This window comes from Balaenoptera musculus, chromosome 10 (assembly GCF_009873245.2).
Source record: "Balaenoptera musculus isolate JJ_BM4_2016_0621 chromosome 10, mBalMus1.pri.v3, whole genome shotgun sequence".
In the NCBI taxonomy this organism is placed as follows: Eukaryota; Metazoa; Chordata; class Mammalia; order Artiodactyla; family Balaenopteridae; genus Balaenoptera; species Balaenoptera musculus.
This window is the reverse complement of record NC_045794.1, coordinates 85,986,562-86,563,277: the sequence shown is the minus strand read 5'-3', so window position 1 is coordinate 86,563,277 and position 576,716 is coordinate 85,986,562. Positions and strand designations below refer to the sequence as shown.

The following is a 576,716-nucleotide window of genomic DNA, read 5'->3' as shown; positions in this document are numbered from 1 at the left end:
GGCCGAGGAGCGGCGGGACGCGGGCCAGGCCGCCCCCTGCTCGCCGTCGCCGCAGAGCTCCGGGCCCGAGGCCGAGGAGGGGGCGCCGGGGCACCGTCGGGCCCCGCTCTCGGCGGCGTCCCGGCCGGCTCCATTTTGTGCGGAGAGCCGGCCGGGGGGCGGGGGGACGCAGCCAGGACCTCCGGCCCCGATCCTGACCCCTGGGCCTGGCCGCCGCGCGGGGGTCCCCGGGGAGCGCCCCCCTTCCGCCCGCCGGTCCGCGGGGGCACGGCGGGGCCGGGCCGCTTTGTCTGCCCCGGCACCCCGGGCGCCGCGCGGCGGGCGGGCGTTGGGCGCGGGCCCGGGCCGGGCGAGTCGGGGGGATGCGCGCCAGGGGCGTCCGCGCCGCGCGGGCGGGACTGACAGGTCGGCCGGGCGGGCGGTGGGGCCGGGGCCAGCCCGCGCACCTTCGTGGGGAGGAAGCGAGGTCCCCGGGAGGAAGGAATGGATTTGGTTTCCCCGCAGTCTGGTTTACGCGTAAAGAATGCAGCCATCTGGCGGCTTGCGGTCCCTGGACTTGCCTCGAAGGTGGGAAGGAAGCCTTCCGGATTGGACTAAGGTTTTAATCTTGGGTGGGAGGCGGGGAGGATATGCCAGGCTTTAGGAGTAGTAGTCTCCGAGAACAAAGAATTAGGGGACCCACAAGTCGTAATCTCGACCGAAGTACTCTAATGAGATGATTTCATCAAGGTTAGGTAGCGTATGACCTTTAAAAAAATAGTATCCCACTAACCTGCATGGACTCCACGGTTCGTGCCACGAATCACTGGGATGGTTTCGGCTTTCTTATATGGAAACTAATCAGCAATATAAAGTGATGAGGTAAACTGATCAATGTAAGTGGCATTAACAAATAGGGATTTTATTTGTAAAGTATTGAAAGTTTAACCCAAAGACCTTAAAAGGCAATTATTCCTTCCTCACACTGCTGCTGTAGTTTTTAATTTAAGGATTATATTGATGCAAAACTCTGGTTTTGATGCCAAAGAATGGAGGGTGGAGGAAGGAAGGGTCTACTGCTTTTCTTGGATACAAATATGCATTTCTTTAAACATTAAACAGATGTATGCATTCCCTTGAGCTTTCATATATATCACAACCTGCCTTTAAGAAAATATATACCATATGAGGTGATAGTGTTTTTCTTTGATATACCGAATCTAAATATATACCGACTCACCTATTTGGGTGAGTGATTGTGGTGAGGTGTGGCACCCCTTCCCCCAGCAAAAATACATAAATATATACAGCTTCTATATTTTAAGGATTCTGAGGATTTTTTTACCCCCCCAGAGACACCCTTTAAAAAATAACACTTATAGCTTACAAGGAAGGAATTTTCCGGGCAGCTTTGGGCTAGGAAGAGGACGATATTTGGAAAGAAATTAGAAATTCCTTTTAAGATTATAACACAGTGGACAATGTCAGTCAGTCTTTGCTGCCTGTACCCTTGTAATGGCATTTTAAAATTCAATTAAGTGGTTATAATTTTTTCTGCCATTTACTAGATTTCATGCTTGAATGCATATCAGTATTTTTTTCTCCTTTTAAAAATTAACACTAAAAGGGTATGTTTTTGTCCCCCTACTCTCCATTTAATCGTTTCACTCGAGAAAAGGAAAAGCAAATGAGAAAGGGAGATTGTAACATTGTAATTGATGCTAGTTTATTCAGCTATTTATGCCTTAAGGTGAGAAGGAAGTTCTGTTGAGATGCAATTTGAGTCCAAAATGGTGGTGCCTTAAAATGATAAATAAATGTCTTAATTGATTGTGGTGTTGTTCTCTGGGCAACATGTATCTTCTTCCCGCTATAATCTGAGATATTTAAAAGCATTATACTCAGAGGTAAATTTGTCTCGCCTTTTGAGCTTTTGGACTCTAAATCGCACTCTAAAACAATAAGAAAACCATCACCAAAAAATTACGTTGATAAATGGAGTGTTTGTGTCTGGGTGTCGATATTTTAAATAGTTTAGATATGTTACATGATTTTTGGTCTCTTGCATATTACATAATTTGGTGTGTTGTGATGAATATTTATGATGAACATGACTAAATATAGGGTTATGTTGGAAAAGCAATACCTCCCCCCGATGGCATTAACTTTTTTGTAAGTTCTCCAAAATATATCTTCCAATTTAACAAACATTTAATGGGTGCTTGCTTTTTGCACCATTTTTTAGCCATGCACTCCATTAAATAAGAATAGTAGGTAAAATTATATATGCCTTTTTAAATTTTACCAGGAAGAAAGCCTATAGGCTATACTTTCTTACTACTAATAGATGTTTATCTTCTAGGTTGGAATTGGGCAGAGATTAGACACCTTTTTAGGCAGGTGTTCTTGAGTACCACTGACAACACGGTTCTCAGAGTATTTCATGACAGTAAGTATGTTTTATCATTTTGGTTGTTAATTTGATTTGAACTGTAATTAGCTGGAAACAAAATTGTAACTGATTTATATTGGAGATTCCTGATAGAATGAATGCCTTTCAAGGCCAGACAGTACCTCTCCTCATTCCTGTTGCTTTTTTCTTTTTAGGGACTTGCATATATTAAGTGTTTCCTCTGGGTCCTTAAGAGTTGTCCAGGCTACAGGGTAAAAAGCTGTCCCAGCTCTCAAGAGGCTATCTGTTTAGCTGGCAGGGCTTTAGTCAAATTGAATACTTAGAGGCAAGTTATGTGTGGAACAGAAATGCTGGTTCTAAGGGTAGCACAAGTGAAAAGAGAGGCACGGTGGGCTTGGTAGTTGGGAATGTCATGGAGGGAGCCTGCAGGGTTCGAACTGAGCGTTGAAGGATGAGTGGGGTTGGATAGGTGCAGGCTGTCACCAGAAGCAGAAGCCTGAAGGTAGGGGTGAGTGACTTATGTTTAGTGGCTGGGCAGTAGATCTGCATGGTCCAGGTGGGGATTTCACAGGATAATCTAGTGAAGAGATACCACGTGACCTGTCTGGATACTTAATCTTGAATCTGATACTACATCTGTAACATCAGGCACAGTCACAACTTCCTTGAGACATGATTGCCTCACTCCTAAAACAAAAGAACAAAAACAAAAGAACAAAAGAACCTGGTGATCCCTAAATAAGGTTTTTTTAAAAAATCAGCCCTGAAGATAGAGTTGGAAACCAGTTTAGTTAGGTTAAATAGGGGAACCACTCATGTAAAGCCATGAAATGGTTTGGATTTGATGCGGAAGACTTTTAGAACCATTATAGGTTCAAGAGCTATAGAAGCAATGTTTCAGTGAGATTAGTCTTAAAACTATATGTACCCAGGTAGGTTGGATAGTAATCCAGTGGAAATAGAAAAGGAAGGGCATATCCAGAAAACATTTAAACAGATTAGGTAGATCTTGGAGGAGATAGAAGAACCTAAGATGACACTGGTATAATTAGCCTGGAAGAGTAGAGAGATGGCATTATTAACAATGGAATTGCAACAGTTCAAAAGGAGTTCTTATCCATTGCCTCCTTGCTGGGGATGGGGGAGGTGAATTTCATTTTCCAGTATCTTAAGTTTGCAGTGGTGGGATATCAGACATATTCTACAGGCCTGGCTTGCTTGGGTGGCAGTCATGATATAGTTGTAGATGTAGGACTTATGAGCATAAAAATGATATTTAATGAGTTTATTAAGAAAGTAAGGGAAGAAAGAGAAAACGATTGTTGGTTAAAACTAACAAGTAGGATGTGGGAAGGAAAGAATATTGCTTTGGAAATCAAGGGAGAAGAGAATTCCAAGCATAAATGTGGGGTCTGCAGTGGCCAGCACCACAAAGAACAGTCAAGTAGGTTGAAGGCAAGATCTCTGCCAGCTTTTGAGAGCAGTTTCAGTATCATGTTGGGATGGAAAAGCACATGTCACAGAGTTTCAGTAGGAATGAAGAGGTGTGTAAGGACTGTCAGGGTGAGGATGAGCCAGACAGAGTGTGGAGCATAATTAAGGTTGTATGTGTCTATAGGTACTTCGGTGTGTTTAATGAGGGAGACTAAGCATGTTTAAGGAAGAATGAAGAAGCTGGTACTAGAGATGAGGAATCTTCGTATTATTCCTTATCCTCAAAGAGATAAAAAGGAATTGATCCACAGAACAGGTGAAAGGGGTCATGTAAGAGAGGAAACTTTTTATGCCTGGGAAGAATATGAGAACTGTATTTGAAGGGACAGTAATAATACTAGGGTGCATTTGCTGAGTTCTTACTGTGTATCATGCACTTTGCTAAGTGCTTTTTATACAATACCTTCACTTCTCATAGCAATTTCATTTTGAAAATGGGGAAGTTAATATTGTCCTTGCTTGAGAAGCATCTTTGAAGGTTTTTAATATACAATCAGTAGACTCAGAATTTAGAGGACAAATTAAAGACGTAGGCTTAAGGACTATTTGAAAAACTATCAGGAACAAATACTGTAAAGTACTTCGCATCTGAGACTCTGGACTTGGGTCTCATTTAGGGTGCCACCTTGGGCAAGTCATTAGCCTCACATAACCTCAATTTTCTCACCTGCCTCATGGGGTCATGAACATTGCATAAGGTATTTAGAAAGTGCTCAAAAATGTTAAACATATTAAAGAGGGCACTACTTATCACATTTGTGCAACAGATTATTAGTATAGTTAAGATACCGCTACATCAAAAAATTATAGAATAAAATTTACTAGCTTAGCTGACCATTTGTTTCACATAATATTTTAGAGAACAATATTATCAGTTAAACTAAATACTTAGAATAGTCAATAAAATTAATTTAATGGGATTTAACTACTCTTTGTCCATATTTCTCAGTTCCCTTGGATCTAATGATTGATCATTTTACCCATTCTCGTCATTATCCTACATGCTCTTTCCTCTTTGTTGTCTGGATGGAATCTAACACTTTAGGGTCTCTGTTCTTACCAGGCTTGTAAGTATCACAGCTGGACATATTGATTCCACTAAACATTTCTGGTCACCAACTTCAGCTAGGCTCTTTGCATCCTCCCAGCACTCCTGTTCCCTTCCTTTTGCATTCTCTGGGGAAAGCCATCTGTCTCCCCAGCTGTAAGAATCCCAGCATTATCCTTGGTTCTTCCTCCAGCTCTTATTCAGTCAGCCACCAAGTCTGTTGATTTTACCAACGAAAAAGCTCTGTAGCCTCTGCTTCTGCTGTCCAGTGCTGCTGTCCTGTTGATACTGGGAATGTTCACCATCTTTCCTGAACTCATGCCCTGAATGCAGCATTGTAGTCCTTACTGGACTTCTGCCCCCATTCTTGCTCCCCTCCAGTTCACTTTCTACACTGGACTGTAGCCAGAGCGATGTTTTTAAAGAGAAATCTGATTTGCATTCTTCTGCTAAAACTCTTCTTTGATTTACTCTTGTCCACGAGATACTGCTTGATCCAGCCTCTACTTAGCTCATTCCAGTCCTCCAGTACTATTTCTCAGTTTCCTTTGCCTGGAACATTGTTGTCCCATCTTTCTTTGACTGATTGCCGTTCATCTTTCAGTCTCAGTTTAAACGTCATTTTCTTAAGACGGCCTTCCTTGACTCTTTAGACTAGTGAGGTTCCTTATGGAATAAACTCCCAAAGCATATAACAAAACATCTTTATTTTCCTTAGCACTGTGCACTAGCAATTAGTTAATTATTTGTAATTATTTAATAACTATATATTACATTTACTGAGTACTTTTATTGTACTATGGTAGGTCTTTACATGGTAAGTACTATTCTCGTCCCACTTGCCAGTAAGTAGCAGGGAATTCAAACCAGGTGACCTGATTCCAGAGCCTGTGCCTTGGAAATACTAGTAGGCTACGCTCCCCACCCCGTCCCCCTGACCCCAGTTTACGTAACATTTGTCTTCTCTGCAAGACGAGGACAGAGACCTTGTCTTTGTTGTTGACCTATGATGTTGTCGGCACATAGCAGAGACTTGATAAATACAGGGTGCTTACTCGGTAAATATTTGTTCACTGGCTTACAATCTACAATCTATTTTGTAAATTTTCATAGGAAGTTTTAGACCTAGAAAAAGCCTTTGGGATGTATCTAGCAAGTTACCCCCCTCATTTCTTATATGTATATATAGGAGGATAGCTAGCATATTGTAAGCATCAGAGATGAGGCTAGCTTGTTAAATGGAAGATTCTAAGAGCCTTGGGGATTCCAAGATGGGGACACTGAGCTTTGGCTTACAGAACAGGGTAAATCAGAAAGATTTCAGGAGGATGGGTGAACACTGGGATTAAAGTATGGGGCAGGATTTTAATGGTAGAAAGACAGAAGAGAGGAAGACAGGAGTGGTGAAATGACAGAAAAGCTAAAACTTGCAGAACCAAAGACACATACAGCTAAGCAGATGACATGTGGCTTATCTTCAAAGGAGGGAGGGTGAGATCTGACATCTGAGTACGCTATGTGCCAGACTCTGTCCTTAGCAGGTTTCTAGTCTTTATTTAATTCCAACAACTCTATGAAATACTTTCAGAAGTAATTTTTAGAAGACTGAGGTTTAGAGGCTAACGTTCTTAATCCAGGTGATAAACTTGCTGCTAATTCCAGTGCATGACAAGATAATGTAAGTTAAACTTTTTGCCTTTAATACTTTTTTTACATTATATTTATAAATTAATTAATCTCTCAGATCATGGTTATTACAACAAGGTCTTGCTCATCAGCTAATTTAAAAAGACTCAGGCTATCCTGTGGACATTGATTTAGCAAAGGATTTCTGTAACTGCCTCCACCTCCCCCTTCCCAAAAAAACAAACTGTATTTGTTTCTTAGTTTTAGGCTTTTAACCACTTTGGTCCTGTCTCCTGCACCTTGATCTCCCCTAGGGCATTGTAAAAACCAATCCATTCACAGCTATCCTAATTGACCTCTCTTTCATGGCTAATAAATCCATCATCATATCTATTAAAGACTACTCTCCTAGTATCTTTATAGCATTTTAGGATCAAAATAGCATTTTATATTTGGAAAATGCTTCATACATATATTAGCTGTTTAAGATGTGGAAGGTGAAATTATTATTTCCATTTTATATAGAAATACATTTAACCGGTAGGGATGTTTGTTTTCAGGGATCAATAAGAGAGTCTAAATCGGAGCTCACTGACTGTTGTTTACCTCCTCTTAGAGGGCACTAAGAAGCATCATAAATAGGTACCCTGTACTTTCACAAATTATTAAAAGTAAGTGAATTCTATTCTCTACCCCCTTAAAACAGCTATATAAATTATGGAAATGTATCTGTATTTACAATTAAATTAGATACCACAGTCAACAGATTCATCAAAGAAATGCCATGTTATTGAAGACTTGGAAACTAGCCTGGTATTTTAGTATTAGGTAAAAATCCAACAGAGATGGAAAGGAAGAGGTGTTACATAAGGACTCAAATATCGCAGTTAATAACATTGTTTGTGCTGGGTCCTGGGCCTTGATAAACATTTAGGATCAACTGTCTCTTCTTGATTTGGCCTGAAAGCATATGTAAATTACACTTAATTTTTGCTATGCTTTTTATTCAGATAATGCATTCAAAATTTTTCCATACACAGTTTTCCATCCAGTCCCTTATTGTTTTGAATAGTATTATTTGCAAAGCAGAAAGACTTCCAGGATTTGCCATGTTGGAATGGAGACAGTTCAGGGCTTATGGGGCCCCCCCACCCCGCCCAGATTTTCCCTCTTAGAAATCGTTTACCTCTGAGTAAAATTAAGCAGGGTTTTATTTTTATTTTGGCCGTGCCGCGTGGCTTCAGGGAATCTCAGTTCCCTAACCCACAGCAGTGAAAGCGTGAAATCCTAACCACTAGACCACCAGGGAATTCCCAGGGTTCTTTTAAAATAGTCATTTTAACTCTCATCTTTGTCTGTGGTTATCATTTATCTATTTTTATATGCAGATCTCCAAGCTCCCTGACCCCTCCTTTTCTTTTTTCCATAACGAGTCAAAAGTCTGAGGGTGGGGGGAGAGAAAATTAACCTTTGACTAGACTTAGGGGCGATGAGCTTGTTCAGAATGGGGGTGCACTTTCGGGTTGTGTGGGCACAGGACTGTGCAGGGAGCCCATGTGCTTCTTGTACCAAACAGCAGTTTAAACCAGGATATTGTCTCTTGTGGAACTTCTGTGAGATGGCAAAGAGAGTTTGCAGCGAGAGCAAAAAAGTTCGTGTAGGAATATCTGGCTTTAGCAGGAGAGCTGAAGAGGCTGGATATAGGTGACTAACTACTAAGCTGATTTTGGCTTTGCTTGTCATTACAGAGATAAATTAGGTTGTAAGTCAGGGTTGCCTATACTATATTTGATGATGATGCAATTGAAAAGAAAGATGTGTGTGTTTTAAATTCATTTCCTTGTTTTGTTTCCCCGTTGGTCTTAGGCTTATTGCTTAATAGAGGGTGAATAGGGGAATCTTGAATCATTGGCAAATTATCAAAAGGTTTCCAAATCAAGAAATATGTTTTCTTTTAGTAAGCTTAAGGCTATGAAAAATGTAACTGACTCATCCTATGACAGTTTATGAGCACTGAATCTATTATGTAGTTTTTAGACAAGTTTTATTGAAGATTATTGAAAGCTTTTTTTCCTCATAGATGGATGGTGACAGTTCCACCACAGATGCTTCTCAACTAGGAATTTCTGCAGACTATATTGGAGGAAGTCATTATGTTATACAGCCTCATGATGGTAAGAAAGCCACAATTAGAAACAAATTCACAAGTAGGAACAAATTAGAAAGTGGAAATTTTATTCATGTGATGTTCTAGGTTACTTTTGTCTTTACAGGAAAAGTAGCACTCTTGTGTCACAGTTTAGTGATAGTCTAAAAAGGTATACTTTGCTATTTTTATTAGAAATAGTCTTCAAAAGAATGACGGGTTTTAGAAAAGAATTCTATAAAAGTATGCCTTTTTAAAGCTGGTACAGTTTCTTTAATGATGTGTTATTGATTTCCTACTTAAGTATTAAATATGGCGAATTCTTACTCAATTGATAAACTGAGTAGTTCTTTAGAGGGTGGTTGCTAGCTATTATATTTCTAGTACTTATGAACAGACTTAGTTTTGGTTTTTATTCAATATTAAGTTTTAACTATGTAGTAGAATGGCAGTATTATGTTGGCCTATCAGAAATAATTTGCTTTTGTGGCATTCTGATGTGTAAGATTAAAAAACACTAAGATATATTTTTGTAGAAGGCAGTTGGGGGTAGGTGATTATTTACTTCATCCTAAAACAGATATTCAAACAAGTTAATTTTGATAACATCATTTTAAACATGTAAAAATGTAAACTGAATCAACTTAAGTACCTTTCTTATTTAATACATATATTAATAAAAAAGTGGGAAGTTTACTTACAGGATACTGCATTTAATCATAAAAGGATATTATTTGTACTATGAAAGCTTCAGTTATATCTAAAATTTTACTTTCTGTAAGAACATTGGATTACTGCTATAGCTTTGTTCAAAAACTGTTACTACATTAGTGGTAATCCAATTGGGTTAGTAATATTCAAGTCCAGTTTTTCCATTCTGTATAAACTTGGCTTTGGATAAACACACACCCTTTTAATCTTGTTATATGCATGGAGCCATAGATCACAGTCTCTTCTATTTTATAGCTAAGTTATGTAACAGATATTTATGAGCACCTCCTCTGTTGGAGGTGCTGTACCAAGTCCTAGGAGGGACACAAAGCTGATCCCTGGACTCAGGTAGCAAAAATCTAAGAGGGGGAATGAGAAATAAGGATTATAAAATGTGTTAAGAGAAGAGACACAAAGTAGCACTTGTTTGTGATATTTTGTGAAAGGAGAGATCACTTCTGAAGGTGCTGTGGAGATGTATTTGAGCTTTTTGGAGAATGGGTAGGTAGGATTTAGTAGGCAGAGTTGAGGATAAGAGTATTCTAGGCAGTGGGTTTGAAATTAATGAGGAGGTTCAGTTATGGCCCTGAGAAAATTGTGAAAAGAACTACTATCCTAATCCCTAAAAACGATTAGGAAATGAACCAGAATGTTTCTTATCTTAGATTGTTTTAGGTAGTCTTCTCTATCTTGAAGGAAAAATTATGAGAAGCTATAAACCTGTTATTTTTACTTAGATACTGAGGACAGCATGAATGATCATGAAGACACAAACGGTTCAAAAGAAAGTTTTAGAGAACAAGATATATATCTTCCAATTGCAAATGTTGCAAGGATAATGAAAAATGCCATACCTCAAACGGGAAAGGTAATGCTGAGGAGAAATTTAACTGGGTTTTGTTTTTCAGGGGTGGGGCGGGGGGAATGTAAAACTACATGAACACATATTTCATGAATATAGTTAGCTGTTGATTTCAGTCATTCAGCCTTTCAGCAAAACACATATTTCAGTTGTACACACTTGGTTACTGAGCGGTGTTCCAATTTCAGCTCTCTCATGTCCCTCAGTGCTCCCGCTCCCCCACTTGCTGGAAGCAGATAAAACAGAATTAAGAATCGTTGTAAAAATAGGTGCATTGTCAGAACTGTCAGGTTTTGGGCATATGAAGTTGTAACTTCCATATTGTTGCAGCAAAATTGGATCATGTTGGGCTGATGGATGTAGTAAGGATTTTCCCCCCAAATCTATATGTTTGGAAACTTTCTCTATAATTATAAATATTAACATACATTTAATTCAACTGGCATGATTTTTTAAAGTAGTTTTGTCTTGTGAGAGAAATAACTGTATAAACAGTTACTTACAACAGCTTTTAAAAACTCATTGGCACTCTACTTATCACTTGGTCTGAACTGAAGTCCACACTTTGTATATTGTTTTGTATTGCATAATAAGCTTTCTCTCGTTTTATTGTAGCTTAGAAAATACTTATGAGAGTAATAAAGCTTACAAAGAAATACATTATTAAAATATATCACTAAGCCTAGAAGTTCCAATTTGAGTGGTCCTCCTTATGTTTTAAGGGGAAAAAAGCACAACTGCTGATAATTGCTTACTAGGCTAGGCCTGCGCTGCCTGGTGCTGTGGCCACTAGCCACATGTGGTTATTGAGCACTTGAAATGTTGGCCGAATGAATTGAGATGTGCTGTAAATGTAAAACATACCCCAGATTTTGAAGGCTTAGTATAAAAAAAAGGCTAAAGAGATCTCAATTTTTAAAATGTTTAATTGAAATATAGTTGATTTTCAGTATTTAAAATATCTCAATTTTTAAATGGATTCTGTGTTTAAATGATAATATTTTAGATTTACTAGGTTAAGCAAAATATATTGAAACTAATTTCACTTTTTTTTTTTTTTTTTTTAGCATAGCTGCTGGAACATCTAAAGTTATGTATCCAGCTCAGGTTATATTATCTTGTTTGACTGCATTTATGCAGTAACTCTTGTTACTTTTCACCAGGATGTAAAATAGGCATGGAGGTGAAAGACAGTATGTTTCAGCAAGGATTTTTGTCATTCCTGTCAGAAGTGGCTTTGGAATTGCATGATTTAATCTATTAGAGTTTCACTTTCAAACCCTAGACCACTAAGTGAAGAGTTGTTTTTATAATGAGATGGCAGGTGTGTGCTTCTTTTGGTAGGCTTTTTCATAAACTCAAAACGTATTCCGGACACTTTGTACCTTTATTAATAAAAATGTCACCAGATGTCATTATTTCACTCCCTTGTAAGCCTTACAGTGAATTTAGTGTTTAGTTTGTTTTTAAAAACTTTCTGGTGTCCTCATTGGTGGAAATGCCAGGGCAGAGAAGCGGTACCTAAGTCTAGCCCACAGTACACTCCAGACATAACAGGATTGATTTTCTTGGGGCACTTGGTTAGTAAGAGTTTTCATCTTTATGGGGTGGTAGGGTCATCCAGTAGTTGCTTTTATACCTAAATTCTGTTTTCTGTGAACAGTTGTCAAGGCTTCTCTCATTTGTATTTGAGTTTTCAGTCTCGCTCAATGAGGGTTGGAATTTTGATAGCATACGTTACGTCACTGTTAGCAGCGTATATTTTGAAGATTAAAGGTTAACAGTCATAAACTGAAATTTATATTCTTCTGAAAAGCCTTTTATTTTTGCAGGTTGTTAGGAAAGTGGTGGTTATATTCCCTGCAGATTTACCTATGACTTTTCTCTTCAGATTGCAAAAGATGCCAAAGAATGTGTTCAAGAATGTGTAAGTGAGTTCATCAGCTTTATAACATCTGAAGCAAGTGAACGATGCCATCAAGAGAAACGGAAGACAATCAATGGAGAAGATATTCTCTTTGCCATGTCTACCTTAGGCTTCGACAGTTATGTAGAACCTCTGAAATTATACCTTCAGAAGTTCAGAGAGGTAAGTAAAGTGTCTCCCATTATGTTTTTAAGAAAATAAGATACACTATTCAATTTTAACTTTTTAAATGTATTAATCATTTTTCAGAAGTATGTAATCACTTATATTACTGAACTTAAATAGGAAGTCCTTTCTTTTTTCCTTTGTCTATTACTAATGACAGCATAGTTGTGTAATGATTCAGAGCATGGACTCTGGATTTAGACCACCTGGATGCTGAACTCTGTGACCCTGGGCAGACTATTTAAGTACTTTAGGCCTTGGTTTCCTGGTCTGTAAAGTGAGGCTAATAATAATAGTACCCACCTCACAGAGTTACTGAGAGGACTAAGTAAAATAATCCATGTACAGCCCTTGGCTTGGCACATACAGAGTGCTCGATAATGTTAGCACATGCTGTTTTTGTTACTAATTTAAAAGAGGTAGCATCTCAAAGCTTGGGGCCTTTTAGATAAGAAAAAGGGAATTATAACTATATCCTTTTCTTATTATTGATTGAATTCTTCTACATTTCCTATTTGGTTTTTCTTTGCATGTGGTATGAATTTTGTGAAAATGAATTGAGATCAGCATATTTATTTCTACACTCCAACTTGGGTGTCAGATCCACATTGCATTCAGAATACTTTCTTAATGTCTCTAGTGTTAGAATCCCATTAAATTAGTGATATCTGCACAGAATGGCTAAAGTAGGAAGAGAATGTGTAAATTCTTTACAAAACTTTTCCAAATCTTCAGCATCATTAGAACCTGAGAGCGGACAGAAACTTAGAGGTCTTTGATCCAAACTGTAATTTTGATTTAGAAATTTTAAACTCCAAACTGGCTGCTATAGTGCTGGCTGAGAGCTGCATGTATAGTTAAATGATAACTTGGATCACTTGTAGTAGATCTGCAAGCTGGGTATTTACAGTTTTTGCAGACTACTTCATCTGTAAATAGACTTCTCTTTTCCTTTTGATGTAGTGTGGAATAACTTTATTTTTACTGATAAATATTTTATATTTTCTAGGTCATTACTAACACTGTCTTGTGATGACTACTGCATATATAACAGCATTTTGAAGGACCTTTCCATATGTTATTAACCAGAAGCATTAATAAATACTCTGTATTTTGTAATAATTGAAGCTCCTAATTTTAGGAAATAAGTAAGCATTCTCATTTAGGAAACAGGTGGTTGTTGTCGTTTTGAATACAGTGATTGCTTGTTTGATTTCCCTTCCTCAGGCTATGAAAGGAGAGAAAGGAATTGGTGGAGCAGTCACAGCTACAGATGGACTAAGTGAAGAGCTTACAGAGGAGGCATTTAGTAAGCAGTGTTATGATACATTTGTGCAGCTACATTCGTTCTTACGAGTCATGTAGATTATTGGCAGTGATTAATTCTATATGTCTAGAGTAGAACTTTTGGAATATTAGCACTGAGTGTCTTGACATAGCACTAATTTGAATAGTTCTTACTAGTTCATGCCCTTATATTTGAAGTCAGTGAGGGATAAGCGTATAAATTTTAATTCTGCAGAGATTATAATCTTTCACCAATAGTTCTAATGGATTTCCATAGTCCCTAGTTTTTGGTTTAAGATTCACATGAGAGGAGTACTGAGAATTGTTGTTTATAATATAAAATCTTATGATTTAAATAAATTTGAACTGAAGGTTTCTTAAAAATTGAGTGCCATATTGGTGAAATAAAAGGTCTATGGTGATGTTTCTCATATAAAATTTATGTGTACATATATTTCTCATATTTAAAATATATGCTGCTTAGTTATGTAAGTGTTGCTCCCAACCAGGCCTCACAGTGTAGGTCTACTTATGAGTCAGAAACTCCATCCAGTCTTTTATGCCCATGGGCAATTAGCGAAAGTACACTTCAGAAAATTGGAAAATGCTATAGGAAAAAAATGTGCGTTCTTAAGGAACTTTTTTTTTTTTTTTGGTGGTTATTTTAATTAATTAATTAATTAATTTTTGGCTGTGTTGGGTCTTCGTTTCTGTGTGAGGGCTTTCTCTAGTTGCGGCAAGCGGGGGCCACTCTTCATCGCGGTGCGCGGGCCTCTCACTATCGCGGCCTCTCTTGTTGCGGAGCACAGGCTCCAGACGCGCAGGCTCAGTAGTTGTGGCTCACGGGCCTAGTTGCTCTGCGGCACGTGGGATCTTCCCAGACCAGGGCTCGAACCCGTGTCCCCTGCATTAGCAGGCAGATTCTCAACCACTGCGCCACCAGGGAAGCCCAGGGAACTTTTTTTAAATGGAAAAATCACACAACCTTAAGGTTCAGGTCAAGAAAGCAGATGCGGTTCTTTTCCTGCTTTAACTTTTTTTTTCTGTCTTTTAGCTAACCAGTTACCAGCTGGCTTAATAACTGCAGATGGTCAGCAACAAAATGTTATGGTTTACACAACATCATATCAACAGGTACAGTACCTTCTTTCTATTAATATTTTAAATAATTTTAAAAATTATATTCATTGTTTTTTTTTTTAATCACAGGTAGTTAACGTCAACACATTATTATTAAGAATCTGATAAAGAAGGTTGTTAAAAATTGTTTTCTCAGAATATGTAACTGTGTATAGTATTCTCTGATGGTTACAGATATGTACACAGATGTTCATACAGTTCACCCGTCATATCCACGGGTTCCACACCCATGGATTCAACCAACCATGGATCATGTTTCCGATCTGTGGTTTGTGGTTGGTTGAATCCGCAGATGGAATTTGCGGATGCAGAACCCATGGACACTGAAGGCCGATTAAAGGACTTGAGCATCTGTGCATTTTGGCTTCCACAGGGCATTTTGGAACCAATCCTCCATGGATATTGAGGGGATGAATGTATTTGCATAGATTTCTATAAAGATACACAAGAAATTATTAAAGTAGCTCCTTAGGTAGAGAGAATGGAGATTTGGGGTGGGAACTAGACTTATTTTTCATTGCCTGTTGTTTTTACTCTTTGAATGTTTATAATATACAGGAAACTATTTTTTCTTTAATTCTGCTCAATTTAAATTTTCAAATCTTAGATTTCTGGTGTTCAACAAATTCAGTTTTCATGATCCGAAGAAATGATGGACTGGAGAGTGTAGAGAACTGAGTCTGTATGATTCCGGAACAGAGACATTAGAAGGAGCTGACTGGTGAAAAGATGTCTCTTTGTATATTAAATAGCTGTAATGTAGCTTCCCAATGCTTGACTAATTGAGGTGTTAATTCTGACTTGAGAATCTTTTTCATGAATGATTTTAAAGAAAAATTTGGATTTTAAAGGTATTAAAATATTTTTGTTTTGTACGAGAGTTTGTTGCTCTGTATGACTCCTGTATGCATTGTATATTGCAGTTTATTACTGTCAGAGATTTGTAGACAGTTTCTTATTTTCATATTGAATCATGTTACTTTTGTAATAATTCAAGTAAGCAGCTGGGTTAATTCATGATGTTTGCCCTTTTAATAAAAAATAAGGGTAGAGTTCATTTTGAATGCAAGTTGCCTTTATTATAAATTTGAGTTTGTCTTGGTTATATAATACTTTGCATGATAACCTAGCTAGATTTTTAGCATTTGCCATATTTATTAACTTTTTTGTAAAACATTCATAGCTTAAGCAGCACCATTTTTAAAAAAAATGTAGTTGAGAAATTAAGTGTGAATGCAGAAGCAAATATTGTCTGCCCTATTCAACTTGGTGCCCGTTAACAGTGTTTACACTGTTCATTGTGCCTGTTAAGATAGTTTTAGTTTATTGGAGCTTCTGTTAAGACTAGATTTGTCTTTGAGTTACATTATTATGAGTGTTGGAATTCATTAATTTTAATGTAGTCCTAGTGCTCTTGAAATGGTGCCCCTTTCATTTTGTATATGATTTTTCCAAAGGCATATCTTCAAATACTATATAGTATCCTCTTCCAGAAGAGGAATTTCATAGTCTGATGGTAAATGTCCTCATTTTACCTTTTTAATTGAAATGTCAAGTTTCCTATTATGCTATGGGAACCAAGAAATGTCAGACATCATTGTGTGTATACAGAGCTTTTTTGCATGGATGAGTGAATGAAGTGAAGAACAGAGTTAGTGCTGTGAATGGTGCGAAAGAGAAATCTCCAGCTTCTAGCGTGCTGTCTTGATCTTTGCAATAAACTAAATTTAGATAATGTAACTTTGTATAATTTACTAGTATTGTACTTGGGTTGTTGCCTTTTTAAAGTGAGGATTTGTATTTTCTCACCTATTCTTTTTGGTGATAATTGAGTCATTTTTTTTTTTTTTTTAATCAACAATTGCTCTTGTATAGTTTGCCTAAAAGGCACTTTGAGTGAATGTCATCTTGGAAGGACACTCACTCAAATTTATAAGGGAGAAGCAATTTCCTAGATACAGGCTGGACAGAAACATTTACTTTGCCAGAAGGAGCTTTTGTGGGCACAACTGGGATAATCTGAAGTTAATAACTCCCTCACTGCCTTCCCATTTAAAAAATAATCTTCATTACAGAAAATTCAAATGGGCAAAAAAGGGTGGTTAAGCAAAACCAACCATCATCCTACTATGTTAAAAACAACCAATGTTAATATTTTGGTAAATATGATTTGTCCTTTTACTTTGCTAAATATGTATATTTTTATAAAAATGGGCTCATACTTGCATACTGTTTTGTAACATGCTTTTTTCACTTAATATATTGTGAACATCTTTCCCAGGTCATTACATAGTCTTCTACTTTTATTTCTTTATTATTCTGTTGTATGGCTGAAACATAATTTATTTAATCTTCTATTGGACATTTTGACTATATACATCTTTTCACAGTTATAAACAACACTTCATTGAATCTTGTGTACATCCATGACTGTTTTCTTCAAATAAATTCTATTAGTAGAATTGTTGGTTTAACAGATATGCAAAATTTTAAGGCTTTTGATACATATATAATTGTATTTTTGAAATATCTTACATTTGATCCAGGCGGTATGTCATTATATAACTGATAAAAGCACTTGATCTTTGGTTATCAGGTTATTTCTCTAAAGTTTAAAGATTGAGCTATGTTTAAGAAACAAGATTAAAAAATTAGACAACTTTAAAATGTATATCAGTATATACCAAAATGAAATTCTAAATTTAATAATTTGCTATTAGTACTAAAACTTCAGAGTAGGTAAAATTAGGTCAATTTTGGATTATACGGGCTTCATACTCTGAAAGAACACTGGCAATCTGCACGTGTCAGGTCCATAATCCCCTTTTATGCATGTGAGAAGTAGTGCTGTCTTCTTACCTGGCTATGATGCATGTAACTGAATGTCATGTTTTCTTCCCCCCTGGAACTTCTTAAGTATGTAAGCTCCTGCATTAACCTAAAAGTTAGTTTTTAAAATAATTTTGTATGTGTTGCTTTATGAGTATCTAAGAGAGAAATGGGCTTCAGTGATTAAGTCATAGAAGAAGGGACTTAAGTTAGCTTCTATCTATCTATCTATCCCCTCACTACCTCATTATAAACGGAGATGCTTTAAGTCCAGAGAAAATTTTTTTAAATGCTACCTTCCTAGTGTCATATGCTTGAGTATGATGATGTTTTAAGCTATTTGTATATCTTTTCCTCTTATAGTACACTATCTATGCAGTATTTTCCTTTCTTCAAAAACATGCCTTCTTGCATATCAATTAGGCCTGAAAAATGAAAAAAAAAAAAAAAGTTTCTACCATTTACCAAGAATGAAATCTTGCAGTGCAAGATTTTTGGAACATATATTTTCTCTTAGGGAAACTTTTATCAGCAGTCCAAAATAAGACAATATTTCTTGCTTTATGTGATAAAATACACTTCTGAGTCACTCAAGTAAAAGTGATACTGGATGAGATCTATACTGAAAGCTAGTCTACTTTATTAAAAAAAATTTTTTTTAATTTATTATTTTTTTGGCCACGCCATGCGGCTTGTGGGATCTTAGTTTCCCACCCAGGGATTGAACCTGGGCTCCTGGCAGTGAGAGCGCTGAGTTCTAACCACTGGACTGCCAGGGAATTCCCAAAGCCAGTCTATTTTAAATGCATATTTTTGGTATCCCTGAATTAGACAATTTATTAGTTTATGTAATAATTTATATATATATATTGACATTAAACTCACATTAAGTCATATAGTGTGCTCATGAGTAAAAAACAGAACAACCGTACTAACTTTGTTTTCAAAGAGTTGTACTATACTGTCTAAAAAATACTCAGTTTTAATTGATGGTTTCTTTTAGAGCTAGATACGTTACTTTGCTTAATTTCACCAAGTTTAGCTTCCTCTTGCTCGTTCTGCTCCAGCCACCCTGGTCCCTTGGCTCCTTGTGCCGTGTTCTTTGTTTCTTCCCACCCCCCTGCCATGGCTTTAAACAAACACATATACTTCCTTCTGCCTGGGTAAGGCCAACTCATCCTTCAGGTCTCAGCTTAAACTTCATCAGAAAAGCCTTTAAAACTTTTGTAAAAACTCTGTACTAATCATCAAATACGGAAAATAGCACCACCCCAAATCGGTTTGTAATAGCCGATATGCTGGCTGCTATTGCCCCATGGATATTTCTTTCAAGACTATGCTGCTTTTTGTACCTGATTTTAAGGATTTTAAAACCATAAGGCAGAATCCTTTCAAACCATAGGCCACAGATGGCATTGGGATGGATTCATATCTCTGGCTTCTGGGCATCACATTTTGAGATACAAGCTTGCCTAGAAATACAGTTACAGCTTTCCCTGACCTTACCCCAGAGACAATTTCCTTTTGCACTGCATATTAAATAGATACCTGTGCAAGGCAATGTATTGTAAGAACTCCTTTGCCAAGTTTAGTGCGACCGAGCGTGCCAAATAAAGTCAGTAATATATGTGCTGGCTCTGTCTGTAGAGGCCTAATGGCCATGTATGCCTTTTAGGGGCGGAAGGTACAAGTTGATAGGTAATTCCTCCATCTTCCACAAAAATACATAAGATTAAAAACTTCTGACACAACAGCATACATTTTTGCCTCTTTTGAAAAGGCGTAATTTAGGTCTTTCTTGATTGTCCTCTAAGTACAAACAGTAACGGTTTTGTGTCTTACTTTTGCACCTCTTTTCCAGGGCTCAGTTTGAGTACATCTGAATGAAAGATAGTTCTGAACCTTAAACACTGGGTAATTGGTTGAAAACAAGTTGCTAGGCAAAGACAAGTCATAACAGACAGTGCCTTTCAGCTAGGACAGGTATGCCAAGAAGGCCCACTCATGCATATATAATGCCCAACATTAGGTTTACAAGAAACCAAAATCAAATCCTTTTTTTCAGACCAAAGCAATCACTAGTCAAAGAACACAAGTAATATTTGGGCTAATAGCCATTTAAGGAAATGGCAGAGCCATTCCTTACTGTGGAGGAAGAATGTAACTTTAAAAAAATGGTTTTCTATACATTTCCAACCTTGCAAGTAGCAGTCCCCACACCATAAAAGTGCTGTCTTGTAGGATATAGTACAAAGGAAAGAACGAGGCATCCTACAATTCTGTACAGACTACAAACTATTATGTTTCCTACTCACATCAGGGCAAAGTAACATGAATTTTAATTTAGACTTTATTTCTGAGAGTAAGGCAGTCTAGATACCTTCAGTAACTCCTGTTTTAAAAAACCAAATGCTGAACAAAATGTAAGAAACAATGTAAAGTTGTATTAAATAATTATCTTTTTAAATGTACCACTGAGTTGACATGAAAGTATAAGGCATCTGCAAAACGCCAAAAATGAAGTGGAAACAGGACACCTGTGAGGTAAGCCAGCACCAAAGCCTGCTTTTGCCATGAGAGTTCTGTTAAACTCTGGAGACCAGGAGCTACCAGTAGTGGGGGAACTGCACATAAAGCCCGAGGCTCACTTAGGCTGGAGTCTAGCTGGGCCACCACCGAGAAGTGGGCAGCAAGGAACCTTGCCTGTTTCAATTTTGGTTCTGGGTGGAGGGGGATAAATCACCACCACCGTTGAATTCATAATCACTGGTGAGCCCTCAAGGTTTGTGATCTGAAATCAGAGAACCTTCAAGCTCATAATTTAAAGTGGTCTCAGGTTAGTGGCCCCTGGGTGTTTGGCAGAACAAACAAATTATCTTAAGGATCTCAATTTCAGTCCATACTTCAAGTAATTCCTTTTTTCCCAAGGAAAATAAGTTTCAGATATCACAAAACAAGGGGAAATGGCACCGTAAATGAAAAACAACACGATTTATACAGCAGTAGACTCACCCACAAAGAATACTGGTATCAACACAAGAAAAATTACTGATGTATAAAGGAATAGAAGCATGGAAAATATGAATAAGGAGCAAAAGATTACACAGGAAAATAAGTACATTTATAAACCAAATAGAACTCATAAGAAAAAAATATAATAATTGAAAAAAACCCCAACAAATAGAGGAAGGGAAAAAAGAATAAGAAAATGAAAAATGAAAGATAAGGGAGGAGTGGACAAAAATTTAAAAAGATGATATGATAAGAAATCATAAAAATAGAAATCATAGAAATAAATCCAAATTATACTTGTAATCATAATAGATGTACCAAACCATCCGTATGTTTTCTGTGGCTGTATCTGTTAAGTGTGTATCAAAATGTGAGGCCAAAGAAAGATCTAAGATTCAGATAAACACTAACCAAAACATTGCTGTAGTAAGGACAACAAAAAGATGAAAGTAACAGCATTCACAGACAGTCACTACATAATTATAAAAAATTCAATTTTCACCAGGGAGATAGAAAAATTCTAAATTGGTATGCATCTAATAATAAAGCCCAAAGAAAAAGAAAGCAAAGAAAAAGAAAGCAAACACAACTTAAAGAGAAATTGAGAAATCTGCTTATCATAATGAGATCTTGAGACTCTTCAGCAAATAAGAAATTAAGTATAAGGTAAATCAGTAAGGAGAAGATCTGCACAGCACAACTAACAAGTTTGACCTAATGGACACTACACTCAACAACTGAGGAATATACACTCTTACCCAGTAAACATGGGGCATGTATAAAAACCACAAGATAAATCATAAAGCTAGTCTCAAATTTCAGAAAATCTTATAGCTCATATTCTCTGGAAAAATGACATAAGAAATAAATATTAACAACTATAACCCACCCCTAGCATTTGGAAATACACTTTGAAAATGACTAATGGGTTAAAAAGTCAAACCTCTGGAAGGATTAATGATGAAAAAAAATGAGAAGGCACAAATGAACTAACAGGAATGAAAAAGAGTCATAACTACATATGCTGTGGAAACTAAAATGATATAAAGCTAATAAGGACAACAATATCAAAAAGTTAAACTAAGATGAAATGGAGAAATCCCTAGAAGAATTTATTAAATTTAACAAAATTTAGGATTTAAATTTAGGATTTAATAAATCCTAATGATGCTAAAACCCTCAAAGAAATGAATCAATAGTTTAAAGTCTTCTCTTAATGACCACATGGCTTTAAAGACTAGTTCCAATCTTAAACTCTTCCAGACAGTTGAAAAACTCATTTAATAAGACTAGAATAACCTTGATACCAAAACCAGACAATGACAGGACATAATAGGAGAATTAGAAGCTGATTTCACTCACAAACGTAGAGGCAAAAATCCTAAAGAAAATATTCGCAAATTGAGTCCAGCAATGTATTAAAACACACACACCATGATCAAACTGGGTTTATCCTAGGAATTAAAGATTGGTTCAATATTAAAACGTCAACTATCATAATTTAATACATTAACATTAAAAGAAAAACCAATTTAACCATTTTAATGGATGAGAAAAAAGCATTCAGTAAAATTCAACATTCATTCATATAAAACTATTAGCAAACTAGAAATAGAAGAGAATCTCCTTAACGTGATGAAGGCCATTTGTGGGGGAAAAAAAATACTCAGCTGAAATGTTGAAAGCACTCCCTTTAAATTGGGGCTGAGACAAGGAGGTTCACTATCAGTTCTTTTCAACGTTGTACTACAGGTCCTAGCAAGTACAGAAATGTAAGAAGACATTTTTTAAAAGGTAGAAGGATCAGAAAGGAAGAAAACTGCCACCATTTCAGATGATGTGATTATATAAAAAACTCAGAAAGACATCTAGATACATTATTAGAACTAATAAAAATTTAGCATGGTTGCTGGATCCAAAATCAACACATAGCAACAATATATCTATAATCAGCAACATCCACTTAGAATAGAAAGTGTAATTTTAAGAAATTTACCACAGCATTAAAAAATATGTAAAACTCCCAGAAAGAAAACTAATATAAGACATGAAGGCCTTTATGGAGAAAAATTGTTAAAAGTTTATTGACAGATATTAAAAGAAAACCAAATGGAGAAATACACAATGTTTTTGGATGGAAGACTCATTACTGAAAAGATATCAATTTTCTCCAAGCTAATCAATAAATTCAATACAATCACAAAAGATAATACACAAACTGGGAGAAAATACATACAACATGTTTAACTGACAAAGGACTGGCATCCAGAATATATAAAGAAATCATATGAATCAATGAAAAAAAAGACACACACCCAATAGAAAAATGGGCAAAAAAGACATGAATAGGTATTTCACAGAAGAGGAAACACATTCATGTACAAAAAAACACTCAGTTTCATTAGTAATCAGGGAAATGCAAATTAAACCGACAGTAAGATACTATACAATCGCCATCCAATTGGCAAATATAAAAGATAGTCAAGATTAAGTGTTTGCTAAGATATAAGTGTTTGCAATGACACTCAACCACTGCCAGTGGGAGCTTAACTGGTACAAATGCTGTAGAAAACAGTTCAGTATGACTAAGTAAAACCTGCTTCTTAGAGCATCAGTTCTCAAATTTTTGGTCCAGAACCTCTTTACATCCTTAAAAGTTATTGAGGACCTCAAAGAGCTGTTGTTCATGTGGGTTATAGTTATCAAAATTTACCATATTAGAAATTAAAACAGGCATTTTCAAAACAAAACTATATAGGCACACACTTGATAAGCTGTCAGAGTGATGATGTCATCATATATCTGGAAAACATTTAAAAGTGAAAAATGAGAGTGAAGAGGACAAATAATGTCTTAGTATTCTTATGAAAATGCTTTTGTCCTCACAGACTCCCCTGAAGGGGTCTCAGGGACCTCAAGAGTCCCTGGACCATACTTTGAAAACAACTGCCCTAGAGAACTCTTGCACATGTGCACCAGGAGACATGTACGAGAATTCACTCATTCCTCAAATACTTATTAAGCATCTACCATGTGCCAGCATTGTTCTAGACATTGTGAATGTGTTAAACAGACAAAATCAGACAAAAAAGACAAAATCCCTGCCCACACGGAGCTTACATTGTAACTGGCAGAATGCTCACTAGCAGCATCATTCAGAATAGCCAAAAACTGAAAACAATCCACATCTCCATGAACAGAGGAATAGATAAATAAATTGTGGTATAGTCATACAATGGAATACTATACAGTAGTGAAAAACAGATGAAATACACTTACATGCATAAACATGGATAAGAATTTCGAAAACAGTGTCAGAAAAAAGTCACAGGAGAATACATACAGCATGATACCATTTACATAAAAGTTCAAAAACAGGTAAATCTAAATAATATATTATTAGGGATACAAAATATAGATGGCAGGGCCATAAATAAAAACATGGGAATTACTGCCAAAAAATCCAGAATAATGTTTACCTCATGTGGTATGTGGGGAAGGAAGACAGAGTGGGGGTAATTCTACACATCTGAGGGTATTCTAGTTCTTAAGCTGAAGATTGAGTACATGTGTGATCATTTTATTTATTCTCAACAAACATTGTAAAAGAAAAAGGATATAAGGTTACGTGATATAACTTCATCAACAAAGAGAGGGAACATCCGATTATTTCAGCCACTGTTCTGCATTGCATATCAGGCAATTATTGTAACTGGTGGGGAAGAAGTACATAATAATATGAAAAAAGGAATGAATATGGGCTATTCTTCACAGAAGTTAACTAGGTTCCCAGAGAGTTAGAATCTAACGAGATGGCAGTATTATAGCACTGCTCTGCCAAGTTGGTTCAGCCACTGGCATGATTCTGGTTAGTTGGTTATGTTGTTCATTGGGTATATAATTATTTGTATAAAGCGGAGAATGAAATGATAGGTGATACAAATCACAAAATAAACCGAGACACTGCCTCTTTATTGAATTCTGTTGACTTTCAGAAGTACAAATTCCCTTTGGCACATTCTCCTAATAGTGCATTTATGTGTTAAGCAATCCAAAAATACAGAAAGTGCATGGTGGCTATTGACTGTTTCCCCACATTGGTCAATAACAGGTGCCCAGGTTGGTCACAAGTGTCATAATAATTTTTCAATCATATCTTTGCCAGGGTCATCACCAACAGTGCCATTTTGCAAATTAAACAAGGCACAGTTAAGGTACGTTTTCACCTGATTCAGGGGATTAGCTATACAATTTGGTATACAATTTAGAAATTTGAAAAAAAAAAGATCTTGAAACATTGGATCCATCCCTCGTACCCAACAAGGCAGGCTAAAGTTATTATCTTGGGTTAGGGAGGTGGTGCAAGAGGCAGACTAGGCCCGGCAGCAAATGGCTGGCAATACATTCTCAGGAAATGGAGAGCAGACAGTGTATCCTTCAGGTCCAATCTCTTCAACTAGGTTCCAAACATTCAGAAAATTCCAGACATCGTTGTGCTATTTTAAAAATCCTAGGCTGCTTGTTACAAAAGACCCAAAATCTTACCCATATGTAAGCTGGAATGGACAATGTCACCAGAAGGTGCTAAAGTGCAACTGGCAGCAGGATGATTTCGGATCAAGCAGTTGGCTGGACCTCCAGAGCCCTGCCCCCTCTCTTACATGCTACGACGACGCCTTCAGTGGCACACCCACAGCTTTGTTAAATAGGATGTAATTATTATACCTGCAGCTTTGTCCTCCTTCTCCAATAAGAAACAGAGAAATAGGGAGGGAGCTTTCCTCAAGCTCGTAGGGAACTTCCAGTCCATCTTTTCAGAGGAGGAATGGATAATCCTTTTGGTCAGAGGTGGGCATTTCTTGGACCGTGACTTACTAGCGGACAGAGTTACTCTATGCTCAAAAACAAACACTAGATGCTACCTTATATAGATATAGAAATAGAAGATACAGAGATCTATTTTGAATAAGGAGGCTGGTATAGCTTTTTCCTTCATCATTCGGTTTATAGAATTGTTTCTCCCCAGAATGTTGTAGTTCATGTTTTTCCAGGCATGATTTCTAAAAAGTCTTTTTCTGAGTTACAGAAATATATAAGTATAAGGACTCCCAGTTATAACTGGGAAACTTGGAAAGAAGGTGTGCCAATGTCATCTTGTTTTCCAGTAGTGTAAGAATCCTTTGTCCTGTAAGCTTAGAGGTGACAACAGTGACCTGACAGACTCCAGTGAGGTTCTAACGCTGGTGCTCTGTGTCCTCCAGCAACTCCCTGTGCTTACATATTAAATATGTAGGTAGCTTCTTCTAAAGTTAGACAATTGTCCATGGCTTTCCTATACGGAAATCAGAGAGACTGACTTTGGAAATATTTTTAGCTCATTTTCCTGATCATCCAATGTTAAAAATCATTATCCAGCAATGCCCACCGGTCTCACTAAATTCTCAGATCTTTTTAGATCAAAGAATTCCTCTTGAGATCTATATACACCCATATTAAATCCCTTTTAGCCTAATAAATATGTGACATATCTCTTACTTATCCCAGAACTTCTCTTAGGAACCTAAGTAACAGCAGGGTAGGGTAAGACAAAGGTGGAGCTTGTATTTCCTCCAGAGGCTTATTAAATCTGCTAAAATCTCTTTCCCTTTCAAAGCCTCCCTCTCACTTTGACCCAATTTGAGAAGGGGAGTGAGAGTATGGAGAGAGATGTACAGGTGCAATTTTCTTTAATCATTTGTTAAAATATTTAAGTAGCAGCTAAATGGCTGATATGGAAGAGTGATAAAGACCCAGTCTCTGACCGTCTGGCAGAGGGAGAGGAATAACAACGCTAACGAGTAAGGGCGCAAGAGCTTTTAGGCTGCTATGACAGAAGATTGAACAAAGGACAGTAGGGGCATAAGAAAAAGGGGTCAAATCTACCTAGAAATGAAGTATGTCAGGAAAGGCTTCAGCAGGTTGGCGACCTTTACCTAAATCTTGAAAATATGAATGGAGACAGGTGGGAGTGGAAAAGGGGACTGCAGACAGAAGGAGGTGCACAAAAAGACAGAGAGCACAGTCCCACAGAAACTAAAAAAACGTCAAAGTGTCAAGGGAGTGGTTAAAGTTTCAAATGACAAGATTAAGTACAATGAAAGAATTCAATGGATTTGGGAAATGAGACGTTATCCCTGACCTCTGCTAGAGCCATTTTGATGGAGTAGCAGGACAGAAGACCGGCTGCTATGAATTAAAATGAAAAGCATAAAGAAAAAAAAAATTAAGACTAAAAAAGACCAAAGAAAGGTGACAACAAGTTTAGTCTGTTTCTTGGAGCCATCTGCCTTTTTACTTTCAAGCATACTAGTTTAGTTACAATAAAGGTTAGATAGGCTTTACATTTCTATCAGAAAATGACTCCCAAACACAATCCACTCAATAAACAAGTTTTTAGACACAGTTCATTCTTTATGAGCCTGCCTATATCATTTTAAGTGAATGATATAACATCAGCATTTCTACAGATTTACTCTGCCACCACTAATTTTTCTTCCATGTAGTTCAAAATAAATAACACCTGTAATTGCTTATAGTAGAAAAGGTGCTTTATTTTACATGTCATTGGTACACAATACATAAAACCGCCTAAAATTAGTCTTGGAAAACATAACTGTCAGTTATACCTTAAATGGTCAAGGACCAAGTCTATTTTGAACCTACTTCATTTATGATCAGATGACTACAGTAATTTTAAATACTAATAATCTCTTCATATCCAATGTTACAAGTTATTTTTATGCTACAAGTGCTGCAATTTTTAAAAATAAAAATATCCCCAGTTATAGTAGACCATGTGTCTAACTGGAACAAATCTTTGCTAGTCTACAAGGCTTTGAAGTAATGGATCAACAGTTTCACCTTCCTACAGATGATTATATTTATGCAATTGGGTTATAGGGCAGGGGGCCCTCATACATGCAATCGGATTATTCCTGTTTTTTTTTTTTAATGCAGATAAAAGTGGGTTTATAATACCCTATTTCTAGTTAAGTTGCCAAACAGTTTACTAAACTAAAATGAAGCCAATACAATACTTTAGAAAACATAATTCTAAGAGCATGCAACAGCAAAATCTTTTTACTACCTATGTGAACCAAATCTGCAGAGTCCAGGAAGAGGACTATGGCACAAACACTTGTACGTCTGAATTGCTTATCCAGCTGGGAGGAGTAAAGAAAGTAATTTAACTCAGGGTAAATCCTCTTATGAAAGATACCTGCATGTTATAACCCACTGCTACACAAAGGGATCTTCACTTAGAAAATGTGCAAATCATAGAAGCTAAATGCACTTCTCTTGTTATTTATCCCAATCCATTCTATTCATAAACACATAGCTCAATGATCTCATATTAACTATTAATGTCAAAGCCACAGAGATTTCCCAATGGCGTCTTTCAGTCACCAATCATTTATCAAAGAGGTAAATATGATTACTACTTAATGTACAAATGTGAAAAAATGGTAAGAAACTGGGCTGATTCTCAAAGTAAAAACATTTGTTATTTTAACAAATCCCTTGGTATAGAAAGACTGCCTTTCTCTCTAGAAAATAAGACATATTTTAGAACCACAGGTTCATATTCACCTCCTAGTCTAGAAAAGAAGAGATATTTAAACAAAGTAAACTAAACAAAATACTAAGTAGGTATAAATGTACACACTCAAACAAATATTCTATTCTTTGCTTAAAGTCAACTTATTCCTTGTCATTAAGAGAAGTGCTTCAAGATGCAAATTGTTAATTAATGCAGAGAATAAAGGGTTAAAAGCCAGACCTTTTCCTAATAAAGCAAATAGATCATTAAAATGATTGGGCTTGAAACACATACTTACTATAACTTTCCATTCTTATTCTTTTTGTAACTAAACGCACACATATACACAACAAACCCTAGCATTTAATATGTGCAAAATTGCTTACCATTTATTTTAACTTTGGTTAAGTACTTCTTTAGCCTATATCAGACATATTATGGAAGCTACACAAATGATTACAAACATAATAATGAGGTAAGTTAAAATTCTACTAGTGCAAAAAGCAAGCATATGCCAAAAGCAAAGCATATGAGTTAAACAAATGCAGAATGAAGCTCTCACCAAGGGAGGTGCTGGGATAACAAACCAGAGAAGCTCCTTGTAAACACTGTTTGTAAAGTACACATTTAAAGATTAAGGATTCATATAGCCACAAAAAAGGTATTCTAACAACACCACAGTAGTGCATTTATTTTACCTTTAGAGTTTGGAAATCACTCATTATGTGTCTAACAGTTTGCATATTTTCTTCAAGAGAAAAAAATTAGTGAGACACATTAATTACAAATACTGTAGTATAAAAATCCCAGTTCTTTACAAAAATTATATATTAAAATATTCTATACACTTTTAAATTAGTAACTGGAACATACATATATATCAATTCTGCACAATTAAATCCATCTTTGCTTGGAGTATTATACATGAAGTTTGAGGACATAGCTACTCAGTCAACCTAAACTGGCATAAGGTTACATGGTATAAAACGACAGACCTGTGCCCCTGCAGTTACTGCAGCTCTTAGTCTGAAATATCTTTTCTGCAATTATTGCTCTGTATATTCATTCCAGATTCGAATAGGCAGTGGAACCATGAAATGTCTAAAAGGTTTAAAACAAGTTACCTGTAGCAGAGTATCCATAATGCCTATATGCATCTTTAAGGTTGTAATGGAACCTGAGTAAGCTGTCTAATGCTTATATTTCAGTTGTAAAAAAGTTTATACAATTTCAAGGTAAAAACAATGCAAAAATAAAACATTTAGAGCATTTACAAAAATCTTACAAATGTTTAAAACACTATTTCAAAACTCATGTCCAGTTAAGGTGCTTCTTTCTTTCTTCAATAAGAAGGACATACTTTAACTTTGAATTTTAAACTATGAACATTTTAATTTCAGCAAAAGCAAAATTAGATCCATTGAGACAGATGTTGAAATGTTTAGGGATATACTTTACTTCTGATGAACATACAGAATTTTACTGCTGAAAGGGACCTTAAAGGTAAACTCTTTTAACTCCCTCATCTATTAATCAGGAAATTGAGGGCCAGATAAGTTAAGTGCTTTGGCCAAAAATATACTCCAATATATCAACCTGGTATGAATTAAGAAAATCCATTATTCTTTTTGTATGTTGCCATGATTCTTGGAAAATGATGAAAATTCAAAAGCAGAGTTTCTGAACTTGCCTCTTTCTTTTTTTAATTTCTTAAGCTCTGTGCTAACTGTAGATAAAGAAATGAATCAAATGGCTACTAAAATCAGTATTACAAATATTATCCAGTAGAAGATAGTTGTTAGAGGACCACTGCTCATATAGAATAAAGTTAGAGGGAGTACTCAAAGACAGGGCCTTTACAATGTAGAGAACATTTACTATATAAGACAGCACAGTGTACAACAGCCAGTTACTAGAATCATCTCAATAACTCTAGGATGACTGAGTTACATGGCCTTTATAAAAGATATTGGAGTAATAAAGCCTTCTAGCTTTTATCTTAATTTTACTATTTTCCTTTATAAAAGAACTATAACTTTAGGGAAGAATTCATATACTAGTTTTCAGAGAGGGTTTGCTTCTTTTCTACTTTTATTTGGATCTAGAATTGAGCAAATACATTTTAAGAACAACTTACAAACTCAAATTCATAACTGCTAGAAATACAGTCAGAGAATACTCTTTTAAATGACAAATCTCCAAAACCAGTTACTAATAAATAATCATCACAATAGCTTCAGTTAAAAAAAAAAATCAATTTAAAGGTGCTTTTTTATTGTTACCTTGAAGCCATCGAACTTGTGTAGCTGGTCCATATCCCTTTTCATTCTTTGCTGATATCCTGAACACAATGGCAGGCCTGGATGTATAATCAATATGTGCATTTGCAAGTTGCCCAGCAGTTACTATACATGATGTCTTTAGACCACAATAAATCCTCATAAACACAAGCTGACTTGGATTATCTTGTATTTGTGCTGTGCGGATAGCCAAGTAGGCTGAATATTCCAAAATATTTCCAGAAGGTGAAGTTGGAGGTTCCCAGGAAAGATGGATACCCTCAACATTCTTGAAGAGAGGGGGAAAAACAAAAACAAAAACAGGTAAAAGTTCTGAAGTTTTCTCTAATCTCACTTATTATGTTGAGTCTATCTTTTGAACACAAGATGCTTTTCACTAAAGTAACTGCATTAGATGTTAGAACTTTTACTGTTGATTTTTAAAAACTAATCTTAATTGGATCTACAGTGTTTACTTCATGCCCTTTTAAAAAACATAACTAGGCTTAAAAGTCCGCCTGTACTACCCCAAGAAAGGGATTTTTCTTATCTGAAAGCAGACCTTATCTTCTCTAAATAGGGGTAGGACCTTAGGATAAAATATAGTCCAATTAAATGTGTTCTATTAACACTCTCCAGCACAAAACTTTTTCGTTCCATAATAACAAGAACAAAGCTAATATTAAGAAGCATACACAGATTTCCCTGACTTTGTAAAATTTGGATGCTGTAATTCTGCTTTAAATTTTGGTCCTTAAAAATATCATGAATGATTAGAGAAAAATATTTAAAAAATTTTTAATCTACCCCTTTTAGATACCTCTCATTTCATCAGACACTAACAAGAATCTCTAAACTGATAGTTTTACTTCATTTACAAAGTTTCAGTAATTTAAATCATTAAGTCTTGACCTGATGTCTCACCTTTGAAATTCTGACTGCAGAAGGAGCTCCAGGAAAACCGGGAATACAAGTTTTAAATTCACTGATTTTGCTGAAAGGGCCTATTCCGCAACCATTGATGGCAGCAACCCTGAATCTGTATCCTGTGCCTGGAACAAGATCTTGTTTCTTAAGTAAACTGTAGTCAGGTACATCTGCATTTCCTATCTAAAATGTAATATATGCAAAAGTCAAAGAAAAGATGCAATTAATTATTTTTTCATTAAATAACAAAACTTTTAAAGAATGAATTATGTTTTAGGGTTGTAGTTCACATTATCTATTTTCCTCTTTCATACATGGAATGAACCCCCCCTCCCCCAAAACAAAAGTAACTAAGCCCATAAATTGGTGATTCTCATCCAGAGGAAAAGTGCCTTTCCAGTTGAGAATCACTGGTTATAAAAAGAAATATAAGGGTTATTCTGCACATGAAGAGTATGGAGATAGAAAAAAACTGACCACTATAAACAAGGTAACAACTATCTCCATGTAAACTTAACGTGGAGTAGAAATCTCAGAAAATTTACTGTCAAACAGTCTAGCCAGGAACAATACCCTTTGGACATAGGCAAGCAAACTTGATAGAAAAGGAATGACTAGCATGTAGTACAGAGCGTTTTAATAATTAATATTCAGCAGATGCTGAAAAAATGTTAAATTAAATAATTGGACTGCATACTCTGGGTAAGAAGATCATAACATCTACAACTTTCAAACAATTTTTACATATTCTCCCTAACTCTCACTATACCACCAATGTACCATCCCATTTTTTTAAGGGAGTTAGGTCATCTCCATTTCACAGATGAGGAAACTGAGTCTCAGCAAGGTTAAACAAGTGACTTGTCCAACGTCACACTGTCAAGTGCTGGAACTAATGATTCAAATTCAAGTTTACTGGCTCTAAATTTTATGTTCTTTTCTTTCTTTTGGGAAAAACAGATAGCTACTAGGCCCTTAGATAAGGATATTTCCATGTATATGAAATCAAACTACAGCCAGAAATTTTGTTAGGCATAATACCAACAAATTATTAACTAGGATATCTATTTTTGTCAAGAATTGGAAGAATTCAATATGTAAAAGTGAGACACCAGAAGTAATATTAGAGAAACTAAAATATAATGATAAATGATATAGTTCCCATTAGTAAGATCTTTGGGAGATTCAAACTGAATATGTATTTCTTTGGCAATTCCCTCTCTGAAATTCCCCATTGCAGAAAAAAATTAGTTCAATATGCTTTGGAGCTGTTATCTATTTCATAATTCTTAGAGGGTTAATGTCTCATCTATATATATGAGGTCCTCTTTAAGGGACTTCAGAATTAAGGGAAAGTTAGATTGTATTCAATAGCGTAGGGGTTTTTAAATTTTTTAAACTGTGAAATTAGGAATAACAAAAGTTCTAAGTAAAAAAATGTTCTTTAAACATTCTTTAAACACACCAGGTAACACAATTAGAGATATTTCAAAAAATCTTTATCTGTACTGGCCAGACCATATCATTTATGACTCAAAATCCAGCCCAGTGATTGTATGAGATTTTTTAAAATAACCTGCTTGTGATATATTCCATAAAAGGAGTCTTAAAAAAGAATACAAGATAGCTATATACAGAACTCTCAATTATAGATTGTAAACAGATCCCAATTTCACTCATTCGAATGTCCTGAATCAGGATTATTTTTTAAAATCTCATTCTTGAGGCTTATAACTAACAGTGTAGAAAGTATGTCAATAGCTACCTTTGAGATGCTTTGCTTCCCTTTTGGCAGCAAATAAAACTGGCTCACCAAAGCTGTATTATTTTTAAAAATTCCTACATCACACCACTGTCGTTCTCCTGCTTTCATTGTGGCCACTGGATTTGAAGGAGTCTCTTTCTAATTTCAGAGAAAGAAAAATTTATGAAGACTCTTACTGAACATACAAGAAATTTCAAGATTTAATAAATCCATGCAGTGATCTACAAGTAGGTATATGGGTAAACACCACAATTAATAGCTCATAAGTAAATAAACTCTTAACAGATTAGGTCAACTGACAGTGAAACAGGGTTGCCAATTCAAACATAGGGAGTGACAGGCATTCTCCAAGTCAGTAGCTCTGTGCTATCAACCTAGCTGGAGTTAGCATGCTTTCCAATCAGTGATACGTTAAAATGCCAGCTGTTTTATAAAACATTGTCATTTCAGAGACTCTCTCAGAAAATGTAATAATCCCTTTAATGTGACACTACAACTTGCTCCAAAAGGAGCAAATAAGGAAAAATTCATTCCAAGCTGGCTTATTTCTAGATTCAAAAACAACTAGCAGAAATTCAGTGACCTTTGCACTTGAAATACCTGTGATTCTCCAAACCTAAAAGGAGAAAAAATGTTCAAAACTAAAATGCAATTTGAATATAATTTATTATATACTAAAGAGGAACAGATTAAACAGTTTTACATTTTTACCTTGCTTTAAGACTAATAAACTTCCTCTACCTTAAGCTACTTTTAGTAATAAGTGAATTATACTTATCCCTGGAACTAACCTTTTTAAGCCATCTTCTTTATAAATGAGACACTGTTTCCAGAAGCTCAAAACAAATGTGCACTTCAGTTATTTATTTCTGTCTTGAATATATAACAGCAGAGGTACATGCTTATAATTCACATTACTTGTTACTTAGGCTATCACACATGACAAAGTGAGCTAACTAGAAGAGTCTTTAAGGTTTTTAGAAAAGGAATAGCTTTAAACTTGTTTTCATTTTAAAGTTGTAAAAACTCTCTTCAACAACTTTTATAAAACAACTGGCTCCAACTGAAATAACAGATACCACTCTGGCTGATGCATTGCAAAACAGATTTAAGAGATAAAAATTCATTTTAATAATTCTTCTCTGAGAAGAGTGTAAGAACACTGGGACTTAACATTCTGGAAAGGTGAAAGCTGATGAAGGTAAATACACAATCAAAAGCCATAAAATCATGACTGAAAGAAAACTAAAACTATAGACTAATCTTGAAGATTCTAAAAGGTGAATTTTAGGTCAAATAAAAACTCTTGCTCATAGCAATAAAGTTAAAATGACTGAGAATTTAAAAATAAATTTAAAGATATACACAAACACATGTATTCATCTAAGTGAAACAATCTTAGTATACTATTTGTGAGGCACATTCCTAGCATTTATTTATTTATTTATTTATTTTATTTTAAATGGACATTTTCTTTTTTTTTTAAATTTATTTATTTAATTTATTTATTTTTGGATGCGGTGGGTCTTCGTTGCTGCGCACAGGCTTTCTCTAGTTGTGGCGGGGGCTACTCTTCGTTGCGGTGTGCGGGCTTCTCATCGCGGTGGCTTCTCTTGTTGTGTAGCACGGGCTCTAGGCACGCGGGCTTCAGTAGTTGTGGCTCGCGGGCTCTAGAGCGCAGGGTCAGTAGTTGTGGCGCACGCGCTTAGTTGCTCTGTGGCATGTGGGATCTTCCCAGACCAGGGCTCAAACCCGTGTCCCCTGCATTGGCAGGCGGATTCTTAACCACTGCGCCACCAGGGAAGCCCACATTCCTAGCATTTAAATTTGGTACCAGGCAGACTTATTCTGGCCTTCCACCAAAAAACCCAATGTCAGAGACTGTTGGGATACCCTACAGGTATGCCTGACTCAGTATTGCAATATTCTGTTGTTCTCCTATTAAGTGGCTAGCAAGAAAGCCATTCAAGTTTTATGTTTTATAACACGTCCTTTTACTCTTTAAACCATTAATGTAATTTCAATATATACACATATGTATGTATACACCCATATTTCTGATTATGAAAGTAACATTTTATTACAGAAAAATCCTGAAAGCATAAAGAAGAAAGTGAAAATTATCTCTGGCCCCACAACCTGAAGAAAGTCATCTAGCATCGTAGTGCAGACATGTGAGGACTCACGTGAGAGTGTGAATGTACGCACTGTGTGTGTTTTTTTTTTTTTTTTTAAATTTAATTAATTAATTTATTTATGGCTGCATTGGGTCTTCGTTTCTGTGCGAGGGCTTTCTCTTGTTGCGGCAAGTGGGGGCCACTCTTCATCGCGGTGCGCGGGCCTCTCACTATCGCGGCCTCTCTTGTTGTGGAGCACAGGCTCCAGACGCGCAGGCTCAGTAGTTGTGGCTCACGGGCCTAGTTGCTCCGCGGCATGTGGGATCTTCCCAGACCAGGGCTCGAACCCGTGTCCCCTGCATTGGCAGGCAGATTCTCAACCACTGCGCCACCAGGGAAGCCCCACTGTGTGTGTTTTTAATAAAATTGGGAATGCAGTATACATATTATTTTTTGTCCACAGTTTTCCACTTAACATTATACTGTGAACAGTTTTCTCTTTAACCCTTCATTTTTCAATCTATGTCAAATAATTACTAGAGGATGCCCAAGAGTCTTTTCCTGAATTTATGTTGAAGGTGCTCAGCATTTAAAGCATATTTAACCATCTGTAAACATATATCATCTCCAGGTAATATACTTACAGAAAATGGCATCACTGCAGCATGTGCCTCTACACGGCTGATCTTAGTTGCAGGTAATGCACATGTTTCATCAACTAAAAATTAAACAATTCATCAGATAAGACTTACATAATCACTTATCAAACAGATATATTAAAATATAATTTATAAATATACAAAAAATCACAATAATTGGAAATATGGACCCTCTAACTTGAACTAATTCACAAAGTTCATTTTTCAAGGATTTGATGACTAGCTGGAACTTCAGAGAATGTTCACCAAACGTGAAACGCAATTCCTATTGCAAAAGAATAAAATAAGAATTTACAAAATCAGAAATCAATCAGGCTGGGAGAATTGTTACTCCATAGCCTAGAACTAATCTTTTCTAAGGAAAAAAAAATTTTGCTGAATAAGTTTATGGTAGGAAAGATACATTCTGATTGTATTACAGTGTGTGCTAATTTAACTATTTTATGTCAGGTAGCAGAGAATATATTATATAATGATTTTAACTGAAATGCCTCATCTTTTTATATTTGATTCAATCCAAGATGAAATGCAATTCCCATCTAAAACAAATACGTTTGATGAATTTATATACAAAAATGGTTCAAAATACAGTATGTGAAACACATTTCAAACCTTCAGATTTGGTACTGAATGTTGTTAGTGAAGTTTCATCTTTAACAACTGCCCCATTTGTACTGGATGATTCAGTTTTAATGGTCTGCTGGGTTACCATAGTTTGTGCGTTGGAAACAGTACTGGATACAGAAGTTTCAGGGATTACTGTTCTTAAGTCCAGGCAACTACTTAGAACACCTATATTTGCTGAAGTGTGAGGACCTAAAATTAAAGGGAAAAGATTAATTATTAACATAACACGTGCAAATAACTGCTGTATCTTGTAGTTCTTGTCACCCAATTCTTGGCATTTTCAATTTTAAAATCATAAACGTGAGCACTACGAAAGTCAGTCATATGACTTAACCATTAGGCATAAAATATCTAGAAAAATAAAGTGCATTATATCCATAACAGATTGCCAACTTCTCAGCTCCTTCTTCCATTCTAAACACTGAATCATTGTTCTTGAACTCTACTCAGTCATAGATCAAATGGCCTTTCCTCCCATTTTGGGAAAAGAACAAGAGGTGATCAGGCATGAATGCCACCAATTTTCTGCCTTCTCTTGTCCTAAACTAGAAATGTATTTATGATTGTGCCCAGCCCCTCGGTCCTTTCTTCCATTTCAGATGATGACTTCTCTCCTAAGGAAGTTTAGTCTATTCTCTTGTGCTCTTGGTCCCATTCCTTTCGCATATTTTGGGACCCTCTTTTATCAATCATTCCTTTCTTTTTGGGGTTTTCAAATTCTTCTTCAGTAGTTTTGGGCCTCAGTCTATAAACATTATAAACAAGTATTCTCCAGTTACCATCTCCCCTCGCTAATTTCCTTTAGAGCAGTCTCTAATTCCTTGACCTCCCCAAATTTGATCCAGCACACAACTCTAATGAAATGGCTCTGACAAATGTCAAGGGATACTTATCTACTTTCATTTACTTGACTTCTCTGCAATGTAAACAATCCTGACCACATACTCTTTTTTGAAACTGTTTCTGTCTATGACTTGTATTCACTCATACATACATCATAAATGCATAGTCATAAACAGTGATGTCCACTACGCAGGTAAAAAATATGATACCAATCTTTTTTCCTAACCTTCTTGGAATGCCTTTTCAATCTCTTTAGCTGGCTTCTCTTCTTCAAATGACTCTTTAAATGCAGGTGTTTCTAAGCCTTTTCTTTTCTCCCCTTGTATATTTTCCTGGTGTTTTAGCTACCATTCACGAATTATACATCTCTCAAATACATGTCCCAGGTGCAGTGCCAGGTCCTGAGAATCCATCAGTAAACAAGTCAGACAAGGTCCCTGCTCTTGTGGAGCTTACATTTTAGATACTCTTAATTTCTAAATTTATACTTCCAGCCAAGAACTGCCTCGTAGACTCCAGACCTAAGTATCCAACTACCTATTAGAAATCTTTACCAATATGTTCCTCAAGTGCCTCAAAAACAGTAAGTTCAAGGTTGAACCTATCTTATCCCCAAATCTGTTCTTGCTCCTGTATTTCCTATCTTGATGAAGAGTATCATCAACAACTGAATGTCCAACCCAGAAAACTGGGAGTCATGTTCGACTCATTTTTATTTCTCATATCTAACCAGTTTCCAAGTCTAATAGGTGCTACTTTCTAAAGGTCTCTGAACTGATGTATTCTCTCCTCTCCATCCCACCTACTGCTTTAGTCTCTATGCATCTCTTGAAGTCCTAAAAGAACGTCCTAACGAGTCTCCCAACCATTTCGTATTATAACTCTTCCTGATGGTGAGGCTAGAATGTCCTTTCCAAAATAAAAAACAAAAACTAATCGCAGGGCTTCCCTGGTGGCGCAGTGGTTTAGAAACCGCCTGCCAATGCAAGGGACACGGGTTCGAGCTCTGGTCTGGGAAGATCCCACATGCCATGGAGCAACTAAGCCCGTGCACCACAACTACTGAGCCTGTGCTCTAGAGCCCGCGAGCCACAACTACTGAGCCTGCGTGGCACAACTACTGAAGCCTGTGTGCCTAGAGCCCATGCCCTGCAACAAGAGAAGCCACCACAATGAGAAGCCCGCGCACTGCAATGAAAAGTAGCTCCCGCTCGCCGCAACTAGAGAATGCCCACGTGCAGCAACGAAGACCCAATGCAGTCAAAAATAAATTAATTAAATTAATTAATTTAAAAAACCCAACTAATCGTGTCATTCTTTCACTTTTGAAACTTACAAAAAAAAAAACAAAAAAGAAAGAAACATATCAGCTACTCCAACCTACAGAGAAAAAGCCCAATCTCCTCTTGTTAACCTGAAATTGGGTAACCATTCATTCACACATTTGAATATCTACTATGTGCCAGATACTGTCGTTGTACAACCACTCGTTTCTCCATTTGACTAATATTAATTTTATCCAAACTGCCTTACAAGTAGGATTCAGAGTACATTAAGACTCTCAAATCTCAAAGCTCATATTTGTTTTCAAGAGTATAAACTTCTTTATATGATAGACATAGACAATCACTATAAAAAAGAAATTTAAACTGACGTCCAAGACCAAGCTTTTATAAATTTGACCAAATGATTCCCTTACATCAGAAAATCAACAAAAGTGCTCTCCTCTTCCACAAATAATAAAATTAGAAAAACTATAGGAAATTATTTTCCTTGAATATTTTTATCTACCATGGACTCATAAAGAAAAATAGAAATAAAAAGAATATTCATCTTGTTATTCACTGAAGAGGATTAGCTTTTTATTAACGGTCATAAGTTTTTCAAATTAAAAATAAAACCACATATTCCTATGTCAGGGATATATCAGGATGAGATTTATAAAGTAATTTTAGACAATGAAATCAGAGGCAACACTTAATATATCTCAAATGGTATCAGAATATTCAAATTAAATACTTTAAAATATAAGGATCACCAAATTACAAGCTGTACCATGAATTCAACAGGCTAATCAACAGTTTCATAAATGAACTACCTTTCTGAGGATAATCCAGTTACTTGGTAAACAAATATTTATTTATTTATTAAGTGACTACTATTTACCAGGCATGAATCTGGGTGCTGGAGAACTTTATGTGAACAAGATAGGCAAAATCCTGGCCCAAAGTAAATTACTGCAGATAGTTATAAGTGCTAGGACAACAGGGTAATGGAACAGTGATACTGAACACACTGGCCAATCTCAAATGGTACACAAGAGCTTGCCTCATTTAAATTCTGTAGTTAATAACTAATCTTTACTATTCAGGTAAGTTCTTGCTTAGTATCTTGACATCATTCTAATTAGGGTCAATATGGTAGGTATATATTATATTTTGAAAATGGATCCAAACCATATAACATTTACTTTTTCAAAGACTCTAAAATTTTCTACCATTATTATAAAAAGCTTAAGCTTTATTTAGAATGCCATCTTTATACCTTCATTTTTCCTTAGCATATCCACCACACAACTGTTATGATTAGAAGCGTTAGTTGCCAAAGATGAATGTAAAGTGGCATTAGAATCAGTTGATGCTTTGAGTTCTGGTTTGTTTTTCAGTGAAGTTCCTTTCATAGCTGTATGTTCAGATTTTGCACTGTTCATTGTATCACTGATCTACAAGAAATAAAATAATTTATTGTAGCAAGTAATGTTCAATTAAATAGAAATACATGTAAAAAACAAGCAAAATAATTTACAACTTAAATGTTTTGAAAATAAATTTTCCAAAATACAAAACAGTTTAAATTATATTCTTAATTTGTACAGGATTATTCTTTAAATTTTATAATAGTTTAAGAAAACAATTTCTTTCCACTTAATATTCATTCTCAAAAGACCAGTTCTGAAGGGAAAAGGAACAGTACATTTTGAGGGGAAAAAAAAAATCTACATTTTTACAAGCAGTAGTTAGTATTCAAGTAAATACATATGTAACATAGGTGACAACACCCAAGATACTGAATTTAACATTCAAATTTTCTTAACAAGATCAGACAAGTACACTAAAGATTTTATGACTCCTAAGAGAAAAATCTCAGTTATATGAAACCTTCAAGCATATGAATTATTCTATATGACTGAGTTTTCCATATAGGCTTCAAGATTTAATACATACATGTCAATATTCTTCACCATTAAACATTCTAGATAGGAATCTTCCTAATTACATTTCTGTTTGTCTTCTTAAAGACACTATAACAAACACATTTAAACCTTTTGATAATTCAAATCATCAATGTGAACATCAGTTATTATATAGCAATAATTATAGGTCTACTGAACCATAAAAGTGATCTGGCTTCATTCAAATACCCCAATATCATTGCCTCTTTTTCGTTACATGTTTTTTGTTACTTTTCTGTCTCCACCTTTAATGTCAATTATAAGTATATTATCAATTATAATTTCTCATAGCTCTAAGGATACTTGTCCATAATATGCCCTCTACTTCCCTTCTAATTGATGGTGATTGTGCTACTGTTAATAAATGATGACGATGACAGCCACAGCCATTAAGGAGCATTATACTATGTGATAGGCCTTGTGCTACATAGTTATAAAGTCTGTATCTCATTTAATCTTCATAAGAATGCTATAAATTGGATAATATCGCCCCTGGCTTACAAATGGAAAAAAATGAGACTCAGAGATCTTAAATAACACACCTAGGGTCAGGCAGCCAGCAAGTAGCAGAGCTAGAATTTGACCCTAAGTTTATTTCACTACCAAGTCTCCATGTTATACTATCTGGGAAGCACAGTAAAGCGAAGTGCAAAAAATGAGGTATGCCTTTATAAAGCAGAAAAAGCTAAAGCTAAGAGCCTGTAGGTGGAAAGTAACTGAGAGGTGAATCGTTTTTGCTGAAGAGCCCAGAAAGCCTTGGAAATTGGGGGCATCAGGTTCGTTGGAGGCTGAAGTGCAGAGTGCAGAACACCAGAGGACCATCATATGGAAGACTATATAAAAAGTGTCTGTAGCCCCAGCTCTGCTCTTCCAGCATACAAAGGCAGACAGATTCCTCACCTCCATTTGAACTGAAGAAGGGAGATAGGTAGAAAGATTAAAATGGGAGGCTCTGGACCGTGGTACAGAGTCTCTCTGGTGAGGATGGAGGAGGGGCACCGATACTGAAAATGGAGATTAAGTGAAAGTCTGCATACTGAACAGAGAGACACTGCCCTCTCTGCATTAAGCTCCCAGAATACTGATAGCCAGGCTTAGAGCCCTTAAGCAAGAGGTTGGAGAAGTCTCAGGGGAAACCCACTGGTCCACAAGAAAAGATACTGATATTTGTGGATCCTCACTCAAAAACCCTCATAAAGGTCTACTAATCAAGCATGCCCATATACATAGAGCTGCTATGGTCTGAATGTCTGTGTCCGCCACAAATTTATATGTTGAAAGCTAACCCCCAAGGTGATGGTATTAGGAAGTAGCTTTGGACTGTGATTAGTGCCTTATAAAAGTGGCCCAAGAGTTTTGCTGGTTTTTTTTTAAACAGACTGTGTTAGATTGTTTTCACAAAAACTTGAACAATTCACAAGTGGATCAGCAGTGCATGAGCACCCCCTTTTCCTGATGGTGAACGCCAACACTGTGTGGCTGACGGAGTCATGGTGCTCCAGCTGGGTGTCAGGCCTGAGCCTCTGAGGTGGGGGAGACGAGTTCAGGACACTGGACCACCAGAGACTTCCTGGCCCCATGTAATATCAAACAGCAAGAGATCTCACAGAGATCTCCGTCTCAACGCTAAGACCCAGCTCCACTCAATGACCGGCAAGCTCCAGTGGTGGACACCCCATGCCAAACAACTAGCAAGACAGGAACACAACCCCACCCATTAGCAGAGAGGCTGCCTAATATACTAAGTTCACAGACACCCCAAAACACACCACCGGATGCAGTCCTGCCCAGCAGAAAGACAAGATCCAGCCTCATCCACCAGAACACAGGCACCAGGTCCCCTCCACCAGGAAGCCTACACAACCCACTGAACCAACCTTAGCCACTGGAGGCACACACCAAAAACAATGGGAACTACAAACCTGTAGCCTGCGAAAAGGAGACCCCAAACACAGTAAGTTAAGCAAAATGAGAAGACAGAGAAATACGCAGCAGATGAAGGAGCAAGATAAAAACCCACCTGACCAAACAAATGAAGAGGAAATAGGCCATCTACCTGAAAAAGAATTCAGAGTAATGATAATAAAGATGATCCAAAATCTTGGAAGCAGAATGGAGAAAATACAAGAAACGTTTAACAAGGACCTAGAAGAACTAAAGAGCAAACAAACAATGATGAACAACACAATAAGTGAAATTAAAAATTCCCTAGAAGGAATCAATAGCAGAATAACTGAGGCAGAAGAACGGATAAGTGACCTGGAAGATAAAATAGTGGAAATAACTACTGCAGAGCAGAATAAAGAAAAAAGAATGAAAAGAATTGAGGACAGTCTCAGAGACCTCTGGGACAACATTAAACGCACCAACATTCGAATTATAGGGGTCCCAGAAGAAGAAGAGAAAAAGAAAGGGACTGAGAAAATATTTGAAGAGATTATAGTTGAAAACTTCCCTAATAAGAGAAAGGAAATAGTCAATCAAGTACAAGAAGTGCAGAGAGTCCCATACAGGATAAATCCAAGGAGAAACACGCCAAGATACCTATTAATCAAACTATCAAAAATTAAATACAAAGAAAAAAGATTAAAAGCAGAAAGGGAAAAACAACAAATAACATACAAGGGAATCCCCATAAGGTTAACAGCTGATATTTCAGCAGAAACTCTGCAAGCCAGAAGGGAGTGGCAGGACATATTTCAAGTGATGAAAGGGAAAAACCTACAACCAAGATTACTCTACCCAGCAAGGATCTCATTCAGATTTGACGGAGAAATTAAAACCTTTACAGACAAGCAAAAGCTAAAAGAATTCAGCACCAGCAAACCAGCTTTACAGCAAATGCTAAAGGTACTTCTCTAGGCAGGAAACACAAGAGGAGGAAAAGACCTACAATAACAAACCCCAAAAAATTAAGAAAATGGGAATAGGAACATACATATCGATAATTACCTTAAACGTAAATGGATTAAATGCTCCAACCAAAAGACACAGGCTCGCTGAATGGATAAAAAAACAAGACCCGTATACGTGCTGTCTACAAGAGACCCACTTCAGACCTACGGACACATACAGACTGAAAGTGAGGGGATGGAAAAAAGATATTCCATGCAAATGGAAATCAAAAGAAAGCTGGAGTAGCAATACTCATATCAGATAAAATAGACTTTAAAATAAAGACTATTACAAGAGACAAAGAAGGACACTACATAATGATCAAGGGATCAATCCAAGAAGAAGATATAATAATTGTAAATATTTATGCACCCAACATAGGAGCACCTCAATACACGAGGCAAGTGCTAACAGCCATAAAAGGGGAAATCGACAGTAACACAATCATAGTAGGGGACTTTAACACCCCACTTTCACCAATGGACAGATCAACCAAAATGAAAATAAATAAGGAAACACAAGCTTTAAATGATACATTAAACAAGATGGACTTAACTGATATTTATAGGATATTCCATCCAGAAACAACAGAATAAACTTTCTTCTCAAGTGCTCATGGAACATTCTCCAGGATAGATCATATCTTGGGTCACAAATCAAGCCTTGGTAAATTTAAGAAAATTGAAATCATATCAAGTATCTTTTCTGACCACAACACTATGAGACTAGATATCAATTACAGGAAAAAAAAAACTGTAAAAAATACAAACACATGGAGGCTAAACAATACACGACTAAATAACCGAGAGATCACTGGAGAACTTAAAGAGGAAATCAAAATATACCTAGAAACAAATGACAATGAAAACACGACGACCCAAAACCTATGGGATGCAGCAAAAGCAGTTCTAAGAGGGAAGTTTATAGCAATACAATCCTACTTCAAGAAACAAGAAAAATCTCAAATAAACAATGTAACCTTACACCTAAAGCAATTAGAGAAAGAAGAACAAAAAAAACCCCAAAGTTAGCAGAAGGAAAGAAATCATAAAGATCAGATCAGAAACAAATGAAAAAGAAATGAAGGAAATGATAGCAAAGATCAATAAAACTAAAAGCTGGGTCTTTGAGAAGATAAACAAAATTGATAAACCATTAGCCAAAATCATCAAGAAAAAAAGGAAGACTCAAATCAACAGAATTAGAAATGAAAAAGGAGAAGTAACAACTGACACTGCAGAAAACAAAGGATGATGAGAGATTACTACAAGCAACTATATGCGAATAAAATGGACAACCTGGAAGAAATGGACAAATTCTTAGAAGAGCACAACCTTCCGAGACTGAACCAGGAAGAAATAGAAAATATAAACAGACCAATCACAAGCACTGAAATTGAAACTGTGATTAAAAATCTTCCAACAAACAAAAAGCCAGTACCAGATGGATTCACAGGCGAATTCTATCAAACATTTACAGAAGAGCTAACACTTATCCTTCTCAAACTCTTCCAAAATATAGCAGAGGGAGGAACACTCCCAAACTCATTCTACGAGGCCACCACCACCCTGATACCAAAACCAGACAAAGATGTTACAAAATAATAAAACTACAGGCCAATATCACTGACGAACATAGATGCAAAAATCCTCAACAAAATACTAGCAAACAGAATCCAACAGCACATTAAAAGGATCATACACCATGATCAGGTGGGGTTTATCCCAGGAATGCAAGGATTCTTCAATATACGCAAATCAATCAACGTGATACACCATACTAACAAACTGAAAGATAAAAACCATATGATAATCTCAGTTGATACAGAAAAAGATTTCGACAAAATTCAACACCCAGTTATGATAAAAACTCTCCGGGAAGTATGCATAGAGGGAACTTACCTCAACATAATAAAGGCCATATGTGACAAACCCACAGCCAACATCATTCTCAATGGTGAAAAACTGAAACCATTTCCACTGAGATAAGGAAGAAGACAAGGTTGTCCACTCTCACCACTACTATTCAATATAGTTTTGGAAGTTTTAGCCACAGCAATCGGAGACGAAAAAGAAATAAAAGGAATCCAAATCGGAAAAGAAGAAGTAAAACTGTCACTGTTTGCAGATGACATGATACTATACATAGAGAATCCTAAAGATGCTACCAGAAAACTACTAGAGCTAATCAATGAATTTGGTAAAGTAGCAGGATACAAACTTAATGCACAGAAATCTCTTGCATTCCTATACCCTAATGATGAAAAATCTGAAAGAGAAATTAAGGAAACACTCCCATTTACCATTGCAACAAAAAGAATAAAATACCTAGGAATAAACCTACCTAAAGAGACAAAAGACCTGTATGCAGACAACTATAAGACACTGATGAAAGAAATCAAAGATGATACAAACAGATGGAAAGATATACCATGTTCTTGGATTGGAAGAATCAACACTATGAAAATGACTATACTACCCAAAGCAATCTACAGATTCAGTGCAATCCCTATCAAACTACCAATGGCATTTTTCACAGAACTAGAACCAAAAGTTTCACAATTTGTATAGAAACACAAAAAACTCCGAATAGCCAAGGCAATCTTGAAAAAGAGAAACAGAGCTGGAGGAATCAGGCTCCCTGCCTTTAGACTATACTACAAAGCTACAGTAATCAAGACAGTATGGTACTGGCACAAAAACAGAAATATAGATCAATGGAACAGGATAGAAAGCCCAGAGATAAACCCATGCACATATGGTCACCTTATCTTTGATAAAGAAGGCAAGAATATACAATGGAGAAAAGACAGCCTCTTCAATAAGTGGTGCTGGAAAAACTGGACAGCTACATGTAAAAGAATGAAATTAGAATACTCCCTAACACCATACACAAAAATAAACTCAAAATGGATTCAAGACCTAAATGTAAGACCGGACACTATAAAACTCTTAGAGGAAAACATAGGAAGAACACTCTTTGACATAAATCACAGCAAGATCCTTTTTGACCCACCTCCTAGAGAAATGGAAACAAAAACAAAAATAAACAAATGGGACCTAATGAAACTTAAAATCTTTTGCACAGCAAAGGAAACCATAAATAAGACGGAAAGATAACCCTCAGAATGGGAGATAATATTTGCCAACTAAGCAACTGACAAAGGATTAATCTCCAAAATATACAAGCAGCTCATGTAGCTCAATATCAAAAAAACAAACAACCCAATCCAAAAATGGGCAGAAGACCTAGACAGACATTTCTCCAAAGAAAATATACAGATTGCCAACAAACACATGAAAGGATGCTCAACATCACTAATCATTAGAGCAATGCAAATCAAAACTACAATGAGGTATCACCTCACACCGGTCAGAATGGCCATCATCAAAAAATATACAAACAATAAATGCTGGAGAGGGTGTGGAGAAAAGGGAACCCTCTTGCACTGTTGGTGGTAATATAAATTGATACAGCCACTATGGAGAACAGTATGGAGGTTCCTTAAAAAACTAAAAATAGAACTACCATATGACCCAGCAATCCCACTACTGGGCATATACCCTGAGAAAACTATAATTCAAAAACAGTCAAAATGTTCATTGCAGCACTATTTACAACAGCCAGGACATGGAAGCAACCTAAGTGTCCATCGACAGATGAATGGATAAAGAATAGGTGGCACATATATACAATGGGATATTACTCAGCCATAAAAAGAAACAAAATTGAGTTATTTGTAGTGAGGTGGATGGAGTTAGAGTCTGTCATACAGAGTGAAGTAAGTCAGAAAGAGAAAAACAAATATTGTATGCTAACACATAAATACGGAATCTAAAAAAAAAAAAGGTTCTGAGGAATCTAGGGGCAGGACTGGAATAAAGACGCAGACATAGAGAATGGACTTGAGGACACGGGGAGGGGGAAGGGTAAGCTGAGACGAAGTGAGAGAGTGGAATTGACATATATACACTACCAAATGTAAAACAGATAGCTAGTGGGAAGCAGCCGCATAGCACAGGGAGATCAGCTCGGTGCTTTGTGACAACCTAGAGGGGTGGGATAGGGACAGTGGGAGGGAGACACAAGAGGGAGGGGATATGGGGATATATGTATATCTATAGCTGATTCACTTTGTTATACAGCAGCAACTAACACAACAATGTAAAGCAATTATACTCCAATAAAGTATAATTAAAAAAAAAAAAATTGGCCCAAGAAAGATCCATTCTCCCTTCCACCATGTGAGGATACAATGAGAAGTCAGCAGTCTGCAACCCTAAATAGGCTCCTCACCAGAACTCTACCATGCAGGCACCCTGATCTCAGACTTCCAGCCTCCAGAAATGCAGGAAATAAATTTCTATTGTTTATAAGCCACCTAGGCTATGGTGTTTTGTTATAGCAGGCCAAATGGGCTAAGATATCTTCCAAGCTCATTTTTAATGCCTCACTTAAACATGAAAGGATAGCCAAGCATCACCAGACATTTGATAACAGCCTCTAACGTGGAAGTCCAAGACCAAAACAAATTTTTTTAAAAGGAGCTTGAAAAAAAGAAATAATGCTGAGAGCAGAATATAACTCTATTTTTTTTAAAAAAGCATAATTCTTGAAGAGATAAGGGAAAATATTACATTCATGAAGCAAAAATAAAATGTCATAAAAGAAATAAAGAATAAGAGCAGGCTTTTAGAGATTAAATATGTGGTTGAATATATTTAAAAATTGCATAGAAGATTTATAATATAAATGAAGAAACTTTTCAGAAAGCAGAACAGAGGAAAGATAGAAAATAGAAAATAAAAAGTAAAATCAGAGGATTAGTTCAGGAGGACCATCATTCAATTAATAGGAGTTTCCAAAGAAGAGAAAGAGAATGTGGAAGGAGGAAATAATCAGTAATGAAAGCCATGAGTTTCCAGTTTCCATGACACGGCCCATTGACTGCACAGCACAGTGAATGAAGCAAAGACACACACTCTAAGGTACATCACTATTGAAATTTCAGAGAACTGGGGATTAAAACAAAAAAATTAGGTCACATATAAACGATCAGGAATCCAAGTGGCAACAGACTTCTTAACAGCAACACTGAATGCTAAAAGACAGTAGGAGAATGCCTTTCCATTTCTAAGGAAAACATTTCCAATATAGAATTCTATAACACAGCCAAGCTACCAATCAAATATGAACAGATAAAGGCATTTTCACATACGTAAGATCTCAAAAAGTTTACCTTTCATAAACCCTTTCTCAGGAAACTACTGGAGAACACCAAGAAAGAGAATGAAATGAGACCAAGAAACATGGACTCTAACACAGAAAAGAGGTAAAAGAAACTTCCAATATGAAACAAATGGAAGTTCTAATCTGACAGCTGAGTAGCAGACTTAGAGAAGAATTAGTACAGACTAGAGCATCAAGACAGAGGCCCGGGCTTCCCTGGTGGCGCAGTGGTTAAGAATCTGCCTGCCAATGCAGGAGACACAGGTTCAAGCCCTGGTCCGGGAAGATCCCACATGCCGCGGAGCAACTAAGCCCATGCGCCACAACTACTGAGCCTGCGCTCTAGAGCCCACAAGCCACAACTACTGAGCCCACGCGCCGCATCTACTGAAGCCCGTGCGCTCTAGAGCCCGTGCTCTGCAACAAGAGAAGCCACCACAGCGAGAAGCCCGCGCACCGCAACGAAGAGTAGCCCCCACTCGCTGCAACTAGAAAAAGCCCACACACAGCAACAAAGACCCAACACAGCCAAAACTAATAACTAAATAAATATTTAAAAAAAAAAGACAGACGCCCTGGGATGAATGGTTCTGGGGGCAGGGGGTGGTGAAGAAAGAAAAAAGAGACTACCTTATATGTTTGAATATTTTGAGAGGAGTTTTATTATTTTATTGGAGAATCTGAGTATTAATTAATGATAGGCAAGAAGAAAACTAAGCAAATGAAAAAGTGAGGCAGTTAACAATGCCAAGAAAAACAAAAAATTACATGAAGAAGGAACAATGCTCACAGCACACTACATGGCTCGCCTATGAATATGTAATAATCACAATGTAAATATCAAATAATGATTCAACTAAAAATACTTAAAGGATGTGGGAAGAGGAAGGGGAGGAAATGGCAATATTTTAAGACATCATAAAATCTTCATCTTCCATTACTGAAGACAATTGACCTAAAACTAGAAAGTCAAGAAGTGGCAGCACAAGGATTTTATTTAAAAGCACAAAGGTAGATACCAGAAGAGAGCTAAAATATTTGAAAGTAGTTGTTTCTAGAGGCAGGATCAAGAGCAAGTAGGAGCAGAGCAGGAAACTATTGTTCTTCATTATAAACCTTGTAGTACCACCTAAATTTAAAAAAAAACCAACAAAAGCCAAACATATATATATACACACACATATATATACATATATGTGTGTGTATATATATATATATATGTGTATGTGTGTGTTTGTGTGTTTGTATTAGCCTCTGATACTATGTGTAATGAGACTTCAGTCTCTTGGCCAGGGGTTCTTAATTCAGGCTACTGTCACAATGATATACGGAGCTTTCCTTAAAAACAGAGTTACCTGGGCATCATTTTAAGATTCTGCTTCACTAGATCTGGGGAAAGGCATGGGAATCTGTGCTTGTTTGTTTTTTAATCTCAGAGGTGATTGTGATGTGCAGCCATGGTGGAGAACCCCTGTCCTAGGGTAATATGCTAAAAATATTAATAAAAATTGGGACTGTAACCATAAACATTCATTTACTGTTATAAATTTTTTCAACTTACACTGTTAGGAATGATGCTATTACTGCCTTGTCTGTGTGGGTCCATCCTGACTCCTGTAGGAATGGGAAAGTTCAGACTGATATGCTCTAAATTAGCTTCAAGAAAATACATTACAATCAAATATTTTTAAAAGTTACATATTAAAGGTTTAAAAAGTAGTATATTTATCAAAGTTTACCTGTTTTCTTAATAGTCTGCTTAATATTTAACTGAAATCCTTTTTGGAAGAACATGTAAAATTAAATTTGCTTTTACTTTCCAAGTGCCTGTTAGTTAAAAATACTTTTGAAAGAAGCTGAAATATTTAAGAAAACTAATTAAAACCATCTCCTGAAGTCAAGTAGCATGTCAGATTAAGAAAGTACATCAAAATGAACTACAGAAAAAACATTCTACCCTACATGTCTATGTATTCTACTACATCATAATGGTAATACAGTCAAGTTTCAGAGTTGAAACATAACGTATCTGATTTACCAGGCAGGAAACATCATAGCATAAAATTTCTTAAACCAGGTCTAATCACAGGCTTTTCTACACTATCTTTTTTTCGCGAAACATATGAGCATACACGCTTTAAGTGTGAAAATTATGTTACCTTGCATATTTGGTGTTGCTGAAGAATCTGATGACACAGCTTGGTACGGCAAGTCTGTATTCAACTGCAAAAGATAGCCTTCAACTGTAGGCACTTCATCCCATTTGACATGAAAAGAGTTGGTAGTGGCTTTGATCAGTTGTACTTGTGATGGTGCCGGTGGTTTCTCTAAAGAACAATATTCGTATTATGTATTAAAGTTTCAAATGTATCAATAGTTTGCCTATATAGCTTGTGGACCTGGAGTTCTGAAAACATCAGCAATGAATATTTCATCTGTTTACTAAGAGGAAAAAATTTACTCAGATAAACATAGCTATAGTAGGTCAAATGAAAATAATTTGGAGTTCTGATTTTATTTATTTATCTAATTCCTTATATGAATAAATCTATAAACAAAATAATTTAGTTCCAAGCTGAGTCATCAAATTAAAAAAAAAAATTTAATCCTAGAAGTGGGGGGAAAAACCAAGTACTTTATAGTTACAGCTATGCTATTTTAGCTTCTTTGTAAGTTTTTAATTTTATGACCCAATTTTGAGCCAACAGCATACATGTTAGAAATACTGCTAATGTTAGCAAAAATTATTTGGACATGATATCTTGGAAAAACTTCTTTGAAGTAACTTCTTTGAAGTTAATACCTTCTTATCAAAACTTGTACTAACCAGGGCTTCCCTGGTGGCGCAGTGGTTAGGAATTCGCCTGCCAATGCAGGGAACACGGGTTCGAGCCCTGGCCTGGGAAGATTCCACATGCCGCAGAGCAACTAAGCCCGTGCGCCACAACTACTGAGCCTGTGCTCTAGAGCTCACGTGCCACAACTACTGAACCCGCGTGCCACAACTACTGAAGCCCGCACGCCTAGAGCCCATGCTCCACAACAAGAGAAGCCACCGCACCACAACGAAGAGTAGCCCCCGCTCGCCCCAACCAGAGAAAGCCTGCGCACAGCAACAAAAACCCAATGCAGCCAAAAAGAAAAAAAATTAAAAAACAAACAAACAAACAAAAAACTTGTACTAACCAAAACAGGTAATTATTTTGGCATAAAATACTACCAACATTTCTAAAACAATAACAATCATAGACTATTAGAACTGGAAAAAAGGACCTAAGATTATTTCTATAATATCCCTGTCTTCTTTTTGTTTACCTATCAAATTAGGGAACTCACAAATCCCAAGGCAGTACACTCCATCTCTGGACAGTTATATAAGAAAATGTATTTTTCTAGTGAGTTGAAATCTATACACTATAATTTAATGTTTATAGAACAAGTCTAATATCTATCTCTTTGTATCTTTTAGAGTAGGGGTCAGCAAACTATGGCTCATGGGCCAGATCCAGTCTGTGCCTATTTTTGTAAATAAAGTTTCACTGAAATATAGCTATGCTCATTTGTTTAGGTATTGTCTATGACTCCTTTTATGCTACAACGGTAGAGGTGAGTAGGTGTAACAGAGACCTTATGGCCCACAATGCTTAAAATATTTACTCTCTGGGTCTTTACAAAAACAGTCTAATGACCCTGTTTTAGAGGATAATTAAGCCTAGTTCCTCCAACTATTCCCATGTAAATTCCTCCACGATCCTATTCACAATCCAGTTTATTTATGTCTTTCAAAGTAAGGCAACCCATACCTGAACAAAAGCAGAGAATAAGAAGACAAGTCCAGGAGGTAAACCACCCACATAACAGAAGTTACATGAAGAAAAATAGAGAAAGCAGAAGGGTGTAAATCAGTGAAATAAACTGAGAATTCCCACAACTGAAGAACATGAATTTCCAGACTGAAAGGGCCCACTGAGTACTCAACACAAGGGATTAAAAATAGACACACAACAAGACACATCATCATAAAATTTAAGAACAGTAGGGACAAAGAAAAAATCCTAAAAGCTATCAGGGGAAAGGTCACATTTAAAAGGACCAAAAATCAGAAGTGGTTTAGATTCTCAACAAAAACACTTGAAGTTTGAATATAATATAACAACTTTCAAAAAAATTTTTTCCCAGCTTTCAAAATTCTGAAGGATAATGACTTCCAATATAGAATTCTATTTCCGCTCAAACTGCCAATTCAGTGGGAAGGAAGACTGAACTTATTTTTAAACAATGCAAGATCTCAAAATAAATTTATCACCTATGCACCTTTTCCTGGGATGTGTTCTACAAAAATGAGGATGTAAACTAACAAAGGGAAAAATATGAGATCCAGGAAAAAGGGAATCCGGCACAGGTGAGAGGCAAAAGATACCCCCAGAAAGATGATGAAGGGAGACTCCAAGATGATAGGTGTGCTCAGTTTGTGGAAGGCAATCATCCCAAATTGGAGGAGGAGAAATTTCTTCAAGATGAGGAAATTTGATAGAATATCTGATGCATCTAACCATAATGAGAGAAGATTTAAACAAATGAGAGCATAGATTGAATTAGTGGTAAATACATACAAATCTAAAACAAACAAAGTGACCATTACTAATCGATGGCAAACAAAAAATATTCACAGTATTCTACATAGTTCACCTGTGAATAGCATTTATATGGTTATAATGTAAACACTGAACACTCATCTAACAAAATTATGGTGTAATCAATCATACTCAGAGAGTAGGGGTTAGGGAAGGTGCATAGGAGAGAGGGGAGGAGTGGTGGGAAGAAGAGAGAAATCCTTAACTTCCACGGTAGAAAGTGAGCATATTATGCCTAAACTGAAAAAAAATTAAAGTAACATATTCACGCTATATGGAGAATTGATAGTAAATACCATAAGAACTGTTTAACAGAGCTGAAAGCACATGCTTGTGAAGCAAGGAAAATGGGAGGAAAGTGTGAGCAAAAGACTGCTATTTTTCATAAAAAACCGTTACGGAAGTATATTAATCTTTATATGAACTCAAATGCACAAAACTTAACTAAAAGTGAAGAAAGGCAAGATGAAGAACTCTATCCCCCTCCCTTGCCCAAACTGAGGCCAAGTTATCACAAGGAAAAGCAAAATCTAAATTTTGCCTTTATGATAGTGGCCATGATTACTTTTAGATAGATATACCTGTCCACAGCCTTTTATGGAAAGGTTTATGGAAAAACTGGCCATTCAGAGACAATGATTTTTAATCTTTTAAAAGTCACAGATCTCTTAAAGAATCTGGTTAAAGTGACGTATTTGCTACTGAGAAAAATTTATATGTGCACATTTTTCTTCTAATCGCAGAGACTGATTAGAAGCTTATCCTTGGACTTCAGCTCATAATTCCCAATTTCAAAGATGAATCAGTAAGTTCAATTTTCTATATTTTTTCCTACTTGCTAGTATGTACTTCTTGCATAGAAAGCATTTAGTCTCCAACTTAATGTTCCATTTATTACTTTTTCAAGTATCTTAATTTTAAAATTAAACTTTCTACATTATAAAAGCAATGCATGCTACTGTAGAAAATACAGATAAGAGAGAAAACCTTTTAAAAAAATGTATAATCTCACCTCTTAGATAATACTTTGGTACACAGTATATCCTTCCAGATTTTTCTGTTTATACACTTAAAAGAAAAACTGGAATCATAGGTATGTTTTTTTTTTTTTTTAAACTTTTATTTATTATGTTTATTTTTGGCTGTGTTGGGTCTTCGTTTCTGTGTGAGGGCTTTCTCCAGTTGCGGCGAGTGGGGGCCATTCTTCATCGCGGTGCGCGGGCCTGTCACTATCGCGGCCTCTCTTGTTGCGGAGCAGAGGCTCCAGACGCTCAGGCTCAGTAGTTGTGGCTCACGGGCCCAGTTGCTCCGCGGCATGTGGGATCTTCCCAGACCAGGGCTCGAACCCGTGTCCCCTGCATTGGCAGGCAGATTCTCAACCACTGCGCCACCAGGGAAGCCCCATAGGTATGTTTTATAATCTGCTTTTCTCATAAAACAACACATACTACGTCTTCAGATCTGATTTCTCTACTGGCTTCCAGACTTCTTTATTCCCTCAATTGCCTACTTGATCTCCTTATTTCAAACTTAGCAGGGTTTAAATGGAACTTTTCATTTTCTCCACAAGCCTGTTTTCTCCGCAATTTTCCCATCTCAGTAAATGGAAATACCACCAAATTATTCAAGCTAAAAACTTCATCCTTCTTTCCTCTCTTTCTGTCATCTGCCATACCCAATTCATCAGTCGGTTCTGTCAACAAGAACTCCAAAATACGTCCTGAATTTATCCATTTCTCCCCATCTCCACTGTCACCACTAGAGTTGAAGACTTCTTTGACCACTGCAAAAGCCTCCTTTTGTCTCGGTGTACTTTTGCCCCCTTCAATTTAGTTTCCACACAAGTGCAGTGACCATTCCAAGATGTACACATCTCTCCTTCAAACTAATAAATAACCTACCATGTATTTTTAAAGATTTAATCTCTACCATGGTGTTCCAGGTCCTACATGATCTGTCCCATGATCACCACTCTAATCTCCATTCCTATACTCTCTTTAACTCAGCTCAAATCTGTTGCCAAACACGCTAAGTATTCCCATCTCAGGGCCCTCATACTTGCTTTTCATTCTTCCTGCAGTGTCCCCACTCCCCCACGCCCCACCCCCAAACAGGCTTTTTACATGGGTAGCACCTTCTCATCATTTGGACTACATCTCGAATGCCATGTCACCCTTTCCTGGCTACCCATTCTGAAGTAGTCACCCCACCCCACCTCATTCCTAGTACCTCTCATCACTATCTCATTGTTCTATCTTACTGTGTTCACATGCTTACACAAAACTAAACTTATTTTGTTACTTTGTTTGACTATTGCCCATCATCCTCCTGCCCTCACGCTCTCTTAGAATGTAAGTTCTTTGACAGTAGGGATATTATCAGTCTTATTCAATACTGTACTCTCAGCATTTGGAAAAATTCCTGTACACAGCTGTCAACCAATAAATATTTATTGAAAAATGGACGTGAGTTCCATATTAAAAAATGTTTTTGGTGTTATAAAACTTTAAAAAAAAATCTTTTTATCTTGGAATAATTTCAGATTTATAGAAGAATTGCAGAGTTCCCATATACCCTTTACTCAGTATCCCCTAATGCTAATACATTTGTTAAAACTAAGAAATTAACATTGGAGTAACACTATGTATTAACTAAACTACGGACTATTCAGATTTCACCAGTTTTTCAATTAATGGCTTTTGTTCTAGGATTTAATCTAGGGTATCACCTTACATTTAGTCATCACATCTCCTTAGTCTCCTCCAATCTGTGACAATTTCTCAGTCTTTCCTTGCTTTTCATCACTTTGAAACTTTTGAAGAGTACTGTTCACATATTCTGCAAAATATCTAGAATGTTCCTCAATTTGGGTTTGTCTGATATGTTCTCATATTTAGAATGGTGTTATGCATTTTGGGGAAAAGTACCACAGAGGTGAAGTTTCTTCTTATCACATGATATGGGAGGCGGGGGTAAATGATATCAACATGACTTAATCACTAGTGATACTGACCTTGATTACTTAAGATGATGTTTGCCAGGTTTCTACAGTGCAAAGCTACTAGTTTTCCCTTTCCGTACTCTATTCTTTGGAAGGGAGTCACTAAATCTATTCTAAACTCAAGGAGAGGGAAATTAAGAAATTCCCCTATAATGGGAAGGATCTACATATATCATTTCTTCCATTCATTTTCAATTACTGGGTTGGCCAAAAAGTTCATTTGGGCTTTTCATAAGCACTTATGGAAAATCCGAATGAACTTTTTGGCCAACCCAACATGAAAGAGAAGAGGAGAGGCAGTGGCTTTGCAGTAAGTCTCAAAAGACAGACATCATTTGATTATTTATTTATCTAAAGGAAAAACTGTATTTGTTAAATACTCTTACCTACCAGTATCAAGATACCAAAGATCCTTGCAGCAAACTTGACTATTCAGTGCTTTTTTGTAGCCATCTCTTCCACTCCAAAAATACAATCGAGTGCCAATTGCAACAGCACAGTGTCCAGCTCTTGGTCTTGGTCTTGCATTTTTTTTGTCTTCTTGAGAATCTGATACTAGGGTGGTCCATTCTGCTGTATCTAAAGACAGAAATATCCATGACTAATCTACTTTTCTTAAAGGACAAAATAACAAAAGTTATTTTATTAATAAACTTTATTTTAATAACTCTTAAAAGACTCACCAAGATTTAAGTAAGAAAATGAACTGGTACATCTCCATTCACAATCATGAGGTGAAGTCTCAATATTTTCCCCCTTATGTGGAACCCATCCACCAAAGATGTACATCCTGAACAACAAAAAAAGAAAACATAAAGTAGCTGGTTTTTTTCCTAAAGCTTTAATTTTATTTTTTAGATTTAAAATGCTAAGAATAGACGAATTTCTTTCTTCTTGACTCAAAGTTTCAGGACTAATAAATCACTTATCACTGTCAAGGTAATGGAAATACGACAGTGAATAAAGTGGTCTTCTTTCAAGAGTTTATAATTTTATGAAGCAATACAGAATCAAAATTATTTCTCTCTGGCAAGTTATTTAAAGTGGGAAATATTTCAATTATAATACATTTGAAAATCAATATTGTATGCAATATACTAAGGGTTACCTCAGCCAGAAGGATACTCAAATGATCTATGACATCCAAAGTTAAATTTAGAATTGTATGTGTATAGTAACCAAAGAGAATTAAGTTTCATATAACTTTGGTCACTGATATCATCAAATAAAAAACATTAGACTATGTTCCTCAGGGCCCTAAGGGTTCCCGAGACATGCCCGATGGCTGCTGAAGAAGAAAGGCTCATCAGGAAGAGCTTAGGCCACGTAGCCTCATGTCAACCAGAGAAGCTCTATTTTTTTAAAATCTATTTTATATAGTAGAGTTCCAATGGAAAAACCACATGTTATAAAAAGGTTCTGCTGTTTAAAAAAATGAATATCTTATTAGATGTTGTTTATGGCTATTTTTTAAGAAGAACTAATGAGGTTCTAAATTACAACTAGTTGTTTCCTAAAACATTACTTTTAAGGTAAAGTCCCTACACAGGTAAATACTTACTTAAATTCTATTTAAACAATATTCCTAATTCTGGCCCAATGTTGCACAAACAAGGGAACTTGTTGATAGTAACAGCTAACCTTTATGGAGTGCTCTCTATGTATCAGGCACTGTTTGAAGCATTTTACATGTATTAATTCACTCAATCCTCATGACAGCCTTGTGAAGGAGGTTTTACTATTATCCACATTTTATACTTGAGGAAACTGAGGTACAGATAAAGTTTCCTTGCCCCAGAACAGATAGGACAAGTATCAAAGCTCAGACCTGAACTCGGGCAATCTGGTTACAGAGTCCACATTCTATCCATTAACACCATCCAAAGTATAATCATTGAGCACAGACACTGAATACACACCTGGGTACAAATCAATATGTGAAAAATATGTAAAATATGTAAAAAGAAACAGTGAGTTAGGTGTGTCAAATCTGTTGATGGAGGACAGATCAGTTTGACAACACTCTACCTTACACTTATGTAATACCTACTCTGTGCATATTGTAAGGAATGTGAAGAAGTAAAAGAGGCAGCATGACAAGAAAATGGTAAGTATTTTGGCCCTTATGGGCATATTACTTTATGCCCAGTAAAGTAAATACTTACTTTATGCACAGTAAGTATTTTAGCTCCTGTGGGCATATTACTTTATCTTCACTAAGCACAATCAAACATTATTAAATCACTTTCAAGAAACTAGCAGCATCACTCTTCTTTGTACCTATCTTTCTTAAGTTTGTTAAAAAGAAAAAAAAAAAAAGAAAGACTAAAAAACAGAAAAACACCATACTTATTTCCTATAACACTGGCTGTATGAAGGCTTCGTGGAAGTGGCACTGTCCCTTTAGTTTCTGGTTTTGACCATGACATAGTTTCTAAAAGTAAAAAGAAGTATATTAGCAACTTAATCTAATAATAGCAAATTATTTCAACTTACAGAATTTTAAAAAAAAGGACTTACAAAAATGAAGCAAAAGAGTTTCAAAACCATTACTTGAATTTCATCTTAAAATAAACATTTCCAGCTGACATAAATTGCCAATGACAGAAATCTATTTACACTTGAATGTTAGTATTTGTAATGGAGAGGTGTATTTAGGGTGCTACCAATTTTGAATTAAAACCAGATAAAGGATTTTAACATTTTAAGTAAGAGCATATTGTGTAGAAGACACTCAGAAGTGGGAGCGCACATACCCTCCAAATATTCATTCCTACGATCCCTTAAAATAGCTATGCAAGGAGGTTTTTCACTGACCAGCAGTAACATTACTAGTGCCACATTTCCTGTAGACAGAGTAACCACATAAATTCAATCATCCTCAACTGGGACATCTCACAGAGTGAAAGGGGTACTATTGATAATTACGTGGGACAATAAGCATAAACCAGGACCATCCAAGGCAAACCAGAATATATGGTGACCTGACTTATAGGGAGCCCAGGAGAGTTACTGTCATAAATCAAATATTAATTTGTTCAACTTGACTGATCAGCAATCACTCATATCAAGTACAACTCAATGAAAAATATTTTTCAAAGCAATTTTTATATTTGTCTTTATCAATCATAATGAATTCCTGAGCCTGCATGAACTTAAGCTTACCTAAGTCAAGTTGCCATAGGTCATCAAGGCGAGCACCACACATTCCACCAAAAACATACATTTTAGGACTTCCAGAATCTCTTCTGCAATATATAACAGCTGTGTGGGATTCTCTTGGAGAAGGCACAATCCCTTTAGTCACTGGAATGCTCCAACCCACAACACCAGAACCATGCTGTAGCTCCAACTCATAGAAATCATTTAAATATCTAGGATATAATGAATGAAATTAAAACATTAACATGATATACACTTTTTATTTGCTTTTTGTTTCTATTTATAAAAATAATATATGCTTATTCATATAATACAGAAAGCCATTAGAAGAGCAGAAACCCCATAACTCATTCATTCAACATGCATTTATCAAACACTACTGTGTACCAGCCACTCCTGTGGGATCAGTAGTGAACAGAAGAGATTAAAAAAATTCCTGCCATCATTTAGCCAGCACTCTTGTCCATGACAATACCGTGAAGGTTTCAAAACATAGCTGCAAATTCCCTGACACTCTTCCCATGAGGAGGTAGGGTCTATGTCTCCTCCCTTTGGTGCTAGGCAGGTTGTGACTGCTTCGGCTAATAGAGTGTGGTGAAATGACACTATGTGACTTCTGGGGCTCAGTCACAGAAGGCCAATGCAGCTTCACTATAGAACACTTGCACTTGGAATCCTGAACCTCCATGAAAGTCCAACTGTCACAAAACCACCATCTGGAGAGGACACAAGTAGGCATGCAGGATGACAGTCCCAGTTGAGTTCATCCTTCAGCCATCTCAGCTGAGGCATCAGACATGGCAGTGACCACTGAAGCCTTCCCATCTGAGGGCCTAGTCATCACTGCTGTGTCCTGTATGAATTCCCAATATACAGAATCCACGAGGACAATAAAATGGTTGCTATTTTGCATCACTAACATTTGGGGCAGTTTATTACATGGTACTAGATAACCAGAACAATCACTATTGACAATAATTAGTAAATACCCCTTCAGACCTCTCTCTCTATGGATACCCACATATGTATAAGCAAGATATACTACAAATGTTGCTTTGCAACTTTTTTTCTTTTTAAATTTTCACTCTATAATGTCATAGCAATGTCCTACATAGCTTTTTTACTCTAGAAATTGGCATGAAACTTCTCATCTACGACATGGATGTTTTCAATGTTTTGAGCAAAGTGACATTTGTAAGAATCTATCTCTCAATAAATTGAGTAATCAAATTATTACTCAAATATGAGGGCAAAATTAAACATTTTAGAACATATAAAACTGCAAAGTTTAGCCATATAATTGTTTTGTGAAAAAACGATGCTAGATCATCCAGGAAAAATAAAAAGAAATCCAAGAAAGAATACACTGAATAAAAGAAATGGTTGTGCAAAGAAACTAGTAATTTATAATTAAATTTAAATTGATGTTGATAACCGTGGCTGTGAGGTCTAAATAATCACTGGGAAAGACTGACCAAAAAATTAATTTCTTAACATTACTGTAGTCTGGAATAAGATTCACGACTCTATGAAACATATGTAAAAAGGGAGTAAGCAAAAAAAGGCTAAAGAAAAAGACAGTAATCTATTTCCAAAGAGGACAAGGCATCTTCAGTTTAAATGTGTGTGATGATTTCCAAGCAACTAAGGGAAGCACAGAATTAGCATGTATAATTTTCAAATCATTAGAAGGAAAGAAAGAATCAAAGAAAAACAATAAATCAAGAAAAAGGAAGGAGAAGGAAAAAAAGCAAAGCATAGTCTACGGAAATAAGATGGCTAGGGAAAAAAAACAACTATAAACAATGTCAAAAGAGAAGAGAAAAACTGAAAAAATTTAGTAAACATCACAGAATTTTCTTAATATAAAGAGCTCCTAAGAAATCAAGATAATGACCAATCACACAACAGACATAGGTAAAAGGATATAAACAGGTAGTTCACAAAACAGGAAATAAAAATTATATAAATATATAAACACACATACACATACACAAATATTCAACCTCATCACAATTTTTACAAACCTAGCAAAGGCAGGGAAAGGGGTGTGGAGAAGCAACAACAAGCAGAGTAGATGGAAGACATAAAATTACAAGGGCAGGAAAAAACTTCCTTATTTTAAGACAAAGTCTCTTGGAGATAGGGAGTATGCAGGGGAAACAAAAGAACCCCAAATCCAACTATAAGCTATTAATAGCAGGATGATATTAAAACTATTTAACAACTGATATGGCATAGAGTTAAACAGATCAGAACGAATCCCAGCCAGTATGCTATACCAGTGCATACTAGTTAATTGTTAGTCCTATTTACATAAGTCTATAACAAAATAATACACACAGGTTGAAATTATATACGTAAGGAGCAAAACACAAATTCACAATCACACTGGGAGATTTTAACATGTCATTCAGAAGTTATGACCTACACCCACAGGATAAAAAAGCTTTGAATAATAATTTAAAACACTGATTTAATAAAGAACCTTTTAGTCAAACAGTCAAGAACTTACAATCTTTATGAACAACTATGGAATAATTACAAAAAATGACTGTGAAATAGACCACAAAAACAATCACTAAAAAGGAGAAATCCTATAGACCACATTTTTTTTTTGACCTCAATATAATAAAACTAGATATTAGCAACAATAACAAAACTTTCCATTTTGAAATTTTTCTTTTTTTTTCTTTTTTTTGGCCACACCACTCGGCTTGTGGGAACTTAGTTCCCCAACCAGGGATTGAACCCAAGTCCATGGCAGTGAAAGCCCAAGTCTTAACCACTGGACCACCAGAGAATTCCTCCATTTGGAAAATTTTAAAAATTATGCTCAACATCCATTTTTTGGTTAAAAAGAAAGAAAAAATGAATTAGCAAACTATAGATTTAAGAAAACTTCCTTATATATATGGAATCTAAAAAATACAACAAACTAGTAAATGTAACAAAAAAGAACCAGACTCACAGATATAGAGAACAAAGTAGTGGTTAGCAGTGGAGAGAGGGAAGGGGGGAGGGGCAACATAGGGGTAGGGAATTAAGAGGTACAAACTATTAGGTATAAAATAAGCTACAAGCACATACTGCACAACACAGAGAATATAGCCAACATTTTATAATTATAAATGGAGTATAACCTTAAAAAATTGTGAATCACTATACTGTACACCTGTTAGTTATGTAATATTATACAACTATACTTCATATATATATAACTTTTTTTAAAAAATTTCCTTAATCTGATCAAAGGCATAAACTAGAGACCTACAGCAAACATCACAATTAAAGATAGAAAGGTTGGGCTTCCCTGGTGGCACAGTGGTTGAGAATCTGCCTGCCAATGCAGGGGACATGGGTTCGAGCCCTGGTCTGGGAAGATCCCACATGCCGCAGAGCAGCTGGGCCCGTGAGCCACAACTGCTGAGCTTGCACATCTGGAGCCTGTGCTTCGCAACAAGAGAGGCCATGATAGTGAGAGGCCCGCGCACCGCGATGAAGAGTGGCCCCCGCTTGCCACAGCTAGAGAAAGCCCTCGCACAGAAACGAAGACCCAACACAGCCATAGATAAATAAATGGATAAATAAAAATTAAAAAAAAAAGATAGAAAGGTAAATATATTAATGAAACAGAAGAGAGTCTAGAACAAGAGCTCACAAACTTTTTCTGTAAAGAGCTAGATAGTAAATATTTTAAGCTTTGTAGGCCATAAATTCTGTCACAACTACTCAACTCTACCCTTTTAATATGAAAGCAGCCAGAGACAATATGTAAATGAATGGACATACTTGTGTTCCAATGAAACTTTACTAGCAAAAACAGGCAGCAGGCCAAATTTTGTCTACAGAGAGTAGTTTGTAACCCCTGGTCTAGAGAGTCTAGAAAAAGACCCAATTCTACGAGAACTAAGATATGACAGAGATGGGAGTTCAACACACTGTGGGGGGGGGGATTGGCTTATTTAATAAATGGTGGTGGGAGAACTGAAAATTCATTCAGAAGAAAAAGTAAAAAGCCTCATACTAGTCACAGAAATATATTCCAAATGCATTAATATTTTAAACACAAAAACAAAGCTGTGAATGTACTAGAAGAAAATATAGAAAAATTATTTTTATAGTTTTGGGACAGGAGATTCTTCCTAATAAGTAGGATACAAACCAGAAAGCCATTAAAAAGTATACTGTCATACTTGATAAAACAAAAAGGAAAACCCTTAAAAAAGCGGGGGGAGCAAAGAGAAGACTTGGGAAAAAATATTTGGAACATATAAAACGAATTACATAGAGAACTCCTAAGAATCACTAATAAAAAGAAAAACGAAAATCCATGAAAATATGATTAGAAATAATAAATGAATTCAGCAAGGTCACAGGATATAAGATCAATATACAAAGACCAAATGTATTTCTATATGCTAGCAATGAACAATCCAAAAATGAAATTAAGAAACCAAATCTATTCACAATGTCATCAAAAAGGATAAAAAGTTAGAAATAAATTTAACAAAATAAAAGCAAGATTTGTACATTGAAACCCTCAAAATACTGCTGACTGACAATAAAGAAGATCTAAATAAATGTAGAGACATTCCATGTTCATAGATTGGAAGACTCAATACTAATAAGATAGCAACTGTCCACAAATTGATCTATATAGTCAACACAATCCCTATCAAAATCCCAGAAGACCTTTTTGCAGAAATTGGCAAGTTGATCCTAAAATTTATACAGAAATATAAAGGATTCAGAATAGCTAAAACATTCTTGAAAAAAGAGTAATAAAATTTGAGAACTTTTATCTTCCTATTTCAAAACTTACTACAAAGCTACAGTAATCCAAACAGTGTGGTACTGGCATAAGGCCAGTGGAACAGAATTGAGAGTCCATAAATAAACCCTTACATTTATGGTCAACTGATTTTCAACAAAGATGCCAAAACAATACAGTAGGAAAAGGATAGTCTTTTCAACAAAAGGTGTTGGGAAAACTGGATATCTACATGTAAAAGAATGAATTTAGACAATTACTTTACCCAGGCATAAAAATTACCTCAAAATGAATCACAGATATAAATGTAAGAGCTAAAACTACAGAACTTTTAGAAGAAAATAGAGGAACAAATCTTCATAACCTTGAGACAGGCAAAGAGTTCTTAAAAAGGATGCTAAAAGTATGATCCATAAAAGAAAAAATGGATAAATTGAATTTATCAAAATTAAAATCTTTGTGCTTCAAAAGATACCATTAAGAAAATAAAAACTACAGATTGGAAGAAAATATTTGCAAATCACATATTTGATTTTTTTAAAAACAAACCTGCATGCAGAATATATAAAGAACACTTATAATTCAATAATAAGAATACAAGCAACTAAATTTTATTTTTAGGTTTATTTTATTGAAGTATAGTTGATTTACAATGTTACGTTAATTTCTGCTGTACAGCAAAGTGATTCAGTTATACATATAAATATATACATTCTTTTTCATATTCTTTTCCATTATGGTTTATCACAGGATATGGAATATAGTTCCCTGTGCTATACAGTAGAACCTTCTTGTTTATCCATTCTCTATATAATAGTTTGCATCTGCTAATCTCAAACTCCCAATCCATCCCTCCCCCACACCCCTGCCCTTGGCAACCATAAGTCTGTTCTCTATGTCTGTGAGTCTCTTTCTGTTTCATAGATAAGTTCATTTGTGTCATATTTTAGATTCCACATATAAGTGATCTCATGTGGTATTTGTCTTTCTCTTTCTGACTTACTTCACTTAGTATGATAATCTCTAAGTCCATCCATGTTGCTGCAAATGGCATTATTTCATTCTTTTTTTTATGGCTATGTAGTATTCCATTGTATATGTGTACCACATCTTCTTTATCCATTCATCTGTCTTTGGACATTTAGGTTGTTTCCATGTCTTGGCTACTGTGAATAGTGTGGCTATGAACACAGGCATGCATGTATCTTTTTGAATTATAGCTTTTTCCAGATATATGCCCAGGAATGGGACTGCTGGACCATATGACAACTCTATTTTTAGTTTTTTGTGAAACCTCCATACTGTTTTCCATAGTGGCTACACCAATTTACATTCCCACCAACAGTGTAGGAGGGTTCCCTTTTTCCCACACCCTCTCCAGCATTTGTTATTTGTAGACTTTTTAATGATGGCCATTCTGACTGGTGTGAGGTGGTACCTGATTGCAGTTTTGATTTGCATTTCTCTAATAATTAGCAATGTTCAGCATCTTTTTTTGTGCCTGTTGGTCAAGTGTATCTAACAAATGAACAGAGATTTGAATAGAAATTTCATCAAAGAAGATATATGAATGGATAAAAAGCTTATGAAAAGAAGCTCAACATCATTGGTCATTAGGGAAATGCAAATTAAAACCATAATAAGATACCACCTTATACCCACTAGGTTGGCTACAAAAAAAAAAGACAGACAATAACAAGTGTTAGCAAGGATGTGGAAAATTTGGAACACTTATACATTGCTGGTGGGAAGGTAAGATGGTAGTCACTTTGGAAAACAGTTTGGTAGTACTTAAGAAGTTAAATATAAATTTCCCACATGACTCAGCAATTCTATTACTAGGTATCTAATCAAGAGTAATGAACACATGTCCATAGAAAGACCTGTATGCAAATGATCATAACAGCATTATTCATAAAAGCCAAAAACTGGAAACAATCCAAATGTCTACCAACTGATGAACAGATAAACAAAATGTGATATATCAATACAATGGAGTATTATTCAGCAATAAAAAGGAAGAAATATTTGATACATGCTACAACATGGTTGAACCTTAAGAACATTACGCTAAGTGAAAGAAGATAAATGCACAAAAGCACTTTCATATGAAATGTTCAGAAAAGGCTAATCTACGGAGACAGAAAGTAGACTGGTAGTTGCCTGGGGATTGGTATGGGAATGGGGACTGAATGCAAATGAATAAGAAGTTTCTTTTGGAGTGATGGAAATGTTCTAGAACTGGATTGTGGTGATGGTTACATAACACTGTAAATTACTAAAAATCATTGAATTGTACATATAAAAAGGATGAATTTTATGGTATATAATATATACTTCAACTTTTAAAAATAGAAAAATAAACAAGGACCTGAACAGACAATTTCAAAAAAGGAATTGTAAATATCCAATAAGCATTGTTAATCAAGCTCATTCCTAGTTTAAAAATAAATCAAGATAAACCCATGAAATGTATTTCACCAATTATGTTGGCAAAAACTAAGAAGAGTGAGATGATTCAGTATTGCTGAGGGTATAAGGCACTCTCGTACACAGTTATTAGGAGTATAAAATAGTTCCATCTCTTTGGAGGTTGATTCAGGGGTACCTAAACAAACTTAAATGTACCCTTTGACCAACACCGTCCCCCCCCAATTCCATTTATAAGTATCAATCCTACAAAAATATTTATACATGTGCAAAAACTGTAATAGCAAAATAATGGAAATATGTAAATGTCCATCTGTAGGGGAATGGTTAAATAATTTGCATAATTCAGACTACTTTTCAGCCTTTAAAAAATAGGTCAATCCATATCTACTGCCATGTAAAGATATATTGTTAAAAGTAAAAAACAAACAAAAAACCCAAACAAGTAAACACCCAAAGTCATAAAGCAAGAAGAAAGATCTCACTTGCATAAAAAAAATACATGTCTGCATAGAATCAGATTAACGTTCCCAAATCCCCTCTCCCAGAAAGCAGAACATGTATCCTTGCATCATCGACTCAGGTCTTGGCCTTAGGGCTTGCTCTGACCAATGGAATGTCAACAGAAATGAATGTGCTAGCTTTAATCAAGGTTTTAAAAAGCATCACGTGTATCTAGTTATTCCCTCAAGCAGCATAAACTTGAGAAGCTTACCCTTGACACAACAAAAGCTAATACAATGTGTTACATGAAAAAGGTCCCAAAAGATACACATCAAACTGAATTATGTGTGCTTGCCTATGTTGGGGAACAGTAATGCTATGAGAAAGAACTTTGTATACTTTCTAGTTTCTTGAATTTTACAAGTCTGTATCTAAAAAAAATTTGTTTAATGGAAATGAAAAAAAGACATGTGCTAAAAGTAAAAGTATCTGGATTAGTGTGGTGGGATAAATTCTTTTCCTTTTCTCCAGTTTCCAATTTTTCCATGTAGTTTTAGTATATGTTATTTTTTAAAGTCTGGAGGAAAAAAAAAAAGCTAAGACTCTATTATCAGTCTAATGTAGGTAAAAAGACACATTATAATGGTGATGACAACTGCTGATATTGCTGATGGCAACTTGAAAGTCCTTTGAAAATTATGCCAATAATCTTATTTAGCAATCACAATGACACTGAAAGGTAGGTATTTAATCACTCCCATTTCACAGTGAAGGAAAACAGGCTTAGATTACTTCCACTAAAGGACACATACACGGTAAGCAGTGAATCAGAAAACAGCCTTTTGGATTTTAAACCTCCAAATCCTGAATGCTATAATGACAATGTGATCAAAACATTATGCAAAAAGAAAAGAGGCAGTGATTAATTCTGTTTGGAAAAAGGAGGAGAGAATTGGTTCTGAAAGTACTTGCTTGTGTGAACCACTCTTAACAGCTTCCTATGAGAAAAATGGAAATGACAGCCTTCATTTTATATTCAGATTTTTGTCACTAACTCTCAGAGAAATATAATTTGAAAATATCCATTTATTACTTTCCATTATCACTTATGACAACCAGAATTCATTATGGCTCAACATATACAAATATATTGCCACAAGCAGTTATATTAATATCAATTTAATAAGATGATTTCTGATCGGAAAAGGCACAGTTTTGAAAATAGATATACTCCAGGGACTAAGGAAAACACAAAATGGACACAAATTTGTTCCTGTTAGGTTTAATTGAAAATGGCTAAGCTTCATCACTTTTGATAATTAAAGATGGAAGAAATTAAATGTTCTTAATCTAAATCGTAAAATAAACATTTGGTCTGAAAAAGTGTTGGCATACCTGGGAACATTATTGTTTGAATCTTCACTTTCATTTGCCAGGCCACCAAACAAATAGCATTTGTTACCATATAAAGAGAAGCTATGTCCCAGCCGAGGACAAGGAGGTAAACCAGAAGAAGGGGGATACGGTTTCACTTTTTTCCATAACCAACGACTTGCCTAAAAAAGAGCATAAATACTCTCAGACAAAATCAGGAAAGTGCTCCTATATTGTCAATAGTGTAACATCATACCAATACATTTTAATCTGAATCCAGTAAGAACGCTTCAATAAGCTACTTTTGGGACAAATGACAAGTTAACCCGATAACTTCAGGAATTAAAATGAGTGTTCCAATAGAAATTCAGTCTAGTCTTCCATATTCACAGCTTTCCACAATGGCAAACTAAGCTTATAATAATAAACACTAGCAGTTATAAAATATTTTCCAAATGAAAAATTCAACATTATTTATAGCTTTAAGATTAAATGTAATTTATGTACTCTCACTTTTTGAAATCAGGTAATCCATGGATGGTATATATTTTAACCTTTAAATAAACATAAAGCTCATTAAAAAAAATTTTTTTTTTCTTGGCTGCCGCATGCCATGCGGCATCTTAGTTCCCCAACCAGGGATCGAACCTGTGCCCCCTGCAGTGGAAGTGCAGAGTCTTAACCACTGGACCACCAGGGAAGTCCAATATAAAGATCATTTAACAAACCAAACTCCAAAACTTATTCTCTAGCCATGGATGCTTTCTTTATCTAAAACTATTTTTGAAAAATTTTTAAATGAACTGCTTGTAAATAGGCATAATCCACCTACATCTGCCAACCACCAGATACCCTTATGATCACAGCCCTGGGAATATACAGTTCAGGGATAAAAGTCAGTTAGGGCTGTCACAGAGGGCTCTGGGTCTGGTTTATTAGAGAGTAAAATCTAGAAAGGCTATTTGAAACTGTTACCCCTTTTGTATGTACTGCCAGAAAAGGGGAAAAAAGTGATTATTAGCGTGAGGGTAACAATTTCTATAACTAAGGCAGAAGTTTTCAAAAACTTATGGTCTGGAGACCAGCAGGAGCAGGTGGGAACTTAGTAGGAATGCAAATTCTCTGTAGAGAATACTGATTCAGAAACTCTGAGGGCGGGGCCCAGCAATCCGTGTTTTCACAAACCCTCCAGGTGCTTCTGCTGCAGGCTAAAGTTAAAGAAGGACTGCACTAAGATACAAAAGCTCAAACATATAACTTGTACAACTGAGGCTAAGTAACAGGTATCTTAATGTTACAAATGTTGCACTGGGTATCGGAAAAAGACTTACATTAGAAACTTTGGCTTTGGGACTTCCCTGGTGGTCCAGTGGGTAAGACTCCGTGCTCCCAATGCAGGGGACACGGGTGTGATCCCTGGTCAGGGAACTAAGATCCCACATACCGCATGCCACAAGGCGCCGGCAAAAAAAAAAAAAAAAAAAAAAAAGGAAACTTTGGCTTTTTAGTAAAGTGGAAATGTTTTCTTTGAAGCTCTGAAATGTGAAGCTCACACTATTTTAAGCATGTTAATGAAACATTTTGCAATCTTTCAAAGAATTATGAGCAATATCATTAAAATTTCAGGTTGGGATAATAAATTTGAAATACACTTACTTGTAACTCATATAACTCATTGCTGTATCTTCCGTATTCAACCATTCCCCCAAATACTAATATTCTGGTACCATCACAGACAAATCCATGGGCAGCACAGCCTGGAGGGATGTCTCCTCTAACAGCTGGCAGGAACCACTGATTTGTAACTAGTTGCCGAAATAAAATTAAAACCAATTATAATAAACAGTTATCACAAACTATGAGTATGTACTTTTATATGAATCATTTATATCAGTGGTTCTTAATTGGGAATGATTTTGCCCCCCCAGGGACAAACAAAAAAATTACAGTTGTCAGAACTGCAGGAGGAAGGTGTTACTGGCAACTAGTGGGTAGAAGGCTGGGGATATAGGGCAGCCCCTAAAACAAACAAAATTATCCGGTTCAAATGTCAATAGTGCTGCTGTTGAAAACCCTGATCTATATCACTTAATTTCTCAACAAAAACCCTACTTGGGGAGCATCATCCTCTCCATTTTACAAGTTAAAAATCTGACACTTAGGTTCAGTTACTTTAGCGCTGATCCTTGAGCAACTGGCACAGCAAAATTCAAACCAGGTCTAACTTATTCCACAGCCAAGGTTTTTACAGTCTACCTAATTGTCGACTAACTTTTTAACTTTTTTTATGCTGGGGTGCCAGGAGGAGGAGAAGGTGAAAAAATAAAGTTTCCCCTACTCCACCATTTTATTAATTTCTAAATGACCACTACGATTAAGTTGTTTGGTCAAAGAAAAGTTATTGATCACGACATAGACCTCAAACTCATTAATTAGCCCTACACCAAGAAAACAGCTTCCTTAGGACAGCTGGCGCATTTACAAGTGGGAAAAATGAAATTCCAACCTCCTTTCTGTTCCACGGAGGTACTCAAAGTCAGGGCCTCCGCGGCCGGGGGCATTTCTGATGTGCAGCGGCGCTCAAGCCGACAGTCCTCCCCGAGCGCCGAACGGCTGAGCTTGGGCACACAGACAGGCACCGGTATCACCCACGAGCCACTTCCCCGCCAGTGAAGAGGGCTACCAACGGGGTAAGAATCTTGACTGCCAACTGCCAGGTACGGGGCTGTATTTGGGGTGAAAGTACCAGAAGGCCTCTCGTTTTCCCTCCTCATCTCCCCTATATTCCCTTCCTCCTAAGGAAGACAGGCAGGCAAAGACGGGAAAGGCCCGGAGGAGCTCTGGTTTGGAGGTGGGTTTTGACAGGGAGGGATCTCGGGGCCCCGGAGTGGGCGAGACTTCGGGAAGAGGCCCAGGCGGGTGGAAACAGTCTCTCTCGCCTACGTCCGCCAGCAGGGCTGGGGCGGGGGGGTCCGGGACCGCCTGCCCGAGGGCCGGCGCGCCCCGCTCGGGGGCCGGTTCCGCCCCGCGAACCCCGGGGAAACGGAGCTACGGACCGGGACGCTGCGGGATTGGGGCCTCCCGGCCGAGACTCGCTCCCCGCCGCCCGCCGGAGGAGGTAGTGACCCGGCGGTGACAGCTGTCAGGGCCGCGGCCGCCGCCTCGTCTCCCCTCCCCCTCCGCGGCTCCCACAGGCGGGGCCGAAGAACCGCCGCCGCGCCTACCCGTGTTGTAGACGTGCAGCTCGTCGGCGATGCCCTCGTTGCCCCCTCCAAAGATGATCATCAGCTCCCGGATGGCCACCGCTCGGTGTCCGTGCCGGGCGCGGGGGACCGGCCCCGTAAAGGAGGAAACCCGCCTCCAGTTGAGGAGGCTGGGAGCCGCCATCTTCCCAACCCCCGCCCCTCTGTCCACAATGCACCGCGCCTGCTCCGGCGCCGCTGCTCCGGGAGGAGAGGTGGGACCCGCCTCCAGCTGTGCACGCGGGAGGGGGGGAACCTCACGGAGGAGGGTGGTGGTCACGTGACCGCGGGCGTCCAGGGTAAGGATGGAGGGCTGAGGGGAGCAGAGGGGGTCCTGGTAAGGGCGCCCCGCCCCCGCCCCCGGGTGACGTGGCTGGTGTTGGCACCCTGGACAAGGGATTTTAGGGTGGAAGGAAATTTCCTACCGACCAGTCTCCCCTCCCCATCCAGAGCCTCCAGTTTTTTATTTGCGGGAGAAGATAACAGCGTTTTCCTTTACGGCCACTTTGAGCATCTAGGATGTGCGGGCGAGTCAGACCCTTTAAAACAGGGGTCCCCAACCCCCAGGCCGCAGACCGCAACCTGTCCGGGCCTGTTAGGAAAGGGGCCACACAGCAGGGGGTGAGCGAAGCTTCCTCTTCGCCTGAACTATTCCCGCCCCCCATTCCGTGGAAAAATTGGCTTCCACGAAGCCCGTCCCTGGTGCCAAAAAGGTTGGGGACAGATGCTTTAAACAATGACAACACAGCAAGAGAAAAGCTCTCGTAGAGGTTTTGAAGTGCCGGGAGCGCGGGGAGAGGAGAGGGAAGTCCATCTCCGCCGAGGGCGTGACTGCGCGCAGAGCGCGGGGGCGTAGTGGATGCCCGCGAAGGCGGGGGGAGGGAGGGAGTGTGGACCATGGTGGAGAGGCCGCGAGCGCTGCGTGCCACCCGCGGCTAGGAACACCGGAGGGAAGGTCGGAGCTAAGCCTGCAAAGGCAAATTAGGCAGATCAGATTTGGAGGGTGACATGCCAAGAAGTTTAGGAACGGTGAGCCGCGAAAGTTGTTTTGTTTTGTTTAAGCAGGTGGGAGGTTATAGATTTATCTTTTATTACTATCTAACATTTGAGGGTGTTTCATTGACAAGCATTGTCCTCCTTGCCTTATATGAATTAACTTGTGATTCTCCTAACAATCCAGTGAAGTGGGTACTGTTATTTCCCTTTCGTGGATGGGGAAATGAGGCACAGAAAAGTAAAGTAATTTTCTCATGGGCACACAGCAGAAAAGAATTAGGGCCAGTATTCAAATGCAGAACTTCTGATTCCAGAGCCCCAACCCCTAACCACTATACCATACTTACTGTGAATACAGTCATAAGCAACCCTGTCCGGGCTGCTTTGTGATCTGGTCCTACACAGAATCACACTCAAAGAGATACAAGTCCAGCAGCAGAGGTGGGGGGGCGGGAAATGAAAGCAATTTAAATCCCTACCTCACACTCTCAAGAAGGTATCAAAGAGGGAATACACATAATGTAGGCCAAATTTCCTAAAATTTCATTTCCCTCATCTTACTATTTTCAATTTCTCTCGTATGCCTAGCTCATCTCTCCTCCCCCAATTCCCTCAAACCTAACCATGCCTCTCCCACCTTCTCATTCATCTAAACTTCCTTTTGAGAGGTAATTCTCTCCCTTTTAAAAAGGAATTCTTAGTATTCTTTCCAGCTCCTGCTTTTCAAGTTCTTCCTGTCACTGATTAATTCCCCAATTTCATAATATGGTCAAAGAGAATTTGGAATCGGAATAGGAAGGTGGCTGGAAACAAAGAAAGAAAGCTATGAATATTTATGTACTGATATTTTTCTTGGTCACATACATAACATGGGCTCTTAAATGTTTCAGTTATAAAGTTTTTATGTATCTGAAACAATACTGGAAAAGTTGGGGTAGAGCCATGAGTTTTTCATAAAACTTTAAATACTTCATTTAAAGAATTTTTTCTTATTCTGAGAGTTTAATGGTAAAATGTCCTAACTTTTATGACTGATGCTGTAAGTGGATGGTAGTTTTTTTTGTTTTGTTTTGGTTTTTTAATGTCCTTATAGCAAAAGACTAAGGGTAAAATTAAAAGTTGCAAACCCAATGTTGATATTCAAATTAAAAAAAATCAAAACTGGTATATGATATTTGAAAGTCTGAAAATCTCTGAACTAAGGGAGAGATGAAGGCAAAATGTTAAGACAAAGGAGATTACAAGTGATAACTGGTTGCTTAGATAAGGAACTTCAGGACAGTGGTGGAGGTCTGTATTAGTTTCCTAAGACTGCTGTAACAAAGTACCACAAACCAGGTGGATTAAAACAACAGAAATTTGTTGTCTCACAGTTCTAGAGTCTAGAAATCCAAAATCAGGGACATATCCCTCTGAAACCTGTAGGGAAGAATACTTCCTTGCCTCTTTCTGGCTTCTGGTCGGTGGCCGTCAATCCTAGGCCTTCCTTGGCTTGTAGCAGCATCACTCCAACCTCTGCCTCCATCATCATATGGTGTTGTCCCTGTGTGTCTGTGTTTCTTCTCTTCTTATAAGTTCACCAGTCATATCAGATTAGGGCCCACCTAATGGCCTCACCTTAACTTGTTTACATCTGCAAAGGCCTTATGTTCAAATAAGTTCACAATCACAGGTTAGAACTTAAACATATCTTTATTGGGGGGACACAGTTCAATACATGACAGGATGCTTAATCCAATGGGAAAGATATTTTACCAGAGCACCTTTGACTCAACGCTGCTTAAGTGAGGAGTCTAGAATAGGTCCCCAATTCTCAAGAAAGCTACCTTCAATCTTTGAAACTTTAAGAATGGAAGTTACCACCTAGGAGGTGAGTGTAGAAAGGGAAGAGAAGAGTGAGGCAGAATAGCGCCCTGAAGAAACCAGCTTTTAAGAGGTAAAGACAGCAGGAGGCTCTCATGAATGAAATGGGGAACGAATAGCCAGAGAAGTCAAAAGGGAACTGGGTGAGGGCGATGTCAAAGAAGCCACAGGCTAAGGGGCTTTCACAGAGCGGAAGTGGTTATCAAAGCCAAGAGCCATAGAGAGGTCAGATAAGAAAAAGATGAAGAAGCAACGTCTGCAAACTAAGAGGTTATTAATGGCCTAGATTAAAATACTCAGTGGAGTGGGAGGAGGGAAGCCACAGAAGATCGAAGAATGAATAACAAGTGAGGACGCACAGATAGCATGTATAGTCTACTTTTTACAGAGACTTGCCCCCAAAAGGAAAGAAAAAAACAGTGGCTGGAGGGGAGAAATGGCTGTGTACAGAGCAAACTCTTCTTATTCTTTTCCAAGGATGAGACTTGAACATGATTGTGGGCTCAGAAGAAGGATCCAGTTGAAAAGGTAAGACTGAAGGAGCAATAGAGATGTCTTAGTCGGTTTAGGCTGCTGTAACACAATACTAGAGGCTGGGTGATTTATAAACACCCAAAATTTACTTCTCGCAGTTCTGGAGACTGAAAGTCCAAGATCAGGGTGCCAGCATGGTCAGATTCTGCTGAAGACACTCTTGCAGGTTTCAGACTGTTGACTTCTCACTGTATCCTTACCTGGTGAAAGGGATGAAGGAGCTCTCTGGGGTCTCTTATAAGGGCGTTAATCCCATTCATGAGGGCTCCACTCTTATGACCTAAGCACCAAAATACCAAAGACCCTACCTCCTAACACCATCACCTTGGGGGTGAGGATTTCAACATATGAATTTGGAGGGGGACACAAACATTTAAATCATAGCAAAAGAATATGTCATTTGGAAATGCTTTTTGTTACAAGTAGCAGAATATCCGACACAGTGTGGCTAAATGATAAGGCACTTAATTATCTTGCACAAGAGATCTGGGGTAGGTAGGTCTAGGGTTAATTCAGCAGTTCAATGGTGTTACGGTTCCAGGTAGCAGCTCTGAATTTCTCTTGACTTTTCCTTTATGGTCAAAAGAAGGTCGTTGTACCTTTGGACATTGTGTCCCCATACAACCATGCCCAAAGGCATGAAGCAGGAGGACAGCCAGGATGGGGAAATAGAGCTTTCGTTTTACAGGGAGGAAAAGCATCTTGCCCAGAAGCCACCCAGCATACTTGCTCTTAGGTTTCACTGGCCAGAACTGGGGCATTTGCTATATTAAGATTACGTTAGCTACAGGGACAGAAATAGGCTTTAAAAGTTTATGTTTCTCCCATGTAAATGAACTTTGGAAATGGCAATCCAAAGCCAGCATGGTGGCTCTATTTCACCACATCTTCAGGAATTTGTAGACTTTGTGGATTGGAATTCCTCCTTCCAACTCATGATCCAAGATGGCTGCTCCAGCTCTAGCTATTGCATCTACACTCCAGCCAGCAGGAAACAGTAGGGGAAAGGAATGTTCCCGTCTCCAGAACACATTCTGGAATTGTACATGTTATTTCTGCTTACATCCCATATGCCAGTATTTAGTCACAAGGCCACAGCTCGTTGAAGGAAGTTTGTGAAATGTAGTTTTTATTTAGAATGGCCAAGTGCTCAGGTAATAGTCAAGGTTCTATCACAGAGAAAGAAGAGAAGAGCAGACTGTGGGGGTCTTCTTGCAGGAGGGTGGCTATAGGAGTCTAAGAAAGTGTTTTTGTTTGTTTGTTTTTAGCCTCAATAATGAGAAGCAGGCAAGGGAGAAGAAAGTTGGAAATGAGAATTGGTGAGTTAACCAAGTAGGCCTGTCTCAGGGCAGGTTGAAACTTGATTGAGCAAGATCCTAGAGGATCAAGAAAAGATGGATTCAGAAGTACATGTAGATTTACACATGTACTAGGGTTGAATATATGTCTATCTCATAGATTATGTAATTGTTTATATTCTATAAAAATATATTAGAAAACAGAAAGCTCTATTGGACAGCGCTGCTCTAGCCTTTTGAAGTTACGTTAGAGAAGATGCCTTCATCTGTCACCACTTTCTCTCCTTCACTCCCGCTCCCCCATATCAAACACCATCATTTACCTGGAATCTCAGCACAGAGGATAGAGGTTAAGATCACGGGATTTAGAATTCAATAGGCATAGCTGTTTACTAGCTATGTGGTCTTGGTCAAATTACTTATTTTCTTTGAGCTTCAGATGCTTTGTCTATAAAATGGGGATTGTAATAGCATCTATTTCTTAAGGTTATTTTGAAGATCAACTGAGATAATATATGCAAAGTACAGGCTGTCCTTGCTTTGCATGAGAGTGCAGTTCTGTGAAAATGGCCATGGAAGCTGAAACCCTGCAAAACGATCTTAATTACTAATGGGAAAAATTACAATTGTTTTGTTCATGATCTTTAAATATTTTTGTTAAAATATTTAAAGTTCTCTTACTGTTGGTTTTAAGTGTCTAAAGAAATGAAAAAAATAGTAGACTTAATATTTATTTGTTCTACTGTAATTTAAAACATTGGACATATTGAAGATGAAAATTAAATATTTAGGGTTTGTTTTGGTTTTGGTTTTGGTATAAAACTTACCAAGAGCAGCTGAGCAGTGCTTACCTTCTTGCCATATAACTTACTGTAAGGAGCGAGCATCTTTTCTGTGCCTTGGAAAATGGTCATACTCCTTTCTAAGTCTGGATCAACTTCCCATATTTTATCCTTTGCACTTTTAACATCATAAAATACCTTTGAGAGTTCCTGTAATGTGAATTTTTTGCCCATGTCATTTCCTCTGGAACATCTCCATCCCTCTCATCACAACCCCTTTCCTTATTTATGTTCGTAAAATCACCCTTACTAGATTTTTCTGGCTGCATAGCTAGAGTTGAATAGCGACAGTATCATCCCACGGCCAACTAATTTCTTCTCTACCTTCATTTACCTTTGATTTGAATGTCACTCCCACTATTATAATTTTTTGTTTCTTTGCTAACTTTTCTCTTTGTTGGCCAATTCTATTATCCATTTTTGTAGATGCCACATGGGTTTATCACTGGGAATTAATGAAGCAACACAACTACACGCTTTGCTGTCTGTACATAAGCCGAATAACAGCTATCCAGTGACCAATCACTGACAGACTGTCAAAGAAGTGACATGATTGGTCATTCATCATTGATGTGGCTCTGTTATCAGCGTAGTAATTTTGTGGACTGAAAAGCTAGCAGCAAAGTTAGTAATTATCCAGTTACTCAGTTGATATACTGTGGTAACAGATTTGAACTGTGTTGTAGGGGGACTGATGTTATTAAACTACACTGTGGTGACTGAAATTTGTGCTGATGCCACGCAGAGCAAGGACAGTGCTGTGCTTATGAAATGCCTAGCACGTGGTTAGCATTTAGTAAGTAATAGATTGTTTAACTTCTATCATTTTCATTATATTACTACTGTTTCTGCTCCTCCTGAGCTACGGGCCACTGAGGAGTCAGCCCGAGAGGGAGGGGCTGGTGCTGGGAGGTGGCAGACAGTGCAGTGTTTTCAGCCAAGAGTGTAAAATGGCCGTGTCCACGGGATACCTTAATCTCAGTTGAGGACTCAGGCCAAGGGCTTATTGGCAGCAGTCTGAGAAGGGGTTTTGAGGAGTGCCAGCAGGTAGGCAGAGCTCAACAGCAGAGAGCCTAGGCAGGCGCTGTTCCTGAGATGAAGGAAGCAGATGGTGTCTGAGAGATCTGCTCCCAGATCACAGGGCTCCAGCCATGGCTAGAGCTGCGGCCAAGGCCTGGAGAGGGCAGCTGGCCAGAACAAGGCAGGACCCCAGGCCAGGTAGAGCCTACACCAATTACCAGAGGAAGGAGCTGGCACATAAGCCAGGGAGGAAAAGCAGTCTTCTCACGTGGGAGAAAGGGACCCCGTGTGCAAAGAGTCAGGTGCAGGAGCGATTGCTGCAGCTCAGGGGGTAGCAGGCAAGAGCCAGAGCAGCTAAGCTCTGGACAAGGAGATGACCCATCACTGAGCCCCACCAGCCAAAGAGAGGGAATTGAGGCCCCCATAGTTGTATTTCCTGCCCCATGTGGATGATCCCGGAGCCCAGCCCTGGGAGACCGAGGCAATAAATAGAGGCTTGTCAGCCTGACCCAATGCAGTGATTCACTGCTGCTGCACAATGCTGCTTCCTTTCCTTCCAGTCACATTTATCAGCCTTAATAGAGTTTATCTTACCTACTTATCTACAAAGTAATACACTCAGCCAAGGCAGGCCCATTGGGTAAGCAATGATGAACATTTGGCTTTCAACTAATAAGAAATAAACATGGAATAATAATGACTCAGATATATGTTGTGTTGACTAATGACAGCACAAATCGAAAAGGCATATAGATCACATAGGACTGTGTTCAGGCAGATAACTGAAACCTGACCGAAGTGACTTAACCGCATCCAGGTTTATTTTCCTCACACAGTTAGATGCTCCGTAAGTAGTCAGCTCAGGCTGCTGTGGTGACTCCCGGTGCCATCGGGACTGAGGCGGCTCCTGCGTTCTTGCTCCGCCCTCCTCACTTAACATGTGCAGGGCTGCTAAGTCACCCAACGCCAGGGCACGGATAGTTTCCATTTGCTTATGAAGATCTATTCTCCACTCTTCTTTAACTTGTTCAGTGCCGTGAGGCTGACCTAAATGTATTACATCACCTGACGTCTCCAGGTCTCTGACTTCCAGTTGGGTTTGGCCAATGGGAGGCGCCACCCACAGGAGATTGTAAGGTTGGGGTAATGTACCTCCTAGTCCCTTTCGTGGGGGTGCACAGAGGTTGCTCCTCTTGGGCAGCCCTTCCCTGCAGCTGCTTTCTCCCACTCCTGGTAACCACTCCCTTCTCTTGCCTGCAGGACTTCGGATGGTAATGGTTCCCTGCATTGCCAACCCCAGGCATCAATTCTTAACCATGTTTCCCTAACACTGACTACACCTTTTCAAATAGTGCCTGTTTTCAGAGTCTTCACCATTAGCTCATTGGGGTGGGCCATCTGTGTCCTGCCGGGACCCTGACTGACTTGCCACGGCGGTCTCGGCGGTCTCTGCGCGCAGCCCGTGGGACCATATGCAGCAGCACGGGGTGGGCCTTTCATCCACAGGGCTGCGAGATGGCGACTGCACCTCCAGGCACCAAGGTTGGGTTTCAGACAGGAGGAAAGGGCAAAAGGCACCAAACAGCTCTTTGCCAGGAAAACAATAGCTTTCTAGGAAGTCATAGACAGCCAACTTCTGCTCACATGCCGCTCTAGCTTCAGGACCTCTGAGGAGGTGAGTATTTTTAACTGAACAGTTGCCACCTCAAATGACAGAGTGTTTCTATTTGAAGGGAAGAAGCAGAGAGGTTATTAAGTACTACCAGGCTACCAGTGTTTGAAACTCATTTGGACTTTTTGGAAAAAGTTACCGGTTGCTTACTGTTACAATTTCTTTCTCTTGTTTATACCTTGGGGTGTCTTCATGCAACAACAATAATAATAACTTCCATGTACTGAGCCCTTACTGAGTGCATTACATGCATGATGTCTTTTAACCCTCACAAAAAGCTTCCTCACCTTACAGGTGAGGAAACTGAAGGTGAGATTTTCAGGAATGTGTAAGTATAACATCTGAGCTAACACCTAGGTCTGTCTGTCTGTCTCCAGAGCCCAAGCTGGTAGCCACTACACTTAGGGTGCCCCTTATATCCTAGATCTCTTTCTATTCTCATTTCTTCCCCAGGGGAGAATCTGTGCATCCAATGTGGAAATATAGGTCATAGACAGTAAGCCTCTTGCAGCTCAGCACATGGCCCAGCAGAAATAAAGGAGGGGCTTCTCTGGTGGTGCAGTGGTTAAGAATCCGCCTGCCAATGCAGGGGACACGGGTTTGAGCCCTGGTCTGGGAAGATCCCACATGCCTCGGAGCAACTAAGCCCACAAGGCACAACTGCTGAGCCCGCATGCTGCAACTACTGAAGCCCGCGAACCTAGAGCCCGTGCTCTGAAACAAGAGAAGCCACCGAAATGAGAAGCCCACACCGCAATGAAAGTAGCCCCTGCTCGCCACAACTGGAGAACGCCCACTCGCAGCAACGAAGACCCAACGCAGCCAAAAAAAAAAAAAAAAAAAAGACTAGTGCCACTGAGGAACTGAATTTTATTTATTTATTTTTAAACAAACATAATTTCTTTTTTTGTTATTTTATTTTATTTTTATTTTATTTATTTTTTATTTTTGGTTGCACCAGGTCTCAGTTGTGGCAGGCAGGCTCCTTAGTTGTGGTTCACTGGCTCCTTTAGTTGCGGCTCGTGTGCTCCTTAGTTGCGGCTGGTGGGCTCCTTAGTTGTAGCATGTGAACTCTTAGTTGTGGCATGCATGTGGGATCTAGTTCCCTGACCAGGGATCGAACCCACGTCCTCTGCATTGGAAGGCAGATTCTTAACCACTGTGCCACCAGGGAAGTCCCGAGGAACCGAATCTTTAATTCTACTTAGTTTTAATCAATTTAAATTGAAAAACTGATTCACGATTCAGTTATTGGAAAATTCTGAAGTATGTTTGGAGCAACCTGAATATGTGAATCTATTTTTTAAACTGTAAATTTTATCAAATCTAAATACATATCAATTGTTTCTGATGAAATTTAGTTTGGGAATTGAGATGTGTTGCAGGTGTAAAATACACACCAGATTTCAAAGGCTTCATACAAAAGAAAAAGTCTTGTTAATAAGTTTTATACCAATTACATGTTGAAATAATATTTTTGTATATATTATGTTAAGTAAAATTTATCATTAAAATTAATTTTACCTCTTTGTTCTGTTCTTAAAGTGACTACTAGAAAGTTTTCAATGACAATGTGGCTTGCATTATATTTCTATTGGGCAATACCACTTTAGAAGGTGGCAGTGAGCAGGGGCAGACTCATTTCTTTATAGGAATGAGGGAGAGAGGCCATTGCTAAATAAATTCCATGGTCCCAGGCAAAGTGCTGGCACCATTTCCTGGATTTCTGAGAATCAATGGCAGGAACACAGAACAGCACAGAGCTGGGTGGGGTTGATTCACTGCCTGATTCCTTTCCATGTTCAGTCACAAAACACACCATCTTGAAATTTCTGTCACTATCATTGCCTTGGTCGAAGGGAGACCACAGTTTTTATCTGGGCTTTGATTTGGGGACAACAGCATTTTAATGACTAGGGCATTTTAGGAGAAGCTAGTGGCCAGGAAAGATATTCTTAAAATCAGTATGAACTTAATTTTTTCACTTCTGCCCTCTCAAAGTTTACCTTAGACCCAATGTGTGGTGGAAATTCACCTTCCAAGCGTCTGCTTTTTTCCAGTTTGGAATGTTTTCCTCCAGAGCAGCCTTGTTTTTGAAATGATTTGCGGGCTGCCGGAGGAGGCTGGGAGAGGAAGTCTGACCCGCCAAGCCCATCTGGAAGTGGTTTCAGGGGCCGCATCACTCGGCCAGCACAACGCCTAGATTGCCAGCTGCCTGGAACAGGGGTGGAAGAAACCCGAGCTGCTCCAGAGTCTGCGCAAGCAGGGGAGGTGCAGTGGGGGAGGAAGACTGTCTTGGAAACGGAATATTGGCCTTGAGGCTCTCCAGCCCTTTGAGATTTCCAATGGGATTGTAGGAGCAGCTGAAGCAGTGTGAAGGGCAGCACCCCAGGGCCAGCCACGATTTGAATGCTCTGCCCTGCAGCTCTTCTGGACGGAGGAGCCCTGCCCTCACCGCTCACCAGGTAAACAGAAATTTACAGCAGGGTGACAGCCTTTCTATTTCACCCTGGCCCGCTGGCAGCTGTCCTTTATTTTGCTGTAGATGCAAGAAAGTAAATCAGAGGTGGACTGTCCCACGCAAACCACCTTCAGGCACTCCAGCTGATGTTTGTAGCATGCTAGCAGAATCTTCTTCTTCTTCTTCTTCTTTTTTTTTTTTTTTGCCATCGCTGCAAATCCAAAATATTCAATGTGCAAGTTTTTCACATCCTGGACTGCTTTTCCAGACCTGGGTTTATCTCCGTCCCCCTACCCCCAAATAGTGTGATTTACTTACTATTTTCATCATATTTTAAGTGTGGAAATCATCTGTTAGCTAGGACTGGATAAATGCTAGCATTTAATGCTGGTATGTTTCTGAGCCACAAAAGATTTAATTGAGCTGTGATTCATGTTTTCAAAATCTGTCCTAGGAAGCTATTCTGAGGGCCCCAATCCCCCCAAAAGAACTGGCAGTTGTATGAAATCTAAATGAGGCTTATTGTAAATATGGTAGTCATAACGGTCGGGTTGAAAATGCTTTTTAACTTTCAAAAAAATGTCTTCTTTTGTTCACTTTATGAGCAAGCATAATACATTGGCTAAGCCTGATATATAACTTATGACATAAGTTAAGAAGGGATAGTTAAAACAAGAGTAAGAAGATAGGAAGAAAATATGATATCCAAACATCTGAATGTGCTGTGGAAAAAAGTCAGTCCTCTAGCTGTTTGGCCCGTGCAGCCAAATATCCAAAGTGACATTGGTTTGTTTTGTCTTTTCCTCTGAATGTTTTGGTGTTGCATTTGTATACGGTATCCTTTGCGTGCTGCGTAATGGAATTCCAGGCTTCCATCTAACTCAGAAGTAGAGCAGTGCAGGGCAGTGGTGGGAACATGGGCTCTGGGGTCCGACTCACAGAGGTGAGTCTATGCGCTGCCACTTATAAGCTTTATAAGCTTTGACTCTGGGTGACTCCATCTCCTCATCTGTAAAATGGGAATTAAGCAACATCATGTGTCTAAAGGACATAATGCAGGATCTGCAGAGTAGTGAGGCTTCAGGGGAGGTCAGCTTCTCTGGTGGTGCTGATGATGACAGTGGTGATGGTGAAAGTGACCACGCATCCTGCACTGGGCCGCAGCCCTGCTTTTGACACATTGTTCCCTCCCAAAGTCCAGTCGTCCAGGTGCTCTTCACATCCGTCCAAGTGGTCTCTCCAGGGTTCTGCTTCCTTCCTTCTTCTCTTCAAACACCTCTCCTTTTTTTCCACTCTGGCTCTCTTTAGTTCTCCTGCTTCTTCCCTTGCTGAGAGAAAGACACGCTCAGCAAGCCACAGCCCTCACCATTTTCATTCCTAGTTCCCAGGGGGCATGATTCTAAAGATTTCTTTTATTTCAGCGTCTGCCAAAGAATGTTCCAAAGAAGATAGTCCCGTGGGGAAAATACGTTCTGTGAACCATATCCCCCTCTCAGCACTCTCAAGGCATGATGGCATTTTAAAGGTCCTGAGAAGTCCCGCAGAGCAGGGGTCTCCAACCCTCGGGGCACAGACTGGTACCGCTCCGCGGCTGTTAGGAACCAGCAGCACAGCAGGAGGTGAGCAGCGGCGAGCTTGAGCAAAGCTTCATCTGCCGCTCCCCATCGCTCTCATTACCGCCTGAACCGTCCCCCCCGCGGCCTCCCCCCACTGTCTGTGGAAAAATTGTCTTCCACGAAAGCGGTCTCTGGTGCCAAAAAGGTTGGGGACCACTGCTGCAGAAGAGAAATCTGCTTAAGTTTGTTTTTTAACACTGTGATTCCCAGTTGACACAGAGCCATTTTATCACATCACATAGATTAACATAGGCACTCTGCAATATCCTATTCTTTTTTTTTTTTATAAATTTATTTATTTATTTATTTATTTACTTATTTTTGGCTGTGTTGGGTCTTCGTTTCTGTGCGAGGGCTTTCTCTAGTTGCGGCAAGCGGGGGCCACTCTTCATCGCAGTGCGCAGGCCTCTCACTATCGCGGCCTCTCTTGTTGCGGAGCACAGGCTCCAGACGCGCAGGCTCAGTAGTTGTGGCTCACGGGCCCAGTTGCTCCGCGGCATGTGGGATCTTCCCAGACCAGGGCTCGAACCCGTGTCCCCTGCATTGGCAGGCAGATTCTCAACCACTGCGCCACCAGGGAAGCCCTCCTATTCTTTTTTAAAATTTATTTATTTTTTATTTTTTGGCCATGCCATGTGGCATGTGGGATCTTAGTTCCCTGACCAGGGATCAAACCCGCACCCCCTGCAGTAGAAGCGGTGTCTTAACCACTGGACCGCCAGGGAAGTCCCTGCAATATCCTATCCTGACCACATGTGTTTTCACCCTGGTTCCTCTCATGGACATCCTACTTCATACCTTTCCTGGCGAACACCCAAGGGGACATCTTGTTCTCCCTTCCCTGGTTAAGGACAGATGATTGATCACGCATGCCATATTGATATGTAGAAAGTCTGGCCTAAGGTGGGCAGCAGGGATCAGCAAACGTTCCCTGCAAAGGGCCAGATAGGTGACTTTGCAGGCCAGATGGTCTCCATCATGACGACTCAGTTATGTGGAAGTAGTGTGGAAATGGCCGTGGAAAAAACATCAAACAGCAACATCAAAGAATAAGCCTGGCTATGTTCCCACAAAACTTTATTTTTAAAAAATGGTGATGGGCAGGATCTGGCTGTAGTTTGTCGGCACCTGGTCTAAAGCCATGTTGTGAAAGAATGCCTCAATTCATCACAGGAGAAAGCAGGATGGGTCGTCCGCAAACTGAAGACATCCCCACCCTGCTTATTTTGGTGGATCAGGAGTAAGCCTTTCATGCTCCAGCAAAAAGTAAAAAGGCCAGAGGTGTTTAGTTGGAGGCCAAATTCCTAAGTCCTGGTTTTGTCCTTCTTTCTCTTTTCTTCAAGTAAACGCATGCTCCTGTCCTGTTCATCACTCTGTAGTCTGCCTGGTTTAAGTTGAAGTGCTCTATTAAATGTATTTTATGCACATGTGAACTTCAGGGTCAAGTCTTAGAGAATACCGTGAAATCACAGAGCTTCTTGGCAGGTCTCTTAACCTCCCTGAACTTCAGTTTCCTCATCAGTAAACTGAGAAAAATAACCTTATAGGGTTGTTGTGGGAATCAAATTAATTAATATACATATAAAGGTCTTAGAACAATGCCTGGCTAATAGAAATTACTATGTAAGTGTCTCCTATTATCATTGTAATAACTTATTTAATTTAACCTGCAAAACAATCCCATTTTACAGACTGGGTTTTGTAAATTGCCCAAGATTACACAGTAAGAAATGAGGCAGAACCAGGATTCAAAGTCAGCTCTGTCTAATGACAAAACCCATGATATTTCCACTCAGGTACATGCCCTGCCAGATTTAAGTCATTCAAAAATACATTTTAGGAGCCCCTCTTTTATATTCCTTTTTGATTCCCAGGTCCTTTCCTATTACCTCCTTACCTGAACCCATGGCAGACATGATTAATCAATCACAGTGCCCTTCCTTCCTTCCTTCCTTCTTTCCTTCTTTCTTTCACTGAGTCTTGTGATGGCTTTAGACTCCTCAATTTGTCAATCCTGAAAGCTCCTACCAACTGATTAGAGTTGGCATGTGAAATAAAACTTATGGGCTCTGATTTTTGGAATACTTTTCTGGAGTCCCTCCCACTTTTGCCTTTTCTTCCAAGGCAGAGCTAATCCCCTTAGCCACTGCCAGGTCTTAAGACATTCTTTCCAGGTTTGACCACAGGCCCAAACTCTTTGACATTTGGTAAAACAACTCCCCATGCAAGATCATCTGGGACCTGTTTTTAAACCTCACAGACATTTCTCTGGTCCAGGTCAATTCCCTAAGCTCTCCTTTTTCTTCCTAGTCACAGGCCCTAGGACCTTTCCTCTTTGAAGCTCCAACCATCCAGGGCCTTACCTAGGGATTTCCTCTTTCCAACACTGTGAGATGACTCCCCAGCTGCATCTTTCTTGCTGTACTGAAGACAGGCCTATGGGCTCTTAATGCTGAAGGCACGATTATTTGTTACTACAGGGAAACTACAACACAGAAGTCACTCAGCTTAGGAAAGCTTACAGAGGCTCAGGGGACATGGTTCTGGGGCTCCTTGTTGTGATGGTAAGAGAAAGGCCAATAAGAAGACCCGAGCCCTCTGCTTTTATTTATTTATTTTTAAAATAAATTTATTTGTTTGTTTGTTTATTTATTTATTTTTGGCTGTGTTGGGTCTTCGTTGCTGAGTGCAGGCTTTCTCTAGTTGCGGCGAGCGGGGGCTACTCTTTGTTGCGGTGCGTGGGCTTCTCGTTGTCGTGGCTTCTCTTGTTGCGGAGCATGGGCTCTAGATGCACGGGCTTCAGTAGTTGTGGCACGTGGGCTCAGTAGTTGTGGCTCACGGGGTCTAGAGCACAGGATGAGTAGTTGTGGCGCATGGGCTTAGTTGCTCCGCAGCATGTGGGATCTTCCCGAACCAGGGCTCGAACCCGTGTCCCTTGCATTGGCAGGTGGATTCTTAACCACTGCGCCACCAGGGAAGCCCCTGCTTTTATTCTTGTAGTGGGACCATCAACCTGGCTTTACCCTCCTTCTGGCTTTTTCCTTAGTGAGGATATGCAGACCCTTTTCTTCCTGTGATTGAAGAACAGAACGACAAGAGCCCTTTCTTCCTCTCTCCTATTTCTCACTCATTCATTCCACACACATTTCTTGAGGCACACAGAGGTAGGTCGGCCACACTCCCTGTCCTCTGTCATCTCATGGTCTAGTGGAGGAGACAGGCACACCCATGATATTAGAACACAGTGTTCTGAGTGCAGGGATAGGCATAGGAATGGAGGTTAGGGGAGCACCCAGGCAGGGTAATCAGGTAAGGCTTCCTGAAGGAGGAGGAGGAGTCATTAAAGCACAAGTAGCAATTTACTGGGGAAAGAGGAGGGGAAAGGGCATTCCAGGCAGAGGGGACTGAATGAACCAAAGTTCAGCGACAAGAAAAACATAGAGGGCTTCCCTGGTGGCACGGTGGTTAAGAATCCACCTGCCAGTGCAGGGGACACGGGTTCAATCCTTGGTCTGGGAAGATCCTACATGCCGCGGAGCAACTAAGCCCGTGCGCCACAACTACTGAGCCCACGTGCCACAACTACTGAAGCCTGCACGCCCAGAGCCCATGCTCTGCAACAAGAGAAGCCACCGCAGTGAGAAGCCCGAGCACCACAACAAAGAGTAGCCCCCTCTCGCCACAACCAGAGAAAAACCTGCGTGCAGCAACAAAGACCCAATGCAACCAAAAATAAATAAATAAATGTATTTTAAAAAAAGAGAAGCATAGACCTGGGTGTGAAGGACAGTGGAGGGCTGGAGACTAACTTTCAACCAGTTCAGCTTAGACGGAAGGCATGGCACAGAGGACCTAGGGGAATCTTAAGCTGCAATCTTAACCTTTTGGTACTGGATTTCCAGTGAAGGGCTTTAGGGAGGAAAGGAACACTCAGAGTAGTGGGGGTTTTTTGTTTGTTTGTTTTTTTGATTGAAGTGTAATTGATTTACAATGTTAGTTTCCAGTGTACAGCAAAGTGATTCAGTTATATATATGAGTATGTGTGTGTGTGTGTTTGTATACACTTTTTATACACTGTATATATTCACTTTTTCAGATTCTTTTCCATTATGGTTTATTATAAGATAGTGAATATAGTTCCCTGTGCTATACAGTAGGTCCTTGTTGTTTATTTTACATTATAGTAGTATGTATGTGTTAATCCCAAACTCCTAATTTATCCCTCTTCCCCCAACCTCTTTCCCCTTTGGTAACCATAAGTTTATTTTCTATGTCTGTGAGTCTGTTTCTGTTTTGTAAATAAGCTCATTTGTACCATATTTTAGATTCCACATATAAGTGGTATCATATGCTATTTGTCTTTCTCTTTCTGACTTCACTTAGTATGATAATCTCTAGGTCCATCCATGTTGCTGCAAATGGCATTATTTCATTCTTTTTTATGGCTGAGTAGTATTCCATTGTGTGTGTGTGTGTGTGTGTGTGTGTGTGTGTACCACATCTTCTTTATCCAGTCGTCTATCAATGGACATTTAGGTTGCTTCCATGTCTTAGCTATTGTAGGTAGTGCTGCTATGAACATTGGGGTGCATGTATCTTTTCCAATTAGTTTTCTCTGGGTCTATGCCCATGATTGGGACTGCTGGATCATATAGTAACTCTTTAGTCAGTAGGATTCTACAAGACAACTGGCTTGTCTTCTTCCAAAAAAAGTTCATGAAAAATAAAAAGGCAGTGTGGTGAGGTGGGACTGATCAAGAGTAAAAGAAACTAAAGATATGACAACCAAACTATAAAAAACAATATTGGAATAATGGGGACATTTTGAATATGGACTGCTTATCCAGTGATGTTAAATTAATGTTATTTTTCTTAGGTGTGGTAATGGCATTGTGATTATATAGGAGGATGTCCTTGTCCTTAAGAGATGCACACTGAAGTATTTAGGGCTGAAGAGTCATGTGTATATATATATATACATACATATGTATATACAGAGGGAGGGAAGAAGAGAGAGAGAGAAAGGAAATATGGCAACGTGTTAGCAATTGGTGAATCTGGTGTAGGGTATATGAAAATTCATTCTTTCAACTTTTTGGTAGACTTGAAATGTTTCAAGTGATAAAAAGAAAAGGAAAAATCGAACAAAAAAATAAGGGTACTCAGGACTTCCCTGGCAGTCCAGTGGTTAAGACTCTGCGTGTTTCCACTGCAGGGGGCACGGGTTCCATCCGTGGTCAGGGAACTAAGATCCGCCATGCGGCGTGGCCAAAAAAAAAAAGTTACTCAACCTGCATGTATATTTCAAATTAATTATTAAACAACAAAAATAGTCACTGTGACAGCTGTACCAGTGATGGATTGGGAAAGGGGAGGGAGCAGAAATCCTAGAGGCAGGAAGTCCAGGAGGGAAGTTACTGCAGAGTTAATCAGTGAGATGAGGCAGGGTAGAAAGGAGATGGATTAAGAAACACTTAGGAGGTGAAACTGTAGGAATCAGGCGTTGGTTGGATGAGGGGTTGGGAGGGAGCGGTGGAAGAGGACTCTCAGAGAACACTGAGGAGGAGCTTCTGTGGGGCAGGTGCTGATTTCAGTTGTGGACAGATGAGGTTTGAGGTGCTGCGCAGCTTCCTGGAGGAGAGGGTCACGTGTTCTATAAATCTTTTATATTACAAAAGTATTTATATTATAAAAATATTTATATAAGTCTGTAAATATTTTTGAGGGTTCATGTCTCCAGGAACTCATGCTGGGCATATGGCAATGAACAAAACAGACAAAATGCCCTGCCTTCAAGGAGCTTATAGCCTATCACCGGGAGGGCAGACAATAAACCAGTGATGAAATGGGCAGTATGTTGGATGGTGGTCATTGCTGAGGAGAAGTGACATATGTGTTGCTGAGGTTAGGGGGTTTTGACTGAGTCTGGGGGACGCGAAGGAGCCAGCCACATGGATATCTGGCAGGAGTGTTCCAGGTGAAGGGAATAGCATTCCCGGTGGAGGGAACGAGTGTAAAAGGCTCTGAGGCAGGAGAATGCCTGGCAAGGAGGCCAGTGTGATCGGGTGAGATCTTGTAAGACACTGTACAGACTTTGGCTTTTACTCTGAGAGAAATAGCGAGGGCTTGGAGAATTTTAAACAGAAAACAACACAACCAACTAAAAGGAGACACAGGCAGAATCATCCAGTCAAAGGATGGTGGTGATCAGGCCAGGGAGAAGGCAGTACTGGTGGTGAAGATCATGGATATATTTTGAAGGTGGAACTGACAGGATTTGTGGTCAGTCCATCTGTGGGGAATGAGAAACAGAAGGGTCAAGGATAACACCAAGCTTATTTTCGCTGGAGCAATTAGAAGAATGGAGTTGCCGTTGTGCAGTTGGGGGAGATGATGGGAGATGTGTGTTTTGGGCAAATGTCAGGAGTTCGAATTTGGACATGAGGATGCCTTCAAGTGGAGCCACGCAGTGGACACTTGGCTTTAGGAGTCTGGAGTCCACGTGAGAGATCTGGGCTGGAGACAGTAATTTGGGAGTTGTAGGCATATAAATGGTATTTCAAGCTAGGTGAGTCCACCATTTAGAGGTTCCGGAGATGGGGGAACAGCCAAAGAGGCTGAGGATGAGCGGTCCCCAAAGGTGGTGGGAAAGCAGGTGAGTGTGGGGTCCCGTAGGCTACGTACAGGACGTGTGTAGAGGAGGAGAGAGCAGGCAGGTGGCCTACACCTCCCGTGCACCTGGGCCTCACCCGCATGGTAATGAGTCCTGTGCTGCACTTGCTCGCAGGCAGGAACCATGGTAACCCAGAATATGCTCTCCCAGGCTCTGCCCCAGACACTCATTTCCCTTGGCCCCAGATCTCTGCTTCTTATTCTATGTCTTCTTAAGATGTCTTGCAGCTGTTTCCTCCAGCGCTCGTCCCTGACTTCCCCCCATCACTCTTCTACCCCTTTACAGCTCTGATCCCTCTGCTAAATCCATACCATCAGCTCCTCTCTAGAAGCCGCAAACATCTCTTGTGCACCTACTTAATCTATTAGAATGCTTTTGACTGCAAGCCCCGGAAATACCAGTTTACAGCAGCTTAAACAGAACGTGCCACCGTCAGAGATGAGATGAAATTGTGAAGAGGGAGAGAAGTATGCCAATCAGGCATACCGAATCTTTATACAATTTCATATGTTTTTTAAAAAGTAAATGAAACAGGGAATTCCCTGGCAATCCAGTGGTTAGGATTCCATGCTTCCACTGCAAGGGGCCGGGGTTCTATCCCTGGTCAGGGAACTAAGATCCTGCAAGCTGTGAGGCACGACCAAAAAAAAACAAAATAAAAAGTAAATGAAACAGGCTTTCTCTTGGAGGTACACGCTTCTCAGGGACTCCTTTCTGCCTTGTATTCTAAAAGCACCTTAGAAGGTTTCCTACAAGAATCTGCTTCAGGAATTTCCCTCCTTGGCTCACTACTGCTGTGCCTTGCAATTAGATGTGCATATCAGTTTCCTGAATCCTCTTATTTTATCTTTTTTAAAAAATTTTATTTATTTATTTTTGGCTGCGTTGTGTTTTCGATGCTGTGCGCGGGCTTTCTCTAGTTGCAGTGAGCGGGGGCTACTCTTCATTGCGGTGCGTGGGCTTCTCACTGCGGTTGTTTCTCCTGTTGCGGAGCACGGGCTCCAGGTGCACAGGCTTCAGCAGTTGTGGCCCACGGGCTCTACAGCGCAGGCTCAGTAGTTGCGGCGCACGGGCTTAGTTGCTCCGCGGCATGTAGGATCTTCCTGGACCAGGGCTCGAACACGTGTCCCCTGCATTGGCAGGCGGATTCTCAACCACTGCGCCACTAGGGAAGCCCCTCTTATTTTATCTTAAAGAGATTTTAGAGTTGCAACTTGCTGGACAGGGGAAGGATGAGCCCCCTTGCCAGATGAGTCAGCACTTACTCTTTGGCATGAGCTCAGTAGTTAGAGTAACGGAGCACTCAAGGGAGAGCAGACCAACCTCGCCTGGGAGCTGTGAAATTTCATCAACACACAGTGACATCTGTTACCTGGTGCCCACCTCACCTGCCTCTGGGGTAGCCAGAATAGCTTTTCATGAGTTTCAGAACCTTGTGGTTAAAGAGCATCAGATTTGAAGTCAGACAGCCCTAATTTCAAATCCCTGTTCTACTATTTACCAGCTGTGTGATTTTGAGCAAGTTACTGACCCTCTCTGAGCCACAATTTCCTCATTTGAAAAATGGAATTAGTAATATATCCATCCCGTTCTGGCCACAAGGAATGTATTTGTAAGGATTCGTTTGCAAGAAATTGAACCTCATTTCAAAGAAGTTTAAGGAAAATAGGGGAATTGATTGGCTTGGCTGACTGGGATATACAGGGAGGAGCTGGCCTCAGGGATTTGGAGCCCAGAGCCTTCTGGCCTCCCCCTCATTCTCTCCTGTGATACCAGATGGTCTCTGGAAGGGAACAGACATGTGGCCAAAGACCATTCTAGGCTGACATTACCTCAAAAAGTTAGCCGAATGTATATCATCCAGAATAGTAAATGGATAAAAGGTACCTGAAACCAATCTCAGAAGAATCGTAAGTAGCATGCTTTTTGACTCAATTCTTTCCCAAGTGCAAGAGGGGAAAAGGAGAAGGGCCGTTGCAAATGCACTCAGAGCTCCTGGGTATACAGTCTATATCCCGGGAAAATGAAAGGGACATTGTAGCCAGTTGTTTACAGTGAGTTAAAGGCTTGAATGAAATCCCTGTTGAAGAGTTTCCCTAGATCACGGCCAGCAAGTTCTCACAACACTTTGGTTCATAAAGAAACCCTGGGGTACTATGCTGTCCTGCCTTCTCCGTCATGTTGCTGATTTCTAAAGGCTACTGTTCCCTGTTTGCTGACGGCTGCCTCCAGTCAAACATCAAGTTCAGAAGTTCTTTTGAAGGACCGTAATTGAGAAGGATCAATTTAATTTTAAAATAAATTTTGAGTTTTCAAGACAAATTGTTATTTATGGTAAATTAGCTCGTTTGTTTGTTTGTTTGTTTTTTAAGATAAAGGAAGTCAGGATAAATTCCACTTGATCATGGTGTCTGATCCTTTTAATGTGTTGTTGGATTCTGTTTGCTAGTATTTTGTTGAGGATTTTTGCATCTATATTCATCAGTGATATTGGTCTGTAATTTTCTTTTTTTGTAGTATCCTTGTCTGGTTTTGGTATCAGGGTGATGGTGGCCTCGTAGAATGAGTTTGGGAGTGTTCCTTCCTCTGCAGTTTCTTGGAAGAGTTTAAGAAGGATGGGTGTTAGCTCTTCTCTAAATGTTTGATAGAATTCACCTGCGAAGCCCTCTGGTCCTGGACTTTTGTTTGTTGGAAGATTTTTAATCACAGTTTCAATTTCATTACTTGTAATTGGTCTATTCATATTTTCTATTTCTTCCTGGTTCAGTCTTGGAAGGTTATACCTTTCAAAGAATTTGCCCATTTCTTCCAGGTTGTCCATTCTGTTGGCATAGAGTTGCTTGTAGTAGTCTCTTAGGATGCTTTGTATTTCTGCGGTGTCTGTTGTAACTTCTCCTTTTTCATTTCTAATTTTATAGATTTGAGTCCTCTCCCTCTTTTTCTTGATAAGTCTGGCTAATGGTTTATCAATTTTGTTTATCTTCTCAAAGAACCAGCTTTTAGTTGTATTGATCTTTGCTATTGTTTTCTTTGTTTCTATTTCATTTATTTCTGCTCTGATCTTTATGATTGCTTCCCTTCTACTAACTTTAGGTGTTGTTTGTTCTTCTTTCTCTAGTTCCTCTAGGTGTAAGGTTACATTGTTTATTTGAGATTTTTCTTGTCTCTTGAGGTAGGCTCGTTTTACTATAAACTTCCCTTTAGAACTGCTTTTGTTGCATTCCACAGGTTTTGTATCTTCATGTTTTTGTTGTAATTTGTCTCTAGGTATTTTTTGATTTCCTCAGGGATCTCTTGGTTATTTAGTAATGTATTATTTAGCCTCCATATGTTTGTGTTTTTTACGGTATTTTCCCCTGTAATTGATTTCTAATCTCATAGTGTTGCGGTCAGAAAAGATGCTTGATATGATTTCAATTTTCTTAAATTTACTGAGGCTTGATTTGTGACCCAAGATGTGATCTATCCTGGAGAATGTTCCGTGCGCACTTGAGAAGAAAGTGTAATCTGCTGTTTTTGGATGGAATGTCCTAGAAATATCAATTAAATCTATCTGGTCTATTGTGTCATTTAAAGCTTCTGTTTCCTTATTTATTTTCATTTTGGATGATCTGTCCATTGGTGTAAGTGAGGTGTTAAAGTCCCCCACTATTTTTGTGTTACTGTCGATTTTCTCATTTATAGCTGTTAGCAGTGGCCTTATGTATTGAGGTGCTCCTATGTTGGGTGCATATATATTTATAATTGTTATCTCTTCTTCTTGGATTGATCCCTTGATCATTATGTAGTGTCCTTCCTTGTCACTTGTAACATTCTTTATTTTAAAGTCTATTTTATCTGATATGAGTATTGGTACTCCAGCTTTCTTTTGATTTCCATTTGCATGGAATATCTTTTTCCATCCCCTCACTGTCAGTCTGTATGTGTCCCTAGGTCTGAAGTAGGTCTCTTGTAGACAGCATATATATGGGTCTTGTTTTTGTATGCATTCAGCCAGCCTGTGTCTTTTGGTTGGAGCATTTAATCCATTCACATTTAAGGTTATTATCGATATGTATATTCCTATTACCATTTTCTTAATCGTTATGGGTTTGTTTTTGTAGGTCCTTTTCTTCTCTTGTGTTTCCCACTTAGAGAAGTTCTTTTAGCATTTGTTGTAGAGCTGGTTTGGTGGTGCTGAATTCTCCTAGCTTTTGCTTGTCTGTAAAGCTTTTGATTTCTCCATTGAATCTGAATGCGATCCTTGCTGGGTAGAATAATCTTGGTGGTAGGTTTTTCCCTTTCATCACTTTAAATATATCATGCCACTCCCTTCTGGCTTGTAGAGTTTCTGCTGAGAAATCAGCTGTTAACCTTATGGGAGTTCCCTTGTATGTTATTTGTCATTTTTCCCTTGCTGCTTTCAATAATTTTTCTTTGCCTTTAATTTTTGTCAATTTGATTACTATGTGTCTCGGCATGTTTCTCCTTGGGTTTATCCTGCCTGGGACTCTCTGTGCTTCCTGGACTTGGGTGGCTATTTCCTTTCCCATGTTAGGGAAGTTTTCTACTATAAACTCTTCAAATATTTTCTCGGGTCCTTTCTCTCTCTCTTCTCCTTCTGGGACCCCTATAATGCAAATGTTGTTACGTTTCATGTTGTCCCCGAGGTCTCTTAGGCTGTCTTCATTTCTTTTCATTCTTTTTTCTTTATTCTGTTCCGTGGCAGTGAATTCCACCATTCTGTCTTCCAGGTCACTTATCAGTTCTTCTGCCTCAGTTATTCTGCTGTTGACTCCTTCTAGTGTATTTTTCATTTCAGTTATTTTGTTGTTCATCTCTTTTTGTTTGTTCTTTAATTCTTCTAGGTGTTTGTCCTTTAATTCTTCTAGGTCTTTGCTAAACAGTTCTTGCATCTTCTCGATCTTTGCCTCCATTCTTTTTCCAAGGTCCTGGATCATCTTCACTATCATTATTCTGAACTCTTTTTCTGGAAGGTTGCCTATCTCCAGTTCATTTAGTTGCTTTTCTGGGGTTTTATCTTGTTCCTTCATCTGGTACATAACCCTCTGCCTTTTCATCTTGTTTATCTTTCTGTGAATGTGGTTTTTGTTCCATCTGCTGGAGGATTGTCGTTATTCTTGCTTCTGCTGTCTGCCCTCTGGTGGATGAGGCTATCTAAGAGGCTTGTGCAAGCTTCCTGATGGGAGGGATTGGTGGTGGGTAGAGCTGGGTGTTGCTCTGGTGAGCAGAGCTCAGTAAAACTTCAGTCCGCTTGTCTGCTGATGGGTGGGGCTGGGTTCCCTCCTTGTTGGTTGTTTGGCCTGAGGCGACCCAACATTGGAGCCTACCCGGGCTCTTTGGTGGGGCTAATGGCGGACTGTGGGAGGGCTCACGCCAAGGAGTACTTCCCAGAACTTCTGCTGCCAGTGTCCTTGTCCTCACGGTGGGACAGAGCCACCCCCTGCCTCTGCAGGAGACCCTCCAACACTAGCAGGTAGGTCTGATTCAGTCTCCCCCAGGGTCACCGCTCCTTCCCCTGGGTCCCGATGTACACACTACTTTGTGTGTGCCCTCCAAGAGTAGAGTCTCTGTTTCCCCCAGTCCTGTCGAAGTCCTGCACTCAAATCCCACTAGCCTTCAAAGTCTGATTCTCTAGGAATTCCCCCTCCCGTTGCCGGACCCCCAGGTTGGGAAGCCTGGTGTGGGGCTCAGAACCTTCACTCCAGTGGGTGGACTTCTGGGGTATAAGTGTTCTCCAGTTTGTGAGTCACCCACCCAGCAGTTATGGGATTTGATTGTATTGTGATTGCGCCCCTCCTACCATCTCATTGTGGCTTCTCCTTTGTCTTTGGATGTGGGGTATCTTTTTTGGTGAGTTCCAGTATCTTCCTGTCGATGATTGTTCAGCAGTTAGTTGTGATGCACGTGCTCTCGCAAGAGGGAGTGAGTGCACGTCCTTCTACTCCGCCATCTTGAACCAATCTCCTAAGATGAATTTTATAATCTAAAATTCTTTTCTAACGGTTAAACTTCATTTTTTTTCATCAAACTTGCCCTGCTATCCTCTGCTTCTCTTAATGCCTACTGCTTCTTCTAATGAATATATAAGGTATTATGATAAGCATATTGATAAATTGTGAACTGGGACATCCAGGAAGCAGAGTTATAACAGGCATATTTTGAGAACAGAGAGTCTGTTAGCTCTCTTGGATTTTCAGAGCACAAATAAAATACTCCAGAATATTGTGAAAAGATAGGATTTGCATTTGGGGAAATGTTTGGTTGAAATTTTTCATGATGTATCAGCCCTTTTCTTGTCTCCTTAGGCCTGGTGCTATTTTGAGAACGTTGAATCTTTATTTGATGATATAACTTACTTTTTAGCCACTGATTGCTATCCAAATCTAGAAAGTGTAGGAGAGAATCGGAAACCTTCTTTGGGACACACGTCATCCTCTAGATTCAAACTCCTTGATAAATCTCAAGCCTCCCTTTGAATACCCTAAAATTAGAATGAAATATTAAAAAAAAAAATCAGTTCAGTGGAAAGGATAGTCTTCTCAACAAATGATCCCAGAACAACTGGATATTTATATGCTAAAATATGAGCTTTAACCTATACCTCGTGCCATATAAAAAATTAACTCAAATTGAAATGTAAAATATTAAACTACAAAATTCTCAGAAGAAAACATAAGAGAAACTCATCCTGACCTTCCTTGGGTTAGGCCAAAAATTGTTAGATATGACACTGAAAGCATGATCTGTAGAAGCAAAAAATTGATGAATTTGACATCATCAAAACTGGAAACTTTTCCTGTGCAAAGGAAAGTTTTAACTTTTCATTGTTAAAAGAATGAAAAGACAAGCCACCTACTGGGAGAAAGTATTTGCAAATCACATATCTAACAAAAGACCTGTATCCAGAATATGTAAAGCTCTCAAAACTTAAAAATCAGAAAGCAATGATCCAATTAAAAAATTGGCAAAAGATTTAAACAGACACTTCCCCATTGCATTAGTCAGGGTTCTCCAGAGAAATAGAACCAATCAGATGTATATGTATGTAGAAGAAGACTTATTATAAGGAATTGGCTCATGTGATTATGGAAACCAACAAGACTCAAGATCTGCAGGCTGAGTCAGCAAGCTGGAGACTAAAGAGAGCCAAAAGTGTAGCTCCAGTCTGAGTCTGCAGGTCTGAGAACCAGGAAAACTGCTGGTGTAGATCCAGTCTGATGGCTGGCAGGCTGAAGACCCAGGAAGAGCATGAGTTTCAGTTCGAGTCTGAAGGTAGGAAAAAGTCAGTGTCCCACTTCAAAGGCAGTCAAACCAGAGAAATTATCTTACTCAGGGGAAGGTCAGCTTTTTTGTTCTGTTTAGAACTTCAACTAGTTGGATGAGGCCCACCCACATTAGAGAGGGCAATCTGCATTCCTTACACTACTGCTTTAACATTAATCTCATCCAAAAACATCCTTGCAGGAACACCCAGAATAGTATTTGACCAAATATTATGGCCCCGTCAAGTTGATACATAAAATTAACCATCACAACGATATACAGATGGCAAATAAACACATTAAAAGATCCTCAACATCAGTAGTTATTAGGGAAGTGCAAATTAAAACCACCATGAAATACACATATTAGAACAGCTAAAATAAAATACCAAGTGCTGACAAGAATGCTGAGCAACTGGACTTCTCTTCCATTCCTGGTAGGAATGCAAAATGATACAGCCACTCTGGAAAACAGATGGGCAAATTTCTTATAAACACACATCTACCAAATGACCCAGCAACCCCACTTCTAGGTCTTTACCACAGAGAAGTAAAAACTTAAAATCATGCAAAAACCTCTAAACATGTGTTTACAGATGCTTTATTCATAATCAGAAAACACTGGAAAGAACTCAGATGTCCTTCAATGGGTGAATGGATAAATAAACTGTGACACATCCTTGCAATGGAACGCTATTCAGCAATAAAAAGGAACACATTATTGATTCATGCAACGGCAAGTATCAATCCCAGATACATCATGCTAAGCAAAAGAAGAGAGTCTTTAAAGATTGTATACCGTGTGAATCCATTTACATGACATTCTAGAAATGACAAAACTATAGGCACAGAGAATACGTCAGTGGTTGCCGGGAGTTAGGTGTCAGGTTGGGTTTGCCTGCAAAACGGCAGCACAAGAGAATTTTTTGGAGGTGTTGGAATTGTCCTTTTTCTCATTTGTTGTGATTATCACAGGAATTTATGCATGTGTTAAAATTCATGGAACAATACAACCAGAAAAGTGAATTCTACTATATGTAAAAATTTAAACATCTAAAAATCAACAAGTCAAGGAACTCCCCTGGTGGCCCAGTGGTTAAGACTCTGCACTTCCACTGCAGGGAGCATGGGTTTGATCCCTGGTCGAGGAACTAGGATCCCACATGCTGCACGGCCACACACACACACAAAAAATCAAGTCAAATTTTGAAGCTGACCTGTTAATATGCAATTAATCAATTACATGTGTCACAGGAAGGAAGTCTATTAAAAAAAAAATCAGGTATACTGAATATTTGTTATACATCACCATTTGTGTCTCCCTGAGTGAGGCACTCTTTCTAATTATGGAAGTTCACAATAGGAAATTTGTGGAAATCCAGGACACTATAAAGAAATTACCTTGTCAACATGTCTCAAATGTCTTGGCAGAAAAATAGTTCTCATAAGGCCAATTCTTTATTCTCTAAAGTAGTTGCCTCTTCTGTTAAAAGAAGTTGTTCCTGGGACTTCCCTGGTGTCCAGTGGTTAAGACTACAAAAAGCCACAGCACAAACCTGGCAAATCTTCCCAAAGCAGCAGCTTTTCTAGATGGTAAAACATTAAAAACATGACTTTTCTATGACATATTAACCCAGATGTCAGTTGAATCAACCTACCTCAGGGATTCTGTAACCTTTAACCTGGGATGCACAGACCCTCAAAGTGTCCATGGATACATTTCATTTTCTCATGCACTTAGATGAGAAAAAATTTGAGCATTTCCTTCAATTGTGAATATAGGAAACAAACCACAGAAGTAACTGTAGTACCTGTGACTTCGTCATCAGTATAAATCAGATACTTTCATGTTACATTACAGTTGTTACAAATATCTCACATTTTTAAAAGCTCATTACTATTTAAAGTTACAGTAAGTGTTATACCTGCTAATAGCCCTTGTTATTTAATAAAGAAGCATGTTTAATGCTATAGGTATCTATAGGTATCACAAATTTGTTTTTTCCCCCAATATTCTGATAATTTTCTTTTCTTTAAAATTTTGTAATTGGTTTTCTTTATAATACAATATATCTTTTAAGCTTTTAAAAACATTATTCTGGGAAGAGGTCTATGGGATTCACCAGACTTCCAAGATATTTATGTCAAAAAAAGGTTAAGATTCCTACCATCTGCCATAGATTTGGAGATTCGAATGCAGTTAACTCACAATTAACTCACCTTTCCTCCATCCAATATTCCCTCCAAACTTTGTACCAATTCTTGATGACTTCCATTCTCATGTCCGGTGCCCACAGAACTTTCTAGCTCAGTTGTTTCTCTCCCCTGTCCTCCATGTCCAAAATAAAGAATATTGCCCCGTTCCCTTGATTTCCCTCAAACACAGCAACATGTGTCTTTAGATCCAGAGGGAAAAGCAGTGTAGAGGTAGGGTGGGGATTAGAAGATGCAGAGCATGGCAGAGACTGTGGACTGCATATCGGAAATTCCAGTTCTTTGAAAGTCCCTAGGGCCCACCTGCACAGGGAAAGAAATTCTCTTGGGCGACTTGGCAGCTCCTGTCCTGTGATCTTTCTCCTCCTTACACGCTGTTCTTCTTGGGCTGCTGCCAAACCTGGGGATTCCAGCTCATCATTTACTCGACCCAATTAGCTTTCTCCTGACCTCACACCTATCCATTACATGTGTGTATAGAAGACCTTGATTTCATAACGAAGAGTTTTCTCCCTGAGAGGAGCTCTTCCGACAATGAAGGGACTATATTTTTCCCCTATATTTATGTACAGTTTACATGAACTTGAAGGTAAAACAAGAGACTTGTAAGATATTTTGAACTCACTGGGGATGACTTTGGAGTGTCCACCCTCCTTTATCATCAGAATTTCTGTGGGAATGTTTGAAAAACATTGCTTTAGGGCTTTAAGGAAGACAAAGGCTGATGGAGGGGGTTACATGCATTTAAAAGAAAATCCAGGGATTTCTCTGGTGGCACAGTGGTTAAGAATCCGCCTGCCAGTGCAGGGGACACAGGTTCGATCCCTTGTCCGGGAAGATCCCACATGCTGCCAAGCAGCTAAGCCCGTGTGCCACAACTACTGAGCCTGCGCTCTAGAGCCTGCGCGCCACAACTACTGAGCCACGTGCCACAACTACTGAAGCCTGTGTGCTCTAGAGCCCGTGAGCCACAACTACTGAGCCCATGAGCCACAACTACTGAAGCCTGCACACCTAGAGCCCGTGCTCCACAAGAGAAGCCACCGCAATGAGAAGCCCGCACACCGCACAAAGAGTAGCCCCCGCTCGCTGCAACTAGAGAAAGCCCGCGTGCAGCAACGAAGATGCAACACAGCCAAAAAATAAAATCCATATTCCTTTACAGACCCCACAGTTTGTCTCCAGCCTCTTCTAGCCAGTCTCTCCCTTAGTCCACTCTGTTCCAGCCACATTGAACCTCTTGCGGTACTTAGAATCATCAGCCCCAGGGCCTTTGCACTTGCTGTTCCCTTTGCCTGGGATGCTCTTCTGCATTCGCTCCACTGGCTCCTGCCCTTTCTTCTGATCAAACGTCATCTCCTCAGTGAGGTGTTTCCTGATTTCTCACCAAGATGCCTCCCGGTCTCTATTCATCTTTATCCCAGCACTTCTGTTTTTTACTTCGTATCACTTACCATAATCTAATTATTTTACTTGTTACATTTTAATATCTGTTTTCTCTACTGAAAACAGCTCCATGATGATAGGAGCTGGGACTGATTTGTGCATTGCTGCATCCCCAGTACATAGCACAGTGCTGGGCTTTTAGTAGGATCTCAATAAATATTTACTGAATGATTGAATGGAGTGTAAAATGTGCCCTTCTCAGGATGGTTCTGTTTTCACAAGGGATTCCTGAAGATGTAGAAGCTTCCTTATCAAAGGAATGAAGTTATGATAGCAGGAAAAAAAGGCACAGGATTGATATTTTACATCAAGGAAAACTTCTTATGTGACATTTCTTCCAGTTAGTGCCATCTGATCTGCTAACCCAGAGAGCTGACAGGGCAGTTTTTGGAGAAGGTAAAAGATTATGCTTTGGGAGTCCTTTGTACATTTTGTACAGCCAGAGAAATCAATTTGAAGAGGTGAGCGCTAAATTCAAGAAATATTTAGTTCAAAATTCTAGATTCAGAACAGTTAAGAATGATTGCAAAATTTTCCACATAGCAACGGTCAAAGATGTAGTCCTTAATAATTGTATTATGACTTTTGGGTTGATTGTCTTTTAAAAATAATTTTTATTCTTTAATCCACAGGTCACAGTTTTTATCCACATGAACACACATGGCTTTGTTACGAAAAAGTAAGATTACAAACTTTTAAAAATTATGATTAAAAATAGATATTTTGGAGGACTGTTTTGATGCTGAATCTTATTCTTTTTCTTTTCTTTTTTTTTAATCTTCTTTGGTTTTCATGGATAGTTTTCCCACAGACAGTTGTTGGCATCATCATATGAGGATGATTTCCGTAGAAAGTTGTTGGGTGTTTTGTTCAGAGGTGGATTTTTCATGAGAGGGGTCAGATGTTTCCGTAAAAGTTGCAAATATTATTTATTTTCTCATTTTAAATAAGTATTCATGTTCCTGCCTAATTTAGCATTTGTAATTTCATATTCTTATTCTTAAAGATTCACTTCAAATTATGTAATCTTCAGACCCCATCAAAACCTGGACTTGCCTCTGATTTTATATCCAGTTGTTTGTGAATCTAGGGGGAAAATAATTACCTAATTGTGTTAGTTACCCTCAGAATAGAGTTGCCCAATGTAGCAGATGAAAAGACAAGGTATCCAGTTAGATTTGAATTTTTAATAAACTATGAATAAATTTTTAGTATAAGTATATCCCCAATATTGCATGGGACATACTTATACTAAAAAAGGGTCAGATGGTAGTAGACATTAGGCTGCTTCCTCAAAGTGGCTGTGGGAAGCGAATGTTAATCAGTTGTATCGGTAAACTATAGAACTTTGTCCCTTGTCTTCTGTTTCTCTATAGTTTTGTTTTAAACTGAGAATAGTATCTGGTTGTCTCTGGCTGAATCTGATAACCCAGAAAGGCAGAGAGGAGATGGATGTCAGCAAGGCAGAACCATTGAGCCTTAGGACATAGCTCTGGAAGGCATCCGTGGAGATTGTCCAACTCCTTCCTTTTACAAATGTGAAGACAAAGGCCTAGGGGCCAGAAAATAGATCAGTATGAGGCCAATAAGTATAAATATCTTGACACACAAAAATAGTAAATAATAATACAAAACAATTTTAAAGTCTTTATTGGGCCTACATTGCCTTTGGTAACTCTCAAAACACCCCTGCAAGGTAATGGTTATTATTACAATCCCCATTTAGCAGATGAGCAGACTGAGGCTCAGAGAGGTTAAGTAACCTGTCCAAGGCCACACAGCTAGTAGGTGGTAAAATGAGATTTGAGTCTGACTTCAAATCCCAGCCCTTTCCCCTTCTACCAATGTTTGCCAAACTGCAGGCATTTGTGTCCCGCATATGACAGTGTACCACTTTCTCAACTTTTCATCATCTGCGTTCCTTCTGTTCTGTGCATGACTTACTATTTTCTTTAAATTGACTCATTTAAAAAATTATAAGTGTATTTTGTCATAGAAAGTGTATATCCTTACTATAAGTAGAGTAACAGTTATGTCTCAAAAGAAGGTGATTGTACAAATATATATGGTTAGAGTAATGTTGTTCAATTCTGGGTAGCTTTTGTTACCTGCCTGCATATGAAATTAGGACTGATTTCTCACTGTGACTTAATGTTACTTAATGCTATGAACACAAGCCTCCTAAATCATCCCATGTACAACCAGTGGCGTAGGGCTCCATACTTAGGAAAACACTGTCCGACACCATTCCAGTTCTCAGGAGATCCTAAGGGCAAGCATCACTGTTCTGGAAAGGATGGCCCTGGAGGCTTAGACTGGGAAGAGGTATTGGGATCTTCTAACCTCTTACTCAGGGCAAGAGTTTTCTGTGCATCATCCTTGACCAGTGGTAGAATTAACTGAGAAGCAGCTGTTATAATGACCAAGAACATGTATTCATAATAAGCACTGGCTCATCATAAGTCTTATATAAATGTTGGCTATTATTTGAAACGAAGTATTCCTGCACAGAAAGTGGCTCCAAAGGCAGCATCGTGCAGTCATCAAGGTTATAGCCTCTGCCATCAGACTGCCTGGGTTTAGCCCTGGCTGTCCTTAAACTACATCTGTGTGTCCTTGAGTATCAGCGGTATCACAGATTATCTTTTTTTTTTTTTTTTTTAAGATATTCGCCATGTATTTCTTCTTTAGGTCTTTTTCTTTTTTTTAATTTTTATTTGTATATTTATTTTTGGCTGTGTTGGGTCTTTGTTTCTGTGCGAGGGCTTTCTCTAGTTGCAGCAAGCGGGGGCCACTCTTCATCGCGGTGCGCAGGCCTCTCACTATCGCGGCCTCTCGTTGCGGAGCACAGGCTCCAGACGCGCAGGCTCAGTAGTTGTGGCTCACGGGCCCAGTTGCTCCGTGGCATGTGGGATCTTCCCAGACCAGGGCTCGAACCCGTGTCCCCTGCATTGGCAGGCAGATTCTCAACCACTGCGCCACCAGGGAAGCCCTATCACAGATTAACTCTTGACTCCACGTGCTACCTGCTTAGAGAAAGGTTACAGGCCTCCAGTCCTATGTATGTCAGGGAGAGCGTCTGTTCCCACTGGCTATTCTAAACTTATTCCACAATTTCAGTTTGATAGGTTATACGTGAACATGTTTCTGTTTTTATTTCAGTTAACCAGGTGTTGCTGTTCCTTCTGATTGTGACCATCTGTGGGATTCTGTATAAGAAAGTTCACAGGGGGACTGTGCTCAGGAACGAGACAGGTATGCAAAGTGCCATAAGCCAGTCACAAAGAGTCAGATACTCTGTGATTCCACCAACACGAGGTACTTAGAGTAGCCACATTCATAGAGACAGAAAGCCTAGTGATGACTGCCGGGGGTCGGGTGGGGGGAGGGGAAAGGGGAGTTATTGTTTAATGGGTATAGAGTTTCAGTTTTACAAAATGAAAAGCGTTAGGGGGATGGATGACAGTGATGATTGTACAGCAGTGTGAATGTATTTAATACCACCGAACTGTACACTTGAAAATGGTTAAGATGGTAAATTTTATGTTGCGTATTTTACCACAAAGAAAAAATATATTAAAAAAAAGAAGACTGGAGCAGGCAAGCAGGTATGTGGTCCATCAGGATGAGATACCTAAGAACACAGTATGAGTCCCTCCAATAGCTGGGTTCAGAGAGAAACAAAAATTCAGTCAGCTTCCAAGTACCTGCTTGTAGAATATCCACCCAAGGCCAAATTTTCAGTTGTGTTCTAGAATGATCAGTGCTCTTCAAACTTAGCACATATCAGAATCACACAGAGGGCTTGTTCAAACGCCGTCCTGGCCCCAGGTTTTGAATCAGTAGTTTGGGGGTGGGGCTGAGAATTTGCATTTCTGATGAACTCCCAGTTGACGCTGAGGCTGTTGGTTTTCGGACCTCGCTCTGAGTGGCCTGCTCTGCAATCCATCCTTTTGGAGTCTCTCAATAATTTCGCTTATGAGCAAAATCGCTGCGTTGACCATATGTCCTCCTCCAGCTGCACTGGGGAGCTCGGTTTCCCTCTTCAGGGGTGAATTGCATGGGATGGAACCTCACTTCTCCAAACATACAAAGGCAACACACACAAAAATTAGGTAGCACCAGTAGTGTTTTATTTTTCATTAGTTTACTGTTTTATATCAGCGAAATGAATATACTCATTTATGGAAAATACAAAAGAAAAATATTACCTGTAGTTGTATCAGCCAAAGACAAATACAATTAATATTTTGGTGCATTATGTACATTCATATTCACACTTCTTTTCTAAGTCAGAGGCTTAGGCACTGGACACACTACAAGGAACAAAATAACGTCCCTGCTCTCACAAAGCTGACTTTTTCAATATAAAAAAATTCATAAGGACTTCCCTGGAGGCACAGTGGTTAAGAATCCACCTGCCAATGCAGGGGACACGGGTTCGAGCCCTGGTCCAGGAAGATCCCACATGCTGTGGAGCAACTAAGCCTGTGTGCCACAACTACGGAGCCCGCGTGCCTAGAGCCCATGCTCCGCAACAAGAGAAGCCACCTCAATGAGAAGCCCGCCACCACAAGGAAGAGTAGCCCCCACTCGCCACAACTAGAGAGAAAGTCTGCGTGCAGCAGCGAAGACCCAACACAGCCAAAAATTAATTAATTATTTAAAAATTCATAAAAAATTAAAAATATGTATAATCAGGTCTAAATGAACATTAGGAGCCTCTGGAAAGCAAATGATTTCCATACAGAGATATGTATGCAGATGTTTATAGGGCATTATTGATAGTAGCCCCAAACTGGAAGCAATCCGCATGTGAATCAAGTAGTGACTATATAAAATGTATTATATCCATGTAATGGAGTACTTTTCAACAGTAAAAAGGAACAAACTACTAATACATGATACAATATGAATAAGCCTCACACACATACTAAATGAAAGAAGCTAGACCAAAAACACCACATGTTGTATGATTCCATTTAAAGGAAATTTCTAGGAAAGGCAAATCTATGGAGACAGAAAACAGGTCAGTGGTTGCCTGGGGCTGGGAGTGGGAGTGGCTTGACTGCAACCCAGCTGAAGGGAAATTTTCTGGTGATGAAGATGTTCTAAAATGGGATTTTAGAACATTCTAAATGTTCTAAAATGGGATAAATTTACTAAATATCATTGAACTATGTACTTACAGTAGGTAAATTTAAAGAAATCTACATTAGTCTGCCTGGGCTGCCATAACGAAATACCACAGACTGGGTAGCTTAAACAACAGACATTAATTTTCTCACAGTTCTGGAGGCTGGAAGTCCAAGATCAAGGTGCCGGCAGGGCTGGTTTGTCCTGCAGAGGAATGCCTTCTCTCTGTGTCCTCACGTGGCCTGGTGTCTTTTCCTCTTCTTATAAGGACGCTAGCCATATGGAATTAAGGGTGGGCCTCATTTAACCTAACTGCCTCTTTAAAGGCCCTATCTCCAAATACAGTCACATTCTGAGGTACTGGGGGTTAGAGCTTCAACATATGAATTTTAGGGGTACGCAATTCAGTCCATAGCAGTATGTAACTAATGACTCAATAAATTGCTTTGAGAAAGGTCGAGAGAGAGGGAAAGAGAGAGAGAAGGTCATACAAGGTCAAATGTTGTCTGAACTTTGAGCTTGTTACTCCTCACATTTTACTTCCTGCCCATAAACCAACACATTCAGTCGGCTGATCCCATTGCAAATTCCTTTCTCCATGGAAAGAAATGAGTTGCTTTTATAATAGCTGTTAAAAGAACTGTTAGGAAATGCACATCCTGATTAATTGGCTATATATTTATATACGATAAAGTGTTTTCACCACATGAATGGATCCAATAGCACATTTTTATCCCACACAGTGTTAAAATTAAAAAAAAGAGAATCAGTGTTATGAAATACCACTCAAAAGAACATAGTTGGCATGGAAAGATGGATGTCTGTGGTATGTAAGTGGAAAAAGCAGGTTATAGAAGACTATGAAAAGTTTGATTTCATTTTGGTTTTAAAATAATACATCATATTTCATGTAATATTTATATAATATGTAGTATATGTGCTTTTGTATGTACATTAAGAAGGGTTTGAGAGGCACATACCACACTGGTAACCTTTGGAATGTGGGCTGAGAGGTCTGCAGACAACAATCACCATTTACTGGATACTCTTCTGTTTGACTGGAATTTTTCAAGAAGTGCATGTTAATATTTTATAGACTTTATTTTTTAGAGCAGTTTCAGTTTCACAGCAAAACTGAGCAGAAGGTACAGAGATTTCCCTCAAACCCCTTTCCACCCCCCCACACGCACACGTGAACACACACGCATGCACGCACACACGCTCACGTGCACACACACACACGCGTGCACACGCGCTCACACACACATGCACACACACGCACGCACACACACACATGCACACACACACACACAGCCTCCCCCACTATTAACATCCCGTACCAGAGTGGTACGTGTGTTACAATCCGTGGACCTATGTTAACACATCATTTTCATTAGTGTCCATAGTTAATTTTTTTTTTTTTTGGCTGTGCTGCGCAGCATGCAGGATCTTAGTTCCCTGACCAGGGATCAAACCCGTGCCCCCTGCAGTGGGAGCAGGGAGTTCTAACCACTGGACCACCAGGGAATTTCCACCAGTGTCCATAGTTTACATTTGGGTTCACCCCTGGTGTTGTACATTTTATGGGTTTTGAGAAATTTATAAGGACATTTATCTATCATTATAGAATACAGAATAGTTTCAGTGCCCTAAAAATCCTCTGTACCTCACCTATTCCATATTAATCTTCACAATTTTTAAAACATTAATTCAAAGAACTAGTGTCATAACATGAAGTCCAGAGGCCCTGGGAAGTCATGTACTGAAGAAAAACATGGTACCATTCTATGTAATCTCCTGATAATGACATTCCATGGAATCTCCTGACAATTTCCTTGCAATCAGCATGCTGGTGATTCACTCTTGGCCCATTTGGGGTGCAGCAAGTTTATATGTTTGGCTAAAACAGTTCTAATTTGAAATGGGATTCAGAGATTTGGCACTGGGAGAGCAGACATTTCACCTCTTCTAGAAATGGGCATTGTTTGATAAGAGTTACTTGTGAGAAGGGACTAAAGCAATATAATAAATTTCTAGTCCATATGCCATTATTATGAGATTTTTATGGGCACCAAATGGCTTCTCATAACCAAACCTTTTAATGGTCTGGCTCAGGCAGCATTTGGTGTAACAGATCCAAGTAGTACAATGGCTGATTCCCAAAGATCTGCTAGGATGAGGCATTGGTGAAGAATTACAGTTGAAAAATCTTCCCACCCTTCCTCCAATGCGCCTTCATCTATCATTCTGTCCAGGGAGGACTTCTAGGCAGAGAGCAGTATTTTTGGCTTAGGTTACCTCCCAGGTTCTCTGACTGGCAGAGGCTCTTAAGCAGTATGGTGGTGTGATGTGTCTGCAGCAGAGCTGTAAACTCAGTGTTTGACCTTCTCTTAGGGTGCTCTTCTTTGATGGGGACGTGTTCCTCCAACCTCATTCTGCCCAGAGCCTGATGAAGGCCTCTCTCTGAGCCTGACAGCCAGGTACTGCCCCAGATTTTCAACCCTTCCCTCTTTCTTTGCCCCTAAGAGTCACCCATGAATTATTCCTCTAGGGCCCTGTTCTCTAAGGCCAATGCATCATATCTGTTTAGTTGATTTCAGCAGACTTTCATTAAGTGCTTGCTAGGTGCCAGACTCAGTGGGGATAACACAGTGAGCTTACAGTCTAGTATAGGAGACATACACATAATAGATTCTTCCCATGCAGTGTGGTAAGTGCTCAAATAGAGGTTTCTAATAAATTCACCCAGCCAGCCAACCAGCCAACCATCCAAAATGTATTGAGAATCTACCATGTTCCAGGCACTGAGCTAGCTGCAGAGGAGACAGAGGTGAACAAGATACTGTCCCAGCCTTCACAGAGCTCCTAGTGTTACAGAAGAGAAAGGAAAGACATGCTACCAAATAAATTGCAGTGCAGCTGGTAAATCCACCCACAAGCAAGGACAGAGTGAGCATGGGTGAGGGCTGAACTAATTTGTGTTAGTGAGCTGTTAAAGGCTTCCTGGGGGCTCCAATGTCTATATTGCATTTGGAATGAATATGTAATAGTTAGACATGCAGGAGGGGATGAAAATAATATTCCAGACATCAGAAACAGCCTGTGAAAAGGCACTGAGATAAGGGACAACATGGTGTCAGTATTCAGGGAACCGCTAGTATTTTTGCAATGCTGGAATAGAAGTAGACAAGGCTAGAGCAGTGAACAGGGACTGGATCCATGTGTGCCAGGAATGGAATGTGGCTCTATCCTATAGCAACCATGGGAGAACTATAAGCAATGAAGAAACATCATTGCTTAAAGTTCTCCCATGGTGTCAAATTTTCATTTAGGCAGATCACTTAGATGCCTGCAGGTACCATATGATTAGGCAACATACCACATGGTTAGGGGACCTCCCCAAGATGACAGTTTAGTCCAAAAGGAACAATCCCTTAAGAAATTTTTTTTTTCTCTTTATAAAAGCAACCTGTAATTACTTTGGAGAGTTTGGAAAATACAAGAAACACAAATAAGGAAATTAAAATTACTCACAATTCTATAAATAGACACAGATCCATTTGCAAATATGCATGTGTCAAATTGGGATCAAATACTGGAGAGAATTTTGTGTTCTCTCCCCCCCACCCTTAACATTGTATTATGAGCATTATCTCATGCCAGCAAATATACTTTGAAAAATTATTGTAGTGGTGGAAATTTCACTTGCGGAGGAAGGTGGTGGAAGAGATGTAGGAGATAAAGAGGGAGGCCTTTCAATATTTCTTAAATTATACAAAGCAGAGTACCTGGTGGTTAGTTTCATACATGTTTGTTGGATTAAATATCAGCTAAAACTACCCTGGGGCTGAATAATAGAGATTTTGCAAAAAGACATCTGTAAAGAAAGAGAGAGCTTTAAGTAAAAATCAGATATCTGTTTAATAGTGAATACTCTACATACTGGTAATTATTATTCTTCATACCTAAAAGTTGTGTTGTGGTACCAAAATATGATGTTATGACATTAGTATTTTATATCATAGCCAAGGATCAGAAGAATAATCAATTATTCATCTTATGCATTAGTCATACTTTTTCATTTATCTCCTTTTTTTGCCATCAACTTTTGACTCCCTCAACAAGAGGGTGGATAACAGGAAGCAAGATCACAAGCAGTATACTTTATAGCAATGTAGGCAAGGTAAATATTCCAATTCAGACAAGAGTTGAAGAGTGTTGAATCAAATGAGGCTTTTCAGTTCTTCACATATTTTTCAACTGTGTGTATGTGTTAGGCTATCTGATTGGCTTCTTTAAGAGAGCTCCAAAATAATAGTGACTTAAGCAAAATAGAAGTTTATTTTCTCTCTCAAGTGAAAGTCTGATGTGTCAGTTCCATAATCATCCAGATCAGGATCCTTTCTATTTTATAGTTTCGGTGTCCTCAAGAGGCAGTTTCCATCTCATGGTCCAAGATGGCTGCTTTAACTCCTATCATCATATCAACATTCCAGGCAATGGGAAAGGGGAAAAGAAAAGGGGAGGGTAAGCATATTCCTTTTAAAGGCAAACTCAGGTGTTGCACATTTACTGGCACTAACATCCCATTGGTCAGCACTTGATCACATGGAGCTAGCTGCAAGGGAGTCTGGAAAAATATTCTTAGTGGTTGGCTAAGTGCCAGCTAAAGTTCCAATGTTGTATTTCTTTTTTTTTTTTTTAATAATTCTTTATTTTATTTATTTATTTTTGGCTGTGTTGGGTCTTCGTTTCTGTGCGAGGGCTTTCTCCAGCTGTGGCAAGCAGGGGCCACTCTTCATCGCGGTGCGCGGGCCTCTCATTATCGCGGCCTCTCTTGCTGCGGAGCACAGTCTCCAGACACGCAGGCTCAGTAGTTGTGGCTCACGGGCCTAGTTGCTCCGCGGCATGTGGGATCTTCCCAGACCAGGGCTCGAACCCGTGTCCCCTGCATTGGCAGGTGGGTTCTTAACCACTGCACCACCAGGGAAGCCCCCAATGTTGTATTTCTAAGAGAAGAAGGAGAGACTGAATATTGGAGAATAATCGGCAATCTCTTCCCCACTACGCTATCTTCCCCCTGGAGTGTGGAAGACAAGTCAGACTGTGACATTCCTTCATGTTCCAAGGCTCTGATTTTGGTGTTTCCAGATGATGACTCTGAGACTCCTGAGGATATGGAAGATGAGATTCCGGTGGTGATTTGTGCAGCAGCAGGGAGGATGGGCGCGGCCATGGCTGCCATCAACAGCATCTACAGCAACACTGATGCCAACATTTTGTTCTATGTAGTTGGACTCCGGAACACTCTGTCCAGAATACGGTAATCCGTGTACTATAGACTTTGGAGTTTTCTACTTTCTTTTAATTGTCCTTGTCTTTCTATACATGGATTCCCTTCTTTCTTTGGTTTGATAAATGTCCTTCAGATTAATGAGGGGATGACCTGAGGTTTACTTGATGGCCTGACAAACGTGTTCCTAGCTAAGGAAATTTTAGCAAAGCCTCATTAATCCGGTAGGGCAATGCATCATTCTGCAGAAGTGAACTATCTAATGAATGAAGGAAACCCAATCCTTTAGCAGTTTATATGAGTCTTTCTTTCTAAAAGTTTCTCTTTTCTCTGCTTTCTTAACCTGAGAGACTATTAATATAATATAATAATTTAATATGGCTCAGAATCATCACTAATTATAATTTTTAAACTGCAAAGCGGTCTCTTTCCTATCACACACCATACTAAAACATAAATTGGAGTTGGATTTAAAAGAAATAAACAGGAAATAAAATTCTAAATGTATTACTAAAATGCGGGATAATTGTATAATTTTGGTATGGAGAGTGACTCCTTGAGCCCAAGGGAAAAACACTGACAGATTTGACTGCTAATATTTAAAAAGTTTTAACTGGTGAAAAACACTAAGTGAAACTGATCACACAACAGATTAGGCAAGATATTTTCAACATGTATTATAGACAATGGATTACTATCCAAAATGTATAAAGAATTCTTACCAAAAAAATTCAAAAAGATGAGCATATAGTAGAAAAATGAGCACAGAATACAGACAATTCATAGAAAAAAAAAACTATAAATGGCCAGCAAACATGAAAAAGCATTCCATGTTACTAATAGGGAAACGCAAATTAAAACAATGGCGTGGAATTGTCCACTCAGCAGGATGGTAAAAACTAAATAGGACAACACCATCCTGTTCAGGAAAATGGACATGCTTATTCCTTGTTTACACAATGTACACTTCATAAATTGGTAAAGCAATTTTGGGAGGGCAATATGGCAATATCTAATAAAATGGTATATGCATATATAGTTTGACTCACCGTTCCATTTCAACAGCTGGGAATCTGTGCTGCGGAAATTCTAGTACGTATGACCAAAATATATGTACAACAGTGTTAATTTCGGCATTATGTGAAGTAGTGAAAATACTGTGAAGTGCTTAAATGTCCATCAGTGGAAGAATATTTAAATGAACTATAGAATATGATCCAGCTATTAATAAAGAAAGAAGGCATAGAATATCTCCAAGACATATTACTAAGTGGAAAATATAAGTTGCAGTACACCTCATATAGTATGACCCACTTTATGAATGTCTTAACCTGTTTGAGCTGCTGTCACCGAATGCACAGACTGGATGGCTTGGCTTAAAAACAAGAGAAATTTACTTCTCAAGTTCTGGAGGCTGGGAAGCCCAAATTCTAGGTGCCAGCAGATTCCATGTCTGGTAAGGGCTCATTTCGTGCTTCATAGCAGACTGTCTTCTCGCTGTGTTCTCACGTGGCAGCAGGAGTAAGGGAGTTCACTGGGATGAACGTCTTTTATAACGGGCACTAGTCCCATTCACGAGGGCTTCATCCTCATGACCTAATCACCTCCTACAATCCACACCTCCAAATACCATCACACTGGGGATTAGGTTTCAACATACAAATCTGTGGGGGACACAACATTCAATCTATAGCAATGAAATCAAAACCCCCAAACTGTAAATTTGTACACGTACATATATGTATTTCTGTAAAGAAAAAGACCCAGAAAGATCCCCAGCTGTTAACAGTGACTATTTCTAAGGAGGATGGAGGAAGTGGAGAGAGCAGAGATGAAGGGAAGTTCAAGGTATTTCAAGTTCTGTGAGACTGAGAACACATAAGGGGAGAGAGTGGAGAGGAGGAGGAAGAGAAAGTGGGGAGCAAGGACAGAAGACTGAGGTAAATCTTCTCAATGCAAAGGTAATGCAAAGGTAAATTCAAATCATCCTTGGAGTCAAAACAGCAGAGTAAACACGATTCAGTCAAAGTAGCAGGTTCAGAAGGCCGGGCTTCCTTACAGAGCTGTTAACCCATGGCAAAGAGAGCACCGTCAACCACAGATGCTGCTTTATAAGAAAGAAGGAACACTTTTTGTTCTTCTAGTTTCCTGTGGAGATTATGTGGATCTGGGGAGATATTTGGTTATTACTGTTTTGCTTCATTTCCTTTGCAGAAAGTTACGTGAATGAGAAAAAAAAAAAAAAAGATTCAAAGCTAAACCAGATGGGGAAAAAATCAGAAGGATTTATAGACTAGACTCTACTAAGGTTGCACATATTTTATTTTTAACTTTCTATGGAGGCAAGAGATTGAGGCAATAGGCAAATTGAGGAAAGTTTGGAGGTGTGTGCTCGAGGTTGTTTTTTGTTTTTGTTTTTGTCATCCCTTTAGAAAATGGATCGAACATTCTAAACTGAGAGAAATAAACTTTAAGATCGTGGAATTCAACCCTATGGTCCTCAAAGGAAAGATCAGACCAGACTCCGCGAGGCCTGAACTGCTCCAGCCTGTGAGTAGGGATCGCACATGTCGGGGATGGTTCTCGGTGAGACCTCGTTCGGTGCGGAGCGCCAGCCACTGGGAAGCACACAGAATGTTTTTGAAGCCTAGCAGTTTTAGATGTCCACCAAACTCTGCTTATTTATAATTCAAAAGCCACCTACTGCAGAAAGGATGTAAGATGGTTTACATAAACCATAATGAAGCTATGAAAGAAGAAACGAAGCGTAAGAAAATGCAGGATGCATTTATGTGTGTAAATACGCCTGTGGGGTGGGGGAGGGCCCGAGTTGTGAGGCCTAGAAAAATTATTCCCAGCCCAGAGGCAGTTGTGTGTACCGTGCCGGGACCTTACACTTAGCTCAGAGTATCCCAGCAGCTGAGGAAAAACGGTAACAAGGTGGATTATATACTTCAGAGTATTGACTAATACTTTCAGGAGACACCAACTTTCTTCCTGACATTGGGAATCTTAAGGTGTTTTACTGCAAGAGTTCTTACAAAAGGGACCCTCTTCTGCATAAAGAGTGGTGTTTTTGATGGCAGGTGTACAGAAAATGCAGCCCCCTTCTACATGTGATTATTGTTCAAATCCATCCTTGAAAATTAACTAAATTCGAAGCCCTCTGATGATAAGATCTTTTCCCAATTCCAGATATTTATTATCAAGAGTGCTAGCTGAGTTGGGACTTTGCATTATACAGTATTGTAGCTATTAAAACATTAAGACCCCCATCCTCAGCCCATGCTTCTCTGGCTTTTTTCTGGTTCAAGGAGCTAAGAGGGTGAACCTGTGTGTGTGATGTGATGATGTGTGAGATGAGCTCCACATGCGCACGCACATGTGCGTGTATGTATGAGTGCACGTATATGTGTGTGTGCGCACACGCACACGTGCGTTTATGTGTGCACTTGTGCACGCGCATGCACATGTGAGTTTATGTATGTGTGCACGTATGTGTGTGCGCGCACACGTGCTGCATGTGTGTGCATGCACGTGTGTGTGTGTGCGTGTGTGTGTGTATGCGCATGTGTGTTTAAGGCTGTTTTAGTTGACAGTAGTCAAATTACTGAGTGTAGAGGAAGGCAGGCAGTTTGTGGCCAGAAAGATTGACAGCCTCTGTGACTCCCGCTGCATCAGTTCACAGAGATGAAAGTGGGGACAGTCTCAGCAGTGGGGGGTTTGGATCTAGAAGAACTGCTGACCAGCGCTGGTTTCAGTCCCAGGGCCGAGGTAAACTGGGCACCAGGAAGCTCGGGCGAGGCCTCTTTGCAGCCTCTGTTTTATTCTGCTCCAGACCTGGAGCTGAGCAGAGGCCATGGTCAAAGCTGACCACCCCCAGCACCCCTATTAGTCACTGGGCCTTCTGTCTCTTCCCCACCATCACTGCTTTTGTTGTTTTAACAGCTGAACTTTGTTCGATTTTATCTCCCTCTGCTTATCCATCAACACGAGAAAGTCATCTATTTGGATGATGACGTAATCGTACAAGGTATGCTCACCGATGCCAAGAACACTCGGAAACAGAGCAGCTGATAAGTAGAATGACTGTCTCTCTTCATTTTTGAAATATCTAGCGGCTCAGTGATTTTGATTGCTTATTAAATTTGTGAGTATAGTGTTGTTAATCAGGGAATACTTTGAAAACAGGGGTTGATACTTTCCTGGGACAATCCAGTTGACTTTCTGAGAGCCACTCTCTGATTGTCAAAGTCTGTAGTAAGTAGCTTGTAAAAGCCTGTAATAGGTGGCCTTTCCTTTTCCTGCACGCCTAAAATGTAGGGGGATAAAGCCTCACTAACAGCATTCTTAGAAGCGAGCTAAGTTTTAGTGTTAAATGTCACCTTCTCTCTCTCCCACGTGCAAAATAAGACGAACATTGGTGTGGTACATACACAGCAACAGAAATAAAGAAATCTGACCAGTGTTGATCTGAGCTTATTATCAAGTGGCTTTTTAAATTGATATGACCTATCCTTATCAAGAAAATTGCCAAGCCACTTGAAACCATGGATCACATACTTTTCCCCCACAGCAAAATCAGGGATTGTTTAAGCTCGAAGGCTCTATCTAGCCCTAGAATGAGTGCTATACTATTGTTAACTCCTGGTGTTTGTGAATCCAGGGGACATCCAAGAGCTGTACGACACCACCTTGGCCCTGGGCCACGCGGCAGCTTTCTCAGATGACTGCGATTTGCCCTCCTCCCAGGACATACACAGACTTGTGGGGCTGCAGGTGGGCACATGGCTCGGGAATCCTCCCTTTGCCCCTTCTCCTCCCTGCACTTCAGAACGAGTGTCATCCTCACCTTGGAGAAGACTGGGGGACTGCTGGGAGGCGAACAGCCCGGGGCCTGGGCTTCCCATTCACATCCCAGCTCTGCTCCCACCGACTCCGGGGCAAGTTACTCACCCCTGCAAGTCCCGCTTTCCTTACCTGAAACATGGCAACAATAACATCTATTTGGTTGTGTTTTTGTGAGTTGTGATGAAATAACATGATGTCAAAGTGTCCAGTAAATGCTCCAGAAACGATGGTTGTTATCTAAGTCACTCGCAACCACATTCTATGGCAGAGATGGTGTTTTCTGTAAAAGAGACTCACTGAACCTTTGGTTCTGTTTTCAGAGTTTTGATCATTATTCCCCGCCCCACTCCTTTCAGTAGAGGAAAATACTGATTTTGTTCCAAGGTAAAGAGCTCCTTACCCTGGTAGAAATGAAGACAGTCGAACCCAGATGTAACACGGAAAGCAAAAGAATGGCTTTACAATACAAGATGCTATTACGAATCGAATGCTGTTCTTCAAAAAAAGTTCCAGGAAATAATTTTATATGTGTGACATTTAAGCTGTGACACACTTTAAGGCCTAGGCCCTGGGGCCAGACCTGCCTGTCAAAATCTTGGCTCCATCACTTAGTAGCTTTGTGACCTTGGGCAAGTTACTTAAACAGTGGTTTTCTCCCTCATTTCTTAAATAGAGGTAATAACAGTATCAATACTTCTCTGGTAGGGTTATTGGGAGAGTTAAATTAGTTAATACATGTAAAGCTATTGTATGCAACTAATGAGGTAATGTGCGTGAAGTTCTTAGAACAGTGCCTGCACATAGAAAAGTGCTCGAATAGTTCCATTACATCCATGTTGTCTTTGAGCATCCCATGAGGTGGGTGAAATAGTGTGTCCTTCCTCATTTTACATTCACTCAAAACTAGCTATTGAGTGCTTGCTATGTGTCCGACACTGTTTTAGGTGCTAGTAACACAGCAAATAAAACTAAAATTCCGCCTTTGGGTAGCTTGCATTCTAGTGGGAAGAGGCGGTCAGCAAGCAAGTAAAATATTGAACAGAGGATCAGGGTGGAGGTGGGGTTGGATTTTAAGTTGGGTGATCAGGGAAGGCTCCACTGAGATGTTGTTGCTGAGCCTACACCTGAAAGAACTGAGGCAACTATCTTAATAGATATTTAGGGGAAAAACATTTCAGAAGAGGTAACAGCAAATGCAAAGGTCCTGAGGCAGGGGTGTGTTTGGTGTATTAAAGTAACAAGGAGGTCAGAGTGGCAGAGGGGTCAAGGGGGAGAATAATAGAAGTTGGAGAGGTAATGGGGGCGGGGTAGATGGTGGAGGGCATGGCAGGCATTTTAGGGAGTCTGGGTTTTACTCTGAATGAGAGGGGAAGCCACTGGAGGGGCTTTGAGCAGATAAGTAACACTGAGACAGAGTGGGGTTGAAAAGGGTGGAAGCAGGACACAGGTTGGGAGGAGCTGGCAGAAATCCAGTGAGTGGTAATTATGGTTCGGACCAGGAAGGTAGTAGAGACAGTAAGAAGTGGTTGGCTTCTGGGGACTTTCCTGGTGGTCCCGTGGTTAGGACTGCACGCTCTCACTGTTGAGGGCCCAGGTTCGATCCCTTGTCGGGGAACTAAGATCCCACAAACCACGTGGCGCGGTCAAAAAGGAAAAAAAGTGGTTGGCTTCTGAATATATTTTGGAAGATGGGACGGACAGGATTTGCTGAGATCTGGATGAAAAGTGAGTGAGGAGGAGGAGTCTAGGATGACCTAATGACCTTAGGTGTTCTGTCGAACTGGAAGGATGGAGTGGACACTGAGGTAGGGCAGGTTGTAGGGAAGCAGGTTTGGGATAGGATTGGGATCAGTTTTGGGATGTAAGGAGAGCTGCCTCACTAAGCACCCACAAGGACAAATAGAGTTGGCAGATGTAGTGGAGCTGGAAATCCAGAGGAGAGGTCCGGGCTGTCTACACGGAGAGGTTTAGAGCCATGAGACAAGATGAGGCTGTCTAGGGAGTTGATGCTGCAGAAAGGAGCAGATGCTGGACGTGAGACTAGGGGCACTCAGTTTTTAGAGGTTGGGGAAACAAGAGAAAACTGGGAAAGGACTCCAGGAAGTGGCCAGTGACACAGGAGGAAGCGCAGGTGCTGCATGATGGTCTCAAGAAAGTGGTTATTTTCCAGAAACAAAAGATTCCTTGGTCAAAAGCGCACATATCCTCTTCCTTTATAGAACACGTACATGGGCTATCTGGACTACCGGAAGAAGACGATAAAAGACCTTGGCATCAGCCCCAGCACTTGCTCTTTCAATCCTGGTGTGATTGTTGCCAACATGACGGAATGGAAGCACCAGCGTATCACCAAACAGTTGGAGAAATGGATGCAAAAAAATGTGGAGTATGTGTGGCCCTCTACCAGTTTTTCCATGCTTGGGGGTAAAATTATTCCATTAATTTTCTATGCATAGCTCAGGGGTTAGAAACATTTCAGACATCTGAGGTCAGATTTTCTTACAGAGGCACTGTTGAGAAAAAAGGGAGCAGTGGATGAAAAATCCGTTCTCAAACGATGTGTCATAGGAGGTGAGATCCTGTGCAATCCCTTATTATACAAACATTTTCTAATAAATTGTTTAGTAATGTGATTTTTAAACCTTCTCCCAGAATTCTAGTGAACCTTTTTGACTGCAAATCATTTATCTTAGTCGAGTTTCTCCTTCTTACATAGATTTATTTTTAAGAATTATTTTATAAAGTCAACTTTTTAAAAAATAACACTTAACAACATTTAATGACACGGCCTTAAAATTTATAATGCATGCATTGACAGAATTCCAAAAACTAATTTATAAATTCACAATACCAATTGGAAATTTTAACATACTGCTCTCAGTAAATGATAAAGACTAAAAATTAGAAAGCTTATAGAAGAGTTGAACAAGACAATTTACAAGCTTCATCTTTATACATATTGATAATATAAGACATTTTAAATATCAAAGAACTCATATAAACTACCTTTTTATTGTAAATTAATTAAATGCAATATCATTAGCAAAAGAAATATGATGGGGAAAACATTATAGGCCATGTTTGAAATTCATAGACAGAAGATAGTATTCCAGAAGAGCAGGTTCAGGAAGATATTTCAACATTTTAAGGAAGGGAGAGAACAGGTATTATACCTGTATGGGTTAGGAGGTAAGCCTACAGCCAACCAGTCAAAGGCCCTGTGAGTCTGGTTCCTGGAGACATCAGAGCAATTGATCCTTGTACTGATCCCACTGTACTGAGCTCAGGAACATACCTGGACTAAACTCATGTTGGCCTGTAGGGGTTGAGGGAGATGCCTGAATGTACTGTACTGAATTGCTCTCAGTAATAATATTATATATTATATAACAATAAGTTTGATGATCTCAGGCATATATTCCAACTAGCCTATGCTCAGACTTCCTCTGGCCTGTTAAGATTGAGAATGCTGGGTTTCCTGAACAGTGATATTACCCTCATTCACTTAGACATTATAATCCATAACTGCAGGATCTTAGGGTGTGGAAATTTGCCCTTCCATCTGTCCTGGAAAATGTGCTGTGTATCCTGACATCGCTAACTTCCTTAAGGATCCTTTAGAAAAATGAATCCAGCTTGATTTCCTAAAGCAATGTCTGTGTTTGGTCTTTCGTCAGTTTAAGCCCCCAATGAAATTTATCAAGTCCTGTTTGTAAAGTCAACTTTTTAAAGACTGAATTTTTTAGATCAACTCTAGAATTTTTTTTTAATTAATTTATTTTTGGCTGCATTGGGTCTTCGTTGCTGCGCGCGGGCTTTTTCTCTAGTTGCGGCGAGTGGGGGCCACTCTTCGTTGCGGTGCACAGGCTTCTCATTGTGGTGGCTTCTCTTGTTGCGGAGCACGGGCTCTAGGCGCGCAGGCTTCAGTAGTTGTGGCACGCAGGCTCAGTAGTTGTGGCTCGCGGGCTCTAGAGTGCCGGCTCAGTAGTTGTGGCGCACGGGCTTAAGTTGCTCCGCGGCATGTGGAATCTTCCGGGACCAGGGCTCGAACCCATGTCCCCTGCATTGGCAGGCGGATTCTTAACCACTGCGCCACCAGGGAAGTCCTAGATCAACTTTAAAATATGCATAATACATTGACTGACTTAAAGCTAAAAAAAGTAAAGTAAAATAAAGATTGAATTTTTAAATCATTTTTCATCATTGAAGTATTAAGAGAGAAAATAAAAATAACACAACCACTATTATCATGGCATTGTATATCCTGTCCATCTTTTTTATCTGGATATTTTTAATATTATCATAACCTTGAATTTGTGAGTAAAGTCATTCTAAATAATGTAGGATCAGAATTTGGGATCTTCGAAGTTTGCCATAAAAAGGCCTGAGAAGTAAAATGGCAAAATATTAACACTCTGTGGATCAGGGTAAAGTATATGGGAGTTCATGGTATTCGTCTTACAATTTTGTGTAGGTTTAACAATTTTCAGAATAAAAAGTTGGAGAAAAATGAAAGACCATAGACTTATTATATAGTGAGGGACTGTCTTACACCTTTTAAAATGATTAGATTCTACTTCATCTGAGTCTGTGGGACTCCAGGACAAATGTTGCTTTTCTATTCTGTTTCTTAGGGAAAATCTCTACAGCAGCTCCCTGGGAGGAGGGGTGGCCACCTCCCCAATGCTGATTGTGTTTCACGGGAAATACTCCACCATCAACCCCCTGTGGCACATAAGGCACCTGGGTAAGTATTTCAGAAGAACACCAGTGTGCATTTTATAGACCCAGTGAGCACCAAGGTGAAGAGCGTGTGCTATTGCACCAGCTTCCTCAGTTCAAATCCTCCAGGTGACCTTGGAGGTGACCTTGGACACGTTACTTAAGCCTCAGATTCTGCAAATGCAGGTGATAAAAATGACCTGAGAGGTGTGTTTCTAGGAATTCAGGAAAAGCAATTAGACTCATGCTTAGCATATAGTATGTGCTTGCTAAACATGAACTATTGTTACGATGGAACTTTCACTGTCAGAACTTTTTCACATGCCTTTATTGCCCTCTTGCAGTAGCCCATAGTGGACAAAACCAAATGAATAAGCATAACAGCTTATGATGAATTTAGATAGCCAGCAATTTCTCTTTTAAAAAGAAGTTGTTTAATGACTGTGCACTACGTGAGTCCCTCAAGTCTTTTATTCACTCTTCACTACAGGAGTACAGGCTCTGGGGTATGGACTGGAGTCCCAACTCTGCTCTTTTCTATGACCCTGGGCAAGTTACGCAAGCTCTCTGTGCCACAGTTTCTTCACTTGTAAAAGGAAGCTAAAGGAACCTTATGTTTTTACAAGGAACAAATTACCTAATATGTGTAAACTGCTTAGAACAGAGCCTGGCACAGAAGACATTCACATTCATTCAAACATATGGCCACAACCCATTAGCCAAAAACACTGGGCCAGATCTGTTTAGAAATGTAGAAAGGTTTTGAATTTTTAAAAGGTAATGTTGTGCACGTACTTACATTATGCAGTACCCTGAGAGGGTTATAGATTTTGCTGCCAAAGAAGTTATTAAAAATCTTTTTGTTTTCAGACATTTGGGGATTGATTATTTTAGAACTGGAGACAATGGATTGTGGACTTATATTTACCAGGTGCCCATACACTGCCAAGCCCTGGGCTAGGCTCCAGGGATAGACGTGAACATTACTTCTCTCAGAACAATCCTGCAAGGTGATATGTCCCCTACTCTCCCTTGTAAAAGGAAGGACAGACAAAACTGTGGAAGTTGGGTTACTGTCTCCTCTGAATGATGCTGTATAGATTTGCTTCTGCCTCACCAGAATCTCCCGATTTTTCTGAGCATCCATATGCATACAAGGGTGACACGGGGACATTAAGGACACTAATATTCTGTCTGATTCGCTTTATAGTAATGTTGGGTTCACTGTTAGGTCAAACATCAACATTTCCATGTGATGAGTGTGTAGAAAATCCCATCAAAGTGGCATATCTATGAAAATGTTGTGTAGGAACAGCTATGCAGAGCTTAGATCGGTAGGGTTAGAGCAGTTTCTGATCTTGGAACAGAGACTCAGAATTACATTTTATGAACCATCTAACTTATTGACAAGTAGGAAGGGGCAGAATCTTCCCAAGGGAGAGATGTCATTTTTCCTTGTAGAACAGAGCCTACATCTCTGCTGAACGTTTTGGAATCAGGGATGGTCTGCAAAGTAAAGCTACACAGAAATCATTTGAAAAATGATTCCGTTTCAGAGTTTTGTTGAAAGCAGAAAGCAGTGTAACACTAATGGGTATTAAGTTTGGGTCTAAACAGGTAGGCTTAAGATTTTTAAAATTTATGAAATTTATTTAGCTAAGAGCAAAACTGCAAGCCCCTACAGAGTCCTTCAGTCGTGGGGCTGAGAGACAATGTCCTACTTCCTGGAGACTTCCCACGTGAAGGCTCTGCTCCCCAGATGAGCATTTCCTTGTATAGATTCTTTGGAAGTTGATAATTATTCCAATTATGCTACTATAGCCCAAACACCTAGCTCCTCTTCTGCAACTCCCTGCACAGCTATGTTTATGAATAATGAAAGAAAGGTTTGGAGGGGGGTGTTTCCCTCTTACATCATATGTTAAAACGAGAATAATAATATTCTAGCTATTCATCCTCTCTTGACTCAATGGACTTTCAGTTTTTTTTTTTAAAATACCACATTCTCTTTCCTAGAAAGAAAATGTAACATGATAGGGATATTTAAAAAATTTATATTCACAAGATCTTAATGTACTTCTGGAAGAGATATTCTAAAAATATTCTGATCAATAACAATATCAAAGTAAATGCGTAGTCCCTAAGCGATTACTTATGAGGAGAGTAATATTCAAATGGAGGCAGCTGTTTGTTAAAAAGTAGATCTCATTCTCAGTCACATTTTATAGGGTAAACACAAGACTGTTTAAAAGAAAATGCTGCCATATTAAGGACGGAAAATGCAGAGAAACAAGAACTATAAACTCTGGGTGGGAGTGAAATTAATACAAAATCTTTGGGGAACAATTTGACAATCTCTTATCAAAATTTATAAGGCACAGACCCTTCAATCTAGCAGTTCCATATACAAGATTTTATCCTACAGATATTGTCTATACAAGATATGCATAGAAGACTGTTCATTGTAGCATTGTTTATGCTTGTGAAGGGATAGAAACAGCCTAAATGTCCTTAATAAGAAACTCACTCAACAGTCATATATCCATTCTATGCAGTCATTAAAAATGATTCAGTGAAGTCACATGTGCTGCTGTGCAAAGTTTTCCAAGACAGTAATTTTAAAAGGCAAGGTACAAAAAATACACACACACACACTGGTATACAGGTAGAACATTACTGGAAGAATTTCACGAGAAACTCTTTAACAGTGGTTATTTTGGAAAATTAGGGTAGGTGGTAAATTCTTCATTGCATACCCATTGATTTGTCTGATTTTTTTTTATGATGAACTTGTATTGAATTTTTAATATAAAATTTTAATTTCCTAACAAACCTATTACTTTCCTCTAAACACAATGAAGGCTGGAATCCAGATACCAGATATTCGGAGCATTTTCTGCAGGAAGCAAAACTACTCCACTGGAATGGAAGACATAAACCTTGGGACTTCCCTAGTGTTCACAACGACTTATGGGAGAGCTGGTTTGTTCCTGACCCTGCAGGGATATTTAAACTCCATCATCCTAACAGCTGATATAACACGACATTTTAAATATTTCCTGTATAAATAATGTGGAATTGTCCATTTGTAGCCTACCATACCACTGTTCTTTATGAACAGTACCTTTGATACAAATGATCCACAAAAACAAAAAACCCTACTGTGTACAAATAGTACCTTGAATCATATAGGTATTGATTTACTTCCTTAAGTACAAGTGGCAATTATAGAAGATAATGTGAGTGAAACATACTATTGGGAAGAAATAAACCCAGATAGATTTCAGCAATCAATTTGCTTAACTCTGAATGAAAATTATAGCCACAAATTTAAAAAATTTCTAAATGTATTTTTCACATGTAGATATTTTTTAACAGGTTGCCAGTCTTGTCTTGGGTAGAACAGTATATTACATTTAAAACATGAAATGTCTGAAAAAATAAAATATTCATAGATTTTTAATGATTTTCATTATATATTATTCTACATGTTAAATATAGTAGAAGACAAACTGATCTCAGGTGAACATGGGGAAAGAATACCAGTAAGTCTTGCTAAAGAAAACAATGCAACTTAAGGATAATCATCTTCAATATTTTTTATTGTAAAAATCATCAGATTTTCAAATGAATTTTAAAACTTTTTAAATATTATTTAATGAAAAAGTCTCATATTGTTGTGTATAGGGTATATCAACATTTACTGTTCATCTGTCATATTTAATGAAAAACACCATTATTGTATGCTTGAAAAAAATCTTCAAACCCATTCTCTCGTGCGTGTCCATCATAATTTAAAAGGTATTTTCTCCACTCCAAAAAAAAATCCATGTAAGGCTGTAATTGTTAAAAACCAAAGTAATACCTAGTTACATGCTTTACAGAGTCCCAGGAAAAAATAATTAAATTGTTCCTAATCCCTGATGCAAGGCACTTCAAAGCACCTGCACAAAACATCCATGTAAACAGCAGTACAGTACGTGATTTAAATAACACGAATGACTTTTACACAGCTTTACCTAGACTAAAGGAAAAATAAAATCCATCATAGCTACAGCTAAAAAAGCATGTTAAGATTCACAACAATAATTTGTATCTCTTATTACAAAAAAAACAGGCTATATAACCTTTTAGAAAAAAAAACAAAACCTCATAAATATTTTCATATCAAGAAACAGCATGCTTCCTGGGTAGGTATAAAATCAGAATATTCAGAAGTGATCAGGAGTAAATGCAACTGGCATTTCTGAATACCCAGCTTTGATATCCACCAGGCCTAGTAGTCTGGACTATTTGTAGCACCATGGAAAATGCATTAGAAAATCACAAAGGTACATTACTTCAAAGTAACCTGGCCATGAGGTTCACTTAGTCCACAGTAACAAATAGCAATGATGAAGAGAAAGAATTTTTAAAAATTACTGGCTTATTCGATTTACCTAGCAAGAAAAATCCTGTATTATTTATTTTAGTACATCTCATGTACATAAAGCACCAGTTTAAATAAGATTATCAAACACCTCCAGCATCTTGTTACTCGATCTGAAAGTTCATTTCTCATCATTTCCATGTTACATGCTTAAAGCCAAGGAGGATAAAATTTGAATGGTGATAGATACTGAGAGAGAAATTCAGTTCCTTCCCTATCAAATGTATGTCTCTCAAGTAAAACACAGATGAAGTAGCAAAATTTAAAAGGTCTTCTGCACTCTCTGGAACTTACCGTCCCAGCAGAATAGTTTCTGCCTACTAGAGGACCAGCACGTGGGGGTGAGAGGGCCAAAGCCAGGGCTCATGGCCCTGAAAGGTAAGGCCGGGTTAGCCTTGCTGCTGCAAGGCCATACTCTCCGTTTCTACTACCAAGCAACTCTCACAGACGCTCACCACTGGTAAAGCAAGGAGGTCTGAGTGTGAATACAACTCAGGAAGCCCATCAAACACCACTAAAAACTACCAAATGAGACTCCGCTGAGGGTTAACCTCACAGATGAAAATCAGCACATTTGCCTCTTTACCAGCGGGAATCTCATCATCAGCACGCCCTTCTTACGCACGAAAGGGATAACGGGCGTCTAAGTTTACGCACAGTTAATAATCAAGTGTAAATATGCAGACTCTTTCATTTTTAAATTACAGGTTAAAAGTGACTCCCAAAAGAAAATCAATTTCTTCATAAATGAAAGATAGTTTATAAAAAGCTGGAATGATGATTAATTCCAATACAAAAACTCATACACAAAAAACTCCACTTTCTCCTGCCAAAGTACTTAGGTCCGTAAGTAGTTCTACTGTACCATGATTAATTACATCACCAGAGTAAAATATGAATAAAATACTTCAGTTAACAAACCACTTTGAGGTGGTGTCAAGAGGGCCACTTCTTGACAACTGCATTAAAACTGCAGCATTTAAGCAGGGCTGAGAAACACCATTCTTAAGCATGGTTTCCTTCTTCCTGTTCTTGCATCCCACAGTGATTATTAAAGGAAGGAATCTGGTCTGTAAATGACTGGGTCATCCACTGCCCATTGGGAATGTCACTGAAAGTTGATCCTCCACTGTCAGCCACTGGCGGGGGGGAAGGGAGGAAGAATGTTAGTTTATTCTATTTAAAAGCTTTAAATGATCTAATTAGGCGATTTTAACAGTCCAGTAAAGGAGAGCTGTTATTAAAATAGTTAAGCAAGCTTCTTGAATACAATTGTAAATTTCTATTCTATTTTAAGATACGGACTGATAAATCCTCATTTGTTATTCAAGGAGGGAAATGCACTTAGGATGACTTAGAGTCAGTGACTTAAAGAAAATGAGCTGTAAAAGCTTGTGAAGTTAAACGCCAAATAACCATCGAATTTTCACTCTAAGTCACTAAATAGATTTTTGTATTTCCGTTCCCATTCTTCAGTAATTTACTCTCTCGAAAAAAACTTTTTTCCCCAATCCTGGCAAAACCGAGTCTTTGAAAGAAACAAACAGACAGAGGGGACATACTCAGCCCATCTGAAGAGAAGCTGCAGGGTTCACTACTGCACGGATTTTCACTATAAGCGCCACCGTACGCTGCTTCATAACCCGGATCATACTTTTCTTCCTTCACAGCCATCTTCTTTGCATCCTCTGTGAGAAGGGTAAAAGGGATTTAAAACTGATTTTGTATAACAATTTTGAAGAGAGCTTTATTCAGAAATTATCGTGAACAAATCTTTTTCTTGAATTTCACATCTGAGACACAACTTCCGCTTTGAACTCTTTGTAACATAAACCAAATTAACTCATAAAAGCTGTCAAAACCTATTAGATTTAATTTTAGGTGAGCTACACTGCTTCTTGGCTCCTCAACATCTGTAGGAGCCCCCAGATGAGACGGGAAGTCCTCGGTAAAAGGATTTTAATAGTGACTAACACCTGTTATCAGAGCACTCTGGCTGCCAATATAATTGTTTTCTTTTCTCCTGCTTAATTTAAAATTCACAACATACTTTCTATAATGTAGATATACATGAAATGAGCAACAGGAGTGATAATGGTAACATACCTTGGGCTAGCCGCAGGTCAAATGTATATTGCACTTCTTGAACTTCTGTGTTTCGCTCAATGCCTTTCAACTGATCTCTTAAGTCTTTCAGCTTAATGTAGTAATGAACTTTGTCCTGGGCCCGAGGAAACTGAGCACATCTTGCACTGGATGATGGCATAACATAGCAGAGCTAGAATCATAACATTTTGTAGTTATAGAAATCTTACAAGTCTATTGAATCCACTCATCTTGAGATTAGAAAATCTTTCTTTCGGTTAATAACTTGATACTTATCATATAAATATATGCAAAATCAATAAAAGTAGCTGTGTTTGAGTTCAAATTTGTAATATTTACTTAGTACAAAGTCAATAAATCAAAAACAATGAGGCTTCCTGCCTCCCCCAGTGTTCGTACAAAACGACATATAAGCATACAATGAAAAGTCTTTCCTCCAAATTCTGTTTCTATCCACCTAGTTCTCTTTTCCAAGGGCAATCAATTGCTAGTTCCAGAGGTTTTCCATGAATACACAATCAAATAAACGTATCTGATATATGTACTCTCCCTCACCCCTTTTAAAAACACACAAATGGGGCTTCCCTGGTGGCGCAGTGGTTAAGAATCTGCCTGCCAATGCAGGGGAACCGGGTTCGAGCCCTGGTGTGGGAAGATCCCACATGCCACGGAGCAACTAAGCCCGTGAGCCACAACCACTGAGCCTGCGCATCTGGAGCCTGTGCTCCGCAACGGGAGAGGCCGCGACAGTGAGAGGCCCGCGCACTGCGATGAAGAGTGGCCCCCGCTCGCCGCAACTGGAGAAAGCCCTCACACAGAAACGAAGACCCAACACAGCCAAAAATAAATTAATTAATTAATTAATTAAAAAAAAAAACACACACAAATGGTAACATGCTCTATTCCCTATCCTGCACCCTGCTTTTTTTACTCAACAATGTATCTCAAAGATAATTCTGTATCAGGTATCTATATCAGAGTAAAACAAGCTTCCTTTTTTATAGCTGTGTAGTAGTTTCATAATTTAACCAGAGCCCACCTGTGGGCATTTAGGTTGTTTCCAATCTTTTAATATTATAAGCTGTAGTGAAAAACCTTGTATATATTTTATTTTGAATATGTGTGAGTCTATCTGTTGGATAAATTCCTAGAAGTGGAATGGCTAGGAAGAAAGATATTTGCATTTATCATTTTGGATGATGATGACAAATTGTCCTTCACAGAGCATAATGTATATCAGGATATATATATATCTTATATAAAAGAGTGAGGCTGCTGAATTATGGACTTTCCAGTTGCAATTTTTTACAATTTTTAAATTGGCCTCTATACCATATATTACAGAAAAAAAACCAAACCGTATTGACTTATTTTGTTTTGTTTATGCAGCATTTAGAAAATCCTGATTCAGAAAGATATGTAGGTGCAAACGCTACCAGGTTTTGTAATAGCACATTTTCCAAGCTCAAGATAGTCTTCGATTAAAGTGATCCAGAAACGTGAAAAAGTAGATTTTTTCAAAGCTGGATCACTAATATCATCAATAACTCTGAATACTTCATGAGAAAGAATAAATTTTATAAGATAAATGCACTCACAGATCATTGTAAGAGCTAAAACTACCTATCTTGATATGATTCAGGTTCACTTATTATTGCACTACTCTGATCACACATCCAAGAGACATACCTGAGCCTCATCTGGCATTTAAGGGACAATAATGCAGTACTTTATAGGAAGTAGTGAACTCATTTGTACAATTTTACCCAAGTAGACAAGGGTAGGCTGCAATTTAAAGAATGACCAGTGCTACAACCTACTTGATCAATCACATATTTATTAGTTAAAAACAGAAGAAATTTAAAAAGAAGTTAAAATATATATTGGTGGCAGAAACTTTATTCTGAGGTCTCCACAAAAACTTGTCAGCACGTTGGCTTCTTGTCATTTAAAATGCTGTCTGTAACACAGAGGTCTGTGCATGTGTATTTTTATTTTAGAAGTTGTAAACAAAACTTAAAACTATATTTAAGAAGCAAACTTTGAATCAAATGTCTGCAGAAACTCCACAGAAATTATAGAGTTTGAAACCCAATGTGTTAATTTCATGATGCCTTTATGTATAAAGACAATAGCACCAAATGCCAGTCAGGTTGGCTAGATGCCTGTCTGCAACGGGGCTGTTCTGTTTATATGGCTTTAACATGAGACTGGGCCAGGATATATAAACGGGGGGTGATTAGCAGTTTCACTAATCGGGATCATGTCTATATTTACATGTTTGTTTCACAACTGAATAAGGGCTAACCCACTTGAATTTGACAACAATATGCCATTAAATATATTTTGAATGAGCTTGTGAGCCAGCTCCTCTCGATATTTTAGCCAAATAACATAACTAACATAATGTCATAAAGACATTTATCTGACAAATGTTTCTTTTTCTAATAAAACTATAACAGTATCTGAATTAATTTGCAACTATTATTTCAAGTTGATATGTAGATATTATTCCACAAAATACAGTGGTTTTTTTTCACAGCATAAATTAAAGATGGACAGAACAAATAAAAAGGGGAAACTAGCTAGAGAAAATTCATATTTAGTTGATTTACAAATGCAGTTTTAAGGACTTACAGTTTCTGTGTCTGGGATCTTATGCGGTTGAAGTCCAAATTCTAAGTTCTTAACTTTTATTCCAAAAACTTCCTTACTAAAAATGTCATAAATACCTAAAATGAAATACAAGCATATTTACATTGCCCATAACGTTAGCCAAGAAAAAAGATAAAATTTAAAAGTAAATCTTACATTTTCCATTAAACACTGCTATTCGTGGCTGATATTTCTGTAATTTCTGCACTAGAATACGTCCTCCTTCACGAAATTCTTTACTAAAATCGAATTAAAAAGTAGTCAAAATATAAATATGGCAATATTTATAATACGCTAAATTCAGATAGCTTTCTATAAAAGATCAAATCATATAACGGTTAAGCTCAGCTTAAACTAGATACATAGGATCCTCCTAGAGTACATGAGGCACCCAGCATGACCAAGGTTCCAACCGATAAAACCGAATGTTATGCAATCACCTGGAAAGATCCTTGCTGCCTGGTGTTGTCCTTTCCACCATATTGGTAAATCCAATACCATATTTTCCTGGTAAAGTGTGATCATCCATGTGATTCAGTTGGACCTCACTCAGCCCTGACATAAACAGACACTTCCCTGTGAAAAAGAGAGTTCAGTTTATTTCTGTAGAAGGTCAAAGGTTTTTCTGCCCCATGTATTGATGTGGGTCTACTCTTGAAATTAAAAAAAAAAAAAAGATTTCAGATATTTAAAAAATTATAACATAGGTCAAATACCATACCAAGCAATTACTATGGGCTGGGTACTGTGCTAAGTCCTTCACATGGATTACCTCATTTAATTGTCGTAACTGAAATATTACTATTGTTTATCTCCTTTTTACAGGGGGTCAAAGTAAATGCTTGTTGAGTACACAGCTAGTCAGTGTAGTAAACTTCGACACTGTTTGTTTAGCTTTCTAATAACTGGAAGTACCACCACCTGCCCCTGGAAAACCCTAAACAGATAAACATACACCAATGGACTCAGGGCATGTAAGCATCTTGACAGTGGAGAAAATGAAAAGTTCAAACTTCTCTAGAAATTTTGTTTTCAAATAATGGAGACAACATGTTATTAGTTCCAAAAATACATTACTGTCATTTGTACTAAAGGTTTTTAATGCTGTTTACTTAATCAGCTAGTGTTTCCTGATTGTCTACTGCACGCCTTGTCTATTAGGCAGTGTTATAATAAGATGATTTATATATAGGACAATACAACAGGAGTTATACTTGGTTTTAAAGCTCACTCTACAAGTATGAAGGTCTTCAATACTATTTCTGCTAGATACAAAGCATCTGTGGAGAATGTCTCCAATCAGAGTCTCTCTTAACTATTACAGCTTGATTGCCAATGCATTTCATTTCTCCTAGAAAATAAGATGAGCAGAAATCTGGAAAGGTAAGTATTCTGTCTGTACTGGTACAACGATGTACTATTGTTACTATTCTGTAGATAACAGAATAGTAACAAAAAAGAAAAATCATTTTAAAAAAAGGTGTTAAAACTCACTGAAAACAACTCAAACCAAAGAGAAAGTACTCCTTTTTCATGCCCCTCCACTCTTATACACCAAAATGTTAACAGCGTCAGATCATTTCAAACCTTTTATTTTTGTGTAAAAACACATAGAAAAGATGTATTATATTTACTCAACCATAGTTTCTTTTTAAAAAACACAATTTGGTTTAAAAAAACAAGACCCAAACTATTAACAAGAATATCTAGTTTAAAAGTAAAATATTAAAAAAGGTAACCACAGGGACTTCCCTGGTGGTCCAGTGGCTAAGACTCCATGCTCCCAATGCAGGGGGCCTGGGTTCGATCCCTGGTCAGGGAACCAAATCCCACATGCTGCAACTAAGAGTTCGCATGCCACAACGAAGATCCCGCATGCGACAACAAAGACCCCGTGTGCTACAACTAAGACCTGATGCAGCCAAATAAATAAATATTTTTAAAAATAAAAAAAAAAATAAAAAAGGTAACCACTTACAAAAATGGTTTCCAGGTCCAGGGTAATGATGCCCTTTGTAAGCAGCCATTAGTCCTGGGTTTATGCCAATCTACAAAACAAAATGTTTGTACATTTTAGTCTTGAAAAGTAGGCTTAAGTCTTAGGGCTTCCATGGAGGAGTGGTGGATAAAACTGAATTGATTAAAATAAAAAGCTAATCTAGCATCAGAAGCTATTGCTCTATCAAGTACCAACTCTTGACCTGAACAAAGTATTCCATTTTGAGGAAAGAGATTTCCTTTATATAAAAAGTTTTGGTGTTGTTTTTAAAAACCAGTTTGACTCTCTCATATCCCCAGCAGCCTCACCCCCAACTGGGCTGGAAAGAGAGAGGAGCTGGAGCAATCAATCAACCTGAGCCCAGGTCCAGCCACAAGTCTGCTTCTCAACTCCCAACAAGCAGCTGACTTCACATTGTCTACACAGTTGTTTCCATGCTGATGTTTCTTACAGTTACTGACAAAAATCAAAGTTCAAAATCAGTGTTATCAATTAGGGAGAACCCACAGGCGTCATGCAACCTAAGTGAGTCACGCGGATTATTTTACGTAATTGCAATCCCTATGCCAAAGGAGCCACCTTCATCCTATCATCACCCCTGCTTCACCAATGGGGAAATTGGTGTCTAGGAAGGTTCAGGCTTGTCCGTGGTCATACCCATGTGGCAGGATGTGAAAGCAGACAGCTCTGCCCCGGAGCCCACCCTCTTAAACCAACCCATACAATACAACCTTAAGAAGGTGACTCCATTTACTACCAAGAGGATCTTAGAAATGGTTCTTTTCAGCAAAATGCTATTTGCAAGGATATGGTTAAGTAAAGTTAATCCACCAATGCTATTTATAAAACCAAAGGAGAACAAATATCCTTACAATCACAATGTCCAGATTGAAGGTCAAAATGTCCGGTAGAGTCTTGGTCAAAAGTTCAGCTTCTGAAACACCATTGAACCGGTCTACTTTTCTTTTCACTTTAAATGTGTCTGTAATTTTTTCTTGCTTTTCTTTTGATTTTGTGGACTTGCCAGATTTTTTGGCTTCAGCGGGTTTTTTGGGTTCCACTGGTGTTTTTGGTTCTGTTTTTCTGGGTTTTCTTTTCCTTCCTTTTGGAGTCTCTGAAACACAATGATTTCCAAGACGTAGATGCAGAAAACCTTAACTTACAAGCTTTATGCAGCTTTCCCAGAAAAGTCACCCCATCAACATCCTTTCCACTTTTCTCTTTTATTTCCCAACATCACTCTCCTCTGCAATACCTCCCCCTTCCTTCTGGGTCTATGTGGCCTCAACCCCACCCTCCTTCCTCTGCTAGCTGTTCTTGGGATGGAACGTCCTTTATAATCATAGATTGATTTTCCACACAATATTACTTGGCATCTTGGGCTCCCCAGGGACGCAATGTATCTATGTACCATTTTATAAGAATTCTAAATGTAAATACATAAATAGTTAAGTCAACAAATGAAAGAATAAATAGATAGAAAAACAGGGAGGAAGGGAAACATTTTAATTCAGTTCCCCCATAATTTCCAGCAGAACTCAAATGGCTTGTGGGCTTGTTTTAGGGACTGAGCGTATATTCTGTTCCCCACACAGCTGAAGAGGTGAACTGAGACATGCTGGGGATGAACTCTCTGTGCTGGCAGTACTTGTCAAAAGGTAAGACTAGGGCTCTGATCTCAGGACCTCAAGCAGAGTTTCTCAATCTTGGCCCTACTGACATTTGAGGCTGAATGATTTTGGGCTGTGAGGGCCTGTCCTGTACATTCAAGTATGTTTAACAGCAACTGGGGCCTCTACCCACTAGGTGCCAGTAGCACCCTGCCAGTCATGGCAATCAAAAGTATCTCCAGACAATGCCAAATGTTCCTTGGGGGAAAATTACCTGCGGACAAGCACCAGCGACATAAAATTACCCAAAGGAAGTCTTGATTTTGTCATCCGTAACTCTTTAACGTGGCACTTCATTTCTCGGGCCCCTATCCTTTTCCGCTACTATTTGGCGTTTCCTCAACTGAGCCTCCCATCCGTCCTCTCTTCTCCTCACACTGCTTCAGCCACTCCCTATGCCCAGGGGTCCACCTCCATCGGCTGGTGGCTGGAGAAGTCCTAGTGCTCCCTGCCCGGAGAGACAGAAGAGTCGAGGGCAGGGTGGATCTCCAATGCAGTGCAGTTAGATGTGCTCCGGCAACCATAAACTGAAACTCTGAGCACATTCCTTACACCGTACTGCTACACTGCAGAAAATCGTTACCCTCTCTCCACCATCCACCCCCAAATCTGTTCTCCTCTCTTCTAATCCCCTGTCTTGGTGAATGGTACCTCTTTCGTCCAAGTGCCAGACTCCTCTTTCTCCCTCACTTCCCGCAGGAAATCCATGAACCACGGCCTTGCCTCCAAGTTCTGCCCTGCTCTCTACCATATTATCATATATATTATTATTATTAGATACATATTTGATATATCTCTATTATAGTCTATCCTCTATGATATTAAAATATCAATCTATTTAAGTCCCCCTCTAATTCCATTCTCTCAACAGCTTCCTATCGCCTACAGAATAGAACACACATTCTTTAGGTTAAACAAGAAGCCTCGACTGCCCCCTAATCCAGCCTCATCTCTCACCATTTCTTTGCTATACTCCAGACTCCAATAACACAGAATCACGGTTTTTCAACTGTGTCATGCTTCTTCACGTCTGTGTTTCGGTGCACACTGCTCCCTTGGCCTGGAATTTTCCCCAACCCATTTGTCATGTGCTTCACGTGCTACTCCCTCACCGCTGAATTTCAGAGCTCTGGGAAGCTGCCTCTGAGCCTCAGTCCAAGTTAGGTGCCAGCCCCGCGGCATCCTGTGCCCCTCTGCATCACTTAGCGTACCGAGGAGTTCCATGTTGACTAGATTAGGAGATATTTGAGGGCAGGATTCATGTTCTTTTATTCCCCAAAACCTATCATAGTGCCTGGCACTTATTAAGTACTTAAAAAAGTGGATTAAATTTTTTAACACAAAAACAGAGTTAAAATTCATCATTAAACCCTTTCTTAAATATGTTGGCTAATGCAGTAGCTCATTTTCCAAAGTATCCTGGTGAAAACTACCTTGTGTGGGTTCCTGAGCAGGAGCTGGGGCTGGAACTTCTTCTGGCATTTCTTGTTCATTCATAACTGCCATAGGAACTTCAGTCATCATTTGTTGGAATGGAAATGTATAAAAAGCTTGCGCTTGCTGAAGGGAATAGCTGAAAGAACAATTAAGGATAAGATAAGAAGACAAAATTACCCAAATGGAAGATTAAATGGTCAGCTCCAAAAAACCGTCAGGATCCAAATATTTGTAACCAGATTATAGTATTTATTTAGAGTTGACAACAGGAGCAAAGAGGGGAAAAAGATCTCTTCCCATATGTACACATTTACCCATCCTTTACTGGGTGCCTACTAACCATCTATAATTAACTCTCACACTGTTTTAATGACAAAATGTGTCATCAGTAAAACTTACCAGTCCTGTCAGGTAAGCATGTACTTCCCTGAAATGAGATCATGGGAATTTTCTAGTAGACAGTTGAACCGCCCACCAGCCCATACAGGGTTGAAATACCCACAAAAATAATTTGTATTCCAACCTTCAGTATTTAATCCTCTTGTCACAAAGGTCCCCTGCAATTTAATCTTTTTTTTTTCAGTTTTATTGAGATATAGTTGACATGTAACATTGTATAAGTTTAAGGTGTACAACAGTGTTGACCTGACACACATATACTGCAAAATGATTACCACCAGAGCCTTAGCTAACACTTCCACCGGGGCATATAATTACCATTTCTTTCTTGTGGTGAGAACATTTCAGATCTGCTCTCTCAGAAACTTTCAAGTATATCCTTCAGCATTATTCGTTAAAATCACCATGCTGTACATTAGATCCCCAGAACGTGTTAATCTTATAACTTGAGGTTTGTGCCCTTTGACCAACATCTCCCCATTCCTTAAGAACTTAAGGTTCTCTTTTGATTTACTTGCCTGTTTACTTATGTATTCACTGGATCTGTTTTTTTTAACGGTTGCTGGGGGTTTTTTTGCCACTAAATGAGGACTAGAAATGGATATTTCCATAAATATCTGTGAATTTATGGAAAAGACTACTCTAAACCTCTCTTCTGAACATGATTTAAACTCTGTTCAAAGTGTTCTGTTCAATGTAAGGAACACAGGCCTTCACAGAAAACAAATGCTAAAAAATATGTCTGGTGACTATAAACCACTACCCCAAGCTGTTGCTATCAGCACAAAGCTAGGGAAGGAAACCCACATTTTATGAAACCTGAGTTACAGCTGATGCCAAAAAAATGCCATTAAATATGCAGAAGGAAGAAAAACACTAGGAAATAAAATGGATAAGTACCATTTACCATTTGGAGAGAAAAGCCATGTTTTCTGTGGCAAGCTTAATAGTTTCTTTTTCTGTGATGTGTGGACAAAGAAAACAGGGTGCTCAGAAAGCTGAGGTTAAAAAGGCAAACTAGCACATGGTACATGCATGAAATTTACAATGTGTAAATCATACCTTAATAACTTGGTTCTTAAAAAAAGAAGGCAAACTAAAACATTCCCCAGGATAAACTTAAACGGCCCAGGCAGACACAGGGTTACAAACTACCTGTGGGTGGCTAGGCTAGAACACTGGATGCTCAAAGAAAAACAGGGGCCCAATCTCAGTGGACAAAACAATGGTGAAGCATGTTAGCTTCAAGCTATCTTTAAGGGTAAGATGGTAAAGAAAAGATGAAGAATTAGTGAGAAAGGTATTAAACTATATATCTTAAGAGTTTTATTTCTTTAAATACATTGTTTTCAAATTATATGAAAAAATAAAGACAATACAATGATTTAGTAAACTATAGTATATTAACATGAGTCTACTATGCAGCTACTAAGAATTAAATTAATTGATATGTAAAAGCACAGAAAATGTTTAATATATAATAAAGTGGAAAAGAATACAAAATAATATTGTGAGCTAAGGCTGCTCATGGAGAAAGTATGTAGACAAGGACTAGAAGTTAAGTTGTAAAATTGAAAAGAAGCAAAAAGGGCTTAAACCTTGCCTGGCACAAAGTCAAATGTTCTCTTTTTTCACACTTTTCTTTAATAATATTCATAGCACTTCTGGATAAACTGTCCAAATACTGGCTGTGTTTATGACTGAGATATGCTAACGAGGAGCTGGATATGTAGCTAGGTTAGTCGAGAGATCTCATGTGGCTACCCTTGGAAATTCCAGTAAAACGCACTGTAACTTCGGACTGTGGCCAGTGACGGTTTCCTGAGATCTAATAGCCCCTTTCAGCTAGAATACATAAAAGAAAACTCACGTGATCACAATTAGTGAGTGTCGCACTGTCAGGAAGGCAACGTCTCACTCTCCCCCATGTCTATTGTTACGGCTCTCAGAGTTTCACATATCTGTCCCATTTTGAGCACTTCAAAAAATCCACTCTTAAAAATATAAAAACAAGGGAAACACCATTCCCATTACAAAAGGATTCTGAACTTAAAAAAATGAATTTCCAAAATGTGGCTCCTTTAGCATATTTAGGGGTCATTAAATTCTGACTTTCAGAAACTGAAAACCAACATTTCAGAATTCAGCTGGCCGAAGAAAAAGTGAAAAATACGGAAGAGAAAATGTGGTCTTATTTTAAGAGATATGCATCAATTTTTTTAAAAAAATCCAGAAACTTGGCTATAATATGGATGCGTCCCTTAATCTTTCTGAAATTATCCCTGGCACTTTACAGTAAGTTTAATTAGAAAAGAAATAGAGAAAGCTATGAAAAATAGAATGTATAAATTCTGAGGTAATGTACTATTTTTGAGCATTCAATTTAGCTTGATGATCTTAACAGCTTCCTAACAGCCGGAACAAAACGAAAGAGGGTGGACTACAACATTTTTACTACTTGGAGAAGACAGCATTACATCTGTACCAAACCCTTTATGAACTTGAATGCCAGGAAACTAGAGTTCTGGATAATTTAATTTTCTATTATCTAATAATGGTTAAATTTGGAAGCAGCATGAACCTGTTTCAACCTTAATGTGAAAATATTTCCTAAATACATTTGTTATATTTATATAGGATAACTGCCACTTCATAATTCAGAATTCTGCAATGTTTACGAACAATAATTTTCTCTGTATTAGAGACAGCAACAGAGGAGCACTTAGCATCCTCTCAGGACCTCCGTTCCCTCCCCATGAAAATGAGGGGTGAGATTCCGTGATGTCCACATATACGGAGAAAGTGTAGGAAATAAGACCAAACCTGTCCAGACTCAGAACGGACCCCAAAGCATTTTAATTTTCTATAATTCCCTGATATCAAACTTACGAGCATGATAAATGATTTTATTTCCCCGTGTTGACTTTTCTCCCCTATCATATGTGTTTGTCCCAACACACAAATGTTCTAGACACCTCTCCCCTTTTCCTGCAGTTAACCCTTTCCTCTCTCCTAGCCTCCATTTACAACCCCTTCACCTGAACAACAGTGCTCAAAGGACTGGTTTTTTACCACTGTCTGAAAGTGATTAAGTGTGTATTTTCCAAAGGTCTTTCTCAAAACACACACGGGCATGCATGTGCGCACGAGTGCACACGCACACACACACACACACACACACAGAGTTGACTAAGGAGTCCAGTTAATTCAGATTTTGCTGCATTTCAAAAAACTAACGGGGCAGTGGGATGAATTGGGAGAGTGGGATTGACATATATACACAACTATGCATAAAATAGATAACTAATGAGAACCTCCTGTATAGCACAGGGAACTCTACTCAGTGCTCTGTGGTGACCTAAATGGGAAGCAAATCTAAAAAAGAAAGGATATATGTATACATATAACTGATTCACTTTGCTGTACAGCAGAAACTAACACAACACTGTAAAGCAACTATACTCCAATAAAAATTAAAACAAACAAAAAACCCAAAAAACTAACTCTTTAAGGTTTCTCTAAGATGAATGACTCCAACTTCTTTAACCTTCAGTTATTTTCTACTATTTTAAAGATGTAAGTTGCTTTTTTTCTAAATATATTTGTCTTAGTTTGTTCAGGTTGCTATACAAAACACCATAGACTGAGTGGCTTATAAACAACAAATATTTATTTCTCACAGTTTTGGAGGTTGGAAAGTCCAAGTTCAAAGTGCTGGCAGATTTAGTGACTGGTGAGGGCCTGCTTTATGGTTCATTTTAGGTTGACTTCTTGCTGTGTCCTCACACGGGGGAAAGGGTGAGGGATCTCTCTGGAATCTCTTTTACAAGGCCACTAATTCCAATTAGGAGGGCTCTGCCATCATGACCTAATCACCTCCCAAAGGCCCCACCTCCAAATAACCTAACCATATGTTAGGTTTCAACATATGAATTCTGGAAGGACACAAACATTCACTCTATAGCAACATTTTATTACCTTCATTTAAACAAGCATACACAACACTGAATACTTACAAAATAACGATCAATGCTAAATAATCCAAATGCTCAACTAAAAGTGACTAGTTACATAAATTATGATGGAATACATTATAACTATTTAAAGCCTACGTTCAATATTGCTAAGTGGAAGTGCGTGTATTCACCATGCATTACTGGGTACTTACTGTGCAGGGTCTACTAGAAACTGTAAACACAAAAAACTGAGAATGAGCCAGAACCCCAACTCATTTAACTACTGTGCATCTAGCATAATTTCAAGTTTCCTCACTATCTGGTCATTTTTCTAGGACTTAGGATAAAACAAAATAAAAATACTCTATAGCCTCATCATCCTGAAACTGAGCAGGGCTATCAACTTCCTCATTCTGGAGACATATTACAAAATCATTGCATTAGCTTTACTGGCACCCACATTATACTGTTGATTCATACTGAATTTACCATCAATGAAAACTGCCCTTTGTCACCGCTCCCTCATCTCACACCTGTAGCACTGTTCTTTCCATACTTAAGCACAGGATTGTGCCTCTTTTTGTAACAGATGATTCACATTCCAGCCAGTTGGGAGCGACCTGGATTCTGACTCAATCTATCAATTCCACAAACCCCTCACAGAGTTGGGTCACTCAAATATTTTATCAGCATGCCATCAGCACCTTGAAGCTGTTAAACACTGAAAAGTTGGGGTAGGACTACATGGCATATCAGTATAGACCTCTCTTCAGCCTGGCCTTGACTCTCAGTAGTAAAGCAGTTTTGATTTCACCTAAGAGGACTGCCACCAGTCTATCCTTATCTTGCCCACAAAACGTACAGATGTCAGGGAGGCTGACTTTGAAGCTACACTGCGTGGGTTCAAATTTCAGCTCTGCCATTTACTAGTTCTGTAGGCAGGTTCCTTAACCTCTTTATGTCCCAGCTTCCACATCTGTAAAATGGGGACAGAAGCACCTAATTTATTGATTATGAGAATAAAATTAGTTAACACATGTAAAACGCTTAAAACAGTGCCTGGTATGTAACACATTTGTTATAACAAAAACAAAGACAACAGGGGATGATTAAATATTCTAGATACCCCTGTCATCCACCTTCTGATGCTGTCTAGCCTAGTATCATTATCAAAAAGGGAATGAACCTAGCCTGGTAGGTCTTGCTTTATTCTGAACTTATACTGTAGCTTAGTGGTCACTAGTTCCTTTAAATATGTTCAATAACCACTGAGAAGTAAAAATTTTATTTAGGATCAAAGTCAATAAATTCCACGACAGACTCCACCTGTGGAAAATAAAAGGGATCCATGTGTTTATTTTCAGACTTTAGGCCCCTCTCCTGTTGTCTACAAGTTATTAAAGAATACTGTAATCTGGCCTCTCACTTGAAATACAACTCATCTAGGTCAGGAAACATGATTTCTGTTAGAGCAGCTAAAAGTTCTCTTAAATGACCTCATTGATCTTGAGCTTTAAACCTAACAATCATTCTGCCATTTTCCATCTACAATCATTTTTCTTAACATGAAATGAAAAATCAAAATCAGAACTAAGTGCTTATATTTTCTGTCATCTACTAACAACATGCCAGTGAACAAGGCAGAAAACCCAAATCTTTCTTGTCCTTATTGTCCACACTAACTCAAAAAAGTTCTTGGTCTCTTTAACATTTCTAGAAAGCCCAATCTCATCTGAGGGTTAATCTTAACTGTCTGTAGTCTCAGTGGTCTGTGTCACACGTTTCCAGTCATTTTTGACTTGGCATCCTACTTCCCATCTCTGGTAAATGTCCTTTTCATGCTTGAGCTCATTAGAAACATACTGGTCCTCTTTTTCCTTTTTTCCTCTCTGGTTAGACTGTAGGTACTTGTTTAGACTCTTGAACTATTCTCTCTTTTTTAAAAAAGAGGTCTATATCTGTGGAATTTTTTTCTTTGAATTTTTTGAAATTAATCTTCCAAAGTAAATAGTAAATTCACTATACCCAAAGTTCCATGCCATTCCTTGATTAGCACAAAGTCAAGGATGACAGAGAACCACTTTCTCAGAATTACCTGGGGCCTGAGTCATTTCAGAATGCCCAAGGATAAATTCCTGAGAGTACTAACACAGAATTCTCCATATTTCCCAAGGCGAAAGCTTTGCAAATCAAAATAAAAAATGATCTATAACCCAATGGATTAAGTTAAGACCAAATATAAGTCAGACAGTTTTGAGCTAAACATTGTACCAAAGAGACCTATTACTTTGCTGTAAGACACTGAGTAAGGTCTGACGATGTGAACAACCAGCCCTCCCCAAATCTGTATTCCGGAACAGGCATGAGGGCCAACCGGACTCTGCCATTTTATTTAAGGTATTGAGCGTCCAGATTTTGGTGTTCGCGTGGGGCCTGGAACAAATCTCCCGCGGATACAGAGAGATGACTGTAATTTACTTCATGGAAGGTGTTACCCAGGTTTCAATTCTGATCCGAAGATCACAAAGATGAGAGTGATTTCCACAAGTTTTGGTGAATTCTTTTATTTCTAAAGTTCTTCACGGAAAGAAATGGAGTTGTTTATTTCGGGATTTGATTCATAATGTCAAGATGAAGTCTGCACTTCATCTACATATATCTCCTTCCCTAAACTCTAAGACAATCTATGTTGGTTACTTAAGCACACCCCTTCCACATAACGCCGACTCACAGCATGTCAGAACTGGATTTCACAGACGCCCTATTTTACAGATATGAACAGACTCAGAGAAGTTTAGTGTCTTGCCCAAGTTCAGGGCCCAATGGCCAGAAAGTCAGGATAATTTTTCATTAGGTCTAACAGTATTGTACTCCAATGTAAACCTTTTTTTTTTTTTTCCTTTTTAAATACTCTGTTACCATATTTAGTTCATTTGGCTTTCCGTCTGAGGTTCCTATTTCGAGATCCCTGCTTTTGCAAAACTCTCCACGCCTCTTACACTCCCCAAAGGACATATTACAAGTAAATTCTTAAGAGTCCCGAAGACCACTAGAACACAATTTCAGACGACTTCTTAGGAGTGTTATTCCTAGTCCCAGAATTCAAGAGCTCTAGTGCGGCAATGTTATCTACCCTGTGCCCCTGACGTCCACCTTTGAGGAAGGAAGACAGTAAATCTACAACTCTGAGATGCAAATTCCTGGAGTGATACGTGTGATACTACATCCTTACAGCTCTGCACGGTAATGGAGGGTGAAGGGAAATGTAGCCAAGAAAGGTAACCGGAACCAAATACTAACCGGAGACTGCTGGCTGCTTATTATCGCATTTTAATGCTGGCTAGCTGCCGGGAAGGACTGGAGATCGGGCCCCAGATGCAAGCGGCGCCAAGTCTGAGGGACCTATGCAAGGGGCGGCCCGAGCAGGCCGCCAGTGCGCACGCGCGGCCCCGGCCTTTGTACTGGGGCCGTGGCCTTAAAGACCCCCTGCGTGCGTGCGTGCGCGCGCGCGCCCGCGGCCTGCCCCGCGGCGAAGGGCGCGGGGGGAGGGGCGGCGCCCCGCCCCGGCCTTACCTGCCTGCGTTCTCCGCTTCCATTCCCTGCTGCCGATCGCGCGCGCAGCTACTCCTGCCCGGCAAGCGAGCGACCGGACTCTGTAGTACCGCGGCCCAAGCACGTACTGTGGTACGGTAATAACCAGACACTTAGATTCGATTGCTGGCAGAACTGGGACAGCGGCTGGCACTCAAGCTCCTCCCCCAAGTTTCTAGTCCCCCTCCCCCCAGGCCAGACCCACCCGCCGTCCGGCGCTTCCGTCTGCCCGGAGCCAAATCACACGCCCTGTGCTTGTCACGTGATGCAGGGCAGTCCAATCACGTTCTCTCCCCTCTCGTTGGTTCTTCTGCTCGCCACTTGGCCTTCCGGGAAACGTGGAGGATAAAAAGGCAGGGAGGGGGAATGCTCTGGGGTTGTAAGTTTTTGCTACCCGGCTTTTCGGTGGTGGGCTGGTGGCGGTGCGTGCGAGTTGGGGAAGTCCTCTCTGTGGGCGCTGTGTAGGTGGGGCCGTTATGCTTATCACAATTATCCAGGCCTTTCCACCTGGATAATTTTATTCCAATTAAAAAGCGATTTGCATTAATTACCAAGTAATTACTGTGATGTAGGACAAAGCAGAGACTTTGGTATCAGAAAACTGGGCCTCAGTTTCCTAATCTGTAAAATGAGGGTGATTGTAAAACGGCTTTGTAAAATGTGGAACTTTACGTAAACCGTTCTCTGCTTTACTTTTAATATGTAAAAATATAAAAGTTTAAAGTCTGTGAGAGTAGTTGGCACTCAAGCATCACCTCGTCCTTAACAACCTTCCAGACTAACCCCTTTTATTCTCACTGGTTGTTAAAGCTGGGTTTTGTTTCATTAGTTCTCAAGTTAATCGCTGGTTTTTGTACACGGACATCATTAAATAACTCTTAATGGAAATAGGCTTTTCTGTTTCTTTAGTTAGCCTGATGGGACACATGGCTGCCGTATTAGTTAGCTTTCCATATTTTATACTGTGAGTCCAAAATCTCAGTGGTTTACAGCGACAAAGGTTTATTTCTCACTCATTAATACACGAGCTGGGAAATGGCTGAGGCTCTGTGCCACTTGTGTCTTCTTCATTCTAGGATCCAAGAAAGGGCTTTCATGAGTAAATACAGAAATATTGATTTGTATTATATGAATTGCTTAAGTGAAACATAACATTTTTAAACTTTTCAGAACGTCTACGAATACTCTGCTTACTAGTAAGTAGGTGTCACTCAGAACCTGACTCATGGTCGGTATTCAGTGATTATTTGTTGAGTGAATGAATTAACAACAGCCCAACCTCTCTTTCTCTCTGGTTTTGCTAACCACTCAGGACCACAATACAGAAAAGGTTTTTTTTTTTTAATTTTTAATTTTAATTTTTATTTTTTTAATGCTATTCTTATCTGCTTACATTCTTTATGTATGTATGTATGTATGGCTGTGTTGGGTCTTCGTTTCTGTGCGAGGGCTTTCTCTAGTTGTGGCAAGCGGGGGCCACTCTTCATCGCGGTGTGCGGGCCTCTCACTATCCCGGCCTCTCTTGTTGCGGAGCACAGGCTCCAGACGCGCAGGCTCAGTAATTGTGGCTCACGGGCCGAGTTGCTCCGCGGCATGTGGGATCTTCCCAGACCAGGGCTCGAACCCGCGTCCCCTGCATTGGCAGGCAGATTCTCAACCACTGCGCCACCAGGGAAGCCCCAGACAAGTTTTAAAGCAACATCTTTGAGGTTCTCCTGTATTTTTTTTTTTTTTTTTTTTTTTTTTTTGCCACGTCACGGCTTGCAGGATCTTAGTTTCCCAACCAGAGATGGAACCCGTGCCCCTTGCAGTGGAAGTGCAGGGGTCCTAACCACTGGACTGCCAGGTAATTCCCTGTCCTGTATGTATTTTTAAATGCATGAATTAGGCGAGCATATTGTGAAAATTAAGTAGAAGTGAAGCTTACTAGTGGGAAGCTCAAGAAGTAGGAAGCTAGAGTCGTGGGTAGGAAATCGCCTCTGATGCTGGCAGGCAGGGCCAGCTTTATGGTTGTGTGATCTGTGTAGTCGAATAGGGCCCTACTCTTATAAGGGCCCCATAGTTAGTTAATTTAATGTTCTGCTACTGCCATCTTGAAATTCTTAAATAATTATTTAATGAGGGGTCTGCATTTTTACTTTGAACTGCGGTCTGCAAATTATGTAGTTGGTCCTGTTGACAGGTGTTAAAGAGGAAGATTAAATAATGTGCCAGTGTCTCTGTTGAATATGGGGGCCTTGGAGGCCAACAGCTCATAGCAACAAGGAGAATGGATGACAGCAGTTATATTTATAACAATAACAATGGTGATAATAATGATGGTAATACAGCAGCTTACATTTACTGACTATGTACCATGCACTGTTGTAAGTGCTTTGCATATATTCTTTTAATTCTCAGGAGAAACCTATGAACTGATGCCACAGCTCAAGTTTGAAGGCTATCAGGCTGGAGAACTGGGAAAAGCCAATGCTCCAGTTCAAATCAGAAGACCATCTGCTTGAGAATTCCTTCTTGTTCAGGGAGCTCTTTTGTTCTGTTCAAGCCATCAACTGATTGGATGAGGCCCACCCACGTTATGGAGGGCAATCTGCTTTACTCAAAGTCCACTGATTTAAATGTTAATCTCATCCAAAAACACCCTCATAGCAACATCCAGAATAATGTTTGACCATATATCTGGGCAACATGGTCCACCTAAGTTGACACATAAAATTAACCATCAGAGGTAGCAACTATTATTATCTATATTTTGCAGACAAAAAAGTGACAGCGAGGTGAAATAACTTGTGCAAGTTCACACAACTACTAAGTGGCAGAGTCAAGAGTATTGCCAGGGCAACCTGGCTCCAGAGTCCACCCTCTCACAGCTATATGTGAGCCTTAGCAGGGCATGAGGAGGAAGGAGGGCTTCAGACAGAAGGCTATTCAAGGCCCAAATTGCTGGTCATCATATGTTTATAGCATTAAATGCCTGTGTTAGCAAAGAAGAAATGTCTCAAATCAATGACCTCAGCTTCTGGACTTCCCTGGTGGCTCAATGGTTAAGAATCCGCCTGCCAATGCAAGGGACACGGGTTTGAGCCCTGGTCCGGGAAGATCCCATATGCTGTGGAACAACTAAGCCCGTGTGCCACAACTACTGAGCCTGTGCTCTAGAGACCGCAAGCCACAACTACTGAAGCCTGCATGCCTAGAGCCCGTGCTCCGCAACGAGAAGCCACTGCAATGAGAAGCCCATGCACCGCAATGAAGAGTAGCCCCCGCTCACCGCAACTAGAGAAAGCCTGCACTCAAAAACGAAGACCCAATGCGGCCAAAAATAATTAATTAATTAATTAATTAATTTTAAAAAGTGACCTCAGTTTCCATCTTAAGAAACTAGAGAATGAAGAGCAAATTCAACTCAAAGTAAACAAAAGAGGGATTTCCCTGGTGGTCCAGTGGTAAAGAATCCACCTTACAATGCAGGGGACGTGGGTTTGATCCCTGGTCAGGGAACTAGGATCCCACGTGCCACGGGGCAACTTGGCCCACGCGCCACAACTACTGAGCTTGCCTGCCTCAACTAGAGAGCCTGCGTGCTGCAAACTACAGAGCACACATGCTCTGGAACCCACAGGACACAACTACATAGCCCACGCACCTTGGAGCCTGTGCGCCACAACTAGAGAAGAGAAAACCTGCATGCCACGACTAGAGAGAAGCCCGCGCGCCACAATGAAAGATCCTTCATACCTCAACACAGATCCCACGTGCCGCAACTAAGACCCGATGCAGCCAAAAAAATAAATACTAAAATAAATAAATAAATAATATGTAAATCTTTTAAAAAAAGTAAACAAAAGAAAAAATATAGAGTGTAAAATCAGCAAAATCGAGAATAGAAAAACAATAAGAGAGAATCAATGACACCAAAAGTTGTACTTTGAGAAGATCAATAAAACTGATAAACTGCTAGCCAGATTTAACAGGATAAAAAAGGAGAGAAGACACAAATTAACAATGTAATAATGAAATAAGTGACATAACTATACATTCTACGTGTATTAAGAAACAATAAGGGACTATGTTGAACAACTCTATTTCTATAAATTCAGCAACTTTGATGAAATGCACAAATTCCTTAAAGACACAAACTACTGAAGACCAGTCAGGATAAATAGATAACCTGAACAGCCCCATATCTATTAAAGAAATTGAATTTGTAGTTAAAAACCTTCCCACAAAGAAAACTACAGGCCCAAATTGTTTAACTGGTGAATTCCAGCAGACATTTTTTTTTTAATTAATTAATTAATTTGTTTTTGGCTGTGTTGGGTCTTTGTTTCTGTGCGAGGGCTTTCTCTAGTTGTGGCAAGCAGGGGCCCCTCTTCATCGCGGTGCGCGGGCCTCTCACTATCACGGCCTCTCTTGTTGTGGAGCACAGGCTCCAGACGTGCAGGCTCAGTAGTTGTGGCTCACGGGCCCAGTTGCTCCAGCGGCATGTGGGATCTTCCCAGACCAGGGCTCGAACCCATGTCCCCTGCATTGGCAGGCAGATTCTCAACCACTGCGCCACCAGGGAAGCCCCCCCCAGCAGACATTTAAGGAAGAAATAATACCAATTCTGCCAAACTCTTCCAGAATTTGAAAAGGAGGGAATATTTTCTAACTTATTTCATGAGACCAACATTACCCTGTCACCAAAAGTGGACAAAGATGCCACAGGAAAAGAGACTACAAACCAATATCTATCATGAACATAGATGCAAAAGTTTTGAACAAAATTTAGCAAATCAAATCCAACAATATACAACAAGGATAATACATCACACTAAGTGAATTATCCAAGTACAGTCATCCCTTGGTATCCACGGATAATTGGTTCCAGGACCCCCCTGTGGGTACCAAAAATCCATGGGTGCTCAAGTCCCTTATATAAAATGTCATAGTATTTGCATATAACCTATGTACATTCTCCTATATACTTTAAATCATCTCTAGATTACTTAAAATTACCTAATATAATGTAAATGCTATGTAAATAGTTGTAAATACAATGTAAATACTATATAAATAGCTGCCATAGTGCAGCAAATTCAAGTTTTGCTTTCTGGAACTCTCTGGATTTTGTTAATATTTTCAATCAGAGGTTGGTTGAATTCCTGCTTGTGGAACCCACAGATATGGAGGAGCGACTCTAATATAAGGTTGACTTAATGTTTGAAAAAAAATATTCTATATAATTTATCACATTAACAAATTTTTCAAAAGCCCTTATGACCACCTTAATAGATATAGATAAGGATTTGACAAAATTCAACATCCATTTCTGATAAAAAAAAAAAAAACTTTAAGCAAGCTAGAACAGAAGGGAACTTCCTCAACTTGATAAATGACATCTATTAAAAACTTACTGTATTTATTAAGAGTTCATTTTATGGTTTAATGTAAAGAAGCCTATGAAACCTACAAAAAAGGTACTAGAATAAGTGAGTTTAACGAAGTTGCAGGAGAAAAGATCAATATAGGACAATCAACTGTATTCTATATATTATCAACAAGCCATCAGAAAAAACACCATTTACAATAGCATCAAAAAATACGAAATACTTAGGGATAAATCTGATAAAGGATGTTTCCTGAAAATTACAAAAATACTGCTGAGAGAAATTAAGTAAGACCTAAATAAGTGGAGAGATACATTGTGTTCATAGGTCAGAAGACTAAATATTGTCAAGATGATCACAGATTGAATATTATGGCAATCAAAATCCTAGTAGGCTTTTTTGTAGGAATTGACAAGACGATTCTAAAAGTCATATGGAAATGCAAAGATCTAGAATAGACGAAACAACTCTTTAAAAAGTAAGAACAGTATGATATCACTTATATGTGGAATCTAAAAAAATAAAACAAACTAGTGAATATAACAAAAAAAAAAAAGAGAAAGAAAGAACAAAGAACAAAAAGGAGGACTAACAGTACCTGATTTTTAATATAACTCTACAGTAATCAAGACAGTGTGGTATCATGATAGACAACAATATATCAAAGGAAAATAATAGAGTCCAGAAATAGACACATACATACATAGACAACTGGTCAGCAGATTTTCCACAAAGGTATGCTTTCAGTGGAGAAAGCACAGTCTTTTCAACAAATGGTGCTAGAATAATTGGATAGGCATATGCAAACGAAACAAGACTGGGGTGCACACCTCACACCATACAAAAAGTTTAGCTCAAAATGGATCACAGACTTACCTGGAGAAAACCATAATTCAAAAATATACGTGCACTCCAGATTGGAACTAAGATGGCAGAGTAGAAGGACGTGCTCTCACTCCCTCTTGTGAGAACACCAGAATGACAACTAGCTGCTGGACAATCATCGACAGGAAGACACTAGAACTCACCAAAATGATACCCCACATCCAAAGACAAAGGAGAAGCCACAATGAGATGGTAGGAGGGGCACAATCACAGTAAAATCAAATCCCATAACTGCTGGGTGGGTGACGCACAGACTGGAGAACACTTATACCACAGAAGTCCACCCACTGGAGTGAAGATTCTGACCCCCATGTCAGGCTTCTCAACCTGGGGGTCCGGCAACGGGAGGAGGAATTCCTAGAGAATCAGACTTTGAAGGCTACTGGGATTTGATTGCAGGACTTCGACAGAACTGGGGGAAACAGAGACTCAACTCTTGGAGGGCACACACAAAGTAGTGTGTGCATCGGGACCCAGGGGAAGGAGCAGTGACCCCGGGGGAGACTGAACCAGACCTACCTGCTGCTGTTGGAGGGTCTCCTGCAGAGGCAGGGGCTGGCTGTGGCTCACCGTGGGGACAAGGACACTGGCAGCAGAAGTTCTGGGAAGTACTCCTTGGCGTGAGCCCTCCCAGAGTCCGCCATTAGCCCAACCAAAGAGCCCAGGTAGGCTCCAGTGTTGGGTCGGCTCAGGCCAAACAACCAACAGGGAGGGAACCCAGACCCACCCATCAGCAGTCAAGTGGATTAAAGTTTTACTGAGCTCCTCCCACCAGAGCAACAGCCAGCTCTACCCACCACCAGTCCCTCCCATCAGGAAACTTGCATAAGCCTCTTAGATAGCCTCATCCACCAGAGGGCAGACAGCAGAAGCAAGAATAACTACAATCCTGCAGCCTGTGGAACAAAAACCACATTCACAGAAAGATAGACAAGATGAAAAGGCAGAGGGCTATGTACCCCATGAAGGAACAAGATAAAACCCCAGAAAAGCAACTAAATGAACTGGAGATAGGCAACCTTCCAGAAAAAGAATTCAGAATAATGATAGTGAAGATGATCCAGAACCTTGGAAAAAGAATGGAGGCACAGATCGAGAAGATGCAAGAAATGTTTAACAAAGACCTAGAAGAATTAAAGAACAAACAAACAGAGATGAACAATACAATAACTGAAATGAAAACTACACTAGAAGGAATCAATAGCAGAATAACTGAGGCAGAAGAACGGATAAGTGACCTGGAAGATAGAATGGTGGAATTCACTGCTGTGGAACAAAATAAAGAAAAAATAATGAAAAGAAATGAAGACAGCATAAGAGACCTCTGGGACAACGTTCAACGCAACAACATTCGCATTATAGGGGTCCCAGAAGGAGAAGAGAGAGAGAAAGGACCAGAGAAAATATTTGAAGAGAGTATAGTCAAAAACTTCCCTAACATGGGAAAGGAAATAGCCACCCAACTCCAGGAAGCGCAGAGAGTCCCATACAGGATAAAGCCAAGGAGAAACATGCCAAGACACATAGTAATCAAACTGGCAAAAATTAAAGACAAAGAAAAATTATTGAAAGAAGCAAGGGAAAAACGACAAATAACATACAAGGGAACTCCCATAAGGTTAACAGCTGATTTCTCAGCAGAAACTCTACAAGCCAGAAGGGAGTGGCATGATATACTTAAAGTGATGAAAGGGAAGAACCTACAACCAAGATTACTCTACCCGGCAAGGATCTCATTTAGATTTGATGGAGAAATCAAAAGCTTTGCAGACAAGCAAAAGCTAAGAGAATTCAGCACCACCAAACCAGCTCTACAACAAATGCTAAAGGAACTTCTCTAAGTGGGAAACACAAGAGAAGAAAAGGACCTACAAAAACAAACCCAAAACAATTAAGAAAATGGTCATAGGAACATACATACCGATAATTACCTTAAACGTGACTGTATTAAATGCTCCAACCAAAAGACACAGGCTTGCTGAATGGATACAAAAACAAGACCCATATATATGCTGTCTACAAGAAACCCACTTCAGACCTAGGGACACATACAGACTGACAGTGAGGGGATGGAAAAAGATATTCTATGCAAATGGAAATCAAAAGAAAGCTGGAGTAGCAATACTCATATCAGATAAAATAGACTTTAAAATAAAGAATGTTACAAGAGACAAGGAAGGACACTACATAATGATCAAGGGATCCATCCAAGAAGAAGATATAATAATTATAAATATATATGCACCCAACATAGGAGCACCCCAATACATAAGGCAACTGCTAACAGCTATAAAAGAGGAAATTGACAGTAATGTAATAATAGTGAGGGACTTTTAACACCTCACTTACACCAATGGACAGATCATCCAAAATGAAAATAAATAAGGAAACAGAAGCTTTAAATGACACAATAGACCAGATAGATTTAACTGATATTTATAGGACATTCTATCCAAAAACAGCAGATTACACTTTCTTCTCAAGTGCGCACGGAACATTCTCCAGGATAGATCACATCTTGGGTCACAAATCAAGCCTCAGTAAATTTAAGAAAATTGAAATCATATCAAGCATCTTTTCTGACCACAATCCTATGAGATTAGAAATGAATTACAGGGAAAAAAACATAAAAAACACAAACACATGGAGGCTAAACACTACGTTACTAAATAACCAAGAGATCACTGAAAAAATCAAAGAGGAAATCAAAAAATACCTAGAGACAAATGACAATGAAAACACGACGATCCAAAACCTATGGGATGCAGCAAAAGCAGTTCTAAGAGGGAAGTTTATAGCTATATAAGCCTACCTCAAGAAAGAAGAAAAATCTCAAATAAACAATCTAACCTTACACCTAAAGGAACTAGAGAAGAAGAACAAACAAAACCCAAAGTTAGCAGAAGGAAAGAAATCATAAAGATCAGAGCAGAAATAAATGAAATAGAAACAAAGAAAACAATAGCAAAGATCAATACAACTAAAAGCTGGTTCTTTGAGAAGATAAACAAAATTGATAAACCATTAGCCAGACTCATCAAGAAAAACAGGGAGAGGACTGAAATCAATAAAATTAGAAATGAAAAAGGAGAAGTTACAACAGACACCACAGAAATACAAAGCATCCTAAGAGACTACTACAAGCAACTCTATACCAATAAAATGGACAACCTGGAAGAAATGGACAAATTCTTAGAAAGGTATAACCTTCCAAGACTGAACCAGGAAGAAATAGAAAATATGAACAGACCAATCTCAAGTAATGAAATTGAAACTGTGATTAAAAATCTCCCAACAAACAAAAGTCCAGGACCAGATGGCTTCACAGGTGAATTCTATGAAACATTTAGAGAAGAGCTAACACCCATCCTTCTCAAACTCCTCCAAAAAATTGCAGACGAAGGAACACTCCCAAACTCATTCTATGAGGCCACTATCACCCTGATACCAAAACCAGACAGATACTACAAAAAAAGAAAATTACAGACCAATACCACTGATGAATATAGATGCAAAAATCCTCAACAAAATACTAGCAAACAGAATTGAACAACACATTAAAAGGATCATACACCACGATCAAGTGGGATTTATCCCAGGGATGCAAGGATTCTTCAATATACACAAATCAATCAATGTGATATACCATATTAACAAGTTGAAGAATAAAAACTATATGCTCATCTCAATAGATGCAGAAAAAGCTTTTGACAAAATTCAACACCCATTTATGATAAAAACTCTCCAGAAAGTGGGCACAGAGGGAACCTACCTTATCATAATAAAGGCCATATACAACAAACCCACAGCAAACATCATTCTCAATGGTGAAAAACTGAAAGCATTTCTTTTAAGATCAGGAACAAGAGAAGGTTGTGCTCTCTTGCCACTATTATTCAACATAGTTTTGGAAGTCCTAGCCACGGCAATCAGAGAAAAAAAGAAATAAAAGGAATACAAATTGGAAAAGAAGTAAAACTGTCACTGTTTGCAGATGACATGATACTATACATAGAGAATCCTAAAGATGCCACCAGAAAACTACTAGAGCTAATCAATGAATTTGGTAAAGTTGCAGGATACAAAATTAATGCACAGAAATCTCTTGCATTCCTATAGAGTAATGATGAAAAATCTGAAAGAGAAATTAAGGAAACACTCCCATTTACCACTCAACAAAAAGAATAAAATACCTAGGAATAAACCTACCGAGGGAGACAAAAGACCTGTATGCAGAAAACTATAAGACACTGATGAAACAAATTAAAGATGATACCAACAGATGGAGAGATATACCATGTTCTTGGATTGGAAGAATCAATATTGTGAAAATGACTATAGTACCCAAAGCAATCTACAGATTCAATGCAATCCCTATGAAATTACCAATAGCATTTTTTACAGAACTAGAGCAAAAAATCTTAAAATTTGTAGAGACACAAAAGACCCCGAATAGCCAAAGCAGTCTTGAGGGAAAAAAACGGAGCTGGAGGAGTCAGACTCCCTGACTTCAGACTATACTATAAAACTACAGTAATCAAGACAATATGGTACTGGCACAAAAACAGAAACATAGATCAATGGAACAGGATAGAAAGCCCAGAGATAAACCCATGCACCTATGGTCAACTAATCTATGGCAAAGGAGGCAAGGATATACAATGGAGAAAAGACAGTATCTTCAATAAGTGGTGCTCGGAAAACTGGACAGCTACATGTAAAAGAATGAAATTAGAACACTCCCTAACACCATACACAAAAATAAACTCAAAATGGATTAGAGACCTAAATGTAAGACTGGACACTATAAAACTCTTAGAGGAGAACACAGGAAGAACACTCTGTGACATAAATCACAGCAAGATCTTTTTTGGTCCACCTCCTAGAGTAATGGAAATAAAAACAAAAATAAACAAATGGGACCTAATGAAACTTTAAAGCTTTTGCAAAGCAAAGAAAACTACAAACAAGACGAAAAGACAACCCTCAGAGTGGGAAGAAATATTTGCAAAAGAATCAACGGACAAATGATTAATCTCCAAAATATATAAACAGCTCATGCAGCTCAATATTAAAAAAACAAACAACCCAATCCAAAAATGGGCAGAAGACCTAAATAGACATTTCTCCAAAGAAGACATACAAATGGCCAAGAAGCACACAAAAAGCTGCTCAACATCACTAATTATTAGAGAAATGCAAATCAAAACTACAGTGAGGTATCACCTCACACCAGTAAGAATGGGCATCATCAGAAAATCTACAAACAACAAATGCTGGAGAGGGTGTGGAGAAAAGGGAACCCTCTTGCACTGTTGGTGGGAATGTAAGTTGATACAGCCACTATGGAGAACAGTATGGAGGTTCCTTAAAAAACTAAAAATAGAATTACCATATGATCTAGCAATCCCACTACTGGGCATATACCCAGAGAAAACCATAATTCAAAAAGACACAGGCACCCCAGTGTTCATTGCAGCACTATTTATAACAGCCAGGTCATGGAAGCAACCTAAATGCCCATCGACAGACGAATGGATAAAGAAGTTGTGGTACATATATACAATGGAATATTACTCAGCCATAAAAAGGAACGAAACTGAGTCATTTGTTGAGACGTGGATGGATCTAGAGACTGTCATACAGAGTGAAGTAAGTTAGAAAGAGAAAAACAAATATCATATATTAATGCATATATGTGGAACCTAAAAAAATGTTACAGATGAACCGGTTTGCAGGGCAGAAATTGAGACACAGATGTAGAGGACAAACGTATGGACACCACAGGGGGAAAGTGGCGGGGAGGTGGGGATGGTGTTGTGATGAATTGGGCGGTTGGGTTTAACATGTATACACTGATGTGTATAAAATTCATGACTAATAAGAACCTGCTGTATAAAAAAATAAAATTCAAAAATTCAAAAAAAAAATACATACATGCACTCCAGTTTTCATTGCAGCACTATTTACAATCGCCAGGACACGGAAGTAACCTAAATGTCCACCAACAGAAGAATGGGTAAAGAAAATGTGGTACATATATACAATGGAATATTACCCAGCCATAAAAAGGAATGAAACTGTGCAATTTGCAGAGACATGGATGGACCTAGAGACTGTCATACAGAGTGAAGTAAGTCAGCAAGAGAAAAACAAATATTGTATAACATCACTTATATGTGGAATCTAGAAAATTATACAGATGAACTTATTTGCAAAGCAGAAATAGAAATACAGACGTAGAGAATGGACGTATGGATACCAGGGGAGGAAGAGGGTCTGGGATGAATTGGGAGACTGGGATTGACATATATACACTACTATGTATAAAACAGATAACTAATGAGAACCTGCTGTATAGCACAGGGAACTCTACTCAGTGCTCTGTGGTGACCTAAATGTGAAGGCAATCCTAAAAAGAGGGGATATATGTATACATATAGCTGACTCACTTTGCTGTACACCAGAAACTAACAACATTTTAAAGCAGCTATACTACAATAAAAATTAATTAAAAAAATGGATCACAGACTTCACTGTAAAACCTAAATCTCTAAAACTTCTGGGAGAAAATACAAGAGAAAATCTGTGACCCTGGGTTAGATTTCTTAGATATAACACCTAAGCATGACCCATTAAAGAGAAAAGTGAAAATGGGACTTCATAAAAATTAAAAACTTCTGCTCTTCAAAAGATTAAGAAAACGAAAAGACAAGGTATAGACTGGGAGAAAATATTTGTAGATCAAATCTATCCGATAATGGACTTGTATCCATAATATATAAAGAAGATTCAAAACTCATAATAAAAAAAAACCCAATTAAAAAATGTGCAGAGGGCTTGAACTGATACTTCCCTCAAAGAAAATATAAGCACATGATTCTCAACATGATTATTCATGAGATACCATTACCCACGTATTAGAATTGCTAAAATTAAAAAGACTGATCAAAGTGTTGGAGAGGATGTGGAGAAACTAGAAGTCCCATATACTGTTGGTGGGAACCTACAATTGTACAAGTACTTTGGAAAACAGTTTGGCAATTTCTTTAAAAGTTAGATATATACCTACCATAGCTGCAGCCATTCTACTCCTAGGAATGTACCCAATAGAAATGGAAGCATATATTCATAGACCTGTATACATGTCTTTCTGGCACTCTTCACTGTTCATAGCAGTTTTATTCGTATTAGCCCAAAACTGGAAACAACCAAAATGTCAACCAAAGGCGAATGGATAAGCCAGTTGTGGTATAACTATACTCAGCAACAGAAAGGAGTGAACTATTGATACATGCAACAATGTGGATGAATCTCAAAATAATTGTGCTGCATGAAATAAGCCAGACCAAAAATAGTACATACTGTATGAGTCCATTTCTTTAACATTCTGGAAATGCAAACTAACCTATAGTGACAGAAAACAAGATCAGGTTGCCTAGGAAATGAGGCTGTGTGGGAGAAATTAGAAAGAGGAGCAAAGAAACTTCTAGAGGTGGTGGATGTTTTCATAATCTTGATTGTAGTAATGGTTTCACAGGTGTACAAATATGTCAAACCTCATCCAATTGTATGCTTTAAATACGTGCAGTTTACTGAACGTCAAACATACTGCCATAAAGTGGTTTTAAAAATGTGAATGTATCATGATACATGTTATGTACACAAGATTGATTTTTCAGAATTTGTCTTGCATTAACCTTTTGCTTAACAAAAAGTAATCCATAATCAAAGCACAATCTTTTTTTTTAAGTTGAAGTATAGTTGATTTACAATGTTGTGTTAGTTTCAGGTGTACAGCAAAGTGATTCAGATATATACATACATATAAATATATATAAGAATATATTCTTTTTTAGAATCTTTTCCATTATAGGTTATTACAAGATATTGAATATAGTTCCCTGTGCTATACAATAGGTCCTTGTTGTTTATTTTTTATATAGTAGGGTGTATCTTTTAATCCCAAACTCCCAATTTATCCCTCCCTCCCGCCCCTTTCCCCTTTGGTAACCATAAATTTGTCTTTGTCTGCAAAGCACAACCTTAAAAAGGCATGGATTAAATAATGTCGATTTCATTCTTCCATTTTCCAGTGGCACCATAACACAAGGTCATAGCTGTCTGGGTGTGGCTCTGTTTCAGGTATCAAAGGACGTGCGGGGCACAACTACAGAGAATGCTTTTAACTTAACTCACTATAGAGTGACCTCACCTAAGCACACGTGGCTCAGTGTGCGAATCTCCACCTGCTCCTAAAAGGTGGTAAACGTGAGCAACCTCCTTTGTGGGTGCGAAAGCACAAATGATTCAAGAATCCAGCCAGAGACGACGTCAAGACTCGACATCTGCCAGGAAAATTCAACTATAGAGAGAATGATGAGGGCGCCGAAAGCCTGGGGCCGGGAAAGGTATTGGTTTGAAAAGAAGAAAAAGACAAGACACTTGCTCTGGCCGAAAGCCCCACTTCCGTCCGGGTCACGTGCCCACGCCGGCAGTGAAACGGCTTTCCGGTCCGGCGCGGCCCTCATCCCCTGCACTTTCGGTCCGATCCGCGGCCGCCCGCTCCGTCTCCGGAGCGCCCTTTCACCGTCCCCTGATCCGCTTCCGAGTGCCAGTGCAGCTCAAGGTACAGTCTCCCCCGGGGCGCACCCCTAGGCTGGGCAGTGCGGTCTGTAGTGCCTCTTCTCCCAGGGGTTGCTGAGCCCCGCGGGAAACCTTCGGGTGCGACCTGCCGCTCGCTCCGCCAGAGCTGCCTTTGAATTCCAAAGGCCCGGCCCCCCGCAACTAAGAACCCGCGGCCGTCTGGTCTTCCGCCTCCAGGGGGCGGTCGTGCGCTCGGCGCCCTCGTTTCATGGTTGAGGACCCAAGGGTTCTGACTCCGCCCCTGCGCTGCAGTGGGCCTCGTTTACCCCCACGGCTTAGTGGGGACCTGGGAACGTTCTAACATCGCCCGCTTTCCCTCCCCCTTAAGCCCGCCGACCATGCCCGCGGGCGTGTCCTGGACGTCCTACCTGAAAATGTTCGCCGCCAGCCTCCTGGCCATGTGCGCCGGCGCGGAGGTGGTGCACCGGTACTACCGGCCGGACCTGGTGAGTGCAGGAGGGTCTCCGCGCCTCGCTCCTGGACCACTTCATTTTCACAGCAGCAAAAGTGATCTTGAAATTAGGAGCACGTCTGCCCGGGACCTAAAACCTTGTGGTGGCATCTCATTGCCGTTAGAGCAATACATGGCCTGCTCTTAACACAGTCTTGAAGTTTTACACGGTCTGGCACCTGTCTGCCACTGGCCTTATCTTCTACTGTTTCTTCTTTGTTCCCTCTGTTGCAGCCACACCGACTTCCTTGCTGTTTCTCAAACTCGTCAAGCCTGTCCCAACCTCAAGGTCATGCTGCTTCTCTTCTTGGAATGCTTTTCTCCCAGATATTGGCTTGGTTTACTTCTTGAAAACTTCAAGTCTGTGCTCAAATATCTCCTCTAGCAATGAGGGTTCTTTGTACAGCCCCCAAAGGATTCCTCCTCTGCCATTCTGTCTCAGTCCTTCGTTTCTGATAGAGCACTTGTCACGATTTGCAATTATTTTATTCCTTTGTCTTTTTACTTGTTCTTTGTTTCCTCCACTAGAATGTAATCTCCAGGAAGGGACTGTGCCTGTCTGGTTCGCTCTTGTATCTCAGTCACCTAGAAAAGGCCGTAGAATGTATTGATAGTAGATGCTTAATAAATATTTGTTGAATGAGGAAGGAGTGAATATAGGCATTCAAAGGAGGGAGGAATTTTAATTAATTTTAATAAGCATTCCCGGAAGTACAACTGAGAATTAGAGGTACTTTTGAGGAGTTATGGTCTTGGGGAGGTGGAGGCAAGGAAGTACAGTGCAAATAATTACAAGAGTGTGCTCCGTGTTATGCTGTGGGCGTGAATAGAGTGTTTGGAGCACAGCGCAGGGAGCAGTCGTTTCTGCCTGGACTCTGGACAGGTAACACAGAACCAACCGTTCGTTCGTTTCTAATTTCAGTGAATTAGCACTACAGTTTTGGAGGTGTTTATTCTGGTTTTCGGAAGAGGAAACTGAGGTTCAGCAGAGTGAAGGTGATTTCCCGAAGTCGCATAGCTTAATGACGATTTGAAGCCCAAGCTTTCTGTTCAGTGTTTCTCTTTTTTGAACCTGTTAATGAAATAATACAACACCCTTGGAGTTTTCCAATTGAATTCAAGCATGTAGAGTAAAAAGTGAAAATCCCCCCGCTGATAACCCCCTTTATCCAATCTGCTCCCCAAGGTAACTACCATTTGTTGGTTGGTATATCCTTCCAGAGTTTTTACTGTTGTTGAATACACACACACACACACACACATACATAGAGTGTATGGGGTGTTTTTCCCCATGTAAATAGAAATTCATATACACGTTTCTCTGCGGCTTGCTTGTTTTGGTTAATGTCTGTATGAATAGATTTGCTTATAGCCTTTTTTCTTTCTGGCCACTGAATAGTATTTCATACTATAGATATTCTGTATATTATTTACTCAATTCCCTATTTACGTTTAGCTGGTATCTAGTTTTTGTACAAACAATGCTGCAGTAGCTCTTTCTTACCACTTTAGACTGCTTCTCTTGAATTCTACGGAGGCATCAAGGATACTTAGTGGGGACAGAAAGGGGTTAGAACCTTCCACAGAAATGCAGTTTGGTCTCTAGCTTGTGCAGGAGTAGACATCAGACAGGCTTTACAAAGGGAGGAATGCCTGTGATTTGACCCTGGGAAATTTGCCCTTTCGTTCACCCATATCATAAGCCAGAATGTGCAAGGGTTGTTGCCAGCAGCTACCTGGACCTTGGGATGTGGCAGCGTGAAACCAGAATCTCTAGAAGGGGCATACTGAAGTGTCTCAGGCCATCTCATCCTGATTGGGTGGTGACATTGGCAGTGGGGCACCTCTGTAGGGACTTGTAGGCCAGGGCTGGCTGTGTGTAGGAGGCTTTTGGCTTTACTAACATTTAAGGAATTTATGTTCTTTACCTATGTCTGTTGGTATTGTTCCAGTAATTACAGTCACTATTGTAACTACCACCAGCCTTTGCAGGAGTCTTTCAGTCTCTGCAGCTAGAGGTCTGGGTGGATTCTAGAGCAGAGGAGACCAGAAGGGCTGCCTAGGGCTTGTGCTCAGTGCTGTCTTAAGGGAGAAGCTTTAAGGGCACCTTTTCCTCGTCGTCCAGCCCAGCTCGTCTCATCAAAATAGAAGAGGAGGCAAAGACTCAGGGCGGATGCTCCGTCCTGGAATAGAGTGCTTTCTGCTCGAGCTTCCCTTTTGCATTTCCTTTTACTCTTGCATTACTTGTACTTGTTCTGTTTTTCTTAATTTATAATCTGTTTACTATTGGAGGCATAGCAGGTCAAAAGACACAATCTCTGGACTCATTTTACAGCATTCATTTTTGGTTGTCTCCAGACACACCCATACACACACAAACTGCTATTTAGAACCTCTGCTGACGTTGCTAACTTTTGATGCCAAAATCACTTTACTCTTAAAAATTGGATGTAAATAAGAAGTGGTACCTTTTTTTTAATCAAAGTTGAATTGTCATTTTAGCCAAAAAGTGGAAACAATCCAAATACATATCCATCAGCTGGTGAGTGGATAAATCGATGGTATTTATATCCTTTTATTTTTATGTTTTTTTATTTTTTGGCCGCACCGCGTGGCATGCGGGATCTTAGTTCCCTGACCAGGGGTCAAACCCGTGCCCCCTGCAGTGTAAGTGTGGAGTCTTAACCCCTGGACCTCCAGGGAATTCCCCAGTATATCCTTGTAGTGGAATATTATTTGCTCCTAAAAGGGCATGAAGTATTGATATATGTGACAACACCGATGAACCTTGGAAACATGCTAAGTGAAAGAAACTAGTCACAAAAGACCACATGTTGTCTGATACCACTTATATGAAATGTCCAGAAGAGGCAAGTCTGTAGAGATGGGGCAGTGGCTTGCTGGTGGTGGTGGTGGTGTGTGGAAATGGGAGCCACTGCTAATGGGTTTGAGTTGCATTTTGGGGTGATGAAAATGTTCTAAAATTTATTATAGCGACGGATGTGCAACTTTGTGAATATACCAAAAGCCATTGAATATTTATTTATTTATTTATTTTAAATTTTATTTATTTTTATTTATTTATGGCTGTGTTGGGTCTTCATTTCTTGCGAGGGCTTTCTCTAGTTGCGGCAAGCGGGGGCCACTCTTCATCGCGGTGCGTGGGCCTCTCACTATCGCGGCCTCTCTTGTTGCGGAGCACAGGCTCCAGACGCGCAGGCTCAGTAGTTGTGGCTCACGGGCCCAGTTGCTGTGCGGCATGTGGGATCTTCCCAGACCAGGGCTTGAACCCGTGTCCCCTGCATTGGCAGGCAGATTCTCAACCACTGCGCCACCAGGGAAGCCCAACCATTGAATATTTAAATAGGTGAATAGTATGGTGTGTGAATTATATCTCACTAAAGCTGTTAAATAAAGCAAAATCACCTTTTTTAAAAAAAAAAAACTTTATTTATTTATTTGGCTGCGCTGGGTCTTAGTTGTGGCACGCGGGATCAGTTGCGGCATGTGAACGCTTAGTTGCGGCATGCGGGAGCCAGTTCCCTGACCAGGGGTCGAACCCGGGCCCCCTACATTGGGAGCGTGGAGTCTTAACCACTGGACCAGCAGGGAAGTCCCCAAAATCACCTTTCTTGAAGGCAGTTTTGTATTTTTTTATCTACTGCTTTATGCTTTGTGCATAATGGACACTTACTGTTTTTGAATAAATGAATTAATTCCTAATATCTGTTTTCTGTGCCAGGCACATGGTAGAGAGGTCAGTAAGTAGTGCAGGAATGAATTTCCCAGTGTGGAAAGCCTTGTTCAAATTCGTGATCTGTCAATCGATAACTGATGCAAACTTTCCCTCTGTGAGTCCTTTAGTACTTAAGACGTAGCCCAGATGATAGAGTCATGTAAATAGAGGGCTAGAAAGTGACATAGATCAACTGCAGGTTCTCATAATAAAGATTTATCATTGAGTAGCTGGGGGCTTTTTGTTCTTTTTTACTTTTTACTTTCTTTGATGTTTTTCAGGTTACATTTAATTACAGTCTTAGAAAGCATTGGTATCTATATATTTTGTTTGTTTTTATTTTTGTTTTTTATAGACAATACCTGAAATTCCACCAAAGCCTGGAGAACTCAAAACAGAGCTTTTGGGACTGAAGGAGAGACAACATGAACCTCAAAATTCATCTCTGCCAAGAACTCTGTGAATAATATTATGAGAATTAAATATGTATTTTTAGAATTTACTGAGTCAAACTACTTGCGTTTAAGCACTAATACAATGCTAACTGCAAGACGAAGTGCTCAGCAGATGTTAACTGATGCATTGAGATTTAGTTATGGTTTGACTAGTGTTTCTTGAAAACTGCCAAAGCTTATATCATCAGCTCCTCTAATGTGGTTTGATAGATACCTAGTCTTAAATATCATGTGAGAGAACATATTTGCAGTGTCTCCTACCCTTATAATTCTGGTTTATTTCTCTGAATTAGCTTGACTATAACGGCAAATGGGAATTACAAATTATAGTAAAAGTGACACTGACCATGAATGCTTAGGGTGAGAAGTTAATATTTCTCTAAATATTGGAAAGTACTATTTGTACTAAACTGAATTCAGTTGAAATATTTAAAGTTTGAAATTCTTTTAGAGTTGTATACATAACAAAGTTATAAACAATTGTGACTTGGACAGTCACAAGTTCTCTACCCCCAAATTTGAGAAACCACTTGGCATTTAATTTCTCTTATAAAATACTAAAATAACTGATAAACATAAATGAGTATTGCTATGGGTTGAATTGTATCCCCCCAAAAGATGTTGAAGTCCTAACTCCCAGTACCTGTGAGTGTGTATTTGGAAATAGGGTCTTTGCAATTGTAATGAAGTAAAGATGAGGTCATTAGGGTGGACCCTAATCCAATGGGAATGGTGTCTTTTTATAAGAAGAGGAAAACGCCGTGTAAAGACAGACACAGGGAGAATGCCAGGTGATAACAGAGGCAAAGATTGGAGTGATGCAGCCACAAGCCAGGGGACACCTCCAGAAGCTGGAAGAGACAGGGCAGGATTCTAGCCAGAGTCTGTGAGCATGGCTCTGCTGACACCTGGATTTCAGACTTTTGGCCCCTAGAACTGTGAGAGAATAAATTTCTGTTGTTTTAAGCCATCCACTTAGTGTTTCTTTGTTATGGCAGCCCTGGGAAACTAATACCAACGTGTTAGCCCTTCTCTGAGTCTATGAAAGCAGTTCGAAAGTAATTTATAGAGCAGTCAGCTCTGTGTTCAGGGCTATTTTTCCAAAAGAAGTTTTTAAAAATTCTGAATTTCTAATGACAATGTCTAAGCTTATTCTTAGCCAGTTACCAGATTGCTACATGATAGAGATCTTTGGAGTCAATGTTGAAAGCTTAAATTCCTAAGTGCAAACAAAATGCTTTTGTTTCTCTCCATAGTCAATGCCCTTTTAGTTTAACAGTATAAAGCAACTAAATGAAATGGTTTATTTCCAGACTCATATACCAGATTTTTCTTTTCCGCTCTGTGTCATTTGGTACTTTATCATATGTTCCCAGCACAAAGAGAATCTTCGATTCTGTCAGTGACAGATGAGCAGTACCCTACCCTAGGAAAACAAGGGCCGGGATTCTGAGGCAGAAGATGGGCTTTTTTTTTTTTTAATAAATTTATTTATTCATTCATTCATTTATTTATCTATTCATTTATGGCTGCGTTGGGTCTTCTTTGCTGCACGCGGGCTTTCTCTAGTTGCGGCGAGTGGGGGCTGCTCTTCGTTGCGGTGCGCGGGCTTCTCGTTGCAGTGGCTTCTCTTTGTTGCAGAGCACGGGCTCTAGGCACTCGGGCTTCAGTAGTTGTGGCTCACGGGCTCCAGAGCACAGGCTCAGTAGTTGTGGTGCACGGGCTTAGTTGCTCCACGGCATGTGAGACCTTCCTGTACCAGGGATTGAACCCATGTCCCCTGCATTGGCAGGCGGACTCCCAACCACTGTGCCACCAGGGAAGTCCCCAGAAGATGGACTTTTTAGTTGAGACTGATTGCTGTTTGCTGATACTTTATTTACTGTGCCCTTGTGCACGAGACTTCCCTTCTCTGTATCAAATTTCACAGCATCATTAACTGAATACATTTTTCTTGAAAAAAAATTGTATACTTTACAAATGGTGAAGCTTGCCACAGCTGCCATTGCAAGGGCTTTATATCAAACTGGAAGAAGTCTGTTTTTTTTTTTAGTTAAAGGGATGTAAAACTGTTTTCCTAAATATTAATTCGGTCATTCTAGTCGAGGTGCCTAACTTCCGCAAGTAGTTGGAATTCCCAAAGGCTTCAGGGAAGGATACTTGATTTAGTATCAATCAACAAGAAAGAGTCATGATTTGAACCCAAATCTCCTACAATGGCTCCATGAAGGTGAAAAATTAATTGTATAGCTATTAAAATTCAAATGTACCAAAAATTAAAATGCCATCATTTCAGTAAGTGCTGATTCTAAGTAACTTTAACCAAGGTATATATTATATATATTTTTTCCTTTTTTAAGCTGACCCCGTTGTGAAAAATGGACATTATGGTGGGTGTAGAAATGTGGCCTCCAGATTCCCAGGAAAAGGCTTGTCACCCCAGCGCTGAATGCTTGTCCGCGAGCTCCCTTCACTTGCCAGCTCCTGCGGGGACGGCCTCAGCCAGCACCACTGGGCTCAAAGCTGCACAGCACAGAGGGGCCGGCGACCGTGAGGGACCCCGTTCAGCTCACTTCCCCGCACGGTTGACTGAGGCTGGTTTTGGACTTGCCTTGCTGCTCAACTTCTCCTTCTGTTCAGTCTCCTTTCCTCTCCTTCCACAGGTGCTCATTCCAAGGGCACTCCTTCGTAAATATTCTGCACACTGAACTCCATCTCGGTGCTTCCTGGAGAACCAAATCTGTGACAAAAACCAAGTATTAAAAGTAGAACTAGATCAGTCCTTAATAAAGCTGTGAGGGAACAGTTCAAGGCAGCTCAGTTGTAACCCGTCAGATGATTTAGACCAGTTAAACGGTTGTAGTGCAAGGTGTATATGGCATAGCTGCAGAGCTGCCTGTTTCTACCAAAACCTCAGGGAGAACGATGCTTTTTATGCTTCCTGATGGAAACAATGGAAATTTAGAATTTGTAATTGGAAGATTCTGAGGAGCAGAAGTTTCAGATGTCACAAATTTAATGCGACCTAATGGCCTTAATTTTTATGTCATAACAACCTTCACTAAAAGTAGTAATTTATAGTGGCCAAAAAATTGGAAACAAATACAACTAATAGCTCATATAACATTGTGTCAGGAAAGGAAGCTATACCTTAACTGATAGCCTGTTTCTCTATGACTGAGCTCCCATTTTCTTAAAAGGGAAAAGAAGCAGGGCAGATTTTTAAAAAGATGATTGTAGGGTATCTAGTAATTTCAAAGTGATTATTGAAAACTAAAAAAAGAGCTTGATGGGGAGGGGTAGGAAGCATATAATGATTAGAATTACGAGAAGCCTAGAAAGTGTCCTAGATCATCAGGAAAATTGTGAAGTGCTTAACAACTTTATTGTACATAAAATTAGGTTCCACAGAATTTTCTCACACACCATGATATCTGAATATGCAAATGAGTAACATTTTCTCTCCCTAGCCAGTTAAAAAAAATACTATTTCAGATGGCTGTATTTAGAGAAACCGTTTCTCCCATAACACATTTTAAAACAAATTAAACAGCTCGATGAGGATCTTCACTCAATATCTGTAGGTATACTTGTGGTAGGATTATAGGTGATTTTAAAAAGATAGGCTTTTTATTTTGGAATAAATTTAGATTTACAGGAAAACTGCCAAGATAGCACAGTTCCTGTATCCCACTGCCTGTTTCCATGAATGCCCTCATCTTTCATGACCATGGTACACATCACACATGCCAGAGCTAAGGCACAAATGACCTATGTCCCAGACTCTGGATTTCACCAGCTTTCACCCAGGTTACTACATTGCATTTAGTTGCCATGTCTCCTTAGTTTCCTCCAGTCTGTGACTGTTTTTGGGTTTTTTTTTAACATCTTTATTGGAGTATAATTGCTTTATAATGGTGTGTTAGTTTCTGCTTTATAACAAAGTGAATCTGCTATACATATACATATATCCCCACATCTCCTCCCTCTTACCCTCCCTTTCTTTGGTTTTGACGTTAAAAAATTTTGAAGAGTACTGTTCACATATTCTAGGTTAGGTTAAGGTTAGGAAGTTTTGGAAAGAATACCAGAGGTGAGGTACCCTCCTCATCACATCAGGGGGTACATGACATCCCTGGTGATATGAACCTTGATCACTTGGTTATTAAGGCAGCACTTGCCAAGTTTCTCTATATAAAGTTACTGTTTTCTCCTTTCCATACTCCAGAAGACAGTCATTAAATCCAGCCCACACTGAAAAAGAAAAGGATTAAGCTCCACTTCCTAGAAAGGGGCGCTTCTACATGTATTATTTGGAATTCTTCTGTAAGGAAGAGTATGTCTTCTTTCTATGGATGATTTTTAAAGATAATTTTAAAAAACCACTTTTCTTTAGTAAATATGAATTATTTTTGAAAGGAGGAAAACCCAAGACACATGATCTAAAAAATATTTTTCTTTTATTTTGTATCTATATGAGATGATAGATGTTCACTACTTATTGTGGTGATCACTTCCTGATGTACGTAAGTCATTGTGCTGTACACCTTAAACTTATACAGTGCTGTATGTCAATTATATCACAAAAAAACTAGAAGGAAAAAAAAATCAATGAATTATGAAAAGACAGGCAAGACACTGAATGTTTGGGATCTTTTTTATTTTTATACACATGACAAGATTTTACACCAATAGTCAGTTAAATAGTACAAATTTACATTCATGAGGAATGTTAAAAAAAAATTCAACTAAAAAACCCACTTCTTCCTGTGACCCAAAATCCCAACATTTTACAGTGCAGGGGAGAAGGGGGCTGGGGGGGAGCATCCAAAACAAGTCTCTCCCAAAAGAAATGACTTAAATTTCACATTCCCTCTCCACACAGGATCCAAATGGTGACAGTGTAATTTATAGTTCATCTTTTTCAGCTGTAGATTTCTGTGAAAACAGAAAAATCAGAAGACATTAAAAACCAGCACAACAAACCTTAGCTCACAGAAGGTTCATGTATGGAAAAAACAATTGAAATGGACCCAGCCTATCCATTAACTTGAGCTGTAGGCTAGAACCTCACCTTGCTAATCTGCAAAATAACTTAGAACCCAACAACAAGATCAACAGTCCCTGAACACAAACAATCAAAAATTTAAAATAGCCTAATGTTACTATAGTTAAGGCAGAAGCAAGTGGCAAAGAACACAGAAGCACCGTGGGCTAAGGAACAATCTGCTTAATAACATCTCAAGAATGGATGGCTAACCTAAGGGAATAAAGGAAGTGGGAAGATCAAAGTACAAACTTTAAATAAAGAAAAAAGGGATTTGCTCCAGCTTTTGGATTTGATAATTAGATGACTATTTATTTCTTGACTTCTCTAACAGTCCTAACTTTGCAAGAACTAAAATTGCAAGTCCTATTCTTGGTTTGTTTTACCTTTGCTGTTTCTTGTTCTTCCTCATCCATTCCTGCATCCACTTCTTCGTCATCGTCTTGCTCTGTGTCTTCTGCAGTATCCTCTGTTGTTTCTTCAGGTTCTTCTTCTGGTTCTTCTTCCACCTAAGGGGAACATTTATGAGCCTATTAATGCAGTGAACACCTTGGATCTATTTTCACTTTGCTCATTTAAATGTATAAGATCATAATTAACCTCACTCTGGTTTATCCAGAACTGTAGAGTCAATCCTCTAATTAGAGTTAACAGTCAAGCTAACAAAGGGAGACAGACAAAAAAACGATGTAAAAGGGGGAGTTTCTCATTAATTTCTAGCATTGTGCGTGACACTGGGGATTCAAACATTCAATAAATTACTTCAAACCTTTGCATCAGGGTCAATGTTTAAGCTGAGGCGAAGCATTCTTTCTATTCTATCTCCATATGCTTTAGTGTCTGGTAAAAGATATCCTGACCGCAGTGTTGCTGTTTCAAACAAAACCACAGCAAGATCTGAAACTGTTTTGTCATCTTCATCTTCCTGAAATGGAAGAAGTCACACTTGATTAATATTAAAGGGTCCAAAGCAGTCAAATTAAAAGACAAAGGAGTATGGCTATGATATTGCTCACCTTAACTCGCCGAAGCATGTCTCTGATCAGTGGGTGTCTGGGGTTAATTTCAAATGTTTTCTTCTGGCTGGCATAGTAACTGTTAGAGTAAAAAAACAAACATATCGAATTTTAGGGTCCATGCATTTCCCTTACTCTATTACTAAGTTACATAATTACAGAGAACAACTTTTTGAAAAATCAACATGCTTATATATTGTTACATCATGCTTTAAATGTGTGTGGTTAGATGAAAGAGTACAATAATGAACTCATTTACTAATGAATCCCAAGTGCCTTTGCTGAGTGGATGAACTGATTTAATGTCCTGTTCATCCCCTCTTAACGTATTCACTATCTTAATTGCATCTGTGTCTCCCCAGAGTTCTGGAACAGAACAGCCTCTGGGTGCTGCTCAAGTAACACCTTCTCCACGATGCCTCAACCTATATGGTTCTAAGAAAAACTGCTTCTTTTCTCTGAAGTCAGCTGCAATGCCTTCGGAGTATACCTTCATCGTCGTTAGCATCCTACCATCCCGTGGCTGTTCTCCCTCCTACAGCTGCATGCCGAGGACAGGGAGAAGCCCCTCTCCCTACATCCTGGTATAACCTATCGTACACGCGGGACTTAGAGGATTATGATTTGTCATCCTGACTAGTCTGAATGTCACATTTTATAAATATTACACATTGGTGAGTCACGTTAATTATGAATTATAGATATATTTTTAAATGGAGTTTGGGGATTGTGACAATGGAAACTATACTTAGGAGAAGAATCCTTAAGCTAGGCCTGGGGAAAAAAAGTATGATGATTAGATAGCTAATAAGAAGATATTCCAGGTAGAAGAGAATAAAAGCAAGGAAGAAGTCATTTTCAAAGCTATTGTTGTGACATTAAAATAAAAACTTGAAATACATAGTTCTCGAAAATAAAGGGCACCAAAGATCCAGTGCACCTCCAGTACTTGGCCCTTGAGTTCAAATACTCGTTAACTTGTGCACCCTCTACCCTTTATTTTGTGGAGCATACTTGTTGGGGGTGAAAGGGGTGATTAAAAGGATTTAACTCCTTTAAGAAATATAAGTGTCATTAACTTCATCTGTAACTATTATCTAAAAATGTAAAAGTCCAGATACCAGGCCAAGCATATAATCTAAGGCCGAAAGACATTATGTGTAACAGATTAAGAAAATTTCCATCTGTAGATAAAATACTATAAAATAAATCACAACTTCAAGACCTTTTCTTTAGCAATCTAATGTAGCAATCTAATCCCTTTGTAAACTTATCTAATATACAATAGACAGTGGTGGACACTTAAAACACCTCAGTTCTTTGTAGAGAAGCTGCCATTATCTTCTAAAGGACGGCTGGACAAGAGCTAACGCCTCGGCAGGACTTCCCTGAGGATGCTTACTTTGTAGAGATGTCCTTGCCGGTCTGGTACGCTTGGGCTTTCATGATTCTCTCCATGTTACCAGACCATCCGTACTGGCTGGCCACGAGAGCACACGGGGACTCTGTCAGGCGCTGAGAGACCACAGCCTTTTCAATCTTAGGATAAGGAAACCAAAAGTTAGAGATATATAAATATCAACAGTTAAGGTCGTTAAGTAATTGCATTTCAACTCCTTAAGGGCTCATCGCTTAAGATCATAAACGGAGGCAGATCAGAAAAGTACCTCTCATTCAGATTTTTAGGAAACTGTCATTTAATAATCTGAATTTTTCAGTCATAAATAAATACTTAAACATCAACTTTTAAAAACATTTAAAACTTAAGTTTAACCGGTAAAAATTTAAGCTATTACAAAAGCAGTATTAAATTATGGAAAACTTTCAATTACAAAGGGAAAAAAAATACCCCCCCACAGGATAACACTTACCTTTCAATTCTTTGTAGCTCATAAATTTTAAGCTCAACCTCCCAATAATTTAACTACAATATTAAATGTTGTTCTGTACAACTTTTAATGGTTACAAAAGTACCAGCTGCAAAGTTTAATTTGCTGACAAAACACATTTTTTAAAATGTAGATGCTAGAATTTTCACAATTTCTAATTTCTAGAATACCTTGTCCTTGAGGGCTTTATCTTTCATCCAATTGAGCAGAGGCTCAAATTCTTTCTCAATTGCTTCACGACTCTCCTTACTTTTCTCACTCTCATCAAACTTCACTCCTTCCTTGGCAACATTCTGGAACCTCTTCCCGTCGAACTCAGGAAGAGCCTGAATGCAGTATTCGTCCACAGGTTCTGTGAGATAAATCACTTCATATCCCTTTTTCAGAAGTCGCTCAACAAATGGAGAAGATTCAGCCTACAAAATTAAGAAAGTACCAAAAATTTCCAAGTCTGGCCTTGGTATATTTGTTCATCCTAGTAGCTATATTTATGTAGTACCAGCAACCCCATTTTACAGGTGGAGAATTAAGAGGTGCAGAGAATATAAATGACTTTCTTCCTATCAGTGACTGACAGGCCTCAAACCTACTTCAGTTTATAATTATAAGTAAGTTTTCCTTTTTTTTCTTTTTTCCCTCAAGAGTTGGCTATAAATCCCCAGCTACATACCAGGACCAGTTCAAGTTCACCTCACCTCTTTTCTGCTGGACCCAGCCATGAAGTAGATTTTGTCTTGCTTCTCCTTCATTCTTTCCACATACTGGTCTAGACTAGTAATGTCACTTGGATGATGAGAAGACTGGAATCTAAGCAGTTTAGCAAGACGTGTTCGATTTGAGTGGTCTTCTATCACACCAAGCTTGATGTTGGTACCAAATTCTTTCCAAAAAGTATCATTGTATTTCTCATCAGCAATCTTCTTGATCATGTCCAGGGTTTTACGGACAAGTTTCTTTCTAATCACCTAAACAAAATCAAAGAATAACTTTACAGAAGCTCATCGCAAACTTTTGAGAACCTACAACACGTAAGGTAGCAGGGGAGTACTGGTGAAAGATACAGATGCTGGTATTTATCAAGGGGCGGGGAATGGTGAGTACTCCTATGTCAGATGGAGCAGAAACTAAGTTGTCACTGGAAACAGTCACAAGATTGTTTTAATGTTTATATTCTAACTTTAAGACCAGGTGGTGGGCATATATGGGTATTCACTGCTCTTTCAACTTTTCTGTATGTCTGAAAATTTTTTATTATAAAACGTTGGGGGGAAAACAATCAGATTCTCAGGATTTGATCATTCCAGAGTAAAATTAAGTTCTTTATCTGAAAAGCCAAGGACTAGTCTCAAAACCTGGGAACTCCACTAACGGAGTCTTGTTCTCTGAAGCCCAACCAAAGAGCAAGGCGGCCGGTCTCTTCCCAGAGACACTCACCTTAAGCAGTTTATGTTGCTGAAGAGTCTCACGGGAAACATTCAAGGGGAGATCATCTGAGTCCACCTTCAGGTGGCAAAAGAAAGTTCAGTTAGCAATAAAAACACTGGAAAAAAATAAAACCAACCAACCCAAAGAAAACGCCACTTCCAGACCCCCGCTCTAATCCCCTCTTCCCCCATTAACCTCCAGATACTTACAACACCCTTGACAAAATTCAGGTATTTGGGCATCATATCATGGAAGTCGTCTGTGATGAATACTCGGCGCACATACAGCTAAGCAGAAACCAAAAAAAAGGTCACTTTCTGGAAATCATACTTTCAAATTTTAAACTCAGTTTATACCATTTAAAAACCCACCTTAATGTAATCGCTCTTCTTAGATCCATATTCATCAAACAGACCACGTGGTGCAGATGTGGGTACAAATAAAATTGACTTGAAGGTAACTTCCCCTTCAGCAGTAAAGTGGATATATGCCATGGGGTCATCGCTTTCCTAGAAAGTTGGTATCTTAGTCATTCAAAAGGCACAGGAAAAAGGCAGCGCAAACGCTAAGCAATTTATTATGTCATACACATTCAGTTTAACATTTAACTAACAAAAAAGTACCCTTACCAAAAAAGTGGAGGTGGGGGGCAAGGAGGGAAGAAGAAACAATTAAGATTGCACTTCCAACTGGCTGGACATGGTTGTTCTGATGATGACTGTCAATAATATTACTCTATCGCCTAAACCTGGGGAAGGATGGATGAGTCTAGGTTCCACACATGTAAGAGAACAGGACAGGAAAACTACCGCCCTGCCTAAATGACAAAATAATATACAACATTTCATGAGTGTACTGTTCAACCAAAAAAGTACTCAGGAACAGGATTCTTCCATGAAATTTGGAACAGCAGTGGATAAAAAGAGGTATGTAAATAGCTATAAAGCATAAGGACAGAAATTTCCTGCAGTATACATTACCGTACCCACATATGGCTACTGAGCACTTGAAATGTAGCTAGTCCACACTGACATGTGCTGGTTAAAACACACACCAGACTTTGACAACATGGTACAAACACACACCTCACAAAAAAACCAACCAAACAAAAAAACCAAAAAAGGAAACAACTCAATATTTTATACTGATCACCTGTTGAAATAACACTGTTGGGTATGTTGGGTTAAATAAAATATATTATTAAAAGTTAACTTCACCTGTTTCAACTTTTTAAAAAATGTAGCCTCTAAAAGACTTAAAATCACACATTGCTCACGTATTTCTTATATAGCTGCTTGAGCTGAAAGTACCTTTACATATGCACTAGGACTTTCAAGTTCACGGGAATGAAAGTAGAGGCAGAACCAAGGGAAAGTTTTTGGAAGTAAAGCCGAAAGGATGGTTGGATGTTAAGGTAAGGAAAACAAAGGTTAAGTAACGAATCAGCAGATGGAATAGAGCACAGAACAAATACAATCACAGAACGTTAAGTTTCCTTTAGCCGTGCTAAGTCCACTAAACTGTTCTCTTTTGTGCAAGATGTTTGAGGAAACGTTAACTTGAAACAATTTTAGTCAATGCTAGTTTTGGATTCTAAGAGTTACAAGAAATGATCAGTAAAAGAAAACAAAACATTGGCAAGGAAACAGATTTAGTAATTATTCCTAGGCATATTATGACCTCAAAAGAGATGTTTGATGTTGTAAACAAGCTCTTCAATATTATGTTAGAAGTCATTCAATAACATGGTGTTAGGTCTTACAGGTTCTGTAGTAGAAATCAAGCATGTACCTCGTAGGCAGTTCTATATCTTTTTTTGTAGCACAGACCACTTGGCAATTTGGTGAAGCCTACAGATTCCTTCTCAGAGTAAAATTTTTTTAATGCATAACATAAAATACACAGGATTAAAAAAGGAAACCAGTTGTGTTGAAATAGTTATAAAACTATTTTTAAACATATTTTTGATTTAGTAATGTTTCACTATCACATTATTCTAAAATAACGCTCACCTTTGAGAATGATTTGTAGAAAGCTTTGTATTCATCATCCTCCACTTCTTTCGATGGTCTCTGCCATATCGGTTTGATGTCATTCATGAGTTCCCAATCCCAGACAGTTTTTTCAACCTGAAGTTACAGTATTTGATTAGTCTCTCCTAGCAGATATACCAGTGGTATCAATAGTTATACTATAGTAACCACAGCTTTAGAACATTTCAAAAAAGTATTACTATAGGAAGCACCAAAGGGTACCTATATTGTAGTATGGTTCTTGCCAACTGGATCAAAAAAAAATTTTAGAAAGTACTTCTGTCAACACTTAAGACTGTTATTTAATACAACAAAGACAAATGGTTATTCATTATAATTGATAACAATCCAAATAAGGTTTTTTCAGTTATTTTTAACAAGCTAAAATGTTATTTCTTGAAAATACCTGTTTTGAGTTTAGAAGGATGTACATCTTATGTATTTCTATTTCATGACTTATAGAAATCCAACATCTTACAGTAAGTATTTCTCAAAATCCACCACCATTACTTCCATCTACTCTACTACCTAAGCAGACCAGAGAAATAATTTTATAGTTGATATCTACATGACAAAAGAAGATGCAAAAAAGCTTTTTAAGATTTTAAAATTCAAAACATATCATAAGCCATCAGTCCTGGGCAATATATGGAAGTCAGAGAACTTCATAAAAATGATCTGCATTTGCTACTTAAAATTTTCTAGAGAGAGAGAGTGATAGAGTGTGTGCGCACACACACACACACACGCACGCACACACAGAGTTTGGTTTTAAAAGCTGGGCCTACGGACTCACTCCTTGAAAAAAGAAGACCATTAAGAACTGAAGCTTACCTCAAATCGGTCTGTGCATATTTGGGTTTCTGTGTTTTTTCTTTTTTCTTTTTTTTCCCTGCACCTGTGTTTTTTCTAACATAAACTAAACAATATTTTTTACCTTAGTTCTCCCCTCTCCCTGGTTTTATCAAGATATAATTGATACACATCACTGCATGAGTTTTAGGCATACAGCATAAAGGTTGAATTACACATATTGTGAAATGATCACCACAATAAGTTAACATCCATCATCTCATATAGATGAGAATAAAAGAATAAACAACAATTTTAAAAAATGGACCAAAGAAAGAAAAGTTTCTCCTTATAATGAGAACTCTCAGGATGTACTCTCTTACCTTTCCTATACACCATAGAGCAGCGCTAGCTCTACTTGTCATGCTGTACGTGACATCCCTAGTACTTATTTACCTTATAACTGCAAGTTTGTACCTTTTGCACCTTCTTCCAACACCCCCCCACCCCGGCAACAACAAATCTGATCTCTTTTTCTCTGAGTTTGGGACTTTATAACCTAAACAATATTTTAAGTAGGAAGATAAACCAGACTTACTTTTTTAGTTTTTGGTTTCTTTTCTTCTTCTTCTTCTTCTACTGCAGCTTCATCATCAGATTCTTCTTTTTCTTCTTTTGTTGCTTCTTCTTCTTCCATGGGTTCCTCAACAGTTTCAGTCTGTTGAAGTCAAAAGTAGAATTTCAGTTGAACTCATTTGTTTAATAATTCTGATTTCATCTATAGGATATGAAACAAAATTACAGCTGAAAATATCTATCTTCAGTAAGAAAACACTGAGAGTATCCCGTATTGAAAGAACCATATTTAACGTTCATTCTTTCAGTGTTAAATATTCAAATATGTGCCAAGGTAATACACATACATTGTGTTCCTACAGATTTACCTTGCTGCTCCATACATAAATAGGAAAGTTTATGAACTGTGAATATTTTTTCACGAGACTTTTAATTGTATCCAATTCAAGGTAATCAGATGCTTCTTCTTTTAAAACAAGGCTGCAAAGAAAATAAGACGTTTAGAGACAGACATGATGGTTTCAAAGATCTGATCATAAATTTGTCTAAATACTCATATGACTATAATAGCCAGCAATTCTGTGTATAACCAACCATGTCCCCATTATCCATGTTAAGAACTCTCATCACTGATAAAGGTTTGTGAGCTAAATATGCCAAATATGGGTATGGTAAAGGAAGAACTTTCTTTCACTCCCTCAGGTGGAAAATATTTTTAGTTCCAAGTAAAAAAATGAAAATGTTCTCAACCTTCTCAATGTGCTGGATGTTTTTCATTTGAAGAACAGAAATCTTAAGTTAGCTGAAGGTGGGAAATCACTGCAATATTCTGGAGAAAAGTAGAATCATATGCACACTCTGATAGCTACTCTAGAATCAAGTGATTATTGTAGTTAACCCCTAATAAAAACATGTTCCTTAAAAAGAGCTAGAAAATTAATCTGAACTATTGTTTACATTTGCACTAGACAAGAAAACAGTAACCACCTGTTAAATGTGACTATTTACATAAAAGTTAAAATCAGTTCTTTAGTTATACTGCCACATTCCAATAGTCACATGTAGCTAGTGGCTACCATATTGGACAGAGCAGTGATAAAACACTTCTACCACAGAAAGTTCTACTGGACAGCACTGGCTTAGATAATTACAATACCAAAAATTGTAGCACTGCTTCCTCTTCTTCCTTACCACCCCTTCTGCAAACACCTGCTCCATCCACCAAAAATAATAATCACAACGTACTCTCAAACACAGCACGTAGTTGTGATGTTTGCGCTCCCAATAAATATGGGCAATGTTGTATCCATGGTTCTCTGCCTGCCTCAGAAAGCTTATAGTTTAGTAGCACCTGCCAACAAGTAGACAGCACATGATGACACAGCCTAGTGAGGGGACTACATCTCTGGTCTTGGAGCATACACATTAGTGATCCGAGCTTAGTGGAGAGTTGCATCAGTTTTGGATGCAAACTGAAGCTGATGGTTAGACATCTTAGTTAGAGGTATTTAAGAGGCAATTAGACATATGAGCCCAGGGCCCCGTAGAGAGATCTAGACCAGGGGTTGGCAAACTCTGGCTGGCACTCTTAAGAAATTTTATCGGGATACAACCTCATCCTATATTGTCTATGGCTGCTTTCAAACTAGAATAGGAGAGTTGTGACATGTGACAGATCCTATAGTCCACGAGCTTAAAATATTTACTAGCTGATCCTTTAAGAAAAAGTTTGCTGACTCCTGATCTGGACTAAGAATACAGATGAGAGAACCCTGAGGAGGAGCTGGAACCTGGATCCAAGACAGTGGTTCAGACTGCATGAGGGACACGGGATAACGTGAAAGGGCTGAAACTGAACTTTTGAAGAAAGAGAATATCAACATTTAGGCAAAGGAAAGTTTAAAAAGATGAAGCTAGGTACTGAATGGATTGTTTTAAGGTATGAGCAGTAGAATGCAAATTCTGTAGAAAACACAAGAGAAAAACTACAAAAAAAAAAAGAACCTATTGCTGGGAGCCATACCAACTAAAATAACCCTGAATCCACTGGATTTAGCAACAAGGACTACTGGTGACTTATTTCAATGGAAGGATGGTGGATAAAGTCAAAACACAGTGGGCTGAGCTGTGAACAGAAGGTGAAGTAGCAACAAAGGCAAGTATGTTTTTTCGAGAAGCTCAACAGTAGATGGGGGAGAAAAAGAGAGTGCATGCCTGACCGTAGCATGGGGCATGGCACCACCTGCCTGCCTCTGCTCCTTCTCCCAGAGACTTCAGTACGTTTACACTTTGATGGGAAAGAGGAAGGTGTTCAGGAAAGGCTGACTTTAAAAGACATGGTAGGAATCAGTTTATGCTTAGTCTCTGAGGAGGTGGCGTGAGAGACAACAGATGAGAAGCAGAGACTAGCTTTGGGGAGAAATATAGAATACTCCCTCATGGTAGTAGGAGGGACAGAAGCAATTTTTACAGCATTTACAGGATGCTAATTTCATGATCTCATTTAATCCTCACTAAATCTCTCATAAGGGTACAGTGGTGGTTAATTTAGGGGTACAGACAGGAGTAGGGAGGAAACTGAATTGTCTGATGGTTTCTACTTTATTAGTCAAACATAAGATGAAGTCATATGTATGCAGGGCAAGATCCTAACCTTGTCACTTCCTTGCCTTTGCTCTCCTTTTCCCTTTGGCCATTCTAGACTTTCAGTTCCTCAAATGGGCCTCTTGCCTCTGGAACTTCCAACATGCTGTGCTTGCTGCCTAGAACATCTGAACCTAATTTATTACCATTTCAGAAAGACCTTCTGATAAGGGAGGTATCCCTTAACTTCCTTTCTGGTATTTGCCACTCTGAAATTATCTCATGTTTTTTCTTCCTTAGTCGAATGAGCCACGTGAAAGCAGGGACAGCAACTGTCTTATTCGCCACTGTAGCCCTAAACCCTAGCAGGTAACAGGCACTCAAATGAATATCTGTTGAGTGAATGGTTGGGAAGGAGGGCTTAAAGAAAAGAGGTAATTTTGCCAAGGAAAGGAGAACCTGTTGTAAAATTTCATTTACTGACCAACCATCCATGCTACCGTATGAAACCATCCTGACGCCCCTTATTCATTCATACCAATACCTGCCAGCCATGCGTTAGGCTCTGGGAATGGAGCATCAACAAAATGTTTGCTCCCGTGGAGCTTCCATCTAGATGTCTCACCTGTCTCTTAGCAACCTAAGACATTAGCACCTCTTGGGACATCATTTTCTATCTCTTTCTAGTTAAAAGATGTGATTTACCTGTATTCTCCTACCACCTAACAGAGAGGGCCCTGGGGTATAACTGTTAGGGATGCCTCCTAAAGAGATCAGGAGGTGTGAGAGGCAGGAGAAGGTACATTTAGAACAGTAAATTAGTAAAAATACTAAAATGCAGTTGTCTAGTTTCATGAAAGGAAAATCTCTGACAATGAAGATAGGAAATGTCTACTGGGATGAAGAAAATTGGTCGAAATGATAGATGTATGCTTGTTTCCTACTTGAATATTAAAAATCCTTAATGTTGAGAAAATTTTAAACTGAATTAAGAAAAAATATCAAGGCTGGAGGCACATTTTCACTTGGCAGAACTGGTCAAGTCAACTGACCTCTAAATTGGAATTTCTTTATCTCTAAGATGGAGAAAAAAACCAAAAGGCAGAAAGCTGCCCTGTCGCCTGTCTGCGTCACACTTCACAGTGCTGCAAGCACCAGGAGATACTGGGCATAAGATCTGTCTCATCGACACCAGCAATAGGTACTGGCTTAAAATGAATTCCATATCAAATTCAATAACTAGTAACTATCCTCGAATGAGACAGTTTCTTCCAAAGAACCTTCATAACTCTCTTCAAGTCCTTTATCTGCTCCTGTGCTCTCCAACCCGCCCCCAACCCTGGCTACTGTCTTGGAATGTTTTCAACCGTTACCCAGGTTACCCCAAGAGTCTCCTCTCATCCAGTCCTGCCATCCTCCACACCACCTTCAGAAAACTTTAAAGAAGTTCATCAGAAATTCCATCAGTAACTGCCACCACCTGAAAGGAATTCCTTGAATCTTGTACACACGCTGTGCCACCGCCATTACCCATGATGCTCCACAGACTGACACCACTTCTCTAAGTCCCGCTTACCTGGAAAACCTGGACAAGCCACTTGTCTGGGAGGCCCCCGATCCGCCTTCTCCCGGAAGAGCTAACCCTTCCTCCTTCAAGCCCTCCATAGACAGCGGCCACCATAACTCTGAGTCTGGCCCTTAGCAAGGCCTCAAAATACTTCAAGTGGTGAAAACTGTTCAAGTTCCTCATTTTTAGAGGCAAAGAAATTAAGGCCCAGAATAAGCCGTTTGCTCAGAGCCAGAACTGGAGAATCAAGATCCTCGTTACGACTATTAATTCTCATTAGGAATTAGTAATACTCACGTAATTGTCGTTCCCCGTCCTAGAGTGTTTCCTCTGGGGTCAGCAATTACAGAAAATTCATTGGAGTCGGACTCCCAGATGTGCTGGGTGTCGTTGTTGTGTTTCGACGTGACAATAACTTTATCTGCTACGAGGAAGGCAGAATAGAAACCGACACCAAACTGGCCAATCAGTTCTGAAGTTGACTGGCCATCTTCTTGTGCCTCAGTCATTTTGTTTAAAAACTCGCTCGTCCCAGATTTGGCTATGGTACCAAGGTTTTTAACCAACTCTTCCCGGGTCATTCCTACACCAGTGTCTGTGACATGGAGCAGGTTCTTCTCCTTGTCACACTAAAACCAAGACAAGAACAATACAGTTATACTTGCTCAATACTCATGATATAAAAAGGAAATACTGAGCTATATATTGAGAAACTACCAGCTTTGGACCACATCAATTCCAATACAGAAAACAAAACTGAGCTATTTTCCTCCATATAGTATTTTATGGCCTTTTCAAAAAGCGTACATCTTAAGCACAAGCATCTTTATAGAGAGTAATTTTAAGTTCAGTGTATTTGATAAAGTATCCATATAAAGAGGGCAAGGACTGGTCTAAATGTCAAAGGGCATAGATAGACCTAAACGAAGCAAGCTATTTATGAAAAAAAAAAATTCAAGAAAGATAAAATTTTATGTTTCACCTATTTCTTTGATAGAAAATAAAAGGATTCAAAACTTGAATGACTTCTGTCTTTGGAATCTGTGGTGACCAATGTTCTTCACTAAACATTCCCAGCTCTCTGCCTTCCAGAAATACAGCAGGAATATACTTCCTCCACTTAAGGTTGGATAAGGCCATGCGACTAGCTCTGGGCAATGAGTTGCAAGTGGGAGTCAGGAGTGTGGCTTTCAGGCTGGAGCCTTTAATTGATGCGAGACCCTCCAAGCTTTCTCTGCACCGTGGCAACCAGCTACACTTCAGATGGCGGCTGCTCAATCAGCCTGTGTCATAGAGACGATGCAAAGCAAAGGCCACATGCAGCCCGCGATTGATGATTTAAGCCAGGGCTTGGCAAACTTTTTCTGGAAAAGGGCCAGAGAGTATTTTAGGCTTTGTGGGCCATACGGTCTCTGTCAAAAGCAGTCACAGATAATACACAAACGGGCATGGCTGTGTTCCAAAAACATTATTTATAAAAACAGGACTTCCCTGGTGGCGCAGTGGTTAAGAATCCGCCTGCCAATGCAGGGGACACGGGTTCGAGCCCTGGTCCAGGAAGCTCCCACGTGCCACGGAGCAACTAAGCCCGTGCTCCACAACTACTGAGCCTGCGCTCTAGAGCCCATGAGCCACAACTACTGAGCCCTCGCTCCACAACTACTGAAGCCCGCGCACCTAGAGCCCGTGCTCCGCAACAAGAGAAGCCAACGCAAGAAGAAGCCCGTGCACCGCAACGAAGAGTAGCCCCTGCTCGCTGCAACTAGAGAAAGCCCGTGCGCAGCAACAAAGACCCAACGCAGCCAAAGAAAAAAATAAAATAAAATATAATGTTAAAAAATAAAAAATAAAAACAGGCAGCAGGTCAGATTTGACCCACAGGCCATATTTGGCTGACCCCTGATTTAAGTCCCTGACACTTGGGAATTAATTGTTATTGCTCCTAACCTAGCCTATCTTGACTGATATGGATTCTCTATCTCTAAGAATTCTTTCTAGTTAAAAAGAAAATTGTTCTAAGCTTACCTTAATTTTAACCGTTAATTCCTCATTTCCAGCAAGAGCATTTTCATCAGTCAGTGATATTAGTCTTATCTTATCTAAAGCATCAGAAGCATTCGAAATCAGTTCTCTCAGGAAAATCTAAATGGAAGCCAGATTTAATACACTTAGATTAGCCTCAAGGTACACGAGACATTAAATTTAATGTCAAACTCATTTTATTTCTACTCTGTACTCTGAAAAAGCACTCTTTAAGGACTAGACTTCTATGGTACAGAGGTGGCTTTACTCTCCTGGTAAAAGGAGGTACAGCTCTTTACACAAAGGCCTGTGGCAGCTATAAGGAACACCTGAACCGGTGAGAGTAGTTAATACTCTATTTTCCTTCTTAATGACCTTTATGTATGCAATACTCGAGGCTTAGTTTGTTATAACTGAACTTAAGACTCACAACTATTTAGCAGGCCATGAACACAATTGGAGGAGAAAGGGAAAAAAAAGAAGGGAAAATGTTCAGCAACCCTCCCCCAAACACAAATAGGTATCTAGTAGTGATTCTTGTACATACTGGGTTTTTAAACTTTGCCAACTACTTGCTTGGAATTGCTATGTCAGCACATTCACTATGAAAGTTAACAAGTTAGCTACCATACAGAAACAAAACAACATTATCATAACCACACGTTGCTTACCTCTTTATTTTTATACAATGAATTGATGATAAGTTTCATCATTCTGTTAACTTCGGCTTGGAAGGCAAACTTTTCTGATTTCTCTCTAAGTTCTCTTATTTGGGATGCATTTAATCCATCCAACTGAATAGCTTCTTCCTCTCTAAGGAAATAAATTTGATCAACTAATAATGCATTACTTAATTCCCTCCAAAAATATAGGATCTGTGATGACAGCACAGTGATCTCTTAAGGTTGTCTTAACGGTTAAAAGGCTAAAATGCAAACCTTTATATTACTAGTCTACCATCTCATTATTATTTTATCACAGTAGTACATTACCTTTAACAGCAAGTTGGAAATACTCTGTGTTTAACATTGTCAGAAAAATAAACCCAACTTCCCTCTCCTAAAAAGCAAAGTCACACTCATTTATGTTCCCTCACAGGGAACCCTCTGCCTGGGAAACTTTGGCTTCTAAGGGTCTACAAAAGTTTAAGTCCTAAGAAGCCGAATCAAAACATTGCTCAACTGACAGAATTCCTTTTTAAAATTACTAAGTGTACACACTGAGTATAAAACCAAAGGAAAAGCCTTTTCTAAGGTCTTAGGAAGGCTACAGTGCTAGCATTCTGAAACAGTTATCAAAATAGTTTTCAAGGGAATTCATCTCATTTTGACCAGGCATTCTTAGTGGCAAAGTTAGAAGATAACTATGTATGCACACACTTGCTACCCCTAACGCTTTCTCTAGTTAAATTCAGAGTATTAAACTTCATCTGGATCTTTTGAGAAGAGATACAAAAAAGCTACTGTATTCCAAGTTCCCAAGGGGTTATCTGTGTAGTTTCAGAAGAACACAAACCTCTGTACTACTTCATCATCTGTCCTTGAGCCTTCTCTACTTTTACCCAGATCTTCTTCCACTGTCCCATCCACATCCACTTCATCGTCAGCCTGGACAGACCCTGAAGGCAGATTTAACACCAGAGAACTCTTAAACATCGTTGCTTCATGTACTTCTCAGAAGAAACAAGATCAAACAGGGCCAGCGTAGTAGTTGCAAAATCCACTTGGCAAATACGGGAAGGGGTGATGGAAGAATGGATCCACTGGTTTAAATATCCAATGTAAACCCACGTAAGCGTATTTCTTATGTAAGTTCAGATACTGAGGTCTCCCAGGAGATTCTGAAATACGGAGGCAGCCATCACTTCTAAAGGGTGGCCCTGCGATCCTTTATAAATACTGTTTAGCAGATTCGATTCCAGGGCCCTTCTACATTCACACGTGTTGCCCGCAGGCCGAGACAAGGCCTCCAAACTGACCATGCCAAAACTTAGGCCTTCAATATCACAAGTCAGAACACGAAAAGGATTTGTGCAACCTCTAGCGAGGGGAACTGAAGGGCCCAGGGCCTGAGAAAGCGAAGAGACGTTAAGAGATTTTAAGATGTTAAGGAGCTCGAGCAAAAGTGAGTCAAACACGCTGACACTGCCGGTTCGCTGCCCCCGGGCCTCACGCTCCACAGCCCAGCGGCTAAGAAAGGAAACTCGCGTTGGCGAGGCGTCGAAGCCTGGGGGCGGGGGGGGTCCTCAAACTCTGACGGCCAAAAGTTGCGGCATCTGACAAAAGTCCTCCAGAAAGGGCACACACAATGCTCCCGGGGTGGGTGGGTGGGCGGGTAGGGGGGCACGAGCCCGAGAGAGGCCCCACCGCGAGGAGGCTGAGCCCTCTAGAAGCGGATACTAGGAGATGTGTAAGGGATTGAAAGGACTCCGTTCTCCTTTTGTCTTTCCAGAGGAAAGAGAAAGTAAACGAAATCCCCTGAGCCTCTTTCGAGGAAAAGCAATGGACACCCCATAGACCAAGCACAGACCCGGTAATCCCCCTCCCGGGCTCAACGCCCCCAGAACCTTCAAGAAGAGGCCGCGCCTGAGGAGGGGGGGGCGTCCAGGGGTGCCCGCTCCTCCAACATCACTCACCGAAGGTCAGCAGGACGCAGCAGAGGCCCAGCACCCACAGGGCCCTCATGGCGCACGGCCGGTGAGTCTCAAGTCCCCTTGGATCGCAGGAGCCGCCTCCGCCTCCCGCCACGCCAGGCTCCGATCCTCACACCTCAAGCCTTGCAATCCGCCTACTAACCCCAAGCAGCTCGGGCCGCTTTTCACCCCCACTTCTCGCGGGCGGGGGACGGGAAACACGAATCCACCAATCGTGCCGTACCACGCACCACCTGTACCCAATGGGGACTCGTGGGGGGGACCGCAGTCCACCAATCGGAGCTGTCCAGGTGCGGTGTCCAATGCCCGAAGCGTGGCTCCTTCCGATTGGTCAATCCTGGCTCCTTTTCTCCAATCAACTGGTTCCGCGGGCCCCTCTTACGCGGGACCGCCCCTTTGCCTGGGTTGCTCTGGTCTCTAAGGGAAACCATCCAATGAACGTCAGCACAGAACACATCCCTCCTTGCGGAGAGGTCACGCGGAACCACTTCCGGATCCTAGAGCGCGCTTACTCCGTGACCAGGGGAAGCGGTAGCCATGGCAACGCGTTCTTCACCTTTCCCCTGTCCATGCGTGGGGTCACGTTGGGAATGATTCCAGTGCGACTTTTCGCAGTCAGCTTTCTATCTGGCAGTGCTTCTCGGAAAAGAGACACACGTGAGAAGTTGAAAATCCCCCGGCGCACTTTTCGATGGGGTTGGTGAGGAACTACAGTTCCCGGCATGCAACGTACTAGGGGGAAACACTGTAGTGCATGCTGGGAATCGTAGTCTTTGGTCAGCTGCGTAGTTTGGCCCTTTCTTCTGCCTTTTTCCCAGCGCGTCTTTGCGGGAACTCTGCGCTGCGTGTTTTAGAATTTACATCTCGTTCCCATTGCCGTAGAAATTTGTACGTATTCCAGACTCTCTAGTGTACACAGCCTTCAGAACCTAGAAAGCCGCCAGGCCTTGGCCGAGGCCGCCCAGCGTTCTGGGGGTCGGCCTGAGTCCGGCCCAGCCTCCGGTTCGTGAACGCGCCTTCGCGAATCTGGCTTCTCGTGCGTCACGTGGGCAGCCGGAGCCTCTGGTACGTCTGCACCTTTCACAGCCGGAATCCCAGGCCTTCTGATTCGATTTACAGAAGAGGGTAGCGGGGCTTTTTTTTTTCCCCTTCCCTTGAGGGAAATCGCGAGCAACTTTGATGCCTTGACTCCCTCAGGAGAGTTCAAAGGCGGTGAACCGGTGGTCCCAGAGTCCCTGCTGTAAGTCAGGTGAAGAGCATGGTATTAAAGTCCAGTCTAGCACAAAAAAGAAAAAAAAAGCACTCTCAGTTTGACGGGGGCAGGAGGATACACCTGCAGATCTTTGAAAGCAAAACCTGTGGGACTGCAAATGAGAGAGAGAGTACAGCTTTGTAACTTCATAGAAATACAGAAAGAGATAAAACACCAGGTGTCTTTCGTGTGAGGGAAGTCCCTCACCCAAAGCTTGGGCCTTTGGAAATATTTTCTATGGTTCTTTAGCCTTTACAGACCCCCCAACCCGACCCGCACCCCGTTTCCACAAAAACACTGCCTTCCTTACTGCTTCCTACAGGTTAATTGAACTTTGAATTTGTTTTCAGATAATCATCCGAATTCCTGAAGACAAGCTTTTCAGTGACAGTCTATCGTATATATTTATAACTTCCCCTATTGAGGTTCGCCAGTCTTAATTCTGTGGTCAGCACTTACACGTTGTGGTGGTGCCTTATTTACATCTGCCCAAATTACCTGAATTTGTTATTAGTAAGAAAAGGGTAGCTTACAAAGCTTTTGTTTTGCTTCTGTGCTTGCTTTTTTTTTTTTTTAAAGAGTTACTAGGGTGTGAATTACATTCAGAAATCTCAGATAATTGCATTTTTGTGTTTTAACTCTTGTTTATTTTTTCTTTTTAGAAAAAGATGAGTTCCTTCACTATTCTGCATTTCACAACATTTCTTCCCCTTTTTCTCTAGCTCTGAACAAGTAAGCAACCAGTTCTGAAACTGCAAATTCCATATTAACTGGTCAGTGGTGGGTAGTTTGTGCTGCACCTGAAGGGAACTGAGAATGAGGCAGGCCCTCCAGAATAGATGCATTGCTTGTGGGTAGATGTTACTGCAGATAACGGTGGGAATGTATGAGGCAGGCGGAACACGAGACAATAGACTGGCAGAAGAATATGGCTGGTTGTTGTCAGGCTCAGCTCTGCCCCTTTAAGACACGATCCCTGGCTATGCACCCTGTGAAGGTAATGGGCAGCGTACCCCGTTCCCAGCCTTGCTGTTTCTCCCCTGTAGTCTCCACCTCTTCTGCCTTTTGACCTATGATTGATCCTCATGTCCCATCTTGGCTAGTTCCTCCAGAACTTACACTCCAGATTGTTTTTAAGCTCCTGACCTTTGGATCTGATTCCCTCGCTTCCTAATTTTAGTTTTTTCCTTTTGACATTATATGCCCATGACTACTACAGGGAATAGCTACCTTTGTTTTTGTTATTGTTGTTGTTGTTAAGCTTTTTCTTGAGCACAGCTAACCCCACTAGACAGCACCCTCCTTTGCAGTTGAACTTGGGAGAAAACACCAGCGAGGCAAAGGGGTGCCGTTAGGAACAGTGGATAGCTCAACTGGTAGACAGGTGTAGTCCAGCAGCGAGGAGTCAGGGAGGAGGCAGACTGGGAGATCGAGGCAGGAAAGCAGTTGGCATCGGAGAGCATTGAGGAATGAGGCTGAGCCCCAAGGTCAGTTTTTTGGTTGGTCAGTTGGTTCATTCATTCTTTCATTTATTAATTCAGCAAGTGTTGAGGACCTGGTATGTGCTAGGTATTATGCAAGGTGCTGGCAATAGAGGGGTGAGCAATATTGATATGGTGTCTGTGCAGAGCTTGAACAAATATTAACAGTGGAGTTGCAGCATAAGTGCATGTATCTTATTTAAACCAAAGCAAAGATATAAAAGAATGACTGCAAAAGAATGTGAGGGAGCTTTTTGGGGTGATGGAAATGCTCTTGATCTTGATTTTGGTGGTGGTTAAAACTCATCAAACTGTATACTTCGAAAAGAGTGAATTTTGTCATGTAAATTATACCTCAATCCAAGAAACCCTAATAGCAGCCATTGATTTAAACAACAAAACACTGAAACCATTTCAGTAGGAAGGAGGAAACAGACAGAGATGCCCGCTATTGTCAGTATTGTCCCACACTGTTTAGGAGGGTCTAAGAAAATTAACTGAAATTAATTTTAGAAAAGTTGAGGTTTTTTTATTTTGAAATCCCTTCTCACTGGTGAAATGATTGCCTATCCAGAAACTCAAAAGACTCTAGCTAGGGGAAAACATTAACTGACTATAAGAAATATGTAAACATCAATAGAATTGCTCTAATCTTGTAAAAAACACAGAAATGGAAATTTTAAAAATTTCATTCACATTAGAGACCCAAACCATAAAATACTTAGGAATAAACTTGACAAGAAAGACATAGCTCCAACATGAAGAAAACCATAAAATCTTATTGAAGAGTATAAAACAAATGGAGAAGTTGGGTCTGGTGCCATACCCTATAGGGTATTATTTACTGCTATGTAACAAATTACCCCAAAACTGTGTAGTTTAGAACAGTAATCATGTATTATCTCACAAAGTATCTGTAGTGGGGAATCTAGGAGTACTTAGCTGGGTGGTCCTGGTTCAGGATCTCTCACGAAGCTGTAGTCAGGATGTCAGCGTGGGCTGCTGTCATCTAAGGCTTGGCTGGGTCTAGAGGATCTGCTCCCATGATGACTCACTCATAGGTAATGGCAGGAGGTCTCAGTTCCTCACCACACGGACTTCTCCATTGGGCTACTTGGGTGTGCTCACAGTATGGTGGCTGGCTTTCCCCAGAGTGAGTGATCCAAGTCAGAAAACAAGGCAGGAGCCATGATAACTCATGACCAACGTCGGAAATCACATACTATCATTTCTGCAATAACCCTACTCGGTGAGAAAAGGGGATTACACAAGGAGGTTAATACCAGGAGTCAGAGATCACTGGGACCATTTTAGAAGCTGCCTGCTCCCATACCCTACCTGCAAGGGAAGCTGAGAAAGGTTTTAGCTGGCATCTTCCGCTTCATTTGTGAGGAGTGGGCTCATGAAATGGGGGAGAAGAACCAGAAGTGGGGATTTCCCCCCAAATAGGAAGGGGATTCAGGTGTTGCAGTCAAAAAGAATGCTAAATGTTCACTAGGTGTTTGAATAGACAAACAGAACAGTGCAGCAAAAGAGAGAATCCAGAGATAGATTGTTTCAATGTAATACATGATAAAAGTGATATTTCAGTTTAGAGGAGAAAGGATAGTTTGTTTCACAAATGATGCTGGCCTTGACTGGTTATCCATCTAAAAAATAAAGTTGACACCTATCTTACATCATATAAAAAAAGAAATCCAGTTTAGGAGAAAATAAGAAAGCCTGTGAGTGCACACTAAGAATGGGGGAGACCTACTTAATCAAGATTGAGCATCCAGAAAATACAACAGAAAGCCTACAGTGTTTACCAGGCTCCTCGCTGGTGGGCCCGGAACTCCAATTTTTGTCCTGCTAGCACTATCACCGTGGGGCTGCTGAGTGTTGCGTAGCGTATCAGCCTTGTGCTGCTTTCTAAGAATATTAGCTCTGCATGGTGTAAGAATCGGCAAGCATTTTGAGGGGAAAAGCAACAGAGAATGTAGGGTTCACTTCTTAACCCTTCCTTTCTGGAATCTTGTCTTCTCAAATCCTGGTTGCCTGAGTAGCTGTCTGATGCCTTTAAATAAATCCTCAAGTATCTTATCCAGCTTCTCTGTTCTGGCAGGAAGGTTGCTCTGCTTTGAATTGTCCTTCATGGTAGAATGTGGAAGTAGACGTAGGTCTGTATAGGAGATGTAGATGTTCTTGGTCCTATTTTAATATTGGGGTTCAAATATTGGATTTCAAAAATCCCAATATTTCAGCTAAGACGTTAAACAACCATAATTATTTCCTCATGTTAACCTTTCGGTAGTTTTTCATCAAGTAATTAATATGGTGTTTAATGTTTCCAAAATGTGGAACTTGTATTATTTTAGACTAGAGAACAGTAAATGTGTTTCTAAATATTTAACGTAATTGTAACTACAGTTTACATTAGTTTACATTATGTCTTCTTTTTGACTAGTTTTAACCACAAATGTGGATTATTTGTGATCTCCCTAGGCCCTGCCCCAACTCACACCACGTTACCCTGCCTGAGAATTGACTATGGGTTTATAAAATGGTTACCTGCATTTGCTAATAAAATCTGTGGGTGCCGTGACTCTTAACATGCAATCAGAGAGTTTAAATTAAATTCACCTGTGGTCTTGTAGTTTACATTTTATTTTTTATTACTTAAAAATGAACATCTCCCTAGTCTCTGCCTTAGAAAAACAGATCAATTAAAAAATATATGTCTGGGACTTCCCTGGTGGTGCAGTGGTGAAGACTCTGAGCTCCCAATGCAGGGGGCCTGGGTTCGATCCCTGGTCAGGGAACTAGAGCCCACATGCATGCCACAACTAAGAGTTCGAATGCCTCAACTAAGGAGCCCATGAACCACAACTAAGGAGCCCGCCTACTGCAACTAAGAGCCAGTGCAACCAAATAAATAAATAAATATTAAAAAAAATATATATATATATGTCCAATTGTCCTCTGTCAACTTTGGACACCAGCAGAGCACAAGAGGAGTTGAATTTCAAATAAGAGATTTGTTAAATTTTAAATTGTAATAAATTTGATATTTTACATGATCCAATCAGCCATGTTGATGATAAGTTACATTAGGGACTTAATAGGAGTTTTAGAGCTGGAAGAAGTCTTAGAAATCATGTAGTTCCACAACTCACCCTCTCGGTTTTGAATTATAAAAGTAAGATATTTTCGTGGTTTAAAAAAACTCCAATTGGTACAGAAAAGTGTAAGATCAAAGGTAGAAGTTCCAGGTTCTCCCCACCCCATTGTTCCCATTCTCTAGAGGTCACTACTGATAGAAGTTCCTTATGCATCCTTCCAGAAATTGTGTGTGTGTGTGGGTGGGTGTGTATGTGTGCACGCATGTGTGTTTGTGAATGTACATATGTGTGTAATAAAATTAAAAATGAAATTCTTAATTTTTAAAAAGATGAACAATACACATTAGCTTATTCCATTTAATAGATCTTGGATGTCTCATTTTTTAAAATCTACTTCCCTATTTGATAGGCACTTGTTTTGTTTCCAGTTTGTTGCTCTTACAGTCAATGCTGCAGAGAATGCTTTAATCTGCACAGGTTCTTTATTTGTGAAAGTTTATCTGGAGGATAAGCTTTTAGTTTTGGAGTAGTTAGGTCAAAGAGTATGTGCCTTCAAAATGCTATGGATATTTACCAATTCCTCTGGGGGGCGGAAAAAAGCTGTACCAATTTATGTTCCCATCTCAAGGCTCCTCCCTTTCTTTTTAAAAAAAGCTAAAGAAATTTGAGGTCCAGAGAAAAGAAATGCGGTCTCAGAGTTAACTATTGGTAGAACAAAGTGGAACTCATATTTTAAACATTTCTTACATTGCTCTAGGTACCACGTACTTCTTGGCTACTTGAAAAAGTTTGAAAGGCTTTTTAAAGAAATTTTATTTTTTTATGTGTATTATGAAAAAATTTGGAAATTAAAAAATTTAAAAAAAGATTGAGGAAGAAAATTAAAATAACCCATATGCCTTAACTAGATACATCACTATTAGCATCTTGGTGTCTTCATTAATGTTTAATATATACATTTTTAAATTAAAATTGGAATCACACAATAATAGTTTTGTAACTGTCTTTAACTTGCCAATATATGGTAAACATTTTTCCATGTAAATATTTTTACAAGATATCTTTTAATGGGTGTACACTATTTCATGTCATGACTGTGCCGTAATTATCGATTTATTATTGTTAGCCCTTTAGTTTGCCAATCTTTAAACCATTATAAATATTGCTGCACTGAAAATTCTTAGATGTAAACCCTTATAGACAAATAGAACAAATTCTTAAAATTGAAATGCTTGGTAAAGGTATGTGACTTGTGTTTCAAAGGGTTGTGGTACTGACAAATTACACTCTAGGAGAGTTGTACCAATTTACATTCCCACTGATTTACATTTTAAGCATAAAAATCTTTAAAAAAAAAAAAAGAGAAGAAAAGCGAAGTAAAAGTACAGCCTGGCGTTGTCAGAGTAAAATTACTAAAGTTAGATGCTGTGGTCATTGGGGGCGGGCTTGGGGGTGGGGTATTTGAATATAGAAATTCCGAAGCCTTAAAATATTGAGAGAAATCTCTGAAAAAAAGCCAGAGGAACTTTTGACCAGTTAGTAGATATTCTTATAACTTCTAGTTCTCAAGTGCAGTGATAAATAGAGTGATACGATTGAGGCTACTTTATGGTAAAATTTGAAGTCAAACATTTGCAATAGAGGTAATGTTAATACTGACAACAGCAGTAGGAATAGCAAACATTGACTGAGGACTTCATATGTACCTTGCAGATTCTAAAATGTAAACTAAGCTGTGATAACTTGCTTAAGAAATCTGTTGAGAAGTCTGTCTCTTTCCCCTCCCTCCCTCCTTACCTCTCTCCCACTTCCTCCCTCCCTTCCTCCCTCCCTTCCTTCCTTCCTCTTTCAAGAGCAGGGGACTTAGTGAAGAGACAGTGAAGCAGGTCCCAGAATGGAAGGAAAAGCTAGACACCAGGCCTCAGGATCGACAGGACCCAGGGTAGCAATGGGCGTCCCAGTGGCATGGACACTCTCTAGGGTACTGCAACAGGATGCCTCAGCCCTTACTAGGGAATGTTCTTTCTTAAAGTGTCCACCTTAGCAGTGTTAAAAGAAAACAAAATTTTATTTTAAAAAATGTTTATTAGGTGCTTATTATGCAAAGTCTCATTTAATCCTGCCACATGGGTGTGGTCATTGTTTCCCGATTTACAGCTGCAGGAACTAGTGTCAGAGTGAGATCTTGGGGCAGGTTTTATATGGCTCCAAAGCCCATGCTCAACCTCTGTATCCCCGACAATGTGGGAGATGCCACTTTGATACCACTTGCTGCTATCAGGTGGGCCAGGGACAAATATTAAGTAACTCTGATTCTCTGGCACAGACGTTGGACCCTTTCAATTTTTTTTCGGTGTTTCTGATTATACCAAGAGAAAGTCAGTTTGGTCCAAGTTTGTCTTAAATGCCTCTCTAATAAGTACATGTTAATCTACTTTCTCCATAAAAAGAGAAGTGTATCTAAATAGAATTTATTCAACACTGTTTGCTTTTTAATGCATTTATTTTTATGGATACTATCTATTTGTGACATGTAATAAGGGTTTTGCACTTACGGTAATAATGAAAAGTTTCTAGTTAAATTTTTTGACTTACATTGTTTTAAAGAAAAATAAAAAGTCATGTCCTACTTTTCTTTGTCTTCTTTCCACTCCAAAATAACTCCTTCTTCTATTAGGTCTCCTCTGTTCCTCTCCCCTCTCCCCCCACCATTAATCCCCTATTTCTGCAAAAACTGGGAGGGTTCTTTATCAGCAGTTATGGAGCAAGTTGTGGAATTATTGTTTTTTCATTTAAAATTTTAATTATAAAATAATATAGCTATAGTTATTAGGATTAGAGAAACGGATTTGCCTTAATCTTACCATCCTAACACAGCTACTATATCATTTTTCTTTCCTGTTTTTACCTCATGTGCATTTGTTCTAATAATGATACTTAACATTCATTGACTATTCATTATAGGCACTGTTGTTAGCATTTTGTAATCCAATAACTTGTTTAATCTTCTTAAGAATGTTATGATATAGATTCTGTAATCCCTGTTCTGCAGATGAGGAAACTGAAGCATGGTGAATTTAAGACACTTACTGTAAGGACTTGAATCCTGGGAACTGGTCTTCTGAACTTGGACCTTTCACTTCTGCACTGTGCTGTTTCCCATATTTAGCTGTGTTTTATTAGCACTGTTATTATTATGGCCTATACTTATTTTTTCTCCTTTTCACCTAACCCTTACTTATAAACCTTTTTCTCTTGCTATATAGTTCTCAGATTTTTAAAGAATCAACTATATTTTGGTCTAATTTATATAAAATAAATTGCACCCATTTTAAGTGATCAGTTGGTAAGTTCTGATGAATGCCTACACCTAACTACCATTATAATTATGATAGAAAACATTCCTGTTGCCCTAAAGAGTTCCCTTGTGACCCTTCCCAGTCATTTCCTCCCCATGCTCCACAAGGCAACTAATGATCTGCTTTCTGTCACCATTTTTTTTTTTTGCCTTCCACTTCAACCCATGAGTTGTTTAGAAATAATATTTAATTTCCAAAATTTGTGAATTTTTCAGGTATCTTTCTGTTATCAGTTTCAAATATTCCATTGGGGTTAGAGAACATATTTTATATAATTTCAGTTCTTTCAGATGTGTTGAGTTTTGGTTTATGGCCTAGAATTCAGGTTGGCAAACTTATTGTTTAAAGGGCCAGATAGAAAATATTTTAGGCTTTGTGGGCCCTTTGATCTCTGTCATAACTACTCAACTCCGCTGTTGTAATATGAAATACTTAATATGAATGGAAGTGGCTGTGTTCCAATAAAATGTTCTTTATAAAAACAGGCAACAGGTGGGCCTTAGCCTTTAGGCTGTAGTTTGCTGACCTTTGGCCTAGAACCTGGTCTATTTTGGTGCTTGTTCTATGCGCACGTGAGAAGAATCTGTATTCTCCTGTTGTTGGGTGGAATGTTCAAAAAAATCAAGTTGCCTGATAGTGTTTTTCAGATCTTCTGTATCTTTGCTGATTATGTCTACTTAAACTACCGATTACTTGAGAGGAGTGTTGAAATCTCTAACTGTATTAAGGGTGTATCTATTTCTCCTTTCATTTTACCAGTCTTGCTTTGTGTATTTTTTTTTAGTAAGTGATTGTTAAGTTTTTAAAAAAAATATCTATTTATTTATTTGGTTGCACCAGGTCTTAGTTACAGCAGGCAGGCTCCTTAGTTGCGGCTCTTGGGTTCCTTAGTTGCAGCTCACCGGCTCCTTAGTTGCGGCACACAGCCTCTTAGCTGTGGCATGTGAACTCTTAGTTGCAGCATGCATGTGGGATCTAGCTCCCTGACCAGGGATCGAACCTGGGTCCCTTGCATTGGGAGCACAGAGTCTTAACCACTGTGCCACCAGGGAAGCTCCTGCTTTGTATATTTTGAAGCTCTCTTGTTAGGTGCCTACACACTTAGGATTATTATGTCTTCTTGGTAGACTGACTACTTTATCATTATGTAATGTCACTTTCTATTCCCAGTAACACTTGTTCTGAAGTCTACTTTTTCTGATAATAATATAGCTCCTCTAGTTTACTTCTCTCTGGGATCACACACTTCTGTACTGCCTGATGTATGTCTGAAAACAGCTAATTCATATATTTTGTCCAGTTTTCTAATTTTTTGAAGAGGATAGGTAAGTCTAGTCCCTGTTATTTTATCATGGCTGGAAGCAGAAGTCTGTAACTGTCTTTTTAATATATGTACCACTTGCCATCAGTGGCTATACTTTTATCCTCTTAGTTATGTCCTTTGCGGAGACCATTTAGTTTTCTTTCTTTCTTTTACTATTTTTTCTATCATAAACAATGAACATCTAGTGACTATAGTTTCTCACTATTTTGATTATTTCCTTGGAGTGATTCCCAGAAAGTAGAATCATTGAGTCAAAAATTAAAAACACTTTAATATATTTTTTGTTTTATTTTATTTTATTTTAATATATTTAAGTATTTTTATTTTGATGTATTTATTTCAATGAATGTATTTATTTTTTTATTTTTGGCTGTGTTGGGTCTTCGTTGCTGCATGCGTGGGCTTTCTCTAGTCGCGGCGAGTGGGAGCTACTCTTCATTGCGGTGTGAGGGCTTCTCATTGCGGTGGCTTCTCTTGTTGCTGAGCACGGGCTCTAGGCGTGTGGGCTTCAGTAGTTGTGGCCCACGGGTTCAGTAGTTGCGGCTCGCAAGCTCTAGAGCGCGGGCTCAGTAGTTGTGGCATATGGGCTTAGTTGCTCCGTGGCATGTGGGATCTTCCCGGACTAGGGATCGAACCTGTGTCCCCTGCATTGGCAGGTGGATTCTTAACCACTGCGCCACCAGGGAAGTCTCTAAGTATTTTTAAAATGTAGTTATTATCTATTCTTTTGTGACTTCTTCTACAGCTTATAAGTTTTGGAAGTCCTTTCCAGGTTTGATAAATATTTAATTATGTTTTCTTTTCATTTAAAACTTATATTAAATTCTTTCATTCAACAATTATTTACCTGTCACCTACTCTGAGCCAGACCTTATACTAGGTGTTGGGGACCTGGTAGAGACCAAGATAGAAATTACTACCTCTGATCATTTGGGAATAGGAAAACGTGGATATTTTCAAGGTCTGATAATCTAATTCTAGCCTCCTACATGGCAGGTGAAAAGTCTATTAATAAAGTGTCCGTGATGCCCATTCTGTCATCTTTTAGATTTTGTTTGTGTGAGATTAAATTAAATTAATTTTTTCAAATTGTCGCCTATTTATTACAGTATCATTATTGCATAGGTGTTTCGTACCCATTGATTTATGGTATCTTCAAGACCTAGAGTCTTATCTCTATTATATGGAGGCAGTATAATGTATGTGTCCTGGAGTCAGGCTGACCTGTTTTTAGATCCTAGCTCTTCACTTACTAGCCAGGTCCCTTTGGACACGTTGCTTATCCTGTCTGAACTTTTGTTTCTTCATCAGTAAAGTAGGGTGGTAATATTATCTATCGTAGGATTATTGTGACAATTAAATGCAAAAGGGTTAACACTTTTTTATTTTTTAAATTTTTATTTATTTTTTATTTATTTTTATTTTTGGCTGTGTGGGTCTTCGTTTCTGTGCGAGGGCTTTCTCTAGTTGCGGCAAGCGTGGGCCACTCTTCATCACGGTGCGCGGGCCTCTCACTATCGCGGCCTATCTCTTGTTGTGGAGCACAGGCTCCAGACGCCCAGGCTCAGTAGTTGTGGCTCACGGACCTAGTTGTTCCGCGGCATGTGGGATCTTCCCAGACCAGAGCTCCAACCCGTGTCCCCGGCATTGGCAGGTGGATTCTTAACCACTGTGCCACCAGGGAAGCCCTTAACACTTTTTTTAAAAGGTAATGTATTATTATATTCTAGTCAGGTGGTCTTGATGGAAAATTGCCCTATACATGATAACACGGTATGTTTCTCTATAGGTGAAAGCAACAAACAACCAATAAAGCAACATTTGGTGTGGAAATAAGTTGCATCAAGAAAAAGCTCGTAAAGCTAAGTAGTTTTCATTGAATATTTTGCTTCTGAGCAAGGTGCAAGCATATCTACATCATTGCTGGAGGGCGTGTGTTTTTCCATTAGGTCAGTGGAATTGAATTCCCAGTGCATGTAGGTGAATGGAGTGTCGTATAAGTCTGCACAACTTAAGATAAAAATGATCACAGGGGCTTCCCTGGTGGTGCAGTGGTTGAGAATCTGCCTGCCAATGCAGGGGACACGGGTTCGAGCCCTGGTCTGGGAAGATCCCACATGCCACGGGGCAACTGGGCCCGTGAGCCACAATTACTGAGCCTGCGCGTCTGGAGCCTGTGCTCCGCAACAAGAGAGACCGCGATGGTGAGAGGCCCGCGCACCGCGATGAAGAGTGGTCCCCACTTGCCGCAACTAGAGAAAGCCCTCGCACAGAAACGAAGACTCAACACAGCCATAAATAAATAAATAAATAAATAAAAAATAAATAAAAAAAAAGAACGTGAATTTCTAAAAAAAAAAAAAAAAAGATCACAGTACTCCATCAGATTCTTAGATCCAGACTTCTTTGCCTCTCAGATGCCAGGTGCATTACTGGTCTTGGCCCTTATTATATTTTGATTTGTTCCTCTTGTCTTGACCTCAACTTCATACCTATTTTCATTCTTGCTTCTGGTCCGAGTCATGGGTCTTGGCTTATTCTGTTGCTGGATACGCTAGGCTCCTTTTCTGCATTTGCCTTCCTTTTCACACTCTTAGCAAGTCCCCTTGCATAGTTTTCAGATTCACAGGGTGGCAGAAGGAGCAGGTGGCCAATGGAACACTGGGAAGGTGGAATGGGGGGCTGAGGAAAAGAGGGAGAGCCTTGTATCCAGTGCCCACTCATCACCCGTGGTTCTCAGCTCTTCCGCAAAAGCTTTGGGGAAACAGAGGAGCCGTGGACTTCCTGTAATCCTAAAAAAGAATGTGTTTTTTCACTCCTAACTTAAACTAGATTGTGTCTCAACTCTGATCTGTCCATTGGTTGGCATCACTCACCTTCAAATATCTATAAGAAAGAAGGCATTTTGGGGAAAGATTTCAATCTGTTTATAGGGAACATAATTAGGGGGAAGCCACAGAAGCAGTGGAGGTCAGTGGCTGCACCAGGATGAAAATTGTTTTGTTTTAAGTGTGATGTCATCTCTGAGCAAAGTGAAATGAGCCAGGAGGCAAATGAGAATGTAGACAGGTCTGCCCAATTCCTTTTAAAGCCCCGGAAACCCATTCAGCCTTACATCTGCTCGACTCTGGCTGATTTTCAGGAAGAGAGAGACTATTTGGCAAACTACATCTTCCCTCAGCTGAGCGAATTCTGCAATTCCCGGGGCGCGTGTTTCAAAGCTGTGGACCTGACGTTGTCAGCGTTGAAGGCCCAGGCGTCCTTACCCTCCAGTCTATTTAGACAACATTTTTGTCTCCACTAGCAACATCTGAAGCTCTGTCTGGACTGCGTGAACAGCTGCTTTCCCTTTTTTATCTGCTTGCTGGGTCAGACATACGGGGACTTTCTCCCTGACTACTCACCTGTCATGTTCTCCAAGGCAACTGACTTGTCAAGTTTATCCATAGTGGAACAGAATCTCTATGTTGCTGCAAAAAACTGTTATCCTTGGGTCCTGGAGAATCCCAACCGCAGTCCGATGGAGTTAGAGATCGTCCAAGCAGCCTTTCTGAATGAGTCTCAATTTCTGTATTTTTACTTTAGGACGGGAACCATGCTGCTGAAGCCTGTGGACGAGGAAAAGGAGGAGATGCTGTCCGCAGGCTTTCTGATCAACGATGAGGAAAAATCAAAGGCTGGAAAGCTTAAGGCCAAGGTTATTAGCAAAGGGCTACCTGTCAGGTTGTACAGAGATCTCCATGAGTTGGGTGAGCCTGGTTCTCAAGGACTGGTTGGTTGTGGTAGAAAAACTACCCAGCCGCGTTAATGATGGAAAATACAGGTTAGTGAGTATGGAGAGAGCTAAGTCTGTTGTCGTAAGTCCATGTGTTTTGTATGTCTTCCCTGTGAAAGGAATTTTTAAATGGTTGAAATTATTCCTTAAACATTTAAAATTATTACCATATTCCTGTAACGTGCATTTCTTATTTGAAGATTTTTGAAACTGAGAGCAAATAGTGGGTCATGGAAGAGGATTTAGGAAGTCAAGGAGCTCGGAGAAGACCTAAGATATCTGGCAGTTAACATGTAGATACAGAGCAGAGGTTCTCAACCAGGGCTGATTTTGCCCCCAGGGGACTTTTGGCTACATCTTTGGTGTCACATTTTTGGTGTCACAGTTGGGGGTGTACTATTGGCATCTAACAGCTGGAGGTCAGGGTCACTGCTAAACATCCTACAGTGCACAGGACTGCCCCTCATGATAAAGAATTTTCCAACCCAGAATGTCAATAATGCCAAGGTTGAGAAATCCTGATCTAAAGAGGAGAGAACTTTTATTAATTGTCAAGTGCTTTTTGCATGTTATCACATTTAATCTTCAAGGTTTAGCCCTGCAAGGTAGGTGCTATAATTCCTGTTTTACAGATGAACAAATGAAAGCTGCTGTGTAGCAGTTAAGTGACTTACCTAATGTCACTTCACCAGTGAGGGATCATTCTAGGATTTGAACCCAAGTCCTTTTGACTCCAAAATCCATGCTCGTTTGCCTTCACACTTACTACTCAGAGAGTAAGTGATCCATGCACCAGTAGCCTCAGGCATCACCTAGGAACTCACTAGAAATGCATTCTGGGTCTATTGAATTAGAATTTGCATTTTAATAAAGATGACCAGGTGAGTTGCAGGCACATTAAAGTTTGAGAAGCACTGCCTGGCATCCTGTTGCCTCTGAATGAAATGATTACATTTATTCTGAAAATAGTGTCTCACGGACACGTACAGATTAAAAAGGGAGGAACAACATCAGAGCAGGGCAGAGATTCTTCACCTAGACGGACTTCGGGAGGGATCTGTGATGCCCTAAATTTATATGAAAAATAGAATGTTTATATGCCGATGTGTGTTTTGGGCAGTAGGAAGTTGGCCTGTGTCTTTGATCAGATTCTCAAAAGGTTTAATGACCCAAAAAAGATTGTGAGTTACTGTTGTAAGGGCCCAATTAATGTGGGAGTGCAGAATGCAGGTGGTGCATTCTCAAATGCTTTCAGGGACCAGGCAGGCATAGTCCTTCTAATATGATGGGGGGCAGATGGATGTGTAGTCAACTGAATGGGAGGGCGTTGACCCACCTAAAGTCATTCACATCCATTGTTGGGGGTGGGGCATGAAATCCCACCTGTGCTGGTCAAACAAAACTCTGCCTACAAGCCAAATTATTTTGGGGTCCTAGAAAAGAATATTGTATCAGTCGTTACTCTTTGGGTTGAAAGTGACTCGGACTGGCTCCAACAGAGAGGGAATTTTAGTTTATATAACTTTAAAGCCCAGGATTAGGTCTGTGTTCAGCTCAGGCTTCATCCACTGGCTCAAATGAGGTTACCAGGCCCTGGTTTCTCACTATGTCTCTGCATGGCTCTGCTGTCCTGATGTTGCCTCAACTACGTGGCTCCTCCATAATGGAGGGAAGATGGCTCTAGCAGCTCCAGGCTCAAGTCCAGCAGGAATGGCTCAGTGTCCTAGGATTAAGTCTTTCTGTCTCTGATTAGCCAGACTTGGCCTATATGTTTGTATCGGACTCAGTCACTGGTGCCAAGAGAATGTGATGCTCTGATTGGCTGAACTTGGGTCATATGCCACGTCTGGAGCTGGAGGGAGTCAGACCCACTACAATAACATGAAATGAGAGTTGAGACAAGGTGGGACCCCAAATGATAATCTGGGGCTGTTACTGGAATTAGGGTAGGGTGAATAGAAGTTGGGCAGCCCCAAAATATCCTGAATATTTACTACGAGCTTGGAGTTTTAGAATGTCCAACAACAGAAATGCTCTCAGATCCAAGATTTTTTAGTTCCTAGCTCTGTGACTTTGAGAAAATGATGTAATATTGGTAAGCCTTGGTTTCTTCTCTTTACTGAGTTAGCATTAACGACCTTGAACTCTCAAGGTAATGTGTATAATAATGTGTGTAAAGCACCTGAAAACAGTACCTGACACATATTAGGCTAATGAGAATGAATCATAAAAAATGAGTCCTGGAAGAATATAGCATATATTTGGCTAAGGCCTGAAGTATGGTTAATAGTGATATTCTTTGACTAGTCTCAATCTGAACTGCATTCATTAATATTTACTAACATGTTCAAGAATCAAGCCTTTCTGTGTATTTGGGTTAGAGAGAGATTATTTCTCCATAGTGTTCTCCTTAGTCTTTGATTTTGGTTATTATTGAAATATTAGCTTGTTTTAGACTTTAGTTTTGAATGTGTAATATATGGACTACATGTCTGCAGTAGAAGGTACAGAATGGATGGATTATTACAAAATCTTCAGAAAAAAGGCTAAATTATTTTTCTTTTGGATCTTCGATACCCTTTAATCACCCAGATAGTTCCAAAATCTCACAGCTTAGGTAGGGGTAGCAGTAGGCCATGTGGGTAGCTGATAGTTATCATAAGACAATACAGAGCTATCAGTTCATACTCTTGGCCTTCAGAAGCACTCTGAGGTCCTTGGAGGTGCCTGAGACTAGTGGGTGAGGTTCAAGGTGAGCTAAAGAGATCCATTAGACTGTGGGATCATTTCCAATTCTGTCTAAGATCTTGAAATTTGAAGCTGACCTTGGCCAAACTGTTGGTCCTCTAGGTTATTCTGGCCCTAACCTGAACCACAGGGCAGCCCAGTTAACTATGGGGGTATAAGATAGCTTGAGACCTTACCAGGTTAAACTACCTGATGTTCATTTTCCTGCCTCACCGCATGTAAAAAAAAAAAAACCCACCCAAACTCTGGGAGATGTAGGTGTCTCCAGAGACAGGAGGACATTTTGGCAGTCCAGAACACCTTGACTTTAATTAGGCAATGAGTTTAGAAACACAGTGCCTTGAAACTAGAAGGAGTCTCAGAAATCCAGTTGTCCCGCCCTGCCACTTATTTTACCTGGGAATTTAAGGGACTTGCCCAGTGGCAGAGTTGCAACTGTACCCATGGTTGTCATTGGGCATCTTATCTTAAAAATACACCCCACTCCCCCAACCATTGCCATGGATAGAAACATACACATATGCCACGAGATTGAATTAGGTAACTTCATATTTAGCTAACAATCTAAAAATACAAGAGGATATATGTAGCAAATCCAATTTTTTTTTTTTTTGCCTTGGTTATTCTGAGGTCATGAAATAACTTGGAATCCTACATAGGATTTCATGTACAAATAGCATTAAGATTAAATTGCTTGCCTATAGCTTCCTTTCATTAGAATGTAGGATGGGCTATGAAATTTGGTGCCTACATAGAAAGAAGGTGGTATAGACACAGAAGGGGAGATACTTTCCTGGGAATTCATAATAACCATGTGTAATGGAAAATGCAAAACTATAAATCTAAGGTATTAAAACATATCTTTTTGTGTCTAAAGACTTCAAGCACAACTTTGAACCTTTCTATCATGAAGAGTTCACTGAGAAGTGCAAGGAAGTGTTTGTTATTTCCAAGGAGTCCAACAGAACCTTTGAAATCTTGGAAAGATTTGCCTTAAAGGTTGTGGAATTTGATTTTAATAATGCCGCAGCAGGCTCCAGCTTATCTGTTCTCAGGTAAGATGTCAAGAAACCCCAAGCAAAGCAGCCTGACTTTAGTGAATATGATCCCCCAAATTTGGAATTTCTTCCCTCACTTCCAAGTCCATCCATGCCTGCAAGAGAGGCTCCCTAAAAGTCACCCCCAGGTTAGAATCTCCTTATCAGATATCACTCTGCAACTGCCACATTACTTCCCTTCAGTCTCCTTAAGAAGATTATAAATGCTGGAGGGCAGAGAGCTTGCCTTCTTTTTTAATCCCATAGATCAAAGTTGGTCTCTCATTCCTGTCAGTGATGGAATGATTTTAAGGAGAAGAAACTGGATTAGGAAATATGAATAATGCATCTGTACAGTATTGTATAATTTACAGAGAGCTTCCACATACATCATCAGCTCATTATTAATTACATTAAGATATTCAGCCAGTACTTGTTAATTGCCACCTATGGGCCATAGCATTATTTGCGTTTGTGAGAATCGAGTTATCTTACCCAAAGTTTGCACTCCTTCACTGTTTTATCCAGTGTCCTCTGATTAAAACCCCCATATCTTTTCCCACTCCGGGTGCTGACATGCTCTGTTCGCCAGCCACAGGCATGAAGAGACGGGGGCGTGAGGAAAGAATTGGGTTTTTCTGTGGTGTCCTTTCCAGTCTCAACCCTAGAAATAGGGAGGTTCTTGGGATCATTTTATTTTCTTCCATCCTCATCCTCCAGTTCTTATTCCAGATCTCATTTATTCTGTGAGAGTTTGGGGATTTGAAATAAACCACAGTGGCTAGGATGGCTCAAGGTTGTGCGCTACCATGTCTGCCCCGGTCTCAGCACCCACTATGATGTGCAGAGCTACCAACATCTTGTGGTTCTGGGAACCCATGCCAAGAGGAAGACAATTTAATTGGTTAAAACAACATGGCGCTCAGTCAAGGATTTTGAAACTACTAGAGTATGAAATATATGTCATCTGTTGAAAATCTTAGGTTTGAATAGGCAAGTCCATAGAGACAGAAAGTAGGTTAGTGTCTATCAGGGGATGAGAGTAGAGGGGAACTGGGACATGACCCCTAATGGGTCTGGAGTTTCTTTCTGGGGTCCTGAAAATGGTCTGGAATTAGATAGTGATAGTGATATTTACTGTATACTAAGTATACTAAAACCGACTGTATACTTTAAAATGGTGGATTTTTTTGGTATGTGAATTATATCTCACTTAGGTTATAATTTTAAGTATTTCAGAGTGGATGAGACATTTAATAAATTTTATTGCAATTACACAACTCCGGTTGTGCCCAATCAAAACACAACAATTAAATAAGTCCTTGGAGATTAGCTGTGTGGAAGCAGGACTTTGCCATTTGGAAACAATGCTTTGTATTGTAAGTTCCTGAATAGTGTGTGCAGCTAAGAGAAAAAGGTGTTCTTTTGGAGTTTCAAAGCATTTTCTTAATAACCAACCATCTAGAGCAATAGCGTTCTTTTTTTTCTCTTTTGAAGGGAGCCACAGTTTGCTTTGCAATGTTTTCATTTTCTATTTGTTCTTGAGAAGAAATCATTAAGACCCTAGCTTATTTATGGGGGTATATTATATTTGTATTTTTCCTTCATTGGTTTTTACCTGCTAAGTGCCCAAACATGTTCTAGACACAGGGGATACAGTAATGAACAAAAGACAAACATCCTTGCCTCCATGGAGCTTGTATTGTGGAGACATGCAACAGACATGATACCTATGGAAAATATGTAGTAGGCTAGATGCCTGTAAGTGCTATGGAGCAAAATGAAACCGTGAAAGGGAATAGGCCATCTGGTAGGAGAGAAGGTGGCATTTGGGTAACTGCTAGAAGCAGGTGAGGGAGCAGGCTTTGCCAATATGAGTTGGAAGAGTATTCCAGACAGAGGGAACAGCAAACACAGAGGTCCTGAGGCTGGAGGAACGGCAGGGAGGCCAGGCAGCTGGAAGGAAGTCAGAGCTGTAGGGAGGGTGATGGGGTGAGGTTGGAGACGTAAGGGATGAGAGGAGGGTCTTGTCTGTTCTCATGCATCATTGTAAGGACTTAGACTTTTACTTCTTTTGAGCAGGGCAATGACCTATATGACATTTGATAAGTTCACTCTGGTGGCTTGGCTGAGGAGAGGCTGAAAGAGGGCAAAGGTGAAAGTGGGGCATCAAATCCAATCCAATCCTGCCATTCAAATTTGATGGGGAAATGACTAAAGCAATAAGGCATTGATTCCTAACTCATAGTCATGGAGATGGAATTCTTATGGAGTAACTACTGTTTAATGATCCTGCTATAGGTTTTCTATTTCAATAGGTTTTCAGACTGATCCTCTTGCTTTGCTGAACCTGAGTGTCAGGTTTATTTATTTTATTTCATTCACTCCATCAACAATTTATGATCAGGTACTGTGCCAGTCACTAACTATCCAGTAGTGAGTTAGGTAAGCCTGGTAAGTGCCCACTTGGAACTTACATCAATGAAAAATCACTAGACACATATTTATTAAATTACGTGAGGAACAGGGCTGGAGTCTTTATGCAGTGATACTCATGGACCTGGGACTCCTCTGCATTTCCAGAAGCTTTTCACTGAAAAAATTTAAGCAACAGGACAAGTTGTATTGTGCTCACGCCAGTTCAGAGAAATCGTATTTATTCATTACTACAAGCCAAAACACCCCCATAGAGCAACGGGCTACTTCTCAGTGAGTAACTAACAATTATGGTCATTTTGTTGAATTCCTAATGTCATGGTCATCAGGATTATAGGAATCTTTGGCATGTGAGTGTTTCAATTTTTTATTCTCTCCTGGTTGGGTAGTCTCCTGTCCTGGGCCTTTGGGCAGGTTGGGCCCTTGATGTAACCCCAGGTTCATATTGGACAACCCTAGAGTCTGTGGTAGGTGGAAGAGCCTTCTGAGGTTACCATCTTTGCACCCTCCTAATTTTACATAGGACAGGGCTGAAGCCCAGAGGATGAATGGCTTATTTGGAGCCAACTGAGGTCACAGTTGAGAGACTAGAATTTCCTATCTCTTAGAGACAAACGTACGCAGGAATATTTTCCCTTCCTCCCTTCCTCATTCCCTCCCTCCCTCCCTCCCTCCTTCTCTCCCTCCCTCTCTTTATTTGTAATTATTCTTGACTACATTTTCTGTCTTTATTTTTCAGAATAAATTCTCTTCCAACTTACAAGTCTATTTTGCTCTTGTCTGGAGAACATGGTCGTGGGAAGTCCAGTCTGATTGCCAACTGGGTGAACTATTTCAGAAAGAAACATCCAAATGTGTTGCTGACCCCTCATTTTGTGGGCAGCACCTGTGAAAGCAGTGACATCATGTTGGTGATATATTACTTCATCACAGAATTATAGTACAAAAGCTATGGTAATGGAATCAAACTTTGAAATTCATTCAGAAATATTTTAAATTATTCTGTCTTCTGCCCATGTGGCTGTTTTTCTCTTGTTCCAATCTAAATCCTGTATAGTCTTGCCTACATATCTACCCACCTCTTCCACTCACAGAATTAAATTTCTTCCCTCCCTCCCTCCCTCCCTCCCTCCCTTCCTTCCTTCCTTCCTTCCCCAGATATTAATTGAGTACCTTATGTGCCAGTGGGGATACAACAGTGAACAAAATGGACAGAAGTCCTTACCCTCATGGAGTTTTCCTGTTACTGGAGAGGGGAGGAAGACAAAGAGTTAACTAAATAGAAAATACAGAATGTTTGATGATGGTACGTTCTATGAAGAACAATCAGAGAAAGAAAGCAGGCAGTGTGTGTGTATAAGAACTGTTAGGATTTTAATTATTTATTTATTTATTTATGGCTGTGTTGGGTCTTCGTTTCTGTGTGAGGGCTTTCTCTAGTTGCGGCAAGCGGGGGCCACTCTTAATCGCGGTGCGCGGGCCTCTCACTATCGCGGCCTCTCTTGTTGCGGAGCACAGGTTCCAGGCGCGCAGGCTCAGTAGTTGTGGCTCACGGGCCTAGTTGCTCCGCGGCATGTGGGATCTTCCCAGACCAGGGCTCGAACCCGTGTCCCCTGCATTGGCAGGCAGACTCTCAACCACTGCGCCACCAGGGAAGCCCTGTTAGGATTTTAAAAGTGTCGTCTGGGAAAGCCTCACTGAGAAAAGGGCATTTGAATAAATACCTGAAGGAGGACTTAAATAAACTAGATGGATGGTGAGGGCTGTTCACTGAAGTGGGACAACGTTGATGGGGTAGCAGGTTTCGAGGGGAATCAAGAGTTCTGCTTTGGACATGAGATATTGAAGGTACAAGGTATATACGGGGAGAAAGAACAATCATGTGGGATCTACCTCTGTTCTAGGAGCAGCTGGGGAGCCTGACCACTTCTATTAGCTGTGTGATCTTGGGCAAGTTATTTTAACTCTCTCTGGCTCAATTTTCCCATTTGTAAAATGTGGATAATAAGAAAAAGAACGTCTTATAGGTAGTTGAGGGGATGAACTGTGATACGGTATGAGAAACAAAAGACACAGCACAGTGCTTAGCATATAGAAAGCACCAATAAATATTAGATATTGGGGCTTCCCTGGTGGCGCAGTGGTTGGGAATCTGCCTGCCAGTGCAGGGGACGCGGGTTCGGGCCCTGGTCTGGGAGGATCGCACATGCCGCGGAGCGGCTGGGCCCGTGAGCCGCAACTACTGAGCCTGCGCGTCTGGAACCTGTGCTCCGCAGCAGGAGAGGCCACAATAGTGGGAGGCCCACGCACCGTGATGAGGAGTGGCCCCCGCTTGCCGCAACTGGAGAAAGCCCTAGCACAGAAACGAAGACCCAACACAGCCATAAATAAAATAAATAAATAAAATTTAAAAGAAAATGCTCCCTATTTCACTTACAAAATTAATTTAAAAAATATTAGATATTATTATTATTATTAGGTGACTGCTGTGTATTTACATGTTTGTATGTGTCTGACTCTGCCTGCTTTGGAGAATTCATCCCTTCTCAGCCGGGACTTGTACCCATGTGCGCCTCTGGGTGCTGAGTGAGCGTGTGAGGCCCCTGGTGAGTTTTGATGGACGTATATCATTTCTGTACGAAGGGACAGATATTTGAGCTTCTTTCTGTGTGTGTGTGGAGGGGCATTGTGAGTAAATAAAGTGAACACGTGGGCGTGAGTTCTCAGTGGTTGCATTTCTCAGGGTGTGTCAAGTGGGTAAAATCAAAATCAGTAGCAGCAGGTATGCCTGGTTCTAAAAGAAAGCTACTAACCCCGCTCAGGCACATCCCAAAGGCGTTCAGTCTGGCCAAGCTGATGATATCAGCTCAACTGCACACGCCCAATTATGATTTTATTTCCAAAGTGAATTGTTATTTTAATGAGTGTCTTTTTAGGCACTGAAAGCTCCTAATCAAAACAGCTGCTATCTTCCAAACAAACAGACCTTTAAGCTGATAAAGCTAAATAAAATCAGGAACAGCCTGTGAGAACTTGACAGCGAGGCAACACCTTCCCTTGTTAACCGGAAAGGCTGTGGTTCTGAACTTCAATTCTGGCTCCGCTACTTACTAGCTGTGTGATCTTGGGCAGTTTACTTCAGCAATCTGTGCCTCAATTTCTCATCTCTAAAATGGGGATGGGATTAATAGTACCTACATAAAGCTGTGTGAGGATTAACAGATAATACATGTAAAGAACTTAAGCGGGTCCCTGGCACATAGTTGCCATTATTATTGTTGTTATTATTCCTCAGTGAGCCAGGGAAAGAGGCAGGGAGTGGGGGGCTGCTGAGAGAAACAAGAAGCTCCTTTTCATTATCTAGACTAAGGAGAGCAAGGATGGAAAGCAGAGTTTGCAGCTCTTGCTACACGGCAGCCCAGGAGGAAGCCGGGGCAAGCGGGGCCGGCTGGCTGCAGCATCATTTAGCATCACTGCCTCGGCTACGAAGCTGGCTTTCACCCGGGGGAGGTAGACGTGGGCAGGGGAGGAGGAGCGGCTGCTGAGAGCACAGCTGGGCCTGGGAGGTCACGAGCAGATTCAGCTTCTTTGCAGAGAGCATTTTCCCATGCCCGCCTCAGCTGTCCACAGCTGCAGCTCCTGCGTGGGCTGTGAGCCTGGGCCCCTCCCTAGTGGGGATGCTAAAACGCCCTTGGGTGAAGCTGTCATTTCTGCTCCCCGTCCACCCCCTTGCTGGCCAGGATAAAGGGATCTAGCAGAGGAGAACTGCCCGCCCACCCGTAGCCAGCTCTCCCAACCCAAGTGCCCTTGCCTGCCCTGCAGCTGACATCCCCGCTGTGACAGGCTTCACAGAAGGTCAAAGTAGAGCCACCGCTTTTCCTACTTACATGTTTCCTCGCCCTGTTACTCCGGACCCTGGTGGCAGCCCTGACTAACAAGGAGTTCCATTTATTAAAGGCTTTCCGAGTGCCAGGTGCTGTGGCTAAGGGCTTCATCAGCATCTCTTTCTTTTTTTTTTTCCCCAAGAGGTCTTTTTTTTAAAAATTTATTTATTTTTGGCTGCGTTGGGTCTTCGTTGCCGCACGTGGGCTTTCTCTAGTTTTGTTGAGCGGGGGCTACTCTTCGTTGTGGTGCGAGGGCTTCTCATTGCGGTGGCTTCTCTTGTTGCGGAGCGCAGGCTCTAGGCGCGCGGGCTTCAGTAGTTGTAGCACGTGGGCTCAGTAGTTGTGGCTCGTGGGCTTAGCTGCTCCACGGCATGTGGGATCTTCCTGGACCAGGGCTCGAACCCGTGTCCCCTGCATTGGCAGGCAGATTCTTAACCACTGCACCACCAGGGAAGCCCCCAAGAGGTCTTTCTTGATATAATAGTACAGTTACGCTTCTGTGAAATACAGTTACCCTCTCCACTTGTACACAATAGATTAAAAATGCTTGCTACATACAGTGCATAGACAGTTCAATAATTAGAACCAACTCAACTGTGTTTGAAATAAAATAGCTTATTTAGTCATTTAAAGTAAAATAACTATGCATATGAGAATAAAGATATGTAAATGTTAGGATCTACAAGGCTGTAAAAATAAAATCATTATTCTGCATTATACAAAACAGTGCAAGAAAAATTCTAAATAAGCTTTTGGAGCACAAATTATAAATTTTCCATTTTAACTTATCATGCAGACATAGCATTTCAAGCCATGTTATAGTCTATAGCCAGGTTCTTAATTTTTAAGAGGAAAAAATGCTAGTCAGTAAATTTTACTGTATGATTAAGTGTCACATACCATAAAATATTGACATCTCATTTAATGCTCTCAGTAAGCCCTTGACAGCATTATCGTCCCAGATAAAGAGATGGGATGGATGGCTGGGTCACACAGCTACACGTGGGCAGAGCAGGGAGTTCAAACTCCGTTCTTTGTTGTGTTCAAAGCCCCGACTCCTCATTACTGCACTGTCTTGCCCCTTTGAGCCAACAGAGGGACATTTCTCTCTTTTGGATGACTTCCATCGGGGTCCTCTGCCAGCATCGATTATCAGGAGAGTCTGCAGAGAGATCATTGATGTGGAACGGGTGGAAATACTAGCAGGAATCCTTGGCAGCCCTTGCCAAACCCTTGTGCCCTGGACTCGGCTGACTTCTCCAGCCTTTTGCTCCACGGGGATGGTTTCCTTGGAGGAGACAGTCATGTCCATCCCTCTGAGTCTGCCCACTCGGTTCCCTTCTCCTGGAATGCCCTCCCCTTTCCTCAGGTCAGGGAAATCCTTCTCATCTCTTACAGCCCTATTTAAAGTCACCCTCTCTAGAAGGGGGGCTGATGGGTGCCTCTCTCCCTCACCCCTAACTTTGACCAGGTGGCAAAGATAGCCCCAGTCCCAGTGTATTCTAGTTTACGTGGATGTCTCCCTGCAAATACTGTCAGCTTGCCTTTCTGGGCCCTCGGGTGACTCACACCTGGTCCTGTCATTCTACGTTTTATTGTCTCCCTCTATAGTCCTGTGCATTCAGGGACCATGTCTATTTTATTGGCCATTGTCATACTCAGTGCCTGGCACAGAGCCTGATGCGTAGAAGGTTCTCAATAAATCCATATTGAATAATGAGAGACAATAGGACAACATTGCCCGAAAGAGAAAAAGTTAGTCAATCACTAAGCCACTTTGTTACTAAGTAGTATGGAATTGCATCAATCAACTTTTTTTTCTTTCCTCATTAATTTAGCTATCCCAACTGGGTGTTTAAACAGTTAAGCTGTTACCATTTAAATTAGGCAACAGGCGGTTGTCATTTAGTAGAGACAGTTTTTGTTCTGCCAGAATAAAGAGAAATGTTTAGGATCATTTTCCAATACTAGTGATGCTGACTTACTTTGTCTTCAACATCATTTTGAGGAGAAATCATTCTAACCACCCAAAATGTGATTTTAAAAACACAAATGTTTTCCTTCGTCTACAAGGATAGAAATCCACAAGAATCATCCTTGAATACTTTTTTCGTAGAATTTTTTTTTTTGGCTGATTATTGTTAGTGATATTAAATTTTATGATTGTCAAGCTGTGTATATTTTTTGAGGCTCATTCACCTCCGTTTTGTTACTTAACCTCTACACCAGTTTTGTGAGACAGACAGTCCACACCTCCTACCTGTGATTGCGCAAGAAATGTTGACCCACACAGCTTGGAAACTCAAATGGAGTCGTCTTTACATAATTCCTTGTTGTTTGAAGAAAAGCTATTAGAAAAGTAAGTGTTTTAAAGGCTCCTGATGATCTGTGTATCCAAGTCCCTTCACCTCTAGGCCAAGGTGTCCTCATGTGCGACATGAGGGGTTTAGATGAGACTAGAAGATCTGCAAGAACCCCTTTTGTTCTAAAATTCTGTCATCGAAGGCCTGACATCTCACCATTGCCCATATTTTAAATGTTTTTTTAAACTCAAAGGATGAAGCATCAAGATTAATTTTTCTCTTCCCATTCTTGAAAAATATTTTTAATTGTGTGACACAGGCTGAAACTCTGCCTTTTTTGATGCCTTCTCCTTTATATCTCACATTCGTATATGACTTCCAAGTCATTGATTTTATGGTCATTTTCTGATATAAAAATATCTTTAAAAATCAATAATCCACTTATAAAATAAGTCCTGGGGATGTCATGTACAGCATGGTGACTATAGTTAACGATACTGTATTGCATTTTTGAAAGTTGCTAAAGAGTAAATCTCGAAAGTTCTCATCACCAGAAAAAATGTTTATAACTATGTATGGTGACGGATGGTAGCTAGACTTATTGTGGTGATCTTTTCCCAGTGAATACAAATATTGAATCATTATGCTGTGCACCAGAAACTAATATAATGATACATGTCAATTATACCTCAATAAAAATATCAGTGCAACTCTCTACTATAATACAAAGGACAAAGAGAAAGTAATTTATTATAAAATAATATGTATTTCAACATGTAAATGCGCAGACATGATTCCAACAGAAGACACGGTGGAGTAGGCTGGTGCCTGCCTCTGTGTGGGAAACGACCCTGAAAGCAATAGCTACGGTCGAGACTGACGTGGGTGTGCTGTATTCAAGGCACAAACATCATGAGCAATATTCTCTCAGGGTTGTGATTTTCTGCAATGGTGAACAAATCTTGGTATCATTTCAGACAAAACAACATACAAGCTTCTATCAGTCTCACATGGTAGTTACGTGCTTAGAAAATTCAGTGTGTTTTAAACCCACGCGAAAAGCACTTTGCATTTATGTGTAAAATAGAGCTGTTTCTAGGTTAGTGATTATAAAGTCCCTCTCCACACACACACCATGTGACTGTCTGACAGAACGTTTGAAAGTCAGACCCCGGGACAGAGCTTCACTGTGTGTGACTGGCTGTGTTGTGGGATGTCTAGAGTCCCTGAACGCCGCTGGTGAGTACCACTGCTCTAAGCCACTTCCTGGTTTCTGAATGTTCATGGGATTTCCTACCTCCAGGCCTTCATCTCTGCCTTGTCTTGCTTGAGATGCCCTTGCCCTCAACTCTACCTGTGTATTCTCTGAGGCTCATTCCCAATGTCTTCTGCATGAAGATTTTCTTTATTGTGATGGGTCTGCATCAAACTCCAGTAGCCTTCAGACTCATATTCTGCCTTAAACTGTGTGTACAGACCCCATTTCCACTTCCTTTAGCTTTTGACTTTATATTATAGATCATTTTATCTCATCTATCTCCTAGGCATCTAGCACAGAACCTTGTACATAATAGGCAGCCAATAAATATTTGTTAAACCTAATTACTCTCAATGACTCTAACAGCATCTTCATACATCTGAGAAACTTAATCCATTCCAGCTTCTTTGCATAGCTTGATTTTCTAGATCCTAACATGCCTAAATTTCTTCGAAAGATATTGCTTTTGAAAATTAAAAGCAAGGCGGAAGTTGTATGTAATAAAGTGCTCTTAGAATATTAGATAGTTGATTATAATTTTGGGTTGCTACTACTATGTCACTTAATCACAGTCTGCAAGTTGGTCCTCTCAAATTACTTCCTTTATTCTTTGCTGCTTCATAACTTAATTCTCCCTGGGAATTTCCAGAATCCAAGCTCTGGAGTCCGTTACTATGGGCTGAGAAATTTAGGACTGGTTGTGTTAGGTTTAAAAATGGGCCAGGACCCAAGAGACTAGGTGGTGGGTGGGAGGTGTTGTGTGTGTGCACTGCTGGACCACCCAGGGTGATGGCCGTGACCCCTAAGCAGGTACCTGATGTTAAGGATCTGCTGAAGCTTCACAGGTCACATAGCCCGACTTCTCTTTCTTCCCATCCAACTCTTTGTGATGATCAACATTTGCATTTTGGAAAGTGATAGTAGTGCTTTGGATCATACAAAATATTTTTTTATATAAAATCCTGAAAATATATAGGAGACATCTGGTGGTAAATATCATTACCTGTTTTGGGCTGAATATTTTGAGGCTGCTAATCACACATATGAGTATATGTGTCAGCTGTGCAGCTGTGAGTAGCACTCATTGTTCCCAACCCCTTCTGCCGCCTCATCCCATTAACATGTTTTAGCAATGATGGAAACATTTTCAGCTGATTTGAGCACATTTCTGTGCTGTAGGTACCCAGCTTGAGACTGATATTCTCAATGAAGATGCAAATATCTTGGTCTTTTCACTTCTTGTAGAAGTGTTCATTGCTTCCATCAGTGTAAAGCCATGTATACTTGTACTAGATGGAATCGAAGAATTGGTTGGCATTTATGGGATTTCAGGAGAGAAGGTAATCTCTTTTTAAAATAATACCTATTTTATTACTATTAAATGAAAAGAAAACCCCTTAATTTAGCATGTACATAGCACCCTTCCATGGCATTGCCTATCTATAGGTACAGCCAGCACTGCTGCTAGTTACTGCTGAATATTTTATGGAACAAATACTTATATAACACTTACAATGGGCCAGGTACCATTCTAGGAACTTTAGCGATACTAACATTTAATTCTCACAACAACCCTGTGATAGAGAAATTGTGATCATCATCCCTGTTTACACAGAGGGGACTGGACTTGGAGATATTAGATGACTTGTTGAAGGTCCTAAGATGATGGTGGACTTGGAATTCAGGCGTGGGCAGCCTTGTTCTAGAAACTGTGGCCTTTACTCCTGCACGGTTCTGCCCCTCTATTTTATACTTTGATCAGACATTTATTGGGCCCCTACTATGTTCTTTAGGTTGTATATTTTGATCTGCCTTGTCTACACTGATTTTGCACATACCAAATCCCATTGATGGGTTGCTATCTTTAGTTTTTCTTCTGTTTGAAGTGATATTGGATCAATGGAACCTCTTATGCTTCTTACCATCAGTCATTACTTTGTGAAGCATTTTCTCTAAAACTTCTACATGCATAATTATAAATTATGTAAGTCATGTATGTTTCTCATAGGAAATATGGTAAAGAAGAAGAAAATAGAAAATTAAATATACTCACAGCCTCACCATTGTTAAGCCTTCTTTTTCCTGTGGATATCTTCATGTAAATGAAATTACACACCATATTATGTTGTAATCTGTTTTTTAATTCAATACGTGGCGACCACCATACATCCAACCAGTAATTATTGACCGTTTAGTATGGGAAAAGCACCGTAAGCAGACAGACATGGTCCCTGCAAAGAAATGGAGCTTTCATTCTCGCAGGGAATGGCAGATACTAATATTATCATCACACAAGTAAGTATAAAATTACAATTGTGATGAGTGCTGCCAAGGATCAGTATGTAGTAGCGTGAGGGCCTCTAATGAAGGCACTTGACCTTTGGAGAAGGCTTCCTGGAAGAGGGGCCACAGGCGGAGCTCTGCAGGAGGAGGAGGGACTGTCCAGGCAGTTCCCCGAGCCATCAGTGCAGTGGTGAGGGCCCTTGGTTTGAATCCCAGCTCTGCCGCTTCCCATCAGAATGAATTAGATGAGACATTTAGGCCCTCTGTGCTTCAGTTTCCTCCTCTGCCTTTCTAGAGGGTTGTTAGGAGGACTGAATGAGTTAATGAGTTAAAATTATACCCGGGATTTAAGTTATAGAGGGATGACTGAGTGATGGCATGGAAAAACAAACCAATGGTGTTGAAAAAAGAATGTATTATTTACATTTCTGGAGAGGAGACATGCCTCGCCTCACAGGGCCCCGGGGGAAGTATCAGGGTGGTCAGGAGGCAGAAGACAGGAGCTGGGGGAAAGCTGAGGCCAAAGCCTTTTTTTGGGTTTTCATGGGAAAGGCAAGGTAGGGCAGAGAAACAGTCTAGGATTGGCTAGTTTGGATAATCCCAGTGGGCTTTGGGGCTTAGGGGCTTTCCCTAGTTGTCTGGTATCTGGCCATGGGATGATTTAGGGCAGGGGAAATATTGGCTTGATGAGCGAGAGTTAGATAAGGTGGGTCGGAGCATAGCTGTGGGTTGGCTGGTCTGCACATAGAAGGCATGTTCCAAACAAGCTGTCCACCACTCCCGGGAATTGGCTGGCCTTGGGAGGAGCAATCTCTCCCTGGATCTGTAAGCCCCCCCCCCAAAAGATATCAAAATAACATAAGATACAGAAAATGTAAAAACGTACCTAATGCAGTTGGTACCTGATGACACATTCAACACAGTGCCTGGCTCAGAGTAAGTAGTCAGGATATGATAGTTGCTATTATTAGGCAAAGAGGGGTGGGAAAGCCTGTTAAAGGAATCTGGAAAGATCTTATTAGGTGTTTCTTTTATTCCAAAATAAAACCATTTAATTTATGATAGTATTGCTGCCCAAAGCAACAATTCTTCAGCATAAAAGTGTCTTCTTTTTCAATTGAATAGTTCAATTTGAACTTTCTTGGTTTTACTCTGTTCATCACTGTAGGTCGTTCTTCAGAACTCTGTGATTTTGTTAAAGTACTTGCTTGTCGGAACTTCTTTTTAGAGTCCGCATTTGTACTATCAAATTCGTAATAGATAGGTGAGTCAGTCAGTATGGTTCTATGGAGTGTGAATTGATGTTGTCTTACCACCATACTGCTTGCTATCCAAGGTACTGTTAATAATTGTAACCCTAACACTTACCCTATATGCCACCTACTCTAAGTTTATTTAAAAAAATTTTTTTGAATTGAAATATAGTTGATTTACAATGTGTTAGTTTCAGGTGTACAGCAAAGTGATTCAGTTATACATATATCTATATGTGTGTGTGTGTGTGTGTGTATATATATATATATATATATATATATATATTCCTTTTTACATTCTCTTCCATTATAGGTTATTACAAGATATTAAGTATAGTTCCCTGTGCTATACAGTAGGTCCTTGTTGGTTATCTATCTTATATATAGGAATATATATCTGTTAATCCCAAGCTCCTAATTTATCCCTCCCCCCATTTCCCCTTTGGTAACCATAAGTTTGTTTTCTATGTCTGTGAGTCTATTTCTGTTTTGTAAATAAGTTCATTTGTATCATTTTTTTAGATTCCACATATAAGTGATATCATGTGATGTTTGTCTTTCTCTGTCTGACTTACTTCACTTAGTATGATAGGTCCATCCATGTTGCTGCAAATAGCATTATTTCATTCTTTTTTATGGCTGAGTAATATTCCATTGTATATGTGTACCATGTCTTCTTTATCCATTCATCTGTTGATGTGCACTTAGGTTGCATCCATGTCTTGGCTATTGTAAATAGTGCTGCTGTGAACATTGGGGTGCATGTATCTTTTTGAATTATGGTTTTCCCCAGATATATGCCCAGGAGTGGATTGCTGGATCATATGGCAGCTCTATTTTTAGTTTTTAAAGGAACCTCCATACTGTTCTCCATAGTGGCTGCACTAATTTACATTCCCACCAACAGCATAGGAGGGTTCCTTTTTCTCCACCACCTACTCTAAGTTTAAAAACCATCAGCAAAGTAGTTTTAAAGTCGTGACATTTTCAACTGTCTTTGACTCTTTCCATCAGGCAAAAGACCTTTCCTGGCTGCCAGGCTCGCCGTCTCGTCATTGCAGGTTTATCATGAGCACTGTCTCCTCCAGCCTGTCCTACAAGTCGCTGTATGCCCGCCCAGACGCGAGGACAGTGGAGCTCATCAGCACAGAAGATGAAGAAGTGAAACTACATATCTTTAGACAGTATCTCCCCCTTCCCAGCAAAGACCCCTCCTGACAGAGCAGACACAGCTTGAGGAAAAAACCAAACCTGAGTCCTTTAAAACTCATAGTGCTGGCAAATGAACTGAAAGAATGCAGAATCTACTGAAATGAGTTTCAGTGTCTGGAGGAGTACTTGGGGGTGGTCCCCATTCAGGAGCTCTGGGAATTGATTCTGAAACACTGGACTGAAGACTATAGTTGGACTTTGAAACAAAAAAAGGCAAATTCAGACACTGCGGCTTCAGGAGAAGATAGGCATTAGCCAGTATTAACAACCTGGTACGATTCCACAGGGAGAAAGATTCCACCTGGGGAGGAGGGTCTAGGGAGAGGATTGTCAGAGAAAGTACAGGATGCCCAGTTAAATCTGAATTTCAGATAAACAACCAATAACCTTTTAGTATAAGTGAATCCCAGACATTGCATGGGAAATATTTACACTAAAAATTGTTTGAATTACAGATAAGTAACAAATAATCTTGGGTATAAGTATATGCCCAATATTCCATGGGATATACTTATGCCAAAAATTGATTTATTGTTTACCTGAAATTTGAATTTAGCTGGAGGCTCTGTATTTTTATTTGCTCAATCTGGCAGCCCTATCTAGGGAGCTGTGTGTATTGATTGTAAGCAGAAATGTATTAAGTACAAATTTCAGTCACATTTCTCAGGGGTCTAAGGAATGAGCCTTTATTATTTCTGTACTTCAATTTAATCTCTCTTTTGAGCCTACAGTCCCACTGATGGCAGAAACTAGGTTAATTCAGGTTAATCTCATCAGTTTAGTTTGTTTTCAGTCAATTCAGGATTTTTTTCAGTCAAGTGAGGCTTTGTGACCTTGCTGTGTCCCTGTTGGGTTGTGCTTAGATCTGAGGGCCTTGGTGCTGGGTGTCCTTGGTTGTCATCTGTTCCTGCCATCTTCCACCAAGGTGGTCGTGGCTCCACATGGTCCACAGACACCGACGTGCCCCCGTTTTTGGCATTCTCGGGGATTCCTGTGGTCCCATCTGTTCTTGGGTTGTTCCATCTGTGCTGCCATCTGCTGCCATGTTCCCTCATCCTCACACGCACCCCTCAGCTCCCTTCTGCACTCTTCTTGAGCCTACAGTCTTGTAGGTACTCAACATTCCCAACAGAGAATGTCACCACTCACTGCACCACTTGGAGACCCAGGCCCTATAGGTCTCCCCCATTGTCCCCACAGCCATTTCTCCTCTCTGGTTCTTCCTGGTGGCATTGGGAAATCTGCAAAGCTGCTGCCTTCCAGGCTTCCGATGGGAAGCAGAGCTCAGGTCCTCCCTACTATTGGGTCTCAGAAGCATCCAGAAGCCAATCTCTCCCTGCTGCAAGCTACCTTGGGTTCAGGGGAGGGCACAGGCCCCTTCTCAGAAACCCACTTAAGCAACTTCATTGCTTTCTCTCTCTCTCTGTGTGTGTCTCTGTCTGTTTTTTTAACACCTTTCTGAGTTCAGCAAAAGCTCTTTTTTTCCTGTGTGGGAAAAAAAAATCTTTAGATCTTCCTGTAATTGTCTGAGTCTGTTGTTTGTGGTTAAAAAAAAAAATTATTCCAGGAGTTGGCCAGGAATCTGTCTTTTGATATTCACCAATCAGGGTTTCGAGAGCCCAAGCTTGTTCTCATGAGCCATTGGCTCTACTATGAGCTTCAGAAGTCTCTTGAAACGTGAGTTTTTCTCTCTTCATTTCTGCTGTAACAACCTTCTTCTAAGTGAATTAGAATGCAGCAGTGATAAGGAGGTAGGCCTGCGGAGAGAGAAGCAGAAGATGCTGGGAATGAAAGACACGTGATTTGGTGCTGCAGCATATCGTCCTGTCCCACTGTTTTGCTCTAGAGTTTGCATTTCTGCAAAGAAAGTTAACTTCAAGTTTACTGTGCCCTCCTCCACCTGCAAGGAAGTGGAAACAAGGTCTCTGTGCCCAGGGAAGAATCCTTCAGGGAGAACCACCGACGGCTGTGCCCTTGGCTATCCCCACGCCTCCAGGACTGGGCAGGAAAGCCCGGTCCTCCTCTCCAGGGACTGCTCCTTCTCCAGGTGACTTTCTTCCTCCCCGTGCTGCCCACTGACACCCACTCAGGCCCAGGGAGCTCAGCCACAGGTACGGGAAGAGCTTGGTTAAACCGGGGTAAACCTCGCAGGAAGCTCGTGCAGCTGGGTCTGAACAGCTGCCTCTGCTGAAAGATCGCAGGTATTTGGGGCTCATTCCCCAATCCTAGCATAGGAAATCAATTTTGAATGGTAGACCTTGCTGTCATTTCTCTCCATGGTCTTAAGGATCTCTTTAGAGTTGGTTGATCCAGTGGGAAATCCAGCTGCAGTGGAAAAAATCTGAGAGTCAGGTGAGTAATGAGTGGCTGGCTCATGTGTGTGTGAATGTGTGGCAGGACAGCAATCCTACAGAAAACCCTCTCACACCCATACGTGCAAATCTGATGTTGGAAATCTTAATAAAGACTGCTCAGCAGAAATGCTAAGTGTCATAACTGGCAAGCCTGCCAATTTGTAACTGTAGCTGACACAGATGGAGTTGTGACAATGTAGGTGATAACTGTCTACTTAAAAAAACTGCACAACATGAGAGTTGTGAGTTAGGTTTTATTTGGGGCAAAATGAGGACTATAGCCCAGGAGACAGTATTTTAGATAGCTCTGAGAAACTGCTCTGAAGAGGTAGGGGGGAAGGTCAGTATATATGTGATTTTGGTGAGGGGGGAGTACATGTAATCAAGCACATATTTTTTTCAGAAGATTTCTGCTAGTCTCATGAAGGTTACTGCTAGTCATGAGGACCAGACATCACCGTGAAGGATTTTAGTGCTTTTCTAGATATGAGGAGATACAAGAATTGGGCTCATAAAATTGGCTCCTGAAAATTTCTGACTATCTGAAGACCTGTTCTGCCAATTTTTCCTAGAGCACTGAGTGCCTCATTTCTGCTCTCCACCCTGAACTCCTTTCAGGGGGTGTTGGAAGTCAGCAGCTGAAGCAGTTTATGATTTAATTCTTGTAGAGGTAGATGGCAAGTGCCAGTGGCAAGTGCCAATTTGTAGTAGACAGGGCCCCATCATGGTCATAAATTCGACCATGCTTTGAGAGGCATTTCATGACCAATTTCGTCCCACTGTGCTAGGAAGGTTCATTCCTAGGTCTGGCAAAGATTTCTCTAATAGGCCACTAAATGTGCTATGACTGGACTAGGTCTTTTAACAGTAAATAAGGACTCTGGACCACCTGTCTTACTAATCTGTTATGGTGCAGGAAAATTCCCTCTTGTTGTATCTTCCGATTTCTAGAGTTACACTGTTACAATCATTGATCTCATATAAAACTATATATATTGGAGGCTCAGTCACACATTTGGTAATGTAAGAAACAACAATCTTGTAAAACAGGCAAAATACAAATAATATAGCTAGCAGTATTATTAAAGTCATAAGTAAGAATTAAGCCAAGAACTTCCATTAGGTGCAGCCCAGTATATCCTCAGGTCACCTGACTTAGTCTATTCTGTACCAATCCTTATCTTTCAGGGAAATGATATATTGGCACTGTCCATAAGGCTCCCAGCCCAATTTCCTAGTGTTACTAGCCTGGTTATCCTTAGTATAATTTAATTGTTCCCAAGATAAAGGGGGGGCCTTAGAACTTAAATGACCATAGCCGGGTGTTAACCACATAAATCCATCCCATAATTGTGGGTGGTTTTATTCGTTGGCTGAAATTTTACTTGTTGCTCTGCTTGAGTTTGAGTAACTTTAGGGGAAAATTCATTTTTATGGCCAGGGTCAGAACAGGTATTATTAATTGGGTAGGTGAGGGGATCCCATCTAGCAATATCAAGAGTAGCCTGAACAGGACTGAACTTTCTTTCTTCTAAAATAAATGTCCTGGGACTTCTCTGGTGGTCCAGTGGTTAAGAATCCGCCTGCCAGTGCAGGGGACACGGGTTCAATCCCTGGTCCAGGAAGATCCCACATGCCGCAGAGCAACTAAGCCTGTGAGCCACAACTACTGAGCCCACATGCCTAGAGCCCATGCTCTGCAACAAGAGAAGCCACCGCAATGAGAAACACGCGCACTGCAACGAAGAGTAGCCCCCGCTCACCACAGCTAGAGAAAGCCCGCGTGCAGCAGCGAAGACCCTACACAGCCAAAAATAAATAAATAAAATAAAATAAAGTAAAATAAATGTCCTGGGACTTCCCTGGTGGTCCAGTGGTAAAGAATCCGCCTTCCAATGCAGAGGGGCAGGGATTCGATCCCTGGTCGGGGAACTAAGATCCCACCTACCGCAGGGCAACTAAGCCTGCGTGCCTCAACTAGAGAGCCCGCACGCCACAACTACAGAGCCTACAAGCCCTGGAGCCCGTGCACCACAACTAGAGAGAGAAAAAACACACACACCACAACTAGAGAGAAGCCTGCGCGCTGCAACGAAGATCCCACGTGCCGCAACTAAGACCCAATGCAGCCAAAATAAGTAAATAAATAAAATAAAAAGTCTTAAGGGCCATCCAATTAGAGCCTTGGAGTGGAGAAATCCACCAAAGTAATCCAGAAGTACTAGACACAGGTAATTGGCCACAAACCCAACAATTGGATTGATTTTTAAAACTAGCATAGGATTGTGTCCATGATAGAAAAACGTGATTTATATGCAAAGGTCCAAGAAGTCAAGAAAACATTATAAATGATCATACGAATCAGGTCCAGCATCTTGGGTCAGCTGTCTACTTCTGATGTCTTCTTCCGTCCTGGTGTGAGTGTAGTTTCCTCTGTTGAGCATCGTTTTAAGGTGAGTTTGAGGTCAGCAGTCCTCTCTATAGACCAGTCTGGTGCCGGGACCCTTTGTAATTGGAAATTAATCTAAGAGTCAATTCCCTTCAGTTTTGCTGTGTATGAGCTAGTTAAGAGTACCTGATAAGGGTCCTTCTATCCAGGTTGGAGATCGTATTTTAAATTACGTCTTTTCCAGTATGCATAATCCCCTGGTTGCAGGTCGTGGGGCATCTGATCTTCATCCAAAGATAGATTACTGAGATAAGCTTCAGAAACAAACTTAGAGTGCCCTTTTAATAATTCAATTAAACTTTACATTAATATAATGTAACAGCAAGGAACTGTCCAGGAAGTGAGTCTTAGTAAATACAGACCTCCATTAACAAGACTGGGATTTAACATTCACTGAAACATCTTTCTCTTTCTAAAATTACCCTCATTTCTACCAAATATAACCAAATAAAGACTAATTTGTTTGCAAGATAAGTCTAGTCTCAGAAACTTGGCTTGATAATTTATATAACTATAATTGGTCATATATGCTTTTTGCTTTGCTGAAACTTTTATAAGGAGTCTCAGACTGAACTTTTAAAAGACCTCTCAGGGCTAGAAAAGTCACGCCAAGGACTTATCACGGATTTTGCCTGACAGATCTTGGTGAATTACTCCCTTTTTAAGGTCCCTGAAATACCTGAGTTTTCTGTACCTGTTAGTGAGTCGCCTTCCTAATTTATCTGATAAAGCTGCTGGGAACCTAAGGGTTTATAATCTCTGGAGGGAGCAGATAGAGAAAAAAGATAAATGTTTCAATTCTGCTTACAAAGGTATAATTTACCAAACTACTGGAAGTCATAATTAGTTTGAGGGAAAGGTTTCCTTATACCTGGAAAACACAGATTTAAACCAGTAATTTTTCAGATAGAAACCAGATAAATTATAACCATATTCACCAGTTCACTCAGTCTTATGTAACTAACTCTTTTTGTTAACAGTTTATGAAGCCATCAGGTTTCTCATTAGGATTCTTTAATTTCTTACCCAGTTCAGCATTATGGTCTGAAAGTCAGAAACTTGTATTTATCCAAAAATCCTTTTTATAAATCTTCTTGAAGAGGAAGCATTTTTGCAAAGGCATCAGAATAAAACCATAACTGTCTATAATGACAAAAGACTTAAGCATGTTTAAAATCTGATTACAATGCGATTGACAAAGAAACTTGGTTACTGCTGTCACATACAACACTTTAAGATAATAACTAGAATTATGACTGATAACATTTTACCAGGGCATATCAGAATTTTAGGAACTCCATATAATTTCTAGGATATCTATATTAGTAACATTTACCATACAATATAACCTAAGAAGATTTATTACTCATTTGACAATACTTCCCATGTAATTTAACATACCAAATGAACCTAATTAGTTTAATATCTCTCTTTGGGATGTTTCAGGGGCCCTTTGAAGCATCCCAGATTTAGCTAGAGGTCAAGAGGACTTCATTAGAATTTGGTTTAGGAAGTTTTTTTCAAAAAAAAATATCAAAAGGGTTTAGAACACTCAGGTAGGATCATAGGTCACTGTGAAACAACAGTTATTCACTTAGCCAAAGGAACAAGAAAAGATTTCAAAGACAAATACACAACAGATCACTTAAAAGGTAAAGAACTTAAAATCTGTTATCAAAGGCAGTTCAACATCTTAAGAAAACTTGTCCTCTTAACAGAGAGAAAAGCCAAATCCAAGTTTTGCACCAGCCTACTTTTACAGTTCATTTACTCAATTAAATTTATTTTAACCTTAGTCAATCCTGACCATGCACAAAACTCTTTTCTCAGGGTCCACTTTCCACAAACCTTTCCTCACTTTCTGTATCCATCACTTTATTTTCCCATTCAGGAACAGCCACCTGTAAGTCAGACCTACTTTTCCCTTAATAAAATGTAATTCCATTCTTCATACCTTCTTTACTGAAAACACACATCCTACTTTCCTACTGTATACTGAAATGTTTCCTTTATTATTTCTATTAGCTTTAATTACATGTTTAAATTAGAATCCTCAGCTCTTAAAACCTTGATTTCTTGTGAAAACTAAGAAGTAAGCAATTATGAACTGTCCTTTACATCAGCATCCTGTAGATTGGTGAACATAAAAGTGGTATTTTGTAAAAACTTTTGCTTTCTTTAGAGAACATGGCACCAAATATATTCATTAATAGTCCTAAATACCTTTTGTTTCTCTGTAAAAGGAAGCCAGTGTTCAGTAATTAATGTTTCAGTATCTTATTTGATTTGGGAATGACCTAGCTATTCAATAAGCTTCCATCACTTAACTTAATTTAGCACAACTCTAGGATTTCAAGTTACCGGAATCTGGAGAGACTATTTTAGATAGACGTTCCTAAAGCATAATTATTCTTGATAGAGTTTATCTAAAAGCTCTTATCTCATTTACATTTTCTTTCCTTAAAAGTTTCTTCACATCAAGTTACTTTCCTAGCTGACAAATTTGTAACAGATATAACAAGATTTTATTTAGCTTATATTAAACCTAGGTATAATAAAAGTATTATACTTAATGTTGATGACTCTAAAGACATGTCTATATTAATTAGATCAACAAACATTAGTACCAGGTATTAATTTAATACTATTTCCCAGTTCACATGAACCTGAAATTCATTTAGCTTAATTTCTTTTGTATTTAGAATTGTTTGATTTGTAAGTGCTTACTTTTCTTTAAGCCAATTAAAGAGAGCTCATTTACAAATTAACCTCAGTAATATTATCCAAAGACAAAGACACATACTGAGACATACCTATATCCAGACAGACACAATGAGAGATCTCATAGCTTGATTTTCTAAACTTAGTCATGAATCAGATATCACAATATAAAACTCAGTAGTTGTAAGTAACAGTTGGAATAAGGAATTTTTTTCGGTTCCTATTTTTTTTTTCTTTCTCAGTCTCAGGAATTAGAGATGATCTAGATAAGATAAGTGGTCCTGAGAGCTCTGGTCTCAAGGCACAGGGAGAGAAAATCAGGTTCTCCTAGTAGGACTTGTTCCCTCAGGGTCAGAATTCTGAGGATATATACATATGTATTCTTCAAGCTAGCTTCCTCTACTGGTTGGAAACTAAACAGGTGTCGTTAACCTTCGACTGGCATTGTGTACTTAATTGGCACAATTAAAGGTTCATAATTTTCATAGATAACCCCTTTTCTTTCTTTCTTTTTGTATGGCCTTGAAAAGTTGATCAGCCAGTATAACAAGGGTGTTTGTATGTAATGCAGACCAACCTAGATTGTGTCTTTCCACTAGAGTAGCCAAATCCTCATCTAAGCCTTCTAAAAAGGCAGAGTTAAGCAAAGGATCATTTTGGTGGTTAGAGAATGATTCAGGTGTCAAGCCAGAATATTGCTTAAAAGTTTTTTTTTTCTTTCAAACCTTTCATAGTAGTCCAGAATTTATTCATCCGATCTCTGCTTGCACTATTGAATCTCTGTCCAGTCTATGGTTTTTGGAAGAAGCTCTGGGATAAGTTCGAGTAACTTCTGAGCTAATTCCTTGCATTCAGTGCGAGCCTCTGGACTATGTGATTGAAAATCCATTACGGGGCATTTCCATCCTGCCTTCTCTATCCATTCCCTTGCTTTGCTTTCAGAAACTAATAGCTGTATTAATTGATGCAGGTCTGAAAACCCGGGCTCATAGGTCCTGATAGTTAATTCAAATTCCTTAGCAAATCCCAATGGATCCTGATTTGGATCGGGAAATTCCTTAGCCAAGGCTCTAAGTTCTGCTTGGGTCCAGGGTGTGTACGTAAGCACCAAGAACAGTTCACCTCTCCCTGTAATAGGTTTCTCCTTAAAGGGAGCTATAACCACTTCTGATTTTTTTTTTTTTTTCTTTTACTGGGGAAGAGGGAGCAGCAGGAGGCAGAAGAGTTGGAAGAGAAAAAGACATAGCATCTGGGCCAGGCGATTCTGATAGAAGAGGACACGTGCGAGGAGCAGAGCGAGAGAAAGAGGCAGAGACAGAGTGCTAGCAGACTTTTATAGTTTAGAAGCTTCTAGATACCAATCAAAGTAAGCATTCCATTCAGTCTGTTTGATCTTACGGCCGGCTTTTTCTAATGGTGCGCACAAAAATAGCAATTTTGGAATATCAGAAGAACCCCAATTTGGCCATTATATTTAATTAATTAATTAATTTAATAAATTTATTTATTTAATTTATTTTATTTTTGTCTGCGTTGGGTCTTCGATTGTGCACAGGCTTTCTCTAGTTGCGGTGAGCTGGCTTCTCATTGTGGTGGCTTCTCTTGTTGCAGAGCGCGGGCTCTAGGTGCACGGGCTTCAGTAGTTGTGGCTCGCGGGCTCTAGAGCGCAGGCTCAGTAGTTGTGTCACATGGGCTTAGTTGCTCCGCGGCATGTGGGATCTTCCCGGACCAGGGATTGAACCCGTGTCCCCTGCATTGGCAGGCGGATTCTTAACCACTGCACCACCAGGGAAGCCCTATTTGGCCATTTTAGATTGAGATCTCCTTTAGTATAATTTCCCCAATTAAGTAGGTACTTGCAAGTATAAACCTGGCTGAGGTGTTAGAGCCTGGCTTTCTGACGCTCCTTGTTTCTGTGTTTGAGAAGCTCTATTTCCCATTTTAGAGTTGAATTTGTCAGGGATAAAATTTACTAATGAAGGTGTGTGGTGGCCAGTGTGCTGCTTGTGAGCTTAACTCCTCTAGGCACCACCCTAGAGTCGTTTCAGCCCTCTTTCATGTCTCGGTTTCTCCCTTCTATAGCCTAAGACCACCGTGGGTGCTCAGATCGCTGAATGGCCAATTCTTTTTTTTTTTTAACATCTTTATTGGAGTACAGTTGCTTTACAATGGTGTGTTAGTTTCTGCTTTATAACAAAGTGAATCAGCTATACATATACATATATCCCCATATCTCCTCCCTCTTGCGTCTCCCTCCCACCCTCCCTATCCCACCCCTCTAGGTGGTCACAAAGCACCGAGCTGATCTCCCTGTGCTATGCGGCTGCTTCCCACTAGCTATCTGTTTTACATTTGGTAGTGTATATAAGTCCATGCCACTCTCTCACTTTGTCCCAGCTTACCCTTCCCCCTCCCCGTGTCCTCAAGTCCATTCTCTACGTCTGCGTCTTTATTCCTGCCCTGCCCCTAGGTTCTTCAGAGCCAGTTTTTTTTTTTTTTAGATTCCACATATGTGTGTTAGTATACGGTATTTGCTTTTCTCTTTCTGACTTACTTCACTCTGTATGACGACTCTAGGTCCATCCACCTCACTACAAATAACTCAATTTCGTTTCTTTTTATGGCTGAGTAACATTCCATTGTATATATGTGCCCCATCTTCTTTATCCATTCATCTGTCGATGGACACTTAGGTTGCTTCCATGTCCTGGCTATTGTAAGTAGAGCTGCAGTGAACCTTGTGGTACATGACACTTTTTGAATTATGGTTTTCTCAGGGTATATGCCCAGTAGTCGGATTGCTGGGTCATATGGTAGTTCTATTTTTAGTTTTTTAAGGAACCTCCATACTGTTCTCCATAGTGGCTGTATCAGTTTACATTCCCACCAACAGTGCAAGAGGGTTCCCTTTTCTCCACACCCTCTCCAGCATTTATTGTTGGTAGATTTTTTGATGATGGCCTGAATGGCCAATTCTTATCCTGCAACCCCCCCCCCCCACGAGCAAGTGTTTTAATTAATGAGTGGCCTTCCCTATGGGACCACTGCACGGTATGAGGACTCTGCGTCCATCACTCCCGTAAATTTCTCAGTCGCCTGAGAAAGCAGTAACCGGCCGGGAGGAACCTTGTCCCTTTTCTTCAGAGCAAAGCTCTCATGTAATATCTTCACTTTTATCCTGACAAATTCTATTAAGGCAGCCAATTTGAGGAAAAGCATCAAATCAGCCTCTTACCTAACCACTCAGCACAGACCACTCAGTCTCCTACAACTGGCAAACCCTGGCATCTTTCAACCAGTGCCCCCCCCCACCCAGTATCTTTCACCTGGGTGGGTATTCCCTGGAATCTTTCAACTAGCCCCCCGCCCTCCCTGCCAGTATCTTTCAACTGGGAGGGGCAGGTACCTGCTATACACTGCCAACTACAACTCCGGATCATCAACCAATACGGGAGATCCGAGAACCAGGAGAGACTCACCCAAATTCGTCTGGACTCTCCAAGGAGGTGGATGGGTGCAAGGGGCCCCTGCTGGTACCAAGGCTCTGGTCCCTTGCAGAGTTCAGGCAAAGGAGAGAAGTCCACTCTGGGTCCTTTCGTGGTCGCCATAAAACTGTCGACTTAAAAAAACTGCACAACATGAGAGTTGCAAGTTAGGTTTTATTTGGGGCAAAATGAGGACTATAGCCCAGGAGACAGCATTTCAGATAGCTCTGAGAAACTGCTCTGAAGAGGTGGGGGGCAGGTCAGTATATATGTGATTTTGGTGAAGGGGGAGTACATGCAATCAAGCACACATTTTTTGCAGAAGGTTTCTGCTAGTCTCGTGAAGGTTACTGCTAGTCACGAGGAGCAGACGTCACCAAGAAGGATTTTAGTGCTTTTCTAGATACAAGAAGATGCAAGAATTGGGCTCATAAAATCTCCTGAAAATATCTGACTATCTGAAGACCTGTTCCGCCAGTTTTCTCCAGAGCACAGAGGACCTCATTCCTGATCTGCACCCTGCACTCCTTTCAGGGGGTGTTGAAAATCAGCAGCTGCAGCGGCACGTGATTGAATCCTTGTAGAGGTAGATGGCAAGTGCTAATGGCAAGTGCCAGTTTGTTGTTGACAATACATAGAGACACAGATTTATAGAAAGAGATTTATTATGAGGGTTTGGCTCATGCAGTTACGGAGGCTGAGGAGTCCTATGATCTGCTGCCTGCAAGCTGGAGGCCCAGCAAAGCCCACGGTGTATACAGCTATAGTCCAAGTCCAAAGGCCTGAGAACCAGGGGAGCCAGTGGTATAAGTCCCAGTCCGAGAATGAAGGTCCGAGAACCAGGAGTGCTGATGTCTGAATGCAGAAGAAGATAAATGTTCTTCCAGCTCAAGCAGAGAGTAAATTCGCCTGTCCTCTGCTTTTTTTTCTATTCAGGCCCTCATCCCACTTGCTTTGGTGAGGGCTGGCAATCTTTTTTATTCAGTCTACCAATTTAAGCGCTTATCTCTTCGAGAAACACCGTCACAGACACACCCAGAGGTAAAGTTTTGCCAGCTCTCTGGGCCCCCCTTAGCCCAGTCAGTGAAAATGTAAAATTAACCAGCACAGGGGTTTCCATATCCTCCTCAAGAGGTTATGTTGTAAAAAGATAACATTAAATGCAGTGTTTGATACGAAAATGTCTTTGTATACTTTAAGCGTTGTGTTTAACACTCCAAATCTTGGAGTCAGGGTAATATTTGTCCCAGTTCTCTTTTTCTCTCATTCCCCACCCACTTTACCAATTTACTACCCACAAAATGCCTTTGCCACACCCATTGGGGGAGGGGAGTTGCCTTTTAAGCACCACACATGCCATCTGGGCAAATCTGCACATTTTAGACCAGCTAGCATGGCGCCTCTCCAGGTGGGTAGATGACCTAAAATTCATTTCAGCGGAAATGCAGAATGGTAATTTGAACAATGGGCTCCCTTTTTGTTACATTTCTTCTGAAGAGCTGGGCTCGGCGTGTCATCCAGCTGTGCATCCCTTTTGTCTTGCAAGAACAAGTGTCAAGCAGGAACTTAAAAATACTTCTATTTCAGTTTTCAAGAATATATGTCACCAAGACTGAATTAAACAAAACCCTTTTGTTTTAGAGAAGCTTGGTTCTGGGTATTATGATCTACTGGCACCATTTCTCTTTGGGAACGCAGTATAGTAATCTTGGCTCCAAAATCCAATTTGCTTTCAATTTTTGCTCGGCTACCCCTTGCCCTATATGAGATGCAGGCAGCAGATTAACTTCTCCAAAATGCATGCCCTCAAATATTTCAAAGTGCTTATTTAAGCAGTAACCATGGTGTGTATTTAAAACTGAAAGGTAGGTTACAAATATTTCCTTGGGGGAGGGGGCAGACAACATGAAAAGTCAACATGCTCGCAAAGTTTCTCAGAATCTAGGTCAGTGATCATAGCTGTAACTAATTCTTTGATGAATTCTGACTGCCTTATAAGAGGATACATTTTTATTATTTCAGTTTTTTTTTTCCAGCTACCTTGACTTTTGTTGTCTCTAATTATGGCCACTGAGCTGTTATCTGTTTGCTATAGTGTCTTCATAGGCTAAAAAGTCAGATGTGTTCTACTGTCACTGATTTTTATTTTATTAAAAAATTTTTTTTAATTAAAAAAATTTTTATTGGAGTGTAGTTGATTTACAATGTTGTGTTAATTTCTGCTGTATAGCAAAGTAACTGTAACTGATTTTTAAATAGGTGTAATCACTCCCGCCAGAGAGAGCGGTCCATATACCTTTCAGAACCCAACAAATCACAAGAAAGCACATTTCCACTGAATCTTGGTCAAATACTTCCAAAGGCAAACGGCTTTCTGGAGAGTGTATCAAGAGCTGCCTTGGCACATGAAGATGAGCGGCTGCTGGGAGGATTTGTGCAGCTTTCTTTCAAGTCCTAGGTAAGTCTCGTTTTTATATCGTGTTCGGCAGATTTTGCTTTTCCTTTTGCTAAGCGCTGCATTGAGGTATCCACGGTTCCCTTGAGCAAGACACATCCATTCATATATTCATTCGACACCGGTTCATTCATTCGGACCGGGCCATCACTTGACATCAACTTCTATGGCCGATGGATCCCTGGGCTTGCTCCATTTGATCATCTGGCTCTGCAGAGCGTTCTTTTCCTTTCCCGACTCCCCCTGGATTCCTCTCAAAGATAAGACGCATTCGGGGGAGAGGAGGGCTAGTTGAGCGAGGATACAGGAGTGGCCGTGTTCTCCTGCTAGACCCTCCGAGCTCCTTCCCTTCCTTCTTTCCTTTTCTTCCCCTCCACCCCTCTCCCTTCCCTCCCCCTTCTTTCTTGTCCTCCTGTGCATTCATTCAGCAAACATCTCTCACGGACCCTCTCTGTCTCCCACGCTGTTCCAGGCCCTGGGGTTGCAGGAGTGAATGAGCCATGGCCCCAAGCCTTAGGTGCTTTCCATCTGGTAGGGAAGGTGTGGAGCCAGAGAACTGCTGTCCATGGTGGTAGATGCTTCACTGGAGCAACGGCACAGACCTGGGTAAGCTCGGAAGGGGGAGGGGCTGGCGCGGCCTGGCAGATTCAGGGACCCTGACCCGAGGAGGGGCCTCCTGGCCAGAGGAGGGGCATTGGCTTCGACCGCTGAAGAGTGACAGGCTCGTATTTATCTGGTGACCTACTAAAGTCATAATAGTGCAGAAGTTTATGAAGAGGCTAATGGGATGTGGTAAATAGAATAGCTGCCTTCAAGGCATGAAATACTACAGCGACTTCCATTAATGCATTACAAGTATCAGAGACTTTCTATCAAAGACCCAAAGCCCGAGCTTCTGGACGAGGCTGCACGTCATCCACTGCTGGAGTGTATTGTCAGAAGCTGGATAGGATGCTGCCGAGGCCTGTTTGCGCACGGTGGCCAAGATCAAAGCACATCAGTACCAGAAGATGAGGAAGAGACGTACGCTCTCAGGTATGGTGAGTGGCGATGTCTCAGCAGTCCATTCTGCTGGGATATAGAGTGGCCCAGGGTTACTGTTCTGTTTCCACACATCATTCTGATCAACCCACCAGACCTCGGAGTCCTCCTTCCCACCACTTAAACCAACAACTTCTGAAGACAGGCCGTGTTAGCATTGAATTTGAAGCGGCTCCTCTTTGCCGTCTTGCAGTGGCTGCTTCTCAAGTGTCAGTAGTGTTCTTTCTCTCTCCTTTCTCATGGCTTCAACCACACCCCTGACATCTTCCTTCTTGATCCGTGTTTGCAGCCTTGACCTCCTTTCAGAGTATCAGGGCCCATGCCCCACTTCTCGAGAGCTACTAATAGTATTATTGCTTGATCAACGTCTTTCCTGAGTAACCACTTCAAATTAAATTGATGCAAAACCTAAATGATTTCAGATCCACCCGTCCCAAGCTTGCCCTTCATTCTATATTCCCTCTACTGAGGGTGCCACTAACTCCCTCTGTCACTCAGTGCTGGGAACATGCAATTACTTTCAAGGATGGCCTCAATCCACATTGGGACAGTTTTTCTTTGACCTTCTGCCTATTGGCTTGGGTTTGGACAACACTTTGGTTAATTTTCTGCTCTTTGCTCTCCATAGTACCCCCCTTGCCCCCCCATCCTTTATTTCCTTGCTTATTAAACAGTAGTAACCTTCATTCATTCTTTCAACAGATAGTAACTGTGCACCTTCCCCAGGACATGGACTCACTGGGCAGTGCTGACATAGCAACGAACTAGGCAAACTAGTTCAAAACTAGTTCAGAAACGAATCCCTGCTCTAAAAACACCCCATATGGGGTTTATCATTTAGTGCTCATAAACAGATTTTGAGCATTTGTCATATGCCAGGCTCTAAGTTAAGTACTTTATATGTATTATTTTAATTCTCATAAGACCTCTCTAATACTATTAATATTTTTATTGAAATTAAGGGAACTGAGTCTTAGAGAAGTGAGGTAAGTTGCCCAAGGTGTCTCAGATAGTTGAGAATGGATTTGGGTGATACCATACCTCCATCCCTTTTTGTCCTGAGACATCTAGGCTTTACCTTTATTCTTAACGACCATGTACGATTTATGTAATTTTAGGATTTGTCTGATCCACTCATCCTCCATGTGGAAGGACCCAAGTGATACTCATAGGGATACCAGCGTGTTGAATAAAGCCAGGGTCCATAAGGAAATGTGTCAGTGCTTAGGGATGTAGGGTGGGGGAAGGAGATAGGAGGTGAGAGACAAGGTAGGGAAGTTCTGTGGGTCATAGGAAGCTGGACGCTAGCCAGGGGAAGATCAGATCTCCAAGGTGGGGTAGAAGTCCTTCCTGATAATGCTTCTAATTGATAATGCTACACGTTGATCAAGCAATAATACTATTAGTAGCTTGTCATCACATGGTTGTCATGGTGATGGAAGGGGCCAGGGGCTGTGTTGAAAGTGAGAGGGAATCGCCTAACATTTCAATGTGTGAGGATTTTCAAGATGTAAATGGACCTAGTTCAGAATGTGTCCCTTTGAACTAGGCTGGAGCCATCCACAGGGCCCTTCTGGTGATTCTGCAAGCATGTTGTTGTCTGTACAGTCACCTAAGATGCTGCTGGTTAGTCTCCTGTGTTACCCCGGCCCCCAGGGCCTGCTCAGCAGGGAGTCCTGGCCTCCATCACTGCCTTTGACACCTTCCATCTTCCTCACCCTTCATGTTCGATCAAGGCCAAGTCCTTAGATTTTACTTCCGTAGAGCCTCTCATGTCCATTCTGTCATCTCTACCTGGTCCTCATTTCCCCTCTCTGGTCAATCTTCATAAAGCTTACTTCCACAGAGCCTCTCACGTCCATTCTCTCATCTCTACCTGGTCCTCATTTCCCCTCCCTGGTCAATCTTCATAAAGCTTCCTTCCGTAGAGCCTCTCATGTCCATTCTCTCATCTCTACCTGGTCCTCATTTCCCCTCTGTGGTCAATCTTCATAAAGCTTACTTCCACAGAGCCTCTCATGTCCATTCTCTCATCTCTACCTGGTCCTCATTTCCCCTCTCTGGTCAATCTTCATGAAGCGAAGCTGTCATTACGTCACTGCGTGTGGTAGTTGTGTCCACCTTTGGGTCTTACCTCCCACCGGGTTGGCAGAGTCAGCCCATGGCCATGTGTATGTGTGGGGTTTGGGGATGCGGGGGATCCTTGAAGTCCCTCCAGGACTGTGTAGGTTCCTTTTTTTTCCTTTTGGGGTTGCTAAAAGTACAAATCACAAGGCCAAGTATCATCACCTAAGCAATAGAAGATGCATTAGATTCATCAGAACAAGGTTTAATTATAGCAGGAATCCCGTATAATAACTACAGGAGGTCTAATTGGCTGCCTGGGCCTCCTCAGACATTTGTTTTTCTGCCATGGTTATGTAGCTGCACACAACCTGGAGTCAATATGCCCTTCTGGGTGCGGCTGGAATATTCTTTCAAAGAGGTTTTCGAGAAATCCTGTTTTATAGTCTGCGATTTCAGGAGAGCTGCCCTCTTTATTGAAAGGTCTGGGCAAATGCTGCCACTCCTCCAACTTAATTCAACAGTATTTGCTGAGTGCCTAGGTTATGCCAAGCATGATGCTAGATGCCAGGGATACAGCGATGGATATGACAGACGTGGTTCCTGCCTTAATGGAGCTTTTGCTGGCGTGTGAAAGATAGACACTGTGGAGCAATTCGGCTTGAGGGGAGTACTACACAGTGGTGGCACAGAGCCTAGAGCGGGGAGGTGTGACCTGGCCTCAGGGACAGTGGACGTCACCCCGAAGCAGTGACATTTCGTCTGAGATTCGGAGGATGAGTGAGAGCTAGTTGGACAAAGGGCAGAGGGAACAGCCACCCAGAGTCGGGAGGAAGAGTGGGGAGCGTGAAGGGCTGAACAAGTCCAGTATGGGCACATGAGAGGTGGGCATGAAGGGAGTCCCGGGGCTGCAGAGGCAGGCAGGCACCCAAGTATGGAGGGTCAAGCTAAGGACCTGGCTCTGATCTGAAGAGCAGTGGGAAGCATCGGGGATTTAAGCAAGATGGTGCCAGGTTTGGTTTTGAAAGTTCGCTCTGGGTGCGGTGTGAAGAATGAAATAAAAAAGGGACAAGCATGGCTTGCCAGACATCTGATAGTGGTAATGACCCAGGTGAGAGGCAATGTTGGCTCCGACAAGGGGGAGGCAATGGAGACACAGGGGAAGGTTGGGAAGTAGAATCCACAGGACTTGATCATGAGGTGGGTACAGGAGATGGAGGAGTCAAAGATGACTCCCATGGTTCTGACTTGAACGGCTGGCCATCAGCCGAAACAGGAAACACTCCCAAAGGAGCAGCTTTAGGGGACAGAAGCTGTGTTGAGTTTGGAGTGATGGAAGAATGTTGGGAAGAGATATTCTCTGGGCTCAGGGAAAGACAGCCAGGCCAGGGATACATGCATATTGTGGGCATTGAAGCCAGGAGAGGGGATGAGGGCATCCAGGGACAGGAAGAAGGGGGGTGGGCCTAGAGCAAAACTCCGAGGGGTGAGCAGAGGAGAAGGACGCAGCGAGGAGAAGAGAAAGAGGGGTTACAGTGAGAGGAGGAAAACCAGGAGACTAGGGAGTTAGAAATTCCCAACGTGAGGATGGATATCAATTAAATGCATTTCGTTGAGTGTCTAATATTCCATTTTAAATGATTTTCTTCTCTGTGCCATGTTGAAACTCTGCTCTGATGCCCCTACATTTTTAGCAAGTCTGTTACAAACGTTTGGGGGCAGGAGGGAGAAGCCATCGTGTTCCACATTCAGGGCAGTGTGGGTCAGAGGGGACAGCAAGCGGCCCCGGGAAGCCACCACCTTCTAGAAGCACAAGCCCAGGTGGGGCGAGCCGCCCTGGTGGGTGCAGGAGTTTAGGGCCAAGAACACAGGTAGAGCCAGCCATGCCTGAGAAGCAGGACTGGCCCAGCTGGGGAGTGGATGTAGGACAGAAATTCCTTTCCCCAGATCCACCAGCGGGGAGAAGTGACCTGAGGAAGGAAAGGCCAGATCCTGCTGCTGGGTGGAGAGGAGCTTTCCAGGTAGGCACACTTCCCTTAAGTAGCAAGAAAGCCCTGATTCATGGGGACCTCAGAGCATCCTTCCAACCACCGTGCCTAGCCTCCCTCCCCGTGCGGGAGATGATTAAGAATTCTCTTCTTGAGGCTCCTTCTTCCTTATCTGCATTCCGTTCTGAAAGGTAAATAAGCTACTTATACTTTTGACCCCTACCTGCTTCTGGTCGGTTCCTTTAAAAGTGAGAGTTTTCTAAGAGTGCCCAGTGGCATTAGTTTGACTGCGGGTGGAAGACAGTCTGACATCTCTCCTGGTCCACCAGGCTGTTGCTCTGTATGCCCTGTTCTCAGTTCTCCCTCCCGACTGTGTGGTTTGGCTCCCTCTAGTGGCTGCAACAAGAACAAGACGCCTAATTTCTTGGCTTGACGGAACGATGCGCAGTTCTGAGTTTGGAACTCGCTTCTCCCTTGATGCTTCCTGAACCACCCCCCCCCCGCCGCCCCACCACCCACCCTACCCAGCAGCGCCGGCTGGGGAAGCTGCATCTCTGATTGATAGGCCAGTCAAGAAGACAAATTTTATGGTCACGTCAGTTTTTATAGGTTCTCTTCGACATGATACTTTTGATTTTGGCTGGAGCCCTGGGTCACATCAAAGTGAAGAAAACACATTTCTGGCTGCAGTTGCATTTTTGGACAGTGTCAAAGGTGAGAGGAAGATGTGGCAGAAGGATGAGTCCCAGCCTAGCTCCATCTTGACAGATGTCTGGCTGGCTGCCCTCCAGGTGGTGGATGGGGTGGGGTGAGGAGAATCATCTTGTTTTTAAGGGGCAGGCTTTCCTATTAGGGCAAAGGATAAATGCATCACATTCCAGGATCTTGTCAGAAGAATGTAGTACATGGGAAAACACCAGCTTTTCATGATTAATGTATGAATCTTTGCCCTTGATACCTTCAGAATCTCTAAATATTTTGGGTAAATGGGACAAAATAGCTCTACAGAAAAATTAAAAGAATAAAAGGCACAATTTGCTATGGCCACAGAAAATATGAAATATCTAAGAATAAATTTAATAAGAAATGTGCACAATCTTTATTCTTATAAAAAAGCTTCAGAATTACAGAAAATAAGATTTCAGTATGTAGGGAGACATACCATATTCTAGGATGGGGCAACTCAATGTTATAAAGCTGTCAATTCTTCCCCAATTGGTTTATAGACATAAGACAATTCTAACTGAAACCCCAGTGGGATGAAAACATTTCTAAATTTTCAAAATGAATCCAAAATTCTTGGAGAAAAAATATACAAGAGTAAGAGTTTAAAATAATGAGGGCAATTTGAATTTCAAGTTATTTAAACATATTATAAAGCAATAATAATAATTTTAAAAATGCTACTGGCAGCAAAAATAGCTCAATTGAACAAAATAGAATGCTCAGACAGACTCAGGTGCAGATATAAGAAATTAGTAAATGATAGAAGCTTTTCAAATTAGATGGATTATGGAATAAATAGTGCTGTGATAATGATACACTATTTGGTAAAAATAGTTAAGTTACCTGAAACATTGCACCAAAATAAATTCCAGGAGGATTAGAGTTAAATATAAGAAAATGAAATTCTATATAAAGAAAACTATAAGAAAATATGGATGAGTCTAAGCAAGAAAGCAAAAGAGTAAATCATGAAAGAGAAGATAATTGATAAATCTGTCTAAATAAACACATGAAGTTCCCATATGTAAAACAAAACACAAATCAACTCTGAGGAAATCAGAAACACAACTACAAGGCAAGTGATAACTGGGAAAAATATTTGTAACACACAACAGGCAAAGGATTAATAGCAATATTTCTAATATGTAAAAATGCTCTTAAAATCAATAAGAAAATGATGAACACTTCAATAAAAATAGGCAAGATCACGAACAGGTCATCCAAAGAACATTTTCAGTCCTTGTCTGACTTTACTTCTTAGCATCAGTGGATTTTTTGACCTGGCCCTCCTCTTGTAAACATTCTGGTCTCTGTTTTACTGGAATATACTCCCATGGTTCATCTTCCATCTCTCTGGCTGTAGCTTTTCTGTCTCTTTTTTAGTTCCTCCTCTTCTACCTGGCTTCTAAGTGTTAGAATCCTTAAGGCTCTTCTCTCATTCATTAATTCCACTGTAAGAATATTACCTGTGTCTATGGCTTTAGTGATTGTTCGTGTGTATGTGACTCGCACATTTACTTCCCCAGCCATGCTTCTCGTCTGAGCCGCAGATTCACATACCCAACGACCTGCTTAACTCTCCACTTGAGTGATGTCTTCAAAGCTCCTCAAACCCAACACATCTAAAACTGAACTCATGAACCTCCCTCCAAAACAGGGTCTGTTCCAGGGACTGTCTCTCAATTTACCACCTTGGAGTAATCCTTGACACTTTTCTCTCCTTTATCCCCTCCCCAAATACGTTTCATCACTGAGTCCTGGCATTTTTTACTTCCTAAATGTTTCTCAAATGTGTCTACCTCCACCATCACTGCCCTTCTCTAAGCTGCCAGGGATGTTACACACAGTTGTGATTAGAATATGCATTTAAGATTCCTCCATGTCTTTTCATGGCTTGACACCTCATTTCTTTCTTTCTTTTTTTTTTTAGTAGTAGAAATATTTTTATTTATTTATTTATTTATTTATTTACGTATGGCTGCGTTGGGTCTTTGTTGCTGCGCTTGGGCTTTCTCTAGTTGCGGCGAGCGGGGATTACTCTTCGTTGCGGTGCGCGGGCGTGTCATTGCAGTGGCTTCTCTTGTTGCGGAGCACGGGCTCTAGGCACGCAGGCTTCAGTAGTTGTGGCACGCAGGCTCAGTAGCTGTGGTTCACGGGCTCTAGAGCACAGGCTCAGTAGTTGTGGCGCATGGGCTTAGTGGCTCTGCGGCATGTGGGATCTTCCCGGACCAGGGATCAAACCCATGTCCCCTGCATTGGCAGGTGGATTCTCAACTACTGCGCCACCAGGGAAATCCCAACACCTCATTTCTTTTTAATGCTGAATAATATTCCAGGGTACGAATGTACCACAGTTTACCTATTCACCTATTGAAGGACAAACGTTTGCTATAAACATTTGCATGCCAAGTTTATTAATCTGTTGAGTAAATACCTAGGAACATGATTGCTGGATTGTATGGTAAGACTATGTTTAGCTTTATAAGAAACTGCCAAATCGTCTTCTGAAGGGACTGTACCATTTTGCATTCCCACGAGCAATGAATGAGAGTTTCTGTTGTTCTATATCCTCGCTAGCATTTGGTATTGTCAACTTTTTTGATTTTAGCCATTCTAATAGATGTGTGGTGATATGTTATTGTTGTTTTAATTTGCAATTCCCTAATGGCAAATAATGTTGAGCATCTTTACATATCTTATTGTTGAGTTTTAAGAGTTCTTTGTGTATTTTGGATAGAAATCCTTTATCAGATATATATTTTACAAATATTTTCTCCCAATCTGTGGCTTGTCTTTTCATTCTCTTAATAGTGACTTTCACAGGGCAGAAGTTTTAAATTTTAATAAAGTCTAACTTAATATTTTTTCATGAATTGTGCTTTTGGTATTGTATTGGTATAACTCATCACCAAATCCAAGGTCACATAGCTTTTCTTCTGCATTTCCTTCTAAAAGTTCTATAGTATTTCATTTTATATTTACGTCTGTTATCAATTTTGAGTAATTTTTTGGTGAAAGTGTAATGTCTGTATCTAGATTAATTTTTTTTACACATGGATGTCCAATTATTCCAGCACCATTTGTTAATTAGACTATCTCAATTGAATTGTCTTTGCTGCTTTGTCAAAGGTTGGTTGGACATCTATAGAAGATTTTTATTGGGATTGCATTGAATCTATAGGTCAAGCATCTTAACAGTGCTGAGCATTCCAATCCATCAACATGGTATATCTGTTTATTTAGATCTTCTCTGATATCTTTCATCAGACTTTGGTAGTGTTATGCATATAGATCATATACATGTTTTGTTAGATTTATACCTAAGTACTTCGTTTTTGGTGTTCTATTATAAATAGTAATATGTTTTAAATCTAATTCCAATTGTTCATTGCTGGTACATAGGAGAGCAATTGGCCTTTTTTTTTTTTTTGCTGTGTTGGGTCTTAGTTGCAGCATGCGGGATCTTTCCTTGCGGTGCATGGGTTCTCTCTAGTTGTGGCGCATGGGCTTCTCTCTAGTTGCAGCGCCCGGGCTCCAGAGCATGTGGGCTCTGTAGTTGTGGCACGCGGGCTCTCTAGTTGAGGCGTGTGGGCTCAATAGTTGTGGCACACAGGCTTAGTTGACCCGCGGCCTGTGGGAATCTTAGTTCCCTGACCAGGGATTGAACCCATGTCCCCTGCGTTGGAAGGCGGATTCTTTACCACTGGACCACCAGGGAAGTCCCACAATTGGCTTTTGAATATTAATCTTGTATCCTGTAACCTTGCTATAAATGCGTATTATTTCCAGGAGGTTTTTTGGTTATTTTTTTGGATTTTCTACATAGACTATCATGTCATTTGTGAAGAAAGACTGTTTTATTTCTTCCTTCCATATATATATATATATATTTATATATATATATTTATTTATATATATATATATCTTTTATTTCCTTTTCCTCTCTTATTGCACTAGCTAGGACTCCCAGGATGATGTTGAAGAGGAGAGGTTAGAGGTGTCATACTAACCTCGGCTTTTCACTAGCATCACTCTAGTGAGCCCTAGCCACCATCCCCTCTCCCTTGGCCTGCTGTAACAGCCTCCGAACTGGTCTTCCTACTTTCATTTTTGTTCCTACAAAGTCCATTGTCTGCATAGTAGCCAAGATGAGTTTTTTTTTTTTTAATTAATTAATTAATTAATTAATTTATGGCTGTGTTGGGTCTTCGTTTCTGTGCGAGGGCTTTCTCTAGTTGCGGCAAGCGGGGGCCACTCTTCATCGCAGTGCGCGGGCCTCTCACCATCGCGGCCTCTCTTGTTGCGGAGCACAGGCTCCAGACGCGCAAGCTCAGGAATTGTGGCTCACGGACCTAGTCGCTCCGCGGCATGTGGGATCTTCCCAGACCAGGGCTCGAACCCGTGTCCCCTGCACTGGCAGGCAGGTTCTCAACCACTGAGCCACCAGGGAAGCCCCCCAAGATGAGTATTTAAGAATGTAAACCAGATCATGTCACTTTGCAGATTAAGACAACTCCACTGGTCTGCTGTTGCACTTATACTAAAATCTAAACTCCTCAGTTTAGCCTACAACGCCTCATACAGTCTGGCCCCTGCATGCCTGGTAGCATCGTTTTGTAAGACCCTGGCCTTTTTCTGTCCTTCAAGTACATTCTGCCTTTGGGCCTTGGCACCAACTGTTCCCTCTGCCAGGAATGTTCTTCCCACTCATTGTAGTACTGGTTCTTTCTGGTTATTTAGATCTCGCTGCAGTGTCACCCTCTCAGCGTGACCTCCCAATCTAACGTTGTACTTAGCCATTCTCTGTTATGTTAACATGTTCTAATTCTTTGCATAGCTTTTACTGCTACCAGACTTTGTCTTGTTTCTTTTTTTAATTGTCTATCTCTGCTCCCCTCTCCCCTGCCTCCGACCCTCCCAGCTGCTGGAATATAAGCTCCTTGAGAGCAGGGCTCTACCTCTCGTGTTCACTGCTGTATCCCCAGTGCCTGGAGCAACACCAGGCATGGTGTGGGTGCTGAATGGCCCCTGAGTGATGAACACCATCCATCCCAACCTGAGCTCTTGACAGGAGTCTGGACTTAGTAACCCTCTTGGAATGTGCGAAAGTCCCACTTCTAGACAGAATCCTGTCCCTTAGCTTTGTGTCCACACTGCCCTTTTCTGCCTGTTCTGAGCAGCCACTTCTGGTTCTTAGGGTCCCGCATCACTTAGCTCCACCCCTCAGTTCTTTTACCCACCTCAGGCCCCTTTGCTCAGACAGCCACTGCAGACAAATGTCTTGGACTCTGGCCCTCAGCACTCTCTCTCCCCTGGCTCTGTTTAGTTTTTGCTTCCCAATCCAAGGCACCATAGCTATGGTTCAGAGGCTCCTGGCGGCCTCCCTGATGCTGAGGGCTGCACCCTCGTCTGCTGTGCTTGGTGTTCAGAGCCTGGAATGCTGCCTGACACATTGGTGTTCACTGAACATTTATTCCGTGCATGAATGGGGATCCACGGAAAAGTTGGCAGAAGGAAAGCAAGAGTGTAGCCAAGGTCTGGGTGGCCTAGTTTGTCCAAAGGAACAGATGAGGAATAAGAATATATTTGTGTCAGACACATTAGGCACAACAGTTTGAAATGTAACAAATGGACAAATGTAGAAGTTTAGATACTGGAATGTTTGGAAAGAGAAATTCTGAAAATGGTGACTTTGTGGTACCATGTATTTAATTGAGTCTTCAAGTTCAAAAATTCTGTATATTTTCATTTGTATATGATAAGGTATAACTGCACACACACACACACACACACAGAGCTATGCTTCCTATTTTGTTCTTTTAACATTTTGTTCTTTCTGCTAAAGCTAGTAATTCAAGACAGTTGCAACAGAGGGCAGAATTGTATAAGAAATTTAAGCGCCTTTTATTTCTTGCCTGAAAATCACTCCCAAATACAAATGACAACAATATATGGATTGAGCTAGAGAAATACTCTTTTTTGACTCTCTGGTTTTCAAAATTTACATATGAGGATTAGTTAAAGGCCTTGACTTATTTTTCATGTGGTAGTTTAAGATACTTGGTAATATATGTAAACCTTAATAAAAGCAAAGTGCTGATCCTTTGAGAGAGAAACAGTGAAATATAGAAAATGTATTTAATATTTAACTTGTATCAAGATTAAGTGGTAAGCACTCTTTGTTCCTTTCCAAATATGCTTTAGGATTATTTACTTTTCTTTCCATTCTAGTGCTGGAATGCAGACTTTTTGAGGTTACTGCCACTGACAAATGACGATTATGTTCTTTATTGCGAGATTTCTGAAGCTTCTGGGCAAGACCAATGAAGCAGAAGAGTTATTCTTGAGTGTTGAGAACATGTTAGTGCAGGTAAATTGGGAAATAATTTTTTAAATCCTTCAAACATTATTCAATTTGTGTTAGGTATTTTCAGATATCATTTACCTTTGTTTATAATTTAGTCCACAAATAGAGGAACTAATGAATAATGAATAATAAATAATTATTACTTATGTTCATCAGTGAGGAAGCTTTGATTTTAATCTGTGTCCCAAACTGTATATTAGTGATGACAACCAGTCAATAGATGGGAGTCACGATTGAATGAATGAATACCAATAGGTGTCATTTTGGAGGGAAAAAAGGAATGTTCATAAAACAAAATGGGAACGAGAGTAGTGGGTTGAAATAAACTAATAAAACACTGGTTAAAGAGTTGGTTATAATTTTCTTTTTTTCTACATCTTTATTAGAGTATAATTGCTTCACTATGCTGTGTTAGTTTCTGTTGTACAACAAAGTGAATCACCCATATGCATACATATATCCCCATATCCCCTCCGTCTTGAGCCTCCCTCCCACCCTCCCTATCCCACCCCTCTAGGTGGTTATAATTTTCATAAAGATGTTGGGGAAGGTTGATTGATTATCTTGTCCCTCTATTGATTTACTTTTCCTGAAACAGAAACTTTTGGGCTTGTTGAATACAATGAAACTTTCACTCATGACATATAACTGTAACTATTCTTTAACTGTCCTTTAAAAAATTATAAATTTTTACCGATTGTAGTATTTTATGGACCAAGGATAGTGCAACCCAAGACAAAACTATTTTTTGTTTTAAAACGAAGGCCTTCATAAAGCTCTGTCTCTGCTCCATCAACATACATCTTTCTAGAAGGAATTCTATCTAAAGAGATTTATAAGACTCAAGATCTGCAAGTCCCTTTATTGCAGAGGCCATGCTTGTTTACCAATTTTTGTATGTACCATGGTGTATTACAACCTCTGGGTGCTTAGTAAATGTGACAAATATATCAATGAATCAATTTGAATTTGCCAGTACTTTGTGTCCTTAGAAGGTAGTGTGGAGTAGTGCATCAACCTGGGCTGTTAACAGACTGACCCAGATTTAAAGTGCTTTGGAACTTCCTGCTGTGCGACTTTGGCAAAAATTTGAACCTCTGACTGAGAGTTCTCATTGTTGAGGGTTCTAAGATCTGCCTCATGGGGCTGTGAACAGGGTGAAGTGAGCAGGAGCTCAAAGCACTTCAAACAATGCATGGCTCACAGTGAGATCTTAAGCTGTTTTGTTATTACCATCAGTGGGTTAAAAAGTAACTGAGGCCTAGGTAAGAGATAATAAGAGTTTGATTTAAGCTCTTTTGACCACTCTTGCATTTTCAGAGAGTAGAGTCCAGTGATTCTCTGATACCTTATTTTGATTATGGAATGTCCCCCTGCACCAAATACTTTTTTCCCCACGAGGTCCAGATTTTCATCACTGACATGTGTCTTTCTGGAAAGCACCAATTATTTTATTAGGTCATCACTGAGTGCCTGATTTCAGCCATTCACTCAGTCGACCACTCATTCATTCATCCACTCATTCATTCATTCATCCATTCCCTCATTCACTTAGTCATTCCCTCCTTCATTCACTCATCCATTCACTGACTCATTCACTCATTCATTCATTAACTCACTCATTCAGTCATCTATTCACTCAGCCATTCACTCAACCATTCACTCGTTCACTCACTGAGTCACTCACTCATTCATTCACTCAGTCCTCCACTCGACAAACATTCCCTGAGGGCCTTGCCCAGCCTGAGCTCTGTGCTGGGAGTTGGGGTGATAGCAGTAGGCAAGGCAGGCACAGTTTCTGCCCTCATGGAGCTCCCAGTCACTGCCAGCATCTCCAACTATGATGAAGCGTAACCTGTGGCGTAGGTGGGGTGAAGGGAGAAGGTGGCTGCACGGGAAGCATGACGAAGCTGAGACGTTCAGAGAGGACTTCCCACTTCAAAGCACTCCTTCCAGAGGCATCAATCTTATGATTTTATTCTCAAAATATTTTTGCAACAGTTCTTTGGGATTAACCATCATGGACACTATCAAAATAATTTTTTTAAGCTCTGAAGGCCCTACCCAAAGAGAAGTTCTAAAACGATTTTGAGCAATAACCACTTCTTTGAAATATGTACTGAACATTCTTGAGGGGAAAGAGCTTATTATTTGTGCTATATACATTCCGTGCCAAACCACTTTTGTAATTTCTTCAGATTAGGTTATTTTAAAGTTTTGGTGCAGAGGTTTTCAACTGGGAGGCAATTTTGTTTGTCAAGGACCATTTGGCGATGTTGGAGACCTTTTGGTTGTCACAGCTTGGCGGGGGGCTTGCTAACGGCATCTAGTGGGTAGAGGCCAGGGATGCTCTAAACATCCTACACGACACAGGCCAGCCCTGCCGCCCCCCATGTCAAAGTATTAGATGGCACAGAAGTCAATAGTGCTGAGGCTGGGAAACCCTGATTTATAGCAGCAAGTATGCTTGTTAAGAAAGTAAGTCTCATGACTCTCCCCCTAGTATTTCACAGTAGGTGCATCAGGCTGCAGGAAAACCAAAGGCTACTTTTGTGAAGGGGCCTCTGTTTATGCATCAGAGGCTCACTTGTTAAGAAAACGTGCAGAGCAGAGCTTTGGAGATAGGCCGGTCTGGGTTGGACACCCTTGTTCTCCTACTGGCTAGCCACGTGAGCTTGGGGGATTGATTTAACCTCACTGAGCCTCAGTTTCCCTGCTTGTAATAGAGGAGTAATAATCCCTATTTCCTAGGGTTTCTGCACATATCCACTGAGGTTATGCAGTTTAAGAGCTTTGCTCGGTCAGGGCTCCACAGGTGGTGGCCAGTCCAGTCCATGACCTAAGAATGCTTCACAATCACTGGGCATATCAACAAATGTTTACTGAATACCCATGAAGCACAGAACTCAGTTCTTGGATCGTGGGGTCTCTGCCCTCCAGAAGCAGATGGCCTGGAGCAAGAGGGGAATAAAAGACATGTCTTCGTCAAGAGGGTACTGACACTATGGCTGCATCTGATACGCCGATTAGTATTCCGGGCGATGTGGGCAGTGAGACTCAAGGGTCAAAGGACCACTGGGGGCTGGTGGTAGACTGGGAGCTGTCATCCTCCCTGCGACAGGGGATTCTGCCTGACTCAGACTGATTGGAAGCGTGGCCATGACATGGGGAGAAATCAAGGAAACCCTGAGGATTTGAGTCTGATGATGGACGTGGGGAAATTCAAAGAGGAGCCTGGATTTGGAGAGAGGATGATGAATTTTTAACATTTAAACTGCTGAGTTTGCAGTTCAGGAAAAATACCCAAGGGGAGTATCCAGCCAGCTGGGGAAACATAGGATTAGAAGTCTGGAAAGGGACTGGAGAGACATCTACATACATGTGAATGCTAAAACCACGAGGAAACAAGATCTCTGAATGACAGTAGGAATTGGTTATTGGAAAATTACTTATCCTTAAAAGGAGGAAAGAGAAAAAACCTGTACAGGAGTGAGAGATTGGAAGAGAATAAGGATATCCTACTTTCCCCAAGTCAAAGAGGGAGTGGCTAACAGCATCAGCTGCTCCTTAGAGGCCTGGGCAAATGAGGACTGAAAGAAGGCCCCTGGGTCTGGTGAGCAAAGGTCAGTGGTAACCCTTGAGATGGAAGGGCGTATATGTGGGAGGAGCCAAACTGCAGGGCTTTAAGAGGTGAGTGTGTGATAATGAAATGGGGAAGCACATGTGTTAATACCTGTTTGAGAAGTGTGTCAGTAAAAGGAGAAAGATGAAAAGTCAAGATAGTACCAGGTTCAAGTTAGGTTTCATCCAGGATTTATGTGTTTGTGTGGATCAGGAAACGAGCCAGGGAGAGAGGTGGATTGGAGATGCTGGTGGGGACTCTGTGAGGAACACAGGACTTCGCGAGCTTGGGAAGGGGCAGGTCCTTGGTAAGGAGGTTGGGCATCCCTTCCTCTGGCATAGGCAGGAAGGAAGAAGATAGGTGAAAACACTGCTAATTTGAAATTTAAAAGAAAAGGGTAATTGAGGTATACCAGAGACTATAATTTCCCAATATCTAGTCCCCCTTTTGTAGTAAGTAATGTCCCCACCCACCTCCTGGATTGTTTGGAAAGAAGACTACATTTCCCAGCTTCCCTTGAAGCTAGATATGAGCAAATGCCTAAGTTTTGGCTGATGGGATGTAAATGGAGGTGCTATGGATAACTTCTGAGAAGTTTCCATGAAGTGAAGGGTGTGCCCTCCCTCTCCTCTTTCCTCCTTCCTGCTGTTTGGATTGTGGCTGTGATGGCTGGTGATGCAACAGCCATTTTAGACCAAGAGGTGTCCTTGGGAATGGAGGTCAGGCAAGGTCAAACAGTGAGATAAGAGGAACCGTGTCTCTGACATTGTGGTGTGTCTATAGCCCTGGGTCATCCACTTTCTGACTTTCGCATGAGAGAGAAATCAAGCCACTGTTAGTCTGGGTTTTCTGTTAATTGCAGCCAATCGTGATTCTAACCAATATCCGAGGGCAATCTTTCAGAGTAGGTTTGATCTCAGTAAAGTCAGCATACAGGCCATCTTGAAGTGGAGGATGGGAAGTGTGAGCACTAGGGCTGAGACCTCGGATAGCTGCCGAGAAGGGGGCACTTTGGAAGGTACCCGTGAGGGAGTGTAAAAGACTGTGAGTCCAGGGATTCCACACCACAACCAGCTGCCTCCAGCGCTGAGATCAGTGTCTCAGAGTAGGTGTAACCTGTTTGCAAGACACTTATTGGAAAGCTCTGGGTCAAGCCGTAGAAGGTCACTTTCAGTAGGTGCAGGAGAGCAGAAAGAATTCCCGCAGGGAGCCAGGCTCAGTCAGTCCTGTCCCGGGCTAACATTTCGGTACAGCATAAAGTATTCCATAACCAGTGATGGTGGTAATACTGACCATTTGAATAGGGCTTTACTAGTTACCACACATATTCATATATAGTCTTGTTAATATTAAGTTTTCTGAAATGAGATATTAATAATAACTCATTATTATTTAAATAACTAACTCTCATTTAAAAGAGTATAACCAACTAGTGTATTCTTATGCATTGATAAGGTTTTGATAGAGGAGTGATTTAAGGTAATGAAGTTTAAGTACCCCTGAAATAAACATGCTAAACCAGGAAAGGGAATTGAAATTCTAAGCAAAAGTGTATCGAACGTAAAGTTAGCAGATCTCTGGTCACACTTGAATTCAAGGTCCACATAGACAGCGTTTTTAGGTGTTCGTTTGGATTTTAGATAATACCTCCTCTGGGAGCTTTAACAGCTGCAAGACATCACCATGTTATTCTTACCTTCAAAAATTTTCATTACCATGGACTAACAACCTGTGAAAACATTTTCCAAAATTTATTTTTGGTTTGCAGTGTCTCCCCATAAATGTTTCGCTATAACTCTCATTTTATAAGTATTTAGAATTCCACAAGAAATGCTGTAAAGCATGCAATCTTTTGCAAGTTCATTATGAAATGAGCCTTTCTTGGGCGGGTGTCTGGTGGCTGTGTCCCCTCAGGACTGTGTTCTCTTTCATTTTGTGTAGAGTTGGTCCATGACAGGAATGCTTCCCAAAGTACAGAATGCTATCGGGGAACTCTATCTGGAAATAGGGATGACTCAGGAAGGAAGGCTTCCGGTATTTCCAGAAAGCGTGGTCCAACCTGATGGAATTTTCATCCAGCAACTTAAAAGACAACCAGGACGTAGTGAAGCAGAAAGGTAGGGTGGGCACGTGCAGGGGGCATAAACCCTTGTGGTCCAGAGTCAGACTCCTGGGCTCCTCCCGCCTGTGAAGAAAGGGAAACGGGCGTGTGTGCTTTGCTTGCTTGATTTTTTTGTTCGGCTGCTGGGCGTGTGAGGGTTGACCATGAGCACTCCTCCTGTGACAGATCACCCTTTTAGAATGTGGAAGGCTGTTGTGATGCACCTCACACTGCTTTGAATAGTAAGAGGGCCACTCAGAGCTCGACTGTGAAGCCAGCCTTTCTGGGTTCAAATCCCACCTCTCCACTTACTGGTTCTTTGCTGTTTATTTATTTATTTATTAAAAACATTTATTTACTTATGTATTAATAATTTTAATTTAATTTTTATTTTTTTGGCTCTTTGCTTTTAGACACAAGACTTAGCCTTTCTGGGTCACAGTTGTCATATTTGTAAAAATATAGGAATAAAAATAGCACCTACATTGCATGGTCGTTGTGAGACTAAACGCATTCAAGGGAGACCGTAAAGCACACAGAATGGTGCCTGACACATAGTCAAGTACTCATTCATGGTAGCTCGTTTTTTTATTCTCCAGTATTTGATGCCCGACGCTGCTATGGCACCACTAATAGAACAAAGAACGTTCAGTGAATGCAGATACTAAGCATTTTTGACTCACTAATTTACAGTCAGACTAAACATAATGTCTAGACTTATGTCATATTTAAATGGCTGTGTCAATTATCTTATGCTGTATAAGAAAGCACCCCAAAACTCAACAGATTAAAACCAACAGCCAACAAAGAATCATACTCTTGCTGAGCTACAATCCTACTCTTTTTGAACTATAAGCAAAAGATCATCTAGTCCAATGGCTGCATTATACAGATGAATATGAATATGAAGGAACTTTTCTATGACAGGTTAACTCATGGGTGGGCAGAGCTCAGTCTTTAGGACAGAGAGACCTGGGTCTCTACCGCTTACTAGTTGCATGGTCATGACCCATGGCAACATAGTGACACTCCCTGTACCTCGGTTTGTTTCCTTAACTCTAAAATGCTAATGGTTTTCACCTCATATTACTGTTGCAAGGAACAAAAAAAAAATGGATGTAGAGTACCTACTTTAGAATAGATACTCAATCACATGCAAAAAAAAATAAAATAAAATAAAACCAACAACCACTTATTATTGCCCATGTCTATGGGCCACCAAGGGGATCCCCCTGGTCCAGGGTAGGCTCAGCAGATCTGGGCTGGGCTCATGCAAACATCTGTGATCAGCTGGCAGGGCCAGGGGGGCTGGCTGGTCTCAGAGGACTTCACTCAGATGTCTGGTGGTTGTCTGGCTGGGTGACAGGGTTCTGGTCACGTGCTCCTCATCCTTCGGGAAGACAGCCCAGGTCTGCTCACCTAGTGGCTTGCACAATTCCGAGAGGGAGAGCACAAGTTTACGCCTAGGCTCAGAACTGGCATGACACCCCCTCTGCTGCATGTGATTAGTCACAGCAAGTCATCAGGCTTTATTCCATGGCAGAGAAAGAGACTCTGGTGCAGCGTGACATTGCAAAGGGGAGTTGGGTACAGGTTGGCATGGAGAATCACAGCTGTTTTTACAGTCTACTGTAAGATCAAAGGTCACCTTGGGCAAGCTGCTTACCCTCTCTGCATTTCACCTGTAAATCCACTTTTTTTTTTAATATTGTTTTTTTTTTTATACTTCAGGTTCTCATTAGTCATCAATTTTATACACATGAGTGTATATATGTCAATCCCAATCGCCCAGTTCAGCACACCACCATCCCCACCCCACCGCGGTTTTCCCCCCTTGGTGTCCATATGTTCTCTACATGTGTGTCTCAAGTTCTGCCCTGCAAACCAGTTCATCTGTACCATTTTTCTAGGTTCCACATACATGCATTAATATACGATATTTGTTTTTCTCTTTCTGACTTACTTCAATCTGTATGACAGTCTCTAGATCCATCCACGGCTCAACAAATGACTCAATTTCGTTCTTTTTTATGGCTGAGTAATATTCCATTGTATATATGTACCACGTCTTCTTTATCCATTCGTCTGTCGATGGGCATTTAGGTTGCTTCCATGACCTGGCTATTGTAAATAGTGCTGCAATGAACATTGGGGTGCATGTGTCTTTTTGAATTATGGTTTTCTCTGGGTATATGCCCAGTAGTGGGATTGCTAGATCATATGGTAATTCTATTTTTAGTTCTTTAAGGAACCTCCATACTGTTCTCCAGAGTGGCTGTATCAATTTACATTCCCACCAACAGTGCAAGAGGGTTCCCTTTTCTCCACACCCTCTCCAGCATTTGTTGTTTGTAGATTTTCTGATGATGGCCATTCTAACTGGTGTGAGGTGATACCTCATTGTAGTTTTGATTTGCATTTCTCTAATACTTAGTGATGTTGAGCATCTTTTCATGTGCTTCGTGGCCATCTGTATGTCTTCTTTGGAGAAATGTCTATTTAGGTCTTCTGCCCATTTTTGGATTGGGTTGTTTGTTTCTTTAATATTGAGCTGCATGAGCTGTTTATATATTTTGGAGTGTAAATCCACTTTTACAGTAACAGTTATCATTCGTTTCATGTTTACAATGTACAAGGCACTTGATGCTCACAAGCTCTTTTACCTTCAAATATACCTCACGTGGTATATATAGTTACCCCACTTTACAGATGAAGAAACTGAAGGTCAGAGAGATGAAATCAACTACGTCAGCTCCCACAGCTAGCACCTCTGGAGCTGGGGGTCCAAGCTAGGCCTCTCTGACCCTAAAGCCTGTCCGCATTACTCCTTGCTATGTGGCATCTCTTCTAGCATCGGCATTTATAAAGCTCTAATCCTCCATACATAGAGGCTAGCTTCTAAGTCATCCTAATGTAGGCAGGGCTGGTCATGGACATGCTGGGACCTTGGTGAGCAGAGGAAACCAGTGTGGGAACCAGGGACGCTTCTGTGGGTTCTGGGACTGGCCTTCTAGAGCCAGCCGGGCCGTCCAAAGCATAGAGTTCCAAGGATTTCGGCAGACCTTGGCCTGGTATAGACAAGTGTGGTTCTCCGAGGGGGCGAAAACAGCAGGTGGGGTGGGCTCCTGGTGAACAGGAATGCTCAGAGGTAGATCAGTGTCATTAGCAGCAGCTTTGATGGGAGTGCACTGTACTTCTGGTCTCTTGACGAGGGTCAGGTGGGGATTCAGGGTCTAGGCAAGCAGATTAAGGGGGAGGGGAGGAGATTCCAGCCTGACCAGGGCTCACACATTCAAAAACTCTTTACTGAGCACCTGTCGTGCACCAGGCACTGTGTTGAGTCCAGCAGCTTGAACAGGACAGAGTCACCAACGCTGCCCCCTAAAGGAGGTGACACATGACACACAAGGGAGCGGACACATGCAGTAATTACAGGCTGTACTAAATGCAGTGAGAGACACAAACAAGAGATGGAGGTAGAGCGTGAGCAGGGGGAGGGACCACCTGTGAGAGGGTGGTCAAGGGGCCTCTCCAGGAGGGGACATTGAAGCTGAGACGTGACAGACTGCAGGAGCCACATGTGGTGGGGATGGGGGCATTCCTGGCAGAGGGAACATCGTGTGCAGAGCCCTGAGGTGGGAGAGGGCTCGGCTTGTCCTAGCGATGAAAAGAGGCCTTTGTGACCTGCTGTGCGTGTGGCACAAGGAACTATATTCACTGTCTTGTAACAACATATAATGGAAAGGAACCTGAACAAGTACACACATGTGTGTATATAAATATATATATATATATATATATATATATATATATATGTATATAATTGAATTACTTTGCTGTACACCAGAAACTAACACAACGTTGTAAATCAGCTATACTTAAATAAGAAAATTTAAAAAAGAAAAAGAAGCCTTTGTGAACAAAGAACAGGAGGCAGCTGGGCTCACATCCTTCAGGGCCTCGGGCCCCAGGAAACATTTGGATTTTATTATCAGTGCGAGGGAAAGCCTTGCAGGAGTTAGGCTGGGGATGACATTGCCGGATTTCTGTTTTGATGTCACGTTTGCTGCTGTATGGAGAATGGATTATGTGCTGGCTAAGAGGGGGCATAGGGAGACCAGGTACTTGGCTGCCTGTCCCTGGTGTGCAGATGCACGGCCTGAGGCCCTGGAGTGGGCGCTGAGCAGTGAATGGGGTGCTGTTGATGATGGGAAAGATGCTTTTTGATAATTTAATGGTAACCCTTTATAATTAATACTGAATTCCTTAGCACAGGGAGTTAAATCTGCTTTGTTTACTGCTAGCAATGCTCTAGTAACACCTTCTTGAAATAAAATTATGGTTTTTATCCCTTTCCATAACAAAGTATGGCTTAGAAAACCGTAAAACTGTCTACTTTTAGAAGTCTATTATTGTTAGAATATCTAACTCTCAATAACTAGCAAAATTTAGGCCTTTGCAAAGGGTACACTCCCAAGGCAGTGTGTATCTAGGTACAGCCCATTACTTATTAATTAGGTTTATGGGGTTATTCACGTGTTTCTTGTTGTAAGGCTGTACCATTTTATTGTTTCTTGTTGCAAGGCTGTACCATTTTATTGTTTCTTGTTGCAAGGCTGTACCGGCTTGCCGTCTCTAGGACTTGGTTACCATGGTGACGGCTGGTTTCACTACATTCATATTCTCACTCTGTTTCTGACCTGTTCATTTGCAAAACGGACTTGGATTTGGTTTCAATCTATTGCCTCAGCTCCTCAGCCCTATAACTTCTGCACACACACAAATTCGTTGTAGAAAAACCAACTCCATGCAATGTAGGTCAGTAATTGATTTATTAAGACAAAACCCAGCTGTTGGCAGCGAGGAAGAAATGATATTAAATGCTCTGCCTAGTGACATCTTAACTCTTCTGTGGAAAAAAGCCTTGAGCCTCATCTTCTGTGCCAAAATTTATTCCCTGCAGGCAGAGTGCTGAACAACCTGGCGAAGTCGGCATCTAAGGAGTACTTAAAAGAAAATCATATTCTGCAGTGTGCTACTGAAATGTCCAGCTTACTGTACAGCAACACCTGTGACCAGGCTACCATGAAATACACTGAAGGTGTTCTGATGTAAACGTGTGTTTTTGCTTGAAAATGTTTTATTTTCTGTACTAGCTGTTACTGTTATGATTAATATACTTAACCCGTACTTGCTAATCCATTTCCCAACTAACTGATGGGGTTAAGAAAGGCTGAATTGTAACATTTCCATCCTCTGATTCAGTGGTTCTCAACCGGGGGCAGGCTTGCGCCCCATAGGGCCTTTGGCAATGTCTGGAGGCGCGTTAGCCTGTCATGACTGGGGGCGTCATTATTGGCAACTAGTGGGTACAGGCCAGGGGAGATGGCAGACATTATACAGGACCCTTCGCAACAAACTATCCGGCCCCAAATGTCCATAGTGCTGCGGTTGAGAGTAGTGCCCTAGTTTCTTATAAAGATGTACACGCATCTTATCAATCACTTTGAAAGTCTCAAGCCTCTGCTAATATAAACTGCTCTGCTGTTTTGTATGGTCCTATATAGAATAAAGGACGTTTATGAGCATTATTTTTGGTGACACAATGAAGGTAGCCAACATGTATCGTGCCCAGTAAGTCACGCACGTGCATTTTATTTTCAGATCTGCTGCCGGAAACGCTTCTCTTGCAAAAATGAAATTTCAAGATTGCTTAAATATCAGGAGAAGTTTGGTGAGAAAAACACCCTAGTTGGAGAAATTATGGAATTTTTAGCGGATTTACTGTTTTTCCCACTGAGACATAGTGAAAGGTAAGTTTTTACAAAATGTTTCAAGTAGTGTGTCTCCTTTCCCCACACCCAGTCCCCCCAAAAACCCCACTAGCGGCAGGGAGGTCAGGGGTCACTCATCGGGGCGTCTCACTTCTTTGGTCCCAGCCTTGTGCAGAGAGACTCACCGTGCCTGAGAGTTCTGCCCTGATCTGTTTGTCAGGACACTGACCATGATATATTTGAAAGGAGCTCCTAGCCCACAAACCGTGTAGAGGTTTTGGCAGGAGGAAAGGTAAAAAGGAGGACAATGCCATCGTGGGCGTCTCCCAGCATCACCCCGGGCCTTGTGAGGAAGATGTATGTATTGTACTTCAGGCCTCTGTGGACCGTGTCTCCGGTACCACACCCCACTGGTCTGTCTTGTGCAAGACCTAGGCCAGAGCCTGCAGTGCCTCAGAACGCACCTTCCTGCCACCCCTCCTCGCCGGGGAAGACCTCTCACTCTCTTGCCACGTGTGGGGCTTTCCTGGGCTCTCCACACAAGGCGTTGCTAAAGCTGTTAAAGAAAAAAGTATTTGTGACACTTGTTAAAGAAAGACTTGTTAAGGCAGACTTTATTCAGGCCCTTCGTGATAGGTGTAGGGACCCCTCTGCAGCGGGGTTCTGCAGCGGCAGAGACAGATTGGACTCACCTCCGAATACACGGAAAAGCAGCGGGGTGTGCGGGGTCAGTAGACGGAAAGTTACTAAGAGGAAACATCAGGGGTACGGATGGGGGTGGATTCTGGCTAAACAGACGTAACAGGATTCTTGCTGAAGGCAGGCCAGGGTGATCAGACGTCACCTGGGGGATGGTGGCGGTGAGGAATCTGCGTAGATACGGACGGTGATCAGATATCAAGGATGGCTAAACTGACCGAGCAGGGTTCTCGCTGGGTGGACAATGCAGACATGAACAGCGAAGTCCAAAAGTTGGGGCCGAGTTGAAAATTGCTCGGAAGAGCCTGAGTAGAGTTTGGTCAGGAGAGACTGTCAGCGTCTGTGTTTAAAAGAGGGGTTGTAGGTATTACCGTCCGGATCTAATCTGTGTTAGGATTTGCCAAGCTCGACCACTTCTTCCTTTGCCAGGTTGGTATGAGAGAAAGTTCTTTGTGAGTCCACAGAGAGTCAGTCCACCACACCCTTCCTTTGGCCCAGCCTACACCCTTGCACAGCCAGTTCAGCTGGTTGAAGGGCCAGGGACTCTCGGTGAAATTGTAAAGTTGTGAGGTTTTGTTTTTGTAGCTCCTCCCTCTCCCTTCCCTGTTCGCCGTCCTGCCTTTCACTTTTCTCTTTCCACCATCCTTGAGAGAATTTTCCTCTCACCAGGGAGGTGACCTCTTCTGGCTTTTGCTCCCAAGAAGAATGTGATGTGAGTCATCTCTAACGCTGAACTGCAGATCAGTGTTAACCCTTTCGAAGAATATTTACCTTGAAAAGAGCAGCCCCAGTAAAGGAGTTTCTAAGGGTAAAGTTACCAGTGCTCTGTAGTAGTGCTGAGATGTTGGGCTCTGGGGTCCGATTGCCTGGATTCAAATTTTGTTTCTGCTGCTTGGTAACAGTGAGAACCTGGGCGCATACTTAACATGTTGGTGTCTCATTTGTTTCCTCGTTGGTAAAATGAGAGTGGTGATAGTGTGTTCCTTGTAGGATGACGGTGAGAACTGAGAGATCTTCTATGTAAAGTGCTTGGAAGAACGCCTGGCGCACTGAATTGATAAATTGAGTTCTTAGTATTATTATTTTGCTCCCCAGCAGGGAATTTTTGAGGCCCTTGACGCTACATAAGCCTACTTTTGTTCCTCTTAAGGTCAGCACTGTGAGCAGAGAACAGGACTTTCTTTAGAGAAGCGAAAAGCTTGACAGTAAAACCATTGCCTCGTAAAAGAGAAGTCTAAACACGTAGCTTACTGACTGAGTCATCGCTACATCCTGGGCTGCCCCACCATAAATCCAGGGCTGGCAGCGTGTGACTCATCAGACACTTAACACTGCTGCCGTTCAACGTGCATGGCCTCTGTGTCAGAGGAGCTGACTGTACTTGGCAGTCTTCTTCCCAGACCTCATTGTCAACGGTCAGCCTTCCGAAACGACCGGGAAGCCTTTTATCCTTATTGAAGGTTGTCCTTAGGTGACCGCATCTTCCACATTGGTTAAGACTGGGAGATTTTTGCTGTGCCACTCAACTCACCTCTCAAACATGTGGAGATCCTCTGTCTTGGTGGCCAGGGGCCCTCAAGACAGCTCTCATGCACTAGGGAAATGATCAGAGGGTCCTAAGGGGCCTTGGAGAGTGGGGATAGGTAGGGATGGATTCATGAGGTCAGATTACAAAATTAAAAGTAACCCTCCCCCAACTCCCCCCTCCCTCGCGCACCGCCTCCCCCCAGGACAGAGAAGAATGAGCAAACTGGCTTAAGAGGAACGGGGATATGTTCTCAGTGAAATCAGTGAATGTCATCGCTCTTTCTCTCAACTTTGTATCCATTCATCAGCAGCTGTCCTTTCATCAGTGTCGCCTCCACAGACAAGTGTCTCAGCTGCCTCACTTCCCGTTGATGTCGTTCGCCTCTCCCTCCACCCAACTCCGTTTCGCCTCCTCCCATGAACATAATCAGGGACTTCCTCGTTGTGTCTCTTTGCACTTTGATCTCGTTGGTCGTCTGCTGCTGGAGTTTTTGACAGCATCCATTGCTCCCCTCCTGAAATACGCTCTCCTGGTTTCTGAGCTACCCACCCTCATGGCCGTCTTCTCTGATGATGCCTTCTTGGTTTCTTTCGTGGGTTTCCTCTTTCTCTTCCCGACTCTAGTCCAGATGGTGGTGCTCTTGGGTTCAGTTCTTGGACTCTACATGTGTCAGCCGTGGTGCCGCAACCTCGCCCGTGCCCAGGGCTTCAGCCAGCATTCCCTAAGGCGATGGTTTCTCGTCTCCATCTCCTTCTCAGACCTCCATCATCGGCTTCACACGTGTGCATCCATCTGCCTATTGGGCGTCTCCGTTTGGGTATCCAAAGTCTTCGGGCAGTTCAGAGTCAACATTCTCAAGCCTGAAAACATCCACCCCTCTCCCTGACAAAATGCATCTTCTCCCATCTCACCCAGTACAGACACCATCTTAATGACACATTTTCGTGGTATCTATTATCAGTCACCATGCTAAACCCACTCCATACATTTTCTCATTTAATCCTCACAACAGCTCTGCTATCCTCATTTTGAACACCAGAAAACCGAGGTTTAGGAGATTAGGGTGCTTGACCAGCTTTCAAATGGTAAGGCCAGGATTAGCACCAGGGGAGTCTGATTGCAGAGCCGTAGTGCCTAACCACCGCATCACTACCAGGCACGCTTGACCTCAGAGCTCAAGCTCCTAACCTCATCATCCTACTGCACGTGCAGATGCCAGCGCTCCCAGCACCAGGACCACCACATTCCATGCGACGCCAAGACTTAGCAGGTGTCCGGTCACATCTGTGGCCACTGCATTAGCTCAGACCCTTATCATTCTTCCTCTGGACCAGCTGGTCTCCCCTTCTGTAGCCTCACCTGCTTCAGTTTATCCTCTGCATTTGCACCCAGGTGAATTTTCTAAAATGCAAGTTGGATCACATCACTGTCTTAATGCAAACTCTTCAATATTAAAGTCCAAAACCCCTAGGTTTGCACTCAGTGTCCTTCACAGGTGGTTGGCCCTCCATTTCACCCTCCAATCTCTCCTCCTACCTCGGGAAATTCTCTGAGGGCAAGGGTTAGTCTTCCTCATTTCTGAACCCCAGCCCCAGTGCCAGCATTCCGTGAATGTTTGTTGGATAAATGGATGAATGCCATGCTTCTTGGATGCAAAGCTTTAATTAAATTTCTCTTTTCTAGATTCAAAGGAAGCAAGCAATTGAATATTATAAACAAGTGATAAAAATAAAGGAAAATGCAGGCACTCTGGCCAACTCCTTACTCGTCAGGAAGCAGGTGAGCATTAGCCTAAGTGATACCTTGTGTAAATTAGGTAATTGCTTTGATGTATTTCTGTTAGAAGCAGATGACTTTTCCCTCTGTCTCACCTGCATACTTTGCTTATTTTTTAAAAAGCCTTCATTTTTTTAAAAAAAATAATTTTATTTATTATTTTTGGCTGCATTGGGTCTTTGTTACTGCGTGTGGGCTTTCTCTAGTTGTGGCGAGTGGGGGCTGCTCTTCGTTGCGACGTGCGGGCTTCTCATTGCAGTGGCTTCTCTTGTTGAGGAGCACGGGCTCTCGGCACGTGGGCTCAGTAGTTGTGGCTCACGGGCTCTAGAGCACAGGCTCAGTAGTTGTGGCACATGGGCTTAGTTGCTCCGCGGCATGTGGGATCTTCCCGGACCAGGGCTCGAACCTGTGTCTCCTACACTGGCAGGCGGATTCTTAACCACTGTGCCACCAGGGAAGTCCGAAAAAAAGCCTTCATTTTTGAAGCAAGCAACTCCTGTTCCACATACTTTCAACTTTTTTTTTTTTTGCAGCTTATTTACCTTCCCTCGTTAGGTAAGTGTCTTAGTCTGTTGCTATAAGTAAACTGGGTGGGTTAAACAACAGAATTTTATTTCTCACAGTTCTGGAGCCTGGGAAGTCCAAGATCAAGGTGCCAGCAGATTTGGTGAGGGCCCATCTCCTGGTTCAAAGACAGCTGTTTTCTCACCGTGTCCTCACATAGTGGAAGAAAGGGGCTGAGAGCTCTCTGGGGTCTCTTCACTGATTTCTTTTATAAGGGGCACTAATCCCATTCGTAAGGGCTCTATCTTCATGGCCTTATCACCTCTCAAAGGCCCCACCTCCTAATACCATCATCTCAGGGCTTAGGATTTCAACATAAGAATTTTAAGGGGGACATAAACATTCATACCACAACAGAAAGGTATCTTTTAAAAGTCCTTTCCATCCCATTTTTCATTCTTTTGTAGGCAAAGCACCATGCCCAACCACACCCCTCTCCTGTCAGTGTAGGTTCCCTTCTTCCTTCCAGTTCTGTTTTAAGATGCTGTTTCTATAGCAGTAGCCGTTTCATACTTATTCCTGTGTCGCTAAAGTAACACGTGACCAGAAATAACACGATGGGCCCACTTTTGATTTTACTCATGGGACTCAGTGCCTCAGATCTGGTGCAGAGATTTGAAGGCATTTTCTGATTAAAGATAAACATTTAAAACTTAAAATGAAAGTTAAAAAAATTGAAATGAAAAATTTGGCCCTTAAATCTTATCAGGAGGATTGGGGTTGGGTCTTTTGCCTCCTCTTGCTCCCTGTTGCTTCTGTTATACTGTTCTGTTTCCCTTCGTGGGAGGAGTTCTGATTCTTCCTCTGCGTTTCTTCCACCAGAATGTTGATATTATTACCTGTGGTTTATAGTGACTGTTGAGTCTCTTCATCCCTGGTGCTAGATTGGTTAGGTGGAATTTACTGACATTTTAAGGGTGGTCCTCCAGGGTCACTGTTGAAGAACTCAGGGGCCTCTGAGAGAAAGGTCCTGCTTTCCAGGCTCTGCTATTGCCAGGGACCAGGGTAGCAGGACCTCACCTTTTACTGCCTCAGTACTTATTTGACTCAGTAGCCCATTAGCTTGTTCTGCAAATAGTTGCCACACATGAATTCTGTCATTTGCCTGGAGCATCTCTGCCAGACTTGGGAACTGAGGAGAATGAGAGTTGAATTGGAGGCTGCAAATCACGCTTGGATAGGAGGCTGGGGACAGGCCACGGCTGGAGGGTGGGGTAGGCGTAGTCAGGGATGTGATTCCCACTGACAGCACTTGCCAACTTTTGTGCCTCCAGTGAGTGGGTTCAAATAGAGTGAGGGTTCAGTGAGGGTCAAACAGAGGCCTCTCCGCCCTCGGGCAGCTTTGTTTCTTTCTTTCAGTAGGCTACACTAGAAATCTCAGTTTCTATAGATGCTACAACTGGAAAAATTTTGAAACACTGTCAGGGCTCCCTGAAGTCTCATTGCCACAGGGCACAATCTACTTCAGCCTTAAAGAGTGGTTTTTAACCCCGGGCTGATTTTGACCCTCAGGCCAAAAGTCTGGAGAAACTGGATTGTCATGGCTGGGGGTGGGGAGTGCACATTTAGTGGGTGGAGGCCTGGGAGGCTGCTATACATCTTACAGTGCCCAGGACAGCCCCCCGACAATAAAACATTACCCAGCCCAAGATGTCAACAGCGCCAAGACTAGGAAACCCTGACCTAAATCAACCACTTCCCCAGCATATATGCTTGTCATCCATAGTACAGTAAAACGGGCTTGCTCTCAGCCTAGTCATGTGCTGACGAAAAAGGCTTAAAATACTTGATATCTGCAGGGAGAGAATATTTTCTGTTTTCACTCTACAGATTTAGGAGTATGTGTGTGTGTGCGTGTGTGTGTGTGTGCGTGTGTGTACTTTTGTTTTCCAGTAAGGGTGTCCAGGCTGAGTAAAGATTTTGTTTCTAAACAGAAATTGCAGATGCAAATCTAGAAAACATTTATGGGAAAGGAACTAGTTTACCTGATCTGGTTGCTTTGCCTAAATTTTTGTTACTAGTTTTAGTGGCTTGTCTATGGTGAAAGTATAATATATTCATTTACTTTCCGATAAGAGGGTCTCTGGCAATCACAGTGTTTTGGTGACTTCTTAAATAATTCTTTATGATAGGTTTCCATTTTGCAGTCAATTTTCAACGTGGTTATGATCAAGTGTTTTTCTGTAAGGAGCACTTTCTTGCCATCATTTTATAGTTCTTCCCACCTACTGGTGATTGAAGTTGATTCATTTCACATAAGACCCGCTCCAGGCTCACAGGTACATCGTGCGTGGTTAAGTCAGCTGTCAGGGCAGGATTCTTGTGCTTTTGTTTCAGTCCCCGGTGGTGAGAGCTGATGGGTGTCTTCAGTACAGGAGGATGAGAGCCCTGGGAGGGAAAGATAGACTAAGTTTACGGAGACCTTGGAATCAGTTGTTCTTTGACGTATTTTTAGTTTTCCTATGTAGGGGCAGAAAAACGTTTCTTCCATCTCCTTAGGGTCCCTGGCTGAGCCTGAAAATTAAATTGAAAAGGCAGACTTTCACCACCCTCATTCCGCCTGACCCTGCAGGCAGAAATTTGAGAGGCTAACTTTGGTAAGAAATTTTATCTCCTGTGGCTTTTGTTAAGAAGCCCAGGATCTCTTAACAGCAGCTTCTGGACCAAGCAAGGAATACTAGACGATAGAATCCCACCTTTGTCACCAAAACTGTAGGGGAGAAAAAAATTTTTTCCTCTACCCTCCTAGGTTCTTCTGCTGGGGCCCTGTAAAATTAGCCTGAGAAAAGATTGATTAACAAGAGAAAAATCAAACAGAAGTTTACTCATGTGTGCATCACACTTACACACCTACTCAGGGATGAGCAATTCCAAGGGGTGGCTTGAACTTGGGGTCTATATACTAACTTAGCAGGGGAGAGGGAGGGGGAGAAAAGGCCCTCATGGAAAAGCACATGACTCTTTGGAAGGATAAATAGGCCCTTAGGAGAACAGGTGATATGGTAGTTTGTGGCAGTGTCTGTCTGGGTGTGGTGCTGGCTTCCTGTCCCCCGCCCCCTGCCCCGGGGAGGGGAACTTATAACACTTGAGTCCTTTTGGGAGGCTCTGCTTTTAGGCGCATAAGAGATCTCAGGAATCAAATGCCTCAGCTCGTAATAATTCCAATGTCAGTGTGGCCTGCTTTGGGGTGGCATATCGTGATCCCCTTTATCTACCTTTAATGGAAAATGTCTATCTACATGGAGCGCGCCTGAGGAACTCGTAAAATAAGAAGGAAGCCAGAACCACATGTAGCTGGGACTCATCATCAGTCATTTTTAAAGAAGTCTTGGGGCCTCTGTAGTAAAAGTGTTACCGAACGTTAGTCATCAAAGCGATCCTCTTTAAGGATTTTTGCACTGAGGGAAGAAAAGAACGATGGTGTACGACGCTTACACTGTATCTATTCAGTGAGGATTTAGTGCTTTATACATTGTAATGCATGACAGAATTATAAGGATGTGTTATCTTAACCTAACTAGTTTGTAGGTCTGGGGTGGTTTGGGAGATTCATTCACCCGGTTAAGATAAACAAGCCTCCTACTGCGCACCCTACCCCCCAACACTCAGCCTGAAGCTGCCCATGTGAGTGGCAGCCCAATCACCCAATCACAAGTCATCGCTTGCATCTGCCTTTGTGACTCTGGATTGGAGGCTCTTGTAAGAAACTTTCCTTTGTCTGAGTTTTTCTCCTTGTGGGGGCAGTTCCTCAGGTGCTCTGCAGGGGCTGCTTACTACTTTGAAATGGTCTCCTAGGTCCGCCAACATGAATTTTATGAATGCCATATGGCCTGTATTTCAATCCAAATGACAATTTGTCTTGGTCTTTTCTAGATGCGGTAATAGACAAATGGGATGGGACAGATGGGAACTCTGTCCCCTGTGCTCAAAGAACCATCCTACGTTTTGTATCTGGGGGATCCAAAAACAAATGAAGTTAATTTCTCCCTTCGAGCAAATTCTTGTTTCGTTAGGAGGCAAAACAAACCTATTATAAAATATATAACACATGAAAGATTTAAAGCACCGCCTGGTTGGAGGAGGCTGAACTGGGTTTTAGTTTTTGCCTGGCCATAGTCAGTTGTGTGACCTTTGCCAAGTCACAAGTGCTCTGGCCCAGGTCTGTCTCTGGGCTCCATGTATAACTAAGGATATAGGGTTCTGTGAGGTTCTCTGCAGAGTTTCTCTTCCATGTTTACATTTAAGGGAGACAGCGATCCGTAGCGGGAGGTTTTCCAGGGAGAGCCTCTCGGGAGGAACGCCTAAGGGAGACGGAGGGTGTGAGCTGGCTGAGGACGAGGCCCGGCTAGGCAGGGGATCTGCATGAACGAGGGTAGGAAGGTAGGAATAAACAAAGACGTGGAGAAGACCACTTGGGAGCTGGCAGGGGGGCTATGAGGAAGGGTGGGATGGGAGGTGAAGACGTAAGAAAACAGGCAGTGGTGGGAGAATCGAGGCAGTGCACTGATTTGAAGGCAGTTCTGTCCACGGGCAAGTGGAGATTTAAGACTGAAGAAGGCTTGGGGGCCAATTACCCTTTCATGGTCTTATTCTATTCAGGAGATTGTTTTGGAAACTCTTTAGAATTATTGAGAACTCAGCAAGGCTGTCTGAAGCCTGTCTACAATTTCAGAGTGAAGTGAATTCCCTGTGCATCCTGTGTAAATGAACGTCCACCCTCATTACTTCTTCACTCAGCTCTGTTATCCTTCATAGCACATAGCACACTACCTAAAATTATGTATTTGTTTATTAGTTTTTTTGCCATTTAAAAAAATTGAAGTATAGTTGATTTACAATGTTTCAGGTATACAGCAAAGTGATTCAGTTATATAAATAAATAAATAAATAAATAAATAAATAAATAAATATATATATATATATATATATATATATATAATTTTCCATTATGGTTTATTACAAGATATTGAATATAGTTCCCTTTGCTATACAGTAGTTCCTTGTTGTTTATCTATTTTATTAGTAGTTTGTATCCCAAACTCCTAATTTATCCCTCCCTCACCTTTCCCCTTTGGTAACCATAAGTTTGTTTTCTATGTCTGTGAGTCTGTTTCTGTAGTAAGTTCATTTGTATCATTTTTTTTAGATTCCACGTATAAGTGATATCATGTGATGTTTGTCTTTCTCTGTCCTACTTGCTTCGCTTAGCTTGATAATCTCTAGGTTCATCCATGTTGCTGCAAATGGCATTATTTCCTTCTTTTTTATGGCTGAGTAATATTCCTTTGTATACATGTACCACATCTTCTTTATCCATTCATCTGCTGACAGACATTTAGGTTGCTTCCATGTCTTGGCTATTATAAATAGTGCTGCTGTGAACATTGGGGTGCATGTATCTTTTTGAATCAGAGTTTTCATCTTTTCTGGATATATGGCCAGGAGTGGGATTGCCGGATCATATGATAAGTCTATTTTTAGTTTTTTAAGGAACCTCCATACTGTTTTCCATAGTGACTGCACCAATTTACATTCCCACCAGCAATGTAGGAGGGTTCCTTTTTCTCTACACTCTCTCCAGCATTTATTATTTGTAGACTTTTGGATGTTGGCCATTCTGACCAGTGTGAGGTGATATCTCATTGTAGTTTTGCATTTCTCTAATACTTAGTGATGTTGAACATCTCTTCATGTGCCTATTGGCCATCTGTATGTCTTCTTTGGGGAAATGTCTATTTAGGTCTTATTAGTTTTTTTAAAAATCTGCCTTTCTTGCTAAAAAGAAGGAACTTGATCTGTCTTTCCACCATTGTATGCCCAGCTTCTGGAACAGTGGTTGGCACATAGTAGGTTCTCAGTAAAAATTTGCCAAGGGAATGAACATATAATGGAGAAAATGACTTTGTTAATTCAGATTTACCCTTCCACTTTAGAAAAGCAAGTATTTATTATTAAGGGTATTTTAATGTTAATTACGTGTATTATAATTCATTCATTAATTCTTTCAACAAATATTTACTGAACCTTAAAGCAGTAAAAACAGATTTTATTCAAGACTATTGCAGTAGGGGGAAAGAGACATTAGTACAGGACTGGGTTCAGTTCCAAATATGGGCATGGGCGAGGGCAAGTGGGAATTTGTAGCCAAGGAGTAGGGTGGGGGTCAGTGGATAGAAAATTACCAAGAGGCAACACCAAGGATAAGGGGAATTCTGGCTAAACGAACCTAGCAGGATTCTTGCTGAAAGCAGGCCAGGGTGATCACACATCACCTGGGGGATGGTGGAGAATGGGAAACTTGACTAGATATCGAGGGTAATCAGGTACTGAGGATAGCTAAACTCAGCAGGATTCTTGTTAAAATTGGACTACATAGAGATGAACATAGAAACCCAAAAGTCAAGCCTAGCTGAAGAAGAGTTCAGAGAGCCTGAGCAGAGTTTGGTTAATGAGAGAATCTTTGCCAGGTGACAATCTCTGTTTTGGTTCCTGGGGATATAGCAGTGAGCAGGACAGGTAGAGACCCACACTGCCTTCACTGAGCTCACATTGAGACCAACAGCTGTCAGACAACTAAATACAAGACTGTTTAGCTGCAGTTGTGGAAAATGCCACTATAGAGACTGTGGTTGGACAACTAAACACACAATGGCTGCACCACAATTGTGCAAAGTGCTATCATGGCAAAATACAAGTGCTAACAGGGGACCTTGATCTGTTAGATGGAGGGGGCTGGGTCGGGGGTGCCTCTTAGGAAATGATGCTGCAACTGAATGTGGAGGTGGATTTGCTTGTTAAGTAAAGTGGTGGGGAGGGAAAGGAGTCATCTAGGCAGCGAGGACAGAATTTGCAAATCTGGAAGGAACGAAAAGGGCCAGTGGGGCTAGAATGCAGAGACCAATGTGGGGGGGAGAGGGTGCATGAGGAGGATGTCAGAGAGGTGTCACAGTCCCCGAGGCCTGGTCAGGGATTTGGGGTGTTACCTGAAGAGCAACTGACACATACACACCACTATATATAAAATAGATAAAATATAAAATAGATAACTACTAAAATGTATAATTACATTTTCATTTGTACCTACTGTATAGCACAGCGAACTCTACTCAATACTATGTAATGGCCTTTATGGGAAAAGAATCTAAAAAAGAGTGGATAAATGTATTTGTATGACAGATTCACTTTGCTGTACACCTGAAACTAACACAACATTGTAAATCAATTCTACCCCAATAAAAATTTAAAAAAAGAGCAATTGAAAGCCAGTGCAAGGTTTTTGCAAAGTGAGGGAGTGTTGGGGACATAGGGTCCTTCATTCCTCTAGCGTCATCATCACAGGAGGTTTCTCACACAGCATGCTAAAATCATCTTGTATATCCAGAGCCATGAAGGAGCTCAAAGAACCCTTTTTGGACCTCATTTCTATTTCTTTTTACTGTGAGTATTTTGACCTCTCAAACAGACTGTGAACTCCCAGGGGCAGGGGACTTATTTATTCTTTGTATCTTCAAAGCATCACAAAGAGTGCTAGCTGTGCATAAGTGCTCTGTCAATGCAGGAAGGGTGAGGAAAGTGGATAAACAGTTTCTTTCTGGGGGGTTACACAATTTGCCTGGCTTTCCAACAGAAGTGATGGCTCTGATCCAGGCTAACAACATTAAAAGAAGTGACCGAAATTGTATTTTAGCCTATTGAGAACAGTAATTTTTAGGTCACTTTTCATTTATTTATTTATTTATTAGGCTGCATTGGGTGTTCGTTGCTGCGCACGGGCTTTCTCTGGTTGTGGCAAGCAGGGGCTACTCTTCTTTTTGGTGCGCAGGCTTCTCATTGCGGTGGCTTCTCTTGTTGCCAAGCACGGGCTCTAGGCGGCGCGAGCTTCAGTAGTTGCGACGCGTGGGCTCTAGGGTGCGGGGGCTTCAGTAGTTGTGGCGTGCGGGCTCAGTAGTTGTGGCGCAAGGGCTTAGTTGCTCTGCGGCGTGTGGGATCTTCCTGGACCAGGGATCGAACCCGTGTCCCCTGCATTGGCAGGCGGATTCTTAACCACTGTGCTACAAGGGAAGTCCCTAGGTGACTTTTTAGATATCAGTTTGGATTATAGATTAATGATATTAATTGCTAGCTTGAAAGTTTTGGCACCTGCACCTTCCTTAGTCTTTTATTATTACATTTAATCAATGTATAGAATACAGTATAATCTTCCAAGGGGTATAAAAATAGTGGGCTTCCAGCAATGATCATTCAGATTTTAATTATACTCCCAACATTTTAATGCATGAGATTATACTAAGCACATATTAAAATGGTGGATTTGTGAGAGGGTGATAATCCTAAAGTTTGTTTCTTCTTCTGATCACATTTTCATGAGGCATTTATTCAAAAGCGAAATCTCTTTCTGTTCAATATTTCCTTGAAATATTTCCTCATCTCCTTTCAACTTCTTCGATCCAGCTTCAAGAACAAATCTTAACCTCATGAAACTGCTAATTCTAGAGATTTTAGTACTAATCCTGACATGAAAAGAGGGTTTTTGTGATGTATGTTCCCTACTACCTCTGACACAGACCAATCTTTTTTTTTTGTTCTCCTTCTCTGATAAGTGCTTAAATCTGCCTATTGAGAAATCATTACAGTGGGAGGAAAAAGCAGAAATGTGGCTTTTCATATTCCGTTCTATCAGCTGAGGGTGCTATACGGAATTGTTTATTTTGGATGAAGTATGGTGGATGAACATTATGTTACTTCCCTCTCCCTGGGATTCTTTTATAGAAGACATATCAAGCATTTCAGTCACATTTAGAAGGAAGAAATTAAACAAAGGCTCTACAGGGTGACTTTCAGTGGGGTGAGTCAGTCCTGTTTTCCTCATTTGATTTTAAAATGCTTGTCTCAGCCAGGGTCCTCTTCTCTATAGCAGGGGGCTCCTTAATCCAAAAAGTCAGGTAAGTGATACAGACAAACTTTACATTTTCATTTTAACTTAAGCATGTATATGTAATTCTTTACCTAAACTTAAAAATTTGGAGTTAAGGTCTTTGCCTTTAATGGGTCCTCTGATTGGAATTGGATGTCACCTTTCTCAAAATGCATCACACACAATTTCTAGTTTTGGTTTCTGTAAGGTAAGAACTTAGGCAATTGTGATGCTTCTGGGCAGGATACTTTTGATTGCTATCTTTCCCCGCCTTTAATCTTCTACGGTTTTCTTGTTCGCTCACGATTTGAAAGAATTCCAAAGCATTCAGCCTGTTTTTCATAGAAAACCACTCTTTCATTTCACCCTCATATCTTCCTAGTTTGTACCATACTAAATTCAATGACCAAAATTAGACAAACAAATTCAGTTGACTCTTGGTCATGCTAGAACCAATGCTAGTTAGGAGCAGAAGTATGCCAGCACGGTGGGGAAGAACCTGCTAGCTGCAGGCATTTAGTGTGCCCTGGGCATCAGGTAGAAAGTTTTGCAGAGGAAATAGAGGGCCCTATTTAATAAATAGAGTGTTAATCCAGCAGTCTATTTTATGTCTGTTAGCAGAGCTTCCTTTTTACTTGTTGTGTGTGTTGAATAATTTTTAACAGGTTATGTATTTGTAAATTCTCTTGGTTGCAGGAAAATGTCAAATATCCCTTATAAGCTTAGAAAACTTTTAAACCTGGAAGGGACTCTAGAGATTACTCAGCTATCTTAAAGCTGAGGAAATAGCAGATATGTCATATGACTTAGCCCAGTACAGGTGATCTGAGAATCCTATCAGTTAGATAATAGAATCATTGAGGCGCAGAAAGACCAAGTGACATTTCAGAACTTTGCAGTTGGTAAGTAGTAGACTTATGACTTGGAACCCAGTCCTCTGACCCTAAATCCTGTGCTCTTTCTACCCTTCGTGGGCTCCAGGAGTTTGTGGTCTTGTTGGGATGATAAGCACATAAAAGAGAACTGAAATCCAATGTGATGTGTGTGGTGACAGACATTGGTAGAAGGTGTGGGGGGCATATAAAAGAGGCAACAAGTAAGCCTTTCCAGAGAAAGTGACCTGGCCGTGAGTCCTGACAGGCATTTGTCTGGTAAAGAAGGTGAGGAAGAGCATTTCAAGCAAGAAAGAATAGCATGAACAAAGGCGAGGGAGGGTGACTCAGGGGGGTGTGAACCTCTGGAATGGGGAGGGTTGGGAGGTGATATTGGAGAAGTCAGCAAGGTTTAGGGCATGGCAAATCTTGTCTACCATGGTAAAGGGTTCATCAGAGGAGGTGCTGTAGAATTTCCAGCACTAAGGGTCATGAGTAGATTAGCACTTTTTTTTTTTTTTTTTTTTTTTGGCCGAGCCCTGCGGCATGTGGGATCTTAGTTCCCTGACCAGGGATCGAACCCACGCCCCCGGCAATGGAAGCACAGAGTCTTAACCACTGGACCGCCAGGGAAGTCCGCAGATTTGCATTTTAGATCCAGTACTCTCGTGGCTGAATAGAGGATGGAATTGGTCGAGAGGAGAATGGAGACTCTCCTGTGTTAACTAAGAGAGGACAAGACAAATGGAGAGAAAGTGGTTTATTTGCGATTTAGTCAGTAAATCCAGCAGTGTGTGATTGGATAGCAGGTGAGGGAAAGGGAACAGTCTGAGGCATTCCCCAGTTTATGGCTATACCCATGGCCAGTGCAACTGGGTGGATGGAGCTGTCGGCAGGAAGCACAAGGTTGAGAGGTGGGATGGGAACCATGATGAGCTAATTTGGGGCCTGTTGATTTGAATCTCTTATCTGAGTGGAGACGTTCAGTAGGCAGAAGAATATATGAGTCTAGTGCTTAGGAGCTAGAGGACTGAACTGGAGAAAAACATTTGGCAGTCCTTAGTACACACATGGTGGCCAAACCCTGTGGAATAGTTGAAAGAGCCAAGAAGAATAAAAGCCAAGAAGATGGCAGAAGATAGAACTTGGGAGAATGCTGTACAGTATTTAAGGGATGGGCAGAGGAAAAAGTTGTAGCAAGAGATGAGGAATGGCTCTAGAAGTAAGCAGAGAATCAGTAAAATCATGGAAGCTAAGAAAGGAGAGGGCTGACCAGGGATAAACTCCATGTACCTATGACAGAGGAGGCCAGAATATACAATGGAGCAAAGACAGCCTCTTCAATAAGTGGTGCTGGGAAGACTGGACAGCTACATGTAAAAGAATGAAATTAGAACACTCCCTAACACCATACACAAAAATAAACTCAAAATGGATTAGAGACCTAAATGTAAGGCCAGACACTATAAAACTCTTAGAGGAAAACGTAGGCAGAACACTTGTTGATATAAATTGCAGTAAGATCTTTTTTGACCCACATCCTACAGTAATGAAAATAAAAACAAAAATAAACAAATGGGGCCTAATTAAACTTAAAATCTTTTGCACAGCAAAGGAAACCATAAATAAGATGAAAAGACAACCCTCAGAATGGAGGAAAATATTTGCAGACGAAGCAACTGACAAAGGATTAATGTCCAGAATATACAAGCAGCTTATGCAGCTCAGTATCAAAAAAATAAACAACCCAATCAAAAAATGGGTGGAAGACCTAAAGAGACATTTCTCCAAAGAAGACATACAGATGGCCAACAAACACATGAAAAGATGCTCACCATCACTAATTATTAGAGAAATGCAAATCAAAACTACAATGAGATACCACCTCACACCAGTCAGAATGGCCATCATCAAAAAATCTTGGGACTTCCCTGGTGGTGCAGTGGTTAAGAATCCGCCTGCCAATGCAGGGGACACAGGGTTGAGCCCTGGTCTGGGAAGCTCCCATATGCCATGGAGCACCAAAGCCCGTGTGCCACAACTACTGAGCCTGCGCTCTAGAGCCCGTGAGCCACAACTACTGAGCCCGTGTGCCACAACTACTGAAGCCCGTGCGCCTAGAGCCCGTGCTCCGCAACAAGAGAAGCCATCGCCATGAGAAGCCTGCGCACCGCAACAAAGAGTAGCCCCCGCTTGCCGCAACTAGAGAAAGCCCACACGCAGCAACAAAGACCCAACGCAGCCAAAAAAAGAAAAAAATCTACAAACGATAAATGCTGGAGATGGTGTGGAGAAAAGGGAACGCTCCTACACTGGGATGTAAATTGATACAGCCACTATGACAAACAGTATGGAGTTTCCTTAAAAAGTTAAAAATAGAACTACCATATGACAAAGCAATCCCACTACTGGGCATATACCCAGAGAAAACCATAATTCAAAAAGACACATGCACCCCAGTGTTCATAACAGCACTATTTACAATAGCCAGGACATGGAAGCAACCTAAATGTCCATCAACAGAATAATAAAGAATATGTGTTATATGTACAATGGACTATTACTCAGCCATGAAAAGGAACGAAACTGGGTCATTTGTAGAGATGTGGATGGACCCAGAGAGTGTCATACAGAGTGAAGTAAGTCAGAAAGAGAAAAACAAATATCGTATATTAATGCATATGTGTGGAATCTAGAAAAATGGTATAGATGACCTTATTTGCAAAGCAGAAATAGAGACACAAACATAGAGAACAAATGTATGGATACCAAGGGGGAAAGGGGTGGGTTGGGAGGAATTGGGAGACTGGGATTTACACATATACACTATTTTTTTTTAATTGTTTAATTGAAGAAGTACCCTTTTTTTTCCCGATTATTAATTTATTTATTTATGGCTGTGTTGGGTCTTCGTTTCTGTGCGAGGGCTTTCTCTAGTTGTGGCAAGCGGGGGCCACTCTTAATCGCGGTGCGCGGGCCTCTCACTGTCGCGGCCTCTCTTGTTGCGGAGCATAGGCTCCAGACGCGCAGGCTCAGTAATTGTGGCTCACGGGCCTAGCTGCTCCGCGGCATGTGGGATCCTCCCAGACCAGGGCTCGAACCCGTGTCCCCTGCATTGGCAGGCAGATTCTCAACCACTGCGCCACCAGGGAAGCCCTACACTATTGATACTATGTATAAACTAGACAACTGAGGGGAACATATTGTATAGCACAAGGAGCTCTACTTCATGCACTGTAGTGTCCTAAATGGGAGGGAAATCCAAAAGGGAGGGGATATATGTGTATGTATGGCTGATTCATTTTGCTGTGCAGTAAAAGCTAACACAACATTGTAAAGCAACTATACTCCAGTAAAAATTAATTTAAAAAAAAATGGAGAGGGCTGAGAGCTGACCACCAGATCTAGAGTAGACGATTGCATTTAGCAACATAACGGTCACAGGGAACTATCAATTTTGGTGGAATGGTAGGGAAAACAGCCTGTGTAAGAGAGAATAGTGAATCTGTTCCCTCTACCCAAAGGTGGGGTCTGCAACGGCTCAGCCCCTTGAATTGGTAGAGTGAGCTCATGCAGTACTGGGGGCGATGACAGCGGTCATCTGCAGCCAGGTCCCTCTGAGCAGACTTGGCGATGGTCTCAGTGAAGAGGGTGCAGGGAAAGAGCCATCCCCTCCCCATATAGTTTTCTGTAGGATAGAAATTGAAGACGCATGGAAACATCCCATTGCAACCTTTTACTCCATTTGGGACAATGATTGACAACTTTCTCCCTCCCCAGTCTGTTTATAGACACACGTTTATTGAAAGAACGAGCAAACAAGCTTAATTTCTCAAACTGAAGGACTTCTGACAAACTTTAGACATGGCGTACTTATCAAACAAAAAGAAACTTTCAACAGAGAACCTTTAAATCCTGCATAATCCTCCTTCCTCATTACACATTAGCAGCCTGTCTTCTGGATGGAGAATATAGGCTGTGATTGTCTCCACTTCTTTACCCATTTGCTCCCAGCACAGTGGGGAAGCTCATTGTTGGTCAGGGTCCACAGAGTCTGGACTCATTCAGGGACACTTCCTGAGGCTCTCCACCAACACCTGCGATTTTCCTTGTTACGTGGTGACAACGACCTGAATTATAGTTGTGGGCCCCGGGGAGGAAATGAACACAGGACTGGCACTGTAAAAATCTACCTGTTAGTTGACAGCAAATATAATACGAAGTAAGAGGAATAGGCTTAAATTTCAGTAGAATAAAGATTAGAAAAAGTTGTACTTTAGAAGATTACTTAAAAGGGCAGTGGACTGTCTTTGGATAAAATATCTTTCTTTTTCCAGAGGAAATAGTAAAGATACTACTTTATTTTTTAATATTAAGCACTGAAAAAAAGGGGGAAACTAGGAAAACTCACCAATTAAAATCTGAGAACAGATTTTTCACGGAAGTTAGTTAGTGGGACCTTCCCTTGTTCTCATCCCCAATTCACACTCCCTTGGAAATAGGGTAGGTGTGGCTGTCCAGATGTAGAAAATGGAAAAGATAACAGATGGTTCCTGTCTGGCTGTGGTTTTATAGGAAAATCTCCTAAGGAACCAGCGTGAGAGGGAGAATAGTGTTCTCGTTTCCCACTTCTAGAACTTAGGGTCCTTGGATCTAGGGACCTAGGTTTAAATCCCAGTTCTGCTATTTTCTGGGCTTGTGGACATAAACTCTCTGAGTCTCAAGTTTCTCAGTAGCCAAAAGAGGATAATAATCTCTGCCTCTAGGGTTATTCTGAAGATTTAATGAGATGTTATATGCAAAACAACCAACAGAGTCTACAATTAAATATTAGGTTCCCTCCTCGTCCAGAATGAAGATTTGAAGTGGGAAGGAGGTTCAGTGACCTCTCTCCTATGGAAATGAACTCATCCTGGACTTTCCTCTTCTCGGGGTTGAAAGGACTGACCTGGCTGGGTAGTGCTGTCCGGCTGGTACCGACCCTGAGGGAAGATGGGGTGGACTGGGGTTGGCCTGAGCTAAGAGTGTCCTTTCCTGGCAACTACTGTGCTTGCTGCCAGAAAGAGGTAGGTTGTGTTCAAGAAAGTTCTGAGGTCAAAGCTATCGGTACAGGTCCAGATGGGTCACGAGGGTAAAGGGCCTGAGGAGCCAAGGTGTGTGGCCAAGAGGGAGTGTGGGGAGCGCAAGCATGAAATAGTGTATGTCAGGGGCATCAGCAGCTGGTCTGCGTGCCAGTCTCAGTCTCCCAGCAAGTCAGAGCCTCTTAAAGGGCCTTCAGGCAGAACGAACAGTCTGCGGGCCTGGTTACTGGCATCCAGAGGAACTCTGAGAATGAGTTCTTGCCTAGCCAGACCTGAGACATTCTGACTCTATTCTTCTCCACTTTACCTTTTAAGGCCTGTTAAGGCCTGTTAAGGCCAATGCAACGTGGCCATCCTGAGCAGGGTAATTCACAAGTGCTTTCTGCTGAGTTATGTTGGGGCAACTGAGAACCTCAGAGAGAGTCATGAAAATAATTCAAAAAGAAGAAAAATAGCCACTGATTGCTAAGTGGAGCCAACAGCTGGAACTCCCCTTCAGATTTTCAGCAGAAGCTGTGGGCAGTGTGAGATCCGTGCTATGACCCATGAAGCAGAGCTACAAGAGAGAACATCTCTGCAAACAGAAGCTGTAGCGTGTATACTCAGAAGGACAATCCAGTATGGGGTGAAGAGGCAGCCTAGCATAGCAGTAAAGGGCATGGGCTTGTGGATGAGGCTGACCCAAGATCGTTCTACCACAAACTGGAGTGACTTACTTGACCTCTTTCAATTTTCTCATCTTTAAAAGTCAATGAACGTGCACAAAAAGTCTCTGGAAGGATACACGTTTTAGGAGAAGACTACACAGATGAAGACCAAGATGGGAGAGACAGTTTTTACTTCATACCTTTATACATTTTCATTTTTGAATCATGTGGATATGCATCCTATTAAAAAGAATAAATGACAAAAATAAAAGACAAGTGATGATAGTTTATACCTTGTAGGATAACACAGGCCTGATAGATAGTACTCAGCTAATTTGCAGTGTTTTTTATTATTATTAATATTAATACAGGGATGCTGGCTGGGTTATCTGCCAGTGTTTTTTACCTTTAAATACCCAGCAGTCTCTTATGTATCCAGATTGATGCCCTACATGCACCGGCCTTACATTATGTTTATAATCAATGGTATAAATTTAGTCCCTTAAAAGTAGTCATGTAGGGACTTCCCTGGTGGTCCAGTGGTTAAGACTCCACGCTCCCAATGCAGGGGGCCCGGGTTTGATCCCTGGTCAGGGAACTAGATCCGCATGCAGCAACTAAAGATCCGGCAACTAAAAGATCCCGCAACTAAAAGATCCGGCACGTGGTAGTGAAGAATGAATGAATGAATGAATAAATAAATATTTTTTAAAAAAGCAGTCTTGTAAATGGGTAAAATGAATAAATGAGTGCCACTTGCAAATTGACTAATTTTTTTTTTTTTTTACTTTTCACGCATTTTAGAGAATTACATTAAATTATTGACAATAGCACATGGCACTGTATAATGAGCACCTATATACCCTTTATCTTTAGTCACCAACTGTTAACATTTTGGTCATACTTATGTTTTCTTTCATATACACACACATACACATGCATACATATTTTTTTTTTTTTGGACTATTTGAAAGTTGCAGATGTGACACTTTTATCTCTAAATACTTCAGCATGTATCTTCTGAGAACAGGACATTCCCCTACCTAACCACATTACAATTATCAAACCCAGGAAATTTAACCATTACATAAGAGTATTATGTACAATCCATATGCAAATGTTCCCAAGTGTCCCAGTAAATGTTCTTTATAGCTGTTTACTTTTTGATCCAGAATTCTGTTGAGGATCTTCCACTGCATTTGGTTGTCTCCTTTAGTCTAGAACATTTAAGTAGGGCTTGTTTTGCCTTTCATGACACTGACATTTTTGAAGAGCCTAGGTCAGTTTCTACCCTACTCCCTGCCCCAATGTCCTTCAGTTTGTATCTGTTTTCTGATAATTAGACTCAGGTTAAATGTTTTTGGCAGGAATACTACAACAGGGTATGGTCCAATGCCACCTTTTATAAATGTTTTTTTATCGTTCTCTTTTAAATGTGTGAAGCCAGGAGTCATTTAAAAAAATTCTAATATTCTTATTTTCAAATATCCAGCAGGTCAATTATTGATAAATGACTCTTGTCATCAAGTCATGATGGAGGCTGTGGGCTATTTGTACAGATCACTTGATTTAAGGGCCACTTACCTGGGATCTTCTCATTCATCGATCCGTGGAATCCTGCAGTGAGTTTCTATTCTCTGTCTCAACAAGAAATATGCTTCAGGTTATTCATATTCTATAAATGACCTCTTGACAACTTTTGATCCTTTGCAGCCTCCTGAGGGAAACTGAGTGGATCCAGGGTAGGAGATGTTGGCCTCAAGGCATGAGCCAGCAATATTCTGAGGGTCCCAGGAATGGCGCCTCATTATGGGAGCACTTGCTTAAGTTAAACTATCACAGCGCTCAGAGTTCTGACACAGTGAGCTCGGCAATGTGCACCAGGGCAGATAAGCTACAGGGGGCTAAAAGCTTGGACTTGGTGCCTCATACAATTTCAGATAAATCAAAATATGCTTCAGGACAAGGGAAAAAGTTCTTGCAACCCATTATTTCCGTTTCTGCTGAGGAAAAGACCTGACTGAAGACACAAAGTAATGTTGCAATATGGCATGAAAGATTGTTCCTCTAAGATTTTATCTTTGGATAAAACGGGTGGTGCAGTAAAGCTTTCACAGCAAAGGATTTTGTCAGCTAAAAGTGAGAGTGAAAAACGCCAAATTACCGCAGTTTACCAGCATCCCCTGCTAGGGTCTCTTAGCACAGATAATCCCTGGGAATCCTTATCTGAGCTCATCTCAGAGAAGTGGCTTTTTCATAGCCCAGATTACAGTTCAATTTCTCAGAAGTGTTTTTTGCAGAGAAGATCTCAGTTTGAAACAAAATTGATGAAGACCTCAAATGATACTAATAAAGAATAAAAATTATCATGGGCTCTTTTGTGTCAGTAATTTTTTTCTACTTGTCTTTATTTAGAACTCTTTGATGAGATATTTTCTAATCAAGAAAATAATCAAGGTGATAATCAAGGTTATTGGGATTTTATTTATTTTTTAGCCGCTTAAAATATTTTAACAGATTGTAGCTAAAAAGAGCAATTTTTAAGTGATTCATATTTCTGTGGTAGGTAGAAGAATGTTGCTCTCACAGTGTTCCATATCTAAAAATATATGGAAGCAATGTTATTAAAGTTCTAATTGTGTTAACTTTTACTATCATTTATCTGTGAATTTATGACTTAATGTTTCATGTGAACAAAATTTGCAATTGCTATCACATCTTTTTAAAGTAACATGAATAAGAAAAGATATAAATTCAAGTAAACTAAAACCATAAAGTAAGTTTAAAGTATTAGAGTCCATGGATTTGATACCGTATCTGTTATAAACATTGTAACTGCCTCTCTTTTATCAGTGATTTGTAAGATATTACCTATTAACTGTTGAGGATTACTTACTGGCTTCCTTCTTCCTTATCACCCAACTAAATCCTGCCTATTACTTTAGGAATCCAAGTGGAAGAATGGGCCCAGCTGTGTGACTTTAAGAATGCTATGTCGGGCTTCCCTGGTGGCACAGTGGTTAAGAATCTGCCTGCCAATTCAGGGGACACGGGTTAAAGCCCTGGTCTGGGAAGATCCCACATGCCTTCGAGCAACTAAGCCCGTGAACCACAACTACTGAGCCCACGTGCCACAACTACTGAAGCCTGCGCGCCTAGAACCCGGGGTCCGCAACGAGAGAAGCCACCGCAATAAGAAGCCTGCGCACCACAATGAAGAGTAGCCCCCGCTCGCCGCAACTAGAGAAAGCCCGTGCGCAGCAACGAAGGCCCAATGCGGCCAAAAATAAATAATAAAATAAATAAATTTATATATATATATATATATATATAAGAATGCTGTGTCACTTCTCTTAGCTTCACTTCCATCACTTATAAAATGGGAGAAATTATGGTGCTTACTTTTTAGGATTACTGAGAGGACTGCATGAGAAAATGCACATTGCAAGCCTTCAATAAATAGTAGTTACTGTCTGTCATGGTCTAACCCAGAGCCCACCTTTTTCCATGAAAACATCTCCTGATCCCTCCAGCCCGCAACTTAAGCATACACTAATGCTTTGGGTTATTTGTCTTAAATCGTGCCCCACCTATTTCACAGATGGCAGTGTGGTCTCCCAGGCAGACAACCAGCCTTGAGGGTTATTCATTGCACTCCACCAGTGCCCTGCTCCGCCGTAACCACGGGGTAGCTCGGCAAGCTCTCGCAGTTCAGTGATTCCCAGACGGGTTCTGGTGGGCCGCATCAGACTTTCCTGCAAGAGCCAAGTCTGACTTAATCCACACAGAAGTGTCGCGTGGTGGGGTTTACTGTTTATTTGGCTTTGGTGGAATCACAACGCACAGAACGGGTGCAGCCTCGCAGGTCTGAGAGAAGACAGGTGCACCGTGCCGGTCAGCGTGGGCATGAGAAGGGGGAGTGGTGCCCCGAGGGCCTCCCTCGCGAGGCAGAAATCTCGGGAGGGGCACTGGCCTTCCAGGCTGTGCAGTCGGGGTGCCCTTCGGGCACATCAGACCACGTGTGGGCCCTGGTCCCAGCTGCTGGCTCATCCGTGGGACTGGAAGGATCCAAGCCAGGGGCCGGGGGACGTCCCAGACCCGCCCCCGCGATCAAGGGGAGGTCCAGACTGCAGAGGCCATTAATGCGGAAAGGTCGCCTCCTGGAGCCGGAGTCACAAACACCATGTCAGTACAGCCAGGGTGGGGGGACGGTCACAGACTGTGGGAGGAAGGTGCTGCGCAGCTCGGCGGGCGGCGCCGGGGTCAAGTCTCGTGGTCCAGGGCCAGCAGAGTCATCCTATTCCATGTGACCTCGGCTGACTGGGCGTTCGCGCCACCGCACAGCCACCTTGGCGCGCCACACGGTCAAGAAGCGGCTGTAGCGGGCTCCGCGCGTGGCCGCGACTACCCGGGGTGCCCAAGCCCTTGCTGCCCCGCCCACACCGGGCCCGGCCTAGGCCCCGCCCCCAGCCCCGCCCCACCAAGACTCCTCCCCGCCAGGACCCCGCCCCTCCAAGGCCCCGCCCCCGCGGCGGCCGAAGGGGCGGGCCGCGCCCCCACGTGCTCCGACGTAGAGACCTCCAGCCGAGCGGGCGAGTGCGGGCAGAGCACCAGTCTTCAGGCGCCACTCGCGGCGGGCGGCGGCAGGCATGGCTACGGCGGCGGCGGCGGCGGCGGCGGCGGCGGCGGCGGCGGTGGTGGCTCGTGGGGCCGGTTCAAGGGCGGTGGCGGCCCTGCGGAGCGGCTGCCGGACTGCGGCTCGGGGGCGGTCGCGCGCGGGCCCCGCACGGCCCTTATGCACAGCACCTGGGACCGCCCCGGACATGAAGCGCTACCTTCGGGAACGCTACCGGGAGGCGAAGAGGAGCACGGCAGGTGAGTGAGGCTGCGCCCTCCCGCACCCTCGGTACGTGAGAGGGCCCCTCCCCGCCGGGCTGGGACGCCAGGTCCCGTCCCATGCGGCCATCGGGGAAGCCGGCACCCTCGGACCCGCGTGGGTCCGCTGCTGACCTCCAGAGCCCCCCCATCGTGACCCGCGGTTGTCCCCAACCACGGGCGACATCGCCTCTGCAGTGTGATTTCCGGGAAACGCGGAAAAATGCGTCTCCAGAAACTTTACAACTCTTGCCTTTCTCCTGTCGGGAAAGCCGTTTTATAAATTTCTGGGATTTTTAGCCAGAAATCTGCATCGGAAGCGCTTTGGGCTCTCCTGGGGGTTCCACGGACATCACTTGGGAGATGGTCACCCCCAGGCACCTTTAGGTATTGTTATTAATAAACAACAATAATAGTAACCGCCGGAGTCCGGCAGGCGGCGGGTTACCCTGGATTCCGCTGCTAGGCAGGTGGCAGTGTCCGGAGGCTGATTTATTTTCCTTCTTTGTTTTAGGGGATGGGGTAGGATTTGCTGCTCTTGAAATTGGAGGGGGTTGGGTTGGGAGTGTTCTGAGTTATCTACTAACCTCAGCGAGGAGGTGATTCCAGGGAGTGACCACTTCGTGGTCAGATGAACATAAAATGAGCTTGGTTTGATTGTTGGTAAGGGAAACAGGGAGGGACGGAAAGAGGACCCAGTAAATACTAACGTCAGACACATAAATTGTCTCCGTGAATTCTTCCGCATACCTAGGAAGGAGGTGCCACATCCCCATCTTATAGATGAGACAGGCCAGACTCAAGTTTAAGAAGCTTTGACCTCGGGTCTGTCTCAGCCCCTAACCCATTGTCCTGTTTCCTGCACTGCCTTGCAGTAGCAGCTGATCGTTTGGGAACTGGTGTAAAGGGCCAGTGATAGTCCATTGGTGCTGCTTTTTTCAGGGAAGATTTAGAATAGAAATTTTTATACTGATATCTTTTGGGGGGGTGGTGGTGGTGGTGGAGGTGGTGTAGAGAGACAGGGAGAGAATATTTGGTGGAGAGAACGTTTGTAGAATCACATTTTACAGACAAGGTTTGCTGCTGCAGATTGTGAGACTCTGGGGACATCACAGAGCTCCAGTTTCCTCATCTGTAAAATGGGGATGGATGCTGGTGATACCAACATCATAGGGTTGTGGCGAAGAATGAGTGAGTCCATCCATGAAAGGTGTTTAGAACAGTGCCTGGCAAAGGAGATAGCTGAAGGGTTGGATGATAAAGATCAGCTTCAGGCCAGAGTTGGGCTTTGGTGTGGGATAATCCCAGGGGGATTTTGGAGTAGGACAGCTTGAGGGAGATTTTGAGATTTGTTAGCTCTGTGACTTTGGTGGCAAGTTACTTTTCTCTGACCTGAGTTTTCCAACTGTAATGTGGGGATAAAGTGAGGATTTTTAGTGTGGGCTCAGCACCCAGCAGATGCTCAGGACATAGTAGCTATTGCGGCTGGCTATTAAATAACTCAGTCTTAGACACGCTTAGTAACGGTGGAGGTGAGTTAGTTAGCACTAGGGTCTAGGTCTCCTTTAGCTTAGGGCAGTGCCACATGCGGTGTTGAACAAGCCACCTAATCTCTTCAGTCTTCTTTCTGTAGAGTGAAGCCACTGGACTAAATAATATGTGAGCCTTTTCAAGTGTTACAGGTCTGAGAATCAGTATGCCGGGTGCCCCATCCTGTCTCCACGCCCCCAGCACATGCCCATGTAGTCCCTGTTTCACCCCTGAGAACTCAGGGACTTTTTTCCTTCACCCTATCTGGGGCTGCACCACCCCTACCCTCCTTTAGCTGAAGTCTGTACACATGCGCAACTTGCATTCATTCACCAGGCATTTATTAAGCACGTACCAGTGGGCTTAAAAGCTGTTGATTTCACAGATGGACGCGTGTGAGAGGGAGGGGCCCACAGCGGCTGAGCACCTGCCCGGGCCAAGCGAGAGGGACCCGAGTTGCACGGATGGGGAGGCTGGTAAACAGATAAGTGACAGTCCAGCTCGGGGAAGATAAATAACGGCCCCAGGGGATGCAGGAAATGCTTGACACTGTGTTCGTAGGAGTGAGGGCTCAGAAGAAGTACTGATGCTCATACAAAAATATACAGGTTTTTTTTTTTCTTTTCGGTTTGCTAGAGGACAAAAGAATTTTGTTTTCTCCCTTCCTGATTATTGCTTTCTGGTGTTTGATCTCTTGCCTTAATCCAAACAATCCCTTCAGGTGTCTTCTCTTTGAAGAGGTTCCCAGAATGAAGCCTGCTCAGGAAAGAGATGATTTTTACTCTTTGTTTTACCCTTTCTCTCCCACCCTCTTTTTTTGTTTTTTTTCAAAATTTTAAAAAGTTTTTAAAAATAAACTATTTTTTAGATCAGTTTTAGATTTACAGGAAAATTGCATGTTTCTCTAAACCCCATATGCAGTTTTTCCTCTCTCATGACTATGGGACTGTGATATTGAGATTTATAATCAGAAATACTGCAGAGAGCCCCTAAAAGCCTTGGAATTTCCTAAGTACTGTACAGAGATGATAAAGGTGTCTTTTGTTATTTTAATTAGGTGACTTTCAGAATACCTCAGGGCAACCACAGGGTGGGGCCTGGATGCCAGGGAACCCAGCCCTGTGGTTAGAGAGTTGGCACTGTGTGTCTTCTGACCTGCACCCCTCGGGGAGGGGAGAGGGGCTGGACATTGAATCGATTGCCAATGACCAATGATTTAATCATTGCCTGTGTAATGAAGATTCCTTAAATGCCTCCATAAAAACCCAGAAGGATGGGGTTCTGAGGCCTTCTGTGTTGGTGAACACGTGGAGATTGATTTGGGGAGAGTGGTACACCCAGAGAGGGCATGGAAATCCCTTGCCCTGTCCGTGTACTTTGCCCTCTGCATCTCTTCCATCTGGCTCTTCCTGAGTTGTATCCTTTTATAGTAAACCAGTGATCTAGAAAGTAAAATGTTTCCCCGAGTTCTGTGAGCCACTCTAGTAAATTAATTGACCCCGAGGACGAGGGGTCAGTGGAACCTCCAGTCTATAGCGGGTCTGTCAGAGGCACAGGTGACCACCTGGACTTGGAACTGAAGTTCTGCAGGGGGCAGTCTTGTGGGACTGAGCCCTTAGCCTGTAGGATCTGATGCTCTCCCCAGGAGGTGTCAGAAGTGAGTTGTGTTGTAGGACACCCTGCTGTGTCGAAGAATTGGTGGCCTGGGGAAAAAACTCACATCAGAATTGGGTGCTGAACCCCTTAGGTACATTTGTCACAGTTAACCAATATTGATACATTGTCGGTATGTATCAGTATTAACCAAAGTCCATATTTTTTTCAAAGTCCATATTTAATTCAGAATTCCTTAGTGTTTAACCTAGTGTCCTTTTCTACTCCAAGGTCCCATCCAGAATAGCACACTGCATTTAGTTATCATGTCTCCTTGGGTTTCTCTTGGCTGTGACAGTGTCTTAGAGTTTCCCTGTTTACCATGACCTTGACAGTTTTTTCTTTTTTTTAAACAATTCTTTTTTAAAGTTTTAAATTTTATTTATTTATTTTTGGCTGCGTTGGGTCTTTGTTGCTGCACGTGGGCTTTCTATAGTTGCGGCGAGCAGGGGCTACTCTTCGTTGCGGTGCACAGGCTTCTCATCGCAGTGGCTTCTCGTTGCAGAGCACAGGCTCTAGGTGCGCAGGCTTCAGTAGTTGTGGCGCACAGGCTTCAGTAGTTGTGGCACGCAGGCTCGGTAGTTGTGGCTCGAGGGCTCTAGAGCGCAAGCTCAGTAGTTGTGGTGCACGGGCTTATTTGCTCTGCGGCATGTGGGATCTTCCCGGACCAGGGCTCAAACCCGTGTCCTCTGCATTGGCAGGCAGATTCTCAACCACTGCGCCACCGGGGAAGCCCACCTTGACAGTTTTGAGGCGTACTGCTCACATACTATGTAGAATATCCCTCACTTGGAATTTGTTCCTTTTATTTTTTTACCTTGAGATTTCATGTAATATTTATGTATCTTAAGTCAAACTCAGCCCAAGGAAAAGTTTCTTTATATTGTTAGGAAAAGAAATACTGGTTTATTTCCTTATTGGTTACCTCTGGCAAAAATTTCCTGTAGAACTGTGGGTCTCAAACAGAGTAAGGGAGGGGGGGATTTTGACCCCCCCAGGGGATGTTTGGCAATGTCTGGAGACCTTTTTGACTGTCACAACTAGGGGAAAGGGAGTGATGCTGGCCTGTAGTGGGTGGAGGCCAGGGGGGCTGCTAAACATCCTACAATGTATAGTACCTTCTCCTGCCCCGCCCCCCCCAAAGAAAACTCCAGCTTCAGATGTCAGTAGTGCCAACACTGAGAAACCTTGCCCTAAAAAGGTGAAAGTCTAAGAAATCATCGTGTGATTATAATTTAAAGGGATGAATATATTTGTGTGTGGTCTGTTATATGTGGTGTGCGACTTCTTTGAACTTAATCCCTGGCCTTCCCTGTGTGCTCATCAGGTAATTATCCTGTCCTGTTACATACGAACGGAACATTCTTGTGCCTTCAAGAGCAGTGACTCCAACCATACGTTTGGGTAGCCTGGTGGATTTTCCCCCCTTCAGAGGTCATCCCAGAGCCTGCCGTTTTTAGAACGTTTGGCTACTTGGCCGGGGCTATGAAGTATATTAAGTTGTGGAAAGAAGTATGGGGTAAGTGTGAAGCATTAGAAGAAGGTTTTACAGGGTGTTGAAGGATTTATTCAGAGTTCTTGGTTGATGTTTGGTGAGGATTGTGTGTAGCTCAATGGTGTGAGCTTAGTGTGTATAGAATAAGCACAAAATGCAAACGCTTCCCTCGAGGAACTGCAGCGGGTTAAAGAGATACCTGTAAGATAATTTAAAAATTAGGCCGGTGTTTCTCAGACTGGGTTCCACCATCTTCTGTGAGACGTGGTTAAAGAAATGTGCAAAATGTATGTGAGAGGAACTTCTTTACTGATAGGCTTATCAGAGCTAGTGAATCAGAGCCTTTAAAATACATGACTCTCCAAGAGGGAGGACAGAGGTATATAGTACTTCCCAAATAAATTTTGGAGCCCCTTTTTTTGAGGTAATAGTTCAAAATAGATGTTCTAAAGAAGACTTTAGGAAGTTCTAATAATATCTGTAACAAGAATGTATATTAATAATGTCCAAATCCTTAATTGTAACCAGAAATATGCTTTTTATTTTTTTAAATTTATTTTATTGAAGTATTTACAATGCTATGTTAATTTCTGCTGCACAGCAAAGTGATTCAGTTGTATATATATACACATTCTTTTTCATGTTCTTTTCCATTATGGTTTATCACAGGATATTGAATATAGTTCCCTGTGCTATACAGTAGGACCTTGTTGTTCATCCTTCCTGTATATAATAGTTTGTATTTGCTAATCCCGAACTCCCAGTCCTTCCCTCCTACCCCCCACCCCAACCATAAGTCTGTTCTCTATGTCTGTGGGTCTGTTTCTGTTTTGTAGATAAGTTCATTTGTGTCATATTTTAGATGCCACATATAAGTGATATATATGGTATTTGTCTTTCTCTTTCTGACGTACTTCGCTTAGTATGATCATCTCTAGTTGCATCCATGTTGCTGCAAATGGCATTATTTCATTCTTTTTTTATGGCTGAGTAGTATCCCATTGTATATATGTACCACATCTTTATCCATTCATTCCATTGTATATATGTACCACATCTTTGTCCATTCACCTGTCGACGGACATTTAGGTCATTTCCATGTCTTGGCTGTTGTGACGAGTTCTGCTGTGAACATAGGGGTGCATGTATCTTTCTGAATTATAGTTCTATAATTAATAATTATATAATTATATGTTATATGCCCAGGAGTGGGATTGCTGGATCATATGGCAACTGCGTTTTTAGTTTTTTGAGGAACCTTCGTACTGTTTTTTCATGATGGTGGCACCAATTTACATTCCATCAACAGTGTAAGAGGGTTCCCTTTTCTCCACACCCTCTCCTGCATTTGTTATTTGTAGATTTTTTAATGATGGCCATTTTGACCGGTGTGAAGTGGTACCTCATTGTAGTTTTGATTTGCATTTCTCTAATAGTTGGTGATGTTGAGCATCTTTTCATGTGCCTGTTGGTCATCTGTGTGTCTTCTTTGGAGAATGAAACATGCATTTTCTATGCAGCAGAGAGAATAATAGGGACCCTTTGAGAATCTGAAGAAAGCTGTATATTGTTTTTAGAAAAATATACACATTTGTACTATTGCACATAACACAAGCACTCACACACACACACAAACTATTTTGTATATAATTCCAAGGGGTTTCTGAAGCATCTGTCTCATTTGGCGAGTCCACTGCTCATTTATCCCCTCTGTTGTCGTGCAAGAAAGCGTGAAGGACTGACATGTGATGGGATGCTTATGGCGGTGGAACTCAGCATGGGGACTGTTTTCTAGATTAAAATTTGCACGTAACATCCAGAAGTCTGTCTGGAATAATGACCTGTTTGGGGCCTGACATGTTTGAGGTTTTCTGAAACTGTGTGGAGGTGGTAGGGTGACCCATCAGCATAGAGTGAGGGGCTGAAATCTAGAATTTTTTTCCCTTTTTCACTAGGGCATCCTGGGTAGCATAAACAGGATGTGAAAGGAGATAAAAATATAAAAAGGAGATGAAAAGATAATTTTTTTGCCAGTTTTTGAAGGTAAGTAGAATTAAAAATATATGCATTTTTCAGTGGTTCTCAAACTTGATGGGCACATCAGAATCACCTGGGAGCTTGTTTAAAAATGAAGACTTCCGAGGCCCTAGCCCTGGGGATTCTGATTCAGAAGGCATGGAGCCAGGGCCTAGGAATCTGTATTTTTACAGGCTGGGGTTGGAAACCAATCCTTAATTGAGCTTTTGAAGACACGTGGAAACACAGACATGCTCTGTATTTTAAAGTTCTTTTGGATTTTGGCTTCCAGCAGTTTGGCAGACTAGATAGTCTCAAAACCTTTTTGTATGGGATATTCACATTCAGATGAAAAGTACAAAGAGCATTGTTTGCCTGTATAGCTGAGCTCTGAGAAACTGAAGAGAAATCACAGGGACTAAAAATGAAGACTAGTGAGCAGCCCTGAAGGTGTTACAGTCTTGGGAGAATTTGTTGGGTTTTATTGGCCGTGCCTGCTGGGCGGGAGTGCGTGCGTGTGCGCTCACACACACACACACACACACACACAGATGCCTGTAAATTCTATTGTACTGGGAGGACACACACACACACACACACACAGATGCCTGTAAATTCTATCGTACTGGGAGGACACACACACACACACACACACACAGATGCCTGTAAATTCTATCCTGCTGGGAGGGCGCGCACACACACACACACACACACACACACAGATGCCTGTAAATTCTATTGTACTGGGAGGACACACACACACACACACACACACACACACACACACACAGATGCCTGTAAATTCTATCCTGCTGCGAGGACACACACACACACAGATGCCTGTAAATTCTATCCTGCTGTGAGGACACACACACACACACACACACCGTCTGAGACTATCCAGTGAAGAATCTGGGACCTACAAAGGGCTGCCTTCCATGCAGAGACAATAGGGAAATTTGTCACTCTTGGTCTCTGCTCTAGACTTTTTCCTGTGTGTGCGTGGGGTGTTGTGAAAGTCTCCCCATGACTTGTAATCATAGGCTAGTCCTCACATGGGCTTGGGTTTGAATTTATTCTGCTTGCGTGGTCTGCTTGTGGAATCTCAAGATGAGAAATTAACTAAATGTGGTTCCAGGGTGATAGCATCCAGGGTTTCCTTATAGAAGCAAATGCAAACTCTTCCTGGATGAATAGACCTTCAACCTAGCCCCAAAGGGAGAGCAAAGAAATTGGTAGACCTGTGAGTAAATCTAAACACACATTGACAATATAGAAATCAGTCCGAAAGAGAGCAGGAGAAGAGGTAAAAGAAACTGAGAAAAAGCAGGAAATACCATGAAGGATGATGGTGGAAATAATTCCAAATATATCAGTGATCATGATAAACTCAGATTAAAAGATCGTCAGATCAGATATAAGAAACACAATCTAGCTAGGTGCTGTTTAAAGAGATACACCCCAAAATAAAGATGTAGAAAAGGTTGAAGTTAACAGAATGGGAGACGACATCTCGGGCAAATGCAAACCAAAGAAAACCAGCTTGTATGAGTATCAGACAAGTACCAAAATGGCGTTGAAAGGAAATAATGTTTACTATGGGAAGAGTTGCAAATTACAGTCCACGGACCAAATCCAGCCTCTAGTTAAGTTTTATCGGAACACAGCCACACTCATTCGTTTCCATGTATATATTTTTTGGCTCCTTTTGTGCTATGATGTCAGAGTTGAGCAGGTGCAACAGAGACTGTATGGCTCGCACAGTGTTTACGGACTGGGCCTTCATAGAGGATGTATGTTGACTCCTGAACTTAAGCTGTGCTTATATATCAACATGGATGAGTCTCACAAAAGCAAGACTGAGTGGAAAAAAGCAAGTTGCAGACATATACTAATTATAAAAGATTTGAAAACACAAAAAATACTGTAGATCACCTGTAGGGATACACGTGCATGTGGTCAAAGTCTAAAGAAATGCAGGAAGAATGTTAAACACCCAAATCAGGGTAGTGGTTACCCCCTCCGCAGGAGGAGAATGCAGGTGACGTCTTAGAGGGTTTAGTTCCTAAGCTGCATGGTGGGGCCGTGGGTGTTGTTTGTATTATTTTTATACCTTTCTGTGTATCTTAGAACAGTAACATGACACATTCTTTAGAAATCTTTTGTTTAGGTGTGTGATGTTGATGATCCATGGCTACAGGAAAAAATAGCAAAAGGGCTTAAGGGAGAAACATGCCACATAATAATTTTCACGTAGGAAGTTCCTAAAATAGAGAACCAGAGGGGCCGCTAGAGGTCGTGGAGTCCAGTCCTCTGCTTGGAGAAGGAACCCCTTTTCCATAGCCCTCGCTAGTGGCCACCCGGCGTCTGCTTGAGTTTACCATGTGATCACAAGGCTGCCAATTTTTATTTTGGATGGCCTGAGTCACAGAGAGTAGGTGATTCCAAGAAGATGGTGATGGTGTGTCATCCTAACCCTGCCCTTTGACTTCATCATTCGGGAAGCTCGCTTTTACATTCACTCGTGTTTGTTGATGTCCCTTGTTGGTACTTGGTCCTGACCACAGGAGGCCACATGTGGTTCGACTGTTTCAAAGTGGAGGGAAGCAGTGCATGGCATATGGAAGGCACTGATATTTATTCTTCTCTATTTCCTCTGTGCTTTGATGAAAAATTGTGATAGTTTTGCTTAGTATTTGATCTTTTGATATGACTAAATTTTTTAAGATTTTCCCTTGAAACAAATGTACTTTTCTTTTGAATAGTTTTTTGTTTTTTATTAAATGACTTAAGATTAGGGTGTCATTAAACCATTACTTTATATAATTTTATTTCAAGTGCAGTTGCATATAATTTTATGTTTGGAACTTTAGGAAGCCTGATGGATTTCTATGGAGCAGTCAGAATTACAGGTATTACAAAGTAATAAGATATAAGTTTAACTTTTGGTGGGAGTAGTATAAATGTCATGTGTATTATAAATTATTTGGATGACTAATTCTATTTGTCATGGATTGCTTTTCCCTGGAGATGGTGCAAAATATCTAAAGTCCTGGAAAAATGAAAGCTTCTTTTGAGATGAATAAACGCAATAGAATGACTTCCGCCCAGCCCGGTGTTAAGTTCCTCTTGTCTCCACCTGTCAGAGTGATGTTTCTTGGTCTTCCCCACTGCCTGGGATGTTGCTCACTACAGAGCCTTTGCTTTATTATTATTTTTTTTAATAATCCCTGCACAATCCTCTGTACAGTGTCTGGCACATAGTGGGTGCTTATTGAAAAAATTCCTGAGGATTTAGTAAGCGGGAAAATCAATTTACAAACATATTACACATGTATGATTCCCATTTATATAAAGTTCTAGAAAATGCAAACGAATCTGACTGAAAGAAGAACAGCGGTTGCCTGGGGATGGGCGGGGATCAAGGGACTGAGGGAGAGGTGGGATTCAAAAAGGTGTGAGGAAATGTTTGGAGAAGTTAGATGTACGCTTATTATCTTTATTTTGATGATGGCTTTGTAGGTGTGTATGTATGTCAAACCTCATCAAACTGTATGCTCTGTGTGCAATTTATTATGTATCATTTGTACCTCAATAAAGCTATATAGTAAAGACAAAGAAATGAGGGGAGGACTCTGGTTTAGCCTGGCTTGAGGTAGGTACCCACCCTGGAGGTGGGACCCTGGAAGTGGTCCAGTGCAAGTCAGGTGTTCTAGTCTGAACAGCTGTGGCTGGAGGGGTGGGGCAGGGTCCTGGAAGAGCCCAGAATGTGTGTGTTCAGAGGTGGGGAAGGGCCATTGCTTATCTGAGGGTTGGGGCGTGCTGGGCAGGGAACCCCATAGATGTTCACCTTCGTGGAGAAAAGGATAGGATGCCTTAGATACGTGGTTTCATCTTGGCATCTTGCATTGGGCTGTTGCAGAAGTAAAAGTGGTTAACAACTGAACGGTTTTTGGAGATACTGGAGAAAACAGTTTCTGGCTAAAAATAGTTGCTTTTATTTTATTAAAAAAATTTTTTTAATTGAAGTATAGTTGTTTTACAATGTTATGTTAATTTCTGCTGTATGGCAAAGCGATTCAATTATGTATCTATATATCCGTATATATATATATATATATATATATATATATATATACACACACACACACACACATTTTTTTTTTATTATTTATTTATTTATTTATGGCTGTGTTGGGTCTTCGCCTCTGCGCGAGGGCTTTCTCCAGTTGCGGCGAGCGGGGGCCACTCTTCATCGCGGTGCGCGGGCCTCTCACTATCGCGGCCTCTCGTTGCGGAGCACAGGCTCCAGAAGCGCAGGCTCAGCAGCTGTGGCTCACGGGCCCAGTTGCTCCGCGGCATGTGGGATCTTCCCAGACCAGGGCTCGAACCCGTGTCCCCTGCATTGGCAGGTAGACTCCCAACCCCGGCGCCACCAGGGAAGCCCCACATTTTTTTTTAACATTCTTTTCCATCATGGTTTATTACAGGATATTGACTATAGTTCCCTGTGCTGTACAGTAGGACCTTGTTGCTCACCTATTCTATGTATGATAGCTCACATCTGCTCACCCCAGCCTCCCACTGCATCCCTCCCCCACCTCGCTCCCTCCTTGGCAACCAGAGGTCTGTTCTCTATCGATGTGAGTCTGTTTCTGTTTCATAGATAAGTTCATTTGTGTCATATTTTAGATTCCTCATATAAGTGATATCATATGGTATTTATCTTTCTCTGTCTGACTTACTTCACTTATTATGATCATCTCTAGTTGCATCATGTTGCTACAGATGACATTATTTCATTCTTTTTTATGGCTGAGTAGTATTTCCTTGTATATATGTGCCACATCTTTATCATTCATCTCTTGATGGACAGTTAGGTTTTTTTCATGTCTTGCTATTGTAAATAGTGCTGCAGTGAACACTGAGGTGCATGTATCTGTTTGAATTATGGTTTTTTCCTGATATATGCCTAGGAGTGGGATTGCTGGGTCATATGGTAATTCTATTTTTAGTTTTTTAAGGAACCTTCGTACTGTTCTGCATAGTGGCTGCACCAATTTACATTCCCACCAACAGTGTAGGAGGGTTCCCTTTTCTCCACACCCTCTCCAGCATTTATTATTTGTAGACTTTTTGATGATGGCCATTCTGACTGATGTAAGCTGGTACCTCGTTGTAATTTTGATTTGCATTTCTCTAATACTTAGCGATGTTGAGCATCTTTCATGTGCCTATTGGCCATCTGTATAAATAGAGTTGTCTTAAAATCTGTAAGGTCTGATAGTAGTACGCTCTTATGAATTGTCTGATCCCAAGTCACACTTGCTCCTCAGTTTTCTTTCCCTGACTGTAACTGATTATCAGCAGAAAGAGTATTACGTGGACATAATCATATCAAATAACATTTGGCACGAAACAACAGTCTAAATATACATGTGAAACTTGTGTTATGGTCAAATTGTTCCCTAACGTATCAGTTGCACCAAAACAAATTCACGTTTTTCAGAGAATGTGAAGTTGTCAGTGGCAGAACTGACTGGCCTTTGCCCAAGTGTTAACTTCACAGAAGGAAGTTGTCATGTGGTGAAGTTTGCTGAGAGAAATCACCTATAGTGGGGTTTGTCTTTTTCTTGTTATTTTTTAATTGACAGTTATAGATGAGAAGTTTAAGGGTTTAAAATTTGGCTGTGGAATCTTGAGTTCACTTGTGGAAACAGTGGGAGAGATGTAAATACTGCTTCACCTTAGATACGAGTCCCTACACTTTTATTTTTCATGTATTTTCAGTCTATATGTATACTTTTTTAAAAAAATTTATTTTATTTATTTATTTTTGGCTGCGTTGGGTCTTCGTTGCTGCATGGGCTTTCTCTGGTTGCAGTGAGCTGGGGCTACTCTTTGTTGAGGTGTGTGGGCTTCTCATTGTGGTGGCTTCTCTTGTTGCAGAGCGTGGGCTGTAGGCGCGCAGGCTTCAGTAGGTGTGGCACAAGGGCTCAGTAGTTGTGGCTCGCGGGCTCTAGAGCACAGACTCAGTAGTTGTGGCACATGGGCTTAGTTGCTCTGTGGCATGTGGGATCTTCCCGGACCAGGGCTTTAACCCGTGTCCCGTGCCTTGGCAGGCGGATTCTTAACGACTGAGCCACCAGGGAAGCCCCTATATGTATACTTCTAAAAGAAATTTTGAAACCTTGTTTTCAATCTATACGTGACCTTTAAAAAGAGAATTTGAAGCTGTGTTAAGTGAATATGAACTAATTCATAAAATATTTTGAATATTAATATTCATGAAATATAGGAGTATTGTGAAATATAAGCAGAAGTTAAGATTTGATCAAATTAGGAAAAATAAATATTTGAAATCTACTCTAACTTTTGTTGATGTAGGAACATAGAAATATGTCACGAGCTAAGAAATGTGACCTCGAGCTGGTAATCTTGTCTCATCTTCATTTTCCTCCTGTAAAGTGGGGATAATAACTAGTGTCTCATGTTAAGTGGGGTCCATTCACATTGCTTCATATGGTTCCTGGCACATCACAAATGCACATAATTATTAGCCACTAGGATAACTTGTTGGTCCATTGAGAACTGGGAAGATTCAAAGAAAGCTTTGTGGTAGTATAGTTATTCCTAGGTCCCCAGGGGATTTGATCTAGGATCCCTGAGGATACCAAAATACACGGGTGCTCAAGTCCCTTATATAAAATGGCATAGTATTTGCTTATAACCTAAGCATATCCTCCCATATACATTAAATCATCTGTAGATTACTTTTAATACTTAATAAATGTAAATGCTGTGAATAGTTGTAAATACAGTGTAAAGGCTGTGTAAATAGTTGCTGGCATGTGGGAAAGTTTTACTTTTTGGAACTTTCTGGAAAAAAATTTTTTGGGGGGAATATTTTCATTCTGCAGTTGGTTTGTTGAATTCGTGAATGTGGAACCCAAGGACATGCAGGGCTGACTGTAAATGGGGGGAAAAGGAGGCTTTTCTTCTGTTTTTTGAAGCTCTAAAATTCTCTGGGAAAAAGTTTTTTCCCCCCCATTTTTCTCTTCTTCCTTTTCTTCTTCAGGGGCTTCATATCTTTATATTCTTTTTCTAGGAGAACAGCTTGATGTCTACGGCATATTCCAAGAAGAAAAAGTCTAATTAATTAAAGAAAAATGACATCTTAATGTCTCTGGGACTGTGGTTTTTCCATTACCAAAAAATTGAACTTCAAGGATTTTCAAGTGCATTTCAGCTTTTCTGTTTGAACATTTTCCTGTTAACATGTTTGGTTCCTGAGTTCAGATATCTGAGATGTGTATGTTTGGGCCTCCAAATGGAGCATGTTTTCCCCCAGGTTTTGCTTTTTAATATAACTGCAGTGAAATCTTTGGGTATAAATCTTTATCTGCATCTCTTGGTACTTATTGCCACCCTGCTTTCTGGAAAGCTCGAACTGGTTTATACTCTTATTAAACATCAAGGAGTGAGGCTGCCCATTCCCAGCACCAGCACCCACTCTGTGTTCTGTCATTAAAACCAAAAAGGGTAGAAACCCCACCCCCCAAAGAAAACCACATACAAATAACAACAACAGCAACGAAGACACCACTGCAGTCTCATTGGAGAAAAATGGGGTCTTACTTTTCTTAGCCAAGTGACACATGCTTATAATAGAAAAAAGTGTAACTGAAATAAAAACAGTAAAACCATTGATAATCCCACCTTTCAGAGAGAGCTACTCTTAACTGTCTAATTGTCTTATTTTTAAAAAAATAAATTTATTTATTTATTTACTTTTGGCTGCATTGGGTCTTTGTTGCTGCACGCGGGCTTTTCTCTCGTTGTGGCGAGCGGGGGCTACTCTTCCTTGCGGTGCGCGGGCTTCTCATTGTGGTGGCTTCTCTTGTTGCGGAGCATGGGGTCTAGGCGTGTGGGCTTCAGTAGTTGTGGCACGCAGGCTCAGTAGTTGTGGCTCGCGGGCTCTAAAGCACAGGCTCAGTAATTGTGGTGCACGGGCTTAGTTGCTCCATGGCTTGTGGGATCTTCCCGGACCGGGGATAGAACCCATTTTCCCCTGCATTGGCAGGCGGATTCTTAACCACCGCACCACCAGGGAAGTCCCTGTCTAATTGTTTTAGTTTGCTTTTTAAAAAAATAATTGGAATGGTTGAACATTTGTTTATTAGCCATTTAATTTCCTTTCTTGTGAGATATAGTCTTTATCTTTTTGTTTATTGGATTTGTATGGCTTTTTCTTTTTTTACATTAAGGATATTAGTCTTTTGCTGTTTATCTCTTAATTTTGTCTAATATAACCCTTCCCCCCCAAATTTGTGATATTTTTTGATACACAGATGTTTAAAATTTTTATATTGTAAATCTGTTGATATTTTTCTGTTTTGATTTATTCTATTGCTTTTACATTTTGAAAGTTATGTTCTATCCTGAGATGAAGTAAAGAGTAGTCTATATATTTTTCCCACCTTTTTAATATTTAGAAAAAAAAACTTAACTCTTTGATTCACATGGTGTTTGTTTTGCAGCATAGTGTGAAGGAACATCTTACTTGACACCCTTTCCATATAGCTAAACAGTGTTTATTTAGTTAGAGAGATAGACTATTCCAGGTGAATTTTATTCATCAGTATTCAATTACAGTATATTCTGGAGAACGCAGAGTAGTAGATTGCCCATCTTGTTGAAAATAGGGCATATGAAGGAGGATTTAAGATTGGGAAGACAGACTGAAGTCTAAGTGGGGACTGCCTTTGATGCCATGTTAAAAGTTGAAATTTCTAGGCAGTGAGAATTTTGAGTGGCTGAATATCCTTGAAATGAACTTTTAGTTAGGAGTCCTTCAGCTGCAAGCAATAAAAATAAAAAAGCCTGAGTCAAACTGATTTAATTTAAGCAAAAAATTGAAAAGATATTTTATGGGCTTGTGCAGTTGAAAAATCCAGAGGTAGTACCAGCTTCAAGCTTGCCTTGATCCAAGTTCAGTTGATGTTGTTGGGTGGCTTCCTTCCGTCTCTTGACCTTGCTCTCCTCCCCACTGGCCTCTTTTTCAGGTTCCTAAAGGGGGCCCCTCATATCTCCAGATTTATATACTCTTAGGCCCAAGTTTGGAAGAAACGAATGTCTCTTTCTTGAAATTCCCTTATAAATCCAGAAATTTCCTTGATTGGACTCATTGGTTCTCTGTGGCTACAGGGGACATATGAGGACAATTGGCTGGAGGTGGTTCTGTGCCTGCCCCAAATGAATCCGTGTTGGTGAGGGAATTCAGGGGTTCTCTTTGGCCAAGTTTGGGTCACATGCTCTCCTCCCAGAGTCAGGAACAGAACCTCCCCAGGACCACATAGTCTGAATGTTAGGGAGGGGCGGTTTCCCAGAGCAGTTGAGCATACTGGAGAAACAGAAGGTGTGTCAGTCAGGTTAGGCTAGGTTATGCTGCAGTGACAAGCGACACCAAAAATCTCAGTGGTTTAGGATTGGCAGCTATAACCACAGTTTACTTCTCACTCCTGCAGTCTCCTGGGGCCTCAGGCACTTCTCCAGGGCAGTTGCCCTCAATGTGGTGGCCTAGCCTTCCAGGCTTCTCCATCTTGTGGTGTCTCCATAGCACATGTGTCCATGATTGATACAGCAGGGGAGGGAGTGTGCTGTGGTCTGGAAGTGACCCGTGTCACTTCTGCCCACAATCTGTTGGCCAGAGCCGGCCACAGCGGGACTGGGGGTGGTTAGGGGTGAAGGGGGGGGGGTTGTAATCTTCCCCATGTGCCTGGAAGGAGAGAGTGTGAGTAGCACACACGCCCAGGGCCCACAGTCACTGTCTACCACAGGCTCCCTCGAGGACCTCAGTTGGTCTGACTCATCCCTTATGCCCCTCCTCCTGACTTTATCTGACCTGTTCCTGGGACGGTGCTGAGAGTAGGGGATGTATCCCTTTAGAGCTTCCCAGTGTGGTGTCCCCAAGGGCCGAGGGACAGTCATGTGGCCTTTCTGAGGACATCAGGAGTATTCCTTGACATGACTCAGGCCATGGATTTCTACTCGGCACTGCCCCACACACTGCTTCATTAGGCTGGGGGCCTTTATTAAGGGAGAGTCAGTGTGCATTTCTGAACATTACAGGGAACACAGTACTTATCAAAAATCGTATTTCCCAAACTCAGATCTTTACACGGTTTAAAAATCTTTCCTTGAATAGGTGGAAAAATGTCTGACTTCTGTATCTAAGTTCTGATTTCATTCATACTCAGAAGTAAAGATAAAGTTAAGGCAAGGAAGGAATTCTTCTGTGGTGATCTTATAAAAACAAACTCACCAAAAAACCAGAATAACAGAAAATGGTGTAGTGGCTATGGAAAACAGTATGGTGGGTCCTCAAAAAATTAAAAATCAGGTTACTGTATGATCTAGCAAGTCCCCTTCTGGGTATATACCCTGAAGAAGTGAAAGCAGGGGCTCAAAGAGATATTTGTCCATCCACGTGCATCGCAGCTTTATTCACAATAGCCAACGGGTGAGAGCAACCCAAGTGTCCATGTGTCATCACAGATGAATGGATAAACAAAATGTGGATATACTTACAGTGGAATATTATTTAGCCTTTAGAAGGAGTGAACTTCTGACACGTGCTCCAACATGAATGAATCTTGAAGATGCTATGCTAAATAAAATGAGCCACTCACAAAAGACAAATACTATATGATTCTCCTTATATGAGGTACCTAGAGGAGTCGCATTCCTAGAGACAGAGCATAGAAGGGTGGTTGCCAGGGCCTGGGGGAGGAAGAATGGGGAGCTGGTGTTTAATGGGTGTGGAGTTTCACTTTTGCAAGGTGGAAAGAGTTCTGAAGCTGGGTGGTGGGGATGGTCGCACAGCAGTGTGAATCACCTTAACGCCACTGCACCGTACACTTGAAATGGTTAAGATGGTAAATTTTGTGTTATGCATATTTTACCACAATAAAAATAAGCAAACACCGAACCCCAGGAAGCTTACAGATGTTTCCTGTAGGTGGTCCACTGCGTGTCCTAGTGCCCTGGGGGATGAGCAGGTGAGCAACCGGAAGCTGGTGCGTGTGCAGGGGGCGCCCAGCCTGCCGCCGGATCCCAGGAAAGGCGCTCACCTCCCAGCTCAGGGTGACTGCCTTGGGACCCAGCTCTGGCCGGAGCTTTGGGCAGAGCAGCAGAGCTGTCTCTCCACGTCTTTGTCCTCGTCGTATAGTCTTGCGGTCATCATCCATTAGGAGCAAAAGGAATTCGCTCTCTAAATTCGTACCCACTCTTGTGTCTGCTTTGGGGAAGTACATAACTGACTAGTCATGGGCCCTTCTGTTTATACGTGGAGTTTAGACAAGTATAAAGTTTAGACAACTGAGTTTAGATTCAGTTTAGACAGACCGTATTTCTCTGAATGGTTGGCATTCTTTTCTTTTGCCTTGTAATGACTTGCGTTTATTCTTAGCACTTTTTTTGAAGTGATTGCATGGGATGCTGAGATCCTTTTAAGCTGCTGATGTCCCTCGTGTTTATTTCGAGTGATGACAAATTAAGCATGCAAGCTTTCCGGTGGTGATGTTCATGTGACTGATGCACCTTGAGCTTTCCCTCCGGTGGGGAATGCATTCCCGGGCAGCTTCTGGAGATGTGCTGGCTGTCAGCACCATGTTCCAGCACAGTCGTGTTCCCTGAGGGCTTCACAGCTTCTTCTCAGGTAGCAGAAAGGGACGTGGACTTCATTGCCAGCACCTTTCTAAATAGAAACGTCTAAGGTCAACAGGCCATGAGAACTTCCTTGGAAAGGTCATTTGTGAAAGAAGAGCTTTTGGTCACTCTGTAAGCGATCCCGCTTCACTTCGTACAGACGATGCCATGTGGTCCTATTCGGAAAATGACATCCTCTGCAGTGGCCCGTTGATGCTGTAAGGCCAGATGGTCTTCAGTGTTGGATGCTGAAGAGCTTAGGACTGCTGGCTTCTCCCTTCCTGAGGACTAGTTCTCGTGAACTGTCTGCCTTCAAGTTTCTTGAAATGTTACTGTCTTTCTTATCCTCAGATGGATCTTAGTTGCAAAAAAAAAAAAAAAAAAGAAAAGTCCAAGGTTACCATCTCATTGATTTTGACAAAGGAAACTAAGAAGAAATGGAATTGCTGGTGAATCTTGGCTATTTGGATTTTCAGTAGACTTGGTCATATCTAGGTTGTCAGTGGGAGAGAAACTTGGCATCTTACTGGGAGAGAAACTTATGTCATCTTACCCGGTGACCATGAATAGGCTTCAGGGGTCAACCTTCCTGAAGTTTTCCACGAAATTTTATTTGTGTTTTTCTGTGGGGAGAGGATTCTGTGGCTTCTGTTAGGTTCTCAAAGGGATCCAAGCCCCACAGCTATAAGGAGCCTTCTGAAAGGCTCAGAATACGTCATTGTGGCTGGCACGGTGCCCTGATTGGAGTTGTCACCCTGTGAAAGTAGTACTTTTTGGGTATGTCAGGTGGCCCCTGAGAAGTGGATAAAGTGAGAAAGAAGTGAGCAGAAGGGAAGGAGGAAGCATTGTAGACTCTATGGTAAGCCTTGAAATGAGGAACGATTGACTCCATTTTATTGAGAAAATAAATGCACCCTTCTCAAATGCTTGTTGATTCCCATAATCCTGGAGAAGAGTATTAAGAGTGCAGATTCTGAAGCCAGACTTACCAGGTTCAAATCCCAGCTCTGCTGTGTAGTGGTTGTGTGTCCTTCAGCAAATTGTATAATTTCTGTGTGCTTCTAGTGTCCTCATACATCAAATGGGGATAGTAGAGCCTTCGCCTCATGAAGTTGTCGTAAGGATTAAATGAGGAGGTAGAAAGTGCTTCTGAGCATATGGTACGTGGTAAGTGCTTAATAAATGTTAGCTCTTACGACAGAGCCAGGAGGTGGCCCTTAGTAATGTGAAGGGTAGTAAAATACAGATAGTTCAATTTTAGTAGTAAGATGTGGACAGTTCACTTTTCGTGTGCATGTGTTGGTGGTTTTGTACCTATCTCCAGGAAGTTGCCTGCCTTCAACATTTGTTTACTGATGGGTTGCTTCGGGTAAATTTTGGTGCACAAACATCATGAAAGGTGAAAGAATGCTGTTACATATCCTCTTAGCAAAATGGGACGGTCTGTGTTCTTGTTGCAAAATGCCGCATGATGAGATTCTTTGTGTTAAATGACTGCCTGTGAAGTGACTGGATGAGAATGTTGTACTTCCTTTTTGTCTTTAGAAATACATTGTGCAACCTCTGTCATTACCTGACTCTAGAGAGCTGCTTTCTGTCTCTTTGCATTCATCTTCTGACTCATCTAATAATTGTGAAATGTCTTCTTCTGTCAGTTTTATGCTGGAAAATAGAGAATTATCAATTCTCAACTGTGTTCCATGAAAGCTAAAAAAATGACTGCAGAGATGGTATCTTCAGACTTCTTTGATATACCTTCCTGAAAATGATGTGATACTTGGGGCAGGGCAATGAGGAAGCTGAAGGATGACGTTGTAGCAATGATTTGTTTCACTATTGCCACATCTTGGGCAATCTCCTGTCATATCCTGCTTTCTTTATTTAGTCTTTTTTTTAAATCATAGGTGGGAATAATTGCTACGTAATGATGAAATAATGCCTGCAATGATAAAATAGGAAAATGTTTCAAGATGTTGGAAACTAAGATCACTAACCTCCCATACTGCATCTTAGATTTTTAAAAGGATCCAGTGGGCTCATGGAAGTTGTAAGGTAGGATGAGTTTTTGGAAAACCTCCAAGGAAGAATAAAAGTCATGAAAATAGCAATCCTCACAAATAGTCAGAACTGCTCAAAAAAGAAGCTCAAAACTAACATAGGATCCAGGGGACCCTGATGGTATCCTGGGGATAATCACATTTCTAACAAACCATCTGAAGGAAATCATCTGAAAGGCAAAGATGAACATCTGAAGGTACTTAATGCTGTTTTGTTGTTTTTTTAAACAGGAAAAAACCCTAAGTGTGTAACATAGAGTAAAAGGTTGATGTGGCACAATATACCAGAATCTTATATAATGGGTTTTAAAAAAAAATTAATTAGTTTATTTATTTATTTTTGGCGGTGTCGGGTCTTTGTTGCTGTGCGCGGGCTTTCTCTAGTTGGCAGCGAGGGGGGGGCTACTCTTCACTGTGGTGCGCGGGCTTCTCGTTGCGGTGGCTTCTCTTGTTGCAGAGCACGGGCACTAGGCACGTGGGCTTCAGTAGTTGTGGCTCGCGGGCTCTAGAGTGCGGGCTCAGTCGTTGTGGCGCACGGGCTTAGTTGCTCTGCAGTGTGTGGGATCTTCCCGGACCAGGGCTCGAACCCGTGTCCCCTGCATTGGCAGGCGGATTCTTAACCACTGTGCCACCAGGGAAGCCCTATATAATGATTTAAATTTATATTCTTAGAAAGTCTGTAATGATAGAACACATTATGATAGGATATTAAATTTAGAGTGGAACACAAAGCTGTGTATATTCCTGTGGGGTCAGCTATGTAGACTACGTACATAGAACAATATGGGCGGCAAATACAGGAAATGTTAGTAGTTTTTTTCTGGGCGATGTTACAGTGGGTGATATTTAATTATCTACATGTTTATCTTCTAAAATCTCTAACTGGCATGTATTCTTTTTTAAACAAAAACAAATCTTTTCGTGATGTCGAAGCAAATTTTTTTTTATAACAGTCTTATTAGGATGTTATGTACATACCATACAATTCACCCACTTAAAGTTTCCCATTCAGTGGGTTTTAGTGTAATCAAAACAGCTGTTCAGCCATCACCACAATCAATTTTAGAACATTTTCACCACCCCCAAAAGAAATTCTATGCCCATTAGCAGTCATTCCATTTCTCCCCATCCGCCAGTTCTAGGCAACCACCAGTCTATTGATACTATCTGACTTAGTGGATTTGCCTAGTCTAGACATATCATATAAATTGAATCATACAATATGTGTTCCTTTGTGACTGGCTTCTTTCACTTAGCGTAATGTTTTCAAGGGAAGGCTAATCACTCTTGCACTTCAATTTACTCATTTTGTTTCGAAATCATACTGACCTTTATTTATCATCGGGTATAATGTATTTTTTCCCTTTACTTCTAGAATTGGTTCCTTCCATTATGAGCAACTTGTTGAATCCAGATGCCATCTTCTCAAACAATGAGATGAGCTTGTCGGACATTGAAATCTACGGCTTTGATTATGATTACACCTTGGTGTTTTATTCCAAGCACCTCCACACACTGATATTTAATGCCGCTCGGGACCTTCTCATCAACGAACACAGGGTAAGAGCATGGGGACCTCACAGTCCTCTTCCCCTTCCCCGCTGGCGTTTGAAGACTAGCCGTGAGCTGACCTGGCCTCATGCATGGCACAGTAGACATCCCTTAGTAAATTGTTGCTGAATGAATGAGTAGATTTGGTTCCATTCCAAATGACTCCATCTGGAAGATAGTTTTCTTAAAAAACCACTTTATCGAGGTATGATTGACACGTGAAAGGCTATATGTATTTAATGTATATAACTCACTGAGGTTCAGGAGAAGTGTGTGAAACCATCATCAAGGTCATAAACTATCCATCGCCTCCCAAAGTTTCCTCCTGCCCCCTTTATTTATCATTATTGTTATTTGTGTGTGTGTGTGTGTGTGTGTGTGTGTGTGTGTGGTAAGAACGCTTAACATAAGATCTACCCACTTAGCAAATTTTGAGTATACAATACAATATTGTTAGCTATAGGTACTATGCTATATAATAGATCTCCAGAACTCATTTATCTTGCCTAACTGAAACTTTGTACCTGGAAGATAGTTGTTTGTTTATTAAAGAATCTTTAGATGTCTCTGACAAAAAGACTGTCCCAAGTTACTCATGAGTGGAGATTCAGCCACGGACGTTTGCCCTCTCCTTTCTCATGGAGCAGTGACATAGGTTCTCCCAAAGCCGGATGCAGTGGCAGACTGTTGAGTTCTGGTTGGAAGGAATTCTTGAAATCATGGGCAATGTTTTACTCTCATCACTGAACGGAATCGCGTTCTTAGATAAAGAATATTTGAGTGTCTTTTGATGTGTAGTGTTGTTGAGAGCTTATAATAGGGAAGGAAGAAAAACACTCAAAACCAAACGTGGTTTTCTCTAGTCTAGTTTGAGTACATGTTTCAGGAACTAGGATGAGAAGCATCCTCAGAGGTCATCTGGACCAGTCCCCTTTGAGAACCCCTGGCAGCATCCCGAGAAGTGTGACTGGAGTGCATCCCTCCTGGAGGTGTTCTCCAGGAACTTGGGGAGATTCTTCCACGGGTTGAACAATTCTGCCTTCATGCAGCTTTTACCCCTGATCCCTTCTCGTCATTCATCCCTTCACACATTCGTTCTCCCTTTACTCAGTCCTCTTCTGTGCTAAGCTCTGTCATAGAAGCAGGGAGGATGAAGGTGAGTAGGATACAGGTGCTGTCCTTGGGGAACCAACAGTCTAGTGGGGGAGTCCATCCTGTAGGCAGGTAAATTATGAAGCCTCTGCCTGGTGGAGCCCTACAGACATCTGAACAGAGAGCTAGGCGTGTGCAGAGGATGGTTGGAACAACTTTCTCTGCCTGAGGGAATTGGGGAAACAGCGAAGGAGGTGATATTTCAGTGGAATCTGGAAGGAGTTTATCCACAGAGGTGGGCTGGGGGTGGGGGAGGGTGGGTGTGAGTAACCTAGAAACCTAAATCATGAAAACTGATGTTTTATACTTGACTATTTGAGAAATGGGCTGGGTGTTATGTGGACCATTATGCCCTCTAAGACTTCTTTTTTTTTTTCACACACACACACACTGTATTTTATTTTTACAAGAGATAGACTGACACCAAGCATTGTACATGGATGACCACAACAAAAGCAACAATGATTGCAATTACCAAACATGAAACACACTCATACTATGTCTAAGACTTCTTTTACCTGTTGAATCATTCTTAGTTTTTCCAACCATTCTCATTTGGCTTCTTTTCTCATCTGTTCATCGTCTTGGTCACCCTCCTTTGTGTGTGCTCTGGTTTATCCCTCTCAGATGTGAGGCTCTGAACTGAAGATGTTACCGCAGGTGGGGTCTGACTAGTGTGGAATAGAGGGAGCCCATCACCTTCCTGGTTCTGGGTATCGTACCTTTATTAATGCTGTTAAAGTTTTGGATCCTCACCATTTGGTGCAGTATATTTCCTGATCCCCTCAGCTTTTGGTTATCAGTGGATTTAATAAGAAACTCATTTGTCCTTTTCAAAATGCAGAAATGGCACTTGCCAAAAATAACATTCCCTTCAGCCACCAAGCTCTCTTTAGTTATGGCCACTCGATCAGATGTAAACCCATCTAGCCACTTGCCATCCAGCTGCATTTCTCCATTTGTTCAAGAGACTCTCTTCTCTTTGGTCTAACCCACGGTCCTTTCCTTTTACTTTGAGGATGGAAGCAGGATAAGAGCGAGGTGGTCCTGCTCTTGCTCTCCTATATGTCGGCTTATCCCATCTCCCCACCACCCCACTGGAGAGCGAGCTGAAGGGGTCTTGCACTGGTGCTGGCATTCTAATCTAATCTAATCATCTGCAACGTTTGCTGTGACTGATATCACTTATAAAACGAAACTCATTATACTAACAGCACCAACTGTTGGTTGTCTGCTCAGTGCCAAAAGCACAGGTTCTGGAGCCTGACTGCTGGAGTTTGAATCCTGGCTTTTACCACTTATTTCTTAGGTAATCTTGAGTAACTGACCTAATGTCTCTGAGCCTCAGTTTCCTCCTCTGTGAAATGGGCACAGTTAACAGTACTTTTCTCAAATGTTATTGTGATAATTAAAGGAGTTAATTTCTGTAAAATGCCTGGCACATAGAATACACTCAGTAAAGGTTAGCTATTACTACTATTATTTCTGATCTGCGTGACAGCCCTGCAAATGGATATTCACTCTGTTTTACAGTTGAGCAGACTGAGGCTTACGGAGTTCAGCTGGTAGTTCAAGGCCACAAGACCAGTAGGAGGCAGAACCAGAATTTAAACTTAGATTTGTCTGTTTCCAAGGCAGAGCTGCTCTCTTCTTTGTTCACGTTGCCTTTTGTGGGATTAATAACACCTTTTCTTTCTACCCTATGGGTTTGTTGTTCATATGAAAATAAAATATTCATGAAGATTAAAAATTTATGAAATTTGGAGAGAAAAGAGAGATGAAATAGATGGGAAAAAGATGCAATCATTGTGATTAGAAAAGCTTCTAGATTTAAGATACTTATTTCATTCCCATTATGTCTGTTTGTTGCTTTGATAAAAGAAATATGTCCTAACACTAATTATATCAAGCATATTAATAGAGGCAGTTATGCTAATGCAGATTTTTCTCTTGTTTTGGATTTGAAAATAATTCTTCCAAGAGGCTGTTGGAAGCATTGAGTTTGGTGCCATTTTTTTTCCTGCCAAAGACTAAAAGTACTTGTAGAGATGAAAGACATCTGCTTTTGAGATGCATAGTAATAGAGCAGTAAGTTTGCAATTTAGCATCTTCCCCAAAAGCAAATGTAAATGTTCCAGCCCTTTCGTAATTACCCTTTCTCTTTTTTTTTTCACGAGAATAAGTTTTTACAAAAATTGAAATAAATATTGGGTAATAACTGAATCTATATTTTCATTCGGTACGTCCGCCCCAAGGGATGGAAAGACAGTGTTAGAAGAGTTCTTAATTTCACCTCCCAGATTTGCACCCTCATCAGTGTTCCTGATTATTAATGGTTACCGATGTTCACCCCGTTTTTCAAATCCAAAGCCTAACACCAGCCTCGACTCCTCAGTTCGCCTCTGATCTCTCAGCACATGCTGTCTCTTTTTTATAACAAACTTTTCCTTTTAGAAGAGTATTAGGGTTACAGAAAAGTTGCAAAGGTAATACAGAGAGTACACCCCATGGCTGGTTTCCCCTAATGTTAACATTTTACATTACTGCGGTGCATTTATCACAACTGAGGAACTGATATTAATTAATTGTTATTGATGAAAGTCTGTACTTGCTTCAGGTTTCCTTAGTTTTTACCTCATGTCCTTTTCCTGGTCCAGGATCCCATCCAGGACACCACATTGCATTTAGGTGTCACGTCTCCTTAGGTTTCTCTTGGCTCTGACAGTTTCTTACAGGTTCCTTATTTTTGATGACCCGTTGATGACTTTGATGGTTGTGAAGAGTCCTGGTCAGTACATTTTAGCATGCCCTTCTCTTGGGCTCTGTCTCCTGTTTTCTCCTGGTTAGACTGGGCTTGTGGATTTGGGGAGGAAGACCATGGAGGTAGAGTTCCATTCTCATCACATCCTGTCAACATGACTTACCACCGACGATGCTGGCCTTGACCATCTGGCTGAGGTAGTGTTTACCAGGTCTCTCCACTATAAAATTACTCTTATCTCCCTTCCCACGCTGTACCGTTTGGGAGGAAGTCAGTCTCTGCAGCCGTGAGCTCTCTTTTCCCTCATTCAGAATATGTCCTGCCTGCCTCTATCCACTTCTCACCTCCCCCGCTGCCTGCACCCCGGTCCAAGCCACCATCACCTCCCGCCCGATGGTGCGGTAGCCCCTTGACTGGTCCCCTGGCTTCTATTCTTGCCCCTTAGTCTGTTCTCCATTCGGCAGCAAGAGTGAACCTTTAAACGTTAGTCATCTCAGTCCTGGACTCAAGACCCCCTCGGGCCTTCCCATCACACTTGGAGTGACAGCAGAGGCCTCTAGTGCTCTGGGCCCCCGGCTTCCTCACCAGCCTCCTCTCCTCCCACCTGCCCTCGCTCTGCTCCAGCTGCCTCGCCGCTCCTTGAACCGCCAGACACGCTCCCACCTTCGGGCCTTTGCACCTGCCAGCCCCTCTGGTGGAACCTCCTGCCTGGCTCCAGGCAACCCGAAGCCTTGCTCCTCATTGTTTTTTTTCCCCTAGATCTCTGAACCCTTGTACTGCGTTCTTCCTATAGTACTTACCACTATGAGGCACTGTACCATGCGTTGATTTGTTTATGGTTCGCCTGCCCATCATAGAATGGAAACTTCTTAGGGGCAGAGGCGGTGTCAGTTGCTTTTGTTTTTGTTTATTTTAGCTGTGCCATGTGGCATGCGGGATCTCAGTCCCCCGACCAGGGATCGAACCCGGGCCCCCTGCAGTGGAAACGTGGAGTCTTAACCACTGGTCCGCCAGGGAAGTCCTGACAGTGTCAGTTTTGTTCACTGCCACATTCCCAGGCCCTGGCACAAAGTACTCGCTCAGTAACTACTTGACGCGTTCATTGGATTCCACTGTTACGTGGGAGTATAGTGCTTGGTGTAGAATTGCCTGATGCAGGTCATTTTGCCTTGGCTTCGTGTTTTGTGTGGATTTTGGAGAACTTTGTTTCTATACTCTTCTGCCCAGGAGGGAAATAGCATTGAGGGATTTCTTGGCACACGTGGCAGGTATTAGATAAATGAGCCCGAATGTGACATTTGACTCAGCGCTTTGTGCAGCTTGGCTGGAGAACTTGGCGCATGCGGGTCAGCCTGGTGGTTCCAGGAGATGTTCTTGCACACGCGTGACCCTGGCCGTGCACTGGGAGGTAGCTGTGCAGCCATGTAGAGGGATTTCCTGTGCCCGTTGACAGTTGTGGAGGTTTTTTACGTAAGCAGTTCACATCGTGATTGGGAGATCCTGGGGACACAGCCTCCCTAGACTCAGAAGTTGATATTCTGGCCCGCAGGTGCACGCTCTGAGGGCAGGGGCAGTGGGGAGAGCCTGACCCCCCGCCTCACCACGCCCCGTGCTGTGTGGCCCAGGCCAGGTTGTTTCATCCGGAGCCTCTGAGGTCCCATCTGTCAAATGGGCATGATGGGGCCAGCTGTGCAGAGCAGCAGACAGTGTGCTCGGTACGTCGGTGCTACCAGCGAGGTAACTGGTGTTCCAATTCTGAGATCTCGGGAGAGAGGGAAGGACTTGGATGCCGGGTGCAGTGGATAAGGAGGGGACTGGGATTTTTGTGTAGTAGGAGGGACAGGTTAATGATTAGGAAATAGCAGGTGAGCCAGGCCATGTGTTCTGAACCAGAGTTGGAGCTGTACCCGGGAGCCGGGCGCTGAGAGAGGGTGTCTCCGGCCCGAGTGGGAGGAAGGCTGTACCGACGGCTGAGGGGTCCCTGCAGCTGAGGACAGGGGAGAGTTAAGGCCAGAGAAGCCGGGGGGCTGAAGAAGCTGGGGGGCTGAAGAAGCTGGGGGGCTGAGGCCTCATCTGTGTGTGGGCAGATAAACACGGAGTAGGGCAGAAGGGGTGCTCTGTGGCCTGGAAGCGCTTGGTCTGGAAGCAGAGGGCAAGCTGTGGCCTGTCCCTTCTGACCCCAGCTTCCCACCCAAGTGCACGAGCCGCCTCAGCCTTCGTACAGGGGCCAAGTGTGGATGGCTGTCTTGAACTTCGTACGTCGCCAGCTGAAACCGGTTCCTTTCTTCCTTCTTAGTATCCTGCGGAAATCAGGAAGTATGAGTATGACCCAAACTTTGCAATCCGTGGACTGCATTATGACGTGCAGCGGGTAGGTTGAATTCTCATCCTTTTTTACAGTTAAACGTGTTCGGGGGTAAAATGTACTCTTGATGCTTTTCTTTGCTGAACGTGTAAATTGATTTTAAATTATGTTCTTTGGGGCTGAAGAACTAAACTATCCAAAACATCTTTGGATGAAGTCTTTTTCAAGAGACTGTATTGGAAGAGCATGAATGCATTTAGCCACTGGGAGATACTTGCTTATTTCCAATAGTCAGTCATTTTCAACATTATGAGGACAAGGTGGTTGTCATATCTTTTTTTGCAGACAGGCCGTTTCCTTAATGAGGAACTCAGCAAGCAAACCTTTCAGAAACATACAGGATGCTTCTTTGTTTACGACAACTTGATGTTGATAGGATTTGTGATGACACCTGGCATTTTCATTAAATATGCAAATTGTTGTGCATTATTCACCTGTGTATGTGCTTGTGTTTTTGAAGGCAGTCTTGATGAAGATCGATGCTTTTCATTACATCCAGCTGGGAACTGTCTACAGGTAAGAGTGAAAGGAGGTAAATTTAATTTACCCAAAGTAACCAAGTGGCTTTGGGTTTCAAGACCCCCTGACTGTTTAGTGATGGGAGGGCTGCAGTGTGTGTATCTGTGAATCGTTCACTCATTCCCCCACTCCCTCCCTCTTTCAGGAACATTGATCAGGCCACTACCATGTTAGATGCTAATGGTTTGGCTTGTGAGGATGTCTTCAAGGAGCTCAGGATGTAGGTTGGAAGCCACACAAGTAGACCAATGAGTGCAGTCCACAGTGACCCAGGTGATGATGGACGTGTGCTCAGCCGTTAGGGAGCACTTTGGAGGACTCTGGGGAAGATGGGCTCTCCAAAGGCGATGGTGGCCACCTGAGTGAGGGTCCTGCAGAGGAGGTTTGGAGGGGGAGGGATGGTGGGGGCAGGTTGTTGTTCCCGCCATGGTAGTTGAGTAGTTTGGATATTAAGGCTCTTTTCCTCCTGTTTATTATTGATAGAATTAGTAGAAGTACTGAGCTCAGTGAGAAATCTTTGTAACTTTGAAATGAAGGGTTTTTGCCTTTTCTAGTTCTTAAATTTGTGGGTGGGATTTAGGAGTGTGGTTTGTATTTACATATATATTTGGTGTTTTTCTTTCTGTTTCTAAATAATGTGCTTACACTTCTGTTTCCTAATTTATTAATTCTGGACGTTGTCCCTGCTGTGAGGGCTGAGGATTTGGCTCTCCTGCACACGCACCCCCTTCTCCAGCCTCATTCTCCTAACCCTGTTGAGATCTCTCTCTCATTATTTCACCGTTTGCATTATGACTCTGTAGGTCTTGTTCATTCTTAAGCCAAGTAGTGCACTGAGATCATTTTCTTGTACAGTGCTTGGTTTTTAGGTTTAATAATAACCTCATTTTTTATTTGCTTAGTTTTCTAGTTAGGTATCTCTAGTTTTTTCCTTAATGTTCCATCACAGATATCAAGCATATATTTATTTCCCCACAATTCAAATGTGTTACATAATCTCTCAGTTACTTTTTTTTTTGACTACCTCCTCCTGCTCTGATCTACTCTGATTGTTCATTCTGGGATTTCCATTTGCTACTTTCCCTGTTTCCTGGTTCCCGTCTCTTCCTCTTTCTGGCTTTACTCCCTCATTTTGCTGGAGCACATCCTCCAGTAGCTTCTTGGTACCGGATACGGCTGATTCTGGGGATCTGTGGTCGTTCATCAGTTCCTCTTGTCGGTGTCCCCTTGCAGGCCCCGTTCTCAGTGTTGCTCAGTCAGGTGCCTCCTTCTCACCAACTGTTTGTTTTCTAAAAACATGTTGAAATGTCTTATCTGCTGATGTCTTTGCACTCATTTCCTTTGATTTTGAGCAGTTTATTCTTTTACTGTCATTTTAATGGTGTTTCAAGAGGGAGAAGAGGTGGTGGTGGTGACGAGAATAATAATAATATTAGTAATACTAAATAGCAACTAACAAATACTGAGTTTTGCAGTGAGACAGATACTGCCATAAAGGTTTTGAGTTAACTCATGTGATCTTCAAAATAATCTTATAAGGTAGGTACTATTATTGGTCCCAGAGATGTTAATAAGTAACTTGCCCAAGGCCACACAGAGGTAGAATTCAGACCCAGACAGTCTGGCTCCAGAGTCTGTGCTCTTGGCCTGTGTGCAGCAGGCATTTCTGAATGTATGAGGGTTAACTGGAAGTCCTCAGCAGATCTTTCAAATCTGTCCCTCCAATTATGTTTCTACCCTCTGCTCCTGGACTCAGACGCTTATCCCATCTCTCCTGGGCTCTTGTGGTTTTGTGCAGCGCAGTCCATCCTGGACGTAGTTGCTAGACTGATCTACCTAAAGCATTGCCTTCAACAACCCCTCTCTCTTCTGAAATCCTGGATGGCTCCCCACTGTCTGAAGAATAGAGCCCAGATCTCTTAAATTTTCCATCAACCTTCTCTAAACCCTTAGCTTCCTCTTCTGCCATACACACCTCCTTTACTTCCTGGATTGGTTAAGACTCTTGGTTGCAAGTGACTGAGACCCAACTCAAACTGGCTTTTAAAAAACCCCAGTTTGGGCTCGCTCGTTGTGTAGTCTAGGGACAGAGCTTGTTGCAGGTGTAGCTGGCTCCAGGGGTCCAGGTAGTTGTTGTCAGTTCTCTTTCCGTCTCTTGGCGTTCCTCCTCTCTGGCTTAGCTCACAGCAGGCCCCTCCGCGTGGTGACCCCTGGCAGTACCAGCCTTCCACCCCCAGCTCCAGGTCAAGGGGAGAAGGGGAGTTTCTCTTCCCAGCAGTTTCAGCCAGTCTCAGGGAGCGGATGCCGGGCAGGTGCAACAACACAAATATTCCTTTCCTCCGAGTTCTCCTTTCTCACTGCTCGGCATCTGTTCAGGCTGGCGTTCTCCCAGGATGTGGTTTTCCTTCTCCTCTGCTTCTTGAAATCTCACCCATCCTTCTGCATGGCTGACTGGTGTTGAGGCCTCTCCTCACCCTCTCAGCCTGACAGGGTCTTCCTCTCCTGTGGTCCATCCCATCCTGTGGCTCCTGATTATCTTGTTCCTTCTTTTGTAGATAAATCATCCATTGTATTAGGGGTGCGGACAGGGCCAGCCAGGAGGAGCCGCTGAGGCATTTAAAGGGGAAGGAGTGCTCAGGTTGAGGTCCTGGGAAGGTCGCTGGGGCCTCGGGGCTGAGAGGGGGTGTGGTAGCCAAAGCAGCAGGGGTGCGTGTGTGGCTCTGGAGTCCCACTTCCTGAGTGTGAACCCCAGCCCCACTGCTCACGTGTGTGCGGCCTCGAGCCAGTTATCGACCTGCTCAAAGCCCTTGGTGTTTACTCCTCTGTAAAATGGGCATGATTCCAGCACCCACCTCCAGGGCGGCCGGTCATTTGGACTAGAGCATGCTTGGAACAGCATAGGCAGGCAAAAATGTCACTTCTCTCCTCTCTCCCCTCCAAAGGGGTAACGAATGAGCAGATGGGGGGGAGGAATGCTTGTGCCTCAGCCTCGTCCCTCTCTCATCCCCGCAGGGTCACTGCATCCGGCCGGCTTTCCCGCTGTGTGCGTGGGGCTCTGTGCGTGAGCACTGCTGGGCCCAGGGGCGCGCTGGCTCCCCGCCGCGGTCCTGTTTCATACCCATGTTTTCAGTTCTTAACTGGGAACCTTGTGAAAAGCTAGGATTGTTCCCATCGTAGTCACAGCAGCAGAACTTGGATAGTACTTACCATATACCGGGTGCCGTTCTGTTTATAGCAACTCATTTAATCTTCTCAGTAGGTACCACCAGGAGGTGGGTACTGCTATTGCCCCCACCCCCCATTTAAAAAATGACACTGACACCCAAAGAGGTTAAATTACTTGTTCCTGGTCCAGGTCATCCCCCCAGCAGGTGAGGGAGCTGGGATTTGAACCCAGGGCAGGCTTTTTCAGGTCTGTGCTCCTACCCTTTCTATTTCTCTTATGCACACAGGGCCACGTAAAGTTTTATTTTGATTTCAGTGCTGGTTTAGGCCGCATTCGGGTGCGGCCGACCGTCTCCCTGAGCCTCCGGCAGGTCTGTGTGCTGCTCTGTCTGCATGTTTTCAGCTGGCATTTGGTTATGTGGGCCTGAAAGATGCAGCTTGTGTGGCCACGGGCCTGTGAACGTGTCTTCGAGGTGGCAGTGGCTTCCGAAAGACCGGGCAGCCCCTAGGGTGGGGACAGAAAAATAACTCCCCCGGCAGAATCCCTTTACTTTGTATATTCCCTTTCTAGGTGTCAGAGCCTTAGGGGTGTTCACTGCTGACTGCTGCTGCGGTAGCCAGAGCTGTCTTCCACGGTCCCTGTCTAGAATGATCCGGTTTAGTCCCAGTGTCTTATCTGATTTCTGGAGCAAAGATAAAGGGAAGTCCAGTGCTCTTTTGTTTTCAAAGGCCAGTAGTTGTTTCAAGTTAATCAAGATCAGAGGCAAAATATCAATGAATCCCCTTGGCTATTTTTAAAATTAAGATAAGGGTAGAGAATGGAAGAAAGAAGCTGAAGTGATATTTTCATTAAAGTTACATGTCACATGTAAATTATGTTTTATACGTAGTTTAATATTGGCCAAGTGTGATAAGCAACCTGTTTGTATTAGTAACTGAAATTCGAGTTGAATTGTTTATACGCCCATTGTAGCACAGCGTGGTGTTTCCATCATTGACTCTGTGGTTTCCTTACCATTGGTATCTGTTTCTCAGGTGCCTTCTCCTCTAGAGAAGGGGGTGGGGAACAGATATTTCCCTTCACAGTTCTCTAGAGGGGCTATTCCAGGGGAGGAAGTCTGAGACCATTAAATCCCACGTGAAAGCACCTGCTCACAGCACGGGTACCAGAGACAGGGGTGGAATCCTGGCCAGTCAGACTCCACAATCTTTTTTTCCCTCTGTTTGGAGGAGTTGGATTCATTTACAGATTCTGTTGCAGCTCCTGGAAGCAGGCAGATGGGGGATGTTACCTTTACTTTTTACACATGGGGATACAGGCCATGTGTGATGCAGCATTTGGGGTCATTCCTCCCAGAGGTGGTGTCAGGCATCCTGACGTGGTGTTTAGTCCTGGAGCCTGGTGTATGACTTTTTCTGCCTCAGCGCTCACCTTCTTAAGGTAGAGTATCAGAGGGCAGGAGGATGATGGGGACAGACCAGCCTCTTTCTGCCTAATGTATTAAAAACATTAAAAAAAAAAACTCAAAAAACTCACCCCAAAGCAGGTCATTAGGAGGCTGTGTACCTTGTTGAGGGAGGCCGTGTGACGTGGTGGTTGAAGAGCCTGGGACCCAGTCCTGACCCACCACTTTCTACTTTGGTGACCTTGGGCAAGGTCCGTGACCTTTCTGTGCCTTGGTGGCTTCTGCTGGAAAATGGGAAGAATAATAGTGCCTCCCTCCTAAGATTGCTGAGAATTAAGTGAATGTGTGGAATTGATTTCTGGCATTCAGCAGGGGCCATGTGGTATTAGCTGTTATTTTTCCTGCTCTCATTACCAGCAGAATGGTAGTAGTAATAGTAGCAGCATCATGCGTGTTACTTATAGCAGTTACCGGTGGCACCTCCTGCCTCTTTGTGACAGCAGCGTCTTGCATCTCAGTTGAAAAATGCCGACAGTTGCCAGAGGTCTGAAAACTATTGCTCTCTCTAGTTGATGCTAACTGCCCCGCCTGTGATTTTCCCAGAGGCCTCAGCGTGGTCCCTGATGAGGAAGTCATTGAAATGTACGAGGGCTCCCACGTGCCTTTGGAACAGATGAGCGACTTTTATGGGAAGGTAACGAGAAATTATTTATTTAATTCAAGCAGCTGTCTTTTTCCTTTTCGAAACGTGGCCTGGTAGCTTTAGGATCTTGAACTACTAGACTCTCTGCTCATAGGGAATCAGCAAGGACATTTGGGGTTGTGTTTTGAGAGACCCTCGATTTGAGAGAGATGGGTATGTTAGAGTCTCTCCTGGGTTTTTCCATGCTTCTCCTTTCTCAGCCCTTTCCCCCCTATCTGGTGAAGGCTCTGTATACCTTCCTTATACCCTCTCGCTTGCCACCATCTCCCCGTGTGTGTCCCCACTTTCTGGATTAAGTCACTGGGGGCTGTCGTACAGCAGCTGTTGCCTCCCCTGAGATTAAGGGCAGCACGTCACTTTGTGCCAAAGGGAAACCTCTGCTTTTCTAACTTTTGTGGTCCTCTTTGCCCTCCGAATTTTTGCTTCTTGTACTATTAGATGCGCTCTCTTATTTGCATTATCAGAATGCAGTGAAGATGCCCAATCAGCTGGTAAACTTAGTCTTATAAATCACAGGCGTTCAGAGAAAGGATCTTTTCCAAACTCCCATGTGGGCTGTGGGTGCTCAAATTCAGGAGAGTTAGTGGCTTTTTATGCCATTCCATGGGCAAGAATCAATTTGCTGGTTTTCCTCTGTGTGTGATGAAAGCGTGTGAGCTTTAAGATGGATGGAGCCAAAGGAGAGGAAAGGGAAGGGTGGTTAGACTTTTGGGGGGAAATCAGGGCATTTCCTTGGAAATCCCACTTACACTTAGAGTGAGACGTCAGCTCTGCCGTGACTGACAAGAAACAAGGTGAATGTTTTTACTTTTTCAGTATTAGAATCTTCCTTTCCTTGTGGGGAGGGAGCCAGATGTTGACGACCAGAATCCCCTGGGTGAATGTAAAGTCCACTGTGGTGTTGGCTCCCTTGCTGAAGCCTTCCTCCCTGCCCGCAGAGTTCCCACGGAAACACCATGAAGCAGTTCATGGACATCTTCTCCCTGCCCGAGATGACCCTGCTGTCCTGTGTGAACGAGTACTTTCTGAAGAACAACATTGACTATGAGCCTGTGCACCTGTACAAAGACGTCAAGGTGGTGTGGACACGGGGTGCCATGACGCTGCACCTCTTCTAGCTCCTCAGCAGAAGTAACAGAATCCCTGGCCTCCCTTGTCGGCTGGGTCTTTGAAATCATCCTTTGCTTGGGATCTCTTTTATTTGTGGTTTAACCCTGAAAAATCCTAAGAAAGATGTTATGTTAGGAGAATTGGAAGTAAGTCAGATTGGTTGGTAAAAGAAGAGGGTACTTGCTATCTGGATTTCCATGTGCGTATATACACACATCATTTATATGACTTTGTGTTTATGTATTTTAATTTACATTCATATTCACATGTGTCTATAGATATATTCTGTAAGCTGTCTGAACTTTTTTCAGTACTTAAAAATATGCTTATATATTGCTTATTTAATATATATTTTTAATACATATTTCTAAGCATCTATTTATATATTATTTAAATATCTGTATTTTTAAAAGATCCATATGTACATACTACAGTGTTTTTATTACGTGTTCATGACTAATTTTAAGTATTGACTGCCCTGAATTATGGGTTTTAAGAAGGTATAGGATGAATGAACAGTTTCTCAATATCAGTCTGGTGTTATTTGAACTAAATTTAAATATTTAGTTTTGGTTCTCCGTTTTGCTCACACAAATACTTCATCTTTAAGAATCTTTAAGAATCACTGGTAGTTATGTAACCCTTAGCATTCATGAGGAAAGATGTTTACTAGAAAGTTCAGTTTTTACTATGAAGTATTACTACCACTAATAGTGAACACACATGTAGAGTTTACGGTGTTCCAGGCACTATTTTTCTGAATGCTTTATGCATATTAACTAATTAAATCCTCACAAGAATGCCCTGAGCTCTTATGACCCTCCTTTTACAGTTAGAGAAATTGAGGCACAGAGAGGTTGAGTAACTTGCCCAAGGACATCCAGCTAGTAAGTAGCAGAGCCTGGATTTCAGGCCAGGAAGTTGGGCTCCGGCTTGCTCTTAACCACTGCCTTCTGCCGATGCACAGTGGAAACAGGCCTGTGCTGGAAGATAACTGAGGTTGAGTTTACAGTCCAGAGGTGCTCGCTCCTGACGATAAGCACCTACCAATTTTCTAAGGCTCATGGCCCAGTTTTTCTGCAGCGCAGTCCCCTGCTACAGGCTCCAGAAAGTTTCCATGTGCCTCCAGGAGTGCCCACCTATGTAGTAGACCTGCTTAGAGCTACCTGAGAGCGGGGCTGTGCTCTGAGCCCTGCCAGGCATCAGGCTGCCATGCCGCTGGGCTCTTCCTCACGTCTGCCGGCTGGACCACATCTCTGCCCGAGTTCCGAGTTCCTTGACAGTTCCTTGCCTCTTTGGTAGCACTGAAGAGAGGAGGATCCCATCATTGTTCTCTGCCCAACAGAACCTGCTGCTGGGGTCCAGGGAAGGGTGCAAAGATGAAAAGAGCAATAATTCCCTTTGTCCAGATGACCTGGAATTATTTGATCATGATACTGCATGTAAATGACTGTTTATCCTGTGGGACTTTATTCAGAATTGTTCATACAAATTACCTCCTCCAAGTGGCTTTTTTGAAAATTGCACTGGAAACTGCTGCTGTCACCATGGAAACTTAAGTTTCTTCCCAGGGGCCACCTGTGATAAATGGACCAGAATTTAGATTTCATTTAGTGCTTGGGTTGCCAGGCTTCTGCAGACAGACATTATCCTGAAGGCCATTTCGCTTGTCCTCTTACTCAGGCTGTCTCAGTTGTACTCTGACTGATTAAAAACGTATCCTTTGACAGGATTCAATTCGGGACGTGCACACCAAAGGAATCATGTACAGAGCAATTGAAGCAGATATTGGTATGTACCGGATGTTACCGTGAAGATCAGCCTTTCCCTTTGCTGTGTAATTACGCAGGCATTTTACTCTCACTCCAGGTGCTGAGCAGGGGCTGTAGTACCTCTTCTGAGTGCAGAGCAGGGACCTTGCATCCTTGCGCCTTAGGTGTCTCCCTCCCCTTTGTCTCAGAACTTGACATAATCCTTTGGAAAGGAGAGGAGCCGGCAGCTGCAGCCACTTAGTTTTTTCCGCTCAGACTGAAGAGGCGGGGTGTTGGTTACTGATGCACCGAGTACCCATATACTGCCTCGAACCAAGCTTCCTGAAGGCTTTTCTCCCCTCAAGTGCCCTACACAGTGCTGGACCCATCTGCCCCATTTAGGAAGTGCTTGCAGGTTGATTGACTTAACCCTGAAACTCTGTGTGCATTTTTCTCTTGCTCTTTAGAAAAGTACATCCGCTACCCTGAGCAGACCCGCGCAGTGTTGGCCAAACTGGCTGATCACGGCAAGAAGATGTTTCTCATCACCAATAGCCCCAGTAGCTTTGTGTAAGTTCTTCTGTGATTCCCGGCTAGTTTCTGGGCTCACTTCCTGTATTCCATGTATTTTGATAGTTGGAAATTCGAAAGAAAATGTTGCAAGAATAGTTAATCCCTGCAGTGTTAGACTAACCTGGCTGAAATATTGTTCTAGGGACAAAGGGATGAGGTATATTGTTGGAAAAGACTGGAGGGACCTTTTTGATGTGGTCATTGTTCAGGCGGAGAAGCCAAACTTCTTTAATGATAAGCGGAGGTAAGTGTCTGTCTTTTTAGGGACTAGATTTTATTCATTTTCTGCTGTGAATACTTACGTAATGTGTCTTGGTGAAATCCAGTTGGAGAATCACAAGCATCTAACATCATAGCTTTTGATTTTTAACCCTTCTAGCAAGTAATTGCAAGGAAGGTGGGATGGGTACATAGCAGACAGCTTACACCTCTTGAAATGGTTCTCAATTCAGTTCGGGCTATTTCAGTCCTATGAGTCAGGCTTTAAGAGAACGATTGACAACAATGAAAATTCCAAACTTAGCATCACATAGTAAATTAGATCTCTCGATGCAGAGGCATTGTGAAGCATAACAAAACAGCAACAGCAAACCACCTGGTGGGTATCTCTTTAAATAGAGCTCTAAATGGTTCACTGACAGTTGCACTTAGATTTTGCAGAACTTCTCTGCAATACAGGTTTTGCATCAAGTGGAGTAAATCTAGACCAAAACTTAAAGTCCTTCTGCCGCAGTATCCTTGAGCGATAGAGGAATGGGAAAGTTTGGGTTGTGAAGGTGACCGGGGTGTGCTCTTAGCGTTTCGTGACTGAGGGTCAGGGGTCCTAAAAGGTGATTTAACGTGCGGGGCAGACCGGTGCACCAAGAGTCATTCCCCACAAATGTCAGTAGTGTTGAGAGTTACTGCACTAGGATTATAAAAATAATTCGTATTTGTATAACAGTGACCTACTTTTGAAACACTTTTACCCACATTTCTCTGTTCTGAAGTGGGTAACCATGAAGCCTTTCCCTCTCTGCTAGGTGATTTAAAGCATAATAATTCGGTGCCCTGTAGTTAGTGTTGAGTGGATTAAATTCCTCTTACGATGCTAAATTCCAGTTTTCCAAGTGTCACAGTGACTCCTGGAAGAAGAGGCACACCCAAGAACCAGGTGCAGAGACTGAGAAATCAAGAGAATGCAGGAAAAACAAGAGTGTTGATCAAAAACAGCTGTAAACACTGGCTTGCTGTTTGGTCCCTGATAAAACGCTCTCCTGCATTTTCCTATTAGATCCCAGCGGGGTGGAGTGGTCAGGGGAAGGGCCCCATCTCTCCTTTCACCTCCCTCCTTTGTCATGTTTATACTCAGTGGCAGGACCCTGTCTTGGATTAGATTTTCCCAGCACAGCGCTCTTCCTTACTCTGGGTGCCTGGATTAAGAATTCTCTACCCCTATTCATCCCCGTGTTATTTATAATGATGAAGGTTAGAAACAACCTAAAGGAACGTCCACATGAGGGGATATTATGCAGCCATTAAAAATGAGGTGTTTTTTTTTTTTAAATGGCAGTGAACATGTTTTACGACTGAAAAAAATGATGTATGCAGGTTACATAATCACATGAGAAATTGCTCACAGCCTTGGAGAAAAGAAGATAACATATTAGTATCCGCAAATGATCCTCATTTTATGTTCATAAAAAAGAGAAAGATAACAGATACATAAAGACTGAAAGATATCCACTGAAATGGTGTGTTTCTACCTGGGTACTGGCATTATGATTTTCCTTTTCTTCATTGTATTTTTCTGCATTTTTCCAGATTTTTTTGCAGTGAGTTTATATTTTTCTAACCAGGAAAGCAATCCAAATAAGTGTTACCTAAAAAAAAGAAAAAGGACAAACAAACCTTGTGTTTTTTGGACTAGCACCCCCAGGGTGAGGAATGAGGCCTTTATTCTTTTTTTCCTATTTTTCCATCATAAAATAATATGCCCAGTTCTCTGATCTCTGATGTATTTTGTATCTAGAGTGGCTGCATTTCAAGTACAAAGGTGGATAAATATACTAAGCAGTATTTCTATAAGCTTTTTTTTGTGTGTGAAAAGTTTTCTACCCGGTTGAATATGTTTAGAAAATCTGGGCTAAAGAGAGTTTCTTTATAGGAGGGCTTTTCAGAGCCATCAGTAACTTTTAAGGAGGAACGGGGATAGTGGATAGTGGATAGTGTTTTCCAAATATATTTGACCCTGGAGTTCTTGTTTTTCACTAACCTTCTTTGGATACTGGGGTCCGAAGTTTGGGGTGTATTGCACGAGGCCCGGGAACGTGATGGTGGGGTCTCGGTTTCGGTTGGCTCCTTTCTGTTCTCAGGGGGTAACCGTGGAGTTTCTCATACAGCACACAGCCTGCACTGCTACCACACGTCATAATGTTTCCCGTTTCTGTTGTTAGACCTTTCCGGAAGGTGAATGAGAAAGGCGTCTTACTCTGGGATAAAATCTACAAGTTGCAGAAAGGCCAGATTTATAAACAGGTATCTCGTGACCCATCTGTCCTTTTTGTTGCTGTGCTTTGTGATCGGTTATAATGATAACAGCTGACATTCGCTGAGGCTTGCCATGTGCCAGGCACAGTCCCGAGGGCTCTGCTTCAATGGACTGTTTATAACTTAGTGGCAGAATTTAAGCTTAAGTCCATATATTTTCAATGTGCTGTGTGTAAATTAGCTCAGAATTGCACAGTTTTTGAAAAAAATTTTTTAAAGCATTTTGTCCATAGGATATAAAATTTAAGATGCCAGTAGTAAACCTTGGAAATTTCTCTCTAGTAAGTGTTTAATCACATGGCATCGTACCCAAATTAGTAATTATTTCCTGATGAACTGTGTTTTATGTACAGTTTTGATGTATTTCAGTATCATATAAAGCTCTCCCGTGTTTGAGTAAATGATTGAATTGCTGTCCAGTTTTGTGTTACTGAAATTAGGTTTTTTTTATCTTATCTTTAAACATTTTTATATTTGTGTAATATTTATAACATAAAATTACAGAACAGTACTATACAGTTTTTTTTTTGAAGTACTGATACATTCCTGTTGGATATGTAACAAACTGCTGGATTTAGCACTAAATATATTTTTTAGGCCTGAAAGATTAGCTTTGAACAGCCCTCCAAGTCCAGGAAGTGAGCCTAAGAAAATTATTAAGATGTAGCTAAAGCTTTGCTACAGGAATGTTTATCATGAAGTTACTTACAAAATAGATAACAAGGTAAATGTCCAGCCTCAGATAATTGGTAAAACGAATCATGGTAGGTCTCAGCTGCTAAAACTACATGGCAGGCGAATATTTATTGACATGGTCACAGAATGAACGTTAAGCGTGAAAAAAAAAGATCATTACAAAGATATTCAGTATGAAGCCCTTCTGAGAAGTACATTTGACTTAGAAGAAAGATTTCACATAAAAATGTTTTTTATCTTTATATTTTGATATTTAAAATAAATTGTAAAAGCAAAAACATTTTTTTTAAGTTTTAAAAGCCAGATATCGGGACTTTCCCTAGCAGTCCAGTGGTTAAGATGCCGTGCTCCCAATGCAGAGGGCACGTGTTTGATCCCTGGTTGGGGAACTAAGATCCTGCATGCCGCATGGGGCGGCCTAAAATAAATAAATAAATAAATAAATAAATAAATAAATAAATAAATAAATCCTATAAATAGAAATTAAAAAAGAAAAGTAGATATCTTGGGCCATGGGTTATACAGGTCTCTTATTTGTCATACAATATAACACCTGTATTTTTCTGTTATTGCAGGGTAATTTATATGAATTTTTGAAGCTTACTGGATGGAGGGGATCCAAAGTGTTGTATTTTGGTGACCATATATACAGTGACCTGGCGGTGAGGAACCTTTTTTCCTGTTTCTTTGTTGGGGACAGTGTTAGGCCCACTTATTGAGGAATTTATCTTCTGCTTAAGACCATTTTCATACTTCCATAAAAGTGAGGAGCGGGCCACATTTCTTTCTTTTTTTTTTTTAATGTCTCATGTTTTACGCAACAGGATGGATCAGAGTCATGAAATAGATTATTTTTTTGGGGAAATGATGGAAATTAGCAATTTACTCAGTTTATCAGAAAAAATCTTTCCATTTAGGTAATGGTAAGAAATAAATGTCCGTGTTCTTTCCTTTCCCTTTTATTATTAAGCATCAGAAACATACAGATGCTTCGTAAAAATCTCATAAACACCAGTCAGGATTTCTTTTGCCAGCCAGTCATTTTGAAAGAGTACAAAACTGGCATTTCCAGGAAATAGCTATTATGTGAAAATGAGGCTTTTCAAGTCTCTCGGAATGATTAGAGTGTCTCAGGACTTGAATTATGATTTAATCTATAATTGGCGCAGGATTGAGTGAGTCACATCTATTACCACACTTGGTTCCGTGTGGAATGAATTTATGTTTGTTAAGTGATTCCAGGCGAGGTTGCACAGCGCACGTTTTGCAAAGTCTGAATGAAGCTCAGTGTCAGGGAGGTAACAAGAGTAGGTTGTGGCCGGCTGTCAAACTCCTCCACTGTTGATATTTCTGAGTATTTTGGCCCACACTGGATTGGCCTCACATGTGCACGTCTGTGTCGCTCTCGTACCATTGAAATGGTAGCTTTAATGGCTGAGCAGTAAGACCATCTGGGAAGCATTTCAGAGCACACGTGCCTGAGCCCCACTGAGATCTATGGAGTCAAACTTTCTAGAGGTGGTGAAGGTAGAGGGTTGATTCCAGTGCCTGTGTGTAGTGACACCCTTCCCAGGTGACTCCAGTACACGTGCTGCATAATCATGTCTGTCCAATGGGTTGAGGTCTAGTGGCAGGAATCGTGGGAGAATTGGAAAACTGAGGTTTTCATCCCATCTCTGCTCTTGATTAGCTGTGTGACCATGGGCACATCCCTCAAGCCTGGATGTCTTCTTTTGTAAGAAGAGTGAGATAAGCTAATATATACAAAAGTGCTTAATAAAGTAGAAACAAAGTGCTCCCTTCAGGATGTTGGCACTCCCAGAATGTCCGGCCAGGTGACGTGGCATCACAGCATGTACCTCTTGCTATGTGGCCTGTGGGCCTTGAGGATATAACTAACTGTTTGCTACCCCGGAGGCATGTAGGTACATGGCCCCATGAGGTGACACACACACAGACAGGTCTTAGCACTATGAGAAGTTTGTCAAGAATGCAGTAGTTTGTCAAATGTGGTCCCCATGACATCGGCATCACCTGGGAACTTGTTGGAACTGCAGATTCTCCGCTTCACCCCAGGTCTCCTGAGTTAAAAACCCTTGGGGTAGGGCCCAGCCATCTGTGTTCTACACAGCTTTCCACACTAAAATTTGATATCAAGATAATGCTGGCCCATAGAATGAGTTAGGAAGTGTTTCCTCTTCTTCACTTTTTGGAAGAGTTTGAGAAGGATTAGTGTTAATTCTTCTTTACATGTTTGGTAGTGAAGCCATCTGGTCCTGGGCTTTTCACCGTTGGAAGGTTTTTGATTCTCGATTCAATCTCCTTCCTAGTTAGAGGTCTATTCAGATTACTATTTCTTCATAATTCAGTCTTGGTAGGTTGTGTGTTTCTAGGAATTTGTCCATTTCATCTAGGTTGTCCAAGTTGTTGGCATACAGTACTCAGTTCACAGTACTCTTTTATAATCCTTTTTTTTTTTTTTCCCCCTGTAGAATTGCTGGTAATGTCACCGCTTACATTTCTGATTTTAATAATTTGAGTCTTCTTTTTTTCTTATTAAAGGTTTGTCAATTTTGGTTTTTTTTGCTTTTTTTTTTGAAGAACCAATTCTTGGTTTTGTTGATTTTTCTCTATTGGTTTTCTATTCTATTTATCTCTGCTCTAATCTTTATTATTTCCTTTGTCCTGCTAGCTTTCAGTTTAGTTTGTTCTTTTTCTAGTTCCTTTAAGGTATATAGTTAAGTTGTTTTGAGATCTTTTTTTAATGTAAATGGCTATTGCTATTAATTTTCCTTTTTAGTATTGCATTTGTTGCAGCCCATAAATTTGAGTATGTTGTGTTTGCATTTTAATTTGTTTCAAGGTATTTTCTAATTTCCCTTGTGACTTCTTTGACCATTGGTTGTTGAAGAGTGTGTTGTTTAATTTCCACATATTTCGGAATTTTTCACTTTTTCCTTTTGCTGTTGATGTCTAGTTTCATTCCTAGTGATCAGAAAAGATACCTTGTATGATTTCAGTCTTTTAAAATTAATTAAGACTTGTTTTGTGGTCTAAAATATAGTTGTTCCTGGAGAATTCTCCATGTACACTTGAGAAAAATGTGTATTCTGCTTTTGTTGGGTGGAGTGTTCTGTACATGTCTAATCGATCTATAGTGTTGTTCAGGTCCTCTATTTCCTGTCTGATCTTCTGTCTGCTTATTTTATCCATTGAAGAAAGTGAGCTATTGAGTTTCCTACTATTATTGTAAAGCTGTCTTTTGTTCCCTTCAGTTCTGTTAATGTTTCCCTCATATATTTTGGACCTCTTATGTTTGGTTGATACGTACTTAGAATTGTTATATATTTTTGGTGAATTGACCCTTTTATCATGATATAATGTCATTCTTTGTGTCTTGTAACAGTTTTTGATCTAAAGTCTATTTTGCCTGATATGAGGATAGCCACTCCTGTTTTCTTTTGGTTACTATTTGCTTGGAATATCTTTTTTAATCTTTTCACTTTCAACCTATGTGTGTCCTTAGATCAAAAGTAAATGTCTTGTAGACAACATATAGTTGGATTCATGCTAAAGTTGGAAAACCACTGTTTTAAAGTGATCAGACCAATTCATTAACATGTCAGAAGTTATGTGGGCGATGAACGTTACCCTTCAAAGGAATCTCTTGAGAATGTAGATCCTTTAATATTGCTGCCGTTTCTCAAAATACATTTAGATGCCCCTTTTGGGATATATTTGAGAGCCAATTTGAGGCATAGGAGAAAATTAGTTTCATTATTATTAATTTATTATCATGTACTTTAGTCTTAGGAATGTTCCAAATGATTTTTTTTTACCTATTTTCAGAAATAAGATCCACCTTCAAAAGTTTGCCACCCCTGGGAATATTTAAAAGAATGTGATGTATGTAGGGTCTCATATAGTATAGGAGAAAGAGAACTATTGAAAGGTTTAAAGAAATTCAACCACTGAAGAAGGTAGGCATCCTTAGGACATACAGAGTAGGGATTCTAGTTTTATGTGAATAGCAGAGTGAATTTTCAAAATAGTAAACCACATACCACTTCTCTCCTTAAAACCCTTAAAAGCTCTCTCCTTAAAAGCACCCCTTTCTTCCTCAGAGTAAAAGCCTGATTTCCTCTAATTGCCCTCAAGGCCCTGCTTGATCTCTCCTTCCCCAGCCTCCCACTATGAAGGCACCTCCTGCCTCTGCCCTCTCTCCTACTCTGCTCTAGGCTACCTGCCTTGCTGTTTCTTAACACACCTTGCTCCCAGCATGTTCTTGCCCCAGAGCCTTTGCACTTGCTCTTTTTCCAGGCAGAATTTTTCTTCTCCCACATATTTGCATACTTTTACTCTCCTTACCTTCAGATGTATTAGCCTTGTCTTCCTAATCTCTCTATGTAAAATGGTAACTCCCTTTCCCTCTTATTCTGCTTGATTTTTGTCCATTGTATTTCTCACCACCTGCCATTGTGTATTTACTTGCTTATTTTTTGTCTCTATTTCCCATGAGAGCAGGGAATTGTTAGTTTTGTTCATTACTTTATTGTCAGTATCTAGAACAGGGCCCGGCAAACTGTAATATTTAATAACTGTCAAATGAGAAAATTAACAGCCATTCATTATGGTGATTGTGTATCTTAGATTTTCCAGGACATAACTTAGATATTCTGGCTTATTAATGTCATATCATGGGATTACAATATTTGGAATGAAAACGTGATCATATATGTTGGTATTGGGTGATCATTCCAAGTCTGAGATTCCCCATAACCCAGGAGGCTTGGCATGCGGTGGGTGCTCCCCAGCGGTCTGTGGATGAATTGAATGAAGACCTTCAGTAGCATTTCAGTTGAGCCTCTTTTGGCCTAAATGTGGTTTTATAGACCATGGTTAATGATTCCAGATCCTGTGTTTCTGTGGGGGCTGTGATTCACCGCAATTATTTCCGGAACAGAAACTTTCTTGGGGTGAAATGGTCAAAGCCTGAGGCTAAATTTGTTTTAATTAAGTGTAATTCATTGAATTGGGCTTGGTTAATAACTAACATTACAATTAAAATGTAATTCAATGGATGTCTGTTGCCTCCGGGAAAGGTCATGAAATGGTTTAAATTCTGTTGAGGTTAATGTTGACTTCTTGTGATCTTTGCATTCAGGACTTGACCCTGAAGCATGGCTGGCGAACGGGTGCAATCATCCCAGAGTTAAGATCTGAGCTCAGAATCATGAACACGGAGCAGTACATTCAAACTATGACCTGGCTACAGACCTTGACTGGGTTATTGGAGCAGATGCAGGTTTGGGATTTTTTTTTCTCTCCTACTTTTTCTTTAAGCCTGAGGTTAGTCCACCGGTCAAAGTTATTTTCAGGTATTTTTATGTTTAATTGTGGTCCTGAAGTATGAGGCATAAATTATCCTGCAGAATAACCACTGGGGTGATTTTGCCCCTAAAAGAGTCTTGCCATTTTCCCTAAAGAGAATTTTTTTTTTTTACAGATTATTTTTTTAAAATTAATTAATTAATTTATTTTTGGCTGTGTTGGGTCTTCGTTTCTGTGCGAGGGCTTTCTCTAGTTGCGGCAAGCGGGGGCCACTCTTCATCACGGTGCGCGGGCCTCTCACTATCGCGGCCTCTCTTGTTGCGGAGCACAGCCTCCAGGCGCGCAGGCTCAGTAATTGTGGCTCACGGGCCCAGTTGCTCCGTGGCATGTGGGATCTTCCCAGACCAGGGCTCGAACCCGTGTCCCCTGCATTGGCAGGCAGATTCTCAACCACTGCGCCACCAGGGAAGCCCCGAGAATTTTTAAAATGGCTCCCAAAGCCATTTGGAGAAAGAGTTTTGTGGGGAAATCTGGTGTCCTTACTTCCCCACTAAAGCCCCATTGGGAAATCATTGGGATTCCAGAACCTCTGCCAGGGTTTGGGTCCAGTCCTGCTTCTGCCTTTAGCCTGCGGTGGGACTTCTCCGTTCTGGGCCTCTGTTTCCCCATCTGTAAAATGGAATGAACACTTCAGGCTGGGCACCACGGCTTACTGGGAAGAGTCTCAAAGCAAGAGTCAAGATCCCGGTGTGCAGCCTCCGTCTGACTTTGAAGATAATACCTACCGTTTGCTGGCTCACTGGAGTTCAGTGGTATATTTTTCTTTCTGTAAGTTACATAGCCGGTTTGGGGCAGTTAGTGAGGAAAGTTGTTTCAGCAGTGAGTTCCTGGCCCGTGGAAGCTGCCCTGTGTTGCAGCTGCGACCCCTCCCCAGTCTCACGAGGCACCTTGCTTTCTCGCCTGGTTCAGCTGGCCTGGCCCGCAGCTGTCTCGGGGTGAGTGCCGACTCTTGTAGGTGAAGGGGCACGGATGCTTGCTCTCTTGGCTGCAGCCTCTGGCCATGGCCTGGTGCCCACGGCCTGCCAGCCTGCTTTGGAAGTGGGCCGGGAGCCGCCTTGCCCGGCCCAGCTGGCTGCAGACTCAGGCAGGGCTGCGGGGAGTGGCAGGTCCTCACTCCAGGGTGCACCCTTGCAGGGCATGGGGCCTCACGTCCCCCGGGCCTCGCTTCCAGCGCGCTCTGGCTGCGTTGCTCCTTGGCTCCTCTCTGACGAGGACTGCTTCTGTTTTCCTTCCTGTGCTTGTCCGTGAGGTGACTGTCTAAAAATAAAAGGCATCAGTTCTGGGTTAATGTAGCTTTAAGTCTGCGCATAGGTCATACAGTAATAATAGTCACTCTTCAGATGCCAGGCACTGTGCTGAATGCTTGCTGTGCAACATTACTCATAACGCGTCCCAGCTGTCCAGTGTACGATTTTCCAGTTTAGAATAAGGAAACTGAGTGTTTGAGAGGTTGGGTAACATGTCCAAGGTCATAAAATGACAGAGCAAGAACTTGAACCTAGGCTGCGTGGTGCCCAAGTCCCGGCTTTCAAGCACTGCACTGAAGTGCTGCTTTGCCGTGCGGTTTAGAGCTCTCGGGTGTAGCCGGACCCCTTGCCTTAGGTGCGGTCTCTCTGTGACGCAGGTGGCTGGTCAGCTACACAGATGCAGCCGGCAGGTAGATGGTGTCGCTGCATTTTAGCTTTGAGGACAGATTTATTTCTTGTTTTCCGGTCTCTGACCTGTATAAGAAGTTTGATGAATAAGGAGTGTGTGTTTTAGAGAACGGAAGTGCTGGGAAGATTTCTGTGATTTATAGAGTTAATTGTATAAGGCGTGGGGTTAGGGAAGGAAGAAAAGGGAATTGACATTTATGCTGCCTCCCCGTTTTACAGGTGAGGAAACAGGCTGAGAGATAAGTAACTTTTCCAGAATCTCAAAGTTAGTGACAGCAGAATCAAGCGATGTAGAAGCAAGAACTTACTATGCTCCAGACTCCAAGGGCTTTACGGGCATGTCATTCAACAACAGCTCTTGGAAGCGGCCACTGACATCACCCCATTTTACAGATGAAGAACCGGAGGCAGAGAGGAGAAACTAACTTGCTGGGCTTAGACCAGGCTGTCTGGCCCCAGAGCCCTCATCTCCGTGCTGTGTCACCTCGGTATCTAACACTTTTTACAGCATTCCGTCAGGGTGGATTCACTAGGACATAGAGGAGGGTGGCTGATAATTAAAAAAATATCCAAAGGAGCACCACTTCTCCTTGTTCCCTATCTACTCTCTCCTCTGCCTCTGTGTTCACCTGGAAAACTATACATTATTCCAGTGATCCTGTGTCAGATGTTTCTGTAGCTCCCCTTTTTCCGATAGTATGCACATAGCATATTATCTGGACTGTTTTCTGAGGAGAGAAGTTTGTCCTCTGAGGTTGGGTGTGATTTTTTTTTTTTTTTGGAAGCCAGCAGTGTTGTTTGGAGCCAAGTCTGATGAATTAAATGCCAGTGTTGAAATTTTGGTTTTAAAAAAGTAGCTATGAAGAATAATTTTTGTTCACTAGCCTTGAAGTGCACTCTCAAGTGGTATGGCTCATGGTGGTAGTGCCGGTGGATGGTGTGGTGTGTATAGTGTAGAGGCTTCCCAGGTAACCACGGCCGAGCCACGTTTAACCCGGGGTGGACAGGCTTCTGCAAAGAGCCAGCTAGTCACCGTGTTAGGCTGTGCGGGTCATACGGTCTCTGTCACAGCTACTCAACTGTGCTTGTAGCACAAAAGCAGCCTTAGGCAGTATGTAAACAACCGGTTGTAGCTGTATCCCTATAACTGTATTGGTGGACGCTGAAATTTGAATTTCGTATCATTTTCACGCATCATGAAATTATTTTTCTTTTGACTTTTTTTTTTTCAACAGTTTCAAGAGGAAAATCCTTTCTTAAGCTCATTAGGCCAATAGAAAAGTGGGTGGTGGGCTGGATTTGGCCTCCCCTGGCACAGGCTGTCAGGCTGCTGGCTACATGGCGATATCCTGCTCCCACAGGGCTGGGCCGGCCTGTACAGTACATTTTTGTAGATTGTAGTCGTGAAGGGCTGAGTATGCTAATTAATGAGTGAGGCTAAAGATGGCTGAGGTGGCTGTAGGATGGGCCTCTGGTGTGGGCTTCTGGTTAGTCGTTTCCCGTGCTAACTACCCACCCTTGAGTACGTGGTATCACTTAAAGGTTAATTATAACTAATTAATACCCAGTCTTTGAAGTATTTTCAAGTAGATTTCAGACACCTGAGATTGCTGTTTTACAAAGTTTGGCCTTGTAGGGGGATCAGAGCTGGAGAAAGGTGTGGCTCAGGAGAAATTGTTTTCTTTTAATGGGAGAGCCTTGAGCGTGTTTAAATGCTGATGGGAAGGATCCAAGTGAGGAGGTTGATCACGTGGGAGAGATGATAAATGATAGAGAAAGGGCAGGTGGGAGGGGGGTGTGGGTAGGCCTTGGATGGGAGGGTGCGAGGGGAGGCTGGGTTAAGGTGCCCAGCCCCAGAGCCCATATGCCTCCTCCTCTGGGGTTGCTCCCGGCTCAGATCTCTGGGGCGTTCCTCCTTAGCATGTCCCTTTGGCAACCTTGGGCTTCGCTGGAGGTGATCCGTCATCCTTGGCTGCCCCTCATTCTGGAAAAGCTGTGCTGGAGAAAGTGCCTTGGACTTGGAGACTCTTCATGTCTGCGGAGGCTGCCCTCAGGTGGGGGGCCCACCTGAGGGGAGAGCGGAGAGGAGCATTCACGTGGCCTGTGGCGGCTACTTTCCAAAAGGAGGGAGCAAGTAGATTCACTTTGGTAATCTTTCTTCTGGTCACTAGTCAGAGAATTCTCCCCTCCTGCAAGTACGGGAGAAGCTTCTCCTTCATACTGGACACAAGTGCAGTTCGTGGGCCAAGAAGGGTGTATGGGCAGAGGTGGGAAGGAACGTTCCCGCCCACAGACTGATACCCCATCCTGTGTGGTATCACATTGTTTTGTCCTGATCTGCTTACCTGGGTGTAGCCCCCGCCAGGGCTCCATCTTTTCCTCTCTTACACCTTCAGTAGATAGCACAGTGCTTGCCACATAGTAGGTGCTGAATATGTATATGTACACGTGTGGGTACGTGTATGCATCTGTGTACAAGTGTGTATATGAATGGGTGCATGTGTATGTGTGTCTGTGTATATCTGCATGTATCTATCTATATAAATAAATTCCTTGTGGCACCCTACAGAGTTTTGCTCTAGTCTCATACTTCGTAGTGCCTGAGTTCTGCAGTGAGTAATTTGTTGATGTAAAATGTGAGCGCTAATTGAAACCACACTCGTAGGACCTACCTCAGCACCCCCGATGTGCTGGGCCAGTCTTCCGGCGCTCCAGTAACACACGGCCAGTGGTCATTCAGTGGTAGCTGCTTCCGGCTGGTGTGGGCAGCGGTGCTGGGCCGGAAGTCCAGGTTCCAAGCTCAGGGTTTTGTCTGAGTGGCAGAGGCCTGTCGCAGGTGACTTAGTCAAGCTGTTGACCTGGGCATACGTGATAAACAGAAGGGCCCTGGCTGCCGCGTCAGAAGCAGATGGTTTGCTTGTTCGGTGTTTTCCTCCGGGTCCTGAGGCCGCCCCTGTGACCGTGGACTGCAGGGAGCCCCATCTGGCCCCCCTGTGGCCACGTGCACCTCTGGCTGCGCTCGAGGGTTCCCGTGTAGCCTCAGGAGCCTTGGAGAGAGACTTGGGAGATTCCATGTGTTAGGGTGTGTACGGTTGTCATTTTCTTTTTGCCTTTTGCTCACATTTCAGCCCACCCAGAAAATTCTCTGCTTCTCCGTCTGGGTGAGGTGCTCTGCCTTCTTGCCTTTTATAAAAACAATTTTTTTTTTCTTAAACACTTTAAAAGATAATATTAAGGAAAAAGATTAAAGCCAGTTATAATTCAACTACCCTTGCACAAATCAAAGAAAAATTTCCGTGTTAATTTCCAAATATATGCACATGTTTTTTACATGCTTGTAATGTGTGGATGTACTGTTACACCTGCTATTTCCACTTAACTGCCGTTTTTTTGTGTGTGTGTATAATACGTATATTTATGGTATATATAAATGTGTATTAGGTAGCCTGTATTAAGTATATGTTTATGTGTGTAATGGATAATCCATGTGTAACGGATACATTACGCACGTATAATACACGTATATTTTATGTGGATGCATATGCATTGTGCTTATACAAAGCCTTTAATAATACTTTAATATCTCTAGTTTAATAGGAGCCTTGCTTAATGGCATCATAATATGCCATCTGCACTTGGTGGAGAAGGGCAGATTGTAGCTGGGAAGTCTGAAAATGTATTATTTCCTGCAGGTGCCTGTCTCTTAGACCTGAATAAAATTCCTCCCAGAAGAGCTGCCCATTAGAAAATTCTCATGACCTAATAGGTTTATTCATATCCAGAACCTTCTCAATAACTGGCTTGTGTCCTGCAGGTTCACAGAGATGCGGAGTCACAGCTGGTTTTGCAGGAGTGGAAAAAGGAGAGGAAGGAGATGAGGTAAGAGCGGCCTGTTTTGAATTGAGTAAATCCCCCACCCTGGCCACGCTCACTCAGCCCACACGCCTGGCGCAAGGCCTGCCTGAAGCAGCTTTCGAAACAGTCTTTCTCAGCTGCCAGGGGTGACGGTGACCCCCCAGCATCCAGAACGAGCCAGCTGCCGTTAGTGATGAGTGACATTTCCTCGAGGCGGCAGTGAGCTCCCTCACACCTGCCGCCTGCCCTCGAGTTTGTTGTCTGTCCATCCCTCCTCCCATCCATCCCTCCTTCCATCCATCCATCCCTCCTTCCAGCCCACTTAACTTCCCCGTTTGGGCAGCCATTGGTCCAGTTGTTGGCAATGCCGGTGGCACAGCGTGGCTAGTGGGACAGTAGCCACTGAGCCACAATTAATTCTCGGGGCTTCTACAACCCTGGTGCTTATTTGTAACACTGCTGTTTTAGGAATGTGCGGTCACTCAGTATCGTGATGTTTACTGGTGAAGAAAACCCATCTGCTGTCAGAGAAGTTTGGTGGGTGTGTGTCTTAAGGGAATGGTTATTCTTGAATTTTTTTTTTTTTTATTAAACTATTGTTGATTTACAATATTGTGTTAGCTTCAGGTGTACAGCTTCTTTTCCATTATAGGTTATTACAAGATACTGAATATAGTTCCATGTGCTCTACAGTACATCCTTGTTGATATATGTTTTATATATAGTAGTGTGTATCCATTAACCCCACACTCCTAATTTATCCCTTCCCCTCTCCTTTTCGCTTTTTGTTTTCTCTGTCTGTGAGTCTGTTTCTGTTTTGTAAATAAGTTCATTTGTATTATCTTTTTAGATTCCACATATAAGTGATACCATATAATATTTGTCTTTCTCTGTCTGACCTACTTCACTTAGTATAATAATCTCTAGTTGCATCCGTGTTGCCGCAGATGGCATTATTTCATTCTTTTTTATGGCTGAGTACTATTCCATTGTATATATGTACCACATCTTCTTTATCCATTCATCTGTCAGTGGGCACTTAGGTTGATTTTAAGGGAACGATTGTTCTTAAGAGGCCCTGTGGACAGTTGTGCTTTCCTGTAGAAGAGGATGGATGCTGAGCATGTAAACACTGTTGATGTGACCATTTCTGCTCTTGTGGGTCCCCCCACACCCCCCCTCCCGGGCACAGCTGCGCCTAAGGTTTGGAAGTAGTGCTCACTTCCTGGGTTCTGGCCTCTGAGCAGTGGGCAGCCTGGTGGGGCCGGTGTGCGGGGAGACGGGCAGGGTCCGTCCTCCGGGGCTGCAGAAGCCACGGCTGTATTGAATCAATCCCTCCTCTTCCCTCTCAGCGTGCTGGCTGTTGGGGGCTTATTCCAACGTGATTATTGGTCTCAAATGTTGGGTGAGAGGGTGATGGGCATATAAATGTCATTTGACTCTGGGCCCCTTTGCCCCTGAAGGCCAGACCTGAGTCCTACACTCCAGGGACCTCAAATTATTAGAGAAAGGAATCGTTTCACCCGGCAGAGATTTTGTTTTGAATTCGAATCTCTAACAACCTCACATCTCAATGAGATTTTTCAGTAAAAGTTTAAAAACCATTTACGTTGCTCCACCTGCAGACCTAATTGAGGTCTTTCCATTTTCTGCTTTTTATTGTTGTAGCATCTGCTGTCACCATATGACGAAAGAAGGCCTTTACCAACAAGTGGCTTTTATCACACAGTTGTATAAAGGATTATGTTTTTTGCTGTGTTTATAACTGATTTTTTAACAGTCAAATGGTATTTATCCAGTTTGCGGGAACAGTCTGTGTGTAGGGGTCCTGGCCATTGGATTGGATGGTGTGCATATCCCGTGTATGTGTGACGGGGTGTTGTTTTACACACAGACGCGTGTCTGCACACCTGCAGGGCCTTAGAGCCTGGGTTAGGGTGAACAGTCTTGCAAGATGCCTGTAATCCAGGCTTTGAGGAGGTGCTTGAAGCTCTGTAATGGATGGTGGAGGTGTGTTTACATCACTATAAAATCATCCTTAATCTCTCAGACATAAAGTACTTCTGAGTTTATGATATGCTTTTATTTCTCTTTCCTTACTTAGTTCTCAATAGAACCTCATGAAAAGGGGGCCTTTGTCCCATTCTGTAGACGAAGGAAGTTTGGAGACTGAGGACATTCTGCATCTCTGTGGAGCTTCAGAAGCAGCTCCCGCGCCCTCTGTTTTTGTTTGGGAAATGGGGTGTGCAGGTTTAGAGGCTCACGCGTTGCCGCTGGGGCCTTCAGCAGTGTTCTCTCTGGCTGGCCTAAGTGGGGAATGTGATCGGAGCCAACTGATGGACAAATGGACAGACTGTTTTCTCGATTAGAAATCGGAGCTGCTCTAGGCTAATTTGAGTCCTATACGTGTGAAAGAGTGATTTAAAAAAAAAATCTTTTTATTGACGTATAGTTGATGTACAATATTATATCAGTTTCAGGTATACAACATAGGGATTTACATTTTTTATAGATTGTACTCCATTTATAGTTATTATAAAATATTAGCTATATTTTCTGTGCTGTGCAATATATCCTTGTAGCTTATTTATTTATTTTTAACTTTTTATTTTATATTGGGGTAGAGTTGATTAACAATGTTGTGTTGGTTTCAGGTGCACAGCAGAGTGATTCAGTTATACGTCTACATGTGTCTGTTCTTTGGGAAACAGTGATTTTGATTTTATTTGATTTCGGTAGCTAAAAGCAGACCTTTTGGGAATCACTTGTCTGTTGCTTCGCTCTTCTCTTGCCTCTTCAGAGAAATGACCAAAGGTTCCTTCAACACCCAGTTCGGAAGCTTGTTCCGCACAGACCAGAACCCCACGTACTTCCTGCGGCGCCTGTCGCGGTTTGCCGACATCTACATGGCGTCCCTGAGCTGCCTCCTGAGCTATGATGTCAGCCACACGTTCTACCCCCGGAGGACCCCGCTGCAGCACGAGCTTCCTGCCTGGTCCGACAGGCCCCCGGCCGCCAGGCCGCCGCTCCTGCAGGAGGCCCAGGCCAAGTAGCCAGCGGCCCAGGCACCCTGGGCGCGAAGAGCCAGGAGGGGCGGCGGCCCCGCACCGGGCAGACTTTGCATGGACGTGACTGTCGCTTACAGACATGCCTTGTGATATCTGTTTTGTACGTTACGGAGGATGCCCCCCAGCTCGTGAAGACAGGAGCTCGCGGCCCACGGGGACGGCCTTCCTGTACGTGTGGGGACAGTGGCTGGCTTCCTGTCAACACCCTGTGATCGCCCTTCTTGTTTACTAAGGTACCGCGACCGGCGTCAGATTTTCTGGGACGGGGAGGCTTCTTGATACCATCTCTGGATTCCAGCAGGTGACGTTTTGAAACTCTTCTTGACTCTTCCATGCAAAACGCATGGAACAAGTGAACATTCACAGGCAGTGCAGGGGCCCAGTGATGTGCACCGGTGAAGTGCTCACAGAAAGCTGATGCTTGAGCGAGCGCTCCGATAGCACAGCACGATGTCAGCGGCAGAGACGGTCTCCAGACGGCAGCCGGTTCCCAGGTATCTTCTCGTACTAGGGCTTTGGCACTCTGGTGCCTCACTTGAAAGCAGACTCAGCCTCTCTGGAAGTCTTTCGTGAGAAAGAACAAGAGAAGTTGCAAGTCCTTGGCCTTGATGGTCCTCAGTATCCGTTTCCCGTGTCCTGCCCCCTGCGGGGGAAGGACCATTGTGCCCCAGGTGATGGGCAGGTTCACTCTTTTCCCCAGAAAAGGAGGGCAGAGAGGGAAGAGCTTCTGGTTAAATTCCAGCCAGCAGAACAGACTTTGTAGAATGAGGCTGTGAGAAACGAACAGGTCAGAAGACAAATGCCAGTGCATTTGTGGTGGGTCTCCCAGGACTTTATTTTACCTGAAACTGCTACCCGTACATTGCTTGAATGTGATCATTGGAGGATGGAAAATGAGACAAAAAAAATGTCCTTGTAATGAAGTGCCCCGCCATGACGCCTACCGGCTGTGTTGCAGTCTTATTAAAATGTGTATTACCAGAAGCCGTCCTTGTTGGAGGGAAACGAGCAAATGCCTTTCTCTGTCCTGACTGGTCAGCCGAGGAGAGGGGCTTGAATCTAGCAGGAGGGGAGGGAGGCGGCCATCTCCTCTTAGCCATCTGCCACCCTCTCCTCCTCTTAGATTGCTCTCCTGCCATGTTTGTATGTCTATTTTGGGAGTTTGGGTGGTTTTCTTTAGGTGTCCGTGTTAAAGGTGGGAGAGGATAAAGGGCACTGAAGCTAAGAGAAACAGAGTTGGAAATGACCTAGCTGGCTGAGTGTTCCCATTTCCTTCTGAGGACAAGGCAGGTGACACGCATCCTTAAACCTAAAGGATGCAGGTGCAGGAGGAGGGGGGCTTGTGGAGAGAGTGCTTGTTTGTTCAGCGTTTTTAATGGATTCGTGCATGGAGCCAGTTGTTGATGAAATGCTCGCTTGGCCTTCCATAGCATACCTGCCGGAGCGTGGAAATCAGATGAGTCCCATAGCATGCACTGTAATGCTGCTTGTTATGATGGGAGTGTACTTGTGATATTTTCTTGTATTTAACTAAAATAGCGAAGGTGATTCTCTAGACCTAATAGGCCCAATTAGCCCCCGTGTTTTCCTTCTAAATTTTATTATAAACACAGTAGTCCATTCCTTTTTCAGACAGGAGGCATTTTGTTTGCTGTTTGTTAGCGCCCAGGGGTTTTAAGCATCCGAGTGCATTGGAAGACTGGCGTTTCAGGGGTACAGGTGGTGCCCAGAACTGTTCAGTGTTGGGGTCCTCAGAGGATACACTGGTGCTTTGGGCTGTTAGTTCCTGCTTTGGAGAAGCTGAGTGAGGAAGTAGGTATTATTTTTAAAAATGTTCTTAGTTTTTATCTAATCAGGTATTCATTAGATATCTCCTAGGTGCCAGTGATAGGGTGTTTTGTTTACTCAAGAATGAAGTACAACTATTTTTACAACCTGCTTTCATGTACATCTAGGTTAGAAGAAATAACCTGGGGGAAGAAATAGATTTTCTGGGTGTGAATAATGAATTTTACAATTTATTACCAATTAAGGTTTCGGTCTGTGGGCCATAGTACGTGGCGGTATTGAGATCTCTCTGCGCAGGGCCCACCGATCATGCGCCTGGCAGATGCAAACCCGCGCTGGGGCCAGGACAGAGGCGTTCTTGTCTGTGCTCAGTCAGTCTTAACTTGTCACTGTCATGACTCAGCTGGTTTTCAGCACGATGCACTGCATTCTTTTCTTCCCGGTTTGTCCTCTGGTGCGCACACTGATGAAGGCATATGGGTACAAGGGAAGGGAGTCTATTTTCTACCACTTAAAACATCAATTTGGAAAGTGAACGGAATAAAATTAGTTTGCACGTTAAAAAATATTTTCCGTTTTTAGCATCAGTTAGACTGATTTTCTCCGAATGATGTGAGCAAAAATTCACAGTCCAGGGGCAGTCCTTGCCCCCCAAGGCTCACGCACCTGTAGCTGGTTGCCCTGGAAGGAACCTGCACAACTGGTTTTTCCAGAGTTGTTTTTAATAGATGAAACCTGGCTTGTAATATATTTTAGGAGTTTGGCTTAGAGCTCCCACTTTCCTCCTAACATGGCCTCTCTTTTTTTTTTTCCCCCCCTTTTAAAAATTCAGTTCCGTTAATGCCATCCAACATAAACCACATGTTACTGATTCAGGCACATCTCAGACTAAATTCCTAGTTGCTTTGAAGGCATCGGTCCTCTTAATTAGTGCAAAGGAGAAATGAAAAGTAATCTTTCCTCCTAGCTAATTTAGCTTTGGGTGACCTAAATAGCTTTCCCTCTCTTTTTGTCCCCAAAGGCCTCTAAAGTGGTAGAGAGTGTGCTAAATACTGGAATTGGATTCCACTTAGCCTGTTCATCTGCTGCACCCACTTGGGGGCCCTTGTCTCGTATATGCTCTCAGACTAAATTTGGCCAGAGGCAGGGTTCCTTGATTGCTCTCTTCAACTACTACGGAGCCAGCCTATGATTTACCCTCTTAGTATTGATTTCCTTTTGTACCAGTTTTCTGCGTTAGCATATGGGAGCTTGGCTCCAAGTTCAGCTAACCTTTAATACCCTAGTGGATTGAGGAAAAGAAAGGAAGTGAAGTTTCCCTAATGCAAGGTTCAGCAAACTTTTCCTGTAAAGGGCCAGACAGTAAATACTTTCAGCTTTGCGGGCCATTTTCTGCGGCCCCTCTCTAGGACTGGGCCTGCCTGTGGTCCAGTACAGCTTGGCTTGTGAAAACAGGCTGCAGGCTGGATTTGGCCTTTGGGCCATGGTCTGCCGACCCCTGCTCTGATGGATTGTGTTGGTGGCAATGGCGAGATGACCCTGCTGAAAGCAGCCCACAGTTGGGTGCAGCCAGTAGAAAGAAGTTCTGTAGGTAAGTGCGCCACGTTCCCCTACGAGCTACTCTCTGGGCATATTTACTTTTATGGCCAGTGGTAAAATACTGTGTTTGCAGCACGCGGCATGATTGTCGTTGTGTAATTGAGCTGCCAGACTCGGCATTCATTGAATATACCTCTCATTGCACTCATCTGTGATTGTGCTAGTAGCGTGTGATGGGCTTGCATACCCAGAAGACCCTTCAGGACCGAAGGACTTAATCCCCCCAACTGCTGGGTGTGCTGCTGGCTTACCGTCCGCAGCTGTCAGTCCTCTTTGGGAGCTGCCCCTGCTGAAAAGTCCTGCCTCGGATGAGGATGTGGTCAGGCTCCCTCCCTGGAGCAACTCTGAAGGCCTTTCAGCTCCAGAGCCGGGGGGAGGGGCACAGAGCTGAGGCCTCTCTGTGTCTGCCCTGCAGCCCAGCTCCCTTCCCATCCCCTCTCCCCTTCCCGGGTGTTGATCCCAAGGACAGTCCCCTGTAAACTTCCCACACGAGAATCTCCATCTCAGTGTCTGCTCTCCAGGGAACCAACCCACAACAGTGCTCTGTACTTTTCTATACTGCAGGCTTGAACTCTGACTTCGGAAACTGTTTTTTTAGTAGAATGACAGATTGTGCCTGTTTAATTAATTTCAGGCACAATGAATGCAAATTAGATAGACTTACTGTTTATTCTGAATGTGAATTTGCTATTTATTCTAAATGTTGATTTTATGTTACATGACTTTGAACTTGTTGCCAAATAAAAGTTTGAATTGTATTGTCCAGTTTATTCTAAGTCATCTGTTTTGTGTGCTTCAGTTAGTGGCAAAGCCATATCACATTCTGATGTACCCAAAAAAGAATATCCCTGAGAGAAAGGGTGAAAGATTTATGGTTCATTCCTCACCAGCCTTGTTCTCACACCCACAGCAAAGCACACTTGCTTGTCTTCAGAGCTTGAGGACCACGTAATTAAGCCACAGAAGGAAAATTGGTATGCGTTTGGCCTTAGGTGGGCAGCAGGTAACCCACCTGGAATTTCTGTCTCTCACAGACCGTTCCCTCCTTGAGAACAAGGAGATGACAGTGAGCCACCTGTTTGTCTGCAGTCAAATTACCAGGAAAGCTGGAAATTGGAAGCAATGTTTTTAAGGGGAGAAAATACTGAATAATACTGAATTAGGAATGCATGCTGTGAAGTCAATTCACTGCTGGGTTTTGGATAAATTTATATTTTGAAGAGCCTTCTAAAAAAACTGAATTGTGTATGTGTTTCAACTTAATGTCCTTGACCTCTTGTTGTGCCAGGAACTTCATCTCATTTACTCCTCCCACGGATACCAGCTGTTTTTCCTCTGAATCACGTGCCTTTCTGTCCCTCTGATGGTGGAGTTGGTGGACTCACTAGCGAATCGGTCCCACGTTCCTTTGGGGAGCGAGTTTCTGGAAACCTGGCGTTGCCCTCATCACGGCACGTTGTCCGAGAGGAGGTGGTGAGTTAGTTGTTCCTGTGCCTGCCACGGGGGCTTCTTCCCTTTCCTAGAGTTGTGAGAAAGCTTCTGAGACTCTGGGGCTTCTGGACTTTGGACTTGGCTCAGCAGAAACCCTGATGATGTGGAACAAAGTCGTTTGGGTTGCGAGGGCGACGGAGAGGAGAGTCTGAGGTCTGCTCGGCCCAGCCTTTCACTTCTCCATCCCCAGCAGTGGCTCCTGAGCATGGCCAGTGCTACCCCCAGGGACAGCTTGGAAATGGGTGGTGGGTGGGCTGGAGGGCGCCCGGTTGTCACAGTGATGGAGAGGCCACTTTGGGCCTTCTGAGGGTGTGGTGGGTGTCCTGCCTTGCAGAGTCCTGCACGGTGAAGAACTGGCCTGAGCCTACACATCACTTGTGTAAAATTCCAGAACACTTTCGTACCCCCAGAAGAAACCCCGTACCTCTTAGCAGTTACCCCAGTCCCTAGCTGGCAACCACTCACTCACCTCTCTGTCTCTATGAATTTGCCGATTCTGGACATTTCCATGTAGATAGACTCATACGGCATGTGGTCTTTTGTGTCTGGTTTCTTTCACTGAGCATCATGTTTTCAGGGTTCATCCGTGGCGTTGCACGTATCAGTACTTAGTTCCCTTTTAGGGTGAAATGCTGTTTCATGGTGTGGCTAGACCCACTGGTTATCCATTCATAAGTTGGTGGACATTTGGGTTGTTTCCACGTTTTGGCTGTTATGAATAACGCTACTATGTACCTACCTCTGTAATTTGTTGTGTGGACATGTTTTCATTTCTCTTGGGTCTGTACCTAGGAGTGGGATTTCTGGATCACACGGTAATTCTGTGTTTAACTTTTTGAGGAACTGCCAAACTGTCTTCCACAGTGGGGGCACCATTTTACACTCCCACCAGCAAATTAGGAGGGATCCAATTTCTCCACATCCTCGCCAATACTTGTTATTGTCTGTGGTTTTGAGGATGGCCATCCTAGTGGGTGTGAAGTGGTATCTCAATGTGGTTCTCATGTCTTCTTCACACAAGCAAACAAAACAGAATTAAGAAAGAAGCGTTCATAAGGCAGATGTTGGCTAGTTGAAAAGGCCCTAAGAAGCCCAAACAAGTTGGTTTTACCTTCAAAGTTTGACCCCTCCCGTGGCGAACAGTCGTTTTGTTTCCCAAAACACTGGATTTGTTCCATTGACTTTATTTCTATTCTGTAACCAATACTTCAGCACATTTCACGTGCCAGACACTGTGCTGGGTGCTGAGATATAAAGACGAATGAGGGAGGTCCCTGCCTTTGGGAGCTTACAGTCTAATAGGGAAATAAGACAAGGTCACTAGAGTGTTGGCCACTGAAGGTACACGGGAAGGACAGGAGAGAGTCAGGGAGGGAGCAGCCTCCGTGGGTTGGTGGGTGGATTTAACATGGTCCCTCACCCACAGAAACAGAATAATCCCCCAGGTCAACCAAAGAGATGAGGTACGGCTTGAGTGTTTCATACTTTGAAATGTTAAAGGACCTTACATTTCCCACAGGCAACTGGGGCTGAGGATTCACAGTTGACGGCCTTCCTGAGGCGGCTCCGGGTGCCCCGGTGGCGGCGGGTGATGTCTGGCTGGGGCAGGTCCGGCCCTCACAGCGCCCCCAGGGGGTCAGTGCTGTCCAGCTGCTGGCCTTCAGGGTCCTGGAAATGAGAGGTCTGTGAGCCACGCAGAGGGTGCAGGCCCTCTGCTTGTGAATCCTTCCGGGTCGAGCATTCTTATGGCTACGGTCTGAGGCCTTGATGGGGTTCAGGACACGCTACCCACAAACAAAGCACCTTGGCACATTAAATGTCTTAAACTGAAGGAATTTTTTAAAAATGGCAGAAGCAGGAAGGTCACTCCAACCCCCTTGCCCTACCTCCTTGCCTTTCTTCCCTGAAACAGGTAACAGAATTCCCATGTGAAAGATGCCCTCCCTGTACCAGGAGGAAAGAAGACACCACCACAGATGGGGAATTGGGGGGCTAAAATCTGTACAAACAAACCTTGTTCGCTCACCCTTATCTTCCTAGTGACTTCACCATTCACCACCCCTAGCCCTAAACCTCTTTTTCTTGTCAATTCCTCACACATCATCTATTGTCTAAAAGGTACAAAAGCTTCCTCTTCTGGTCCCTCCTTTGGGTCTTTGTTTTCTCCTGAAGGCTCCCACGTACAGGTAAGCATTCAATAAAATGTACATGCTTTTGTCCTGTGAGTCTGTCTTTATCAGTTTACTTTTCAGGCCCAGCTAGGGATCTTAGGAGGGTCAAGGAAAACTTCTTCCTCCCCTACAGCCTAAAACATGATTCTTCCCCCAGTGCCCCGTGGACACACGTGTTGGGAGCGAGCATGGCTTCACACTGCTGTCCCGTGGCTCATGGCATGGAGGTTAGGGCCCCATTCTGGGTGCAGTCTCTGCTGTTTGAAGGTGTGTGGCCCTGGACAAATCATTTGAACTGTGCTGTGGTTTCCTCATCTATAAAAAGAATCCTAGTAATATTTCCCTGACAGGGAGGTGTGAGGATTAAATTAGATGATACTACATTAAGGAAGATTAAAAAAGCACCTCACAAAAGGTGGCTGTTACTCTGATTACAAAAAAACTTTCCAGTTGAAAATTCATCCTGAACCAGGGTCTAATCAGAAGCCACAGTCCAGAGGCAGCCGCTCTGAACCGTCTTCTGTCTGTGGCTCCGATCAGCACTGAAGTTTTGTTAATTCGCATCATGGATGTTCATGCTGTCTAGATTGACTCCAGATAGTCTATAGGCAATGCCCGCTCCCTCAATATAAAAGGCATGAGAATCAAGCACACTTGGGGCTGGTATCCTCAGCTTGGGATTCCCATAACTGGAACAGTTTTGCCACCTGGTTGAATGAGAAGGGTTGAGCTGAACCCTGCATCTGAGATACTCTCTCACCTGCCTCTGGCAAGTCTTTCATGCACGGGGCTCATGGAGCCCTGAGAAGAGGCCAGACAGCTGAGAAGGCATGGAGAGCATTGAACAGGATGTGTAATTTTTCCCCCTTGCTTTTAAAATGAGGTTGATTTCAATATCACAAGGCTTACAGAAATAATAGACTATTAGTAGATGCAGTTTAGCTGAACTTGCCCTTGCAATTTGGACTGGAAACTTTTACATGGGTTTGATTGATTGAAAAAACAGGATTTATGATCTGGGTATTTTTCAGTATTGCAGACATATTAAATCTGCTACCACAGGCACTATGAACCATGGGATATTTGCATTTGGTTCACTGCAGAAAAATAGTAACAAATGTTGCACTCTACAAGCTTACAATGGTGCAATAAAGTATTGTAATGTTTCAGTGCCAACTTACAAAAATTCAATTTAGCTCCTGCCCCGTGGAGTTGGGGTGTGTCACGCTCCCAGTGTGGATGTGTTCACCACCCTGTAAGCTCACTGAACCCCCTACTATTGGGACTTTATGGATGATGATGGGAGTAGAAGGATGTGAGCTCACCTCTTCTTATGAAAACACCAAAATCGCAACTAACTGCTGAACAACCATTGACAAAAAAACCCTGGAACCTACCAAAAAATATATTCTACGTCCAAAGACAAAGAAGAAGCCACAGTGAGACGGTAGGAGGGGCACAATTGCAATAATAATATCAAATCCCATACCTGCCAGGTGGGTGAACCACAAACTGGAATATAATTATATAGCAGAGGTTCTCTCACAGGAGTGAAAGTTCTGAGCCTCACATCAGGCTCCCCAGCCTGGGGGTCTGGCAATGGGAGGAGGAGCCCCCAGAGAACCTGGCTTTGAAGCCCAGCAGGGTTTGATCGCAGGAATTCCACAGGACTGGGGGAAACAGAAACTCCACGCTTGGAGGGTGCACACAGGACCCGGGGGAAAAAGCAGTGATCTCATAGGAGACTGGGCCAGACCTACCTTCTGGTATTGGAGGGTCTCCTGAGGAGGTGGGAGGCAGCTGTGGCTCACTGCAGGGACAAGATACTGGCGGTGGTAGTTCTAGGGAGTACTCATTGGTGGGAGCCCTCTTGGAGGCTGCCATTTTCTCAACCAAGACGTGGCGCCACCCAACAGCCTGCAAGCTCCAGTGCTGGGACGCCTCTGGCCCGACAACCAGGAGGGTGGGAATACAGCCCCACCCATCAGCAGACAGGCTGCTTAAAGCCTTCCTGAGTGCACAGCTGCCTGATAAACACACCCCTTGACATGGCACCAGCCACCAGTGGGACAAGACCCAGCTCCACCCACCAGTAGGCAGGAACCAGTCCCTCCCACCAGGAAGCCTGCATAGCCTCACCCACCAGGGGGCAGACAGCAGAAGCAAGAAGAACTACAATCCTGCAGCCTGCGGAATGGAAACAGCAATCACACAAAGTAAGACAAAATGAGACGGCAGAGGAATATGTCCCAGACGAAGGAACAAGATAAAACCCCAGAAGAACAATTAAGTGAAGTGGAGAGAGGCAATCTACCTGAAAAAGAAGTCAGAATAATAATAGTAAAGATGATCCAAGATCTCAGAAAAAGAATGGAGGCACAGATCGAGAAGATATAAGAAATGTTTAAGAAGGACCTAGAAGAACTAAAGAACAAACAAACAGAGATGAACAATACAATAACTGCAATGAAATATACACTAGGAGGAATCAATAGCAGAATAATTGAGGTAGAAGAATGGATAAGTGGGCTGGAAGACAGAATGGTGGAAATCACTGCTGTGGAACAAAATAAAGAAAAATGAAAAGAAATGAGGACAGTCTAAGTGACCTCTGGGACAACATTAAACGCACCAACATTTGCATTATGGGGTCCCAGAAGGAGAAGAGAGAGAGAAAGGACCTGAGAAAATATTGGAAGAGATAATAGCTGAAAAATTCCCTAACGTGGGAAAGGAAACAGTCACCCAAGTCCAGGAAGTGCAGAGTCCCATACAGGATAAACCCAAGGAGGAACATGCCAAGACACATAGTAATCAAACTGACAAAAATTAAAGACAAAGAAAAAAAAAAGCAACAAGGGAAAAGCAACAAATAACATACAAGGGAATTCCCATAAGGTTATCAGCTGATTTCTCAGCAGAAACTCTTCAGGCCAGAAGGGAGTGGCATGATATATTTAAAGTGTTGAAAGGGAAGAACCTACAACCAAGAAGACTCTTAACTAGCGAGGATCTCATTCAGATTCGATGGAGAAATCAAAAGCTTTACAGACAGGCAAAAGCTAAGAGTATTCAGCACCACCAGACCAGCTTTGCAACAAATGCTAAAGGAACTTCTCTAAATAGAAAAGAAAATGCCACAACTAGAAACAAGAAAATTATGAATGAAAAAGCTCACCAGTAAAGGCAAACATACAGTAAAGGTAGGAAATCATCTGCATACAAATATGATTATCAAAACCAGCAATTATGAGAAGAGGAGAGTACAAATGCAGGATACGGGAAATGCATTTAAATTAAAAGACCAGCAACTTAAAACAATCTTGTTTATATATAGACTGCTATATCAAAACCTCATGGTAACCACAAACCAAAAATCTACAATAGATACACACACACACACACACACACACACACAAAGGGATTTTTTGGAGGCTTCCTCACATGGGTGTGATTGATTATTAGCTCTGTGTCTAGCCCCTCTTTCCTCTTTTAAGGGTGAAGGGTGGGGCTGAGAATTCCAACCTTCTAATCATGGCTTGGTCTTTCTGGTGACCAGCCCCCATCCAGGAGCCATCCACGAGCCCGCCCAGAAGCTCCTCATCAGAACAGAAGATGCCCCTAGTGTTCTTATCACTTAGGAAATTACAGGGGTTTATGAGCTCTGGGGCACAGACCCATATACATTTCCTCTTATCTCCCTCCTAGCTTCTCAGTCCAGACCTGGTAATAAATTACAGGCAGGGCGGCATCTTCCGCATTCATTGTGAATGGGGTGCCCTGCCATGGGGTTAATGTCAGTGGAGGCTCTGTCTAAGCTCAGGTGTCACTAACTTTAGAAACAAGTGGTCCTTTCCTGGAAGACCAGAGCAGAATATGCTCCCCTAGATACAAAAGACCTTATCAAAGAAACGTAGCTCCTAAAGCAAGCAGCAGCTCTGACAACAGGCAAAAGAATCCTGGACAACAGTGTACATGTTGAAGCAGTTTTATGTCTTAACTTTGCGCCTGCTACCTCATCAATGTTTGTGGCAGAATTTGGCCCAAGATTTCTTCTCCTTGTGACCTCTCACCTGGTCACGAGGTAGGGGTTGGGCAACCCCTAGTTCTCTCCTGCCTCTGACTGTTGGACGCCTCTGCCGTCCACCCAAGAGAGCTCAGAACGCTGCACAGCTACATGGCTTCACCCAGCTCACAACACTCGATTTTAGGCTTGTTGCCGGGAGACACGTTCTGGTAGTGAGATTTCTTGGTGCACAGCTTTCCACTGAGATTTGCTGAAAGACATCGTTCCCCTGCACCCCAGCTGAACCTGTTCCTAGAGAAAAACACACACTCACCATGAAGGGGTCGTAGGAAGGTTCTGGGGTTGCTGAGGCTGTGTTCTCGTACATGGGGTTCGAGATATTCTCGGGCTGCTGTCTGCCGAGAGCTGCCACGTCGATATCCTCTTCCGACTGCTCGGGAAGACAAGCACAGGGCTGAGCGCCACCAAGTCCCCGAGGCAGGAGTGTCTCATCGAAGTTGGCGGGTAAAGCAAGCCACCCCACGCCCGCCTCCGGGAGCTTTTTCCTTTTCCTCTTATTGAGATCTGACTTACATATAATATCGTGCACCAATCTTAAATGTTCAGTTCAATGACTTCTTAATACGTCCCCCCAGGTATGGCCACCACCCAAATCAGCATACAGGGCATCTCCATCCCCCCCAGGAGGTGCCCTCATGCCCCTTGCCCGCCAATATCCGGTCCCACCCAGGGTAACTGCTATTCTGACTCCTGTCACCTGGCGTGGTTTTGCCTGTCCTTGAACTTAATGTAAAAGGAATCATACGGCACGTGCACTTCTGCTAGATGTGATGTTTTATAAATCATGTATATGGTGCTGATAAATACGCAGGTTATCTGCCAGAAGGAGGTGACCTACTGCTTGGGGGATGCTGGTAAACCTGGTCCCCAGTGTCTCCCCAGGGTCACCCCACAATCAGCCAAGACCCGCTGACCTGGATGTGGGCTCAACAGTTCAAAGAGGGCCAACGTGTTTCCCTGGCTGTGGCGTGAGGCCTCTGGCTGTGTAGGTCCCTACCCTGTCCCCACCCTCAGAGTCAGCCTTGAAGCTCAGATCAATGCTGGTGGGTGCCTGTCTTGTGAATCCTCCAAGGTGAGTGGCCCCCTGGGCCCCTTGTGAGTTTGCCTCCAAGCCAGACCCCTGGCACGAAGGGCCACTGGCAGCCCATCACCCTCCTCCGTATCCTGTCTCGGCCAGGAAGAGGGCCTTGGAGCTGCCACTGCTGCTCTCTTAGGGGCAGAGGCCCCACCCAGGAGACGGGAAGCGTGTGCCAGGCACCCAGCTGCCGGCGAGCTCTGAAGCAGCCCAGAGCCAGGGGCTGGGTTTCAGAGAGGACCCCCATGCCCACGTTCCCATTTTTCTCCGTCTTACCTCAAAATGCTGAAAGCCGATTGTTCTCTGGTTTAATCGAAAGTAAGAATATGCAGCCAAAGCGATGGCTCCAGTGACCAGGACGATGGCAAAGAACATCCCCGTTCCCAAGCCAGCGTGGCTTGAAGTCTGCACACAGAAAGGGGAGCGGTTGGTACTCAAAACTGGTGACTTCCCCAAAGAGGTGTGCTTTCTGGAGCCTACCCCATTCTGGCTGGCCTGAGGCATCTTGGTACCAGTCGGGATAAAAATAATGATAAAATTGTTAACATGTATCTAGCCCTTACTATTTCCAGGGTCTGTTCTAAGCCCCCTTACTATTTCCAGGGTCTGTTCTAAGCCCCCTTACACAAAATAATCCATTTAAATGTATACTAACACAAAGAGATAAGAACAATTTTTATTGTTTCCACTTTCATATGGGGGAATGGAGACACAGAGCGGGTAAGCACTTGCCCAATATCACACAGCCTGTGAGTGGCAGAGGTGGGCTTTGGAAGCCAGCCTGGCTTTGGAACTTAGGTGCGTAACCACTATGCTGTGGAACTTCCCAGCAGCCAGCTGTGCTCGCCCCTCCGTCATACTTTTAGAATAAAGTTAGAATACTAACATCACCACCACCAACCAACCACAGCCAGCTGACCAACTCTTATATAGCATGTACTATGTGCCAGGGACTGTCTTCATTATTTTATATTAACTTGCCCTCCCAAGAACCCAGGGAGGGAGGCATTATGACCTCGATTTTGCAGATAAGAAAAATGGGGCTCAGTGACGTTCTGGGGCTTGTCTAAGGTCACACGGTTATGAAGTGGAGACGCTCAGGATTTTCACGCCCTTTCCAGTGGTTTCTCCACTGGCCCATCCTGCCCTTTTCATTCAACAGGTATTGATGGTGACAGGTGTTACGTTGCTAACGCACTGGAGTGGGGGTGGGATGCAACAGGGCCCGGCATCCCTGAGGCCAGCTGCCGTGGATGGGGGAGGCGCCTCCAGTATCTGGACGAGGCGTGGACAGGGCTTCCAGGAGTAGTTTGCTTCTTGGGGAGTGGACATTGGGGTTCCCCCCGGCCCCTCACCAGGAACCCTGGATACTCACCACTGGGGTGGGAGGTGCTTTTAAAGGCCTGGAAATGACATGAATAATCCCATTGGAGGCAAAGATGTCCCACTGCAGAATGGCTCTTCCATCAACGAACCTGGTCTCCTAGGGGAGATGAGAAGAGGCTGGTGGAGATCTCTGACCACCTGACTCTTACTCTCCATGTGGAGAGTAAGCCCTTGCTCAGCCCTTTCATGGAGGAAAGTTGTCCAGTTTCCCCGAGGTCCTGGCGCCTGGGCTTCAGGCCAATCCTCACTGACAGGTAGCATAGGACTTGCGCTCACCCTCTGGACAGCCCAAAACACATTAGTAGCTCTTGTGCCAACAAGCTGATCTAAGAGCTGCAAAGACCCCAGGAGGTCATTCTGTCCAGCCCACTTGTTTAACAGATGAGAGTTCAGAAGGAAAATGGTATGTCCAAGATCACCCAGGTCGTAGGTGGCAAATCGCATGCCTCTGGATTCCAGATCCACTGCTGTGAACATCACACCACACTGTTAGAAAGGGATTTTAAGTGATCTAATTCCTTGCTAATCAAAGTGTGCTCCACTGGCTTGTGGTGTGGGCAGTCACCTGAGAGTGCCTTAGAAGTGCAGAACCTGAGGCCTCACAACCCACCCACTGAATTACAACATGCATTTTAACAAACCTGTAGGTGATTAAAATGCATAGTAAATTTTGAGAAGCACTGGTCTAAACTACTGATCTTCAGTAATAAAGATCATTTATTAGGTAAAAATTAAAAATAATTCATTTAGCCCTTGCTACATGTCAGATACTACTATCACACGTCGAAAGACTTGAATCACTGAATCTCCATAAAAGCCTATGATTTGACAAAACTGCAATGAGGTATCACCTCACACCAGTCAGAATGGCCGTCATCAAAAAGTCCACAAATAATAAATGCTGAAGAGGGTGTGGAGAAAAGGGAGCCCTCCTACAGTGCTGGTGGGAATGTAAATTGGTACAGCCACTATGGAGAACAGTATGGAGGTTCCTTAAAAAACCAAAAAATAGAATTACCATATGATCCAGCAATCCCACTCCTGGGCATATATCTGGAGAAAACCATAATTCGAAAAGATACACGCACCCCAATGTTCATAGCAGCTCTATTTACAATAGCTAAGACATGGAAGCAACCTAAATTTCCATTGACAGATGAATGGATAAAGAAGATGTGGTACATATAAACAAGAGAATATTACTCGGCCATAAAAAAATGAAATAATGCCATTTGCAGCAACATGGATGGACCTAGAGATGATCACACTAAGTCAGTCAGGCAGAAAGACAAATTTTATCATATGTATCACTTATATGTGGAATCTAAAAAAATGATACAAATGAATTTATTTACAAAACAGAAACAGACTCACAGACATAGAAAACAAACTTATGGTTAACACAGGGGAAAGGTAGGGAGGAGGGATATATTAGGAGTATAGGATTAACAGATATAGTCTACTATATATAAAATAGATAATTAACAAGGACCTACTATATAGCACAGGGAACTATAGTCAATATTTTGTAATAACCTATATGGAAAAGAATCTGAAAAAATATATATATAATTGAATATATATATAACTGAATCATTTTGCTGTACTCCTAAAACTAACACAACATTGTAAATCAACTATACTTCGATTAAAAAAAAATGTTTTTAAAAAAGCCTATGATTTGAACATCATGGTTGTCATGGTCACATTACCACCACCACTATCACTACTTCTAATATCACTACCACCACTATCATCCCCACCATCATCCATCATCATCATCAAAATAATCATCACCACCACCACCATCATCATCAACATCAACACACCACCATCATTAACAACATCACCATTATTACCATCATAATCATCATCATTACCAACATCATTAACACCATCACCATTATCAAAATATCACTATTACCACCATCATAATCGTCATCATCACCGCTACCACCACCACCATCATCATCAACATCATTAACACAGCACCAACATCCCTCTTTTTCAGATGAGGAAATTGGGACACAGAGAAGTTAGATAACTTGTCTAAGTTCCTAGAGCTAGTGAGTGGCAGAACTGGTTTTCATACTAAGGTCATTTGACTTGAAGTCTCCATGTTCACACCTAGGATAGGCTGGCAATCTGACAGAAATAAAGGCAGAGAGACTGCTTTAAAATGGTTTCATTTATAGTTCCTCATTACCAGCTTCTGGGGCTGGCGGTCACCAATGGCTTGTTTCCCAAAGGGTAGGGGCTGCCTGACAGTCAGTGTGGTGTGTGCCGGTGTGCAGCTAGTACCGCTAACTGCAGCTTTGGAGTTTACTTTCACATTATAAGAGTTGCCGTCTATTAAGCACCTACTCTCTGCTAGGAGCTTGGCATATATTATCTCCACTTCTCCCTATAAGCCCAGAAGGCTTTTCATACCAGTTGGCGCTGGTCCTGGCTGGAGGTGATGAGCAGCTGGCTTCCCAGCCTAGTGTGCAGGATGGTACCGTTGACAAGGTCATTGTAAAAAAAGATGCTGACATTGGCGAGATGGTGCTCGATGTCCCGCCCAGACAGAGTCTGAGAGGAAAGAAGAGACACAAGAATGGTCTTTAAAGGCCAAGCAATATTTTCTCCTTTTAATGACAAGGATGACCCAGGGAAAAAAATCACTTCGCAAAGCCTTGGCTTTTCTGCCTCCACTTTGAAAGTCATTTTTATGGTCTAGGCAGAGCTTCCCAGTGGTGTCCTGGGAGGAGTGGGTCTTGAGTGGGTAACAAGTGAGCAGAGGTTCTCTCAGCCCTCAGTGGGGTTTGGGCTGTCAGAGCCTGTGGGTGGGCTGAATAAACATTGCCATTTCCTCTGTGTGCCATGACATGAAAAAGGTTGATGTAGTAGATCAGTTGCATGCATGGCCCTGGTTCTTCACCCCTCCCCGTATCCTTGCCCTTTACCACATAATCTGAGGGCCTCCCACTCTGACTTCGGGCTCGGCCACATGACCTGTTGGGCCAGTGGCATATTAGCAAATGTGACCAGATAGGGGCTTAGAAAGTACCGCCAGGACTGGGTTTGCTCTCGCCACATGCCCGGGCTAGCCTGCTGGAGGATGAGAGCCCTGTGGAGCAGAGCCCCAGACAAGCCAGCCTAGATAACCTGACGGCCAGCCCAGCTTTGACACATGAGCATGCCTGGCCTAGCAGGGAAGAACTGCCAGCTGATCTACAGATGTTTGAGCTAAATAAATGTGTAGCCACTGCATTTTGGGATCGTTTGTAGCATTGCACGGTTGTGGTGATAGATAACTGATACTGTCTAGAAGCACTAGTCTAAAGCACAGACATCAGGAACCCAACTCACCTCATTTTCCCCCAACCCACTGTTCTGTGGCACAAAGAGGGTGCTTCGGATCGACAGGTCAGTCAGGTGTTTCAGAAATGCCCGGCCTCTGGCTGAGCTGTTGGAATAGGCCAGCACTTCCTGGGGAGACGAAGGAGGTGGTCAGATGGGTCAGCCTGGTGTGCAGGGACTGGGGTGGCTGGAGAGGGTGGCATCACCCCTCTGGGAATATTCCTGATGGTCGTCCCAACTCAGGCTGCCACTTGTCTGCTCTTCTTTCTGACTGCCCCTTGAGAAAATTTTAGGAGGATTTTTCCTTTCCTCAATAAATCCTATGGTCCCAAGTCATAGCCCGCTCACAGGCCATTCTCAACACGACAGCCCGTGTAGTCTTTGAAACGTTAAGTGAAATCTTGAGTCTCCTTTTGTCAAAACCCTGCAAGGGCCCCCACTTCACCCAGAGGAAAAGCCAAAGTCCTTACAATTGCCCCTGAGGCCCAAACCATCTGGACACTTGCTCCTCTGACCCCGTGCCCAGCTGTCCTCTCCTCACTCTGTTCCAGCCACACTGGCCTCCCTGACGTTCCTCAAGCTTGCCCAGCACTCTCCTGCCTTTCCTCCTTTACCTGGTTGTTCCTTCTGCCTGGAATATTCTTCCTCCAAATCTGCATGGTTAACTTCCTCTCTTCTGTTCACACTTTACTCACATGTCACCTTCTCACTAAGGCCTTTCCTCATCACTCTATGCAAAATGGGAACCCTGTGGTTCCCCTTCCCCTCCCCACCCCCCGCATAGCCTAGATCATCTTCTAGCTTTCAATACTATTTACTTATTTATTCTGTTTATTGTTTGTCTATTTTGTTCACTGATATGTCTGAAGCACTTTGTAAGTACTCAATACACACTCACTGAACAAATTTTAAGAAATCACACTACCCAGTTCAGCTTTGTCATTGTGCAGAGAGCACTACTGACACCCAGAGAAGATAATTTGCTGAAGGGCACATAGCCAGTGGGTTTTGCTCTACACTGTCTTTTCTCTGAGATGCTGTCACAAGCCAAGCTCCCATGCAGCACAAATATTGGTTTGGGTGTTTACCTTTAGAGTATTTACAGTAACCCTGATTTTTTAGACGAGTTAGGTGGATACCTTTGGTCTGTGGAAAAAGGCTCGCCATTGTGGGGTCCTTGGTCTAGCTTCTGCCCTGCTCCTACAAGCCCTATACTTATGCTCAGTCTCCTCTCCTTGGCTGTGTCCTTGACCTTGCTAAGCCTCAGTTTCTTTATCTGCAAAATGGGAATAATAGCAGAAGTGACTTCATAAGGTTGCATAAGGATTTATTCCTTCTAGGAAGTATTTATTGAGCACCTACTATATGCCAGCCACAAGGCAGAGAAAATCCTTTCCCTTATGGAGCTTATGTTCTATGAACCAAGTGAAAAGTGCCCTGAAAGGGCTCAGTACAATGCCCCATGCGAAGGAAGTGCTCAAGAAATTTTAGCTATTGTTATTAAAATTATTATCTCAGATCTTTCATCAGTCAACACCAATTCCTTCTCTAACAGGGGCTTTCTCTTCATTGGACGTGACTTGTAGAATATTAAAGTGACTTTAAGTGCAGTGCAGGAATTCCCTGCTGGTCCAGTGGTTAGGACTCTGCGCTTTCACTGCCGAGGGTGTGGGTTCGATCCCTGGTTGGGGAAGTTAAGATTCCCGCAAGCCGCATGGTGTAGCCGAAAAGAAAAAAAAAAAAAAGTGCAGTCCAAAATGCAAGTTGACCCCATGTTGAGAATTTGGCTCACTGGGTGACCACCAGGCAGGCTTAGCTAATGGTGCCCCACCCCCGTCCACAAAGACAAAAGAGCATCTTACTCCTCCAGGGCCGACTCTGAAGCTGCTGTAGTTGCAAACAGAGATAAGAATACCAGCTAATACCAGTATAGCATTTTGCATCTGCTGGCCACAGGGCTAAGCACTTTACAAATATTAAGTCATCTATTTATCACAGCGCCCCTATGAGATTGGTGCTATCATCATCTCCATTTTACAGATGAGCAAACTGAGGCTCAGAAGGGAAAGTAACTCATTTAAGGTGATGCACCAAGTAAGTGGCAAACCTAAGCTTCAAACTCAGGCAGTGAGGCTCAGTGTCGATGCTCTTTTAAGATTTCTTTTTTTGGCTGCGCCGCACGGCATGTGGGATCTTAGTTCCCTGACTAGGGATCGAACCCGTGGCCCCTGCATTGGAAGCGTGGGGTCTTAACCACTGGACCGCCAGGAAGTCCTATTTTTTTTTTTTTTTTTTGTCAGTGTCCATGCTCTTAACTATGACTGTGAGCCTCTGTCTTCTTTGAAGGACTCACCTCTCTAATACCTGCTTTGAGGCAACCCCTCCACCCCGAGGCGAAAGCAAACAGACATGGCACATACCGTCAGGAAGTTTGTGAGCGAGGGAAAGGACATCAGGACCTGCAACAGATTTCCACTGCACGAGAAGCCATCTCCCACGTAGCCTACCTTGCAGGTGCAGTTCACATCTGGAAGGCAGGAGCACACGGGGTCCTGCCCCAGTGAGGCAGGGGCCTGGACTGCCCCATCTCACCCTGGGAGGTCAGCTGGCCAGGCTGAGGATTGCTCAGCAGCTGCATGGCCTGGAATCTAAAGTGGGGGTATGGGCCGTTACCTTTCATCCGGTAGCAGAAGACATCCCACATTTCACTCTTGTTGTTTCTTGTTCCGTAGTCCACTATCCCAACGATACCAGAGCCACAGTTCTGGGAGGAGTAGGATGTGGGGTAGGCTACTCGCCCACTGTCCAGCCAGCCTGCTGAACAGAGGTGGTACTTGGCCTGTAGGGACACAGACGTGGCCATGGGTCAGCTGTGATTTCATATTTGTTGTGGGGTTCTTTGGGTAATGTCTGACTCCCCCATCAGACTGAAAACTCCATGGAGTTAGGAATTATGGCTCATTTTGCCTGTTGTACCCCTGTGCCTGGAACATAGTAGGTGTTCATTAAATTTTTGTTGATGGAGCCACTGGATGGATGAAAGTGGTGCCTTCTCTTTCCTGTAGGTGCCCGGGTCCTTCACACTCATTTTTCTTCCCTCTGCTCTCGAGAAAGGATTTGCAATCAGCTATTTTTCCCTGGGTGCAAATTCTTCTGCTTACGGGTTGATAGAACTCTAACTGATCATCCGTCATCGTCCTCACCATCCTCACCATCCCCATCACTGTAACACTTATTGAGAGCTTATTCTGGGCCAGGTCCTGTTGCAAGGGCTTTTCATGCGTCAACACCTTTAACACTTATATCAACCCTTTGAGATAGAAACTTAAAAAAAAATCTCTATCATATAATTGAGAAAATAGAGGCCAAAAGGGTTAAGCAACTTGCTCAAAGTCATACAGCCAGCAAGTAGCGGAGCTGAGATTCACACCCATGCAGTCTACCCCAGAGCTCTTAATCTTAAAAACTGAGTGCCTACTGTGTGCCAGTCACTGTGCCATATTACCTTTAGTCCTTATACAAACATGCCAGGTGGGACAGAGGTTTCAACGGCTTGATCAAGGCCATACAACCAGCAAGCAGGAGAAACAAGAAATTCTGACCCTCCAAGATGCTGGGTCCTGGCATCGAAGGCTTTGCTCCTTGGTAAAGAAACGTCAGGTCTGAAGATTTGGTAGTGATGGAGGTTGGAGGGCAGTAACATCATCCTGATGGACTCCCAGTGAGCAATCGCTAGCAGGTCACTCAAAGTCGCTGACCTTTCCAAATGGGCTTCTGGTTTTAGAGGCCAAGAGAGGAGCCCTGACCAGAGCTCCATTTCCTCCCTGGCTGTGGCTGGGAGCTGGGGCACTTCCCATGTACTCCCTTCACAGCCCCTCCAGACACAGAGAGCCCCGGCTATTCCAGAAAACTCAGCTGCTTTGTGGGTTCAGGGAGGTCCTAGGCTTGTGGTTAACTGATCTCTTTCTGGTTTCCATCTATGAGGTACACACTCCCAGTCTGTGCCTATGCCTTGGTGGTTGAATGTCATGATCGAGAGCAGACTTTTGGAGTCAGGGGTACATGGAACGCTGGATCTGCCACTTCTTGGCTGGGTGACATTGGGCACATTACCTTTCAGAGCCTCAGTTGCCCTATCTGCAAAAAGACATTAGGAATACCTACCTCCAGGGATGTTGTACGAATGGACAGTAATGTCAGGGAAGCACCCCACACTGTGCCTGACACACGGTAGACTCCCAGTGGACCTGACGAATCGTTATTGCTCCAGGAGCTCCCTGAACTCCCCGCTCCAGGAAGGCAACAGCCTGAGTCTCCCCTGTGTCAAGAGGAAGCTGCATCTCCTCCCCTGAAGACCCTGCCTGCACAGTGCCCGCCAACTGGGCCCCACCTTCTGGGCGTAGGAGAGCTGGTTGTAGGTTGCCATGGTTGCAGCTTCCTTGGTACAGGCCTCTCTGGCTTTGTCAAAGGTCAGCTTGTACTGGCCCAGCGGGGAGCGTAGATGGAACACGCCAACGGTGGTATCTAGAAGGGGGAGGAGAGGAATCGTCCAGGCCAGCCCCCCTGGCTGGCAGTGCTTTCATCAGAGATTTTCAAAGTGGAAGGCTGTAAACCATAACCCAGGGTTTCTTGGGATGCCACTCGCCTTGGAGATGTCATTTAAAATACTTATTTCTTTTCTAACTATGAAAGTAGCACGTGTCTGGTAGAAATCTGGGCCGTACGGAGAAGAAAAGAGATGAACAAAAATCTCCTACAGTCCTGCTCTCTGGAAATAATCATTACTCCATGGCTAACATTTTGTACTTCCGTACAGAATTTTTATTTTTGTAACTTTTAATTTTGATGTAATTTCACCCTTCCAGTCTTTTTTCCTGTTTGTTTATGTGTCATATATATCACAAGTGTGGCGGTATGCTGCATATATAGTTTTTAGAAATCTTTCTTATAACGTGAAATCACGATTATTTCCCAATATTATAAATTTTCTCTGGCAACATAATTTCCCCTTGACACTTTTAGTTGAACACTTTTTGTGAACTTCACAGCCATGAAAAAAAAAATGTATTAAAATGAGTTTCTGCCAAGGACCCCATGTGTTTTCAGATTGCCACTATGCCTTTACAAAAGTTTTCTAGCCATTTTCCCCCTAGGATACTAGAAGATTTTAATCCTTTTTAAATAGTTGGTATCTTTTTTTTAACCAGTTTATGCAGAGACCAATGCATGTGACTTCAAGAACCAAGTCACATTTTTATATTGTCAAGTTCTTTATCAAATGCCACTAAAAGGGTACTTTCTACCCCCAAAAGAGCTAAGTTTAAGATTTTTTTCTTTCTTTCTTTTTTTTTTTTTTGGCTGCACAGCTTGTGGGATCTGCGTTCCCTGACCAGGGATCGAACCTGTGCCCCCTGCAGTGGAAGTGCGGGGTCCTAACCACTGGACCACCAGGGAATTCCCAAGATTTTCTTCTTTGACCGCAGCCAATAGTATATTCATCCACAGGCCATATAATCTTGTCAGCCACACCTGAAATATAAACACTTACCAATATAACAGCTTGGGGAAGGACGGAAAGGTGTTTAGCCTTGTCTCCTTCCCAAGTCAACACGATTCTTTTTTTTTAAAATTAATTAATTAATTAATTAATTTTTGGCTGCGTTGGGTCTTTGTTGCTGTGCACACGCTTTCTCTAGTTGCGGCGAGTGGGGGCTGCTCTTCGCTGCAGTGCGCAGGCTTCCCTTGTTGCGGAACACAGGCTCTAGGCATGCGGGCTTCAGTAGTTGCAGCACGTGGGCTCAGTAGCTGTGGCGCATGGGCTCAGTAGTTGCAGCACACGGGCTCTAGGCTGCGCGGGCTTCAGTAGTTGTGACACATGGGCTCAGGAGTTGTGGCGCGTGGGCTCAGTAGTTGTGGCACATGGGCTCAGTAGTTGCAGCGTGCGGGCTCTAGGGTGCATGGGCTTCAGTAGTTGTGGTGCGTGGGCTCAGTAGTTGTGGCTCGCTGGCTCTAGAGCACAGGCTCAGTAGTTGGGGCACATGGGCTTAGTTGCTCCGCGGCATGTGGGATCTTCCCAGACCAGGGAACGAGCCCATGTCCCCTGCATTGGCAGGCAGATTCTTAACCACTGCGCCACCAGGGAAGTCCCCACAATTCTTAATAGTGCCCTTGAGTGGATATAACAGTATATTTGATCATCCTTTACTGTTAGATATTTGTTATTTCTAATTTTTTGTGATGTTAGGTAATGCTGGGATGGTATGTTTCCCGTTATTCAATTCTTAGATTATTTCAATAGGATGTGTCCCTTGAAATGGCGCTACCAACTCTCGGCATGAATTATCATGAGGCTCTCTGCACACATTGCCAAATTGGTTGCCACAGAGGCTGTGTGAGTTTGCCCTCCTCGGAACTGTGTGAGAGTAGGCACTTCCTCCTGAGTGTGGGACGGCTCTGTAACCTGCCCACCGGGACAGCTGAGGCATTATCCCAATGCCGTCTTGTCTTGTTAAGGGTAACCACTCAGCTACAACAGACGGTGGGTCCAATGTGACTCTCAGTCACTTAATGTCACTACCGTCACTGTCTCAGTATTCATAAAAAAGTAGAAGACAAAAGCCCCCTGGAGAAGATGGGTGATGTTCCATGAACTGAATAGATTCAGTGAGTTGTGGGATCAGGCAGGACTGGCTGAATGAACCGTGCCCTAAAGAAAAAAGCCAAGCACCTCTTGACTCCACACTCCTCCTGGCAAATGACTCATGAATCAACATCCCTGGTCCCAACTGCTCATTCTTGACCCCATCCTAAATAACAACCGCCTACAGAATCTCCCTGCTTTGAAGTCCCACCATCACCTTGAAATAGAACTTGGAAGATCCATCATCACCTTGAACATAGAATGTCCCCAGCAAAGCTTTCAAAATTCTTGGGCCCCCTACTCCCAAACTGCTTTAACACCACCACTGGGTTGGTCTCTCGAGATGGAAACTTTACATTATGGTCGACCCTTTCCTTTTCTACACTCTCCATGTCCACGGTGTGCCCTTTTCTCCCTCATCTCACTCCTCTTCCCAGTAGAGACCCTGTTACCTTGGGGTCATAGCCTTGATATTATGCTGTCCCTCCTCCCATTGCCTCGTCCTTCCCAGCTGACCCCTGATAACTGTCTGCTGTCCATGAGTCCTCCCAGCAGAAATGTCTTGCCAGCTCTTCTGTGCATAGCTCAACTCAAGTATCTTTCAAGCCTCTACTGTAGCCCCAGGCCTCTATGCAGCTCCCTGGGATTCCCTCTCTCATCCCACCCAGAGATCCTTCCCTTCTCTGTGCTTTTTTTAAAAAATTTTATTGCGGTAAAATATACATAACATAAAATTTGCCCTTTTGACCATTTTAAGTGTACAATTCAGTGGCATTAAGTACATTTACATGTGCAACCATCACCCCTATCCATTTCTAGAATGTTTCCATCATCCCAAACAGAAACTTTGTGCCCATTAAAGAATGACTCCCTCTCCCCACCCTTCAGTAACCTCTATTCTTCCTTCTGTCTCTCTGAATTTGCCTATTATAGGTACCTTCTATCTGGGGAATAGTACAATATTTGTCCTTTTGTGTCTGGCTTATTTCATGTAGCATGTTTTCAAGGTTCATTCACGCTGTAGCATGTACAGAATTTCATTCCTTTTATAGGGTGAGTAATTTCCCACTGTATACTGCATTTTATCTATCCATTCGTATGTTGAACATTTCAGTTGTTTCTGCCTTTTGGCTGTTGTGAATAATGCTGCTGTGAACGTGGGTGTACAAATATCTGCTTGAGTCCCTGCTTCCAATTTTTCTCTAACCAGCTTGCTCTCTCCCTTCAGTTGCACCATCAGCATGAGATAAATTGCTATCTTCTGTCTTATTACATTTCTTCCCCCGGTCTTATTAATTAAAAAATGTCCTCAACTCCATTGGGAATCTCCTTGCAAGAAGAGACAGTGTCATATATTGTCATACCTCCTATGTATTTCTCCTGCTTATATATCCTCCATTTCATCCCCAAAATGGACTTGAGGTGTCTTAGGACTTGATGCGTGATAGGGACTGAATGTCTGTGTCCCCCACAAATTTGTATGTTGAAATCCGAACCCTCGATGTGCTGATGTAAGCCTCCACTGGGTCCTGGGCAATGCATGGGCTGTTTGGTCCCAGTTTTTTTTTTTTTTTTAAGACTTTTTTTCCCTGATGTGGACCATTTTTGAAGTCTTTATTGAATTTGTTACAATATTTCTTCTGCTTTATGTTTTGGTTTTTTTGGCCTTGAGGCATGTGGGATCTTAGCTCCCCTACCAGGGATCGAACCTGCAACCCCGCACTGGAAGGCGAAGTCCCAACCACTGGACCACTAGGGAAGTCCCTGACCCCAGTTTTTAATACTTTTTCCTTTTGCTCTTGCAGAGGTCCCTTCCCTATGCCTGAAGACCAGGTGCTCTGGGCCACACTGACCTTGGAAATGGAGGTCAGCACAGTTGGCGTCGGCATGGCACTGCCCGTTGTCCTGCAGGCAGCGGTCGATGGGCAGCTGCTCCAGTTCACAGTCCAGCCCGTCTCCCACGTAATGACGTTTACATTCACACCTGTGCTTGCCCTGTGGGGGAGAGTGGGAAAGATGAAACAGGCCCTTCTCTGGGCCCCCAGAACCCCATGTGCTCCGCGGGCCACCATCCAGCACAGGAGATGCTCAGAAGGGTAAGAAACATGCCTGTCCTGTCCGGTGGGAACTGAGTTGCTGCTCCGTCTTGCTTTTGCACAGGCTCAGGATGGAATGCCCTCCTTTACATCTCAGCTCAGATGTCGCTTCCCTGACTCCCGCTCCCTTTTTATCACACTGGCCTGATTTTTGTTCTTCCTGACTCTGGGCCCTCTCTGAAGGTATCTTGTACACTCATTTCTGTACTGAAGATGCCCCCTCCCCTGACTCGTGTATAAGCTTTTGATCGCTACATCCTTGGCAGCTGCAACAGCACAAAGTAGGTGCTTGATGACCATTTGTTGAGTCAATGAATGATCTCATTTAATGTCCACAACAATCCTGTGAGGTTCACAGTATTATGAGGCCCACTTTGTGAATGAGGAAACTGAGGCTCAGAGAGGTTAAGCAGCCAGCCCCAGACCACACAGCGTGTCAGGCCAGGAACAGAGACTCAAAGGCTGCCTGACTCTGAGTTCATGTTTATAACTATAATCGACATCCTCTCCCACCATCTTTCCTTCCCACCAGAGAAATAGGGTAACAGGGCACTGATTCCATTCTAGAAAGACCTGAGTGAGTGCCCAAACTGCACTTTTCCTGCCACCTCTTACCAACTTTTTTGGTTTTAATAAACTTTTTATTTTGAATAATTTTAGATTTAGAGAAAAGTTGCAGAGAGAGAGTCTCCTTGTATTCTCCACTCAGTTTCTCCTAACGTTAACATCTTAGATAACCATAGTTCATTGTCAAAACTAAAAAATTAGTGTTGGTGTATTATGATTAACTAAACAATAGACTTTATGTGGACTTCACCAGTTTTTCCAGTAAAGTCCTTTTTCTGCAAAGGGTACCACTTCGTATTTAGCCCGCCGACTTAACAAGAAATAGACTCACGTGGGAAGAAGGCTTAGGAAGAGGCCAATGGTAACCTGAGTGGAGAAGCAAGGCTGAGCGAGGCACAAGGGCTCCCCACCCCCAATTTCCCCGGGGAGGCGAGACTCACCGGGCCGGTCATCTGGCAGGTGGCATGCTCATGACACCCGCCATTGAGGCCGTCCGCACAGGGGTCGATCTCCGTGCAGCTGTGGCCATCCCCCTGGTAGCCCTTCTGACAGCTGCAGGAGACCTTCGTGTCCTTCTGGGAGCACTTGGCGACCTTTGCACACCCCCCGTTGTTCTGTTTGCAGAAATCCACAACTGCAAGAGCAGAGGACGAGGGCTCAATGAACCACGCTCTGTGTTAACACGGGCTTCGGATCGAGGTGTGGGTCACCCCAGGACCAGTGGCGCTGGGCGAGACAATGGGCCCCAACATTTCAGTGCCTTCTCTCCCTGTGCCTGGTGGCCTCTGGCTGCATTTGCCAACACTAGTGTCCTGTGGCGAACACCCTCATAGAGCAGGCCTGGTGACGTCTGTCTATCTCTGCCCTTTTTGTTATCCCATACTTTACTTTGGTAGTAGTTTTCTAATGAGTTTGGGTTTTTAGTGTTAGAACATAGTTGCATGTGTGTGTGTGTGTGTGTGTGTGTGTGTGTATAGAGTTAGTGCACTACTGAGCACCTTGTGACATAGACATTGTTACCCCCATTCTCTAGATTAACAAATGGAAACTCAGAGCTTAACTGACCTGACAAAGGCAAACCAGCTACAACGTGGAGGGGCTGGGATTTAAACCCAGATTGGTTTGACTCCAAAGCCCGTGCTTTCCCCACTGTTTTGTGTGCCCCTTAACCTTTGTTTTCTTAATCCCCCAAATTTCAACGTAATAGTAGATTAGCTCCAGCCTCAGGAGTAGCTGGAAAGCTCTCTGATTTCTCTCGTCTGCCTTTTTGGCTAGAGTGGTGGCAGCCACTTGAGACCCTGAGAGCATGAACATGAGGACAAAAGGCCTCAGCCTAAGGCTGGCGGAGCAGAAAGGCAGAACCTGGGTCTTTGCTGCCACTGCTGGTGCTGAGCCACTTCTAGACTGCCTCGTAGCAGATCACAAAACAACAGGTATAGCAAGATCTCAGTTCTGTAAAGAAAGTATATATCTCTGTATGGATATCTACTCATGAGAACAGTTAGAAAGTATGCGTGCCCAGGACTAGTAGCTTTCCCCCAGTACCTATTGTCTTCTTTTTCTATAGTAGTAGATTTTCAGCTGGGCTTCATGGTTGTCCAACTGAAGACTACATTTCCCAGGCTCCCCTGTCCTAGGTGTGACAGATGATGAGGTTCCAGCCAATGGGATGGAAGCAGACAGGATTTTAGCAGCTTCTAGGTGTGTCCTTAAAGGGAGGAGGTTTGCCTCCTTCCTCTCCCTCTCTATCCTGCTGCCTGGGAGGTGCTTTGGTAGTGACCATCTTGGGCCAGGCAAGTGAACGATGGCAGAGCAACAAGATAGAAGGAGTCTGGGCCCCCAGATGACCTTTCAGAGTGAAACCCTATGTTAGCCCTGGATGCCTCCATGCAAACTGCTATAAGAGATAAAAATAAACATTTAAACATCTGCCTTGTTTGTGCCACTGTTCATTTGGGTCTCTGTGTGGCTGAACCTATATTGTAACTACTAGAGACAGAGACATTTCAGTGTTCAAAGTGGTTCTCACCGAGTGGTGAGAGCATGTGTAGGTTTCACTGCTGTTTTTTAAATACTGTAGTATAGTTTCTGAATTTTTTGAAGTAAGACTGGATTATCTGTAAAGTCACAAAAATACCATAAAACAAAGTGCATCGCAGTTGGCAAAGCAGTTTCAAAGTCATGACCTGGGAAGTGGGCAGGTCAGGCATGAGCAAACCCATCGAGGAAACTGAGTCGCAGAGAGGGTGGGATTGCCAAAGCAGTCCGAGCAGGAAGCAGAAGGGCCGGGACGGAGCCCAGGCACCCTGACCAAGAGCCGCTCTGCTCCTGCCCCTCGCTGCTATTCCACCCATGCACGGATGGGACCTACCTGTACACGTTATTCCGTCCCCTTCATAATTCAGGTTACACTCACACGTGTTGTTCTCCTTACAGGTGGCATGAGCAGAACAAGGAGGCATGCACACGAGGGGCAAAACTGCAAAGAAAGAGGTCATCATTCATCCCGCACCATGATGTGAAGGGTTGGGACCCACCTAAGGCATCTTCCTGAGACCCCATCTGGCCTGCCACTGTGTTTCAAAAGTGGCCCCTTATGGCGGGAGGATGGGGTGATTTGCTAAGGTCCCTCCCAGCCTGGAGATTCTGAGATTCCGGAATCACTCCTTTGTATTATTAAGACATTATTTCTGAAATGTTATCCAGATTAAAATGCAAATATGTTACCGTTAGGGGCAACCAATGAAAACTTTATACCTCAAAGTCCGCTAGCAAGGGTGAATTTAGCAGATTAGCTCTTTGGCCCTCAGGGCATGGGGTTCCAGAGGAGATGGTTAAATTGGAGGAGAAATTCCAAGGCCTTCTGTGGGCACTGCAGAGCTTGGGAGAAGTCTGGGGCTTTGGTGATTGGAAGGGGCTGCAGTATCAAGAGGCAGCATGAAGCCACAGGATGATTAGGAGAGGAGGAGTGGGGAGGAGGAGGGGGGAGAGAAGAGGGGGAGGAACTGAAGTTAAGGGGACTGCTGGGATTCTGGAGCTTCAGGTTGCTGATGCCCATAGGAGGAGCTTGGTCTTGCCCTTCTGCCCCCAGGGAGGATGAAGTGACAGTGATTTACGTTGGAGAATTCAACCTTTGACCGGAACATGAGGCTTGGGCTTCAAGGGAGGCCTCAGAAAACTGACAGCTCAGTAAGGATCAAGGTCATGACAAGGATGACGATGACGGATGGTGTTAATGGCAGCTACTGTTTCTGAGCTCCCCACATGCACCGGACACTCCAAAACCATGACCCTGACCCTCACAACAATCCTCCCCTGAAAGCCGGGCAACGGGCTTTCTTTTTTTGGACGAGCGCATCAAGGCTCGGAGAGGGTGGCTTAGCTGAGGCTGTTTGTCTAATAATTAGCTGAATCAGGGGTCAGATCCTGGACTCCATGGAACAGCACATTTTCCGTGAAACCCTTCACCTCTGTGTCTGCACACATCTGGGCCTGGACCACAATCCCGAGGGACCCTTCCTGCCCAATCCTGTATCCTTTGTTTGAGGTGGGTCCTTCCATGATTGACAGGACTGCATGCTGGTTTCATGGGTTTGAGTTAAATCTTGTCATCTAGTTTCCTTCAAGTCACCAGATCTCCAGACCCTGGGGCCACACAGCCAAGTCATCTATTCCTCGTGGAAAAGGGAACCCCTGCTTTGTTGGTTTTTTCCGATGTCGCTCAGACCCCCACCCTCAGTCGGCCGCTCTCGGCAGGGTCCGCTGCAGCGCAGGGCCGCCGGCAGGTGACCGCCCCCAGGACAGACCTGTCTGAGTGTCACAGAAGCGGCCTGTCCACCCCATCTCACAGACGCACTGCCCGGAGCCCGTGATCCCGTCGTTGCACTGTCCATGGTCCGAGCAGCCACAGGCTGTAGAGCAAGTCGGAGTGTGGTCAGTCAGCAGAGATCGGGGACTGAAATCCCGTCAACCAGCCCACTGACCACGTGTTGGCTGTGCTGTTGGTTTGGAAGGCACCGTGTTTATCCACATTCATTCATTCATTCATTTATATCATTCATTCAGACTTTCAAAAAATAACCTATTCAGTGGCTATCATGAGGCAGACACTACCAGGCAATGAGGTTACAGCAGAAAACCTAAGACATAAGGTCCCTGTTCTCAGGGAGCTTACAGGCTAGCAGTACCTGGTTATGGAACACGTAATTATAAATACAGTGATTGTTGTAAACACAGAAGTAGAGGGTATCATGGGGTATGGAACTGAACAGTAGGGGGAGGGAACATCACCTGGGCCTCCTAACAGAGAAATGGACTGAATGGTCAAACCTTCAAGAAATATACCAATTCTTCTGCTTCTTACCACCTCCAGCAGCAGCACTCTAGCCCACGGCACCACCAGCTCTCACCCAGAAGGCGGCATTAGCCTCCCCAAAGCTGGCCCTGCTTCTGCTCATGCGCTCCCATGGTGCACTCTCTAGGGGGCAGCTGGGGTGGTCCTTTCCAATCTGCTCAGGACAACCCCCCTCACCCCCCATTCACAATCCTTTACTGGCCGCCATCACACTTAGATGAGACGCTGAAGACCTGTCTCTGGGCAAGAAGCTCCTATGTTATCTGGCCCCTGGCGACCTTCAGGTTCCTTCTCCCTTTCTCCCTCTTCTTTGCCCACTCTGCTCAGCCACCTTGGCCGCTTTGCTGTTCCTTGCATGCCGAGCCCACGCCTGCCTCAGGGCCTTTGCACTTGCTTGTCTCTCTTCCAGGAAAGCCATTCCTCTAGCCTGCACTGTCCATTAGAGCAGCCGCTCATCACACGTGGCTATTTAAATGTAAACTAATTAAAATAAATGAAAATCAGTTCCTTAGTCACAGGTTTTGAGTGCTCAACATCCACACGTGGCTAGCGGCTACCATTCCTCGTGGCGGAGTTACAGAGCGTTTCCATCATCACTGAAATTTGACCGGACAGAGCTGCTATTGATAGTCCCACTCCCGGCCCCCTCACCTCTGTTATGTCTCTACTCCAATATTTCATGAGATGTCTTCTGGACCAGTGCCTCCTTTCTTTCTCGATTCCCTTCATCTGCTTCATCTTCTTTATGCCTTTTTATCTATTTTTGTTTCTGTCATCTTTGTCTGTTTCCTCCCTTTGTACACTCCTTGAAAGCTGGGATTTTGCCCCCACCCCACCCCACCCCACCACTGCATCCCTACAACTTAGAACCATTCCTGGCTTTTGATCAAGTCACTTAGTCTCTTTGTACCTCAGCTTCTTCATCTGCTAAGTGGGGATGGTAAAAGTACCCACCTCAAAGGCTTGTTGTGAGGATTAGATGGTACAACATACCTGCCTGGCACACAGTGGGCACTCCACACACATTAGTCATCAACATCAGTAAGGACTCAGCATATATGTGATAGTTGAATGACTGAATGAGTGTTGGTCGGCCACAGCTTGCCTTGGTGGCTGCAGGGGATGTGAGTTTCACTTCTAGAGAGGAGGCTCTTTCAGTGGATGGAGACTGGGAATATATCCAAGGAGGAAAAAAGCATGTGAGGGCAGGCAGATGGGAGGTGGGTGGCCGGGAAAGAGAGGAAGAAGGATGCTTCCAGCTCAGGTGGATGGTGTGCACTGGGGCAGGGAGGATACAGCCGAGCGACAGGCAGAAGCTCAGGGGAGTGGGTGCCACGTACGCTGACAATCAGGCCCGAATCTCCCTGGCCAGCACAGCTCGCACGCTGTCCCGTTGAAGCCGGTGTTGCATTTACACTGTCCCGCGGGTGAGTACTGATCGAGGCACACACCCCGGTTGTTACATGGGGTATCCGGTCCTCCAGGGCAGGCTGGAAGAGATGAAACAGCAGTGACTCAACAGCCTCCCCAGACCCAGAGCAGCTCAGCGCCTCTGTGAACATGCCGCTAACCCGGCCTCAGCTGTGGGTTCTGTCCTCTGTGGCCCCGGGGACATATCCACGTAGTGTCACTGGATGTTTAGAGCAAGCCACTGGCCTGTGGCTTAAATATATCTGATAGGACTGGCAGAGCAATATACTGAACTGTGCACTGCATTTGGGGGTCAGGAGACCTGGATGTGTGTTGGTCTGAGCTGAATAATGAACTTGCTCTGAGCTTCAGTTCTCTTAGCTCTAGAGGAGGAGGAGGAGGAGGAGGAGGGAGTGCCCACTTGACCTATTCCACATCGTGACTCTGAGGATCAAATGAGATACTGTAACCAAGAGCATTTGAAAATATAAAGCACTGAACAAATATAAGGGATGACACTGACTTTTATGAACGGTCTGTGCTTTAGCGATGGAGAGTGGAGTGGGGGCTGAGTGATTGCGTGGACTCCCAGCCCAGAATTTTCCCAACTGGACCATGATGAATGGAGTATGCATGGTACTTAAAACCATGGCTTCTGGAGACATACCGTGGGACCTTAAGCCTGCTTCTTATCCAGTCTGTGCCTCCATTTTGTCATCTGTAAAATGGGGATGACAACGGAACCTACTTCTTAGGGGTTGCTGCGAGGTTCAGATGTTCCCATATATGGGAAGTAGCACTCAATAAATGGGCTCACTTAAATCAACGCATGGTGGATGGGAAGTTCTATGGCATTTGCTATGCTTTTACTGCTGCGTTATTGGCTAGAAGTCGTATCTAGACCCAGGGGTTTCAGGAGCCCTTTCCTGAAAGGGTGAGGTAAGGGAGGGAGGGTGATGTTACACATAACAGGGGAGATTTCAGGAAATAATGGCCCATTCGTATCACATTGATATAGCAACCTGCCAAGGTAGATGTCTTTAGATGCATTTAAACTAGCATGCTTATCAGTATCATAGACTGGTGTCAAAAATGAAATACAGTGTTTCTAACACCATGGGAAATGTCTTATGCTATAACATCAAGCAGAAAAGCATGACACATGATTTACAATCTACGCACAGGAGAATCTCAACTCTGTAAAAACCAAATATGACAAGAAAAAAAAAAAGGAGAAGGAAAGCTGCACAGCTCTTCAGAATAATTGCTTTTGGATCTTTTCTTAGCAGAATCATTAAGAGTGATATACTCCCCTGCTCCCCATGTCCCACCCCGCCCCCCATACAGTACTTTCAAATGCTCCACAGTGATTGTACAATCATTTCAGAATTGCGAGGCAGTAAGAGGCTCCCTTACCCTGACAGTCTGGCCAGAAGTAGCCCTTGCAGCACTTGGGGAGCTGTATCACCAGGGTGCACTGCTGCTTGCAGCCTTCCAGGTTCCTCCTGAAGGGCAAGTCGTACAGGCACCTCCACTTCTCACCCTAAAGGAAGAGATTGAACCATCCCTCCACCTTCCATCCCCTTGGGCTCTTGGGCTCTAGTCCGCCCCCAGTGGAGGATCCCGGGTACTGCCCAAGTAGAAAATGGGACTCAATGGTCATGAGCCCTGCACAGGGAATTCTCTTCTTAGGGGTGTAGAGAGACAAATGAATGGGGGAGGGGGCAGAGGTGGAGTCCAGGGAAAGAAGATTTCTCCCCATCTTAACCCTTAGAGCTGTTTGCAAAAGGTGTGGTTGCCTGAGAAGGGAGTGGGGAAGAGGTGGCTTTCTATCAGGAGGGGGGTCTGTGGCCAGGCCCCAGGATCATCAGTAGACAGGGTATGGGCTTACAGTTCATTTTGTAGGGGTGTTTCTGTTAGAGGGGTTACTGGTAGAGTAGAAAGAGCTTGGCTTTGGAGTAAGTACTAAAACTAATACTTAATGAGCACTTGCTATGTGCCAGGCTCTGTACCCACATTTAAAAACTTACTTTTCCTAATAATCACACACAGAACTGTTATTAGCTCCATTTTGCAGAGGCAAAAACATATAAAATGACTTGCCAAAGATTACCCACGAGAATTTGACCCCATAACTGTGGACCCCAAATTTCATTGGCTTAACCACTACTCTTACATTGCATGCTGGGCTCTAATCCTAGCTTTGCTCCTTACTAGCTGTGTGGCCTCGGGCTGATTGCTTATCCTCTCTGAGACTCATCTGTCGTAAGTGGAGGTAATATATTTTTCTATGAGTATTATAATGGGGAATAGGGATAATGTCAAAATAAAGGGGCCAGCACAGAGCCGGGGACATGAACAGCAACCAACAAAATACAACTATTATTTTTATAATTATGATTATCTTTGCAACCCCTTCTAGGTCTATAATCCCATGACTCTTCTAGACAGTTCTTAAAAGATGGATAGTGGGTTGACAGGCTGCCTGAGCTAAGAATGTTCCTCTCCAATCCCATTGGCCTGATTGTTGAAAGAAAGACAAACTAATTACACACAGTTATAACACACTTGCAGATGCACACACATGCACGCACAATCATAGCTACCAGGAGACTGGGGTCTCATAGAGAAACAAATCTATCACTCTCCAAACGTTATCACTGTGTTCATAATTACCTTTGGTTTAGTCCACCTGGGGCAGCTGGGAGTATGAACACAGCTCCCACAATTCCCCTAGTACGCAAGAAAAGAAACACTTAAAAATCCAGAATATTGGGAAACACAAGGAATGCCCCAGGTTAATGCCTTGAGTATGTGATTAAGAACTTAATTAATCTTAAGATTCTGGCTATGATCAAGAATATAAAAGCAAACACTCTGTAACTTTGCCATAGAGAATTCTGAAGGTCTGTCGTGGACCTCAATTCCTTAGTTTAGTTCTTTGAGGTAAAAATTCCCTGTTAGATGGAGGTGGACCAGGGCAGGGTCACACAGGCACACGGTATAGCAGCAGTGGGAAATGTGGATGCAAGTGTCAGTTCCATTATAAATCAGCTGTGATTGTTTTAGCTAATCAGATTCTTTGATTCTTAGTGTTCTGATCTATAAAACAGGGATAATAATTCTTGCTGCTATTTGATTTTCAGGGGATTGGTGAGGAAAAATGATTAACTGAAAAAAATGTCTGTATATATACTTTGAAAGTGAAGAAATTAACAACTGGTTTTTCAGCTCCTACTTTGGCTGACTGTTATCCTAGTAATTTGGGGTATTTATTGAATGCCTACAAGTTGCCTGGTACAGAAATCAACTGATGACAGACTTTGCCATGTAAGTCACTTCACCTCTTTGAGACTCAATTTACAAGTTTGCATAATAGAGTGGATGATAACTGCTTCTATTATTGGATAGGGGTAAGATGAGCATTGAGCCAAACAGCAGGCTCAAAGGTCAATAAATGGCCATGGATGGATGAATGTGTGTGAAATGTACACATGCCTCAAACAGTGCAGGACCCAGGACGGAAGTTCAATCAGTGTTAATGAATGAGCAAATGAATGGAGGTATGGTGGCATGTATTAGATCGAACCATATGAAACTGCCACTTTTGTAGTCATACCTTGTCAAGTACGGCATTTCGCATGGTTTATCCTGGCAGAGGCTCAAAAAATGCTTGTAGAATGGTTAAGTGAATGACTGAATGGGTGGGTGGGTTTGAAAATGACTGGTAGAACAGTGGCACACAGTTGGTTCCCAACAGCTGTTTCCTTCATGGCAAGGGGATGGGTGGATGGGTGTGTTGGTGGATAAATAAGAACAGGCAAGGCTTGTACAGGACTAAGGAGACGTTGTTGATTCTGAATCTGAAGAGCACTGTCATGTGACGCTCTGATCCCTTGGGTCCTGTGTTCACCGGGGACCAGCCCTCTGTGGCTTCACAGCAGGGTCCAACAGCCCAGGAGGGCTGTTCCTTGGCCCAAGGTTCCCTTACTACAGTAGTGTTTTTAGGACTGACCGAGACATTGAAGGTGGTAAAAGTGTCACAGCGGCCCCCCAGGGTGGGGTCGATCAGTAGACAGTCAATGCCGTAGGCCACGCCCAGGTCAAAGAAGAGCTCCCGCTGCACAATTCTGCACATTTGGCCGTTCAGAAAGAGCTCGCCCTGTGACAGAGGGAGAGAGAGCAGGGGAACAGGCAACAATCCTCAGATTTCTCCTGTTCCCAGGCCGTGGAATGTGGCCAGCACCTGCTAGAGTCAGAAAGAACTGATATGTATCGATGGCCAACATCTTTATCTCAGACACGCGGTACGTATGACATCCAAGTACTGTCCTTCATGCTTTACCTGTGCGAATTCTTTCAATCCTCACAACATCCCTAGGACGTGGCTACTCTTGCTGGTATTCCCATTCACGGAGGAGGAAACTGAGGCGGTGAGTGGTTACATAACTCGCCAAGGTGACGCAGTCAGTACGTGGTGGCGCAGGCATTCACACCAGGCTGGCAGCCTCAGCCCTCACTCCTGGCCACTCGGCAACACTGCCTCTACCAAAGCAGAAACGCTGGCAGTGGGGTAACAGGGTGGAGTAGGGATGGCCTGGCCGTGGCTCAGGATAAACCTGGTTGACGTGGCCACCTCGCGTGCAGTTACCCAGTTTTCTTATTTAGTGCCAGCACCTAGCAAAGCTACCGGTACAACTTCCTTTCCAAAATATACACCGATGGGCTTTACCCTTTTAACGATAATAACTTTTTCACGTGTACTAGGCATTGTCTAAATTGTGCTCTAGATACATGATTTTGTTTAATGCTTGCAACAGTCCTCAGGCTTTCTTTTCTAAGGTCCACCCAGCTAGTAAATTGATGGATATATTTCCCCCCCCCCCCCAGGAAGCAAATGCTTTTAGAAAGTTCCATGAAAAGAAAAAGATAAATCTCTCTCTAGTGTTTGATGGGATGTACACTGTGTAACTCAGTGGAAAGAACACTGGAAAACTGCAGTTGAATCCCCCCACTTCTACTTACATACTGTGTGAACAAGTCCCTGGACTTTGCTGAGGTTTAATTGTTTTTACCAGGTAAATATGATTAATGATTCCATTGCATAGGGTTGTTATAAAGTTCCGACTAAATAGTACTCTGGGGACTTCCCCGGTGGTCCAGTGGTAAAGAATCCGCCTTCCAATTCAGGGCACACGGATTCCATCCCTGGTCAGGGAACTAAGATTCCACATGCTGTGGAGCAACTAAGCCCGTGTGCCACAACTACAGAGCTCGCTCGCCTCAACTAGAGAGCCTGCGTGCTGCAAACTACAGAGCCCATGCGCTCTGGAACCCACGCACCACAACTAGAGAAGAGAAAACCCTCACGCCACAACTAGAGAGAAGCCTGTGCACCACAACGAAGAGCCCGTGCACCGCAACGAAAGATCCCATGTGCTGCAACTAAGACCCGATGCAGCCAAAAACAAACAAACAAAAAAGTACTCTGAGTACAAAGTGCCTGAAAGTTCTATTAGCACTCAGGATGAGCAGTGAACATTTTTCTTCTTCTTCTTTGATAAATGTCCAGTTTGGTCTATGGAGACAGTATAGTTGATCTCAAGAGAGTACGTACATTAGGATAACTTTCCAGAAGTTGGGATGTAAAGATGCTAACATTCTTCATATTTGGTAACAAATTCAATGCAATTCCAATCCAATCACCAAAGGGATTCTGGCTTGTCAGAAGATGTAAACAGAATGTTATCTGGAACTTCTCAGAAGGCTCCTTGAAGGTAATCAACTCAGCTTGGAGCTGCATCCCTTTTTCCCTTTCTCCTTTCTACTGCCTGGAAAGTGGACATGATGGCTGGAGCTCCAACAGTTATGTTGGACCTTGAGGTGACTGTGAGGCTGGAAACATGTGCTGCAGAGCAGGAAGACAGAAGGAGCTCCCCCAGGGAGCCATCATACTAGCTCTGGATTGGCTACTTCCAGATTTTATTTTTTTTTATAGGAGAGAGAAACCCTTATATACTTAAGCCACTGTCATTTTCCATTAAATAAAAGATATAGGATGTAGCTACTATTATCCCATCAGACCCATTCATCACATGGAATTACAGGAAGGTAATATTGTTAAGGAACTAGCCAAGGAAGGTGAAAATTGCAAATTTTCTCTTTGTTGGCCTATCTAGGTAGATGTAACCCAGAGCTGGCTCTGACATGCTTTGAGATGGCTAGAGGGGAGGCTGCAGTAGGGCTGGGAAGGAAGGAAAAGGAATGACAGTGTACTTTCTTGCTTCAGGGAAGTGTCTCACACTGGAAAATAAATCTTCCCAAAAAATCAACCAAAAGCTGCTCTCTGCAAGTGTAAAGGGAGGCTCCCTGACACCTGGTGAGGGCTTGGGCTGGCCAGGACTTATCAGGTTTTTCATATCCACTTACTCAGGGGAGATAGCCCTGAAGGCAATGAGAGAAAAAGAGTGTGCTGTCAATGTGGGAAAAAATGAACAACTCCTGGAAGGGGCAGTGGTTGGGGAATGCATTCCCAACTTCCACTGGGTGACAATACTCACGATGTCACTGCCAGCTCCGCACTTCACACTCAGCTCGGAACCTTGCAGGGTCTTCCAGGTAGCAGACCTGGGGAGATCCACTGCCAAAACCTGTAGGAGTGATGGTGACACATTAACACCCCAAATCTGGGCTGAAGAAGGGCCCCAAGGAGCTTTGCCAACAAACCAAATTCAGACACAATTTTTCTAAGAGTTCTAATAATTCCAGCTTTAAAATGACAGTAGATATAATCAAAAGGAAGAATAAGCGTGGGCTCTCTAGGAAGCTGGACATTTTTTCTGTGGGGAAAGTCTCCTCCAGCTGGTTTCAATCAGCCTTCCATCCCCATCTATGCTCGGGAGTCCATGGAAGATGCTGTGTTGGTGTATGGAGCCCAGGGCAGGATCAGAGTTAGGGAGATGGCATAGGGCGCTGTGATGGGTTGAAGTGTGTCCCCTCAAAAGTTTTACTGAAGTCTTGGTCCCCATTACCTCAAAATGTGACCTTGCTTGGAAATAAGATCATTGCAGATGTAATTAGTTGAGATGAGGTCATACGAGAGTAGAGTGGACCCTTAACCCAATATGACTGGTGCCTTTTTAGGAAGAGAGGAGAGTGCCATGTGAAGACACAGAAACACACAGGGAGAAGATAGAGAGCCATGTGATAACAGGGCCAGAGGCTGGAGGGGTGCAGCTACACGCCAGGGTTGCCAAGGATGTCTGGCAACCACCAGAAGCTAAGAGAGAGGCAGGGAGCAGACCCTCCCCCAGAGCCTTCAGCAGGAACAGCCTTGTCAACACCGTGATTTCAGACCTCCGGCCTCCAGAGCTCTGAGAGGATACGTTTCTGTTGTTTCAAGCCACCCAGTTTGCGGTAATTGGTGATGGCAGCCCTAGGAAACTAATACAGGTCCTACGAATTAACCAGAGGGAGGAGGGCATTTGGCCTTCTTGGATTAGATGTCTCATTCCTGGAGGGAAACAGAGTCCTGGTTGAGGACTCAAAGAGACAGGGTTTCAGCAAGAGCTGTCATGTTCCCACAAGATCCTGCCTCCCTGATCACAGAGGATCAGTTCAGGAGCCAACAGCTGGTCACAGCTGGATGAATCAGACCTCTGCCTAGAAACTCTGGAATTGGGAGAGATAGAGTCATGCTGGGAGAAACTTGGGGACTGTCGTCAACGGCCACTTTGCCATGTGAACTAGGGAAGGGAGGAGGCTGGTCTGCAGTACAAGAGGGGAAGGATGCTCTTGGGTATTGGTTAAAGTTGGGACAAAAACAGTGGCCAGTGGGAGAAACAGAACGAGGTGTGCTACACTGCAGGGGTCAATTCACCACAGGCAGTCAGAGGAGGACACAGCGGGCAGGGGATGCTCAGGCCACCTTCGCACCGTGGTTGGGGGGGGAGATGCACGGACAATTCCTGGATTTGATCACCCCAGGGGCACCCCTGCAACTCCCGTCTGTGTGAAAACAAAATACCTTGGAATCTCGGATCACGTGGAACTTCAAATACTCCTTCAGCTTGTCCTTGTTGTCTTGGTTGAACAGGAAGTCCTGTTGTTCAGGGGGCAGGGCTTGGAGGGCTTGGTCGCTGGGCCAGAAGAGAGTGACCGGGGTGTGGATAGGGTCAGTGATGACACTCAGCAAGCCCGAGTCCTGAAACGCAGGGAGCTGGTCACACGTGCAGCAAAGCCCAGCCAAGAGGCACGGGCTCTCCTTGAGGACCAGAGCCAGCCAGCCCGGGGTCCCCTCCGTGCCCGCCCTGGGGCTTTTGGGGACTCTGGCTGGTTCCTAAAACTAGAGGCCCATCAGACTCCAGTCATTCTGACCTTCATTTTCTTAGAAAGTAAAACAGAAAGTCAAATTCTGGGCTTTTGTTAATAGGGAAACACTTCAGCAAGTATCTCTCCTTCTCTCTCTTTTTTTGCTACTACTCTCGTCCAAATATTTTAATTTCTGGAAGACCCACTTAGCACTTTCCTCATATTTCATTAAAAAAAAAGTGAAACCTATACAATATTGAGATACTCCTGTATATTTAGAAGATTTCTAGATCACACAGACTCAAAAAAAGAACTTGCCAGATGAACGGGTAAGAATCATTTTAAGAACCTTCTATAGCAGGGGTGCATCATATATTATTTTTCTTGTAATTTTCCCAACAACACTATGAAGTAGGCTTTATTATTCCCTTTTTTTTGAGCCCCAGAGAAGCTTGCTACCTTGCTATAAAAGCCTGTGTTCAAGCAGACCTGATGTCCAGGTATGGGGGGTAGTATAAGGTTTAGGGGCTGGGTGGGTGGGCAAAGATACTGGTCTGTAACACCCCTGGAGATTCTCATTAAGAACACCTTCAAATCTCCATTTCTAAAAAGCTCCCCAGAGAACCCAAGCCCCAGGCCATTTTGGAAATCACTGGTCTACACCAGGTTTGTAGACTGCGCTGTGGGAGCGCCAGGGTTCTTAGAGCCCTCCTGGGACTGCTGGGGTGAGGTGGCAGAGAGGGGTCTTGGAGAACCCCGCCCCTTCCTGATTCTCCTCTGAAATCTTTGAACAAGAAGTTTCTCTACTCAATTCGTGAAAGTCATCTCTGAAGTCAGAAAAATGTGGTTTGAAATGTAATTTCTGCCCGTCTCATCAGCATGGATTTCCCATCTCTGTGTCTCAGCTTCCTCATCTTGGTAACAGGGGTGATAATTCCAGATGTGGAAACTGGCACATCCTAATTCCTTCCCCTTGCTCCAGCCTCAAATCCCTCAATTTCTAACTCAGCCAGGGAACAAACCATACAACATTTGGGGAATGGAGTGGCAGAGAATGACTTTGTTCTTCAGAAAAGTAGGACTTTCCCAAAGATCCCACAACAGCTGGCTAGTGCCGCAAACAAAAACCACACAGCAAACAAAAAACCCTCCAAACACCAAACCTCTTTAGGTAGGTTATATCCCCTGAGGTAACTTCCCTGCTAGGTTTTTACCTGTATCAAGTTGCTAAATTTGATGTAGCCATGGTTTATTGCCACTGTTGTAAGATTTTGCTGCAAAGATAATAAGAATGGGAATGAAACTTTTCTGCCTACAGTTCACAAAGCACTTTAACAAAAGCTCAACTGAATAAAACGAGGGGAAGAGAGCGTGGCAGGTACTGTAGGTTGGCTCGTCAGCACCCACCCCGGCTCCACTGTACCCATTCCTTCCCTGCTTTACAGAGGCTGGATGGCCAAACACTGCCTTTTCCCAGACTGCCTTGCAGCTAGAGTCCCATATGTGATATGGGATCCCCCAGGCGGAGGTGCTTGGGCAAGACTTAGAGGTGAAAAGAAACAACATGAGGTGGTGGCGGCTGCTAGCAGGAATGTCAGATCTTCTGACGAGCACAGGGCGGAGGCATCTGGTATCCAGACTCTCGTGTCCTAGTGATGAGGCTGGAGACAGGTGGCACGGGTGTAGCTGGTACAGGACAGCCCTACGGTGAAGTCAGGTGTCCCCCCTTTGTAGGTGTCCCTGGGCTGCTTTGTCCCCAGCTGTGTAGCATCTGAATTAGGCTCTGTGGCTTTCTAAGAGATTTGGTGATATACTTAATACCTTTAGAAACTCTTTTTTATTTAAGTGAGATATAGTGGATTCTGCTGTCTGCAATGAAGAACCCAATACTAATAAATAACAAAAAAGTTGAAATTGTCTTTTCTGTCAATTGAGAAGACGTTTTACTCCTGGTTCAGTTTTAGTGGTATCTGTCTCTCTCCTTACCTACCTACCTACCTACCTATCACCTATCTATCTATCATCTATCAATCATCTACCATCTATCTATCATCTGTCTCTCTCACACATCATCATCACCATCCATCTATGTAATTTCTCCATTTTCCAAATCTATACAAGACCACCTGCCCTTGTGGACACTAAGGAAAAACTTATAAAATCCATTCAATTATTTAAAATAGACTTTTGCCTATTTACTTCTTACTAAGAATGGTATTTATGAGGTTTTTAATAGTAGCTTGAGATTGAAGCAGCAAAATTAAAACGCCTTGAAACGATGCCTCAAAATCAGAATTGAGATAATAAATGATGAGTATTGTGAGTCATTCCACGCTGAGAGCCTGACAATGAGTTCACCCACCAGAATCCTTCCAGAGGCATCTTTAGGGGTGATAAGCAAGTTGTGGGGAGATAGCAATTTGTCTATGATGTGGATGATTCCGTTGGTACTGATGATATCACTGGATATGATCTTAGCTTTATTATTTATCAACACTGTGTCCTGAAATCAATCAAAAAAGTAAGAAAAAAAAAAAGGAAATGAGCACAAAGAGAAATAGACACAAAATCACTTTTTTCAAAATGTTTCATGAACTTGTTAAATCATCGTGAAAGTGAATACTTACGTAGAGCCGTGGGAAAAATCTGAAGATACAAATTACTTGAGCACATTTTTTATTATGGTTATAAAAAAAAAAAACTGAGACAAGAATGTAATTTTCACTTGGAGAAGTTAATAGCAAATAATCAACCAAAACAGTCATTTCACTGTGATTCTCAAATATGAAATAAAAAGCAGATCAAAATTGGCTTCCCTTTCACATGTGTTCTCTACACCACCAGCCCCCCTTCTGACCCCACTACACACTTTTTTCCCTTTGTAATGGATTCCACAGCCACCATTTTCTTCTCTTTGTGGGGAGGGAAGGGATCAGCATGGTCAAATGCTTTGAACAAAAGCTTTCATCCCTCTCCAGCTTCTGACCAGTGCTGCCAAAAGCGGTTCTCTTGACCACCTGAAGCTGCCTTGCCTCTGAGTTTCAATTCCAGCTCTAATATTTACTTGCTGTGTGACCTTGGACAAGTTGCTTAACCTCTCTAAGCTCAGTTTCCTAATTTGTAAATTGGGGAAAATAGTAGTATTTTCATGATGGGAAATCCCCTACATGATGGGATTATTTTGAGGATTAAATCAGTTAGTACACACAAGATACTTAGGATAGTACCTGGCATATAGCAATCACTCCACATGTGTTAGTTGTTATCGTTATTATTCCTCTTACTACTCTAAGGAAGAAAGAGAGAGGGCCCAAGGAAAACGGGCACCTTCCAGAGGTGGCCTCTCTTACCTGAGAGACGGAGATGACAATTGACTCCCCTTGGAGGGAAGTAGCATTTGGGGTCAATTTCAGGTTTTCCAGAAGCAGCTGGTGGCAGGCGATCACATGATACCGAAGAACCTGGGGCATCAGGCCCTGTTTGTCCCAGTCCTTAATCTGCAATAGATCAGAGGGTTCCAGCCAGAGTCAGAAGGCTCCTGCTCCAACTCTCCCTTTTGCTGTCCTCTCCTCCAGACTCTCCCCCATACCTCTGTCCCCACCCAGACCCCGGGAAGTCGGCAGTCGGGGTTGGCTTGTAGTCAGGGTTACGGTAGAGATTATTCAGGCAAGAGGGAGAAGGCAGCCCTAGTTCCTTTCCTGCTTCCATTGTAGAATCTCAGAGTAAGAGGGAACTTGGAGTTCCTCTGGTCCAGCATTTCACAACACATGTGCCAAGGACCCCAAGTCCCGTGAGATGCTACTTGAAAAAAAAATGCTCTTATGAAAAAATGCCGGTTAATACCACATAGTACAGCCCCCTGTTGCGGAGATGCCTGGGCCAGATTTACACCGTTAGTATGGAGAAGCCCACCATGCTTCATCGTTCGTAAATCAAACTACAAACAATATTAACCATAAAGTCAGTGTGATAATAAAGCCCACGAGGTTATCATCGCTTCATGATAACTCTTCGGATGCTTAAAAAAAATCAAATGTCAAATTTTTTTCAAAAACTATTTCTGTGTCCCTGCTTCACTGCTGTCCAAAATATATGCATAGAGAAGCAGTGTGGGTGGTGGTCGGGAACGCAGGTTCTAGAGTCATGTCTGAGTCCTTGCTCCACATTTTGCTAGTCGTGTGATCTGGGGAAAGTTACTTCTCTCAACGTCCTTGACTGTTAAACGGGGATGATAATAGTATTCAGCTTACTGTGTTGTCATGAAGACTGTCATGAGTCAATCTATGCCAGGTACTAGAAACAGTGTCTGGCACAATCAATAAATGTTTGCTACATTATTATATATTAATGGGTAATCCAGCATGAAGAGTCCAAGTGAATGTTAAACAGTAAAGGCTCTGATAAGTCCTGCAAGAAAAGAACCTATTTATATCCCATTAATATAGCATTTCTTTTCATTCATTTTTTTTTCAGGGGGTGGTGGTCTCTGGGAGGTTTGAATTATTTAAGAATTGTTGGTCTTTTCTAACCTCCTACCCTATTCAGGAATGTCCTTTAGAAAGTCTCTGGCCAGTGGTTACCCCAAATCCACTTGAATGCTTCTCCTGAGAGGGGTCCCTACACTGAGAGGTGGCCCCTTCCATTACTGGTCAGCTCCAGCCGATCCTAGATCTACTGTCCAGAAATGTCTTCAGTGTTGTCTCCAGGGTGATGCCCAGAGACTGTGTTCCAATCTCAAACCTCTTTCACATGTCTCTAGCTTCATGCTTACCTGGGGCTCCTCGTCAAAGGCTGCAGATAAAGGTGCCAGAACAGTGAAGGGGCCAGGACCAACCAGGTCTCGTACAGAATGCTCCTGTAGGAAGGAAGGTGGGGGCCACGTGCCATGTACTTAACATAAGTACAGGCAGGGGCTCAAACAACTAGCAGAGAGTACATGATGGCAGAGGGGAGAGAAAACTGGATAGGGAGACCCGTGTTTTATTTAGTCTTAGATTCAGAGTCACTCAGATTCTTAGACGTTGAAATAATGTTTATTTTTATCTGGGTATAAAAGTAACATATGCTGACTGTATTAAAGATTTGAAAATACAGTATAAAGAAGAAAATAACTACCCATAATCCCACAACCTAGAAGGGTCTCTGTTATTTCCAGATAATTTTTTCCAGTGTCTTTTCCACATACTAAATGTTTTCTATGTTTGGGATAACAATACAAATATAAGCAATAAGATGATTTACTTAACTGTTCTAATTGTCTTCTTGCCAATGCTAAGATCCTATGGTTACTTATATTTTCTTCTAGGTTTTATGATTTTATTCTTCTAGATTTTTATCCTTTATTCTTCAATATATCTGGAATGTATTCTGATGTAAGAGGTGCAGAAAGGTCTAACTTAGTACTTTCACCGGGAGAGTTAGCCAATTGCCCCAGTAATGCTTCTTGTCTCCACAGGTATGATGGCAGTTTTTTTTTTATAAACTACATTCTCACGTGTGCAGTGGGCTAGTGCAACATTTATTCCACTCTTTTATGCTGCCCACCTGGGGCTTGAGAAGTTCACAAATGACCAACACAGAGCCTATTCCAGAAATGCAGTTTCCTGGATTTATTCTACTCTCACTTACTCTGGAGGTTACAGATTTATCCCATATCTGGCTTGAGACCCAACTCTTCTAGTTAGACAGACACACACATTCTTACCAGCAACTGGAAGTAATACTGGGATGTTTTGGGGTTCTTGGGAAGCTCCTGGAAACAAAGACAAGCAAGGTTCACTTAACATCTGTGAATTATATACCAGAATGTCATTGGAGGACAAATTCTCTAAGATTGAGAGTATCTACCATCATTTCAACTGGAAATCTGCCTCATCTATAGGTCCACAACTGATGTTCAGAATGACTCATTTTTAAAAGTTCAATATTAAAAAACTCAGTTATAGGTTTATGGCAGATTTAGTTTCTTTATCAACAAGAATATTTGATCAGCCAGAATGCTCTAGTCCCTCTTTAAACCAAATAACAGGATGTTCACGTTGTAGTAGGTAGAACTTTACAAGTATCACAAGGCTTTACCCTCTCCGCCCGAGGGTGTTCGCACACACACTCCAACAGCAATCCACATCACGGCGATGCCTTTGAGGTACTGTGTGCTCTGTGCCCACTACCCACACTATCTCATTGAAATCTTACAACGACCTGCTGGGGCTGGTACCATTGTTATTTTCTTTTACACATTAGAAAACGGATACACAAAGAGGTGAAATAATCTGCCCAAAGTCACATTACTAACTGGCAGAGCTGAATTCAAACCCAGGTGTTTCTGACTTTAGAACTGTTGATCTGAATCACTGAATTCCCACTGGGAGATAAAATTTCCTTTCATTGTCCATTTATATGAAAATAGTCTTTCGTATTTTATAGTTTTATATGTAACAAAACTCTCGCACCCTCCTTAGCTCCCTGGATTCTTCGCACGGGGAGGAAGGTGGAGTTTACTTTATGGAAACATGCCTCGCGTTACCTGATGGATGTTGCCACGGCAGGTAAACCCATCCCCAATGTAGTTAGGTTTGCAAGTACAAGTCCTTTCATCTTCTCCGGTGTGATTGCAGATAGCAAATTCACTACAGCCGCCATTTTTCTGGTAGAATTTCCAAGGAGTGGGGGATAGGAATCAGACCAGTTAGTTTGCCAGCTCTGCCAATGTTCACGCAGCGATTCTGTATTGAAATTTACTTTTTGTCTCACTCTCTAACTGACCGGCTTGCATTATTTGCCCTTTTCCTGAACTTGCCTTCCAACTCGTTACAGTTATAAGGGCCATCCTACTCCCCCAGCCTTACACAGGCATACCTTCTTTTACTGCACTTCGTAGGTAATGCGGTTTTTACAAATTGGAGGTTTGTGGCGACGTCAGATGACGGTTAGCAATTTTTAGCAATGAAATATTTTTAAATTAAGGTACGTACATTGTTTATTTATTATTTAAACTCCTAATGTCTTTTGTTTTTAACTGAAGTATAGTTGGTTTACATACATTGGTCTTTTAGACATAATGTTATTGCACACTTAATAGACCTCAGTATAGTGTAAATATAACTTTTATATGTATTGGGAAACCAAACATTTTTGTCACTTGCTTTATTGCGATATTCATTTTATTTTGGTGGTCTGGAACCGAACCCGCACTATCTCTGAGGTATGCCCATATCTCAAGATGGTAGCCCATCCCAGCAGATCTCCAGCCCTGAATAGATCAGCCCAGAGTTGCCAAATGGGAAATTTCTCAGCACCTGGGGGGTTAACTAGAAAGGCATCAAGCATGTTGGATACTTCTCAGCTTTAGGCTGAACTCTAATCCATCACAGCAAAGGGAAAAGTCATCGGCTGGAAGGCAGTCAGTATGAAACAGACAGACCAGCACAGGGGACAGTAGGGACCTTGACTGGAGAGGAAGGGCTTTAATTACGGGCTGTCTGTGCTGTACTCATGCCCACAGCAGGAGGCTCTCAGGTGGGCAGTGACATGAACGAGGAAGGAAGGTGTATGAACCGGGCCCCTGCAGGGGATCAGCGCCTCTCGGGAGGAACAAGCACCACGCACCACGAGAAGTGGTCAAGGGCGCGGGCTCCGAGTCAGACAGACGTGGGCTCGAGTTCTGGCTGTGCCGGGTGCTCGCTCTGTGAGCTGGGGCAGAGACCTTTGTCCCTCCTGCTCTGCGGTGGGTTGAATCGTGGCCCCCTGCAAAGCTATGTCCACGCCCTAAGCCCTGGTATCTGTGAATGTGACCTTGTTTAGAAAAGGAGTCTTTGCAGATGCAGTGAAGGATCTCGAGGTGAGATCGTCCTAGATTAACCAGGGGGTCTTAAGACCACAAGCGTCCTCACTAGAGGAGGAGACACAGACACAGAGGGGAAGCCACGTGAAGACGGAGGCAGAGACTGGAGTTTCTCCAACACTGCAACTGGGACACGAGGGAGAAATGGCCCAGAAGCAGCTCTGACGGGGCCCACCTCAATGCCCCGCCCCTAGACGCGGAGAAGGGGGCACCGCAGGCCAGACCTCGGGGGAGGGGGGCCGTACTCACGGTTAAGCAGACGTTGATGAGTGTGCAGACCTTCCCATCTCCAGTGTATTTCGACAAACAGTTACAGGCGGCCTGTCCGGGAGGAAGGGGAAATGGGTCATTTCACAGAGAGGTTCTGCCGGCTCTCGGCTCTGGTCATCATCCAGTTTCTGACGTACGCAATTTCCTGCTCATTCACAACGTGACACGGACTGAGGGAGGCACAGCCTGGGTCCCCGAGCCTCCAGCTTCCCCGCCTGAGTCTTCTCACCCCTCGGCCTCTCCCCTCCTTTGTGCTGGAGCCTTCACATTTCCCCACGTCCCCAAACCTGCTCCCGCGGAAGGCACCGCAAGGGGCACAGTGCTGGGGAATACGTGGCTGACAGAGGCCTTAACACCGTTATCTTCTGCTGTGGCACATGCATTTCACAGCCTCAAGCCAAAGAAAAATGGTAAGATTCTGGGCATCAGAAAGCTGACAGAAAGGAGAGCATTGCTGGAGACCTTCTAGGTGCTTCTGGAACCACGTGGTGTTTGCACATGCCACTTCTTCCCACTCTAGGGAAGGCCCTTCTCCCTGTGTACCCTTTGTCCCCTGCCCCTCTCCCCTTTTCTCCTGCTTCCCAAAGAATGGCCTCCTGGGGAATTCTTCCAGAATCTCCTCTAATGTATTTATTTCATGCTGCTGCTCCCTGGAGGTCTGTCCTCAGCCCCTCTCCCTCAGGCCTGGGTCTAACTACCCGGGAATTTGCTCCTAGGAAAACGTAGGCCCCCGCGGAGGCAGAGCTCACCTGGTTGGGTCCTGTTTGCGTGCACTCTGCGTGCTCGTGACAGCCACCGTGGTTCTCCAAGCACGGGTTGATCTCTTTAAAACAAAAAGCAACACCTGGCATGAGAGTCAAGCCTCATTTTTTAAGTAAAGCTGTCTTGAGGGACCAGCCAGGATGGCTAACTGACCGAGGGGAGCAAGTGTCAAGGCGTGATTCCGTTTTCTGACAACGCTGAGGCAGAAGTAACCCAACAGGGAGGGAACCAGCTGTGGTTTCTCACAATCGGCTCCGCAGGGGTGGGACTGTGCCAGCAGAGGCATGTCTGCGGGCTTGACTCTGTCCCTCTATTGACTGAATATGAGTGTTTGCAGCCAAGGACTCGAAATAATAAAATTTTGGAGTCCCATTTAACATGCTATGAATGAAGAGATGTAGGAATTAAAAAAAACAAAACACTTGTAACCATCACAGTATAATTGGTTCAGAGAAGAATCATCAGTAGATGCTAAATTTAGGAGGACATTTAGGTGAGGAGCAGGATATGTGCTTGGTGTTAAAGCGTTTCCTAGCCGATTGCTTATGAGCAGCAAAGGGGAAACAAGTCAATGTACAGTGGAGAAATCAGACAGCACCAGGACCGAGGGGTCAAAATTAAAGGCAGTTGGAAATCGCGGGTGAGGGATGGTACCTACCTATGCACACGATGCCATCGCCAGTATAGCCTGCCTTGCACACACACACCCGGCTTCCTGGGGTGGTTCTTTTACAGACAGCCCTGCCAGAACAACCTCCATTGCTGATCTCACAGGCGTTGATTGCTATAGAACAGAAAGATGACACAGAGCAGGGCGGGGGGGGGGGGGGGGGGAAATTGATGCGTTTTTACCTGAATCTTTGAGAAATGGAAAATACTTCAAAACGGTAGGCATTGGATTAAATATGGATAGCTCAAAAGAATGCAAAGCACCAGATGTCATTGGTGAATTCTACCAAACATTTAATAAATGCCAAAATTTCACATACTCTTCTAAAAACTGAAAGAGGAGGGAAGACTTCTCAATTCATTCTGAGACCAGTATTACTCTGATACCAAAATCAGACAAAGCCATCACTAGAAAAGAAAACGACAGACTGATATCCTTTATGAATATAGATACAAAAAGCTCAAGAAAATACTTGCAAGTCAAATTCAGCAATATATAAATAGGATTATACACCATAACCAAGTGGGATTTATGTAGGAATACAAGATGGTTTAACATCCAAAAATCAATTAATGTAATATAGCACATCAGTAGAATTAAAGACAAAACATGATCATCCCAGAATGAGCAAAAGCATTTGTCAAAATTCGATACCATTAATGATAAAAACACTCAACAGACTAGGAATAGAAGGGAACTTCCTTAACCTGATGAAGGACATTTTTCATTGATGAAAAACCCACCACTAAAATCATGCTTAATGATGAAAGACCAAATGCTTTCTCCCATGATCAGGAATAAGACAAGGTCTGCTTTTGCCACTTCCGTTCAATACTGTACTGAAGGTTCTGGCCAGGGCAATTAGGCAAGAAAGAAATAAAAGACATCAGATTGGAAAAGAAGTAAAAGCATTTCTATTTGCAGATGCCATGATCTTGCTATGGAAAATCCTGAGGAATCCACTAAAAACAATCAGAACTAATAAATGATCCTGTGTAGGACACAGGAACAGTAGGCAAAAATCAATTGTATTTCTGTACAGTAGCAATGAGCAAACTGAAAATGAAATGAAGAAAACAATTCCACTTACAATAGCATTAAAAGATGGACTCCATTTAACAAACTATAAAACACTCTGAAAACTACAAACATTGTTGAAAGAAATGAAAGACGACCTAGGTAATGGAAAGACATTCCATGTTCATTGATGGGAAGAATTAATATTGTTAAGAAGGCACTACTCCCCAAATCTGATCTACAGATTCAATGCAATCTCTGTCAAAACCTGGCTGACTTCTTTGCATAAATTGACAAGATTATCCTAAAACTCATTTGTAAATTCAAAGGGCCCAGAATAGTCAAAACAATCTTGAAAAAGAAGGACCAGGTTGGAGGACTCACACTCCCTAATTTCAAAATTTACTACAAAGCTTCAGTAATAAAGACAGTGTGGAACTGGCACAAGGATCTATATGGAATTGAATTAAGAGTCCAGACATAAACCCATACATCTACGGTCAATTGATTTTCCACAAAGATGCCAAGATGTTATTTCAATGGGGGAAAGAATAAGTTTTTCAACAAATGATACTGAGACAACTAGATATCCATATGGGAAAGAATGAATTTGGACCTCACAATATATACAAAAATTAATTCAAAGTGGATCAAAGACCTAGATCCATTTGGAGACCCAAGATGTGTGTTTGAGTATTGGCTTGGCCTTCATTCACCGTGTGACTTTGGACAAACCACTCAATAAATAAGAACTTTGGGGTCCACCTATATAGGTTTACTTGCAGGTTTGGATAATGTATATGAAAATGTTATAGAAATGTTGGTTGTTATATTGCGTCCTCTGCTTTTGTTATTTTTCCCCAAAGCACGGGGCAAGAGAAACATTACAGTTATTTGCCTTTCCAGCCGTTTTCACTGGCATGCTGTACACATCCTACTGCAGGGAACATCGGGGACAATCCCCAGGGTCAGATGGTCTAGAAAGCAAATTGGTGCCGTCATTGTCCAGCTCCACCACAATCTGCACTGAAGCCTGCCTGGACACAGTGCTAAGTGTTTCCATTTTCCTAGCACCAAATATGTGTTGGGCACCATGAGAGTATGAGCTCACATTTATCGAGTGCTCTGTGCCAGGGATGTTCTAAGCACTTCACAGGTATTATTTAATTCAGGTTATCATCCAACAATCGAGGGAGGGAGATTCTCTTATGAGCTACAACTTACAGGTGACAGAATGATGCAAAGAGCAGTCAGGCAACTTCCCCAAGGTGACACGAACTATAAGAACATAGATTCGAACCCAGGGTGTCTAACGCCGGGGCTGTTTTTAACAGCTGCCTCATTCTGTTGTTGTACATGGAGGGGTCATTTCATCCCCAAACTACTCTGCGAGCGGAGAGAGTTTTATGTTTACTTTACAAATGAGCCAGGGGGGCCCAGGGTAGTTTAGAGACCCACCCAAGGCCGTGTGGGGATTGGGGGGAAGAACCAGGGCTCAAGCCTCTTTCTATCCCACTCCGGAGGTCCCCCCGCCCCCGCCACAGGCCACATCCTAGGTCAGCCACATCAGTGGTTTTTAAAGCTCTCCAGATGATTCCAACTGCGGCCAAGGCTTGGAGAAAAGAACAGGGGCGGTTGCCCCACACGTTCCAAAACCAACACGCCCTATCCGTGAACAGGTGTCCTGCTCCCTGGGCACGATCTGCTGCCCTGTTACATCCAGTTCACCATCAATGGTTGGTAGCAGCTGCCCATTTAGTCTGCAGGAACACAGATCTCTCAAGAGCTCATGCTATCCTCCTCTCAGCAAATTCCTTCTTGACTTGCCTGTGCAGACCGTCCCGTTCCCTTGGAACCCTGCTGCGCATTTGCACGAGGCGGTGCCGTCTGGATTGAGGAGGCAGCTGCAACAAGAAAGGGCAAGTGGTGTTTGTAGAGAAACGCACAGCACCCCACCACGGGACTCACAATACCCCTTCATCCCTAGCATCCCAGCTCTCACCGCCGTGAGGCACTCTGAGGTCCCGCCTAAGGCTGGGGGGAAGAGTCCATCCCTAACATGGCCCTGCCACAAGCAGCTAAAACTGGAGTCATTTATCAGGCAAACTACAGAGTGTGTATATGTAGGCACTGGCCCAAGGATAAGGAGGGTAGCTGCCCATCTTTAGAGAGCATCTTACGTGCTTGGAGCTGTGCTTCACACATTATTTTATGTAACCTACACAATATCCAATAGCCCTAACAGGTAGGTATTATCATTATTCCCATTTTACAGATGAGCAAACCAAGGCTTAGAGGCATTAAATAAGTGACTCAAGGTCACACAGTCAGTGGAAATGATAGACGCTGATTTGAACTCAGGTCTAACTCCAGCTACTGGGCTCTTGATTAATTAACCCATTAAACCCCTCTGGGAGTTAGGAGTATGAAGTTCCATTATAAAGAAGGAAGGCTTGGCTGTGAATTGCAAGTAAGGTTTGATGAAATTGAGGCCCACCGGGCTCCCTCTGCTTCTGTGAAAGAGTCCCTGTGGCTTGAATGGGGGTAACAATTGGCACTCTGCCAGCATGTCAGGTAACTCAGGTGGCAGTGTGTTCAAAAGGCTGGATCTGCAAGCTGATGGTGGCCTCATTTTTAGTTTCGTACTTAAATTAATCATACATCCTCAGAAATGGTCTCAGGAAACTATTTCCCTAAAGATAGGGCCTGGGTGGACACATGCTACTAGGAGAATCCCCCCTTGCATTTTCTCTTTCTGACTGTTCTGATGAACCTAGGGGCAGGACAGGAATAAAGACACAGACGTACAGAATGGACTTGAGGACACGGGGAGGGGGAAGGGTAAGCTGGGACGAAGTGAGAGAGTGGTATGGACATATATACACTACCAGATGTAAAATAGATAGCTAGTGGGAAGCAGCCGCATAGCACAGGGAGATCAGCTCGGTGCTTTGTGACCACCTAGAGGGGTGGGTTAGGGAGGGTGGGTGGGAGATGCAAGAGGGAGGGGATATGGGGATATACGTATGCATATAGCTGATTCACTTTGTTATACAGCAGAAACTAACACACCATCGTAAAGCAATTATACTCCAATAAAGATGTTTGAAAAAAAAACAAAAAAAACCCTTGCATCGCCTCCAAAGGAGGCCAAAGGGGACGTACTTGGCACTGGTGTGGCAGGTCCCATTGCATTCATCTTTTGTGATCTCTGAAAAAGAGAACCAAATGCTGTGTCAGCCCTTCTTTACTAAATCTCACTCAAGAACTTTCTTTTAGTACTTGGTGCTAGGAAAGATGTCCTTCCTCACAAGTAACTGGTATGCATCACGTGAACTATGTAAAACTATGTGACCGTGTAAATCTTTTTCTACCTTGGGTTCTAGGAAGCTCAGAGCCAAATCTGAAGGTCAGATACACCAATGGAGTGTCTCCTGTGTGCCGGTCCCCTTGCTAGGTGGTGAGGATGCACATCCCTCCCCGGGGCTTAATTTTCTATTTTATTTATACCTCTTATGTTCCTTATTCTTCCTAATTTTTCATCATTTTGTTACAGAGTGATATAAATAAGCAAATACCTAATTATAATTAATATGAAGTTGTTGTTGTTATTGTTTTGCATGTGCAGAAATAGTCAGCAGGTAGTCACTACCTATTTGCCAAATTAGTTCCTAAATTTCCTGGAACAGCATTATGTTTTTACCTTGGATGCCCAGCTAACAGATACTTCCTGGCAGGGGAAGATCCAGAAAGAAATTGTTAGAGATGAGAAAAAGGACCCATTGGGCTGGTTGCTCAGGCTAAGAGCTTTTGAGAAAGAAATCTCATTAGGCCTGGCCAAGAGAAATCTCATTAGGCCTGGCCTGGTTGGCCTTCTATAGAAGGTCCTGAAACACAGACCTGGCTGCGAAAGTGGTCTGTTTTGTGTCAGAGGGAACATTTACAGGCTCCAGTGGGCTAGAGTAGATGCAGTGCAATTCTGTGCCTTTATGTGTGCTTTTCCTTGAGCCTGGAAATCTCCTTCTCTCCATTCTCTATCTCTGAAATCCCAATCACCTTTTAGGTCCTCCTCTCTGAAATCTGCTCTAAACCTTTGAGCCAACTTCATTAATTGGTAGTGACTACATGGTGTGCTCTTTTGAAAAGGATGTGGTGCCCCTATCTGACCTCAGAGGAAGGAGTGCAATGATCGATGAATGATGTCTGACATGGCTTGGGAGTGGGGAGTTTGCATGCGAACAAAGAACAGTCTAGTCTGGTCTAGAGGCGCTTTACTCTGCACTCTCATATCGCAATTTTCTGAACACGATTGAACATTTATTTCCATTACTAGACTGAAGCCCCTTAAGCAGAGTGTGCAGTGGAGACCAGGCTGGAAAACTGGGTGAGTGCCAATTGGTGAACAGCTTTGTACCACACCTTGCTAAGGTGTGTCTCCTATAGGCAATGAAGTTTCTCCTACTGGAGGCTATGGAGAATCACAGCAGGTTGTCAGGTCCTGGGGAGGGTGGGTAACAGTGCTGCTATAGTCCAAATGTTTATGTCCCCCCTCCCCAACCCATATTTTGAAACCTAATCTGCAATGTGCTGGTACTTGGAGGTTGGACCTTAGAGAGGTGATTAGGTCATGAGGGTGGAATCCTCACAAACGAAATGAGTGCCCTTATAAAAGAGACCCTGGAGAGCTCTCTTGCCTCTTCTGCCATAACATGAGAAGACGGCCGTATGCAACCCAGAAGGGGGCCATCACTAGAACCCAACCATGCTGGCACCTTGATCCTGAACTTCTAGCCTCCAGAACTATGAGAAATAACTTTCTGTTGTTTATAAGCCACACAATCTACGGTGCTTTGTTACAGTAGCCAGAACAGACTAAGATATCTATGTTTTAGAAAGTTCTGTCTGGCAGCAATGTGGAGTACGGAATGGAGGGAAATAGGACAGGAGGCAAAGAGATGAATCACAAGGCTGCTGGTGAGAGGAGCAGCAGGAGGACGGGCGTGAAAACTTGTCACAGCCTCTAGACTGTTCCCTGTCCCTTTAAATGTGGTTGGTCCTCCCATACACCATGCTCCTATAAGCATATAAATGACAGTCAAGGGTAAACCCCCAGATTCTCCCTGGCTGCCGCTTATGTCTTGATCTAGGGATCCCCCCAGGCTGTCTTCCTGTTTATGTGACCCTGTTGCTCCCTGCTTCCCTCTCCCAGGCCCTCTGAACCCTGGCTCCACACACCAGCATTTGATATCTGCTCTAGGATGTCTTTTTGGCTCGAGACCACTCACACTTCCGACTTTAGCTTTTCAACAAAATCTGAGTTCTCTTGATTTTAACATCACCTGGAGCTTTGGGCAAAGACAATCCTTCTGACAAGCCCACATTCCTGGAGCCCTCATTGGGCTGGCAGGCACCTGTGACTCCTCCCCAGCCCCTGCCCCAGGTGAGGGGGACTCTCTAATACTTGCTTCCAGGGGTATTCTCTCCAACCCAGTGTCAGGATGATCTTTGTAAAATGCAGGTCACATCACATTGCCGCCCTGCTCAAAACCCTTGAATGGCTTCCTGTTGGCTCGGCAGAAGGTCCGCCGTCCTCAGCCTTTCACGAGCTGACTTGCCTACGCCTCTAGCCTGTTCTCATTCCGCTTTCCTCATTGCCTCTACATCCCTCCCATTCTGCAGTCCTTTGGTCCTGTAGATGTGCAGAGCCTTCCCACATCTTTGGGCTGTGCCACGAGCTTCTTTCTGCCTGAAATTCTCTCCCCTCTCATCACTCTCATGGGGGCACATTAGGAACCATCAGTGCAGTGTGGGGGCCTGGGGAAAACGAGCCTGCTCAGACCCTACTGGGGGGGAAAATAATTGATACAGTCTCTGGAGGACAACTTGGCAGTAAGCAGCAAACCTTTCCCCCAAACTGCCAACTTCTAACTCACCATCCCAAGGAATTTAACCAAATAAATTAATAAGACAAATGCAAATATATATATATGAATATATATACGAATATATATATGAAAGAGATACTCATTGCAGCATTGTTTGTGATAGCAGAAAATTGATTTTAAGAGGCATGGTACAATCAGATAATGGAATATTGTATAGAAATTAAGAAAAATGATATTTATCTATATTTATTCACATGAAAAGATACTGATTATATATATTGTGAAGTGAAAGAGTAGGTTACAAAACTGTGTGAAGAGTACAGTCCCATACACACATTTATATACCTAGAACAAGGCTGGAAGGCCAATACAAAATACTAATGATAGTTTCTTCCCTGTCTTGGGAGTATGAGTAATTTTTATTTGCTTTTTAATGCTTTTCTTTATTTTACAATCTTTTTGGCTGCAAGTAGGAATTACCTTATCGCCAAAGGAAGAAATAAAGATACCATTTCTATTTTAGAAGGAGAAAAACATGTAGCTGCTGAGAAGTGAGGCTAAGAACAGATCATTAGTACCGAAAGGCTGGCTCTTACCATCGTCACATTTCACTCCTCGCCAGCCCACGTCGCAGTTGCAGGAGCCGTCACCCGCGGGTCCTTGATTGCATCTCCCATGGACACAAGTACACGCTAAGTGGAAAGACACCCACACATTGTCAGACCTCTGACCCGTGTTCAACAATTCGCTTTACATTTAATACTAAGGTTCACTTTGGTGCACGTAATTCTACTGCCTGGTTCTAGATGATCGTTGTCGCTAATGGGTTTGGGGGGTGGATTCCCGGGAAGGGTGGGGGCATAGGAGGGGGCTAACAGGTGAATCAGGTCATGCTTCAACAAAGACCACCGTTTGGGCACCGTGTAGCACTGTGGGGCAGTGACCCAAGCAATGTGAGAGTGTTTTGGCTGAGGTTATCTGAGGAATCGAGGTTATCTGAGGAATCACGGTTATACGGGACCCATTTGGGACAGAGCCATGTTTGTTCCCTAAGAGTAGACTTCAGAGAGAAGCCCACTCGGTTCCTATAAAGCCGGTGTGGCACCACCTTCTCTGACAACATAGAAATGCCGATTCCTTTGTTACACAGCAACATTGTGAGCCTCTTTGAGAACTGGATGAAAGTTAAAGGATGCCTTCCTCAGAAAAAAGCATTCAGCCTTGGGGGTGTGCTGGACCCCCTGAGGGTCATCTATGGATCCTAGGTTAGGAAATCCTGCATAAATGCAAGCAGATAATTCTTCCATATAACACAGAAAAAAATCACCACTATAATGCCAATTATATATTATACGGCCCAATTATACTGATTCAATTATATATTGATTTGGTTTGGCTTGGACTAGCTGTTGAGAAAACAGCAATAGCCAGGTCAAATATGTAGTTTTTAATACAAAGTAGAAAAAATGCTTCGTTTTCCCATCATGGATTAGGAAACCCCTTCTCCCACGTCAGCCCTCTCATAGGTGTGTGTCCCTGGGCACAAGAAAGTCAGGGTGAGAGAATGCAGATGACTCGACTAAAACAGATCATGATTTTTGTGAAAACAACGTAAAGCATGTGGCTGGCAGAGGATGAATCAGTAGAGTGACCTTCACGTAAAGGACATGATTCAAGAACAAAGCTTTGGAGGGAAGCAGGGTGTGCATTCAAATCTCATCAGGTGTGACCTTGGGGGAAGTCATTCAACCTCTTTGCCTTAAGTCCTCATTTGTAAAACGGGGATACGAATACTCAACTATACATGGTTCCTGTATGGATTAAATGAGATAATGTGCACAGATCTGCTTTTCAAACTATCAAGCAATGTCCAAAACAGAGCGTACCCACAGAGGACCAGCACACGCAGGCAAATACAGAAACGTGGGTGGGTTGGAGAATGTCAGTGAGCAGATCGGGGAGGGTTGATAAGTCCAGGTTAGTAACTGAAAATGTTTGGAATCACTGCCCATTGCAAATTACACAATACAGAAGTTCCTGTAATTGACATGAGAATGGGGGGGATTCCAGTCTGCCCTGGAGACCGGCTGGTGAGGGAGCACGTGCCGAATCACTCTTTTCTCCTGCATTTCCGGCTGGTTTCCGGCAGCCTGCCTGGGTCGGGGAGGGTGCGCACCTTGGTCGCAGTGGATGCCGTACTTGCCCTCTGTGCAGGTCTCACAGGCTGTCCCGCTGAAGCCCTCTCCACACACACACATGCCCGTGCCGTTGACTCCGTCCAAGCAGATCCCGTTCCCAAAGCAGACGTTCTCGGCTTTTCCTGGGCAGGGCTGGCACTGGGGGCCAAAGTAGCCCGCACAGCATTCTCTCGTCTGAAACAGAAGGACCAGGCTGGGCTTGGACAAGGCCACACTTCCATCCTTTGGTTTTGTCCAGCCATGGTGTGGACATCCTGCAGGTGGGACTGGATGTGTGTCCGTAGCTTTGACCCCTCGTGGAGGGGTTGGGAGGGATGGGGAGAGCAGCCCCTGAGAACCAGGTGAGGCTATGCCATCTCCAGGTGTGCCAGGAGCAGCGTGGAGGCTTCTGCCGAGGAGGCAGGAAGGAGGGGAAGGAAAAAGGCAAGCAGGAGGAGAGGACGAAGAAAAGCGAGAAAGAAGGAGGGGCAGCAGGAACAAAGTAAAAATAATGCAAGTGATGCCAGAGGGGCCCTCACCATCCCCAAACCTGGCACCTTTGCGTTGTGTGTTATTTCATCTGGTACTGAAGGTCGGGAGGTGGGTGAGACCTTTGACATTCTATAAATGACTCTCTTTTAGTTCAGGGAAGCCCTGCGGGATATCTGCTTGCTTGCGCCTGCCTTTATTCTTGAGTGCATTAAAACACAAAATCTCCTGCAGCTGCAAGCTCCACAACTTAAGGGCCTAATCACCTGCCTCTGCAGGATAGGCAGAGGCTATGTCTAGTCTTCTGTGAAAGAAGCAGGACAGGACATTATAAAGAATTTTCCTGCAGATTCCAAAGTAACAGGTCAGAGGTGCCTAGCTCTGGGGTCCTGCTTTCTAAATGACCAGGTGCACCTGTTCTTCCCCTGGAGAGCTGCCCATTTCCTGTCTCTTTCGCTCACGGGGCATTTCCCCTGTTGTGAGAACAGGGAGATCCTCTTAGCCTCTCAGTCCCTCTTTTTCTTCATCATGCAACAGAATATTGCAGCTTTCACCAATGTGCTGACTTGCAGGGCTGTCCTGAATTTTAGTGCTACTGCTACTACTTTGAACGACAGTGGTAATGAAGATAATAAGGAGGAAGGGGAGGTGGCAGAAAGAATACATGCAGAGGGGGACTTCCCTGGTGGTACAGTGGTTAAGAATACACCTGCCAATTCAGGGGACATAGGTTTGATCCCTGGCCTGGGAAGATCCCACATGCCGTGGAGCAACTAAGCCCGTGCGTCACAACTACTGAGCCCGTGTGCCACAACTACTGAAGCCCGCGTGCCTAGAGCCCGTACTCCGCAACAAGAGAAGCCACCGCAATGAGAACCTGCACACTGCAATGAAGAGTAGCCCCTGCTCGCTGCAACTAGAGAAAGCCTGTGTGCAGCAACGAACACCCAACGCGGCCAAAAAAAAAAAAAAAAAATACATGGAAAGGCACTTTGAAAAGTATAACACATGATTACATTTCTCAATGCTGCTGCAATAGTTAGAAGGCTTATTAAATCATTATACTCACAATGACAGTTTTCACACACTTTGGCTGGCACCCAATGAACAGGGATCGCTTGCCCATGAAATAAATGGTATAGAGACATTTCTTCGTCTCTGCACCCTATGAAATAATAATGATTATATCAGCTTTTCAGTTAGAACAAAGCTTTCCAACTTCTAAAAGCAAGTAGGTGGGTGATACATTGCTGTCACTCTAACTGAAATGTTCTAGAAAAGGAGGGGGTTGGCTTCTTGGAGCTGTTTCATAAGAAAGAAAATGCAAAATCACAATGTTGGCTGCCAGAATACCAGGTGGCAAAATTCAGATAATTATCCCTTACGGTAGTACTCTGTAAAAAGAACTTTTCTTTAGAAGACTAGCTCAAGTTAGGAAGAATCACAGAGTCAATCAAATAAAAACATCCTTCCAACATTCCACATTGAGATGAGGCTTGGTTTCTGTTTATTTATCGGTTGATATTCTGCCTTGGTCTGAGACAAGATTAAGGCTGCTTACAAAGACTTATACAAGAATAAACGCAAACTCAAGTGAGAAGAGTCAGCGTTGTTAGATATAAAGTACTATTGCGCAACGGAAGGTACATGAGAGTTGATTCTTTGTAATGGCTGGAGTATCATCAGAGCTAGCTTTTGCAGTAAACAGCTATAAGAAATATAGATGGGTAGTTAATTCAAAGACATGTCTACCTCCCCCCAGGTCTGTCATGTGTTTCTCAGAGAAAGTTAGTTGTAACTTCAACTGTAAAGGGAATCAGGAAGGTGGGACTCCTCCAGGTTGGATACCGAGTTGGATATGGAGTTTGCCTCCTTTGATGAGCCTTCTTGCTCCTGTCCTTAACCGGCTACTGGAATATGAAAGATGTAGTATGAAAAATCCCTTCCTGCCCTGGGTGTTGGTTGAGATGAACCCCTGTTTCTATTTATGTATTAATTAAATTTTTGCTTTGGTCCAAAAAAAATGGATTTAAGACTTCAGAAAGATGCATATAAGGTAAGAAGGTAAGATTAAATTAAAATCAAGTGAAGGAATGAAGGCAGTGAAATGAGTTGTGCTTGAGAATCATTTTCTAATTTGGACCTCCCTGGGATCCAGAAACACTTTTATCAAAGCAGACAAAATACTTACTAGTGGTTTAGTTCCAAACGGGCAGATCGGCTGCTGGGGACACTTCCCACACTTTCCCTTAGTAAAACACAACCAAAGTGAATATCTCATGGTTATTATTTTTAGTGCAAAATAAGGCTACAAATATTTTCCAGACATGGAGCTGGGAGGTTTTAGGCTATAAAACTGAAAACCAGAAACTCATCTGGTCAACCTCTTTAATGTCCTTTGAGACAAACACTTCAACTGCTTTGGGTCGTGGACACTGGAGCGTCACTTTCTCTACTATACACTTCAGATGCTCATAATCTTGTAACCTGTGAGGGGGTCTTAACTCACTTAAATCCTAATTCCTTTAACAACAACTCTCATTTATTGAAAACCCACTACTTAGTGAATTGGGCCGGGTTCTGAGACTAAAGGATGCATCACGTGCAGCGCCCAGCCATGGGGTCCGCGTGGAGATAATATTCACTATCATAAAAAAAAGAGCACAAGTTAAGAATGACAGGCATTTTTAAGTGCAGCCTGTTCCTAAAACAGGAGGAGACCAACGTGACTAGTTCTTAACTCGGCACCTACTGGACGGTATTGTGTGGTCGTTCACAGTTCTGGCTCTGGGGCCAGACTGCCTGGATTTGAACGCCTTCTCTGCCACTTGCTAGCTCTGTGAACCTGCGGGTGTTACTCAACCTCGCTGGGGCTCATTTTTCCCCATCTGAAAAATGGGCGGAGTAATAGTACCTACGTTGTTGTGAGGGTTACCTGAGTTAATACATGTAGAATGCTTAGAGCAGTGCCTGGCACATAAAAAATGCCCAGTGAATGTCAGCAGTTATTACTATTACTGAGAGACCCTACACCATCTCATGGAGTAAAAAGTCTCCATTACTGCATCCTATATTATACTGAAATGATCCACTCCCATATTGTCTCTCCTGCTAGACCAGGCTTGGCCAAAACCTGTCATGGGTGCACCATACCCCACCCCCTCTCCACCCCGTGCCTATGCTGGGTGTGGCACATTTTCTCTTTGAGGAAGGCCTTGGCTCCAGAATCCTCCTCCCTCCTCAACATAACCCTCCAGGCAGCCTTTCAAGGCACTAGACTGTGAGCCCACTGAGGGCAGGGGTCATGTCTTATTTATTTTTGTGGAGCCACAGTCAAGTACGCTCCTTGGCATTTAGAGATGTTCATGCAGTGTTTTTTGCACTGAACTGAGATATTCTGATAGATGAGTCCTATGCTCAAAATTATAAAAAATAAGCCAACACTCTTTAGCTCATCGTTGGCCTCGGATAGAACTTACTCGTAGGATAGTAGTGTCATTAATATCACATCTGTTCTTCTGAATTTCCAGAACTTTCCCCAAGCCATGGATCACTCCCTTGTCAGTGGCTACATTGGTGTAGTTTATCGGAGCCTCATTTACGTAGAGCTGTGAACAGAGGGTTAACTGTAAGTTTTCACTAGAGTGATTTTAAGGGAAATAAGGACGATGGGGATTGGAGGATATCAATATGACAACGGCCTAGGAGATATTCCAAAATTCACCTGGCAGGTAGCACAGTGCAGTGGAGAGAGCTCTGCCCTAGGAGAGGGGAGTCTGAGTGACAGTCCTGCATCTGGCACCTTCCAGCTGTGTGACCTTGGGCCAGTTGCTCTTCCTCTGTGAATCTCAATTCTCCCTTTTGTAAAAGGCAGAGGTTGTTCTAGATAATCTCCACCCTTCAAAGGATCGGTTTTTATTGTTTAAAAAATTCGGAGTCATGATCGTTATGTTAGCGCCCCTGATAAAATGGCTCCACGGATGATGGATGTGCTTGGCTGTGCTGGTTATTGGTGGTCCAGGAGGTGTGGATGCCTTCCAAAGCCAAGACATGCAGAACAAAACTCAGCGTCCTTTTAGCATATCTCTATTTCCTGGTTAATTTGCAAGCACCCCTAAGTAAGGCTAAGTGACTGTTATATAAGAATAAAAATAACTAGCGTATTTGAGTGTTTTAGAGTTTGTAAACAGTGTTCCACCAGATAGCGTCACTTCCCAGTGTAAGGAGACTGCCCAGAGGTCTGCATTACCATACCATGTTTCCCTTGGGGCTTCTTCGGAGTTCATGGTATGTTTGTATCGTCTTTGCCTAGTGTGTCCGTAAGCGTCCAAGACATGGGGACTAAATTTCTAAATGTTGCCAAATTAAATTCAACTTTGAGTTGTAACTTGTTTTGTTTTGATTTTTTTAAATGGGAGCACACCTTAATGATTGCTTAGCAAAATAAGTAAAGCCATTAATTCATTCATTAATATAACTAATATAACTGAAAACAAATGGTTGTTTGAAAAACTGGGAGGTGGTGTGGATGTGTGTGGGGTGTGTAGCAGGGCCGAGGTTGGGAGAAGAGGGAACTCTTTCTTGTACTAAACAGATGTCAACTTCATATCTCATAAGGGTGTAAAAATGATTAACATCTCCCAAACTCCCCACTGCATCAAGATTAAAATGACTCTACTAAGTGTTTAAATCTGAACTTCCACTGAATGTTAAAGTCCCTGATGATTTACTTGGAGTCAAGTGAATTTCCACGGGATGTTGGGGTAAATCACGGCTGAGGTCCACAGAAGTGGTCCAGGGTCTGTGCAGACTTGGAAAAGAAGCAGGGGGCCTTACTTATGGTGTCAATCGGTGATTGCAAAACAAATTTGTAGAATTCCAAGATGCTGAGCTATTTTAAAATATCAAAATGGCAGAACTTCGGATGCTGTAATACTGTTGATTTGGCATTAGAAAAAGTCTGAATCATTTTTATTGTGAGATGTATTCAAAGAATTACGGGTTGCATTAAAATTTTGATCTGAACACAAGTTTACTCATTTAGAGAGCATTTTTCTACATCTTCTTTGTCCTAAGAGTAAATGAGTTATCAACGAAAGCAAAACCTCTATTGTAAGATTGAACTATTTGTTTATTGTAAGATAAAGCCTCTATTGTAGAAAGGAAGAAAAAAAAAAAGCTCTAGATCAAAGACTTTCCAAACACGTGAAAAATAAATGTGACAAAATCAAAACTGATTCAACTAACTGCACTGGAATATTCATTTCTACATGATGAAATAAAAGATGACATAGATTAAAAACAGAAACAAAAATGTAAGGTCTTTATCAACAAAAATTGCCTTACCTGGAAAAAAAAGAAAATGTATTTAAAAGGATCTCCTCAAAATTATTACACAATAGGTAAGATTATTTATAGGAGTCAGAGGGAAATATTTGGAGTTAGATTATTCCCTAAGTAATGAAGAACCATGAAGACTTCTTTTTTTTTTTTTTTTAACCTGAGCATGTTAAAAGAAAAACTGTACACAAAATTCACTTGTACTTCAATGATGATAACACTGAGAAAATTATTTTCAAAACTGCACTTTTTTACAGGGACCAATTAATATTATTACTTAAAAATTTGCAATTAAACTTTCTTTACTTTAATATAGTGCTTAGTTTATCCTAAATAATCACTCATTTTTATTAATTTTTCTTATGAGAATGTATACTAGAGTTACACAGTGAATTTCTTGTTGAATTTTCAGATTGATTGATGTTTGAAGTAGGTACAAAGAATTTTATATTGAAATACTTAAAATATGTATTTAGTCTCAATTCTTTCTACGAATTCTAAACACTTAAGTACTTAGGGGTTGTGTGAGATTAATACTGGAATACTGGTATGGGGGTCAGTTTGTCTTAGGTCTGCAGTCTGTACGATCAAGCAATGATAATAATGTTTATTCATTTAGCTGCTGGAGTCATGAGGCTCCTTATACCCTGGGGCCAGTGCCACTTCCTGGGGGTCAGGTTTTGCTGCCGGGTTCCCTTCCATCTTGGAGGTGGCTTGGGGGCTGTCTGTTTGTTTGTTAGGAATCAGAACTGAAGGGCACCTGTGACTGCTGGGATTCTATCTCCTTATCAGCCAGGCCACACTGATGATTTGGTGACAGGGAAGGGGAAGGGGAGCTTCCCAGTCTGGCTGAGTCATTACTTTACGGTGAAACACAGACAACTGTCTTCTGTAGAGAAGGCTTAGGAAGTGCTGGGGAGATTACGCAACGCAAAAGTGATGACAGACATGGAGCTAGGACACCCACCCGTGGGTTTTAAGGGAAAGGATCGCACCTGGTCGTTGCGGAGGAAGAAGCCAAGGAGGTAGGAGAAGCCCAGCATGGTCTCCCGGTGCATGCCGTTGTGCAAGTCATTCTTCAGCAGTTTCTCCTCCAACACCACGTGATACTTGAGTACGTCCTCCTCCTGGACAACACACAGAAGGGAAAGTTAACCCACAAATCAGCCGGTCCGCGGGCACTTACTGGGCTGCCCTGATGTCCAGGCACCGTGGGGTTTAAGAGCAATAGCTTGTTGAACTGGAAGTTTCGCCCGAGGCATCAGGGCACGGTAGATAATAAATACTAAACCCGAGACATTTCACCTTGGGGAACTTGCAGACTTTCCATGTAGGATGGTCAAGAACTCATTACGGGACCCTAAAACCCAGAGTGAGGGCAGAAAAGGTTGGGGAGGGGATTTTAAAGTTGATTTCTTTGGTGAGAACAGCTGTGAAGAGAGTCCCCACACCCCAGCCTGCCTTTCACCTCAGGGGTCATGAGAGGAGGCTCAATGGGATATTTCAAAGGGCTTGATCTGTGTCCTCTGCAGACAGGGTAGCCTGCGGGGTGTCACTCAGGCCTGACCAATCTTGTGCCAGGGACTGCTGGCAGGTTGACCCCCAGCGGAGGGGGCAGGCTGTCACCGCACTGAGACAGGCCTGCACTCCCAGCACTGACATGGGACAAGAGAGTACAGGTGTCCTGTGGACCAAGGGTTGGCCGTGTCTCAGAGGGCTGGTGCCTTAGGTCCTATCCTAGATGGCTTTCTGGAAGGGCAGACAGGCCTCCCCAAGGGAAAGGCTGGAGGTGGCCTCTGGATGCTGAGGGTCCACTGAGAAAAAAAAGTGGCTGTAGGAAGAGATGCATGCACACAGGTGGGGGGAACTGCAGTCAGAGACCACCAGGGATGGGTGGGGTCTCCAAAGAACCCATCAGAGAGTGAGAGAGCGAGAGCAAGAGAGCAATGGCATCTCAAGACGGTACCAGTTAGATAAGAACTTCCTGCCCTCTTAACATCTCTTCCCGACCATCAACAGGTCCTAACTGCAAACCCGGTGAGACCAACACGGAATTCAGTGAGATCAGGAAAGGAAATAGAAGCGTCATATGGGGAAGGAGAGACGGTGAATTATTGTCTCAGCTCCAAACCACCCTCTGCACTGTTTCTGCGGTGGGGCTGGGACCACAGCCCACACTTCTCCTCTGCCAGGTCTCCTGTTTGGCTCCGCCAGTGGAAAGTGCTCGAGGGAGACCGTGAGGCCTGTTGGAGGGATCTCCTCTTCCTGCATGCTTCCTGGTCCTGGGGGCATCACCCCAGCTGCACGTCATCGCCCTGCCAGCGGCAGCTGGATCCGAGTGGCAGAGGCCTGTCACTCCCAGACTGGCCTTATCATGTCCCCCTCCCCCTAAGACGCCAGCACCAGCTGGGCAATGGCATCTCCAAGACGCCTGGCTCTTGGACCCCCAGGGACCCTCCTCCAATGTCAGGGCCACAAGCAGAATGGCACCCCGTCCTCAGAGGTCTGCGTTACAGCTCTTCCAGGCTCCTCCATGTTTCTAAGTTTTAGTTGTTCTGACCTCTTTCCTCTGCTCTCCCAGGCTTTGGGGTTATAGATGCTTCTATGCTATCTCTTTTTTACCTTTCAATTATATTTATATAACTTCATACCCAATAAACAATTCATAATATTGAATTCTCTCTGGTACGGTTTCTGTCTCCTGATGGACCTTGATTTTTTTTTTTTTTTTTAGCAATAATTTTTACCTTTCCATACTGATTTTTTCTTCAGGGAAAGGCATTTTGTTTTAAATATAGCAGTGTGTACATATCAATCCCAAACTCCCAATCTATCCCTCCTGCCACCCTCTGATGGACCTTGATTGATTCAAAGACCATACCCCCTCCTCCAGTTTCCTGTCTGGACAAAGCCCAGCATGGAGCAGTGAGGAAAGATTTAATTCTAAATCCAATTCAAAATGTTAATTTTTTACAAGGAGCTGGATTTTTTTTTTTTTTTTTTTTACTTAATTGAGACTGTGTTTGTGACTTACAGTAATGATAGGACTTTCTGGGGAAGCAGAAAGGCTGCGGGATTGCCTGAGGGTTTATCCCAGGGCAGGAGAAGAATATTCCCCACTGAACAGGTTCAAAGGGCTGGGGGAGGGCTGGGGGTGAGGAGACACAGTAAAGAGGATTTCCACTTCCATCCCAGGAGTCCTGCTTGCTCAACACGGCAGTTACAAAAGTCTAACACACCGTTCCTCCCTTCACAGAGTTTTCATCCAATTGGAGAGCTAAGACACACCCGCCTGAAAAGACAGTTCCTTATACCAGGTGTGTAAGTGCTGAAGGGCGTACTAATGGTCTGAATTCAGAGGCAGGAGAGATTTTCTGCAGCTCAGGGGCCAGAGCCAGCTTGTCTGAGGAGGTGAGACTGGACTTGAAGAATGGGTATATGTATAGATGATTCACTTTGTTATAAAGCAGAAACTAACACACCATTGTAAAGCAATTATACTCCAATAAAGGTGTTAAAAAAAAAAAAAAGAATGGGTGGGGAGGACTCAGGAGGCATTGGAAGGAGGAAGGGCAGCCTTCCTGATTGAGTGGGCGGGGGTGTGTGTGCGTGTTTGTGTGTGTAGATAGAAGCAAGGGCACTGAACATGCCTTTGCTTTCTTTGGGGTCTGTATGACATCACTCTGGTTAGACCACATGGTATCTGCAGAGAATGGATGGGAGACAGCAGTGGGCCCAAGGGTGGCTTAGCGGGACTTCAATTATCAGCCCCCGTCTCCTTAGCACCCATCATCTCAGTCACCCTATATAAAGAGAGAAGTGAAAACAGCGTGCTTGCTGTGCAATTACAGCTTTAAACGTGTCCTCCCACTATGGGGCTGGGTGCGGGGCACCCCTGGGATCCTTCTAAATGGAAATTCTGGCGCCAGCACTGAATAGAAGGTAATCGTGGCCAGTGTATGGAGACCCTAAGAACCTGGGGAGGTAGCTTGGACTTAGTCATTCAGGAAATGGAGATCCACCCAAGGGTTTTGAGCCAGAGAGTGACAGGATTGGAGCTTTTAATTATTTCACAAAGTCTTTTGACAAGTTCTGACTGTTCAGCCCCAGATGTTAGGAATCAGGGAAGACAGAGACGGGGAGAATAGGAGGAAGACAGAGACAGTGAACTCCCTCTAGGTCCCAGCTGCTGACAGCTCACTGCGTGGGACCAGGGAGAAGCCAGGGAGGGGAGGAGGGGTGGCCATGAAGATGTTTCCAGGTTCCTGGGATGCCCGCATCCTTGTGTATGTGAGCCTGAGTGTGTGCTTCCAGGGGTACAAACTAAATACGTGAGTAGCTCTGGCTTGGGGGAGGTTCGGGTATGAGAGAGTCTCTGCTCAAGTTTATGTTAAATATCTGGATATCGACAAAGAAGTTTTGATGAAAGAGTGAAATGGTACATGGTTGATGGACTGAAAAACCTTAAGTGTTTGAATTTCCAGGAAATAATTTCCCAGGTTATTATTGCCGATACTACCAGAGTTGTGACCTTCTTCTCCCGGATGTAAGTCTCAATGGCGTCGTTGTTTGGAGCAAACACCGTGTAAGTGTCAGCAGCCTCGATCGAACTTGCCAGATTATGTTGCTGTGATGGAAAGAGACAGGAGCGCGTGAGGGACTTCTGTTCCCAGGTAACCCGAGCAGAGGGTCATGCAGAGAACGTGGTACTTGCAATGATGTAGCCCCGGAAGATGGAATAGTCAGGCATCTGGTCCAGCCGGGTGAGTAGGTTTGGTAAGGAGCCAGTCAGACCTCTTTGGGGAACCAGAACCTGGGAAAGGAAGCCCCAAAATTCTGTTAGCCTGCGTTGGTAGGACTTGCTGCTCTCTAGTACATAGGTTCATGTCACATAACAATATGTGATCATGAAGCCTCTGCAAATAGAGAATGAGGTACCTTTTCCTTTGATCGTCGGCAAGACCAAACAGGGGTGCGTAGTTTGGGAAGTGAAGTGGGTTGGAACTTCAGCCCTACTCCACCACCAGCCCAGGTACCTCTAGGCAGGGAACAACCTGCACAACGGTTCATGGCGGCCCTAACAAAGGGGGCCACAGCGTCCAATGGACAGGTAGAAAAGGAGCTCCTTAACGAGCCACTGCAACCCAGAGGCTAAGCGGTGGACTTGAATCAGTCGACGTGCATCCATGGATCTTTGTGTCCACATAAACTTCTTCCTCAATCCAGTTACCTAGCCATGAGGACCCTCAGTGGTCTCCTTTGAGAAGTGAGGAGAATGGCACATACTTTCTTAGGGTTGTTATAAAAATCAAATGAGATAATGCAATACATGACACTTGGCACAATGCCTGGCACCTAGAGGGCTGTCAATCATTCCAATATTACTGCACACAAGGTGAGATGGTAATGCTGATGAGGGACAGAGAAAAGATGCAGCTCCACCCCTCCGGGACATGCCATCATATGGGGGTTCACGACCTATTCCATCAAGAACTATCAAAACAAGGGGGCACAGTTATGCCAAATGAGTTCTATACTGAGAAATCCCACGGGGTTTCAGAGGAAGGAAAAGGGAATAAAAATGACATTTATTGAGGTCTCCCTAGGCAGCAGACAGTGAGAGAGAAGGTGTTGTTTAATCCTCATAGGGAAGAAAAATGGGGCTCAGAGAGGTTATGTAACTTTCCCAAGTTTACACAGTTAGTTAAGTGCCTGAACGAGATGCTGTATGATTCTAGAACTTACCCTCTTGACACTATGTCAGCCTCGGTGATATGGGCTGCAGGGATCAGGGATGGCTTCACAGAGGAGGTGGGACTTGAACTGGCCCCCATGATAATAACACTCAGTACAGGACATGGGTTGAGGTGCCATTTTACTAATGAGGTTGTGTTCATCAAAAATGTAAATGAGAAGAAGAGGTAATTTTACGCTTTAAAAAAAAATTTCTTTTAGTACTTTGAAAAGCCAGTATTGGAGAAGAAAAATACTCTTGGTAAGTAATATTGCTTTCTGATAAATGAAGCCATAAGCTCAGTATAGTTCCCTGCAAATGACCTATCACTTGCTCAAAAAATAGTGTATTTTTTAATGCCTCTTGGTAATACAGGAGAATTGCAAGGTCTTTGCAAAGTGTTGCACTCAGAAGTCTTATAAGAAGCCTCTCTTTTCTGAACAGAAACAGTTAACGTGTTCTGTAACTTGAAATAAAAAAGTATGTAAGTGCCAAGTGAGAATAATTTTAGTTAAAATGCAATTAGTTAATTGTCTTTTCTAATCTTCCGCTTTTCAAAATTTCCCAATATACCCTAAATTCTAACTTTAATTTTAAATGAAGATATTAATATAGTAACTGAAAATTATAGGATAGCTTAAAAGCTCGTTTCCCATTAAACTTTTTTTTTTCCTATTTCATACCTTTGAATACTGTTGAATTGCATCTTAGAAGAAAATAAAAATTCTACAATACGCTTCCTACCCTTTTCCATTTTTTTTTCTAGGGCACAATAATGCAGAGGGGAGCGGACCAGTGATACATAGCCAGTTGCCTCTCCTCCAGTTCTTGATTATATCTAATCTGGGCGTGTGGACTTCCCAATACTAAGGTTCCCGTGTACCTTGTAAGATGTTCTGATAACTAAGAAATATGATATATGTGGCCACACATTACACAGGACCCATTGCAGGATATAGGCTGAGTATATAGCAACTGAGTCTTACGGAATGAGTAGAGCCTCTAAATGGTTTTAAAATAAAAATAATGAAGCACAATACAGGTTATTTTTATATTAAGGCTAAGTATTTTTTCCCCAAAAAGATACTGCACAGGAGGATAAATAACAAAAGGAGAAGAGATTCAACATGTGTGGGAGGAGGCGATTTTGTACCTTGTTGATGATGTGTATCACTCCATTTGTGGCTGCATTGTCACCATCGATTACGGACGCTCCTTCGATTGTGATATTCTGTAAACACACCACAGTGAGAAGGTGAGTCCCTATAGAGTACACCCAGGGATTGAATTATTTCTGGGTTTCCCACTTTTGAGTAGTAGTGACCTTCTCACTTTTGGACCATGACACAAAGTCAGAAATATTTTTAAATTGTGAGTCTTTTGACATTACACACACACACACAATTGAAATGAAATAATACTTTCCTCTACCATGTGGGAGGCACCTGATCATCGATTCTAGTCTATTTCATTCTATTTCATTAAAAAAGTGCTGGGGACTTCCCTGGTGGCACAGTGGTTAAGAACCCGCCTGTCAATGCAGGGGACACGGGTTCGATCCCTGGTCTGGGAAGATCCCACATGCCGCAGAGCAACTAAGCCCGTGCACCACAACTACTGAGCCTGCGCTCTAGAGCCCACGAGCCACAACTACTGAGCCTGCGTGCCACAACTACTGAAGCCCATGCACCCCAACTACTGAAGCCCACGCCGCCTAGAGCCCATATTCCACAACAAGAGAAGTCCCCACTTGCTGCAACTAGAGAAAGCCCGTGCGCTGCAAAGAAGACCCAACGCAGCCAAAAAAAAAAGTGCTGGCTGAGGCTTACTAAAGTGACCCTGCAGTTGGAAAAACACCGCAGATAGTGTTGTGGGTTGAATTGTGTCTCCAAAATTTGTATGTTGGAGTCCTAACCCCCAGTGCCTTAGAATGTGACCTTATTTGGAGACAGGGTCTTTATAGAGGTAATCAAGTTAAAATGAGGTCATTAGGGTGGGCCCTAATCCAATATGACCAGTGTCCTTATAAGAAGAGGGTATTTGGGCACAGACAGCTATGTAGGGAGAAGACCATGTGAACATGAGGACGGTCATCTACGAGCCAAGGAGAGAGCCTGACCTCAGTCCTCAGACAGAACCAACCCTGCCCACACCTTGACCTTGGACTTCGAGCCTCCAGAACTCTGAGACAAAAATTTCTGTTGTTTAAGCCACCCAGTCTGTGGCTCCTTGTTATAGCAGGCCTAGCAAACTAATACAGACAGTTACTGACTTTTCAAGAATATTAATTACACGGGGAAAGGAGCTAAGTAAACCCAAATGCCCGCTCACGCAGCCACCGACCAAGCATGACACATCTGGGCTCCGCTCTCTCTGGTTTCCTCTCCTCTTCTCCCACCACTGCCCTTTGTCTGAAATTCCTCCTGGGAACCCTGGGTGCAGAGGGGACTTGCCTCACCCTGAGCACATCAGCAGAGGTCCTGAAACAAACATTCCTGGCTACCTTGCACATCTCTTCTGGTTACGGGGAAACATTTATATCAGACATAAGAAAGAACCCATTACAACTGTGCCTTTGATGGTTAGCTCCTCCAGCTCACAGGTCTTGATTGATTTACTTCTGAATCTGCGGAACCTGGGATGAACCTTCCCAGGGTGGGTGTTCAATTAATGCTTGCTCAGAGCATCAGTGATTTAAAACACCAATGGAAAACCACCCATTGTCTGATATATGCATGTAACGTTCTAGAATTATTGTAATAAAATGTAAAGAGTCCATGGGACCATATGTAACTCTTTTCTGCTTTCTAAAAGGAATGATTTGATGAAGCACACATATTTCGGTAATACTAGGCATAGAGCCTTTTCACAGCGCCATCACTGATGGTTAGGTAGGCAGAAATGCTTTAGAGCCGCAATTCTAGAACATTCTGACTCTGGCCCATGCTCCATTGATGGGGCAGTTCTCATTTCCCAGTAGAGTCTCCATTTTCATCTTGTTCAGTTCATAGAAAGAGCTTTAAAACACTGCCTCATTCAGCAGGGCAGCCAGACTTCCTCACAGAAAACTGAATCCAAGTCCTTGAAACACTATAGAAAAAGCCAGAAGGTGAGCTTCTACAGGGCTCTGCTCTCCTGTGCACTGTCCTGTCTCCAACACTCAGATCAGTTCCTGGAGCACAGGAGGTGTTCAAAAAGTATCTGTTTATTTTTTTGGCTGCATCGGGTTTTAGTTGCGGCACGAGGGGTCTTCGTTGAGGCACGCGAGATATTTCGTTGTGGCGCGTGGGCTTTTCTCTAGTTGTGGTGTGCAGGTTTTCTCTCTCTAGTTGCAGTGCTTGGGTTTCAGGGTGCATAGGCTCTGTAGGTGTGGAGTGCGGGTTCCAGAGCTTGTGGGCTCTGTAGTTTGAGGCACGCGGGCTCTCTAGTTATGGCGTGCAGGCTTAGTTGCCCCGCGGCATGTGGGATCTTAGATCCCCGACCAGGGATCGAACCCACATCCCCAGCATTGGAAGGCGGATTCTTTACCACTGGATCACCAGGGAAGTCCCAATAAATATCTGTTGACTGACCCTAGCTTAATATAAAATTGTAGTAATTTCGAATGACTCAATTAGTAGGTTTCCAATAACCAGCTCTTAACCACACATAAAAATCAAAGTTGTGAAACTGTGCGGCCTTCACCCAGAAGAAATGAAAGGACTGACTTTCCGGATCAGTCTGTTGTCTGTCAGGAAGAGCCTGTGGCCAACCAGTGGGCAGAGAGCTTCATTTTATACTATCCCTGCTACAGAGTGTGTGTGTGTGTGTGTGTGTGTGCGTGTGTGCATGTGCGTGTGCGTGAGTGTGTGTGAGTGTGTGTGTGAGTGTGAGTGTGTGTGTGTGTGTGTTTGTGTGTATCAATACAGGTTGCTAATTGTTGAAGCTGGGTGATACCTACATGGAGGTTTTATTCTCCATTTATTTTTGCTCATGTTTGGAAATTTCCCTAACAGAAAAAAACTAAAAGTACACTATGAACATAGGTCACAAGTTTCCACTAAACAGACACAATACGATGCTCTCTTACCCCATCCGCCTTCGCCAGGTGGAGGAAGTTGCCCTGCAAAGACGTTGCCAGCATGTCAGAAGGTGACAGGGCCTGCAGATCGGCCACTCCATACGTGCCCAGTAGCGTATGGTACCTACAACAACAGTCCATAAGGGCTGTAATGAGGTGTCAATGCTTGAGGCAGTGGCATTGTGAGGAGTTAAGAGAGTAGGTTCTGGAGCCAGACTACCAGGTTCAAAATCTCCCCCTGCAACTTCAGCCATGGTACCTGGGGTTAGCTAATCAACCACCCTGTGCCTCGGTTTCCGCATCTATAAAATGGGAATAATTCTGTCTATTTCACAGGGTCCTTGGGAGGATTAACTAGGTTGTACCTAAAGCAGTTAGCACAGAACTGGCTGTCAGTCATGTTGACGACTTCCATCCTGGGGTAAGGAGGTGAGGGGGTCCTGGAACATGGTCAGTTGCATGGATCTGAAGGACCATGTAGCCTCCCTTCACTGAACTTCATTCACACTGATGCCAGTAAGATATCATGAAGAATAAAACACACATAATACCTACTTTATGAGGGTGGGAATATTGCTCTTGGTCAACCAAAAGGCTTTCTCGTCTTGGTCCATGTCCTCAATGGCTTGTTGGGAAGGCACGAGGACGGTGAGGTTTGAGGCGGCTGACAGCATGGGTTGTAGGGAAGCGTTCTGAATCGCAGAGGGAAAAGAAACTGGCCTGACTCATGTCAGAGGACAAATGCTGACTTAATGCTTGGCAGAGATGACAATTTCCCGTGTGATATAGTTTCAGAGATACCGGGAAGGTCCTAGGGACCCCTTTCCCAAATCGATCCCACCTACTGGCTGATGCCCCCTCTTCCCTCTGAGACTCATTCCTTGTATTTCAACGTGTGACCCTTGACAAAAGGCAAAGTTTCCTGATCAGGTCACACTTGAGTCATTATCAGTCATTCACCCTTTAGTCTAAATGAAGAGGCAGAGAACAGTCTTGACAGTGTCATGCGTGTGTGTGCACACATGTGTACAGAGAACCTTGAGAATCCTTGGATGCCTTTGGAATAAGGATGGTGGGAAGATTACAGGAACAGTTTCAGCATGAGAGAGAGACTGGAGGCCTGAAATCAAACTTTATCTACTCACCTAGAGCTACTTCTGGGTACAAGCAGTGGTGGGCTTATGTTTCACAACCGGCTCTCCAGGAAAAACAAACAAACAAAAGCCCCGCTTTGTAGTGTTCGCTGATTTCTGTGGTGTAAGTTCTCCCATCATAGCTGATTCCAAGCTACCACCATAACAGCATAGAAAGTGGAGCTGGGAAAGCTGTGCTCCTGTGAGCTAGGACGAGTGGGCCTAGCACACCACAGGGCAAGCTTATGAGTGTGGGGTGGGTCTGTATGAAAATTAGCACCTGCTACAGGACACTCAGTCCCTGCTCTCCCATGCGATGGGGGTCAGAGGGACCCCACATGGAAGCAACAGGAAGGTGTCCTGGAGTAGCTGCTGACCAGACACTGCGTATCTTGGCATCTGTCTTCTTAAAAGGCACAAACCACTTGTCACGATGGCTGGCTGAACCTGCCACCTCGGGCCACTCAGGCAAAGATGACAGAGATTCAGACAACTGGGGATGGTGGGGATTAGACTCTTTGTTATAGAACTTTCCAAAGGAGAGGGAAAAGCTCCTCTGGGCATGTTGGGCTGAGGGCTAAACACATATGAAATATGATAGTACTGCAACTATAAATGCCAAATATAATTTGGTGAATTACCGTGATGAATTATGCTGACTTTTCAAAAATACCTCTTTTGATGAATGAAGTTATACATATATATTTGGATTGGTTGAAAAGTCGACCACCCCAGCTTATCTTAGACCAGAAGCTCCTAGTCCTGGTTGCATGTTAGAATCACCTGGGAAAGTGTTAAAATACACTGATGCCCAGGTCAAACCTCTACCCAATCAAATCAGAGAGTCTGGGGGTGGGAGCCTAGGCATGGCTATTGAAAAACAACTGTTCCATGTGGTTCTAAAGTGGAATCAAAGCTGAGAACCACTGTTCTAGACAATTTCCCTCCCTCCCCCTCACCAGCTGCATTTTCAGTTTTCTGTTACATGTAGTCCAAATATCTAAAATTATTATATATTTCCAATCCTAATTCCAACAAAGGTACTCACATTTATCCACTGGTTAAATATAGCTGCTGCAGAGAGAAAGGACAATTCCTTATTCATTTCGTGCAAGAGAGGGAGGAGAGAGGAGAGAGAACACAGAGGAGGATCAATGAGAGGCATAATCACAGGGCAGCTCTGGGCATCGTCCTTGCCAGCCTTGTCGATGCCGACATGAATGATGCCCAGGCTGGACGAATCCCCATGTTGCCAGAGCCATGCATTTCTTTCATGTTTAACGGCTTGAATTATCTTCTCTATTCGAGGTAAAGGAGTAATTCCAGAAACTTTAAATGAAACAACCACCTCAAATCCGTCCAAATCAGAATTTATGTTGTAAGAACACGGCCACCCAGCCCTACAGGAGGGTCACAGAACTCAGGAAACTGCCCCCTTTCAGAGCTAGCATTGAGCAGGGGCTTGGGACACAGTGCCAAACCACTTGGGTTTTCTTTCTGGTTTGGCCATTTCCTAGTTCCTTAGGCAAGTTACTTCATCTCTCTGGGCTTCAATGTTCCCAGCTATAAAATAGGGATGATAAAAGCTCCAACTGATAGTGTTGATGTGGAAATTGGAAGAGTTAATGTTTTTAAAGTGCTTAGAATTGAGGATGGCATGCAGGACACAGTCAGTAGGTTTTAGCCACTATTATTTTTAACTTATCCACCATGGGGTTTGTTAATGAACATATATACTGAACCATCACAATTGGCACCAGGTTGGAGTGAGGGAGGTTATAAGATATGAAAGAGAAAAGATGGCCCCTGATCTTATGCAACTTACAGTTGTTTTGGGGATGTTAGGATGTGAAAAAATAACGCAGAGGGCTGGTAGATCAGTGATGTTTGAAGGTGTGATAGATTAAAGAAAGCTCTAGACTTTGAGTTTAGAAAGTCTGGGTTCAATTCCTGGGTCTGCCATTTACCAGCTGTGTGATCTTGGGCAAGTCACTTAACCTCTCTGAGAACTCAAGTGCCTCATCTGAAAAATGAAAATGATGATGCCTTGCTCCTGGGATTATGAACATTACATGCATTAACGTATGTGAAAATATTTTAAAAATTATTAAACACCACGAAAATGGCAATAACAATTATTATGTGCAAATTTACCAAAAGGCAATACATCTCAGAGCTGTCTTAATTCCTTTTTGAAAGTGGTTGAGGTTATGGAATAAGTTAGTAAATACCGGTTAAAAAGTAAATCAGTTAGTAAATGGATAAGTGCAAAAGCTGAGATGCTCGGGTAATCCCTTCAAGGAGAGGAGGGCACGAGCTGGACCTGAACTGATGGCAGAAAGACCTGAGGCTGGGTCCATGGGGGAGGGGAACGGAGCCAGGAAGGTGACAGCTGGGAAGGCAACAGCTCCGCTAAGCTGGCTGAAGTGAGTTGAGTCCATGTGAAGCCCTCAGAGTACCAGGCCGAGGATTTGGACTTGATCTTGTTTTCCATGGGAGGTGAGGGGCCTTGTGAAAGCAGGGTTTTAGGGTTTTAAGGTTTTAGGAAATGTGGCCCATGGACAGTGCAGAGAAAATGTTGGGTCCACGCTCCATGGTCTGAATGTCAGGAGACAGGCCTGATGGGATGAGTAGGAGAAACAGGTTCAGTAAAGAGCAGGAAGGACCCTGATAGGCAGGGAGGCCAAGGTCAGATGCTGCAGCTGCCAGGGAGCACATCAGGGCAGGTGCAGCCCTGGGCACTGTTACGCCAGTGGTTTCCATTGAGAGGAGGGGTAGGAAGCAAACTCCAGTGAGTTAAACAAAAAGTGAGTGATGAGAAAATTCACCAATTTACTTTCTCATTTCAGCAAATCTTTATGAACAGTAGGCGTGAAGTAGGAAACAAGGACAAAGACCTGCCCTCAAGAGTTGACAGACAATTAGGTGGGATGTGCCCTACGCTGATAGAACATACTAATGGTTAAGTGCTTGGGCTCTGCACGGAGACAGCTGAGTGACCTTAGGCAAGTTTGCTTAGGCTCTCAGTTTCCTCATCTATAAAATGGGCATAATAATAGCATAAGCCCAGAGGTTGTGGTTTAAAGGGGGTGCTGCAGCATGTTAAGGATTTAGTAAGATGCCTGGTACACAGAAGGTGCGCGTGCATGCGTGCGCGTGTGTGTGTTCACACAAGCACACACACCCCCTCCCAGACAGGGGTAAGCACAAGGTGCTCTGGGTACTTATAGGAGGCACACAACCCGGACAGGAGTGCCCGAGAGCTCAGCAGGGGCCAGTTATTTGCTCATTTGGGAAGTCTGGGACTAGAAAGAGGCAGAATGGCAAGAAAGGGAAGCCAAGACTGCTCGGTACACAGAAGGTGCCAAATAAAAGTTACCTCCCTTCAACTTGTAGAAAATTTGTGACCCACAGAGCACATATGCCATTTATGAGAAGCAGTTTGCTTCAGATAAAATCTGGAGCAAATGATTGGTAGACCACTTTAAAGCCATCCTAGACAAGAGCGCTTTTTTTTTCTTTTAAATTTGAAGATTTTTGTCTTTATTATTCCGTACTGGAGTTGATCTCAGAGGACTTACCACTGCAGCATTTCCATAGCAGAGAAGGCCATCTCCTTCGTAGCCCTCTTGGCAAACACAACTCCAGACACCAGAAGAAGTAAACTGACAGGTTGCCTGATACAAAGAAAATGAGAGAAATGATTTGCTTTCCCGACTAAAGCATTAGATATGAGGTACACCTGTGAATCCTCAGGCTCCGTCTACAGTGAGAACTGCAAAATTCGGGGCTGAAAGATGGTGGAAGTAACCCACAGGCCTGCAGCCCTTTCTGCAGGTTTGGTGCACTTCTTACGGAATCACAGTTAGATTCTTTCTTTTCATCCCTGCCAAGATTTAGCAAGCAGAAAGCAGGACACACAGTTAATGTGAATTTCAGATAAACAAAGAGGTTTTGGTATAAGTATGTCCCATATAGTATTTGGGGGCACGCTTGTGCCAGAAAAGAATTCACTGTGTATCTGAAATTCAATTTTAACTGGGTGTTCTGCATTTTATCTGGCAACCCTATGTTGGTTCTTCCACGCTTTGGAATGAAGTGAAAGTTCCAATAACCTCTCACGTGTGGAATGTCAGGGCTTGATTGGGCTTAAATTAAGCAAGAGTGTTGGAGCTTCCTCAGCTTTATGAAGTGCTTTCATGATTCTTGGGTAATGGGAGGCATCTCCTCCCATTTTTTTGTCTTTGAATATTACCCACCTGCCCACACTACTAGGCGTGGGTCTGGCAGTCCTGTTCATGATATGTCACCCCACTCCCTGGGCATCATTGAGTGTCTCATATGTGGACACCTGGACCCAGCTGGGCTGGTCAGATCCTTTCTCCTATGAGTTAGAATTGGGACACAGAGTGCTGTTAAGTTAGTGGGCATCACTGGTAGCGGGGTAGACGTTCCTCTAAGAACAGGGAGTCATCTACCCCAAGATGCACAGAACTGCACTTAAAGTTGGGAGAGAGAGAGAGAGGGAGACAAAGACAAAGAGAAAGTAAAAGCACAGGGAGTAGCAAAATGAGAAGTTGCATGGTCTTAGAGGATCGAGAGAAGAAGCTGCCTTGATCTTGATTCTAAGCCCTTGGGAAGTTTTGGAATTCCTGACTATGGAGCTACCCTGGCGGCATATGTCCAACAAATTCCTTTTTAGCTTAAGCTGATTTGTGTGGATTCTGTTACTTGCAAGCAAAAGCACTGTGACTAAGGTGTCGTCTCCACTGGTTCTGACGCTGGGTGCTTAGTGGTGTTCTTTTAAAAACATGAACACGACCATCTTTGAACATCTGCCATCTTTGCCTGCTCTTCCATAATTTAGACACAAGGCTCAACCTACCCTTGAATGGGCATTTTCACTAATAATTTGGGTAAAACTTTGTTATGACATTCAAAATGGGAGTCTAGTTACCCTTTAAATTATCCTGGTGATTTAGAATTGCCAGATCTAGCAAATAAAAATACCAAGTACGAATTTTAGATAAGTTATGAGTAATTTTTTGTTTAAATTTGTCCTATCTAACATTTGGGTCATATTTGTGCTGGAGGATTATTTGTCATTTATTAGAAATTCAGATTTAACCAGGAATCTTATCTGGCAATTGTACGTTGGTTCTTCCAAGCTTTAGAATGGAGTGAAAGTTGCAATAATTACTCACATTCTGCTTAGGGACTCCCTTTGGGAGTAAGAGAGATTTTGTTTATTACTGGGCCCAGATAAAAAATAACCCAACCTTCTTTCTTTCTCAAGTAATTTTTTTAAGTATTAATGAAAAAAATCAAGTAACTCACCAGTGGATGACATTTCCCAGTTTGTTCCAAGCATGAAGTTACTGGTTCACAGTCAATCCCATTGCCTCGAAAGCCTTTCTTGCACTCACACTCATTCTGTAATTCCAAGAGTAAAGTCAAATGGATTATTGAAAACACCTGCCTTCCATGCCCTGCCCTCACACTGCACCACAAAATGAAGTACGGAAACCATCACTGGCTCTTTTAGAGAACACCATTAATGTCTTTCGTTTCTTATACTTCAGATTCCGGAGCTATTGGTCTCCACATTCTACATTACATTTCCCAGTCTGATAGTCCTTTGGTGCTTTTTTTTTTTTTTAAATTATTTATTTATTTTTGGCTGTGTTGGGTGTTCGTTTCTGTGCGAGGGCTTTTCTCTAGTTGCGGCAAGCGGGGGCCACTCTTCATCGCGGTGCGCGGGCCTCTCACTGTCGTGGCCTCTCTTGTTGCGGAGCACAGGCTCCAGACACGCAGGCTCAGTAGTTGTGGCTCACGGGCCCAGTTGCTCCACGGCATGTGGGATCTTCCCAGACCAGGGCTTGAACCCGTGTCCCCCTGCACTAGCAGGCAGATTCTCAACCACTACGCCACCAGGGAAGCCCCCTTTGGTGCTTTTTGAATTCATTACCCTAGAGGGGCCACATGGAGATTTGTCTCAGAGAGAACTTAGATTCCAAAGAGCATCACACTGGAAAAATTGGCCCCTCCATCTAAGAGGGAAAGATTAAGTAAGTCATGGGGCATCCACTTGGTGGAGATCCATGCACACGGCCACTGTTGGTCTGTGAGGCACGCTGTGTAATTTAGAACAGGCATTCCCTCTGAGCAGGCAAATCTGAGTCAAGTACCACGTCTACGTGGACAACCCATGGCTAGTGGCTCAGCAGGGAGACAGTTTCATCAAGCAACAAAAAAGTCCCCCCTTCCTCTGGGAAGGTTTAGGTCCACACCAGGGTACATACCTTGGTGAGCAGGGTACAGGCTGGGTTTCAGCCCCTGTTTGCTCCATAGGCTGGATACTTTGTGTAGTACACAAACTACACCACAGAAGCAATGGCCCTAATCATGCAGCTACTAAATATGATGATGATGATGATGATGATGATAGTGGTGGGTTGTATGATAAAATGGGGGAATGTCTGTGCTAAGTACAGAATAGGAACCAAACAAAACTGCAGTGGATCGCAACAAGTTAGAGAAAAATAAAAACCTGTGCATTAGGAAGGCCAGAAAGAAAAAATACATCAGCACACAAACGGTGATTGTCGGGGTGCTGTGAATGGTTTTCATTTTTCTCCACTCTTTTACTTTCCCAAATGTCTTCCGTTAGTAAACATTATTTTGAAGTTTAAAACATAATTTAGGGGGCTTCCCTGGTGGCGCAGTGGTTAAGAATCCGCCTGCCAGTGCAGGGGACATGGGTTCGAGCCCTGGTCCGGGAAGATCCCACATGCTGCGGAGGAACGAAGCCCATGCGCCACAACTACTGAGCCTGTGCTCTACAGCCCGCAAGCCACAACTACTGAGCCTGTGTGCCACAACTACTGAAGCCCACGTGCTTAGAGCCCGTGCTCCACAACAAGAGAAGCCACTGCAGTGAGAAGCCTGCGCACCGCAACGAAGAGTAGCCCCCACTCGCCGCAACTAGAAAAAGCCCGCGAGCAGCAACAAAGACCCAACGCAGCCAAAAATAAATAATAAATAAATAAATAAAATTTTAAAAACCCCTATAATTTAAACAGGAGTAATCTCTTCAACAGATAACAAACACAGGTATTGAGTGACCTTATGGAACCAGCAATGAACCTAAAAGCTGCTTTCACTGAAGAGAGGAAGATAAAGCATACAACGTAAATAAGAATAGTCCAATCTTAATAAACACTGGAAAACAAGAGATGCTGTTAAGTCTTATGGATGAACTGGCACATGAGACGCTTCTGTGACGAGGACCACTGCTCTTCAGAGGAGGGAGGATGAGCTGGGAAGTGGGGCATGGAGGGACCCTCGGAGAGGGTGGGAGGAGTGGGGAGTCCATCAAAGCTGAGGGTACATGTCAGAAAAATAAACAGAGGTGGGAAAGTAGGAACATTTGATTGGTGAAGGGTTACTGAGGGACTGGTCTAGAGAGTGGATACATCCAGAGGTGATCCAAGACGACCCATTAAGTTGTGGGAAGAAAGGAATAGAACTCCTATTTATGAATTTTTATCTTTAAGGGTATAAGTATTATTTGCTATATATGCTTTATAAGGTAAATTGGGTATCTTATATACAAATATATGCACATGTATACAACTTTACATCAGAGGGCAAGACCTTAGAAGCAAGAGCGTTTAATCTTCTGTACTTGGTATTGGGGTAGCACGTCCCTGCACCCCCAGCCCTGACATATTGACCCAAACATGGTCTGTCTTTTAAAATAAAAATTCATGGTAGTTAGGATTTGTGTCTATTTGGAGTATATCTACAAGTTTTCGAGCCAACTAAGAACGCTACTGAGGGCAATCCTAGATATGGCCCTATTTTATTTCTTATGTAACACTATAAAAAGTCGTTTCTCTTCCTCTATCTCCTCCATCAGAATGCTTTTCAAATTTGTCTGCAGAAATGATGATAGAGCAGAAGGGAATAGATACTCTTATGGGTTGAATTGTGCTCCCCCAATCCCACCCCCCAACACTCATATGTTGGAGTCCTGACCCCCAGTACCTCAGAATGTAACCTTATTTGGAAAAAGGATTGTTAATATGTAATTAGTTAAGATGAGGTCACACTGGAGTAGGGTGGGTCCCTAGTCTAATATGACTGGTGTCCTTATAAAAAGGGGAGATTTGGACATAGACATGCACGTGGGAGAATGCCATGTGAACATGAAGGCAGAGATTAGGGTGATGCGTGTATAAGCCAAGGAACACCAAAGCCTGTCAGCAAACCACCCAGAGCTGGGAGAGAGGCATGGAACAGATTTGCCATCATAGCGCTTAGAAGGAACCAAACCTGCTGATACCTTGATCCTGGACCTCTAGCCTCCAATCCTATGAGACAATATACTTTTGTTGTTCTATGACACCCAGTTAGTGATACTTTGTTACAGCAGCCTTAGCAAACTGACACTGATACCAAGAAATTGTTTTTCTTTCTCAAAGGCAATCTGACAGCTCAGGGGAGTCAAAAACTAATTGAATTGTTGGTAATTGCTTGGCAAGACATAAGAATGCAGTGAGTTCTTTCATGATTAGGACTTTTTCATGGCTACAATCCTAGTACAGTTGTCATCACCTCCCCTGGGGCTGATTAATTCCTAAGAAGTAGCTTCCTCTGCCTGTCTCCCTTAAATGAGGTTAAGTGAAAGTGACCCACAAACTGTAGAGTATTACAGAGTGTTATAGAGAAATAGAGCGTGGTCAAGGGTGGCGACCAAGAGGGCAATTCTGGAGTCAGACTGTCTGGGTGTGAATCTCACACCGTAATTTGGTTTCTGTGTGATATGAGCAAAGTACTTAACCTCTCCATGCTTCAGTTTCCTCTTTTATAAGATGGAATGATAATAGTACCTATGTGGCAACAAAAGCAAAAATAAGCAAGTGGGACTACATCAAATTAAAAAGCTTCTATATGGCAAAGGCGACCATCAGCAAAATGAAAAGGCAACCTATGGAATGGGAGAAAATATTTACAAGTCATAATCTGATAAGGGGTTAATATCTAAAATATATAAAGAACTCGTACAACAGCAAAAAACCAACAACAGCAAAAAACCAAACAATCCAATTAAAAAAATGGGCAGAAGATCTGAGTGGACATTTTTCCAAAGAAGACATACAGATAACCAACAGGTACATGAAAAGATGCTCAACATGACTAATCATCAGAGGAATGCAAATCAAAACCACAATGAGATAAAGACAAGAAATAATAAAGTGTTGGTGAGGAAGTGGAGAAAAGGGAACCCTGGTGCGCTGTTGGTGGGAATGTAAATTGGTGCAGTCACTATGGAAAATTGTTATGGCGGTTCCTCAAAAAACTAAAAATAGAACTATCATATGTTCTAGCAATTCCACTTCTGGGTATTTACCTGAAAAAAAAAAAAAAAAAAGAAACACTAACTCGAAAAGGTATATGCACCCCCATGTTCATTGCAGCATTATTTACAATAGTCAAGACATGGAAGCAACCAAATTGCTCATCAACAGATGAATGGATAAAGAATATGTGGTGTATGTATACATTAGAATATTATTTGGCCAAAGAAAGAATGAAATCTTGCCATTTGCAACATAATGGATGGACTTTGAGGGCATTATGCTAAGTGAAATAGGTAAGAAAAAGACAAATGCCATATGATCTCACTTATAGGTGGAATCTAAAAACAAAACAAAACAAACCCAAGCTCATAGATTTGGAGAACAGACTGGTGGTTGCCAGAGGCTGGGGGTGGGGTGGGGTGTGGTGAGGGTAAATGGGGTCAAAAGGTGAAAAAAAATAGTACCTACATCATAGGTTTGTTACGACAATTAACCCTTTCCCGCTGCTACACATGATAAGAGAGCTGCAGTAAATTCTAGCTAAAGTACTTCTGTGTCTAGAGGAAAAAACAGTCTACTGCAGGAATCCTGCTTCCTCTTGTCTCTCCACCTCATCACACCTACCTGCCCGGGGCCGACGTACAAACAGGTTGCGTTGTGGTGGCAGCCGCCAGCACTGGGCAGCAGGCAGGTGTTGATCTCTGAGCAATCCCTTCCGTCCCCCGTCCATCCCTGATGGCATACGCAGATGTGGGTTCCCCTGCCAGTTTTGATGCATTCTGCCTACAGGAGGAAAAGCAGCAGCAAAACCTCTGAAACCCCAGCCCAGCCGCCAAGATTCCAAGTGCAAAGCAAGGATTTCCAGAGGTACGCTCAAGAAGCTTATATTTACGTGGAGTGCAAAGGAAATGATTAAAACACACATTTGCATTAAGATCAGTGGAAAAGATAAGATGACGTAAAGAACAAATTGGCTTGTTTTTGGCCAGCTAATGGCCACCGTCACTAACGTCACTGCCATTTATTGAGCCAGGGATTGTTCTGAATGTTTCGTAGGTGTAAGCCATCATCTTGAGGAAGGTACTGTGATTATCTCTATTTTACAGATAAGGAAACTGAGGCTCAGAGGAGGTAAGTGACTTGCCCAAGGTCACACAGCTGTAAAGAGGCATGAACCCAGGCCTGTATGATGCTTTAGCCCAAGCTCCTACCTGTACCAATTCCAGGCCTTTCAGGACGACCACACCAGGAAGCTGAAGGACAGAGTGAGAGGTGCAAGGTAAGTTGTCCAGATGAGGCTGAGTGGGTGGGGCTTGCCCAAGGGCAGTCTGGAAGGTTGGGCAAGGCATTTGCATCTGATTTCATCCTCAGAGCCAGGGGAAGTTCCCGAAGGGATTTCAGCAAGGGGGAAACATGATCTGATCCACTCTGGCTGTGGTTATAGCCAAGAGGAGCAACAGGGAGAGCAGTTATTAAACTGTGGGTAAGGAATGAAGGTGACCTTGGCCGGGTGGTGGTGGTGATATTCAGAAGGTATTAATGAAAGCAACAGTCAGTTTGGGCTATACCCCTGACACTAATAGAACTTAAGGCAAGTCACTTAAGGTCTCTGAGCCTCAGTTTCCTGATCAGTAAAATGGGGATAAACAACATCTGCTTCATTGGGTTGGTGGGAAGAGCAAATGAGATCAAATACATGAAAGTCACTTGTAAGCTGTAATGTCTGAATCAGAAGTTTATTACTAATGATCTCCAATATCTGATTCTTTGGCTGTGTTTTTAGAAGCCCAATAGCCCTGCACATGTGAACCTGGGGCTCCCCCAGCACACGTGGACTTAGGAATTGGAGGCTCAGAGAAGGTATCTGGCACCATCTTTAAAATGCAGCGTTCAAGCAAATGTGCCTCATGCGATGAAGTCATCTGACACTGCCTTTTGGAAGGTCTTCCCTCAGGATTTCCTAAAAAACCTGGCAGCTTGGAAATAAAGACCAACACTCACATTGCGGCTGCAGCCCCCTCGGGTTAACCCCGAACAAGGGTCCATCTCTGAACAGAGGCTTCCGTCCCCTTCATACCCTGCTTTGCAAACACAGCTGCAAAGAAGAGTGAGCGCACAAAGTCAGCCCTAGAAATATAAGCACCAACCATCCCACCCCTCCCCAAGAAGACCAGCCAGCCAGGGGTGAACGTGTTCATGGCCAGGTGGCTTGACGCTTTGCCCTTGTCGGGGGAGCCATGTACCATGGTGGCCACCAGCACTCCTGGGTCTGCAGTCAGACACACCTGGGTAGGTATCCAGGCCCCACCTCTTAGCAGTTGTGTGACCCTGAGCGAGTCCCTTAACCTCTGGGAGACTGTTTCCTCACCTGGAAAATGGGTCTAACATCTCCCTCATAAAACTGTGGTATAGAGTGAATGCACATGGGGCGTTCAGCAGGGCACTTGCTCACACTTGCACCTTCTCAGGCTCGACATTGGGCGGCTTTTCTGTTCTTACGGGACCGGAATCTGTCTCTTTATACCTCAAGTCATTATCTCTGGTTCAGCAGAGAATGATGCTCTCTTCTGTGTGGCAGTTCAGTGATTTGAACATGACGATCAGGTGAGACCTCCCCTCTCTCCCTTCTCTGATCTCTCAGATGTTCTTTTTTTTAGAGCACAACATTCTCAGGTGCCTGATTCCATGATCCGTCATGCTCTTAGACACTCCTCTCAAAATTCTCCACCTTGAAACTTTAGTTATTAAATAGGACCATTCATTCATTCATTTGTTTGGTCAACCAGTATTTATTGAGTGCCCTGTGATAGGTGCTGGGACACCTATCACACCCCCATGTCACTATTGCAAATTCAGTCATATGTGATTCACAAAACTCTAAATAAAATTATTTTTCGTGCATCAAGAATCCTAGAGGAAATAAATACTTTTGGTGGTCCCCAAATGAAGAAATAGATGGATCTGTTTCAACACTGATTTACCTAAGTTTATATAGTAAATACAGACCCACGTTGATGATCCTCTGTGGGTGATTAGAGTTTTTAAAATTTATTTATTGTTTATTTTTTTATTTTTTTCTGGCCGTGCCTCATGGCTTGCAGTATCTTAGTTTCTGACCAGGGATTGAACCCAGGCCCCAGCAGTGAGAGCGCCGAGTCCTAACCACTGGACCGCCAGGGAATTCCCTTAAGTGGTTTTAAGGGCAATTTTGGTGACTTGTGACCTTCTCCTTATGCACTGATGTACATACTAACTCCTTAGGAAGATGCATTTCTATTGTACCACCACGGAAGAGCAAAGTCAGTCTCTGCCCCATGCTTCCTGCAGACTGGTGGGGGAGATAGATCACAAACAGGTAAGCAAATGATTAGGTAATGACAAATTAAGAAAAGTGCTGCAAAAATAAGGCTAAGAATTCTACATGTTGTCTGCATTTCTCAGGATATTTTTTGCATGGTTACTGCCTTTGAACCAGATATTCCCAGAGAGGAAAGTTTCCTCTGACATATTCCCCCCAAGCCCACTGCATATGTTAGATAGCATTAAGAAAACAAATGGTGATCCAGTGACCAACGATCCAATTTCTTGTAAGATGCCTTTAACAGGGGAGTAGTTATTAATGACCTTAGGAAGTAAAGGCGTTTTTAAAGGGTTGGAAAGTTGGTGGGCAAATCTTCATTTCCTTCACATGAGTGATGGTAATAATTGCAGCTTCCACGACTGAACACCTATGATGTACTAGCCCTGGGGCTGGATGATTTGGCATTCAGTTCTTCTAATCTCCACAACTGCCCTGCTAGGTAGGCAACATCACCCTTATTGTACTGATGACAAAAGTGAGGCTCAGATAGGTTAAGTAACTGCCCAAGGTCACACAGCTGGTAAGTTTCAAAGCAGGGAATGCTGCAAACTTTGAACCCAGCTCAGTCTGAGGTTTTCTCCACAAAAGCCATGCTGGCAGCTGAAGAGAACAGGTCTTAGTTTATGAAGAGTTTAGATATGGGTTGGGTGTGTCTACAGGTTACACAGTGGCCATGGGCCGTTAAGGATGGCAACACCCCCGCCCTGACCGGCCTACCTTGCTGTCCCATTGCTGTATTCGCAGGTGGCATGGATGTGACAGAACTGCACGTAGGGCCCGCAGGCTGAGGTCTGCTTGTGGCAGAATCTCCCGGCGGAGCCGTCCCTGCAGGTGCCGGGGTGACAGGCGCCGTCACTGTCAATTCTGTTGTCACACGTTCCGAAACTGCACAGACACCCTGGAAGGGAAGGAAGAGGGCCATTCAGGGCTTGGGGACAAGATTAGCAATGCGCACATGGGTCATGGAGGACAGGGCCCCCTCCCCTCACCCCCCACTCACTCCTGTTGGTGCAGAACCCGGGGCCGAGATGCGGAAGGCCCTGGACGCTATTTCTCAGCGTCTTTCTCGTGTGCCAGGACAGCTCTCGGTGAGAAGAGCGTGGTCTTCGGGATGCTTTGTGTGTCTGTGCGTGGGGTGCAGGGGGAGGGTGGGTTGTGATGGTGTGAAAGAGGCCAAGGAGCTCAATTTTCACCTACTTCATGGTAGGAGAGTTTAGTCTGGAAATTTCTCACCTTTTCCTGAAGACATTCTGGAAGTGATTTCTCCTGCTGGCACAGCCTGTGATGTGTGGCTTACATATTTGCTCTTCACCCTCCATCACAGCAAACCAATGCTGACTCATGCCCAATATTTGCACACTGACCTTGTTCTAGGCATTGGGCCAACCTTTAACCTGTACCCTCTCATTCATAGTCACCAGCCTCAGGAGATAGGTATCAATACTTTTACCATCCCCATTTTCCAGATGAGGAAACTGAGGCCCAGAGAGGTAAAACAAATTGCCTGACTTGCTGGCAAGTTCCCAAACAGGGACTTGAACTCAGACCTTCAAATTCCATTTCCGTTAGTGACCATGAGTAACCAGTAGATCAGTAATATCGACTGGCATTTCCACTGTCTGTTATCATCTTAAACTTTAGTTGCTAACTTTGCTTTTGATTACAGGTATTTAAAAGTTGCAACGTGAGCCAGCTTATCAGACTCAGGCTCCTCTGCATGTGGAAGTGAAAAGAAGAACATTCTGGAGACTCTCAAAGGCAGGTGGCAAGGATTTGGGGGCTTGAATGTGATCAGAAATGAAGGAATCTGTGGTTTTGCCCCAGAAGGGATGGATGGGAAAGGGATTTGTGCGGGAGCTTGGAGCCAGCATCCAGGAAAGAGAAACACAGCGAGGGCTGGCAAAGCACAGCTAGATTTAAAACAAAGGAAACTTTTCATAAACTTTTAAGAACGTCAGGGCTTGGTTAGCAAGGAACAAGACCCCAGAATGAAGAGAAAGCTCCCCTGCATGAGGCGGTGAGCAGCAACAGACTTGGACAAGAGTCTTTGGAGCAGGAAGCCACCACTGCTGCCCCAGCCTCGGCGTCGTGACTACTAGCCTCATAAAAATGCCTATGTCAACAGGCTTTGGAATAAACCCCTATTTTTCTCCCCTGAGAAACCTTATTTGGCAAAAAGAGCATTGGACTAGATCAGCAGCCCCAAATCTGCTGGGCTCTGGTGTCCCATCCGTCTTGAGAGGTAGCCTTGAAGATCAGACAAGGTAAGAGAGGAGAGGGGTGGTGTGTTTTGTAACAGATGAGTGGAGTTAGTAGTGATAGTAACAAGAATGGCTTCATTTATTGATTATTTGCTAGGTGCACGCTCTGGGCTAAAGTCCAAAATTATGATCTAACTTAATCAACAACCTATGAAGTGGGTACCAATATTGTCTTCATTTTATAAATGGGGAAGTGAAGCTTCAATGAGAGATTTTTTTCTAAGGTCATAGAGCCAGTAAGTTGCAGAGTGAAGATTTAACTTCAGGTTGGTTTGACTCCACAGCAAGCTCTGATCTGTTCATTGTTTTTCTATCAAGTTCTAATCTTAGCTTAGATAGATAGATGTATATTTCTACCTATGTACTTACATATTCACATGGTGTTATTTTTAAGAACATAATGTGTTTTCTAAGATTATATGACTGCATTTTTTGTTTTCAATGCCTAGTGTTGTGGAACTTTCTACATGTTCTATGAGCTTCTGGACATTTACATCACTGAACTTAGCATAACAGCAACAGTACCAACAATAATAGATAATAATAACAATAATAGATAATAATATTGGTAGTGCATACTAGGTACTAGGCATTGTTCTAAGGCAAGTGCTTTCCATTTATAACTTGTACTAACCTGACGAGGTAGTTACTATTATTATCCCCATTTTACAGATGAGGAAATTGAGGCCTAGAGAGGTGTAGTAACTAACCCAAGGTCGCACATTTAGCAAAGGGAGGAGCTGATGGAAGAGGACTGCTTGAAAGATGGGGAGTCTGTTTTCTGATATGGAGCCCACGATCACTTCAGCTATGTGGGGAAACCCTAAAAGACTGGTTTTCAAAGTGTGGTCTTGGGCCAGCAGTGTTGACATCTCAGGGAACTTGTCAGAGATGCAAATCCTCAGGTACCACCCAGGCCTCCTATCTCAAAGCTCTGTGAGTGGGGCCCAGCAGTCTGGCATGTGCACTGTTTGGGACCCAAGTGCTTAAGAAATACCCTGTGATAAGGGCATCCACCAAGCCGAGGGGCACCTGATACCAGCACTGCAGTGCTGCAGGGACCCTGCAGGGACCCCGGGTGAGGAGCACACGGCAGCTCAGGAAGCGACACTTACTTTTGTCACACCGAGGTCCGTATTTATTGGGGTCCGAGCAGAACTGACACTGGGAGCCCTGGAAGCCATCCTGGCAAACGCATGTCCCATTGCCATCGAGGCCGTCGGCGCACTGCAAACAAAGGCAGGGCCCCTGGCCGTCAGGGCAACATGCCCCCGGCAAGGAGTCCCAGATGCTTTCGTTTCCTGGCCTGCTTCTTTGACTCAGATTCAATTCTGCTTGAAATGACTCTTTGGGACCCCTTGTGGAAAGTGGAGTCGCGGGTATCGGGTAGGAAGCTAAGACAGTGACATATGGGTGCCCCGAGCAGGATTCAGAGCTTCACAGGAAGTCATTTGGTCGGGGGGGGGGGCTGTCACAGTGGTGAAATGGAACCTCTAAACAATGCTTAAGGGGCAGCCCGATAAACCACTGACCTTCAGAATGAAGGCAGGCCTTTCTCTCCAGATGCGCACATGCTCAGCTATGTGACTCCAAACGGCAGTGTTTTTCCCTTCAGTGTGAGCATTTTACCCCTCATCTCCCCAGCTATTTCAAGATTAGATTTGTAGTGACTGACACGTATCAGATTTGGGCTTGGGTCCCGGACCACCCAGGTACAGTAGTTAATTTGTAGCAGCTTCGCCCTATTCCCCTGGCCTGTGTGGTGTCCCCACTTGGTGGTCATGCAGTTTTTCCTTCCCCTTGAAAGAGGCATATTTTCGATGTGGATTTCTTATCTGTGCAGATCCATAATTTCCCCATATGAACCACAGCTACTATTACCTTTGCATGTTTAGCCCTGGCCTCCACGCTAGATGAGTTAAGTTTTGGCTCTTACATTTCATAGGTTTTGCAGATGGGCTAAAAAAAGCATTCAGGACTTCCCCGGGGGTCCAGTGGTAAAGAATCCACCTTCCAATGCAGGGGACATGCATTCGATCCCTGGTCCAGGAACTAAGATCCCACATGCGGTGGGGCAACTAAGCCCGCGCGCCACAACTACTGAGCTCGCGCACCTCAGCTAGAGAGCCTGTGTGCCACAAACTAGAGCCCACGCGCCGGGGAGCCTGAGTGCCACAACTAGAGAGAGAAAACCTGCACGCCACAGCTAGAGAGAAACCCATGCGCTGCAATGAAGATCCCAAGTGCCGCAACTAAGACCCGAGGCAGCCAAAAGAAAAAAAAATCTTAAAAAAAGCATTCACTGGGCAGCGCTTTTTTTTTTTTTCCTTAAGGATAGTAAAATCTTGGCCCTAAAAAAACTTGGAGATCAATGCAGGCCAACCCTGCTATCTCCCACACGAGGAAACTGGGGTCCAGAAAGCCTTGCTGAGTTGCTCAAAGTCATGCCATCAGCAGTAGGAAAGCAGACCAGAAGCGACATCACCGGACACCCTGCCCCCTGTCACTCCCCCAGGCAAAATTCCTTCTCCTGCAGACACCCTCTCTTCTTTTAGCAACTGATCTGTTTCTTTTACTCCCTGGGAACAGTGACTGGCATTGTATCATTTCTTGGTTTAGGGGTTTTAAAAATTATTTTTCGACTTAACACAGGTCAACCTCAGCATTCGTGAAAAAAGTCAGCCTCAGCCTGTATCACCTGCCCATTCCCGGAGCACGGATTCGAGAAGCCTCCTGGACACTGGTTGCAGTCGGGCCCGTAGAAGCCGTTGCAGCACTTTGGTATCTGAGAAACAAAATGTGTGTCGCCTTGTGGCATCCCAGGCAGCGTGCCAGGTCCTCAAAGGAAATATCAACGCATTTTAATCTCCGTTGCGATCACAAACAGCATCAGCCCCCTCCCACCCTCAGGAGCAGGACTTGTTCTCTTGCAGGTGATGGCATGGCTCGTGCTCAGTCACCTGTTCACCACAGATCTCCTGAGGGCCGCCCCGGGCTGCCGGCTTGGCCCTGGTCCTGTGACAGCAAGACAGATAAAGGCTTGTGCTCATGGAGCCCGTGTTCTATCTAGTCAGGGAAGAGATGATACATTTAAAAAAAAAAAAAGAGGATTTCAGATAGCAGTTAAGTGCCGGGAAAACAAAGTGCCGTTATCAAGTGGTGGCAGGTGGGCGCAGAGGTGTGGGGACATGGGCGGGGGGCACTGTGGATTGGGCGGTGACAGAGGACGTGAGGGTTGGATGGAGACTTGAGAGATCAGTCAGCCCCAAGAAAACCTAGAAGAACATTCTTCCAGGAGGGAATGGCAAAGGCACGCACGCTGAGGCGGGAATGAGGGTGAGAGACAGGCCAGGGACGCTGCAGAGGGTGGGCCGTGCAGGGCAGTGTCAAGGGTGTGGGCTCCATGTTAAGCATGATGGGGACCATGGGATGAAGGGACGCAGGGAGGGGGTGACCTGGCCGCCATGTGGGGACTCTGCCCTTCCCTTCCTTTGCAAGAAGACATGGTCAAGGCCCCATGGGCAACCTGTGACTCACAGACCCTGGGGCCCAAGAGCTGCCCAGCCCTGCGGGCTTCCGTGCAGGCCTTGGTGGCCTGGATAAGGGCCCCGGCCACACACAAGCCTCACCTTCACGGTGGCATTACAGTATCTGGCACAGCCATTCTTCAGGCTCCTGATTCGGCCAGTGTAGACACATTTGCGTATGAAGAGTGTCTGGAAGAAAGCCAATGGGGAAGAGCATCGCAGTCTGCATTTTGAGGTCCTCTGGGCATGACTCGGCTTCTACAGACACTAGACAATCTACTTCTGTTTTACTGTCAGCACCAGGAAAGAGTGCTAGAGCACACAGCGCACACAGGGCCCAGGCAGAGCTGTCACCCTGTTAAGCCTCTGTTTCCTTGTTGGAAGAATACAGGCCAGGGTTTGCACGACACAGGGTATATGTACCTTTCCGTCCCTTCTCGTGCCCTGGAGGACATTGTTAATCAATCAGGGAACACGTTCCTGTGCATTCAGGATGTGGCTTAGCCTCCCCTTCCAATTAATAACCATCCCTAACCACTTCCTATATAGAAATTTTGGAGCAATTAGAGATTTTCCTCCTAATTTGTACAAAGATCCACCAAAAAAATTGTGAGAGTCTGAGTTTTCCTCTTGGGAATTGTGGGGTATAGGGGCAGATTTCTTTCTATTCTCTAACCTCTGATACCCAATCAGAATTACGGAGAACTACCATTTGTTGAGAACCTACTAGGGTCAGACACATTGCCTGTATGAGGTCATCAATCTTCAACTCCATGTGGATATTTCTCATCTCTTTTTTATAGATGAGGAAACTGAGGCCCAGACAGGTTAAGTCCTTTTTCTTAAGAACACAGATAGTAAGTGGCAGGTCGAGAGAATGGATCTTACCACCTACTAACTTTAGGATCTCAGAGGCAAGTCATGCTGTCTGGTGGGCCTCAGCTGCCTAATCTGTGAAATAGGACAAAAATGCTGATCTCAAGTTTTGCGCTGAGCATTTAGTCCATGGCTCAAATTTTATGTTAGATAAAAATTGATATGGAGGTACTCCTTCATCTTAGGCTTCTACTTAAAAAGAGAGCAGTGAAAACCATGGGCAGTAAAATCCTAAAATCTTAAATGTCTAAAGGAATTCTGAGGTCGATGAGGAAGGACTATTCAACCCCCTTGTTGGCTGTCAGGATAATTAGCCAAGTATAGACCATGGGAGCCTGGGAGGGGCAGTTTAGGGGTTCTCTTGGCTCTGACCCACGTGTCTCATTTTTTCCTTTCCTCTCTCCCTCCTCCTTCCTTGGGCTGAGGCAATGTAGGATCATGGTCTGCGTGTACCAGCTGTGTGACCTTGCGGGAGGGCTTTTATGTTTCCTCGCCTTAGTTCCCAGGTTACAGTCTGGTTATAACGTGCCCCCCTCGTAGGTCTGCTGCACGATGCGCTTAGAACAATGCCTGGCACACAGCACTCACTGGGATGCCAGTCACCACGGTTTCCTCTTCCGTCCTCCCTCTCCATATCCCCTGGTTGACAGCATCCTGCAGGACTCGGGGTGATGGCTTCACTGAGCAAAATAAATATCTGAACACCTGTGCCTATTTAATGTTAATGTTTTTCTTTATGAAATGCTCCACAATAGGATGGTGTTAAAAAACTCATCACCTTCTTTAATAGCGATCTATTCTAGTGTGGAATGAACTGGCTGGTTGGGAAGTTCTTTCTTAGGATGAACTTAGAGGCAGGAACTTCCATCGTCAATTTTACCTTAGAACACATTGCTTTTGCCACCAGTAGAGTACTTACTTGGCCTGTCAATGATGCCAAGAAAAATGATCTGTTTTCCTTTTTAGATTAGAGCTTCTCAAGACCAAAACAAAACAAAACAATATCTTATTCATCTTCATGCTCCCTGAACCAGATCTATAATCCTCAGTGGATGTGTGCAGAATTCTATCAAGCTTGACAAGGTTCTGATGGCCCTAGTGTCATTTTTCTTGATATTTCTTGTATTTCTCTCCAGAATGATGCTTGGGGAGAGCAGGTACAAATGAAGGGTAGCAGAACATGCCACAACCGAATGTGCCACTTTGGCATATGGATTATTTTCCGCTAAAGGCGCTTGAAAAATAGCAGATACAAAAACAAAAAACAAAAAAAAACTTGTGTAAGTTTAAGGTGTACCACATAGTAATAATGATTTGATGTAGGTATATATTGTGAAATATATTTCACATTTTAGTTACTTTTCCACAGTTACCTGTCTTTGCTCAACACACTATATAAACACTTGGGTTTTGCTGTTTCTCCAGGTCTTCATTCTCCTGTGGAAGCTCTTATGTATGTGTAAAAACCTGTGCTTTTCTCCTGTTAATTTGTCTTATGTCAACTTAATTCTCAGGCCCAGCCAGAGACCGCAAGAGGGTGAGGGTGAAGCTTTGCCTCTCTTATGCAAACACTGGATTTTATTTCATAGGGCAAGTAGAGAGGGAACATTTACTGAGTGGCTATTTGATTTAGGCATTGCACTTGGAGTTTTATCTGTGCTAATCCTGCGGCTGCTAATGGTGGTGTTATTATTATTATTATTACTATTTGTGGATAAGAAAATTAGAGAAAATATGTGAAGCAACTTACCTTGGATAAATGAGCAAGGACTCAAACACAGATCTGTGGGCTATCTTTCTACTATCCCCCCAGATATAATAGGCTAAGAGCTAACTTTATGCTACCCCAGTTGGAATGAATATCTTTTAAGAGGGGAAGATGGAAAGGATGAGAAACCACACCAGTGGGGTTGCTTGGGTGACGTGTGCTTCCCTGAAGCTGTCACACTCACTGTGGGCTCAGAGTCGGCAGGACATTTGCTCCAATACACCAGAGAACAGCTCACACAAGTGCCCTGGAAGGAAAGACTGCAGGTCAGTACAGGCGTCCCTGTAAGAGGGAGTGGCAGGCCACGTGTCTGGCCTCATGCATCCTCCTGGTGAAGGGGTCCCACTAGTGTACCACTCTTGGCCTCTTTCCCCACCCCTACTGCCTCCTCACCAGAGAGAAGGAATTTGGGAGAAGGAAGTGGGCCTGCTCAGAGCAGCCCCTTCCTCATCCTCTGCCAGGGTCAGACAGGCCTCAGGCTTCTGGTCGACCCTCGGCCGTGTAGAGAGGCACCTGCCACTGAGGGGACACTGCAGTTGCCCGCCTGTGCCAGGGATGTAGTACTAGCATTGGCCACACACTCAAGTCCCTGTTCTCCAATTAGCTTAGCAGTAACGAGGCTGAACATTGAATCTCTGCCTTTCAGTCTCCTGGGCTTCTTCCTCCATTGGTTCTGAATTCAGGAGGAAGAAAAGGGGTGTGTGCCTCCTAATCTCTCCAGATCCATTCTCTGACCTTCTCTACTGTGTTCTGTGCTCCAGCAGGTAAACCTTGAAGGATGGTCTCTTGGGGCCCCTTGCCAGTTTCCAACTGGTCTTGGTGAGGTGCCAGCAGGATATTGGTGGGTAGGAGGAGAACAAGGTCAAGGTATTTCTTTCCTGCTCCCTCTCTGCTCGAGCACCGTTCCTACAGCTCCTGATGGATACCTCTTCTTCCGTTCTCCCCACTCTCACTGGGTTCAGGTCACTCCAGCCCCTCCCCACCCTTGACTCTCTGGTGGTAATGGTTTTGTGCCAGTGCTTCTCCTTGGATGCCCCAGCATCATGTGATTGCTTCCTCAGCCCTGCCCACCCCTCGGTAGTGGCTTCTTCATTAAAGTCTCTTAATTTGAACCCTTGGGATAAATTCTGCTTCCTGCAGGGACCCTAACTAGTACAGAGACTTATTAATTAAGCCTCTAAAATTCAAACATACATGCCCAAAGGCAGCTATGGGTTCAGCCTGCTGAAAACTGAGACTTCTAGAAGAGACCAGCTGCTCCTGCTGTTTACTAGTTCTCAATAGTTTCCAGAGAATACATTTGTACTTTTAACAGACCTAATGGAAACCACCCTAAACCACACAGAGCAGACTGATTTGACTTTAAACCCAGAGAAAATAGTAAAAGAAGACCTCAGTCTAAGGCAGCTATTGGGAAGCCCTTCTTATTTAACCAAAATTCTTTTGGTTGTGGCTCAAACCCACATCTTAATTCTTTTCTTTGGGGAGATGGAGAACAAGTTCTTGAACGACCTGCAGAAAAGACTCAATAGGAGTCAATAATTAGACTTGTTCAGAGCTCCCCCACCCCAACCCCCAAGCAGCTGCCATTCAAGTTCAGAGAAGGAAGTCTGGAGGACAAGGGCAGCCCTCACTCCCTGCCTTGTTGCAGGGTTGCTCTGTTCCTGGTTGTTCAAAATCTTGTTGAAATTTAGTTGCTCTGGTTAAAACCAGCTGAGCCAAAAAGTTGCAATGGAAACAGGAAACCTTGATTTTGGACTGCTGGCTTCCAGAACTGTGAGAGAACACATTTTTGTTGCTTTAAGCCACTTAGTCTGTGGTAACTTGTTATGGCAGCTCTAGAAAACGAATATACCAGGGTAGCAACTATCAATTTGGAAATTCCCCCAGGAACTTTGGTTCACGTTTGATAAGATACGACCTCAGACCCTCCTGCCTCTTCACAAAGACGGAAAGGGCTTCCCAATGAGGCTCAAGTGTGAAACTATCTTCGTCAGCTCCCTCAAAATTGTGAGGAGAGAAGTGTCTGCTCTGTGGGGCTGTTTAGGGTCCTCACTGAGCTTCCTAGTTTTCTTACCAGTTTCATCTCTCTCTTTGTTTCATCACATCGGTGGGGCAGGATTGGGACGATGGAGGGAGGAATAAGGACTCCAGTCAGTGTGTAAATCCGGCCGTTTTTGGCAACGACCTCCATTTCTTCCATTGCCACGTCATTTGCCAGAATTTGTCCCTGGAAGGAAGCAATGGCATCTTTCATCCTTCTGTACTGAGGAGCACCAGAGGTCCCCAGGCAGAGCTGAATGGTGGCGACCTCTCGAAAGAGCCTTCAACTTCACTTAACTTTCCACTGAGTGGAAGATTGTGATGAGAAGGGCTTGGCTGACAGGGAAAGATGAATCTGTTGAATGAATTCTTGACTGACTCCAAGCAAGGATGTCCTTGCGGAAATGGTCCTTGCCGGTGCCAGACTGGGGAAGAGGCGTAACTATTCCAGCTCTGCAATATGTTTGCTATTGACCTTGGGCAAACTGTTTTACCCCTGTGGTGAAATGGGGACCCGTTCTTTCAGATACATTTAGTGGCCTTGTACCAGACTCTGCTTTAGGGTCTGGGGAGATATCAGGGAACAAACCCAGACAAGTTCCTGCTTATGTTGTAGGCGAGGGAGCAGAAAACGAACAAATCAGCAAAGAATTCTGATCTCTACTTTCCTCCCAAATCTGCTCCCCCGGCAATATTAATGGCAGCACCATCCTTCTGGGGGCTCCAATCAGAAGCTCAGGACTCATCTTTGGCTTCCTCCTTCCTCATCCCCCATCCAGTCTATCAGCACCTTCTGTTGGTCTGCCTTTCAAAATACCTTCAGAATTCAACCACTTCGTACCATGTCTCTGCTACCACCCTGCTCTGAGTCACCATCATTCTTTTTTTTTAATGTTAAAAAATTTTTTTTATACCATTTCTAAAGGTTACTTTCCATTTACAGTTATTAGAAAATATTGGCTCTATGCCCCGTGTTGTACAATACTTCCTTGAGCCTACCTTATACCTCAGCCTGTCTCCCCACTAGTCGCCATCATTCTTCTCTGAGTTATTACATTCACCTCCCAACCAGTCTCCCAAAACGTATGTCTGATCATGTCATTCCACTGCCCAAAATCCTCTAATGGCTTTTTATCTCATTCAAAGTAAGAACCTACATCCTGGCCCCAAGTTCTTAGGCCATGTGTGACCTGACCCCACCTCTCCTTCTCCCTCCTACCGCCTTGCCCTCCTCCTACCTCTCTCCTTTCCTCCCTCTGCTCTGGCCCCGAGGACCTTGCTGTTCCTCAACCCGATCACCATGTGCCTTGCTTCGCACCTTTGCACTTTCTGTTTCCTGTCTCTGGAATGCTCTTTCCCCAGCTATTCACATTGCCTGTTCCTTCATTTCCATCAGGTCTTTGCTCACCTATTTTCTTCTCCATGAGGATTTCTTAGACACTTTATCTAAAACATCAGCCCCACTCCCACTTTCTAGTTCCCATCCTTGCTTTGCTGTTTTTTGCCTCAGCGCATACTACTCTCTGATATATGATATATTTAACTCACTTATTATCTATTGTCCTATGTACTAGAATGAAAGTTCCACGCAACCAGGGACTTTTATCTGTTTGCTTACTGGTCCAACCTTGAGGGCCTAGAATGGTGTCTGACACATCTGAGGCACTCAACAGAAACTTGCTGAGAGAATTCCCTGGTAGTCCAGTGGTTAGGACTCAGTGCTTTCATGGCCGTGGGCCTGGGTTCAATCCCTGGTTGGGGAACTAAGATCCCACAAGCTGTGCAGCTTGGCCAAAAACACAAAACAAAACAAAGAAATAAAACCAAAACAAACAGGAACTTGCTGAAAGGATGACAGGGCACATCATCACCATCCACAGTGAATCAACAGGAGACATAATCTCTATGCTGCCATATTTCTGCTGATATTACAACCCTGAGGAGTTAGCAGAATAATACTTTGAGTTTACTACATAAACTCAAAGTTTGAGTTTCTTATATAAATCATGTTCCCTCCCACCTCAGGGCCTTTGCACCTGCTCTCCCTTCTGCCTGGAACTCTCTTCTACTCATCTCTGCCCAAGTTCACATTACTCATCCTTTCAAGCTTGGCCAAAGCATCATCTCCTGACTGAGGACTTCTAGATTCCCAGATCTGCTTGGCCTCCTTCTGCTGTGAGCCCCCACAGCCCTCTTAACTTCCTCTTGGGGTCCCTGTTTATAAATGTAATTAAATAATTAACTGGTCACTAATTAGTTGCTTAAAGTTGTTTTCCTTGCTGGGATGTAAGCCTGTTTTTTTCACTGCTTTATTCTTGGCTTCTAGTTCAGACTCACACATGGAATTGCTCAGCAGGTATTTGCTGAAAGACATAACAAATGAATGAAATAATCATAAAGAGTTGAAGCCCGTGAATTAGCGTCGAGGTAGGATAACCCGATGAACAATCATAAGCAGAGAAAAATGCATTTGAGCAATGACGTCAGCAGTAGAGTTTTCACCTACGTTGTCAGTCGTGTTAAACCGTATGATCTGGTTGGCCATGCTCCTAATGTGAGGGGTCGAAATGAGGGCAGCCACTTCTAGCTGCAAGAACAAGAGAACAATAGAGACACTGAGAGCGGCACCCAAATCCTCACTGGAAAAAATAGCTTGAAAGCTTCTGAAATAAGTGACAGGAGCTTTGAGGTCACGAGTTTTTGTGGCTTGGAAGATTTCTTTGATGACAGGCTCATTATTCACTGCTCAGCGTGTGCTCAGAGCACCAGATAAAGAACAACTGTCACACGTTCTCTAGCACTAAAATATTGGAATTTAAGGTCAGGTATCTTGAAAGCAAGGAAAAAATACCACAGAAAAGTGGGGCTGACCTGGGTAAACGGGACAATATGGTATCTGACGAGTTCCAGAAGCTTCCGAGATCCCTGCAATGGAATCAAAATACTTCTTTAGTCACTGAGGAAAACACAGATTTCCCTCTCTTGTTCAGACTTCCTCAAATGACTTTGGACACTTGGTCAAGAAAAACAAATGACCCATAATCTCTTTACTGGGAAGTCCAGGGTGAGAAAAGCCCCCTCCCCCAAATAGGTAACATTCACCAAATTTTTACTTTATGGCAGGGGCTATTCTGAAAACATTATATGCACATCTCATTTAAGCCTCCCAACAGTCCTGTGAGGCGGGGATACTATTGACTCATTACATGTGTGATAACGCTGAGTTTTAAAGCCATGTCCAAGGTCACAAAGCTAACTTAGGATACAAGCCGAAGAAGTAACTCAAGCTCTCAGTCACCTTGCTCCATCACCTCTCTCCATGTCTAAGGCTACATTCCAGGTTTTCTAAGACAGCCTCAGTTTATGATTCTGTTTCACTCTCTCTAAATAACCATGTGCTTGTTAGACCATGTACTGGTTATTTAGGAACATACAGTCCTTGTTAGGAATATCTGGCCAGGACTCTTTCTCCTTCTGTGTTCTCGTGGTACATGTTCATCTCGCCATCAAGGTCCTTTCCAGGGTTTCTCCTGCTTCAGGAAACAGAAGCAGCAGTGGAGAAAAAAGAGAGTCTTGGGACCCTAAGCAGGATGAGCAGTCCCCATACGGGTGCCCTGGAGACAGTGTACGGAATTGAGGGGCACAGGACCGCTCTCCCTGGTGGAAGAAGGCAGCAGCAGTGGCGGGCGGCTGTGGTATGTCTGTAATCTCCCAGCTGAATCAGAGCTGGGGTTACAAGCTTTGAAGCGCTGAATTCTGCTGCTTCAGTGGCACTGCCACGGTTACTCTATCTTGGAAAGGTGAAGGATGACAAATCAAGATCATAATAACCTCCAAGAGGCTGACCACGTTAGGGACATGTTCCAACAGCATGAGGTCCCAGGTGGAGAGAAAGCCCTGCCGAACCTGAGTTCCATTCACTCAGACCCCTCTCTGCATTCCCCCTTGGCCCCTATGCCAGGGGGAATTACCTGTAAGTAGAGTGACCACACATCCTGGTTTGTCTAGTACAACCCTGGCTTTTATACCTATCATCCTGGCAGCACCATTCACTCTCAGAAGTGTCCTGGTGTGGACACTCGTCAGGCCACCATATCTATACATCAATAGCATTATGTGCAGGGCAAGGTTACCAATAAGAATGTTGAAGTTGACCACCAGTTGGCCAGCCCTGGAAGTGACAGTTTCTGTAGCTCTGGTTCTGTTACCATGAGACTCTGAGCAAATCACTTAGCCTCTGTGTCTTAACTTCCCCTTACAGCTACTTTATGGTACCCAGAAGTGAGGACTTGCAGGCAGAAGCAATGCCATTACACGTTTGGATGCTAAGTGGCAGAAAGGGTGGGAAAAAGTGGGGACCGCTGGAAAATATCAGACAAAAGTAGACTGCAAACTCCCAGAAGGCAGGGACTGGGTCTGTTACTGTGTCCCCAGCCAGCATAGTATAGGGCACATGACAGGACCTACATAAACATTTGTGCCAATAAGTTAAAAGGAGGGGGGGAAGAGTCCTGAGAAGGGCACTGAACTGGACCTCAGGAACCTGAGTTTAATTGTGGTTCTGCTTCTGTGTGACCTTGAGCAAGCCACTCAGCACCTCTAGTCTGCAAAACAACAGGGTTTGTATGGACCCCTTCCACCCTCTAATTCTATAGAAAGACCTTATCAACTGGATAATCCACTTCTAAAGCCTCAAGAATTAATTGGCGTTGGATCCTTTTTACAAAAAACAGGAGAATGAAAGGGACAAAGGAATTGATCGGCATCACTCTGCCACCGTGTGTGCCTGCCACCTCATCTGGCTGGGGGCCATATCATTCAGATAGAGTTTAGTCCAGTGAGGCTCAGGTCGACAGGATGTGCTTTCAGGCGCTGTCGTTGGAGAGCCTTTTGGTGCAGTGCATTCTTTCCTTTATGAGGACATTCACTTCCTACTTGCTGTTTTAGATGAAAACGAACAACAACAACAAAAACCAAGCCTTCTGGTGCAGTGCATTCTTTCCTTTATGAGGACATTCACTTCTTACTTGCTGTTTTAGATGAAAACGAACAACAACAACAAAAACCAAGCCTTCTGGTGCCAGAGACAGAAAGGGAAAGTTTTTCTACCAAATTGTGACTATGACTTTGAACTCTGTAAATTCACCTCTTTTTGTCCCATTTAGCTTGCAAGGTCTTTGTGAATTGGCAAGGGCTGGTCTCTTGCTCCCTTTGCTTTTATTTCTGTCTAGTTTGGTGATGAAGTCATAACTCAAAACTGAGGGGCTTGTGATCGATAGCCATGGTCTCTGCAGGGGTGGGATAGTTCAGAACTGAAATTTTGCTTCAGAGAGAAGCAGAAAGATACACTGGAAACAACGCATTCCCAGAGCAGAATTAGAAAGTATTCTTCTAATGAAATCATTTTTTTTTCCATTTCATTGGCATAACTGATGGGGATCTTCTTGTCTCCAGCTGAGGTTCCTCTCCGAAGATAAAGCTAAAGGATGCTCTTAAGATGGGTGGAGAGAGAAGGAGCTTCCCATAGGTTGAGGAATTTTAACCCACACTGACTCTGGACCAGAGAAACTGGTAGAAATGATGGTTCTATTCCTCACCTAGAAGTTGAAGTGGAAAAACTGTTTTAGACTCAGGATAAAGAGACTTGAGGTTTTATATTCTTTGCAAGCAGAAAGATACTGCCTTTGAGAGAAATGAGATTGAGAGCCAGGGGCAATGGTGTGCTGGTAAATCCCTTCTATGGGGAAGAAAATAAGCCCTGATTTATAGTGTTGGCCAGTTTCCATGGTGTCCATATTCCTACCAGAGGCTGATTTCAAGCTACCGATGGGATCTCACTGAAGGGCAAGAGACATAATCTACTCTCGAGAGCCTGAGTGAAGCAGCTCCAGTCACCACTGGAAGGAGCTACAAGGAGAAAGAGAGGAGCTTCCCGAGCCAAGGTACTTGACAGAAAAGCAGGGAGGCTGATCTTTTCTATCCTAGTCAAAAGGCTTTGTTTTCATTTTAAATGTACCTGATTAGGTGTCTGAGAACTCCTTTATTATTATTAAAAATATCTGTATCAAATTAGAAGCTATGCATTCAGAGAAGCCATATAATCTCAGAATTTTAATACCTCCCCAGGGGAGAAATGATTACTTCTTGGATCTAAAATTAAATATGAATGTGAGTTCTAAAGAGAAGAATGTTAGTTTTCCTGTAATAGCTAGGTTTCAGGAAACTTGAGCGTGAATCATATTTTTAAAATAACACCCTAGTTTAAAGGCACTGGGAAGTCTGACTTTTTAAATGGAAACCTGTAGCAAATCTTCACATATCAATACGTTTAACATCTGTTTGTAATGTAAGAGATTACCTTCTGACTTAGCTCCTTGATACCTATTTTTTTTTAATCCAAAGTATTCTGAATGCAAGATATCCTTGTAGGTACCTGAAAGTATTCCAGAAAGGGAATGTGAGCCTCTACATCATTCAGGCAACAAGTTTCTGAGTGCCAAAAAACAGTGTGACCTGGGATACCTGAGTTAGAAAGTTGGTGCTTACCAAAATGTCTATTTCTGGGCCTCATTCCACTGCCACGATATCAGAACGCTTGAGGTGAGCTTCTGGAATCAGCTTATTTAACAAGCTCCATGGGTAATTCTTAAGCATACTAAAGTTTGGGGATCACTACTCTAAAAGATTCAGACCCCCTCATTCTATATAGTCCACACTGATCTATATGAGGTCATAGGTAGTTTTGCCCCATTGCCAAGATGGTAGCAGGGGCTCAGGGTACTGAAAGAAAGCCTGTGGTCCTTCCTGTAATTCCACTATTTGACATTCTAATGAAAAAAATTCCATAATTAGCTAACCTTCTTTACAGTTTAAGGCTGATATTTCTGGAAGAGGAAACACTTTAAATGGTATCAGTCATTTATACCCTAGAGTGAAAGAGTAAAAAATCTCCTTTCTTGAGGAGGACGTGAGAGAATTGAAGGTTTATGGTGTATAAGGAGAGGGTTATTGTGGAGAGAACTGAAAACAATAGAAAGGAGAGTCGGAAGCCCCTAAAAATAACGTTTATTCCTTTTAAGTTTAGCCTAGACCTGGCCCAGAATGCCCTACATTAGGCTTCATTTTCTAGATGATTTTAGAGTTGTAGGGAACTTAAAATTATGATTTTGCTATTAAGAAATATTAGAAGAGCCAGGACAAATCAAACCAACCATTCAGAGCTGCAGTTGCAAATAGATTTTATTTCCTGTGCCCAGCCTGATTGACTGGTCTTATAGCTACTTGGAACTCTACTGAGGAGATTGTAGCCACATCTAGGCTTAGTTCTAGAGTACTGTGATTGATTAATGATGTCTGTCTTTGTTTTGCAGAAGGGTAGATGGTGATACATGTGCTACTTATTTGTCATCCTTAATTTAGAAAAAGCCTGTATGGACAGAGACTGAAGCAGTGATCCTCACATGACACCATTAAAGTCAGTAGGATACAATACCTCTGAAGAAAGGAGATAATCGAGAGTGCCATCCTTCATGTTATTCAATGCTTCATCACTTGGAACAAAAACGGTATATGGTCCACCAATCCCATCCTCATCTAAGACATGTCCCACACTGGTTTCCTGCATTTGAGAAATGAAAATTTATATCTGCAACCTATCTCAGATAAATATCTGAATTCCCCAGCAACGATTTATAATTGATACCCCCTGCTAATTTTACAAAGGACTGGACATAAAACACTTTCTAGAAATTCATGAAAAGTACATACCTCTAACAAAGATCTGAACTTGCTGTATCTTCGTTGTAGCATTGTCATTATGGTTTGCTAAAAAGAGACATCTTGCTTAATATTCAGTGAAAAAGAATAAGGTGGTTTAGGAAGTATTTAGATGCTCTAACATGAAAAGACTGATGACAGAGTTTACATGTAAGTGTGGCTCTCCTCCATAAAGCACAAGGGGTAAGTTTTCACGACAGCTGGTCTGAGTTGTCAGGTGTGACTATGAAAAAGGTCACAAAATCAACATCTTTCCTACACTTACTATATGCCTTTCTTTCTCTCCCAGAGGTGCCCAGAATTCTACTAAAAACAGAAATTATCCCGTTTTCCCCATGGTTGGGGTCCTAGTACAAGCACATAGTGCTGGCATTCATTTTCTTCTTGGGAGTGACTCTCCAGGGAGCAAAGGAAGATGGATTTGAGGTGACGTCACTTTTACCTGAAATATCTCACCTCAGTATTGCTCTCAAACGTGGGCGTCACCTTGTCCATGGCTCTGTCGAGGATGTGCAGGAGCCCGTTGGAAGCAATTATGTTCCCTTCTATAATTTTTACCTTCTTTTTGCCTCCATAGAGTTTAAGCTTCAGGTGACTGTCCTAAAACACCAAGGAAAAATAAAAATTAATGTGTGCCCTTGAAAAATCGAGCACTGGATTAGAAGAAGTCTTAAATCCTTGGGTTCTGCCATTTATTGGCTGTGTGATCTTGGATGAGTTCCTTATCCCCAAAATGGGAATGATGGTTTCTGCTCAACTGAGTTCACAGGTCTTTCATTAAGATCAAATGAGATAACATATGAAATCACTTTTGACTACCAGTGATTGCTAAATGAGAATAAGGCATTATAGTCTCCCCGCCATAGATGGCAAGCTACAAAAAGGCCCCAAACTATTCAATTTATTGTAAATTCATTACCTACTTTAGTGTTTTGGACAGAAGAGGCACACAATAAAACATATTTGTTGAATGAATAAAGGAATGAATGCATGTCCTTGTGAGAAAGGAAACCACATCTTCCTCTGTCTGTCCGTCCATCCATCCATCCATCCATCCACCCTCACACACATACAGTACAACCCACTGGTGAAGGATTCAGGCTTTGGGGTCAGGCAGACCTGCTTTTGAATCGTGGCTCTGGCCCTTACTGTGCGACCTCTCAGTTTTCCCATTGGAAAAGCCTTCGCAGGGCTGTTGTGAGCCTTATGTAACACAAATCCAGATTTACCCCAGTATCTTGCATGTAGTAAGTGCTCATTAATCTATCAACTATTGATATTTGGTGAAATGCAACAGGATAGGTCATAACCCCTCCCCACACACACACTCTCTCTGTTGACTGACCATGTGCCCTTCAGCTCAGTAAAATCACAAAAAGAGTTATTTGTGAAAGAGGAGGAAGATATTTAAAAACAAAACAGAATTAATGGCATTAGGAGAGATGCAATGTTGAGTTGGAGAGGATGGATAAACCCCAGCAATCTAAAACAAACAATCCATTTCCTTTCGTAAGATGAGTGCTGATCTGGTTTTCTGCTGATGCTTCCAGGAAAAAAGGTTTACTGTAAATTTCTCCTTCCTGCTGGCAGTTGAATGATGGTTGTCTTGAAAACTAATTCAGACTAGAGCGAAATCACTTTACAGTTCCCTTTCTGTAACAGTCCACCCTTCTCCTACTTGACCCTTTCCTGTGTTGCTCTCCATTTTTTTCCTGTGTAGGGAAGTGCTCTGACAAGTAAGGAACAAGGAAGGGAGTTCTTCGGAACCTTTCATGACCCCCGGACACCAAGAGAGAGCTCGCTATGGCCACCGACTCAGTGAGCAGCTTCATTCTGGGAGTGAAAATCAGAGAGACCCTCACCTTATCACCACTGAAGATTTCCCCTGACTTTCCGGTCAAAGTATAGAATGTGTCTGTGTTATTCATTTGCTCGGTGCTCATCTGCCCAGCAATCATGTGGAGTTTCACAAAGTACTGAGCAGCTTCGTTATTCAGCAAAAGCTCTTTTACCTGAGAAAAGAAAGCCGATTCCTTCAGTCTCTACTGTGGTTTGAAGGGGAAAATGAGGTTTGTGATTCAGGTTATGACTTGTTTAGCATCAAAAACATCAGTTAGTTCACCCTGACTTGAGTTTGGGCTCTTTCAGATACAGACGACTTTCCCAGAGATAAGCTGCCCTAAGCCAGGGCTCAAAGGTAGCAGAAATATGGAGGTGAGGCGCGGTATGCTTTCAAACCATGGGGGGTGCTCTGGGAGGGAACCAGACATTGTGGGGAGAGCACAGCACTGGGGCCAGGAGGACCAACGTGGTTGGCTGGTGCTGAGGGGTCAGTCACCTTGAGCCCAGGAAGCAGCTGGGAATGAAATGTGAAACTGTGTGAAAAGACCCAGTAGAGTGGACCGATGGAGCTTCTGAAGAGCAAAATTAAGATTTTTGAAATCCTTTGGATCAAATTGACGTTTTGTCAATATTATATTGTCAACAATCACTCAGAGACCTTTTCTCAACTCTGTGCAAATTCAATCTGTACATTAAACAAGAGACCACATGCAAAGTGTCTAGCCCAGATGCCTTCAATATTCACCAGTTCTCCTTCCCCACAGGAGACATGTGAGTGCATCTCTGAAGATTAATGACAGATTCGTCTTGGACGGATGAATGGTGGTGGCATATTAGGAGGAGAGAGTCTGAAACTCGCTGGGTGTTAATTGAATGCAGCACAAATTATGATCACAAAATATCTTGGATATTTTTGTGATCGTATATAAACCAATATAAACCAATTTCATGCAAATCAGCGTGTTCATTACCTACGTTAAACCAAATCTAAGTATTGCACCGATACCATGGGAAACCTCCACTGGGCACTATGGGTTTCATTCCCACTGGTTGACATCATTTGAGACAGCAGCTGCTCACATTGAAGACTACAATTCTCTTCTAGTTTCCACTACCGCTGTTACCATTTATGATGATTTTAAAGAAACAAATACCTAGCTGGTATGTTGATTTAATTCTTTCCGTGGGAAGTGAGCAGTTTTGCATTATGCAAATCTTATTTATCACGTGACTGCAGTTGAGGACCCTTAGTGATTACCCTTGAGGAGTAATGACTGGAAGGGGGCACTGGGGGAGGCTTGTAGGGAGCTGGAAATGGTCTCGCTAGATACATCGACACGCACTTTGTGACAGTTCATTGAGCTGTGCACTTACTGTTTGTATACTATCCGTAAGGACGTTTTATTTTGCTCAAAGAATTTTACAAAAAAATTGCCATCTCATCATCAGTAGGTTTAATTTTAATGGGGTTTCCCACTTTAAATAAAGAGGGTACTGTCTACTAAGGTTTTTTTTTTTTTTTTTTTTTTTTACATTAGTCCTTATTTATAAAACAAGGTTATTTGAAATACTTACATTGAATCCTTTTAATCCCTTGTCTGTCGGCAACAGCACGGTAAATGGTCCGAGGTTACTCAGTGGCCAAGCATAGACTTTGTCTTAGGAGTTGAAATACACAAAGAAAGAAAACACCAAATGGGTCAGTAGCACATGAGTAAAATCAGGCAATGCCCCTTGTGGTCCACTTAGACCCTCTGACTCCTGAGCTCCTCCGTTCTAATTGGTATCACGCAGGCCCTAGGTGACCTGGGAAGCTAAGAACGTGAGGCCCCCAAGTGATCCTCACAACTGTGTGATTCTTCCTGTAGCCACAGTCTTGACTCAAAGATACCCTGGGGTGAGAGGTTCCATGAGGGTCATGTGACAAAATCCTTGGACAACCCCTGCCCCTGTGCCCAACTTTCTGACCTGTTGCCATCTCAGTGAGTAAAGATGCAGCCCTTGCTCCATCAGGGCCAGCTCAGAAGAGCCTCATTCTTGGGACTTCCCTGGTGGCTCAGTGGTTAAGAATCCACCTGCCAATGCAGGGGACATGGGTTCGAGCCCTGGTCCAGGAAGATCCCACATGCCGCGGAGCGACTAGGCCTGTGCGCCACAGCTACTGAGCCCGCGAGCCACAACTACTGAAGCCCGCGTGCCTAGAGCTCACGCTCCGCGACAAGAGAAGCCACCGCAATGAGAAGCCCGCACACTGCAACGAAGAGTAGCCCCCGCTCGCCACAACTAGAGAAAGCCCGTGCGCAGCAACGAAGACCCAACGCAGCCAAACATAAATAAATAAATTAATTAATCAAAATAAATAAATTAAAAAAACGAAGACCCAACGCAGCCACACATTAAAAAAAAAAAAAATAGCGCCTCATTCTTGGTTTAATGCTTTGTTGTTGCCATTGTGAAATGCTCAATACTTTTTGAACAAAGAACCCCCGTCTTTTCATTCTGTACTGGGCTCTAGAAATTTTATAGCTGGTCCTGTTCCATGCCCCTGGGGAGGCGGGGACAGCAGGATGGGCTCTGTGCTCTCACACAGGAGGCAGCGTGCCCCACACCTCATAAACTGGGCAGGTGACAGGGTGACTGGACTTTGTCCAGGGAAATGTCTAAAGGACACTGTCCCCCTTGTCTGCTCTCACTGATATTCTAAGAGTGTGTAGAGGAAGGTGGGAGAGCCCTGAGGTCTGCCAGTAATGCCTGACTTCCTGGGGGGTGTCTTGCAAAGAGCGGGTCATTTGTGTAGGAGGCACATTATTTGCACAGAGAACACAGCACTGACCAGTGCAGAACACTTCCTTCTCCGCCTGTGCTCTTTCTGGGAAATCATGCTTGGTGACTGGTCAGTTCTAGATGCTGATATTTTAAGGATTCTGTTGATTGCTCAAGCCTGTGTTTTATTTCCTGTCGACTGGCAAAATTTGTGTTTTATTGGAAATCTTGTCTAACGCTGTGATCAGCTATATTTCATTCTTATGGGAGTGTGAGGTCATGACCTCTAGAGGGTGTTCGGAAAGGCAGGAGGGTGTTTTACGCTGTCACCCTGCCTGGGGGCTGGCAGAGAATGTGTCACTATAGACTGTTAGTGGCTGGGGGACCAAGGATGCTAAACACCCAGCGATATGTGAGATGGTCGGTCGCACACCATCAAGACTCTGCCCCACATTCAAACGGCACCTTCACTGAGGAGCATGGATAGTGCCTCCCCGTACTACCTGCCAACATTGTTTCCCATCTGGAGGACCCACAAGGTCGAGGGAAAGAGGATGGTTTCCATCCTCACGTCGGTAGCTGCCTATCTCACTGTTGTTGCAGACCTGTTAATCGACGGTGACCCCAGGACCTTGTCCTTAGCTGCCGCATTGCTGGATCTCTTGGCACTAACTCTCATCTCCTTGGAACAGCTGCTTGTCCTTTTCCTCCCACTTGCCCTTCCTAGAAAGGGCTGATCCCTATAGACAAGACTTGCCTATCCTGCACACCCCTTTCTGAGTGATTGTGTGTCTGGCAGGTGTCCTTGCCCATCAGAGGACTGCTCTTTCTGTGGACATGTGCACCCATGGCTGTGTACCCAGGAGTGAGATGAAAGAGGTCAGCCTTCCTTGCCATTTTCCTCCGGGTTCAGTGTTTAATTCTCTCATTCGCTCCATGATGTTTCCATAACACGTCGAGCCATCGCCAACGTAGCCTTTGCGGCAAGTGCATCTACAGAGAGGGGGAAAACACACTTTCAGGGTCTCAAAGCCATTGGATGTTGAGGTCATACAGTCCAAACCCCTCACTGTGCAGATGGGGAAGACTGAGACAGTCAGACTGGTTGCTCAGGGCGGGGCAGACACAAGGCCAGAAGAGTGGGACAAATACAAGTGAGCATTCCTAGTGTACAGGCTGACATAGAGCAGCCCCACAAGAAATGGATATTTAATACACTATGTGTGTATATGTAAACACTAGATAACTCTGTATATTCTTTGTCTCAGTATTTTTTCAAAGTATAAGCAAGAGCCCATGTACATCAGAAGCACTAGGGTACTTACTATAAATGTAGAGTCTAGGTCCCCACTGCAGAACCACGAAACCAGACTAAGCTGCTGAAACCAGCCTCAAGTAAAGAGTCCGAGCTGTGGATCTGCTTGGAAGACCTTCTCCCTCCCTTTCCTTCCTGAGGTCTTGCTCAACTGTCCCTTCCTAGGGAAACCTTCCTTGATTTTCCATCCCCTTCCCCATCTCTTTGTAGATTGTGTCCCCCTTAGTGTGCCATGTAGCTCTTTTCTGCAGCACCAGTCCCAGTTGTAATTTTATCCTGACCTGTGTGGTTTTTTGATTAAGATCTGCTTCCCCATCTAATTTGAGAAAAGAGTAAGGACAAGGGCTATGTGTGTAATTATTCACTCTCGTAACCCCAAGATCTAAGTACAGGGCTTGGTCCATAGTAAGTATTTAATTAATAGTTGTAAAATAAGTAGTAATTGAATTAAAAGAAATATGTAAACAATGAAAGTCACAGAATCTTATATGATAGTTTAGGTTCACAAAAGAGAAATGGAGTTAAAGATGCAGTTAAAAAGGCACTAGCAGTGGTGTGCTGGTAGATGTTAGACATCCAGCTCTCCAGGGGAAAAAAATAGTCCTGATTTGCAGCATTTGCCCATTTCCCATGGTTCATACTCCCACCTTGGCCAATCTCAAACTACTGTGACACCACCAACCAGCTGGCACATCCCTGAAAATTTAATCATTGGCTCTTGTGACTCAGTAAGCCCTGGCTCTAGCAAACCACTGCTACCTGGCAAAGACTGGTTGACAGCTGGCTGAAATTGGCAAGGTGCTTAGGAAGGTGACATTCACCAAAATCTTGGAGATAAGTGAGGAACCAACCAGGAGACAGGGGAAGAACATTTCAGAGAGGAGAGAGGCAGGGATGCTGTGGGCATGCATAACACGATGTGACTCATGTTTAGGAGAGGATTCCACAGAACAATTATACACTCGCTAATCCATTTGTGTTTCTAAATTGGTCCCATGGCACACAGATAAATTTCCAACACGTTTGCTGAACAAACATTTCTGAGTCTTATCACCCCTTGCTTGGATTGCTGCAATGACTCCCTAACTGGTGTTTCTGCCCTTAGTTTTCCTCTCATCAAATCAGTCTTTCACACAAGCCCTGAGGGGTCTGTCCCAAAGGGAAATCTGGCATCTGTGTGCTTAACACTCTCAGGGACTCCTTTCGTCTACAGGATACAGTGTAAACGCTTAGCACGCATGCAAGGCTTCAAAGGGTGGGGGTGGGGGGATCTTGCTTATGTGTCCTTCCTGCCTTCCTGCAAATCCCAGCAACACCAAATCGCTTTTTTTTCTAGACTGTTATACCCTTCTCAGGCTGTGTGTCCTGCCGGGAGTGCTCTCACTCCCTCCTCATAGCTCAGGTGTGACCTAGGCAACCCTACCCGGCCTCCCGACTCACTCCCCCACCACAACCCATCGTACCAAAATGACCTCTTCAGGGGATCTCCCCTCTGCCAGCTGGGACGCTCTCCTAGAACCTGGGTCCCACCTTATTTCTCTCCCTTGTATTCCAGCACCCGGGACATTGCCTCATTGTTGAACTGATTTTCTTTCTTTCTTTCCTTCTATCTATCTATCTATCTATCTATCTATCTATCTATCTATCTATCTATCATCTATCTATCTATCTATCTATCTATCTATCTATCTATCTATCTATCATCTATCTATCTATCTATCTATCTATCTATCTATCTATCTATCTATCTATCTATCTATCTATCTATCTATCTATCTACCTATCTACCTATCTATCTATCTATCTATCTATCTATCTATCTATGGCTGCGTTGGGTCTTCGCTGCTGCACGCAGGCTTTCTCTCTAGTTGCGGCGAACGGGGGCTACTCTTTTTTGTGCTGCGCAGGCTTCTCATTGCAGTGGCTTCTCGTTGCAGAGCATGGGCTCTAGTCGCGCAGGCTTCAGTAGTTGTGGCTCACGGGCTTAGTTGCTCCGCGGCATGTAGGTTCTTCCCAGACCAGGGCTCGAACCCGTGTCTCCTGCATTGGCAGGAGGATTCTTAACCACTGCGCCACCAGGGAAGCCTGAACTGATTGTTTTCTAAGTACCTACTTAATTCTAGAAACTGAGCTAGGCAAGAGAGCTATAAAGATGATAGCAGCAGATACCTTGCTCTTCTAGCATCTCACATGCTGGAGATGAACCTGAAAACAAATCACTTATGGCAACATGATGAGGTTACTTAACATCTTCGAGTCCCAGTTTCCTCATCTATGAAATGGGTTTACTAACACCTTTAGGGTTGTTGACAGAAGAGACAATGCATGAAAAACAGCTGGCACAGTGATGGACACATGGAAAAAGCTCAGTACTTGGCAGATGATGATAGTGATGGAGACGGTGGTGATAACGACAAGGACGAGGAGAGGCTGGGATGCAGCAGGACAAGTCCATAAACACATGACTCGAGTTCCATAGGAAGCGCTGTGATAGACTGAATAGGATGCGGTGGGGCATGGAGGAGGAAGTGACTAATTCTGCCTGAAGAAATATGGAACAGGTTCTAGGAAGAAGTGATGTTTAAGCTAATTCTAAAAGGATGCATATGTGATTCCCAGCCAGACAAATGACTGGGAGATCATTTACTGATTGAGCCTTAAGGGCTTTTATAGAGCAGTTGCTCTAACCAGGGACAATTTTGCCCCCACCCCCCGGGGGACATTTGGCAGTGTCTGGAGACATTTTTGGTCATCACAACGGGGGTGAAGGTGCTACTGGCATCTAGTGGATAGAGGTGAGGGACGCTGCTCTACATGCTACAATGCACAGGACAGTACCTACAACAAAGAGTTATCCGGCCCCTAAGGTCAATAGTGCTGAGGTTGCGAAAACTTGTTATGAAGAATCACTAAGGTAGATATAACCATGAAACAATAGCTTATTTAATACAATCAAATGACAGTTTCCTACTTAAACATCAACCTTCTCTGTAAGTACTGAGCTTCAGGATGGTGAATGTAAGGAGGCAAAGAGGGAGACTGGTAACTCCTGGAAGTGATACAGTAGTCACTCTTGAAAACCAATCCTGCTGTACGTTACGTAAGTTTCATGTGACGTTAATAGAAAGACAAGTAACTTTTATAATTTACTTTTTATATTTCTCTCTGAAAGTTCCCTAAGTTGTTATGAGGCCAATGATCCATTTTGTGTAAAGAGACATGACTTGTCTTTCCTAAGGATGGCAGGAGAATTATATTTTAATGGTCTCTGTATGAGAGACTGAATGGAATGTATGAGACATAAATATTCTTTAACTTTTTATTTAAAATCTCGGTCCACAAGTCTGAGACTCTATGAGGCCATTTTCTGACTCAGCTGGGCTACGGCCCATTCATAGCATCACCTCTTTTATAAATTGGTTCTTTACTAGGTGTAAAGTTCTTACCTGCTGTCCCAAGGCTTTTAAAACACCCACAAGCCACCTGCATTTTATGTTATGAGATGGAATTATTTATACTCAATGTTGGATAAAATTTAGTTAAATTATAAGGTGCCCCCAAAGTTCAGGGTGATAAATATTATAACAGAAGCATTCCAGGGCTCTCTGGGAGCCCAGAGGGAGGGGCACCTGAGTGGACCAGGAAGACAGGGGAGGCATCAGAGGGGTGAAGATACTCAAGTGGACACTGCAGGATCAGCGTGTTAGTCTGACTCAGAGGAGGTGGGGAGGGAAGGACGGTCTAAGCTGGGGGAATACCAGGGTATGTTTGAAGAACAATAAATAGCTCAATAGCACTAGAGCCAAGGGTGCGTTGATGGCAGTGGTGGAGGTAAAGCTGGCCCGTGCACACCCTCTGCAAACAGCCATCTTCGGCCATCCCCTGGGGGAAGTGGTCCCGGGAAGAGCCCTGCAGGTTCCGGAGGCTAGTTTGGAGCCCTCTGAGCAGAGAATGAGGTCCTGGGTACTTGAGTGGGGTCTCTGACGTGCCTTCTGACTCTGGGAGATCACGGCCCCTTCGTCCTTCAGACTCCTTGCCCTGGTGTAGTCAGTGGAGGGCCAGAATGGGGTCCTCTCAAACGCAGTGCCCAGGTCTGAGGGTCACACTGCTGGGAACACATCTGGAAGCGGCTGAGCTGGGGTTTGAAGCTGGGTCTGTCTGGGGAAGCCCATGATCTTGCTGCACGGTGCCGAGGCACCGTATTGCTTTGGACAGGATTCTTGGGAAGATGGTTCACACCAAGGAATCCTAACCTGCACACGTCGCATATAAACACTGTCGTTAGTGTCACTAATGTTCCCAGAGTCTCCAGATTTCAGTGCTGTTTCCTGTACATTTGTACAGCTGGAATGGAAACCACATTTTCCAGTATGCCTTCTCTGTCACGTCCAGGCTTTTCAGACTCAAATAAGAGAGGAATGCCTTTCTCTTCTGTCATGCCTTAATTCCCACCTCTGCTACGTAAAAACAGAAAGGCACAATTTTAACTGACAGGAAGCTACTGATTCTTCCTAGTAATAATGAAAGTGGAGTGTAGAGTTTAAAGCAGGCTTACATACATTAACTTGTCAGCTCTGCCCAGGGAAATAGCTCCACCTGTCAGGGGAGGGAACTGTGGTTCCAGAAAGTTACGTGACTTGTCCAAGATCACCCCAGTTGTGAGTGGGAGAGCCCACAATGGAACCCATTCTTCTTTACTGGGTGGTCTTCTCTGACTGATGCAGCATGATTTTGAATATTCTGCATAGACTGATTGCCACATTGAGGAGGCATAAACAAAATAAATCCCTCTCCTGGGTGAACTAAATTATTGACAGCCCCATGTTTTATCAATGTCACTCAGCCAGCCTTTAACATTCTCAGCTGAAGACAGACAGGTTTTTGGGGGGCGGGTGTCGAGGAGGTTTGTGAGTGACACACGGACCCCTAAAATCGATGGTTAGTTCCACTGACATTCTAGGCGCAAGTTTTAATGCAACTTCTATTATTCTGATGTTCCAGTTTCATTTTTCTATTTTCTCTTCTCAAACACAAAAGAAAGAAAGTGTTTAAAGTGTTCTACTCAAGCTTTCTCAGAGGATGGTACCAAGTGTGCAAGCTGGCTGGTTCGGTTGTCAGTGTCAGAACCTGGGTTTCAGGAGAGGACGTGCCTGTGTGCATGGCTGTGTAGGTGTGTACGTGCCCGTACGTACGTCTGGGAGGGGTCTGCGTGTGCATGGTGTGTATGGAGTGACTTCTGTGTGCCAGGTTCCACTCAGAGACTGATGAATGTAACCTTATTTAATCCTCATCACAGCCCTGGTTGGAGGCACAACTGTCCCCCTTTTACAACAGAGAAAACAGAAGTCACAGAGTAAGGGAAGCAGCAGAGCTGGGTCTTGAATCCAGGGGTTCTGACACTCAAGCTCTTTCCTCTCCACCCACAGTGCATACAGATACACTTATCTGCCCAGAGAGAACACAGTGATCATAAAACCTATCTGGGCGAATCTACACGTTCAAGACCCAGCTATAAAAGGAATGACAGAGGGGGGCTCTGGAAGCACAGAAACTGTTCCATGTCTACTGTGGCTTTGCGCTCACTACAGCAGAACAGGTTCTTTGCTGATGCTGGTGACAATAAGAACTGAAAGTGGCACCAAGATGCAAGCCTCCAACTGGGAGCCAAAAGGCTTGGCTTCCAGCCTTGGTTCACCCACTGATAAAAACATAACACAGCTGGAGAGCAGTTTCCAGAACATTCTCTCATGAATCTTCACAACAACAGTATGAAGTAGACGTCACTGTGCTCATTTTATACATGGAGAAACTGAGGCCAGAGAGACCATGTCACATTCCCAAGGTCATGAATCTGATAGATACCAGTGTGGAGACTCAAACCCAGGTCTTTAAACTCTGAATAGGGCTTCCCTGGTGGCGCAGTGGTTGAGAATCTGCCTGCCAATACAGGGGACACGGGTTCGAGCCCTGGTCTGGGAAGATCCCACATGCCGCGGAGCAACTAGGCCCGTGAGCCACAATTTCTGAGCCTGCGCGTCTGGAGTCTGTGCTCCGCAACAAGAGAGGCCGCGATAGTGAGAGTCCCGCGCACCGCGATGAAGAGTGGCCCCCGCTTGCCGCAACTAGAGAAAGCCCTCGCACGAAACGAAGACCCAACACAGCTAAAAATAAAATAAAGTAGCTATAAACTCTGAATAGCATCTTCCCACCAGGCAAGCTGCCTCTGCCTCGGGAATTTTCACACAAATATTTTAACTCACAGTAAACCCCTTCTTTTGAAACCTGGAGCCTGGGAAACACCACTCATGTGTATTCACTTTCCCTAGTTTTCACTGTCCCATTGTTTTGCACCACTAACAAGCAATATTTCATAGATTGCGGAAACAGGCCTATACATTAGAGGTCAAACCTGTGTCATCACAATAGACATCTGTCTTCCCAGTGACGGTGGATTCTTTCTCCCACGCTCTGATCACTTCATACCATGTTTTCAGGCCAGGTCAATATTTCAGGGTGCTGGCACGGTCATTATCAAGGAAACCATTACTGAATGATTCATTGATTATACCAAGATGTCTCGAGTCCCTACCGCGCTCCTTGCACTGTGCTATGTGAGGGCGGTGCAAGGCAGAATAAGACACATTTCCTGTCCTCCCGAGAAGTTTCCGCATTGACTGGCCACCACCTTCACTGCTCGGAAAGGTGGTGGTGGAACTGGAAAGCCTTACTTGGTGTGACCCGGCGTGATGGTGGTGCAGTTCGCATCTCTGTGGCAGGGGTTCTTAGACTCACAGACGTCGGTCACGCTGCACCCCACTCCAGGGACAAAGTTGCGGTAGTGTTCCGCACACTCGCAGTGAGCCTTCAGTCGATGGGAAGAGAAGAGAGGGTCCTCGTTAGTCACTTAGGCTGACATGCTTCTTAAATTCCTATCTTTACTCTGCCATAAAAGCTGACTTGGGGTAGGTCTCAAGTGTGGGCTGAAACTAAAATTTGTCAGCAGATCCAGAACTGGAAATCACGTTCACATCTCATCTGTTTGGAAACTCATACACCTTGCTTGTAGTTCACACTTTCAGTTCTTTGGTTTGCTAACCCTGGGCCTCCCTGGCACCATACTTCCCGCTTTTAGATTTAGGTGAGTAGAGACTGAGGCTCAGATGGGAGGTATTATTTCTCTAGAATAGTGGTTTTCAACCGGGAGTCTCAACTCAAGGGACATTGGGCTTGTAGACATTTTTGATTGTGACAACAGGGTGGGGGGACAGTGCCACATGAGGCCAGGGATGCTGTTAAACATCATACAATGCACAGGATACTTCCTACAACAAAGAATTCTCAGGTCCAAAATGCTAATCATGCCGAGGATGAGGAACCCTGTTCTGGAATAATGAATGCACTGCTTCTGTGTGAACGACAGAGGGTTTCTAAGACTTGAAAATACGCCTTGGGACCCATTTTTAAAGTGACAAAGTATATGTTTTAATCTCACTCCCAAGGTCCTGGGGCTTTGCTTCATGATGTAACAAAACTTTTCCCATAAGGGACCTCATTTAGAGGATGAGAATTTAGCCCTTTGAATTTCTTACAAGCCAGCCTCAGAAATTGATAGCAGAAATGTCATGTGATGTATTCTTTTTCTCGGACATGAGATCGGGTGGATTCTCTGCAGGGGACTCCAGGAGGATCCCCATGGGGTGCAGATTAGACTGCTGGGGACCCATGACTGGGTTTGGTCAGACACTGAAGGCTTTCCTTTCACCCAGGCAGCAGCAGTCTCTTGTATGGATGGGTTTCCTCCACTGGACACCTGACATGCAGTTGTGGCTGCAGTAGGCACCCACTAAATATTTGGTGGGTGAATGAGATATTCAGGAAAGGGCTCTTTGATCTGGACTCTGTAGCAAAGGTCTCCTGACTAGGCTGAATTTTACCAGTCAAGGTCATGACGTGATTTAGAGAATCACGTAAGTCTCACTCCAGAGTATCTTCATTGCTCCCTACAAATCTGTCTGTGCTACCTGACATTTTATCGGCATTCATCTCTTTGGGACAGTTTTTTGGTCCTAAGAGTCCCCTCTCACTTTGAAAAGACATTAGAGAGACTGGAGGAATGCAGGTGAAAGTCAATTATGTATTTTCCCAAGACTTCATTAACAGTTAATTTGTTAATAGAATTTGAGCTATGCGTATATATGTTGTCAATCATCAAACAGGACTGGGATGGAGAAGACAGTGGAGTTTTGACTGGAGAGCTGGGAAAGGGTGAGTTCAGAGGGTAGATCACAGCTCCCTGAGGTTGACGCCAAGCACACGGAGGTCTGTCTGGACAGGAAACCTGATCTGAGCATGGAAAGGGAGAACTGAAACGGCACAGTTTTACCTCCAGCGGGTGGTCCTACTTCTATTCTCATCAGTTCCAACGTCATTAGCTCACCTGTCCGGGCCCATCATATCTGCACACCGTGGACTCTGTAGGGCAGTTTCCAAAGTTAACTTGGCAGGGGTCCACTGGTAAGCACACCTGGCCGTCCCCGTGGTAGCCTTCTTGGCACGTGCAACTGTGCTGATTTGGTCCTAGGTAGGTGCACCGAGCGTGAGGGTGGCAGATATTTTGCGAACATGGGTTGATGGCTGGAGAAGCAATGACAAAATAAGGTGGTTACCACACTCAGGCAAGGAGAAGGAAAACTGAACTGTGAAGGGATTGCAAATCACAGCTCATCCAAGCTGCAAAGGCAATTCAACAGTTTCGAGACAGAGAGTAAAAAACATTTCATCTTACCCTCCTGATCACCCCCATTGACCAAAAAGATTTACATATGGCCATTAGAAATTATAATTACAAGTACTGTGATGATGTATTATTATGCCATGCTATGTGTGGATTTAAATATAAAATCGCATGAAAGAAAGCACTAATATTAATAGAATTTATAATATGTACTGGGCCCTTTTCTAAGCATTTGCCATATGTGAACTCAGTTAATCCTTACAACCCTCTAGCGTAGTTACCATTATTATCCCCATTTCATAGATAGGAAAATGGAGGCACAGGTAGTTTAAAGAATTTGTCCAAGGTCATATTGTTAGTAACAGGCAGACTTGGGATTTATACCCAGGCAGTCGGGCTCCAATAGCATGTTCATAACCAACACACAACCACTCATGAAGTGAAAGAGCATGAAAGGAAGTAAGGGGACTTCCCTGATGGCGCAGTGGTTAAGAATCCGCCTGCCAAGGCAGGGGACACGGGTTCGATCCCTGATCCGGGAAGATCCCACGTGCCGCAGAGCAACTAAGCCCATGCGCCACAACTACTGAGTCTGTGCTCTAGAGCCCGCGAGCCACAACTACTGATCCCGCATGCCACAACTACTGAAGCCTGCGTGCCTAGAGCCCATGCTCCGCTACAAGAGAAGCCACTCCAATGAGAAGCCCGCACACTGCAACGAAGAGTAGCCCCCGCTCGCCGCAACTAGAGAAAGCCCCCGCACAGCAGCAAAGACCCAACGCAGCCAAAAATAAATAAATAAAATAAATTTATTTAAAAAAAAAAAAAAGAAAGGAAGGGAGGAAGGAAGAAGGAAGGAAGAAACAAACTACACTCTATCTTAACATTGATTTAGGTGATATAGAAGAAGAAAAACTTACAGTTACTAACGGGGAAAGTGGAGGGGGAAGGGATAAATTGGGAGACTGGGACTGACACATACACACTACTCTATATAAAACAGATAACTAATAAGATCCTACTGTATAGCACAGGGAATTCTATTCAATACTCTGTAATCACCTATAGGGGAATAGAATCTAAAAGAAAGAGTGGATATATGTATAACTGATTCACTTTGCTGTATAGCAGAAACTAACACAACGTTGTAAATCAATTATACTCCAATAAAAATTAATTAAAAAAGTGTAAAAATCTATATATGTGCTTTGATAACAAGAGAACTTGCCATGTATTGAAGAGCTACCACATGATGAGCATTTTGCTTAGAATTTTTAATATATGTCATTCAACTACACAGAGAGAAACAGAAGTGGTCATTGTGTTAATATTAAGAAGGTTGTGAGGTTTTTTTCTGTTGAGGAATCTAACCACCTCAATGAATAAACCAGCAGGATCGAAGTTCTACTCACGCTCGCAGTGTTTGCCATCGCCTTGGTAACTGGGGATGCATTTGCATGCTAGTTTTGTTTCATCTTCGCTGGAAGGTGAGCATCTGGAATTTTCTGGGCAGAGCAAGGCTGCACATTCTGGGATGGCTGGAAAGGAAGATTGTTGAGGTAATGGCCTTAGTAGAAAAACCAGTTCTAAAAAAACTCAACAAATGCAATGTTCCCTATTATTACAAAAGTGACACAGATTCACTGTAACAATTCAAAAAATACAGAATGAGTAAAGCAAAAATTAGCTGTCTTCTTATTCTCATTCTCCCATCCCACTCCCAAAATAACCGTTAACAACCAATATAATACATTTATGTATAAGATTTTCAAAAAATGAAATGGAGTCCTGTTAAAATATTTAGGAACTTGATTTTTAATTTAACAATATATTATGGAGGTATTTAAGGGTGTACCTTAATCTCTAATGACTGCATAGTATTTTATAAGATAGATGGGGCTTAGATGGCTGTTAAAAACTATAGAGTCTGGCATAATTAGCCAACTTGCAAAGCGAACAACTTGGGCTGACACAGTCACATGGTTGCTGCTAGAAGATATGAGATGCCCGGGTCAGAGATAAAGGACAGTTTATCACTCACATCAGGAGCAGTAACCAGAATGTCAGCATTTTTGGACCAGTTCTTCCAAGCCCCGGTTCCCACAGGGCAATGCAAAGAGGGCCATACTGAGACCAGAACAGGCAGTGGATTTCATTACAGAAGAGGAGCCCTGAGCTTAGGGAACTGAAATGCCTTTTTGTTTGTTTTTAAATAATAGGCAATGTATTACTTAGGGCCCAGGCAAGAGAGAGAAACCATGCAATTACTGGAACAGTGAAAATTTTAGTGTAAAGATTCATGAACAGAGTGGAATAACAGGGAACTGGCTCCTGACAGCTAAAAAGAGTTGGAAAGAATAAAGGAATGGAAGAAAAATAAAGAGCAACCACTCCTCTCTTAAGATAAGAGTAAGTCCTCCTCTTCCAGAGCTGAGACCCGGATGTCACTGGAAAGGACATGGCCTTGGTCACTCTACAGCAGAGAGGTTGCTGAGGTGTCCACTGGTGAGACTTGCTGGAGACCATCCCTCTGGGGCCCCAGGGAAGGTCGTCCACAGGGAGGTGCCAAGCCTGGGAAAGCGGCTTGCCTCTGGGTGCTACTGGAAGCAGGGGCTGAGAAGCCCGCCTTCTCAGAAGTGTGGTGTACTCCTGTGTGCGACTGGGGCAGGGGTGGTTTCAGGGGCCAGCTGCGTGGCATGGAGGTAGGTGGTCAGCTCTCTGGATGGCTGGTCCTGCGGGGCCCTTGCTGGGCATGGGGCTGAGGGGAGGGTGTGCAGAGCAGCTCCCGAACTGGGCCACCAGCCTGCGCTGTCTAGGGCTCCTGGTTATGTTGCTGCCGCCCAAGTCAAGCACTAGACGAGGTCTGCAGTGGTCAGATACTGGAGGATGCTAAGCCTTGCCAGAACCTAGTGCTGGAGAAACTGTGCGGGGCTGAGCAGCGGAGCAAAACCGCGTTCTTCAGGAGCCTGGCGAGTGAGCTAAACCAGAAACAAGAAGAGAAAACTCTTGCTTCTTCGGTGTCCCTTTAGCACCCTCTATTGGTAAGGCTTCGCATCTTACTGGCTGACAAATGAGAAATATTCCAAAGGCCACCTCCATATGCACAGAGCAGGCAAAAAGGGTGAATTTGGAGCTGAGAGGCAATCCACTGATAGCTGGCACAGGCAGTAAGCACGCCCGCACTTGCTCCCGAGGGAGGTCCTATATCTTCCAAGGCTGTTCGCTCTACAAACAACCTTGTAAAGATGTTGGAACAAAGGGCAGTCAGCGTGCTGCTCTCAGGATGTGCACAAATGTGATGCACGCGTTTGTCTCCCGGCAGTGGCTAGTTGAATCAAAAATTCATAGAGAATATCCCCTCACCTCTTCCACAAAGTAGAATTGTTGCTGAGAAGGGGCTGCCCTTTCAGGATCACGTTTTCCACCCCTCTTTGCATCCAGGTGGGGTTATATGACTAGTCTACGTTGATGGAATATTGGAAGTTCTCTGTATTATTCTGGACTTTAGAAGCAGATGCTTCTCTACACTCCTTCCTTCCGTGGCTCAAAGCAGAGAACTCGGAGGTGCTACAGAATGGCAGACGCATGCAATGGAAGGCTCTGGATCCCTAAACACCATGTGGTGGGGAGCTGGTGGGGAGCCAGGAACACCCACATGGGACTGTTACATTAGTAAGAAATATACCTCTGTTGTGTTAAGCCAGAGGTTCCCCAAATTCTCAGGTCACAGTGCCCTTAGTGTTTCAGTATTTTTTTTCACGGGACCCCAATACAAAAGAAATATCTACCGGTTCATTTACTACGTTGTTAGAACCAAAGAATTCAGTAACTATTTATGTCATGATAACGTAGTAGCCATCTGAAAAAGTAATATGGTTAATAGAAAGATTAAATATTTTATTTCGTTCTTAAACAACCACATTTACTTACTAACGGGACACGTGAGCTTGTTGGAGATGGAACAACTTCTTCAGCCTTGGAATCAGATTGGAAACTACCACCCTCCTTCCAGCTAAAATGATTTTTGCATGGTACTTACTTTTTACCACAGTGACCACTGGAAATGCAGCTTCGTAAAGAAATGATACCATCGCACAAAATGTAGTGCTACCTAATGTTGAAATTGTGTACTAACTCAGGTTAACATTTCATACAATATTCTACAGGTGTATCACCGTTTCCCTCAGAAATTAAAAATATCCCATAGCAGCCCTGTGAGTTTGATGGGGTACTTTGGGATGCCTTGGTGCAGTTTTGGAACTGTAGTGTTAAGCCATTGGATTTTTGTGTTGATTTCTTTCCGCAGCTAGCATCCTTCTAACTAGAATAGGATGTACCACACTTCACTCAACCACTTCCTACTCATGGATGTTCAAGTTGTTTCCAGCTTGCTTTGTTCTTAAGAACAATGCTATCATGAGTTTCTCTGTACATATATTCTCACCTACCCACCCCTCAAGTCCTCCAGGTAAATTCCTAGAATTGGGGCTGTCGCCTCAAACTGTAAGCATCCTTTAAAATTTAATAGATACATTTCCCTCATAGATTGCAGCAATTCACATCCCCACTGACAGCACCGTAATTTTTCTCACACCCACAGATAGATATTACCTAGCTTTTCAACCTGTGTAACACAGTGGGAAAAAAACCAGAACCAAACCAAAACAAAACCTCCCAAACTCCAAAGTACTACTTCATTATGGTTTTAATTTGCATTTCTGTGACTCCTAGTGGGGTTAAGCACCTCTTCTATGCTCGTTGGCCAGTTTTCATTTCTTCCTGAGAATTAGCTGCTCCTTGGCCGATTTTAAAGGTGGGCTCATGGACTTTCTATTATAAAAACGTTTCTGCCGTGTGGATTGCAAATATTTTTGTCCCAGTCTATTTATCTTCTGACTCAATAGAATTATTTTGTCATTTGGAAGCAAATCTTTTCATGCTGTGTATTAGGCTGGCTTCTGAGGTGGATCTCTGGTCTTATTAAAAAGGGTTTTTTGTTTGTTTGTGTTTTTGTTTTTTGCTCATGAGTCCACTGGGCAGTACAGGAGTAGCTGGGGAAGGAGGCTGACTGAGGGCTATGGAAGGGGTCCACCCTAACCACCTGAGTTTCATCCTGCTGTTGATTCATATTGGTTGTTTGCATGTCTGTCTCTTCCACAGGAAGAAGTCAGAGGCTGTCTTTTATTCATCCTCCTTTCTACCACTGCTCGTATCTTCTCAACGACTTTCAATAAAGTGAGTTTGAATTTGTTGAATTTGATTCTTGTCTAATCCCTTTATTTTACAGACCAGGAGAATAAAATCCAGAGGATAAGTTAAGTGAAGCTATTGTCACAGGCAGCATGTCCAATTTCCTAGTGGCTAAGCTCCAAATTCACCCTTCATCACCTGCTCTGTGATAACGGGCTGGACTCTGAACGTTTCTCCTTTGCAAGGATATGTTAATCTTGGCCAGTAGAGGGCGCTGGAGGGCTACTGCAGGAGGAAGGGGCTCCTCTTCCCGGTTCTGCTGTGCAGTGTTGTGTTTCTGCTGTGTTTGCTGCTGTTGCACAGCCTGTCAGTGGTGTGGGTGTGTGAGGACATCCAGTGATGCCCTGTCCCAACTGTGCACTCAGAGTGCACAGTGCATCGGTGACCTTGCATCCCTGGCCTGGACCCAGTGGCCACCTTCCCACAGCCCTCCCCATGCACAGACATTGAAGGTTCCAGGTTTAGCACCCAAGGTGCCCCAACTCCCTCTGTCCACTTGCCCCCCAGCCTCAGCTCATCAGTGCCCTGAAGGGTTGTTGCCTGCCTGCTGGGCGACTGTACTCCCATGCTGGCTTCGGCAAACCAGCAAACTTCTCCCCTACTAAGTGGGCTGCCAGCACCCCTTCTCCAGCAAGATTTGAGCCAAGCCTTGGGGATGGCTGTCCCCTTCCAAGTTTGCCCTTCTTTGTTATGCCCCCTCAGCCCTACAGTTCATTTTGCATTTTTATAGCCACTCTCCTATCATAGCTTACTAATTCTTTATATTAAACTTCCTTTGCTGCAATCACCCTGTGGTCTCTATCTTTTGATTAAACCCAGTGTGATCGATTGTTTAGAGAATTTCAGTGACTTGAGCCCCAGCTCACTTATTTACTATTTTGTGAACTTTGGTGAATCATTTAGCCTTGGTAAGCCTCCATTTCCTGTTGATGTGCTCTGTCTTTGAGACCTATAATGGAGAACATGCCTTATCTCCCTTTTCAGGTATCTAACTCGTTGCAATGGCCCCAATGTCTTCCTCTCCAGTCTATCCTCACACTGCCACAAGCTTGGCCTTCCTAAAACATAGCTACAGCCATGTCACTGCATTGTACCCAAATCTTCCGTGACTGCCAATATTCTATACAATCTCTTCCCTCTCCTCCCTTCCCTTCCCCTCCCCTTCCCTTCTCTCCCTTCCTCTCCTTTCGTCCCCTTTCTTTTAAAATTTTTGCCTATCTTCCCGCAAAACATTTGATGGCACGGCACACATGTAGAGCCCAAGTACACGCATGCACAACTGAAATGCATACGTCTGTGCCCATTTGATCTGGTGTGGTATTAAGGGAACTAGCAGTACTTACGCTTGTCACAGTTGGGGCCGGTGTACCCAGAGTAGCACTCACAGGTCCCATCGCCGCGTATTCCACTGTTGCATACTCCATGCACACAGCTGCACACTGCAGACAGAAAAGGGGAATTTTTCATTACCTGATGTAGACTTCCTCCAAAGATTCTAGAAGGATACTGTTTTCAGATAGTATTTATTGAGATTCTGCTTGATGAAGTGGGGAAAACCATGGGTTTGAAGCCCTAGAGACCCTAGTTTGAACCTTGGCTTCTTTTTATTGGCTTCAGTTTACAGTAAGTCCCCACATACGAACGAGTTCCATTCCTAGAGTGGGTTCGTAAGTCCAATTTGTTCGCTAAGTCCAACAAAGTTAGCCTAGGTACATAACTAACACAATTGGCTATATAGTACTGTACTGTAATAGGTTATAATAATTTTCACACAAATAATACATAAAAACAAACACAAAAAATAAAGAAAATGTTTTTAATCTTACAGTACAGTACCTTGAAAAGTACAGTAGTACAGTACAACAGCTGGCATACAGGGGCACAACAGCTGGCATACAGGGGCTGACATCGAGTGAACAGGCAAGGAGAGTGACTGACTGGAGGAGGGAGAGGAGGTGGGAGATGGTAGAGCTGAAGCATCGTCAGCCATAGAAGACGGAGGGCAAGCTGCAATTTCATTCATGCCTGATGTTGATGGCACAGGTTCTGGTTCCTTGCTGGCACCAGATGCACGTTCACATCTTTGAAAGTTTGCAACTTGAAGGTTCGAACTCTAAGGCTGTTACATGTCCCACCTCAATCCCCTGTCCTTCATCTCCACGGGAACTGTCCTCCTTCAGGGCCTTATCTTGTTTTGCCTGGACTATTGCAGTAGCACTTTACTTGGACTCATTGTTCGATTTCTCACCTCTCCATTTTATCCATTTCATTTGATCAGTAATGGTATCAAGGTGATCTTCCTCCAAGTATCTCAGTGACTCCCAATTGCTAACCAAATGAAATCTAAACTCCTCTGTTTGGCAAACAAGGCCCTCTCCAAGCTGACTCCAACCTTTAAAAATTTTCATTTTCATCTTTCGCCACTTCATTTTATGCGTCTTAGGATCTAAGTGCATGGGATGACTCACTAGAGTTCATCTTCCTTCAGAACACGTGTTGAACATCTATTACTTACAGGGCGCTGTGCTTGGGATTAATGACCCAAAGTCCCTGCCCCCAAAGAGCTCACAGTCTGAAGGCAGAAGAAGGCAGCCCATCATAATGAGGTGTGATAGATGCTAAGATGTGACGGGTCAATAGCAATGGGGGCCGGCCAGGAAGAGATGGGGGGAGCTGGTCTAGGAAAGACCACGCCCTGTGGAGGCAGCAGGACATGCATCCTGTACTTTCACTCCTCCATGCTCTTGCCTCCACTCTGCTCTCTTCTGCATGCAATTGAAATCCAGTTGAAATCCTCCTCATCCTTCTAGGCCCTCTCCTCGGTGGCGCCATCTCAGAGGTGCCAAAACAGAATCTGTGCTCCTCTGGGCAGCACTTTATTTGTACCTCATTCACTATCACCTCCTGCTGCAACTATTACTTTTGTCATGCCAGCCAGCCAAGTACCACCAGGAACACAACAGTGGTCAAAGTCGGCAGCAGGGGCGAAGGATCATGAAGAAGCAGCAGTAGCCACTCGTGTTAACTGGGAGAGATGGCCACTGGGTTGCCCCCTGTCACTGTTTATTTCTCTATTCAGACAGGATAAGGCAGTGGCCTAGTTTCTGTCTTGTTCCAGCACAGATAGAGCGAGCCATTGATGGTGACATTCTATGAAATTGCAGGCCAGTGACCAGCCGACAGCTGTCAGGGCTGCGTTTTTCTCTCTCAATCTGGTGAGGTAAGATCATTAACCCCGTGTTACATATGGAAAATGGGAGACAACTAGCTCCAGTGCTCATTCAAATTATTGAAGGATTAAATTGGATTTGCAATTGTCATCCTCCCTTTAAAAACTGATTTGCTGTTGTTTCTGTGTTAGCAAAGCACTCTGATGTCCACCCATGGCTGTAGCTTTTGGAACAGATGAGTTCCAGAGGGAAGTCAAATTCATCGTGGAGATAATAGGGGTGAGGAGGGGGTGTACTACGGGCTCAGTAGAGAAGACGCAAATTAATTCAGTTAAAAAAATATCTACCCAGCTCCTACCTAGTGGCGGGCACTGGATTAGGCACTGGGTATACAAATAAGAGTAACTCACAATATCTAAATTCAAGCTGCTCACAGTATAGTGGGGCAGCTGAACTCTAAGAGATACACTGCTTCTGCATGTCCTAAGTGCTGTCATGCAGCCCATGGAGAGGGTGAGGAGGCGGAAGGGGGGGAGTCGAATGTGACTCAGCCCCTGCTCCCAACTTACATGCTAACTACAAGGGCCGTCCTTGTCGCTGAGCTCCCCTTCTAGGCACGAGCCTCTCCCCAAGTCCTGCCTTTCAGCACAGCCCATGTACTGGATTAACTGATCTGGCACGGGTAGCTTTCGGGAGCCTCTGACACGCACTGCAGGGCCGCCAGCCACTGCCAAGAAAGTGTCCTTGGGAAGGAGACGTAAGTGGCAGAGGGATTCCCAAAGGTCATTTAAAGAGCCCTGGGTATTTGTTACACCAGCTTCAGCAAATCTCTAGAGACATGTGAAACTTGGGGTGTATGACTTTAAAGTAGCCAAAGCCATGGCCATTGGGGTCAGAGGGACAGAGCACAGAGCCCCTGTGCCGTGCCCCTGGCAGAGTGAGCTGCCCTCTCTCACGTTCCTGTAGCATCCCATGGGTACCGTGCACATAGGCTCATAAGCGTCTCCCACATTTCCAGCTCCTTGGGAGTGGGGACCTAATCTCTCCCCTCTTTGGATGCCCATCACCTGTCACGGGTCTAATGCATGGTGGATGCCTGCCAGGGCCGAATGGTGCAGTGGTTTTGTGCCCAGGTTCTGGAGTCAGACACTTGGGGTCAAACCCTGCCTCTGTCCCTGTAATAGCTGCGTGACCTTGAGCAACCTCTCTGCTTCCTCATCCATAAAATGAGGAACCCAGCTTGCAGAGTTTTTCCAAAGAGATTCTGCATGCCAAACCTTGTGCAGTGCCTGGTGCCCGTCAGACACTCAGCAAATGCTAGCTACTGTTATTAACAAGATGTGATTGTGGGATTGATTTGGGTCACGTTAGAGAAAGTGGGCTTGCCGTCTGCCCTAACCTGGAGTGAGGCACTGAGCAGGTGAGGGCCTTGGCAGCTGAGATGAACACCCTTGGCTGATGCAGCTTGGAATCATCGCTAAGCAAATCGAGAGTCAGGTAGGAGAATGCTCCGGCAGCAGGTTAAAGTCAGTGTTAAAAATAAACTGCAACTCATAGCGTTGTCCTACTTACAGGCAGAATTGCCACCGCCAACGACCACTGCCTCATGGGTGAAACAACACTGGCACCCAGTGGATGCCTGGCTGAAAAGGTTTCCAGGTTCCCCTACGGGAACCTGCCAATGGGAAATGACCACCCATCACTGAGCCATCATTCATTCGTTCATAGGTGAATGAATGTTCAGCTTACTGTGGGATTGCTCTTGTCCTCGCTTAATACTTGCTTCTATTGAGTGCTTATGACTTGCCGCTAGGAGCTTTTCTACGAGCCAATCCCACGAGGCAGGTATTATTATTCCCGTTTTGTAGATGAGGAGGGCTTAGAGAGGTTAAATAGCTTGCCCCAGGTCCCACAGCAACTGGGCTTGGTTTCAAACTCAGGCCAGCTGATTGAAGCCTGCTCTCTGAGCCATTACGTTCTAGAGCTGCGCTATCCAATATGGTAGCCGCTAGCCACGTGAGGTTATTTAAATTTAAACTGAGTAACATGGGCTCAAATTTAACCTTCAGTTCCTCAGTTGCACTAGCCACATTTCAGGTACTCAAGGGCCACACGTGCCTTGCGGCTACCATGTTGGGTAGTGCAGGTCAGGACATTTCATCATCTCACAAAGTTCTGTTGGAACCCAGAACTGGGAGTCTTATCTCCCGAGTCTCAGTTTAGGTTTCCAATTTTCTTACTTAAAAACTTGGGTTTCCAAACCCTTTCGCTTGCCCTTTCTCCATGGCACAAACAAGTGTAAAGGGAAGCCACTTTTTAAATTTAGAAATGTTTGGAATCTCCATGTACATCTGTGCTCATTGGCAACCAACACCAGTTTCTCGGAGGCAACATGAACTCATCTTCTTTCTAAATTTTCATCTGCAAACAATTACTTGGCTTTCTTGGTAAGTAAGCAGTGTTGGTCGCTGTCTTTCTTCCTGTTTCAATATTTATTTAAAATATGTGATTTAAATTCTATTATGATAGGGAAGGGCCAATTTGAAAGACATGTTCTTTATAAATGATTGATTATACTTAATAGTTTACTGTCCTTTAATATAATGTAATGTTAAAAAAAAATTCAGAATGCTAACATCTGTTTTAAATTTGCTTTTGCTAACACTCTTATGAAATAATCTTTTATAAAGTGGTGGATGAAGAAAAACCTAAGATTGGGGGACACCAGGGAATAGTAGGTATTAATAATAATAATTGCTATCATTTGTTGTGCAGTGATTATCTCATTAGTTCCTCGTAATAATTCTAAAGGAGGCAATATTATTTCTATTTTTACAGATGAAGGTGCACAGAGTATGCTTAGTAAGCTTAAGGTTCCCACAATTTGCAGCAGGCCTGGGGCTGAAACCCAGTCGGAGTCTAAAGCTGGAGCTCTGATCACCTCTACACGATGCCTCCCAATAACACGTTTCTGGGTCAGGACAAGAGGGCTGGAACAAGTTATATCATTCATTCACTCACTCATTTGTTTACTCATCCAGCCAAGAGTGTAGTGTGTGTCTACCACGCAGGCAGCACTGTGGAAGGTACTGGAGATAAAGAGGTATAACAGCACCTGCTTTCAAGGACCCCATGGATTAGAATGAGACCATGTCTCTGCTATTGCAGATGAAACTTATTGCAGAGTGAGCAAACTTAGGGGGGCTGGGATGTCTATGTATTTTTCTTGCCCAAAATATTTGAATCAATGCAGTGTCTACCAAATATGATTTTTCTATAAAAGCCAAACTGAGGTGGTGTTGGACAAAGGCCACTTGACTTACCCTTTTTGGGAGACTATGAATCTGGCAGACACTGTCCCCACTACGCCCACATTCTCTAGGCCTTCCTTACCCAGTCCACGCATTCAGCTGCCTTCCAGTAGCCTGTGAACACTTCTTAGGAAGCCTGCTCCGCCTGGGTGCTCACTGGGGGCTGGAAGTGCCAGGGAATGAACAACTCCCCTCTAACGACCGCATGTATTAGTTTCCTATCGCTGCTGTAACAAATTGCCACAAACCTAGCATCTTAAAACAACACACATATATTGTCTTACAGTTCGGGAGGTCAGAAATCCAAAGTAATTGCTCTAAAATCAGGGTGTTGGTGGTTGTGTTCCTTTCTGGAGAGAAGCATCCCTTTCCCTGCCTTTCCCAGCTTCTAGAGGCTGCCCACATTGCCTGGCTCACGGGCCGCTTCCACCTTCAAAGCCAGCAAGGGCTGGTGGTGTCCTTCTCACGTCTCGTCCCTCTGACACCGCATCTTCTGCCTCTGCCTTCCTCCTCCACATTTAAGGACCTTTGTGATTACACTGGGTCCACTCAGATTATCCAGGATAGTCTCTTTATGGTAAGGTCAGATGATTAGCAACCATAATTCCATCTGCTACCTTAATTCTCCCTTGCCATGGAAGGCAACATATTCCTAGGTCCATGGGATTAGAATGTGGACATTTTGGGGAGTGGTCATTATTCTGCCTACTACACCATAGCTCCCTCTCTCCTCAGGTAAAGTAACTCCAAGGTGAGTGTTCTACACGGACTCCAGAGTTCCCCAGGGGATTAAGCTCTGGTCATCCACACTGGTCTCTGTCTTGACAACACCCCCTTTATTTCCTCTGGGTCACTTTCTTAGTGTTTCCCTGGTCACCTCTCAAATATGTACTAGAATGCTTGCAGAATGCTTCTGGGTCAACTTCTGGGGAGAACCGGAAATAAGAGAGTGGACAAACCCATGTCATGGACAAACCCATAATCTGCAAATTGGGACAAACAGCCTCTGATCACCTCAGGTATTTATCTGTGAACTCCCCAAAGAAGGACAGATTAGATGTGCTGGGACCTGTGGTGGACATAGAGGTCCCTGGCGAGAAGGTCAGTGCTGAGACCATGGTGTGGAAAGACCTCATGGAGAAGCTGGGCAAGCAAGGAACTGGTGGATGTTGGATCCTGGAGCCTGGAGAGAGGGAAACTATGCCCCAGAGTTTGCCGGGAAGCATTCCTGGTGAGTAGCTGCCTGCAAGCACTAAAAACCACAGACACACTGTCTCTCCTTATCAGATTTGTTGTCAACTCTGTGTTTTGCCTGTGTAGACTTGGTTATAGAGAACTGTTCTGTGTTTTCCCCCCAAGGAACTTTATTTCTGGGGTCTTGAGCTGTATAAGCCATGTCTGACTTTCAACCTTCACAACTGCATTCGATGACACAAAAGTGAGACATACTTGCTGAACAGCTGGGTCCAAATACGTTGTCATCAGTGCAGGTTTCACAGGCTGTTCCTCCAAATCCTTCCTGCAGGACACCCCAGAGAGAGGATGTTAGACCCAAGCGATCTGCGCTGCCCACAAAGCCCTTGGATTTCTAACTGACTGTCTGCTCAGCGTTTGTTTCTCAAGTGTTATCTTCCCTCCTCTGTGCCTGTCCTGAAACTCCTTCTTTCTCTTTCTTTCTTCTTTGCTCTTTTTGTGTTACAATTTGTACATTCATCCCTGCATCAGTTATTACTAAGAGTCTGGAGCTCTTCAGAAGAAAGCTGCTACGTTAGTCCAAAGATACAGAGAGCAAGTACTGATGGCTAGATCGTAATTCCACCCAAGGGTGAAATGAAAACGCTTTCAGTTTTGCATTTCTGAAGACAACTGAGCTCAATCCTTTTCAGAAGGATTACTTTGTATTTCCATTGTCTAAGGCTTGAAGCTTGCAAAAGTCCCTTTCATGGGACAGCAAAGAAATGCCTCAGTTGGCAGACCCAGCGCTCAAGTATGGGTGCTGAGGACAGCTCCGAAGACTAGTCTGTTAATAACGGTGATTTTTAACAGTAACAATGACAAATTTCTGTCGCCCTGCATGGTTTCACAAAGTATCTTCATATACATGATCTCATCTCACTTTTTCAACAAGTATAATCGCGTAGGTATTATTATTAGACTCATTTTACAGATGAATACACCTAAGGCTTAAACTCATTTTACAGATGGATACACTCAAAGGTCCCCCAGCCTCTAACATGTCATTTTGTTGCACACTGCATCCTTTTTTTTTTTTTTTTTTTTTACTAATATCGCTACTTCTTAGAGTCTCCACTCAGTGTGTGTTTACAGAGGGACCCCACAGGTAAGGAGAAAGCAGAGTCAGGGAGGAGGAGAGCAAGGTTCTGAACTCACTTGGCAGGAGCAGCTTCCGTTTCCTTCCATGCCGTCAGCACAACTGCCCCGGCCACTGCAGGGCGCCCTCGCTCCTCCTGGGCACTCTGGGGAATCAAAGGGCAGATACATTTGTTTGTGACTGCACAGAAGCATGCCGCAAGGATGCATCAAGCATCTACTACATGCCAGGTAGTGTGCTAGTTGCCAGGGATAAGAAATAATTGAAGACCTTGCCTGCTTTATCTAGGGTTACATAGGGGAGGCAAGTGAATCACAGACTAGTCAGGTGCTGTACTAGGACGCATCAGACTGGCTACCATTTCTTGAGCATTTGTTGTACACTTTACAATCATCTAATTAAATCATCCCCATTACAACCCTCAGGGGTTCCTACTGGTGCTAGTTAGCAGACAAGGAGACTGAAGTTCAGAGAGGTCACGTAACTTGCCCAAAGTCTCACACTTCATAGGTTGCAAAGCCAGGGATTTAGCTCAGCCCTTAGCATGACTCTAAAGCCAGGCCAGTTAATCAGTGTGCTAGACAGGGTATTGAGGGAGCCCAGGGAAGGGAGCTACTGATACTGACTTGGGGAGTCAAGGAGACATCCCTGAGGAGGAGTCATTTAAGCTGGGGTTTTGAAGGCTCAGTAGGAGTTGGCCATGCTTAAAAGGGAAGAGCATTTCAGGAAGACAGAACAGCAAGTACAAAGTCTTAGAGTTGTAAAAGGGCATGACCTGTTCTGGGAATGATATAAAGTTTGGCAGGGTTGGAACTTGGGAGTTGGGGGGAGGGTATGGGGAAATGGTAGTTGATGAGGAATAACAGATTGGCTGGGGCCAATTAATGAAGTACTTTGTGTGGCAAGCAAAGGAATTTAGTTTTCACTCAGAAGGTGATTCCAAACAAGCATCAGTTTGCACGTTTGGACTGTGCTAGACCTGAATCAGAGCATTTATAGACATTTATTAGAGGATTTCACAGTCATTTACTAAACATTCAGGGAATACCTACCATGTGCCATATTACACATTGGGGTGGATGGACATTTAGCTAGAAAGTCAGATATTAAATGTCCAAAATTAAATACAAGATTGAAAGTAATGGTAAGAGACACAAGTTTAAGGTACTGCTGTGATGAGGATGAAAAAAATGTGTTGTTTTTTTTTTTTTTTCTATACTTGCTGTTCTACACTTTGAGTGCTGAGTTGACATGGATTGAATGCTGGTTTGGTTGAGTTCTGATTGTTAAAATGAGGGATCTGGACTAGCAAACACCAAGAAGAAATCATGCAATGGTCATGAATCGTGTTTGTGTGAATGAGGCAGGATCAAATGTTATCCCAAATTAAAGTTAGCAAGGCAAATGCTTTCCAAAAAATAGCTAATGATATGGAGTTCTAGATAATAATAAAGGATTCAAAGCAATACCCTGAAGTTAAGTCCCATTTTTAGCCCCATTTTCTAGATGAGACAACTAAGGCACAGAATAGTAGAGTGACTCGGCCAAAGTCATCCAGCTGGTGAGGATAATGAGAGACTCACTTACCCCTCCTTTCCAGAAGTATCCAACCTTGCTGCCCTCCCTCCCCTCCTACCACCATTGACAAAGACCTTTGTCCAAAGCTCTCCTGTGCCATGAACTTACTGTCATATATCTCCTGAGAAATCAGCATCCATAGAAAATGAAAAAGCAGTTTTTGGAAAAAGAGACTTCAAGCTGCAGAGAGAAGCAGTTCTCCCCAGGAGACCCTGATGGCTCACCTGAGTTACTAGGCTAGTTCTTTAAAAGAACATTTATAACCTGCAGGTATGGGGAGGTGAGAAGGTGGAGACGGCTCCTCTGTCTCTTTCCTGCATGCAGAATCTGAGTCAACCACAGGGCTAGATCACACAGTTTGAGCCTGTGGTCCTTCTTTCCACAACAGTGGCAGAGCCAGGCTTCCAACCCTGGCAGGTGCTCCAGGGTCGACTGCACTGTTCATCACTGTGCTTTATCCTCACCCAGCACTGCTCCAGACCAGAATCACAGCACAGATGCAGACATGGTTATGAAGTGAGTAAAGGAGAAGACACGCTGACGTGTAGCTACTGTTTATAAATCACTTTGAAAACCAGTATGTTGGTTTGGGCTGTTCTCACCAGCTAGGGCAGTGGCTACACAAGATGAAATGCTGTCAGGAAAAAACCCAGATTTTTCAATCAGAGTGTTCTGGGTTTGAATCCCAGCACAACTCTTTGCTAGCTGTATCTCTTTGGGAAAGTCGATGCCTGGCTCTGAGATTTGGTTCGAGCATCTTCCTGGCAGGTTGTGGTAGGGACTGGAAATATTAGGCACCCAAGAAATGGTGGTAGTTATTACCTAGAGTGGATACTCTCCATCCTCTCCAGTTTCTGTTATTTCAGGCTGGCTGTGTAACAGATAACAACACTCAGGAAAGGAATGATTGGGCACCTGTTTGAATCAGGACCATGGAAGGTCCTGGGTATATATGGATTAACAGACAATCAGATAAATACTGGTTTACAAACCAGGAGAGAGGTTGTCCAGGGAAGAGACCTAGAGCTCTGATCACTCTACTGGAGGGCACCAACACTGACCTCAAACCACTAATCCTGCATGGCCCAGGTCCCTGAGATGTGGGCTCAACAGAGGGCAACAGCTGGATCACGAAGGAAGGGCCTGGTTAAACAGTGTGGTCTTTAGCTTTAAAAAGGCATCAGTAGGGAGGGTGGGAGGGAGGGAGACGCAAGAGGGAAGAGATATGGGGACCTATGTTTATGTATAACTGATTCACTTTGTTATAAAGCAGAAACTAACACGCCATTGTAAAGCAATTATACTCCAATAAAGATGTTTAAAAAAAAAAAGGCATCAGGAGGTGAGGATGAAGAGGAGGGAGAGGGCCTAATCAAGCAGGTGCCAGGTACACCTTTGAAGCTCATCTGAAAACCAACTGAACCACTTGAATTCATGACACTGAGCAAGGGGTGCTAAGAGAGGGTATCCATAGACGATGGGCTATCAAATAGTTCTTCTCCCATTGCCTGTTGCTATTGGGCCCTTCTTGGGATAAGATGGTATTTTGGGAACCAGGCCCAGCTCTGGGCAGAGCCAGGATAGAGGTGACAGTTCTGCCACTCTTGCTCTCTCTTGGCCCCCGTGCCTCTCCCTAGGGCTAGGTGTTCAAGGTGCTCCCTGGGTGACCCTCAGCTTGCCCTCAGGGCTGGCTCAGAAAAGCACAGGGCCTCCTCCACCCCGAGATGAGCCATCAGTGCCACCTTGCAGAAATGCTCTCCCAGGCCTTTTCACTTTTGTAGGCAATGACGCCTGAACCCCAGGCTCCCCCCAACACATTCCATCCAATAGTCTCCTCCAGGCCTTGAGCCAACTCCCCTCCCTTCCCTTCTGTCCAGCCCAAGCAGACCACCATGTGCTGCCCCCCAGTGCCCTCCCCTCCACACTTTGCCTGTGCCTGTCCGCCCTCAAAGCGGTTCTCCCTGACCCCGTCTCTGAGGCAGATTCAACTTTTCCATCCTCTGGGTGTCCCTTCTACTTGGCTCATCCCTTGTTACAACATATAGAGCAGAAAATGCGGGCAGAGTCATCCACTGTGGATATAACTAGATTCTAGGCTACAGGCTGACTGCAGAGGAATTGGGGAGTTTCCCCCATCCCAGCCCCCAAGAGTGTGACATTGTATCCGGGAAGTCTGGGCCTCCTTAGGGGGATGGTTAGCAATCCTTTCTTTTTAAAAATGTAGGCAAGTGTTCCTCTAAGTGTGAGGAACACTTAGGGGATGGTTAGCAATCCTTTCTTTTTAAAAACGTAGGCAAGTGTTCCTCTAAGTGTGATTGCGATGGAGTGGTTACAAAGGCAGATTCCGAAGACCCTCCTCTCTCCAGGAATAGTAGCTGTGAAAGTGCACCTCTCAGGGCATAATTCCCCTGAAATCCACCACCCTCTTCATGAAGCCGCGCTTTCCACTTCCAGCCAGTGGCTGAGCACAGCAGGGATACCAGGGCTGGCCCATTCTCACAAGACAGAGGAAGGACCCTTCTGTTGAGTGACTCTGGCTGATGGAGGACTCCCCATCAGCTTTACCAAATTTTCTTAGAACTACATGTAGTCTAAGACTTTTCCATCCAACCTTTCTTGGTTCTCTCTCTTACAAGGGTTAGCACTCCATCCTTGGCTGATGGCTCTCCCTACTTCTCCTGCCTTCTTTCTCATTTTCCCTTGCAGGCACTTCTTTTAATTAATCTCATGCATCTCTAGCCCTACCTTGACACGTGCTTTTAGAGGACGTAGGCTAATACACCAGGGCATAGAGAGGCTTTGTGCAAATTGGAAAAAGCCTTCCCTACCTCAACTGCCCTTGTAGATATATCCCCAGAGACACTAGACTTGGCAAGCAGATGAAACTAAAATCAAGACGTGGCCCTCCCTGAAGGTGGACCAGGCCCACACCAGAGTGCATGGCTTGGTGAACCAAGCATGGGCTGGATTTCAGCCCAGACTCACCCTGTTGGCCAATAATAACCTGTTGCAACTTTATGCAAAGTCTGGCACTTCACACCCACTGAATGAGGATCTCTGGGGTAAGACCCAGGAATATGCATTTTAACAGGCTTGACAGTAATTCTACTGCACAGTGTTGTTTGAGAACTGCTGGGTATGCTGTAGGAATTAATGTGCATGGTCCCCGACAGGGAGGCAGTGAAGGTGCTTCTTAGGCTGCTGGGAGGTGATGAGCTGATGGGCCTTTGCATGGGGATGGTTGTGTGGTGCCTGGACTGGGCACCAGGCAGGGCACTTGGTGCTTCAGCAAGGTTCTGCTGTGAATGAGCTTAGTGAGGAGGGAGTGCCTGGACACTTAAGTGGACCAAGACTTACTTCAGAGGAAAGGGCAGCACTGGGCAGCTGGTGGAAGACCAGCGTCCTGCCCTCATGGAGCTTACATTCTAGATTTCAATGAACACTGGGGACACGAGATCAAAAAGATATACTCTGTGACTTCAGGAAGATTACAGTCTAACTCCTTCATTTAGAAATTATTTTTCATCAGGAAATAGTAGGAATGAGGGAGGGGACATCACTACAAATCATAGAGATATTAAAAGGATAATAATAAGTGGATATTATGAACAACTTTATGCCAATAAACTTGATGAAGTAGATGAGGTGAATAAATTTATTGTTCCAAACTACCAAAGATCATTCAAGAGAAAATTGATAACCTGAATATCCTTATATTTATTTAAGAAATTGAATTTGAAGTTAAAATCCTCCCCACAAAGAAAACTTCATGCCAGATGGCTTCACTGGTGAATACTACCTCACACTTAAGGAAGAAATTATATCAATTATATAAAAACTAGGAAACTGAAGAAGAGAGAACACTTCCCAGCTCCTTCTATATGGAGAGCATTTTTACTCTGATTCTAGAACCTGACAAATACATTACAAGAAAAGAAAACTACAGACCAACATCCCTAAGGAGCATAGAAATAAAATTCTTTAAAAATCTAAAACAACAATTAAAAATCAAAAAATTCTAAAACAAAATTTTGCCCACTGAATCCAACGATATACAAAACAGATAATACATCATGGTCAGTGCAATAAGGTAAGAAAAAAAGACTCAAAATGGATACAGATTGGAAAGGAAGAAATAAAAACTGTCTTGATTCTCAGACAACATGATTTTCTACGCAGAAAATTCAAAAGAATCTCCAAAAATTCATTAGAACTAATACATGAATTTATAAGTTCTCAGGATACAAGGTCAACATACAAAAATCAATTACATTTCTATAAACTAACAGGGAACAGCTGGTGACTGGAATAAAAATATATAATTAAACATAATACCAAAGCCATGAAGAGCTTAGGTGGGAATATTACAACAATTGTGCAAAACCTGTAAGCTGAAATCTAGCAAACACTGACAAAAAATAAAAGAAGTCCTAAGTGAATGGGGATATACTGTGGTTATAGATTAAAAAAGTCAATATTTTACCTTGTCCCTAAACTGGTCTATAGATTCACTGTAATTCCAGTTAAAATCCTAGCAGAATTTTGTGGGTAGAAATTGATAAACTGATGCTAAACTTTATATGGAAATGTAAAAGAACTAGAGTAACCAAGATAATTTTGAAAATGACCAGGTTGGAAGACTTACACTACTTAATTTCAAGACTTACTGTAAGGCTATAGTAATCAAGACAGTGTGGTAAGGTGAAGGGATAGACATATAGATCAATGGAACAGAATAGAGAGTCCAGAAAGAGACCCACGCATTGATGGTCAATTGATTGTCTACAATGGTCCAAAGGCAATTCAATGGAGAGAGCATAGCTTTTTCAAGAAATGATGCTGGAATTACTGGATATCTATATGTAAAGAAATGAACCTTGATTCAGACCATGAGTCACATACAAAAGTTAACTTAAAATGGATGGTAGACCTAAACGTAATGCCTAAAACTGTAAAGCTTCTAGAATAAAATACAGAAGAAAGGCTTTGTGACATTAGATTAGGCAAAGATTTCTAGATGTGATACAAAAAGCAACGTCTAGAAAAGGAAAATTGAAATATTTGACCTCACCAAAATTAAGAACGTTTGCTCTTCAAAAGGCACTGTTTAGAGAGTGAAAAGACAAGCCACAGACTTTGAGAAAGTATTTACAAATCACATATCAAATAAAGGACTTGAATCTCAAATACTTAAAGAACTCTCAAAACTCAGTTGTAAGAAAACAACCTGAATGATGTATGAATAGCAAATAAGCACATGAACCATGCAAATTAAAATGAGCTGCAATAAAATGCTACTATACACCTATCAGAATGACTAAAATTAAAAAAAAAAATCTGATTATACCAAGTACTACCAAGGGTACCGAACAACTGGAACTTTCATACATTGTTGGTAGGAATGAAAAAATGATGCACACACTTTGGAAAACAGCTTGGCAGTTCTTATAAAGTTAAAGTACATTCACTATACAATCCAAGACTCCCACTTCTAAGTATTTACTCAAGGGAAATGAAAACTTATGTTCACATTAAAACCTGTACATGAATGTCCATAGCAGCTTTATTCTTGCACCAAATTGGAAACCCAAATGTCTTTCAGCTGGTGAATAGATAAACTGGGTAGAACCACATAATGGTGGACTATGAAACATTGTAAAGGAATGAACTGCTGATACATTTAACAACATGGACGAATCTCAGATGCATTATGCTGTGGGAGAGAAGCCAGATTCACAAAGGTCCGTACTGTAGGATTCTGATTATAGGACACAAAGGCATAATGATAGGCACAGAAAACAGATCAGTATTTGCCAGGGATTGGGAGTTGGGGGAGGACTAGACCACAAAGGGAATTTTGGGGGATGACCTAACTGTTCTCTATCTTAATTGTGGTGCTTGTTACACAACTGTTTAGGGTTGTCAAAGCTCATATAACTGTCCACCAAAAAGGGTGAATTTTACTGTATGTAAATTGTGACTTAAGAATAAATGAAAAAAATCCATTAGCAGATTATGTGCTTCAATGATAGATTTGGAAAAGGTGGTCAATGTCCCTATAAATAATTAAACTTTACTTCTATGTAGACCTCAGGGGTGTCCATTTCTGTAGTTTATACTCCCTGGAAAGGAAAACAAACTAGGACACTAGAATCAGAAACGGCTGTTTTTAAACACGTGGTAAGTTACACAATTTCCTATCTTCAATCTCTAAATCTTTTCATTTGAATACTTTAGTGTGGTTGTAAGAAAATCAATGTTCTGGAAGTGTTTCTTCAGGCCCAAATAACCATTTAGCAAACCATTGGGCCAGATGTTGGTCTTAGAAAGACCAGTATGACTTGTTTTTCTTTTCTGTGCTGTCCTTGTTTGTTATTATTATTGTTGTTGTTATTGTTAGCAATCTAGACCCTGGGTGGAATGCCAAGAACACTACACATACTATCTCAGTATATTTAATCTCCACAACTGTGAACTATTAATCTTCACCCTGTGAAGTGGTTATTTTCACCGTTTTATGTATGAGGACACTGCGGCATAGATAGGTCACAGGGCCATTGGGCTCAGATAACGATTCCCATTCAGCCCTGTCTGACTTTAAAGGCTTGTAATTGTGCTTCTCTGTATGGATAATTATTTTATATAATTATAAATATATATAATTGTATATAAATTATATATGTATATATATAATTATTTTAAATGGCTTAAGTGTTTTACAAGCCATTCATTTAATTAATTAATTCAACATTCACGAAGTGCCTAGAATCATCTTCAAAGCTGGCAACGTCTTCTCTGTTTATTCGCAAGAAAGTGAAGGTTTAGCTGGGACAGAAAGGGGCCTGCCTGCCTCTCGCTGAGGGTGGGCAGGGGCTGATGAGGCAGCCTCTGGGCTTCAGGCTTATTTCTCAAGAGGTGCCCCAATGCCTCCTTGTCTGAGATGAGCAGCCTGTACATTCAGGGCCCATCGGGTGTCTGCCGGTTGTGAATTTGCTGTCTCCTGGGGTCTTCCTGAGCCTTAACATCACATACGCTGCAGGGGGTGTGAGGCTTTCTCTGCAGCGTGTTCCTCATTCTGGCCAGGCCTCTCTGCCAGTGGCTTGTGAGTCAGCAGGCTAAAGGGCAAAGTGAATGCTTACTGTTATGGACTGAATATCTATGCCCCCCAAATCCGTATGCTAATGCCCTGATGTCCGGTGTGATGACATCTGGAGGTGAGGCCTTTGGGACGTCATTAGGTTTAAACGAGATCATGAGGGTGGGGACCCCGTGATGGGACTAGAGCTCTTATGAGAGAAAGAGGGACCAGAGTTCTCTCTCTGCCACTTGAGGACATAGAGAGAAGGCAACTGTCTACAAGCCAGGAAGAGGGCCCGCAACGGGAACTGGACCTGCTGGCACCTTGACCTTCGACTTCCCAGTCCTCAGAACTATGAGAAATACACGTCTGTTGTTATGGTATTCTGTTATAGCAGCTCGAGAGGACTAAGCCCCTACTGTCCCCATGTTCCTGAAGGGTAGGCCTTTGCTTTGACCGGAGGCATCAGGGTGACCCATGGGGTCCACGGAAAGGCAGACAGTGGTGCAAAGAAAAATAATAAACCCAAGGGATCATAAGCTACATAAAAAATGAGATGCACAGAAATGTCCTTACCAAACTGAGTAGGGAGATAGTTATCAGCTCAATAATAGATGGAGAGGATTTGTTGAGCATTTACTATTTCTAAGCGGTTTGCATGCATGGTCTCATTCTGACAGCAACCGTATAGGAAGCTACCATTCTCGTCCTCCTCCCCAGGTTATAGATAAGAAAACTGAGGCTCAGAGAGGTGAGGAACTTGCCCAAGATCACAGGGTTGGTAACTGTCGGAACTACCGCTGCGATCAGACCTGACTCAAGATTTTGAGTCCTTAACACTAAGCCGGACTATACGAGATCAGTACCTTAGAATATAAAACCAATCCAAGACACACCTCCTGAAGTAAAGAGGCCAGCCAGTGATCTGAGAACCACAAAAGACAGAAATGGTAAGTAGCATATTCTGAATGCCTACCATCTGCCAGGCACATCCTAGGTTCCTTACATGAACTAGTTCACTCAGTCCTCAGCACCGCCTTTGGAGGTAGTCGTATCAGCATCACCATCTCCATTTTACAGATGAGAAAACTGAGACTGAAGGATTGGTTTACCAGATAAAATATAGGATGCCAGTTAAATTTCAATTGCAGATAAACAATGAATAAATGTTTAGAATAAGCATGTCCCAAATATTGTATGCATATTTGTTGTTTATCTGCAATTGATTTAACTGGGTATCCTTCATTGTTATTTGCTAAATCTGGCAGCTGGGCAGGGAGGGGAAGTAACTTGCAAGGTCCCAGAAGGAGAATGTGGTAAAGCTGAGAATAGAAGCCAGGCAATCTAACTTCAGGGTCTACAATCTTACTGTAAAACCACACTGCCCCTCAGGGCTAGGTTGGAACTAGGGGGAACTCGGGTGTCATGGAATCAACTCCAGGCAGTGACAGGCACCCAGCTAGTGGAAGCAAGTTTGCCAGAAGCAGGCTCGTGGGGGGGGCCAGGCTGCCTTCCCAGCAGTTGACTTGGCCACACAACCAGGCATTTGGGTAAGGAGACAGAGACAGATTGGAGCTGGGGCTCTGCAGTGAGACGGCCCTTGTTTCCTACTCTGCTCTGCACTTATTAGCTGGCTCTCGTTGGGCGAGCTGCAAAAGCCCTCGAAGTCCCAGAGTCCTCACCTGGACTCTCAGGTGTGACTGTTTCTCCTCATCTGCTTTTGTGTCCCTCTCCCTCATCAGTCTGTGAGCTCCTTGGGGGTAGGGACTGGGCTTGTCATATAGGGGATTATGTGCAGCAAGCAGTAGGGCTCAAGAAATGCTCGATTTTTATGAGTTGGCCAACCCTGGAAGGAACTTTGGAAAAAAAGATAGCAGGAATGTGAGGGTATGGAGAGTCCTTCATTTGTTGTCCTAAATTGAATGTTTTAACAATTTATGAAAACAACTTGTTCGGTTTTAAAATAAAAATTGTAAAGTAAAAGTGTACATTTCTTTCCTGCTTCTCAAATCATTTTCTATCACCTCAGGTCCCCATTAGGCAAAAAAGATGGTAAAAACTGACATTCTCAGCAACCACACTTGAAAGAGCTATTCCAGAATTTGTTCTAAGGGCACGTTTCTAAGGCCTGGTGGAGGACTCAAGCAGCTGATAAGGCTGTTTTTAGTAATTATCACATTTCCCTTTGGTCACTGCTACTCTGGGGGTCTCTTGCATCGTGACTTTGCTCACGCAGGAGGCTTACCCCTGACAAGCTGTCAGCAAATCATCAGCTGTTCTGTTCCTTTAAAGGCAGATAATGAACTTCCTGGCCAGGAAGAGGCCAGGGACCTCCCTGTAACTTTATCTCCCAGGAACTCTAGAAGTGGCTACTAGTGTCACCACCTTTGTTTCAAAGCCTGGTGCACAGAGCTAGGCAGAGACTATGTCCTGGTTTTCTAAAATGGTAAATATTCCATTGATAGCTCTGGTTGGAATTGTCTGCCTGGGAAACCGTTGTGAAAATAGGTTCCTCACGTGAACTCAGCATTATTTGTCACTCAGAGCCAAATAGGACATGCCTCACAGAGTGGTTTCAAATCCATGTAGTCCATTTTTTGCAACCCAGGCAGTGAACGGCAGGGAACATACAAGAGGAAAGAAAAAGAGGTCTGAAAATGCAAATAACATGATGCAAAAAAATAAATGTGCATAATTTGATGACATTGACCTCACAAAGCATCAAGGCCATTTCCCTCCGAAATAATCAGATTGCTTTGGCCACAGTCAAGTTTCTGTGTAACCCTCCGCCCATATTCTTTTTCCATTACTCTGAGTTTTTGCACAGATCTGTTAATGTTCACCGTGGGATAATAAAGAACTGGGATGTTCAAATTTTAAAAAAGTATTTCCTCTGAAACAGAATATTGGTTGTTCAAATGTGATTTAAGTTTCAAGGTTAAAAATATGTTTCTGTGCTAATAAAACACATATGAGACTCCCATATGCAGATCTGACAAAGCTGTACAAGTTTTAATGAGGGAAAAGCAAGTTAAACCTGAGTAGAACACCTTCCTTACATCAGGATGACATATTTTTTCCTCAGGTGAGAATTCATGCCTTATTCCTAATTTTAGAAGATAAGTAATTTTTTTCATTGTGATTTTCTTTGTTTTCTAAGTTTTCAGAATTGATCATCCAGTTTTCTGGTTTTGAATAAGGTACTATTAAAATAATTTAAAAAGTAACCCAGAGGTGTTAAGTGTGAATGTCTTTGTCAATGCATCAAAAAGGAAGTGGATTCTGCCCCTGTCTTGGAAAGAAGGCTATTCCAGAGCTTGTGCTTCCTCAAAAAGAAAGATGAACATACGTCAGCAGCTCCAAAATGGGCTTATCCTTGCAGAAATGTAAAGCGATAGCCAAGATCTCACTTGTCATCACCACAAAATGGGAGAAGTGAAATACACGGCAGAGTAGAGCATTTATCTCTTTCCTGAGCCAAAGGAAGGAAGTCTTTTGAGACATTTAGTATGTTTGGGAGATAAAGATAAAGCGAAGTGCCCTTTTGCCCTAATGAGAGGACAGCCTTGGTTTTCACGTTTTGCTTCTCTGGCCTTGAGACCTATCACAAGGAAAGGCCTGAACATTCAAGGAATCCTGCAGACTCCTTTGACTGTAAGGGTGAGTAGTGCACAATTTTTGCATAGCCCAGTGTGATGCATGAAACCCACTGAAGATCCTGAATCCTGTTGGCTGCGTCTATTTTTTCGAGTAACACACTGTTTAAGAAGGGCTCAGGGAAAGGGAGTCACTTTATTCGCCTTTCATGATCAGAGGTCTGTTTTGATTGTGATTCGCTCATTCATTTATTCATAAAATGTCTACAGAGTGCCTTCTTTATGTTATAGACTCTGCTAAGTACTTTCCTCTATATTGAGGTTTTAAAATCCCTCCTAGAGTTTTGTAGAGTAGGACTTTTTACCCTCATTTGACAGCTAAGGAGACTTGGAGAAGCAGCAAGTCATTCTGTCATTCACTACGCTGGATGTGGTCACTCTCATTACTGCGTCTTAGACAAAGCCTTTTCTTGTCTACGGTGTGTCTAATTAACTTAAGATCACATTAGTTTCCATGGGTTAGAAAGAGAAAAGCAAATAAAAAGTTCAATTTTATCCTGATGACTATATGAACTGAAAGTGACCATGACCCTATTTGATGCTAAAAAAGTTCGTGAACTCTGGGTTAATCGCTTGATTCTGATGTGACAAATGCTTTGAAACATGGAGTGCCAATGTGCTGGGGTGAAACAGAGCAGAGTGGTTAACACAGAAGGGCCAGGGTATCCTAAGCCCCAAACCTTGACCTTTCCAGGGTAAGGAGCATAATCCAGACATTGACTGGGAAGGCTGAAGGGACCTACCAATTGAAAGAGAAACTGGAATGCTCAACGTTGCTAATCATCAGGGAAATGCAAATCAAAACCACAATGAGATGTCACCTCACACCTGCCAGAATGGCTATCACCAAAAAAAACACAGATAACAAATGTTGGCGAGGATGTGGTGAAAAGGAAACCTTCGTACACTGTTGGTGGGAATGTAAATTTGTGCAGCCACTGTGGAAAACTGCATGGAGGTTCCTCAAAAAAAATAAAAACAGAACTACCATATGATCCAGCAATTCCACTCCTGGGTATATGTCTGGAAAAAACAAAAACACTAATTCGAAAAAGACATGCACCCCAATATTCATAGCAGCATTATTTACAATTACCAAGATATGAAAGTCATCTAAGTATCCATCAACAGATGACTGCATAAAGAAGATGTGGTGTGTGTGTATATATATATATATATACACACACACACAATGGAATATGACTCAGCCATAAAAAAGAATGAAATTTTGCCATTTGCAACAACATGGATGAACTTGGAGGGTATTATGCTCAACGAAATAAGTCAGACAGAGAAAAACAAATACTGCAAATATCACTTATATGTGGAGTCTAAAAAATACAACAAACTAGTGAATATAAGCAACCTCACAGATATAGAGAATAAACTAGTGGTTACCAGTGGGGGAGAAGAAAGGGGAGAGGGGCAATATTGGGGTAGGAGATTAAGAGGTACAAACTATTAGGTATAAAATAAGTTACGATGATATATTGTACAACACAGGGAACATAGCCAGTATTTTATAAGTGGAGTGTAACCTTTAAAAATTGTGAATCACTATATTGTATACCTGTAACATATAATATTGTACAGCAGCTATACCTCAATTTAAATGGGGGGCTTCCCGGGTGGCGCAGAGTTAAGAATCCGCCTGCCAGTGCAGGGGACACGGGTTCAATCCCTGGTCCGGGAAGATCCCACATGCCGCAGAGCAACTAAGCCCATGTGCCACAACTACTGAGCCTGTGCTCTAGAGCCCACGAGCCACAACTACTCAGCCCAAGCGCCACATCTACTGAAGCCCATGCACTCTAGAGCCCGTGTTCTGCAACAAGAGAAGTCACCGCAATGAGAAGCCCGCGCACCGCAACGAAGAGTAGCCCCCGCTCGCCGCAACTAGAGAAAGCCCGTGCACAGCAACGAAGACCCAACACAGCCAAAAATAATAAATAAAAATAAATAAATTTATATAAAAAATAATAAAAAAATTAAAAAATGGGAAAAAATAAAATAAAAAATACAGAAAAAAAGAGAAATTAGAAACACACTGGGGACTCTACCTCTCTCTCTTTTTTTTTTTTTTAAGACAAGTTCTGCTCCAGGCAGTGGGACAGAGTAGAAAGAGAGCAGGCTTTGGTGCCAGGAAGCCCTGAACTTGAACTTGCTTCACTTACCAGCCCGAAGGAGACAGGCAAGAGATCATCTTTAAATCAGATTCCTCATAGGAAAAATGGGGATAAAAAACTCTAACTTAAAGATTTGCTTTAAGAATTAAATCATTATATAGGCCAACTACTTCTCTATTACCTAATGTCAGCAATATGGAGTAAATGGATGCTATTATTCATTTAATCATTAGTTAAAAAAACAGGAGGAAACATTATGCATATAATGTGGGCTCAACTATTTAGAAGCCATATGGAAAAAAAAAAACCAAGGAAATAAGCCAAACTACTTATAGTTTTCTATGTGTGACAGAATACAGGTCACTATTTTTTCTTTCTTTATACCTTTCTAAACTTTACAAGCTGTGTACAATTTGCTTATGTTATTTTAACAAGAAAAACAAAGCAAAAGAGAAGTAATCTCTCCCTTTAAGTATTTAGATCCTTAAGGAGATGTTTTCATTACATCTTAGAAGATGGAAAACAAATGGTAAATTCATGATTAAAACGCCTGATTTTTACTATCACTCCTGCCCCAAAAGGGATCTCACGTAATTTGCATGTCATATCAGGGACTTAGTCACTACTTGAGTGTTAACATCTTTAATCAGGATAGAAGTTCAATTTCAGCTGACAAATGCTATGCTTGACCAGAGGAGTCTAGCTATACCATTGACTCAGGTTTGGCTAGTGGTTTTTCTTAGAATGGAACCTGACCATTACAGAGTTCGATATTGCATCCTAAGACAAAGTTTTAGAAGAGTTAATGATTATCTTGGTTGCTAAACAATAACTACAGTCTTTGAGGTACTGTAATCAAATATCTTCTTAAAGAAAATTGTATTGAGGTTATAATAGCCCAGCAGTCTTACTTCCTCTCTATGGTCAATAATCTTTTTTATAGAAATGGATATCCTTTCAATTGTCCCCTTTTCTGACTTGTAAAGGAATTGTCTTAAAGAGAGATCTCTAAATGGAGGAAAGCAGATATTGATATAAAAGCTGACAGGGCTAGAAAGATTTTCTACATATAGATGGAAATGGAAATTTCTAGAAAAAGATGCTAACATTCTCTTTATCAGGCTTCCTTCCTCTTGATTTTCTGTAAAATGAGACATTGAGAACCAAATACCATCAAAGGAAAGTGTTGTGCCACTTACCCATGCAGTCTGGGCCCCAGTGGCCTGGACAGCACTGAGGCTGGAGATAGTCCTTCCTACAGATATGGCGGCATCCAGGGAGAGACAGTGAGTATGTTCTGACCTCAAAGGTGTACCTTGGAGGGTAAAGAGAGGACATTAACCCATGATTAGGGCAACGCAGTGAACTCCGGGCAGCGAGATTTCCATAGATTTTTATTTAGGTCTTTATACTTGCCTATATTTTAAAATATGTAGACTGAGCACATTTTGCTTCCTAGGTAAAATAAAGCATAATCATGATTCATCTTTAATTGTAAGAAACAGATGAAAAAAATCAGGGAAGGATGAAAATAAGGGTGAAATATCTAAAATGTTAGAAGTGAAGTTAGTAGATGAAAGAAATGATGCTAGGTTCTAGGCACATGCTATAGGTGGGCTTCAGACTTGTCACTGAGTGTCCTAGCAGCCAATGCAAGAAGGGAAGGATCAAGAGTTTTGTGATGCACAGTACCTGTGGATTTAAAATAAACTGACCATTCAGGATTTGCACATTTTTTTGCATATACCATAGATAGAAAATTTCTGTGAGAGGTGTTGTAATGTAGTGAGCAATATTTGCCATGGTTTTCTTGATACAATTGTGAGTTCCTTAGAACAGTTTTTGTACCAGCTGAGGAACAGTTCTGGAATAGCTAGTCTACAGAGGTTAAATACTTGTCTATTTACAGGGATCTCTGTATGGATGACTTATTCTAGGACTTGACTTCAGTGTATCTAGAGCCATGAATATCATTTCTTACTATTGGGCTGTTAAGAATAGTGTGACGGTGAGTTCAAGGTTGTACTCCTAAACCAGTCCCTGGAATGTAGCTGACTCACCAAAGAGCTACTGGCTTTATGGGCAGTCGAGTTGGAGATAGAGTTGATGATTTCTTTGAAAGGCTGAGCATATTAGCAGGGACATCTCTTCACAAAGAAGGGGACAGGAGGAGCCCAAAAGAGAACCAAAATGTCCCCTCAAGAACCAGTCTTGGCATAGAAAACAAACTTATGGTTACCAAAGGGGAAAGTGGGAGGGGGGAGGATAAATCAGGAGTTTGGGATTAACAGATACACACTACTATATATAAAATAGATAAATAATAAGGACCTACTGTATAGCACAGTATCTTATAATAAACTGTAAGGGAAAAGAATATGAAAAAGAATATATATGTATATTTATAATTGAATCACTTTGCTGTACACCTGAAACTAACACAACATTGGAATTCAACTACAGTTAAAAAAAATTTATATAAAAAAACCAGTCTTGGGTTTGTTTCAGCGTAGCTGAATGACACATCAAAGTTCTCAATTCTAAAACAGACAGCCTGAATGCAATAATCTTATATGCTGTGTGTGTGGGAACTGGGGGGAAGGTGGGGTGGAATACATAACCAAGTACACACTTCGGCCATGAAAAAAAAAAAAGTCAGTATAAAAAGTTCTCAGTAAAGTCCCCATATAATTTTAACCTTGAACCCCAAAGCTTTCTGATGTACTTTCTCAGGGAATCTGGTCGCAAACGTGTGTCCACTTTGGTAACTAAGTGGTTAACTGCTGTATATGCTTGCTAATTCCAGGCCAGGTAATGTTGAGAAACTTCTATTAAAAATGATGACTTGGGGTTTTAGGATATAGTACAGTCGCATTAAGCAAACGTGAATTTAAAACAGTGTGACGTAACAGTGTTAATGGTTTCATTTTATACAAAATTCTTCTAATTCTTCACCCCTGAATTAAAAACAAACTCATTGAGTACTGTCTAATTTTTGAATTAGCAGACTGAGTAAATTAAAATTTGTCTTTGCATTTGAGCTCTATGGCTGCATCCATGAGCTGGTGGGCAGAACTGCTTGTCATCCTTTGCAAGGATTAGCCTTGAATTATGAGAGTTTTGAATCATAAGAGGGCTTCAAGAATGCTACACTCACATACAGTGCAAGGAAGCTGTAATTCCTTTGTCTCCCTTCTTTGGGTTCTAATTAGTATCAGGGTGCATAGCTAGTTTGTAAGATGACTATCAGACCCAAGGCTTTTAACATGTTCTGACTAGAACCTTTTCCAAAGGAAACAAACCCCAGATTTTCAAAATAAAGAAGGGCAAGATGAAGGCAGAATGTTTTTGTGCAATTTTGTAGGAAAACATGAATTGTAATATATTTTTTAGACTCAAGGTCATAGTTGTAAGTTACTGAAGTTTGGGTTCAATGTAACCTTACAGTAAGAGAAAATCATGGAAATGCTTTGTAGTTTTTGAGTTGGGAAGTTTCAATTCGGATTCACAATCCTTTGAGTTCCAAGACTCCAGCACACATATTTTCTCATAATGGGTACCTGCAATCTCGGATCCCTATGGTGCCATTGGTAATCTTGGTGTAACCATCTGGGCATTTCATTCCAAAGTTGAGTGAGCAGGATTTGCACTCAGTCCTAATTGTAAGGAGAGACTTCTTATCACATCTTTTTGCCTGTGAAAACATTAAAAAAAAAAAATCAAGTCCCATTAGCAGAGCCTGGGTTGGCCAATCATCTCCATTAGCTTCATGTAAATCAAACGACAGGGATGGCAATGAGGTTGATTGGTAATGACTGGCGGGTCTTTCCATCTTATCTGCAAGGAGTGTTGGAATCAACAAGCAATGCCTACCACGGCTGTGGGCAAGGGAAGGCGCTGCTCATACCACCCATTTGCCATAACTGATCTCAAGTCTGGAGTCTAGCAAAGTAGAGCAATGTCACTATTTACCCATATCCAAATGGGAAACCTGAAGTATACTGCAGGGTACACTTTTCAAATGGGAAATTGTAAGCAGGTTATTCAAGATCAATTGATCATAGGTCAATAGGTCTCAAGAATATTCTTTCAGCATTAATTCCATAGGAATAGTCTAGTTTGGGTGCTAAATGCTGTGAAGCATACAGTTCCTGCTCCAAAGATGTTTGCAATCTTTTGATTATAATCCAGCTAGAACGTGGGCTCCGTAAGAGCAGAGATTTTTTCCTGTCTTGTTCTCTGCTGTACCTTAAGCACCTAGAGCAGTGTCTAGCACCTAGTAGTGCTTAGTAAATATTTGATTTTTTAAATAGCTCTTTATTGGAGTTAATTGCTTCATAATACTGTTAGTTTCTGTTCTGTCGTACAACAAAGTGAGTCAGCCATATGCATACATATGTCTTCATATCCCCTCCCTCTTGAGCCTCTCTCGCATCTTCCCTATCCCACCCCTCTAGGTGGTCATAAAGCACGGAGCTGATCTCCTGTGCTATTTTACATTCGGTAGTGTATATATGTTGATGTTACTCTCACTTTGCCCCATTTTCCCCCTCCCACCCCGTGTCCTCAAGTTCATTCTCTATGTCTACATCTTTATTCCTGCCCTGCAGCTAGGTTCATCAGTGCCATTTTTTTTTTTTTTTAGATTCCATATATATGCATTAGCATATGGTATTTGTTTTTCTCTTTCTGACTTACTTCACTCTGTATGACAGACTCTAGGTCCAGCCACCTCATTACAAATAGCTCAATTTCGTTTCTTTTTATGGCTGAGTAATATTCCATTGTATATATGTGCCACATCTTCTTTGTCCATTCATCTGTCGATGGACATTTGAATGAATGACTTGTGGGAAATCACACACACACTAGAAATAATCACTTGGCAACATCAGGTGGCAGAGAAATCACTGTTAAAATGAATGACACAGACACACTTTGGCCTTGTCTTCAGGATCCCTTGTCCACGATTCTGGTGCTGATCCTTCATGGATATCCTCCTCTTTCTCAAGTTTCCTTCATCTCCCCAACAAGCTTAAGAAGCAGCAGCTTTGTACAATGAAGAGACACTGAACTTGAGGCTCAGAAGACCTAAGTTTAGAATCAACCTTTGTATCTTGCTAAGCATACAGTCTTGAATGAATTCCTTATTTTTTGCCATCATCTGTAAAGGGGGGATATTAATAACCACCCTGCAGGTTATTGAGACCTGAGTGATATAACACGTGCAAATCACCTAGCCCAGTATCTAGAATATCATAGGCCATAAATGCTTGTTCCTGTGACATTTCTGTTCTTACCTGTGTTTGGCTGGTTGCCTCTCCTCATCGGAGTGTTCTTTCCCCTCCCCTTGGCTATCCACACCTCAACACCCTGTGTAACACCATGTCCACAAAACCACACTCATTTCTCTTCCTTTTCTCGACTTCTCCCTATGGCTGGACAGTGGAGCACATTCTGTTGTCTTTCTCTCCACTTAAAAACCCCTTGCCAGAGAGGACCACTTCTCCTATTTCTTTGTCATCCCATAGCTTATCCCCTGGGCCCAGCATTAGGTTATGGGTGGCGAGAAAATAACTACTTCTAAGTTCATTGAAATATGTAAAGGCTGCATAAGAAGAAAGCTTACATTTACAGGGCAATATATGGTTATGCACACTTCCAAAGGCATCACCTTATTTAATCTTGACCACCCTAAAGACAAGTAGGGGAGGTATCATCATCCTCATTTTAGTGTGGAGAAAACTGAGGTGGGGGTAGGTCCAGTGACTTGCCCAAGGTCACACTGTCAGTTAGCGGCCTTGTGATTCCTTGATCAGTCATTGCTCTTCCCCATACTATATAGTGGTGTATAGAAAACAAAATCTGTTTTTACTGGCAGCTTTCATTTGGTGATCATTATGAACCAAAACAGCACTAGAATGTTCTTTGTGAAATAATAAAAGCCACTCTTAGATATTGTTTGAATTAATTCCCTCTAATGGTTAGGGCATATCTACACTTCTTTTAAGCAGGATTTTCTTTACATTAGGGTTTCCCATTTGGATAAGTTTATGGGGTGACAGTACTTTTTCTTTTCTTAGTAAGCCAGAACACTCTCTCTTCAAGGAACCCCTTGATCTTCAAATTGTCATTTTCAAATGGAAAGGCTCATTCTCTCTCTCTCATACAGTCCCGTCTAAAAAGTAAACTCAGCTTTAAAATCAGTCAAGGCCTGACTTGTGTACTAAAGCAAGCACTCAACAATGATGATGATGGTGGTAATGTGGATGATAATTCCTGCTGTCTGTGGAGCAATGATGGGGAGAAACTGAAGCTCAGAGGGACTAAGTAACACGCTCAGGGTTCAACAGCTAGTAAGCCATGGAGCAGTGACTGGTCCTCAAATAGTTGTTAAACAAGGAAAAGCCCCAGTTCAAACTTGCCCTTATCTAACCTCATAGCTGGAGCACTTAACCCTTATGCCATCTTCCAATGTTTCAGTGAAAAACCTTATCAGAGTATAGCCAACTGGAGTAAAATTGGTGTTGATAAAAATGTCTGGCACAAAACAGATTCACAGACATAGAGATCGGAATTGTGGTTGCCAAGGGGGTGGGGGGATAGGGGAGGGATGGATTGGGAGTTTGAGATTGGCAGATGCAAACTATTCTATAGAGAATGGATAAATCACAAGGTCCTATTATATGGCACAGAGACCTATACTCAGTATCCTGTGATAAACCATAATGGAAAGGAATATGAAAAAAGAGTATATACATATGTAAAAATAATTGCCTGGCACAGGTCCAGAATCATGTTTATGTTTTATTATTAATAGAGCAGAAATCCTATCTCGTGAAATACATTTTAAATAAATCACTCAGATTGCCTCTCACATACCTCCCCTTTATTTATTTTTATTTTTGGCTGCGCAGCATGCAGGATCTTAGTTCCCCACCCAGAGATTGAACCCATGCCCCCTGCTGTGGAAGCATGGAGTCCTAACCACTGGACTGCCAGGAAAGTCCCTCACATACCCTCCTTTAGCCTGGACTTGCTGCAGAACTGGTATTGAACTTGCTATATGATGACAACTCACGTGAGCCTGCGGGACAGGCAGGAGTGCTGGTGTCCTTCACAAGGACTATCCACTCGACTGCCCTGGGTACTTCTACTCAACTCTTGGTAGGTAGATGGATGGACTCCTGGCACATTTGGTGACACTGTGTTTCTCAATCAGTTATCACCCAACCTGGAATTCCACAGAGCTCCTCTCTACTCAGCTCTCTACAGCCATTGTTATTTTCTACATTCAGAATGATGCAATGGGAGGTATTCATTAAAGCAAACCGACAAAAAGGATAGCAAAATCCACAATGGATAGAGGGATGTTAGCACTTAAATCAGAGATCCCAACAATGGCGTTTTAACACAGGAATAGAACGGGGTTAGCACCCCTTCAGACAGATCTCCATTAGCATCCTATTCTCCACAAGCTTTCTATTTTGTGAAGTCCAGATAGTACGATTTACCCATGACAACGTAGGAAAGCAAAAAAGTTTATGTACACAATCGTGAACGTAAACACATTTTAAAAAAACGCATGTTTCATCTTACCTGCTCTGCAGTTTCAGGCAGGGAACAGAGATTTTGTGCCGCCAATCCAAGAAAAAGAAGTATTAAAATTTGTCGCATGGTGAGGAAATATTTGCTTCTTCTCCACGTCAGGCACCTGTCAGGACTATTTAGCTACATTAACTTAGCCTGATGAACGCCCAGTGAATTCTTTCTCATTTCAGTGTTTGCTTTTAAATCTTTTCCTCTCCTTTTCCTGGATTGAAACAGATGATCTGTGAGAACTGCCTCTAGACAGGAAAAATGGCCACTCTAGGGGTCGTGGTGAAATCGGCCACTCTCAACTGTATACACGTCTGGCTCAATGACAGGATATCCTCAAGGCGCTGAGGCAGAGACATGGTCTGGAATTTTTGTGCCTTATGAAACTCCCAAGAAAAAGCTCCTGCCTCCTATTGCCCTGCCCATCCGCCTCTGGTCCTGCCTACTTCTGGCCCCAGGCCCTGCCAACATTTACGCAGCCACACCATGGAAAACTGCAGGCTTCTCCTTCTGAATGCAAAGGTCTGAGCTTGCCCTCAGGCAGTTTAAGCAGGGATGCCCATAAATGGGCACAGTTCCAGGCATGGAGGGGATGTTGCAGAAGGCCGGGTCCTTGACTTGGACGAGGATGGTGGCAAACTACCACAAAGAAATGTCTCTTTGCAGATGCCATTGGTTGGGTTTTTGACCCATCCTCTCCCCTATTCCAGGTCACTTCAGTAGCAAATAACTGAGTCTGTAGGTCTCATCTTACCCTTTGAGGCCCAGATCTAATGGCATCTCTTCCAGGAAGGCTTCCTATCCTGCTCCTCCAATATCATCTTGGAGACCTTCCCAGCATTTTGCGCATCATTCTACGAAAGCCCAGTCATATCCATCATAATTCTCTGGTCTGTATGTCTGTCTCCCGTGCCCAGTTGTGAATTCCTTGCAGAGAGGGGCTAGCCTTCATCTTCTGTGTTCCCAGCAGCTTAGAGCAGAGACCTGCATTTGAAAATAAGAAAAATAACAATAGCCAACATTTGTTGAAAACTCACTATGTGTGTCTCACTATGTTAGACTTCTCCATGGATTAACCTATTTAATCCTCATAATTCTTGGTGAAATAGGATTGTTCTCCCCATTTTACGGATGAGGCAACTGAGGCAGAAAGGTTAGGCAACAACTTTTCCAAGGTCACACAGCTAGTAGGTGAGGATCCAGTTTTCAAACTGGGTGACTCTAGATCCAGTACTGTTAACCACTACCCTCTACTGCTTAAAACAATAGCTAATGAATAAATAGCAGGTGGTGCTCCGGTCTCATTGACATGATAGAAAACTGTCAGGCCGAGCACCACAAAGGATAACGTCTGTGCTAATCAACAAGACAGGCTTATGAGGGTACATCTCATGACATTGAGTTAATTGGGAGACTGGCACTTAGAGACTAGTTTTGGTTAAATAATCCTTACTCTGCAAAATCTTTCTCTCTGGATTTTTGAAACATTACATTATATTGATCAATAATCCAAGAAAATTCTGGTACAGATAAGCCCTTCATAGGCTAACCCAGAGGTCTGAATGAGAAGACGCCAGATGAGGAAGTCCTTACAATCCCTTGGTTCAGTGGATTTCAACCTCATTTAGAATTTTGGAGAAGCTTAAATTTTTTTTTTTCCAATGTCTACCCTACTCCAGAACAAATCAAATCAGTACGTCTGGGGGTGGGGCACAGAAATCGTATTTTTCAGAGTTTCCTAGGTGATTCCACTTGCATGGATGACTGCTGCTTAAGGAAAAATTAAATTTTATTGTGTGAAGTCAATGAGATTGAGGTTAATCTGTTATAGCAGTTGTGTTACCTTGACTTATACACAAAGGAAAGAAGTTGGAAGCTTTTTTCTGATTGTTTTCTCTCTGAAGAACATGGATAAGTGTCTGGGTCTTGGAATGGGTTAGATTCCTGGCGGGGGGAGAAGGAACCATACTTGCATTTCCTAAATAGTTGTGGAAGATGCTGCAGGGGGTGCTGCGGAAGAATTCTATCAGATAATTTGGAAAACTCTGCCTCTGCCGTCCCTTTCTTAGGGATTGACCATGCTCATTAGCTCATTAAAGGTTCTGAGTCATTCCTCAGTAAAACATAAGGTAACAAAACCAAACAAAAACAGTTCAACTTTGTTTAAAGAAGTATTTTCCGGAACTTTTAGACCAAGAGATGTTTTCTCTTTGCAAACTAACCTTAGCACCTCCAGATCTATGTTCTATTGCTCCTGCCTAGGGAAATACTATCCTAGATTTTAGCAGGTTGAATGTTCCATTTTTAAATTACGAGGATGCAGAAGTTAGCTTGCCAGTGGCCATGGGGATTCCGCAGTTCAGGACCTGTTCATACACTTTATCTATTAGTTGCATTAGAAACATTTCTAAATACGTGGATTTGTTTAGAAATTGAATAGTTTTATTTCTGTGAGGCTCATTTGATTGCTATGAACAGAGGTTCTTCAAGTTATTTCAAATCCCTACCACTGCCTCCCTGCAATGAACAAGTGCTTAAAATGGTGCCTAGCACATAGTGGGTGCTCAACCATTCTTAATATTATTATTAGAATATGCTAATGTCATAGACAACAGCTACACAAATCTATACCCTTAGCCCAGTGTAGCTGTGAGGTAGCTCTGGATTTCCTCTGTCCCGGGTTGACGCAGTTCTGCTGATCTGTGTGTCCCTCACGGGGTGGGATGTCATTTTCTCTACTGTGGTCCATACTCCTTTTTGCTGATTGTTATAGTTTGTCTCTTAACCATTCAAAGTTGTTTTCAGATAAGGATTTTTGTTTTCCAAATGTGTTGGGTTTATTTTACTCTGATGCAAAACCAAAGATTCCACTATCGCACAGAGACCAATATATTACAAGGTCATGAAAAAGTGGTGTGGGACATGCAGGACGTGTGGACAGCTGGAGGGTCAGGTCATCTCCTTTGTAACATGACACTACACCGTCGCTGAGCAACACATTGAAAATAACACTGAGGGACTGAACTGAAACGTGTCACGAACATGACAACTTCCGGACATGCCTTCAAGCACCTCCCTTAGGATGGACTCGATATCTGGGCTTCAGCGTGGGGAAGACTACAGTTCTTTGGAAGAATAAAAAGTTCATACTTTTGAAATTTCACAGAAGAATTTTAAGGCCAAAACATAGTGGGTTCATTTCTCTCCACCTCCAGGGACAAAGCTGATGCTTTATTCAAAACCACATTAAGCTTCTAGCTCAAATCCCAGCCTGAGCTTGTGTCCTCCTGCACTGAAGTTCTTTCCATGGATGAGAGCTGACAGGGTCAGTTTCACTCCTGGTCGAAGGGTCTGAGTATAACCCAGTCCAATCAGGCTGGCATTATTTACTTTAGCAGATAGAGAAGTTCTACAATCCAGCTTGTACTTAGCGGCGATGCCGAAACGTGTATTGTTCCTGCCTGCCGTCCACGCAAGGTTTATTGGTGTTTCAGTCTTCTTGTTCACCTTCTGGTAGATCCACCCTCCAAATTCAATGCCATCGTTCACGTGAGTATGCAGCTGGTAGTCTGCGGCCTTGTAACCCAGGGTGAAATTATTCTGTGACAGTTTGGATTTGGCTGTGTCTAAACTCATCTGATAGCCAGCAAGCCAACCTTCAAAGACCAACACAGCCCAGCCATAGATGGTTTGTCCAGAAAAATCTATATCAACATTATTGCCAAGACTGAAACAATCCCGTTTATAGAAGGCCTTCAATTTCCCACTCTTCTTTCCTGTGTTCGGGACAAATATGGTATCAAGAGTCAGTTTCAACCCTTGAGTTGAACTTACGCGTTGAGTGGAATGAACTTGAGTTGAGTTTCAACTTACTCTCCAAAGAGATTTCTGTCCCAAGAGTATTGTCTGTGTTCCACTTTTGGGTGAAGGTCAGTCCATAGTTACAAATCTTGTATTTGGTTTCTAGGTTGCCTGATGCTTTCCCTGTAACAGTGTAAGCATGACCAGAAGTAGAAAACTCCACTCCACTACATAACTTGGTTCTCAGATCTATTTTGACCATGCTAAACCCATATCCTTTGCTGAAGACATCCTTGGCAGACTTTCCTAGGTCACAGTAAGTCAGTGTGTTACACATATCTCCGACGGGATGGCCCATCAGCTCCGCCAGGGCACCGCTGAAGCCAGACAAGGATTTTAAATCAACAACACTACACAGGCAGTTTGTTCTCTCCAATATCCCCTATTATGCTGCTGGCAGTTACTTAAGACCTGGGAATGGCTTTCCCCTGCCCAGGGCTGCCCTCCTGCTCTCTCATTGCTTCCTCCTTATGTCCCCCCTCGACTAGTACTCACCTCCTTTGCCCCCGCGATCTGTCCTCAGCAGTGACAACATGAGAGGTGATAGTTTCCTCTTGGGTGAGAGGATTAATTTCCTGATTGGAATGTGGAGACTTTTCCCATATTGGAAAAGGCAAAGAGGGGCTGGGACACTTCCTGGATAAGACTGTTGTGCATCCCCTATGGCTATAGGATTCTGAGTTGTTAGTGGTCCTTTCTCTACATCATGCCAGTTACCGAGATTTTAGTCCTTGGTCACTTCGACTAATAAAGCATTTCACGTGTGCCCTGACCAGCATTCCAAGGAGGGAGAATCGTCATCCTCGCCATCACCAACATGACCATCCTCATCGTCACCATCACAAACACACACATAGCTTTTACACATGCCAGACACTCTAAACTTTTAACTCAATCTTCACCACAAGCCTAGGACAGAGGTATTAGTAACATATACTATCCCCATTTTGCACATGAGACTGAGGCAGACAGAGGTTTACTCACTTGTCCAAGGTCACAAGGCTAGTAAGTGGTGGAGCGGGGACTTGAACCCAGGCAGTGTGAAGCCACTGGTTGATGCTGAAGCATCATCTACAGGACCTGCTTTGGATCTTGAATCTTGAACAAGATATTTCTGGACCTTGTGAGATGGCCAACAGGGTCAAAGCTTATGCTTCCGAAGTAGAACAAACCTAACTGTTTACTGGGGAATCAATTGTATCTTTTGCTTTGCAGGGGAATAAAAAAGGCCAGAAATGGATATCTAAGGTGAGTTTTCTGGTCAAGATTTATTTTTCATTCTCCCAGCAATTTTTGCTAGACTAAGGAAGAAAAAGAGCTCGGAACAGCAGCTACCTGTTGGTCTCTCTTGAGCAGCTATCTAGAAAATTGAAAAAGTTGCTTCACGTAGGTTCAACAAATCCAAGAACTCCTAGAATTCTTCCAAATGAAGATGGTGCTTTGGGAAGTAAAAACTTAGAAAAGGGAAAACAATACTACATCCCTGAAAACTTTCAGCATGAGAAATCGTTACCGAACCAGGTTCGTCTTGCTCGCTGCACAGCAAGCCAAAACGCTAACGCTGAGGTTTGCAGCAAAGAGAGGCCTTATTCGCAAGGCAACCAAACGAGGAAACTGGAGAACAAACTTCAAATCCACCTCCGCGAAGGCAAGCGGCTCCGGGTATTTACCGTACAACTAATAAAGAAGCAGGACTGTCTGAGGCGTGGGGAGCGTGGGGAGCGTGGGGACCGTGGGGAAAGTGATTGGAAAAGGGGTGGTAATTGACATTCTGCGCAGGTGTAACTAGGCTACAGGCCTCCGCATTTCGAAAGGTCACTGGGCGGACACTCGCGCATGCGCAGTTGGAGGGTCGGTGGTCCTAACAGGTCTTAACCAGCTCAGCTCGAACTAGACGCAGCTGACTTCAAGCTCCTGAAGACGACTCAGGCAAACATCTTACCGTTTAGGCTATATGCAGCTTGGAGGACATGTGAGTCTTTTGCAGCAACAATTAAAACGACCTTGATTAGTGAAGGCAGATAACAGGTGAAATGGATTTAACTAATGATTACCCACGGTTTCAAAATCAGAGATAACTGTCTGGAAATGTGGTCCTTGATAAAATTTAAATTCAGGCCAAGGTGGAACAAACAGAACTAACAAGACAGACTTTCAGAATCTCAATTCATAATTTCAAGTAGCATTAAAGGTAGTCTCCCAGGAGAAGAGATGTATTTTTCTGCCCTAGCGTGTGGATTTTATGCTGAGTAGGCATTTTCAGTGGAATCCAGTTTTATTATAGGAATAGCTTGCTGTGGATTCTCCTGGATATTCCTTTTGTGTACTAATTGGGTAGAATTCTTGGCACCTGAAACATATTGGCCAGAGCACAATATAGTTTCTTCTCTCCTTCATATCTTATGTCAACATTGAAACAATTCGATAGCTGTTTATATTCCAGATATAGAAATTACTAAAAAGAAACCCACATTCTTCTGGTTTTTTTTTTTAAAAAGCTCTTTCTTGTACCCATCTGCTGAGCAATGTTGAATTCTTTTTTTCTTTGCCCTTCTCCTTTCCCTGCTTTGGGTAAAAATAGCTTCCACTTTTCTAAATAAAAGGACTTAACAAGCTAAACTGCGAGTAGCCTATAGTTTAATATCATGGTTTGAAATAACCTCTTTAAAAAGTCTTCTAAATAATATTTTATTTGGCTTGATATATATAGGTTGTTGTCCCAAATACTCCTTAATACCTTTGATTGTATAGACATATGTTGTGTTAACAGGATGATTTTTTTTTTTGGTTGCCATCCCACTAAATTTCACTCATTCTTTCATTTATTCAGCAGGCATTTATGGAACGCCAAACCCTATACTGGGCTCTGAGGACACAGAAGTGGGTAAGTCACATTGCCTCGTGCATTATAACTTCCACTATACTTTTGCACACATTATCTTAAATTTTATTACAACCTTGGGAAATAGACTGGGTAAAAGGTGATATCTTGATTTGGTAGATATGAAAATGGAGGCCTAAAGGAATTGAGTGATTTATTCAGTGTCAGTAAGTTAGCATGAATTAGTAATAGATGCCAGGTAATCTTACTCTAATCGTGTGCTTTGCCTGTTATGATAGACCACCATTCTGATAGCTGATGCCTAAGCTAATGAATGGATTATCTGTGGTTCATCTAATTCAGTCATTAAAATGCTAAACTGAATTGAGTCCTATTTGTTGTCACATGAGACAAGGTCATGACCACCAGAAGTCCTGAAGAGCAAATATAAAGGAATACGGTTGTGATTCATACAACTACAGGCATACTTGGGCCAGAACTGAAGTGTCACCGATTCCAGATGGTCCATTGCATGATCTCCTGGTCTTGTTGTCCATGGCATAGCATGACATGGGCAAATTGGATGGATTGAGGCTTCCTATTCTATGTAAAAGGACTTAGCCACGCTCCAGGGCCAGGTACCACACCAGCTCTACAGAGCACATGGTGGAGCACACACCTGCCAGGCATGCCTCTGCCTTCATGACTTGTCTAGTCCGGGAAAAATCTTCCCCTAAACAGCCATCTGATTAACTCCTTCATTTCCTTCAAGCCTTTTTTCAAATCCACCCTCTCCATGAGACCTATGCAGACTACTGTACCGAAAGCTCCCACCCCGCTACTCCTGCTTCTTCTTAACCTTATCTTTTTCTATCTCCCTGGCATGTATCACTTTCTAAGTCACCATACAGTCCACAAGTTTAGTATGTTTATTGTTTGCTGCCTCTCTCCCCAATTAGAATACATGCTCATTTAGGGCGGGGCTTTTTGTCTGTTTACTCAACTGATAGATCTCAAATATCTGGAAGAGTGCTTGATATACAGCAAGTGCTCAATACAGATGACTGACAGAATAACTCACAGAAGTGAAAATTTCTCAGCTATATAGATAAACAGGTTGGATAATTCAAGTAAAATACCACCATCACCCCCCAAACATTGTTGAAACATATTCTTCTTTTTTCTTTCAGTTCCCTGAGCCCAAAATCAGTTCTTTCTGCTCTTGCTGCCACTCAGCTCTGCCATAGGAATCTCGTCTAAATGACTCATTCTAAAATTTCCTTGTTTCTTGGTGAGTTTTTTCCACATCTTTTTCTTTTGGATTATGATTTTGATACCTGGGAAATCAAATTCTTGTAACTTGTGTTAAATATTTTTCTATTTCTTGCAAAATGGTTTTAATCCACAAGTCCCAGACTCTTTCCATCTGTGATGAATATTGGTTCAGAAAAGAGAGTTGGTTCAATACATACAAGGGTCTGGCTCCAGTTCTGCCCTAAACCACTGACCCTGACCTCGAGCAAGACCTTCAACCTCTATGATAAAATGAGGGGGTTGAGTGACATGATATCCACTCTGCTTCTCCACATTTACAGGATATTATAAACCATTTCTTTTCACATTTCTCACCCTAAGATTTCTCTCCCTCCAAATTTTGTTAAGCCTTGAACACCTTTGGTGGTTGGCTTGAAATCTGGGTGCATCCTAGAGGACTATAGGTAAATTACTTTCTCCCCCAAGTAATCTGAATTGGCTTAAATCCCTCAAAATGACTTTCTCAAAGGAAACAAACATTCTAAGATTTTGAGGAGAGTGTAGTGGGGCTATACTTAAGCTAGTATTTATTGTCATGGTGGTGTTTTGCCTAAACTATTTTCATCAGCCTGCAGAGGTAAATATCAGGCTGAACCATATGAAATATCACTCTTTTAAGTCAAAAATGGACTAAACTTCACATGGTGCACCCCACATGTGCCTGTGTAACACTATTCATGATTTGGAAATAGTTTAAACTTTTAATCTTCATGCAGAGGCATCCTCTTAGTCCAATTCCATTTCTCAGGGGCTGAATTTACAGGAAGGTTATTATTGTGAGTATAAGATACCAGGGCTCAAGAGACTATTAGTTTGGGTTGAAGTGCTATGTCTCCAGGTAGCAGTACATTGGGGTCATGGCACCGCTTCTCCTTTATGCTTCCCAACCGACAGAAAGTGCTGAATGCACAGATGGATAAATAAATGTCCATGCCTTCACCTGGCCCTGAACACCCCTCTTGGTCCCTCTGCATCGTGCTTTGAGAGAGTAAATAAATGCGCCCGGTTGTTACTAGGAACTGACAGGGCAAAAGGGTTTCCTGCACACTCATCAGATCCTGGCCCTTTCAGGAGTCAGCTTTCCCAGGCAGGGGATGTGTCCAAACACGTGTCTCCCTGTCCTCTTGGCCCTTTCCTTTTCCTTTGTTAGGGCAAATCTTTCCACGCAGCAAACTTTCTTTTTTTGTGATTTTTGTTTTTCCTTTTTGTGAAGACCAGTCAGCAGGTCCTGCTTTAGGCAAAATTGTAAAGTAGGCAATGTTTCTCTCCGGCTTCCCCCCTCTCCCTCCTTGTCAGCGGTCTCCCTCCCCCCAATTCATTCATTCCATCAACTAACGTTTACTGGGCGTTCGCCATCCTCAGGGCACCTTTCTAGTTAGGATGTTATTTCAAGATAACATCCTAGGGACTTCCCTGGCGGTCCAGTGGTTAAGACTTTGCCTTCCAATGCAGGGGGTGTGGGTTCAAACGATCCCTGGTTGGGGAGCTAAGATCCCACATGCCTCATGGCCAATAAACCAACACATAAAAAACAGAAGCAATTCTGTAACAAATTCAATAAAGACTTAAAAAAAAAAAGATAGCATCCTAATTCTTAATTAGGATTCATTACTAATCAACTATTAGTAGCTGGTATTATTTGGTATTTACGTAATAATTTTTGATATTTACTTGATCATTGTGAACATTTATCCTCCCAATTACTCGGGTCATTTTTGTTTCTCTTCCTCTCCACCAATAGTCCCAGCAATTCCTATTGATTCTACCTTCAGTGGTTAGAATCCTAGCATGAATCTGCCCACTTGTCTTCATCCCCACCACTCTCACCTTGGTTCAAGCTGCCATCATCTCTTGCTTACATTATCATAGTAGCATTGGAACATTCTACTTGACCTCCCTCCTTCCACCTTTGCCCCCCCAATCCATTTTTCAAATAGCAGTCAGAATTACCTTTTATACATATAAGTAAGACCAAATGTTCCCAGCTTAAAACTCTTGAATGAGTTGCCATCACACTTTTAACCAAGCACCAACCGGTCGCTGTGGCTTCGGGTCCTACCTGATCTAGGCTCCGGTCTTCTCTCTGGCCTTGTCCTGAAGCCCTCTCTAATGCACTCTGCTGTCCCCATCGTGCCTTTGTTCTGTGTCCCCCACACCTCAAGTTAGTTCCCATCTTTGGCATTTTCAACTGCTGTTTCCTCTGCCTGGAATGCTCTTCCCTCTGATTTTTGCACAGTTGACTTAGTCTTGTCATCAGTTCTCATTTAACTGTCACTTCACAGAGAAGCTGCCCCTGATCACCTAAGCAAGAGTGGTCATCTAGCCACTGCATCACACCACTCCACTTTAGTTCTCCACATAGTACTTACCCCATGGGACAGTATCTTGTTTGTTACTGGCTTTTCTTTCCCTCACTGGAATACAAGCTCCATGAAAGCAGTTTTCTCTAGGCATTTCCCCAGTTCCTAGAACAATGGCTGATGCACAGTAGACAAATAGTAAATTATTGTTGAATGAATTTATATGTATTAATATGCCTGGTTCTTAACATATATTACCTAATCCTCTCAAAATTCCTATGGGAAAGGTGCTAGTGTTTTCTTTGTTTTACAAATCAAAAAGACAGAGGCAAGTAGAGATCTTTAAGGAAGGCCGGCTGCATAACTTGTAGGGTCTAGTGCAAAATGAAAATGCAGGGCCCTTTGCTAAAAAATTATCAGGAATTTTAAGGCAGAGACAGCTGGGCTGGGTAAAGAATTTTTGGAGAGCTAGAAAAGGCATATTGAGTAGGGCAGTCAGGGTAATCCTCACTGAAAAGGTGAAATGTGAGAAAGAACTTGAAGGTGGTGAGGGAATTTGCTGAGTGAATAATCAAGAGAAATATTCCAGATAGGGGGAACAGCAGGAGCAAAGGCCCTTAGGTGGACATGGTGATGGGAGATGGAAGGTAAAGGGCCTCTGTGAGGATTCTGGGAAATATTGGAGGGTTCTGAGTAGAGGAAAGACATGATCTGGCTTCTGTTAGGAAACCATCATTCCAGCTGCTGTACTGAGAATGGACCTTGGAGGAGCAAGTGAGAAGGCTTCTCAACAGGCATTGCAATAAACCAAGCAAGAGAGGATGGTGGCTTGAACCGTGGTGGAGCATGGAGGTGGTGAGAAGGGGTCAGACTCTTGATATATTTCACAAGGAGGACCAAGAAGATTTGTCAATAGTTTGCATGGGGGGCAAGTAAGAAAGAGAGGAGTCAAGGATGATTCCAACGCTTTTGGCCTGAGTAATTCAAAGAATAAAGTTGCTATCCACTGGGATAGGAGGGTGTGAGTAAAGCAGGATTTTGTAGGGGCTATTGAGGAATTCAGTTTTGTGATACGTTTGAGATGGCTGTTAGATACCCAAATGGAGATGCCAAGCAGTAGTTGAATAAATGAGTCTGGAGTTAACATAGACATTTGAGAATCACCAGCACTATAAGTTGTGTTTAAAGCCTTGGCACGGGGTACATCACCAAAGGAGTGAGAGTAGGTAGAGAGTAGATCACAGCTCCAGGGACACTGATATGAAGAGGTGCAGGAGAACGGGGTCAAGCAGGAGGGAGCGCTCACCTGTGTCCAATAACGATGAGAGGTGGAGAGGACTGATGCTATGTCTCTGGACTTAGCCATATGGAGGTTTTCAGTGAACTTGTCAAGAGCAATTTCAGTGAAGAGGTGGGGAAGAAGACTTGAATGGAGTAGGTTTAAGAAAGAATGAGAGGAGAGAAATCGGAGATGGAGAAATTGGATTTTTTTTTTATTGGGTTCTGCAGCAAATGGGGAGCAAAGGAATAAAGCAGTAACTGGTGAGGGTGAAAATGAGTCAAGGAAAGATTTTTGGAAGATGTGAGAAATAACCACATTTTTGTATGCTCATGGGAATGTTCCAGCAGGGAAGGAAAATTGGATGATGATCATGATTAATTTCAATATTGAAAAACCATCCCTATCTGTATCATACTAAATTCACTACCTGGTGTTACTGTGATGCATAGATACTGAACTGGTGGTTACTTCTGGCCTCTAGGCTTCTGATGGAAGCTTTCAAATGTTAACCAACTATTCCTTGTGTTTGTATGCCAGATGAAAGGGAGATAAGTTTTAAAAAGACTCTGTGAAAAGAGTCTAGTATACACACACACACACACACACACCCACATTGTTTGTCCTAAGTAACAATGTGACACCCATAAACCAGTGGTTTATGCCCTAACTCCACCCATCTCTCACTTTAATGTTCCCACCCCCCCACATTCCTCACTGGAGCCCCAGCCTAGGGTTGGTCCTCGAGATGTGTAGTCTTCAGTAGCTGGGGTGGCCTATGCAGTTCTCCAGGACATCTTGCCCCATTGCACTTTGCTGGAGCGAATACCTTTGTTGGGAATAGGGGGGGATGTGGAGCTGTCATAGACTCTTAGACAAGACCCCAAAACCATTTGAAATAGATCTTTCCCAACTTATTACTCCAAGATGAGAAAATCACCAAACTGTCATACATTCTCCAGGGTTTAAATGTTGGCTCTCCCATTTATGAGCTGTGTAATCTTGGACAAGCCACGTAACTGTTAGGATTCTTGAGCTCCTCAACTTGAGTCCATTCTGGTTTTGACTTATTATTCTAGCTTCTCTGAGTCTTTCTGGAGATCTGCACCAGAAATTTTTTCTTCTTTCATTTTTCTTTTGCCTCTCTCTCTAGTTGAGGACCAGTGACCTAAGAAAAATACAATTTGAGGGTACATAAGTTAAAAGGAAATTCATTTTCTTTTCTTTTTCTTATTGTGGTAAATATACGTAACATGTAATTTACCATGTTAGCCATTCTTAAGTGTACAGTTCAGTGGCATTAAGGATGTTCACACTGTTGTGTAGACATAACCATTATTCATCTCCAGAACTTTTTCATCATCCCAAAACAAAACTCCAAACCCATTAACTACTAACTCCCCATTTGCCCCTCCCCTCAGCCCCTGGCAACCACCATTCTACTACCTTTCCCTATGAATTTGACTACTATTTCAGGTGCCGAATATAAGTGGAATCACAATATTTGTCCTTTTGCATCTGGCTTATTTCACTTAGCAGAATGTCTTCAAGGTTCATCCATATTGAATCATGTGTCCGAGTTTCCTTCCTTTTTAAAGCTGAAGAGTATTCCACTGTATATGTATCCACATTTTGTTTACGCATTCATCCTTTGACGGGCACTTGGATTGATTCCACCTGTTGGCTATTGTGAGTAATGCTACTGTGAAAATGGTTGTACAAATATCTGTTTGAGTCCCTGCTTTCAATTCTTTTGGGTCTATACTTTTCAACCCAAATAAAGAGGTAAACTGAGGCAAGCTCAAATGAGCAGAAATTGAGTTTTCTTCAGGAATAGCAGAGGAATTGCAGGTTGGGAAACGCATGCTGTATAAGCCACAGGTGAGTCACTGAGGGATTGGGGCGGGTTGTATCAATATTTACGGGCAAGTAGTGCAAAGAGTGGGGAGTCCAGCCAGAGTCCAATCAGCGAGTTCACTGGCTTGAGGATGGGGAGAGATTCATGGCGGATGTTTATTGGTCAGGAGATAAGTCTCGATCTTCTGTAAATCAGGCGTTTATGGAAAATCAGTCTCAGTTGGTAAGTTCCATTCTTCCCAGGGCGCATGCCTGAGAGTCTCCATTTCCTGTCCTCCGGGTCCATTTTAGATTGAAATCCTCTCACGTTCCCGAGAGTGGAGTTGCTGGTGTCAGTTCATAAACTGGGGAGCTTCCCAGGTAAAATCTGAAACCGGCCCCTGTACGTTGAAGGCAAGGAGAGACCCAAGAAAGAGGCAGATGGTTCCAGATTGGTAAGTGCAGTTTTAACAAGCAAAGGGACTTACTTATGAGGCTTGTCACGGGGGCTGCAAGATGAGCAGATCTCCACACCCGCCTGCCAGAATCTTAAAAGTTTATATAGAGGCCTTAACGGGGTTCAGTCACTTATACTGTCCAGATGGTCTCAACAACCTCTTGCTATCTCAAGGCTGTGTCCTTGGGGCAGCTACTAGTTCGGGGAAGGCAAGCGGAATGCACATTCCAAGGACAGGGGAGGGGTGAGGAGCTTCCGATGCCAGGGTCAATCGGTGGTCAACGTCCTCTCCATGACCTCCTCCAACAGCTGGATCATCTGGTAGTTCTGTTTAATTTTTCGAGGAGCTACTGTATGTTTTCCACAGCGCCAGTAGCATTTTATATTCTCATGAATAGTGCCCAGGTGTTTCAATTTCTCTATATCCTTGCCAACACTTGTTATTTTAAATTTTTTCCTAGAAAACATCCTAATGGATGTGAAGTGGTATCTTACTGTGATTTTGATTTTGATTTCCTTAAAGATTCACGATGTTGAACATCTCTTTATGTGCTTATGGAACATTTGTGTATCTTCTTTAGAGAAATGTCTATTTGAGTCCTTTACTTTTAAATTAGGTTGTTTGTTTGTTGTTGAGTTGTAGCTTTTTATATATTCTGGATATTAATCCCTTATCACGTATATAACTTATAAATATTTTCTCCCAATTCCATGGGTTGTCTTTTCACTCTGTTGGTAGTGTCCCTTAATGTACAAATCGCTTTTAGTTTTGATGAAGTCCAATTTGTCTATTTTTTTCTTTTGTTGATTCTGCTTTTGTGTCATGTCCAACAAATCATTGCCAAATCAATGTCATGAAACTTTTCCCCTATGATTTTTTTAGAAGCTTTTTATAATTTTAGCTCTTACATTTTCATAATCCGGTGTATGCTTGTGTCTTGGATGTAAAAAAAAGTTTCACTAAAGCTGTTTCTTAAAGAACAGGAATATTATATTTTATTCAATAAATAATTGATTAAAACATTTCAGTTGGATATGGCCAACAATCAAGGGAGCAAATAAATGAAATCTCAAGAGGGTAAAAAGTGTGAGACAATGAGGGAGGAAGACAGCAGGAGAAGAAGGTGCAGAAGGAAAAACAGGGAGAAGAAACCTCAGGCAGTTGAAAAAGCAAAGATCTGATTTTTTAATCCTATTCTTAAAAAAATACACCTACTGCCAGCATTTGTTTTAATACAGTGTATATTTGTATAATGATTACCTAAATTTTGTATGCATTGAGGTTATTAAAAAAATTATAATGAAAATCGCTTACCCCATGCTTTGGGATGCAGATTAGGTAAAAAACAAAAGTTAAAAAAAAACCAACTCATGTCCTTTAGTCGTGGCTCATTTTGTGGTCCTTTGTGATCCTGCTCTAAAGGCATATGAGCCACCCCCTGATAGTCCACACACTATCCGGAACAGTCCAAAAAGGACAGTCAATGGGATTTTAGCAAAAAGAAACACAAAATTTATATTTTCTTCCGTGTCCTGTAGATTTAATAAAAATAATGGAAGGAGTTGTATCAGCAGACGCAGGGCAAGCAATCTCGTGAAGTGAGAGCCCGCAAAAATCTGGACGGGGTGGCAGGCAGAGGTGCACTGCACAGACCTCAAGCTCCTTTCCTTCTGGCTTCCCTTCCCGCCCACGCGGCATTAGCAAGAGACCGACTGGGTCCCGTCGCAGGATGGGCTGCCTGATTCTAAATGTGTTGTGTGCCCCTTTCGGTCGAGAGAGAGGTGCCGCCTGGAATCACTGAGGGCAATTTCCCTTCCAAACGCACAACACCTCGGAGCCACGGAGGATGGTCTCCTCAGAAAGGAGGCGTCATGCAACCAATTTGAAAAAATGCTGACGCCTTGAGGAGGATGCTAGAGGGAATCCTGATTCTGGGAGTCTGGGGTTGGCTGATGTTCTGGAAGGCGGCTCAGCATGTGGACTGAAAGAGCCGATCCCTAAAAGTGGCCGCCCTGGGAGTGCCACAGGCCCCCTTGCTGCGCTTGGCACGGGGAGCAGGGTGGACTTCCTTGGGGAGTCAGTTCAGGACAGCCTGCGCAGGTACCAGGACCCTCGGCAGCTACGGCAGCGAGGACCTGCAGCATCTGTTTTTAACAGTGACCCCGTGTGGCAAAAAGGGGCAATGACAGGTCCCGAGACTCCAATTTTCTCCCAGCCTGGGCGTGGGAGCCACGTGAACCCCGCTTTTGGACTGTACAGTTCCTTGGGGTTGGCGGATTATGGGGAGATGGGGTGGGGAGGAATCTTCTAGAAAGAGATGCTAGATTTCATGTCAAATAAGGTTCATGGGGCCTTGACAGGTGATTTGAGAAAATAAACAGTTGCCTCTGGTTCATGGAGCACCTCATGGCCCTTACATTTTTTTTTTTTAAAAAGCATTTTATTATAAAATATAAAATTTCAGACATAGGAGATTAAAGAGTATGATGAACCCTCATGTACCCTTAAGCCAGTTCCAACAATTATTAACATTTGCTAATGTTGTTAATACCTATCTTCCTTATATTTATGTCCCTTACATTTTAATAGAGTGAAAGTGGCATTTTGGACTGTGTACTCGGGTCCCCTCCTGCCACCTTCCAAGGGAGGATTTTCAGTCCCAATAGATGGAAAATACAGCTTTGCATCTTGGATAGTTTTGGCTTGTGGGTATCACTAGTTGCTAGTATATGACACCTGGAAGGTCCAAAAAGTCCATTTCATGCAGGGTGAGCTAGTGGATCTGTTTTGGGTAGTAAAAGAATTTTTTCCCCACAATCCATGCCAATTAAGATAGTGGGAGAGGCAGGGGTGGAGAAGAGAGGGCTGTGGAGGGAAAGAGAGGAGAGACTGGGGAAGCATCAGGTAGCTGAAAAGGTGATGGAGTCTTGGAAGTGTTGGCAGTGGGAACAACAGAGGTCTGGCACAGCACCACATAATAATGACAAGTATTTCTATAGTCTTACTCAGTGTTATGCTCTATTCTCAGCATTTACGTGTTATCTCACGAATCTTCAACAATCCTGTGCCACAGGTACTATTATTATTCCTCATTTATCAGTGAGGAAACTGAGGCACAAAGATGTCATGGCGCAAGAGCAAGCTTGGGGTTCAAATCCAGGCAGTTTAGCTACAGATTCTGAACTCTTAACCTCTTTTTGCTGCCTCTTTGCCATCAGTCGAACTGAGAGGAGAGGAGGGTGGAGTTTGATAGACAACAGTAATGGTAAAACTTAGATAATTTTAGTAGCAAGTGAAAGAAAACCCAAGTCAAACTGGCTTAAACCAAAAAGGAATGTATATCTACTGTATAGCACAGGGAACCCTGTTCAGTATTCTGTAATACCCTAAATGGGAAAAGAATTTGAAAAAGAACAGATGCATGGGGACTTCCCTGGCAGTCCAGTGGTTAAGACTCTGCTCTTCCAATGCAGGGGGCACGAGTTTGATCCCTGGTCAGGGAACTAAGATCCCACATGCCTTGTGGTGTGGCCAAAAATTAAAAAAAAAAAAAAAAGAAAAGAAAGGAAAAGAATAGATGCATGTATATGTATAACTGAATCACTTTGCTGTACCCCTGAAACTAACACGACATTGTTAATCAACTATGCTCCAATATAAAATTAAAAAAAAAAACCAAGAATGTATTGGTTCTCAATAGTGAAAACTCCCAAGATAGGCTTGGCTCAGGCATCGCTTGATTCAGGATTCGAATGATGACTTAGGATCCTTGTGTCAGCTCTGCTTTTTCCAGGCTGGCCCCGTTCCCAGATTGCTTAATAGTCCCAGGATTTCAGGCACCCTCCCCCCACTCCCACCCAATCAATGGGGAAAGAGAATATCTTTTCTCCAGAATTCTCAGTAAACCTATCTTCACACATCATTGGCTCTGATTAAGTTAAATGCATCTGTGGCAGAGACCAACTCAGTGTTTACCAAATCAAACATCTCTTTCTAATGTGGAAACAGCTAGACTGCATTTCCCAACCTCCCTTGTAGTTTGATGTGGCCCTGTGACAGAATTCTAGCTGATAAATATGGGCAGAAGTGACATGATCCTGATACTTTCTTTCCTTTCTGGATGACTGGAATGGAGATGACCCCGAGGGCGACCTTGGAGCCATGTGTATAAGGTGGGCAGATCAACCAAACAGAAAGAGCCGGGTCCCTAAATCACTGCATGGAGGAAAGTCACCCATCAGTTACGTGAGCAAGGAATAAACCCTATTATGCTAAAGCCGTGGAGATTTTAGTGTTTTTCTTATAAAATAGCTTGCCAACATGGCTAGAGGAATGTGATACATGTAAATCAATTAGGATCCATCCCTGGGACTAGGAAAGGGGTCATCAGCTAAAGCACATGGCTGGGAATAGGGAAAGGGTAGTTTCTTGGAGGAAATTCAGGTTACTGGTACTAGGAGGTGAGGGAGATACTGGGCCAAATTCTCAGGGCAAACTGTGGATCCAGGAATCCAGCTCCAGATCTCTTCACCAAGGATATCCTCAGGTGTCGATCTTATTATCCAGTAGCCTTCTGGGACAGCTGGTTCACAATTTCTTTGAGACCTGCTTCAGTTCTTCATCTGGTCTTGCTCAGGCCCTGTATGTAAGGCCCCTTAGCACAGGGCAATGTGCTAAGCTCTGTGGGTGGAAACAGAGATCAAAGATGAGCCTGGGCCTGCGCAGAGCCCACACTCCGAGCAGGGAAGACCTGGCATTCACATTTCAGCTAGGAATTTTTAAAAAAACTTTAAATTGAAATATAGTTGATTTACAATGTTGTGTTAATTTCTGCCGTACAGCAAAGTGATTCAGATATCTATCTCTATATATAGATATATATTCCTTTCTTATATTCTTTTCCATTATGGTTTATCATAGGATATTGAATATAGTTCCCTGTGCTATACAGTAGGACCTTGTTGTTTACCATTCTCTATATAATAGTTTGCATCTGCTAGCCCCAAATTCCCACTCCATCCTTCTCCCACGCCCTGTCCCCTTGGCAACCACAAGTCTGTTCTCTATGTTTGTGAGTCTGTTTCTGTTTCATAAAAGTTCATTTGTGTAATATTTTAGATTCCTCATATAAGTGATATCATATGGTATTTGTCTCTCTCTTTCTGACTTACTTCACTTAGTATGATCATCTCTAGGTCCATCCATGTTGCTGCAAATAGCATTATTTCATTCTTTCTTATGGCCGAGTAGTATTCCATTGTGTGTATGTATCGCATCTTTATCCATTTATCTGTCGATGGGCATTTCGGTTGTTTCCATGTCTTGGCTATTATGAATAGTGCTGCTATGAACATAGGGGTGCATGTACCTTTTTGAATTAGAGTTTTGTCTAGATATATGCCCAGAAGTGGGATTGCTGGATCATATGGCAGCTCTGTTTTTAGTTTTTTGAGGAACCTCCATACTGTTTTCCATAGTGGCTACACCAACTTACATTCCCACCAACAATGTAGGAGATTCCCTTTTCTCCACACCCTCTCCAGCATTTGTTATTTGTAGTCTTCTTAATGATGGCCATTCTGACAAGTGTGAGGTGGTACCTCATGGTAGTTTTGATTTGCATTTCTCTAATAATTAATGATATTGAGCATCTTTTCATGTGCCTGTTGGCCATCTGTATGTCTTCTTTGGAGAAATGTCTATTTAGTTCTTCTGCCCGTTTTTCGATTGGGTTTTTGGGTTTTTTTTGTTGAATTGCATGTGCTATTTGTATATTTTGGAAATTAAGCCCTTGTCAGTCACATCGTTTGCAAATATTTTCTCCCATTCCGTAGGTTGTCTTTATGTCTTGCTTATAGTTTCCTTTGCTGTGCAAAAGCGTGTAACTTTGATTAGGTCCCTCAGCTAGGGATTTTGATACAAGTTTTAGCAGACAATTGTGTCCAAATAATTTAGTCCAACCCAAGCCTTAGCCAAATCTAAACTGAAGTTTTTATCTTGTTTTTGTTTTCAGAATGCCTGTGCTCACTGATCTCTCTGATGTGGAGGTCTACTTTTCTTATTGCTCTCTGTAGAGTTTTGCAGGATTAGGAATAGGCCACATCCTTTTCCTTTGCTACAACTAGAGACAAAATGCACATTTTAGAGTCTGCCCCCTTTCCGCTCTCTATTCTCTATATTATCTCAATGTAAAGTTCAGGGTATTTTCCGCTATTCCCAGCTTCCTCTCTCCTTCTGCTTGAATAGAGGATGGGACACTTGGAGCCCACTGGCAGGGACCCAGTACTGTTGTGTCTGATTTACTAGTGATATTTATGCCCTATTCATTCCCAACAATGGCTCAAACAATTCCCTGGGACAATAATTGAGCTGACACATCAATAGGAAGTGGTTGTGACTTCATGAAGCCCTTGATAGGTCAGGACCAGCAGTAAATCAGCTGCTTCCTGCCTTTTTATTTATTCAGTTCATTCATTTTTTTCAACAAATATTTACTGATGACCTACTATGTACCAAAGGCTGTTCTAGGCCTGTTGCTTTCTTTCTAGCCCAGGGGTCAGCAAATTTTCTCTGTAAAAGGCCAGAGAGTAAATATTTTAGGTTTGTTGGTCATAAGATCTCTTTTGCAACTACTCATCTCTGCCATTGTACTGCAAAAGCAGCCATAGGCAATGTGTAAATTAGTGGGGTTGTATTTCAATAAAACTTTACTTACCAAAGTAGGCAGTGGCCGAGATTTGCCTTGTGGTCCTAGTTTTTTGACCCCTACGCTAACCTAATTCTAACCATAGTTCATCTCAATCCCTTATAAGATTTCACCTTCCTTTTTCTCCCAGAATTGGAGAGCAAAGAAACCCATTAGTTAATCAATTGGTCAAGTTAACTAAATTCCAGTTCCAAAGGTTCTATAGTTTGTTTCTTTTTCAATAATGATAACAACAATGTGATCAAAAAGAATAAAGGTAATAGCCGACAATTATATAGCACTTATCATTGCTTGTAATCATTTTGTAATCACTTTCCAAATAGTAACTCATTTTCTCTAGTTTGGTAGAGAAGGGATTAAGACCTGGTAAACAGATTTATTTAATAGTGATACACACACACACACACACACACACATACTTAATTTTGGCTGTTGTTTTCCAGTATCACATATATTTTGGTAAGATAAATTACATATATAATATATATATATACACACACATTTATTTTATTTAAATTATATAAATATTTGTTGAGATCTTACAAAATACCAGATGTCAGGCTAAGTGTTGTCCACGCATGACCTCACTCAGTCTCCCAGCAGCCCTTTGAGGAAGGTAGAATTTTGATATCCATTCCTAGCCAAGAAAATTGGAGGTCCAAGCGGTTTAACAACTTGTGCCATTCAGCAAGTGTGGAGTGGGACTTGTTTGTGTCTCCAAAGCTTATGCTTTTCACCACTTTGCTATAATGACTTGTCGGACTAGAGGAGGATTAATAAATTAATAAATTCCCGACAGTCATGTAGTCATGTAGATTTTATTATGATTGTATTTTATTTTTAAATGAAAAACATTTTCCTTTTATGGTGCAAGCTTCTGAGATGGCAGAACACAAAATGGTTTGTGTCTCTGTGGCCTTGGCATTACGATGACTGTCGTTTACAAACACAGTGCCCAAGAGGCCTCATTAAACCAACAGGACAATGGGATGTATGAAAACCTAAGTGCAGCTGCTCTGTGGAGGAATGTCGCCTGTGGGATGGCGCTAGGCCTTTATCAGGCTGAGGCGGGTGGCTCTGGGCAGAGGCTCTGGGCTGCTTCACCCTGGAACGTGGCCCTGCATCGACAGCTGACAGCCACCCTGCTTGCCTGGGGAGGTGTGGTCTTACCCATAGATTAGATCCTGAAAGCTACCTCTTCTGGTGTCTTTTTGTTGTGTGGTTCAAAAGAGTCCTTCAGCTGGCGCAATTGCTGTCAGCAAAAGGAAGCTGTATTTGAACAGGAGCTGGGCAGGCCTGCCCTGGGAAGCGTGCTGAACCAAGCGGGCTAGACTTGAGATAGATGCTGAGTGTGAATTTGAGAGCTCACATTCTCCTGGATTTTGCAAGTTAGGGTTGCGCTAGGTCATGTGCATGTTTGGAGGAGATCCCTGTACTCTACGGGAGCAAATTGCTTTGGGGATGCATTGCTTCTTTCTGGTAGAGCACACAGTTAGTGTTTATGTGGGATGAGAAGGATTTCTCTCTCAACTCAATTTAAAGTGCTACATTGTCAGCCCCAAATGACTTTTTTTCTGGATGCTATGGCAAAGGTAATTGGAGAAATAGTAGAAATTACAATGACTAGGTTTTAGAAAATCTGAACTTTAGACTCAGTTCTGTTCCAAAGAACTATATAAACTTCGATTGGTCTTTTCAGCTGTTTGGGTCCCAGTACCTTTATCTGTTAAATGATGGGGATGACATCTTATAGGAATAAGAAATCATGAAAAATGCAAGAGGGTCTGCTTTCTTGTCTTGATTCGTTAAGCAAATTGTTTATAAAATCGAAACCCAGGGATTGAACCTCATGGGACGAACTTGCTTTTTATGGGGAGCTGTAGGGAAGCATGTGTTGTGAGGCGGAGGTTTGGAGGAGAAGCCGTCGTCTGGTCCCTGCTCTTTGCCTCTCCTTACATCTGTGCCTTTTGCCACAGAACTCTGTAGTACCCTCCCTGCTTGACCTGAGCTCAGGCTTTGGCCAGTGGGATGTTAGCAGATGTGACGTAAGCAGAGGCCTGTAACTGCCTTGGGCAGCAGGACTTGATCTCCTGATCCTCTGGCATCGCCATGAGAACATGCCAGGGCTAGCCTGCTGGAGGGTGAGAGACAAGAGGAGCCGAGCTGAGTCACCCCCAGTAGCCTCAGTCGAAGCCAGTCTAGATCAGCTGACAGTCAGCCAACTCCCAGACACGTGATTGAGCTGAGATAAGATAGCAGAACCCCCAGGCCAAACCTCAGCTGAGCTCAAAAGTGTGAAAAGTAAATGCCTACTGTTGTATGACAATGAGGTTTTGTGGTTATTTGTTATGCAGTGAAAGCTTACTGGTATATGGACCCAGGGAATTTCATTTCTGTCCCAGCCCTTACATGCCAGGTGTATTTTTAGTGCAACTGGGATCTTCAAGGCCATTCTAGATCTTTTCTTGGATAGACTCTAACTGGCTGTAGCATACAATGGAAACTGACAAGGGGACCAGAGAATATCCGGGATAAGTCTAGGATATATACTCTGGAGGCCGGAGCAGAACCAGGTTGACCATGAGGCAGAGTTCCCATAGATGTACCATCGGTGATTCACTGCTTTGTTGGACAAGGTACCTGTGAAGGTTCACTTGCTCAAGGGACCTGAAGCGAATGTGGATACACATTGGGAATGCACACAAGCTACTTGAGAAACCAGTGACTGACTGTTGACTCTTACTCTGACTGTCGGTCAAAATAACCTGTTGATCAAGGAAATCCAAACACATTGCTTATTGCAGTAGCGGGACCACTACATTGCCAGTCTTAGGAACATCACAGAAGGGGAAGTGATGTTTCAAAGGCAGGAAATTGACAGTGTTTTAGGGGTCTGGTTAATGTGGGTCTTTCAAAGCAGGGCCCTGACAGTGAGGGGACTCACTTTCGAGGTACAGTGGTGGGGGACTGCTGCGCCTGGTGAGGTGCGGTTTGGAAGCGAGCCTTGCAGAGTAAGCAGCGGTTTGATGACCTCAGCTGAGAGTTCTGAGAAGGGGCCCATTCACCCCGATGTGGGCTGGCTGAATAGTCTGTAGTTTGGATACGTGGACTTTCAGAAAGTTCCCGGAACAGAGTTATTTGGATCTTCATCTTCCCGGACAGGGACTGTCCGAGACAGTGCGGTCGTGTTGGAGCCCCGTGTGGAGGCGTTGTCACCCTGGCGGAGACCGTCAGCTGTGTGGTGGGGGGACGGTGTCTGTTCTCTAGATCCGTGAACACTGTGTTCTCATTGCCTGAGCTGGAAGTCACATGGCTTCTCTGAATGTCCCCTTTCATGGGTCCAACGAGGATAATGACCATTCCTCTGGCAAGGCGTTGTGGTGAAGACTGAAGGGGAGAAAGCACAGGATGAGGTAACGAATGCCAGGTACACAGGAAGTGCTGGACAAATGGGGGCCATTTCCAGATTCCGAATGACATTAGTGGCAGTTCTGAGATGTACAGTTTTGGTGACTCCAACAGCAAGAGGGAGAAAGGGGAGAAAAGAGAGCGGCCCTACTTGGAACAGGTACTCTGGCATCAGCAGTTGGGTATTAATGGCAAAGGAGAAAACTGAAATGAAGTACTTCTAGCTCCACGCAATGGGGCTTTTAGTATAAGAAATTGTTTTTGCAAAGTCTGACTCAGGGATGTCCTGCATCAGAACGAATCATAAGTACTTGCTTTAGAGCCTCTGGAAGGAATGCAGCCCCGCTGGCCCATTATGGACTTCTGACTGCCGGAACTGTACCATAATACATTTGTGTTGTTTTTAAGGCACTGAATTTGTGGTAATTTGTTTCAGTAGTAATAGAAAAAGCAGTACTGAGGCTCAATACTTTAAAAAAGTGTAAAGGGATCCTGAGACCAGAAAAATTGAAAAGCACCATCCCGGATCATCTAGATCAATGATATAGGCAGAGGGGAGTGATGTGGAAATAGAGAAAAAGGCAAAGATGCAGCCGGGGACCATGTTGCAATGGTGTTTAGGACCTTTTACGCAATTTTTCAAAAGAGAGTGGGTGTGATTGCTTGTCTGGTTTTTTTTTTTTTTTTTTTGGTCTGATTGTTTGTTTTGTTTGTTTGAAGCAGTGCAGCCCTTTCTTCACACTGGGAGGAAGCCCAGTGTACGGAATCCACACGCCTGCCTTGCTTTGGTTCAAGTAAGAACGGCAGGGGCTTCACCTCCCCACAGCCACTCAAGAGGCCCCTTGGAGCATGGTGTGAAGAGCCCTGTTTAGGCCAAGGTCTTAGAGTCTTAAGTCATGTTAGGATTTTAGTGCCTACTGGTCACCCCAGTGGAGGGAGGATTCAAGGGTGGTGAAGCATGGAGGTCTTACGGAAGACAGGCTAGGACCTTGATGAGAGAAATGAAATTTGGGTGAAAATGAGGTGAATGAATTGAGGAGTTCCAGGTTGAAAATCAGTCATAGTTGTTGTTGATTGAATGCTGTGGGTGAGGGAGAGGGTGACTCCTAATGACCCCACAGATTTACATGTTGGATGACTTGTGAGAATAGTGGCAGTGGCTGACATTTATTGCGATGCGCCTTATATTGTCCACTTTACAGGCATTGTCTTGTTTAGTCCTCACAGTGACTCCACGAGGTCTGTATTCTTTCACCCCCATTTTAAATATGAGAAAACTGAGCCACAGACTTCAGGAAAGAACTAGGAATAGCTGAACTGGATTCCGAACCAGTCACACTCCAGAAGCTGCACACAGCCATTTCTTGTGCTGTTGGTAACTGCCCACGCAAGTAGATACTGGCTGTCCTTCACCGTTTTGGGGTCGCAGACCGCTTTGCGAATCTAATGAAAGCTAAGTGTGCATGCATCCTTGCACCAGTAATTACATGCACAGGCTTCAACAGGAATTTTCGTTGGATGTGTCCGTGTCACTCAGCTAGTGAGCGTCAGAGCCTAACCTTACCCAAGGCCGCATCTCCCTTCCTCTCCTCCAATCTGCTTTTCCCTGAAGGTAATGAGCTCTGTTCCAGGAACATTTAGAAGTCCAAAAATATAATCTTTGCTCTGCCACTAATATGCTTGGGACTTTGGACAAAACAGTAATTTTGTAGTTTCTTGTCTATAAAGTGGGGACAATAATGACCCCATTTAACTTTCCCCTACTTAACTCAGGGGAAAGTTATAAAAGTTGGGAAGTTATAAGGAACTTTTATTACTGTGCAAGTTCAAAGTCTATCCTGCAGGTAAATTCTGCATTTTCCATGTGTTACTGCAACACATTCAGGAAATCAAATGCAAACGTCAGTTGAAGTTTGAAATATTTTAGGATAAGTTTTTTTTCTAGTGTTTTGACTGTCTTGCTGCAATTGTATTATCCAAGTAATTACATCTGACTGAGCAAGCTTGAGTTATTGAGGAATGATTATGGGTAACAATTATCAATGATTATTACCTTTGCATGCGAGAAACTAATGCAACATTGTAAATCAGCTATATTTCAATTAAAAAAAATAATAATTACCTTTGCTATAGGATGTAACATAAAGCCCAGATTCATTCATTTGTTCATTCACTCACTCATTTATTTATTTGTTCCTTTGTTATCCGTTTATTTAACAAATATTTTTTGAGCATCTACGATGTGTCAAGCATCATGGTAGGTGCTAGGGATGCCTTGGTAAATAAGCGTGGTCCATGTCCACCCTTATGGGGCTGCCATTTGTGGTGAAGAGAGAATGCAGGGATCTTGTATCACATTCCTACTTGCCTTTCCACTCCCACCTAACTAGCACTGGTCAGGCTTCTTACATTGTTGTGCTCAGGGCTATCACAGGGCTTTGGGGCCTGCTGTCCCCTCTGCCTTGAATGCTCTCTTTAGCCCTGTGTCTGGGGGCCTCAAGACCAACCTTAGGCCGGATGATTTGCTAGAAGAATTCACAGGACTCAGAAAAGCTATTGTATTCATGGTTACGACTTATTACAGTGAAAAGAGATTAAAATCAGAAAATGGAAAAGGCTCATGGGACAGAGTCCAGGAGAAACCGGGTGCGAGGTTCCAGGTGTCCTCTCCCAGTGGAGTTGCACAGACCCCCTTCATCCTCCCACCAATAATGTGTGACAACACGAGTAAAGTGGTGCCAGCCAGGGACGTTCGCCCAAGTGGGCGTTCAGGGTTTTTAACTGAGGATCATATGTAAGCCTGCAGTACCTTGTGACCGACCTCAGCTACTCAGACTCCAACCTCCCAGAACAAAAACTTGGCATTCTCCATAGTCATACTGTTAACATAAACTACCTGATTGCACTGGTACCACGTGGCCCAGGGTCTCAGGCATACAGAAACACTATTGACAGGAGGAGCATTCCAAAGGGCTCGGAGCTCATCTTCCAGGGCCCATCCTAACCTTTCTGGGGAATGTGCAGGGTTTGAACAACCCAGGTCTGCTGAGTTAACCCTTTCCTGCAGAGACCCTCAGATCATGTTTTATTTTCTTGGGGATGCTTTCCCTAACTAGGCCAAATTTTTCTAGTTTGAGGTCTCATGGTACCCTGTACATAACACTTCTCACTTTGCCAGTTTTTAAATTACATGTGTTATTATTATTATTTTTTTTTAATTTATTTATTTTATTTATTTATTTATTTTTGGCTGCGTTGGGTCTTCCTTGCTACGTGTGTGCTTTCTCCAGTTGCGGTGAGCGGGGGCTACTCTTCGTTGCGGTGCGTGGGCTTCTCATTGCGGTGGCTTCTCTTGTTGCGGAGCACGGGCTCTAGGCGCGTGGGCTTCAGTAGTTGGGGCACGAGGACTCAGTAGTTGTGGCTTTTGGGCTCTAGAGCGCAGGCTCAGTAGTTGTGGCGCACGGGCTTCATTGCTCCGCGGCATGTGGGAACTTCCCGGACCAGGGCTTGAACCCTTGTCCCCTGCATTGGCAGGCGGATTCTTAACCACTGCACCACCAGGGAAGCCCCTTCATGTGTTATTATTTTTTTAAAAACTATCTCTATGAATGAATAACAAAGAAATGAAACAAATAGCACTTGTTACTGGTTCTGTGAAGAAAATAAACAAGGTAAAATGCTAGAGAATGATATAGTGGGGTACATGGATGGATGATATTAGAGAAGGTCATTGGAGAAGACCTTCAGAGAAGGAGAGCTGAAAGATATGGAGGAGTCATATATACGGAGTCTGGGCAGAGTCTCTGAGGAAGAGGGAAGGACAAGCACAGAGTTCTGGAGTCTGGGAGAGGCTGGGTCCCTTCTAGGAACTGGGAGGAAGTTGAGGCTCCTGGAGCATTGTGAGAGGACCGTGGCTTAAGATGGAAGCTGGGGAAGTCTTGGAGGCCGAGAGGAGGAGTTGGGATTTTATTCTGTGTGCAGTGCGAAGCTGCTGAGGGGTTTTCTGAAGGGAGCGACACTAACTGATGTATGTTTTCAGGTGATTTCTTTAGCTGCTCTGCAAAGAGTAGATTGCAAGAGTCCAGAGTGGAAGAGGGGATGGTCCAGTCGGGAGGCTGTTGTGACAGCCTAGCAGGCGATGGCCAGTCTATCAGGAGGTGGCGATGGGATGAACCAGGGCAAAGAAGTGGCAGTGGCGAAGGAGAGTAGCGGACTGATGCGAGATATATTTTGGGTTTAGAACTCACCTCTTGATGGAAGGTGGATTTGAGGCTGAGAAAAAGAGAGGAGTTCTGCAGCTCAGTGTGGATCTCCTTGGAATAAATGTGGCAGATGTTGATGTCAAGCAAGGCCAGTTTAACGTTTAGATCCTTTTCTAATGTTAAAATGAAATCGGCAGGTGGTTCAAAATGAATTCTTAAAGAAGACAAAGGCTTCATGTTATGCTTTTTGGTTCTGAACTGCTTCCAGCTCAGTGCTTTTGCAATCTGTCTTAGTTTGGGCTCTTCAAGAAGCAGACCCGCAGACAAGGATTTAAGGGGAAGTGGTTTATTTGGGAGGTGATCCCAGGAGACGTTGGTAGGGGAGTAGGGAGAGGAGATGGGAAGGGAAGCAACCATCCTGGAGCAGGTCAGTGCTCTAGGCACTTGGGGCTTTAGTCCTGCCGGTGACTCAGTGGTCAGAGAATCCCAGCCAAGATTTGGGTCATGGGGGAGTGTATACCTCAAATCCAGTTAAACCCTGCTTGACGGATGCTCCTGGGGCCTTATATTTCCCAGCATTCCACCTTGCCACGTGTCCCAGGCAGAGCAGGCTCTGGTGGCCAGAGGAAACCCCAGGTAAAGAGGCGCAGATGTTGGCAGGTGGGCCAAATTGCACTGTAATGATAAGGCCTTTATGGTGAGGGCTGGACAGCTTTTAGCACACAGTGAAAACAACATCAGCAGTTACTGAAATGCTCTATAAACAGAATGTACCATGGCTTTCTTTCAAAGGATTGGATAATTGCATGTACGAGCACAGGCACTTCATTTTTGTTTTGAGTTAAGAAAACTTAAATTTTTTTGAGTTTAAAATTTTTTGACATATTTTCTGTGATTTCTAAACTTCGTATCCTTTACTGTGCTCAGCCTTTCTTCCTATCATTTTATAGTTTTCCTTACATGGCTCTGGATGAACTCAAATCGTTTCTTGGCATTGAATGTGGTTTCTTTTGCTCTTAGATACTATATTAGTTTCCTAGGACTGTCATAATAGATTACCACCAACTGAGTGACATAAAACCAACAAATTTATCATCTTGTAGTTCTGGAGGCCACACTCCCTAAGAAGGCTATAGAGGAGAGTCCTGCCTTATTTCTTCCAGGTATTCCTCTGCTTGTGGCTGCATAACTCCAATCTCTGCCCTATCTTCACCTGGTTGTCTCCTCTTACCCCTCTGTCTCCCCTCTGTGTGCCTCTTAGAACAACACTTGTCATTGGATTGAGGGGCCATCTGTTGTATAATCAAAGATGATTTCATCTTGAGACCTTTTATATCTGCCAAGACTCTTTGTCCAAACAAGGTCACATTCACAGGTTCTGGGGGTTAAGACATGGATGCTTTTTTTTGCCGTATAACCTACTATAGACCCTTTGAGGTTTGTTAGTTTAAACGCTCTGATATGCACATGGGCCAAAAGTTCTCATCTAAAAGTAGGTAATGTATGTTTTTGAAGATTTGTTCACATGACCTCTCCATAACCAGGTGAGTTCCGTTAGGCTGCTGCTACTTTGCTCTTCTTCAGAACTCTTGTTCTAAAATATAGGTGGGTGCTTTCCAAACAGAAGAAGCTTCTGATAAAGTAACACTCAACACTAACCTCTTGGAGGATGGTGTGATGGGTAATTTTATGTGCCAACTTGACTGGGCTAAGGGATGTCCAGATAGCTGATGAAACATTAATTCTGGGTATCTATGTGAGGATGTTTCTGGAAGATATTAGCATTTGAATTGATAGGCTGAGTAAAGATCACCCTCACCAATGTGGGTGGGCATCATCCAATGTGTTAAGGGCCCGAATAGAACAAGAAGGTGGAGGAAGGGCAAATTTGCTTTCTGTTTGAGCTGGGACATCCATCTCCTGCCCTTGGACATCAGTGGTGCTTGTTCTTGGGCCCTTTGAACTCGGGCTGGGACTCACACATGTTAGCTCTCCTGGTTCTTAGGCCTTCAGGTTTGAGCTAGAACTATACCACTGGCTTTCTTGGGACTCCAACTTACAGACTGTGGGACTTCGTAGCCTCCATAATCATATGAACCAATACCTCACTATAAATCTATTTCTATATATCTCTCTATTATCTAATTAGTTCTGTTTCTCTGGATATCCCTGCCTAATACACATGGTTTTCTGAGTTCTTACCCTGATATTCATTATGACTAAGCCCTGATTTTTAGTCCATGTGATTTCAGTGTTGAATGATGCTGAGTGATTTCAGTGTTGAAATGTTCATAGCTTGGCAGAAATACCAAAATGGTAATAATAGGTATTATTTTTGACTGCTTATAATGTTCATGACAATAAGCAATCAAGGAAAGTTTAAATATCCCCATTTGCAGATAGAGACTAAAACTTAGAGGGAGGGCAGTTGAATCAAGATGGTGGCATAGGAAGAGTCTGAACTTACCTTCTCTGACAGACACAACAAATATACAGCTACATGTGGATCAGTTCCCTCTGAAAAGAACCTGAGAACTGGCTGAACACCTGCTCCACAACAATGGATAAAAAGGACCACACTGAGAGGGGTAGGAGAGGCAGAGAAACACTCTTGGCAAAACCTCACCCTTGGTGTGATGGCACACAATAGAGAGGGATCTCACCACATGGCTGCTTCTCCTGGATGACTGAGGGGCTGGCATCCCACATCAGGCACCCTGTCCCCTGGAATATACACCAGAGAGATGAGCCCGCAAACTGTCTGGCCTAGCAAACCAGTGGAGCTGATATCCAAAGATCCCAAAGTGCCCTCTTAAAAGGCTTGCCTGTGGTCTCATTCACCCTGAGACCCAGTAAAATAGCAGCAGTTTGAAAAGTGCAACGACTATATGTGAAAGAGAGTCATTTACGAAGCTAAAAGCATTGGCTGGATGGGCAGGGGATGGTAGACATTGTCCCTGGAGATATAGGCACTGGTGGACCCCATTGTTGTGCTTCCCACCTAACATTGCTAGCACAGGTGGGAGAGCTCTGATATGGGTGAGCAGTCACAGCATTATTCCCACAGCCTTGCTAAAACCAAAAGCTCTGTTGGTTGTAGCACTTCCCCACTCCCTGGCTGGGGCTGGAGTTAAAACTGATACCTGTACATACAAGGCTCTCTCTTGCTGCACTGCTGAAACCTGTGGGTGCATGCAGTCAAGTCATTTCCTGGTGCCTTTCTGAAGCAAGAGAGCAAGTCCTAACCCCTACACTCTCCAGCTGCTGAGCTAAAGCCAGCAGTTACATGCAGTCCACACAGGGGACACCCCTTGATTGTTTGCACTTGGTGGTCAAGGAAGCTGATGTTCCTGAGCTCCATGGGACTGTAATAATCAGCAGTACAGTTCTTGGCAGGTCACCACCCCCAGGGCACCACACTGACAGCAGACTGAAACACATCCCAGTCTTTTTATGAAAAAGGCCTGTTTACTTAGCCTGGAGCATCACCCTGAGGGACAGGCTTCACGTTTTCCACACACCTAGAGGCCAAGGAGGCACTCCCAGGGAATGTAAGCAGGGAAACACCATCTTTGTGTATCCTTCAGCCTTGCTACAGTTCAGTGAGACTCCCCAGAAAGGAGCTTATACCCTCATCAGGAGCTTTGATTTTTGCAACTGTCATCCAGGGGACACCTCCAGATCTCCTGGTCCAGAGGCCAGCAGAGATTACAATTGTGACCCCCAGGACTGTATATATCTGTGTACTTTAACAGCTGCTACCTGAGGGTCTGGCTTCCAATCTGCTTGAAACTGGGTGCTAAATGAGAGTCTTTGCCTTGGAACACTGGCAGGTCTCGGCACACCCTCGACAGGGGCATATCAAGAATAAATCAGGTTGGGGACTTCCATAGTGGTCCAGTGGTTAAGACTCTGTGCTTCCACTGCAGGGGGTGTGGATTCCATCCTGGGTCAGGGAAATTCTGCATGCTGTGGGGTATGGCCAAAAAAAATAAAAAATAAATAAATCAGGTTGTATAGACAGCCACAAAGATTTGAGAGACAATCAAGAGCTAGGGCAGTCTTGAATGAGAAGGATCATCACCTACACAAGGCCACTCCTTCAAGACTGCCTAATACTTAGAAAAAAACACAGAGAGCCAAGCAAAATAAGAAAACAGAAACATGTGCCAAACAGAAGAGCAAGACATAACCTCAGAAAAATGCTTCATTGATATGGAAATAAGTAATCTACCAGATGAATAATTCAAAGTAATTGTCATAAAGATGCTCACTAAATCCAGGAGAAGAACTTCAACAAAGAGTTAGAAAATATAAGAAAGAACCAGTCAGAGCTAAAGAATACAACAGAAATAAACAAAATACACTAGAGGGAATCAAAAGCAGATTAGATAATAGAGAAGAATGGATCAGTGATCTAGAAGACAGGGTAATGGAAATCACCCAACCAGACTAGCCAAAAGAAAAAATAATTGAAAAAAATGGGGATAGTTTAAGGGATTTCTGGTATAACATCAAACATACTAACACTTATATTATAGGGGTCCCAGAAGGAGAAGAAAGATAGAAAGGGGTAGAAAACTTATTTGAAGAAATAATGGCTGAAAACTTCCCTAATGTGGAAGTTTTTCCCTTCTTCCTGGAAGGAAGAAGACATCCAGGTCCAGGAAGTACAGAGAATTCCAAACAAAGTGAACTCAAAGAGATCCATACTGAGAAATATATAATTAAAATGTCAAAGGTTAAAGATAAAGAAAGAATTTAAAAAGCAGCAAGAGGAAAAACTAGTTAAGTATAAGGAAACCCTCATAAGACTATCAGTGGATTTTTCAGCAGAAACTTTCTAGATCAGAAGGGAGTGGCAGGATATATTTAAGATACTGAAAGGAAAAAAAACTTACAACCAAGAATCCTCTATCTGGCAAGCTTATCATTCAGAATCGAAGGAGAGAGAAAGTTTCCAAGACAAGCAAAACTAAAAGAGTTCATCACTACTAAACCAACCTTAAAAGAAATGTTAAAGGGACTTCTTTAAGTAGAAAAGAAAAGGCCATACCTAGAAATAGGAAAATGTATGAAAGAAAACAATCTCACTGGTAAAGGCAAATATATAGTAAGGGCAGTGGGTCAACTATAAAGTTGGTAGAAAAGTTAAAAGACAAAAGTAGTAAAATCAACTATAACTACAATAAGTAGTTAAGGGATACACAAAATAAAACGATGTAAAATATGACATTAAAAACAAAATGTGGAAGAGAGAAGTAAAAATATAGTGCTTTTAGAATGTACTCAAACTTAAGAGACTATCAGCTTAAAATAGACTGCTTTATATATAGATTGTTTTATATGAGCCTCATGGTAAATACAAACCAAAAACCTATAATAAGTACACAAAAAATAAAGAGAAAGGAATCCAAACATAATACTAAAGGTGAAAATCACTAAACCACAAGGAAAGAGAACAAGAGAAGAAGAAAGGAACAGAGAAGAACTACAAAAACAACCAGAAAATAGTTAACAAAATGGCTATATGTACATAACTATTAATATTCACTTTAAATGTAAGTGGATTAAATTCTCCAATTAAAAGACATAGAGTGGCTGAATGGATAAAAAAAGACCTATCTATATGCTGCCTATAAGAGACTCACTTCAGATGTAAAGACACAGACAAGCTCAAAGTGAAGGAATGGAAACAGATATTCCAAGCAAATGGAGACAAAAAGAAAGCTGGGGTAGCAATACTTACATCAGATAAAATAGACTTTAAAACAAGGACTGTAACAAAAGACAAAGAAGAATATTACATAATAGTAAAGGAGTCAATCCAACAAGAGGATATAACATTTGTAAGTATTTATGCACCCAACTTAGGAGCACCTAAATATGTAAAGCAAATATTAATAGACATTAGGGAGATACTGATAATAATACAATAATAATAGGGGACTTTAATATCTGACTTACATCAATGAATAGATCTGGACAGAAAATCAATAAGGAAACATTGGTCTTAAATGACACATTAGACTAGATAGCCTAAATAGATATATACAGAATGTTGCATCCAAAAACTGCAGCATACACATTCTTTTCACATGTACATAAACAGTCTCCAGTATAGATCACATGTTAGGCCACAAAACAAGTATCAATAAATTTAAGAAGATTTAAATCATATCAAGCATCTTTTCCAACACAATGGTATGAAACTAGATATCAATTACAAGGAGAAAACTGGAAAAAACACAAACATGTGGACACTAAACAATATGCTACTAAACAATCAATCAGTCAATGAAGACATCAAAGAGGAAATAAGAAAATATCTTGAGACAAAAAAAATGGAAACACAGCTTTCCAAAATCTATGGGACACAGCAAAAACAGTTCTAAGAGGGATCTTTATAGCGATACAGGCCTAGCTCAAGAAACAAGAAAAATCTCAAATAAACAATCTAGCTTTATACCTAAAAAAACTAGAAAAAGAAGAGCTATCAAAACCCAAAGTTAGTAAAATGAAGGACATAATACAAATCAGAGTGGAAATAAATGGAGATTAAAAAAGCAATAGAAAAGATCAATGAAACTAAAATCTGGTTCTTTGAAAGGATAAACAAAATTGACAAACTTTCAGCTACACTCATCAAGAAAAAAAGAGGCCCCAAATAAAATGAGAAATGAAAGAGAAGTTACAACTCATACCACAGAAATACAAAGGATCATTAGAGACTACTATGAAAAATTATATACCAAGTTGGACAACTTAGAAGAAATGGATAAATATCTAGTATACAATCTTCCAAGTCTGAATCATGAGGGAATAGAAAATCTGAATAGATTGATTACTAGTAATGAAATTGAATCAGTAATTCAAAACTCCCAGTAACTAAAAGTCCAGGACCAGACAGCTTCACAGGTGAATTCTACCAAACATTGAAAAAGGAGTTAATACTTATCCTTCTCAAATTATTCAAAAAATTAAAGAGGAAGGAATGATTCCAAACTCATTCTACAAAGCCAGCATCACCCTGATACCAAAACCAGACAAAGATACAAGAAAAAAAGAAAATTATAGGCCAATATCACTGATAAATACAGATGCAAAAATCCCCAAGAAAATGTTAGCAAATCAAATGCAACAATACATTAAAAGGATCATATGCTATAATTAAGTGGGATATTTTCAGTAAAGTTGCAGGATACAAAGTTAATATGCAAAAATTGGTTGCATTTTTATACACCTATAATTGAATAAAATACCTAGGAATAAATTTAACAAAGGAGGTGTTAAAATGAAAACTATAAGGCACTGATAAAGAAATTGAAGAAGACACAAATAAATGGAGTATATCATACTCATGAACTGGAAGAATTAATATTGTTAAAATATTCATCCTACCCAAACAATCTTCAGATTCATTGCAAGCCCTATCAAAATACCAACTGCATTTTTCATAGAACTAGAACAAGTAATCCTAAAATTTGTAGGGAATCACAAAAGACCCAAATAGTGAAAACAATCCTGAGAAAGACCAAAGCTGAAGTTATCAAGTTCCCTGATTTCAAACTATACTACAAAGTTATGGTAATCAAAACAGCATGGTACTGGCACAAAAACAGACACATAGATCAATGGAACAGGATAGAGAGCCCAGAAATAAACCCACAAATATAGCGTCAATTAATCTATGACAAAAGAGGCAAGAATATACAATGGAGAAAGGACAGTCTCTTCAGCAAGTGGTGTTGGGAAAGTTGGACAGCTGCACATAAATCAATGAAGTTAGAACACTCCCCCACACCATACACAAAAATAAACTTAAAATGGCTTAAAGACTTAAATATTTGACATAACACCATAAAACTCCGACTTTTCTGCTTCCCTACAGGGTTAAGCCCACAGTGGTAGTGAGCTTGAAAAGGATCTAGAATTACCTGATTGCCCTTCTCTGTCTCACATCCCTAATTCCCTAAGAGTATTTTTACTTGAATCCTGACTTCAGGGTTGCCTTCTGGAGAACTCAAACAAGGGCAGCAGTTTATCTAGTTTACTTACTTATTGACTTTTTATCCTGTCGAAGGTCATTTAAGACACACTTTGCTGAGTAGCATAAAATTTTTATTTGCAATTCTTGGACTACTGACCAGACTTCAGCCCTCCTTCTTTACCACTTGTTCCCCCTCAACCCCTTTCAAGACTACTCTTGATTTTTTTTTTTTTTTTTCCAAATGTCATTTACATCAAGGGTGAGAAAACCACGGTACCCTGTTTTTTGTAAACACAGTGTTTTTTGGAACCCAGACATGCCCATTTGTCTAGGTATTGTCTATACTGCTTCAGACCCACATCCACTTAAGACAGATTACAGGGCTTGCAAAGTCGAGACTCTTTCCTCCCAGTTCCTTTACAGAGAAACTTTGCCGACCCCTGACCTATATAAAATCAGGTGATTTGCTTAACCCACTTCTGAACCCTCCTGCCACCCCGCCTGGGAGAGCCCCTTTCCATGCCTTCTTCCTGAGGGATTTGCTGACCCTGCTGGCCTCAGGTTGGTGAAAGGGAAAGAGCTCTGGGGCCAGAGTCCAGGATCTGTCACTTTCCACCTGGGGGATCCTGGGAAAATCACTTCCTTGGTGCTCAGCTGTCTCCTCTGGGGAAATGAAAGGCCACACTAGAACAGTGTTGTTTAAATTTCCCTGATCAGAAGAACCATCTGGGGCAGTTACCAAAAACAGATTCCCAGGCTCTCCTCCTTACTGCAGGGAGCAAGAGGGTAGAGCAGGGCCTGGGAATCTGCACATTTGCCAAGCAGCACGAGAGTTTAGTAACCACTGACCTAAACAATTTTCAGTGAACTTGTGGTACTAGAATACCATGGTGCTGTAAATAACTCGATAAAATGGGCTTCTTCTATGGATATATACATTTTGTGCATAAATATTTTTTATTCATGCTGTGCTGCCAGTGAAGGAGCTGATATTATGATAGTCTCTGAATCTTTCAAAAGGAGTATGGAACAACCTTCTCTTCATGCAATTCTTCCTTGTAGGCTGTGTTGACTAAAGAAGCTTTTTCTTTAAGGACTGCAGGACTATTTACACTGTCTCTGGGGAGGATGGGTAACCAACTGAAGCCTGAGAGTCCTGTGCTCTCTTACATTATCCAGACTTTCATTTTTGCTCTCAGAAAGAGAAGAGACAGAATTAGACCAGTGGTTCTCAACCCGGGTTCTTTGTGGCCCCCTGGGGACATTTGGCAATGTCTGTGACCACCACACTTTTGGTGGTCACAGCTGTGTGTGAGAGCAGGTGCTCCTAGCATCTAGTAGGTGGAGGCCAGGGACGCTGCTAAACATCTTGGAATGCATAGGACAGCAGTATCACAGAGAATCAGCCAGTCCCCAGTATCAATAGAGCTGAGGTTGAGAAAACCTGGATTAGACCGGGTGCTCACCAGCAACATTTTGGAGGGTGTGAGTGGTCCCGGTATTTGTACTGAAGGCCCAGTATTCCTACCTTGAGCATTGTGTCTTCTGTGAAACCTTCCCAGATCTCATTTGATCCCCATAGAGACATCTTCTCAGCCTTCTCTTGTAACAAGTACTTACCTCTTTTGTGTCACTGATCACACTCTATGGCAGTTATTTATTTGTCCTTCTTCTCTACTGTATTAGTCGGTGTTCTCCAGAGACACAGAACTAATAGGATCTATATACCTATATAGAAAGAGATTGATCATGAGGGATTGGCTCATGCAGTTGTGGAGGCTGAGAAGTCCCACCATCTGCCGCCTGCAAGCTGGAGACCCAGGAAAGCCAATGGTGTAGTTCCAGTTTAAATATGGCGGAAACAAGCAAGAGGTAGATTCCTAAATTCTCGAGAAGAAGAACTAGTCAGGAAAAATGAAGGTACAGTAGCTCACCTCATACCATAGTCACTTCTTAGGTATTAAAATTTAAATATAAAAACTGAAATCATAAGTGAAAGGAAAAAAATACATAAATATTTAAGTGATTCTAGAGAATGGATTTTTGAGAATAAGAACGTGAAAGAGACGTTAAGAAAATTGTAGATAGTTTTCATAAATATTAGGGGCAAAAATTGAACAACAAATATAACAAGGCTTCATATCCATAATATATAAATTAATATGACATTACTAACAAAACACTAACACCCTAATGGAAATAAGGAGCAAAGAACAGAGAATTTGCAAATATAATACCATGCTGTTTGATAAATATAATGTTATTTGATAAGCACACAGAAGTTTAGCTTTATTAGCTATTAAATATAAATAAAAACAAGGAGATATAATTTTCTAACTATAAAATTTTAGGCAGAGTTTTAAAAATAATAATTATTTTGGCAAAGGTGTAATGAAAGTATGCATCTGCATTTAGCAGAAATGTAAGTTGTAACTACCTTTTTGGAATATTATTCATCAATATAGGCTTGTATCAAGAGTCTTAAAGAAATAAATACGCTTTGACTATATGATCATACAAGCTTGTTCATATCAGGTTTATTCATAGTAGGAAAAAAAGGGGGGGAGAGTAAATGTCTGACAATATGGAAATGATTAAATATATTAACAGTATGTCAGAATTATGGAATAGCCTACAAATACTGGAAGACTTTCATGATCTGAGGCAGTACCCTCGAGATAACTTAAATAGAAAAAGACACACAGCTCAAAACTTCTGGGGATCTTAGAGCCCCAAAACTTTAAGTACAGTTTGATTCCCAATTAAATATATTATTTTTCTATAGATATTTGTATGTGTGTATAGACACACACACATACATAAAGTGAATGAACAGGTTTAAAAAGGACTGAAATCAAAGATAACTTGTAGAAATATTAATACTGCGTCATCAGTGTATGAGATTATAGGTGATTTGAATTTACTTTTTCAATGCTTTTTTAATATTTTTGTTACAAGCAAATATTTATACATTCAAATACATTCATATTTGATATTTTATTTGTAATAAAAAGAGTAGTTCTAAAAAGGAAGTCTGATATTATGGAACCACAGAATTACTAGAATATCATTTCTGAGAGGGACACTTGCCATTTTTCAGGTGGAAAAACTGAGGCTCAGAGAGTAAAGTCACTATCTGCAGTAAAACAAGCCTTCAGCAGCACTTTTAGAAATGGTGTTAAAAAAAGAAAAGAACAAGAAAACATGCACGTTAGGACCTCATCAGCCACTGGAATGGCCTCCAAAAACTCCAAGAGTCTATAATTTGCATGGATGTCTTGAAGATTGGATTATAAAAATCTATTGGGTAATATTTTTAAAAAATGACTAATTCTAGAAAAGCTGGGTTTTAACATTGATCTACCATGTTATCTCAGAAAAAATTACTTAAGCATTACTATTACTTTGTGGATTGTTTGATTTACTTTATTAATCAACAGGAGTCCCTTCTGCCCTTCCCTCCCCTCATCCTTCTTTCCTTTCTTCCTCTGTCTCCCTTCACCAACATTCGAGGGAAGTTATTTATCTGCCAGGCACTATGGTAGGAGCCGGAGAATCTAAAATAACAGACTGCATAAGAACAACTTATACACACACGCGCACACACACAAACATAAGTGCGTATGAAACTGGTGAAATCTGAATAAACTCTGTGGATTGCACTAAAGTCAGTTTCCTGGTTTTGCTCATGTACCATGGTTGTGTAAGATGTTACCATTGATGGAGGTTGAGAAGGATGCACAGGATCTCCCTGTACATTTCCCCCCTCTTCCTGTGAATCTATAGTTATATCAAAATAAGAAGTAAAACTGAACCAAACTCAGCCAACAACAACAAAAAACAAAACACTAACCTAGTAAGCACTGTAATAGAAACACAATGTGATAGAAACAGAGAAAGGGGCACTAACTCTGAGATGTTAGAGCTCTTTATGGAATAAGAAATGAAACTAAATAAGAGTTTGGAAACTAGTAAAATAAAAAATGACACGATTAATATCATAGCCATTGTAGAACTGGAAGTGTTTTTGCAGTTCATCTAGAGTTAGAAAATTGTCAACGTTTTACAGGTAAGGAAAGAGGGGTCCAAAGAAGTGAGATGACCTGCTGAGGTCCTAAGACTCTGGCCTGAGACTGGTTTGGGTTGTGAAGCTTTCCAGGTGTTGTGGCAGTGACATGCTTGATAACTCAGATTCTTTGGGCTCTAGAATCCCCAGAAATCTGGAGTTCACTCGTCCAAGCCAATCCTCCACACTGTTCCCAAAAGCATGTTCCCAGTTTGCTCGCCACAAGATGGCAGCAGAACATAAACCATCCCCATCAGAGTTCCTGCGGAGGCCCTGTGGTTGGCGATCGAGAAGTCATCCAGACAGGTTTTGATTGTACAGTCCAATCAGCACTGTTATACTAACATATTACGTACATTATAAAATAAACCACTAAAGAGAATTAAAAATGATGTAAGGATGAAGCAAATAAGCCACTTTGGTATCTTCATTCTGTTGTTAGCTAATATCTTAAGGCAGAGTATATATTTACAGGCAGGTTCATAGTTAAGGTGAGTGGGTATATTGTCCGTATTTCTAATTATCTTGATAATTTCACCTTCTTCGAACTCGTTTTCTGTAAAGTCTCGTTAGATGGTCATTATTTTGCCTGATAATGTGGCTGATTGGCTGGCACCAGGAATAGTGCCATTTCCTTGTTGTTTGCAAGCATTAGTTTGAACCATATTAAATTGCTATTTTTCTTATGTAAAAACTGAGCAAATATTGGCAATTTCATGTGGTTTAACCTGTAGCTGCATTATTTGCATTATCTTCAGTCTACATTTCTTTTTGGCAGAATTTTTTAAACCATTTGTCCATCTTAGAAAAACTGATCATCTAATTAGTATAACATATACATCTACTAACTGGGTCCCCAACTGTAATGTGTCACCACGAGGCAAAGAGCTGCAGAACCTCCACGCTGTGGAGCTCTTGCTCCTCCCTCAGGATTCCTCACAAACCTTATGTGACCACAGACCCTCTGACACAGCCCCCGGGTGAGGGCCTCCTGTCAATCCAGATTAGTGAAACCCACTTTCTCATATTTTCAGATAAAAATTAATATAAATCATTTGAACATGATCTTTTTGCAGCTGCAGTGGGTGGTCTTGTAGTCCAACTTGCTCATTTCACAAATGAGGAAATAGGCCAAGCCAAGCCGATTTACATTCCCTCTTTGGAGGAACGTGAAAATTTAGTATCAGACAACAGCGAACCACATTGGGCCACGTGATGCTGTGTGGCCATGCTCCATTCTACCTTCAAAATGGGCAAGGGAGAAAGCTTTAAAAGAGTCCTGGTCTTGGATTCTCTGTTAGAGACCGTTGTTCTCACAGTGTGCAAATCTCATTCCATTGTCCCCAAAGTTGCAGAAACCTTCACTTGAACACTATAATTGGGGTATTTGGAATGTGGTACCTTTGACAGTTTCAGTCTGGGGAGAAATTGTGCCTAAGGAAAAGTTTCCTGAGTTCTTCCAGCCCGTGAAGCAGGTAACATATCTTTCTTCCTCTCCAGGTAATGAACTTCTTAAAGGCAGTGGTCACATCTAATTTTTTTTTTTCTTTTTTTAAATCCCCCCTCAAGTGGCTGGTTCAACGTCTTGCATTTAGAAGATGGTTAATAAATGTTGACTGAGGTTGATAGAATTTCTACGTAAGACATCAAACTTTAGACAATTACAACCTGCACTGAAAATTGTATTTGTAAATGTGTAGTAGGACACTAGAGAGGGCTGTTCCCTTCCGAGCTATGGTTCTCAGTTCAAATAGAACTTTCTACAACAATGGAAATGTTCTGTATCTGAGCTCTCCAGGGCATTAGCTGCTAGCCACAAATATCTATTGAGCACTTGAAATATGGCTAGTGAGGCTGAGGAATTTAATCTTTCATTTTATTTAGTTTAAATTTAAATAGCTGGATGTGGCTAGCAGCCTCATATTGGACAACACAGAAAACCTAGATGATAAATTATTAAGTGTAGTAGCTTCGAACTTCAACATTCATCATTTATCTTATAATGACATCCTTTCAAACACCTCACATTTTGTACCATGTTACCATCAGGTTCTACTTTCTCCTATTCTCTCACATCCCTTAAGATCCCCAGGCAATACTCTTACTCCTAAGTGTTTATTTTGTTTAACCCATCATCTAAACAACAAAGTCACAAAAAACCTAAAAGCAACCAGGAAAATAGTGATAATTAAAAAATAGAATTGATCTTATCATTCCGTTGGAGAAGATGTGTCCTGGGTCCTTCCAGAGGGAGCTGTGACAAGACCCTTTGGTCAAAGCCTCAAGCTCATTGGGACTCCAAACATTGGCTTCCCTTTAGGGGCAAAGTTGTAATTTGTTTTTAAAAAAATCTATATAGTTTCCTTTGCCAATCAATTAAAATGTTAATATTGAGTCATTATACGCTGAGATTCCTAGATTCAATTTCTTGGATTGAATCACCAGTTTAACTCCGACCCATTCTTCAGGACTTGGCTTCATCATCCCCTCTTCAGGATGACTTGCTGATCTCCATCACTAATCAGATTTCCCTAGGATGCGTTCTCTCAGCATTTGCACCTCTCCTCACAGGGTTGTTGTAAAGACAAATAAAATAATGCAGAGCAAGCACCTATTTAGTGCCTGACACATAGTAAGTGCTCAAGAAATACCAGTTGTCCCTATTTTTATAGAGGCACCCTATCCACATGGAGAACCTGAGCCATAGTGAAGTTCATCCGTATTGAGCTTTGGGTTTAAGAATCAAGGAAAAATTGTAAACAGACAAAGTAATTCTGAGGTCATAAGCAGGCCAAGGTGGGGTACACTGGATGGTCTGTAATGTTAGTATAGATAAGGCAGAGGAAGTGATTCAGAGATGAATCTGGGAAAGAGAAGAGATTGCTGTGGGTCCACTGTGATTCAGGACTACCTAAGTGGCAATTCAAAAGGATATGCGCTAGATCATCTGGTTAACCCATTTATAATTGGGCAAGATAACACCTAAACCATCGAGATATTTGCCCATGTTACCTTTCAGTCCTTGTCTGTAGTCTTATTAAACTTTTACATATTTGGAAGAATATGTACATTTTAATAACTTGTGTATTTTCCTTCTTTTTATAGTATTTTGCCCTTATTGTCTCACACCCTGTCTTAGCCATTCTGAAGTAATCAAAACAGTTTATATGTATCTCTTTACATCTTTCTCTATGCTCATACACATATACAAATATATATTTAATGGTTTTTTAATGTTTATTTTTACAAAAATTGTGTTATACTATACATGCTTATTTACCACTTGCGCTTCATACATTACACATATCCAACATCTGTTTGAATTGCTCATAAAAAACCTAGAATGTGTGCTAGATTTGGTGTCTGTTCTTATTCCCAATTGAAAACAAACCAATTTTCTATTTCTGGAAGAATAGTAGATAAGATACTCTGACTTACCCTCCCAGTGAAATCCTCAAATGCAGAATAAAATTTTAAAAAATCCTAAAATGCATTAATGAGCTGTTAGGAAGCAGTGAATCCAGAGAGGTAAACAGATTACTAAAGATACTTTCATTCTGAGGACATCTGACGAAACCCCAATGAAGTTGGATTTTGATTGTAATGGCCTCTTACGGATGGGAGAAAGGAGAAAAAACTAGCTTCCACGCAATGTAGGAAGCATAAGGGAAACCTCCAATATAGCTGGAAACCCACAAGCCCACACAGGCTGAGTATGCAAGGGTAAACTAAAAATAAAGCTGCCAGCCCCCCAAGTAGGGAACAGCAAGGAAAGTGGTCTGCCTTGAAACTTGGTACTAGGAAGAAAAATAATCAATGAATGGATTTTAATAGTAGATTAGACATGGTGAGAAAAAGGATTAATAAATTCAAAGCTAGATCTGAAGGAAGTATCCAGCATGAAGCACCAAGAAACAAAGAGATGAAAAATAGGTAAAAGAGGAGACACAAGGCTAGAGTGAGATGGCCTAATATTTGGGGTCTCAGAAAAAGAGAAGAGATATATGAAGGAGAGAGGATGTTTGAAGAGATAATGGCTAAGTATTTTTCAGAACCAGTGAAAAGCATCAATCTTCATATTTAGGAAACTAATCCATCCCAATCAGGACAAATAATAAAAAATACATACCTGGAAACTTCACAGTCGAACTTTAGAATCCCCCCCAAAAGATAATATCTTCAAAGCTATCATCTATGAGAAAACTAGACTATCTACAAAAGAATGGCAATTGAATTGAACTGACTTCTGAACAGCAACAATGAAAGCCAAAAGAAAGTAGAATTTTGTGAATGTACAGAGAAAATAACTGTCAACCTAGTATTACCCAGCAACATATCTAATAGTCAAGGTGAAATAAAGACATTTTCAGGAAGAATAAAAACTGGGAAAGATTGATACCAACAGACTCTTACTACAGAGAATTCTAAAAGAATGTACTTAAAGAATAATAAAGGTATCTCCAGATGGAAGGTTCTTAGTTACAAGAAGGAATGATTAGTGAAAAAGTTGTAAATCTATGTATTTGGGTTGGCCAAAAAGTGCCTTTGGTTTTTAAGTAAAAATAAAAGACACATTTTTCATTTTCACCAAGAACTTTATTGAATAACGTATTTGCCCTTTTGTTCCACTACCTTCTGCCATTTTTCAGGCAACTTCATAATTCCATCTTCCCAAAACTTTTTATCTTTTTGAGCAAAGAACGGTTCCAGGTACCTTTTACAGACTTCCAGGAAATTGAAATTTTTTCCATTAAGAGAATTTTGTAAAGACTGAAATAAATGGAAATCTGAAGGTGCAATGTCTGGTGAGTACAGTGGGTGAATCAGAACTCCCCAGCCAAGCTGTAGCAGTTTTTGCCTGGTCATCAAAGAAAACAGGCGGTCTTGCGTTATCCTGATGGAAGATTATGCGTTTTCTGTTGACTAATTCTGGACGCTTTTCATTGAGAGCTGCTTTCAGTTGGTCTAACTGGGACCGGTACTTGTTGGAATTAATCATTTGGTTTCCAGGAAGGAGCTCATGATAGAGGACTCCCTTCCAATCCCACCATATACACAACATCACCTTTGGATGAAGACCGGCCTTTGGTGTGGTTGGTGGTGGTTCATTTCACTTGCCCCACGATCTCTTCTGTTCCACATTATTGTACAGTATCCACTTTTCATCGCCCATCACAATTTGTTTTAGAAACGAAACGTTTTCATTATGCTTAAGTAGAGAATTGCATGTGGAAATACAGTCAAGAAGGTTTATTTCCACTTAACTTATGTGGAACCCAAATATCAAAGCGATGAACATAACCAAGCTGGTGCAAATGATTTTCAACACTTGATTTGGATGTTTTGAGTATGTTTGCTATCTCCTACGTGGTATAACGTTGATTGTTCTTAATTAATGTCTCAAATTGATCACTATCAACTTCAACTGGTCTACTGGACCGTGGAGCATCATCCAGTGAGAAATCTCCAGCACAAAACTTCACAAACCACTTTTGACATGTTCAGTAAGTCACAGCACCTTCTACATACACTGCACAAATCTTTTTTTGCGTTTTGGTTGTGTTTTTACCTTTCTTGAAATAATAAAGCATAATATACCGAAAATATTGCTTTTTTACTTCCGTCTTCAATATTAAAATGGCTACACAAAAATTCACCAATTTTGATGTCTTTTTTAAAATGCACACTGATATGTCAGCTGTCACATACAATCTAACAAAATTGTTGCAAATGAAGTTAAAAACAAGTGAGTGCTACTAGAGCCATCTTATGGAAAAAGCAAACAAACCTTTTGGCCAACCCAATATAAGTCTAAAATGAAGATCAATTGTATAAAACATTGATGGTGATAAGCCAAGACAGTGAAATACACAGAACAACAATAGTGTGCAAATTGGAAGTGGCTGATGGGATTAAAGTGTTTTAAGGCTTTGAATTTCATGGGAAGAGCATAAATATGTAATTAATTTTAGACTTTAATAACTTAAATATGCATGCTGTAATTTATATGGGAATCTAGAACAATAGAAGTAGCGATTATAAATTCTAAATTGTCAGAAGAGGCAGTGGAAATAAAAAATCAATCCAAAAGAAGGTAAGAAAGAAAAAAAATTAAACACAAAAGATGAGACAAGTAGAAAGTACAAAATAAATTGGTAGAAGTAAAACCAAATGTATTTGTCATTGCAAAAAATTAAATTGTAAATATTCCAATTAAAAGACAAAGATTGTCAGACTAGGTTTAAAGAAAATAAGGCCATATGCTGTTTAAAAAGTGAGAAATGGGGCTTCCCTGGTGGCGCAGCGGTTGAGAATCTGCCTGCCAATGGAGGGGACACGGGTTCGAGCCCTGGTCTGGGAAGATCCCACATGCCGCAGAGCAACTAGGCCCGTGAGCCACAATTACTGAGCCTGCACGTCTGGAGCTTGTGCTCTGCAACAAGAGAGGCCATGACAGTGAGAGGCCTGCACACCGCGATGAAGAGTGGCCCCCGCTTGCCGCAACTAGAGAAAGCCCTCGCACAGAAACGAAGACCCAACACAGCCAAAAATAAATATAAATTAAAAAAAAAAAAAAGCTTAAAAAAAAAAAAGTGAGAAATGTAAAACCTTAGATACAGAAAAATTAAAAGTATAGAAAATGATATAACTGGCAAATGCTAGTCATAAGAAAGCTGGTGTAGCAACGTTAATAACTTTAGACTTTATGACAAAGGACACCATGATAAATAATGAAAGTTACTATGTAATGAGAAGAGTTTCAATTTCTGAGAAGAATATAAAAATTCTAAAGATAATTTGCCTAGCAGCATACCCACAAAATGAATAAAACCGAAACTAACTACAAGGAAAAACTGACAAATCTAACAGCATACTAGGGAGATTTTAATACACCTTTCTCAGTAATTGATAGATCAAGTGGACAAAACTATCACTAATAATATGAAGACTTCCCTGGTGGCGCAGTGGTTAGGAATCTGCCTGCAAATGCAAGGGACATGGCTTCGAGCCCTGGTCCGGGAAGATCCCACATGCCGTGGAGCAACTAAGCCCGTGTGCCGCAACTACTGAGCCCTCGTGCTGCAACTACTGAAGCCCGCACACCTAGAGCCTGTGCTCCATAACAAGACAAGGCACCACAATGAGAAGCCCATGCACCGCAACGAAGAGTAGCCCCTGCTCACCACAGCTAGAGAGAAAGCCTGCGCGCAGCAACGAAGACCCAACGCAGCCAAAATAAATAAATAAATAAATAAATTAAAAAAAAAAAGAGCTGAAAAGTGAAAAGAATATATATGATCTCATGTTCTATAAAATATAAAGTGAAAAATCGTTTCAGATTCTTTTTAGCATGTCAACTTTTTATTAAAGTTAATCATAATTTTTAGGAATACACATGTATGTCTTTTTTTTTTAACATCTTTATTGGAGTATAATTGCTTTACAGTGGTGTTAGTTTCTGCTTTATAACAAAGTGAATCAGCTATACATATACATATATCCCCATATCTCCTCCCTCTTGCATCTCCCTCCCACCCTCCCTATCCCACCGCTCTAGGTGGTCACAAAGCACCGAGCTGATCTCCCTGTGCTATGTGGCTGCTTCTCATTACCTATCTATTTTACATTTGGTAGTGTATATATATGTCCATGCCACTCTCTCACTTTGTCCCAGCTTACCCTTCCCCCTCCCTGTGTCCTCAAGTCCATTCTCTATGTCTGCATCTTTATTCCTGTACTGCTCCTAGGTTCTTCAGAACCATTTTTTTTTAGATTCCATATATGTGTGTTAGCATACGGTATTTGTTTTTCTCTTTCTGACTTCACTCTGTATGACAGTCTCTAGGTCCATCCACCTCACTACAAATAACTCAATTTTGTTTCTTTTTATGGCTGAGTAATATTCCATTGTATATATGTGTCACATCTTCTTTATCTATTCATCTGCCGATGGACACTTAGGTTGCATCCATGTCCGGGCTATTCTAAATAGAGCTGCAATGAATATTGTGGTCCATGACTTTGTGAATTATGGTTTTCTCAGGGTATATGCCCAGTAGTGGGATTGCTGGGTCGTATGGTAGTTCTATTTTTAGTTTCTTAAGGAACCTCCATACTGTTCTCCATAGTGGCTGTATCAATTTACATTCCCACCAACAGTGCAAGAGGGCTCCCTTTTCTCCACACCCTCTCCAGCATTTATTGTTTGTAGATTTTTTGATGATGGCCATTCTGACCGGTGTGAGGTGATACCTCATTGTAGTTTTGATTTGCATTTCTCTAATGATTAGTGATGTTGAGCATCCTTTCATGTGTTTGTTGGCAATCTGTATATCTTCTTTGGAGAAATGTCATTTAGATCTTCTGCCTATTTTTGGATTGGGTTGTTTGTGTTTTTGATATTGAGCTGCATGAGCTGCTTATAAATTTTGGAGATTAATCCTTTGTCAGTTGCTTCATTTGCAAATATTTTCTCCCATTCTGAGGATTGTCTTTTCGTCTTGTTTATGGTTTCCTTTGCTGTGCAAAAGCTTTTAAGTTACATTAGGTCCCATTTGTTGATTTTTGTTTTTATTTCCATTACTCTAGGAGGTGGATCAAAAAGGATCTTGCTGTGATTTATTGCATAGAGTGTTCTGCCTATGTTTTCCTCAAAGAGTTTTATAGTGTCTGGCCTTACATTTAGGTCTTTAATCCATTTTGAGTTTATTTTTGTGTATGGTGTTAGCGAGTGTTCTAATTTCATTCTTTTACATGTAGCTGTCCAGTTTTCCTAGCACCACTTATTGAAGAGGCTGTCTTTTCTCCATTGTATATTCTTGCCTCCTTTATCAAAAATAAGGCGACCATATGTGTGTGGGTTTAACTCTGGGCTTTCTATCCTGTTCCATTGATCTATATTTCTGTTTTTGTGCCAGTACCATACTCTCTTGAATACTGTAGCTTTGTAGTATAGTCTGAAGTCCAGGAGCCTGATTTCACCAGCTCCGTTTTTCTTTCTCAAGATTGCTTTGGCTATTCAGGGTCTTCTGTGTTTCCATACAAATTGAAATTTTTTGTTCTAGTTCTGTGAAAAATGACATTGGTAGTTTGATAGGGATTGCATGGAATCTGTAGATTGCTTTGGGTAGTATAGTCATTTTCACAATGTTGATTCTTCCAATTCAAGAACATGGTAAATCTCTCCATCTGTGTGTATCATCTTTAATTTCTTTCATCAGAGTCTTATAGTTTTCTGCATACAGGTCTTTTATCTCCTAGATAGGTTTATTCCTAGGTATTTTATTCTTTTTGCTGCAGTGGTAAATGGGAGTGTTTCCTTACTATCTCTTTCAGATTTTTCCTCATTAGTGTATAGGAATGCAAGAGATTTCTGTGCATTAATTTTCATCCTGCTACTTACCAGATTCATTGATTAGCTCTAGTAGTTTTCTGGTAGCATCTTTAGGATTCTCTATGTATAGTATCATGTCATCTGGAAACAGTGCCAGCTTTACTTCTTCTTTTCTGATTTGGATTTCTTTTATTTCTTTTTCTTCTCTGATTGCCGTGGCTAAAACTTCCAAAACTATGTTGAATAATAGTGGTGAGAGTGGACAAACTTGTCTTGTTCCTGATCTTAGAGGAAGTGGTTTCAGTTTTTCACCATTGAGAACGATGTTGGCTGTGGGTTTCTCATGTTTGGCCTTTATTATGTTGAGGCAAGTTCCCTCTATGCCTACTTTCTGGAGGGTTTTTATCATAAATCGGTGTTGAATTTTGTTGAAAGCTCTTTCTGCATCTATTGAGATGATCATATGGTTTTTCTCCTTCAGTATGTTAATATGGTTTATCACATTGATTGATTTGCGTATATTGAAGAATCCTTGCGTTCCTGGGATAAACCCCACTTGATCATGGTGTATGATCCTTTTAATGTGCTGTTGGATTCTGTTTGCTAGTGTTTTGTTGAGAATTTTTGCATCTATATTCATCAGTGATATTGGCCTGTAGTCTTCTTTCTTTGTGACATCTTTGTCTGATTTTGGTATCAGGGTGATGGTGGCCTCGTAGAATGAGTTTGGGAGTGTTCCTCCCTCTGCTATATTTTGGAAGAGTTTGAGAAGGATAGGTTGTAGCTCTTCTCTAAATGTTTGATAGAATTCGCCTGTGAAGCCATCTGGTCCTGGGCTTTTGTTTGTTGGAAGATTTTAAATCACAGTGTCACTGTTAGTGCTTGTGATTGGCTTTTTTATATTTTCTATTTCTTCCTTGTTCAGTCTTAGAAGGTTATGCTTTCTAAGAATTTGTCCATTTCTTCCAGGTTGTCCATTTTATTGGCATAGAGTTGCTTGTAGTAATCTCTCATGATCCTTTGTATTTCTGCAGTGTCAGTTGTTACTTCTCCTTTTTCATTTCTAATTCTATTGATTTGAGTCTTCTCCCTTTTTTTCTTGATGAGTCTGGCTAATGGTTTGTCAATTTTGTTTATCTTCTCAAAGAACCAGCTTTTAGTGTTATTGATGTTTGCTATCGTTTCCTTCATTTCTTTTTCATTTATTTCTGATCTGATCTTTATGATGTTTTTCGTTCTGCTAACTTTGGGGTTTTTTTGTTCTTCTTTCTCTAATTGCTTTAGGTGTAAGGTTAGGTTGTTTATTTGAGATGTTTCTTGTTTCTTGAGGTAGGATTGTATTGCTATAAATTTCCCACTTAGAACTGCTTTTGCTGCATCCCATAGGTTTTGGGTCATCGTGTTTTCATTTTCCTTTGTTTCTAGGTATTATTTGATTTCCTCTTTGATTTCTTCAGTGATCTCTTGCTTATTTAGTAGTGTGTTGTTGAGCCTCCATGTGTTTGTGTTTTTTACAGATTTTTCCCTGTAATTGATATCTAGTCTCATAGCGTTGTGGTCAGAAAAGATACTTGATACAATTTCAATTTCCTTAAATTTACCAAGGCTTGATTTGTGACCCAAGATATGATCTGTCCTGGAGAATGTTCCATGAGCATTTGAGAAGAAAGTGTATTCTGTTGTTTTTGGATGGAATGTCTTATAAATATCAATTAAGTCCATCTTATTTAATGTATCATTTAAAGCTTGTGTTTCCTTATTTATTTTCATTTTGGATGATCTGTCCATTGGTGAAAGTGGGGTGTTAAAGTCCCCTACTATGATTGTGTTACTGTCGATTTCCCCTTTTATGGCTGTTAGCATTTGCCTTATGTATTGAGGTGCTCCTATGTTTGGTGCATAAATATTTATAATTGTTATATCTTCTTCTTGGATTGATCCCTTAATCATTATGTAGTGTCCTTCTTTGTCTCTTGTAATAGTCTTTATTTTACAGTCTATCTTGTCTGATATGAGAATTGCTACTCCAGCTTTCTTTTGATTTCCATTTGCATGGAATATCTTTTTCCATCCCCTCACTTTCAGTCTGTATGTGTCCCTAGGTCTGAAGTGCGTCTCTTGTAGACAGCATATATATGGGTCTTGTTTTTGTATCCATTCAGCCAGTCTGCGTCTTTTGGTTGGAGCATTCAATCCATTTACATTTAAGGTAGTTATCGATATGTATGTTCCTATTACCATTTTCTTAATTGTTTTGGGTTTGTTATTGTAGGTCTTTTCCTTCTCTTGTGTTTCCTGCCTAGAGAAGTTCCTTTAGCATTTGTTGTAAAGCTGGTTTGGTGGTGCTGAATTCTCTTAGCTTTTGCTTATCTGTAAAGGTTTTAATTTCTATGTCGAATCTGAATGAGATCCTTGCTGGTTAGAGTAATCTTGGTTGTAGGTTTTTCCCTTTCATCACTTTAAATATGTCCTGCCACTCCCTTCTGGCTTGCAGAGTTTCTGCTGAAAGATCAGCTGTTAACCTTATGGGGATTCCCTTGTATGTTTTTTTTTCCCTTGCTGCTTTTAATACTTTTTTTTTGTATTTAATTTTTGATAGTTTGATTAATATGTGTCTTGGTGTGTTTCTCCTTGGAATTATCCTGTATGGGACTCTCTGGGCTTCCTGGACTTGATTATTTCCTTTCCCATGTTAAGGAAGTTTTCAACTATAATCTCTTCACATATTTTCTCAGTCCCTTTCTTTTTCTCTTCTTCTTCTGGGACCCCTATTATTCGAATGTTGGTGCGTTGAGTGTTGTCCCAGAGATCTCTGATACTGTCCTCAATTCTTTTCATTCTTTTTTCTTGATTCTGCTCTGTGGTAGTTATTTCCACTATTTTATCTTCCAGGTCACTTATCTGTTTTTCTGCCTCAGTTATTCTATTGATTCCTTCTAGAGAATTTTAAATTTCATTTATTGTGTTGGTCATCATTGTTTGTTTGCTCTTTAGTTCTTTTAGGTCCTTGTTAAACGTTTCTTGTATTTTCTCCATTCTATTTCCAAGATTTTGGATCATCTTACTATCATTACTCTGAATTCTTTTTCAGGTAGACTGCCTATTTCCTCTTCATTTGTTTGGTCTGGTGAGTTTTTACCTTGCTCCTTCATCTGCTGTGTGTTTCTCTGTCTTCTCGTTTTGCTTAATTTACTGTGTTTGGGGTCTCCTTTTCGCAGGCTGCAGGTTCGTAGTTCCTGTTGTTTTTGGTGTCTGACCCTAGTGGCTAAGGTTGGTTCAGTGGGTTGTGTAGGCTTCCTGGTGGAGGGGACTAGTGCCTATGTTCTGGTGGATGAGGCTGGATCTTGTCTTTCTGGTGGGCAGAACCACGTCTGGTGGTGTGTTTTGGGGTGTTTGTGACCTTACTATGATTTTAGGCAGCCTCTCTGCTAATGGATGGGGTTGTGTTCCTGTCTTGCTAGTTGTTTGGCATAGGGTGTCCAGCAGTGTAGCTTGCTGGTCGTTGAGTGGAGCTGGGTCTTAGCACTGAGATGGAGATCTCTGGGAGAACTTTTGCCGTTTGATATTACGTGGAGCTGGGAGGTCTCTGTGGACCAATGTCCTGAACTCGGCTCTCCCACCTCAGAGGCACAGGCCTAACACCTGGCCAAAGCACCAAGGCCCTGTCAACCACACGGCTCAGAACAAAAGGGAGAAAAAGAAAGAAAGAAAGAAAGAAAGAATGAAAGAAAGAAAGAAAGGAAGGAAGGAAGGGAGGGAAAGGAAGGAAGGAAGGGAAGAAAAATAAAATACAATATAGTTATTAAAATAGAAAAAGATTATTAGAAATAAAAAAATTAAAAAGTAATAATAAAAAGGAGAGAAAGAAAGAAGAGAGGAACCAAACCAAAAAACAAATCCACCAATGATAATAAGCACTAAAAACTATACTAAAACAAACAAACAAACAAACCCCCCCCCCAAAAAACGGACACACAGAACCCTAGGACAAATGGTAAAAGCAAAACTATACAGACAGAATCACACAAAGAAGCATACAGATACACACTCACAAAAAGAGAAAAAGGAAAAAAAAAAATCTATGTATAAAAAAAAAAAGGAAGAGAGCAACCAAATAAATAAACAAATCTATCAGTGATAGTAAACTCTAAATACTAAACTAAGATAAACATAAAACCAGAAACAAATTAGATGCAGAAAGCAAACCCCAAGTCTACATTTGTTCCCAAAGTCCACCACCTCAATTTTGGGATGATTCGTTGTCTCTTCAGGTATTCCACAGATGCAGGGTACATCAAGTTGATTGTGGAGATTTAATCCGCTGCTTCTGAGGCTGCTGGGAGAAATTTCCCTTTCTCTTCTTTGTTTGCACAGCTCCTGGGGTTCAGCTTTGGATTGGCCCTGCCTCTGCATGCAGGTCACGTGAGGGTGTCTGTTTTTCGCCCAGACAGGAAGGGGTTAAGGGAGCAGCTGATTAGGGGGCTCTGGCTCACTCAGGCCAGGGGGAGGGAGGGGTACGGATGCGGGGCGAGCCTGCGGCGGCAGAGACCAGTGTGACGTTGCAGCAGCCTGAGGTGCACTGTGTGTTCTCCCGGGGAAGTTGTCCCTGGATCACGGGACCCTGGCAGTGGCGGGCTGCACAGGGTCCTGGGAGGGGAGGTGTGGATAGTGACCTGTGCGTGCACACAGGCTTCTTGGCGGCTGTAGCAGCAGCCTTAGTGTTTCATGCCTGTCTCTGGTGTCTGTGCTGATAGCCGTGGCTCGCGCCCGTCTCTGGAGCTCGTTTAGGCAGTGCTCCAAATCCCCTCTCCTCGTGCACCCCGAAACAATGGTCTCTTGCCTCTTAGGCAGGTCCAGACTTTTTCCCGGACTCCCTCCTGGCCAGCTGTGGCGCACTAGCTCCCTTCAGGCTGTGTTCACGCAGCCAACCCCAGTCCTGTCCCTGGGATCTGACCTCCAAAGCCCGAGCCTCAGCTCCCAGCCCTGCCCGCCCCGGCAGGTGAGCAGACAAGCTTCTCGGGCTGGTGAGTGCTGGTCAGCACCGATCCTCTGTGCGGGAATCTCTCCGCTTTGCCCTCCGCACCCCTGTTGCTGCGCTTGCCTCTGTGGCTCCGAAGCTTCCCCCCCGCCACCCCCCGTCTCCACCAGTGAAGGGGCTTCCTAGTGTGTGGAAACTTTTCCTCCTTCCCAGCTCCCTCCCAGAGGTGCAGGTCCTGTCCCTATTCTTTTGTCTCTGTTTTTTCCCAGGTATGTGGGGAGTTTCTTGCCTTTTGGGAAGTCTGAGGTCTGCCAGCCTTCAGTAGGTGTTCTGTAGGAGTTGTTACACATGTAGATGTATTTCTGATGTATTTGTGGGGAGGAAGGTGATCTCCATGTCTTACTCCTCTGCCATCTTCAAGGTCTCCCACATGTATGTCTTAAGACTATATTTAAAAAGTAAAGGTTTGATGAAGACAAGATTCAGTGTAACGATCATTTCAAATGGGGAGAGGTATGTGAACAGAACTGGGAAAGCACATAAGTAAATGTAACTTAGTATTCTAGTTCATGTATTGGATGGTGGGTAGATAGGTGATTTTTCCTTATTAAAGTAATAAATAAACAAGAACTGAGGATCACTTAAATCAAATTCTGTGCTACTGAGTATATGTCTATCTCTGTCTCTATCTCTATTTCTATCTATATATGTATATCTGGAGATGGATTGCCAAAGTTAAAATTCTGGCTCTGCACTCAATCTCTCTGTATCTTAGTTCCCTTCTTTGTAATATGGAGGTATAATGATTATACTTATTACATCTTGGTGAACATTAAATGAGCTAATACATTTAAAGTCCTTAAATCATTGTTTGACATGGATTAGGGGATCAGTAAATGTTAGCAATTATTATTAATTGTTTCTGAGAGAGAAAAGACTTTTTGGACACTGTGCCCTTCTTTTCCCTTGGATTTATTCATACTCATCCTGGTTTCTTTCTCTTCTGAGATAATTAAGGAAGGATTCCTGCACCTCTTTAAGGCCTCTCCTTCACTCAAACTCTGAATCCCATCCTCATCTCCGTTGCCTCCATGCCTCATTCCATAAACGATCCTGTCCTCTCTTGCTTCTCCAGTCTCTTTGTATCAGTAAGTTTTGGGCCAGGAAAACAGAAACCATTTTAGGTATTTCAAGCAGTGAGAGATATATTACAGGGTATGGGGGTGGGTGAAGGTCAGGAAAGCCATTTCTAGCTTTCGGGAAATCAATATCCACACCGTTCTTTCCATCTGAGGCAACTTCCCTTCCCCTTTGATAAGTGAACTCTACACAGCCTTCAGGATTTGGCTTCTCAATCCCTACTTCTGGGAAGACTACTCGAAAATGTTACTCTGCCCCAGTCTCCTAGATTCTGGCAGAGGACACAGACTCCTGGGTCAAAGACGAAGGAAGGCTTATCACTCACAGAAATAGCAGCTGCCAGAGTATCATTTTCTTGTACTGGTTCTCTGAGTTCAGTTTCTACAGGGTGAGGTAATGAGGGTCTGGTGACACTTGCACATGCAGGGCGTTACAGGGGCGGAACCCTGGACTTAGAGAAGCTGAATCTTTTATAACGTGTTGCAAGTAAACCTGCCCAAAATTTATTTGGGGAGAGACTTTATATTTATTTTACTGGACAGTAAAAAAACTTGTCCTTTCTCTGGAGGGAAATACTATTTCCATCCTCCAAGGCTGTTTGCTCTGCAAGCCTTCTTGAAAAGATAGTCTGAGCAAAAGGGCAGTTAATGTTTCTGCTCACAAGGCATGCAGAAATTTGAGAGACCCATGGAGAATTGGTCTCATACCACTTATTGCAGATTATTGTAACTGATTGTTCATTTGACATATTCTCTAACTGTACTGTAAGTTTCTTGAGGGCAGGGTACAGTCTGTTTCCATTGCTTTATCTCTAGGACAGTGAGTAGTGCATAGTAAATGTGAAGTAAATGTGTGTGGAATGAATGAATGAATGCCCTCAGCTCTACTTGTGACACAGCGTTGGGATTGACGCTCCATGTCTAGCTCTTCTTATCCAAGGCTAGAGCAGAATCTGGGAGGCAGTGCTGGGGTTCTCCTAGTGGGTCATAGATCCTCTGGGTCATGCTTGGGCAAGTATTTGGGAGTGTAATTGCAAGAATAGGAGGATGATGTGATTATGAGGTATCCCAATATTCTCCTTCTCCTTTCCCCTCTTCCAGAGCATGTAAATTGGGTGTACAGAGCCTCAGGATAACTGCTGTGATATTTATTTGAAATCTAACTCTATCTCTAGGCTGGTGACTGGCAGGTATTTCTGGTACAAGAAGAATCTTTAAATAATCCTCAAAGAATTTTGATAAAACTGTAACATCCATCAGAATGTAAGCTCCACGAGGGTATTTTTGGAGATAATAAGTCCTTAATACATTCTGTTGATTGAATTAAAGAATTAAATTTATTGTGTGCTCACTATATGCCCAGGCATGGGACTAGGTGTGGGGCTAATAAGCATTTAACATCCTTCATTTAATTTGCACAGTAACCCTATGAAGTAGGTATTATATTAGCCCTATTTAGCTGACAAGGAAACTGAGACTTCGAGAAATTGACTCACCATGACAACGCTATTAGCAAGTGCTGGGTTGTTGTTCAGACCTAGGCATGACTCCACACAAAGCATCCCTCTGCCCATAAAGTGACAGTGTTGGAGGGTTATCATTTATTGAGAAGGAGGGTGGTAGAATGTCAGCCTATACTATGTGTTTTCGGTGAATCATTATCTGATCCTATGATTTGAAAATTTGTAGCTTGACAAGTATTGTGCACTTGAACAAGATCAAATTGCTGATCTTTGAACCTTTTGGCCCTAAAAAATGTCACTTTCACATATTTCCACCTCAACTGTGTGCTGTAAACATCTCAGAAAATGTGGTTTTCAAAAAAGTAGCTTCAAAAACATCAACATTCTGAGTACAGGATGTGCTTTGGTTCCCCAGACATGTCTGGCACCATAGTTTTACTATTTACCTAGACCCTGAGGTCATCCAGGGGACTTTTTCATAGAAAATGGGGACCAGGGAGAGGATGTTTCTCAACTAAGACCCATGAGGGCCAAAAAGCACAGTTTAAAAGAACAACAATAAAGACAGCAGCTGCTGAAATCACTGAGCTAGTGAACAGCAGATTAGCCGAACCATCTTCTGGGCTCTTACAAATACTAAAGTTTATACTGTCAGAGTGAATTCCTGACTGGAAATCTGAAGGGACAATTTGAGAAAATTCAAGTTCCCCAAAATGAATTTGCCGTTTTTAGCCATGACAAATCACCATAGTATTCAACAAGCGCAGTGATTACTGAGTTAGAGGACATAACCAGCATTGTTGCTCCAAGTGCATATCCGAGGCTCAGTATTCATTTACATCATTAGTGTTATGAAATGCAGCAGGAATATATTCAGGAGCTCACTCTGTTGGCAGAGTCGGCCTGAAAGGAATCGCTTCCTGTCAAGGACTGAACTGAAGGCCGAGCTTTAGTGGGATTGGCATCGGTTCCAGTCCCGCCAGCAGACACAATTCCCTGTGCCTCACCCCATTGTTAAGAGGAGGCTGGCAAGCCGGGAGACCACTGGGACAGGGCTGGCGGTCGTCCTCATTTTCCTGCATTCGGTCACATAGTAGGTCACAAGTACTGATGATAATTTAATAAGCATATCAGTCAAATGGCAGACGACAATGTTTGATTTTGCTCTGGAGGTCATAGATCTGAAAGCCAAGAAATTTCTGGAGTCTGTGGAAAATTAAACAAAATAAAATAGAGCTATTTTCCTTTCTTATGAAATTTTCTCTCCTTGAGAACAAATAGATACTTTTTCCCCCTGATAGACAAAATAACTATTTTACAAGTTTATGGTATAAAATGTTTTAAATTCAAAGTAACTATAGAAAAGAAAGTAAAATTCTAACCATTCAGTGACCAACCACAATGAATATTTTGGTACATGTTTCTAATCTAGGTATAAATCCATTTATAAGACAAATTGGCATCACACTATACATACTTTTGGTATCAGGCTTTTTTCCATTTTGTATGCTGTAAACATTTTATTGCTGATAAATAGTCATCTCTTACCTGTTTGTTTAATTTTTTGTGGCTGTTTGGTATTCCATGATGCAAATGGGTGTGAAAATTTCTGGGGCTTTTCATACATAGGATGTAGAGGAAAGACACAGGTTTAATAATTCAAAAAGAGTCATGTACCACAATGTTCATTGCAGCTCTGTTTACAATAGCCAGGACATGGAAGCAACCTAAGTGTCCATCAACAGATGAATGGATAAAGAAGATGTGGCACATATATACGATGGAATATTACTCAGCCATAAAAAGAAACAAAACTGAGTTATTGGTAGTGAGGTGGATGGACCTAGAGTCTGTCATACAGAGTGAAGTAAGTCAGAAAGAGAAAAACAAATACCATATGCTAACACATATATATGGAATCGAAAAAAAGAAAAAAAAAAGGTCATGAAGAACCTAGGGGCAAGATGGGAATAAAGACGCAGACCTACTAGAGAATGGACTTGAGGATACGGGGAGGGGGAAGGGTAAGCTGTGACCAAGTGAGAGAGTGGCATGGACATATATACACTACCAAACGTAAAACAGATAGCTAGTGGGAAGCAGCCGCATAGCACAGGGAGATCAGCTCGGTGCTTTGTGACCACCTAGAGGGGTGGGATAGGGAGGGTGGGAGGGAGATGCAAGAGGGAGGGGATATGGGGATATATGTATATGTATAGCTGATTCACATTGTTATACAGCAGAAACTAACACACCATTGTAAAGCAATTATACTCCAATAAAGATGTTAAAAAAAAAAAAGACACGGGTTTAAACCGTAGCTCTTCCAAGGCCTCACTTTTCCTCAACTATATAGGAGTACTAACATTTCACTGGCCTCCTTGGAGTGTTGTCATGACAGTTAAGTGAGTTTCTGTGATGCTTGTAAAGGATTCTTGTTTATAGGTGTGTTTATGGGACATGTGGGTAACACTTCACAGATGGGCCATAACACTGGAGTCTGCATAATCATTTGGTCTTAAAAATAGAAAAACAAGCCCACCAAACATCACAACCCAAGTTATGTCAAAACTTTAATCCCACAATTCCTCCTAATGCAGCTTTTAAAGTTTTGAGTAAAATCAAACTTAAAGAACCAGCACACACTTTGGCGGATTTGTCTTCTTTTCAACAAAGAACTGGTGTGACTGACTCAAGCTCCTGTTTGCACACATGGGGAGGGCTTTAGTCTTCAAACAAAATCACTGGGGGGCTTTGATGTTGGGTGGGAGTTCAGGGAAGCCTCTCAGGGTCCAGGAATTAATATGTTTTGATGAATGCTAATTTTTAATAGTTCCCAGGTTAATATTCTTTTACCTAAAATATAGCGAGAAGAACTTGCCACTCAAACCTCTGAAATCATGAGCAGGGGCAAAATCCAGATCCTTCAATATTTCCGGTTCCAAAACCCTACTCTGCTTTCCTTTGACAACGGGAGACTCTGTTTAGACAAACTACTCCCAAGGTAAGCAGCCCTTGACCGTGTCCTGCTGCTACAGATAGCCCTCCTGGGTTATCCTACATGGGTTATCCTAATGTTCTGACGAGAGGATAGGGCTGGCAAGAAATTGTGCTCTCCTTCCTACAAGGTGCAAAATGTTAGGTCTTGTGTTGACCACGATCCAGGGTGAGGCAGGGTTTATTTAAAAAAAAAAAAAGAAACTAAAAGAATTCAACTTCTTTACGTTGATTGCTGCCCAGACTAAAAGTTAGTGCACCATTTTTAATGTTAGCAAGAACCTCTCTGATAGGGAATAAACATATGATCAACTTTTGTTGCAGAGAAAGATGATTTTAGGAAGAGGTTACAAATCCTTCCACTTGGAGGAAATGAACTTGACAGCTTCTGCCTCTGTATTGTTACAGTAATTCCCCCCGCCCCCCCACCCCTTTTCTTTTGGAAATAAGTCCCCTGGAATGGCCGGGCGATGTGGGAAAATATTGTGACACACAGGCCTGTTTACGTTTTTGGGGGCGGCTGTTTTGTTTGCCTCGCCGCCCCCGGGCCCCTCCTTTTCATGGTTGGCGGTCCCCGACAGCTCGGATTCCTCCGCTGACATCTGCTATAATGAGAGCTCTGACGGGAATAGATTTGCAAAATGATGGGCTCACAATAGGACGGAGCTGTTCCCCAAACTTCGCTCGAGATAAGCAGATGGGGTCTGAAAACAGAGCATTTGAACCGATTAGGTCGAGGTGAACGCCTTTATTCAGCGCACACTGAAGAGCTATTCTGCTGCGACACCCACCCCAACTTCTCTGCCGACCCCCTCCACCCCTCACCTCCCCCGGGTTGGAAACGGGAGGGTTGCCGATGGATGGCTTCCTTTCTCTACCTCCTGCACACTCGCCTGGAGCCCGGCCCTTGCCGTCCCAAAAGCAGAAGCCTGCTGGGCACCTACCTCGTGCCAACGGGCTGAACGACAGAGAAAAGCCACCCCTCACGCCGCATAAAGGGAAGCTGGGGCAACACATGGGGCTTTCCCACTCGGGCACAAATGATGGCTGTTTGTGCTAGTTAACCTTTTCCAAGCCCGGGTCGCTCCTGCTGGGAGGCAGGGGCAAGCTGCAGGGAGCGCAAGCCTGGCAGAGCCCAGAGTCGCCAGCACGTCCGCCCGGGGGCCCCCAGCGCGCGCCGCCGCCTTCGCAGAATACCAGAGGCCCCCATCCCACTCTTCATAAGTCAGCCGGCTCCATGTGCTGGTGACAGTTTGGATTCCAGAAGAGAAGGGCCTCCAGGAAAGCTCTGCAGACACTTCCTGGTAATTCTGATTGCCTGGCACGGTTTACCTTCGGAAGCTCGGAAAAGGATGAAATGGAAACGTTCCCATCCCGGGCTTTATTATTTTCAGCGTCTCCACTGGCTGTGTCAAGGGCAGCCTCCTTTGTACTTTCCAAGCCTAAAGTCAAGTCGGTAATACACTTTTTAATAACTCGTGCCCCAAGCGTATTGACTGAAGCAAAACCAAGACAGGGTGATTGCACAAATACATTTCTAAGACTCATTCCCTGGGTCTCTGGGGAGAATTCTGACAGTGTCAGAGGGGTAATGCTATCCAAGGGAGAATGAGGACAAAAGGTGACCATAAAGGACATTTTGGGAAATAGCTTTTCAGGGCAGGGGGAGGTGAGGGAAGCAGAAGTTAAAAGCCATGGGAGTTCAGTGCTCAAGTGGAGGGCTGGTATTGCCGCATCACTGAAATAGCCAAACGTTGTAGAAGGAGTCAGATTTCTGCAAATTGCAGGTCGGAGTAATCTGTGGAAATGCATTTATTCCAGCTGCCAGGCTTCTGAAGAGCGGGACTCATACCCTGCAGTACACCCCAGGGAAGAGTCTGTGGCGCTCACGTTCTCCAATCCCGCATCCCTGGCTATCTCCTGCTGCCAGCCCAGCCCGGTGGGCTTTTGTGCTCAGTGCAGCTGGTTTATGTGGTGGTATTGTTCAGAATGGGGTGTTTACCTGGCGGTGCATATCCTTAGAACAGAGGCTGTGCTAAGGCACAGTTGAAATAGTTCATTAACCAAGAAAGCCATCGCAGCATTTCCATGAATAGATCAACAAAATCTAGCACTACACGTATCACATTCTGAGGAAATCCACCTTAGAGTTATATCCTTGTTTATCAAAAGAAATCATAGAGGATTCACTAAAACTTAATATTTGTGGCCATCAATAGTGGTAAAGAGAAGAGTGAAGTAACTGGATGCAAAGGTTGGGATCTTGAGCTGCTTTTTATTGGGATTGTCTGAGATGAGATACAGGTCATGTCGTTCATGGAAGCTCTCCGGTACTTGGAGGGTAGGCGTTTATTGGTTTTCGTAAGACCATGGGATTAAATATTAAAGCTAGTTTGCATTGGTGCTTTTTTTTAGGTACAAACTCTCGTGGTCCTTTAGAAACATAAAATGGTAGAAAGAATGTTGAGTTTTGGGTTCACAACATTTGAACTTTGGCTCTACCACTCACTGACTGTGTGACTTTGAACACATTTCTTAACTTCTCTGAGTCTTGGTGCTGTGGACTGAATGTTGTGTCCCCCTAACATTCATGTAATTGAAGACCTAACCCTCTGTGTGATAGGAATTGGAGGTGGGGCCTTTGAGAAGTAATAAGGTCATGAGGGTGGAGCCCTTAAGAGTGGAATTAGTGCCCTTAGAAGAAGAGACATGACACAGATGACCTCTCCCTCCACCATGTGAGAATACAGCAGGCTGTTGCAAGCCAGGAAGCCAGAGTAGCTTAAATATACTTCAGAAAAGCAAACGATGTCTTACTCTGCCTGAGGATTATATTATTTCTCCTCAAAGATAGCTTGGTAATTCTGTTATAGGAATATCATTACTGATTCTCTGTTATTCTTTCTTGAGGACTAAAAGGTGTAAATTGGAAAGTTCTGCATAGTTGAAAAACGAAACACACTAGGATGACTGGCTTCTTGCAAATAGCATAGTTCGTTAAGAGAGCAGTCTCTGAAATCAGACCGCCAGGGCCACATGCCCAGTTCTGCCTATTACTGGCTGTGTAATAGTGAGAAATTCATTAACTGATGTTTCAGTTTCCTCATTTGTAAAGTGGTAACAATAACAGCATTTACGTGATGGGGTTGTTATGAAGATAAACTGAGTTAATATACATGAAGAGCATCGACCAGTGCCAAGCTTGATCTGCTGTCGTCATCATCACCATCATCATCACACTGCGATGAACAGCTTTGTAGTGAAATGTCTGCATGCCTTAAGATATATTCCCAGAGGAGCTGAATTGCTGAGTCAAAGAGCATTTGACACACAGCTCCTTTAAGACTCAAGAACCCCATCTAATGGAGCCGGTAGTTAACTTAGCAGCTGGGCCAGGTGTGTTTTGTCATTAGCCTTCCTTGGACTCGAGAGGAGGCAGCGCTGATCAAAACCAGATTCAGGTACTGTAATGCTGAGCTTCTCTTGCCACTGTGACAGCATAGGTGTCCCCGAGAATATTTCCCGGAGATGTCTTGTGATTCTCTTGGCACTTAGCTCACCCACGTCCTATCCGTTGATGGATCTGGGAACAGTACTTCTGTTCGTTCTGCCCCTGAGCAGCCATTCACCGCGAGACACCCTGTCAGGGAATGCCCAGAGCCGTTGTGACAAATAAATGTACTTAGCGAATCATACAGTTCAAGTAAATCAGAGTTGATTTGGTCCAGCCTTACTGTGTCACTGGGCTGAGAGTCATTCTGATGAGTGGCAGGGTTGATGGCTGCCTGGGTTTGCTGGGTTTGTTCCCTGGTAGCATTTTAAAGGGAGGACTTGCCCAGGGTTAGCTGTCACTTGGTGTGAATGGGGGAGCAGGCATGGGGGAGGGGGCCAGGGAAGCATGTCTCCCTGGTTTGGGAACAAGAAGGGCACACTTGGGAAATGTGACCATGCATTTCTCTCTTGCTCCCACTCCGTGCCTCAAGGAAGCATGGCTGGGCCTGACAGGGCCCTGTTCTTGCCAACTTTTTGATTCCTCTCTATAGACCCAAGCTCTCCTCCCAGACAAAAGGAAGGGGTTGGGGTGGCTGGAGAGACTCAAATCACTGGGCCTACTTCCTCTTTCATCTTCCTTTGTAGGTGAGATAAAGGCCAGAGAACAAACAGATAATAAAACAAGAAATCCTTGAAAAAGGATAGGCAGAATAGGTCTTAGGGGCTGTGAAAATAAGCCAAAAGAGAAGGTCAGATTCTGTTACTCTTTCAACCTGCTTAAACTGAGTAGAAGGACAGAGTAATTGAATTAAATTGACAGAAGGAAAATTTTTTGAGGAGCAGGGGTTGGGTAATGACTATGTTTACCCAAAGTCTATAGCACATGCCACGTCCCCAAACATGCCTGTTCAGTGAGTAGATGAATGAATGAGTGATAATGACAATAAGGTTTCAGAAGCCTGGATTTTTGATCTTTGATTCATCACTATCTCTGTGGCCTTAGGCAAGTCCCTTACACATTCTGAATCTGTTTTCTTACCTCTAAAATGAGACTAATAATCCTCTCTTGCAGGGTTGTTGAGAGGTTTAAGATAATATATGTAGGCATTCAATGCTTAGAAGATATTATTAAGCAATTATTGTTTTATATTAATATCACTTAAAACAGGAGTTGTCAAGCTTTTGGAATATGGGCATCCCTTTATAATGTTAAAGTAATTTGCAGATACCCCTCATGCTAGGATATGTATTATTGACAGAGAAAATAATACAGTAACGTTTTGGAATGAATTTCTATTTGATTAATCACAGCACATCTACATACATAGGTAGTCAGATGAAAATGAGGCGACACTTATTCTCTCTGAAGACAAGGCACAATGCTCATATAAGTTATCATGGGCCCTTGCCAAAGCCCCACAAGCCTCCAGGTGACTGGGAGCCCCCATCTGAAAGGACTGAATGATAGGGGGGCCATCTTTAGATGAGAAGATTAATTTATCTTAGCTATTGATACTAAGCCAAGTTAGATGTAGGAGATGGCCTTGCTATACAAAGATAGTTCTTCAGACTAACATGTTTCAAAGCCGGGGTTATTTTCCTCTCTGGGAGTGAGAGGTGTGTGCTTATCCAGCCACAAGAGCCTGCTAGATACCAGCTCCTTCCATAATCCTCATAACAATGGGACTTGTTTCCAAGCTGACCTGCTGAGGAGAGTAGTTGTTGTGGTGGACGGTTTGACTCCCTGTGCACTTTACAATCAAAACCATTGTGAACTTGTATCTTAGCAGAGCCTGAGATGAGGGCTTGTTTGCAGGTAGCTTATTTGGGGAAGTAATTTCAAGGGGTGTGTGTGGGGGGTGGTAAGACAGAGGGAAATTGGGAAGATTGGAAAGCTACTTGGAGGGTGTTTTGTTACCTGGTTACTGATGAGGGCAGCTGGAATGCAATCCCATTGGGGACCTTTAAGAGCTGTGTGGAAGGCACCTTAAAATCCCCTGAGACATGAAAGGGTGGGGCATTGTTTTCACTGGGTCCTGTCTTCTGATGGTCAGGGTTGCCCCATGGGGTGTTAATTCCCTTTTCCTTCTAGGTTTGCACTTGTGTCAAGATGGCTGGATGAGGCTGTGATGGAGAACGTGAGAGATGTGGGTGTGGATGAGACACAAGATTGTCAGATGATTCCTGGACACAGTTGGTGCCACAACAAGGGCTGGGTCAGTAAGTGAACTAGGAACACGGGAGGTGGAACACAAGAGGTGCCCGACCAACGAGACAGAGCGCAACAAAGGGGAAAGTAGAGCTGAGATCAGGGCTGGTCACTATCAACACCTGCTGGCCATCATCTCTGTACCATGTATTGTGTTTGCTGCTGGAGCTAGAAGGTTTAATGGAGCACAGTGCGTGTCATAGCCTACAGCCCATAGTACACAGAGGCGTATGACATGACAAAATAAAGGAAGAGTTTACTTCCTAGGTGGGGAGACAGGCAAACACTGTAGTGGATGGAGACATGAAAACCTCTTGCAACTGGGAAGGGAATGACTAAATCCTCCTGTAGTCCTGGAGGAAGGCTTTACACAGAAGGCAGTAAATAATTAAGCTGGGTCTTGAAGGATGAGTTGGAGTCTGCTAGGTGGTGACAGGGATGAAGTGCATTCACACAAGGACAGAGAGAGATGGCAGAGCATGTGTGTTTTGGGCATGCCGTGAAGGCTTCACATGGCCATTCTTTCTCTCAAGGGTTCCTGGCTCAGGCCACTATTTTAGTTAGTTTTTTTGTTGTTTGTTTTGCTTTTGGTCATAAGAAATAGAGGGTTCCTGTGGAGGGTTGTTTATTGTAAGGTGATACATAGGAGATCAGGGAGTACATGTAGATTGGGTCTTTGATAGGCCAGGAATGATAGACTCAACCCTCTGCCCTGAGGTCCAAATAGACTGAAATCTCTCCTGCTCCCCCCATCCTCTACCTGGGACTGCCTGTGCCAAGGAGTTGTGGGTGGTTTGTTCCCTTTATAAGGTGAAGTAGGCATGTCGGCCATCAGGGTTTTCCAGTCTTCTGTGATTCCTGTCCTGGGTCTTGTGGGTCATTTATACTCACCGCTCACTCTTCACACTGGTCAAGCAGAGCTTGTCGTTTGTCCCTTGGAGGGATGTCTGGGCCACTTCAGTGGCCACCACATCCCTTTTCGCTTCTAGCCGGCCCTCTGTGGTGCCCATCTCCTGCCACCACTAGCCCGTCCAGCATCCTTTACCTTCTTCCCTCCTCTTCCTGTACCACTGCTCTCAGAACGGGACCTCATAACCCTTACTTCTGTCTCAAAGTGGGTTATTCAAATCCATGATCTTGTCAACCTCATTTCTCATGGCTGGATCCCGGCATCTCCCTGACTTCAGTCATCAGTGAGCTCTGTGTGTGTGTGTGTGTGTGTGTGTGTGTGTGTAGGGGGACTGGTTGAGGGCTGGAAGGGCTTCCTGGGACCTTGGTAATCATACAGCTAGGCACCTGCTTACTCCAGTAAGCATAAGGCTTGTCCTCGTCTCCTTGATGTGTGGACCTGATATTCATTGTGTGTCTCTTCCAGTCCAGGCTTGTGCCCTGTTTCCAAAAATGTCATCACATCAACTCTGTGAGAAACTCATCATTTCACTTTGTGGATGAGGAAACAGACTCAGAGGGTTAAGTAATTTGTCCAACATTACGTAATTTCTAGGTGGCTGTTCTAAGACTCCATTCCAAGCATTAAAAACATAACAGTTGAAGTGAATTAAATTACTATCTGCTTAGTACCTGGTATTAAGTAGCTAGTACAGAGAACTTGGTTCTTGGGGACAGTGTGAAGGGTAGATTTTAAGTTTACTCTCAACACATGACTGAGATGCAAACCCAGGATGTCAGAATAGACTTGGGTTCAAATCCAGATTTTTTACTTCTTAGTCATTGTGTGATCTTGAGTAAGCTACTTAAATAAGCCTCATATTGTAAAGCCGGGAAGTAGGATGCATGGGGAATAATAAAAGAGATCAGACTGCCTAGAATGGAGGGTTTGGGGAGAAGAAATATGGATGAAAGAGGTAGACTGGGATTCATATTGGACTTTTGTCATTTGTGGCTGCCCGCCACCTTTGAACATTCTCTCTGCATTCTGATAGCTTCTCACCTTTTACGTCCATGTCCCTGGACTCTTGCACCTGGGATGCCCGTGTGTGACAGGTTCTGTCAGTTGGGTCCACCCTTAAGAGTCTTGATTCAGAAGACAGCAGTGGGAGGAGCTGGCCGCACGTGGGGGAGAGTCAGTTTTCTGGGTGTGGGGGGGCAATGATGTCCACTTCATCTGGGGCAACAGTGGAAGCTTCTGGTATTTGGTCCCAAGGGAGTATGCTGAGTAGAGTTAGCAGTGATGTTTCTCTAGAGAATCCCATGGGATGGCTGGGATTCCTGGTCAGATGGCTTCAGGTCTTGCTCCTGGTCCCTTTCAAAGATTCTGTGAGCTACTTCCTAGAACTTTTAATAAATCCTTCTCTGCTTAAACCAGCCAAAGTAGATTCTGTTATTTGTCACTAGGAACTCTGACAGGTACAGCGTCAGACTGTAGGAAGCCTGTGAGCCAGTTTATGGCCTGGAGTTCAAAGAAACATCTGTGCATCTTTCTCAAAAGTCACAATTTCTTTAATCCTTATATCCTGACAGAAGTGTTTTAATTTCTGCTGGGCCTTCAAAGGCATTAAAGTATTTCTATTGTCTTTTGAATATTGCTCAAAATTTTTTTATTTTCTGATTTATGATGATACAAAAGGAAAAAATATGGAGGTATAATCCACAAGCATACTGTTATTTTACATCCTCTTCCAGAAGAAACTATTTTAAATTATTTTCAGTGAATTTTCTTTCAAATCTTAAAAATGTCCTCTGTGACTCTTTGTTCTTTCCTCTGAGCAGGGGCTTGCTAAAAGCTGTCTTTAAAAGCTAAATGCTAGTGATAACAGAGATCCAGTTTGAGAGAAAAGGCATACCCAATTTTTTGAATTAAAAATTTAATAATTCAAAGCACAGCTCAAGTAATATATTTCCCGGAGACCAGCCTCTCTTCTGACACTGGGCTGTCTTGTGGGTATCTCCTAATCAGAAAATATCTAACTCTCTAACCACTCACCTGAAATGGTCTATTTAATTTGTGGGTCATCCATCAAGTGGATCACGCCACTCTCGAACTTCAAGCAGGCTGACTCCATTTCATGTTTGGCGTCAGCAAAGGCATCCCAAAGACTTCCTTCACATCTTGCTCTCAGTGCTATGGCTTTGACTATTTCTACGAAAATCTCTTGCTGCAGACTGCAAGCTTCCCAGTTCACAATTTTTTTTGGTGAAGGAGTGGCGACTTGCAGTAAAGGCAGGGCAATGTAGATATGCAACTCCATGCTTAATTAATTATACTGGTTTGACCAGAGCCAGACGAAGCAGCTACTTGCCTGTCTCACCCAGAAAGTTCTTAAGCAGACAGACTTGGATGGATTTGTATTTACAAAAGGGACATATATATTGGGTCTGTCTTACTGTGTTACCAAACTGGTTTGCCCAAACTTCTTCCTTCCATTATCATGTCACCACTGTGCAGGGAATAGAATGACTGGACAGCCTTGTCTCACTGCTGTCCTGGTCTTCCCTGGCGGTCCCCTTAGCAGACCTGTGACTGGCTGGTTCTTTTCCCAGGGCTGTTGCACCGTGGCATGTGCCTGGGGTCAAAGCTAGGCAAGAATCTGTGCTCTTTACCAAATCTGGCAGACACCAGTTGTATTAAATGGATAAGTATTTTCTCACAGCTTCTGTCATTTGTTTACCCCCCCCCCCCATTGTAGAGCCCTGTTTTTCTTCAAATGTTTAACTCTACCTATTTGTAGAAATGCTGCTTGAACTTGAACATGTATTAGATTGTCTGTTTCGCTCCCCATCAAGCTTACCTCCTAAATTCTTTGTATGTGGAATTTTTGTTTTAGTCCGTCTTTTAGAAAATACCAATTTGTAGAGAAACAAAAACAAATTTCCATCTCTTCCAACTTTATTCTTGTTTGTTTTTAAACCTCAAGATAAAAACATCAGATGATAGTGGCTCCTTTGAATGATTGCTTAGCCTCAGGTCAGTATACTATGTCCTTTAATTACAATGAGAAAATATTAAGTAGTCCATCAAGTTACGAATTTCTTATGTTTGCAGGTCCTCTGTTAAGGTTAATGTTTCTCCAACTTTTCTTTAAACAAGTTTCCAAGGACTAACTAACTAACTGTACTATGTTGTATTGGGTTGGCCAAAAAGTTCCTTTGGTTTTTAAGTGAAAATACAAGACACATTTTTCATTTTCACCAAGAACTTTATTGAACAATGTATTCACCCTTTTGTTCCATTACCTTCTGCCATTTTTCAGGCAACTTCATAATTCCATCTTCCCAAAACTTTTTATCTTTTTGAGCAAAGAACGGTTCCAGGTACCTTTTACAGACTTCCAGGAAATTGAAATTTTTTCCATTAAGAGAATTTTGTAAAGACTGAAATAAATGGAAATCTGAAGGTGCAATGTCTGGTGAGTACAGTGGGTGAATCAGAACTCCCCAGCCAAGCTGTAGCAGTTTTTGCCTGGTCATCAAAGAAAACAGACGGTCTTGCGTTATCCTGATGGAAGATTATGTGTTTTCTGTTGACTAATTCTGGACACCTTTCGTCGAGTGCTGCTTTCAGTTGGTCTAACTGGGAGCGGTACTTGTTGGAATTAATCATTTGGTTTTCCGGAAGGAGCTCATAATAGAGGACTCCCTTCCAATCCCACCATATACACAATATTACCTTCTTTGGATGAAGACCGGCCTTTGGCGTGGTTGGTGGTGGTTCATTTCACTTGCCCCACGATCTCTTCTGTTCCACATTATTGTACAGTATCCACTTTTCATCGCCCATCACAATTTGTTTTAAAGACGGAACGTTTTCATTATGTTTAAGTAGAGAATCGCATGTGGAAATATGCGCATGTGCGATTTTTTCCACTTAACTTATGTGGAACCCAAACATCAAAGCGATGAACATAACCAAGCTGGTGCAAATGATTTTCAGCGCTTGATTTGGGTATTTTGAGTGTGTCGGCTATCTCCCGCGTGGTATAATGTTGATTGTTCTCAATTGATGTCTTGATTTGATCTCTATCAACTTCAACTGGTCTCCTGGACCGTGGAGCATCGTCCAGTGAGAAATCTCCAGCACAAAACTTCGCAAACCACTTCTGACACGTTCGATCAGTCACAGCACCTTCTCCAAACACTGCACAAATCTTTTTTTTGGTTTTAGTTGTGTTTTTACCTTTCTTGGAATAATAAAGCATAATATGCTGGAAATGTTGCTTTTTTCTTCCATCTTCAGTATTAAAATGGCTACACAAAAATTCACCGATTTTGATAGGTCTTTTTTTAAACGCATGCTCATATGACAGCTGTCACATACAATCTAACAAAATTGTTTCAAATGAAGTTAAAGACAACTAAGGGCTGCTAGAGCCATCTTACGGAAAAAAACCAAACAAACCTTTCGGCCAACACAATATTTCTGTAACCAAGCAAAAACTCATTCCAACATGTATATGTACTCTCACACATCTTTCTGATACGTGACGTTAGCTAGAGCACAAACATAAACTGTTATTTGGTCTTTCTCTAGGTGAAATCATCAGTGAGTTAAAAATCCAGAAAGCATTTCTATTCTCCATGTAAAATGGAAATTAAGCGCCTTTCTTTCTTTATTTTAAGTAGATTATTGCTCCATTGTACATAAAACATCACATATCATAGTTTGCTTTCTTGTTCCAATGAAACATCTCTTTTTATTACATACAGTTAGCATATCATTAGAAAGCAGGCAGTTTGAAAACATCATATTTGTAGTTCACACTTTTTTTTGGAGCCACCCCTTCTGTAGCAGTTAAAGGCCTCGATTTGCACTTCACTGATGAGGGGCCAGAACACTGAGGGATTTAGCTTTTCAAGCTCAGATTCAACTCCAATGTGCTGGAATGGAATACAAAGTACAGCTCTGCATTCATTATCACTTAATTATACAACTAGTTGGGTTTTCAAAGGCATTTTCCTCCCCAAAGCAAAATCTGTGCCAGGTACTTTTGTTTCCCTGGAATGACATTTTCATATTTAAAAAAATTAAGTTTTCTTCCACTGCAAACTTAGGAATATTCTTATGTTACTTTTTTTTCCTCTAATGATCTATTTGAGAACATAGGCCACTATTCATTTTTTTTTCCAATAAGTGGTCTTAAATGTAAAACAGCAACTGTAGTCTTTGCCTTTCAGATGATTAGCCAAGGAGGAAAATAATCAAACTCATTTTGTGCTTCTCTGATTTCATATTTATCGCAAGTTTAAGAGTCACTAACACAAAAACTAAGAACAATGAATCTTTGCATTCTCTAGACTCGGGTTTTTCAGCCTTGGCTCTATTGCTCTTTGGGGCTGGATAGTTCTTTGTTGTGGAGGGCCTGTCTTGTGCGTTATAGCTGTTTAGCACCCTCCCTGGCCTCTATCCACAAGACGCCAGGAGCGCTCTCTCCCTTCCTTGCCCGCTGCCAGTGGTGACAACCCCAAAGGTCTCCAGATATTGCCAAATGTCCCCTGATTGAGAACCACTGGTCTAGAACTATGAGGGACTAAAACGATAATTATTTATGCACTATGGTTTCGAACTCTCTCTCTGCAGGTATAATTGAGAATTGTTTTCAGAGGTCCTCAGTTCTTCATTTTAGAGCATATAGTAGACTTCCGACAGACTACTTGGATTTGGAGGCTTTTACACTGCTTCTGAAAAAAGCTTGAGTGGAATTGCCGAGGGACATCATCTCTCAGACTCTGTCCTTGCCCCCCCGCTACCTCCTACCCATTTTCTATAGCAAAACTGCTTTTATTAGGACTTTTTCAGTTGCAAGGGACAAAAAAAGACCTAACCCAGATGGGCTTAAGTAAAGAGGGGAAGGTATTTGCTTATGTAATTGATATTCAGGGTCATAACTGGCCTTAGGTGTGGCTAGATGGGTTATGAAGTCGTGTCCTCAGGAATCTTTCTCTTTCTTGGATCGGTCCTCCCTCCCTGTGGCTTCATTCTCCTTTTCATGTGATGGCAGCCAACGGCCAAATGGAGCTACAGGTTTCTCTTCTACTGGCTTACCAAACTCCCTGGAAAGAGTTCCCCCTTCCTGAGAGTTCATGCAAGCATTCTGACTCTCCTTGGCCTGGATGAGGTCACATGTCCTTCTCTGAATTGGTTACTGTGCCATTTGTGGGACACATGCCCGATTGGACACACGAACTGAGAGTGGAAGGTGAGCATTTCCCCAAAGGACTGATAGCAAACTCTTACCTGAAGAAACAGGCATGGATGCTGGGCAGACAGCAGTAGGTGTCAGGTGTCTGCCGCGCAGTCAAGACGAGCTTCCCTCCCACTCCCAACAACGACAATCCTGAAAGGTTCCCAGAGTTTCACTGGAGGGCAGGCCACCTGGGCTGTTTGCTATAAATTCCATGAAAGGATCCAAAATCTCACTGAAAATGTAATGAGAGGGAGAAAATAAAATATACCAGTACTTCTCAGGAGAGGACCATAGTGATAGGAATAAAAATATGGTTGATTCTCTTGGGAAGGGACCAAGACTCCCAGGGAGCAGCCTCAAATCTGAGCACTCGTTTCCCAAACTACTCTCTCAGGAGACTGGTCAGGGTGCTTCCCGGGCTTCTGTTTTGCAGAGTAGATTAAAGCACAGTTGAGGCAAGAGCGTAGCTTTCCAATTCCTATGAGTGAAGCTAGTCCTTTAAACATAAAAGTTTAAAAAGTATATTTATATGTTTAAAGACTTACTGTAATGTAAAGATGTGTAAAAATTGAAAGAATACCAATTGGAAAGGCATCAAAGCATTACCGACCTCATCAGGGATGTTACATTATTGGCCAACTTGGAGACCATGGAACACGTGTCTGTTTGGCCCTGCTTTTAGTTGTACTTTTTGAAGATGCATAAACATGTCAGTGGCTCTTCTGAGTAAGTGAATGTGTTTATATATGTCTCTAGAGAGTGTGAGAGTAAAGTCAGGAGAGAGAAGAAAAAGGAGAGTTGAGCAATGGAATGAACCAGCTTGGAATACCTTACACCCCCAAGTGAGGACTAAAGGGTGTTTTTATAGTGATAATCTTTGTTACAGCCAATATATATATGAATGTATATACACATATACGTTATATACACACACGTATTATATAATTTTATTACATACATTTTATAATATACTTATATAAATGTACATAATTATAAATTATATAAAATATAATTCTACTAAACATATGTAATATTTATTTTGGTTCTCTTTTACGTCTTAGACTTTCTAAACATCACTGGGATCCAACTGAAGGTCATAATGAGACTAGCATCCTAAGCGAATGAAATTCTCTTCTCAAAGGTATTTCTGTCCTCCTCACCATTTCTTCTCTGGGGGCTTTAAAAATTAGAGCTTCATCTGGGAGCCTCTTGAGAGTTAGGATGGAAAATCCTGTCCCCTGGCCTCAAGGAAGGGAACCTTGACAACTCTCCAGTGTGGTCGGGTAATGTCTTTCACTTACTAGCTTGGGAACACCCAACAATGTGTAGTCTCTTGGTAGCAGAGGGGGCTGGACCTGATGTGCATGGACAGGATACAGAAGAGAACTGCAGTGTGCTGAAGTGCAACTGGGATTAAGGATGGGCTGAAAACCAAATTGCAGCCATTAGAGAAGAGGCAAAATATAAGATTATTGATTTCGCTTCAAAGTTTTCTGTTCTCGAATGCTTATGACCCAGCTTCTCTCGAGCCTACAGCACAAAGGAAGGGAGCCCAGGGTGGGAGTGTGATACTGTAATTTCATCACAAATGAAAAGATTGCTTCAGGGGGATTTAAAGAAAATTATATCTCCATGTTAGGACTCCCTGGGTTCAGAAGTCTAAAGGGCTAAGATGAAACAGGATGTGGAAATTGTTATTATGTGTTTAGGGAAGAAAAGAGAAAGCCTCTCTGTTAGGATTCATTATATACCATATATAGGTGTGACCTCTGAAAGCTAGCTGGGTTGTACTGCTCAAAACAGGAATTCAGAATAAAAACGTGAGTTGATTAGGGTCAGTGTCCCCCTGTATAACATCCAGTACCTGCTCTGCTCAGAAGTGATGCTCAATTGGTTCCGGCTTGGAAATTAACTTTGATTTACCATTTTCTTTTCTTTGGCAGTACCATCTGTATTTTATACAAAGATGCTTTTTCGGTTGTTTTTTAAATTGCACTTTCAAGGCTATCTATAGGTGTTCAGTCTCGGCTCAGGGGCTGAGATTTATTTTTTTGCCCTTTGAAAATGGCAGATTTGGAAATGTTTCAGCAAAATAGTTCTTCCTTGAGCCTCTTAGTTGGGTGGTGATTAACTTCAGAAGGAGTGAGATACTTTACAGACTTACTCTTGTATTTCCACCCCCCACCCCGATTCTTCAGCAACAAACATTGTATGATTGAAGCATAAGGTAGTTTAAGGTTAATATGTACCAAATGGCACAGGTGGGAAGGGGCATGAGGAAACCCTCGTGTGAAAAGATCACCCTAGGCATACAACTGCTGTGCTTTACAAGTTATCTCATTCCGGCATCAGATAGGCTGAATTTAAATAACATCTTAATTACCTGTTGGCTGTGTGACCTTGAGCAAGTTACTTAACAGCCTTAAGCCTCAGTTGGCCTCATCTATAAAATGGGGAAAATATTGTAGCTACCTCAAAGGGTTCTTGTGAGGATTGACTAAAATATTGCATGTAAAACGTTTAGAACACTTAGTACTTCCCTGGCACATAAGCATTTATTTATTTAGTTATTATTATTATTTCTTAAATGATGACCACCTTTTTATAGATGGGGGAATTGACACTTAGAGAGGTCAAATAATTTGTACAAGGTCATGCACTTGGCAAGTGGCCAAGCCAGGACTTGATATCAAGTGTCTCTGCCTCCAATGCTTAGGCTTATTGACCTTCTGTATTATGTTGCCTTAAAGGAACTTTTAGTGCAGAAGGGAAGATATATATATCTATATATAGATATAAAACTGTAATTTCCAGGGAAAAAAGAGAAAGGTCCTAGGAGAGATTCTATCAAATGGGGAGATGAGGAATGTTTCAGAGAAGGGTGATATTTCTTCTTAGCAGGGGTCTGGACAGTTGCAATACTTTCAGTCTTATATTGACTGAATTGCATTTCCATTTATTGGTGTGGGCTTTCAAATTTGACTTGGGATATTTTTTCCTCTTTAAGTGTTAAATTTGGAAGCATGCCATGGAAATGACATCCCAAATGGCTTCAATTTTGCTAAGACAAACTCAAAAGCTTACAAAGCTGCTGGGAAATAATTTCTCTGTGATTCTCATGTTCACCCTGTCAGGAAAACAATCCCTCCACGCACAAGATTTATTAACCTTTGCTGATCATATGGGCATTTTCCATTTCTTTTCCTTTAGTCTTTGTATTTTCATAACCATTAAGTAAGATTTTAATCTTACAATTCTTCATGACATTAGATACTTTGCCAGTGATTCTTGAGCACCCCCAGATTCTCCAGCTTTTTTTTTTTTTTTTTTTAACACATGTCTGTGTTTATTTCATCCTATTAGTTTGTCGAGTTCACCTCTAGGTGTCCATCCTTCATTCCATCCTTTCACTAGTATGATCATAACTGTTCTTCATGGGGATTAGAGGAATTTTGATGATCGAGGCTTTAGAAATCACTAATAAACAGGCAGGGAACTGATGGTCATAAAATTATGCTGGGTTTGTGGTATTATACTATCACTGCAATACTGAACTACAAAAACTCAGAAGGAACAAATCACTAACAATGAACCACAGCATTCTTTAACCTGCCCACTATTTTCTCTCACCCATTGTTCCATAGCCTGGGCGTCCCAAGTTGGTGCACGTCAGAATCATCAAGGGTAGCTCAAAAGAAGCACAGATTGACAGGCCCACCAGCAGGAATTGTGATTTGGAGGTGTGGAGATGTATCTGAGATGTGTAACAAAGGGTGTGAGAGAGAGTCATTGCAGGGAGGCTGGTAGCGGGGAGGGCTGCTATTCTACGTGGATGGCCAGGAAGCCTCTCTGAGCACATCAGGTGATTCGCGCTGAGACCTGAATGATACGCAGCTGTGGGCTCTATAAAGACCTGGGAAAGAGAATTCCAGGCAGAAGGGGCAGCCAGAGTACAGGCATGGTGTGTTTGTGAAGGAGAAAGGGACACAGTGTGACTGAAGAATGGAGAGAGGGTCCAAATCACGTAGGTCTTTAAAGGTCATTTTAAGGAGTTTGTGTTTCGTTATAATTGCACTGCGCTATGATTTACATTTTAAAAAGGTCACTCCGAGTGCTCTGTGGCACATGGCATGGGAACCAGCAGGTTGGAGGCTATTAGGGAGTCTTGGTGAGAGCTGATGGTGGAGATTATGTCTAAGTTGGAATGGAAGGAGGAGGAGGAGTTGGCCAAGTGAAGGGAGTGGAGAGTGGAGTGTTTCAGGAAGAATGGCAGGTGCAAGGTGCTGAGGTGGAAAGACTATTCTAGAAACTGAGAGATGGTAAGAGAGGAGCTGCAGGGGAGATAGAGTCCAGATGATGTGGATTCCCCGGATTATGGAGGTGAAAATGGTGAGTATAAAATATCAGCCAGGGCGGGCTGAAGAATATTGACATCTTTTGAATGACGACCTCGTTGTAGGCATTGGCACTTTCCATATGTTAATAATACAGCCTGCTCTGATTTTTCCAAGAGAACCTAGAAATCTGAGTTCTTGTTTCCTTATTTTTAAATGTCAGCAAGGTAGTTTAAAAAAACAAACATTTTAAAACCTGGCATGTCTGTGGACTGGATTTGGCTTGTGACTTGTGGTATGTGGTCTTTGAGCAGCACAACAACCAGATGATGCCTTTGTGAAAATTAAGGAAGGTGTCCTTCTTTATACTTCCCACCATCTGAAGGGAAATTGTCATATTACTTAGACATACCGGTGAAGACTGTGATGAACGTGGCACTCCTAGAGTTGTGCAGTGTAGAGTTTGCACAAGTTAGCAGCCCCATCTTTGAACAAGAATACACGGTGGGAAGAAGTGACAGGAAACATGAAATATAGTCAAGGGCAGTGGTGTGTTTGAGCCAACTTGCACTGACTCGTCAAAGCTGATTGTACACATCTTTTCCCAAATCTGCACTCACTAATGTCACATTGGAAGCTTGAAATCAGTCACAGTAGGAGTATTTACACCATGGAAATAGGCAAATACTACAAATCAGGACTTTATCCTCCCTGAGAGCTGGTTGTTAAACATTGACCAGGGCACCACTAGACAAGATGACATCATGGAGGGCTTGGATAACCTTTAAGGATTTGGATTTCAGCTGTAGGCAAGGGAGAGACAAGAGAGTGACCTAATCAGAATTCCTCTGCATTCCTCGCCTCTTCATTCAAACGTCCCTCCACTTCTGACCCAACTAAAACTTTGTTTTCCTTTGACGAGGTGACTTCCTTTGTACCCCCTGGAGCGTAAGCTCTTTATCCTTGCTCATCTTTGACCAGACGCAGAAGAAGAGAATCACATACTTTTGTCCCCCATTGGCTCTTTCAACCATTCCTCCTCTGATCTCTAACAAGCCCCTCTCCTTTGACATGCTTGGTATGTTGCTCAAACATCCTTTGCCTGACCACTGAGTAGAGTGACTGCTGATTTCCCCAAATGAGAGCTTTGGTGCCTCCCTCCCACCCTTCTCATCTACTCCAAGTCATCAGCTTCCTGGGAGACTCAATGCTCATGTGGATGATCCACTGAACATCCTGATCTCATGATGTTGTAACTTCACCAATGTCAGGGACACTTCTTCTCTGCTCCACTTCAGACACACTCACCAACAGCTACACCCTGGACGTTAAAGCCAACTTAGGAACTGCCGCATCTTTGAAATGTGGTCATGATGACACTTTTTCCGCAAGCTTGAAGTAAGGATTAAGTGACATGATGTATGGAAAGCATCTAGAAAATGCCTGACATATAATAGGTACCCAACAAATATTTCTTTCCTTGCCTTTTCTTTTAAAAACAGAAACACAATTTTGAAACCCAGGTATTTTTTTCTCCCTTTATTTTAGAGTGTTATTTGAATTTGACATAAATGGCTGATGTTTATGTAGTAAACTTTCTGCTAGGTGACATCCTTAGGAAGATGAGTGTTCTCTCCAGCACTCAGGAGCTGCTGGCATCCAATATTATTGGTGGCAATTGTGCTAACATGCACAACACAATACCCACCCTTTTAATTACAGAACATTCTTGCAGTAGAGTGACACTGATTCTCATCTGATTAATATTTATAGTTTTCACTTCTGGCTAAATGCCAGCTATCTTCATCATGTGAATTTCCTTGGCTTCCCAGCTCCCCTTTGCTGCCTCTCTTCCTTTAGCTTACCTGTGTGAGCGTATATCTTTGTTTTACCCAGTTCAAAAGTGCCATGGATTCCTTAAATCACAAGTTTTCTACCCAGGAGGGGCTTTTAATGGGCAATTATAGCTAAATGTAAGTGATCAGTGATGAATTTCATGTGACTTTTAAGAAAAACACTTGAATGCTTACATTTGAGCGGGTGCAGGGAAGGGTCACCATACACCATAACTCTGATCATTGCTCAAAAATTGGTTCCCCTGATTAGTAAGTTAAAGGAGCATTAGATATCTCTCATCTCTGCCTTCCTTTTGGTTATATTTATAAATCTTCCGTTTGCTCATCTTAAGATCCAAAAATCTATATTCTGACATATGGGCCACATCTTAAGCAGCTAGTGCAAAGGAATTTGTATTTTTTTCAAAACTTTTGCAAGTGTGGGAATGTGTTGGACATAGTAACAGTTATCATGCAGAGTTTATTACATATTACTATTTAAAAATATCCAAATTCAGAATGTACCAGAGGTGAAATTATTTTCTCTGAAGCAGAAAGACCATACATATTAAGGATTCCATCTTCAAAATCTCTTTATCATCCATTTTACTACCAATGTCACTAAGTCCTCATTATTTTGTGCTTGGACAATTTCAATAGCAACCTAAATGCTTTCCTAGACTCCTTCCCATCCAAACTCACACTCTCATGCTTAGTTATGTTCAGTGATAGCCCATTGCCCATGGCACTGTTTTTTAAAGTGTTCCAGGGGCAATAGAAGGGTTCCCCAGCAGTGCCTAGAGGGTGAAGTTGTGGCCAGGGAGCAGGATGTCAGATCCTATTCCTGTTTCAACTAGGGCAGCTGTATTTTGATCAGTTTTATTGTATTTGAGTTTCTTGCAAGATTCTGTTTAAAAAAAGTGTTCTGCTCCTGAAAAATTATTGGTCTCCAAGACAAAGTCCAGATTCCTGGCACGGCACTCACATCCCTTCTCCACATGCCTCCACACCAGCATTCTATCGTCCTCTTTCTCCTCCCTTATATTGTTTTGCTCATAATGAATTGCTCATTCATTCCTTAAACAATATGCTTGGAGCCTTTGCTCATACTGTGACTTCTTCACCTGGAATTTCTTCCTTACTTGGAAAATACATAATTCATTTAACGACTATTTATCGAACATCTGCTATGTGCCAGGCCCTGTTTTAGGTGCTGGGGATGCCTACTAATTCTTGATGGCCCAGTTTATGACATCTCTGTGGCAGTATCTAGACAAAATCATCTGATGCCTCCTCTATACTTCCATGATACTTTGGCCTACTGATACTATTTTCTAATTAATTACATTATGCTCTGGGTTTTTTTGTGTGTGTTTTTCTCTTTTTGAGACAGATATCCACATCTTACTTGTGGATGTATTTTCGCCTATCCTAGTAGTTGATTAGGTGCTCAAGAAATGTTTGTTGGATAAATGAATAAAAAGTTAAAAAAAAATCTATTTACCCCTACTGAACAGTGAGCGCCATGAGGGTGGTGTCTGTCTGGTTTGCCTTACACATGGCAGGTGTTCAATGATTATTTGTTGAACTGGTGAAGAGTTCTCATCTCTGCTGTGAGGCCAGCAGCTGTAGCAGTGGGAATAGAGTGGATTAAGGGCATTTTGAGGTGTTCTTGTTGTGGAAGCCTGCTCCTCTGGGAGGTTAGTGGGGTTGAAGGTGCCCTGAGCACCCCCAGCCACTGTCTGTAACAGTCTTGGGCTAGTTGCTTATCTTTTGGTTTCAGTTACCTTTTCTATAGATAGGATGGTTAGACTCAAACTCATCCTTTTTAGAGTGGGAATGATGCCATGATTCTGTCTATCTGGAAGTACCTTTTGAATCAAAGAGCATGCCTTCTAAGAACTCTCACCTTTAATTCTTAAAAGTCACAATTAAAAGCAGTATTGGATGGGGGAAATTTTTTTTTAATCTTTTGGGCAAGTTTATACATTACACACTTTTTTTTTTTTCCTTTCATGTCAAAGTGCATGTATAATTTTATGGTTGACTTTTTTCTCTTGCATTAAATGATAGTAACAACAAATAAATGATAGTAACAGTAAATTTTAAAATTTTGATTTTAATCACAAAATTATTCTAATTCATGGTGTTCATATCTAGAAATCATAAAAGTATGAGAGAAATTTTATTTGATGATTATGAGATTTTAGTTGAAATTATATAGGGTCAATATCACAATCTCGATTTGGTGTTAACTTGAAATATGGATTTTGTTAAAGAAAAGAAAAATAGTAAAGACTGGAGAAAATTTGAGAAGGTTAATAGATAATTTAATAATTTCTTCAATACAAAGGGTTCATTTGAAAAGAGGTCAATTTCTCTTTCTTCAGAGAGCAGAACTGCAGGAAGTGGGTTTGAGTTACTAAGTTAGTCAAAGACTGTTGGTTCCTCAAGGATTGCCAGCTTCTGGAATGAGATCTATTCCCGAAAGATTTCGGGCTTTCTTGACTCGGAAAGCTTTAGAAAAAAGCTAGAATTTTACCTGGCTGGAAGTGTTTTAGATGTGGGTTTGGGAGGAGGTAGGGGTGTCGGGCCTGGGACTCAGTGAATCTCAACTTTCTGCTGCTTCTGTTATTCTGCAAAGGAATAAAAGCAGTTGGCCAGCCCAGAAAGAAAAAAAAAAAGATTTGAGTTGTGATTAAAGCTGAACTCCTTGGTTCTGTATAGGCCATGTTAAGTTTACGTCCGGGAGTTAGCTACTCTTAGTTCAGGGGCATGGAATCCTCTGGCAGATATGATTGACTTCTGTTGGTGCAGCTGGCGTCCTTGACCAGTTGGGTGGTGGGGTGGAGATGGGCAAGGGCAGAGGATAGATTTTCCTGGAAGTTTCTAAACCAGAGAGCATGGCTTTGGATCCAATATAATCCCAGAGTGGACGTGGTCCCATCTGCAGCCTAGCTGTGCCCCCTGCTGTTGGCTGAAATCACTCACTACATTTCTCCTGTATTCAAAATTATGTCGAGTGCAGGAATAGGAGTGGGTGGAAGGGGGATTTCAGGATTTCTGGGGGTTTTTATCTCCAGAACTACTCCCTCCGTGGAAAATCAACCCATTTAGATTAATCTAAAGAGCAGGTGTCACTCATATATTCTGATTTCCAAGGCTTCCCCAGGCTTGGCGATGGGCGGCCGACCAGAATGTCAGAGGAGAGGTGTGGAAGTTATCTGTGACTTGGATGGCAGGCTGGAGCCGGGAGGTTCTACCCGCGATGCTGACCCCATTGTGGTGGCTCAGCGACTGCAGGACGCTCAGAACCGCGCTGCACCGCGCCCCCAGGGACCGGCTGAGCGGGCCAGCTCCCCGGATGAGGCAGCAGGCGGCACCGCCGGGACCTGGCCCACGCAGCTCCAGGTAGACGCGAGGGTCGCAGTTCTAGCCCTCCGGGTGAGTTTGAAGGGCGGGGCCGTCGGCTCTCTGCTCCGCCTCGAGACTGCCGCCGCCTCCGCGAGTAGAGGCGTCTCGTGTGCCTTTGCCAAGCCCGAGGGGCAGCAGCGAGCGGCGGCGCCCGCCACGGTGGTCGCCTGGCCCCTCCGCAGGGCGGACCTGTCCCGGGGCTGGGGGCGGCTGAGGAGCGCCCCGCCCTCGCCCCCGCCGCGGCCGGGACCCAGACGCACACGCTCCTTAATCCCCCGCCCCCCGTTGCCCCGGCGACGGCCCAGACGAGCAGGTGATGCATTGACAGCGAGCAGATGGTCCCCCGCGGAGGCGAGCGCGGCCCACAATGAGCCCAGCGCGGCGATCCCACTGCCGCCCTCCCCCGCGCGGCCGGCCCGCTGCGGCCCGCATGCTAATGCGGCGTGGGGGGTGCTGCGGGGGCGGGGCCCCGGGGGCGGCGGAGGGCACGCCCCGCCTTGCTCTTTGCAGGCCGGCTCACCTCATTTTTCTGTAGGCGCTCCTCAAATCCCCGCATCAGAAGAGACAGTCTCCCCTGCCCAGCCCGCTCCAGCTCTCTTCTAATTCTCCCCGAGTGGTTAATTTCCATTGAGATAAACGCTTAACGCCCTGCTTCCATAGCCCCTTACCCCCATTCTGTAGCCCCTACCCGCATCTGCTCCCTGCTGGCATTTAATATTCAATCTTGGAAGACCAGAGGAATGGATTTACCATCGCACCTCCATTTCCACCCCCATTCCCCTCCCCTACCACTCCGCGCCCGGTCCATGAGTCTAGAGTTGGCTTTGACACTTGCTAAATGTGTACAGACATATCGTATATCTCACATGCTTCACCCTCATGCTTCAGGACTTTTAGGCAGCTTCTCCTGGGCTTTCTTTCTGGAACTTCAAAAATAAATCGCACTTCTCCTGTGAGTCCCATGCTGCTCCCTCCAGGGAAACCTTCTCATTCACAGACCCTCCTCCTCCCATTCATTTGACACCCCCCCGCCCTTACCCTATTCACCGCTGTGTGGCAAATTGAGGCGATCTTATAGTAAGTGCGTGAAAACTGCTAGGCACTATTCACAATTTTAATACTAACTTCATAGCTGTCACATAAATTCATTCCCGACCTACTCTATAATGGTCAAGAAGGAACTCTGAGGGAAGAAAAAAAAAAAAACAAACAAAAAAAAACCCTGAAGACACTGTTATGGTGTCTTTCTTTGATTTGCAGGTGTTTCTTGAAACCATTACTACAGTAACTGCAGATAGCTTTTTCTAGCTGCAACATAGGGCGCTTAAAAAAAAACCAACAAAAACCCATCCTCCTCCTTTTCATTTTACAGTAGATAAAAAAATGCCAATAAAGGCTTAAGAAAAGGAAGGGAGAGAGAAAGAGAAAAGAGACTAGTGAATAAAGTTGGGACAATACAGGGTCACAGAGCTGTCGAACCGATGTCATAGTGTGACTGTTGGGCAGGAGTACAGAAAACTTCTTGTTTCTTGATCTTTATGGAGATTTGGTCTAAGGCATGGAGCACTCTCTGAACAGGTTTAGAACAAGTGGCAAAGAAAGAACTCTTCACAATAAACTCCCTTCTGATGGGCTTTATGCCCACAAACACCTGTGATTTACAAAGAGGCGTTGCAGAAGAGAAAAGGAGGCGAGAGAGCCAGGCTATTGTGGGGAAATGGTGCCCCATGTACCCGTGGCCCGAAGAGAGAGTCGTTTTATGTTAAAACTTGTCTTGGATGCTTGCTATGCAAACTTACAATGAGAAAAGAAGCATTAGACTCTTCTCGTGGCTCATAATGACGTTTTCAAATGCTTCTAACTCATTCTGAGCCTTCATTTTGATAAGTTCTCAAACTGCAGAATGTTGTAGTCACCAGAATTCAAGGAAAATCGATTTACATAAATCTTGAAGGCAGGAAAGTTAGAAATCAGTACCTAAGACTTAGAAAAAGAATGGTTAGAATGTTCACTTGTGGTTCATACAACCTTTGCATTTATTTAAAAAT

At 42.3% G+C, this 576,716-nt stretch overlaps 9 protein-coding genes and 1 pseudogene across 38 annotated transcripts in view; 5 read left to right on the top strand and 5 right to left on the bottom strand.

Moving 5' to 3' along the window:
- The window catches only part of NFYB (nuclear transcription factor Y subunit beta), a 17,601-nt gene extending 391 nt beyond the window's left edge, over positions 1-17,210 (top strand). The window contains exons 1-8 of one of the 8 annotated variants that reach the window (XM_036866368.1): positions 1-598; positions 2,342-2,428; positions 8,641-8,734; positions 10,155-10,285; positions 12,171-12,368; positions 13,599-13,680; positions 14,713-14,792; positions 15,406-17,210. The exon at positions 1-598 is cut by the window's left edge and continues 191 nt beyond it. In XM_036866368.1, the coding sequence (XP_036722263.1) occupies positions 2,423-2,428; positions 8,641-8,734; positions 10,155-10,285; positions 12,171-12,368; positions 13,599-13,680; positions 14,713-14,792; positions 15,406-15,438 (624 nt within the window). In that variant the 5' untranslated portion in view covers positions 1-598; positions 2,342-2,422 and the 3' untranslated portion in view covers positions 15,439-17,210. Of the gene's footprint in view, positions 876-2,341; positions 2,430-8,640; positions 8,735-10,154; positions 10,286-12,170; positions 12,369-13,598; positions 13,681-14,712; positions 14,793-15,405 lie in introns of those variants that run through there. The other 7 variants (XM_036866365.1, XM_036866366.1, XM_036866367.1 and 4 more) reach the window with 7 other exon arrangements.
- Positions 17,211-27,208: 9,998 nt separating this feature from the next.
- On the bottom strand, positions 27,209-72,032 carry HCFC2 (host cell factor C2). 3 transcript variants are annotated; one of them, XM_036867583.1, is made up of 16 exons: positions 71,835-72,032; positions 71,117-71,335; positions 70,267-70,415; positions 68,632-68,792; positions 59,592-59,800; positions 58,776-58,860; positions 57,110-57,216; positions 56,817-57,005; positions 50,951-51,118; positions 50,353-50,405; positions 39,980-40,157; positions 36,578-36,781; positions 35,951-36,024; positions 33,190-33,327; positions 31,422-31,607; positions 27,209-30,786 (listed from the first exon to the last, which is right to left on the bottom strand). In XM_036867583.1, exons 1-16 carry the CDS (start codon positions 71,995-71,997, stop codon positions 30,472-30,474), a joined length of 2,598 nt encoding a protein of 865 aa, XP_036723478.1. In that variant the 5' UTR covers positions 71,998-72,032; the 3' UTR covers positions 27,209-30,471. The 3 variants fall into 3 exon arrangements, with proteins under 3 accessions (XP_036723478.1, XP_036723480.1, XP_036723479.1); XM_036867585.1 differs by having other exon boundaries at positions 71,117-71,228; positions 71,835-71,974; XM_036867584.1 differs by lacking the exon at positions 71,117-71,335.
- A 16-nt stretch (positions 72,033-72,048) lies between these two features.
- On the top strand, positions 72,049-125,570 carry GLT8D2 (glycosyltransferase 8 domain containing 2). Of its 12 annotated transcripts, XM_036867594.1 has the most exons (14): positions 72,049-72,151; positions 75,189-75,239; positions 76,514-76,564; positions 82,138-82,542; positions 83,960-84,157; positions 102,385-102,431; positions 104,915-105,007; positions 112,040-112,211; positions 114,614-114,731; positions 116,130-116,214; positions 116,848-116,960; positions 119,252-119,418; positions 121,667-121,779; positions 124,616-125,570. In XM_036867594.1, the coding sequence occupies exons 6-14, from the start codon at positions 102,413-102,415 to the stop codon at positions 124,786-124,788; spliced, it is 1,053 nt and encodes a 350-aa protein (XP_036723489.1). In that variant the 5' UTR covers positions 72,049-72,151; positions 75,189-75,239; positions 76,514-76,564; positions 82,138-82,542; positions 83,960-84,157; positions 102,385-102,412; the 3' UTR covers positions 124,789-125,570. The 12 variants fall into 12 exon arrangements, with proteins under 12 accessions (XP_036723489.1, XP_036723485.1, XP_036723486.1 ...); XM_036867590.1 differs by lacking the exon at positions 83,960-84,157; XM_036867591.1 differs by lacking the exon at positions 83,960-84,157 and having other exon boundaries at positions 82,079-82,542.
- TDG (thymine DNA glycosylase) lies at positions 125,339-144,233 on the bottom strand. Of its 3 annotated transcripts, none has more exons than XM_036867586.1 (10): positions 143,979-144,233; positions 136,047-136,186; positions 133,816-134,057; positions 132,923-132,992; positions 131,385-131,520; positions 131,101-131,183; positions 130,927-131,021; positions 128,290-128,461; positions 127,746-127,871; positions 125,339-127,322 (listed from the first exon to the last, which is right to left on the bottom strand). In XM_036867586.1, exons 1-10 carry the CDS (start codon positions 143,999-144,001, stop codon positions 127,189-127,191), a joined length of 1,221 nt encoding a protein of 406 aa, XP_036723481.1. In that variant the 5' UTR covers positions 144,002-144,233; the 3' UTR covers positions 125,339-127,188. The 3 variants fall into 3 exon arrangements, with proteins under 3 accessions (XP_036723481.1, XP_036723484.1, XP_036723482.1); XM_036867589.1 differs by lacking the exon at positions 143,979-144,233 and adding an exon at positions 143,706-143,888 and having other exon boundaries at positions 125,713-127,322; XM_036867587.1 differs by lacking the exon at positions 143,979-144,233 and adding an exon at positions 138,320-138,435 and having other exon boundaries at positions 125,713-127,322.
- A 14,535-nt stretch (positions 144,234-158,768) lies between these two features.
- Positions 158,769-163,588, top strand: C10H12orf73 (chromosome 10 C12orf73 homolog). 3 transcript variants are annotated; one of them, XM_036864637.1, is made up of 3 exons: positions 158,769-158,882; positions 159,228-159,345; positions 163,442-163,588. In XM_036864637.1, exons 2-3 carry the CDS (start codon positions 159,238-159,240, stop codon positions 163,547-163,549), a joined length of 216 nt encoding a protein of 71 aa, XP_036720532.1. In that variant the 5' UTR covers positions 158,769-158,882; positions 159,228-159,237; the 3' UTR covers positions 163,550-163,588. The 3 variants fall into 3 exon arrangements, 2 of the variants coding, with proteins under 2 accessions (XP_036720532.1, XP_036720533.1); XR_005021402.1 differs by lacking the exon at positions 158,769-158,882 and adding an exon at positions 161,853-161,892 and having other exon boundaries at positions 159,257-159,345; positions 163,442-163,529; XM_036864638.1 differs by lacking the exon at positions 158,769-158,882 and having other exon boundaries at positions 158,900-159,345.
- A 4,592-nt stretch (positions 163,589-168,180) lies between these two features.
- On the bottom strand, positions 168,181-185,340 carry HSP90B1 (heat shock protein 90 beta family member 1). Its single transcript, XM_036865337.1, has 18 exons — positions 185,127-185,340; positions 184,007-184,109; positions 183,163-183,304; positions 182,495-182,611; positions 180,767-181,098; positions 176,688-176,799; positions 176,342-176,461; positions 174,931-175,047; positions 173,290-173,427; positions 173,128-173,205; positions 172,928-172,993; positions 172,189-172,458; positions 171,664-171,909; positions 171,007-171,143; positions 169,605-169,683; positions 169,358-169,513; positions 168,975-169,097; positions 168,181-168,479 (listed from the first exon to the last, which is right to left on the bottom strand). Exons 1-18 carry the CDS (start codon positions 185,173-185,175, stop codon positions 168,450-168,452), a joined length of 2,415 nt encoding a protein of 804 aa, XP_036721232.1. The 5' UTR covers positions 185,176-185,340; the 3' UTR covers positions 168,181-168,449.
- Positions 185,341-198,698: 13,358 nt separating this feature from the next.
- Positions 198,699-278,112, top strand: LOC118902807 (annotated as a pseudogene).
- A 1,661-nt stretch (positions 278,113-279,773) lies between these two features.
- Positions 279,774-338,808, top strand: NT5DC3 (5'-nucleotidase domain containing 3). Of its 3 annotated transcripts, none has more exons than XM_036866248.1 (15): positions 279,774-279,953; positions 301,789-301,973; positions 308,174-308,248; positions 308,703-308,758; positions 313,936-314,026; positions 314,974-315,111; positions 316,876-316,936; positions 317,364-317,466; positions 317,612-317,713; positions 319,905-319,986; positions 321,270-321,356; positions 325,859-325,999; positions 331,555-331,619; positions 334,396-338,042; positions 338,215-338,808. In XM_036866248.1, the coding sequence occupies exons 1-14, from the start codon at positions 279,902-279,904 to the stop codon at positions 334,646-334,648; spliced, it is 1,491 nt and encodes a 496-aa protein (XP_036722143.1). In that variant the 5' UTR covers positions 279,774-279,901; the 3' UTR covers positions 334,649-338,042; positions 338,215-338,808. The 3 variants fall into 3 exon arrangements, with proteins under 3 accessions (XP_036722143.1, XP_036722144.1, XP_036722145.1); XM_036866250.1 differs by lacking the exon at positions 279,774-279,953 and adding exons at positions 299,659-299,755; positions 300,370-300,610 and having other exon boundaries at positions 334,396-338,808; XM_036866249.1 differs by lacking the exon at positions 279,774-279,953 and adding an exon at positions 299,655-299,755 and having other exon boundaries at positions 334,396-338,808.
- Positions 338,809-340,709: 1,901 nt separating this feature from the next.
- STAB2 (stabilin 2) lies at positions 340,710-492,460 on the bottom strand. Of its 4 annotated transcripts, XM_036866125.1 has the most exons (69): positions 492,091-492,460; positions 488,052-488,185; positions 485,691-485,806; positions 470,113-470,198; positions 469,171-469,240; positions 462,584-462,679; positions 457,403-457,528; positions 455,694-455,890; positions 453,985-454,118; positions 446,801-446,934; positions 444,754-444,836; positions 443,199-443,348; positions 441,793-441,936; positions 441,328-441,384; positions 441,053-441,178; positions 436,432-436,485; positions 436,067-436,147; positions 433,595-433,747; positions 431,702-431,764; positions 428,976-429,062; positions 428,045-428,131; positions 426,462-426,573; positions 423,803-423,983; positions 421,726-421,819; positions 420,349-420,507; positions 415,697-415,792; positions 413,941-414,036; positions 411,408-411,455; positions 409,782-409,918; positions 409,236-409,350; positions 406,320-406,397; positions 404,147-404,245; positions 403,952-404,059; positions 400,428-400,559; positions 397,572-397,700; positions 396,284-396,340; positions 395,162-395,257; positions 393,603-393,798; positions 392,023-392,118; positions 388,707-388,752; positions 387,369-387,445; positions 384,513-384,638; positions 383,842-383,915; positions 383,072-383,143; positions 381,506-381,625; positions 380,684-380,731; positions 379,751-379,834; positions 378,330-378,476; positions 377,342-377,482; positions 376,194-376,253; positions 374,696-374,872; positions 373,230-373,319; positions 370,685-370,831; positions 369,346-369,402; positions 368,086-368,212; positions 366,600-366,749; positions 364,712-364,816; positions 363,277-363,384; positions 361,346-361,539; positions 360,096-360,237; positions 355,993-356,126; positions 354,276-354,441; positions 354,023-354,129; positions 351,612-351,731; positions 350,691-350,831; positions 348,250-348,357; positions 347,151-347,279; positions 346,053-346,169; positions 340,710-341,209 (listed from the first exon to the last, which is right to left on the bottom strand). In XM_036866125.1, exons 1-69 carry the CDS (start codon positions 492,166-492,168, stop codon positions 341,159-341,161), a joined length of 7,650 nt encoding a protein of 2,549 aa, XP_036722020.1. In that variant the 5' UTR covers positions 492,169-492,460; the 3' UTR covers positions 340,710-341,158. The 4 variants fall into 4 exon arrangements, with proteins under 4 accessions (XP_036722020.1, XP_036722022.1, XP_036722021.1 ...); XM_036866127.1 differs by lacking the exon at positions 381,506-381,625; XM_036866126.1 differs by lacking the exon at positions 411,408-411,455.
- Positions 492,461-495,336: 2,876 nt separating this feature from the next.
- On the bottom strand, positions 495,337-496,248 carry LOC118902293 (voltage-dependent anion-selective channel protein 3-like). The gene is made up of 2 exons (XM_036866469.1): positions 495,960-496,248; positions 495,337-495,919 (listed from the first exon to the last, which is right to left on the bottom strand). Exons 1-2 carry the CDS (start codon positions 496,226-496,228, stop codon positions 495,337-495,339), a joined length of 852 nt encoding a protein of 283 aa, XP_036722364.1. The 5' UTR covers positions 496,229-496,248.
- Positions 496,249-576,716: the final 80,468 nt, after the last annotated feature.

Coding starts and splice junctions, on each gene's coding strand:
- STAB2 (XM_036866125.1), bottom strand. CDS start 492,168: ATGCGACAAATTTTAATACTTCTTTTTCTTGGATTGGCGGCACAAAAT. Junction 411,456..413,940: donor GCTATGGAAATGCTGCAGTG/GTAAGTCCTCTG, acceptor GAAATGAATAAG/GAATTGTCCTTTCTCTCTGC. Junction 404,060..404,146: donor TCTTCCGGGGCTACATCATT/GCAAGTACCACG, acceptor TTTCCATCACAG/CAACATAATCTGGCAAGTTC.
- TDG (XM_036867586.1), bottom strand. CDS start 144,001: ATGGAAGCGGAGAACGCAGGCAG. Junction 132,993..133,815: donor TCAATCTGGACATTGTGATT/GTAAGGATATTT, acceptor TTTGTTTTGTAG/ATTGGCATAAACCCAGGACT. Junction 131,184..131,384: donor GGCAGCAAGGATCTTTCCAG/GTGATTGCATAA, acceptor ATTCGATTTTAG/TAAAGAATTTCGTGAAGGAG.
- C10H12orf73 (XM_036864637.1), top strand. CDS start 159,238: ATGCCCGCGGGCGTGTCCTGGACGTCCTACCTGAAAATGTTCGCCGCC. Junction 159,346..163,441: donor GGTACTACCGGCCGGACCTG/GTGAGTGCAGGA, acceptor TGTTTTTTATAG/ACAATACCTGAAATTCCACC.
- HSP90B1 (XM_036865337.1), bottom strand. CDS start 185,175: ATGAGGGCCCTGTGGGTGCTGGGCCTCTGCTGCGTCCTGCTGACCTTC. Junction 183,305..184,006: donor GATGATGAAGTAGTACAGAG/GTTTGTGTTCTT, acceptor TTATTTCCTTAG/AGAGGAAGAAGCTATTCAGT. Junction 169,684..171,006: donor GGCAAGGACATCTCTACAAA/GTAAGCATCCTC, acceptor TTACTCTAACAG/TTACTATGCCAGCCAGAAGA.
- NT5DC3 (XM_036866248.1), top strand. CDS start 279,902: ATGAAGCGCTACCTTCGGGAACGCTACCGGGAGGCGAAGAGGAGCACG. Junction 301,974..308,173: donor TTCTCATCAACGAACACAGG/GTAAGAGCATGG, acceptor CTTCCTTCTTAG/TATCCTGCGGAAATCAGGAA. Junction 315,112..316,875: donor ACCTGTACAAAGACGTCAAG/GTGGTGTGGACA, acceptor ATCCTTTGACAG/GATTCAATTCGGGACGTGCA.
- LOC118902293 (XM_036866469.1), bottom strand. CDS start 496,228: ATGTGTAACACACTGACTTACTGTGACCTAGGAAAGTCTGCCAAGGAT. Junction 495,920..495,959: donor GAAATCTCTTTGGAGAGTAA/GTTGAAACTCAA, acceptor TCAACGCGTAAG/TTCAACTCAAGGGTTGAAAC.
- GLT8D2 (XM_036867597.1), top strand. Junction 116,961..119,251: donor ACAGACTTGTGGGGCTGCAG/GTGGGCACATGG, acceptor CTTCCTTTATAG/AACACGTACATGGGCTATCT. Junction 121,780..124,615: donor GTGGCACATAAGGCACCTGG/GTAAGTATTTCA, acceptor AACACAATGAAG/GCTGGAATCCAGATACCAGA.
- HCFC2 (XM_036867583.1), bottom strand. CDS start 71,997: ATGGCGGCTCCCAGCCTCCTCAACTGGAGGCGGGTTTCCTCCTTTACG. Junction 59,801..68,631: donor TCAAACAATAATGTTCCCAG/GTATGCCAACAC, acceptor ATTATATCCTAG/ATATTTAAATGATTTCTATG. Junction 51,119..56,816: donor TCTTTGGTATCTTGATACTG/GTAGGTAAGAGT, acceptor ATTGTTCTTTAG/AGAAACCACCGGCACCATCA.